General features: G+C 42.2%; 1 protein-coding gene, 4 long non-coding RNA genes and 1 other non-coding gene across 8 annotated transcripts; 3 read left to right on the top strand and 3 right to left on the bottom strand.

Moving 5' to 3' along the window:
• Nucleotides 1–37,659: 37,659 nt before the first annotated feature.
• On the bottom strand, nucleotides 37,660–73,093 carry KLF3 (Kruppel like factor 3). 2 transcript variants are annotated; one of them, XM_027544260.1, is made up of 6 exons: nucleotides 72,881–73,093; nucleotides 58,253–58,348; nucleotides 51,021–51,510; nucleotides 49,992–50,142; nucleotides 44,422–44,582; nucleotides 37,660–41,631 (listed from the first exon to the last, which is right to left on the bottom strand). In XM_027544260.1, exons 2-6 carry the CDS (start codon nucleotides 58,307–58,309, stop codon nucleotides 41,450–41,452), a joined length of 1,041 nt encoding a protein of 346 aa, XP_027400061.1. In that variant the 5' UTR covers nucleotides 58,310–58,348; nucleotides 72,881–73,093; the 3' UTR covers nucleotides 37,660–41,449. The 2 variants fall into 2 exon arrangements, with proteins under 2 accessions (XP_027400061.1, XP_027400062.1); XM_027544261.1 differs by lacking the exon at nucleotides 72,881–73,093 and adding an exon at nucleotides 63,554–63,618.
• A 40,227-nt stretch (nucleotides 73,094–113,320) lies between these two features.
• TRNAI-AAU lies at nucleotides 113,321–113,394 on the top strand. Its single transcript has one exon. It is a non-coding gene; the product is annotated as a tRNA-Ile (tRNA).
• Nucleotides 113,395–182,549: 69,155 nt separating this feature from the next.
• Nucleotides 182,550–416,658, top strand: LOC113894208. Its single transcript, XR_003511515.1, has 5 exons — nucleotides 182,550–183,987; nucleotides 262,068–262,229; nucleotides 401,214–401,325; nucleotides 403,323–403,446; nucleotides 415,599–416,658. It is a non-coding gene; the product is annotated as an uncharacterized LOC113894208 (long non-coding RNA).
• On the top strand, nucleotides 294,201–297,641 carry LOC113894207. The gene is made up of 2 exons (XR_003511514.1): nucleotides 294,201–296,734; nucleotides 297,076–297,641. It is a non-coding gene; the product is annotated as an uncharacterized LOC113894207 (long non-coding RNA).
• On the bottom strand, nucleotides 304,151–338,672 carry LOC113894209. Of its 2 annotated transcripts, none has more exons than XR_003511517.1 (2): nucleotides 337,735–338,672; nucleotides 304,151–304,648 (listed from the first exon to the last, which is right to left on the bottom strand). It is a non-coding gene; the product is annotated as an uncharacterized LOC113894209 (long non-coding RNA). The 2 variants fall into 2 exon arrangements; XR_003511516.1 differs by lacking the exon at nucleotides 337,735–338,672 and adding an exon at nucleotides 313,428–313,798.
• Nucleotides 382,013–386,302, bottom strand: LOC113894205. Its single transcript, XR_003511513.1, has 2 exons — nucleotides 385,825–386,302; nucleotides 382,013–384,039 (listed from the first exon to the last, which is right to left on the bottom strand). It is a non-coding gene; the product is annotated as an uncharacterized LOC113894205 (long non-coding RNA).
• Nucleotides 416,659–576,716: the final 160,058 nt, after the last annotated feature.

Genomic DNA, 576,716 nt, shown 5'->3' with positions numbered 1-576,716 from the left:
GATTTTATAATTTTCTTCTTAAAGCATGCCATTGTTAGTTAGATTTATAACTATATATGGTGTCCCAGGTGGTGCCAGTAGTAAAGAACACGCCTGCTAATGCAGGACACATAAGAGACTTGGGTTCGATCCTTGGATTGGGAAGATACCCTGGAGTAGGAAAGGGCAACCCACTCCAGTATTCTTGCCTGGAGAATCCAATGGACAAAGGAGCCTGGCAGGGTATGGTCCATGGAGTCACAAAGCATTGGACATAACTGAAGTGACTTAGCACTCACGTAACTATACACCTTATTTTATGTTTGTTAAAATGATATAAATGCAATCTTTTAAAAATAATATCTTTTAATATCATTAAAATTTGCTGCAATGTGTGGCATATAAACAATTTTTGTATACCACTCTCAGAGCCAGCGACTTTTATCATAATAGGTAACGTTCACACAGTCCCCACTATGTGCCAGATACTGTTGAAGGCATTTTGTATGTACGGAATGCACTCAGTCTCCCGATGACTCTGTGAAGGAAGTTTTATTATTATAACATTTTATAGATGAGGGAACTGAAGTGCAGAGAGGTTAAGTAAATTGTCTGAGATCCTAAGTGGTGAAGCCAGAGTTCAAACGCATCCAACATCCAAAGCTATAACCAAACCTATATTTGTTGTGGTTATAACTATATTTACAGCTATATATATAACTATATTTGTCGCTTATCGTTGTTAAACTCTTTCATCAGCTCTAAGAATTTTCTGGTTAACTCTTAGGTTTCCCGTGCAAACAAGAACAATAAAAACTTCAGACATCAGCTAGCAAACACATGGTTAATGCCCTATTAAAGCAGGACAAGGTGTGGGGTGTGTGTAGCTGTGTGTGTATCTCTCTGTGTTTTTGTTTCTGTGTGTGTATGTGTGTGTTTGGAAGTGCTAAGAGGAGGAACTCTATGAAGAGCAGCATTCTCAAAGCTAGTGGAATTCACAGAGCCCTTGGGGTGGCTGGTGTACTTTCCGAGGGCCCAGGAATTTCTGGCATGGCAGCAACTAGCCGAGTAGGGGCATCCTCAGAGAGGCTTGCAGGCTCCAGGGAGGCCTGAATAGGGAAAGGCCCAGGGCCAAGCCCAACAGAGAGTGTCAAATGACAGGCCTGCTCCCTCCCCACCCTCCACCCCCAGATCTGGGCTGAATCAAAGGGCCATTCAGGCCCCTCCCTTTCACTGGCTGAGGCCACTGGGGCTGTCCCCTGAGGCTGAAACGCAGCAATCCCACGGGCTTCTGCTCCAAACAGGCTTGTGTTTGAAACCACAATATACTTGGCTCTGGTTTTATACACATTACTTTCCTGGTGCTGAAAAAAAAGAATTGGAAGAATGAAAATGAGAGGCCTTGAGGGATGGGAATTCTTTTTTCCAGTCTAGTGAATGAGGTTAATAAGTAGAAAAATAAAACTACTTTCCGTGAAGGGTCTTTGGAAGGGTTACCAGGCCATGATAATTAAAAGCAAATTAAAAGGCTATATCACTCATTCAGCCTCAGTCGCCTCTCTCAGCCCTGAGGGAACTGAGTGTGCTTCAGGGCAGCAAGAGGGGGAAGTGGGCGGGTTGGAGGGGGCTGAAGGGGGAAGGATGGCTTCCTCGGCCATGTGTGGTGGAAGCATTTAAGAAGTAGGGACAGCCACCTCTGTATCCATCTGCAGTATCCCACCCAAGTGAGTGAGTGAAAGTTGCTCAGTCGTGTCCCAGACTCTGCGACACCATGGACTATACAGTCCATGGAATTCTCCAGGCCAGAACACTGGAGTGGGTAGCCTTTCCGTTCTCCAAATGTGAGGTCAATTAGGGAATTGACTGACTGATAATCCTCACCAGACCCCACTGCACATTGGACACTTGCTCACACATTTCAAAGGAATATTTTCTAGTGCTTTGCATAAAAACACAAAACAAACCCAAACTAACCTTGGGTGTGAGTCATCTACCAGGAGTCCCTTGTACCTCTCTGGTTCTCAGTTTCCTTTCTGTAAAATGAAGATGGCAAACTTGATCTTTTTTCGAACAGGGGTCTCCTGAGTCCTCTTGGAAGCCTGGACTGGAGGAGGAGGGGGAAGGGAGCTATGAATCGAGCCATTAGCCCATGTCTGATTCTGCCATCTTTGACCTCAGACCATTTTCAGCATAAGCTGGTGGAGCAATTAATTCTGACAGGACCATTTCTATGACCTACTGACCCTGTCAACTGTTCCAGGTAACCCCAGAGATCAGAGCGGCTGCCCTGCACTGGTTTGGTCTATGTTGCCACCTTGAAGAAGGTGTGGGAGTTTTCTGCCAGCATCGTATCTTTCTCCTGGAGACCAGGAAAGACTTGTGATGACCCAGGTGGGTGGTGTGTGACCACAGGTTCTGTACTAGTGGCTTTAGGAAGTAGCCCTGAGGCCTGGGTTGAAGTCAGATCCCACAGAACTACATCTGTATTTTCACAGACTCAGGTGAGATTTTGCATAAGCTTCTGCAACAGTTTCCCTGAGAAACCTTTTGTGAGCTCCCAGTGTGTGTTGTGATGCTTTTCTGAAGCACCTCAGTTTAAGTTCTACCCTAGAACTTAAAATGTTAGTGGTATTGCCAGTTCACCTGGTCACTGGTATCATTTCTCGTGTCCTGCAGTCAGAAACCGTGGTTTTTCACTATAAATTCCTAGGATCTGGCAAAGTCCCTGCCACTCAGAGGCGATTCATGTTTTCACCAGTGATGCCGCCAGCTGACAGCCACCTTCAACTGCTAGACAGACGAGCCTTCAGATGATTCCAGCCTCCAGCCTTCAAGTCCTCTAGCTGAGGCCTGCAACACTGAAGGGCAGAGACAAGGTGTGCTTGGTGTACTATATCCAAATTCTTGACCCACGGATTCTTTGAGCATAATAAATGTTTTTACCGCATCACTAAATGTTGGGTATATTTGTTCAACAGCCATAGTAATGGGAACAGTGGTCCATGATAGACACTAAGAACATTAATAAGTGGTTGGCCATGAGTTCTTTTAGATCCCTGGACCTGCCTAGATGGTAGAAAAGAGAAGGGCTATCCCAGGAAAAGAGCAGAACTGTTTAGTGTTCCTCTAAAGTTTTAAGGCATAAATATCTATAAGTATCTACTATAGTATAGTAGAAAAGATTATTTTAAAAATCAGGATCCTATCAAGCCATGGAGGAGACTTAATTACATATTACAAAGTCAAACAAGCCCATCTTAGAAGTCTATAGGTTGTAATATTCCAACTAATATGACATTCTGAAAAAGGTGAGACTATGGAGATGGTACAAAACACGAGTGTTTGCCAGGGGTTAGGGAGGAGTGCATGAACAGACAGAAGGTGGGGGTTTGTAAGGCACTGAAGCGATTCTATATGATACTCTAATGATGGATACATGTTGTTTTACATTTGTCCAAACCCACAGAATGTATCACACTACAAGTGAACGCTAATGTAAACTGCAGGCTTTGGGTGATAATGATGTATCAATGTTGATTCATCGATCCTGACAAATGTACCACCCTGGTGCTGATGTGGGAGAGCCTGTGCTTATGTGGGGACAGTGGGTATATGGGAAATCTCTCTACTTTCCATTCAGTTTCTTTTTCTTCTCACTCAATTTTGCTGTGAACCTAAAACTGCTTTGAAAAACAAAGGCTGTGTTTTTAAAAGGGGCCATTTAAATGTGGTTGTATTTGTTTAAGAGCCTAGGGATTCCTCCTTCCCCCTCCCCAGCCTCCTCAAGAATCGACAGACCGTGCAGTCATTGGTGGAATTTTTCGGGCATCAGTGCACTGGAGCTTGGGGATAAAACCTGACGCTGTAAATCAGGGGTTAATTTACCTCGGGACTTATTCTTTCCTTCCTTTCTGTCTCTGGTGGAGTGTGTGTCATCAGGGAGCTGATCTGTTTCTAACATAATTTAAGGAGGCTTCTGTTTTTGCCTTGAGTGACAGTGAAAAAACTTCAGCCTTAAAAGGCACAGCCCAAAATGAATGGTTTAGGACCAGATTAAATCCAGGACTCCAGGGCAGTTTGAATAATGAATTCACTATTCATTATTCTTTTCTCTCTCTCTCTCTCTGGCATTTATTAATTAGCAACTGTTTTCCATAAAAATAATCAGTGGGATCATCCTTACAACTGATCAAAACAAATATAATGTTTAATTTTGTGTTTTAATTAAAACTCGACGTTATAATTGGGTCCTATCCTTTTATCTATTTGTTTAATAGATTTCTCCTCAGAAAATACAGCAGGTGACCATGTAGTTCCCAGAGTGATGATTTAGATGGAAGGTGATTGTATAGGGCCTTCATAGTTTTAAAAACATCTGTAATGATGATTACTAGTGATTTTGGTTTAGTGATTTAAGCTGATAAATCTTTAATCTGATTTATATGTGGGTATATGGCATGCTTGCTAAATACCTTAGAAGAAAAGTGGTTGTCACTCTATGCCACAGAACTTCCCAATATCCATGAAGGGGGAATTGATGGCAGTTTCTTTGGGCTGGGGACCTACAAGACAGGGAAATTGATCACCAGAAACCCAGGCTGACAGGACTGAAGTCTGAGAGCTGCTTTCTGTGGGTTTTTCACAACATTTGTGTCAAGGTGACTATTATAGATGCTCTGCAGTCAAGCAGAGTTTTGGATGACTTGGTAGTTTTCTCTGTAAGCCGCTAATCAAACCAGAAGTAAAGAAATTCTGTTCAAAATCTAGTCAAGACTCAGTTCGTTGGGGCTGAGGGGGAGAACCAGGCAAGCCAGGAAGTACCAGAAACTGAACACACACCTGGACAAAGAGGAAGATGAGGGCAGGGATCAAGGCCAGGGCAGCTGGTAAATAAGACTCCATAGGGAACAAATTCCCCTCCCTTCCCATAAATGCAAAGGTTTCCTGAAGAGAGTAGTGTTCTGATTTTCAAAATATATCAGTACTTCCCAAGAAGTACCCAGTGTTTAATAGGAAGCGTCTAATCCAACTTCCTTTTGATAACATCTCAGCTGGGGTTAGCCCAGTTCCGTTTGTTCCAAAGTCAAAGTTGATGGCGATCTCTGATATACTGACCCAAAGAGGCAAGTGGAGAGCATGAGAGCCGACTGGTCTTTTTTCCCCTCAGTCATTCCAGTCCTTCCTGAGAGAGATCAACATCTTCGTGTATGGCCCTGTTGGAAGTCAGCTGTACATGATTATTTCTCAGAATCTTGGGTTATTCTCTTTTGTTTTACCTACTCACTGTTTCAAAGGTTGATGCCATGGAGTTTTTGCTTAACTCTATCTAGCCTAGTGGTTGAGAGCTGGAGAAGGCAATGGCACCACTCCAGTACTCTTGCCTGGAAAGTCCCATGGGTGGAGGAGCCTCATAGGGTGCAGTCCATGGGGTCACTGAGGGTCAGACACGACTGAGCGACTTCACCTTCACTTTTCCCTTTCATGCACTGGAGAAGGAAATGGCAATCCACTCCAGTGTTCTTGCCTGGAGAATCCCAGGGACGGGGAAGCCTGGTGGGCTGCCGTCTATGGGGTCACACAGAGTTGGACACGACTGAAGCAATTTAGCAGCAGCAGCAGCAGCAGTGGTTGAGAGCACTGCTCCTGAAATCAGTGCTGGGTTCAGTGGTGGTGGTGGTGGTGGTCTAGTTGCTCAGTCGTGTCCGACTCTTGCGATCCCATGGACTATAGCCCACCAGGCTCCTCTTTCCACAGGATTTTCCAGGCAAGAATACTGGAGTGGATTGCCATTTCCTCCTCCAGGGGGCCTTTCTGAACCAGGGATCAAACCTGCCTCTCCTGCACTGCAGAAGTTCAATACCAATGATGAAACTAACGTGAGTCTATTTGGTTCCTTCTATAGTCACAGCAGGTTTGAAGTGAAGGTAAATAACTCTCTTCCTCACAATGTCGCTTACTAGGTTATAATTCTGCCCCATAGGCAGACTACTTACTAAGCGAACGTTTATTAACCAGTACAGAACTGTTTCTGTAAATTGTTCTGTAGCTGGAAGGAAGCCCCAGCTTTCTGTCCTATCATAGGGGCTTTACCCATCACCTCACATGATACATTGAATGACAATGACACATAAGTCATTCAGAGAAGACTCACCAAATATCCAGACTGAGGGGACTCTTCCCTTGAGAGCTGGCTGTGACTGGAGAGTGAGCCAGGTTCCTCTGAATTCAGTGCCGTACAATGGAACCAGTTAGAGTGAAGCCTTAAGGGTGAAAGCTACAGATATCAAGGGTCCATAGATTTCATTTGTGCAATTGTGGGGAATTTCTCTAAAATATTTTAGCTGAGTCACATGTTTTAAATACCTTTAATTGCTCCAATCAGATCCCGTGTCTAAAATCCATCATGCTAGTGAACAAGCCACTATGAAAACCCATTTCTGACTCTTGCTATGCTGACTGGCAACACATCAGATACTGATTAAGATACAAATACCTGAAGTGGGTATGGTAACCAGGAGCACAGACTTCCTGATGAGGGAGGCTACTACCTCAGTTCAGGCTACTACCCCCTGAACTGCAGATTAGTCATCAGACTAGACACTGGGGTTGTTGCTTAACCAGATATCACACATATCACAGTGTATACATGGAAGTATTTAAAACTAAAATGCAAACATCGAAACAACCATGTCTGCCACATCCTAATAACCTGGACCCATTATTCAACATTTCTATACCTTAGTTTTCTCCCTTGTCTATACACATGGATTGTTTGGTCAATAAAATGAGATAGCATATGTGAAGTATCTAGGGTTGTACCTGACTCACAAAAAGCAATAATAAATGAAAGCTGGTATTATAAGCTACATGCCACATGCCATGGTACAGATTCACTTGCCTCACAGAAGGCCCTGGCTTTCTGTCCAAGGGGGTAGAAATAGATGAGGCTGGGGTTCAGGTAGGTGAGCTGGATGCCATTGCATGCCAGGGACTTGGTTGTTGCATTAACTAGCAACAACCTCTTACAAACCAGGAAATTGATTTTCCTCAGTATTGCCAGAGGTGATTCATAATAATCAAAGTCACTGGAGACTGATGTATAAGTCAACTTTCAAAGTGTAAATCATAATGAGAAATATAGCTACCAAGTACCCTCCTGGGAGAAGGTGATGATATCTTCACTGGGGGTTCATTTTATACAATGGATGCATTCCTGAAGACTTTGTGCTATTCAAAACCCATGTAATTCAAAGCAAATTTTTCCACTAACTAAAGTATGGAAGAATATGTTCCCAGAGCACATAAATCAACACCCATTGGCCTGTAATTTCCTTTTAATGGTGCTTTTCATTTCTTTAGATGATCTCTGATATTCTGCAGAAATGAATCTGCTAAATTGCAAGCATAGCATAGCATAATGGCTGTCAGCTCTTCTTTAGAGCCTTTTTATGACATCTAGTATATGCGCTGCTGCAGCGAGCACTTTTTATGACGTCTTATGAAGGGAATAAATGTGTTGCTCTTGGTGCCTTTCTGCATCACCACATTATGAATACTCTGATGACATGGTGATGGGTTATTTAAAAATGAGTAATAACTACACAACAGTCACCAAAATCAGTTGATGAAGTTTTGAGCCTTGTGACTAACAGCGTAGTTCGCAAGATACTAACAAAATGAAGACAGAATTTCTGTTTTAGAACCAAGGTGGCAGCTTGTAATTCACTTGTCTGAACAGGCTTTGGAATTGAGCAATTCTTGATTTTTAATTCTGGGGATTTGTATGATTTCTCATTTTGAGCACAAAATGGGACCTTATGAATGTCTTGTATCACAGTTTCAGATACATGTAATTCAAATTCACTTACAGTGTAACTGTGCCGGATTGACAAATTATTGCTTTTTGGATAATTTTCTTTTCAAGGTGGGTATAGTAGAAAGATGTTGGCTTTGAAGCCACCAGACAGATCTTGGTCTAATTTAGTTTTTGTCACTTATTCGCCCATGGGACTTAGTTTCTTCATCTATAAAATTGGAATTATAAATGCCTGTCATATAGGGTGATTCTGAAGATGAATAGTAATATTTACCACTTATTAAGGGGATAATCAATTTATACATATGTATTATTGCATAATCTTACAGAAATTCCACAAAGTAGAAATTATTATTCCACTGAGAAAAAAGGTTCATGCAGGTTAAATTACATGACCAAGGCCTAATACCTGATAAGCAGCAGAACTGGGATTCAAAGTCAGGTCTGAATTGACCTCACATCAAGAGACATTTCACTTTCTTCTGGAAGTAAATGAGATAATATGTTTAAAATGACCAAGAACTGTATCCGACATAAAGTAGACAATACATGGCAATTGCTGTTATCATTATGATAACCTCCTCCTCTAGGTCCAACACACACACACACATGTGCATGCACACATATATGAAATATTAATAACAAAGAATCTGTATCTTACATTGCTTTAACTTTCCTTATTCTCTTTCCCTCTCTCCCATATAAATATATAATACAGAAGGAGAAATGGAAGTCCTTAAGGGCTTTCCAGAGAGATTACAGAGACGGAGAAAAACACTTAATGCTTTTCTTCCTGGAAGAGATAACTCTGGCATAGTCACCAAGTTATCTGCCAAAAAAACTATGTTCATTAGTTCCCTGTAAATGCCATAGCAGAGAGCAATGCACTGGCTGACTTCAAAAACAGATGCTCCTTGTTTCACAGTTCTGGAGGTCTAGATGTCTGATCAGGTGTCTGCAGGCCCCTTCTGTGGGCTGGGGGAGACTCTGTTCCATGCCTCTCGGTTTCTGGTGGTTTGCCATCAATCTTGGGCATTCCTCGGCTTGCAGAAGCATCACCCAGTTTCTGCCTTCTTCATCACGTGGTGTGTTCCCTGTGTCTCTGTCTCTTCACATTATCTTGTGCTGTGTATGTTCAAGTTTCCCCTTTTTATACGGACGCCAGTCATATTAGATTAGGGCTTAATCTAATGATGTTATTTTAACTTGATCTCCTCTGTTCAGTTCAGTTCAGTTCAGTCGCGCAGTCGTGTCCGACTCTTTGCGACCCCATGAATCGCAGCACGCCAGGCCTCTCTGTCCATCACCAACTCCCGGAGTTCACTCAGACTCACGTCCATCGAGTCAGTGATGCCATCCAGCCATCTCATCCTCTGTCGTTCCCTTCTCCTCCTGCCCCCAATCCCTCCCAGCATCAGAGTCTTTTCCAATGAGTCAACTCTTCGCATGAGGTGGCCAAAGTACTGGAGTTTCAGCTTTAGCATCATTCCTTCCAAAGAAATCCCAGGACTGATCTCCTTTGGAATGGACTGGTTGGATCTCCTTGCAGTCCAAGGGACTCTCAAGAGTCTTCTCCAACACCACAGTTCAAAAGCATCAATTCTTCGGCGCTCAGCCTTCTTCACAGTCCAACTCTCACATCCATACATGACCACTGGAAAAGCCATAGCCTTGACTAGACGGACCTTTGTTGGCAACGTAATGTCTCTGCTTTTGAATATGCTATCTAGGTTAGTCATAACTTTCCTTCCAAGAAGTAAGCGTCTTTTAATTTCATGGCTGCAGTCACCATCTGCAGTGATTTTGGAGCCCCAAAAATAAAGTCTGACACTGTCTCCTCTGTTAAAGGCCCTGAAAAGTGAAAGTGAAAGTGACTCAGTTGTGTCCGACTCTGCAACCCCACAGACTATAGAGTCTATGGAATTCTCCAGGCCAGAATGGAGTGTGTAGCCTTTCCCTTCTCCAGGGGATCTTCCCAACCCAGGGATCAAACCCAGGTCTCTTGCACTGCAAGCAGATTCTTTACCAGGTGAGCCACAAGGGAAGACCATTAAAGGCCCTATTTACAAATAAATTCACATTCTGAAGTGCTGGGGGTTAGGTCTTCAGCATATTTTTTATGGGGGACACAAGCCCATAGTGTGTGTGTATGTGTGTGTGCAAGAGAACATGAATATGGCTAGCACTAGACACAAAAAGACATGCTGTTGATCCTGTCTACCTTCTAGAATGTCTTCTGGCACATTGGATGTATGAAGTTGTCACTCTCTGAGTTGCAGCTGACAGATGACTTGAATTAAGTGAAGCAAAGAGGAAAGTATTGGGTTATACAATTAAACTATAGAAACGGCAGGGAAGGACTAGCCTTAAGGATCCAAAAACTGAAGCTGTCCAGGTTCATTCTCTGTGTGCTCCCTCATGGTTCCAGCTGTCTCCACAAGGCTGCAGGCATGACACCAGACTGCCGCACACTTTCCTTCTTATAGTCTTTTAACCAGGGACAGGAGAGCCTTCTTAACTGGTTAGGAAAGGAGGCCAATAGGCTCTCCTTGGATCACATGACCTTCCCTAAACTGACCCCTGATTCTTAGGGAATGAGGAAATATGCTTGAGTCTATTCAGGACATGAACCCACCTCTAGCCATGGGCCTAGGGGTGCTCAGACTGGTGAGGTTGAAGGTAGAGGAGAGTATTCTCTCACACAAGAGGATAAAACAATCAAGGCTTATTACAGAAGGGTTTTGGGCATGCTTGCAGCTTGAAGTGCAGCTGAAGGTTTGATTTCCTACAAACTCGTCTAGGGACTCAAGTCCCCAGCAGAGGTCACATGTGGGCTTTTGCTCTGTCCTGGAATCTCATGTTCCTTGTAGGATATGGGTGGTGGCAGGGACTGCCCAACTTGACCAATTTCATTTCCCTTTCTTCCAGGGCACAGAGTTGTTCTACATTTTCCAGCCTCCCTTGCAGTTTCTTGGTAGCTAAGTATTGGCGGTGAAGTAACTGAATTCTAGCTGAAGAAATGAGCTTGGGCGTGATGTGTTCCACTTCCAAGTCTGACCCAAGACCTTCATGCTCTCTCCCCCACTGCCGACCTGATGCAGATGTATGTGGCGGCTTGAAGTCACATATTGAGGCTGGTGGAACCACAGGATGGAAGGAGTGTAGGTTCCTGAATCCCTGCTTGGAGGAAAGCCAGCTGCTCAGCAGACTTTCGTGCAACTTTAGATTGTACACGAGGAAGAAATAAACTTTGACTGCTGGAGCAATTACAAATTTCAGAGTCTTTTTTAGCAGTGAGTGTTTCCCTAACCAACAGGTAGATTTCCTTCCCTTTCATCACCAGTGGTTCATTGCCCCTGTTGTCCCAAATAGCTGCAGGGGATCCTGGAACCAACAGAACTGAATCCTGACTCTGCTACTTTCCAGCTGTGTGACTTTAGGGAGGTCACCCACCCTCTTTGAGGTACAGGTTTCTGATCTGTAATCATACCCACTCATTGAGCTGCATCCTGCAAGCCTTATAATTGCCTAGCAGGAAGACCAAGGAGCCCGGTGACATCAATGATTTATTGGATGGGGACTCCTACGTGTCCAAAGCAAAAGTCCTGGAGTGACACTCGACTCTGTACAGCAGACGGCAGGCAGGACGTGGCAACATGCTTCATTACTGGGAGGAATGGGAGCTTATCATTATAGGGGGAATTGATGTCAGGTTGGCTCATCAGTTACCAGGGAAACCAGCAGCTAGGGCAGGGGACAAGCACATAGGCAGTCACTGACGGAGCCCTGGGATGAGGAGGATTGGATAGCCATGTGAGTAGGGTGTGAGTGGAGGTGAAGCAGGGCTGGTCCAGCGGGGGACACACAGAGAGCAGGAGCACGGCCATCTCGAGTGGCTGCCCATACACTGCTTCACAAGGTGTTAGAAGTCTGAACTATAGAGAGAATGTGAAAGTACTGATTGTGGATTCTAGGTGTTGATAGTATTGTGTTTTATTTAAACTGCTGCAGGGTGACTTTGTCCAAAAGCAACTTCCCATCCGCCTCTGGCTTCATTGGAGATTATCTTGTCAGCTAGGAGATTCCCCAGTCTTAGAAGAAAGACTTGCTGACTCAGAACACTAAGTTATGTCCTTGGGCTATACTACAGTGCTGCTGCTCCTTCTTTCTGCTGGGAGACAAACCACAGCAGATGCTTAATCCCAGGTTCTGACTCTGCCTCTTTGAACCTCTCACGTAGGAATCATCCTCAGTTCCAGACGTACAGGTCTCTCTGCTTCTCTTATTCATTTTCTCATTCATTTGCTTGTGCCTTCATGCATGTTCCATTGAGTGTTTATCCATTCATCCACGAAACAAATATTCATCGCATGCCAACTCTGAGCAGGAGATACAGAGGGGAGAAAAAAGGCATGGCCTCCCTCCCATGAGAGTGAGAAGTATTGGGTGCTGCAGTGGCTCAGAGAAGGTCCTCAGTCCAGGTGCTGAGGTCAGGCAGGGTGTTTCACAAGTATGATGCCAAGGGCAAGTTTTTCCAGGCAAAGGGGTGGCTAAGCTCTTTCTACCATAACTACCAGCTACCCCTAAAATCAAGCTCCTGGAAGCGGCAAGCGAAAGTCCCATCCTTCAGTTACACCCTCATCACTGCCACCACCACTTTCTAAGCCCTCCCCAACTTTTAAATTCCTTAAGAATACAGTGCTTTGTGTAGATCTATAACTCTCAAAAATTCTTTCTTTCACTCCTCTCTCCCTCCCCATGACCACTGATATTGCATTCAGAGGGGCATAACCATTTTTTTTTTTAAATACACCATTTGTATTTATTTTAATTGTATTTATTTTTTGACTGTGCCAGGGCTTTATTGCTGTGCAGGCTTTTTCTAGTTGCGGCAAGCGGGGGCTACTCTCTAGTTTCGGCTCTCGGGCTATAGAACTTAGGTTCTGTAGTGGTAGCGCAGAGATTCCTTACAGCATGTGGCATCTTCTGGGACCGTGGATCAAACCCATGTCCCCTGCACTGCAAGGCAGATTCTTAATCACTGGACCGCCAGGGAAGTCCCTGGGGCATCAACATTTTTAAGACATTCTGCATGAAATATATGTAGTGCATACACTCTTAAAAATCTTCACAGTAAATGTGTATATATGCAAATGCCTTAAAATGTGATATATAGGTACACCTGTTCACATACGTACACAATACATGTATGTATGTGAATATACATACGTATAATCTCCAAATTTCTAAGAAAACGAATTGTTTCGTTGTGGTTACCTGTTGCTACCTCAGACATTAAAACTTTATTAAATTTCCCCAAAAGCAGAACTAAAAGGGAGGCTACACCTTTTTTGCCGTCATAGAGAAAGCCAGCAGACCCAGCAAATGTTGAATGTGTCTGGCTGACAAAAAGTTATCCCACCTTTTCCTCTGAGAAAGCTTTCTTGTTGGTAGAGTGTTAATGACATCTTCCCTTCTTTTGGTGTCTAGAATGATGTGTCCCGTGACACATGCCAAGGTTTGAATGACTAGAAGCAGACAGTAGTTGAATGTTTACTGAAGGGTGGGATGGGAGATGTGGTTTATCATTATCATATCGTTATCTCTGCCATACTCTCTGTCTGTGCTATCTCCCTGTTAACAACTCCTAAATTGTTAGAACTTGGGAATTCTCTGGTAGTCCAGTTATTAAGGATCTGTGCTTTCACTGCAGGGAGCAAGAGTTTGATCCCTGGTTGGGGAACTAAGATTCCTCATGTTGAGTGGCATAGCAGCACCACCCCAAAATTGTTAGAATTATTGATGACCATGAGAATGACCCTGAGGACTGAGAGAGAGAGGGGTGGAAGCTTTCTTTTAGACTTTATTAATAATAATGGTGAAAATAGTGGTGATAGCATTTATGAGCAATAATCAGCATATCTTGTTGTTGTTGTCATTCCCTAAGTCTTGTCTGACTCTTTGCAATCCCATGGACTGCAGCACATCAGACTCCCCTGTCCTGTCTCCCAGAGTCTGCTAAACTCATGTCCATTGAGTAGGTGATGCTATCCAACCATCTCATCCTCTTCTGCCCCCTTTTCCTCTTGCCTTCAATCTTTCTCAGCATCAGAGCCTTTTCCAATCAGTTGACTCTTCCAGGCTCCTTTGTCCATGGAATTCTCCAGGCAAGAATACTGGAGTAGGTAGCTGTTCTCTTCTCCAAGGAATCTTCCTGACCCAGGGATGGAACCCTAGTCTCCTACATTGCAGGCATACTCTTTGCTGTTTGAACCACCAGGGAAACCCCCATATATTGTGTAATTAACTATTATAATACTCATTTTCAGATGACACCACCCTTATGGCAGAAAAGCGAAGAGGAACTAAAGAACCTCTCAATGAAGGTAAAAGAGGAGAGTGAAAAAGTTGGCTTAAAACTCAACATTCAAAAAACTAAAATCTTGGCATCTGGTCCCATCATTTCATGGCAAATAGATAGGGAAACAATGGAAACAGTGACAGACTTTATTTTCTTGGGCTCCAAAATCACTGCAGATGGTGACTGAAGCCACAAATTAAAAGACTCTTGCTCTTTGGAAGAAAAACTATGACAAACCTGGACAACCATTTTTAAAAGCAGAGACATTACATTGTTTGCCAACAAAGGTCCATCTAGTCAAAGCTACGGTTTTTGCAGTAGTCATGTATAAATGTGAGAGTTGGACCATAAAGAAGGCTGAGCACCGAAGAACTGATACTTTTGAGCTGTGGTGTTGGAGAAGGCTTTTGAGAGTCCCTTGGACTGCAAGGAGATCAAACCAGTCAATCCTAAAGGAAATCAATCCTGAATATTCATTGGAAAGACGGATGCTGAAGCAGAAGCTCCAATACTTTGGCCACCTGAGGCAAAGAGCTGACTCATTAGAGAAGACACTACTGCTGGGAAAGATTGAAGGCAGAAGGAGAAAGGGACGTCAGAGGATGAGATGATTGGATGGCATCACTGACTCATTCAATATGAGTTTGAGAAAGTTCTGGGAGATGGTAAAGGACAGGGAAGCCTGGCGTGCTGCAGTCCATGGGGTTGCAAGAGTCAGACATGACTGAACGACTGAACAACAACAAAAAATACTCATTTACATATTTCACTTAATTTATTATCTCGTGTTTGAGATATTACTTCATTTATGTCTTGTAACTTCTCTGTGAGGTAAGTTCTAGTATTATTACCCTGATTTTACAGATGAGGAAGGTAAGGCACACAGAGGTTTAATGATCTACCCAGTCACACAGCAACGGCAGAACAGGGTTTGAACCTAGACCGTCTAAACTCTAGAATCCACACTCTTTGCCTTTCATTACTCTCATGCAGTTGAATCTCGGTAAAACAAGAAAAAGAGCCATCTAGCCGAGGGGAGAAGAGGTGCTCCAAAAGCCCCCCGGGGAGACCCCAGGCTCTGAACTCAAGGTCCCAGATTTCTAGCTTTCCCTTTCCAGCAGGGGGCGCCCATAGTCCACATACTCTGGGTTCCCTCTTAAAGCCTGATGCCTCCCCTATTGAGAACCACAACTCATGACCCTTCAGCAGAAGCCCTGATCTTCAATGTTGTGTATCATTCTCGAAGTATTTATAGTGCATTAATCAAGGCAATGACCCAATACGTGGAAGTAATCAAGGGAATGATCCAGTGTATTTCTTGGAGGACCTGCAATGGGCATTACTGTTGTTACTTAGTCCTTGAGTCGAGTCTGACTCTTTGCGACCCCAGGGACCGTAGCCGCTAGGCTCCACTGTCAATGGGGATTTCCCAGGCAAGAACACTGGAGGCTTCTCAGTCTAGGGACAGCAACAGGGCTGATGGCCCTGGGGATGGAAGTTTCTCCAACATCCTGCATATTCTCCAGTGCCCGGAGGAGCCCTTGCCGGTTTCAGGGGGACCCTCCTCAGCTCTGCCAAGTCATCCTTTTTCTGTGTATACTTTGATATTAGAAATCTGATTCCAAATTGAATGAGAGAGAAAACACGAGAGAAATCCCCCAGGCCAGCCTCCAGGAAGGTGACTGTCTAACAGCTCTACCTGAGTGACCCTGGACCTTCCCCACCCACAGATCAAACCCATGTCTTCTGCATTGGTGGGCAGATTCTTTTTTAAAATTATTTTAACTGGAGGGTAAGTTCTTTACAATATTGTGGTGGTTTTTGCCACATATTGACATGAATCACCCATGGTGTATATGTGTCCCCCATCCTGAAGCCCCCCTCACCTCTCTCCCCACCCCATCTATCTGGGTTGTCCCAGAGCACCGGCTTTGAGTGCCCCGCTTCATACATCGAATTTGCACTGATCACCTATTTTACATATGGTAATATACATGTTTCAGTGCTATTCTCTCAAATCATCCCACCCTCCCCTTCTCCCACATAGTCCAAAAGTCTGTTCTTTATATCTGTGTCTCTATTGCTGTCTTGCATATAGGGTTGTCGTTACTGTCTTTCTAAATTCCATATATATGCTTTAATATACTATATTGGTGTTTCTCTCTCTGACTTACTTCAATCTACATAATAGGCTCCAGTTTCATCCACTTCATTAGAACTGACTCAAATGCATCCTTTTTTATAGCTGAGTAATATTCCATTGTGTATATGTATCACAACTTCCTTATCCATTCATCTGGCAGGCGGAGTCTTTACCACTGAGCCACCAACGGCCATGTGTGTATGTTTAGTCACTCAGTCGTGTCTGACTCTTTGCGACCCTGTGGACTATAGCCCACTAGGCTCCTCTGTCCATAGGATTCTCCAGGTAAGAATACTGGAGTGGGTTGCCATTTTCTCCTCCAGGGGCATGGATAACCACAAACCCAGTAAACCTGCAGAAACCCCAAGCAGATAATCCACAAAGACACTTGAGGCAGGGGTTTTTCTTATCACACTCAAAAAACTAGCCCCAGCTCTCAGGGTGGCCTTGACCATGTGAGTCCTACCCCCACTACTTTAGACTGTTATGGTGAGGGGCCATGCTGTGCAGGCTGCCTCGCCCTTGTGAAACTTGTGCCCAGGTGTTTTCTCTCCAGTGACCTTTGTCACATCCTTTGCAAGAAATTAGCTCCAAGGAGCAACTACAGAAAACCAAACTTCAACCTGCACCATAAACAGAAATGCCAGGAGACCAGATTTGGCAGAATTTGTATGTTTCACAGTGTTGGGGAAATAACTCTGAGAGGTCTATCCCCAAGCCAGATGCTCCCTCCACCCTCAAAATAATCTGCAGTAAAGATCAGGTGAGGGGCCACACCTTAACTGGCGGCTTCTCATCTAGGGACAGCAACAGAGTTGGTGGCCCTGGGATGCATGTTTCTCCAACATCCAACACATTCCCCAGCTGGCCCTGAGGAGCCCTTGCAGGTTTCAGGGGGACCTTCAACAGCCCCTCCAAGTCATCCTTTTCTGTATATATCTTTGTATTAGAATTCCGATTCAAAATTGAATGAGGAGGGAAAACACAGAGAGAAATCCCCGAGGCCAGCCTCCAGGGAGGTGACGGTCTAACCCAGGAGATTGCCTGGGTTCACATTCTAGCATCTGCCTCATAGAGGCTGAGCAACCCTGGGGCAGTTTATTTACCCTTTATCTGCACCATGGTTTTCTCATTTGTGAAATGAAGATAATAAAATCCACCTCCTAGGGTCGTTGAGCACCTCCAGTGAGTTAAGGCAGGTAAAGATTAAACACAGTGCTTGGTGCCCAGGAAGCCCTCCATCAGTCTGAGCTGCTGTAATGAAACCTAGTCATGCAGGCAGCTTCGGGCAAGAAAGGGTCTTGCACTCTTTCACAACTGCAAATTTCACTGGGACCAGGGCAGTTTTTTCTGCTCTGAGTGACACTGGGACACTGCCTGCCTTTCCCCCAGAACTTAACACCCCCTCACCTCCTCCAGGCTGCAAACCCCTTCCTTCAAGGTAGTTAACTAGAGGCCACGTGGAAGTTTTCTCTCCTGGAATCGGTTCCTGAGCATTTGTTCTCATGACTAACTGGCTGGGAGCGGAGGTCAGTTGAAGTTCAAGAGGGCCTCTGTTCTGACTTTTACTGCTTATTGATTTGTGGCATTTATAAGCCTGAGCCCTGGGCCTCCAGGGCCAAGACCGCAGGCACAACAATGCCACCCTTCTCCAGTGGCCCTGTTTACCTTCCGGGAGCAGACAGGGTGTGGCCAGAACTTCTGGGGTGGTGAGAGCGCAGCACAGGGTGTGGTGAGGATGCGGGGTGTGGCTGCCCGGGACAGGCCTTGGGGAAGGCAACCGGGGAAACCAGCCAGGGCAGCCCAGGTCTGAGTGCGGAGGCCTTGGGGTTACTGCTCTGTTGTGGAGCAGTTGTGAGGACTTGGGTTCTCTGCTCCTCAAACACGACGACTGCAATAATAATACCTGTGTAGGTTGCTCAGTCGTGTCCTACTCTTTGTGACCCCATGGACTGTAGGTGCCAGGCTCCTCGGTCTGTGGAATTCTCCAGGCAAGAATACTGGAGTGGGTAGCCATTCCCTTCACCAGGGGATCTTCCTGACCCACAGATCCAACCCGGGTCTCCTGCATTAAAGGTAGATTCTTTACCATGTGAGCCACCGGGGAAGCAATAATAATGGCTTCCCTTTTATGAGTACTTCTAGCCACATGTGGCAGCCTGAAGCTTTCTCTTAATTAAGATTATGGGCTGTGTATGCCTCACAGAATCACTACCACTAGCTGAATGACCCTGGAGACTTGACTTACCTTTTTCTTCCACAGCGTCCTCACCTGTATGGTGGGGGGTGGGGGTGGTTAAAGGCACTTTCCTTGAGGGTAGAGCAGGAGGCACCCAGCTGACATCACAGCTAAGGTGCTGGAGCCTGGTGGTCCCGGGAAGGGGCAGGTGGAATTATATCACACGATATTGGAGGAAAGGGATTTATCTTGGTGACTTTAGGACACTGGTTCCAAAGGATTTAAAATAAGATTTGATATGAAAGTGCCAACCTTGATCTTGAAATAAATCAATTGGCAATGGCACACTGAGTCCCGAGCATAGAAAATCAATATCTGACTCACTGAAATCAGTGTGAACAAAGTTGAGATCAACTACATAAAACATTTTATGGACCATAGAAGACTTTCAACCAAGTAAATAAAGTATGTGGGGGAAAAAAGGCACCTTCCTTTTCAGATCGTATGAGGATCAAGTGGAAAGCCCTGGAACAGCCTCTGGCCCCAGAGGCTGTTGAGCAAGCATCAGCAATCGCTAATGTAGATTTCACATGTGTGATTTCATGCCATCTCATGGCAATCCTGTGAGGTAGTGCCTTTACTGAGGAGTGGCCCAGGGCATGCAAAAAGAAGCAAGCAAAACTGGGATTTGATTCTGGGATTATCTGACTCTGAATCCCAAACTCTGGGTCCAAATAGTTGTGCCTCAGTGCTTTTTGTTCACCAACTCCACGTGAAGAAACACTGGTCGAATGCCTTACTACGAGCCAAGCTGTTGTGACGGTTTTTAATCCACTGAAAGTTCCAATAACTCAATTCATAACCACACACAGAGGTCATCCAGCTGGGGACTGCGCTGGGTCCTGGATCTATCTCTGTGAGCAGAACCTTGGTCTTGCCCACAAGGAGCTCACAGGCCAATCTGCAAACGAAGAAGAGCCCCTACGTTGGCACATTTACACGTCTAATGACTCTTTCTGCTTACAACTCCATCTGGACAGTTTCTTTTTTATTTTTAAATCTTTTTTTGACTGTGCTGCGTCTTCCTTCCTCTGCATGGGCTTTTCTCTAGTTGTGGCTATTGGGGGCTACTGGACTTCCCTGGTGGCTCAGACGGTAAAGCGTCTGCCTACAATGCGGGAGACCTGGGTTCAATCCCTGGGTCGGGAAGATCTCTGGAGAAGGTAATGGCAACCCTCTCCAGTATTCTTGCCTAGAAAATCCCATGGATGGAGAAACCTGGTAGGCTGCAGTCCACGGGGTCGCAAAGAGTCGGACACGACTGAGCGACTTCACTTCACTTCTCCAGTTGCGGTGCAAGGGCTTCTCACTGTGGTGGCTTCTCTTGCTGTGAAGCACAAGCCCTGGGGCTTGCAGGCTTCCGTAGTTGCGGCACGTGGACTCAGTAGTGGCAGCTCCCAGATTCTAGAGCACAGGCTCAATAACTGTGGTGCATGGGCCACAGGTATGGAGGTAGCATGTGGATCTCCACATGTGAGATCTTCCCAGACCAGGGATGGAGCCCATGTCTCCCGCACTGGCACGTGAATTCTTTACACTGAGCCACCAAGGAAGCCCCGGTCAATCTCTTGAGCTCCCTTATCTCTTTTGAGGGCCGTAACTAAACCATCAACTCCTACTTTGCATGAAATTCCCATTTCTAGGTTGAGGTTTTAAATGGACTGTTAAATAGGAGAAGGAAAGAAATTAGAAGAGATTATTGGTCACCTATTTCTCAGTCTTCAGTTTATTCTTGAAAGACTAGGAAGATTTGATAAGGGCTTGAGGAAAGGAAAGACCATTGTAGGGTACACATACCTCTGGACATGGGTCTTCTCTAAGTTGTGGGCTTTAGGAAATTGCTTCCAGGTCCTGGAAACGAGGTCAGGAAAATGTCACTCACTGAAAAATTAGGAAGAAAGTCATTGATGAGATGGACTATCTGCAAGTGTTCCCCACTCCACAAGATGTGCTGCAGGGGGAGACTTGAAACACCAAAATCAAACGCTTGCCTTTATGAAACAGATATTTACAGAGTACTCTATAGGCACTATGTGAAACAGTGGGGATTTAAGGATGAAGCAAACCCCCAACCCTGCACCCCAGGTGCCTCAGAGTTCTACCTGGAACTGGATGTAAACAAGAAAGGCAGAATGTAGTCAACTGAATTAATCTGAGTGGGTAAACCCTTGATGTGACAATAAAAATACACAGCCAGCATGGTGTCCTAGAAAGGAAGCATTCAAGCCCATTCTCCTAGTCTTTATCCAGACCCCAGGAGGGCCCAAGATCCCATCAGGAGAGGTGTGAGCTGTTTGGGTCAGAGAAAGCTTTTTAGGACTTTCCACACTTGGGTAAATATGTCCTATTAGTACTTACAGAGGCTTTCTCTGTGCCCTGGGCTATTCTTAGCACTTGACATCTGATGGTCCATTTAATCCTTGCAATAGACCTATGGAATAGGTATACCATCCCTCCAACAATTTCAAATTTTGATGCCTTGAGAGGTTTAAGTAACTTATTGAAGGCGACCATACAGCTGGTCAGGTAGCAGAGAAGGGCCACGTGGCACTGGGGCCCCTGCTCTTACCCACAGCACTAGTAGGGCTTCTGTAGGGACAAAAATAGTCCTCTCATGAGTGGTTTGGATTCCTCGGTCACTGGATCTTGGGTGGGTAGCACGCAGTGCCTGAAGGCCTCTCATTGTGATTTAATTATGTGGCATTAGGTTTATAGCCTGTTGCTGCTGCTGCTAAGTCGCTTCAGTCGTGTCCGCCTCTGTGCGACCCCATAGACGGCAGCCCACCAGGCTCCCCCTTCCCTGGGATTTTCCAGGCAAGAACACTGGAGTGGGTTGCCATTGCCTTCTCCAATGCATGAAAGTGAAAAGTGAAAGGGAAGTCGTTCAGTCATGTCCGACTCGTCTCATGTAAATATCGGCCCCATGTTTCCCGGAGCCTGAAAGCCTCAAGGTGCTCCAGGAAAATAAAATTCTCTCCAAAGGACCAAACCCCAAAGTGAATGGGTCAGGGTGCCCTCAAAGAACTGATGATACTGAAACAGATCAAGACCCTCTGGTCCTTCCCTCCATGTCCTCTGCCTGCCTTTTGTCTGTGGAAGACTTTAGTCAATGAATAAGTTTAATCAGAGAAACGAGAACACATGGAAACAAAGGGAAACAGTCAAAGGAGACCAAAAAACAATAATGTAGTCATTAAGCTTAGTCAAGGACCTTTGGTTCTTTCTCAAGGGCTATAGGTAATATTCTGAGCCATAGCCTGTGAGCGTCCTATAGAGACTAATACCAGGTGGAAGAAGTTAGCTGCATGATGACCACACTGTACCCACAACACAAGCAGCTACAGTTCTGAGAACTGGACTCAGAGAAATGGGAACAAACGGACCCTGGAACTAAAGATTAACTGTACCTAAAACAATCAAGATGAAGCGGGTCAGACCACTGATGACCAATTTGAAGATGCCTGTCAGAGCTGACTTGCTGTTCCTGCATATGGCCCCCTCATTCTGTCTATAAAACCTTTTGCCCCACTGGTTGTCAGCTGGGGGGAGTTGGCTTTTGAAAAGATGCCTGCCCTTCTCCCTGAGTTGTTGGCATCTGAAATAAAGCAAACTTTCCTTTCCACCAACCTGGCTGTTTATTGGCTTTTGAGCAGTGAGCAGCCAGATCCCACACACCCTTTCAATAACAATACAAGGACATGCAGCAGCAGAACCAGGGGTAGAACTCAGTTGCCTTGGCTTCATCACAGTTCTTTATACTTGGAAAGGAAAAAAAAAAAGGACATAAAATGCATAGGAATCAAGTTCTGAGGATGCGTAGCCAACTTAGAAACATACTTTTAAAGTATCCCACAATTGGGGACTTAAGTATGTGTCACAGAGTGTGTTTCCTATCAGCATTCTTGCTCCCTCAGGGTGGGGACTTTGAGGCCCCTGCAGAGTTGGGGGAAGCCCAGAGCCCAATGAGAATAGAGCCTAGTTTAGAATCTCCAGGTAAGTGCTGAGCCCAGAAGGTGGACTCGAGGAACATACAACCTTTTGTAGAGATTTGGAAGTGGGTTGAGTTAAACAGAAAACGCCTGCTAGGCCACCAGAGTTCTTAGACTTCTCCTGTTAGAGTCTTAGGACTGTGTGTGGTCAGGGAGAGAAGGCCTGGGGCTCTAGCAGTGTTGTCATGGACCTGGCCTGGAATTTTACTAATAGAAAATTGACGGCAAGGCTCCCAACCCCGCCCATTTCCAAGCCCTCGAGATAGTACAGCAGGACCCAGAGGATGCAGTTCTAGTCAGAAAGGATCTTAGATTTGACCCTATAGATGAAGTTGTACAAGAATAGGGCCTCCAGGTTTTGGGAAAAAGTCCCTCTGGAATCAAGAAGATCTGAAAGAGCCAGAAAGTATTCACTGTTTCGATTCAACTCAGTTCCACTCAGCTCAACTCAACTGAATTCAACATATTCCACTCAACATCTACTGTGTACCAGGCACTGTGTTGGGGCTGCCCCCATAGCTCAGTTGGTAAAGAATCTGCCTGCAATGCAGGAGTCTGGGGTTCATTTCCTGGTCAGGAAGATCCTCTGGAGAAGGAAATGGCAACCCACTCCAGGAGTCTCATGTGGAGAATCCCATGGACAGAGGAGCCTGGTGGGCTACAGTCCATGGGGTCACAAGAGTCAGACATGACTTAGCAACTAAACCACCAACAACCAGGAGCTGTGCTGGGAGTTAAGAATACTACAGGGAACAAGATAGGCGAAACTGCCTGCAAGAAATCATAGTCTAAAGTGGAAAAGAGCTGCTTTTAAGACAGAGTCCTCCTCCTCCGAGGAAGTGACTCTTTCTCTGCAGCTCGTGGGATGAGGGGCCCCTGGGGAGAGTGGCTGCCAATTAGCCTGCAGTTCTCCTGTCTTCAGAATCAGCACTGCCCAAGACTTATTACTTCATTCAGCCCTCTGACACTGTTGAATGATTTTTTTTTTAATCATATCTAGATTTTCCAGTTTTTCCTGGCAGAAGCTTTGGTCTCCTGTAGGCTGCTGCTGCTGCTGCTGCTGCTAAGTTGTTTCAGTCGTGTCCGCCTCTGTGAGACCCTACAGACGGCAGCCCACTAGGCTCCCCCGTGCCTGGGATTCTCCAGGCAAGAACACTGGAGTGGGTCTCCTGTAGGCTACTCTGTCCTAAATGGAAGTGGAAGTCACATGACTTTAACGTTCATGTCCTTTCTCAGTTGTTTTTTGATGATTTAAATGGGAATCCAAGGTCATAGTTATGAATATCAAATCTCTTACCCTCCAGCAGTGTAGAAATAAGGCTTCTTCTTTTTTTTTTTTAAGAAGGAAAACCGTCCTTAGGTTTTAAGGAGCTTCCTTCCTATACACTGTAGGTGGCTGGCATTGATGTGCTGTCTCACCTCAACTGTCTGGGAGATGTGTGGAGGTTTTATAACAGGAAGGAGACCAAAGGTTTCCAGTTTCTAAGTGGCCAGTCCAAGATTCCAAGCGATAGATTTCAGTTCGTGACTTAATGTTTGCCTGGGTAGTAGGAACTTAGAGGAAAATGCAAAGTATGTGTGTGTGTGTGAGTGTGTGTGTGTGTGTGTGTATGTGTGTGTTGTGGCTTATTTAAAAAGAGCCTAAATATGTTTAGAACAGATTTGTGGTTGCCAGCATGAGAGAGGGATGGATTGGGAGTTTGGGGTTAGCAGATGCAAACTGTTATGTATAGGATGGATAAACAGCAAGGTTCTACTGTACAGCAAAGGGAACTGTATCCAATACCCTGTGAGAAATCACAGTGGAAAAGAATATGAAAAAGTACATATATGTATAACTCAATTACTTTGCTGTACAACAGAAATGAACACATTGTAAATCAACTATACTTCAATAAAATAAGTTTTTGAAAATGAATAAATGAAAAGGGTCAAGAAGAGAGTAAAAGGAGAAGCAGGTTTGTGGCAGAAAGTCAGTGATAGCAATTTGAAGAAGCTGGTCCTGGTCACCATTTTTTGAAAAACCAGGAGACTTTAAAAGATGATAAATGGCTCATTGGTTGCTGGGACCAGCCCCAGGGTGATTTTATTTTTTTTCATTTAAGATGAGATAATGAGGGCTCAGGGGGTTCTTTCTGTCCTCTCCCCGCTCCCTTCTCCTCACTGACTTCACCTCACCCAACTTGGCTTACAAAGACACCACTTCCCTTTCCACTCTTGAGAGGCCTTCGAGTCTGTATTCTCTAACCAGGTCTGCAGCTGAACAGGATTGTTAGCCAGGTTTGCAGCCCTATAGAGTCCCAGGTGGATTTGCTGAGAAGCCAAGGAAGTTTCCAGGGCTTCACTAGCATGGGCTCTTCCAAGTCCTGGGGGAATTGTGATGGGGGGGGAAGTGGCACCAGTGTCCTGGTCCCTCAACATTTGCTCTTGTGATATTTGCAGAAGTATAATGCTTCAACTAAGGTTGGTCAAGATGGCTGTCTTCTTCCTTTGTGACTTTGACTTAGGTTATAGGATAAGAGCAGCTTTGGATACTTTGGGGATTTGCTGAAAGGACTACTAACTGAGGAATTTCATTTTTGGGGGCTTAAAAGAATGTAATTTCTGGTTTCTTTCCTTCTTTTTTTTTTTTTTTGTTACTTTTGTGCTGCGTTGTTGTCAATGTGGGAATAACATCCAGGAATATTTTTCTCACCCACAGGGCTGGCTCAACCTGGTGGCTGCATGCAGCTGCAGGGCCAGAGGTTGTAGAGCAATAAGAGAAGATCCTTCAGCATCTGGCCCAGATGTGCCAGTGGAAGAGAAGTGAGGTTTGAAATGTACAGGGTCAGAAGCTAACCCAGGGGAAATGCTCCCAGGCATCAGGCGTGCAGAATCCCAGGGACAGGACTCAGTTCTCCTCAATACATGATCCAAACAAAAGTTCTTTCCTGTCAAGAATCTACTCAATAATGCAACGAGTATCATTCTAAGTGAGGCATAACATGCCTTTTCTTTTTGATGGCATCACATGAAATAGATATTTTTCAGAATTTTTGTATTTATAGGGCACAAACCTGTAACATTCTTACAAAAGCATGTATATTTGTGTGTGAAGTCATACATACATCCAATGATTAATAATAAACATCTAATTTTAATCAACCATACCAGAGGAAAGACTGACTTGTCTTTCTGTTCTCACTCTATAAAAAGTTATGAAATTATTATCATAGAAAAAAGCTATGCAGCCAAAAACAATGTAGAAAAGCAAGCATTGCTGAAATGGTCAAGAGAGTTTGTGAAGAGACGGTATGATATTGTTAGAGATTTTGTAATGTTTAACATACCTATGAGCCTTTGAAGTTTACTGAGATTTCTTTTATCATTTGATATAAATGTTCACAATCATAACTGATTTCATATTTTAAAATTTTGTATTTGTGTTCATAGTTTTATGTTTTTTTAAGCCTCTCCCCTCTCAAATATATGTATCTCTACAAAACTGTATCTACTTGAGTCAATTACACTGCATTTCTGAGACTTATTTTCCATATGGCTGCCAGCCCATCCCTCTCTCCCCACCCCTTCCAATAAGGTTGTATTTCTCCCTGACTTTTTTGTCATTCTCACTTGCCAAGATAATCTCTTATTTAATCCCAGCCAACGTGTCTTCCCATGTCTTAAATTCTTGTAAAATCAGCAGCAAAGATCTTTGCAATGCCTGGCAGGCAAAATACTTGTAGGCATATTAAATTTGGTCTAATTAAAAGCTCAAATGCAACCAATTGTTTCACTCCATGTTTTATTAGGGAAGGGAAGCCTTTAAAAGAAATGAGCCAGACGATTCTTCTCATTTCGAACACTCAGTTCAACTATTTCCTTACTGTTATTTGTAGTAAAAAGAAAGCTCTGATTAGGAAGGTTCAATGCTTCTGCTGATTGAAAAAAATATTACCTAGTCTTGGTGGCACGATCTTACGTGAGTCTTGGAGGTGGTGCTGGGGAGGGAGCTAATGACTGGTCCATTAGTTGCTAGACTAAACATTTGACAAACGTTTTTAAGTCTAATTTTTTCTTGCATCGAATAGAGTACTCATGTTTAGACTAGTGCTCTGAGCTGAAGTGTAAGTTGTCTTTCTTTCTTTTCTCCCCTTTTCTCCCTTACTTTCTACTGTCATTCTTCTCCATCCAATATACACACTTTAAGTCATGACTTTAAATATGTCTATATTCATATAAAACATGTCATTTTGTTTTGCGTGCATACGTGCATCTATTTATATGGATGGCATGCGTGAGTGCCGATTTACTTCAGTCGTGTCTGACTCTGTGCAATCCTATGGATGGTAGCCTGCCAGGCTCCTCTGTCCACGGGATTCTCCAGACAAGACCACTGGAGTAGGCTGCCATGCGCCCCTCCAGGGGATCTTCCTGCCCCCAGTGATTGACCCTGCATCTTTTATGTCTCCTGCATTAGCAGGCAAGTTCTTTACCACTAGTGCCACCTGGGAAGCCCCATATGGATGGCATGCAATATTAATATTGTTTCCTACTTTTCTCACTCAACACCAATTTTGAAGTCTACAATAATGGTTTATATGTTTTTTGTACAGTTTTTATATAGATACTAGAAGTATCTGTTTTGTTAACTACTGCTAACTTTGTTGAAAGAAATGAATTTTGGTACCATGAAATCCACTAAAATTTTGCCATATGGTTTATATATTTCCAGTCTCGTTCATAAAATCTCTCCCTACCTGGAGCTCACAATGATGGTCTCCTACACTTTTCCTGTTAGCATTTAGCTTTTTTCTTTTATATCAGACATTTGTTTTTGTATATAAGTAGAAAATCTAGCTTATTTTTCTCTGACTAGTGTTCCTGTTTTTTCTAATCATTTTATAAATAGCTTTTCACCTCTTGAGAGGTCCATGGTGGCCTAGTGGTTATTCCAGGTTTTCACAGCTGTGGCCTAGGTACAATCCCTGGTCAGGGAATTGAGATCCCACAAGACATGTGAAATGGCCAAAACAAACAGAAACAAAAAAAACCCAAACCTTTTAATGGGTGTTATTATCTTTCTTATGTGTGATATTATCTTTCTTATGTATCAGGTGCATGGGTCCAATGGTGAATTCTAATGGGAACCCAAAGCACCCTTCATATATATATATGCATATACATATATATTCCTAATGTTTATAAGTAAATCTCCTACATATAAACCTTCAAGTTGCCAGCTTTCAAAGATGAGCACGGGTGTTCACATGTCCAATCACGTGAGTCAGCTCCTGCGACTGGCGTGCATCGTCACGTGTGTGCATCCTCTACAAGCGTTGTGCTTTGTGTCCTTGGGGTAGCTTACTAATGAAGACCTTCTGGAATTGGAGGTCCACACGAAGGATGAAGAGCGGCAAGAGGAAGAAGAGTAACTGGGGAACCAAAGAGATTCATGATGCAGGAAATGGCAAGGGGATTTTCTTGACTTGAGGAGGCATTATTAGTTTTTGTAGAGAAGGAAATGGCAACCCACTCCAGTATTCTTGCCTGGAAAATCCCATGGACAGAGGAGCCTGGCAGGCTATAGTCCATGGGGTCGAAAAGAGTCGGACACGACTGAGCAACTTCACTTTCAGTTACTAGTTTTTGAGGCACAAGACCCAAACCCAGACCTGTACATGAGGGTTGCAGCCGCCATGTAGAATGCAACCCAGGGCTACTGTGTTATCTATGATGAGAAAGAAAGAGCTACTAGGCAGACATCACTGGATCGTTTTTTCAAGAGGGTAGATAGACTTGAATCCAGCAAGGAACCAGGAACCATCAATGTCAGGTGTGAGTGAAACTGCAGTTTGCCCCCTCCATCTCTTATTACTGACGATCCTTCAGCTCTACCATCGGCCAGCCCCCCTCCCTCCTCCAGTGAGTAACTCTTCTTGCCTGTGCAAGCCTCTGTATGTCAGCTGTTGTACTGTACGACTGTACTTTTTAAGGTACTGTACTGTATGATTAAGCATGTTTTCTTTATTTTCGTATTTGTTTTTAACCTATTATTTGTGTGAAAAGTATTATAAATTAATTACAGTATAATACTATATGTGTGCTAAGTCACTATACAGTCAGTTGTGTTTGTTGGGTAACTGTGCTAACTTTGTTGGATTTATGAACAAATTGGACTTATAAATGTGCTCTTGGAATGGAACTTGTTTGTGTGTAGAAGACTCACACTGTATATTAATAGCATATATATATATATATATATATAAAATGGCTCCAGGAATCCTTCAGTAACATTAGGCTTGTCTTGCTCCTTAAAGGAGATTTTCCACTATGGAAAATACAAACCAATATCAAGAATCTTAAACACAGGGACTTCTCTGGTGGTCCAATGGTTAAGACTTTGCCTTCCAATGCACGGGGTGGGGATTCAATCCCTGGTGGGGGAGCTAAACCCATATACCTTGCCGCCAAAAAACCAAAACATAAAATAGAAGCAATATTGTAATAAATTCAATAAACCGCCCCCCCCCCCACACACACAAAAGAGTTCTGAGCACAGATCTCTTGACTTTTTGTGGGTTTACACCTACTAGTACCCAAGGGCATGTCCACGTCTTCTACATATTTAAAAGGAAGGTAACAATGTTCATCCGAGAGCCTCCACTCACCCGTCAGATGGGCCTGATGGTGCATGCATTACATTATGTGGCTTACCCTGTCTTTGTGCCAAAATTTAGGGAACCCATTTACAGCAAACAGAAAGAAATTCATAACTTTAACAATACATTGAAAAAATAAACAAACAAGGGAAGTTGAAAACAAATGTTAGGCAATTTTCTCAGAAGTTAAAAAATAGCAACAGTGCAAACCCAACAAGAAGGAAGGAAGTAACAAAGAGACTAATGGGATCAGATACTAACCAAAGTAACACAAGCACCTCAGAAGATTAATTAGCTAAACATATTTGGCTGTTTGAAAAATTGGAATGATAGATTTCTGGCAAGGTTGATCAAGGAAAGAAAAAACAGACAGAAATACATAAAAAGTAGGGTTATGGAGATGAAAATGACTGTGAAATACTACCATGATGAACTGTTTCAAGTAAATATGATAACTTAGATGAAGCAGATATGTTTTTGGGAAAGTAAGAAAGGCAAAAATTGGTGGAAGAACAGATAATTTAAATAGTGTAATGATTATTTGGTTATTTAATGACTATTGAAAACAAAGACCTCCACTGTCCAGGATTTGGCCTGGGTAGGTTCTCAGAGGAATTTTCCCAAACTTTCAAGAATCTCTATCTTCTATAAGTTGTTTCAGAAAATTGTAAAAGAGGGAAAGCTGCCAAAGTCAGTGAAGGGTCTAAATATACAAACAGATGATGACCAGATCATATATAAAAATAGAACTCTGACCCAAAATGGGAAATAATTGGCCCAGGAAACTAGTCCATAATCTATGGTAACCAGCTTAGGAAGCTAACTGACTATCTCCAAGTCAGACTTGTAGAAAGTTAGACCACTGTCTCCAGCAAACAGTCCAGGAAACCAACAATAACTTTTGCAATCATCAGCCCTGAATAGCCAGGACTTGATTAATAACTAACAGCTTCTCTAATTTTTGTCCCTATTTCTAATTTAGGACCATCAGGAGAAAGCCAAATGTGTACCCCTAACCCATCACACAGAAGGGCCCACTAGTTAGCCCTCCTACAGCCTCCCCTTGTCAACGACCTCCAGGCAGGGCAAACCTTCAGCCTTTCATCTTTTTCACTAAGGCTTTCCCCCTCTTCTGCCTGCCTTTGAGTCTTTTCCCAAATGCAAGTGATGGTGGCTGACTCTCTTGCTTCAGCAAGCTCTGGATAATAACCCTGTCTATTCTCATCTGGTTGGTCTTTGTTTATTTCTACACAGTTTAGGAAGTAAATGAAACCTTAAGCAATTATAGGATCATTTCACTTATTGTCACAGATATAAAATCTTAAACACATTTTACATTTCATTAAAATATGCATATTTGTATATCTTGTGCATAAGCAGGATTTACATGAGAAATGTAAGAATGGTTTCACATTAAAGAAATTTATCACTGTACATTACCATGTTAATCATCTAAAGGAGAAAATCCGTAAGGGTTTTATCTAAGTAGATGAAGGAAGAACATTTGTTGAAGTTTAACACCTATTTACATAAAAAATGCTCAGAAAACCAGAAGAAGAAAGGAGCCTCAGTGCCTAGATAAAGGCAAGTATACTAAAAATCCTACAACAGAAATCATGCTTATTGAACAAATTTTTATATATTTCCTTGAAGATAACAATAAATAGGATGCCACAGGGTACCACTATTACCTACCATGATATTGCAAAATTTAGCCAACATTGTAAGAGGAGAAAAGCATATGAGCTATGAGGATTGAAGGAGAAAACTAATAGTTATTACTGAAGTTATTATAATTATCTTTACTAAAAAAACAATTCAGTAGTACTTCAGAAAAGGAAGAGAACTAGTAAGAAAATTCACCTTGTTTTCCAGATACAAAATCATTTTTATAAAACCAATGATGTTCCTCTAGGACAGAAACTAAAAAATATAACAGAAATAAAGAGGGATGAGTAGGCCTACTCCAAATATTTGTGGCATCTGGGACAAGAATACAAAATGAAGACACATCAAATATTTAAATATCTAAAATTAAAAATCAAAGCTAGAACATCCCTGGTGGTCCAGTGGTTAAGAATCCTCCTGCAATTCAGGGGATGCAGATTCAATTTCTGGTGAGGGAGCGAAGATCCCACATGCTGAGGAGCAACTAAGCCTGCACGCCACAACTCCTGAAGCCCACGCACGCCAGAGCGCATGTGTCACAACTGGACAGCTTGGGTGCCACAACTATTGAGCCTACGCTCCACAATTAGACTCTCCGCACCACAACAAAAGATTCCACCTGAAGATCTTCTACGTTGAAGATCTGGTGTGCCATAACTAAGACCCAATGCAGACAAATGAATAAATATTAAAAAAGCAAAGCTATTTAAATTAAGTTACATATAAGACAGGAGTACATTTAACGATATCTACCAGCAAGCTCACCATTTGCTTGTCTCACTACATCACGGTCTGAAAGTGGAGACAGAGGACCAATGTTTCTTTCTGCCATCAGGCCGATGGCACATAGCTGGGTTTAGGCTCCTGGGAAATACACTCCAAGACAGAGATTTGCATGTAGGTGGTTTAATGGGGGAACAAAACCTCTAATAGAGAGTGGGCCCTGCATGAGAGTGTGGGAAACAGGACTGGGCAGATGGGCAGGTGGAGAAGTTTCATTTAATTTTTAGAAATTACACGAACTATTATTAAATGTTTTCATCAGGAAAACCGTTTACAATTCTAGTATTTATTATTTATCTGGTTGCCAATGTAAAAATTCTGTAATATGTCTCATCCATGTTACATCTAACCCTGGGTTTTTTGTTTTGTTTTGTTGGTTTTTCCCCTTTCATTTCAGCAGTTTGATTATGATGTGTCTGGATGGGGATTTCTTTGGGTTTATTGTTTTTCAAATTTAATCAGCTACTAGAATCGGGAGTTTGCTTTTTTTTTTCCTTTCTGTCTTGCAACAAACTGGGGAGCTTTTACACTAAAAAGAAACCTGGGTTTGATCCCTGGGTTGGGAAGATCCTTGAAGAAGGGAATGGCAACCCATTCTGTATTCTTGCCTGGAGAATTCCATGGACAGAGGAACCTGGTGGGCTACAACCCCCTGGAGGGGGTTGCAAAGACACGATTGAGTGGCTGACATGCACATGTTAAATTTTCTCTATCCTCTGTGATCTCTGTAATTGAGCTTATCCAGTGAATATTTTTATTTTGGATATTGTATTTCTCAGTTCTAAATTTCCATTTGATTTTTTTTTTTATATCTTCTATTTCTTTGCTGAGATTTTCTAGTGTTCTGTTTGTTTCCAGAATGTTCTAATTGCTTTTTTGAGAATTTTGATGAAACTTCCTTAAAAATCTTCATCAGGCAATTCCAACACTTCCATCTTTGGGCATTAGTATCTGTTGATTTCTTTTCTCACACAAGATGAGAGTGTCCTGGCTTTTACTATACCAAGTAATTTTGAACTGTATTTTAGAAATTCTGTGTATTATGTTATGAGACTCTTGTTCCTCTTTAAATCTTCTATTTTAGCAAGCAGTCAACCCATTTAGATTTAGAACACACATCCTGGCCCACTTTTGTGGGCTGTGGTTTGAATGTTAATTTAACTTTTAAACTTTTGCAGTACTATTCTGGTCTGCCCCACTGTGTACTACTGAGAGGCCAGTCTGAAACCTGGGTGGTATTCCACACTGTGGTTCAGTTTGCAAAGCTTTTGATGTGTTGATTCAGGTCAGTTTAATGCTTGAGCCACTCAGAGATGAGCCTGGGACTTAGATTAAAAGGTCTTTCTTTTACTCCCTCCTTTCCATAATCCTTTCCTGACTCTCTAGCTGGGAGGGGAAGGGGATGTTGCCTCTTTGCTGCTTAGTGCTGGGTGAATACTGTTAACAGGGCAATACCCCACCTCTCAGCACCGTGCTTGGTGGGAGAAGTGCTGCTTCTGTGTGTTTATTTAATGCAGAGCAGGGAGCATCAACAGAACTCCTCCCCACTGTCTCTCAGGAAGGGAAGGGGAGCCACTTCTTTGCTTGACCTTCATTTTGTGCAGAGTGGGGATGGTGACAGTGGGCAGCGGGGTGGTGTGGGGGGGTGTTGCACCACTTTTGGTATTTGCCTGGATTAGGTCTGTTAGTGTAAAAAATGTTCCATCCTGTAGTCATCCTCTTGGTCTTTTGTTAAGAAAGAGTTGTTTTCTGTTTTGTTTTTTTTTTTGGTTTGTACCTGATGGTGCTTCCATGTCATGGGTGGCTCTAGGTCCCAGGATATATGACAGGATATTAAACAAATAAAAAAAACTACTCAAGAAACTTACTGCTGGATTGTTCCTTAAGTCCTAAGTTCTCCAGTTGGTTTACCATCTTCTCATCACCTTTTAGAGTCTGCTTATAGTTGCTTTTATGTTTTACTCTAGAGTTCTTGGTTGTAATTAGCAGGAGGAATAGAGTGGAATGCATTTATTCATATCTGACCTGAACCAGAGGCTCCTTTCTCAGGGCTTTGATTAATTCCATTGTCTGTAAACATAGTTATTTTATATTCTTTCTGACAATTCCACCATATGACTTTCTTCTGTTGTACTGTTTGCAGTGACTGCTGACTCTTGCTTGTAGTGGTTGTTCGTTTGACTTATGGACTTAAATAAGTAGGGCTTTCTCTGTGTCACAGGTTAAGGGTATGTTCTTCTAAAAGTGTTTTGCATTTTGCACTTACTCATGTCCATGGATTGATGTAGAAGATCTTGGTTTCAGCTGCTGTAATCAAAATTGTGTGATATTGGTGAAAGGATGGACACATAGATTAATGAAATACAAAATCCAGAGATTGACCCATGCATATAGATAATTGATTTTTTGACAAATATGCAAAGGCAATTTAATGAAGAAAAAATGGTCTTTAAAAAAATAATGCTGGAACAATTGGACATGTATATTAAAATTTTGATCTTGACTCATACATTATATACATAAATTAATCCCAAATGGATCATAGACCTAAATGTAAAACCTGAAACCATAAAACCTCTAGAAGAAAAAAGAAAAAAAACTTTGTAATCTTGGGTTAGGCAAAGATTTTTTGCTGCTAAGTCGCTTCAGTTGTGTCCGACTCTGTGTGACCCCATAGATGGCAGCCCACCAGGCTCCCCCGTTCCTGGGATTCTCCAGGTAAGAACACTGGAGTGGGTTGCCATCTCCTTCTCCAATGCATGAAAGTGAAAAGTGAAAGTGAAGTCGCTCAGTCGTGTCCGACTCCTAGCGACCCTATGGACTGCAGCCCACCAGGCTCCTCCGTCCATGGGATTTTCCAGGCAAGAGTACTGGAGTGGGGTGCCATTGCCTTCTCTGAAAGATTTTTTAGGACATAAAAAAAAATATAGATAATCCATAAAATAAAAAAATCGATCAACTAAGCTTCATCAGTACTGAACACATCACTATTAAAAAGATACTGTTAAGAGAATGGAAAGGCATGCCACAAGCTGGGAGAAAATATTAGCAAACGGTCTTCAAAGGTCCTCAATGGCCTCCTCTACCACACAGAGTTCTTTAGAAGCCAAGTCCTTGGGCTGATGAAGTTCCTGAGTGTGACAGTCAACTTTATATCACCTTGACTGGGTTGTAGTTGTCGTTGTTCAGTTGCTCAGCCACGTCTGACTCTTTGCAACCCCATGGACTGCAGCATGCCAGGCTTCTCTGTCCTTCACTATCTCTCGGAGTTTGCTCAAACTCATGTGCACTGAGTCGATACTACCCAACCATCTCATCCTCTGTTGCCCCCTTTTCCTCCTGCCCTCAATCTTTCCCAGCATCAGGGTCTTTACCTGACTGGGCTGTAGAGTGCTTGGATTAAACAGTGTTTCTGGGTGTGTCTGTGAGAATGTTTTTTTATGAGATTAGCATTTGAATCTGTGCACTCAGTAAAGCAGATTTTTTCCCTAATTTGGGTGGGCATCATCCAATCGGGGGCTTGCAGCAAACTAAGAGGTTTAAAGAGAAGTTTGCTTCTTTTGCTTCCTGTCTTCACGAGCTGTGACATTGGTCTTCTCCTGCCCCCAGACTGGGATTTTCACCTTTGACTACACTGGTTATGAGGCTTTTGGACTAGAATTAATCATTGGTTTCCCTGGGTCTCTAGCTTGTAAATGGCAGATCATGGGACTTCTCAGCCTCCAATTTAACACTGACAATCTCTTTATATCTACACTTAACATTTCTATATGTCCTATTGTTTCTGTTTCTCCAGAGAACCATGACTAATACACTGAGTCTTGAGAAGGAAGAAACACTGGATATGTTTAATGTGAAAGAGAGATACAGTCTAGGAACCTGCAGATCCAGTTTCTGTCTTCTAGATCACTCAGGATACCTACAGGGAATGCAAAACCAGAACAAAAGAAACAGAACTCAAAGCAATAAGTATGTCTAGATTTGGTGAGAACTTATTCCCCACAAGAAAGGAATAAGCTTAAAAAGAATTCTAATGATGCATGCATCATTTTAACTTGGGGATCACACTCTGCATATGCAGTCTCATTCAGCCACCAGGTCTGTTATTGGCTCAGATAATAGGAAGTGGTAACAGGTTCAGTTTATATATCTTAAAATAAATGTCAAACCTAAAGGAAATCAACCCTGAATATTCATTAGAAGGACTGATGCTGAAGTTTAAGCTCCAATACCTTTGGCCACTTGATGCAAAGAGCCAACTCATTGGAAAAGATGCTGATTCTGGGAAAGATTGAGGGCAGAAGAGGGCGATAGAGGATTAGATTGTTGGATGGCATCACTGAGTCAATGGACAAGAGTTTGAGCAAACTCCGGGAGACAGTGGACAGGGAAGCCTTGTGTGCAGCAGCAGTCCATGGGTCATACAGTCAGACATGACTGAGACAATGAACAACAAGAAAATAAATGTACCCTTGAAAGGCAATTTATTGTTTTGTGTGTACACACAGGTCACTCTGGTCTGTTCGTTCAACTCAGACACCTATGCATGCCTGCTCAGCAGCTTTAGTTGTGTCCGACTCTTTGAGATCCTTTGACGGTAGCCCACCAAGCTCCTCTGTGGGATAATACTGTACAAGGCAAGAATACTGGAATGGGTTGTCATTTACTTATCCAGGGGATCTTCCCAACCCAGGGATCAAACCCGCGTCTCCTGCATCTCTTGCATTGCAGGCGGATTCTTTACCCATTGAGCCACCTAGTCGGCATTTTCACTACCGTCTGAACCCATCCTTCCCTTAACAGAGCCACTTCTTTCCTTGAAGGCATACTAGACTTGATAACTTGCCCCTAGCCAGGCTCCTAATCTCTTCCTCAACCTTACAGCATATAAAATATTGGGCAATGGTTGTATATTTGGTGTGTGTGTTAAACATCTTAATTTGTTCAACCATTCCTCAAAGAATTTAGTTTCTCATAAAACCTGTATTTGTCATCATTCTGATCACTCACTCAGGCAGATTTCCTTAGATGACTAGGTCGCATTTTCAACTCAGCAGGTAGTACCTTCTATCCCATATGTAGTGGAGGACTGCAACCAATCATTTGGACTAATTCAAGGTGACATCCCATTAGAATGCAATAGTCACATAAAATACTTTTAGAGCTTGCAGTCAACTATCACAATATAAAAGCAGAGAAGTTCCCTGGAGAACGCTGATGGAGAGTACTCGAAGGCTGAATTCAGCCTCTCCCCATCTTCCTTCCCCCATCCAATCCATGAAGTTGCATCTTGTGACCAGCACCAGTCGGACATTATTTTGTGTTCTGCTAAGATGAAGTCTGCTGGAGGAAGCTGTTGAGAGAGCTAAAAAGCCAGCTTCAATTACATTTAGGGGTTCTGAGAGGTTTTGTCTTAGAAACTCTAAATGTGAAGGACACAGCAGTGTCCACAGACATGGCTTATTGAAGGTTTAAAGAAATCATGTTTATCCAGATATAATTTCTGACTCCCCACTGTCCAAGTTATGAATTTTGATCTTTTATTAAAAAATTTAAAGTTATTACACACATGAAACTGAAAATTCTTTTTGGAGGTAGGTAGGGTCATAATAGGGAGAAGGAAATGGCAACCCACTCCAATATTCTTGCCTGGAGAATCCCTGGGACAGAGGAGCCTGGTGGGCTGCCATCTATGGGGTTGCACAGAGTCAGACAAGACTAAAGCGACTTTGCAGCAGCAGCAGGATCATAATAAAATATTCCAAGAATGCACTAGGTGAGGTTCATACTGGCTTGTCTCCAAGTTTATGGTTTGTACTTAGAAAATTTCTTATCAGAAGACCAGGGACACAGCTTTAAGGTTGAGTTAACTCATATAGTGTATCCCCCAGTTAGAGCTGCTTTTCTTTCCCTCCATTAATGACTGCCTATTAAAAGATGATTTACTTTGAAATTTGTAACTAAGGGTCTCTTTCAGGTTACTTTGCTAGTAAGTTTTGTTCCTAGTGATCACTGTATATATAGTAATCACATGATCACATTTAATATTCTGATGGTTTTATTAACAAGTATATAATACATATATTGCATACTGTATATAGTATATGAGGACTGTACAGTACAAATTTATGTTCACAGTTTGACATGACAAAATGTCATTACTGAATTCCCATTGGACTACAGAGTAGAAACAGAGAAGGAACATTAAACATTCACATCTTTAGTAAGAAAGATTACCAAAATGTTTCAGTATTTGCAAGTATACTAATGCATGCTAAAAACCTTTACCCATTCAGTCTTATTAGCTTATAAAATATATTACACTTTATTAAAAATTTCTGCATAGTTTATACAAGTATTAAAGTACTGTAAATGTAATAATCCTGCTATATTTGCAGGTATGGTTTAAGAGATGCTAAGCAGAAAGATTATTTTGACCCTCTAACACTAAGTACATAACAGCAAAAAAAAAAGTGCTAGTATTTGTAAAACATAATATTGTTGTAGCCCTCGTTTAATGCATGTAAAATGGCTTTGTAAATGTATTATTTAAGTGAATTTGCAATCATTTAGAAATTGTTAACCTTGACCAAGAAGAGAATAAAGACCACTCTGAGCAACTTCATGCATGACAGTGATTCCTTCAAGATGACTGTGTATTTTCAAACCAACCAAATTATTTTAAAACCTTAGACCTTTGAGATTGTCTTTTAAACAATCTAATCAGGAATGATGTGCAGATATACAGTATCAGCAATATAGTTTTTCAAATTCCACATTAGTGCAACACTGAATAGTGCAGATGGGTGTTTAATAAAATATACACATACATATAGAGTTCCCCTGTAAATCTGTTCCAAGGCTCTGGAAACTTCTGGTATTTAGCCATTTCCTTAGTTGAACATAGCTATGCTGCTAACACATTCTCCAAACCAGGTGATTTAGAATGTTAATGCCCATTTATGACATAGGTTCACATTTTAGAACTCTAAAATTATGATGGTTGCAGATTTAATTTTTCTGACTTCTGCCCCAGGAGGACACTTGGATAATCATCAAAGAAATTCTATAACCAACAGAATTTATACAACACCAACTTCATGTTTACAAATCATTCTCATCAATTTAAAATATTAAAAATTAAAATCACCATTGATAGTAACATGGCATGTCATTAAAACCACATGTTCAAGGGTACCTTGTCTTGTCTTGGAGGTCTTCCACAATAACAGCTAAAAATTACTAAGATACTAAATTTCTCAACTATCATATTAAAATACAAATATATATAAAAAAGGAAAATTTGGTTAACAGCCAATTGGTAACTGAAGTATAAAGGCAAGTATGGGAACAGAAAAAAGCTTCCTGGGTTGCTTTACTTTCAGAGTTGAAGTGTATCCTTGTTATGAAGTGTATCTTTGTTACCATATCTAATCAGTTGAATACTAATGTAATAAGTCTTTGCAGGGTCCTGCTTGCTTTTTTGAAAAAAATTTAAATATGCTATAGCAAACACGAATTAAATTTCATGAGAACCCATGAAGCTTTCTATCAGCTGGACTTTGACTCAAAGCTAATTATGCAAAGATCAACTTTCTACCCTTTTTTGACTCTTTTCCCATCCTCAAGATGGGTTAGAACATGCACAAACTGGTTAGCTCATTTAAAAAAAAAAAAAATGTTCTTTGCACTCCAACTTTATTCTTCGGTGTGTTGTGGAAGAACCATTTCAAACTATCGACACTTTGGCATGAATGTGACTAAGCATCTACAATATAGACAATACCTACTTTTCCAAGAGCCATTTTTCAAAAGAAATCCCTCAATTCACGTCATAGTTGCAAAAAAAAAAAAAGCCTCATAAGGATGGTTTAATATTCTAAACAAATTTTGCAGTGCTTAAGAAAAAAATAAAGAAAATAAAACCAAGTGCCACATAACAAATTACTCTGCATTTCTCAACTACATCTCCTTTCAGTTGGATCTGAGGGCTGATAAGCGGGATCTCTTAGGTGCGCAGTCCCTACAACTCACTTTTATTAACATGGCGCCATCAAAGTAAGCTCCCCACACGATCGCAGGCCTCCAGAATCACTCATGCACTGGTGTTTTAAAAACAACTGAACAGTATATTCCTCCCAGTTATGGTTGCGTTGGATCCTGAGTTGTGGCTGGGATGAATCTTCAGGATTCCGTCCTTCTCTCTGCTCCTCCTTCCTTTATCGAGGGATGAATGCGCATTTACTTACATGCTCCCACACTAGACCACCGTCGCCCACTTTCTTCAAATTTAGGACCAATGGCATTTCTATGCGTAGATTATTTTTATTGGCATTTACACTATAGTGCTCAAAAGCCTGCTTTTGAAAAACTTCCCCTAAAATAATGGTGCTATTAATCTTCAACATAAACACGAGTCATTTTCAGTTTGTTCTTTCCTGATGGGATATTTGATAATGACAGGAGATCGCCAGCTCTGACAGTAAACATTTGGGAATTTGAGCTACATTTATGAATCCCTGAACTGTGGTTTTCCAGATTTTTCAGAAATCAAGAAAGGTATGTGTGCTTCACAACTATTTATATTTACAAATAGTGTCACTCAGGTCTTAGATCGAAGGAATCTATTAAAGCATTAGCAGACGCTTATTTATGATATGTGTTTTGAACACAGATGACAGCCAATAGGCACTTTGCAGCTCAAACAGAAAAGTTTCCATATGAAGGTTCCATGATTAATTGGATAGGGGAATACAATTACCACTCAAAGTTTTCCTGTTTGCAAAAAAGCTATTAAATAGGTGGGATAAAAGAAGGCCATTCATATCCTTACCCAAAAGATTTTTTTTACCATTTCTGGGCAGATATTTTTGTGGCATTCCTATGATCAATGCTTGGTGATCCACATTAAGGACATTGTAGAAACGGAGACAGGTGCATGGAGAAGTCCTTTGCAATAGGATTCTGCACAGCTGAACATGCAGAGAGACTGAAACTCTGAATGCTCTGCCCAGCTACAAAATGATGAAGTCTCACCAGAAAGCCCTTGCCCAGCAGGAATAGATGGCTTCCTCCTCTGCCCACCCTGCTCTGCTTCTGTTCCATGCCTCTTTGCTCCAACTCCATGCTAGGCAAATAGAGCATCCATCCCCTCAACTGACAGACATCACCCACCTAAATCAGCAGCTCTGGCTCCCTTCCCAGTGGTGGCAAAGACCTCCCAAGTAGCTGCAGGCACAAAGGAGGTTAAAGGATGTACATTTAGATGAAGTGACAAATTCAAGTTGACAAGCCAGATACGTGAAGGACAATGGAAGAGCTGACTGTACTAGCCAGACAGCTGGCTGCAAGTCTAGGTATCTGTGAAAGCTGATGCCCTTCTTTTTGCTGTGGAGCACCAAACATGATCACAGGGCACATAGGTCTGGATGTCTCTGGCAAGGACTAGCAGGCTGGATACTGTACGTCTAATACATTTACTTTGATGTTCTCTTGAGGAATACATGGAGAAACCGACAATTGGTTATGTTAGTTTACATGTTCCCTTGTTTTCATTACATTAAACGTATCTCTAAGAAGGGTTTGCTTAGCATCCCCAGAAAAAAAAAAAGTGTTCACATTCTTTAGGTCTGACCCGTGGTAAGGAGAGGAGGGAGGATTAGAGGATATTTACTACTGACCATATGGAAGTTTGAATGATATAAATTCAGATTCAGACCAGCTGAATCGAAATTAAAATGTACATGTAAAAAATGAGTTAGCTGATGGGAAGGAGGATAGAGAGAGAGCTGGAGGGTGGGGGGCCACGCTGAGGAGGGCGGCGGAGGTGTTCACACGAGCATGTGGCGCTTCCTGTGCAGAGCAAGGTGGTCGGAGCGGGAGAAGCTGCGGTCACAGTCTGGACACTGGAAAGGTTTGATTCCAGTGTGTTTCCGGAAATGTCTTGTGAGTTCATCAGACCGAGCAAATTTCCATGTGCATCCTTCCCACGTACATTTGTAGGGTTTTTCTCCTGCAGAGAGGTGGGGGAAAGGAGCTTATTTTTTTTTCTAATAACAAAAGGATATTAACAATTAAAGACAGCAAATATTTTTGAGGTAAAGCTCTTGACAGTGGGAAGGGAGTTTGGGGGAGGAATGCATATGCGTATATGTAAGGCTCAGCACCTTTGCTGTCCATCTGAAACTATTACAACACTCTCAATAGGCTTTGAGCTTAGTCACTCAGTTGTGTCTGACTCTTTGTGACCCCATGGACCATAGCCCACTAAGCTCCTCTGTTCTTGGGATTCTCCAGGTAAGAATACTGGAGTGGGTAATCATTCCTTCTCCTGGGGATCTTCTCAACCCAGAGATTGAACTCGGGTCTTCTGCATTGCAGACAGATTCTTTACCATCTGAGCCACCAGGGAAGCCCATGTTAACAGGCCGTACTCCAATATAAAATAAAAAGTTAAGAAAAATAGCTCTTGACAAACATTATTTCCAAGATATGATCAAACATTTGTTCCTCAATAATAGTGCCGTATGAATGAACCACTAGGGTACATACAAGAAAAAGAAATTGTCTTAATATGTAATTGGCTTTCTGGTCCCCAAAAGGGGGGAAGAGTGGATTTTTAAGAGTTCTTAAAGCATATTGCCTGGAGAATCCCAGGGACGGCGGAGCCTGGTGGGCTGCCATCTATGGGGTCGCAGAGTCGGACACAACTGAAGCAACTTAGCAACAGCAGCAGCAGCAGCAAAGCATATTTATGGCACTGAAATCCACTCTAAGGGGCTACTAAATAATTTTGGGTTTGCCCTCAATATTAGCGACAAACTTGTTCTTAATACACAGTGATCTGTATTTGCCAACCTTCAAGTTGTAAACCTATTTAGGAATTTAGCTACATGAGGCATTATCCATTCAATGAGAAGCCCAAATTCAAAGTCTGTGGGATTTTCTTATTCAATAGTTTTCTAAAAATGTAAAGTCCCTTAGTCCCTATGAACTGAAATATTTGTCAGGGATTTCAACATTTTGCTTTTTGATTAGACAACACCACCAATGCCTAAGTATAATGCTTTAATGAAAACAGAGTAATTTCTCCCCACCCTGTCAGGGGATGTCAGGTTTCTGCAACTCTCTCCTGGGCGAGGATAATTCACAGGTGAGAAAAAGAAGACCCTTGTTGGGGAGTCACAGGCTTAGTTGGTAAAGAATCTGCCTGCAATGTGGGAGACCTGGGTTTGATCCCTGGGTCGAGAAGATGCCCTGGAGAAGGGAACGGCTACCTACCTACTCCAGTATTCTGGCCTGGAGAATTCCATGGACTGTATGGTCCATGGGGTCGCAAAGAGTTGGACAACTAACTGAGTGCCTTTCACTTACTTATTTACTTACTTGTGGGGAAGTCACAAGGACAGTCAGTATGAAGGTCTTTATTAATAAAAAGGCAGCTAACAGCACTTTTACCTGTTTAAACTAGTAATAATGGGTAATGGGCATCACAGATTCATTTCCATTTACTGTCTCCTCAGTTTTCCAGAAACCTTAAAGGACTGCCATTCCTTAGAATTTCGATGATACTCAGAATTTATCCTACCTACTTTATTGCACAGAATATACATGTAAGAGATAATTTTTCCTACATCTAAATTGTTATCCAAATACCGAGTGTCTTTTTAATCTTATGCTGGCATGTGGTAACATCCACCTCTCAGGTCCCATTCATGCCCCTGGAGAGGCATTCCCGAATCTTTGGGTGATCCCCTAACCGCAAGGTTGCTGCCCTCAGCTCTCTCCACAGTAACACTGTGAAGAAACCGAAGGACAGTTGTGTGCAGGATGGATTCCTCTGCCTCCTCTGCAGGATGTACTAAAAAACTTCACTTCCACTCTGCCAGACACTTTAGTTCCTTTCCTCTTCCGAATCCCAGATTGTTCTCTTTATAAATATTTCTAACCAGAATGACTCACAAGGCTCCAAAACCCCTACATTCTGTGTTAAGGAAATGTACAGAGAGGCAGATGACTATTATGCTAGATTTTCACATCGAAGACTTTAGGTCATGTCAGATGAGGCCTCCCATAAACATTAATCACCACTGCTAACTGCGATTAATCAGGTTTGTTTAAAATAGTTTTGTATGAATTCCTTAAGATGTTTTGTTTATGAGCCCAGGGGACAACTTTGTTTTCTTCACCTATTTAACAGTTTTTATAAGATCTGCCTCGCCTGCTCTACATTCAACACCTGGCAAGCTGGAAAATACCCTAGAACAAATATGGCAGACAATGGCATACAAGCTCCCTCACTTTTAGAAGATGATAATTACCAATATTTCTTTACTTTTCTTCCCTTCAATGACTTCCATTTCCATTTGAATTCCATTTCTATTAACTGTTGCATTTACTTGTTCTGCATGAAGAACTATTCTTTAACATACAACATTTATTAAATGACAGCCTACATGAAGGCCACATCTTTGATAACACAGGCCCATGGTTAAGGGCACTTTCCCCTCTGCTCCCAGTGGAACCGTCATGCCCTTCTCTCCCTCTTACTACAGAGACCAGAGAACTGCACGTGGTTGTGAGAGACCTTGTTATGCAGATAACCCTGACTATGTTCTATTATAAAAACACATCATCATCAGAAACATCATTCTTCACAACTGACGAGAGACAGCTGTAGCTGACTATGGTAACTTTCAAGATGCCTGAAAAAATTTCTCTGTAGTAATCTCTCAAAGATGGAACATTTAACACTCCATTCCAGTACTTCTTAAGAAGGTAAATGAAGCGAGTCTCTTAATACCTGTATGTGTTCTTCTGTGTGCTTTCAAGTGAGAGCTTTTAGTGTACACTTTGTTGCATCCGTCATAATCACATCTGTGTATTCTCCGCTTCCTTTGCGTGTCTGGGGATTCCACAGGTAAAGGTCTCTTCCCGGGCTGCACGATGACTGAAGGGTGATTCCTAGGAAAGCCAACGTCAAATGCAAAATGGTGAGGTGCAAGATCCTTGTCTTCAGGCTACCAAAAGCATTAACAACACCGGGCAGAAACAAACAAACAAAAAACCCAACAAAATAAACAGAAAGAAATTAGCTGATCAACCCAAGAAGCACTGCTATATTCATTCAACAAACATGGAGTGAGCACCTACCATGAGCCAGGCACTGTGCTTGGCACCGGGACACAAAGATGAATAAAAACAGGGTTCCTGCCCTGGAGGAGCTCACACTCTAGGGGGAGACAGACATGTAGATAAGTAATGACAGTAAGAAGGGTTAGGTGCTATGCTAGAGGGAGGTGTGGAGTGCTGGGAGGGTCTTTCCCTCAATAGAAATTTGCTTTGCAGAATTTGGTGGTCGGAGGCTAAACACTGTACTGTGTCTTCTCACAGGCCGCTCTGGTTTCTGTTTACTGTTCTTTCGGGGAAAACATAAGAGGTCAAACTCCTAAGTCTCAGGCAACCACACTGTAGGATGTATCTATTTTATCCTCTATGTAACTGGCATTTAGTTTGAGTCTCTTAAAGAGACTTACATTTGATTTTGATCTTCAAAAAAAAAAAAAAAAGTTGGCATGCTGTCTTAACAAACTCAGACCTTTACTGTCACTGGTATTCCTCCTTGGGAGAGAACTTGAGGCAGGGCTAGTGGTCAGGCGAGGGAGCACCTCACCCAGAACCCAGGTGCAGCTCCAGGGCCCTCAGCAGATGCCCGCCATCCTCCCCACCTTCCTGCCTCCTCTCCCACACCCGCCTTTTCCTGTGCCTTCATACCTTTCCGGGGTGGGGGGAGGGGTTTGAAATAAAATCCTGTTAAACATCATTACTATGAACTTCCTCTTTTTCAGAAAGGAAGTTGGTGGAGAGAAATGGCAGATGAGGAAGAGCCAGAAAAAATTTGTAGTTTTCTCAGGCTTCTCCTGCTGATTGATGTAAGTAATTAACAAGTTCTAATCCATCCATTCGCTTCCCTAATTACTAATTACTTGATACATTACAAGCTTATGTAGTTGGGTCTCTAACTGGGACAAAAGACAAAGTGTGAATCTAAACTTCTTAAAATGTTATACAAGAACATAGGGGGCGGGTAGGGGGGAAAGACTGGTGGAAAGGAAAATAAATACTTAGTTCCTGAAATAAAACTTATTTATCTTGGTAAAAATATATTAATAAATACATCTCTTATCAACAACTTTTTCAGGCACCCAAAGAAGTGACTAGGAAGAGAATAAAAAGGTTCATTTTATCTCGAGTGACCTTACTTATTTCTCAATTATTAGCAAAGAAAACTGTGTTTTTTTCTTTTTTTTTTTTTTAAACTGTCAGTTTTGAGTATCACTTAGTACTCTTGCCTGGAAAATCCCATGGACAGAGGAGCCTGGAAGGCTGCAGTCCGTGGGGTCGCTGAGGGTCGGACACGACTGAGCGACTTCACTTCACTTTCACTTTACCTTCCTACCCTGATGCTTAGAGGGATGATACGGAAGAATGAAGTTTAGCCAGTTTAGATACATGGAAAAGTGAACATGAACTAGTGGGGGGTTGGGGGTGGGGTTGGGAACAAGGACTTCAGTTACATAAATGTATAAGTAACAGAAAATAGATAAGTGAAGAGATTTATGGACAGTTTTTTTTTTTTATATATAAAAGCCCATTATTAAGATCCTTCAATAAAAAAAAAGTTTATCAGTTTACTTTAAAATTTCAACTTTAATGTCATGACTCAAAATTTTCATCTTAAGAGAACTTTAGGAAATAAAGTGCTGAAGGAAAAAAATGAACAGTTAAACGTATCTTATGTGCTTCTGAGACACTGGGAGAGAATCCCAGATGAGTTCAGAAGTCTCTCCCAGTTATTAGATTTTAAAGGTTGGGAATCAAATAGTTTCTGGGTAGTAATTATGATCACTGCTTCAGTTACTCACTTTGTAAAAATGTCAGGCTCAAAAAAGGTACCCTAAAAGGTAGACCCCAGGCAAGGTAGTTACACTCTCCGTGCCTCAGTTTCCTCTCTGTAAAATGGGTGTATTAATTGGATCTCAGAAGGCTGCTGTGAGTGATGCACACAAAGCACTTAACATTTGGTCCAGATGAAAAATCTGCTCAACGGTAGCTGTTGATATTTCAAGGTTCAGAAATCCACTTGCAAACTTCGTCCTTACAGTTGTCTAGTCTTGAGGAATTTTGGGGGGGGATGTCCTAACACCAGATCATGAATCTCTACTCTAGGGTCCAGAGATGCTGGCAGCATCGGAAGTCAGTAATACTCTTGAGAGGGGTCAGCAGTCCATCTTGAAAGGGCGAGACATTGGTATAGGTTGAGGCTCAGGATCTTGGGATTTCATTCATCCTTGCTCTCTTCACGGCTTATTTTTAAGGAGGTTGTTTTGAGATCTTTATAAGTAGGAAGTTAGAATACCTAGTAAATACCAGAGACCTGGTCATTGTTTTGAATTAAGCTGATCCCTCTTTTTAATTTTTCCGCTGTTTATTAATGGCTGCACTGGGTCTTCACAGGCTTTCTCCAGTCATAGGAGAATGAGGGCTGCTCTCTAGTTGGGATGCAAGAGCTTCTCATTGAGGTGGCTTTTCTTATTTTGGAGCACGGGCTCTAGGGTTCGTGGGCTCAGTAGTTATGGCCCACAGGCTTAGTTGCCATGAAGCATGTGGAATCTTCCTGGACCAGGGATCGAACCTGTGTCCCCTGCATTGGCAGGCAGATTCTTAACCACTGGACCATCGGGGAAGTCCAAGCTCATTCGTGTGAAGTCTGCTACAATTTCATGCACACAACTCAATGGGGAAACCTGATCTTCAAGATTTTGTTCTAAATACACTTTCATACATGTAAATAAATAACAAAAGGAATCCAAGTGACTTTATAAATATTTCTAAAGCTACAACTTTATGATTAAGCAAAATGGATTTCAAAGCTGTAGTCCTCCCCTGAAAAGGAATGGCTTCCTAAGGCAAATATTGGGGCTGCCTCATTGAAATGGTACCAGGCATTTGGTTTCCAGTGATTCTTTCCTGGCTAGCTGGTTTCCTATGTGGGCTGCTACTGGGCATACTCCAAGACATTACTTAATCACATCTGTGAGAGAATTACTTAAAGAGTACATGTTCCAGTTGTGGCTACTCTGTTCAATTTTCTGAGAGACAAAATGCATTCTTAGATCAGCATTAGAAGAAGGACATTACTCATTAATCATTAAAAGCCATTTAACTTGAGATCATCAAAAGAATATTACTTAAAAAAGAGATGCTTTCTTTTCAGCAGCATTCAGAGCACAGAATATTGCCTTCAAATATTCTTCTTCAGAAATGTGTTACATTGTAATTCATAATAACTTAGACTTTGGAATAACCCCTTATAGTCAATGGACCCCTCCCTTTGTGAGCAGCTGGCTTTAGAGCATCTTTTTTATCATCTGTTCATGAACAATTACAAGTGCTAAGCCATGTTACCAGTTACCTTGCAGAGACATACCTCATTCTAAAAAAGAGGCAATTCAGCCGTGTCCATTTTGGTTTGTTGTTGTTTAGTCACTAAATTGTGTCTGACTCTTTGCGACCCCATAAATTGTAGCCCACTAGGCTCTTCTGTCCATGGGATTTTCAGGCAAGAGAAGTGGGTTGCTATTTCCTCCTCCAAGGGATCTTCCTGACCCAGGGATCCAACCCATGTCTCCTACATTGCAGGTGGATTCTTTACCACTGAGCCACCAGGGAAGCCCCCCATTTTGGTTGGTCTGTTTTTCCTTCCACTCAAGTACAGAAGCAGATGCAACTGGCTAGATATGATCTAAAACTGGCAGGAAGAGCACACATCTGGAACCAGGAGATCAGCCCAGGTGCCCTCTGCTGTTGTTAATGGTGTGATTACAGGAGACTCACTATGTCTTGGCTCATCAGTTCTCTAGTTGCTCTGACTCTCACATGCTTGTTTTGGGAAAATGAAATAACTCCTTTGAAAACACTTGGAAAAGCTCCTTTTTTTAAAAAAATTTTGTGGGAAAGGAGTGCTATGCAATTGTGAAGGGTAACAATGAAAAGACCATCAGACAGTCTCCCTACTGGTGCAGCTGGGGCAGGAGATTCATTTTCTTCTTCTCATGTATCAGAGCGTGGATGAACTTCACCCCCCCACCCCACCCCCGCAAAAAAAAGAAAAAAAACTGATTTGGTTCAAATGATAATTAACCCATGAGCTATTACGAATGCACCTACTTGGGTTGAATGTAGATACAAGCAGAATTTATTTGAAGTTTCAGAAAACAGCTGTTCTAAAACCAGAGAATTCATATTCTGTTACAGAATTTGTTATATAAGGGAGAGAGGAATGCAGAAGATAAAGTAGAAAGGGGGGCAGAAAAGCTGGAGAAAAAGTGATATGGGGAGGAAAGTGACTTCCTCTGTACTAGGCAGCTGGTCCTTAAACCCGATGTTGAAAGGACCATAACATAAGAAAAATTAATTATAACCAATAACGTAAATAAAGAGAGAGCAGGGGCAAAGGACTAAGTGGCTAGGCCAAGGTCACACATATGGCAGAGAGCAGAGCTGGGATCAAAGATGTTGGGCCCGAAGATGATGTCTGTACCTACTGCAAGCTCAGCCCCCAGTGTAAACCCTGGGAGAAGTCAAGGATAGTGCAAACCACAATAATGACGTTATATAGCCCGTGTGTGACGCCCTCATATGACAGCAAGTTAAACCACTGTTCAGGTGCCCGGATACTGATGGATATACAGTGTAAACTTTCTACTGGATGGCACTCTAAAGCAGATTGAACATTCTAGGGCACACACAATGAAAAAGACTGGAGAAGGAGTTCTTTCAAAGCCAAGCTTCTCTGAGCAACATTGTCAACTTTCTGTTGCCATAGGACTGGTTTTGGAGAATCTTTCCTGGGCTTTGTGGTTGGCCTGAAATTTTTGATCAAAGCCATACCCCATCACAGAAACACTGTGCTTTATAAGAACTGACAATAGGAAGGACAGTGATCCCATAAAGAGTTTTCAGGATCCAACCTTAAGTGGGATATCTAGAACACCAAATTCAATCCACATTGGGATAAAGATGATGGGAGGACTATATACACATAGTCTGGAAGGACAGAAAAAAACAGGATAAAAACGATTTAAGGGGTAAAGTGGCAAAATGAAGGGTGACCGATTCACTGAAAAGTGACACAAGGAGTATAACAGAGCACATTGATCTGGAGAGATTCCATCTGGCCCAGGGGCTGCCCCAAACGACCAGGCGGTCCTAGCAATCCACACCACATCCCTCGTCGGAAGCTCGGGCTTCCATTCCAGTTCTGAGATGCACGCTGCTATGCAACTGCCGGGTAGACCTCAGTATACTTACTCTTGCAACAATGCTTGCGGGGGGGACACTGAGTTCATTAAAGGGGGTGACATTTCTTCGGGATAATAATCTGTCCTCTGTGGTTCGATCCCAGGTTCTATTTTAATTTTTTTCTGCAATATAGGCTTCTCATATGATTCAATTACAGGTACTAAAAAATAAAAATAGAAAAGTTACTCTATGTACACTTTACCAATGTCAGCCTTTAAAAGTTTATCCCACAGCTTCTAGCTACCACACTCATGTGTGAGTATCTACCTTTGGCAAAATGACAGCAGAAATGAACCTGGGGCTGGAATTCTTACTTTGTTAGCAAACACTATGTAGGAAGTTGGACTTTTAAGACATGGCCCCCAGGGGATTTCTTCCTTATGACTTTTGGTTATCTCCTTTTAAAACAACCTGCTGCCTCTGACCAATCAGTAAACAAGCTGGCTTTTAATAGCAATTAGTTACCACATGGTCTAAAGCAGCCATCTCCAATCTTTGTGGCACCAGGGACCGGTTTTGTGGAAGACAGTTTTTCCATGGACTGGGGTGGGGAGTGTGGGGTGTGGGTGAATCGAGCCCGTTACATTTATCATGCACTTTATTTCTATTATTATGTCAGCTCCACCTCAGACCATCTGGCATTAGAGCCTGGAGGCTGGGGAGCCCTGGACTAAAAATAATTCTTAGGAGACTTTTGCACCTAGAACCATGCTGGCATTCAATAAAGCAAAATGTCAAGTCAAGATTCTTGTTATCCCAAAGTTGACAAGTACATAGTGAAACTAATCGTTTCATGGCATTAAACAACAGACAGCCTGATTCTCGGGAGCTCTTCCAGGATCAACACTTAGAAAAAGGAAATGCCTCAGGCAGTCTCTCAGTCGAATATTTCCTTTTCAGAGTACAGCAGTTCTCCGCCCCTTGCTTCCTCTGCTCCCTCAGACTCCCTGGTAGTGAAGACCTACAAGTCCGGATTAATGCGGGGTGGAGAGCGCGGGGGCGGTAGCAGTGTGGATGAGTTGCAGAACAGAAAGGTACCTTGCATGCTACTACTGGAATTTTCCATCTCCTCCGACAAGGAGACCATGAGCGGCTGCTGGAGGTGGCTGGTGTACATGAAGGGGACAGGCTGCACGACGACGGGCTGGATGACGGGCAGGATGCCCGGGCTCCGGATGCCGTGGCGGGACAGGGCCGCGGCCATCACCGGCGGCATGGACAGCGGCACGCTGAAGGGCTGCACGCCGGGCGGCGGCGGCGGCGAGTACTTCTTCCCCGGCGGGCTGGACGAGGGCAGGCTCAGCCCGGGCGAGGCGCGCCTGTGGGAGGACTGGAACTTCAGGGAGGACGGCGAGTTCCCGGCCGAGGGCGGCGAGCTCCGCTTGTTGACCGTGAGGTCCACCGGCTCCATCTGCATCCCGTGAGACAGGCCTTCCGGCGTCTGGAAGAACTTATCCGACAATGGCGTGGAGTAGATGACGCCGTACTTGTTGGGCTTCATCGACTCCATGTAATTAGACGGGTATGACTATTAGAAAAGACAGAAACATGTCAACGGACAGGTGTGTTTGCGTGAAACATGAAATAAGATGAAAATACACAACAAGGCACATTCAGTTACATGGACTTTCATAAATGGTTTGGATTTAGATATATGCTTGACACTAAAAAAAATACCGTTAAAGAGTTGGTCTAATAAACGTAGGCACTAAAGTTAAGGTGGTAACTATGTCACACACAAAAAATCTCAAGTTTAATTCTACACACTGCTACCGCCCCTGCGCTCTCCACAGTGATGGCCACATCCAAAAGATTGATGATGACACCTGGAAAAATTCTAAAACAGGTTATAAAAGGCTTATGGGCCTTCTCATTAGGAGTTGGGATTCACCAAGAACCAGCCAAGCCAAGGAACCTTATTGCTTTTCTGATGGGGTTTCTTAACTGGCAGGAATACCCTCCTTGGCTTTAGGGTGCTCCACCTGAGCATAAAGACATAGAACATTCCCCATATGCTCGTGGATAACATGGACAAACAGAGCCACGTGCTGGTGCCTTGGGATGCTCTCCAGCCACTGACCAATCCATGCTAAGGTGACCACGAATCCTGGCTTTAGTGCTAAATGTCTGACATCTGAGGAAATGCCTCAGTATCATGCAACTCAGGATGGCTAGTCACCCCACACACTTATATACAGAAGGCCACCCACATGAAGGTGATCATGTCCTTGGCCCCGACTTGTTCAACAGATTTATTCACAATTTGAGACACTGTAGAAGATGACTTAACCTCCAAATCTGAGGATGACACAGAACTACAAGAAAGAGCAAATATAATAGGACTCAAATAAGGACACGTGATGTTGGAAGGGACTTGCATACAAGCCGAGGCTTTGTCCTCTCTCCTTTCCACCTTGCTACTCCTTCATCAAGAGACCGGGGGACAACCTAACAAGATACTGGAGGTGAGATAAACAGTCCTCTTCCAAACCTAAGATCTGTTCATAACTGACTTAATTTATCTTCAAATACATTCCTTTCTTATAATATCAAGATAATGTAACTCTCATTTACCAGGTTGAACTATTAATCAATTGTAATTGCACACTATGGGTACTGTCCTTGGCCATGGAATTCATTAAAATTACTTCTATCCCTTAAGTAAAATTTAAAGTCTGTTGTAGAATGCTTAAAAAAAATTAAACTCAACATAAACCCTTTACTTGCATGCGTTTTAGGGGAACATATTTTCAGTGGTAACATGTCAAGTCTGCCTGCAGAGGATTACTTATATTTGAATGTTTTATAGTAAGAGTGAAAAATAACATACTGTGCCTCTCTCCCGGCTCTAAAGTTCGATGCATTTGTGATTCTGAAGCAACACTAGCTCACAATGCAACTGAGAAAACCCACTAATGGGAACTTATAATTGAACAGCTTAAATGCACTATTAATTTCTGAACCTTCCTGGCCCCTTCGGTGGCCACTAATATGAGTTATTAATAACTGTGGGACAGCAGTGGTTTTGACTGGGATTACTGAGATCACACCCTTTCTTCTCTGGGCCTCATCGGGTGAATCTCCACCTGGCTATGCATCCAACTCATCAGTGCGGCTTTAAAATCCCATTCCTGCACTTTCAAAATAACTATTATATTCAAAAACAGTTCTATAAAAAAAGGCAATAAAAATTACTAAATAAATATTAGACATGCAAGTGTCATGAGGATATGTCAAAACTGGATATTCATCTTCTAGGAGACTGTGATGTTAAGATTAGAATTGGACCCAATGAGATGCCTATGAGATGAACTTAACACACACAGTGGTCCCAGAGTCTTTTCTTCCTGCTGTATACGATAGGTGTTTACTTCAGTGGGCTTTGATGTTATCAGGTATTCTTCAGACTTTACTAAGCACACAGATTCACCTGGGAATCTTGTTAAAATGCAGATTCTGAGTTACTGGGGAATGACTCAAGATGCCATAGATTGACCTTGGACTAGCATGGCTCTAAGTGATGAGATATAGAACAAAAACACCAATTTTTCTTACTAACATTTGGTAAATTATTTAAATGCAATTTAAAGGTGGGGAGGGAGAATTTTCACTAATAATACTGCTTAAAAACCAGGACATGAGGATATAAAATCAGGAAACACAAAACAAATTGTTGTTTTTAAAAATAGTTTTGAATTATGTATTGAAGATCAAATGAAGACTATTTCTACCTTTCTTTAGAATAAGACACACATAGGTGCAACACAAGATGAGAGGCTCAAAATATACAGTAATATGAATATGCAATAGATTGAAACTGAAATGTTAAAAGAGGCAAAAGCAAGAGGCACAAGGTTTGTGAACAGAAATTACACATTATGTACAATGAGGGCTTAAGGAAGTAATTAACTACAGGAGGAAAAAAGATTTCTCCTAGTTCTAAAGTTTAGCCAGCTTGATATAATTTTCTAAAGGGCAAAAGTTCTGGTACAAGAAACAAAAACTCCAGGAAATGGGAGGCAGTGTTCATTGTTTCTACTCACAGAAATGTAGCTTCTCCCTTATTTTCAGCCCTAGTCTTCAAAGACATCCCTATGACCTAGATTTTAATACCAAGTTATTGGCAACCACATCGGAAGCAAGATGAGGACTTGCTGTCATTGCTGGATTTTTCTATCTGTGGGGTGAGTTTAAGGAGAGCAGGAATTTAGAACCTGGGGGATTTGCAAATTTAATAACAGTCTCAGGTTTCTCAAGCCATAAAGAAACAGCCACACAGAGCTGAATTTTATAAACATTATGCACAGTTTTGCTGAGAGTCTTCCCTCCCATGAATGCCCCCTGTCCCCTACACTGGACACGTGGTCTTTGGAAGGCTCCGGGGCTAAAAGCAGGGGGGCTGTTTTGTGTGCAGGGGCACACAACTGAGTCCAGTGTTAACTATTTCTGGTCTGCCTGCTTCGCCTGAGGGTGAAGAAATGTGGTTCTTCAAACTGTCTCACTAGCAAACTTCACAGCAATGTTTACCAGAACCTTCTATGAGCCATGTTTACTTTAATCATTTGGGTGGAGCACATAAGCCACTGCAATCAGCTTGCAACAATCTGGTTCTCCACAGCATAAGGACTGACACAGGGCTTGCCTAGGGTGTGTGCCTTGGGTGGACACACACTGGTAATAGTTGCTTCCTCTCTGTTCCAGAGCATTCCTGTGTTCTAATGAAGCAATGCAAATAGGTATGCCTGCACCAGCAAAATCCACATCAGCTGCATGTAGTGATGAAGCAGAAAGGTCCTCTGGCCACTGCTGGGCATCCATAGCCCTACTGACTCCAGCAAAGGTCTCCTCCATTCCTGACCCCCACTAAGGGCAGCAAGGGGGTTACTTTCCCAAAAGGTCTGTTATTAAGAAGGGTTCTTTCCCTCTGTGGTAACATGCATTCAAGTGTTCACACATCCATGACGTGAGTTATTTACTTGTCGTGGGTTATTTAAGTGTCAGTGGAGTGGGAGATGATGGTCCAGCCCAAGTGCTCAGAGAACACTGGATGAATGGATGACGTGAATCAACGTGCTCTCTGAGCAAGCTTTTACCACTGACTAGGCTCAGCATAACAATTTTTTGATTCTCAAAAAAAAATTTTTTTTTAAGTATGATGAGGAAAAAGGCACAGGGTTTGGATAATTTTCCAATGCTATCACTTCCTATGAAAGTGAGAACTAATAGTTTCTCATTTTATTGGCAATAGTTTTGGTGAAGTTTTCCATTACAAGATGGTTTAAGTGGACGGAGTGACTGCATGAAACGTGGGTGAGTCTCTGTTTCACTATTCATTAATATGAAAAAAAAAATGCGACCGTCCGTGACAGGGCGATGGCAAGTCAAAGGAATCTTCATACCAAGGGTGGAGTTCCAAGTGCAGGAAGGCGCGGTGCATTTATAAACAAACTCTTTGGAAACAGCAAATGTCATGCCCCTCTGTGCAAACAAAAGTAAAAAGCTGTCTTTCTACCAGGCTCAGAAAAGTCATGAAAAGTTTCTGTTAGAACACGGCAGAGGGACTACTGATTTTAAGTACTTCTTAATCTGTAAGGAGTCTTTTAGATGATAATTTTCATTAAAGAAAAAAATACACCTTCTTCAGAAGTATTCTTCCTTTAGGAACAGAAGAATATGAAGGAATACTTTAAAAATTTTTATTTTCTCATTTCCTGAATTAAATTCTAGTTTTCAACCTCTTTGGCAGTACTGGTAAAAACAACTCCTTTACACATGCATTTTATATACACCTGCCATTTCATGTTTTACATATAAGTATCTCCAATTTTATAAATAAGAAAAAAATAGGAGACTCAGGGAGCTGCTGATGGCTTTGCCAGCAATGCATTGACAATAAGTAGCAGAGATCTACAGCACAGAATGGGTGGGTGGGGGAGGGCGTACTCTGCTCCCAGTTCTTGCAAATCTTAATAGGATCGACAATCCAAAGTCTAGTCTGCCTCAAGGCACAAGGTTTAGTGAGCAGTATGAAGGTTTATACTTTAGTAAGAGAAAAATGACATTTCCTCACTTTCTCTGAATTATAGCAAAACACCAACCAGGCAGATTATTTTTACTCTTCTTAACTTTTAGGGAAAAGGGGTAAGAGAGGGGAGTAAATCAGGGTAAAATATTTTTATTCATATGTGGAATTGAAGCAAAAACCAATCTTACATGTTACTGCTTCATGTTTAGAACACCGACCTGAATAAACAAAGACCTCAACCTTTAGGTCAAAGGCAGAATGAAAAAGAGAAAAGGAATAAAGGAACAATAAATCAGATTTCATATACTTCACCTATGAAGGTAGGAAAAATAAAATTTGAAGATTTAAGAGTGGAAACAAAGAAACTTCATTGTAAGGACTGGAACTCTCTTTTGGTGAAACAATATAATTAAATTCTATAAGCATCAGCAGAACTTGAAAACCAGAGCATGAAGGAGAAAAAGACTATTAATTGCAAAAATACTTCCACATATTTTAACTCCATGCATTAATATGTTACAGCATTACAAGTACAACTATTACAACAAATTCATTTTATTTCCATTTTTTTTCAGCTAAGTGCATTTCCTTGTATGGTGAAGTTCATTTTAGCTTTAAATTAGGCTCTTGTGACACATTCTCATGCTTGATTAAAAGCTCTGGAAGTATACTGAATAGTAAAATGCATCACTGATGGGCCTACATCATTTACCAAATTAATCATAGTCTCTGGTACTAAAACCCTATTCATATTTCAAGGATACAATTAATGGGAACATTTTATACCTTAATATTCCTCCAGTATGATCATGCAATAGTTGGGGGAAGGGGTTGATGACAAAATGAGTACCATTAGAAGCCAATTTAGCTTTTTGATTAATAAAATTCTTATTGCTCCTTATTATCATATGGTTATACAGCTGTCAGGCAAGAATGTAAATGCTATTTCCTTAAAGCCACTCTGACTTAACTTTTCAGCGTACACAGTGGTAAACACTGGTGCAGAAATCTCCATGGCAACCCAGTTCCAAGGGCCTTGGAGTGACCCCCATGTCTCGTATAAACAGTTTTGGCAGGAACCTCCATAGCCAGCGCATAAGGATGATCTAATTTTTGCAAGCGTGTCATTACCAACCTTCAGAGCCACAGCTCAGGCCAAGTTTTTCCCCTTGTGAGTATTTTCCAAGCCCGAGGAAGAAAAGAGCAAGACAGAGTTGAGAGCGTGGCCGTGTTATTTCGTATTCACTAAACCAGATCCCCTCAAGTCTCAACCACTCCCGGCTTTGCAGTTGGACACCTTTCTGTTGTCAGCCCTGTCCAGCCTCCACAGTGCTGGTGTTGAACCTCTATAAACAACTGGACTCGTTACTCCTTCCCTGGTGGTCGACAAGCATGAAGACCCGGCTAGCTTAGCACTAAAAGTGTTGAAAGAGAGGGTGAATGTAATTGTCTCCCAGCCACCACAGACTCTTCTGAGTGAAACAAAATTCCATTCTCAGGGTCAAGTTCTTTCGCTAGTTTCTCCCAAGTCACAGCTCCAAGAGGCTGCCTGCTTGGAGTTTAAGCAAATCATTTTATTCTTAGTATATTTTTACATGCAAAATGATCAAAGATTTTTTTCTCCCAATTTTCATTTTTTTAATGAGTTTTGTGAAGGATATCCTAAGCACTACGTGAGGCAAAATGGAGTCTTTTTTTTTTTTTGGTTTCCAATCCAAAAAAAGATTAACATTCACAAACATGTTTAAGAAACTCCTCCATATAGTCTGGGTGGTCATCTTGAGTGAAAAATACCTCTAAGTAAACTCATTCTTGATGAAGATTTCTTGTAGGTACATTTGAAAACTGCTTCCTAATCATGATAAACATTGTGTACAGGTTTTTTTTTTTTTTTTTTTTAACGTTCCAAATGCACATTAATTTTTAAAAACTAGTCTGGCCATTTTTTTTTCTTTTTGCCAAAATCAATAATCTTGAGAGCTCAGACTAAAAAACTGCTAACTAAGGGGTTTCTGTAAAACTATTTCTATTGTGAGCAGATGTACCTGTGGCTCAAGTTCTGTGATGACATCCTGGGGGTGGGTGGGGGACTGGGGCATAGCGTTTAAGAAAACATGGATCCTGTTTAAAAGTTTGCCTATCAAATGCCTGTCAGGTAATGAGTACTTTTAAGGAATAACACAACACACAGTAAAATTATTACCACTTGGAATAAACAAGAGGTGTTTAGTTTTGGAAAACTTACCACCGAGACAGGGTCCATGGCCTCTTGCTTGACAGGGACTGGGTCAAACATGAGCATTCTTTTAGTTATACTTTCTAGGGTGCTCTGGTGTTTAGCCTGGAAAACAAAACAAGGTGTCTGTCTAAATCCTGAGGTTACTTTCCATATAAACTATTGAAAAAAAATTTTTCCTCACCCTGCTTCTCTGGTCCTTCCTCTCCCCTGCCCCCAGAATGGCTGGAATTTGTTTTCCTTACCTATGAAAATGCCATTTTATATAATTAAGACCAGACTCCATGGTCATAACCAGGGGAGAGCCAACTGGCATTTCTAACTCAAATACATAAACCCTGACATTTCTGGAACAATAGGTACAGCCCTCCTGAGCAGCCAAGCTTGTTTAATAAGATTACTGTGCAGCTCAATAGAAGTTCACATTATATACAAATGTTAAAAAACTTTCCTTTCCATCTTATGTCATAAAAGAAAAATCAGGCAAAAAGACAATATAGAAACAATTACCACAACTATCTTTGTTTTTATCCCTCCAAACTCTTTTTAAATGGATTGTAATATGCATACTATATAGCACCCTTAACAATTACTGGGAAAATGTTTCTTTTCTAGTAAGTATGCTTTCGCACCATCAAGTTCAGTGTGTCACTGTGAACCAATCAGATTTTTTTTTTGACCGTGCTTAGCAGCTGGTAGGATCTCAGTTCCCCAGCCGAGGATGGACCCTGGGCCCCATGCAGTAGAGTGCAGAGTCCTAACAACTGGAGAACCAGGGAAATCCCCAGATTTTTTAAAAATTCCTCTTACTGGGCAGATTGCTTCTAAATTTTCACTATTACAGATAGCAATGAACATCTTAATATTTACATCTTTGTGCATGTCCTTAATTAATTTTTAAGATAAACTTTATGAAGGGGAGTTCTTGAGTGAGAAGCAGGTACATTTTCCAAAGCATCTGCTGTATCATCTAGCAAAGATACTCTGTAATTGCCATCAACAAAACAGAACCTGTTTCCCAACATCTCTACTGGCCATGTGCGTGATCATTTAAGAAAAATTAAAACCCCGTGCCTCTTATTGTTTTCTAAGTACTTTTTTAATATGAAGAATATTAGCTTCTATTCAGCCTCAATTTCTCCTTATTAGGAAATAAGCCGATTTTTAGCCTAATGTAAAGACAATGTCCATCCTGACCCTGTTTGATCTTTTTCTTTTCTTATTCATGTGTTATCCCCTTTCTTCTGTGTTCTGTACTAGCCTGCTATTAGTACTATATCATTCCAACTGCTTCCTCACAAGACAAAATATTCAGTCTGATGAACATTTATTAATAACTGCCTTTCACAGGTTATGGAATAACTGCCCATGTACTACCCAGACCTTCAACAACTTGCTTCAGGCCCCTCTTATCCAAATTTGGTTTCAGTGTTCAGCACTTTGGTTAAAAGTGAGGTCTTTATGTATCACCTTTGTTTGGGTGGGAAGGTGAACAAGCTCTAGATTGAGTTCCACCTGAAAAAGGTATAGAAACCCCATGTATTTCAGTATTTAAACTCCCCACCCCCACCTCCCTGATAGCAATCCTGTCGATAGTGATGTCCATGCTCTATGGGTTAAACTAAGATATCTTCACACACAATTATAAAAGTAATACTGTGTAGTTCTTGTGCTTCACTGCTTTGCTGAAGAAGGACTGTCCTGGGTCTCATGACAACACGTGAATATCATCATTAACTCAACATAAGGCCCTGACTTCAAAATTATATTTTCCTACATCACAGGACGTATTATAATCTGCAAACACAATCTGAAACCAGGCTGCTCAAATCAATGGTGCTACCACCCTCTTCTGTGTCCCAGTAAGAACAAACCCCATAGCAAGTGAAAAATGGATGATTTCATAATGAAGGATGAAAACCCCTTTTGTGTCTTGGGATCTATTATTAACCAGTTCCCAGCCTAGCAGCTGTACAGATGGATATGGTGCTAAGAATTGCTGTCCAGGGCCCCGGAGCAGACCATACACAAAAGATGTGAGATCGCTTGCTTATATCAATGAGGTCAGATGATTCAGCAGCCTCGACCCATGGCCGGTCATCCTCCCCCCAAGCTTTTTAAATTTAATTTACTCTTACAGATTCATCCACTCCACTAAATGCTGCAAATCCTTCTAAATAAAAGCACTCATTCTCAGGAGTGTAGTGGAAGACTTCTGATCTTGAAACTCAAGCAGGAGATCTGTACTTGACCCTCTCGATGGGGGAGTGGATGCGGGGAGGCCCTTTTTTACACGCAAAATGCAGAGGGCACCTCTTTTGTCTCCTTCCTAAAAGATTTATCTTCAAGGTTTTGGGGAAATTAAATGAGATTAAAAATAATAAAACCAAAAAAAGAGAAAAACTTTGTTTATCTGAATATGCACACAATTTTTGAATCTACAATACTATACACACAGTACTAAATTTGTTGATTCTGATCTCTGGAACAATGTCAAGTACCTGCCTCTTTCCTAGAATACTGAGCCTTAGTGGTCAACATCACCCCCTCCCCAACACACACACCCTTAAAAAACTCAGACTAAATTCAGTTTAAAAAGTAATGGCTGCTTTCATCCTGTCTGAGATCTCATGCAGGACCTGTCCCTTGATAATCGCACCATCCCAATAGTTTCCTATTATCTGTATCCCTTGCCTTACCTGGAATCCTTTACTACCAGTAGGAGCAGCACAGTGGGATTAAAGATGATGGGGTCTGGAGCTCATTTTGGTTTAAATCCTAACCCCATCATTTAGCTCATAAAGCCCTTTTCAAATGTCTACAGCAGTAAGTACTGAACCCATTCAGAAATGAATGACACGTTAACTTGCTATAGTTTGTGTCATTTTAAGACATTAGTGAAATGACTTTGTTAGTTTTTATGTTTTATCTAAACTTAAGGAAATTAGTGCTTTGAAACACTTGTAATCTTAAGAGAAAAATTCATCTAGCATAAAGCATCCCTCCTAACAAAACTGGATTCATTTTTATTAAAAAATAATTGTAAGGGTTGTTTATTCAGAACTGTACCTCGAAGAGTAACTCAATCACTGATGAAGGGATACTTCTCATACACAAGGATTTCAGCTAATAAACAAGTAATTAGAGAATTTAGAATACCTCATTCCTAACTAAAGCATCACTTGACAATAAAAGGTCTGTGCAAAATTCAAATGTCACTGTAGACAGAACCACACTCACCGTCCACTCACATGTTTAACAGCACTTTGCTCTCAATCTTGTAGCTTCTAAAATGACTGATTATACTTTCAGTGAAAGTCAAAGGCTATGGAGGACATACACACCCTAATCTTTAACCAGGAATTCTTGGGAGAGGTGGGGGCAGATTTATACATACCTGTGTGCCCATTTTTAAATTTATTAATTCTATAGTTAAAATTTTTAATAAAAATAACAGGGACGCTAGAAGAAATCAAATTTAGGAAAAGACTCAAAAACATTAATGCAAATCAGACTTTTATTTATTTGCACAAGTCTAGACTGTGTACCTACTGTTTCCATCTCTGAATGGACCACTTTGGCCACTAGCATTGACCTTATCTTTGGGTTCTGATCTAGAATAAGAGTGACTGCAATGTCACTGAAAGGCCTTCCATATAACTCAGCACTGGAAGAAGTGGGGTCTCTGAACTTAGTGGCTTTTGTTATGCATGGGCCACTCTGAGCTCTGGGGCTACTGAAAGTAAACTTAAAATGCTATAGAAAATCTATTTCTGCATAACCCTGACAGCAGTTCCAAGTACGACCATTAGGTGGTGCGCTAAAACAAGTATTTAAAGACTAGGACACAGGCAGTAAATTGAGTTTGCCAAAGTCAGGGTCTTTAAATCTAGTGGGTTTTAACTAGGCTCAGGAATTCTTATCACAGAGATTAGAAGGCCTCCAAAAGTGGTTCTGTTTTTCTTACAACTAGTTTCCAAACATTAACAGGTTTTCATCTTAGTTGTGTTAAACTAGCTTAGGAGACATACATTCTAAACTAGTAATCCCAGGATAACAACACTGCATTTACAAGAGGGAAAAAATAGGCAAAACAGGTTTAAAAAAAAAAAGTCTAAGTTATCAAAGTGCCTAAAAGTAAAAATATAGGAAATAATCGCCAAAATAATTTTCCATCACGGAACAAACGTCTTCTTCCCCAACTGTTATTTTGCTGGGAAGGGCCAATACAGAATTTTCCTTCAAAAGGAAGAAACAGATTTTCCTTCACACTCTACTTATACTTCTGACTTTTCAGCTGTCATAAGAAGACTCAGATTTTTGTCAAGATGCACAACTGCATGTTTATGTCTTAAGAAGCTTTGGTGAATCACTTACATGAAGTTTCACAAGCAATATAGTTCCGTCTCACATGGTCCTTTTCAGCCCTCCATGAGGCCTACTTGACAATTGCTTCATGAGGGTACAAATGAGCTGCAGAGCTTAGAAATACACACAGGCCTTAAAGTAAGAGGTTACATTAAATGTAATGGCTTGTCTTGAAGCTATGGCATTTTATTACAGAAACCACCTTATAAATAACTGCCCCTTCCTTACAAGAATGGGGGTGGGGGGGAGGAAGGGAAAGAGAGAGAGGGAGGTGTGTGGCAGGGGATGGAGGGGGTTCTGGAGAGAGAATGTATCTGAAATAAATATCTTGGCGATCTATCGGGATTTGCTCTGACATTCTCCCTTCTCCTCTCCTGTCTAATGCACTCAAAGGGACCCTGGATTCTTCTCCCCCAGCCCAGCCTGACCCTAAGCTTCCAGACTACCTGCCTCCTTCAAAGCTGATCTTTTGTTTCCTAGCCGACCTCAGCCAGGTGTAAGGAGAAAGAGAGGATGGCCAAATCAGCACACCATCTGTTAAGTGCCCCATTCACCCCATCCAAGCCTCTGGGCTTTAAAGGAGGAAGCATGCTGCCTCCTCTCACCTCTCACTCCCAAAAGGAACTTCAGGGAAAAAATAAAAAAGATAAAAAAAAAAAAAAAAAAAAAAGGTGTGTGGGTGAGTGTGCGCGTGTGTGGGTGTATGTGAGAGAGATTCTCGGTCAGGAGGAGGACCAGGGCGGGCAGGTAACATCCCTAAACTTCCTCTCCAAAGAAACTTTTCTTTCTTTACTTTTGCACCCGAACCTTTCAAGAGCTCCAAGGAGTTGCGTATTTAATGGCAGCTGCTCTGGCCAGAAATCCAAGGGGCCGGGCAACAGATGGAAGTGGACATTTCTAAGTTGGAGCCTTCTTTCAGAACAGCTGAATGCTGGCACCTACCTGGAAAGGCGTCTCGTTTTCATGTCACTCGGTGATTTTTCTCCTACCTCAGTCTTCTACTGTTGGTGTGAAAGGAAAAAAATTCCGTGGAACACTTCTAAATCTTTGCCCCTCATAAATTAGTTATTTTGCATCAAAATGTTTTGTAAATGGGAAAGAAGTTAATTATTTAGTTTCAGATTAAATATAATGATCCATGAGCAAACAATCCGCCCTCTCTCCTCTCTGGGCTAACAAGCCACCCAATTTTACTTTCCTGCCTCCACCCATCTGCTCCACCCTATGGAGAGTTGCCAAGGCAGTCCAACTTGTCCAAACAGGACATGGCTTCAGATAAGATTCTGCCCACACCCTGTACTTCGGAAAGACCAAGTGAAGCAATTGATTTTGCATGTAAATAAGGACAGGTGCAAAGGTAACAACCAAGCGAAGTCCCTCCACTTTTCCAGACTAGGGCCCGCACAGCAGGGGTGGGGGTGGGGGGACACAAACCCATACCCCTTAGATGAACTCTCAAGTTCAATGCCACTTAGTTAGTGGCCTACCACATCTTTCTAAAAGCAATTTTAGCGAGCACTAGTCATTTTCCCTATTAAGGTTATGTACGCAGCTTTCCTCCCCATGCCGACAATTTTTGTTTTTTAGTTTTAAGGGCCAGCGACCCCAACCCGGTTGAAAAGCACCCCTCGTGCGTAGTCCTGCTGTGTATATGGCTTACACAGCCTGCCTTGGCCCTCAGTTTTCTCCTGTGATGTGTTATATAATCAAATCCAGAAGGGCTGTGTGAGGCCACTGCCTCTCCACCGGGTGCCCTATCGCTGGAGACCCACCCCACTCCACCCTGAGGGGCCTCCACCCATGGGGCCCCACCCTCGGACTGCGAGGCTGGGAGGGACCAATTGGCTCCAGCCAGCTGCCAGTTCCTGGAAATTCCGGCCTGAGCAGCGACGGCTGGAACCTTGCAAATAACCAGAAAGAAATGGTACTGCTTCCCCCAGCTCCTGAGGATGCTTCACTAAAAGCTTCACAGAGCCGCAGAACCTTTGCATGCACACACGTGAGCTGTTGCTGACCTCTCCCTTCAGAAGCTAACAGAAAAGCACTCTGAGCCACTGCTGTGTAAGAGAATTCAACATGTCCCCAACCCAAATCCTCCTTGTCCCCAAAAGGCTGTGCCCCACAACTGCTTTATCTTCTGGCCACTCACCTCAGAATCCTAGAGGTCATCTTTCAAGCTTTCCTCACCAAGTTTTCTATTTCTACTACTGCCGTGGCCAGGCTCTCATACCTCAAGACTGTGTCACTGGGTCTCCCCTCCATGGGTCTCCTATGCTTGCCCCTTGAACCCTCCAAGCCATTCTGACCATTCCTTCCCCCGACCTGCCACTTGCCACGTATATATCACAAAGCCCTCTTCTCAGCGAGTCTTTTCCAAACTCCCAAACTTTCCTCCAAGGGACACCCCTAGGGCTTGTAGAGAAGGTTCAAGCACCATGTTCAGCGCCCCCTTTCCTACCAGCTGCCCCCTGCTCCACCAGGAGCCCTCCACGCTGACTGCCGTTTCCCCCTCCACCCGCCCCCTCTCCCCAAAGCCTTTGTTCATTTTTGGCCCCGATGCTGGGCAACCAGAGTGGAATGCCCATCCCCTTCCGGCTTATCTAAATCCTCCTAATTCTTCAAAGACCAGCTCAAGGCCCTCCCCACTCAGTGCAGCCAGCTGATTGCTCCTGGGCCCATCTGAGGCCGCCTCCTCTTACCGAGATAGGTGGGCCTTTCTACCTTCCAAATAGGCTGTCCAAGACCACCACCGGGAAGGGAAGCACCTGAACACAGGCTTACTTTCTAGCTCCTTAGAGGGGTTCCCTTCCTGCTCCCCAAAGGAGATCAGGCACACCCACTAAGTCAAGGTTTTGCCAGGCATAAGGAGTGGATATAAAAGCCCTGAGCTATAGGAGTCTCAGTCACTTACCTTTTTCTTCAAATGCACTTGAATATCTCCCTTAAAAAAGTAACAGGAGTGAGGGGACTAGGGGGCCTAACCTAAAGGAAACCTATTAAACGAAACTTCCTCAAAAAACCTATTGCTCCTAACCTTAACCCTTTGTTTTTTATTACTCACCCAGAGAGCTCTTCTAAACAAGTCTAGTGTCAAGGTCTCCATTTTAAAACCTAAATTAAGGGCGGGGGTGGGGTGGGGTGGAGGACAGTGAGAGAGAAAAGAATGTGGTAACTTGAAGTGTGTGTGCGAGCATGTGTGCATATGTGTGTTAACAAACATTAGGTTCGTTTTGTTTCAATGCCACTCCTATAGACCAAGGAAAACCAGGAGCTCAGTGATGTCACAGGTTTCCTACTGATTATCACCACCTTCACAACTGGCACTCTCCAGGTCCCATTCTTTACAAGGACTGTGTCATTTAATGCCTTTGATACGGGAGGTACTACCTTCTCATTTTACTGCTGAAAAAGAGAGGCAAAGTAATCTGCCCAAGATCACACAGCTGTTAGAGGTGTGGATCTGGGATGCAAACTCAAAGCAGTCTGATTTCAGGGCTGGTGGTGACTTGGCTCTCACTTCCACGGCCTCCTGCAACAGGGCATGACCCACAGCTAGAGTGGAATGGAGAGTTCTGCAGGTAGGTCCGTCCATGGTGGATCCGGAGCCAGGGGCAGTGGATGTATGGGAGTGGCGACGTCAACTCCTGCCCGCTGGCCCCTGCTGCCTCCCCTTCTCTGAGTGCAGGCTTGGATGCAACATCAAAAGACACAGTCTGAAGGCCCCGATTTAGGCAAACTATTCTTCCTGGCCAATGCACCTGCAATTGGTTCATAAAACTACTCAGAAAAAATTGGCAGCTTCACCCAAGTAAATACGGAAATCCTCATAATAACTGTACAAAGGTGGAAGGGTCAGGTCCTCATCCCCATTTTAGAAATGAGGAAATGAAGGAACAGAGGTGAAATGACTTGCCCAAATTCGCAGAGCTGGTGGGAGCTGCAGCCAAGAACAGAAGTGTGTCTGCTGCAGACCTAGGCCTCTTTCTGTTCTTCTGCTCCACTCTGTGCTGTGGGACCCACTTTGAAGTCAAACCATCTTACACTTGGGCATCCCCCCAGGGCTGGCGGGGCGTGGGATGTGTGTGCTGCCACACTGGTCCATGGGAGGCAGTGCCATGGGGAGGTTCTGGCTGGCAATTATGATTTCAAAACGGCTTTTCAGGTTAGATCACTTGGGACCTACTCCATCCTTGTGGCATAACTGAGAATAATGACCGCACGCAATCTGAGATTAGCTCTAATGAGTAGGTGCTCAATAAATACTTGTGGGATGAATACATGAATCGATGTCAAACTACCTTTCTCATATGCTAGGATAAAATGAAGGACAAGGGCCTAAGAGTAACTGTACATCAGGTGTCACACAAGGAAAATCTGCCCAGGGGCCAGTGGAACTAGTCTGAAAATCATCTTCTGAAACACAAAGTAAATGTGAAAACCGTCGCTTGGGAGACAAAACACCTTTGCTTGGAGAACTGGAATAGGAACTTGAACTTACTGATGAAAGCGGTTCTGGGGCTCAAAGCTTTGTAAGGGACCAGGGCGTATAGTGCAAGAACAGATAAAGGAGGGGATTTCAGTGAACAGACTCAGATTTCAGACTCAGAGAACAGTAGTTAAGAGAATTAGAGCATATGTGCCAAAGGAGAAAAACCCCACACTGGACCACTGGTTGCTCTCCTGGGTAGAAGGCACTGACCTCAGTGTCCACTGGATCTCTTCTGTCTAGATTTGGCCAAACTCCACTGATCTGGCCTGAGACTAGCTCCAGGCCATCCCTGGAAAGCCCCAGGCCTTCCAGAGACTGGCCACCATCTTGGACATGTCCCAGAGTAAGCTGGTCCTCCTGAAAGGGGGCTGCATCTCAAAGGAGCACCCTCTTCCCAGGAGAGGGTAACAGTGAAACCCAGGGTTACATAGAAGCTGAAGGGCCATGTAAGTGACTGCATTTGGTGTCTGGCTCCCCTTAATAATGAGATGGGGAAATGGTAATGTATTCGACCTGCCAACACAATGGAATGAGTTTCCAATCGCTCTAGGAACCTGCTTTGCTAGAGAAAGGACCTTACTATTTATTAAATACTCTGACCAACAGACACAAAATATACTAATAGTTTTTTCTAATGTGCCATTAAACTATGGTGACAATCCAGAGAAAGCAGAGCCAGTTTTTGCTTTGGGAGAAAACAGTCTTAGTTCTGGTTGTGAAACCGCGTTTGTAGTATTGTATCTCTTTTATTGCTACTAAATTTCAAGGAAGGAGAGTTGAGGGGGAAGCAGGGCTCCCTCCCTTAGACAATGCCCTCCCTTATCAGGGCAGACTGCTGTCTGGTTTCCTGTCTCCAGCGGCGGCATTACTGTTTCAGATGAGAAACCAGGTCTAATAAGGGGACAGATCAGGCTTGCAAACGAGAATGCTAGAAGTCACCACAATCCTTTCCTTCCAACTCACTCCAACATGAATTCTGGCTGGATATACTACCAGATATCAATTGTTTTATGACTCTAGGGATTTTCTTTTTTAAAGTTAGCACCATAGATACTGAAGCACTTCAGAAAGAAACCCAATTTTCAGAATAATGTAATTCCTGGTATTTAAAGGGCAAGGTTGCTTTTATTTATTTTTCTTAAACACAACCGGGTGTGAAAACAGAGTAAGAAATGCCACTTTAAGATAGCTGTTTATTTTATAGCAAAAATGTTGATTTGCACACACGAAGAAGGCAAATATCTGAAGAAGGGGATGGAGGTAGATGATTTACATGGCTTAGAGACTACCTTCTCTGTGGAGACCTTCCGCCCCTGCCCCACCACTTTTTTTTGGTGATTATAACAACTATCAGATTGGTACAATTTTCCCTAATTGTTTGGCTTACATGTTAAAGCTTGCAGAATACTTCCGCATAAAATAATATTAGATTCTAATCATCTTTATTAACCACCTCCCTCTCCCCGTAAATAGGGAGGAAAGAATGATTTGAAAGTAAGCCAAATAAAGACTCCATCTACCAAATCTAGTTGGATTGTTAACTTTGGAGCTAAAATAAAAAACCTTACTTCAATTTGGGTTACTTATGAATTCAGTTTAAAGATCTGTTGTCCCACAAGCAATTTAATATTGCAATTCTGATTCCTCCGAAGAAGAAAGGAAAAATCTTATTGAAATTTTCCAAACTGCCATCTTTTTTTCATGGAAGGTTATCAATATCCTACTATTTAACTCTAACAGCTTTCTTAATATCATACTGTGTATTTTCCTTTTTATCCTCAAGGAAAAATGTGATGGGTTGAGATGCTAAAACCAAAACATTATTATTATGATGATGATCACCAATTTGGGGAAAGAATAAGGCCTGATGTGCTGCCTCAGAAACTTTTTCCATTAATTCCATTAGAGAACACTGTAGATAATTCCTCTAGATTTTAAAGAAAATCCCCACATAAGAAGTTTAAGGGAGAATATTTCCAAAAAACTTTTCTTTTCCAACCATTTTATGCAAACTTTGTTTCTGGAGAACCAAGAGAAAATAGTTTGTTAAAGTAGGTTTTAAATAGTTAACCCAGAAATCTGCTTACTCACAACTGACAGAATATACCAAAGAAAAAAGGGGGTGGGATGGGGCGGAGATTATGAGAAAGTTGCTATTGTAAAACAAAAACAAAGAGCATTCTCCTTCTGTTTTCAAAATATTAGGTTAAACTTTTCCAAACTATCATTAGATGAACTTATTCCAGTTCTCCTTTTCTTTGAGCTTTTTATTCTTAAAACAATTTGGAAATCAGATGTAGGATACAGTAAAATCTTTGTCCTTGAAATAATCCTGAAGTGCTCTCAATACATCTTATAATTTGTTTCAATACAGTTTCTCCCTTAAAACATAAGCAAGACTTCTTTTAAGTGAGTACAAGCAGTCCAAGACTGCTTGAGTTCTCCGTTCAGTGAAGCCTCCTATGCCTGGTGTCCAGTGGTAGATGCAACACGAGCCACATCCTTCAGATCCTGCTAGATCTTCTGAACTGTAAGGTGTAACCCCATCCAAAACTGACAGCTCCAGGGCAGAATGCCTATCACCAAACCAATACTCAAAACAAGAAGGAAAAACAAACAAAACAACCTTCTTTAGATTTCCAGCCAACACACACACACACACACACACACACACTTCTTGAAATCGAACTGATAAACTAAAAAAAAAATGTAAAATTACTTATTCACCCATATAAACACATTGGAGCAAAGGGTGTACGTAAAAAGGTTAACTGACTTTTGTCATTATGACATAACACAGGCATCTTAGGCAATCCTAAGTGTGTGGAGACATGATAACTCCCTGGGTGGGGACAGGGAGTTTAAGGGCAGGGACCATGGCCTGGTCTGGGCTACTGATCTACCAGAAAACAGCCTGAAACAGGAAAGAGCACACATATGCCACTTGGAATGTATGACGCAAACCCCAGCCTTGAAACAAAGAACAGGAAACAGCTCTGCTGGCTGTGCTGGAGAGAAAGCACAGAGAAACATTTAGCCGGCCCTCCCTGACCCTATATTCATGAGCAGCTGGAGTTTTTTAAGACAACAACAGGGGGGTGGAGGTGTTTGTTCTATGGGTGTGAATAATAACACCAGCTTTATACAGGAGACCTGCCCTATTTACAAATAGGAGCTTCCACATACAGTAAACATCATAAGTGAACATGTGATTTTATCATATTCAAGCAGCAGCAACCTTCCTAATTAACACCAGCCTCCCTGCCAATTTCTTTTGTCTCTTTCTCCCCCATCCCAATGGCTGGTCTCTAGCTACAGTCAAATTCTGAGTTGGGGTAATGCATACTGCACAGTCTCGGAGCATCAGGAGGAAACGGAGAGAGCACTGCAGCTGAGAATTCAGGTGACACTGGGTCATCATCCCACATAACCGAAATGGGACCAGTTTTAAGTGTTCCTGAGCCACAGAACTAAATCCCAAGACAAAGAATGTGGGGACGTCTAGAGTCATCCCAAATTTTCAGTCTTTTTCAACTGCAGAGTTACAAAGATATTTGCACACCGCTGCACATCTATTCTACATGTACACACATCTACAGAAATCCACCTTTTGAGAATGCAATTCTGTTCCTGGTATTTCATTTAATCCAATTGAAAAATTGTTATACAATCTGTAGAATAGAGTATCGATTTTTATAAGATGTTCTAAAATGTCTATTTTCCTTTAGGTATTTGTAAGATAGCAAAATCCATTCACTAGTCCTTTCCCCATTATTTCTCTTTATTTTGTTAGCCAGTACTGTTTAACTAGGTTCCCATTAGCAGAGATTTAAGAATCTGTGTGTAGATATAACTACAGGTAAAAAGAAAAAATGGGAAAAAAAAAAAAAAAGGCATCACTGTGTCCATAGCAACCAGAAGGTTGGGTTTTAATTTAGAAACTTTGCAGTGAAAAAAACAATAGCTTTCTCCAAAGCTATGTTGCCATGTTTTACACCTGACAAGGTTCTGTGGTCTAAGCAGTTAGTTTTGTTATCCTCACGTTAGGATTTTCATATTTGCATTTTCCTTCAGGCAGGCAGAATGCTCCTTATAGTCTATTTTCATTGACCTCACCCATGGTACATTAGGCTGCTTTTTTCTAACAGTTCTGCAGCAAACCCCACTGACTAGAAATTGAGATATCAGCTTCTTTAGGGAACTGAATGAAATTAATCAAACATCCCATTTAAGGTTTCTGTGAACAGAATAAAGTCAACTTCCATACCCCATGTTTCAAGCCACAGAAAAAACACATCCACTCTTTAAAAAATACGAACTCACAAAATTTTCAAGATATTAGTGTCATAAAATTGTTTTTCAAGTAAAAGCAAGTCTTCTCTTGGGTTATGCAGATTATCATCCAGATGAATTTCTCTTTTAAAAATGCTCCTCAAATTCATACCTATAAAGCACTCAGAAAAGGACAGCACAAAACTGTTCTGTGAAATAACCTATAATGAACAACTGCCTTATACCTTACTTGATTTTGTTTAATAATTAGACACTAAATCTAAATGAAGTCAGAATACCACTTCATACTTTTCTCTATACACCAGACTCTTCTGAGAACATAATCAATGTTTAAAATGTCTTGGATGACCTATCGAAAAATACATTTTGAGTCAGTGAAAAACAGATTCAGTGTACGTTTATTTTAGTGAAATACAAGAAGGTGAGCAATTACCAATTTCCCTTTAACCTGGCTTAGGAAAAAAAAGTCCCATTCACGCGGTCTTCATCTAGTTTTATATACTGCAGTAAAATTTAAAGTAGAATACTGTTCTCGCTTTTATCTGCCAAAGAAATAGCTATGACAATTGCAGGTATTGTCTGCTATCTCCAAAGGTAGGTCCCAAGCGTCCAGGTCCAGAGATCCCTCCCTCGGCCCCCACCCGGCTCGGGTCCCTAACACTGCAGGCAGTCGCCTAAGGCGTTCTCCGCCTCCAGCCACGCTGCAATCCTTCCTCCAGACACTGCGGCAGGTTCTCTCCTTGCACCCGAGGACGACTCTCCAAACCCGGCCAGCTCTTTCCCCTGCCCTCTGGGATCCAGACGTCCTGGCCAGCTCCAGGACTCTAGGACCGAGAATGGGATGCTCCCTCCACTCCCGATCGCCCCAAGTTTCTTCCCAGAGGGCCCGCCAGGCTGCTCCAAGTTTGCTCCAGCGACGGGTGAGCGGCAGCGCGCCCGGTCCGAGAAGGGGGGCGGCAGGGGGCGCAGGCGGGGGGCGGGGAGGAGGAGGGCGCGGGGGGTGGGGGACGAGGAGGGGGAGGAGCAGGAGCGCGCGGCCTCGGCGCTACCTTTCTCCAAACAACGTTGCCACACGCGGAGAGCACTGAGATTTCTGGGGCTTTGGAGGGAATCGCGAGCGGGCAGGCGGGAGGCGGTCGGGGGACCACACAGGTGAGCCCCCGCCCGCGCCCTATCCCGGGCCCGGGCGGGCGCCGCTGGCCTCGCTCGTCGCTCCCGCAGATCTGCACGGCGGTTCTCCTCAATCCCACACTTTCCACCGCTGAACCCGGGGCCCCCCTCCCCCTCTTCCACCCCCGCCCCCGGCTGCGAGGAGCTGTTGCACTTTCCCAAGCCCGGGGGCGCCCCCACCTCCGCGTTGCACCCCCAGCCCATTCACCGCACGCCCCCCCCACCCCGGGGGGGGGGGGGGAAGGAAACTGGACTAGCCGAAAAGGGGGGCAGCGGGAGTCGAGGCGAGAAGGAAAGGTGAGAGAGAGGGGACTTACTTTTCGAGGCGCGGTGCTGAGCGCTGCAGGCGAGAAATAAAGGCCCGGATCCGGGCTGCCTGGAACCCCGCGGATGCAGTGGTGTCAGCGCTCCAGTACGGGCGGCGGCCGCAGGGGACAGGGACGGGGACAGGCGCGCGTGCGGCGGGCGCGGCTCGGCTCGGCGGGCGCTCGCGCTGCGCTCCGGCTCGGGCCCCGGCTCCGCGCGGCTCCGCTCCTGGCTCCCCTCTGGCTCCTGGCACCAACTCCGGGCAGTCACATGACGCCGGCGCCGCTCGCTCTGCGAGCCTCCCAGGGCTGGCGGGGTAAGTAGAGGCTGGGACCTGGGGTGGGAGGGTCAGGGAGGGGAGAGGGAGCCGCCGCGGCCGCCCGGGCTGGGCGGGTCCCCACCCACTTGGGTGGAGGCAGCCGCCGGAGGGGTCGGCCGAGTCACTCGCGCAAACACGCACCCCGCCCTGCGCCCTTCCCCCGCCACCCCCGCCTCCCGCGCCGCCTCCGCCCCGCCCCGCCCAGTCACCCGGGGACGGCCTGACAGACACTCATTATTCCCCGGAGCCGGGCGCCGCCCCGCCGGCCCAACCTGTCCCGCGAGGCGCGGCGCGGCCGTGGGGCTGGGCGTGCGCGGCCCCCGCCCTCCGCCTCCCCCTCCCCCCCGGAGTCCCCGCCCGCGCCCCCTCCCGGCGCCCTCCGCCCTCGGCCCTGGAGCCCGCGGCCCCGCCCGGCCCGGCCCCGCCGCCGCGCCGCCGCCCGAGCCCGGGGGGAAGGAAGGGCGGCGCTGGCCGCTCCGGGCGTCACAGGGCAGCAGCCCGCTGCGCCGCTTCCAAGACACACAGCCGGGCTCGCGGGCGAGCCGAGGCGGGGGACCTGGGGCGGTCGGGGCCATCAATCAGACGGCTCCGGCGGGAAGGGCGGCCCCGGGCGCGGTGGGAAGGGCTGGGCCCAGTGGCCAGAGCGGACAACTCTCTTAAAGAAAAACCAGAATAAGACACCGCTGGTGTTGCAGCGGGGGGACCCGGGCAGATTCGGGAGAGACAGAGCGGCGAGGAAAGGGAGGGCAGTTGGGGTGACTGCAGCCCTAAAACGGTGCCGCGTCTCCAAGGTCATTCACCATCCTCCAGCGCGCTTTCTTTGTGCCCGGGGCGCCGGGTCCTCCTTGTCGTCCGCCCCGGGGGGTAGGTGCGGCTCGGCCGGTGGCGCCCCCGGCTCCCGGGGACTTTTTTCTTAAGGGCCGGATACCCCCGAGCAAACTTCCCACCGCCGGGCCTGCAGCTGGAGCGAAACGGCGACTGGGCGCAGTGGCGTTTGCTCAGCCGGGCTTGTTGAAAAACTTGGCAAACTTCGGTCCAGATCCTCCCGCTTGGAGGGAGACCTTGGGGCGAGCCGAGGGCTAAGAGTGGCGACATTTCCCTACAAGTCGCCTCCCCAGGACCGAGGGCGAGCGTCCTCGGGGGCCTTCCCAGGAGCCAGGCCCCCGGGAGGACTTTGCAGAGCTTAGTACCCGAGTTTAATGCTTTTTGAGTTTCTTTTTAAACAGTATTAATGTAATAAAGAATGCAATAAAAAGAACAAAAGACAAATTGGTTCAATTGTTTTAGTCCTGTGCACTGTTTAAAAACGCCCCTGCTGCAGTCTATGGCTTGTTATTGCTTCAAGATGTTTTAAAGGCCCTTTAAGTTCACCATTTTCACTTTGATGCTTCATCCAGGCATGGTACTACTTAAAACAGAGATACCGTATATTCGGAACCCCAGCGTGTAACTACACAATATTATAAAATTAGTACCGGGAAACCTCAAGTAGTGAAATTGCTTATTGTAAAAAAAAATGCATATACATAAAAGACCACGTGGAAAACACCCAGAACTGACACCAGTTTATGTGCCATCCTACTGTCCCATAAAATTAATCTTTAAAATGTAAAAGGACGAGGGTTTTTGTTTTGTTTTTCTTAGTGAATAAAGACAAGTGCAAGGAAAAAAGTTGGATTTGTGTCAATTACTAATCGCAACTTATTGATCATTGACATCTTTAAATGTCTGATCGGATGCCTTAGATTTGTATTAGCTGAAAAAACATTAGTGACGACTGATGAAGTTGTTTTGCATTTCCATGCCTGGCTCATAGTACAGACTCAAAAACACAGGCTTCACTCAAGGGACACAGAATGATGAAAACCTGAAGGGTGAAATAAGTCTAGCTGAAAAAAGCGTTATTCAAGATAAGTAGGGAGTGTCTTTGATGTGAAAGATGCAGGAGGGAAGAGAAAAGTGGTAAAAAAGGTTAGTTAATGAACACACCATGTTCAGTGCCCTGTGGGAGACTGCTCAAACATAACTTGCACAAAAATGAATCCATCTAGTGAAGGACACCACCATCTCTCCAGGTGCCCAAACCAGAACTGCCTGAAGTCATCCTTAACTCCTCTTCTGCCTTGCTGGTCACAGCCCTGCGGTTCACTCAATCCCAGACCTCCTCAGTCCCCACCCACTCCTTGGCTACCACCCAGTCCAACCCATTCCCACAGTGTCTTGTTGGTCATCCTGTTTGCAGCGTGGCTGAACTTTAAGTTAGGGATTGGAGCAAAGGATTAAGACTGCGTTTTTCTAAAAGGCAAACCTAAACATGTCAAACCCTTCAGTGGCTTCTCTGCTGATAAAATCTGAGTTTAGCCTCCATGTTGACCTGGCCTCCACTTATTATTGTAAACTCATTTCTCCCTGTTCTTCCCTTCCACTCTTTTCTCCAACACTTTCCTTTCTTTCAGCTCTCTCTCTCCACCTCTGGCCCTTTGCACCATGCTCATTTTTTCCTAGATGGACTAGCCTCAGCTTCTCCCGGACTCCTTACCTCCACTCTCATTTCCCTAAATTTCTATTCATCCTCTAAATAAATATTAAATTTATTTAGTTATTTAGTTAAATTTATTATTTAATAAATAAATATTAAATGACATTTTCAATAGCATGTCTTTTCTTACTGCCGTCCCTTTGGACAAGTCGAGGCGGCTCCTTAGTGCTCTGAGAGCACCCAGGCTTCACCTCTTGTTAACACTTTTTATTCTTTCTTGTAATTGACCATTTAACTCTTTACAGCACTGAACTAGAAACTTTGTGAGAGCATGGACCGTCTTTTTAGCAAAATTGTATCCCAATGACTCAGATGCTCGATGAATATTTGTAAAATGAATAAATGTGAGGCATGAATTGAGAAGAAGTCATTCAGGCTGAAAAGATGAGGCTTCAGGGTGGCAAGTGGCCATGTACCTCTGAAATAGTAAGGGGGAGGGTAAGGGAAGTAGAGTGAGATGTACAAGTGGTGTCTAAGTCTTCTTTTTATTCCTAACACTAGCACAATGCCTTATGCAAGCTGAGGTGCTGGATGAACCCATAAATCCTAGGTAAATGAAATATCTTGTGCTTGGTCCTTGCAGTAACTATTTCACTGTTGCTCTTTGAAGACAGCAGGCCAGTTTGGTTTAGGTTTGGGACAGCATGTGCTCAGGGAAGGATACCCCTTCCTAGCCACAGCATCCTTGCTCCCAGCCAATCATTGATGTCTTTGGGGGGAGTGACTGTTTGGAAAGTAGATATGTGACCTTGTTCTAGCCACCAATGGGACCTGAAGGGAAGTATGCTGGGGCTTATGGGAAGTATGTTTCTTCCTGATGAAAGGAAACTCTTGTAAGGATAAACCATCAGACCTACTTTGGAAATTATGTGAGGATGTGATGCTTGAAGCTATGGCACCCATCTTGTATTAATAAGGAAAAGGCATGGTTTCAGATTTCCATACAGATAGCTCTTTCTTCAATATTAGTTTTCAGCTCAAATATAACCTCTTTAGGAATGACCACACAATCTAAAATATCCCTCCTTTCCTCATTCGATGTCTAGCTGTCCTTGCTTCAAACAAACAAAAAAACAACCCAACTTTTTCCCCATTAGAACCTGGGATCCATGAGAGCAAGGACATTGTCTTCTTCACTTCTGTTTCCCAAACTTCTGGAACAGTTTCTGGCAAATATAAGTTTTCCAAAAGTATTTGTTGATTAATGGATGACAACTAAACAATAACACTGTGCTGAGATTGATTCAGAGCCTAATGGATACAAGCCACTATAAACCTCACTTTCTCTTTCAGGGCTTATATCACAGTTCTGTTTCAGGCAATCTCTTTCTGACACACAAACACATATTCTTGAGATTCTTTCTTCCTCCTCTGCTCTCTTTCAGAGCTTTTCCATGTTCCTCCCAGGAAACTTTCTTCTCCTTATGTGATGATGGACCAAATTATGAAGGCAGAAAAGTGTCATGTGCTTGTGAAATTATGAGCAACACAGACACATCTACACTAAAGGAAAACATGTTTTCTTTCTTGTTTCTTTTTATTCCAGTTTTATTGAGATGTTGTTGGTTTATAACACATGTAAGTTTAAGATGTACAGTATGGTGATTAGATAGACAAGTATATTGCAAAATGGTACAATAGTTACAATAAGTTAACACCTCCATCCTTTCACACCCTTTTTTGGGGGGTAGTGGTGATGGTGATAACATTTAAAACTTACTCTTAACAACTTTTAAGTATAGAATACAATTTGTTTATTGTCTACACCATGCTGTACCTTCAATCCCCAGACCTTCTTCATCTTAGAGCTGGAAGTTTGTATCCTTTGACCAGCATCTCTCCATTTCCCCCATCTCCCAGCTCCAGGCAACCACCACTCTACTGTTTTTATGAGTTTGGCTTTTTCAGATTTCATTTGTAAGTGAGATCATACAGTATTTGTCTTTCTCTGTCTGACATTTTGCTTAGCATAATGCCCTCGGAATCCATCCATGTTGTTGCAAAAGGCAGAATTTCCTTTTTTTTTTTTTTGCCTGCATGCGATCTTAGTTTGCAACACACAGGATCTTCTCTGTGTTATGTAGGATCCCCCACTGAGTCAAATAGACTCTCCAGTTGCGGCACATGGGCTTACTTGCTCTGAGGGATGTGGGATCCCAGTTTCCTGACCAGGGATTGAACCTGTGTCTCCTGCATTGCAAGGCAGACTTCCAATCACTGGACCAGTAGTGAAGTCCCCAGAATTTCCTTCTTTTAAAGGGCTGAGTGATATTCGAGCGTGTGTGTGTGTGACATTTTCTTTACCCATTCATCTACTGATGGATACTTGAGTTGTTTCTATATCTTGCCTATTATAAATAAAGATGCAATGAACATGAGAGTACAAATATCTCTTTGAGAAAGTGATTTCATTTCCCTTGGATGTATACCCAAAAGTGAGATTACTGAATAATATGGTATTCTATCTTTAGCTTTCTGAGAAATTTCCACACTGTTTTTCATAGTGGTTGTGTCAATTTACATCCTCATGAATAGTGTACAAGGGTTCTCTTCTCTCCAGTCCTCACCAACACTTGTTATTCTTGTGTTTATTTGTAATAACCATTCTGACAGGCACGAGGTGATACTCATTGTGGTTTTGATTTGTGTTTCCCTGGTGATTAGCCATGTTGAGCACCTTTTCATGCCCTTGTTGGCTATTTGTGTATCCTTTTTGGAAAAATGTTTACTCAAGTGCTTTGCCCACGTTAAAATTTATTTTTTGTTTTTGTTTTTTTGCTATTGAGTTATGTGAATTCCTTATATAATTTGGATATTAACCCATTATCAAATAGATAGTTTGCAATATTTTGCAATGTTTTCTTCCCTTCCATAGGTTGCTGTTTCATTTTGTTGATTGTTTCCTTTGCTGTGGGAATCTTTTTAGTTTGATGCAATCCTTCTTGGAAATTTTTTCGTTTGTTGCTTGTGCTTTTGATGTCATAGCCAAAAAATCGTTGCCAAGACCAGTGTCAAGGAGTTTTTCCCTTATGTTTTCTTCTAGTAGTTTTATGTTTTCATGTCTTATATTTAAGTCTTTAATCCATGTAGAGTTAACTTTTGTGAGGGATATAAAATAGGAGGCCAGGCTATTCTTTTGCATGTATGTATCCAGTTTTTCTAATACTTTTATTTAAGAGACTGTACTTTCTCCACTGAGTATACTTGACTCCTTTGTCAAATATTACTTGACTGTGTATATGTGAATTTATTTCTGGCTTTTCAATTCTGTTCCATGGTTCTATATATCTGTTTTTATGCCAGTACCATATTGTTTTGATTACTATAGCTCTGTAATATACTTTGAAACCAGGAGTTGTGATGCCTCCTACTTTTTTCTTTCTCAAAATTGGAAATCCACATGTTTTGAAGTAAAATTAGAAATGCTAAACTAAGGGTCATTCATCTTGAAAGCATTGCAAAGGTTGCAGAGTTTCTCTTTAGCATCTCTACAAGTTTTCACTTATATTATCCATCCAACCATCCAATTTAGGAATGCCAGGAAATACTGAGGTTGAGTTAGGTGACCATGACTTTTAATAAAGATCAAACTGGACATATGTCCCAGACTCCCACTCCAGGAACTCTCAGCATTTCTTGTGTCGGTGGACAACTGAAATTGTCCTGGATTATGTTTGTCAAAACAATATAATTGAAGGACAGTAGTACCAATGGCAACCCACTCGAGTACTCTTGGCTGGAAAATCCCGTGGACGGAGGAGCATGGTTGGTAGGCTGCAGTCCATGGGGTCGCTAAGGGTCGGAGACGACTGAACGACTTCCCTTTCACTTTTCACTTAATGCATTGGAGAAGGAAATGGCAACCCACTCCAGTGTTCTTGACTGGAGAATCCCAGGGACGGCGGAGCCTGGTGGGCTGCCGTCTATGGGGTTGCACAGAGTCGGACACGACTGAAGTGATGCAGCAGCAGCAGTAGCAGTACAAAAATAGTTGAAATGTTGGATCTTGGAATCTAAGTTGGAGAGATAAAACAGGAGGAGACTCTGGAGATCTGGTCAAAGGATCAGTGAACTGAACATTTCAAATAAGTTGAAGAGTGATGTGTTGGGAATAATGAAGTGAATGGTCTGGAAGGTTAGGTGGTAAGTAGCCAGAGAGTGGGGATATGTGAGTTAAACATTTAAAATTGTTGCAGTCCCTGGGTATAGCATGGGTCAGGGTGTGCCGTGGGAATGGAGGGTGAGAAGGGGGTGGAGGATATACCTGGAAATGAGGAGACGAGGGAAAGAATGAATGGGGTATTAAACATGGTTCCATGTAGATATTGAAATTACTCAGAATTGAGGCCAGACTTGGGAATCAAGATCAAGACCCAGGTCCTTGGGCCACATCTTCATTTCCCAAGAGACTGGTGAATGTCAGCAACCAGAAGACAATGATTCGATAGATCATCCATTTCATATAGTTAGATCTACTTTCCTTGAATCATGATTATTCAAGTTAAAAATAATCACTTATATTTGGTTGTTTTTATTAGTTATTGTACTAGTGAAATATGTAAGTAATTTTTCTACCCTTTCTTGCAACATACTATTTCTGCTTCATTGAGAGTTGAACTTGGCTTTGGGACACTTATTGGGGGTCTTAAACATTATTTATAATATGATTTCCTTCCTTTTAAATATTTATTTATTTGACAGCACCAAGTCTTAGTTGTGACATATGGGATCTTTAATTGTAGCACGTGAATTCTCAGTTGCGGCATGTGGCATATACTTCTGCAACCAAGGATTGAACTTGGGCCCTGTGCATTGGGAGCATGGAATCTTAGCCACTGGACCACCAGGAAAGTCCCTATGATACTATTTCAAAAGGAAATCGATTGTAATTTCCAAATCAGTGACCTACACATACAAAGGTGTAGAATGTAACTTATTTTTATTTTGGGGAATATCTAGATTTCTCTGTTCTAGGAGGCAGAGATTAGAGAATGGGAGACCCACAAAGTAAGATAAACTACTTCCCATTTTTCAGCTTGTTTTGGAATGAGGCTATGTTACCAATCCTCTCCTTTGCATTATGGAAATTTTACTGGCCTTTAAATCCTGGATGGAAGTTAGCTTGCTAAGTATTGGTTGAACATTCATGATCTGAGGTGGATGTAGAAGAGTTAGAAATATATATATGATCTCTGTATTCAAGGGATTTGAGATAATATGTATATTTGTTTAATTATTACACAGTGTAGAATATAATGAGTAAAATTTAGAAAAGAATCATGATATGGGCCCTAAAAGGATAAAACGGTAGATTGCTTCATTCAAAAGCTATGAGTATTTTGCATGGTTTGGGCCCTGTCTTCAAGGAGGTTTGCAAAAGAAATCACATTGGTCAGGAAATTCCCAAAAATCTTCATGGAGGAGATGATAACAGTGCTATAACTTCATTACTGGAGTTAGAGGGGGGCTCCACACTGCATTTTAGAGTCTGCAGAGGGGCCCAGGGGCCCTGGCGTGGGGTGTGTGGAACACTCAGGTGTGGTGTAAGGCAAGCTACGTAAGGTCAGCTGAGGCTGCGCAGGGGTGGGGAAATGTAATGCCAAGTAGATGCCACTTTTTCCAGCAGACTTTGGGAATCCATGGAAGGTTTCTGAACAAGGGAGTTGCATGATAGCATATAAAATGAGATTAAATACAACTCTAATGGAAAGTTCCAACAGTGCAGTGCAGGAGGCAGCAACTATGGGACAAGTACCATGGGGAGAAATATATGTATCAGATCAGATCAGATCAGATCAGTCGCTCAGTCGTGTCCGACTCTTTGTGACCCCATGAATCGCAGCACGCCAGGCCTCCCTGTCCATCACCAACTCCCGGAGTTCACTCAAATTCATGTCCATCGAGTCAGTGATGCCATCCAGCCATCTCATCCTCTGTCGTCCCCTTCTCCTTCTGCCCCCAATCCCTCCCAGCATCAGAGTCTTTTCCAATGAGTCAACTCTTCGCATGAGGTGGCCAAAGTACTGGAGTTTCAGCTTTAGCATCATTCCTTCCAAAGAAATCCCAGGGCTGATCTCCTTCAGAATGGACTGGTTGGATCTCCTTGCAGTCCAAGGGACTCTCGAGAGTCTTCTCCAACACCACATATATATGTACACTATCTCTGTGTCTCTTACTCTACACACACATACACACGTTTTCTCCCTTCAGTAACCAAGCCAGCAGAGGGATGGTGTGTGAATACTCTTGGGAAGAGGCCTTGCCGCCTTCCTTTTTCTGCTGATGCAATTGTGTGTTGCATACTTACAGCCAAACCCTGAACTGTGACATGTGAAGCATTTATCTCCATGTGAAAGCCCAGTTGCACCAGTTTCCCTGGTACTTATTGGGGAAGAAGGTTTCAACTTTCATTCCTTAGTTTCCCAACCTGGCAAGCCTGTCCACACTCACAAATGCTTTAGAAGTTTGCTGATATGTCTAGAAAAATAATAAGCATATGGTGGAACCACATGAAGAGTAGAAAATTCTTCATTGCCCTTGTAATACAAAAAGACTTGCAAATAGCAGGTGATATTAAAATCATGATATCATATCAAAGTGATAAAAGTGAGGGTAATTTTTTTTTTTTTTTTTGCCTTTAAGTGCTCTTCTGTATTTTTTTCTTTAGTGAGCATGTATTTGTGTGTGTGTGTGTGTGTGCTCAATTGCCTCTGATTCTGAGTATGTATTACTTTTGTAATAGGTGTGCTTTTTCAAATAACTAAGAAAGTAATGTGCACGCTATGTGTAATTAATTAAATGTAGGGCCTGAAGCACAGTTTTACAAGGTGGCCCCTTGAAGGCACCCAGACCCAGAGGTGTGGTTCTGTGCCGTGGAGTTTTAGGGGGTGGTGGTGGGAGAGGAGGGGCTTTTGGAGGTGAGGCTGTGAGAGAGGGTGACCATCTCCATTTATGACTCTTTGTCTTTTTAACTACTGCTTGAATAGCTGGACCTGTGCAAGTTCTTGGAACCGAAGTTCTTCCTCAAAATCACATGTATTTACTTTAAAAGCCGCTCCAAAGAGCAAAAGTTAAAAAACAAAACCAAACCCCAAAACCAGAAAACCCAGCACACTGGACTGAATAGAGCTGAAGTTCCTATTTCTCAAGAGATAGAAATATACTTCCTGGAGCACAAAGTCCACTCATCCTCTCCCTGTGGTCTTTCACCAGGATCTGTTGATTCAGCGGGAAACAGAAGTGTCAGCAGTTGCGCTGGGTGTGAATATGTGGGAGATTATCTTCACCTCCCCAAGCTCCATTGATACAGGGGGCTGTGTGGTCCCAGCCAGCCCAGGGTAGCTTCTCTTGGGCTTCTTTAAGCTCCATTTGTTTGTCTGTTATTGTTCTTAAAGTTTTCTGGGTAACTATAAGCAACAGACCTTGTTAGTTCCTCTTGAGATTGCCCACTACTCCCCACCCTTATTTCTCACCTCCTGGCATCCTGTTTGTCTCCCTGACTCTGTCCCCCGCCCCATCCCCACCCCCACTCAGTTACCAACCCTTTTAGCCATGTTTTTCTTCCCTCAGTTAGTTACTTTTGAATTTCTGTTTTTATGTGTTCTCATACCAAAGGAGGCATGCCATACGTTTAATTTTTAATTCATTGCTTTGTACTTTCTTCTATCACGAATACCTCTAAATTATGTCTCAGCATGTATTCCAAGGTTCATCTCCCCTCACCCCTTTTCTTGAAGACACTGTATTTCCAGGAGGGGATATTCTTGCCTGGAGAATTGCATGGACAGAGGAGCCTGGCAGGCTACAGTTCATAGGGTCACGAAGAGTGGGGCGCAACTGTAGCGACTTAGCATGCATGCACACGTAGAAGGAAATATGGAGAACTTTGAACTGTGGACAGGACTTTTGGGGTGATCTTTGTCTATTTAAAGTTACTTACTTATGATAGAGACAAGAAAGATATAAAAATGTATATTGTGTTCATGCTTGTATCAGTATAGTATTTAGTTTGTTATAGTTTAAAGAATATTTCAGCCACTCAGTTTTATATGAACTGCTTAGATTTACATTTCAGTTTTGTTCTTTATTGTTGCAAATGGATCTGTTGCTTACTGAACATTATGGATTCTCAGTTGTGTCCGACTTTTTCTAACCCCATGGACTGTAGCCTGCCAGGCTCCTGCGTCCATGGGATTTTCCAGGCAAGAATACTGGAGTGGATTGCCATTTACTTCTCAAGGGGATCTTCCTGACCCAGGGATCGAACTCAGGTCTCCTATACTGCAGGCAGACTCTTTACCGTCTGAGCTACCAGGGAAGCCCAGTATGGAGTCTAGCACCTCTTAAGTTTAGCAGGTTTATCAGAAATATTGAAAAAATTTGAGGGACTTCCTTGGTGGTCCAGTGGTTAAGAACCTGCCTACCAATGTAGGGGATGCAGTTAGATCCCTGCTCTGGGAAGATTCACTATGCCGCGGGGCAACTAATAATATGCGCCACACCTACTGAGCCCATGCTTTAGAGCCCAGGAACCACATCTATTGAGCCCGTGTGCTGCAACTAACGAAGCCCGTGTGCCCTAGAGCCTGTGCTCTGCAACAAGAGAAGTAGAAGTGTTAGTTATTCTGTCGTGTCCAACTCTGTGCGACCCCATGCAAGGCTCTTCTGTCCATGGAATTCTCCAGGCAAGAACACTGGAGTGGGTTGTCATTCCCTTCTCCAGGGGATCTTTCTGACCCAGGGATTAAACCTGGGTCTCCTGCAGTGCAGGCAGATTCTTTACTGTCTGTGCTACTGGGGAAACCCATGACTAATGTGTGCAGCAACTGCGAAAGCCCATACGCCCTACAGCCCATGCTCTGCAACAAGAGAAGCCACGACAATGAGAAGCCTGCACACCGCAGCTAGAGAGTAGCCCTTGTTCTCTGCAACTAGAGAACACCCTCGTGAAGCAATGAAGACCCAGTGCAGTCAAAAATAAATAAATAAAAATTTAAAAGATTTTATTTGCAATACCATCATAAAGCAAGCCATCAGTACCAGTGAATATGTAAGTCTGCCTAGTGGTCACAATATCTTCTAGGAGAGGAAACTCACTTTCTAAAAAAAAGAGGGAAACATTTTCAAAACTCATGGAATACAATTTTTGCTACACAGTAATTTATCTAATCAGTTTCCTTTTCTGTGCTGGAGATAAGAAAGATGAAGAATTAAAAGAAACTGAAATTAATAATGGTTGAATCCTAAACTCATTTCCCTTAATATGTTGTGGATTTATGAAAAATTATTTCTTCCAGAGTCACACAAATTCTTCTCCTTTCCCATATATTCATTTATTTGGCAAAATTTTCAAATACCATTCACTATATTTCACTTAGTCCTGGGAAGATGAGGGCTCTATATAGTCAGCATGTTAAAGAAGTTCCCAGATTCAAGAGGAGACAGAAAAGGTCCTGATGAGGATTTATTTACCATGTTTTAAGGACTCAAGATTGCTGGGAGAAATATCAATAAGCTCAGATATGCAGATGACACCACCCTTATGGCAGAAAGTGAAAAGGAACTAAAAAGCCTCTTGATGAAAGTGAAAGAGGAGAGTGAAAAAGTTGGCTTAAAGCTCAACATTCAGAAAACGAAGATCATGGCATCTGGTCCCATCACTTCATGGGAAATAGATGGGGAAACAGTGGAAACAGTGTCAGACTTTATTTTTTTGGGCTTCGAAATCACTGCAGATGGTGATTGCAGCCATGAAATTAAAAGACGCTTACTCCTTGGAAGGAAAGTTATGACCAACCTAGATAGCATATTGAAAAGCAGAGACATTACTTTGCCAACAAAGGTCCGTCTAGTCAAGGCTATGGTTTTTCTAGTAGTCACATATGGATGTGAGAGTTGGACTGTGAAGAAAGCTGAGTGCCGAAGAATTGATGCTTTTGAACTGTGGTGTTGGAGAAGACTCTTGAGAGTCCCTTGGACTGCAAGGAGAGCCAACCAATCCATTCTAAAGGAGATCAGTCCTGGGTGTTCTTTGGAAGGAATGATGCTAAAGCTGAAACTCCAGTACTTTGGCCACCTCATGCGAAGAGTTGACTCATTGGAAAAGACTCTGATGCTGGGAGGGATTGGGGGCATGAAGAGAAGGGGATGACAGAGGATGAGATGGCTGGATGGCATCACCGACTCGATGGACCTGAGTTTGAGTGAACTCCGGGAGTTGGTGATGAACAGGGAGGCCTGGCGTGCTGCGATTCATGGGGTCGCAAAGAGTCGGACATGTCTGAGCGACTGAACTGAACTTAAGAGAGATACTTAAAGAGATACTTGTGCTCAGGGCAGGAGCGTGGCTGAGAGGAGCTACCCCGGGCCAGAGGTTGGGGGCAGTGGCTGAGACAAGCTACCCCGCGTCAGAGGTAAGGAGTGGCGGCTGCCCTTTGCTGGAGCAGCCATGAAGAGAGACCCCGCCTCCAAGGTAAGTGAAACCCAAGTAAGACGGTAGACACTGAGAGAAGGGATCAGAGGACAGACAGACTGAAACTACAATCACAGACAACTAGCCAATCTGATCACATGGACCACAGCCTTGTCTAACTCAATGAAACTAAGCCATGCTGTATGGTGTCACCCAAGACAGCCGGGTCATGGTGCAGAGGTCTGACAGAATGTGGTCCACTGGAGAAGGGAATGGCAAACCACTTCAGTATTCTTGCCTTGAGAACCCCATGAACAGTATGAAAAGGCAAGAAGATAGGGCACTGAAAGATGTACTCCCCAGGTCAGTAGGTGCCCAATATGCTACTGGAGATCAGTGGAGAAATAACTCCAGAAAGAATGAAGGGATGAAGTCAAAGCAAACAACACCCAGTTGTGAATGGGACTGGTGATAGAAGCAAGGTTTGATGCTGTGAAGAGCAATATTACGTAGGAACCTGGAATGTTAGGTCCATGAATCAAGGCAAATTGGAAGTGGTTTAACAGGAGATGACAAGAGTGAACATTGACATTCTAGAAATCAGTGAACTAAGATGGACTGGAATGGGTGAATTTAACTCAGATGACCATTATATCTACTACTGTGGGCAGGAATCCCTTAGAAGAAATGGAGTAGCCATATTAGTCAACAAAAGAGTCCAAAATGCAGTACTTGGATGCAATCTCAAAAACGACAGAATGATCTCTGTTCATTTCCAAGGCAAACCATTCAATATCATGATAATCCAAGTCTGTGCCCCAACCAGTAACGCTGAAGAAGCTGGTTCTATGAAGACCTACAAGACCTTCTAGAACTAACACCCAAAAAAGATGTCCTTTTCATTATAGGGGACTGGAATGCAAAAGGAGGAAGTCAAGAAACACCTGGAGTAACAGACAAATTTGGCCTTGGAGTACAGAATGAAGCAGAGCAAAGGCTAATAGACTTCTGCCAAGGGAACACACTGGTCATAGTAAACACCTTCTTCCAACAACACAAGAGAAGACTCTACACGTGGACATCACCAGATGGTCGACACCAAAATCAGATGGATTATATTCTTTGCAGCCAAAGATGGAAAAGCTCTACATAGTCAGCAAAAACAAGACCGGGAGCTGAATGTGGTTTGGATCATAAACTCCTTATTGCCAAATTCAGACTGACATTGAAGAAAGTGGAGAAAACCACTAGACCATTCAGGTATGACCCAAATCAAATCCCTTATAACTATACAGTGGAAGTGAGAAATAGATTTAAGGGACTAGATCTGATACAGTGCCTAATGAACTATGGATGGAGGTTCGTGACATTGTACAGGAGACAGGAATCAAGACCATCCCCAAGAAAAAGAAATACAAAAAAGCAAAATGGCTGTGTGAGGAGGCCTTACAAATAGCTGTGAAAAGAAGGGAAACAAAAAGCAAAGGAGAAAAGGAAAGATATACCCATTGGAATGCAGAGTTCCAAAGAATAGCAAAGAGAGATAAGAAAGCTTTCCTCAGTGATCAGTGCAAAGAAATAGAGGAAAACAATAGAATGGAAAAGACTAGAGATCTCGTCAAGAAAATTAGAGATACCAACGGAACACTTCATCAAAGATGGGCTCAATAAAGGACAGAAATGGTATGGACCTAACAGAAGCAGAAGATATTAAGAAGAGGTGGCAAGAATACACAGAAGAACTGTACAAAAAAGATCTTCAAAACCCAGATAATGACGATGGTGTGATCACTCACCTAGAGCCAGACGTGGAATGTGAAGTCAAATGGGCCTTAGGAAGCATCACTAAAGCTAGTGGAGGTGATGGAATTCCAGTGGAGATATTTCAAATCCTGAAAGATGATGCTGTGAAAGTGCTGCACTCAGAATGCCAGCAAATTTGGAAAACTCAGCAGTGGCCACAGGACTGAAAAAGGTCAGTTTTCGTTCCAATCCGAAGAAAGGCAATGCCAAAGAATGCTCAAACTACTGCACAATTGCGCTCATCTCACACGCTAGTAAAGTAATGCTTAAAATTGTCCAAGCCAGGCTTCAGCAATATGTGAACTGTGAACTTCGAGATGTTCAAGCTGGTTTTAGAAAAGGCAGAGGAACCAGAGATCAAATTGCCAACATCCGCTGGATCGTCGAAAAAGCAAGAGAGTTCTAGAAAAGCATCTATTTCTGCTTTATTGACTATGCCAAATTCTTTGATTCTGTGGATCACAATAAAACTGTGGAAAATTCTGAAAGAAATGGGCATATCAGACCACCTGACCTGCCTTTTGAGAAACCTGTATGCAGGTCAGGAAGCAACAGTTAGAACTGGACATGGAACAACAGACGGGTTCCAAATAGGAAAAGGAGTACATCAAGGCTGTATATTGTCACCCTGCTTATTTAACTTATATGCAGAGTACATCATGAGAAACCCTGGGCTGGAGGAAGTAAAAGCTGGAATCAAGATTGCCAGGAGAAATATCAATAAGGCTTGATATGCAGATGACACCACCCTTATGGCAGAAAGTGAAGAAGAACTAAAGAGCCTCTTGATGAAAGTGTAAGAGGAGAGTGAAAAAGTTGGCTTAAAGCTCAACATTTAGAAAACTAAGATCATGGCATCTGGTCCCATCACTTCATGGGAAATCAATGGGGAAACAGTGGAAACAGTGGCTGACTTTATTTTTTGGGGCTCCAAAATCACTGCAGATGGTGACTGCAGCCATGAAATTAAAAGATGCTTGCTCCTTGGAAGAAAAGTTATGAACAACCTGCTGCTGCTGCTGCTAAGTCGCTTCAGTCGTGTCCGACTCTGTGCGACCCCATAGACAGCAGCCCACCAGGCTCCCCCGTCCCTGGGATTCTCCAGGCAAGAACACTGGAGTGCGTTGCCATTTCCTTCTCCAATGCATGAAAGTGAAAAGTGAAAGTGAAGTCTCTCAGTCGTCTCTGACTCTTAGCGACCCCAAGGACTGCAGCCTACCAGGCTCCTCTGTCCATGGGATTTTCCAGGCAAGAGTACTGGAGTGGGGTGCCATTGAACAACCTAGACAGCATATTAAAGAGCAGAGACATCACTTTGCCAACAAAGGTCCGTCTAGTCAAGGCTATGGCTTTTCCAGTGGTCATGTATGGATGTGAGAGTTGGACTATAAAGAAAGCTTAGCGCTGAAGAATTGATGCTTTTGAACTGTGGTGTTGGAGAAGACTCTTGAGAGTCCCTTGGACTGCAAGGAGATCCAACCAGTCCCTCCTAAAGGAGATCAGTCCTGGATGTTCATTTGATGGACTGATGTCGAAGCTGAAACTCCAGTATTTTGGCCACCTGATGAGAAGAGCCGATTCATTTGAAAAGACCCTGATGCTGGGAAAGATTGAGTACAGGGGGAGAAGGGGATGACAGAGGATGAGATGGTTGGATGGCATCACTGACTTGATGGACATTGGTTTGGGTGGACTCCAGGAGTTGGTGATGGACAGGGAGGCCTGGTGTGCTGTGGTTCATGGGGTTGCAAAGAGTCGGTCACGACTGAGCTACTGTACTGAACTGAAGAGAGATACTGTTGGTAGAATCTGTTTGATTTCCCTCACCAGATATCTCTAGGCATTCCCCATTCTGCTGCATTTGAAAGAATTTTTCCAAAGCCCAGCCCTTGGCCCCTTAGTGGTTGTGATTGGGTGGTAGTGCTATTAAATGAGTTGTGCCATTAGCATGACAAAATTTGTTATATATCTTGATGTGTTTCCCTTGTCTTTGTTCTGTAGTTGAAGGAAAAGTACATTTAGATTTTTAAAAGGAAAAAAATTCCAGTTAATTTAATCTAGACCATTTGGTACAGATTACCCAGCAAAATGCATTGTCTGATTCAGACACAGTGATTGCTATGCCCGATGCCCTCCCTAATAATGCTGTTGATTATGTTATTTCAGTTCTAGGTAGCCATCTTTCTATTTCATAGTCTTTAGAAACTAAAGCAGGAAGGCAAAGTTTGCACAGCTTGTTTTAAAGTATACCTTTCCTGTATCATTTTTTTAATGTGTATAATTCAAATTTTCTTTTTGAATCTAAAAAAAAATTTTCAATAAATTTTTAAAATTGCTTTTAAAAATGCAATAGAATTTTTAATTTTTAAATTAAAAATTAATTAAAGTTAATTAAAATTAAAAATTAAATTAAAATTCTATAGAATTTCCTCCTTTCTTAGCTCCCCATGCAGTTTATATTTATTTCTAGTTAGCTGGAACTCCAGAAGTTATATGTAGTATTAGGGTAAGGGCTATATCTTTTTATAGTTCCTATTTCAACTCTTTATATTTCATGTTGTCGTTATTCATTCAGTAAGTCATATCTGACTCTTTTTGACCCCATGGACTGCAGCATGCCAGGCTCCTCTGTCCTCCACTGCCTCCCAGAGTTTGCTCAAATTCACATCCATTGAATCAATATTGTCCTCACTGCCCCCTTCTACTTTTGCCTTCAATCTTTCCCAGCATCAGGTCTTTTCCAGTGAGTGGACTCTTCGAATTAGGTGGCCAAAGTACTGGCATTTCAGTCTCAGCATCCGCCCTTCCAATGAATATTCAGGGTTGATTTCTTTTAGGATTGACAGGCTTGATCTCTGCTGTCCAAGGGACTCTTAAGTCTTCTCCAGAACCACAGTTTGAAAGCGTTATACTTAATGCATGCTAAGTTGCTTCAGTTGTGTCTAACTCTTTTCAGTCCTATGGACTGAAGCCCACCAGACTCCTCTGTCTATGGGAATTCTTCAGGCTTGAATACCGGAGGGGGTTGCCATGCCCTCCTCCAGGGGATCTTCCCAACCCAGGGACTGATTTCGAGTCTCTTAACATCTCCTGCATTGGCAGCTCAGTTCAGTTCAGTTGCTCAGTTGTGTCCGACTCTTTGTGACCCCATGGACTGCAGCATGCCAGGCTTCCTTGTTTATCACCAAATTCAGGAGCTTGCTCAAATTTATGTCCATTGAGTTGGTGATGCCATCCAACCATTTCATCTTCTGTCATCCCCTTCTCCTCCTGCCTTCAATCTTTCTCAGCATCAGGGTCTTTTCCAATGAGTCAGTTCTTTGCATCAGGTGGCCAAAGTATTGGAGCTTCAGTTTCAGCATCAGTCCTTCCAATGAATATTCAGGACTGATTTCCTTTAGAATTGATTGGTTGGATCTCCTTGCAGTTTAAGGGCCTCTCAAGAGTCTTCTCCAACACCACAGTTCAAAAACATCAATTCTTTGGCACTTAGCTTTCTTTATGGTCCAACTCTCATATCCATACATGACTACTGGTAAAACTATAGTTTTGACTAGACAAACCTTTGTTGGCAAAGTACTGTCTCTGCTTTTTAATGTGGCATTGAACAGGTGAGTTCTTTACCATTAGCACCACCCAGGAGTCTCATTATATTTGCTTAGTTGCTCAGTCGTGTCTGATTCTTTGCAATCCCATAGACTGCAATGTCAGAGGAGCCCACCAGGCTCCTCTGTCCATGGCAATTTCCCAGGCAAGAATACTGGAGTGGGTTGCCATGACCTCCTCCAGCAGATCTTCCCAATCCAGAGATCGAACCCAGGTCTCTCACACTGTGGGTGCATTCTTTACTGTCTGAGCCACCTGGAAGCCCATTACACTTACCAGAAAATTCTATATTATTCCAACAACTAATTTCCTTGACCATGTAAATGATCTTTTTATGTTTGAATTTATTATGTATAATAGGATGTCAATACTCTGATTTATATGGTATTGATTTTTATTTTGATATTTTATACATTATTGCATATCACTTGCTTTGGTATCTCTGAGTTATACTCCTGAAAATACAAGCTTTACTCAAAATAGTGTTATTAGAGTCTAATTTCCCAAAGAAAATATTGTAATTAAACATTATATTTATCATCAATAAAAATTCCATTCAGAACGTCCTCTTATATCACATAAAAATGGAGAGAAAGTTAGACTGGGAATTAAGTGAGCAAAACATTAAAATAGTGGAAGATAATGGCATCCATACTTACCTGTGAGGTTAGGACCCTCCTTTCTCCTATTATCTTTATCATTATTGCCTGGTTCTATTTAAATGAAAGAAGTATAACAGCAGGATTCTGTAAAGGTCATATGAAGACGAGATCAAGTGGTCTGAAAACAAATTAAGGAATATAACACTCATTTTTCCTAGAGGTTTTGTGTTAAATCAAGAGAAAAGACCTTTCCTTACATTGGATCATGTTTCATATTAATATCATATCATATCATATCATATTTTCATACCAGAAAAATGACTGATAGTATTTAATTCTATGCAGTGTTTCTTTTGCCTATGATTGCCATAAACACACTCTAGTTGCTTCCCAAAGAGGCAGAGATCAACCGTATTTCCACATCATGCTGCTGATTTGGTTGTCTAAGGTGTCTAGTTGATCCAAAAAAGACAGTCAGATGAAAGAATAGTAATAATCCTTGGAAAGGAAACTACCAGCATTAATCAAATAGACATTATTAAAAAATAGGGCCTGATCCATGTTTATTAGAGTGGTGTTAATGGTGACATTAATGACACCACCGTTCTCCATTAATAACTGCTGCTGCTGCTGCTGCTGCTAAATTGCTTCAGTCGTGTCCGACTCTGTGCGACCCCATAGAGGGCAGCCCACCAGGCTCCCCCGTCCCTGGGATTCTCCAGGCAAGAACACTGGAGTGCGTTGCCATTTCCTTCTCCACCATTAATAACTACAATTCTCCATTTCTCACTTTTAGTAGGACTTGTGCCCAAGTTGTTAAAGAGACTTGGATTTGCCACTGCCTTCTCTGGCTCTTTGTACTCAAGCTTGGGCTTCTGTGTAAGTGCTGACGATGCTGTTTTCCAGTGATTTAATTTAAAAATCTACAATATTTGCTGGACCTCTTCTTAGATAGGGGCAGAATTAAGTAATTTACAACATCCTTGTTTTCAGAGACTTTCAATCTAAAATGGAAACCAGAAAGGACTCTTCATGCAAAGATAACTGATGGTATGAGGAAATAGATGATGAGTTTTTTTTTTAAACAGGTAGTCCAAATAAAGAGTGGTATCACTTTAGCTTCATAGGGTCAGAAGAGACTTCATGTGTGAGGAGGGGTTTGAACTGAGCGGGGTGTATCTAGAAGGGATGCAGAGAACACAGTTCAGTTCAATTCAGTCACTCAGTCTGACTCTTTGCAACCCCATGGACTGCAGCACACCAGACCTCCCTGTCCATCACCAACTCCCAGAGTTTACCCACTCGTGTCCATTGAGTCGGTGATGCCATCCAACCATCTCATCCTCTGTCATCTCCTTCTTCTCCTGTCCTCAATCTTTCACAGCATCAGGGTCTTTTCAAATGAGTCAGCTCTTTGCATCAGGTGGCCAAAATATTGGAGTTTCAGCTTCATCAGTCCTTCCAATGAACACAGTTCAGTTCAGTTCAGTTGCTCAGTCGTGTCCGACTCTTTGCGACCCCATGAATCACAGCACGCCAGGCCTCCCCCTGTTCATCACCAACTCCTGGAGTTCACTCAGACTCACGTCCATCGAGTTGGTGATGCCATCCAGCCATCTCATCCTCTGTCGTCCCCTTCTCCTCCTGCCCCCAATCCCTCCCAGCATCAGAGTCTTTTCCAATGAGTCAACTCTTCGCATGAGGTGGCCAAAGTACTGGAGTTTCAGCTTCAGCATCATTCCTTCCAAAGAAATCCCAGGGCTGATCTCCTTCAGAATGGACTGGTTGGCTCTCCTTGCAGTCCAAGGAACTCTCAAGAGTCTTCTCCAACACCACAGTTCAAAAGCATCAATTCTTTGGTGCTCAGCTTTCTTTATAGTCCAACTCTCACATCCATACATGACCACAGGAAAAACCATAGCCTTGACTAGATGGACCTTTGTTGGCAAAGTAATGTCTCTGCTTTTGAATATGCTATCCAGGTTGGACATAACTTTCCTTCCAAGGCGTAAGCGTCTTTTAATTTCATGGCTGCAGTCACCATCTGCAGTGATTTTGTTGTAACACAGTAGTTACAACAAAATGTGGAAGAAAGAGGTTGGAAAAACAAGTGAGAGCTTTAAGTATAGTACTTCAATTTAGGTCAAGGAGTAGGGGCATCAAACAGTTGGCAACTTATTCAAGCAAAGCTAGATTTTCCTAGACCAGCTTGAATTTCATGACATTTGCCCTTTTCAATTGAGGTGATTGTTAAGTGTTATTTCATATTAAACGTTTTACACTGCATATACAAATATACTTACATAACTTTTTTTTTCAGCCGATGTCCTGGTTTGATCTTTGGGAAATAGAATCATTTATTCAGTCTTCAAATATTTGCTCAATATTTTGTGCCAGGTTCAGGAATGAACATTTGTGTAAAAGTTCAAAAATTACTTATTAGGTGCTTGCTATGTGTCAGGCTCTGTTCCAGGTGCTGAGGGTACAGCACTGAACAAATGGAAAAGAGAAATCTCTGCTCCCATGGAGCTTTTATTTCAGTGATATGTTAGTTTTCTAGAAGCGCCACAGACTAAGTGTCTTGCATGTGCATGTGTGTGAGCTCGATCATGTCTGACTCCTTGTGACCCCATGGACTGTAGCCTTCCAGGCTCCTCTGCCCATGGGATTGCCCAGGCAGGAATACTGGAGTGAGTTGCCATTCCCTTCTCTATAGGATCTTCCCAACTCAGGGATTGAACCCGTGTCTCCTGCATTGGCAGGTGGATTCTTTACCATTGTGCCACCTGGGAAACCTAAGTGTCTTAAACAACAGAAATTTATTTTCTGACATATCTGGAGGCTGGAAGTATGAGATCAAGTGGTCAGTAGAATCCGTTCCTTGTTAGGGCCATGATCTATTCCAGGCCTGGATCCTTGTCTTGTAGGATGGTCTCTCCTTATGTCTTAACATTGTCTTCCCTCTTTCCTCGTCTGTGTTTAGATTTCCCCTTCCTATAATGACAATATAAGGATATAATATATAAAGAATATCCTTATATTGGATAAGGGTCCACCCTAATCCTCATTTTAACTTAATTACTTCATTAAAGATCCCATCTCCTAATATGGTCCTATTCTGAAGTAGGACTTCAGCATAGGGATTTGGCCAGAGGGATGGCCATGGGACACAATCTGGGCCATCACAGGTGAGCACGGATGCAGAGCAGTGAATGATGCCCAGAACTCAGGAGTTCCTTATTGCTGTGTGGCAGGCACTGTACCTGGCACAGTCATATACATCACTGCATTTAGTGCTGTAGCAGCCCGTGAGGTAAATATTGCTGGCCCCACTTTACAGCGAGGAAACTGAGGGCATACCGCATTTAGTTTGTATGGAGGTTTGCTTCAGTGATACTGTGTTTAATGTTTTCACTAGGTTGAAACCTTGGAAATGGAAAGTGAGCCATGGCTAAAAGTATAGAGCATGTATTTATGGCTTTTACAGATGCAGAACTGACAATTTCTGGGTGTGAGTATAGAGAGTGGAAATTGTTTTTTTGTTTTGTCTTTTTATGTTGGGTTCTAAGAATGAAACCAAAAATAAGAGCGATCTGTGATAATTATCTTTTTATCTCTGTAGATAGTTCAATAAGTTGTATTATGTAATAACATATTATTACAAATGTAATTATTGATCATATATATAAACACTAGATATTTATATATATATCTACCTCCATCCATCCATCCATCACCTATCCACCCAACCTTCATTGAACATCACCCATGTCCTTGGCACTATTGTGCCCTGAATTGCTTACTTTTCTATCTTCTCTCTCCTCTCCTTCTCTCTCCTTTGACCGCCTTAACTTCTGCCCCTTTATTTGCTTCTTGGATCTCCAATTTTTGACCCACATCTTCAATATTATGCCCTTCTCAAGTCCTTTCTGTTATTCCCTTCTCTCTGGTTAAACTATGACTTCTCATCTTATTTTCAACAAACAGATTGTTTCCTCCATGTTCTTTTGAAAATTTTCTAATCAGGTACAAGAAAATGATTTTTTTGGAGTATGTGTGTGTGTTGTAGTAAACTCATTATAATTTCATGCCTTAATAAAGAAATGCTGCTAATATAAAACAAAATCTAAATATTTATCTGCATCTATCACCTATCTATATTTTGGATCATTTCTTTCTTTTAATTATAATCTCCTGGAGAAAGTCAGTTTGATCTGTTTAATTTAATATAGCATCTGGCACTTGTGGTAATCACTTCCTAAACTTTTAAAAGAGGCAGTCCTTTTTGGGTCTTCTAATGTGTTTGTTGCACCTCTGATATAAATGCAGAAATGAATTCAGAAATGCACAGCCCGAGATTAATGTGATTTCAGATAATGCCTATAAAGTTATCTCTGTCCTTTCTGTCATAAGCTGGATATGAGAAATCCAAGTCAGCAATAATACAGTAAATCATTGACTACTTAGGCAGACCCATCAGGAAAGGGTTTGTATTTACCCCGCTGTTTCCACACAAGTCACTTCAGTTCAGTTCAGTTCAGTCACTCAGTTGTGTCTGACTCTTTGCAACCGCATAAACTGTAGCACGCCAGGCCTCCCTGTCCATCACCAACTCCCAGAGTTTACTCAAACTCATGTCCATTGAGTCGGTGATGCCATCCAACCATCTCATCCTCTGTCATCCCCTGCTCCTCCCCTCAATCTTTCCCAGCATCAGGGTCTTTTCAAATGAGTCAGCTCTTCACATCAGGTGGCCAAAGTGTTGGAGTTTCAGCTTCAATATCAGTCTGTCCAATGGACACCCAGGACTGATCTCCTTTAGGATGGACTGGTTGGATCTCCTTGCAGTCCAAGGGACTCTCAAGAGTCTTCTCCAGCACCACAGTTCAAAAGCATTAATTCTTTGGTGTTCAGCTTTCTTTATAGTGCAACTCTCACATCTGTACATGACTACTGGAAAAACCATAGCTTTGATTAGATGGACCTTTGTTGACAAAGTAATGTCTCTGCTTTTTAAAATGCTGTCGAGGTTGGTCATAACTTTCTTTCCAAGGAGCAGGTGTCTTTTAATTTCATGGCTGCAATCACCATCTGCAGTGATTTTGGAGCCCCAAAAAATAAAGTCAGCCACTGTTTCCACTGTTTCCCCATTGATTTCCCATGAAGTGACGGGACTGGATGCCATCTTAGTTTTCTGAATGTTGAGGTTTAAGCCAACTTTTTCACTCTCCTCTTACACTTTCATCAAGAGGCTCTTTAGTTCTTCTTCACTTTCTGCCATAAGGATGGTGGCATCTGCATATCTGAGCTTATTTATATTTCTCCTGGAAATCTTAATTCCAGCTGTACTTCCTCCAGCCCAGCGTTTCTCATGATGTACTCTGCATATAAGTTAAATAAGCAGGGTGACAATATACAGCCTTGATATACTCCTTTTCCTATTTGGAACCCGTCTGTTGTTCCATGTCCAGTTCTAACTGTTGCTTCCTGACCTGCATACAGGTTTCTCAAGAGGCAGGTCAGGTCAGGTGGTCTGGTATTCCCATCTTTTTAAGAATTTTCCACAGTTTGTGGTGATCCACACAGTCAAAGGCTTTGGCATAGTCAAGAAAGCAGAAATAGATGTTTTTCTGGAATTCTCTTGCTTTTTTGATGATCCAGCAGTTGTTGGCAATTTGACCTCTAGTTCCTCTGCCTTTTCTAAAACCAGCTTGAACATCAGGAAGTTCACGGTTCACATATTGCTGAAGCCTGGCTTGGAGAAATTTGAGCATTACTTTACTAGCGTGTGAGATGAGTACAATTGTGCGGTGGTTTGAGCATTCTTTGGCATTGCCTTTTTTTGGGATTGGAATGAAAACTGATCTTTTCCAGTCCTGTGGCCACTGCTGAGTTTTCTAAATTTGCTGGCATTCTGAGTGCAGCACTTTCACAGCATCATCTTTCAGGATTTGAAATATCTCCACTGGAATTCCATCACCTCCACTAGCTTTGTTCATAGTGATGCTTCCTAAGGCCCACTTGACTTCACATTCCAGGATGTTTGGCTCTAGGTGAGTGATCACACCATCGTCATTATCTGGGTTGTGAATATCTTTTTTGTACAGTTCTTCTGCATATTCTTGCCACCTCTTCTTAATATCTTCTGCTTCTGTTTAGGTCCATACCATTTCTGTCCTTTATCGAGCCCATCTTTACATGAAATGTTCTCTTGGTATCTCTCATTTTCTTGACGAGATCTCTAGTCTTTCCCATTCTATTGTTTTCCTCTATTTCTTTGCATTGATCCCTGAGGAAGGCTTTCTTATCTCTCTTTGCTATTCTTTGGAACTCTGCATTCCAATGGGTATATCTTTCCTTTTCTCCTTTGCTTTTTGTTTCCCTTCTTTTCACAGCTATTTGTAAGGCCTCCTCACACAGCCATTTTGGTTTTTTGCATTTCTTTTCCATGGGGATGGTCTTGATCCCTGTCTTCTATACAATGTCACAAACCTCTGTCCATAGTTCATCAGGCACTCTGTCTACGAGATCTAGTCCCTTAAATCTATTTCTCACTTCCACTGTATAATCATAAGGGATTTGATTTAGGTCATACCTGAATAGTCTAGTGGTTTTTCCTCACTTTCTTCAATTTAAGTCTGAATTTGGTAATAAGGAGTTCATGATCTGAGCCACAGTCAGCTCCCTGTCTTGTTTTTGCTGACTGCATAGAGCTTCTCCATCCTTGGCTGCAAAGAATATAATCAATCTGGTTTTGTTGTTTGCCGTCTGGTGATGTCCATGTGTAGAGTCTTCTCTTGTGTTATTGGAAGAGGGTGTTTGCTATGAGCAGTGTGTTCTCTTGGCAGAAGTCTATTAGCCTTTGCCCTGCTTCATTCTGTACTCCAAGGCCAAATTTGTCTGTTACTCCAGGTGTTTCTTGACTTCCTCCTTTTGCATTCCAGTCCCCTATAATGAAAAGGACATCTTTTTTGGGTGTTAGTTCTAGAAGGTCTTGTAGGTCAGTTACATTCAACAAATGTTCTTTGGAAAGTCTGAAGAGCTAGAGTACACTATCTAGAAGATTCCACTTATCAAAAGATAAGTAGAGGGTTTTCCCCTTCAAGGCATGTTGGAGCAACAAGGACCAGACCTAACTGTTCATCGTAAATAATTATGGTTGGATAAAATTTGAAAAGGTGGTTTTTAGACATTAGACAACAGTCTGCATAAGACTGTGATCCTTGAGAGAAAAGAAACAAAGTGAACTTGATAATTACCCTGGTTTTCTGCCTGGAAGCAATTTCTAGAGTGTAGATTCAGACAGATCCTGGCAGCCTTGCTGAGTTGATGAGCTGGAGGTCAGAGTTTGGGGAGGCTAAGGTGAGTAGAGGCAGTGTGGGATAGAATTCTGGGAAGGAGGGAGCTATGAGAAAAATGTAGTGTCAATATGTAGTGAAGGGTGTCTTTTGCTGAACACCATGAGAGAAATGTATAGAATGGTACTCTACAGGGCTGGACAGAAAAGACTGGTGAACTCTAAGTTGAATAAATCCCAGGGCACACATGAAATGAGAAAATGTTTGTGGCTTGGAGAGCCAAATGGGTAAGTCCTTGTTCATCCTTGGAATATTCAATGGAGACCCTAAAGTAATTATACATTAGTAATGAGTCTGAACTATCCTTGGAGTGAAAGATCCTCTAGACCAGGGAAATATTTTCTTAAATTTACAGAGAGCAAATATTTTTGGCTTGTGGGTCATATGGTCTCCATCACAACTACTCAGTTCTGCCATTATGATATGAAGGCAGCCACAGGCAATACATTAGTGAATGGGTGTGACTATGTTCCAGTAAAACTTTATTAACAAAAATAGATGGCCAACCTGTGGGTTGTAGTTTGACCTCTGCTCTAGACCAGCATTGACCTATAGAAATATAATTAATGCAAGCCATATATGTAAATTAAAATGTCTCGTAACTGTAGTAAAAAATTAATAATAAATAGGTTAAATTAATTTTCATAATATATTCTATTTAACCCAATATATCCAAAGTATCAATTGAACATATAATCAATATAAAAATTATTAATGAGAAGTTTGCATTCTTTTTCTCACATTAAGTTTTCAAAATTTGTGTATTATAGATGAAGCAAAACCTTTATATTTTATACCTATAACACATTTTATTTCAGATTAGTCATAGTTCAATAACCATATAGTAATTGCCATCCTGGATAGCACAATGCCAATCTCTTAAAAACAAGTTTTGATAGAATGAAACTGATGAGCAATTAACTTCACCACCTATCAAAACCAAACCCAATGCTCTTTAAAAGAAGACAGCACGATGCAGACACTTGTCAATATCAAGACATGCTAAAAAGTGGACCAAAAAAAACCAAAAAACACCAAAAAACAAAAAACAACCCAATAACAAAGGAAGAACTAGCTAAGATAAAGAGACCTAGAAATGAGAAGATAATATAATTAGCAGACAAGAGTATTAAAATAGGCTTTATTATTATGTATAATTATTTAATGGAAAACATTAAAAGAATCAGAAGAAAAATGAAAAATATAGAAAAGAACTAAATGAAACATCTAGAGATGAAAAAAATACTATCTAAGATGAGGATTTCACTGAATGGGATTAATAGAAGATCAGGCATTATAGAAGAAAAGATTAGTAAACCTGCAAACATAGCAATTGATTTGATACAAGGTGAACCACAGAGAGGAAAAAAAAGACTGAAAAAAATAAAGGAAAAGAGGTTCACTGATCTGTGGGGTAATATAAAATGATCTACCATAAATGGGGAAATGAAAAGGGGGCAGAAAAAATATTTGAAGATATAATGCCTTAAACACTTTAAGGTTTGATGAAAACTATGCTATGCTATGCTATGCTAAGTCACTTCAGTCGTGTCCGACTCTGTGTGACCCCATAGACGGTAGCCTACCAGGCTCCCCCATCCCTGGGATTCTCCAGGCAAGAACACTGGAGTGGGTTTCCATTTCCTTCTCCAATGCATGAAAGTGAAAAGTGAAAGTGAAGTCGCCTAGTCGTGTCCGACTCTTAGCGACCCCATGGACTGCAGCCTACCAGGCTCCTCTGTCCATGGGATTTTCCAGGCAAGAGTACTGGAGTGGGGTGCCATTGCCTTCTCCGTGATGAAAACTATATTTCATAAATCAAAAAGCTTAAGAGCTCATTTAAAAAAAAGAAATTAAGACACATAATAGTCAAATTACTAAAAACTAGCATTGAAGAGAAACTTAAAAGCAGTTAGAGAAAAGTCCACCTTACACACAGAAGAATCGACAAGTACATGACAATAGATTTCAGTTCAGAAACTTTGCCAGCCAGAAGACAATGAAATAACATCCTAAAAGTGCTAAAAAAGAAAAGTCAACTTCTGTATCGAATGAAAATATCTTGCAGAAACAAAAGTGAAATAAAAACTTTAGCAGACAAACAAAATTTCAGGAAATTTGTTGCCAGCTAATATATACTATAAGAAGTATTTTCTTTAGAAAATCATTCAGGCTAAAACAAAATGATACCAGATGGAAATTTGGAATACAGTGTGCCAAAGGTGCTAAATATGTGGATAAATAGACAATATTTTCTTTAAAAATTTCTTTAAAAAGTTAACCTCACTGTTTAAGGAACAAATAATTACAATGCATTTTTGAGATGTATCAAACAATTAGAAGTAAAATGTATGACAGTTGCTTGAAGAACAGGGTGGGGAAAATGGCAATTCATACTCGTAAGGGTTTTACATTATACATGAAGTGGTATAATATTATTTGAACATATATTATGAATTAAAAATACATATTGTAAAGTGTAGAGCAATCATTAAAAATTTAGTAAGTTAAAAAAAAATAACACCAAGAGTGCTTTTATAAAGAGAATACTAAGAATATCAATTAACTCAAAAGAACCAAGAAAAAAGGAAAGAGTAACAAGTTGAGACAAATAGAACGCAAATAGTAAATGGCATATTTGAACTTAACCATACTGATAATTATATTAAATGTAAATATTCTAAATAGTTCAATGAAAAATCAGAGACTGTCAGACTAGATTTAAAACAGTAAGTCTATTACATACTTTGTGTGAGAAAACCACTTTAAATATATTGATGAGATAGGTTAAAATGAACAGGATGGAAAAAGATGTGCTATACAAACACCAATTACAAGAAAGCTGGAGTGGCTATATTAAAATCTTGTTGACGAGCGACATGTTATTATGTCCTTTGTTCAGTTCAGTTCAGTCGCTCAGTCGTGTCCGACTCTTTGTGACCCCATGGACTGCAGCATACCAGGCCTCCCTGTCCATCACCAATTCCCAGAGTTTACTCAAACTCATGTCCATTGAGTCAGTGATGCCATTCAACCATCTCATCTTCTGTCATCCCCTTCTCCTCCCGCCTTCAATCTTTCCCAGCATTAGGGTCTTTTCCAATGAGTCAATTCTTTGCATCAGGTGGCCAAGTATTGGAGTTTCAGCTTCAGCATCAGTCATTCCAATGAACATTCAGGACTGATTTCCTTTAGGATGGACTGGTTGGATCTTCTTGCAGTCCAAGGGACTCTCAAGAGTCTTCTCCAATACCATAGTTCAAAAGCATCAATTCTTTGGTGCTCAGCTTTCTTTATAGTTCAACTCTCACATCCATACATGACTACTGGAAAAACCATAGCTTTGACTAGATGGATCTTTGTTGGCAAAGTAATGTCTCTGCTTTTTAGTATGCTGTCTAGGTCAGTCATAACTTTTCTTCTAAGGAGTAAGTGTCTTTTAATTTCATGACTACAGTCATCATCTGCAGTGATTTTGGAGCCCAAAAAAATGAAGTCTGTTACTGTTTCCACTGTTTCCCAATCTATTTTCCATGAAGTGATGGGACTGGATGCCATGATCTTCGTTTTCTGAATGTTGAGCTTTAAGCCAACTTTTTCACTCTCCTCTTACACTTTCATCAAGAGGCTTTTTAGTTCCTCTTCACTTTCTGCCATAAGGGTGGTTTCATCTGCATATCTGAGGTTGTTGATATTTCTCGCGGTAATCTTGATTCCAGCTTGTGCTTCATCCAGCCAAGCATTTCTCATGATGTACTCTGCATATAAATTAAATAAGCAGGGTGATAATATACAGCCTTGTTGTACTTCTTTTCCTATTTGGAACCAGTCTGTTGTTCCATGTCCAGTTCTAACTGTTGCTTCCTGACCTGCATATAGGTTTATCAAGAGGCAGGTCAGGTGGTCTGGTATTCCCATCTCTTTAAGAATATTCCACAGTTTGTGGTGATCCACACAGTCAAAGACTTTGGCATAGTCAAGAAAGCAGAAATAGATGTTTTTCTGGAACTCTCTTGCCTTTTTTACCCAAACGTTATTGACTGCAGTGTTTCAATATTCACTTACATAACAAATCACTGACCACAGGCATTAGTTTCTGCAAATCCCCTGGTCAATAATGTGTTAATATTAGACAAAGCAGACAACGTAAAAAAAATATTGCTACGAATGAGAAGGGATCTTTCATAATGATAAAGAGATCAGTTCATCAGGAAGATGTGATAACCTTAAATATAATAGTACTTCAAAATACATGAAGCAAAACCTGATAGAATGAGTCAGAGGTCTGGAAATCATTTAAATTAATTGAAAGTAATCAGTTGTGTGGCACTGGGGAAATTATTTGATCTAGGAGTGAAAGCTTGCTCCCTTATAAAAATGATAGCATGTATATCATGAGAATTTTATGAAAATTAGATAAAAGTACATGTGAAATTTTTAAAAAATCCAACTTCATGAACTAAAGGGAAATTTTAAAATCCACAATTACAATTGGATTAGCCAACAGTCTTCAGTTAGTAATCAAGAAAGAAGACAGAACATCCACAGGGATATTGAAGACTTGAATGACACCATCAGTGAACTGGATCTAATTGGCATTCATAGAATACTTTGCCCAACAACAGTAAACTGCACCTTCTTTTCAAGGTCACGTGGAACATTAACCAAAATAGACCATATGTTAGTCATAAACAAGTGCTAACGAATTTAAAAGTATTGAAATCATAGAATTTGTCCTCTGACCATAGTGCAATTAAATTTGAAATTAATAAGAACTATTTGGGAAATCTCTCAATATTTAGGAATTAAACAGCACACTTCTAAACCACACACAGTTCAAAGAAGAAATCACAAGGAAATGTAGAAGTATTTTGAATGAAAATGAAAACATATCAAAATTTATGTGATGTTAAAGCAGAATCTAGTCAAGGCTGTGGTTTTTCCAGTGGTCATGTATGGATGTGAGAGTTGGACTGTGAAGAAAGCTGAGTGCCAAAGAATTGATGCTTTTGAACTGTGGTGTTGGAGAAGATTCTTGAGAATCCCTTGGACTTCAAGGAGATACGACCAGTCCATTCTAAAAGAGATCAGCCCTGGGTGTTCTTTGGAAGGAATGATGCTAAAGCAGAAACTCCAGTACTTTGGCCACCTCATGTGAAAAGTTGACTCATTAGAAAAGACTCTGATGCTGGGAGGGATTGGGGGCAGGAGGAAATGGGGACGACAGAGGATGAGATGGCTGGATGGCATCACTGACTCGATGGACATGAGTCTGAGTGAACTCCGGGAGATGGTGATGGACAGGGAGGCCTGGTGTGCTGCGATTCATGGGGTCGCAAAGAGTTGGACACGACTGAGCGACTGAACTGAACTGAACTGAAAGCAGAATCTTGAGGGAGCTATATAGTTAAATGTTTATATTGGGAAAAAAAGAAAGGCCTAAAATCAATAATCTAAGATTATAACTTTAAAAGAAAGGAAGAACAAATTAAACACAAATAAAGTAGAAGGGAGAAAATAAAGATACAGGCAGAAATTAATAACATATAAGACAAAAATAATAGAGAAACTCAAAGAAATGAAAAGCTAGTTGGTAAATTTCAATAAATGGTATAAACCTCTAGCTAGACTTATTAAGAAAAAAAGACATAGAAGACACAAACTGTCAATTCAGGAATGAAAATGGGATGTGCTGCAGATGCTGCAGACATCATAAGGGTGATAAATATATGACTAATTTTATGTAGATAAATTCAACAATTAGAAGAATGGGCAAATTCCTTAGAAGATACAATTAACCAATATGACTGAAGAAGTAGGAAACCTGAATATCCCAAATCTAGTAAAGAAATTAAATGTGTAAATTAAAAAATTTCCCACAAAGAAAATTTTAAGCCCATATGGCTTCACTTGTGAATTCTAGAAAATACTGTAAAAAGAAACATACCAATGTTTCACGAACTCAGAAAATAAGAGGATGGAGTACTTCTGAACTCATTTTAAAAGACCAGTATCACCTTGACAGTAACATCACAAGACAGAGAGAGAGAAAGAAAAACAAGTAGAGACCAATATGCCTCATAAACATACCTACAAAAATTCTTAGCAAAATAATAGCAAGTTGAATTCAGCCATCTCTTGAAATAAATAATGCCTTGTGACCAAAGGGGTAGGGGTTACTTCAGGAACGTAAAAAAGTCTAGAGGAAAACCATTGAAGGTGAGGATGTGTGCCAATGGGAAATAAAGATAAAAAGGGAATATCACAAGCTCCAGTAGTCTTGATTTCCATTCTTATTTATAGCAGCTGACATTTCTGAGCATTTATCACATTCCAGAAAGCATTTTCAGAGTTGTATGTGAATTAATCTCATTTAATCTTTGCAAGAACCCCATGAGGTAGGCACCATTTTATAAATAAGTAAACTAAAGCACAGAATGTTAAAACAAACTTCAAAAAACTAAGATCATGGCATCTGGTCCCATCACTTCATGGCAAATACTTGGGGAAACAATGGAAACTGTCACAAACTTTATTGGGCTTCAAAATCACTGTGGATGGTGACTGCAGTCATGAAATTAAAAGATGCTTACTCCTTGGAAGAAAAGCAATGACAAACCTAGACAGTGTATTAAAAAGTGGAGACATAACTTTGCCTACAAAGGTCCATATAGTCAAAGCTGTGGTTTTTCCAATAGTCATGTACTAATGTGAGAACTGGACAATAAAAAGGCTGAGCGCTAAAGAATTGATGCCTTCAAACCGTGGTGCTGGAGAAGACGCTTTAGATTCCCTTGGATTGCAAGGAGTTCAAACCAGTCAATCCTAAAGAAATCAACCCTGAATATTCATTAGAAGGACTAATGCTGAAACTAAAGCTCCAATCCTTTGGCCACCTGATGGGAAGAGTCTACTCTTTGGAAAAGACCCCGATGCTGGGGAAAATTGAAGGCAGGGGGAGAAGGGGAGGACAGAGCATGAGATGGTTGGATGGTATCACTGACTCAATGTACATGAGTTTGAGCAAACTCTGGGAGATCGTGAAGGACAGGGAAGCCTGGTGTGTAGTCCATGGGGTCGCAGAGTCAGACACAACTGAGTGACTGAACAACAACAAAAAGCACAGAGAAACTTAAAAACTTGTCCGCGGTCCCGTAACACTTGGACTTATACTGTCTGTCTCCAGATCCCTGTGGCTCAGATGGTAAAGAATCTGTCTGCAGTTGCCCCTGGGTCAGGAAGATCCCCTGGAGAAGGGAATGGCTACCCACTCCAGTATTCTTGCCTGGAGAATTCCACGGACAGTCCATGGGGTTGCAAAGCGTCGGACACGACTGAGAGACTAACACACTTTGCTAATGTACTCTTTATACAGAACTGCTCATTTTCTGTGCTTTTGCCTAGCAAGACTGTTTTCATCATTCCTGAAGTGGCTCATCAGTAAAGAATCTGCCTGCCAATGCAAGAGACATACGATATGTGGGTTGGATCCCACAGTCCAGAAAATCCCCTGGCGGAGGAAATGGCAACCCACTCCAATGTTCTTGCCTAGAGAATTCTATGGACAGAGGAGCCTGGTGGGCTACAGTCCATGGGGTCGCCAAGAGTCAGACACGACTGAATATTCATACAACACAACAAAAACATTTATGACTTTTTCAGCCCATAGTTAAGAACTGCTTTCTGAGTCAAAGTATTAAGCAGTTACAAATGCAAAATATATTTTAAAATAAAAGTATGTTTATTAAATTATAAAACTCATGATACTAGAGTGGGAGATATGCTACTTTCAGATCAGATCAGATTAGTCGCTCAATCGTGTCCGACTCTTTGTGACCCCATGAATCACAGCACGCCAGGCCTCCCTGTCCATCACCAACTCCCGGAGTTCACTCAGACTCACGTCCATCGAGTCAGTGATGCCATCCAGCCATCTCATCCTCTGTCGTCCCCTTTTCCTCCTGCCCCCAATCCCTCCCAGCATCAGAGTCTTTTCTAATGAGTCAACTCTTCGCATGAGGTGGCCAAAGTACTGAGTTTCAGCTTTAGCATCATTCCTTCCAAAGAAATCCCAGGGCTGGTCTCCTTTGGAATGGACTGGTTGGACCTCCTTGCAGTCCAGGGGACTCTCAAGAATCTTCTCCAACACCACAGTTCAAAAGCATCAATTCTTCGGCACTCAGCCTTCTTCACAGTCCAACTCTCACATCCATACATGACCACTGGAAAAACCATAGCCTTGACTAGATGAACCTTTGTTGGCAAAGTAATGTCTCTGCTTTTGAATATGCTATCTAGGTTGGTCATAACTTTCCTTCCAAGGAGTAAGCGTCTTTTAATTTCATGGCTGCAGTCACCATCTGCAGTGATTTTGGAGCCCAGAAAAATAAAGTCTGACACTGTTTCCACTGTTTCCCCTTCTATTTCCCATGAAGTGATGGGACCAGATGCCATGATCTTCATTTTCTGAATGTTGAGCTTTAAGCCAACTTTTTCACTCTCCTCTTTCACCTTCATCAAGAGGCTTTTGAGTTCCTCTTAACTTTCTGCCATAAGCGTGGTGTCATCTGCATATCTGAGGTTATTGATACCTCCTAAATTTTTATGTGACTACAAATGTTGCCATCTCCAAGAAGTGGAAAAGATACTTTCCCTTTTCTAGGTGTAGAACAAAATGCTTGTACTTTTCCCCCTGTGTAGACTAGAGTTCAGTGCTGGCACTGTGACTTGAGCAAGGTATTTAAGCCCCGTGGGCTTTAGCTCTCAAATTTGCAAAATGGAATAGGATAGTGTGAGGATGAGGAAGATATCCAGGTATTCTTTTATTCTCTCTGATTCTCCCTAGCTTTTCTCCTCCACAGTGCCTGAGTTTCAGAAGTTTGACCTTCTCCAGAAAAGCTTTTTTCAAACTTTTTGGACCATTGTCCACAATAAGAAATAACTTTACTTCACAAACCAGTAGACACATGATGCACATATATATGTATAATGGAAGTGATCACCTAGTTTTTTGTACACGCTAGGAAAATTATTACCTTTGAAAGTAACTGTGGTGCACCTATGGATTGAAGTCAATGGCTTTTCCATGGTTCAAATAAATAGATTATGGCTTGTATGTGTAAGTTTTTTAATGTTTCTATGAACCAAAATCACTATGGATTGTGACTGCAGCCACAAAATTAAGACACTTTCTACTTGGAAGAAAATCTATGACAAACCCAGACAGTTTATTAAAAAGCAGAGGCATCATTTTGCTGACAAAGGTTCACATAGTCAAATCTATGGTTTTTCCAGGAGTCATGTATGGATATGAGAGTTGGACCATAAAGAAGGCTGAGTGCCCCAGAAGTGATGCTTTCAAATTGTGGTGCTGAAGAAGAGTCTTGAGAGCTCTTTGGACCTCAAGGAGATCAAACCAGTCAGTCCTGAATATTCATTGGAAGGACTGATGCTGAAGCTGAAGCTCCAGTACTTTGGCCACCTGATGCAAAGAGCTGATTCATTGGAAAAGACCCTGATGCTGGGAAAGATTGAAGATAGGAAGAGAAATGGGAAACAGAGGAGAGATGGTTGGATGGCATCACCAACTCAATGGACACGAGTTTGAGCAAATTCTGGGAGATAGTGAAGGACAGGGAAGCCTTGGCCTGCTGCAGTCCATGGGGTCACAAAGAGTCGGACATGACTTAGCAACTGAACAGCAACAACAATGAACCAAAATGTAGATAAAGAAGCATCTTGAGTAAACATTCTCTATGATATGTATACAAATATTAGTAAGAAGTAAACCCCGTTTACTGTGATCTAGTAGCCCCTATGCAGCCGGGGTGGAGACTTCCGGGGAGGGAAATGAGGGAGTGTTATTGGGAAGGTTGATATTGATGAGGATAAGATAATAAAAGTTGTGTGTGTGTGCACACTTGGGTGTGTGTACATGCACCTAACCAGTCACAGAACCCTGCCATCACCCCTTTCACCTCCTTCCTTCTAGCCCTGCTTCTGTCCTTCCACATGTTCCTCTTAGCCTACAGAGTTTAAGATCAGCAGTTCTTAATATTTCTTGGACCTTATCCTGAGAACAAGGATAAGGATGTATGTAACACATCCATTACACACAGAAAATTTCAAATGTATCAGGGGTTCTGGAACCTTAGATTTAGGAATATCTGACCTGTAGAGTTTGTAAAAAGTTAATTCATAGATAAAACTATATTTAGCCAATAAATATATGAAAGGTGGTCAAGCTCACTAGCAATGAGTTAAAGAACTCTATTAGAGAACTCATAAAAAGATCTGTGTTACATATAAATGCTTTTGTATATATTTAGAATATATATGCATTTGCCTACTAAGACATCCTCAGCTGCCTAACACTCATCCTGTCCTTCAAGACTCAGTTTCAGCATCACCTTTCCCAGAACCTCTGGTCCACTAGCCACCTCCAGCCCAGTGGGTAGGGTGCTGCTGAGGGCTCCGTGTTCCAAGATGTATTTCCCATATTACACCACTTTTTGTGCCCTCCTGCCAGTTTGTTTTAGCGTCTGTTTCCTTTAGGTAAGAACACTCTGAAGATAGAAGCAGGGCTTTGTGTCACTGCGTCTCCATTGCATAACCCAGTGCCTGGCCACAGGAGGCTCCCACTAAGTGACTATCTGACAGTAAAATGCCCACACTCGCTTTCTGGCATCCTTAAAGAACTATGAGACACTGAATTTTTTTTTTTCTTTTCTTTTTTTTTGTTTTTTTTTTTTTTGTTTTTGCTTTTTTTTTTTCTTTTCTTTTCTTTTTTTTTACAAACCCTTGTGTCGAGGGGAGACACTGAATTTTTAAAATTTCTTGCCGATTACCTTTTTGCATAGAACCTAGATTGAAATTTAGAATCACAAAACTACTGTACTTTTTAAGTGGAAATGACTTAGGAGGAGTTGTTTTCAATTAAGTGTCAATAGACTAGTGCAAATTCTCACACTCAAAGGAAAAATGATAAAAATATGAGCAATGGAGCAGATTTTTTAAAAATAGGTTAAATGATGCTTTCTTATTCTGATATTATGTTTCCCTTTCATTTTAAGGTTATTTTTTGATTCTATGCTAGTATTTTTTGAAAAGTTCTATTAAATCAAAAATTCTGGAAATTTCCAGCTCTAGTGTCTTTCTGCTCAGAACTAAAATCCAGAGAGATTATGATTTTGCCCATGGCCAAAACAAGAAATAAACATTTCAGTCCAGTATCTTTCTGCTATTATGTTTAATGCAATTGTGTACATTTAAAATTTTTACAGATATGTTTGGTGCAATTGGTTTTCTGTTCAGCCTTTTAAATTTAGAAATGAAACGGTCAGTTAATATGTTTGTTGTTTTATAGTCAGAAACAGGTTTGCTCTCTGAGAAATATCTATAACCATATGATATTGCTGACTGTCAGTGTTTGGTGAGGTTTTAAGAAATGTCAGAATCTTCAAATTATATATATATCTAATATTAATATTGGGGCTTTCCTTGTGGCTCAGATGATAAAGAATCTGCCTGCAGTGCAGGAGACCTGGGTTTCAGGTCTTGGATTAGAAAGATCCCCTGGAGAAGGGAATAGCAACCCACTCCAGTATTCTTGCCTGGGAAATCCCATGGACAGAGGCGCCTGGTGGACCACAGTCCTTGGGGTTACAAAGAGTCGTACACAACTCAGCGACTAACACTTTAATATTGACTTTGATATGGAATTAAAGACTGTTTTCTTTCCATTTTTGGATGTGTCTTAATTTTGAAGGTGTTGTAAGCACTTTAAAAAGAAGAGATTTTGAATTTGGCTATTGCTTTAATTCTGATTTTAAACATCTGAATACTGTCCATCTAAGAAATTCCACTTCTAGGAGCTCATTATAAGAAAATAATGAGATGTGCCGAAATGCATGCATAAATGTGTTCATTAAAACATTTATGTTAATAAATATTAGCAAAAAGCATAAATACCCAATAATAAAGAATTGGTTAAATACTTTGATATCGTCATTTTATGGAAAGTGCTTTGGTTATTAAATATGGCTGTATTTTATCTTCTTCTATATACCTGTATTTCCTAATTTTTATCAATCACAAATATTTTGTACTTATGTAACTTATTTGAAAAGTTTTAAAATTTGCCCAACTCAATATTTTGTCTGAAATTATGTTCCTTACTTGTTTTTCTTATGCTTTTTTCCAATTTGACATTTTAATTGAATAGCCAAAGTTCAGTGTATGTGGACTCTTAAGTTTTAATTTTTCAATTTTACTTTTACATCTTCTGTGTTTATGTAGTTTAGCTTAACTTCAGCATCTGACACTGAGCTGCTTATAGAACAGCACAGAATCCAATGAAAAGCTGTCATTTTTGTCTGAACACTATGCTGTCCTGCAAACTCATATCTGAGGCCTGAACATTCTAATTCTTGATAATTTAGTATCAAGAAGGACAAGCACACCCATAAACTCAAAGATCTAGAAAATATTTGAAGATGTAATCAGTTCAAATATTCTTTTTTTCCTTTGTAGTTGGCTGCATCTTAGCTCAGAGTAGAGATTCCGGCTACAGCTTTTTGCCAGGATTGCAGCCTGCTGGCCTAAAAGCCAGTATGTATAGTATCTTTAGCATTTACAGCTCAAAATTGCCTCTTTGAAAGAGGAAGACAAGTGGTTCCTGATTACATCATAGCTAAGTATGCCTGTGTGTGCGTCTGTGTGCATGTGCGTGTCTGAGAGAGGAGGAGGGGGGCTGGCAGGGGATGGAGGAGAGGGAGAGAGTGGGATGGTGTAAAGGGTTTCTGTTACCTTTGGCACTAGGTTCATTGCACATGTAAAGTTCTTGTAGACTCCAGTAGTTCTTCCTAGTAGTTGTACTATGTTAATTAATTAATTGTTTAATGTCTGGCTCTCTTTCTAGAAGTCAAGAGATATCAGAGCAGGAACCACGTCTCCACCCACCACACTCTCTTTTTGCTTAGTTTCCAACACAGTGCTTTTTGCATATGTAGTGAGGATTTATGAATATTAGTTAAGTAAATGCATGCGTGGGTCTTAGAAAACTTGATTTGTTTATTTTCTACCATGTGTAACAGTTTCTGTGGTTGCTTTAGCTCCCCCTCCTCCTCTTTCTTCCAGTTGCATCTTAAAGCCATGTTTAGAATGGGGTGGAGCAGGGACAACCATTGCCTCAGACTGAAGGAGATGCCTGCTGACACTCCATCCATTTGTGAGCTTCCTAAGGTGGGACTTGGGCTTCAACCCTGTTAGGATCAGTGTTTGTGCTTCCCTTCCTGGCTCCAGATAGTGTGATAAAAGCCAAGCATCTGTTTTACCATCTGCAGTAATACAAAGGTGTAGCCTGCATTGGAGAAGGAAATGGCAACCCACTCCAGTGTTCTTGCCTGGAGAATCCCAGGGATGGGGGAGCCTGGTGGGCTGCTGTCTATGGGGTTGCACAGAGTCAGACACGACTGACGCAACTTACAAGCAGCAGCAGCAGCCTTTTTAGGACAACAGATTTGGATGCCAGTGTGACTATGGGAACTCCAGCTCTCTCATAGACAAAGTATACAATCATCTTGAATTTGTGCAACATGCTAGGCTTTGCCTCAAGAAGGCTTGGTGAAGGTGGCATTTCTGTCTGTGTTGTTCATTGCCCCATCTTCATCCCTAAGGACAGGGCTTGAATGCCCACTCTGTGGGCACTCAGTAAATGTTTGTTGAATGAATGATGAATGATGAAATATCCTCATAGCTGAAGAATGTCATCTTGTGTTTGATGTGCCATTTTGGCAATAGTTCCAGTTAAGCTGGCTGGTTAGCTCAGTTGGTTAGAGTGTGGTACTAATAATGGCAAGGTCGTGGGTTCGATCCCTGTATGGGCCATCAAGTCTACTTTAGGGCTTCCCAGGTGGCGCTAGTACTAAAGAACCTGCCTGCCAATGCAGGAGATGTAAGAGACATGGATTTGATCCCTGGGTCGGGAGGAGGGCATGGCAATCCACTTCAGTATTCTTGCCTGGAGAATCCCATGAACAGAGGAGCGTGGCAGTCTCCAGTCCATAGGGTCGCACAGAGTAGGACATGATTGAAGTGACTTAGCACACCAGTTAAGAACTTGAAATGTGTGCTCTTTATGAAAAGGCAACCGTTTACTCACCGTTGCCCCCCCCGCCCCCACCCATTACTGTTTCCACGCTCCCATACTCTGCTGCATGAGCCTTCCAAACAAGATGCCAATTCTCCATTTTCCTTTATAGAACAGGCCAAACCATTCATGTTGGCAATCATGTGCTAGTGAGTATGTTGTTACAAAATTTCCAAGTCTTCTGATCAACCCACAGGCTTTACTAATATAATAAATTCATTTTTTAAATGCATTTTCAAATCAATGTTTTCCATAAGAATACTGATTTTTGTTGTGTGGATTCAGAGAACAAATGGTGATAATATATGCTAAAATTAAAATTGGTCTGCCTCCTTTTGTAAACCAGAATCTTATCACTTCCCAGCTTACTTTGTCTCTCAGGAAGCTCAGAGGTAGGAGTTATGCCCACTCGTGCTTACCCTCAACTTTGTGAAACAGGGACTTCATCTCTGTTTTCCTTCATTACTTTGTTTCTTGAATATGAAAAATATATATGGTATTATGCTTTGTTGAAAGTAGCCTCAAATTCTTTTTGGTAGATGGGAAATTATAATTAATGAAAAGAAAAATATTTGACTGTTCACAGGTGCTTTTCAAAGCCTGCCTTCCATGATGCTATCAATGCCTCCATCTAACTCACTGGGTATGGACTCTCTTCCTGAACCCGATTTCTCCAGTGTAGAGGCACTGGGAAATAGAGGTGTTTTATGTTAGAACGTTAGCATTCAGCAGAGAGAACCCTGGGTTTGAAGTCAGCAGAGCTGAGTTCTTATTACAACTCCATGAACTGCTGGAGTGACCTTGGACAAGTCATTTAACCTGTTTCTCTTCTATACATTGAGTATAAAGTCACACACTGTACCAACTACCTTGGGTTCTCCTGATGTTGAGGTAAGACATGTTCACATGTTTTGTTAACAGTTACAGTTGTCTACACGTCTGTGTCCCCACAAGTCTATAACATTCTTTAAGATCAGGGACTGCATCTTGTTCATCTTTGTGTCATCAGGGCTTGGCTTGTTGACCTGAAGATGCGGAGGGCATTGAATGTGGGTGACACTAACTTACTCATTGTTTTCTTTCAGCAAAGTTCCTCTGGTGTCTGTTCGTCAATAAACCTTCATTGGTCAGCTGATCTTAACTGAATACTTTCTGCATGCTTTTTACTACCCCTCAGATATTTAACTCTGGAAGAAGTACAGAGGATAAACACAGAAAAATGAAAATGCACACATGTGCACACATACATACACCACCCCATTATAGATTCCTAAATGTCAGAGGTCACAAAATAGTGGCTTAAGGGCTAAATCTGCCTTTAAATGTGCTTTCTTTGGCTCAAACATGAATTTTTAAAATGTAAACCAATAACTTAAAATCCAGACATGTGGATTTTGCTTCTTCGTGAAGTTGTAAACAGCTGGTCACACCAGGCCAGCTGCAGTGTTTGCAGGGACAACTCGCAAGGCAATGCTGGCCATTACAGGCATTTCCTTGATGGGCCAGCTCAGATACAGCCCTGTCAGTCCCCATTGTCTCTTGAACACCAAGGTAGATAGGAGCTACCATTTTTGATCACATTTATTATGCTTGCACTTGGGTGGCAGCATTTACTGAGTACCAGGAGAAGGCAATGGCACCCCACTCCAGTACTCTTGCTTGGAAAATCCCATGGACGGAGGAGCCTGTTAGGCTGCAATCCATGGGGTCGCTAAGAGTCGGACACGACTGAGCGACTTCACTTTGACTTTTCACTTTCATGCATTGGAAAAGGAAATGGCAACCCACTCCAGTGTTCTTGCCTGGAGAATCCCAGGGACGGGGGAGCCTGGTGGGCTGCCGTCTATGGGGTCGCACAGAGTCAGACACGACTGAAGTGACTTAGCATAGCATAGCATAGGCACTATTCTACGCTCTTTGCTTACCTATTCATCTTGACTGTTGTTGTTCAGTTGCACAGTTGTGTCCGACTCTTTGAGACCGCATGGACTGTTGGCCTGCCAGGCTCCTCTGTCCATGGAATTCTCCAGGCAAGAATAGTGGACTGCGTTGCCATTTCCTTCTCCAGAGGATCTTCCCGACCCAGGGATCGAACCCACATCTCCTGCATTGCAGACAGTCTCCTGTGTTACAGGTGGATTCTTTCTGACTGAGCCACTTTATATACCCAAGAATGACAGGTAGGGAAATTGAGGTGCAGTTAGTCTGTGGTGGATCAGGATTCAACCCCAGGCATTGGGCTCCCAGGTTCTGGCTCTTCATTGCTCAGCTAGCTATATAATATCTTGGTGGGGAGGGAAGGATATAAAAAAAAAAATCATACCTAAGAAGTGATTTTGTAGTTTTAAAGGTATAAAGAGTCATGAGTCCAGGCAGGTTAAATGTACCGTGCAGAGCCCTGGCTGGAGATCTGAGCACAGTCTTGGTTAACGCCCAGTGCAAGAGGGTGCAGACAGGAGACAGGCAGGAGGTGATGTGTGGCGGCAGGGGACTGGGAGCTTGGGTCTGACTCCCCAGGGAAGGGGATGGCCCTAGGCCTCTTAGGGTGGCCTGAGCTAAGGTCAAAGTCCTGTGACCCACGTGGTGTGGGATGAGTCGGCATTCTTATAGGAGTTCTGCTGAACTTCATTCATTGCTTTCACAATAGAAGAAAGTCGATTTTGAAACCCAGGTGTCCCTATAATACTGGCCTGACTGTTTACTTCTGCTTCGGTCCCTGAGTATATGAGCAAATACTTCAGGCACTACAACGAGCAGAAACTTGAGACAAAGCTTATCTTGTAATGCTAGGTTTTGCATCATATCCAGGGTGTGGTGGTACTTTAGAAGGCAGGTTCAATAATTACGTGTTTACGGATTGAGCAAACTCTGCATGTGCCTGGGAGGGCTCAGGATTTATACTTTTGGAGCCTAGGGAACTTATTTAGCTGGTCGGCAGGCTTAGTACCTGGATATAACAAATGGTCACAATATATTCAACACATTTATGTGTATGTATATGTATTTACATTGAATATTTATGTAACACCTGGTATTGAATCATATTTATTTACAAAATAGCCTAGGGAAGCTTGGAGATAAGTGAATCAATTAAAGCTAATTAGGCAAGCCCTGATCATTGACCCACCTCATGTGTCCTCTCTTGTTACATATGATCTATTAAATAGCACATTTTGTGTTTTTGATGTAGCCTAATGATATAATAAAGGGACAAAAAATGAATGTTAAAAGCATTAGGGTCACCAAAACTGCCTTCTTTAGAAAATAAGGATGGCTATTAAACAGTTACACTCTTTGTTCTCTTGCCCTATTATTATGTCTCTCTTTAGGAGAGAGATTGAAAGCATGTTTATTGCTCTGTTCTTAACCAGGCTTGTCAACTACTGCCATACAGTAAGTGTTTAAAGCATCTGTAATAATGAATTGCAGCCCACACCCCTGCCTCATCTCTGTTTCCCTGCTTTATTGCCCTTTGATAATTTCTTCCATTTCTATTTTTGCATTTTCAAGGACAACACAAGGCAGAATAGTTATATGATTCAGGACTTTTAAACACACTTGAAATATGGCAATCACTTGTTATTCTTGATAACAAACCTAAAGGCAAGCTTTCAAGCACTGACTTGTCTTCTCCCTCCTCATTCCAGCTACTCAGACTTACAGAGAAGGACTTTGAAATTATCTGCTTAATTGGGTTGCATGTCACTGCTGTTGGTAAAAGTGGCTTTGGGATACAGGTGTTGGTTTTGGGGGGAGGGCTTTGCTGTGGTTTTACATGTCTTGTCTTCATTGCTTTGCTATCTTTGAGGACCAGGCAACATCCTTGGCTTGTTCTATTCCCTTCGAGGTTGATGCCATTTGAGTCTGGGCTTTCTTTGCTCTGGCTGTTCAGGTGTTCTGGACTTGATATTCTGCTCCTTTTGGAATGGACATCAGAGGTCCACATACAGGCTTTTGGTGCACTTAGAGTTATGCTAGGAGGAGCATGAAATGACTTCCCAAAGGATGTGGTTCCCACCCCCTTAAGAACTAAAAAAGGGAAGGTCATGGTTGGACCAGTAACCCATCCTACTTGGCTGTCAGTTTCCTTATCTGTAAAGTGTTAGAGTCAGACAAGATCATCTCTAACATCCTTTTCTGCTCAAATATTCTGAGCCAAAGCAGGCTGAGAACACATCTACACTGAGAATTCTGTAATTTTAATAATTTTCTGGAAAAGCACGATGGTGGTACCAGCTAACAAGACTGAGACAGAGTTTGCAGTCAAATGGAATTAAGGATAAACCCAGTTCTGCCAGGTTTTTTTTTTTTTTTTGCTCTGTAACCTTTAGCATATCACTTTTCTTTGAGGCTTATGTTTCTCATCTTTAAATGAAAATACTACTACCTACCTAGCAGAGTTGTTGTACAGATTTAATACATATATTAGCATGCATAGCCGACACATAGGAGTCATTCTGTACATGGTGGAAGTTACTCTAATGACAGTAATCTTATGAGTATGTGGTTTGGGGAATATTTGAGGGTTTGGAATAGGTTCAGTCTAAGGAAGATGGCATATGGAGAAGTCTTTGAAGTTGAAAGAGTACTAAGGATGATTTTGAGGGTAGGGTAGCTGCTGAAGGAGATAATGCCAAGGATGTGATAAGAAACAAGTGAAGGACACTGATGGGCAAGATCATTCATTCACTTAATTCCAGTACTTGCTACAGGTGTAGGTACTTTCAGTGAGATCATCTCCTTGTGATCAGTGTTGTTTTGTGCCTTGTCCAGTATATTATCTTCCAGACACAGAGTCAACCTTTGTGATTGAAGATGGTGGCACATTGATGACAACATGTCATGGACATGGACATGTCTGAAAAGACCAACTCAAGATAAAACCCAAATATATTCCAAAACCCAAAGATGGAGACTGTTTTTTATTTTGTAGCTACTGTCAATGCATGTAGAGACTGTCACTTACTATTTCTGCTGACATCTGGATTCTTGAAAATTTCACTTTACTTTAGATCTTCTTAACCTGGACTCCTCTAGTCCAGCGGATTTTTTAAGTCCTTGAGATTCTTTGCAGAACTGCGTGTATATGAGCATGTGTGCATTCTGGGAGGGGTCAGACTTGAAAAAGCCAACAAAGCTGCTGAAGGTGACTAAGAAAGAATTAAAATGATTTTACAAGATGAAAAAATGATCTAACACAAACACAGAGAGGTCCCCAAATACTTGCTTGTTTCCACAGCTTTGATAGGTCCACACCTTCTTCTTTCCTCTAACAAACAATGCAATGGGTGAGTCTCTTTGGCAAAGTTTTCACATTTTCCAAGCAGCTCTTTATGACATGATCCGGAGTTGAATGGTTTGGAAGATTTCTGGTGAGTGGATGTGGAGACTTTGTGCTTTCTTCATTGTTCCTAGAAAGAGCAGTAACAATTAAAAAAAAAATTTTTTTTTAAATTTCTTTAGGAAGACTAAAGACTCAGAGAATAAAGTTTCCAGGAAAAGAAATGAAAATGATTTTGACACCAGCAACCTAAAAGAGTAAAGTAAAAGTGGCAGGGTAATAAGATTTTTAAAGAAAAAGAAGGAATAGTGCTTGTTATCCAGATTTCGTTTACAAAGAGAGTTAGTCCTTTGTGTCTGGCTTTGCCTCCAGGCCAGCAGGGGCCACAGGGCCACTCCTCAAAGAGGGTTTGGGAACCTTCTGTCTTCCTCCTCCCCTCCTCTCCCCCTCCCTCTCCTCTCTCCCTGTCTTTTCTCTCTCTTTCTGTATTTCTGTCTCCTTCTCTCTCTCTCTCTCCCCCTCTCTCAAACACACACACTCATCTTTAAAAGGCGCAACCTTCATTGTATCACCAGTATTAGGATTTGGAACATCTTAAGGACATGTTGACCCCCACAAATCTAAATTAGGAAAGGAAGTGAATTTTAGTTGAACCTGCTTTGAAAATACAGAACTTCTCTTTTAAGAAACAAGAGGAAATAAAGAACTAGATAGAATTTCTTGAGCCTCTGTGAGGCCAAAGCTCCTGTTGAAGCTTTCTGATAGAGTCAAAAGCCCCAAATTCATCATTCACCAAATTGTTACACAGATACAATGATTCTCTTAGATACTGGCTGTGGAAGTTGCTCTTTAGATGTTTACTTTCTAGTCTGGGGAGACAGATCTCACAAACATGGAACAATTAAGGAGAATAAAGTAAAGTCAGACTTCTGAGAAGGGAAAGCTTAAGTGGGCTGGAAGAATGCATCAGGTCAGCAACACACAAAAATTGATGTACTTCAGCAGGGGAATGGGTAAACAAAACTGATGGTTTCAAAAGATGGAATACTATTCAGTAGCCAGAAGTATTGAAATAAATCTATATGAGGCCACATGGATAAGTTTCAAAATATTGCTAAATGAATTTAAAGTAAAAAATAAAGCAATTTGTTTAGGATGTGTATAGCATTATGGTTTCCCAGCTGGTGCAGCAGTAAAGAATGTACCTGCCAGTGCAGGAGACATGGGAGTCTCTGGTTTGATCCCTGGGTAAGGAAGATCCCCTGGAGAAAGAAATGGCAAACCAATCCAGTCTTCTTGCCTGGGAAATCCCATGAACAGAGGACCTGGCGGACTACAGTCCATGGGGTTGCGAAAAGGTGGACACGACCGTTCATGCAAACACCAGCATAGCATTATACCATGTATGAAGAAAAACACATAAAATAACATCATTTATTCTTTGTGTGTGCGTGTGTGTATTACTTTCTGAAGACCTGGAAGGAAACACCTTAACTCAGAATCATGGTTACTTCTTGAGGATGGAGAAGGATGACAGTCAAAGTTCCCTTTAGTTTCATCTGTTTCATGCTGCTTTTGCATTTGGTGATTTCCTCTGTTGACTGGGAGTCTAGAGGCCCAGCTTTCTTCTGCAGGAAGAAGTTGAGGGTTTTGTAAAGATCTTGCCTTCTCCTAATACACCACATGACTTCCTGGTAGTCAGGGCCTCTAGTAGGTCTTTTCCATTTTTTTTTTTTGGAGGTTTCCAGCAAAGTAATAAATGAAGAAATGCCAGAAGAATGTTACAAGCGCACTGTACATTTAAACTGTCTATGTTTAGCCGTTAAAGATGTGTGATGATGTTTCTTCAACCCTGTCTGGGTATCTCTCGTAATACCATCAGAAGTCTATATTTTAAGTCCCAATTGTCCCCCTGCTGTGCTCCTCCAAGTGGCCCCAGGGAGCCAGAGAAAGAGCCTGTGTGGAGCAGGCTGATGGACTGACAGTGGGAGGCCTCTGAAGGCATACTCCAGGGCCTTTGGTCCTTCCCCAGGCTTAAATTCTCCCTTGCACCTGGCGTTTGTATCTAGAGGGAGGTCTTGCCTGCAAAATGGGTTGAGTTTCAGCTCTGTGTGTGTGTCCTAGAACATCAGATGGAGAAAATTTCACCTTTCCTATTACTACTGAATCCTGCTCCCACAACACTTCCTCCATTCAAGGCATTTAAGGTCAAACAGGCTTTTAGTACAGATTCTGGGCAACTCAGCCCAACTCTGCATCCCCCCATGTCCAAGGAGAATTGGGGCCAAATGGGGCTTATTACAGTTTCATAGGCTGTAAAATGTCCAATCGTTTTATTTTTTAAGTAGGAAATGTTTATCCTAAGAAAAAGTTGCAAAGGGGCATAAAATATTAAAACTTGCATCTATTTCACTTTATAAAATGGATTTCATCTTCAAGTCTTTTCACTTGGTGAAATTCTCATAAATATCTGGAGAATGTGATAGCCTTAGCCAATTGTGAGCACACTTCTGAGCCCTTTTGAAGAGGTTTGCTCCTCTGGTCTCCCTCTTTTTAATATTCTATGGAGAGTGGATGTCTGATCTAAAGCATTCTCATTATGACAGCACTACTAATCATTTGAAAGAATACATTCATCTAAACAAATACTACACTCCAAGGAGAACCAAATGCTAATGCACATTTTATTAGACGAAAAGACAAACAATATAATTATACTTGAATTTCAGGGAAGCAAAGAGTAAAGCAAAACTGACATCAGAGCCCAGAGCCGGGTTTAGGTTAGCCATACATGCATTCACTTTTCCACGTTTGGAAAGTTTGTTCATTCAAGCTGAGGGCTACTTCACCAGACTAACAAAAAGGAAAATGTCTATCAGTTTTTTCTTTTGTTCTTTTCAGATCCTGTTCAAGTGCACACAGAACCAGCAGGTTCACCAGAAAAGCTATTGAGCGTTTGCTGGAACACATTATGCAGGGTGAATTTCTCCTGGAATGTTGCCAAGGGTTTTTTATGCTTCTGTGGTAGGCATTTCTGGAACATTGTCATTTAGCCAAGCAAAGAACATTTGCTTAAAGGATAGAAAATGTTAAAAAATTCTTGTTTGTTTAAAGGCAGGTTAAATAGCAGTATGAGCTTAGGGTAGGGCAGCAAAAAGCACTTATTTCTCTAAGTGATCTGATTAGGTTATTTAATTTTGGGAGGGGGGTTGGGCTGGTTAAACAGATTTGTAGCTTCTCCTAAAATAATTACATATTAATATTTTTTTTCTAGAAAGTGTCTTCCAGTGCTTAATTTTCTTTGATGTGATTTAGCTTTTTTTTTTCTTTATTTCAAAACTGAAATTTTACTTTAGTGATTTCTCATGTTTATGTATATAGGAGCTACTAGTAATAGCTAAAAAAATTGGAAGTGCAGAGCACATGCTAAATTAGAATTTCTTTTTTGACTTATAATTTCAGAACTAGATCATAAAAAATTAAAAAGGAAAACATGAAAATACCTTTAAATTAGAGCAGATAATATTTTTAAAGGATTACAAATTGGAGTAGAAATCCAAAGTTCAAATTTTTTTTAATTTAAATTAATTTATTATAATTAGAGGCTAATTACTTTACAATATTGTATTGGTTTTGCCATACATTAACATGAATCTGCCACGGGTGTACACGTGTTCCCAATCCTGAACCTCCCCTCCCACCTCCCTCCCCCAAAGTTCAAATTTTGACACATAAAAAAATATGACATAAACTCTCCCCAGAAATTATTTTCTAATGAGTATTAAAATCTAATCCCAAACCACCTCACTTTAACAAAGTTTCATTAATACCAAAGTTAGCATCAGATTCTCTGCAATACTTACTGATATGTAAGGGCTCTTGTTAAATGTGGCAAGGAAATATCCTAAATATAAAAGTTTGAATTTTGTCTAAAATTTGAATTTTATACAAATTTCATACAAAATTTGAATTTTATACAAATTTTATACAAAATTTGAATTTTGTATAAAAGTTGGCAATTTTGCCATTTGCTGGCTGTGTGATCTTGGGTAAGTTACTTAGTGTCTCTGAGATTCAGTGCCCTCTGTGTAAGACAGGAATAATGATACCTATTTCAAGGATCAGAGAGGTGTGAGGATCAGAGATATTTGTGAGGAGTCTCAACAGTGCCTAGCATCTTGTAAAGGCTTAAAAAAGTATACATTCCTTCCTCATCTTCCCCAATCCATTCCACCAGAATAAACCAATTTGGAGATTAAAATAGTCAAAACTGTAATCTAAGTTAGAATCGTGTTGTTTTAGTGTTAGGATATTTCTGGCTGCTTCTTTTCTACTTGGACCTTAAATATACAAGTGTCAATAAGCATTCTTTAACAAAGTTAATCTGTTTTTATTTTGATAGGGCTGATTCCGATACAATGCTTGGAGAACTAAATGACACGCAGGAGAGTTTTGTCTTTATAGGGCTGACTCTGTTACTGAAAATGTACTCCATGAGAAGTAAATACGGTGCTACTTTCACCTACTTAATGTTGAAGTTAATTCATAAGGAAAAATATGGCAATTCTCCTTTTATAACTAAATCCTATGGAATCTGCTGCCTCCTGTATTCAAGTTCGGGTTATGATCTTAAACTTGGCTCCCTTCAATTGAATTTTGTTACATACGTGGCATGTTCCCACAGCTGAACCTCCCATCGGTAACTTGCACCTGCAGTTCACAAGATTCAGCCCAGAGACATCTGTACTTCCTGGCCACTCAGGTACCTACAAGCTCTGGCTGTGGGCTTTCATGCCAGTTTCTTGGCCAATTGAGACACTGCAAACATTTGGGCGTTCCAGTTTCTGCAACTTTGCTTTGGTTCTTTAAAAACAGCTCTTCCCCCAGCCCTGGCACATCACCATTTCTCTCCAAGGCACTCTTTGTAAAATGGGAAGGCTGGTGTCTGTCATTTGCATTCCAGATTGAAAAGAACAAAATCTAGACTTTCTGGCTCTCTCTCTCTTTGGAGTCATGACAAACTAAAGAGGATATGAGATGTATTTCTTTTTGTGTAAAATGCAGATGTTCATGTTCAATTTTCCTCATTTGCTTTGAGCTGTTTGTATAAACCATAGCCCCAGTTTTAATAGATACATGGAAGGTAGAGATACTGGGAGGAGAAGATGGTGATGTGGAAAAACTATTTCTTTCTCATTGCCATAAGACATTTAATTCCTGGAAAGAAAATTTTGTTGTTGTTTAGTTGCTACGTCATCTCTGACTCTTTTGCAAACCCATTGACTGTAGCCTGCCAGGCTCCTCTGTCCGTGGGATTTCCCAGGCAAGAACACTGGAGTGGGTTACCATTCCCTTCTCCAGGGGATCTTCCTGACCCAGGGATCAAACCCAAATTTCCTGCATTGCGTTAGGATTGTTTACCGCTGAGCCATCAGGGAAACCTAGAAAGAACATATATAATGACAAATAGAATGTCTTGATCTTTGGGCCAGAATCTGTGTTATGGATGTGCAGGTGTGCACATTTACAGCTGTCATAGCCTTGGTTTCTGTTGTTCTTCCCCCAGCACAGCACATTCTTTCAAGGTAAAGCAGCTTGATGATGGACCAGGATCTTTGGATAAAGAAGAATAGACACAATAGGCAAATTCATAACAATTTCGTTAATTAAAAAACCCTTAAAAAAGAGAATATTAGGAAAGAGTGCGGCCAAAATGGCACTCTTCCTCAAATGGATTCTGGACTGAGGGATGGAGTTGGAGGCAGATGTGATATGATGTAAACGCAGGTTCTTCAATATTTAAAAATATTTTTGGGGAGGATAGTACTGAGAATCTATGGGTTAATGTAATGCCTTTTTTTTTCTTTCTTTTTAATTTTTATTTGAGTACAGTTGCTTTACAATTTTGTTTTGGTTTCTGCTGTATAGCAAAGTGAATCAGTTATCTGTGTATATATATTCCATCTTTTTTAGATTTCCTTCCCACTTAGGTCACCACAGAGCATTGAGTAGAGTTCCCTGAGCTATACAGTAGGTTATCATTAGTTAGTTATTAGTTATCCATTTTATACATCAGTATCAATAGTGTGTATATGTCAATCCCAATCTCCCAATTTATCCCACCTTCCTGTTGTCCTCCTTGGTGTCCATACATTTTTTTTCTCTATGTCTGTGTCTCTATTTCTGCTTTGCAAATAGGTTTAGCTGCACCATTTTTCTGGATTCCACATATATGTGTTAATATATGGTATTTGTTTTTCTCTAACTTACTTCACTCTGCTTTTTAACATTGTAAGTTTTGGTTAAGGTAAACCATTAAAATTTGAAGAGTTTACATTTCCAACATCAGTGGTACTTCCCGCCTTCCCTCCCCACACCCCCATCTTCTTCCTTTCTTCTCTTCTTGCTTGTAATGGGCAGGAAACTTGCCTTCTTCAAGATGCTCATGATACAGTTAAGAAAGCCTCCAGGAAAAAAAAAATGCAGATAGGCTAGAGCAGAAAAGGCTCTAGAGAAAAAATATATACCTGCCACAAAGGGAATTCAGAAGCATCAATCCAAAAGGGTTTCATGGAGGAGGTGTCTTGCAGATGACTAGACACACAGGAAGTGTGGAGGGAGTTGTGGCGATGGGATTCTGTGGAACTAGCTCAGGCAAGGGAAAAGAACAAGTGAACACTAATAATAATGAGTGCCTAGTACTTGAAAGTTTATTCTGTGCAGCCCCCTGCCAACTATTTTTCTTGGATTATCTCATTGAATTCTCACATATAAGTTTTAGGGTAGATTTTATCCCTGTTTTAATCAAGAGAAAATTGAGGCAGACCAAGGTTATGCTACTTCCCCACAGATACATGCTAGTGAGTGGGAGAGTCGGGAGCTGAACCCCAGAACCCTGGCTCTTACCGTCTTCAGAAAGTTGCTGCTGTTTGGGGAATATTGAGTGACTCGATGGAGGTAGAGTCCAGTCTGTTTCTTGTAGGTGTGGTGGGAGATGATTTCATTGTTATCTGGAGAGTAATATGTTTCCTAATGACTTCCCTGGTGGCTCAGATGGTAAAACATCTGCCTACAATGCGGGAGACCTGGGTTCAATCCCTGGGTCAGGAAGATCTCCTGGAGAAGGAAATGGCAACCCACTCCAATACTCTTGCCTGAAGAATCCCACGGATGGAGGAGCCTGGCAGGCTATAGTCCATGGGGTCGCAAAGAGTCGGACATGACTGAGCAACTTCACTCACTCACTCACTCACTCAATGACACATCTGGTCAGAATTTGCAAATGTTTTTTCTTTGGGGGATTGGGTAAGAGGTGAGGGGTAGGAGGTGAGGAGTGGGAGGGTGTAGTGAAATTTCGGTTTTTAAAATTAGTTCATTTTTATTCTTTTGCTTATATTAGTATGGAAGCAAAAATTTCCTTAAAATGTCCTCCATTTTTCTTCTAGGTATGTGTGTTTGTGAAAGGTAACCTGGAGGTAGCCTGGATGGGGGTGGGATGGTAGGGTGGAGGGGTGGAGGGGGTTGGGGAGGTTAGCATACTTGGAGGCAAGGGAAATGATTAGGAGACCCTTGCCATCTCAGATAAGAGACAGGGGTGATGAAGATGAAGATGACAGTTACTGTTTAACTGAGTACTTACCATGTGCCATTACATCCTCATTTAATCCTCACAGTGGTCTCATGAGATCATCATACCCTCAATGTACAAAAGAAGGGATTGAGGCTCCCAGAGGTTAAATAACTTGACTAATGTCAGATATGCAGATGACACCACCCTTATGGCAGAAAGTGAAGAGGAACTAAAAAGCCTCTTGATGAAAGTGAAAGAGGAGAGTGAAAAAGTTGGCTTAAACTCAACATTCAGAAAACTAAGATCATGGCATCTGGTCCCATCACTTCATGGCAAATAGATTGGGAAACAGTGGAAACAGTGAGAGACTTCATTTTTTTGGGGCTCCAGAATCACTACAGATGGTGACTGCAGCCATGAAATTAAAAGACGCTTACTCCTTGGAAGGAAAGTTATGACCAACCTAGATAGCATATTCAAAAGCAGAGACATTACTTTGCCAACAAAGGTCCTTCTAGTCAAGGCTATGGTTTTTCCAGTGGTCATGTATGGATGTGAGAGTTGGACTGTGAAGAAAGCTGAGCGTCAAAGAATTGATGCTTTTGAACTGTGGTGTTGGAGAAGACTCTTGAGAGTCCCTTGGACTGCAAGGAGATCCAACCAGTCCATCCTAAAAGAGATCAGTCCAGTGTATCGTTGGAAGGACTGATGCTGAAGCTGAAACTCCAATACTTTGGCCACCTCATGTGAAGAGTTGACTCATTGGAAAAGACCCTGATGCTGGGAGGAATTGGGGGCAGGAGGAGAAGGGGACGACAGATAATGAGATGGCTGGATGGCATCACCGACTTGATGGACATGAGTTTGGGTGAACTCCGGGAGTTGGTGATGGAAGGGAGGCCTGGCGTGCTGCGATTCATGGGGTCACAAAGAGTTGGACACGACTGAGCGACTGAACTGAACTGAATTGAATGTCACACTGCAGGTTAAAGGCAGAGCTGGGATGTGGATAAGGGTCTGTCTGATTTCCGACTTATAGGGAATGAATGTGTGCAGAGGAAAAATTTGGGTGAGGATGGTGTCCTGGGAACCACTCCACGGAGGGAGATGAGCTTGAGCATGAATGACCCTTAGAAGCAGCAGTGGGGAATGAAGATCCTCCCCCTGGGCTCTGTCACTCCTCCACTGGGTGGTTGTGGACAAAGCCTTTACCCGGCATCTCAACCTCAGCATCTGTGAAAATGTAGGAAACAACCCACTTTCCTAGACGACTTGACAAGAGGTTATGTGATTATCAGTGAGGTGTGGTACATAAACATGTTTTAGGAACTCCAAAGTCCTTTATGATAGAATATGCATGACGGCAAGAAGGGAGCAGTGGAGGGTCTGAACCCAACAAGTGGGCTGAGGATGCTGAGGGGACAGAGCTGTGAGCTTGTACATAGAACAAGCAGAAGTTACTGAGATGTGCATGGGTTTGCATGGAAACCCTGGAAGAAATAACTCTTTAAGGAAGATTTAAAAGTAGGATGAGAGAGAGGACCAGGTAGAAACTCTAAAGAATGTTAGTGATGAGATTGGTGCCAGAAGAGGAGCCTGGTCTTTGTCTCCAGGGTGGGAATTCCTGCACCACCTTGACCCCAACAGGCTTTTGCCCTTTAGCACATTAGTCTCCATTTTGGGGGCTTATGTAAAAATGATGCATGTGGTTAGCATAGATGGACCAAGCAGCCCAAACTGGGAATGACAAGTACTGCTTTATCTTACATCTGGTCCAGGGATCTATGAATGTCGTGTTGAGAAGGGGGGTGAAGCCAAGAGATCAGAAGTCAGGGTGGACGAGTGAAATCTGCTGATGGTGTGTGATGGGGGCAGTGCTTCATCCAGGCCTCTGACCCAGACCAGATGAAACAGGAGACTCACCATCCAGGACACTGAGGAGAGCCTGAGGAAAGGCCTCTCTGGAATTCTGGGGACAAGGTAATTACTTGTGAGATGTCAGCCTTGTGGCTTTGTTCCTCCAGGGCAGACCTGGTCCTTTGGGACAAGTCTGTGCTTTGTGAGGAGACTGAGAGAGGGGCGCTGGGAGTGGCCATATTCTTCTGGAAGGTGACTCCTGGGGTCTGGGCCAAGAAAGGGTTTTGAACAGGAAAGGGGATTCACAACAGGGCATACTTGAGAGGAATTGTTTAAAGCTTTAAACCCAGTCCAAGACAAGTAACATGAGCCAGACCTATGAGTTACTTTGGATCGCTCCATCCATCTATCTATCTATCTATCTTTCTATCTATCGTGTGTAACTTGAAAATGCCTCCCCTGGCAGTATTTGTGTTTCTGAACTCCCAGAGAGTTCCTCTTGTGGAGTGGGGGAAGGGATTCCTCTGGGGACAGACAAAAGTGGGGATGCACTGCTTTGAAGACTGCATTTCCTCCCTTTTTATGCCAGGGTGTAACCAGAGACCAGTGTCAACAAGGAATCTGGCTCGGGAACGCTTTTGTTTGCAGCTCTCCTTGGGGCGTGACTTGTTTTTTTCAGAGGTCAATGAATTGTAAATTGTGTAATTTCAGATTCTTCTGAACCAGAGAAGGGAGCATTTTTGAGGGGGGTGGGGGATGTCACTCAGGCATCTAGGAAACTCTTGCTGTCTGTCTGTAAGTCCAGACCTGGCCATGTGGAATCTTCCCGTTCACAGGAGAAAGAAAATATATGTGGATTAGACTGTTTATGTCTGAATTTGCTATAGCAAATGGATCTTGTGTCAAAACTCCAAAATAAGGTAATATCCTAAGTTCAGAGCAGTGAAAGCAATAAAACCAGTTATTTGGTATGCTTGATAACACTTTTCTGGTTAAAACTATTTGTTGTGGCCTATGAAGGTATATGGGCTTTCCTGGTGGCTCAGTGGTAAAGAATCCACCTGCCAATGCAGGAGACACAGGAGACATGGATTCGATCCCTGGGTGGGGAAGATCCCCTGGAGAAAGAAATGGCAACCCACTTCAGTGTTCTTGGCTGGGAAATCCCATGTACAGAGGGTGGGCTACAGTCCATGGGGTGGCAAAAGAGTCGGACACAACTTAGCAACCAAACAACAGCATGAAGGTATATACCCTGTGCTCTGGGGAAGGGTACCAAGCTGGGAGCTTCTAATGGTCTTAATCATTTTTTCAAAAACAATTTTATAACTTCCGTTTTTTCTTTGTAATTTTTAAATTAACGTATAATTGACATATAAGGGCTTCCCTTGTGGCTCAGCTGGTAAGGAATCCGCCTGCAGTGTGGGAGACCTGGGTTCAATCTCTGAGTGCGGAAGATCCCCTGGAGAAGGGAAAGGCTACCCACTCCAGTGTTCTGGCCTGGAGAACTCCATGGACTGTATAGTCCATGGGGTCGCAAAGAGTCGGACATGACTGAGCAACTTTCACTGACTTATAATATTAGTTTCAGGTGTGCAATGTAGTGATTTGACGTTTATATACATTATAAATTGACACCATGATGAGCTTAGTAACCATCAAGACTCAGCCACTATACAAAGTTTTTATGATATTATTGACTATATTCCCTGTGCTTATATATTACATCCCCATGACTTATTTATTTTACGATGAAGTTTGTACTTCTGGATTTTTCTCACCTATTTTGATGTAAATTCCCCTCTAGCAACTACCTGAATATTCATTGGAAGGACTGATGTTGAAGCTGAAACTACAATACTTTGGCCACCTGATGCAAAGAACTGACTCACTGGAAAAGACCCTGATGCTGGGAAAGATTAAAGACAGGAGGAGAAGGGGACGACAGAGGATGAGATGATTGGATGGCATCACTGACTCAATGGGTATGAGTTTGAGTAAACTCCGGGAGTTGATGATGGACAAGGAGGCCTGGCGTGCTGCAGTCCATGGGTCGCAAAGAGTCGGACATGACTGAAATGAACTAGCAACTACCAGTTTCTCTGTATCTATGAGTCTGTATCTATTTTGTTTTGCTTATCTTGTTGTTTTTTTTTTTTTAGATTCCATGTATAGTGAAATCATATAGTATTTGTCTTGCTCTGTCTGATTTATTTCACTTAGCGCAATACCCTCTAGGTCCATCTGGGTTGTTGCAAAGGGGAAGATTTCATTGTCTGTGATGAGTGAGTAATGTCCTATTGTGTATATAGGTCTTAAGCATTTTTAATCTATATTTCTCCTCCTATACACTAGGATTAAAATTACTCATGCACTCAACAAAAATCTATTCAATATTTAACTTATTCCAACCACTGTCCTAAGGGCTGAGGACGTAGAAATTAAACAAGCTATTGCTCTCCCCAAACTTACAATCTACTGGGTTGGGCCAGACAATAAAATTAATGTTGTATAATCTACCAAGTAGTGAGACCTGCTAGGAAGAGAAATAGAGAGGGCTCCAGGAGATGGAAAGGAGTAGTGTATCTGAGGAAGTGGAGTTGGAGCAGAAGTGAGGCAGTGAGCCCTGAGGCTGACTGAAGGAAGCATGTCAAAGAAAAAGGGGTGTCCAGAGAGGGTTCAGGGAAAGTGTTGGAAGTGAAGTCAAAGGGGATCCAGAATCATGGGTTGTGCAGATGTTGTGGGGCTTTGTGGGTCACTATAAGGACTTTGGATTTTATCCTGAAGGAAATGGGAAGCTTGTGGAAGGTTTTCAGTAGAAGTGGGGCAAGATCATTGTGGCTGGCTACTGATTTTAAAATAAATTGAATAGGGCAAAGATGGAAGCATGAAAACAGGATACGAGAATCTAAGCAAGGAGGATGGTGGCTTAGACTAAGGATTTAACAGATTCTAAATATTTTGAAGGAATAACTGGCAAGATTTTCTGATGAATGGAATGTGAGCCTGGAAAGAAAGGAGCAAAAAATGAGTCAAGGTTTTGGGTCTGAGGAGCTGGATGAGTAGAGCTGTTGTTTACTAAGATTGGGAAGCCTGGAGGAGGGACATATTTGGAAGTGGGGGAGCCAGAATTCGTCTTTGGAATTAAGTCTATCTATCAGATGTCTAGTAGAGAGGTCTAATAGACTGTTGGATGCATGAGGGAAGGAGGTAGGGTTAGAGGTATAAATTTGGGAATGCGAAGCATGTAAAAGAATTGAAGCTGTGGATGAGATAATGTCACCTAGGAAGAGAGAATATAGATGGAATGAAAAGTAACCTGAGGCTGAGCCTTGGGGATGCCAGCATTAGTAGCTGAGAACATGAGAAGAACCAGCCAAGGTGATAAGGAGGAACCAGTGAGATAGGAAGAAAGAGGAAAGTCCCAGGGACAAGGGGAGAAGCTATTTAAAGAAAAGTGAAAGTGTTAGTCACTCAGTCGTGTTAGACTCTTTGTGACCCCGTGAACTGTAAGCCTGCCAGGATCCTCTGTCCATGGAGTTCGCCAGGCAAGAATACTAGCGTGGGTTGCCATACTCTTCTCTTCTCCAGGGGATCTTCCAGACTCAGGGATCAAACCTGTGTCTCCTGCTTTGCAGGCAGATTCTTTATCTTCTGAGCTACCAGGGAAGCCCCAAGAAAGGGCATGTCCTAATGGCTCAGAGGCTGCTGACAGATCAAGTTCAAAGAGGACTTAAAGTTAGTTATTGTATTTGGAACATGGAAGTTGTTGGTAAAGTTCACAAAAACCGGTTTTAGTGAGATTGTGGGGGTGAAAACCTGATTTGGAGTAGTTTTGAAACAAAGTCAGAAGAGAATAAGTGGAAATTGTGAATATATAGATTATTTTTCAAGAAATTAAGTATAAAGAGAAGCAACCCCCGCACCCCCCCCCCCCAAATTGAGGCAGTTGCCAGAGGGAGCAATGTATCTCTAATATGGCCCTATCACATGCCAGAAGCTGCTTTTCAAATAGGAAGTCATTTTCCCTTCCAGAAGAGCTATAAGAGTCTGTCCTGTGGCTCTCCTATTGGGGCTTGCCAGAGACTCTACCCTGGATCCCTATCTGTCACAGATACCTCTAGTATCATTGGATCTGCCAGATCACACGAGCCAAGGGCACCTCACATGGCAGCCTGGATCTACTGCAGAGCCCTCTCTTGCTCCAGACCTCAAACGACTTCAGTCACCCAATACATAGCAATATTCCCTATTATAGGTTATGTTTCTCCAAAACCTTAAGGGGCTTAGCTAGCATTGTGTTTCTTTCTTAGTAGTAGTAAGCCCAACATGTAATAATGTGTTCTTTATCTGTCAGGGGATGTCCTGACATGCCTTAGATCACTGAACTCCTAAAGACTTCACTCGTGTGGGAGACATTGCCAGACCCTTTCTCAAGGGGACCCAGATTAGGGGTCTGAGTACTGACTCAGATCTGGAAATTATGAGCACATCAACGTTCTTCTTGATAGCCCTTGATTTTTTTTTCCCTTCTTGTTATACAAGTCACGCAATACCTTTATTGGCTGATCATCTGTCCCAGTCCCGGGAACACCACGGTCTATTAGCCTTCAGCAAAACCTCGTGGGTGGAGGCACCAGATGACAGCTCTGGTTGTCCCTCTGGCCTTGTTGCCTTTGTGTTTTATGTCCACCTGGACTCTGGTGGTGAAGCACTGGCTTCTTGGCCTTTGTTATTCTGGAATCCCATCATTCCCCCCGAGTCTAGGGAGCCCAGTTATATGGCAGGGTCACCTCTTCTCACCCTGGCCCACAATGGACAGTTATCTCCAAGCTTCTCAGGGATGTAGTTTCCCCTGACTGACATACTCCTTATTGCCCTAAAGCAGGGACTGTCCCCTGAACCCTCCCAGGAAGCATGTGTCTCACATAAATTTGTTCTAACATTTCTGTCTCCCTGAACATTCTGATCCTGTCCTCAATTTTCTGCCATGGTAGTGCAGCCTCTCCCTGTAATTTACTGTAAAGCATCATGCCCAAACTTCAAGGAGCCATTCAGAAATGCAATCATTCTAACTTTAAGGGGGCTCCCAAGTCAACAACCCTTCCCTCACCTTTGTATTCTGCTCTCCTCCTTCCTTTCCTGTGTTTCATCCTTGAACTTGTTCCCACATGTGTCCCCCTAGATCAGGCTGATACATTTTCATCAAATCCTGCAGCTCCTTCTGAGGACAGGATGTTTTCTTCTGGACCAAGCATTGCATTTCTTCACTTGGGCTACCTTGAAACCTAACCCCAGTTATTTGACCAGAAGTAAAGAATGGAGGTGGCGTAGATCATGAGGAAGGCAATATCTTTTCGGCATAGTCACTCTCAAGAATAGTCCCACCCAGATCTGCAGAAGAAAATAGAAGCAACATTCAGGTAAATATCAGGCAACTATTTGAATATTTTGGTTGAAATAAAAGAAGCCAGGGAATGTACCCTCAGGCTCCAGGCTTCTTTCTACAGGATTGGGAAGAAGCTGGTAGTGACAAATTGTGGATGAGGCAGGAGGAGACTTGGGAAGGAGGTTCAGATCTCTGGTTCTTGCAAATGAAACAACATCATTGATTCTTTCATTTGTCTATTAATTCATTCAGTATTTAATGGAAGCTTCTTATGTCAATCACTCTGCTAGGTATTTGGATTCAAAGACAAATACAACCCTGTCTTTATTTTTCATAAATTCACAGTGTAATGTGACTGAGTGTAAGTGGACAGAAAAGCGATTTACTATTTATTGCCTTACACATGATGGGAAAGAGGGATGTGCAGGGTGCTATGGGAGTCCAGATGAAATAAAAAAACAAAACACTCTTGCCTGGTGTGTGTGCATATGAAGGAAGAGTTATATAAAGCCTTGTCTAGTTTCTTGTCCCCCCACACTTCCATTCCTCATTTCTAGAGCGACTTGACCATTGCTGGTCAGGGGTAATTTAAAGAATCCTGGTTTGGTAGCTCAGAGGACTATGAAACCAACCTTTCTTTCTATTTTCAGCATCTGTATGTAATTTCTTAATCTGTTTTTATGACCCATGTTCTCTTGTCTCCCAATTCCGTTGTCTTAGATATCTTTTGGCTACTGTTGAGAAATTAGTTGTCAGTTTAATCATTGGTCCTTTGATGGAAATCTGTCTTCTTCCTCTGGCTGCTTTTATCTTCTTTGTTCATGGTCTTTAGCAGTTTTGCTTTAAAGTACCTAAGTTTTACTTTATTTTCAGTTTTGGATTTCCTGAATCTAACAGTTGATATATTCAATTAGTTTTGGAAAAGTTTCAGCTGTTATCTCTTCAAGTCTTATTTCTGTTCCATTATCTCTGTCTTCACCCTACAGGACTTCAATTAAACATACATAAAACTTTTCATGGGTCTTTTATATCAGTGCTATGGTCTGAGAAAAGTACAAAAATTGAGAGTAATAATTTGGAAGGTTTTATAGCAACTGACAGAGTAATTTTATGTCTTACAAATCTAATAAAATTTTGGCCTATATTTGAATATGTCTATTACTTATTTCATTGTTCTACTCTGATTAAGTGAAGCCAATGCTTAAGAACAAAGAAAGGTATAGAGTAGCTATCAAAAGCAAGCAAAAGTCTCACAAAGAATAGCCATTTGGGGACAATAAGTATAGGAACAAGCAGCTTTACGTGTTTTCCTAGACCCTCAGAACATGTCAGAGTCCACACAATGAGGATCATGAATTATTCATAAAAGGTCATATATTGTTTTTATTTCCTTTATTCCCTTTGTTTTTAAAAGATAGGAACCACACTGAAACATATAATGCCCATTTTCTTGTTTTCTTTATCAATGTGTTGTACTTACAGAAGTTTCAGTAGTCTAGAAAGTTATTTTCTCTGGAGCAGTAGTTCTCAAACTACCATGTATCAGAACTACCTGGAGGGCTTACTAAATGCAGATTTCTGGACCCCACCTTCAGAGTTTTTGATTCAGCAGGTTTGCATTTTTAATAAATTCCCAGAGAGATGCCAATGTTATTGGCCTGGGCACTACATTTTGAGGACCTTTGTTTGGGAGCATCCATGTCTCTGATGAATAAAGCATTGCAGTGCTAAAGAACCAGGAGTAGGAATATTTAGACAGAATATGGAGTAAAATAAAATTCAAATGCTTTGCTGTGATATTCAAGGCCCTGCATGATAGAGCCCTTGTCTATCTCACCCACATTATCTCACACCATGTTTGTTAATTTTTGCATTGGTCTCCATTCTGTTCCTTAAAGACAGCAGGCTCATTTCTGTCTCAAGGGTGTGCTTGCTGTCCCCTCTGCCTGGGGCTCTTCTCTCTCAGGTTATGGCTCTCTCTGTGTCATCACTGAAGGCTCTGAATGCCTCCTTTTCAGAGAGGTGTTCTCTCCTTAAAGAAGCCATTCTCTGTCACACTTCTCCTAGTTTATTCTCTTCATGTCACTTATGATCTAAAATTCCCTTTTTATTTCCTTGTTGGAGAATTCCAACATAGCAGACGTCTTGTCTCCTAGTTTCTTTTGCTAGCTCCATTCTGGAGGAGGGCCTGATATGTTTTAGGTTAAATATCTCATTAAATATCTGTTGGTTGGATACACCGATGTTTAGCATGGGTCTCTTATTTTTTACTCTGTTTCTGGGGGGAAATGAAGGGCACTGGAAAAGGAGCTGAGTAACCCGAGGAATTTAAAATGTGGTCCCTCCTCCATCTGCCTATATGTTATAGCTGCCAGGATTCTGCCTAGCTTATAATGTGAAGGAAAGGGGTCTGTATTTTTCCCTGCCCTTACACTGTCTACTCCTGGTTGCCTCATAAAAAGACAATATGGTGATTTGGGTAGCGCTCTTCATTTTCAGGGATTCTAGAGAGTTGCTAAATGGGTCATTTTCTCATGCATCCAGCACACTCCTAACATGTATAAGTGATTCTTTGCAGGATGGCTAGCCTCTGCCAAGTTGTCCTCCGCTACAGGGAGGGAAGAAGAGCTGCTTCTCTACCTCTGTTAAGTGCCAGGTGGGTTCTGTCTGTGCCTGCTCCCCTCAGGTACCTCCAGCTATTTCAGATTCCAGGTTAGGAATGGACCTGATTGATCCTATTGGAGAAGGCCTGGGCCTCTCAGATGAATGAAAAAGTCAATTTGCTGACTCAGATATTTTAAAACTGTGTTTGTTTTCCTCCCAGTGGTTTCCTCATTAAAAACTGAGTGTCTGTGCCCTTGCTGGCTGTACACAGGGCCTGGACATTCTTCTACAGACAACTGCTGGTGGTCTGGGCTGACTCATCCCTTCCCTTCCCCAAGGCAATGCCCCTGGAGTCTGCTCTTGGAAGGTTGGTATTCTGGTAGTAGTCTCAGGCTGCTGCCCTGAGCCATAGGCAACAGAAACAGGGCTTTCCTTAGAGAACTCAGGAGTGAGCCTCATGGGCTAGATGCTGGCTTTTGTTGCTGTTTGCGTGAGGTTGGGGTGAGGGTTTATCCCAAACAGGGGGAACTGAGAGACCTTTTGGTTGGGGATGCTCTGGATCCCCATAGCACTAGGGTTGAAAATATTTTTACACAGGTACGTTTTTATTTAATCTATCACTTAGATAAGCCTATAGAACATTCCGACTACACTAACATCTTTCACTTCTGCGCTTTATCTGTGTTAAAGCTGGTTAGAGACACTGGTACTTGATTGATGACTTTGGCATTGCTTGTACTTTTTGTTGTGCTGGGAATGAACTGAAGATGGATTTGATGAGAAGCAGAGGTCGTGGGTGGGAGGTTTTGACAGCTGCCAGAGGAGCTGCCTTGAGTGTTTTGTTAGACCAGTTCACCTACTTCTAGAGCTTTCCATGTTTGGTGGGAGTTCACACATCAACTTGTTACGCACCTACTCTAAACCAGGCACTCCTCCCAGTTAGGTGCTGGGGGTACCAACACTAATACAGAATCATCTCTTTGCCTTCAAGGACCTCAGCATCTTAAGGGCAGGGACCTGTGGTGGTGACTTCAAGATGGCTATACATGCTTTTTACTCCTTCTTTTGGATTTGAGCTTGTTCTATCACTTGCTTTGACTAGTAGAATGTGGTGTAAGCAATGTTGTGTAATTTTCGAGCTTGGGCCTTAAGGGAGCTACAGCTTTGGTTTTTGCCACTTAAAATTGTTCTTCTTAGCAAGCCAGCCACCATGTTAGAAGCTGATCTACCCTAAGCCCACAGTCCGGTGAAGAAGCCGAAGCTAGCCACACAGAGCAGCAACGTGAGAGGACCGCTGAGGACACGTGAGTGCACACGTCATGAGCCTTCTGTTCTGTCCAGGGGCTGAATGAATTCAGCTGAGTGAATGACCTCAGCTGATGCCATGTGGAGCAGAACCACCCAGCTAAGCTTTATCTAAAAGCTTGACCCATAGCATTTTGAACAAATAAAATGGCTATTCTTTGACCCCATTAAGTTTTGGAATACATTGTTATGCAGCTCTAGATAATTAACATATACACATATTTCCTTTCCTTTTTTTTCCCCTCTTTTTGGTGGGAATTTAGTTCCCTGACCAGAGACTGAACTTGGGCCCTTGGCAGTGAAAGTGCAGAGTCCTGATCACTGGGCTGCCAGGGAATTCCCTACACGTATTTTCTTGAAGGAGGTATGCATGGGTTGTTATAGGAGCACAGAAGAAGATACCTGAGCAAGTGTGTGTGATGAGAGGATGGACATGGAATGCCTCCCAGAGGAGGCTTGCTTGAGTAGAATCTTCTCTAAGGACCCAGATGTGAGCCAGGCTTAGGGGAGGGTAAAGTCTGTCTAGATACAGGGGAATTGAGCAAAATAGCACGGAAGTAATTAACAGCATGGTAAAATATGTGGCAAGAATACACAGAAGAATTTTACAAAAAGATCCTAAAGATCCTGATAACCTCAACGATATGCTCACTCATCTGGAGCCAGACATCCTGAAGTGTGAAGTCAAGTAGGCCTTAGGAAGCATCTCTATGAACAAAGCTAATGTAGGTGATGAAATTGCAGCTGAGCTATTTAAAATCCTAAAAGATGATGCTGTTAAAGTGTTGTACTCAATATGTCAGCAAATTTGGAAAACTCGCAGTGGTCACAGGACTGGAAAAGGTCAATTTTCATTCCAATCCCAACAAAGGAGGAGAGTGCCAAAGAATGTTCAGATTACCATACAGTTGCACTCATTTCACATGCTAGTAAAGTTATACTTAAAATCCTTCAAGCTAGGCTTCAGCAGTATATGAACCAAGAATTTCCAGATGTACAAGCTGGGATTAGAAAAGGCAGAGGAAACAGAGATCAAATCGCAACATTTGCTGGATCATAGAGAAAGCAAGAGAATTCCAGAAAACATCTACTTCTGCTTCATTGACTACACTAAAGCCTTTGACTGTGTGGATCACAACAAAATGGAAAATTCTTTAAGAGATGGGAATACCAGACTACCTATCTGTCTCCTGAGAAACCTGTATGCAGGTCAAGAAGCAACAGCTAGAACCTTATATGGAACAATTGACTGGTTCAAAATTGGGAAAGGAGTATGCCAAGGCTGTGTATTGTCACGCTGCTTATTTAACTTATATGTATAGTACATCATGTGAAATGCCAGGCTAGATGAATCACAAGCTGGAATCAAGATTGCTGGGAGAAATATCAACAACCTCATATATGCAGATGATACCACTCTAATGGTAAGAAAAAGTGAAGAGGAACTAAAAATCCTCTTGATGAGAGTGAAAGAGGAAAATGAAAAAGCTGACTTAAAACTCAATATTAACAAAACTAAGATCATGGTATCTGGTCCCATCACTTCATGGCAAATAGAAGGGGAAGAAGTGTAAGCAGTGACAGATTTTATTTTCTTGGTCTCCAAAATCACTGTAGATGGTGACTACAGCACAAAATTAAAAGACACTTGCTCCTTGGATTGAAACCTATGAGAAACCTAGACAGCATATTAAAAAGTAGAGACATCATTTTGCAAACAAAGTTTGCATAGTCAAAACTATGGTTTTTCCAGTAATCATGTATGGATGTGAGAGTTGGACCATAAAGAAGGCTGAGTGCCAAAGAATTGATGCTTTTGAACTGTAGTGCTGGAGAAGAGTCTTGAGAGTCCCTTGGACAGCAAGGAGATCAAACCAATTGATCCTAAAAGAAATCAACTCTGAATATTCATTGGAAAGACTGATGCTGAAGCTGAAACTATAATACTTTGACCACCTGATGGGCAGAGCTGGCTTATTGGAAAAGATCTTGAAGCAGGGAAAGATTGAAGGGAACAGGAGAAGGGAGAGGCAGAGGATGAGATGGTTAGATAGCATCACCAACTCAATGAATGTGAATTTGAGCAAACTACAGAAGATAGTGGAGGACAGAGGGGCCTGGTATGCTGCAGTCCATGGGATTGCAAAGAGTTGAACGTGACTTAGCTACTGATCAACAACAACAACATATGTGAGAGTACTTCAAGGTCTGTAGACAGCGAGTAATGGACAAGGTTTCAGAGATGTTCTTCATCATTATCATTGTCATCATCATCATCATCGTAATTGATTACATTTCTTGAACATTACTATGTGCCAGATACTGACCTATGGTTGTATATATATTAACTCATTTAATTCTCACAACTCTATATTATGATTCCTTTATTACATCAGAAGAAAATCAGACACAAAGAAAACTTGTTCAAGTCCACATGGCTTGCAAGTGCAGAGTAGAGATTTAAGCCCAGACAAGACCTTGGAGAACTTTGTGTGCCTCCTGAAAGAGCTTGGGATTTGTTCTGTAGGTAATGGGATGTGACCCAAAGGAAAGGTTTTAAGTAAGGGAGTGACATGGCTGTGTTAAAAGGTTCTGTAGTCTTTGTAATTTCCCCAACTTTGGTTTTTTTTCTTTGCTTGCTATCTATTTCTCTACAGTTACTAGCAGTGAACTCTATAATAAGCAGAGCCTGTGAGCTTATCTATGAAGGCTACAAGGAAAGAGGGAGGTATGTGGGACACGCACTACTCCACAGCTGGTCATGGGGGTGGAGGGGAGGACAGAACGCCCAGGGAGAGAATGGGTGTGGTGGCCACCAAGAGAGAAAGTGGGCTGTATCCTTGACCCCATGGCGGGAGAACAGCAGCATATGGGAGCCAGCCTGTTCTGAAAAGATTTGTTTAGGCGGAGGCACAGATAGGCTCATGGCTGTGCAGACAATCTGCCTTTCTGTCTTTCCTCCTCCCCATGGCCTTTCAGGTGATTAGCATCAAAATATTAAAAACAGCTGTTGAGTTCCCAGTGGCGGTTAGCAAAGAAGAGTGTGTTTCACATCGGTTCAGAAGTGCTCATCTGGCCGCGGCCATTCCTTTATGAAGAAGCCCTCCTGGGTGAGCCACTGAATAGTTCCTCCTTTGCACACACCACACCCAGTTTCTCCCTGCACCCTGCTCTGTCGACCATGGATGGTAGAACTGACTCAGTAGAGTCGTAATCTGTAGGCAGCCTCCTCATGTTCTCACTTCAACAGATTTTGTGCAAGGAAAGAAGAGACAGAGTGAAGAAGGAAGAAGTCTGGTTTAGGTTCTAGCAGAATCTAGGAGATCCAACCCACAGACTTGGGTCAGCTCACACTTGCTTTGGGTGATAGGGACAAATGTCTGAAAGTCCCTAGGTCTCAAGATCCTCATCTGTAGTAGGAGGGTGTTGGGTGAAGACTAATCTCACCACAAATAATAAAAATAACCATAGCCAGTGTTTACTGAGCAGATACCAAAAGTCTGACTCTGTGTTAAGCATTTCATGCGTCTTATTTGTTTAATCTGCACAATGACCCAAGCTCAATGAAGCTCACTGAAGCCTTTCCTGATCATCCTATCTAAGACTCTCTGTATTAATTATTTATTGCCGTGTACCAAATGGCTTCAAATCTTAGTAGCTTAAAAACCACAGTAAAAATGATAGTCTTATAGTTTTTGTGGGTCAGACTTCCAGCACAAATTGGCTGACTTGTTACGGCTTGGAGTCTTTTATGAATTTGCTAGGGTTGCAAGCATCACTTTCAACATGGCAGGTAGACATCGGCTGTTGGCAAGGTCAGTACTAGCTGTTGGCAAGGTCAGTACTAGCTGTTGGCAAGGTCAGCGCTAGTCTTTCATCACCACCTTGCCATAGGATTGTCCATGAAACCATTTGAATGTTCTCACAACATGGCAGCTGCCTTCCCCCAGAGTAAGTGACCCAAGAAAGAGATAGAAGCTGCAATGTCTTTTGTGACCTGTCCTTGGAAACCACACACTGTAATTTCCATAACACTCTATTGGTTACCTCAGCCAGCTCCATGCAGTGTAGTGAGAGGTGTACAAGGACAGGAAAACCAGGAGGCGACCATTTGAATGCCCTTCTTTGAGGCTGGCTAGCACCTCCTCCCTAAACTTACCTTATGTTACTGTGTATTACCTTTAATAGCAATTCTCTGAAATTATCAAATTTGTTTCTTTGATGCTCATTTCCTTCCCACTGGAATATAACCTTGCTAAGAATAAGAATTTCATCTTTTTTTTTTTTTTTTAATTCTTGTATCCTCTGTACCTAGAACAAGGTCAGGTGCATGGTTGATGCTCAATATTGAGCATAGGATAGGTACCATCATCATGCCAGTTTCAGATGCAGAGGCTCAGAGAAGTTAAATAATTTTTTCCTAAAGCCACAGAGATAGTAAGTGTTGGAGCTGGGATACCAGTTTATTCATAGGGACTGATAACAGTCTACATGGATAGCAGTCAATGAATAATTGAATAATTACAATTGAACTGGATAATTCCAATGCTACAATTATGCAAGTGGAATTATCTGTAGAAGTGAAGAGCAGGACAGCATGCAGGAGGACTGGGAGAATTCCTGGGTAATTGGGAGATACTAGGAGGAAATATGGAAGTGTGTATATAAATGGATGTGTGCATATGGTTGAGATGGTCGTGAGAAATAAATAGAGATAGGTGGGTAGGTAGATGGGAGAAGACAGTGGCACCCCACTCCAGTACTTTTGCCTAGAAAATCCCATGGATGGAGGAGCCTGGTAGGCTGCAGTCCATGGGGTCGCTAGAGTCGGACACGACTGAGTGACTTCACTTTCATGCATTGGAGAAGGAAATGGCAACCCACTCCAGTGTTCTTGCCTGGAGAATCCCAGGGATGGGGGAGCCTGGTGGGCTGCCATCTATTGGGGTCATACAGAGTCGGACATGACTGAAGCGACTTAGCAGCAGCAGCAGCAGGTAGGTAGATAGGTAGATAGATAGAGAGGATGTGTGGGCATGGTAGTGGGATCATTAAAGGGGAGATAATGTACTCAGAACAGTTGTTATGACAGACCTAGAGATAATTCTTTGACCTTAGTCTTATTTGCTGCAAAATTCTTTGAAAAATTTGTTTCCCAGGAACATTCTTATTAAAATGACTAAGTAAATTTTCCTTTAAAAAATCCCCAAAGCAATTTAAGTCGTTATTTAACTAGAAAGCATATTGCCAAATTATACATGGATTGCTAACTTGATTATGTTTGTGGGAATTATCCATGTTCTGGATTACACGCCAGAAAATAAAAGCACCGACTGTTGGCCACCCACTCTCTTTTCTTCTTCCCAGCCTCTTGAGGGAGGGGTCCTGGTATTTGTCAAACATACAATGGGTCCTCTTAGAACAATGCCTCATCCACCCCCTCTCTTGGCCTGGGAGATGGAAATTTGGGGAGGAATGGAGGGAAATGGTTATAAAAGTCCCTCACTTACTTTCCCTCCTCCGAAGCATTCTGCATCATGAGTTTGGAGGCAAGGGGTCTTTGCTCTTAGGGCAAGATGAGAGTGAGACTCAGGGGAAATGCTATAGAAGGTTGATTCTGATCTAGCCTGGAAGCCAAGGTGGTGTTGGTTCCTGAGTTTCTTCAAGGTCCAACTCAGTTCACCACAGCAAGAAAGCAGACAGTGATTCTACACCAGAGGCCCACTCAGGAAAACAAAAAGAGTTTGAGTTTAGCTTGAAAGAATCCTCCGGAACCTGTGGGTAGCTGTGATTAGTGGAGCAAACCAGACCTGGCTGAAAGATTGAAATAAGTTTCCCCTCAAATGACTGAGTTTCTCTTATGAGCAGTATCTAGACAGAGACCCCATAGCCTTGTGTGAAGGGGAATAGTATTCCCTGAGCCTTCCACTGAGACTTGCCACTTGCTTTAGTCAAAGCAGATTTTGGAGGGCCCACCTTTCCCTTTACCATGATTCCTTTAGGAGTGGGTGTTTGTTGTTCAGTTGCTAAGTCATGTCTGACTCTTTGCAACCCCATGGACTGAAGCACACCAGGCCCCTTTGTCCTCCACTATCTCCTGGTGTTTGTTCAACTCTTGTCCATTGAATTGGTGATGTCATTCAACCATCTCATCCTCTGTTGTCCCCTTCTCCTTCTGCCTTCAATCTTTCCCAGCATCAGGGTCTTTTCTAATGAGTCGGTTCTTGGCATCAGATGGCCAAAGTATTGGAGCTTCAGCTTCAGCATCAGTCTTTCCAATGAATATTCAGGGTTGATTTCCTTTATGATTGACTGCTTTGATCTCCTTGCTGTCCAAGGGACTCTCAAGACTCTTCTCCAACACTATAGTTCAAGAGCACCAATTCTTTGGCTCTCAACTTTTTTATGGTCCAACTCTCACATCCACACATGACTACTAGAAAAACCATAGCTTTGACTGTATGGACTTTGTTGGCAAAATGCCTCTGTTTTTTTTAACATGCTGTCTAGATTTGTCACAGCTTTCCTCCTGAGGAGGAAGCGTCTTTGAATTCCATGGTTGCAGTCACCATCTTCAGTGATTTTGGAGCCCAAGAAAGTAAAATCTGGCACTGTTTCCACTGTTCCCCTTCTATTTGCAATGAATTGATGGGGCTGGATGCCGTGATCTTAGTTTTGTTAATGTTGAGTTTTAAGTCAGCTTTTTCACTCTTCTCTTTTACTTTCATCAACAGGCTCTTTAGTTCCTCTTTACTTTCTGCCATAAGGATGGTGTCATCTGCATATCTGAGGTTATTGATTTTTTCCCCTGCAGTCATGATTCTGGCTGTGCTTCATCCAGTCCAGCATTTTGCATGATGTACTCTGCATATAAGTTAAATAAGCAGGGTGACAATATACAGCTTTGACATACTCCATTCCAATTTGGAATCAGTTCGTTGTTCCATGTCCGGTTCTAACTGTTGCTTCTGGACCTGCATACAGATTTCTCAGGAGGCAGGTAAGGTGGTCTAGTATTCCCATCTCTTTAAGAATTTTCCACTGTTTGTTGTGATCCACAGAGTCAAAGGCTTTAGCATAGTCAATAAAGCAGAAGTAGATGTTTTTCTGGAATTCTTCTTCACTTTCTGCCATCAGAGTGTATTATCTGGTATCTGAGGTTGTTGGTATTTCCCCTGGCAGTCTTGATTCCAGCTTGTGATTCATCTAGCCTGGCATTTTGCATGATGTACTCTGAATGTAAGTTAAATAAGCAGAGTAACCACATACAGCCTTGATGTACTCCTTTCCCAATTTTGAACCAGTCAGTTATTCCATGTCTGGTTCTGTTACTTCTTAACTCGCATACAGGTTTCTCAAGAGACAGATAAAGTAGTCTGGTATTCCCATCTCCTTAAGAATTTTCCACAGTTCTTTGTGGACCACACACAGCCAAAGGCTTTAGTGTAGTCAATGAAGCAGAAGTAGATGTTTTTCTGAAATTCCCTCGTTTTCTCCAACGAATGTTGGCAGTCTGATCTCTGGTTCCTCTGCATCTTTGAAACCCAGGTTGTGTATCTGGAAGTTCTTGGTTCATGTTCTGCTGAAGCCTAATTTGAAGAATTTTGAACATAACCTTGCTAGCTTGTGAAATGAGAGAAACTGTACAATAGTTTGAACATTCTTTGGCATTGCCCTTCTTTGGGATTGGAATGAGAACTGACCTTTTCCAGTCATGTGGCCACTTGTGAGTTTTCCAAATTTGCTGATACATTGAGTGCAACACTTTAGCAGCAGCATCTTTTAGGATTGTAAATAGCTCAGCTGCAATTTTGTCACCTATACTAGCTTTGTTCATAGTAATGCTTCCTAAGGCCCACTTGACTTCACACTCCAGGATGTCTGGCTCTAGGTGAGGGACCACACCATCATGGTTATCTGTGTCATTAAGACCTTTCTTGTATAGTTCTTCTGTGTATTCTTGCCACCTCTTCTTAATCTCTTCGGCTTCTGTTTCTTACTATCTCTCTCCTTTATCGTACCCATTCTTGCATGAAATGTTCTCTTGATATCTCCAATTTTCTTGAAGGGATCTCTAGTCTTTCCCATTCTATTGTCTTCCTCTCTTACTTTGCATTGTTCACTTACAAAGGCCTTATCTCTCCTTGCTATTCTCTAGAACTCTGTATTCAATTGGGTGTATCTTTCCCTTTCTCCCTTGCCTTTCAGTTCTCTTCTTTACTCAACTTTTTGTAAAACAACCGTGTTGCCTTGTTGCATTTCTTTTTCTTGGGGATAGTTTTGGTCATCGCTTCCTGTACAATGTTACAAACCTCTGTGCATAGTTCTTTAGGCACTCTGTCTACCAGATCTAATCCCTTGAATCTATTTGTTACCTCCACTGTACTATCATACGGGATTTGATTTAGGTCATACCTTAATGGCCTAGTGGTTTTCCCTACTTTCTTCAATTTAAACCTCAATTTTGCCATAAGGAGCTCCTGATCTGAGCCACAGTCAGCTCCAGGTCTTGGTTTTGCTGACTGTATAGAGCTTCTCCATCTTCAGCTGCAAAGAATATAATCAATCTGATTTTGGTATTGACTATCTGGTAATATCCATGTATACAGTCATCTCTTGTGTTGTTGGATAAGGGTGTTTGCTATGACTAACATGTTCTCTTGACAAAACTGTTAGTCTTTGCCCTGCTTCATTTTGTACTCCAAGGCCAAAATTTCCTGTTATTCCAGGTATCTCTTGACTTTGTAATTTTGCATTCCAATCTCCTATGATGAGAAGGACATCTGTTTGGGGGGTGGAGAAGGGTCTTGTAGGTCTTCATAGAGCCTGTCAACTTCAACTTCTTGAGGTTTAGTGGTTGGGGCATAGACTTGGATTACTGTGATTTTGAATGGTCTGCCTTGGAAATGAACCAAAGTCATTCTATTGTTTTGAGATTGCAGCCAAGTACTGCATTTTGGATAGTTTTTTTGATTATGAGGGCAACTCCATTTCTTCTGATTCTCTGCCCATAGTAGTAGATATTATGGTCATCTGAATTAAATCACCCATTCCTGTACATTTTAGTTCACTGATACTTAAGATGCTGATATTCATTCTTGCCATCTCCTGCTTAATCATGTTCAATTTACCTTGATTCATGGACCTGACAGTCCAAGTTCCTATGCAATATTGTTCTTTACATCATTGAACTTTACTTTCACCACCAGACACACCCACAACGGAGCATCATTTCTGCTTTGGCCCATTTGCTTCACTCTTTCTGGAGCTATTGCCCTCTGTTCTTCCCCAGCAGCATACTGCTCACCTTCTGATCTGGGGAGCTCATCTTCCAGTGTCATATCTTTTTGCCTTTTCGTACTGTTCATGGGGTTCTCGCATCAAGAATACCGTGTGGGTTGTCGTTCCTTCCTCCAGTGGATCATTTTTTTTGTCAGAACTCTTTACTATGACCTGTCCATCTTGGGTGGTCCTGTATGGCATAGCTCATAGCTTCACTGAGTTACACAAGCCCCTTTGCCACAAGAAGGCTGTGATCCATGAAGGGGATGAAGGGGCATAGCACGGTGGTTAGAGCAAAGGCCTTAGAGTTTGCTTTAGTTTGTGCCCTGGACTCTGGCATTTACTATGTGGCCTTAAGCAAGTTCCTTAACTTCTCTGTGCCTCCATTTTCTCAAATGTAAAATGGGAATGATGATTGATTTTACCTCATAGAGTAGTTGTAAAAATGAAGTAGTTGTGAAGCTTTATATATAAAGCTCTTATAACCGTATGTTTCATTAAGTATTCATTTAACAAGCATATATGGAGCAATATACACTGCTGTGTGCCAGGTGCAGGAGAATAGTGACAAAGACCTGGTTCTGGCTCCCAGTAAAATTGCTATTTCAGTATGTGTTGGGTGGTAGGGAGAATAATGACCCCTGCCCCCAAGATGTCTGTGTTTGAATCCCCAGAACTGGTGAATATATTAGGTTATATGGGCAAAAGGGAATTAAGACTACAGATGGAATTGAGCTTGCTAATAAACTGGCTTTAAAATAGAAGATTACTTTAGATTATCTATATGGGCCCAATGTAATAACGAAGATGGAAAGAGGCAGAGAGTATCAGAATGATGCCATGTGAGCAGGACTTGACCTGCTGTTGCTGACTTAGAAGATGGAAGGAGGACAAATGCCAGGGAATGCAGATGGACATTGTGAGATGACAAAGACAAGGAAATGAATTCTTCAAAAGGAACACAGCCCTGCTGATATCTTGATTTTAGCCCAATGAGGCCCATTTCAGACATTCAACCTCCTGAACTCTAAGATAATAAGTTTGCATTGTTCAAGCCACCAAGTTTGTGGTAATTTGTTACAACAGCAATAGGAAACGAATAGTAATGCAGACAAAAATAAATCAGCGAGTGAATATATATGTAATTTCAGGTAATGATAAGTACTAGGAAGAAAATGAAGCAGATTGTGATTTGGGAGAATGGCATTGAAACATGCATAATATCATATATGAAACGAGTCGCCAGTCCAGGTTCGATGCACAATACTGGATGCTTGGGGCTGGTGCACTGGGATGACCCAGAGGGATGGTACGGGGAGGGAGGAGGGAGGAGGGTTCAGGATGGGAAACACGTGTATACCTGTGGCGGATTCATGTTGATATATGGCAAAACCAATACAATATTGTAAAGTTAAAAAAAAAAAAGAAAATGAAGCAGATTAAAGGGATAGAAGATGATGGGGGTGGGAGCTCTTTTAGATGGTCAGGGAAGGCATCTTTGGGGAGATGACATTTGAGAAGAGGCTTGAATGAAATGAGAAGACAAGCCATGAGTCTATACTCTAGGCAAAAGAAATGGAGCCTATAAAGGCATCAAGGAGGGAAGGACCTTGAATCACTGAAGAAGAGTCAATGTGGCTAAGGTATAAGCGGCAAGTGGGAAAGCAGTAGGAGATGAGATCAGATGAGGCAGAAGTCAGATCTTACAAGCCCCCAGAGTTTTGATTTTATGGTAAGAAATTCAGATTTTATTCCCAGTGCAATAGGAAACCATCAGAGAGGTAACATTGGAAGGGTGATATGAAACGATTTAAATTTTACAAAGCTCATGCAGGCTGCTGTGCAGGAAATAAACTGGAAAGAGTTAAAAGAGTGGAAGTAACAGGCTAAATCAGGAGGATGCCATGAAAAACAATGGACTAGTCTCAGCTGGTGTGAGAAGGAGGTGGAATCTAGGCATATCTTGGTGATTAGAACTGGCTGTACTTTATGTTGGTTTGGATGTGGGGTTGGGGAAGGAAATAAATTAAGTACACTTAGCTCTGGGCTGGAGAAGCTGGATGAATAGACATGCCATTTATTCACATGAAGGAAACAGGAGAGAGGACAGGTTTGAAAGGTAAAAGTCCTGAATGTTCACCTCATAAATGCTTAAGGATTATTTTCAGTATCTGATGCTCCCAACTCACTGATCTCTTGTTATTTCTTATCTGTATCTATGCTCAGGCTTCCCTGGTGGCTCAATGGTAAAGAATCCACCTGCCAATGCAGGAGATACAGGATACACAGGTTCGATCCCTGGGTGGGGAGATCCCCCGGTGGAGGAAATGGCAACCCACTCCAATATTCTTGCCTGGAAAATCCCATGGACAGAGGAGCCTGGTGGGCTACATTCCATGGGATCACAAAAGAGTAGGACACGACTTAACAACTAAACAACAACGACAGCATCTATGCTTCTTATATTTCCTTCATCTGGAGCTTCCTCCTTCCACTCTGTTGTCTCAATTCATTCCCATCCTTCAAGGCCCATGTCCAGTGTCATCTATTGCCTACTTCTGCTATACAGGAGACCACTCTTGACTTCACAGAGGCTAGTGTTTGGGTCTCTTATCAGTTTGCTTTTGGACCTTCTCTGTAATGCCTTATCTTCCTTGCTGGGTAGTAATCTCCTTGAAAGCAGGGATGTGCATTTCTCTTCTTGGATTCTCTGCTGCTTAATGACTAGCACATAGGAGGAGCCCAGTAAATTATTGCTGAATGGAATTGGATGTTATGGAGAAGGCTGTGTTGTGTAAGGGAATTGAACTAGGTGTTCTCTAAGGCTAGTTTCTGCTGTAAGAGTTCATGATTCATTTGAAACCATGGTTCAGAGGTTTCCAAGTTGCCTAGTTTTGCACTTGATTAAGGATTGTATGGAGAATGAAATCTTCCTTCAATGCCAGTCCAAGGAACACTTTCATTAAGGAAATTTGGGGTTTGTATTAATAGATACATTCAATGATGGTTTTCTGAGAGCAAATACAAATGGTTTCAGATTGTGTACAGTTTTATGCTATACAATATCCACACTTTCTTTCTGTTCCTTCCCCTCTCCAATTAATGGGGACAATCTTATAAAAGGTCAAAATTAGGAAATAAAAGTAGGATTCCAGTACTGCCTTCAATTATTCCATTTCCACAACTGTGCAAGAGTCTCACACGTACATGTATTTAATGATTTAATTTTGGCAGCACACGTATGTATCCATTTCTAATGCCAAGATTGCTTAATGCAAGTATATATTCAAAGATTGCTTAATGAAATGTGGTTAAGGGAAGTTATTCTTAGCAACAATTTATACGGGAAGTTGTTCTTAGCAACAGGTTACATTTATGCATGTATCAGTTAGCTTTTGCTAGATGACAAATAATCCCAAAACATCATAGCTTAAAATAATAGTCACTAATTTAATTCTTAATTCTGTAGTGTGCAGTTTGGCCTGGGATAGCCAAAAGTCTGGTCTGGGTTGGCTTGGCCAAGTCCACTGTGTATCTGTGATCAACTCATGGGTTGGTCGGGCCTGGATGATTTGATGGCTCAGTAGAGGTGGTTGGGAAAACTGAGTTACTCTCCAGTTTTTCTCCTCCTGCATAGGCTAGCCTGGGCTTCTTTATATGGTGGCAGCAGGATTCCATAAGTGAGAAACCAACTGGGTAAAGCCTCTTCAGGATCAGGCTCTGAACTTTTCAACATTGTCCAAAGCAATCACAAGCCCATGTTCAAGGGGTAGAGAAATTATCTCCTGCTAGAAGGAGAAGCAAAGTTGTATTTTGCACAGGCCATAGATACAGCGAGTGGTGAAGAACTATGGCCATTTTTACAGTCTGTCACCATCAGTTAGGGGGCTTCTGGCCTAAGTAACAGAAAATTCAGTTCCAGTTGCATAAACAATAAGGATACATTATCTCACAAAATAAGAAGTTTGGAGGAAAAGTGATTACAGGCTTATTTCAGCTCCTTAGCAATGCTATCATGGATCTAGGCTTTTCTATCAATCAACTTTCAACTCTGTTGTTCCCAACATGTTCATTTTTGTCCACATTTTAACAGTATGTCCATAACAGTTTCAGGCTTTATTTATAGATGACAAAATCCAGAGAAGAATGGAATGTGTCTCCTTATAGAAATGAGAAAATCTACCCAGAAAAGGAATCTTGCATCTCCTTTTAGAAATGAGAATCTACCCAGAAGCCCTTGTGGTCTTCCTGTTGGATCCCATCACATCATATCCCTGTGCCTGAGGATTGAATAGCCCTGCTTATCAATCTTATACTAGGAGCTTTTGGGCAGGAAAGATGGGGATTAGAGGTGGTGAGCTGGGGATACATTTCCCTCAATAATTACAGAAACTTAGGAATGTTGAATGGAGGACAAGTAGTTCTACCCAGAAAGTGGTTTTGGATTTATCATTCTGCTATTCTTACCATTTTCAGTGATTCCTTTCATAATAATAATGACAACAATGACAACAGCAAAAATAGATGGTAAACATATGTGCAAGCATAAAACTAATTCAATTGGTAGGACGTCTTTGACTCAAGGCAATTTCAAGTAAATTAAAACAAACAAAAAAATACTCTTGTTAAGTGAGCCTTATTTGGACTACTTGTGTGTGCTTCTTGAGCCATGTAACACAAAGTATAATTCTTTAAATCTTAGAGGTCAGTGATAAAATCTGATTTTCACAGTCTTAAACAGTCAGAGTAAAGGGATGAAAAAAAACAGCCACCATCTAGGAAACTTTAAAGCTTTTGTTTACAAAGTACATTTGTCCTTAATTTAATTAAGTCAAAGAACATCCATTAGTTCTCCTGTCTTTAAAATTTGACCTGGAGTGACATAAATGGCAAATGCAAGTATCGTTTTTCTAGAAAGTCGTGAGTAAAATATGCCTCTCCTTTAACTATGCTCCATAAATAAAATGTCTTGTAAAAAGGCTATCACCTTAGCAACTGTCAACTGAATCAGCTTTATGAAGACAAAGTAAAACTACAAGTAAACCTGCAGATAAGGCCTGAATAATTTTTTTTTACCATTAAAGAAAGTGAATTTTTTAAAAAAAGTGATGTTTGACCATGCTTTGAGAAAGATTAAACTAAGTAATTTTAAAGTAAACACAGTTTTCAAAAAGAAGAAGTTACCCTGAAAGGCAAGCTTGAAAATCGCTTTGTTCTACAGTTTCCTCCCATTTATGATTTGTTTGACTATCTATTTTCTCTCCATGTTAAACTGCTTACACTTCAAAAGCTTTTCCTCTTTCTATAAGTATTACCATTAAAGTGAAATCAGCCAGAGGATTTAGTGAATCCCACACTTTGGATTTCTTTTATAGTGTTGTGATCCTTTGGTAGGATTTTGTCATGAGCATGCTTGTGCATATGGGGAATTGGGTTGTCAACCCTCCTGCCCAAACAACTTAAATATCTATGACAGGACTTTCAAAAGTAAACCACAATGATTTTAGAAAAGTATGAGCAACTTGGGTAATTGGTAATTGGTCAATGATCTAATGTATGATCGACTTTTTTTTTTCCGCAATCACATATTGCAGGGGTGATGTACTTCAGACACCAGGGTGTGATGCTGGTTAGGAGAAAATTTTGGGTAAATTTCACCTTAGAATATTCTTTCCTAAGAACAAAAAACTGCACTGAGAAATATAAAATCATCTTTTGCACTCTCACCCCCAGTGTATAAGCGCGGAAGAAAGCCCGAAAGCACTCCTCCAAACTGTGTTAACTGTGACTGATCTCTGAGGTGATTCCTCTTTGGGAATCCCCACTGTGTTGAGTTTTGGTAGAGTACCGTGCCCTAGTTGTCTGTGGAAGTGAAAAGTGGAACCTCTTCCACGCTCACAGCCTAGCAACTAGAATGTGGTTGTATGAATTGGGCTTGTACCCTGGAGCTTCCATCTGGAACTTCAAAACTTGAGTGTGTGTCACAGGACCTGGGGTAAGATGAGGCAAATGAGGCATCGAGGGTGTTAGAGTGTAAAATTTAAGGAAGCACACATTTTCAAAATCTTTGAAGTGCTGATATGCATTTGTATGACCCTTAGGGTATGTGCCTCCTTAAATGTGGTTTCCTAGGCACTTGACTTGCATCCTCAAGTCCCAGGCATGGTTTGACATCTGGACAGTCAGAAAGCAGGTCATCACAGTAGGGGTGGAGGTGATGGTAGTGAAACAATCATGGGGTTGTGCTTGTGACAGAAGAAATGATGATGGTGGCAGTGGCTGTGGTACTGCTGACTCCATTGGTGGCATCTTGTACCTTGGGATGAGCTTGGCACTGGATCCCATGGGAAGGACTGCTGGTTCTCCTGCCTTTGGATTTGTCATTTCCTTAATAATCCTTCCAATACATTACGTGCATGCTAAGTCACTTCAGTTGTGTCCGATTCTGTTCAATCCCATGGATTATAGCCTGCTAGGCTCTTCTCTCTATGGGATTTTCCAGGCAAGCATCCTGGAGCGGGTTGCCATTTCCTCCTTCAGGGGATCTTCCCGACCCAGGGATCCAACCAGCAGCTCTTACATCTCCTGCATTGGCAAGCAGGTTCTTTACCACTAGTGCCACCTGAATGGAGTGTTAGTCACTCAGTCATGTCTGACTCTTTGCAAACCCACAGACTGTAGTCTGCCAGGCTCCTCTGTCCATGGGGTTCCCCAGGCAAGAATACTGGAGTCGGTTGCCATTCCCTTCTCCAGAGGATCTTCCTGACCTAAGGATAGAACCCAGGTCTCCTGCGTTGCAGCCAGATTCTTTACCATCTGAGCTACAGGGAGATCCCTGGGCTATAGGGAAGCACCACTTGGAAGGCTCTCAATAGATTACATTTCTACTTAAATGAACCAGTGTTGGTTTCTATTGCTAGCAACCAAGAACTCTAATACAGCGAGATAGCGAGCAATTTATATTTTGTTCTCCTTTATCCTTTTCTGTGTTTTCATGTTTCACATACTTATAAACAGATTACTCTTTCATGGAAGGCCAGATATTTTTATCAACTTGTTCTGTCATCAAGTTGACCAAAGTGTGTAGGATGGGCTCCAGAGTGAGTTAATCCAGCATTTCAATGATGTTAACATGAAGAACCTACATTCTTTTCATCTCTCCACTGTTCCACAGTTGATGTTGGCTTTATCTTCAGGTTAGTGGCAGCCTGACAGTAGCGATTCCAAGAATTCCATGCAGAAATGACAATGTCTAGAGGAAGAAGAGAAAGGATCTCTTTTTATGGTTCTCCCCCAGGAATGAGGCATGGTCTCCCAGAAGCCCTACCAATTTCACCCTCATTTTTTTGGTTCAAACTGAGTCACATGCCTAAGGATGGCCTAACTCCTGACAAGGGCAATGTTCTCCTGAGACCAATCAGACCCATTCCTGGAGCTGAGGTTAGTTTCCCCTGAGGCATGTGACACTGTAGAGGAGAGAAGAGTAACTGAATAAAATGAAAATTCTCTTAGGGAAGAAGAAAGATTGAATGAAGGTTGGATAGTCGACCTGCAGTATCCATAATTTATTTTGATTGCTTGTTGAATACTTTTGCTCACTTTAGGGTGTGTGGCTACAGTCTGAGCATTACTGTATATGTGTTCTTTTAAGCAAGAGTTAATCACATTTTCTGAAACCAGCTTGAAAATGCTGACCAAATCATAGTAAAATAGTGCAGTCACTGTGGAAAACAGTATGGCAGTTCCTCAAAAAATGAAACACAATTATCATATGATCAAGTAACTCTACTTCTAGGTATTCAAAAGAATTGAATACAGGGTCTCAAACAGAAATTTGCATACTCATATTCATAGCAGCATTATTCACAATAACTAAAAGATAAGAGCAACCCACCTGCTCATGAATGGAGAAACAAAGTGGAGTATATGCATGTAGTGGGATATTGTTGTTGTTCAGTCACTCATTTGTGTGTGACTCTTTGCGAGCCCATGGACTGCAGTACACCAGGTTTCCCTGTCTTTCACCATCTCCTGGAGCTTGCTCAAACTCATGTCCATTGAATCAGTGATGCCATCCAACCATCTCATCCTCTGTTGCCCTCTTCTCCTCCTGCCCTCCATCTTACCCAGCATCAGGGTCTTTTCCAGTGAGTTGGCTTTTCATATCAGGTGGCCAAAGTATTAGAGCTTCAGTTTCAGCATCAATTTTTCCAGTAAATATTCAGGGTTGATTTCCTTTAGGATTGATTGGTTTGATCTCCTTGCAGTTCAAGGGACTCTCCAACACCACAGTTTGAAAGTATCAATTCTTTGGCATTCAGCCTTCTTTATCTCTCACATCCATACATGGCTACTGGAAAAAGCTGAGTGGGATATTACTCAGCTTTAAAAAGGAAGGGAATTTTGATACACACCAAAACATGGGTGAACCTTGAGGATACCTTGAAGTGAAATAAGCCAGTCACAAAAGGACAAAGCTTGTTTGAGGTACTTTTTTGTGTGTGTATGTGTGTGTGTTACTCTCTCAGTCATGTCCAACTCTTTGCAACCCCATAGACTGTATGTAGCCTGCCAGGCTCCTCTGTCCATGGGATTCTCCAGCCAAGAATCTGGAGTGAGTTGCCATTCCTTTCTCCAGGGGATCTTCCTGACCCAGGGATTGAACCCTGGTCTCCTACATTGCAGGCAGATTCTTTACCATCTGAGTCAGGAAAGCCTACATGTATGAGGTACTTAGATAGTCAAATTCAGAGACAGAATATGGAACAGCTTTTGCCAGGGGCTGGAGGAGGGGGAAATGGGGAGTCATTACTTAATAGACAGGGGGTTTCAGTTTGGCCAGATGAAAAAAATTCTGCACAACAGTGTGAATGTACTCAATGTCACTGAACTATACACTTAAAAATTATTAAAATGGTAAATTTTATGTTGTACGCATTTCACCAGAATTTTAAAAACCATAAATTAAAAAAAGAAAAAAAAGCCCTTTGTGAGGGTTAATTTTACTTGTCACCTGGCTAGGCTATTGCACACCAGTCGTTTGGTCAAATACCAGTCTAGATATTGCAGTGAAGATGTTTTTTAGGTCAGATTAACATTTAAATTAGTTCCTTTGGTTCTGTTTCTCTGGAGACTAATACCTTAGGTTTTTCATACGCATTATATGGTATTTACAGAAATTTTATGATTAAACAAATGCCCTCCTATTTGTGACTCGAGGATGTGGGACCCATGATTGTGAATCCCAGCAGGGCTGGACCTAATGCCCATGGAACGGGTAGAAGTCACATAGGAACAGAGGAGGAAGTGTGTGTGTTGGGAAAACCCTGCAGAGCTTTACCCTTGGCCTGGAAGTCCCTTGCCTTACACAGGCCTCTACTCTGTTCTTTATGAAACTACTCAAAGCAATAGCTGGTATGACGAGCACTCAAACTATGTTCAGTTCGGTTCAGTTCAGTTCAGTCGCTCAGTCGTGTCCGACTCTTTGCGACCCCATGAACTGCAGCACGCCAGGCCTCCCTGTCCATCACCAACTCCCGGAGTTCACTCAGACTCATGTCCATCGAGTCAGTGATGCCATCCAGCCATCTCATCCTCTGTCGTCCCCTTCTCCTCCTGCGTCCAATCCCTCCCAGCATCAGAGTCTTTTCCAATGAGTCAGCTCTTTTCATCAGGTGGCCAAAATATTGGAGTTTCAGCTTCCACATCAGTCCATCAAATGAACACCCAGGACTGATCTCCTTTAGGAGGGACTGGTTGGATCTCCTTGCAGTCCAAGGGACTCTCAAGAGTCTTCTCCAACACCACAGTTCAAAAGTTCTTTGGCGCTCAGCTTTCTTCACAGTCCAACTCTCGCATCCATACATGACCACTGGAAAAACTGTTAGTAACTTTTATTATTATTTTAGGGGAAGATGTCTCTTCCCCATTCATAATATTTCCTTTTATGTGGAGAAAGCTCTACAAGGGAAATAATCTGGCCTCTCCTTCCTCTCTCTTCTCACAGATGGTTAATTTAGAAGAAGAAATGGAGTTATTAGTCTCTGAGAATTGTTGTAACAAATTAGCCCGGGTTGAGTGGCTTAAAACAAGAGGAGCTTATTCTTTTGCACTTCTGGAGGCCAGGGGTCTAAAGCAAAGTTGTGGACAGTGTTGGTTCCTTTCAGAGGCTCCAAGGAACAACTTGTCCAGGGCCCCTCTCCTCACTTCTGATGGTCATCCACAATCCTGGGCTTGTAGGTATATCACTTTATTCTCTGACCTTCTCCTCTCTATCTTCCGTCCTTTTCTCTTTTTTGGGAAAATATTTATTTATTTACTTGTTTGGCTGTGCTGGGTCTTAGCTGTGGCACATGGGATCTTTAGTTGCAGCGTGCAAAGTCTTAGTTACAGCATTGAGATTTAGTTCCCTGACCAGGGATTGAACCCAGGGCTCCTTCATTAGGAGCGTGGAGTCTTAGCCACTGGACCACCAGTGAAGTCTCTGCCCTATTCTTTTAAGGATGCTTGCCATTTGATTTAGGGCCCACCCTACCACAGGACTGATCTCATTTCAAAATTCTTAATTACATCTGTGAAGAAGGTTTTTTCCAATAAGGTCACAGTCATAGATTCTGGGTGGACATATCTTTTGTGGGCCGGGGGCAGGAAGGTCACCATTCAACCTGCTACACCGAGCATGTATATTTCAGCCTCCTTCTCCCTGTTTTTTTTTGTTTCCTGAAGCGGGGTAGGGAATAAGCCTGCCTGCTGAGAATATGTGTTCTGCTCTGATTCTCCTATTGTAGGTTTTATCAGAGTTTTGCTGTCCCTCAGAAAGCCTGTGTGGCAGTGCAGTCCTTGTGACTGTATGGATAAATCTAATTCAGGGTTTAGACTTGAAAACCCACTTACCCACAGTCATAAAGCCATATTCTTCAGCATCAACTTCATCAAGTAAAGGTGACAGTTTGGTCTCCCATCTACCCTATTCTTCCATTTCAACTAGTTTAGTATTTAGGAATAGAAGTAAGGTGCCCTTTATCCAGCTCCCTTGAAAAGTCAATTAATATTTCTTAAGGCTCCCATCAGATGTCCACAACTTTCTGAATTGTTCCCTTACTCTCACAGGCAGAATTAGTCATCTATTCTGGGCCTTCACCCTCCTTTGCATTATCTTTCATTAGTATTTTTTTCTTGGGATTACAGTTGTTCACAGACCAGCTATTCCCCATTTTGCATCCCCTGAAACCCAATTCTGTTGAGGTCTATGGATAAAGGATTGGGGCAAGCAGGGACTATATATTGACAACCCAGACATCTTCTTAAGAATACTACAGCATCACACACATGGTTAGCCACCACCCCATTATTCTGTTATGCTTTTGATTTTATTGTCATCTTTGTTTTCTTAGCTGTTACAGGTCATGAATAAGAAAAGAAATCTCTATATTTTACTAAGAAGGATCCAAAGTATCATATATATATATATATATATATATATATATATAAATAAAAATTTAACTAAGTTATTTACTTTTGGCTGTGCTGGGTCTTCGTTACTTTTGTGTGGGTTTTCTCTAGTTTCAGAGAGCAGGGTCTACTCTTCGATGCAGTGCACAGGCTTCTCATTACAGTGCTTCTTTCACTGTGGAGCACAGGCTCTAGGGTGCTCAGGCTTCAGTAGTTGCCGCACAAGGCTCAGTAGTTGTGGCTCGCGGGCTCTAGAACTCAGGTTCAGTGGTCGTGGCACACAGGCTTAGGTGCTCTGCAGCATGTGAAATCTTCCCAGACTAGGGATTGAACCCATGTCCCCTGCATTGGCAGGCAGATACTTATCCACTGTGCCTCCAGGGAAATCCCTCCTGTATTTTTTGTCAAACCAATTTGTGGGTTTTACCTACTAAGAAAGGGTATTCTTTTATGCTATTTTATATATCTTACAATTGAGGTGTGTTTTTTTTTTTTTTTTGCCTTTGAAACAATGAGAAGTAAACAAGTGCATACGAAAGAACATAAAACTCACACATCACCCCATCATCCAGAATCCTTGTTAATTCATCTTTCTCAGTTCCAGAGGTGAATGTATAATTAATTCACTAATAATACTATGTAAGTTATATGTACTGATTTTTATTTAACATTATATCAGTGAGCATTTTTCTTTGTTATGATATATTCTCCAAATCATGATCCTTTGGAATACTGTATAGTATTTCTTATAAATACAATTTATTCAGCTATTTTCTTCTTGTAGAGGTATTCAAATTGCTTTTAATTTTTACGTATGTAAAGTAACTTTCAAAAGGTGCCAACAATTTAATAATTGTTATAACATTTTGTCTGACATTATTTGTAGCAAAGTTGAACAGCTGACATAGTCAAACTCAAGATGGCAAACAACACACTAGCACATTGTTCTGGAGAAGAGTCAGCTGTGATTGCCAGGCTGAGCCACACCCTCTTGCCATGCAAGCTGCTGCAGACAGTGCTCTATACGTGGGTTGACATGATGTAAGTCAGAGCCCTGCTTCCTTGGTTATAGCACATTGAACCGAGAAATGACCTTGACCCAGAGGCAGTGGTACTCGGGATGTCCAATAGCCAATGAGACTGGCTGATGCAAGAACTCCGCCCAGCGTGGTCACTGTATCCCGGATGATGACTGGCTAATCAAACAAAGCCTCTTTCACACAATTTGAATTTGAGGTCTATTGTACTCCTTAGTACTCGTTAGGGAGTACTAAGCCGAAAGGTTGGGCAGAAATGGGCTGATACCCAGAGAGGAGTCCGGAAGCCCTGACTGCAGGCAGTGGAAGCCGTGACACAGCAGGAGCAATGGAGTAGAGAAAGAACTACAGAGAGGCTGTGGCAGCAGGAGCAGAGGAAGCAGAGGCAGAGTGTAGCTGAGTCACCATATTGGCAGAGCAATAGAGAGGGAGCAACAGATGCCCACTGCTGAAGCAATGTCAAGAAAAACAGGTGGCTGGAGATATACTATGTCCTGAGTGACATTCCCAGCTCCGCCAGGCAGCTGCTAAAACTGCTTCCTGCTCTTTCCCACTTCCTCGTGTATCCTTACAACACACCACGTTCACCCAAGTCACCAGAGCCCGTCTCTTCTCCTGGCAACCTGAAAGAGCCTCATCAACACCATGTAATATATGGCACATATCAGGTGGCATTATGATGATTTGTTTTTATGATTTGTCCTGACTAAACTTCTAAGGTCAAGGACTATGTGTTCTATGCCTTTTTAAAACATCCTCTGCGACTAGGACATAGATTATCACATAGTAGGTGTATATCAGTTGTTTCATGAATGAATGACTGGTGAGGAGTATGAATGTGCAGGTGGGCAAAACAGCCTTCAAAGCACAGGGAACTCAATTAGAGAACATTTCTCTAAGGGAAGTACATTTCTGGTTTTTTATTTTGTCTGCTGTTAGTAGGGGTATCAAACATTTTAATCTCATAAATTTTATTTGAAACAATGGCTAGGCAAATATTATCCTTTAATTTTGGTGTAAATAAAAAACATGTTTAAAAAAATATGTTTATTCACTGAACATTTATTGAGTCTACCTCATATCAGACATGGCCCTAAGCTCATAGTATACATTGTATTAAGCTCTGTGGGAAGAAAGTACGTAAGGCGAAGCACTGATGCTTTGAGGTTTTCAGTCTAGGAAAGGAAGAGTACCATCCACACCAAGATAAATAAAACAATGTAGAATGCCTACAGTATTGCTGCAAAGTGCTGAGGAACTATATTCCTGAAATGTGATTTTAGAAAAGGCACTGGAAGGTTAGCTCTTAAGGTGATGGCATTTTTTAAAACAGTGGTTAATAGTACTGTCTACATTGTCAGTTTAATAGGGCATGATCCTTAAATTCCAGATTTTTCAAAGCTATTTGGAATGTAATAGATTGTGAGCACCAGAATATTTTTCCTGTCTTAGGGAAACTTTGATCCACTGTCTAAGTGCGGCAAGGAGATGTTTTTCCTGTTTCAAATGAGACAAGAAATCACTAATTATTTTTTTCAAAAGGAAATTTGGCAATATAGTACTTTGATGCAACAGAGTCACATCAGTTTGCTGCTGTTTTTACATGAGCTGAATGAGTTCAGTTTGGCCGTGTGGCATTGCAGTATCACCGTCACACTCACTGTTGTTGATAACCTGTCAGCAGTTAAGGTGAAACTTAAAATTGTGACTCAAATTGCAAAGCATTTATTTTGTTGTGTTCAGACTTTGAACCACAGTTACTGAGATATCTGAGTTTAAAAAATGATATTGAATGGCTATCATCTAAAAGAACACAAATGTTGGTGAGGATATGGAGAAAAGAGAACCCTTTGTACATTATTGATGGGAATGTAAATTGGTGAGCTACTATGGAAAACAGTATGGAGATTTCTCAAAAAACTAAAAATAGAACTATGTTGCTGCAGCTGTGTCGCTTTAGTCGTGTCTGACTCTGTGCGACCCCGTAGACGGCAGCCCACCAGGCTTCCCCGTCCCTGGGATTCTCCAGGCAAGAACACTGGAGTGGGTTGCCATTTCCTTCTCCAATGCATGAAAGTGAAAAGTGAAAGTGAAGTCGTGTCCGACTCTAGCGACCCCATGGACTGCAGCCTACCAGGCTCCTCTGTCCATGGGATTTTCTAGGCAGAAGTTCTGGAGTGGGGTGCCATTGCCTTCTCCGAGAACTATCATATGACTTAGCAATTACACTCCTTAGCATATATCCGAAAAAAATGAAAACACTGAGTTGAAAAGATACATACATCCCAATGTTCATAGCAGCATTATTTACAATTGCCAAGATATGGAAGCAATCTAAATGTCCATTAACAGATGAATGGATAAACAAGATGTGGCATATATATATATATATATATATATATATATATAAAATGGAATACTACCCAACCATAAAAAAGAACGTAATTTTGCCATTTGCAGAAACATGGATGGACTTGGAGGGCATATGTCAAGCCTATGCTCTTTCCAGTTGTCATGTACAATTGTGAGAGTTGGACCATAAAGAAGGCAGAGCACCAAAGAACTGATAGTTTTGAACTGTGGTACTGGAGAGGACTCTTGAGAGTCCCTTGGACAGCAAGGAGATCAAACCAGTCAATCTTAAAGGAAATCAACCTTGAATACTCATTGGAAAGACTGATACTGAAGCTGAAGCCTGGATACTTTGGCCACTTGATATGAAGAGTCGACTTATTGGAAAAGACCTTGATGCTGGAAATGATTGAAAGCAGAAGAAGAGGGTGACAGAGGATGAGATGGTTGGATGGCATCACTGATGCAATGGACATGATTTTGGGCAAACTCTGGGAGATGGTAGGGCACAAGGAGGCCTGGTGTGCTTCGCAACATGGGGTTACGAAGAGTCGGACACAACTGAGCAACTGAAAAACAGCAATGCTAAGTAAAATTAGTCAGACAGAGAAAGACAAATACTGTATGATGTCATTTATATGCAGAATCTAAAAAATATAACAAACTAGTGAATATAACAAAAAATAAGCAGACTCACAGAGAATAAGCTGGTGGTTACCTGGGCTGGAGTGGGAGGGAAGGGGAAAGGGGCAATATAGGGGTAGAGAATAAGGTACAAACTATTGGGTATAAAATAAACTACAAGGATATGATGCATAATACAGGGAATATAGCCAATATTTTATAATAACTATAAATGGAATATAACCTTTAAAATTGTGAATCACTATGTTGTACACCTATAACATAAAATATTATATACATCCACTATACTTCAATAAAAATAAATGAATAAAATAAATGAAAATATTGTTGAATTTCTCATCATATTTGAAAAACCTCTTCCCAGTGAACACTTAAATTAGCAGAGGAGACTCTTCACAGTAGAGGGTTATCAAACTTTGAATTGCCTATTACTCAAACTTTTGGCCTGCTTTCAAAATCTGCACAAATTTATTAAATAATTTAAAAGTATCCTAAATGTTCCAGTATGCTGTTTGAAAAACTTACTCTTTGTAACTACTCACCTATGTGAATCAAGATTTTCTCAATACCATGCAAATAAATGCAGAAGCAAACTACAAGTTAAGGTTGATACAAGCCTGCAGTTGTCATTCCTTAACCCAAATTTAGAACATTTGCATATTATTTGCAAATTAGAGTAGACTGTTTTCATTTTAACCTGTCCAACATCTTTCCTTCTTCTCCTGGCAATAGCACCTTGGTTTTCCTCTGAGACGCCATCTGTCCCCACTCTCAGTTCGTGGAGACTCTGGGAGGATGAAGGACCCACCATGACCATTCAGTGTGTATCATGGTCCAGAGCACAGTGAACAGGTCTGGGGATGGGTGTGTGAGTCAATCAGGCCACGGAGACTTAGTTCTGAGATTGTGCTGGGTTCTGTTAAGAAGGAGATTGCAACTCGTAAAGATCGTTATAAGCCTAGATCTGCCGGGGACTGCCACAGGGAGGACACCCATCTTGAGAATGGAGCCGCCAACATGGAGGGACACGGAGCTGAGAAATGGACAGAAAGCTTTGATGATATTCTTTCAGCCCCTCCATCAACTGCTTGCAGAATCCCAGAACCACTTCTAGATTTACATGAGTCTATATATCTTTCTCCTCCCTCACTTTTTGTTTTTCTTCCCTGAGTTAGTTCGGCTGGGGCTTTCTGTCATTTGTACTTGATTGATGTGCAAACGATTACACTTTTTTCTCATTAGTTAATTTAAGAATAAGCAAACGCAGTAAAGTTGAGATTATAAAAGTAAGTTTGTATTCATAAAACATCACTTCTATTTGTTATATGGATTCAAGTTCCTCATAATAATTGCTTGACAATGTAAATATTTGAAGTATAAAAATTTAAAAATAAATATGGAACAAATATATGGAATGTTTACAATTTGCAGACTACAAAATAAGTTCAAATACATGTATTGCGAGTCATCATAGGCCATTTGCAGTCTCTCCTGACTTTTCCAGTCTCAGGCCTTGAATTCCCTTCATGTCAGAATTCATTCTCTCTCTAGCCGCCTCTGCCTCTCAATCTTCTGAGTCTTGCTTGGCTCTTATCCTCTACTCAGAATACCACCCTTTTCTAGATCTTGAATTTTTTTTACTCATTCTTTATGGATCAGCTAAATAGTACTTCCTCTGTAAAGCCTTCTAGAATATTTCCATGTGAACTTAGTTACTCTTTCTTCTGTTTAGTTCTCATCCCAGTTGGACCTGTACTGTGACTGGGAACGCATAACTGACTTCCTTCTAGTCTGGAGTTTCATGGGCTGGGCCTGCTTCTTACTCATCTGTGGATACTTCCTGCTTAAGCTCTGTCTGGCACCTGGTAGATGCTTGATGCATATTGTCAAATAAAATTTCAGTGCCAGGGCTGGGGGTAGGTATTGCTTTTATTTTCTCTCTGAGGGGGGCTTCCCAGGTGGCACAGTGGTAAAGAATCCATCTGACAAGTTAGGAGGTGCCAGAAATGCAGGTTCGATCCCTGGGTGGGGAAGCTTCCCTGGAGGAGGAAATGGCAACCCACTCCAGTATTCTTGCCTGGAAAATTCCATGTACAGAGGAGCCTGGCGGGCTATAGTTTATGGGGTCGCAGACATGACTGGGCATGCACAACCTCAACCTCTCTCTGAGGTACTGCAGGCCCTTCTCCTTTAGGGTGTAGAGGGAGGTGTGTATATTGTACTTAGTAGTACTACTGTCAGCACTCACAGTCACCAAACACCATAAATGACCCGTGTTCCATTCATGCAGAGTCCTGGTCCAAGGGTGAGTCTTGGCTCTATTTATTGGCTCCTTGATTTTAATGGGGCCTTGAGCCAAACTTAGAAATGCACAAATCAAAAAGCTCCAAGGCCATTCAGTATTGTGGATGGTACCATTCTTCATCAGTTTTTATTTTGGCTTAGTAGTTTAGTATATTTTTCCCTTGGAAATTTCCATATTTCACAAAAATGGAAGATGCTTACCCAAGTAGTTTGCAAGTATTTCAAAACACATTTAGCTATCAGGAGGCTTGCTTTATACCCAGCCACACTGGGCGCGTCAACTTCTTTGGGCATCATTCATGACTCCTGTCACCTTCTTGGGCTGTTTAATTGACCTGCATGCTTTGGGCCATCTGACCTGGTAGCAACTTCCCATGTTGCTTTCCTGAGTAACTAATGATAGATACTATACCTACAAGTAGTAACCACTCCCAATTTCAGTTGGACTTGTTGAACAACATTAAATGCTCTTAAACTGGCCTTCCTTTGCTGATGGACTTTCCTGGGGATTGAGCACCTCACCCACTACCTCCCTGTTGAGGAAGAATATTGCTATGGACCCTTTACCTTGTATCACAGGATGCCTTCTATCTTCCCATCTGGAAGAGAATGCAGAGCCCATTCTATTGACCAGTGGGTAGTTAACTGTGATGACCTAGTTCCTACTGAGTGATAAGGAACATTTTCTTTGTGGAAACAGCCATGCAGAGGGGAGTGACAATCCAGATGCTAGGGTTGTTGGGCTGGCCCTGGGCCAGTCCACAGATATCAAGACTAGTTTGTCTCTTTGGGATTGAATTCTGCTGGATTTTCATGGGGAATAAGGAGGAAGATGGACAACAGAGGTGAAAGGTTCTGTTCCCTTGGGCCTTCTTACTTTGTTGGACAATGAAGGCAAATTATAGACTGGAGAACACTGTTTGGGACGCATGATGACTTGTTAAAAAGAGTCAGTTACTCTGATAATCCTGAGTAGGAAATGACAACCCACTCCAGTATTCATGCCTGGAAGATTCCATGGACAGAGGAGCTTGGAGGGCTATAGTTCATGGAGTCACAAAGAGTTGGACATGACTGAGTGACTGAACATGCATGCACCCTGCTTTTCCAGTAGTCAATCCCATCATAAACCATTTTATTTTCAAAATGACCTTTTCTGTTGATTTGGTTGTCCGTTGATTGAGTTTACCCAATTGCCCCTTCCTAGCATTTGGGGCTAGGTGAGCTTTACAGGAATCATAAAATCAAAGAGAGAGAGTGTGTTTGGAGTAGATATGTTGCTTTTCATGATTAAAGTCTGAAAAATAAAGAAAAAAGACTTTGCTCCCATTCTCTAGAACATTTTTGTGTTGTTTTCCTGAAAATGTAGAATTACACATATTTTAGAAGGTAGGATAAACTGATTAAGAAAATATGATCATAAATGTCTACTCTGGATCTCTGGAATCCAGTAAGGGACAATCTGCTTTTAAGGAAAGTGTAGGAGCCTTGGGGTCTGCTGGGCATGAGTTCGAATCCTATCCAAAACATTGGCTCCTATTGCTGTGAATAGAAGGATTACTATCAGGTTCAGAGAGAGAATATGTAGCAAAGAATAAGATTTCTAATAGTGTAGTTTATTGTATAATAAGAACATTTTAAAAAGTAAAATTAAGTATTCTTGAACCTTTTGTCAGTATATATACCATGCAAAAGTAAGCTGCTTCCTATTCCCAGGGATTCGGTTAGTTTTGTAAGAAAAAGTGGTGGTGGGCAGCCTTTTCTTTGTTTGCAGACTTTCTCTGGTGCATTTTGATCTTGAGATTGGTGGATGTCTTCCTGTATCCTCCAAGGACCTACGGTTTGGTGGACATTGAGAGCAGTACCCACTTGTTCCTGCAGAGATGGAAACAAGGGGCTTATTGGCCATCTCGCTCAAAAGGCTCTAGACAGAGAAGGAGAAAGAGGAAGTGAAGAGGTTTAGGATTTGGAAGGAGATGAGTGCTCTCTGTATCTGCCTGGCAGAGTGAAAACTCCTAAGTGCAGAAAACATAATGACTGCCTTTGTTGGCTGGAAGGTTGCTGGTGCCTTTGGTTGTCAAGTTTTTGCCTGCTTCATAGAGGCAGGCAGAAAGCAAGAGATGCTAGATTCCCTTGAGTTAAGCACTTTGTAGTGCCAGGATATTAAAAAATTTTTTTAATTTTTTGGAATGCAAATTCAAGAGAAAAATGTGAAATTGTTGCATAAATGCATGCCATTTCTAAGTCTAATAAGTCCAAAGCATTATAACTTTGTGAGAAAACCATAAAACATAAATGCTATTAACCTAGCAAAGTCATCTTAATTATGTGCACTAATAATATTGCAAACATTTGTCTTCCCCCCAACTACATTTCTCTTAAAAGTGGGAGAAGGTACAGAAATGTCTTTTTCCCCCACCTTTATTCATTAAAACATTTTAGTAGCTCCCTTTGTATAATTGATTATTGTATGAAGGTAAATGCATGGATGTTGCCTCAGTTTGAGTGCCAGCTCCACCTTTTATAAGGAAATCCTTTAACCTCTCAGTGATGTGATTTCTTTTAAAATGGGATTATTGTAAGTATTAAATGAGTGAATACGTGAAGTGTTTGGCAAGTAAGTATTACGTAAGTGTAATACTTTCTTTCTCTTCTTATAGGCCAGTTTATTTGTGAGGAAGACAAAGTAGGAGTTACTAATGTCCTGTGTGGAATATAAAGCTCAGAATGACAGAGTACCTTCTGTGGGATCAAATATTTAGTAAGCTAAAAAAGTGGGATTCAAATTTAAGCATTCTAGCTTTCTACTCTATCTTCCTTAACTTCTAGAAATCTTACACTCTTGGTCTTCTCCTTAATGCTCTGGGAGTGAATTGAGCACAACTATTGATTGAATATGTCTTCTTCAAATATATATTTATTAATTGAATAGAATGACTAAGAAGGAGATATTGCCTAAAGGAATACTAGTAAACTTTCTCTGATATAATAACACAAACATTCAAGCATCTTATAGACTTTTTCCCCCTTAGAGTAACAAAGTGTTTGTTATTATTATTATTTTCAGATAAGGTTGAATAAAGACAACTGATGCTCCAGTTATCACTATGCCAAGTTCAACAACCAAGAGTGAACAAGTCCTCAGTTTGTGTCATTTCATCAGCATGAATGCATCACGCTGATGAAATGACACAAAAGCCATGTTACAAATGATGCAGTCATTGAAAATGAAGCATTTGCACAATTCGAAAGTGCGGTTAATCTTACAGGAAATCTATTTCCATATCTTTTGTCCACATGTGACTATCATTGCTTTTAATCAAAACACTGAAGCATGAATCACCCTGAACAACAGCATATAAGACTGAGAACAAGATTTCAGAAGAAATCCCTTCATTTTATCCATGTGTCTACTTGGAAGCTGTAGGAGTTGGAGAGGAGGAGTTGATGGCTGTAGAGTTTTGTACATTGTTATGCTGAACAGTTATAGAGGGGGCAGGGAGAAGAGATTGATGATAACCTGGAAGAGCAAAGATGAAGGAAAAGAGCTACTTAGGGCACAGTGCTTGTTCAGTTCAGTTCAGTTGCTCAGTCCTGTCCAACTCCGCAACCCCATGGACTGCAGCACGCCAGGCCTCCCTGTCCATCACCAACTCCCAGAGTTTATTCAAACTCATGTTCATTGAGTCGGTGATGCCATCCAATCATCTCATCCTCTGTCGTCCCCTTCTCCTCCCACCCCAATCTTTCCCAGCATCAGGGTCTTTTCAAATGAGTCAGTTCTTCACATCAGGTGGGCAAAGTATTGGAGTTTCAGCTTCAACATCAGTCCTTCCAATGAATATTCAGGACTGATTTCCTTTAGGATTGACTGGTTTGATCTTGCAGTCCAAGGGACTCTCAAGAGTCTTCTCCAGCACCACAGTTCAAAAGCATCAATTCTTTGGTGCTCAGCTTTCTTTATAGTCCAACTCTCACATCCATACATGATTACTGGAAAAACCATAGCCTTGACTAGACGGACCTTTGCTGGCAAAGTAATGTCTCTGCTTTTTAATATGCTGTCTGAGTAGATCATAATTTTTCTTCCAAGGAGTAAGCGTCTTTTAATTTCATGACTGCAGTCACCATCTGCAGTGATTTTGGAGCCTCCCAAAATAAAGTCTGCCTCTGTTTCCACTGTTTCTCCATGTATTTGCCATGAAGTGATGGGACCAGATGCCATGATCTTAGTTTTCTGAATGTTGAGTTTTTAGCCAACTTTTTCACTTTCCTCTTTAGTTCTTCACTTTCTGCCATAAGGGTGGTGTCATCTGTATATCTGAGCTTATTGATATTTCTCCCAGCAATCTTGATTCCAGCTTATGCTTCATCCAGCCCAGTGTTTCTCATGATGTACTCTGCATATAAATTAAATAAGCTGGGTGACAATATACAGCCTTGACATACTCCTTTTCCTATTTGGAACCAGTCTGTTGTTCCATGTCCAGTTCTAACTGTTGCTTCCTGACCTGCATTCAGATTTCTCAAGAGGCAGGTCAGGTGGTGTGGTATTCCCATCTCTTACAGAATTTTCCACAGTTTGTGGTAATCCACACAGTCAAAGGCTTTGGCATAGTCAATAAAGCAGAAATAGATGTTTTTCTGGAACTCTCTTGCTTTTTCAATGATCCAGTGGATGTTGGCAATTTGATCTCTGGTTCCTCTGCCTTTTCTAAAACCAGCTTGAACATCCGGAAGTTCACGGTTCACATATTGCTGAAGCCTGGCTTGGGGAATTTTGAGCATTACTTTACTGGAGAAGGAAATGGCACTCCACTCCAGTACTCTTGCCTGGAAAATCCCATGGGCGCAAGAGCATGGTAGGCTACAGTCCATGGGGTCCCAAAGAGTCAGACATTACAGAGTGACTTCATTTTCACCTTTCACTTTCACTTACTAGTGTGTGAGATGAATACAATTGTGTGGTAGTTTGAGCATTCTTTGGCATTACCTTTCTTTGGGATTGGAACGAAAACTGACCCTTTCTAGTCCTGTGGCCACTGCTGAGTTTTCCAAATTTGCTGACATATTGAGTGCAGCACTTTCACAGCATCATCTTTTAAGATTTGAAATAGCTCAACTGGAATTCTATCACCTCCACTAGCTTTGTTCATAGTGATGCTTTCTAAGGCCCACTTGACTTCACATTCCAGGACATCTGGCTCTAAGTGAGTGATCACACCGTTGTGATTATCTGGGTTTTGAAGATCTTTTTTGTATAGTTCTTCTGTGTATTCTTGCCACCTCTTCTTAATATCTTCTGCTTCTGTTAGGTCCATACCATTTCTGTTCTTCATCGAGCCCATCTTTGCATGCAATGTTCCCTTGGTATCTCTAATTTTCTTGAAGAGATCTCAAGTCTTTCCCATTCTATTGTTTTCCTCAATTTTTTTGCACTGATCACTGAGGAAGGCTTTCTTATCTCTCCTTGCTCTTCTTTGGAACTCTGCATTCAAATCTTTCCTTTTCTCCTTTGCTTTTCCCTTTTCCAGTGCTTGTTAGGAGTAGATAAAGTTGCCATAAGGAAGTTTATTTTAGTTCTTTTAAGGTTTTAGAAAAGATTTTTAAGTTAATTTCATAGAACTTTATTACTGAGAAGAATTCTAGAACTTATTTGCCAGAACCTTTTCACTTTTTTTGGTCAGGTAGACAATTGAGCTGTCTCTCTCTCTCTCACTGATGCAATGGACATGAATTTGAGCAGAATCTGAGAGATGATGAGGGACAGGGAGGCCTGGCATGCTGCAGTCCATGGGGGCACAAAGAGTCAGACATGACTTGGCAACTGAACAACAATAGGCAGTTGAGGTCTAGAGGGATCAGTAATTCCTCCAGTGTCACAAGTTGAGTGTAAACCAAGTCGTGATCGGGTCTTTTGATTCCCCTTTTAGCTCACTGTTGATCCTGTACCTGATATGCTGCTGGTATTCTGCAAATGTTTGATGAAGGAAAGAAAGAAAAAATGAGTGAGTGACTCTATCTCTCATCCCTTTGTTTTTGGACCATTTTGTACCCAAATTAAGAACAAGTCAAAAGCGATTGTCTTCTGCTTTGTAGTTGGGCATGAAGATGGGGAAAGCAAAATTTCTAGTTCTGACACAAACACATCAGGAAAATGACCCCTTTTCTTTTTTATTTCCCTCTTTCTCAAGGGAGGAATCATTCAGCAGAAATGTGTCTGCTGGGAGGGCCAGGTTCTGAAGTCAGCCACAGGATGAAAATTACAGATAAGCAAAACTTATCTTGAGGCTATCTTAGGGAGGTACCATGCTGGAGCCTGGTGGACTATTTCTCAGCAAGTTTTCCCTCTGTCTTTGGAGCAGACAGCTGTTTTCTGGATTGAGTACCAGTGAAGCAGTTAGCTTAAATTTGGGGGTCATATATATGAAAAATGTGTCTTTTAAGCAAAAGGGTGCACAGGGAAGGGTTTGTAGGCATGGAAACAAACCTGGGGCAAGACATATATGCTGGTGGTCTGTCTCATGTTCACTCTGGGGCATATGCTTTTTAAGATTGATATTCTCTCTCTTTTTCTCTCGCATATAATCCAATATATATAAATTTAACGTATGTAAGATTTCACTCCACCATTATATCTAGTACACTGGAAAAGCTGAATTAAACACTGCCCCAGTATCTAGAATTAAGATCCACATTAAAGGTGTTTCTTTTATCTTGTAGAACATCTTAGATAAAGATGAGGTGGCTAAACTCTAGAATTAGATAATTTTGCTGACTGTGCTATAAATTATTATTACTTTTTTTTTTTTTTTTTTGCTGTGGAGGCTTAAAAAGGAATTTTTGGTGTGGATATGCTTGGGAAAAGGAAAATATATTATATGATGACTGAATTCAGAGAAATTTAAATGCAGAAGGCAATCAGCTTCTGCCACTCTTGTCCTCTTCCCCCATCTCTGAAAAAAGCAAAACAAGATCCCTGGTTTGCTCAGACTCCCTCTTTAAGACTTGGTTCAGACATCCAAGCTTTCTATCTTCAATAGGCTGTTTGTTGCTTTTTCTGCATCTCTCTCTCACTTCCTACTCATCTCTACTCCTAAATCTCCATTCCCATTCTTTTTTATGCTGCAGCTTCACCATGGACACAGACCATCGTATCAAGGAGGCTTTTGTGAGAATCTCTTAAACTTACTAAAAAGTAATCAACTCTTGCAGACATTACAAAGGAGGCCTTTGGACAGAGACACCTAGCTGATTTCCTGGAACAATACCTGGGGAATTATTTTTTGGCTCCAAGAGGATAATATTTTAAGTTGTTATATATTTGCTGATCTTGGGGGGATGGTTGGAAGCATCCAGGATGCACAGGAAGCTTGGGCTCTTGGCCCATTTGGCTCAGTCTAAATATTTGGAGGATGAATATTTGAAAATGCATTTAAACATTTAGAGCATTCTATTTGTTTTTCTAGTAAGTTGCATTGTTAGTGCAATACGCTTCTGAAGCAGGATTCTGTCTGTGGGAGGCATGAACCTCCTGGACAAGCCCAGGCTCGAGTTTCATCTTAGGCCTTGGTGTGAAGCCAGAGATGTGCATGTCCATTGCTTAATGTCCACACCCATGAAGTGGGTTACTATTATAATCAGTCACCTTCAACGCCTGTGTTCTAAAGTCATGCTAAGGGTCTGACCCAACTCTGTACTGAAGCCAGGAATAGAACTTCTCACATACACATGCACAGACACATACAGACACACACATAGACACAGACACACACACACACATGTACACACACACACTTCATTTCTCAAACCATTTGCTGCAGCGTTTCCCTCCTTTTGTTAGTGCAGTAGCTTTGTTATTAGTGCCAACTTTCTACTCTACACTGTGAGCATCTGTGATCAGTTTTCCTCTCCCACCTACTAGAAGATATCTTTGGACTGGTATGTGCTTAGAGAATTTAAACTAATACAACTGCATTAGATTATGTAAAACATAATTAGGAAAGCAAATTTGCTGTAAAAGCAGCCTATGTGTTTATAGAACTTGGAACCAATTATAAGCAACTAGGGGATTTTCCATGTTCTTTAGACCCACAGATATATCCAAGGACCTCAATTATATCAACTATTTGCCTATCTCAATCAAATGATCTAGGTAATTGCCAAATATCTACTTTGCTATGCTATCGCGTCCTAGACTCTCATTGTCTTGGTGGAATGGGAGTGAGTGTCAGCTTCACTTCTGAAATTTGAAGTAGAAAGGACTGGGGAGGCCTGGTGGGGTGGGGTAGCATGGGTGTGTACCGGGCCTGTAATTACCGTGGTAAAGTGTCTTAGACAACCAGATAATAACCCTCTCAATAGAATTGGGGACGCAGTAGCAACAGTCAAAATTATATTAAACTGGGCCGGATGCCCAGACTATCAGCCTCAGATAAACAAAGGGTAAGAGAAACATTTCAAGAGGGACTAGCTTGTGAATCAAGGAAGCTAAAACAGACCAGAGAGGTGCTCACTTGAGGAGCTTTTACCTCCTTGCAAAAGCTCTGCCCAAACTAATTAAAATGCCCAATCTAATTAGAAATCTAACCATAATCCCCCTGGTGGCCCCTCACTCCACCCCCTTCCATTGTCAAGATGCTAATAGGGTCGCCTGGTTGAAAAAATTATTGAACCGGTGACTATGTGAACACATACACATAATCCCCCGCCTACTGAGTTGGAGCAAAGATGCTAGTGATTTGTACAGTGATGGTGTTGTCTCCCTCAGCAATGATGTATGACATGGATTAATGCAGAGCGGCCATCTGCTGTTGAGGAGGGTGATAGAATCTGTTCCTCAGTGGCAGACGGCTCCACGGCGCTGGCCAGCTGGCTCAGGGTGGACAAAATTGGACCGGGTAAGTGATGCCCCAGCAACCCTCTGGGGAAGTAACTCCAGGGCCTTCCCCTCAGGTGCTTATATTTGTCCCCATTGGCTTCATGCGTTCATATGCATCACAGAGCTGATACAACACAATCCACTTTGGAATGTGGAGAAGAGGAAAGAAGCACACGCCCTCCATGAAGGTTAAAAGTTGCTGATCTAGAGCATGAGACGTGCCCTTGAATTTCATGGTTGTTGTTGTTCAGTTGCTCAGTCCTGTCTGACTCTTTGCGACCCCATGGACCACAGCACTCCAGGCTTCCCTGTCCTTCACTATCTTCTGGAGCTTGGTCAAACTCATGTCCATTGAGGCGGTGATGCCATCCAATCATCTAAGTCCTCTGTTATCCCTTTCTCCTCCTGCCTTCAATCTTTCCCAGCATCAGGGTCTTTTCTAATGAGTTGGCTCTTGGCATCAGGTGGCCAAAGTATTGGAGCTTCAGCTTCAGCCCTTCCAATGAATGTTCAGGACTGATTTCCTTTAGGATTGACTGGTTTGATCTCCTTGCAGTTCCATGGGACTCTCAAGAGTCTTCTCCAGCACCACAGTTCAAAGCATCAATTCTTTGGCACTCAGCCTTCTTTATGGTCCAACTTCTTTATGGACAAAAAGAGGAAAACTGATAAAGCATATGGCTCATGTTATCTGGGAAAAGAAAAATCAGTTTCTTAGAAGAAATAAACTTTTTCTTACTTTTTCACATTTGACTTCATAAAGAGGAGAAACCGAATTTCTCAGGGTGTTTATTACAAAAACATCAAATTGATAAAGTGCTTGGCCTATTGACAGAGAAAGGGCCTGAACGTGGGCCTCCAGTGACCAATGAAAAATAGGTAGCCCTCTGCAATTCCCTAACAGGATCATGATTTTTACCTTTTGCTCTTTGCACATCTGTGTATTTTCTAAAATATCCACTGTGAACATGCATAATATTTTCTTTTTTTAAAAGCTTTTATTTATTTATTATTTACTTTTGACCATGCTGGGTCTTCGTTGCCACACGGGCTTTTCTCTAATTGGGGCAAGCTGGGGCAACTCTCTAGTTGCAGTGCATGGGTTTCTCTTCATGATGGCTTCTCTTGTTGCAGAGCATGAGCTCTAGGGCAAGCACACTCCAATAGTTGCAGCTCCCAGACTCTAGAGCACAGGCTCAAGAGTTGTGGTGTACAGGTTTAATTGCTCCACAGCATGTGGGATCTTTCTGGATTAGGGATCAAATGGTGTCTTCTGCATTGGCAGGTGGATTCTTTACCACTGAGCCACCAGAGAAGCCCCTACAAAACATTTTCATGCAGATGGCCTGGTTCTGGGTCTGCTTGACCTGAGATCCATTCCTCACCCTTCCTTCCAGGGGTGTATTCAGGAGGCCTAACCCTTCAGACCGATGTTCTCAGGCCCCATGTCAGCTGGTTCCCAACTGGGTCTGGTCCATGAAGGCTCTGGTGGGAGTTTGGAGAACAGAAGGGAGGGAGAAGTCGAGGTATTTCTCTCTCTCTCTCTCTGTACTGGGTGATATCTCTGGCAGCTGCTACCTCTCTTCCTTGGCTCCAGCTCTCACAGGAAACCTGCCACAGTTCCCGCTTCCTCTGGGTAATTCCAGGCCCAGGGCTTGGGTAGCATCACCTCCTCCCTTTGTCCCTCCAGCCTGGGAGTGGCGGCGGCTTCCTGTCATGGTTAGTCTCTGGACTGCCTCACTGTCCCTTGTTTGGCTTTTAAGTTTCTTTCATCTCAGTGCATTAAACTTCCTCTGTTTTAAATATTCAGAGTGGTTTCTGTCTTCCTGGTTGGGCACTGACACAAAGAAACAAAAAGGTGTTTGAAACAAAAATGAATGGGGCAAAAGAATTTAGAGGACCATGAGTTGGGAAAATAACCAAAGAAGCAAAAGACAACAGATCATGGCAGCAGACACAGAGCCAAGTCCAGTCTTTGTATACACTAGCTGGAAGGGACTTCCGGTCACATAAGGCACATTCACACACACAAATTAAAACTTCACTTTAGAGTTATCAACTCCTGAAGTGAAGGATAACAATATGTCTGTTTAGAGAAAAAACAACCCCACCCCAAACCCCCATAGGATTTAGAGTCCTAAGTCTTTCAAGTCCCATAGAATTCAAGTCCTGGCTTGTGGTGGACTTTGCAGCCTCCATTCCACCCTTCCTGAGTGGCATAGCAGCCATGGAATTTGGAGAGGACTGATCCAACCTCCAACTTCTGGGTTGTGGCCTTGATTAACATGGACACGGGTTCCTGTACTCCAGGCTTGAGCCAATCAGTACATGGCATTCCCCTGGCCACTGGTGCAGTAGGAACGAAGCCTGGGTCCCATGTTTGATGACTGGAGAGAGACAAGTCCTTTCTCCTTCTGGGTAGTGTTGTGGGCCCTGAAACTGTTCCAGCATTTGGCTACTAAACTGACAAAGAACCTGAGAATAGAGCTGATGCAAAAAGAAGGATAAATTCAAGATAACCAAAGTAAAACAGCTGGATTTCTGATCAAACTGTTCCCAAAGCCCACTGTACCACTAAACTTTTCTATTACAGAGTTTCTATATTCTATTTACTGTTTACTGCTGCTGCTAAGTCGCTTCAGTCGTGTCCGACTCTGTGCGACCCCATAGGCGGCAGCCCACCAGGCTCCCCCGTCCCTGGGATTCTTCAGGCAAGAACACTGGAGTGGGTTGCCATTTCCTTTTCCAATGCATGAAAGTGAAAAGTGAAAGTGAAGTCGCACAGTCGTTTCCGACTCTTCACGACCCCATGGACTGCAGCCTACCAGGCTCCTCCATCCATGGGATTTTCCAGACAGGAGTATTGGAGTAGGGTGCCATTGCCTTCATTTTTATTTGTATTTTCTGTTACTTGCAACCAAAAACATGTGGTTCAGTGGTTAGGACTCTGCACTTTCACTGTTGAGGGCCTGGGTTAAATTCCTGGTTGTGGAATTAAGATCCCACAAGTCTCACAGTGCTCCTCCCTCCAAACAAAACAAAATAAAAACATGCTGGTTGAGACACAGAAATGTTGTTGGCTGTGTGGCCTTGGGCTAATCACCGAATCTTTCTGACATCACTTCCCTCATCTATAAAATGGAACTATCAAGACAATTTATCTTAAGGAATTTTGTGAGGATCTAATGGGGTAATAAATGAGTAGGTGCTTTGTAAATTGCAAGCAGTTATTTGAATCTTCTTATCACATATATAATTTATTTCAATTGTTAATGCAGTTCTATATCTCTCCTATATACAAAAAATCAATTTTATCAAGCAAAAAGTTCTATAATACCCACCTCATTGCTGTATTGTGAATTTTCACCAAGATTAATCAGTAATAGCCATTACTTCACTCTGGTGGTAGTTTAGTCGCTAAGTTATGTATGACTATTGCAACCCCATGGACTGTAGCCCACAGGCTGGCTCCTCCATCCGTGGGATTTCCCAGGTAAGAATACTGGAGTGGGTTGCTATTTCCTTTTCCAGGGGTCTTCCTGACCCAGGGATCAAACCCAGGTCTTCTGCATTGCAAGCTGATTCTTTGACTGAGCCACCAAGGATTTCACTCTGTGTAGTCCTAGATAGCTTACTTTTGAAGTCCTGGGTGACCTATATAAACTTGAAAGGATTTACCTCAAAACCCTCAGCCAGCGGACATGAGTTGAGTAAGCCCTCTGCGTGACCATGCATCACTCACTCGGAAAATGTGTGGTTTCATTGCTCCCCTGGAGCAGCCGTGAAAGTGGGTATGTGACATTCCTCTCATGGAGTGAAAGTTCAGGCGCATCCAAAAAGGACCAGCTGGTCAGTTCTGCCCTTGCATTTTCTTGGAGTTGCTGCCCTGAGGTTGTTTGGTAACCTGAGAGAGTGGTTTAGGCTTGAACCTTTAAAAGGGCTGCAAAATTGAAAGCTTCCAGGGAAACAGCACTTAGTGTTTAGATTTTTGTAATTACAAAAGATTAAGAGTAATTAATTTATCAAGCCTAATTAGATAAGCTGTCTAGCATTTAGGGCAATGACAATAAAAGTGCAAAAGAAGTATATTTGTTTGTCTTCCAGTAATGGTATATCTTGGGACAGAACTTGGGATGGCCTTGCGGGCTATGATGGATCGGGACGTAATGACTGGAAGTAAGAACCTGACCCACCTACCTGCAGGGCTGGGGCAAGCCCAGAGAACAGGAATTGCAAGTTCAGACTTGATTTTTCTCACCAAGTACTGTGAATTCTACCTCCCAATTTGACCTCACGTCTCTCCCTTCTCTGTCTGCCTCGTAACTGAGCTGGGTCAAGAGCTCATTACATGTCACCTGGGTTAATCTCCCTGCCCCCAGATTCAAACCCCTCAAGTTGCCCTCAACTCAGCTCTATTCATCCTCCACCCTGCTATAGGAGTCATCTTTTAAAATTATACTGTTGCCCCACCCCCTTCTTCCCTTAAAGCTTTTCACTGGCTCCCTATGGGCTGATCCTATAAAGCCCAGAGCCCTTAGCATGTCAAGGAATTGTGGGATCTGACTTCTCTTAACAATCAATCCAGCTGCTTTCCTTCCTACCTCCCTTTCCACTTCCCCGCCTCCGCCCACCCCCACCAAGTTCCTTCCTAACTGAATCAGAGACCTGGGACACAGCTCTTCAAGGCTGTGGTTATCAGGATTTGACAGTTGTAAAAATTACTTGATCCTGTTTAAAATACAAATTCCTGGGCTATATCCTCACATGATTATGATCCAAGGGGCCTCCTCTAGGAATGTGACCTTTCATACGAACTTTGGTAAAGTCAGGTGCAGCTGGGAAGACTTGAAAGTCCAGGCTCAGCTGGGAATGTTGATTGAACACCTACCTGTGGCCCCTGGTGTGGCTGGATTCTGAGAGGGACCATCTGGAGATGGAGTTCTGGAGAGTAAGTGCTGTCAGAGGACCAGGCAGAAGCAAGGAGACCTCCCTATCTAACCTGCCTTTAGAGGCAGGCAGCATCTGCCAACTACCCTTCCAGTGAGTGGCTAAGGCCAGCACCAAGCCTAGAGAAGTGACTGTACACTTCGCTTCTTATAGGCAAGCTCACCTAAATGCATTTCTGGAAAATGCAATTTGCCACAACTGACTATTAGATGGTATTAATAAATGATTGTCGTTTTTTTTCTTGTCCTGTTTTCATGGATTTTTTTTTTGAAGTGTTTATCGAATTTGTTACAATATTGTTTCTGTTTTTTATGTTTTGGTTTTTTTGGCCACAAGGCATGTGGATTCTCAGCTCCCCAACAAGGGATTGAACTTGCACCTCCTGCATTGGAAGGTAAAGTCTTAACCACTGACTTCCAGGGAAGTCCCTTGGATTTATTTTTTAAAAAGTCCTTGATATATTAGAGAGTCATGCTAAGTATTTATGAGTGAGATGATATATTTGATATTTGTTTTAAAATCCTACAAAAAACTACCTGCAATCATAATTACTCGTGTTTACACAGTTGTTGTTGTTTAGCCACTAAGTTGTGTCTGACAGTTTTTGCAACTCCATGGACTATAGACTGCCAGGCTGCTCTGTCCATGGGGTTTTTCCAGGTAAGAACAACTGGAGTGGGTTGCCATTTCCTTCTCCAGGGGATCTTCCTGACCCAGGCATTGAACACACATATCCTGTATCGGCAGGCAGATTCTTTACCACTGAGCTACTAGGGAAAGTCTTGTTAACACAGTATCATAACTTAAATGTGTGGTAACTTATAATTTCTGAACATTTATATTTAGAGCATTTTCAACTTTTTGATATTAAGCTTATTGACTGGGATAAATATCTTTGTTTCAATATTTAGTCTCAATTTTATTTCCTTAAGGCTTCCCTGGTGGCTCAGAGGTTAAAGCTTCTGCCTGCAATGCGGGAGACCTGGGTTCAATTCCTGGGTCGGGAAGATCCCCTGGAGAAGGAAATGGCAACCCACGCCAGTATTCTTACCTGGAGAATCCCATGGACGGAGGAGCCTGGTGGGCTACAGTCCACAGGATCGCAAAGAATCGGATGCGACTGAGCAACTTAACTTTCAACTTTAACTTTATTTCCTTAGTGTAGACTCTAAAGCTACACATGGTATTATAGTGAAAGAACATGACCTATAAAATGACTCTTGATATATTGCCAGATTTATTTTCAAAGAGTTTCTGTTCACTTATGGTTTTCCTCCTCATCCCCAGAATGTAGGAGTATCAAGTCTTAGGTGATAGCTCAATCTCTCATGCTCGCCTATTATTTTTCCAAATGAACTTCATAATAATCTAACTAAGTGAAAAGAAAGAGGAAGAGGGAGGGAGAAGAAGGAAAGAAAAAGAAAGCTAGAGAATTCCTATTAGGATTTTCATTGGGTTAAAAAAATCCTGTGGTGCTTAAAAATCTCATACATAATGCTCATGCATACACACCTCCTTAAGAATTCAAATCATAATATGGAGAGGTAAACATTCATTTCTATTTACCTCCCCTCTCTCTATTGCTTTTCCCTCCAGAGATACAATTTTTAATGCCTATCATACCAGGCTTAAAAAATCCTTATGATTTTATATTTATATATGCAGACACATATACGTATTGTTAGATTGATTTTTTGTTTCTTGCTTCTATTTTATTCATACTATCTCTATCCCTCTATAATTATTATTAAAAACCTAGTACATTTATTTATACATCTTATTCATTCAATGTCTAAAGTTAAACCATAGTTTTGTCCTTGCCAAATAATAAGACAAATGTCATAGGAAGTTCTTACTTTTCCCTTCTCTCCATTTCCTACCATAAGGAAATCATCTGGGGTTTTAATTCCAGATTTCATTAATTTATTTACATTGTATATCAGAACTATTTAAACTTAAGTACCCATCTTTCTACATAAGGTTTGTTTTTTTTTTTTAATATATATACATATATATATATATTTATTGGCAGCTCTGGGTCTTAGTTGTGGGATCTTAAATTGTGGCATGTGGGATGTAGTTCCCTGATCAGGGGTTGAACCTGGGTCCCCTGAATCAGGAGCTCCAAGTCTTAGCCACTAGACCACCAGGGAAGTTCCTACACAAGGGTTTTTTGTGCCCCATTTTTTTTTTCTTCCTTACAAGTTTTCATTTGTCTGAAATATATTCTCAAGTAATTCTTTCAGAAAGGAGCTGAGCATGTTATACTTTCACATTCAAGAAAATCTATTTTTTCCCTCCATTTGAATGCTGGCTGATGGGGTATATAATTTTAGATTAAAATTATTTTGTCTGAGAATTTTGAGGATTTGCTCTATTTTTTCCATCATCCAGTGTTGACAAGAAGGCTATTACCAGTCAATTTTTTTATGGTTGTTGCTTAAAACAAGTGATTGCCCCTCTCTGTCATCTTTCCAGCTTTATTTTCATGGTGTAAAGCATGAATCTCAGTGAGTGCCTCCTTACATCTCTGCCCTTGGCCTACCACCGAAGCCAGGCACTACACATATGTTCTCTAGAAATAATAGAAAAAAGGTAGACTCGGTCTCTGTCTGCATGGAGAATATATCTGAGGGTTGGGGTTATGGAAGACAAGACTGTAAACAAATGCATAAACAAAGTAATTGATGTGAAAAGAAGGAAAGGAATATGTTGTTATAAATGAGAACAGCTTCTTAAGATGAAGGAACATTTAAGAACGCATAGAATTAAAAAAAAAACAACTGTATTTGATGGGTCTCTTTAGTTTGAAGACCTGTGATTCACTTCGGCTCTTGGAATTCTCATTTTTGTTCAAAAAACTTGCAGTTTTGCTACCATATGCCTTTATTTCATTTAGGGCTTTTGCGAGGGGCGGGGGGCAGCAACTTTAAAAGAATATTTATTTATTTGGCTGTGCAGAATCTTAGTTATAGCATGTGAGATCTTTTAATTGTGGCATGAGGGATCTAGTTCTCTGACCAGGGATTGGGCCCAGACCCCCTGCATTGGAAGTGTGGAGTCTTAGCCACTGGACCACTGGGAAAATGAAAGTGTAAGTCACCCAGTTGTGTCTGACTTTTTGCGACCCCATGGACCATGCAGTTCATGGAATTCTCCAGGCCAGAATACTGGAGTGGGTAGCTGTTCCCTTCTCTAAGAGATCTTCCCAATGCAGGGATTGAACCTAGGTCTCCCACACTGCAGGCGGACTCTTTACCAGCTGAGCCACTAGGGAAGCCTGGCCACTGGGAAGTCCCTGTTCAGTACAGTTGGCTGTCCTTTTTTTGGTCTACAATGGCATATCTATTAGGATTTTTCATTATACCCTCTGTCTCATGTTCTCTTTTCGTCTTCAACCTTTTGTTTTGCCATGCTACACTTTGGCCATTTTATTCTTATGTATCTTTGAGTTCACTAATTCTTTACTGCTTTGTTTAATCTGCTGTTAAACTTGTTTTAAGAACGAAAGTCCTCTATAATAGGCTCCAGTTTCATCCACTTCATTAGAACTGATTCAAATGTATTCTTTTTAATGGCTGAGTAAGTAAGCCAGAAGGAAAAACACCAATACAGTATACTAACGCATATATATGGAATTTAGAAAGATCGTAACGATAACCCTGTATATGAGACAGCAAAAGAGACACTGATGTATAGAACAGTCTTATGGACTCTGTGGGAGAGGGAGAGGGTGGGAAGATTTGGGAGAATGGCATTGAAACATGTAAAATATCATGTATGAAACGAGATGCCAGTCCAGGTTCAATGCACGATACTGGATGCTTGGGGCTGGTGCACTGGGACGACCCAGAGGGATGGTATGGGGAGGGAGGAGGGAGGAGGGTTCAGGATGGGGAACACATGTATACCTGTGGTGGATTCATTTTGATATTTGGCAAAACTAATACAATTATGTAAAGTTAAAAAAAAAAAAAGAACGAAAGTCCTTAATTTTGGCCATTGTATTTTCAGTTCTAGAATTTCTATTTGATCGCTTTTCAAAGCTGTAGTGTCACTTTTATAGTTTACAGATCTTTGCCAACATTTCAAAGTTTATCTTTTATCTCCTTGAACATAGTAAGCATTGTTGTTTCAGAATCTATGCCATATCTACTAGAATGTGGAGTATCTCTGGGTCTGTTTCTGTTGTCTGTTATTTCCGTTGGTTCTCACTCGTGGTATTTTGTCTTTTTTGTGTGTCTAGTCATTCTTAATTGTGTCCCAAACATCTTATTCTAAAAACTTGTAGAAATAATTTGAGAACTGAGATGATATTTTCTTTTTACCAGAAGACAAGTTTTATTTTTGTATCACGTGAATGTATTAGCAGTCTGGGATCACCTTAATCCAAGTATGCATTGACTGATATTTTTTAGCCTCTGGATGTTGTAAAACTGAGCTGCAGGCAGTGTGGTGGCTGATTTGCTTCCAGTTGACCTTTACACTCAGTGTGCAGGTCTTCAGGGTCCCACTTCAAAGTAGCGGGAGAGCATACGTTTTATCAGAGAACTGAGCTGACTTTGTTTTCTGACTTGTTATTCCTTGTCCCTGAGAGGCTGTCAGCAGTGGGTGTGTCTTCCCAACCTTTTCTTCCAGATTGGCACATGTCCCCCCCATAAAAGCGATTTGAGTGGCAGAATCACTTTCCTGGCTTCATTTCTTTTCCCAGATCTTGTTTCTTAAAATAGAAGTCTTTCTCTGGTAAACCGAAAGACAGTTTTCCTTGATGAAAGGAGAATAAATTCTCCCTATGTAACCTTTCTATGAAATGAGAACTCCTCTTGCATTGTAAGCAAAGGCTTCCAAACCAGGTAATTAAGAGAATCACTAGAGGAACTTTTAAAATGCCCCAGCTCTTGGATGTGTATATGTCACTGAGTGAAGACTTTCTCAGGATTTCTGACCACAAATGATTTTAAGGTAATTTACAGATCCCTAATGTCCATAGATACTTTTCCCTTAGAAGCCACCTGTGCTTAGATACTCTCTTTTACAGAGCCCTTTTCCTATTAACAGATACCTGGGTGGACATTGAAACCAATCAGAGTTCTCAGTCCTCCTGGTATTCATAGTTTTTATCTGTCCATGAAACTGAATCAAGGTAAATTGGAATCCTACCTGGGAATTTTTTTTTAAGGGCCATCAGAAAAGATTTGTACCTTCTGGACTGTGATTACTGAGGTGGGGTGGATGTGAGTCTGGCATTGCTAGTGGTCATTTTTCTTTCTCTACAGAAAATCTGTTTAAGAAAAGAAGAAAGGAAGAGAGAGAAATAGACTGCTGACTACATGATGAAACTTCTACATCTTGTGCTGGATACCAGTTGCATCCTTGGACTCTGTAGTTAACAGACGATACATCCCATTTCTTCTGCTTCAGCTAGTGTGAGTTGGGCTTGTATCACTGGCAAACAATGAATGCTCTGTCTCTCCATTCCAAGGAGACTGGTGTGAATAGGGAGGTTGCCAAGACAAGAACTTGGATCCAGGGAAAGAAGGCAGGTACTTAGCTATGATACCTGGAACATCTGGGATAGGACCCGAAGCACAAGATTGAACTGGGAGGATATAAAATAAAGTCAGTGCATAGATCCATCATCTCTGTCCTGTACTCATAAAAGACATCACTAACTGATCACAGCATTCTTTATACCAAGTCAGGACGTCATCACAATCCTACTTTTAGTACTGAGCATCAGGCAATGCCTATTACTGATTTGAATTTAATGCCTGGAGACTGAGATTTATTTGTCCAAGAACTAGGCTTGAGCTTGAAGATTAACCTAATTTTAGTTGGGATTTCTTTCTTGTGGATACTTTCAGAGTATGCCTGGTCAATTATTATTATTATGAATACTATGAATATGTATGATTATAAATTATTGAGCTTTCTTTTTATATGTTTTAAATATTCTACATGAAACTATAAATCTGGGCTTTCCTGATAGCTCAGATGGTAAAGAATCTGCCTGCAATTCAGGAAACCAGGGTTCAGTCTTTGGGTTGGGAAGACCCCCTGGAGAAGGGAATGGCAACCCACTCCAGTATTCTTGCCTGGAGAATACCATGGTCAGAGCAGTGGGAGGGCTACAGTCTGTGGGGTCATAAAGAGTCAGACACAACTGAGTGACTAACACACACAGAACTATAAGTCTGGTTCCTGAATCCATGTCTTCCCACTGGTATCTTTGTTTCTTTTAGTTGTTCTAGAGAAATGATATTTTCAGTTGGTTTTGAAAGTTGTCAAGCACTACTGGTTTTGGAATTGTGTCTGTCCTTTACAGAGAAAGCCCAGGAGATCTTGAAGCTGACACAATGGTACATCACTTGGCAGTTACAGATTTTCTTCCTGCAGTGGCATAATGCTTCCTTTTGCTAACCACCTTAATTTCCTGCCCTTATCAACTTGAAAATCAATGATACATTTCTATTATGTGGGTTTTCATTGAATCTTTTATGTTTAAATTCAACCATTTCTCCATAACCAAGCAAACACGATGTCCTACTCAACAGATTCAATTGCAATTGCTAACTGTAGTGCTGGAGAAGACTCTTGAGAGTTCCTTGGACAGCAAGGAGATCAAATCAGTCAATCCTAAAGGAAATCAACCCAGAGAATTCACTGGAAGAACTGATGATGAAGCTGAAGTTCCAGTACTTTGGCCACCTGATGGGAACAGCCAACTCATTGGAAAAGACCCTGATGCTGGAAAAGGTGGAGAGCAAGAGGAGAAGGGGCAACAGAGGATGAGATGCTTGAATAGCATTACTGATTCAATGGAGTTTGAGCAAACTCCAGGAGATAGTGAAGGACAGGGAAACCTGGTGTGCTTCAGCTCATAGGGTCACAAAGAGTTGGACTTGACAGCCACTGAACAGCAACAAGAGCATTTCTCACGGAGTTCCATGGGCTTTAGCAAAAAGTCAATACAGCCAAATATCACTCAAGTCTCTACTATTTCTAACCCTTCTTAAAATTTATTAAATATTACCGAAGAAATGTCAACTGTGTTATTGTAGGAATAGTAGCTTTTTTGTCTCTGGATTACAACTCACCGATAGATTAAATGTAAGATGACTTAGGACAAAATAGAAAAAATCATCCAATACTTAAAAAAAAGTTAGTACATCAAAAAGATCCACATAAAATGTTCAATGACCACATTGAAAGTGCATTCACTTTGGCTAATTATAGTAGTTACTATGACTCATTATATCAACCTCAGCTTTAATAGCTAACATTTATTTAGCATTTACTTTTGCTAGACACTCTACCAGGTGCTTTAGAAGGATATACTTTTATTCTGTGCTTGAGATATGGAGAGATTGTGGAACTTACCCAGTGTTACAAATGTTAATTAATATACGTGAACGTGAAGTCTCTCAGTCGTGTCCGACTCTTTGTGACCCCATGGACTATAGCCTACCAGGCTCCTCTGTCCATGAGTTTTCCAGGCAATAGTACTGGAGTGGATTGCCATTTCCTTCTCCAAGGGATCTTCCCAACCCAGGGATCAAACCCGGGTCTCCTGCATTGTAGACAGACGTTTTACTGTCTGAGCCACCAGGGAAGTCCAAATTAATATACAACTGCATTCAAACCTAGTTTATATGAGTGTGGAGCCTATGAATAAAATGTGACTATGAAGACTTGCGTATATATTCTTTAGGATCAGACACAAGTGATAGAAAAACTCAAAATGACAGCAGGTTAGTCTATCCATGTCCCTTGTGTTTAAGGGGTCTGGAGGAAGTCCAAACCTGGTAAGGCATTCCATGGTGTATGGGACTTAAGCTTATCTTGTTGCTCTGCCAATGTGTGACTTCTATTCCTGAAATCACCTTATGGATCAAAATGGCTGCTGGAGCACCAGTCATCATATCTGCATCCTAGAAAGTAGGAATTCACACATGAATTGTATTTCATGGTTTTGCTTTGAAGTTAGTCATAGGGTCACACCTAGCTTCAAGGAAGTCTAGGCAATACAGTCTCCATTCTGGGCAGCCATGTGTCCAGCTAGAAGTCAGGAAGAAGAAAGAATAAATATGGAGAGTAGCTTAAATAACAGTTTTTATAACATCATATTTTCAGCTGCTTTCTCATAATTCATGTGAATACAATAATTTTATATTTTTGCATTCAATACTATTCAGATTATTTTTAAAAATCAAGAACTTCATTAAACTTTTGCTTATTATTATACATTCAGACATGTCACAAAACAAATTAAAATTCTGAATCTAACATGACATGAAGCAAAAGCTTGACATTATCATTTGTCTACTACACAGGAGTGAGTGTTGCCTTGAATACTAACATGAGAAGGGGTTCTGTTATTGAGGAATATATATATAAATATATTTAATTTTATATTGAAGTATAGTTGATTTACAATGTGTTAGTTTCTGGTGTACAGCAAAGTAATCCAGTTATATATATATGTATATATGAATACATATGTATATATATTCATATTCTTTTCCATAATGTTTTATTACAGGATATTGAATATAGTTCCCTGTGCTATATAGTAGAACCTTACTGTTCATCAGTAGTTTGTATCTGCTAATCCCAAACTCCTTATTTATTCCTCCCCCACCCTCTTTCCTCTTTGGTAACCATAAGTTTGTTTTCTATGTTTGTGAGTATGTTTCTATTTCACAAATAAGTTCATTTGTGTTATATTTTAGATTCCACATATAAGTGCTATCATATGGCATTTGTCTTTCTCTTCCTTATTTCATTTAAAGTGATAATCTCTAGGTCCATCCATGTTACTGGAATGGCATTATTTCATTCTTTTATTTGGCTGAGTAGTACTCCATTGTGTGTATATACTACATCTTCTTTATCCATTCATCTGTCAATGGACATTTAGGTTGCTTCCGTGTCTGGCTATTGTAAATAGAGCTGCTAAGAACATTGAAGTGCATGTATCTTTTTGAATTAGAGTTTTGTCTGAATGTATGCCCAGGAGTGGGATTGCTGGATCATATTGCAACTCTAATTTTAGTTTTTAAGAAACCTCCATACTATTCTCCATAGACAGCATGCATTCCTACCATAGTGCCAACAGTGTAGGAGGGTTCCCTTTTCTACAATGGAATATTTTAACCAGCATTCTTTCTTGCTCTGTCTGTAATTTTTTTTTTTTTTCCTGCTTAACCATCCACTAGAAGCTATGAGAGAAAAAAATTTCCTAGTTGTTCACCCTTTCCTTTATACTGTGCCAAAATCTGAGCTGGAAAGTGTATTACTTTAAACATTCATTCATTCAATAAAAAATTCCAGGGACTTTGCTGGGTGTCTCACTAGTAGCAGTAATACTAATATAATTCTGTGTTCTTGTTTACTTGTCAAAAGTTTTACACTCCTGCCATCTGCTTTGATCCATGTATATGGGAATATAAATGTCATAATCAGAGAAGTCCTGGAGCAATGATTGAACATTTTTTTCACTTACGTATTAAGCTCTCACTAGTCTTAGAACTGCTTAGACACAGAGAGAAGAGATCCAGTCAATGATGACTCTTCCCACTGCTGAGTTCAGAACTAATTCAGAGACAAAATAAAGGAGTAGGGCAGACAAGGATGAAATGCATCTTTATGACTGATAAAGTTGATGTTAGGATGTGGCTTAGGTTTGTGACACAGGACCCTCAAGCTCAGTGGGCTTCATACATAGTCTCAGGCAATGCTAGTGATCAGTATGGGGCTTGACCTTGTAAAACCTGTGGGATGAAGGAACCAGCCAATAGACTGGACTGAGATTTGCTCTGTGTCCTAGAAGGAGGCTGAGGTTATACCAGTGGAGTGGAGACATCAAGATGTTTCCCTCATCTGTCTCTACCCCCACAGAGATCAACCTAGAACCATCTGGAAGCATCCCATCATCTACGGAGGAACTGTTTCCTGTCTCTCCAGCTTTTCCCTTCACCATCCTCCAGCTCCTCTGATGGAGGCAGAGGTTTCCTAGAGGTTGAGGTCCTCTTTTCGCCTCCAGGTACATCAACTATGTATCTCTCGGTTGGTTCACTGTCTCTACTGGCTGGCTGACCAGTCTCCTTCTACCATCTTTCTCCCTGATCCTCTTTCATTGAGGGGCAGTCATGTGACATTTTCAGTTTGGGATATTGAGGTGCAAGTGTAAGTTCTTGGGGGAGGCTGCCATTCCCAACCTACAGGGCAGAACCTTTCTAAAGGAGAAACTTTTGTGAGGGTGGGCCCTTCATTGTTCTTTTATTTTCATGCCTGGAATGTGAAGATGAGGTCCAGAGGAACAATGAGAAAGCACTTCATAAAAGGATGAGAAAAGGCCCCGTGTTAAGAACGTGGAGCAGAGCTGGAAAGTGCTTGGATCCCTGATGACACTGTGAAGTGCCTTTATGAGATCTGGAGCAGTTCTCTCAAAGATCCCCAAGTGAGACACACTGCGTACTATGGTCTGAATGTTCGTGTCCCCACCAAAGTCATATGTTGAATCCTAACCCCTCAAAGTGAAAGCGAAAGTGTTAGTCGCTCAGTCCTGTCTGACTCTTTGCAACCCCGTGGACTGCAGCCTGCCAGGCTCCTCTGTCCCTGGGATTTTCCAGGCAAGAATACTGGAGTAGGTTGCTATTTCCTTCTCCAGGAGATCTTACTGAACCAGGGATTGAATTCGAGTCTCCTGCATTGCAGGCAGACTCTTTACCATGTGAGCCATCAGGGAAGCCCAGTTCCCCGAGGTGATGGTACTAAAAGATGTGGCCTTTGGGAGGTGATTGGGTCATGAGGGCAGAACCCTCATGAATAGGATTAGTGCCCTTATAAAAGAGGCCCAGAGAGTTCTCTTGCCCCTTCCACCATGTGGACATAGCAAAAGGGACAGTCATCTATCAACTAGGAAGCTTGTTGTCATCAGACACTCTGAATCTTGGACTTTCTAGCCTTCAGAACTATGAGAACTAAATTTCTATTGTTTCAAAGCCACTCAGTCTATGGTATTTTGCTATAGCATCCCACATGAACTAAGACATCATATATCAGAGCCATAAAAATCCTGAATTTTGCTTATCAGAAGCTATACTTAATTTATAAAATATTCTTTTGGAGACAGGTATTTGACTGGATGTGTTCTGATGTTGAAGGCAAATATATGCTTTTGAAGTTAAATATTCATTAACTTTATTCTTTGAAGCATGTGTTTATACAAGCTGGTATAGCAGATGGGGATGGGGATGCATAGGTTGGAGACTGAGAACAATGAAGAACGGACCTCTACATCCAGTATCTAAATACCCTTAATGTCCAAGCCAGACGGGAACCTGGGGAGCTTCTAGTCTAGAGATCTCAGATTGTTTCACCAGGTCCTTGGACTTCCTGGAGGTGCTTCCAGGGCCGTCTTGAGGGGATGATAGGAAGTAGAGTAGACAGGCTCTAGCCTTCACCCTGGTTTAACCAGACATCTCTGCATTTATCTGTGCTCTATACTGGGATTCCTTGTAAAATTCATTCAGGAGGAAAAGGTGGAGAAGGTTTAGGTTGTCAAATTCAGTTTAAAGTTACTTGTTTAGTCAAAATTAAGTTTAAAAACAAACTTATGTTTCCTAACATCCTTATTTTATAAATAAGGAAGCTGACACCCAGCGAAGTTCAAATGATTTGATCAAGTGGCAGACTACACCTGAGTTCCTCAATATCCTCCCCTCCTGTTAACAGTATATTGCTATTCTGAATTAATGCTCAATTTCTACAGATTGTGCAAAAGAGAATTTCCTCCAAAGGTTCGTCTCTGCAGGAGTGGATTTCCTTGGGACAGCTCCACGTACAGGAACCTCACATTAGGAAAGTCTTAGCATTGTAAATCCGTCATCAAAAGGAAGGATGCAGCCTGAAAATTCCAGATGTAGATGGGCTTCAGATTTGGTTTGATCAGAGCTCTCATCCTGTAATCTTCCATGGGCTAACTCAGTCTGATTCCCCACATGACAGATGTCTGAAGGGACAAACATAAGCAAATCCCAACCTTTGCTCTGGACCATCTATGAACCAATAACTGCAGCAAGCTGTCTTGGTTGCTCAGGATGATTACCTTGCATTGTTGGTGTCTGCCTAATGCTTGTGCAGGCATTGATCTTACCTGTGCTTATTACAGTTTACAAGTATCTCTTTAACTCAATGATCTTACATGATCTAGTGATCAATTTCCTTATTTTACTCCATTCTTCCTTTTCTGCTAAAGCTTTACCTGCGGTGTTTCCTTCTTAGTACCTCATGATTCAGAGTTCCACATTGTGTCCCTTTAGTGCCAGCTTCATTTTTAACATTGTCCAACCTGAAAATCGAGGTGGGATTGCTCAGCTTTTGCAACTTTCACCATTCAAGTGATCTGGAGAGTGGTCTATTCATCTTCCCTAATTGATGCTGGTGAGTTTGTATTCCCTGTGCGCCATTTCACGAGTATCCTCTCTATGGAGATGACTGTGGCGTGTGAGAAACACAGCAAGCATCATGGTGAGCTGAGGTTGCTCAGGGACACTCATATCACCAGATCTCTCTGACTTCAAACACTGTGTTTTCAAACCCCCTTCCCCACTTCCCCAGCCATGAGTAGGGACTTGGGATTGGGGCTGTGGGATGTGTCCCAGACTCTGAACTGTCAGGACATCCCTGCACTTTCTATCTTGTCTGGATTAGCAGCTAATCCATTAAATCAAAATGACCTGAGTCTTTGTTCCTAAGGATAATGAAAAAGGATGAACCTGGCTTGAGGAAGAGGAACCTTAAAGCATGAGTGAGGGGTGATGAGGGAGGTTGGCTAGGAGAAAGGGATGAGAGTAAGGCTCCACCAGAGGATTTGGGAATGGAAGACCTGGGTTCTTGACAGAGTTCTTGGTTCTGAGGGTATGTAATGGGAGGATAAAAGAGACAGTTGGGGGCTTTGGGGAAACTTTGAGGAATATTTTAGTCAAAACACCACCCAGTTATAATTTCATTTGCAGGAGGTTTAACTTCCCAGGTGGCACTAGTGGTCAAGAACATGCCTGCCAATGTAGGAGACATAAGAGGTAAGGGTTCGATCCCTGGGATGGGAAGATCCCCTGGAGTAGGAAACGGAATCCACCCCAGCATTCTTGCCTGGAGAATCCCATGGACAGAAGAGACTGGCAGGCTACAGTCCATGGTGTCACAGAGGAAGACACGACTGAAGCAACTTAGCATGCGTGCAAGAACTAAACAAATACACCGAAAGAAAAAGATGCCATAAAAGCAACCATTTTTTTTTAGCAGTGTCTATGTAACTGTACACTGTATTTTCTGACTGCTACTGCTACTGCTAAGTCGCTTCAGTCGTGTCCGACTCTGTGCGACCCCATAGATGGCAGCCCATGAGGCTCCCCCGTCCCTGGGATTCTCCAGGCAAGAACACTGGAGTGGGTTGCCATTTCCTTCTCCAATGCATGAAAGTGAAAAGTGAAAGTGAAGACCCTCAGTCGTGTCCAACTTCTAGCGACCCCATGGACTGCAGCCTACCAGGCTCCTCCGTCAATGGGATTTCCCAGGCAAGAGTATTGGAGTGGGGTGCCATTGCCTTCTCCGGTATTTGCTGAAATAACCAAAAAAGAAAGAAAAGCATTTTTTGAATACCGAAGGACAGAGAAATAATAAAGTAAGATACCAATACTATGAAATATTACATATCCATTGTAAGAAACACATACAATGAGTCTTTAGAACTGTGGTGGCCAATAGTGGAGTCATTTACCCAGAAGTGGCTATCTACATTTGCATTTAAATAAATTAAAATCAAATAAGATAAGAATTCAGTCCCTCAGTTACATTAGCTCCACTTCAGATGCTTAAGAGCCACATATGGCTAGTAGCTACCATTCAGGAGCAGGTATTAGGCATTTTCATTATCACAGAAAGTTCTATTGGGTTGCTCACTTTTTTCAGTGATACTCTAGAAAGCTGCAAAAGTGTTTAATGTGACCGTTCACATGGAACAAAAGAAGCATAAGAAGCACATGCACTGATTATGCCAACATAAAAATTATATATATGCCTGGATACATATTCATCAAGACAAGGAAGCATTGAAATTATTTCCACAAGGGAAATAAACACGCAAGATGGATTTAAAAGTTGCTTTTTAGAATGGTTTAGAGTTGAACTACTAATATATGAAATTATTAAGTACTACATTAATTTGGGAAGCCAACCGTTCCTGCTCCTCCTGGGCTAGACACTGAGAAGTTGTAGAGGTGATCTCAGAACATGGGAGTAAGATCCTTTTGCTAAAAGAGCTCTGCAATGTCATAGAAGTCACTGCAAGTTTCCTGGTTTCTTTGGTTAGTTAGTCTCTAAGATCTCTTCCAGCTTAAGGGAATGGTTGTATTTGTTTTCCACGAAGGGCACATGTTCAAGGGACCTGTTATACTAGTCCTTGAGAAGCTGTACGAATGGAGAGATGGGGGAAAGTTATCAAGAAGCAGGGGAGTTCAGCAGAGTCTGGGGATAGATCTGTAGATCTATCTGTAGATCTAGTCTGTAGATCTCAGGGACAAAGGAAGAGATATAGAAAGGATTACTCAGGATTGAGAAGCTGGTCATAGTCCCGACACTAAAGACCTATAAGAAAAATTGCATCTGTTCTTATTAATTGTTAGAGATGACTTTTATCAGAAGCTAAGTGAAACTGCAAACTCAGCTGAGAAAATCCCGTTTCTGTCTGGTTCCTCAGAAACTCCACCCCCTCTTTTTCCGGCTGGGTCTCTAGTTACAAGTGGTTCACCAAATACCTTCCCATTGCCTCATTAATAAGACTCCAAGGCAGGGCGATTCTTCCATTTTTTCAACAATTTCTCTGATGTCAGATCATAAAATAATACTTCTTGAAAATCGCTTATTCTTGAATATTTCCTCTCTGAATTGACTGTACAGTTATATCACTTTATTTAAATCATTTTATATGTCTTTTTAAAGTAGAAAAGTATGTAGTGTCTCATCTCATTTCCCTCCTTATATATTTTTCTATTAAACATCACATGGAGAAATGCTTCTACAAAATAAGCGATGTTATCATCTACCTTTTTGAGTTTTGATGCATAATAACTACACACTCACATGTCTTTGAGATGCCTCATATGGTGTGATTTCCTGTTTGTACTTTTATTGTATATATATGTGTGTGTGTATGTGTGATCTACACATTCACTGAATAATGAGCCACCTACTATATGCCATGCCCTGTGGGAGATAGAAGTTGAAAACACATAGTCCTGTCTGCCAAGGAGCTTATTATCAAATAGACTAATACTTTGATCATTTCAGAACAGTCTCCAAATTTAAAAAAAAAATTGGGTCCCCCCAATTTTTTTTTTTTTTGGCTAGGTAGCCTGGCAGTTCCCAGACCGGGATCAATCCTATGTACCCTTGAGTGGAAATGCGGCATCTTAATTACTGGACTGTCAGGGAAGGCCCCCCCAAATGAATTTTAAAGCCAATATTTTGGAATCCATAAGAATTTTTCTTTATAAAAATTTTACACATTTAATAGTTTTCAAGTTCAGTCTCCCTCAAATGACTGAATGCATACTGTACTCTGCCTGAGTACAGTACAAGCTGTATTTAGTATAATTTAATTACCTATTATTTACTGACGTACCTTGTGAGGAACTAGAATACAAAAATGTTTAAGACATATTTCTTGCTTTTAGGCAACCAATAGTTCGGTAGGAAAGGCAAATCAGTAAACAGGTAAGTTATAATAGGCACAAAGGGTGCCAAGTTGGTCTGGGAAACTTCCCAGTGAGCACTGATTACCAACCTACCAAGTTCCAAGTTTCATGGACACCGTTGTTTAGGGATGACATAGAAGGCTTGGAACACATTTTCTACTGGCAGAGCTCTGATGGTGGAAGAGGAAAAATCCATTTTTCTTACTCTTCAGACCTGCTGGTGAGGCTGTGGAGATGCACAGTCTCCAAGGTAGTAGGATCATAGCCCAGCGCAAAGGCTGAATGATCTGTCAAACCAGGACTTCCAGTGCCATCGTGCAGACTAACTTCCTGTTTTCCCCTTACCAGGAGTGACCCCTGGTTTTCTTCCACTGACAGCACCATTGATTCCTTTCCTGGCTCACTGTGCAGCTAAGAGTAGCCTAAGAAACCCATAAGAACTTCTCACTGTCTTTAGGATAAAATCCAACCTTCCTTCAGGGCTGGTCCTCGTCTACATCTCCATCTTCCCCAAAACACACCCCACTGTGTTCTCTTTTCTACAGTCATGCTCCCTTCTCTGCAATGCCTTCAGCTCTGCGCTCTCCAGTCTTTTCTCCAATCTCTTAGTTAAACTCTTCCTTTGACCTCATGACTTTCACTCCTGCTCTAGGACAGAAGCCTAGTCATTCACCCATCCTCAGCTTACAGGTCCTCTTCTTAAAGAGCTCTTCATTGATCCACTACGAGGGAGCTTCCAAGTGACCGGGCACCTCCCTGACCTTAGTCCTCGTCACGCTTCAGATGATTATTCCTTTCACTCCTTTCTTCTGTGCACTCTAGAGGGAGGACACAGACCACATGTCTAACTCCCCACTGCATTCCATCACCTGGTCCATCATGTGACGGATGCAGGATGGACTTCATGGGCATGCAGCCTGGGTAGTTGCACCAGGTTGCACACTCACAAAGGTGAGTTTAATGCTTGATTTAATGGTTGCCATTGCCATCTTGGAAATTTTTAGTAATGCAGAACAAGCGGTCCCTATTTGAATTTTGCAGCAGAGCCACTCAAATTGTGAGGCTGATCCTATGTGGATTAATAAGTGAATTAATGAATATGTATATCAATCTTCAGAATTTGTTGAACCAAGGCAATTAAGATTTCTGAAGTCCTAACTTCAAACAAGAAAAAATATTTTAGGAAGAAGTTTCAGTGTGTAGTTTAGGTATCTTTATGATCTGTTTTGCTACATTTTACATATTGTTTGTTAGAGAGGCAGTGCCTGAGAGATGTACTTCCTTGTTTTGTGAGACGTATTTTCATTTAAAATTACTTTTTATTCAACCATAACATTTATGATTTTCCAGAATGATTTACTTTGTCTTGTGTCTGTTTCATTCTAGTAATTGGAAAGATGAGTCTAACTTCTTAGAAAAGAAAGACAAGGAAGCTGGAAAATTCTACAAAGAGTGAGTGCTACCTAGATGGTACCTCCTTAGGATGCATGAGCATCAGCAGGACTATCATAATTTGAGTAGTAAAAGCAGTATTAGAAAATAATGAATCTCAAAGGAAAAAGATGCAAAGTGGGGACATTCCATTCATAAACTCAAGGATATCATTCCAGAGAAATAATGTCTGGGACTGAGCTTTCAAGGTCTGTAAAGGACCTTGTGGTAAACTTTGTGAGGACGGCTGGGGAGTCTTCTAGTTCTTTTATTAAGGGCCTTTCCTAACCTTCACCACCTTCTCTAGCAACCTGTGACTGCCTTTACTATCTTTGACAGACGATGGAGAAAGCAGCTTTTTGGAGGAAGGAGGATAGGAATCTGGATTCCAGCAGAGAGGGACCTGGAGCTGTTCACCATTTTGAGGAGCTAATTTCTTCTTACTCTCATAGGTCCAGAGACCCAGCTTCAGGTCTGGCTATGCTGATTGCTCGCTGTACGACTTTAATGATTTCTTGCCTCTATAGTTCTGCTTTCTTGTGTGTAAAGCCAGAAGTGGATTAAGATTTCACATCACCTCCCACCTATTTTTCCAGTACCCCCAATCTCCACTGAAGGATGTTCCCTTCCCTGGCCCCAGGAGCTTGGAACTCACCTCCTGATGTGCTCTGGGTTCTTCCTCATCAGATCTCCGTTTGCCACTTCCTGACCCTCTGTCCTTTATTGGATGTGCTGTGGTCTCTGTCTCTGTATCTTACTGGATACTCTTCCCTGATCTCCACACTTTCTTGATGCACCTGCCTAATACCTACACATCCTTCAAGAAATTAAATTCCATCCTGCTCAGAGCTCTTTTCAGCTTCAGCCTGTAGTCCACATTCTACCTTGTCCTGCCCTGATTCCCATATGTTCTCACAGCCGACACTTTCCACTTCCAGCTCTCATCACACTTTATTGTTGTCTGTTTCCTTCTGGAGTCCCAGAGTTCTTTGAGAGCCCAGGTTATGCCTCTTCAACATGCAGCACAGTCAGTCAGACACAGTAGGTGTTTAATCCATGTTTGTAGAATGAATGAACCTATGAAGGAAGGAATGAGACTTCATTGTCATTCATTTGGCTTTTAGAAAGCAGTATGCATTTAACTGGGCCTCCTGAAAACAGTGTCTTAATGAGGGAGGGCCAAGTTGTAGAGGTTTGGGCTGAGGGGGGAAAAGGGGTCTCTCTGACCCTCAACTGGCCCTTCTGCTTGGCCTCAGCCCACCTGGCCCAGCTCATAGCACAGTTGTAGGGAGTAGCAACAAGAGGCATCAGGAAGCTCCTTGGGTTTTACTGACCTTGCCCACATTTACTGGATGTTTTCACCCTGGTACTGGCAGTAGGAAGGAGGGAAGGGGAGCAATTATCCCCAATCACTGTAGCTCCTGTCAGATTGGCATAATTCCTTCCTCAGACGTACCCAGGGCTGTATGTTAGAGACATGATCTTCAGGCTTGGTGAGGAGAGTGATGTGGCTGATGGAAGTTATGTTTGCAGCAAACACACATGCAGCAGGCTCTGTGCTGGTGCTGGTATAGGTATGCGAGGACCAGACACAACTCCTGGCTTTGAGAAGCTAGAGTCTATTTGGGGAGCCAGACAGAAGCACTACAGTGGAATGACTATTACGTAAACTTTTCTTTCCTCAGTATGTAAATAGCTAAGAGAAAGAGAAAGATATACCCAACTGAATGCAGAGTTCCAAAGAATATCAAGGAGAGATAAGAAAGCCTTCTTAAATGAACAATGCAAAGAAACAGAGGTAAAAATAGAAGGGAAAGACTAGAGATCTCATCAAGAAAATTGGAGATATCAAGGGACATTTCATGCAAGGACGGGCATGATAAAGGACAGAAGCGGTAAGGACCTTAACAGAAGCAGAGAGATTAAAAAGAGGTGGCAAGAACACACAGAAGAACTATACAAAAAAGGTCTTAATGACCCAGATAACCATGATGGTGTGGTCACTCACCTAGAGCCAGACATCCTGGAATGTGAATTCAAGTGGGCCTTAGGAAGCATTTTTATGAAAAAAAAAGCTAGTGAAGGTGATAGAATTCCAGATGAGCTATTTCAAATTCTAAAAGATGGTGCTGTTAAAGTGTTCCACTCAATACATCAGCAAATTTGGAAAACTCAGCAGTGGCCATAGGACTGGAAAAGGTCAGTTTTCATTCCAATCTCAAAGAAATGCAATGCCAAAGAATGTTCAAACTACTGTACAATCGTGGTCATTTCACATTCTAGCAAGGTTATGCTCAAAATCCTTCAAGATAGGCTTCAACAGTACATGAACCAAGAACTTCCTGATGTTCAAGCTGGATTTAGCAGAGGCAGAGGACCAGAGACCAAACTGCCAACATCTGTTGTATCATAAAAAAAGCAAGAGAGTTCCAGAAAACATCTACTTCTGCTTTACTAACTACGCCAAAGCCTTTGACTGTGTGGATCACAACAGACAGTGGAAAATTCTTAAAGAGATGGGAATACCAGGCAATATATTTTACCTGCCTCCTGAGAAATCTGTATGCAGGTCAAGAAGCAACAGTTAAAACTGGAAATGGAACAACGGACTGGTTCCAAATTGGGAAAGGAGTACATCAAGGCTGAATATTGTCACCCTGCTTATTTAACTTAGATGCAGAGTACATCATGTGCAATGCTGAGCTGGATGAAGCACAAGAGGGAATCAAGATTGCTGGGAGAAATGTTAATAACCTGAGATATGCAGATGACACCACCCTTATGACAGATTTTATTTTCTTGGGCTCCAAAATCACTGTAGACAGTGACTGCAGCCATGAAATTAAAAGATGCTTGCTCGTTGGAAAAAAATCTATGACCAACCTAGACAGTGTATTAAAAAGCAGAGACATCACTTTGCTGACAAAGGTCCATATAGTCAAAGCTATGGTTTTTCCAGTAGTCATGTATGGATGTGAGAGTTGGACCATAAAGAGGGTTGAGGGCTGAAGAATCAAAGGTTTCAAACTGCGGTGCTGGAGAAGACTCTTAAGAGTCCCTTGGACTACAAGAAGATCAAACCAGTCAATCCTAAAGAAAACCAACTCTGAATATTCATTGGAAGGACTGATGCCGAAACTGAAGCTCCAGTACTTTGGCTACCTGATGTGAGGAACTGACTCATTGAAAAAGACCCTGATGCTGGGGAAGATTGAAGGCAAAAGGAGTAGGGGGCGACAGAAGATGAGATGCTTGGATGGCATCACCCACTCAGTGGACATGAGTTTGAGCAAACTCTGAGAGATAGTGGTGGACAGAGGGCCTGGCCTGCTGCAGTCCATGGGGTCACAAAGAGTCGGACACGACTTACTGACTGAACAACAATATGATAGGAACAACTGGACACAAGAGTTGCAAGTTCCAGCCTGGGGTGGGGTGGCTGGTTAGGAGGAAGTTGAGACAAGATGTGGAACTCCTCTGGGGATAGGGAGAGACTTGGGTCCTACTCTGACTGCAGAGGCCTGGATGGGAAAGGAGGCCAGATGGTTTAGACATAGTGGGTTCAAAGGGCAGTGTGTGCTCCAGCCAAGGATAGAGCAGTGTTGGCACCATTGGCATCAGGTAGTGTAATCCAGCAACTGTACTTTGGCCAGGATGTTAGACTGTGGCCCAGAGCATAGAAGCCAGCATGTGGCTATGGCTAAGACCAAGTCTGAACGCAGACCCTCCTGATCCTCTTCCCCCAGCTTCCCCAGCAGAGCGTGGGCAGCAGTGCTCCAAGGGGCTCCAGGACACCCAGACTGCAACTCTACTTGACTCTATGTCTGAGTTCTTAGGTCCTTGGTATAAATTGGAGGCCACTGACTTCTTGCCCCAATCAGAAACAGAGGCGTGTCCGGGCTTGTAAGTAAATGCAGCCAATAGGAGAGCTAGCCAAGGGTAGGCAAAGGCCAGGGAAATAAGGAAGGGCCTGGGAGTACATGGGGTAACTTGCAATTAAGTGGCAGAGTAAATTACTCAGAAGACAACATTCCTCAACCATTCCAAAATGAGTTTACTGTAATTCCAGATAAAAACAAAACTTTCAGAACTGATACTTAGACACTTAAGTCAAGGTTGGTTTGTTTTTTTTCTTCTACAGTTTCAATATAATTCAGCACTTTCACTTTGCGAAGATAGACCTGACCTTTATGTGGTCTGCAGAATGCTGATTCAACATCAGGGTAACCAGTGGTGCAATCATGACATGAAACAAGACTGGTGGTTGTCAGGGTTTTTAAACCTCCTGACTTGGGTTATCCCACGATCTCTTAACACTCTGACTTTATCAGAAACTAGAATCCTCACTAAAGCCGAGGGCTGGGTATGCGCACGTTCATTTGGAACCATTTTTTAAAGGAATCTGTTGTATTTTATAAGAGATAGAGTGCTGATGTGATGCAGGTCTTTCTTCCTTTTCTGTAGTAGCTGGCAGCTAAAGGGCTGATGAAAGAAGAAAAGGGGAAGGAAGAGGAGAGAGAAGAGGAAGAGGGGATGAGGAAGAGGAAGGGCCAACAAGGAAGGCTCACTTTCCTTCCCTGGAAACCTTGTGTTCATTTCCAAAACTCTAACTTGAGGTTCTCCTGGAAAAGAAAAAGGCTTGGGTTCTTCTGCATGCTTGATTGTGTGATTTTTTTTTTATCTGGATTGATTTTATGGTTTCTCTGGAATCAAACTGGGAATTGAATTATTCCCCAGGTGAAAAACATAGACAAAACTTCTACAGTGTTCTCCAAAACACAATGCAGTACCCACCCCTCACACCCCCCCACCATACACCCACACTTCAAAGCACCAAACTGACGTGCTTGACATACTTATCGTAAATCAAATCTGCTGTGCACACCAGTACATAGTGCCAGTAAGCCCAGTGTAACCAATTCACATTTTTCAGCCTTGACTTCCAATGGTGAGAACAAGTGAATGCTGACAGAGAGAAAAAGGCCGAGGCAAGGATGCCATGCACATGCCCTTTCAGAAGGCAGGAGCACCGCTGGAGTCGGGGAGGAAGGGAGCCTGAAATCAAGGCTGACCTAGTACTCCTCGGGATAGGCTGGCAGAAGCCAGACTGGGTCACGTGGCCTCAGGGTGCTCCTAGTAGGTTCTCTGCATTTTCTCTGCAAGAGCAGAGTGAACTCTGATGCAGATCAAAGGGAAGATGCGAGAAGTGACCTGTCTTCTGGCTGGTGGGACCCAAGCCTTAAGCAGCAGCCCCTGATCCATGTCTTCTCATTTGTCCTAATTCTCACACCCCAGCTCTGGTCCTTCTTCTAGAAACTTGATTTTTGCCTGAGTCCTTAGTTCACCTCTTGTGTCGAGTTGTGTCCTGGTACATACAAATTGAGACATTTTTCCTTGATGCTCACCACAGCTGCTGCTTTGATCCTTCTGGTTCTGCATCCTCCCTGTTCTCCACTGCTGTGCCATCTTCCTTTCCTGTCCCTGGTGCTCCCCATATCCAGCATTGGACCTCCCTCCAGCTGAGTCTCTTTAGGAACAAATATATAGGTCTATCGTTGCCAGGCCCCTTTAGTCAGTACCCCTCTACAAAAGGTTTATCTCATTTCATCTTCTCCATAAGGAAACTCCTCCATCTCCTGACACAGCATGCAATCTGTGAAAATAGAGCTCTCAAGTCAAATCTTGCGATCTGAATCACTTTCAGATTCCTCTTAACATATTAGAGACATATTGTTAGTAAAGAAAGGAGTTTTGCTCTGTAAATTCAGCTGTGGAGTTCTTTCTGCCATTGTGCCTGGCATGGTACCTGGTGTTCCACAGCACCTGCTTTGGGAAACATCACTCTTCCTGCTGCCGGGCAGCGCGGTAAGAGGCTGAGTGACTTGCTAGGGGACCGTGCTGCTTCTTATAGAATCACCTCGGGTGATTAATGGGTGATTAATCCCATCTTCATCTGGAGATCAGGCTGATCATAACATATTGCTTTGTAAGGACACAATGAGATCACTGAAGCAAGGTGCTTAGAATATGACTAGAATATTGTACCCACTCAATAAGTGACATTAGTTATTTTTCTCATTTTCTTTTGGGCCACCTCCAGTTCTGTAGTCTACAATATTTTCAAGGTGCTCTTTTTTGGCAATAAGTATCACTCTGGGGGCTATCCCATGCAAACATTTTAGATCATTTCCCTATAATTTACGACCTTACATGTGTATACAATAAAGTCTCTTAGCCGTATTTTTGCTCACTTCTGCAACCTCAGGAGGTTTTTCTGCACTTTACTTAGTCACTTGAATAATGCTTCAGTTTAAACAAAATCTCCATGATAGTTGAAGGAAAAAAATCAGCTTGTGTCTCTCCCACAAAACAGATGGCAAGTGATTCAGAACAAGACAGTCTCTAGAGTTACAAATAGTGCCCTTTCTTTTGGAAGAAAGAATGACTTATTTTTTTGTGCCTATGCCAAAGTCTGGGACAAAATTAAGTTACTCCTTGTTTATTTCCTTTTTCCTATGTTATCTCCAACTGTCTGGCGACTCTGCCCACTCTGAGTGAAACGTCCTTTCTCCACTCAGAGGTTGTAGCTCAAAGGAATAAAACACCTCTTTTAGAAACAGACAAACACAGATAGATAAACAATTGTCCATGTGCCTGAAGCCTCCCAAATAATAAATTAGAAAACCTACATTATTCTTAACTACAAGTGACACATCAATGTATTCTCTTACAGATAAATCTGAAGTCCTCATTGACTGTCAACTCAATCTCAGGACTTAGTTTGCATGTACACACACACATACACACACACACATCATTGTCTTGTGTTTGCTTTTAAACTTAAACTACATCCAGTTTTATTTTTCAGCCTATCTGTCCAACTCTTTGCAATCCCATGGACTGCAGCACGCCAGGCCTCCCTGTCCATCACCAACTCCCAGGGTTTACTCAAACTCATGTCCGTTGAGCAGGTGATGCCATTCAACCATCTCATCCTCTGTCGTCCCCTTCCTCTTCCCTCCTTCAATCTTTCCCAGCGTCAGGGTCTTTTCAAATGAGTCAGTTCTACACATCAGGTGGCCAAAGTATTGAAGTTTCAGCTTCAGCATCAGTCCTTCCAATGAATATTCAGGACTGATTTCCTTTAGGATTGACTGGTTGGCTCTCCTTGCTGTCCAAGGGACTCTCAAGACTCTTCTCCAAGACCACAGTTCAAAAAGCTATTTCAGTCTATAGCCTTTGGTTAAAAAAACACCTCTCAAATTTATTTAAGTGATTCATGTGTTAGCCCCTAGCATTCACAGCTATAACTTCATCCAGTGAAATTGCATTCCAAGTACTAATGATATCATTGTTATTGACATTATTATCTGCAACAACCTTTTATTAGATTGCATAGATCAGTTTTTCTCAAACTTTGTTACATATTAAACTCATCAGGAAACTTAAAAAAAAAAAGAACTCTTAATACCCAGGCTTCACCCAGGGCCAGTGAAATCATTTCTAGGTATGGGCGGAGGCATCAGTGGTTTAAAAGATGACCAGGTAATTCCAATGTGCAGCCAAGTTTGAGGGCCAGTGGTTTAGGAGATGTCTGAATTCTGCCTCCTTAAACCTGATTCCTATCACCTTCAAATCCATGTTTAGAGAGGCTCTGAACTGGTCCAGGCTCCCAGGGATGAAACTTGGTTGGCCCAGGCAGACCAGGGGAAACTGTTCTTCTCTCCTGGCCACCATCAAAAATAAAAGCTGAGCACTAGCATTTTGCTGTCATTTCTTTTCTGACAATTTGGAAATATTGTAGCAGGTTTCTTCTGAGCCACCAATGAAACCTTCAGGAATATTCTGGGATATCTATGGAAGTTTTTCACCTTTAAAATTTACATACCCAAAGAAATTTGTTTTCCAGAACTCTGGGATCAGTCCACAGAACTATTCGTTTAAACTCTGCTTTGGTTACAATACCATAGATCACAAACAGCACCAGAGAATGGAATTACAGATACCCCGCTCATATAGGCAATGAAGGGGTAATGATGTAAAACGTTATGGAAAGCAGAATAGTGAAGAGCAAATGCAAGGACTTAAATTTAGACAGACTCACGTTCGAATATTGGCACAGTCGCTTGATCTGTGCATGTGTGCATGCTAAGCCTCTTCAGTCATGTCCGACTCTTTGCGACCCTGTGGACCATAGCCTGTCAGGCTCCTCTCTCCAGGTAACCCTGGTCAAATTACATCATCTTTTTGAGGTTGTATCCTCAATTGTAAAATGAGCATACTTTTGTTTACCCCATATATTTGTATAGATATGATTGTCACAAAGTTTGTTAGAGTACCAAATATTTATTGGCACACAGGGGCAGTCAACAAAAGCTCTCTGATATTTCCATTTCAAAGTCTGAAAATAACTCAATAACCAGTTTTGTGATCTAAATGGAGTCTGAATATTGGTTCCCCCTTGCCCATATTTGCATTCCCTAATTTAAAGAGTGGTGAGATGGTCCACAGGAATAGGAAATAGATTCTTTTTAAAGCAGAGGGGACTGAGCCAGAGATGAAATATTTAAGTACCACTGGTTCTCGCTTTGCCTGGTTCTAATACGGACAAAATTCAGTTTATCACAGTTTAGTTCAATAGCACCAGATCTCAATGACACAGTTTAAATTTCAGTTACATGATATATTGAAGAGTGTTCATCGCTCAGCCGTGTCTGACTCTTTGCGACCCTGTGGACTGTAGCCCGCCAGGCTCCTCTGTCTGTGGAATTCTCCAGGCAAGAATACTGGAGTGGGTAGCCATTCCCTTCTCCAGGGGATCTTTCTGACCCAGGGATTGCACCTGGGTCTTCTGCTTTGCAGTCAGAGTCTTTATCATCTGAGTTGACAGGGAAGCCCTGTATGAGATTACAAGCTTTGCTGCTAGTTCTTTAGTCCACAAATTCCTACATAGATAACATGTGCAGTATGACCATGAACAATCACATCACTTCTTTCAGAGTCTGTTGTGAATGGTCACTGGGTATCTGTTGTTAAGTTCATATACTGACAGCAAAGTCTTCAGTTGCGTTGCTTCCTTGTCTCCAAGTGATAAATCTATATGACATGTTACAAACATGAATAATCAGAAGAAGGAATTGGCCAACGAAAACGAAAGGGAAGCAAGAAAACAACAACAACAACAAAATAATGCTGGAAGTGAATTCGAATTGCATGGAAATAGAAGAAATAGCTGAATGTGAGAGGTTCTACACATGCAGCCAGAGAAACTTATTGAAGGGGAACTTATTAACATTAAACGAGGAATGTGGCTGTGATTAAAAAGAAGAATGAAGCTATCTGAGAAGTGATGGTAGCAAAAACTAAAGGAATTCTCGGATGTGTTTTGTAACATTGAGAATGCAAAGGAAGAAATGTTGGAAGCTAATCTAAACTTAGAAGTACGACAATGTGCGAAGGCATAGGAAAACAGGCTTGTTCTCTATTATAAAGTTACATGATGAGAAGACAAGCACATTCACATGGCTCTTGAGAATTTTTTGACAAAGAAATAGAACACTTAAATTCTCAGTGTCTCTAATATTTTAAATTACCATCTACTAAAACAAGCACGTGAACTCCAGGAGTTGGTGATGGACAGGGAGGCCTGGCATGCTGCGATTCATGGGGTCGCAAAGAGTCGGACACGACTGAGCAACTGAACTGAACTGAACTGAAAACAAGCATTAGCTTTAGTATGTTCACCTATACACTTAAAACGAGTGTTTTCTTGTTTCCCTATATACTTATGGTTGACAGTATTTGTAATGTTTTGACAAAACATTTAAATATCACAAAATTGACATCATTTCCCACTGATTATTAAGATTGCTCAGCACTGTTTCATCTTGCATGGTCTTTTTTATGGTCCCATGCTGCCATGCAAAGCCTGTGCTTCCAAACTGTTTGAAAGAGAACTTGTAGTTGAGTGAGTGAGATTAAATGTGATCAACAGGAAACCTGGCTCCTCCCTCAGCTACTTCCGGGAAGGTAAATATGAACACCTGTGCCCCTCCAAAAGTCACATGTGAGAGGAGCCCATGGAAAACTAGCTAGATTTTTTCTTAATCCTTTCCTTTGAATTTCTTTATGGTCTGTACTATGAACTATTACATCTGCTTCTGCAGAACCATCAGCTTCCAGAGTTGCAGGCAGGATTTGGTCAGAGTACAAACATAAAGCACTTGCATTGTGCCTGATACCTAGTATGTGTTCAATAAATTATTATCAAGAATCTTGCTGTTTGACTCTATGCTGACTGACTGTCTCAGTTTGTCCAGCAACCTGGAGGTTTCTGGGGATGCAGGATTTTCAGTGCTGAAACTGGAACAGACCCAGGCAAACCAAGATGGCTGGTTACTCTATTTGAGTCTCTAGATCTGGGCCAGACAAAATACTGAAACTACTGTAAGAAATTTTCTTGGGATGTAGGAAGTAATTAGAAGAGAGAAAATTCCCCATACATAATTTCTGGATTAGAACTTTAGGGGTAGAAAAGATTTTGCAGCCTGTGCTTCAATATCACACAGCAGGGCCAATTCCTCCCATGCAGACTCGGTTTTTGAAAGCCTACAAGGGAAGAAAGTAAATGACATATTCCATTGATAAATATCATTGAGCAATCACTCTGCCATCTTCTCCAGGGTGTTCACAGATAAGTTCACAACCCCTGCTAACAGATTGGGGTTGAGGGTAGGGCAGAGACTGAAAGAGAGTCTCAGTGGTCAAGTCCGTAGGAGAAAGACAAGAAAAACAACACTTGTTTCCAAAATGGACAGGTTTCAGGTTTCTTGGCTTTTTCTAGAGGATTAGGTTGAATCAAAACACAACACAACACAGCTGCCTGTGGTGTGTACTGGAGGCATGTGTATTTCTCAGAAGGTCTGTTTCTGGAAAGATGGTCCTGAGTGCTCATGGGAAATTTAGAAGGATGAGCTTCTATGTCTAGAAAGTGAGGATTACACTGGGGAGAAATGTTTGGAAACAGAAGGAAAGGAACAAAGGCAGTGTTATGATCTGGAGTTATAAGTGACTTTTCTAATAATGTAGGGCTTCCCTGATAGCTTAGTTGTTAAAGAATTCACCTGCAATGCAGGAGATCCCGGTTCGATTCCTGGGTCTGGAAGATCCACTGGAGAAGGGATAGGCTACCCACTCCAGTGTTCTTGGGCTTCCCCTGTAGCTCAGCTGGTAAAGAATCCACCTGCACTGCAGGAGACCTGGGTTCGATCCCTGGGCTGGGAAGACCCCTTGGAGAAGGGAAAGGCTACCCACTCCAGTATTCTGGCCTGGAGAATTCCATGGACTGTATAGTCCATGGGGTCACAGAGAGTCAGACACGACTGAGCGACTTTCGAATTTCACTTTCACTTTCTAACAATGTAGGCAGAAGTTGTTCTGCGTGGAAGGTATTTTGTGCTGGATTGTGTTCCCCCCAAATGTGTATGCTGGAAATGTGACTGTGTTTGGAGATGCGGTCTTTAAAGAGGGAATTAAAGTTAGTGAGGTCATTTGGGTGGGCCCTAATTCACTATGACTGTTTTCCTTATTAGCATATGTGAAGGGGAAGGGAGAGATGGTCATCTACAGGCCAAAGAGAGGGGCCTCAGAAAAAACCAACTCAGATGACATTTTGATCTCGGACTTTCATTCTCCAGAATTTTAAGAAAATAAATGTTTGTCATTTAAACCACCCAGCCCATGATCTGTTATAACAGCCCCAGCAAACTAATACAGAGGGTAAGGAAATATTGGGAATATTGTCAGCTCTGCTCCAATAGTATCTATTTAATTTGTCAATTCTTTTTCATTTCTCTGTAATATGCTCCAAAAGGACTTTAAGGAACTCATATGTTTATTTTTCAGAATTCTGTCAAAGGTAAAAATGAAGAAAATTAATTCCCTCCACCCAGCGGATGGATCCTGATGACCTGCATAGCCAGGTGCAGCCCCTACAGGGGCGGCCCTGAAGCAGGTGCTGAATAGCAGACCTTGGCAATTTCACTGAGGACCATAAGGTCTGAGAGGGTGGAGTGTGGGTCTATTAAAAGGTTTCTGACCCTTTAGGCCTCTTCTCCCCAGGTCGTTGTCTCCATCCCTTCTTCAAGCAGCACCTGGACCTCACCCTGCTGTACTCAGGGTGATTTAGCCTGCCTGCCCACAGCCCCTGAAGGCTCTGCCTCTGCACTCGCTCACTGATAGTGTTAGTTGCTCAGTTGTGTCTGACTGTTTGCGACCCCATGGACTGTAGCTGCCAGTCTCCTCTGTCCATGGAATTCTCCAGGTGAGAATACTGGAGTGGGTTACCATTTCCTTCTCCAGGGCATCTTTCCGACCCCGGGATTGAATCCAGGTGTCCTGCATTGCAGGCAGTTTGATTGTTGACCATCTGAGCCACCAGGCACCCTCTACTTACCACCAAAGTGTTGACTCAGCACAAGTGGGTCTTTCCTGGGAACTTACTCTGCTACTGAGGAAACCATGATCCTTCTCCATATGCGTATCTCCTGCTGGGCTAATATTTGCCACCTTGGACTCATCTGTCAGACTTTCCTCTGTAAGAAGTGTGAGAAGACAAAACAAGACCCAAGAATCAGCTCTGCCTGGACTGTGGAAGGGTGCCTGGCGGGCCAGGCTGACATGGGAGGCACTCAAACAGGAGGGATGGTGGCCCACCTGGAAGCTGAACAAATGGGCTGAATAGGAAGACGGGATATGAAGAGGAGTTCAGCCAGGAGAGGGAGAGGGAAGGTTGGCCGTGGATCTGAGGAGGGAAGAGCGGGTGCAGAGACCCTGTGGTGGGAATCAGCTGGTGTGCTAAGGGCAGGGGCTACGCAAGGACGGCCCATGGACAGGTTCACATCAAGCATCAGAACCTCAACGGCCTGAGGCGTACTCCTTACCTCCCACCCCTAAACCCGCACAGAAGCCTCAGAACCATGTTGCTCAGCTGCATCCCCTGAAACAACACTTTCCACCTTCGTGTACTTCCTCCTTCCAAATGAACTTTGCTCTCAGGGGAGAATCTGGGAGCTCCCTGCTCCCTGGTGAAGTGGTTTTTTTTGTTTTTTTGTTTTTTTTTTCTATTTTGCTACAAACACTCCCTTAGGCCTGATTTTCAAAATTGTGTTTACATAGCTAGGAGTAGCTGCGAAGTCTTTCGAGTCTGTCACAGAAAGGTCTTTGGCCTTTCTGTTGCTGTGTGGTCAGAAACCTGCCGTATAGAAGCCAGCCTCTCACCACACCACCGTATGCTCGTTTGAGGGCCAGCAGGCGTTCTACCACAGAGAGGCCTCTGTGGCTTTGAGGCCTCATATAATCCCTAATACCAGAACCTTGCAAACGTTCCACTAATTTGTTGCTTCTCCGCCCTGGGGTTGTGGGCCAGGTCTGCAGCATGCCTGCTGTGTAGTCCACCTACAGCTCAAGGCCTCCTCTGCAGTCCTGGCCTGCTGTTCTCCCCGAGGGTCTGCAGCCTTGGTCAGCACTTGCTGGACAGTCAGCCCACGAAAGGACTCCAGCCCCAGGTACATGCAACAGTGCATGGTTGGGGGGCGGGGGGGTGGGGTGGGGGGGGGGGCGGGGGGTGCTTGGGAGAGGGCTAAGGAGCAGAATTTAGTCTCTTCAGTGGGTCTCCTGTCACCTTCTGGGACAGAATCCAATTTCTCAAGGACTAAGGTGCTTCCATCACCAGTCTACACACTGTCCGTTGGCCTGGGATTTTCTGAGAGAGTTTCTGGGAGAAAGTGTGCAGACATTGCATACACTGACACAGCCAGATGACCTTCGGAGGCAGTCATCCCAAAGCAAGCATCATTTTAGAGCTCCCATCCACAGGTGTGATAGATCTGACGATCCTCAGGATGGCACCAGCTTGTCCTCCGGTCTCTCCGGCCGTCGGGTTGGAGGTGCCCACCTTGCTCTCTTCTCAGAGGATAGTTTAATCTGAACTAGAACTGACTCCTCTGCCCTAAAGATCCGGGGTGGGACTGAGAACCATAGCCCAAGTATGGTCGACTTCTCACAGGAAGCCCTGGTTTCACTCCAAGCCAACCACAAATTTTGTCAATACATTTTCATATCTCCAAAATGAAATACAGAGTAACGTGTACAGCACAGAGAGTAATGTAGATTACACTCAAAAGTTAGTGAGGAGGAGAAAAGGGCTTATGTGGCACACTGTAGCAAACAACAACTCTCTCTATAAACCAATTGGTTTTTCACACCTCCAGCCCATTAATTCCCTCCTCAGCCAATAGCTCCTTGCTCTGCCCACCCCAACTCCCTCGTGCTCTCTCTGAGCCACGTTTCACGTTTATATTCTGCAGTTGTTTGATGGAGTGTCCCATCAAATTTGCCAGTGAGGCCAAATTGGTGGGCAATGCTGTTCAAATCTTCTGTCACCTTCCTAGGGTCATTTTCCAGTGGTCTTTTGCTCTCTCTCCCGACACTATTATTAGATCTCTGTTTCTTCTGAGTTCCTTGTCCATGTGTTTATTTGGGGTTTGGTCTCTGTCTCTCACGGTTATTTTCCTCAAGTGTCTGCTGATCCTAGGTTGTCCGTTTATATTTGAGTTGAGGATGAAGCACTAGCAAGGTGGTGGAGGCTCTGTGTCTGCACAGGACTTGCTGATCTATGGGCTATCAGGTGATTGAATGGACTCAGATGGGGAGATTCACAAATGCCTGTATTTCTGGGTCTTTTTTATTGAAAGTTCTATTTCTCTGGAGGATAACTCTCTGGGGTCAAGAAGGGGAAGGCATAGGAGTCTCTCCATTCAATGTGCACTTAACCCCCTTGACATCAATAGGGAGCTCCCCACTCAGCCCCCTCTGTCCACAGAAAATTTCAGTTGGTTTCTCTGGAGAATAAACCCAGTACAAGAAAGGCAACCTTCACACTCTTCTGGGTGAAGGTATCTTGCTACCTTGTATTAAGGTTTTGAACCAGTCTTGGTATTTGCAGCCCTCAGTTTAGTTCAGTTCAGTTCAGTCACTCAGTCGTGTCCGACTGTTTGCGACCCCATGAATTGCAGCACACCAGGCCTCCCTGTCCATTACCAACTCCCAGAGTTCACCCAAACTCATGTCCATTGAGTCGGTGATGCCATCCAGCCATCTCATCCTCTGTCGTCCCCTTCTCTTCCTGCCCCCAATCCCTCCCAGCATCAGAGTCTTTTCCAATGAGTCAACTCTTCACATGAGGTGGCCAAAGTACTGGAGTTTCAGCCTCAGCATCACTCCTTGCAATGAACACCCAGGACTGATCTCCTTCAGAACGGACTGGTTGGATCCCTTGCAGTCCAAGGGACTCTCAAGAGTCTTCTCCAGCACCACAGTTCAAAAGCATCAATTCTTTGGCGCTCAGCTTTCTTCACAGTCCAACTCTCACATCCATACATGACCACTGGAAAAACCATAGCCTTGACTAGACGGACCTTTGTTGGCAAAGTAATGTCTCTGCTTTTCAATATACTATCTAGGTTGGTCATAACTTTCCTTCCAAAGAGTAAGTGTCTTAATTTCATGGCTGCAATCACCATCTGCAGTGATTTTGGAGCCCAGAAAAATAAAGTCTGACACTGTTCCCACTGTTTCCCCATCTATTTCCCATGAAGTGATGGGACCAAATGCCATAATCTTAGTTTTCTGAATGTTGAGCTTTAAGCCAACTTTTTCACTCTCTTCTTTCACTTTCATCAACAGGCTCTTTAGTTCTTCTTCACTTTCTGCCATAAGGGTGGTGTCATCTGCATATCTGAGCATATTATATTTCTCCTGGCAATCTTGATTCCAGCTGTGCTTCTTCCAGCCCGGTGTTTCTCATGATGTACTCTGCATAGAAGTTAAATAAGCAGGGTGACAATATACAGCCTTGACATACTCCTTTTCCTATTTGGAACCAGTCTGTTGTTCTATGTCCAGTTCTAACTGTTGCTTCCTGACCTGTGTATAAGTTTCTCAAGAGACAGGTCAAGTGGTCTGGTACTCCCATCTCTTTCAGAATTTTCCACAGTTTATTGTGATCCACACAGTCAAAGGCTTTGGCATAGTCAATAAAGCAGAAATAGATTACCCTATATATATTTATATGTATTTATGTATAAATAAATAAATTTATTTATTTTATTATATAACTGCAAACTGGTCACTGAAGTGACCAGTCACTGCAAACTGGTCTTGCAGTTAATGAGTCTTTCCAGGGTGCTGTGATTTGAATGGGTTTGCTTTTTATGTTAATGAATAAGTTTTATTTTATATTGTTAGCATATGACACATCATGATGATCTGGGCAATTCCTTTTTTTCCCTCCTAATTATGTATAATTTATGACATAGACTGCCAAAAACCAAAACAACAAAGTACAAATAATAACGATTTTTAAAAAACAAAACTGAAGAGTAGATCTCAAAATTTTGGTTTCAGGACCTCTTGCAACTCTCTCTCTCTTTTTTTGAATGGGTTTGCTTTTATTGATGCCATCCCTTGACCCAAGAGAGTTAGGTTTCAGCTTTCTTCACTTTTTATTTTTCTTCATTTAAGAAAAATTGGATGTCTGGCCAATAATGCCATCAATGGATGATGGAGAGAGAAGAGAAAGGGGGGCTTTGAAAGGTTTGCAAATGAAATGGCATTTTGATTGGGTTTTGAAGAAGTAGTAGATTTTGACTACAGTATTATTTTGGGGGGATCCAAAATCACTGCAGATGGTGATTGCAGCCATGAAATTAAAAGACGCTTACTCCTTGGAAGAAAAGTTATGACCAACCTAGATAGCATATTCAAAAGAAGAGATATTATTTTGCCAACAAAGGTCCATCTAGTCAAGGCTATGGTTTTTCCAGTGGTCATGTATGGATGTGAGAGTTGGACTGTGAAGAAAGCTGAGCGCCAAAGAATTGATGCTTTTGAACTGTGGTGCTGGAGAAGACTCTTGAGAGTCCCTTGGACTGCAAGGAGATCCAACTAGTCCATCCTAAAGGAGATCAGTCCTGGGTGTTCTTTGAAAAGACATGCTAAAGCTGAAACTCCAGTATTTTGGCCACCTCATGCGAAGAGTTGACTCATTGGAAAAGACTCTGATGCTGGGAGGGATTGGGGGCAGGAGGAGAAGGGGATGACAGAGGATGAGATGGCTGGATGGACATCACCAACTCGATGGACATGAATTTGGGTGAACTCCGGGAGTTGGCGATGGACAGGGAGGCCAGGCGTGCTGCAATTCATGGGGTCACAAAGAGTTGGACACCACTGAGCGACTGAAATGAACTGAACTGAACTGAAGACTGGCTGGAGTATTAGTATGTATGAAAGGCAATTCTAAGTCAAAGATTTTTTTTTAATGCTTTTATTACTATAATATCAGGGTGTTTATGGGGAAGTAAACATTTTGAGTTATGAGGTAGATAGAAATTCCACTTGATTGTCATTTATTTTTTTATTTAATTAATTAATTTATTTTAATTGGAGGCTAATTACTTTACAATATTGTAGTGGGTTTTGCCATACATTGACATGAATCAGCCATGGTTGTACATGTGTTCCCCATCCTGAACACCCCCTCCCACCTCCCTCCCCACCCCATCCCTCAGGGTCATCCCAGTGCACCAGCCCTGAGCACCCTGCCTCATGCATTGAACCTGGACTGGTGATCTGTTTCACATATGATGACATACGTGTTTCAATGCTATTCTCTCAAATCATCCCACCCTCGCATTCTCCCACAGAGTCCAAAAGACTGTTCTATACATCTGTGTCTCTTTTGCTGTCTCGCATATAGGGTCATCATTATCATCTTTGTAAATTCCATATATATGCATTAGTATACTGTATTGGTGTTTTTCTTTCTGACTTACTTCACTCTGTATAATAGGCTCCAGCTTCATCCACCTCATTAGAACTGATTCAAATGCCTTCTTTTAAATGGCTGAGTTAAGTCAAACATATTACATGAGCAAATGAGGACCAAAGTGATTTAGGTTAAATGATTTCTTTAAGGTAGTCATCAGCTTCACCATCTGCTTTCCATATGCAAAATTTGGACAGCTCTGGCCCACTTTCGTCTCTTCTCCTGAACTTTGGCCTTCTTCCATTTTTTATCTTTCCATACCTTTACTGTCAATTTAATAGGGCTTGGAAGTAGGGCAGTAATGAATGCAGTTTTTAATCCAGGGCTTCTCAACCTCAGTACTGTTGATGTTTTGGGCCAGATGGTTCTTGATTGTGGGGAAAGGGCTTCCTTGTGTGTTGAATAGGTTTAGCAGCATCCTTGGAGGCCAGCAATTCCTACCCGCAGTTGTGATAACCAAAAATGTCTCCAGACATTACTAAATGTCCCTTTTTGGGGACGGGCGGTAGGAGGTGAAGGATTGTCCAGTTAACCACTGGTTTAATGCATTGTCTTTATTGGATGTCTGGAAAAATAGATTTATGAGTCAATGATGGTGAGAGGAAAGAATAGCGGTTCTGGAAGTCCTACTAAATGCATTTTGACAGAGTTTTGGAGAATAAGTCAGATTTTGAGATTGGAAAATTGGCTAGTGTTAGAATGCAGGAAAGGAAATTCTTAGTCAAAGAAACTATGTAAACGAGGGGGAGCAAAGTGATTCAGGTTAAATGGTTTTCTGTAATCTCTGGGTTAGGTACACGTGGTGGGGAAAAGGCTGCAAAAGTAGGAGGGAGTTTACAAAGGCTTCGACTGCAAACATCTGGAACCTGGCCCTTATCACACAGTGATGTTATCACATCTTTGACCAATGACTCTTAACTTTAGAAAATGAGACCTGAGGGCTTGGGATGAGTTAGGTGTTTAGGGCAATAGTCGGGGATAAGGAGCCTGACAGGGGCAGTGGAAATTGGAGCTAGAATCTTTAAGTGTCTTCATTGTCATGATAATTAAAGGGACTGAAGAGCTGGGGGATGAGTTCATTATATATTTGCAGATTAAAAGAAAAACTATGTCTTCATTCAAGGAAAGTACCTTAACCAGTGGGAATTTCAGGGGGTGGATACCCCAAAAACCACACCCATGAAACAGCAGCCTGCTTTATTGGTATATTGTCAGCCCAGGGGCCAATTATAGTAATTGCCTACCACAGATGGCATTGATGCTTGAGGTTAAAACGGGAACTAATACTTCCTAATGAAGACCGTTTCAATTTGCATTTGAAGGCAAGATGGTCTACAGAAGAGGTGAAATGCTTTCGGAGGGAACATCACCCCGTCACCCTTGACACCTCAGTTCCTAATCTTAGTAAGAGAAACGGAACTACCCTTTTATCTCAGGTCTGCTTGGAAGATCAAGCCAATTTGGCTTTCTGACAGCTGCTGCTATTTTTTTTTAAAAGGTAATTGTAGAAAATGTCTTTGAGTCATTTTGCTTACAAGTAACAAATTCGTTAAAAGCAAAGAAAAAAAAAGAGGGTGAGAAGAAATTGTTCGGAGATCTTGGAATTTGGTGGGTAGAGAAGAAATATTTATAGAGGCAGCCACCCTAGAGTTAAACTTGTATGTGAGTAATTGGGACGTTGGTGGTCCTTCTGGGGGTCAGGGGAGGTGCTGACCCCTCCAACTACCCTTCCCACTTTCAATTTCTCCTTTCTACCTGTCCAAAGGTTTTGAAATTTCGACTTCCCGGGTAGATCAGCTGGTAAAGAATCTACCTGCAATGCAGGAGACCCCAGTTCTATCCTGGGTCAGGAAGTTCCCCTGGAGAAGGGATAAGCTACCCAGTCCAGTATTCTTGGGCTTCCCTGGTGGCTCAGACAGTAAGGAATCTGCCTGTGATGTGGGAGACCTGGGTTTGATCCCTGGGTTGGGAAGATCCCCTGGAGGAGGGCATGGCAACCCACTTCAGTATTCTTGCCTGGAGAATCCCATGGACAGAGAAGCCTGGTGGGCTACAGTCCGTGGGGTCCCAAAGAATCGGACATGATTGAGTGACTAAGAACAACACATTCACACTGTCCTCCTCATTAACGAAATGATGGGGAAGTTTTGGTGTAAAGTGAATACTTCCTGATTTGAGTAAAATCAGAAAAAAGTACAAAAAGGATATATGGTTTTGAGAGCAAAGGGAAACTGACTAAATGTGAAATCTTTGGCGGCTATATTAACCTGGGAACTCCACTTGGAACCTCATGTTGCAGGAGGTTCTTGGAGACACAGATGCTGAGATTCTCACATCTCCCAATGAACTGAGGAACCAGGCCTGATTTAAATGTCTCCATGTGACACCTTCACCTCAGACTGTATTTTCAGGCCTGGCTTCTGATTGGAAAGTGTGTCACACATCTGACTATTACAGGGTAAGAAATCTGTTCTATCAATAGAGAAAGTGACAATCAACTTTGAAGATTCCAGTAAACCTTCATAGAAATCTGATAATGTTAGCAATGACTTGCTGCTAGAGAGGATGAAACATCACCTATTGGAAGATATGTGTTCATTTAATTTCATGTTATCTCCTTGGAATTAAACAAGAAGAGAGCAGATACATTTAAACAAATGATTCATCTAAGTCTATTCTCCTTCCATATAAAATATCCAAGGCAATTATATATATGCATATATATAATTTTCTACAAATTGTAGTCATACTCTTCAAAGTTCATCTTTTCTTTCAGCTCAGCAGAAGTTTTAATTGTGGTGCACTATGCTATATCCAGTAGTTATGTATAGATCTGAGAGTTGGACCATAAAGAAGTCTTAGCACCAAAGAATTGATACTTTTGAACTATGGAAAAGTTTGAACTCTTGGAGAAGATTCTTGAGAGTCCTTTGGACTGCAAAGAGATCAAACTAGTCAATCCTAAAGGAAATCAACCCTGAATATTCATTGGAAGGGCTGATGCTGAAGCTCTAATACCTTGGTTACCTGATGTGAAGAGCTGACTCATTGGAAAAGACCCTGATGCTGGGTGGCTCAACAGCAGTGCCACATTGATGGTACAATGCCCTGCTGGTTGCAGATGGGTGGAGATACAACAGTGTACATCTGCAAATCGCCCAATTTGAATTGATTATTGGTATAATAAGGGATTATTAGACCCTTACTGACATTGTTGACAATTCTATTTGCAATAGCAATTTGCCTATATCAAGAAGAGTATTGTCTTCTGAAAGTAATTAAAAAAGAAGTAAACCTGATACAAATTAGACCTGAAAAGAGCAGAACATATGTTGGTAAACTTTGTCACAATCAACAAATGCTCTTTTTATGTCTTGCAGTTGCTCGGAGAAGGCAATGGCAATCCACTCCAGTACTCTTGCCTGGAAAATCCCATGGACAGAGGAGCCTGGTAGGCTTCAGTCCATGGGGTCGCTAAGTCGGACATGACTGAGCTACTTCACTTTCACTTTTCACTTTCATGCATTGGAGAAGGAGATGGCAACCCACTCCAGTGTTCTTGCCTGGAGAATCCCAGGGACGGCGGAGCCTGGTAGGCAGCCGTCTATGGGGTTGCATAGAGTCGGACATGACTGACGTGACTTAGCAGCAGCAGCAGTTGCTCAGAAGGAGGGCAGTCATCATTTAAATAAATAAAGTGTAGCAGGAAACCCTAACATCTACATAGACTCAATCTATCACTTGCTAATCGTTGCTGGACTTCAGCTGGGTCAGATACCATGACTTTGATAGATACATTGAGAGGAATAATATTACTAGATGGTCAATTTCTCCTTTTGTTCTTTCAGGATTCTCTAAATGTTAATCATTAAAGTCAATAAACTTCTTGAACTATTATCTTTTTCTCATGATATATTGAGGTGCTGATGGGAACTAGATCTTGATTTCTTGAAACCTGGGGAACTGCCATTTGGAATACTGAAGGCACTTGATGCCTGTTTGAGGGAGTCTACAGTCTGTCTTTGGTACAGATTGGTTTGGCTACGTCATGGAACTACGTGTCAGGCCGATACTAACAATACTGACAGCTAACATCTCCACACGTGTGTCAAGCAGCCCTCTAAGTACCTTACATGTGTTAATTCATTGTTCCTCAAATGGGCTGTTTGATGAGATATCCCCAGCTTGCAGATAAGGAGGCTGAGGCACAGGGATGTTAAAAACACTGTCTGCCAATGCATGGTGCCATCCTCACCCTAACTATAGGTATCAGCCATTTCCAGCTACATTTCCCTTTCAGCTCCAATTCCTCCCCACTTCTTTTTTTAAAGCTTCACAAATATGGTGTCAGAATCCATCTTGGACACAAATATCAATAAAGAAAGTCAATTTGAAGCAAATACATAAATAAAAACATTGTCTGTCAATACACGGTAGAGCCAGAGAGCCAGCATTCAAAGCTAGGCTTCTCCATGCCTAAGTCTGCACTCCTAATATGGTGAACGATATTCCTCTTGAGATAATGATGTCTGGGCAGATAGGATTATGGCCAATCAAAGGCACCAACCAGGACAGGCTTATGGAATATGGACTCCCAAGGATTCCAAGAAATAAGTGGGCAAGAATAGAGCATGGGAAAGAGAATTAGGAACTCCCCATGTTTGAAGGAAGACAGTGATTCAGACTATTATAGAGGCATTAGGGACTGGAAGAGTTGAGGGTATCTAAATTATGTATGTTGTTATAGTCCACGTTCTAAATATGTGACTTGTTTTTAAGCCGGAAGCTGGAGGCACAGGGGGTGCTCAATGTAGGGAGAAAATGCAACTTATAATTTAATGTGCTCACTTATTCAACAAATACCTGTTGAGAGTCTAGTGTGCTCTCTGTACCAGAGAGTTACACAAAGCAGAGGCCACTGCAGCATTTCTCTGGGGGGACGCAGTCAGGACTGGGGACTCTGGTTTCCTGTGGCCTTCTCAGTGAGTACAGCAGTTCTAGCGTAGCCCACCCTTCCCCCTCTTCTGTGCTGGGACCATGTTCCAGGGAACATCCTCAGGTGTTGACCACCAACACAGACAGTGGTGGTCCCTGGTAGGACCGGGGAAGGTGGAGGGAACACACAAAGCCGAGGGCACCCACCCAGAGGGTGACTTAGAAAGTACTTACCGTAAAACCGCTCTTTTCCAGGTACAATTCTCAATTCCTTACCTATACTTCTAATGGGCCTAGGGGCAAGGGGGGCTCATCTTTATTTGGCAACAGTACTTGACCTGATAAGGGACTGTGTAAATTTTTCTGTTTTGCAATGGAAATTTTAATATATTTGATTATGTGACCTCCACCCAATCCCACCAGGTGTGAAAATGGATGATGTGCACATCAGAGTCCTAGGCTAGATACCTTCTGTGCGCCCACATCCACTCTCTTTCCTTTCCCACTTTCCTTGGTCCCTGGGAGGCAAGTCATGTGGATACTTCAGTGGGTGCCTCTTGCTCTTCAGCTTCTGGTTGGGATCAGCCAATGGGAGGTATCAGATGAGGCCAGAGAGCAGGAGGAGAGGGAGATGGGGTATCTATGCCTCTGGTTGCCTCGCTGCTGGACCCAGAGGTGGCAGTGGCCCAGGACCTCTATGAAAAGCTACGGCTCTGGTCAGCCTCTCCTAGAGCTACAGTCGCAGTGCTCTCTGCATTCCTGTAACCACACCTTCCCCTATCCTTTCAGGCCTATGAATTACTAATGTGCTGGGATACTTAAAATATAAGATACAATTATATGACATCAGGCATCATCTAAAAATTACCTAGGCTGGACAGTGAAATAAGAGGAATTCTAGCTTGGAATGTGGACTGAACCTTTTTGGCTCAGGAGGAGAAGAGAAGGAAGAAGTGGAGAAACAACTAAGTTCAGGGAACGGTCATTCATGGAGCGTCTACTGTGAGTCATATTCATGTGCATTTATTATCTTGCTTAATTCAACCAACAGCCCCCAGAGATCTGGTATTATTCCTATTAGAGATCAGGGACTTCATTGTGGTTATATTGATAGCAACTCCTGCTAATTGAGCGGCAGGGTCTGAGCTTGACTATGTGTGTCAAGAGGGGATAAAAATGGATCCTTCTGCCCAGGCATCTCCTATGATGCCCATTCTTGGCACTGTTGGACTAGGAGCAAAGGGTACAGGAAAGGGGAGGCTGGCATGTCATGATGACAGATACCAGAGATCAGAGCCTTTCCTAAGTTGGCAGAGGGTGAGCCAGAAGGAAGGGGGCTGGGTAGGAATTACCCAGGAAAGTAATTACCTCTGGAAAGGGTAAAAAAGTGCACCGAAAGCTGCCCACAAATGTATCTTTGTGAGGTCTCCTCTAGACTCACCCTGTTACTTTCAATCATATTGCAAAAATAAGAGGGAAGGTTGTCAGGTTCTTTTGTTTAATGGAAACCATGAGTGTGAGACTGTTGGCCCTATTGATAACCTAGAAATGCCACACAAACTTTATTGTATAGAAGATTCATACCTAAAGGGTCTTTAATTGACACCATTATTCTTTAGAATCAAGGATCAGAAAGTGGTCGTCTATTTTTAAGAAGCAAACACAAATACTTCTCCCATTAAGAATTCATACTGCTCATCTGATAATAGCACCTAGAGGGATAACTACATGGTAGTTAAAACATGGTTTTATTAATAGAATCAGGCAGAACTGGGTTCAAATTCCAGTTCAACTTTGAAATAATTTGGGATATAGGTTGGCTATTTAAAAGAAATCCAAATATCAGAGGTTTCAGCAAGAGAGAAGTATATTTTTTTCCATTACTTAATAGCTCTGAGGTAGGTGACCCAGGATGGTCTACACCTCTAGGCTCCCAAGAACCAGGCTCGTTTGATCTTATTCCACCATCTATAGGATGATGCCTTCAACTGTAAGGCCCAAGATATCTTACTCTTTTAAAATTTCCAGCAGCAGGAGGGTGGAAGAGGAGAGAGCAGGGATGCTCCTTCCCTTTAAAGCCAAGACCAGGAAGTTACGCAACCTGTACCATTTCTCCTCTTAGCCCATAGGCCAGATCTTAGTTTGTGTCTGTACTCAGCTGCAAGGGAGGCTGGGAAATGAAGTCTCTATATTCTAAAAGGTTATGTTTTCAGAAAATCAGAGGTATGATTGCTATGGGACCAGCTGTGTGACATTGGGCTAGTTAATTAACTTCTGTGCCTCAGTTTCTGTATCTGTAAAATGGGAATAATAAAGTCTTACCTCACAGAGTTGATTGGTGATTAAAGAGGAATGTGTTTAAGCACTTAGTAAATTGAGTTATGTTTATTAGTGGCTTCCTGAGATTGGAAGCAGTGATGACACAACCCACCCAGCTTGCCAGGATCCTGACCTTTTCTTTTCAGTGAAAGCACATGTCTTCTGAATCTTCTAAAGACTTTTCTGATTAGAAATTAGTGACTGAAAAATTACCTTCTAACAATGATAAACAAGGGTCTATTCCACATGATTCCTAGGAGAAAAGGAGTTGGCGGTGGCTATGGTTTCTTTGCTCTGTTCACTAGCTCACAGAGAACCATGGACTGGGGTCGGGGGATGGAGGTGAGGGGCAGAGTTTGGCTCCATCTTCTGTTTCCCAGTCATGCCTAGAGCTTACCTTTCATTTCCCCAACCCAGCACCCCAGTTTCAAGCGGAAGTATGCCAACTCCCCACACAGTGCTCTCAGCTCCATTCTCCCTGGCCTGGACCCTGGCCAGCCTGCCACAGAGCCAGTCACATTTAGCTGGAAGCTAAGAATGAATTATTATTAGAAAATAATTTTTATAGTTGCCCAGTTTGCCTTTTGCTGGCTGTGTTTCAAGAGGCTGGGTATAATGCAGGTGCTAAATCAGATGAGAGGGAGAAGCTTCTTTCTTCCAGAAGAAGCATGGCCTCTAGAACCTTGTTGGGGAATGCATTTGCACTGTGACATGGCTAATCCACTTTAAAAGACCCTGTGTACACCCGTGGTGGATTCATGTTGATGTATGGCAAAACCAATACAATATTGTAAAGTAATTAGCCTCTAATTAAAATAAATAAATTTAAATTAAAAAAAAAAAATAAAAGACCCTGTTAAATATTCGGAGTTCAGAGAAGCCACCTGAACCTCTCTGAGGGATATTAGTCCATACATGTGACTTACAGGCACGTGTTTTCAGGTAGCCCTGGTTTTGCTGCACATCCTCATTTCAAGGTCTTTAGCCTACTCTGTTCCAAACTCTTTCATAGCCCTTGGGCTCCCTAGAGGTGCCCAAGGTGGTGGTGGGGGCATTGTCAGCCTGCTTTGCAGATGAGCAATCTGACCACTTAGCACAGCTCAACCTCCAAATTCTGTGGTCGTTCTTAACTGCATTCTAGGATGTTGTTTCCTTGTCCCATTCCTCCTCATGGAAAGAATTATCTCCTTAACTTCAACACTACATCTGGCAGCAAAGGCTTAGAGCCCAAGGCAGTTGAAAGCATGCATGTATTTTCAGTCCACAGGGGATGAAGTTCTTCTTGGCTGTAAATCATCAAAGAATTCCTCAGCTGCGATGGTTCCATTGTTATCACATAGAGATACTAATGAAAGACGGTATAAGTCAATAGTGTTTCTTATGTTCCTTCCTTTTTCCCTCCCTTTCCCCCTTTCTCCTTCCCTCCCCTGCTTCCTTCCTCCCTCTCTCCCTCTCCTCCTTCCTTCCATTTCTCCATCTTTTCTTTGCTCTTTTTTTCTGGGAGTTGGGGTGGGGGATGTATAGAAATCACTGCAATTGCAATGAACAGCCTAGATTGAGGTTTCAGCAAGCTAAGGTTTACAGATCACTAATCACTAGCTTGTCCTCACTACAGTAAACTTATCTGATGCCCTCTGCACAGTTAAGGGAACCAAAATGAATTCTACTCCACACTCTGGTTATCCACAATGAGGACCAATGCCTTGAGATGCATCACTTATAATAAAAACTTTGGTTTTTCAAATTGATTCAATGACCCTCAATTCCATCTGGATAATAGAAGTTGTAATGTAAAACAAAAGCAACTCTGGTTTCTGCATAGAATAAGGGCCATGTGTGGAACTGAAACCACTCCTTTTCAATGTGGCTTGTTTTCTAACAATTTGGGCAATCTCCGTTTGTGATAGCAAGGAAAACTCTCCCAAGGCAGCAAAGATTCCCTCCGCCCATTCTTTAATATTTTTATGTTGATTCTTTACTACTTAGACCTAAGGAAATAATTTGGCTTAAATATAATAGTTATGCATTACCATAACCCGTTGCTTGGTATGGTTTTAAAGCAACTTTTATTTTTAATATATGTCCTTTGATAACAAAGTAACATGATCCTTCTAGAAATTAGTAATGCTTTTCAACAATCACTCTCCCAAAGGAACTGGCATAACTCTGCAAGTGTAGTTAAGTTTCATGTTAGTATTTGTACATAGATACAGGGAGGATTTTATAGACAGGCAGAAATACTACTCTAAACAACCCAGAAACCAATATGACCCCCACTGGAAAGATTCTTGTTCTCCTGTTAGATTAAAAAGCAAAAGCCTAAAAGAGGGCAATCTATATTTTTAATTGTTTACTTACTCAAGAAAAAGGTCTTATTTCTTCAAAGAAATATAAGACAGAACATACAGATGGTGGGTAACTTGAAAGAACGACAAGATTGCTCTTCTAAACTCATGGAAATTGGTTTCCACTACTTTCTTTTGTATTTTTTAAAATGTATTTACTTTTTACTTTTGGTTGCACTGGGTCTTTGTTGCTGTGAGGGCTTTTTCTTAGTTGTGGTGCTTGGGGTGGCGGGGGAGTGGCAGGGCACAGGCTTCTTGTTGCGGTGACTTCTCTTGTGGACACAGGCTCTAGATGCGCAGGCTTCAGCAGCACTCCGGCTCTGTGGTTGCAGCTTGCTGGCCCTACGACATGGGCTCAGAAGTTGCGGCACACAGGCTTAGCTGCTCCGAGGCGTGTGGGATCTTCCCAGACCAGGGATCAGACCCTTGTCCTCTGCATTGGCAGGTGGATTCCTATCCACTGTGCCACCAGGGAAGTCTTCTTTTCTGTTTTTTTCTAGACAAAAAGACCACTTTCTATCATGTGATAAAATAACTGATAAGGCATTATTCAAGGAATAGAGAGAAACATTTCATTTTAGTTGACTTTAACATTGAAATGTGTATAGGAAATGTTCATAATTTAAGTGAAAGAAAGCAGAATGCCAGATCAGAAGCTCAGTTTTGTAAAAACTGGGAAAACACACATTAAAAAGATTGAAAGACTATGTACTAAAATGTTAGCATTTGTTTTCTCTGGATATTGAGATTATTTTCAGGGGATATTTGCCTTTTTTAGGGGCTTCCCCGGTGGCTAGGTAAAGAATCTGCTTGCAATGCAGGAGCCACAGGAGGTGCAGGTTTGATCCCTGGGTTGGGAAGATCCCCTGGAGGAGGGCACAGCAACCCATTCCAGTGTTCTGGCCTGGAGAATCCCATGGACCAAGGAGCCTGATGTGCTACAGTCCAAAGGGTCGCAAAGAGTAGGACATGACTGAAGCAATTTAGCATGCACGCACGCACACCTTCTTTATTCTTTTGTGCCACTTTTTATTTCTATAGTGATTAAGTTATATCCTTTTAGGGGCTTCCCTGCTGGCTCAGAGAGTGAGGAATCTGCCTGCAATGAGAGGGACCCAGGTTTGATCCCTTGGTCAGGAAGATCCCCTGGAGAAGGACGTGGCTACCCACTGCAGTATTCTTGCATGGGAAATCCCATAGACAGAGGAGCCTGGAGGGCTACAGTTCATAGGGTTGCAGAAAGTTGGATATGACTGAGCAACTAGAGAAAAATGAGTTTAAGAAAATACAAAATAATGCAAGGCCTCCTTTACCAATAGAAATAAAGCAGGAAAACATCGGAAAAAAAATTCTTTCAGAAAGTGAAACTTTGGGTATTTTTTTTTCTTTTTTTATTCCAGGAGTTGACAAACTTTTCTGTAAAGGGTCAGTAGTGGATATTTTATGCTTTGCGGGCCATCAGCCTCTGTTGTAGCAAATTTACCCAGTCATTTTAGTACAAAACCAGTGTGGACAATATGTAAATGAATGGGCATAGCTGGATTCCTAAAAAACTTTATTTTTTGACACCAAAATCTGAATTTCATATGATTTCATATATTATGAACTATTATTCTTCTTTTGATTTATCCCTTGTATTTAAAAGTATAAAAATCATTCACAACTGTGACTCATATAAAAACACACGGCAGGCCTGATTTAGCTTTCAAGCCACTCTGTGCCAGCCATTGCTCCATTCTATTCTGCCGTGTTTTCCCCCAAAATGTAAATAGAGATGCATTCATTTTTTTCCATTTTTTTTTACTTTAAGATTTTAACGACATCAAAACACATATCCCACAGACATAGAAAACAAACTTATGATTACTAAAGGGGAAAAGGAGAAGGGAGGGATAAATTAAGAGCTGGGGATTAACATATACACATTATTATATACAAAATAGATAACCAACGGGAACCTACTGTATAGCACAGGGAACTATACCCAATATTTTGCAATAACCTACAAGGGAAACGAATCTTGAAAAAATAATATATGTATGTATAAAACTGAATCACTGTGTTGTACTCCCAATACTAACAAGACATTGTAAATCAACTATATAAAAACATGAGGCAGGCCCAGTTTAGCTTAAAAAAAACTTAAAAAATAAAAACTAAAAATGATTGCATATACTTAGGTCACTCACAGTACAAAAGTTTATTCCTATGGGTAGAAACTAAGGTGAGTTTTGCTCCAACTGAAATCCTAAGTCTGGGTGGTCAAGTCTTAGAATTCTAAAAAGTGGCTGGTGTGGCTTCACTGTGCTGATGAAAGGGAAGGGGGTCTTTCCCCACAAACGTAGCCATGGCTAAGCCTCAGAAGCCATTCCTCTGAAGGTATCTCGTGACGGTGTCAGTGACACTTCCTGAGGACCTCGGCGTGGAGGACACAACCATTCTCCCATGGTCACCACAAAGGCTGAACCAGGAGTACTTCCCCCACTACAATGAGTCAGAAGTAACCCCACACTGTACCTCACTGGTTCAGAGAGGATGTTGTTTATAGGAGAGGGAGTATGTAAACCAGAGGTCAGTGTGGCTCAACGTCAGTAATTTTGTGGCCCTTCTGAGTGACTGTTGTCATAAGCTGTGGTGACTTGGGGTGGGAGGGAGGGAGTAGAGTCAGACCCCAGTTGTTTATTTTTCTCAAATATTAGTAGACTGTTTCCTGGAGTCTTTTGTTATTAAAAAATACACCCCCCCTCTTTTTTCAACTACTTCATTACCTAGTTCAGTAGAGAACAGAATCATCTTAGCAAGGTCAATGTAACTGAAGAGAGAGGGACAGTGGGTGTCTGGGGGGAGGGGCACAATTGTGGGAAATCGTGAATGCCATGAACCCAACAGAGATGGATCAAGGGAGGCAAGGGCGTGTACGTCATATCATCAGTCAATGTATCTATTGCAGAGTACTCATTACTTACCTGCTGCTGCTGCTGCTAAGTCGCTTCAGTCATGTCTGACTCTGTGCTACCCCATAGAAGGCAGCCCACCAGGCTCCACCGTCACTGGGATGCTCCAGGCAAGAACACTGGAGTGGGTTGCCATTTCCTTCTCCAATGCATGAAAGTGAAAAGTGAAAGTGAAGTCGCTCAGTCGTGTCCGACCCTCAGCAAACCCATGGACTGCAGCCTACCAGGCTTCTCTATCCATGGATTTTCCAGGCAAGAGTACTGGAGTGGGGTGCCATTGCCTTCTCTGCATTACTTACTTACTGTGCTCTAGATGTCTATGGCCCTGGTACATTCTGTCTGCTATTCTATACCAAGGACGGTGGTGGAGGTTTAGTCGTTAAGTTGTGTCCAATGACAGACACAATATGCTTCCAGGACTGATGGAAGGTCCATCAGCTCACAAAGGTACAGGGAACATTTTTTTTTAAATACAACTTTGCAGCTTACCGTAGACTCAAAGGTCTGCTTTCAGAAAGGGGCTTAATATATGAGACATTATAAAACTAATTATAGACAAATAGATTCAAGAAGACAGAGTGCCTGAAGAACTATGGACGGAGGTTCGTAACATTGTACAAGAGGCTGTGATCAAAACCGCCCCAAGAAAAAGAAATGCAAAAAAGGCAAAATTGTCTGAAGAGGGCTTCCAAAATAGCTAAGAAAAGAAGAGAACCAAAAGGCGAAGGAGAAAAGGAAAGATATATCTATTTGAATGCAGAGTTCCAAAGAACAGCAAGGAGAGATAAGAAAACCTTCCTAAATGATCAATGCAAAGAAACAGAGGAAAACAATAGAATGGGAAAGACTAGAGATCTTCCAAGAAAATGAGAGATACCAAGGGAACATTTCATGCAAAGATGGGCACAATAAAAGACAGAAATGGTATGGACCTAAGACAAGCAGAAGATATTAAGAAGAGGTGGCAAGAATACACAGAAAATTATACAAAAAAGATCTTAATGACCCAGATAACCATGATGGTGTGATCACTCACCTAGAGTCAGACATCCTGGAATGTGAAGTCAAGTGGGCCTTAGGGAAGCATCACTATGAACAAAGCTAGTGGAGGTCATGGAATTCCAGTTGAACTATTTCAAATCCTAAAAGATGATGCTGTGAAAGTGCTGCACTCAATATGCCATCAAATTTGGAAAACTCAGCAGTGGCCACAGGACTGGAAATAGTCAGTTTTCATTCCAATCCCAAAGAAAGGCAATGCCAAAGATTGTTGAAACTACCGCACAGTTGCACTCATCTCACACTCTAGCAAAAAATGTTCAAAATTATCCAAGCTAGGCCTCAACAGTATGCGAAATGAGAACTTCCAAATGTTTGAGTTGGATTCATAAAAGGCAGAGGAACCAGAGACCAAATTACCAACATTTGTTGGATCATAGAAAAAGCAAGAGAATTCCAGAAAACATCGTTTCATTGACTACGCTAAAGCCTTTCACTGTGAGGATCACAACAAACTGTGGAAAATTCTTCAAGAGTTGGGAATACCAGACCATTTGACCTGCCTCCTGAGAAATCTGTATGCAGGTCACAAAGCAACATTTAGAACCAGAAATGGAACAATGGACTGGTTCCAAATGGAGAAAGTAGTATGTTAAGGCTGTGTTTTGTCACCCTGCTTATTTAACTTTATGCAGAGTACATCATGCGAAATTCTGGGCTGGATGAATCACAAGCTGGAATCAAGATTGCTGGGAGAAATATCATAACCTCAGATATGCAGATGACACCACCCTGATGGCAGAAAGTGAAGAACTAAAGAGCCTCTTGATGAAAGTGAAAGAGGAGAATGAAAAAGTTGGCTTAAAGCTCAACATTCAGAAAACTAAGATCATGGCATCTGGTCCCATCACTTCATGGCAAATAGATGGGGAAACAATGGAAACAGTGAGAGACTTTATTTTCTTGGGCTCCAAATCACTGCAAATGGTGATTTCAGCCATGAAATTAAAAGATACTTACTACTTGGAAGAAAAGCTATGACCAACCTAGATAGCATATTAAAAAGCAGAGACATTACTTTGTTGACCAAGGTTCATCTAGTCAAAGTTATGGTTTTTCCAGTAGTCATATATGGATGTGAGAGTTGTACCATAAAGAAAACTGAGTGCCAAAGAATTGATGCTTTTGACCTATGGTGTTCGAGAAGTCTTAAGAGTCCCACGGACTGCAAGGAGATCCAACCGGTCCGTCCTAAAGGAAATCAGTCCTGAATATTCATTGGAAGAATTGATGCTGAAGCTGAAGCTCCAATACTTTGCCACCTGGTGTGAAGAACTGACTCATTGGAAAAGACCCGGATGCTGGGAAGTATTGAAGGTGGGAGGAGAAGGGGACAACAGAGGATGAGATGGTTGGGTGGCCTCACCAACTCGATGGACATGAATTTGAGCAAGCTCTGGGAGTTGGTGATGGACAGAGAAGCCTGATGTGCTATAGTTCATGGGGTTGCAAAGAATCTGACAGAACTGAGCCACTAAACTGAACTGATAGAACTAATTAATATCCCATTGTGTAAAGATATGCTTCTTAATAGTCCATGTTAAAAAAAAAAAAATCACAAGAGGATGTCTCCAGTTTTCCTATCTTATTTGGTAGAGAAAGTTCCCACAGTACAAAGACATACCTTATTAGGATCTGGACAGAAGAATAGATGAATCCAATTCATTGGCTGTGGAAGGAGTCCTGGCAATGTGTGCTTCTCTGCTGATGATCTTCTGACAGCCATCATCATGATCTGTGTGTTCTTAAAGGACATCCAGACACCACCAGGGCAGGAGACTGGGCTAGAATGTGAGCCCAATAGCCCAGAGAAATGGAAGCATCATAGATGCCCTCCCTCCTTGACAGATCTGCTCTTTTATTTCACATTAAACCAGCAAGAGCTATAGGTGATAACTTTAGGAGAAGAAATAGATTTAGGCCCTTGGGCCTCTGCAGGATCTGGACGAAGGGTCACAGGAAGAGGTTAAAGCTGCTTCACACCTTGTCCTCTTGTGGGCTGGGCTTAGTCCCTTGCTGGCTGCAAAGCACAGCACTACTCAGGGATGAAGGACATTTCAACTTTTTGAATTAAATATTTTTTCTTGAAGTCAAAACATTTTGTGAGGACATAGCTCTGGAATCACAGATGGGAAAATCTGACTTGTTTTGCAGAAATTGACTTTTTTATAGGGACATTTTATTTTCTTTTAATGCAAGCCACTACTATGTTATTATTCCCATTTTAGTGAATCTCATGATTTCTGGAATTTTTTAAGTTAAATTGGAAGAGGTGGTCAAAAAGAAAAATGGCAGTATGTGTGTGTGTGAGCACGCATGTATGTCTGAATGAATGAGAGTTGCTGTAATACAAATAATTTATGTAAAATAAAAGATTGGTGAATAGGATAGACACAGGTTAATGTCCTAACTAATTCCAGTTATTTTTAATGAAGTGATTCGGGACAAATTAGATGACCCCATTTTTTCATCTGTAAAGCTGGTATAACCTTAACTTGCTCAATGAATGACAATGTTCATTATTACATACAGTGCAATTATTACATACATACAATTATTACATTCATATATAACAATTATATTGTTATATACATACAATTATTGTGTTCATTATTACATACCTCAGAAAAAATTGTATGGAACTCATGACCCACTTCCATAGTTTCAGAAGTTCTATAGTTTGATTTTGTTGTTGTTGTTGTTCAGTCACTCAGTCATGTCTGACTCTTTGCGACCCCCATGGACTGCAGCACGCCAGGGTTTTTGTCTTTCACCATCTCCCTGAGCTTGCTCAAACTCATGTCCATTGATTCGGTGATACCATCCAACCATCTCGTCCTCTGTCGTCCCCTTCTCCTCCTGCCTTCAATCTTTCCCAGCATCAGGGTCTTTTCTAATGATGAGTTGGCTCTTCGCATCAGGTGGCCAAATTACTGGAGCTTCAGCTTCAGCATCAGTCCTTCCAGTGAATATTCAGAATTGATTTCCTTTAGGATTGACTGTTTTGATCTCCCTGCAGTCCAAGGGACTCTCAAGAGTCTTCTCCAACACCAGAGTTTAAAGGTATCAATTCCTTGGCGTTCAGTCTTCTTTATGGATCATATTTGAATCACAGAGGAAGCAAGAAAATTTCAGAAAAACATCTACTTCTGCTTCATTGACTATGCTAAAGACTTTGACTGTGAGGATCACAACAAACGGTGGAAAATTCTTAAAGAGATGGGAATACCAGACCACCTGACCTGTTTCCTGAACTTTTGATTACTTTACCCAGTTGACTAGCGAATCTTCATACCTGTTAACTTCAGTTTCAGGACTCCAGATTCTGAAACATGTCTAGTGATAGGATTTGAAAGGGAAGCCCAGACCCATGGGTCAGGGATATGAGGGTGGGCCAGCTTACTCTGCAGATCCCACATCACAGCTCTTAAGGTGCTCATTCTTGATGTCTAACCATGCCACTATTTAAGAAAACTTGGACTAACTAAAGTTATTTTTGTTTTCCAGAGTGAATGATTAAGAAAGAGTATACAATGTCTGAAATTTACTTACAGGCAGGAGAGGGCCCAGAAAATGAGTCCTGGACAAGGGTTCTGGGGATCTGGGCAGAAGAGACAGGGAGCAGGGGCGAGAGTGGAAAATTCCTAAAGTCAGTGTTGACAGGTAAAGCCAGACTGAAAGACAAGCAGACGACCCACCTGAAGTGTTCCTCTAAAGAGGCTGAACAGAGCTGGATGAATGAAAGTAGAATCAGTGGAAAACCTCCAAACAAAGCAGGAGGTTTGGGGTGGAGATAGGAGAGAGACCTGTGAAAACTCCCTGAGATCTTAGAAAGTCACTGTAGGAGACCTGCATGTGGGAGGATCCGGGTTGGAGAGTCTGGGTGTCTGGGTGTGTGTTGGGGCAGGTAGGGTCTCCAGAGTGCCAAACTAAGTCACACACACACAAAGTACAACCTTGATACCAGGTTCTACTAGGGAGTAAAGAGTCCCTCAAATATATTTGTTCTTCAATAGCTGAATTTTAGTACTTAACACCTTAAAATGATGGTTCTCAACTTTGGTAATCATTTGAGAATCATTTGAAGAACTTGGTACAAATGCAGATGTACATGCCTACATGCTAAATCACTTCAGTCATGTTCGACTCTCTGTGATCCTATGGACTGTAGCCCTCCAGGCTTCTCTATCCATGGGATTCTCCAGACAAGAATACTGGATTAGGATGCCATGCCCTCCTCCAGGGGATCTTCCTGATCCAGGGATTGAGCCTGCATCTTTTGCATTGCAGGAGGATTCTTTGTCCACTAGCCACCTGGGAAGCCCAGAAATGCTAATACCGGGGCCAAACTCACATCAATTGAATGGAATTTGGTGGGGGTGGGTCCCAGATACAGATGTTTTTGAAAAACCTTCTCCAAAGATCCTCCTATGCATCTAGGTTTGAGAACAACTGACCTAAAACATTCAAAATTTAACTTTTTTTTTGGCCAGATTGCCACTTACACTGTATCAGGATTCATAATGTTTTTATTTGCTATTTAGATGTCATCTTTTTGCACTGCTGTTGACACCATTCTACTGCTAGGAGCTGTCTGTCCTTCCTCCTCCTCTCCTTTGTTCTAATTTAATCTTTCAAATGATGTTCATATTATCTAAGTCGTGAAGTCGCTCAGTCGTGTCCGACTCTTTGTGACCCCATGGACTGTAGCCCACCAGGCTCCTCCATCCATGGAATTTTCTAAGCAAGAGTACTGGAGTGGGTTGCCATTTCCTTCTCCATCATATTATCTAGGGAAGCTGCTAACCAAACATGTTAGAATTGTGGTTCACGATCATTCTCCCCTTTGGCAATTGACTCTTTGGTCTTCTAAACATCCAGCTTCAAGGTGTCCAAGTATTAAAATGTATGTAATTCTTAGGTCAAGAAAATTGAGAACTAACAGCCCAGAAACATAAAACATGGACTAGAGGGTAGGCCAGCCCATTTGGTACATGGTAGCCTCACAATTCTTATATTACAGAGTTTGAATTAAAGCCCAAGGGAATCTACTAGGTATGGAAAGGCAGAAACAACCCAGATCTCGGAGACCTGGGTTTTAATACTGTCTCTCTCATCAGCTGTGTGATCTGGGGTCAGTTTGGATCTCTGTTTCTTTAAAAAATAAGGGAGATGGACTAGACCGTTTAGAAAGCTATGAGATATTTTGAACAGAAACTCATATAGAATGACATAACATTTAGAGTGCCACCCACTTGAATAACTTCTACTCCTTTGCCATATTTCCTTCTTAAGATACTTCTGCAGCCTCTTCTGAACTCTGGCCTAATCCCATTCTCCTCTTTTCATCTCCAGAAACAATCACTATCTCTTTAGTGGGGTTTATTGTTCCCATGCGTGTTTTAAAAAAATATTTGTTTATTTATTTGGATGCAATCAGTCTTAGTTTCGGCATTCAGGATCTTTGATCTTTGTTGCAGCATGCAAATCCCTAGGCGGGGCATATGCAATCTAGTTCTCTGACCAGGGATCAAACCTGGGTCCCTAAGGCATGGAGCCTTAACCACTGGACGGCCAGGGAAGTCCCTTCCACGGGTACTCTTGATACTCCACACCTGATTGCAAACAATGTCTCACATCGTTTTGCTTGCTTTTACACTTGAAATGAAGGGGATGGCTATTCTTATCCTTTTTCAGTTTCCTTTTTAAAAATGCTATTCCATGTTTGGAGGTTAATGGATGTTGATGCATGTTTTTCTGGTTTGTTCTGTACAACATCCTGTTAAACAAATATACCATCTGATTTAGCCAACCTTCTGAGTTGGATCTTGAGTTGTTCAGAAAGAGAAATTCTAAGATGTCCTCTAGTTCTAATGTTCTAGGATTTGGCATAAAAATACAATTTTTTCTGAAGAAGTTTTGTAGCAACATCTTGGGCTTTTCCCATTGTTCTCAGGTGTCCGCTTTTTCCAGTGATACCTTGTGGGCGTGTGTGAGATCACTGGAAGCCTGATCTTGGACCAGTGAGGTCATCCAAATGGTTAGTAAGCACCAGAGAGGTTGCATCATGCAGTGATTAAAAGCACAGACTTGGGAACCAGTCAGACTGTCTTACATCCTAGCTTTGCCATCTGTGCTCTGAATGGTTTGGGCAAATGATGTAACCTCTCTGAACCTGAATCTCCTCGTCTGGAAAAAGGGGAAAACAACTTCTATTCCATATGGTTGTCATGAGGATTAAAAAAAGATAATGCATGTACAGTACTGGGCAGCATGCCTGCCACCTAGTAAGTGCTAGACAAAGTGATAGGCGATATTATATATAGATCTATAAGATAGATAGATCTAGATCTATATATAGTGACAGAGAACACTCTGCCAAGATCAGAGCTCATGTTTACCGTATTCTCTAAGGCATTTCCAGCTCAGCATGATGCCTAACACATAGTTTACACTTAATAAATATTTGCTAAAAAAAGAATGAGTTTCTTACAAAATTAAATGTAATTTTACTCTATGATCCGATTGCATTACTTGGTATTTACTCAAAGACATTGAAAGTCCATGTCTTCACAAACACCTACACATGGATGTTTGTAGGAGCTTTCTTCTATACTTGCCAAAACTTGGAGGCAACCAAGATGTCCTTCAACAGGCAGATGGATAAATTTGGTACAGTCAGACAATGGAATATTATTTAGTGCTAAAAAGAAGTTGGACCATAAAGAAAGCTGAGTGCAATTGGAGAAGACTCTTCAGAGTCCCTTGGACCGCAAGGAGATCCAACCAGTCAGTCCTAAAGATCAGTCCTGGGTGTTCATTGGAAGGACTAATGTTGAAGCTGAAACTCCAATACTTTGGCCACCTGATCAGAAGAGCTGACTCATTTGAAAAGACTCTGGTGTTGGGAAAGATGGAGGGCAGGAGGAGAAGGGGATGACAGAGGATGAGATTTTGACAGAGGATGAGATGGTTGGATGGCATCACCGATTCAATGGACATGAGTTTGGGTAAACTCTGGGAGTTGGTGATGGACAGGGAGGCCTGGTGTGCTGCGGTTCATGGGATTGCAAAGAGTCAGACACGACTGAGTTACTAAACTGAACTGAAAAAGAAGTGAGCTACCAAGCTATGGAAAGAAATGAAGGAAACGTCAGTGCATATTCCTGAGTGAAAGAAGCCAACCTGAAAAGGCTACATATAGTATGATTTCCATTCTGGGAAAAGGCAGAACTACAGAGATAGTAAAAGACCAAGGGGAGAGCCAGAGGGAGGCCTAGGTGGAGCACAGAGGATTTTTAGGGCAATAAAAATATTGTGTATGATATGATAATGGTAGATTCAGATTATGCATTTGTCCAAACCTGCAGAACGAATAACACCAAGAGTGAATCCTAATGTAAACTATGGACTTAAAGTGCTGTGATGTGTTAATGTAGGTTCATCAATTGTAACAAATGTACCACTCTGGTGGGGGATGTTGTTAATGGGGGAGGCTGTGCACGTGGGTGGGCAGGGGGAATATGGGAAATCTCTTCCCCTCAATTTTGCTATGAATCTTACACTACTCTAAAATACAGTTTAACTTAAAAATAGAATAACCAAGTATGTAAATATGTAAGTGACACTATAGGAAAGTGTATTTACCAGTAGGATTAAAGAAAGCGCAGTCTATGAAATGACACAGAAGAGTCTTCCAGAGGTTACTATTAGTAGCCTTTGAGTCAGAAAAGGTGAGAGAATTTTTTCTGAAGATCAAATATTCTGTTGTATAAACCAGTCATTTCTTTCGGTCCCCCCAAACAATCTTGCTTAAGCTCTAGGCAAAGAATAGCCACAGCCTACAGCTCAGATATTACCTACAGTTTCCTATTTGTCACTGTCGCAGCTCCTGGCTCTAATTGCTCCATCCTGTCTGATCAGAGTTCATTCTCGAGACAGCCTGACTTCTTAAGTGAATGTCCACGTTTACCCTGGAACAGCAGGCACTTCCTGGCAGGCTCCTTCCAGACAAGGAGCCTCTGTTCGCCTTGGGACTGGGGAGGAAACAGCCTCTGACCGTCCCAGCTGGTGAGTGAGGAGCCCCAGCCCTGAGACAGCAGACTTTACATACATATTTTTGAGTCGTGGATGGGAAGCAAACCAATAGGTTACGATGCCAGCCTTTTAAAAAAGTAGCACTCAGCAGTAGTGTTCACAGGCTAGCCTTTAGGACAACAAAAATGCCTACCTACCAGGAATTCCTTTTCAGTGGTAGAGAGTTTGCAAAGGTGTGTGTTCTCTGAATAAAGAGCTTCTGACAGGAGCTCGTGCTGAAAAAATGGTGGAGTACTGTCATGGTTCTCTGCTACTTTGGAGGCTGTGTTTTTATACAGCTTCAGGCCTTTAAAAACACTGTATATAATTTTGAGACTAGTTTACTTGGCTTCTATTTAAAAAAAGAAAAAAAAAAAAAAGGAAGACGATAACTCGTGTTTCTGCCTGACTTTGGGGTTAGTAAATTGAATGTGGCGGGCTTGTGGTCTTTGGTCTGCTCAGTGAAATAGATTCAAATCCCCACTTTGAATCAGCTTTTGCCTGCTTTGAGGGTCAAACTGAGGCCTTTTGTTAGGGGGCATCCTGAGTAGGGGGAGGGCCAAGGAGGTGGAGGAATGACAAGTATTATAGGATTGCAGGTGGCTATTGTCTCACAAGCAAGCTCCAAACGCCTTTTGTCTTCTTCGGTTGAGGGGAAGCTGGATGAAGCAGGAGAGTGAGCTCTGGGGGCTGGGGCGAAGGGAGGAGAGGTGAGAGGGGCAGTGTAGCCCCTGAGACCTGCCTGCCCCTCCCTGCTACAGCCCCACCCCCACTCCTTACCCCATCGCCTTTCCGCTGACCCAGAGAGGGACCACAGAGACGCACTTTGCCGGTACAGAGCGCTAACTGGCAGTGGCCTGCTTGAGCTGAGGCTATTTTCTAAGCCACTCACTAATCAGAAGTGACTAGGCTCTGAAGAGAATACAGCCCAGCCTGGGTTCCACCCTCCATGCTAATGAAGAAGGCAGTGAGGTGGATAATTAAGGGCAGTGATGTGAATAATTCCACACTGATAATCCAGAGGTAATGAAATGCATTATGAGGTTTGGGGACAGCAGATTTCCTTTACCAGCCGAGGCTGTTTCATGATAAAATGAGCTTGCTTTTTCTAAGCCCAGAGCAGCTGACTCTGGGAGGAGCCACCCTGGGATTCAGGATTCAGGCAGCCATTAAAAACAACATTTAAGAAGCCTGCATAGCCATACAGGGAAACGTGTGTGATGAGATTTTAAGTGAGAAAATGAAGAAGCGTGCAAAGTGAGTATTTTGGACAACCACAGCCAGGTACAAAACAAACAAAACTAATACCAAGCAAAACATTACATGCAAAGAAGAAGGACTGAAAGGAAATACACCAGAATATTAACAATAGTCAATGTAAGTTAAGTAGTGGGACTGCAGAGATTGCTTTTAGTCTTCTCTCTGTTAATTTTCTCTAAATTTCATGTTAAGTTAAATTATTTCCTTAATGAAAAAAGGGAATGCACTGAAAAAAAAAAAAAAAATGGCTTGGCAGAATTCTTCCCCAGAATCGACATTGGAGAAGCAACTCTGATGCAAATTTTCTGACTAATGCGTATCCAGGCTAGAATTCACTGCACAAGCTGTTCCAGGTCCCGGCAACCCTCTTCTGAATGAGAACATTACCTCTGTCAAATTCAGACCGTTTGTGAATCTCCCTGGCCCTGCTTTTCTGAGAATCAAAGAGATGTTTTCAGCGGCACTGGCTTTTTGGCTACACAGTCTTGGTGTAACCAGTTCCTACCATACTTAGTGGAACCTCCTCCTACTTAATGTTTCTTTGCCCAGTTTCCTGGTTTACAGACTCTTTTGGAAAATAACACTATCATATTAAATGGATTTCTTATTTCACAGAGTCATGGGACTGTGGGTTTTATAGTAGGTATCCAGGAGATGTGGAGAAGGCAATGGCACCCCACTCCCGTACTGTTGCCTGGAGAATCCCATGGACGGAGGAGCCTGGTGGGCTGCAGTCGATGGGGTGGCTGAGGGTTGGACCCGACTGAGCAACTTCACTTTCACTTTCCACTTTATGCACTGGAGAAGGAAATGGCAACCCACTTCAATGTTCTTGCCTGGAGAATCCCATGGATGGAGGAGCCTGGTAGGCTGCAGTCTATGGGGTCGCTAAGAGTCTGACACGACTGAGCAACTTCACTTTCACTTTCCACTTTCATGTATTGGAGAAGGAAATGGCAACCCACTTCAGTGTTCTTGCCTGGAGAATCCCATGGACAGAGAAGCCTGGTAGGCTGCATGGGGTCGCACAGAGTCGGATGTGACTGAAGCGTCTTAGCAGCAGCAGCATCCAGGAGATGACTCGTTATTCTTCACTCTTACTAATGAGACAGATGTGGGAGAGTTGGTAGCAAATTCTTTGTTTCATTAAGGTTTTTAATTAACAAAGAGGCTCTGACAGCCAAAAATAAAAGCCATACTTCCTTCTACAAATGTTTGGGTGTTAAAATCCTCAGGGACCCTCTGAATACTCATTCTTACAATGTTGCTTTTGGCACTCAAGCTGCCCGATGTTTATGCTGCCGTTGGCCAGGCCCTTCTTCAGGGTGGGGTGGGTACATTGCTGGAGAGTTAAGGTCCCACAGTCTAAAGGAGTTGATTGCATTACTTAGAGCAATTTTATATCATCCAGATTTTTCAGTCTTGTCCTCTTAACATTCAAATTTGTGCTAATGTATCATCATTTCATACAACCTGGAAAATGAGGACAAGGATACGTTAGTTATTCAGAGAATTAAATGAAACGTGTGAAGTGATCAGCACAGTGTTGAGCAGACAAATTCTGTCCTGGACCCATCAGTCAGGTGTGTGTGAATTATGGTGCTCACGTGGAGGGAGCCAAAGTGCTTACAGTGCTCACAGCCCCTCCTGAGCATGGCCTTGTGGAGTGCTGTGAAGTACTTACGTAGTTCCTTATGTAGTATGGAGGCTGTAACAGGGTTTTTAAATTTTCTTTTTTTTTGGTGATGGGATAGTTTTTGAGGGATGATAATCCAAGAGCTTAGTGGGGAGAAATATAAACCTTTGGGTATGTAGAATACAAAGTTGGAAACAGTCATAAAAGGGAAATTCTGAAACAGAAGCTTAAAGGGGCTTTACTGTTTCTTCTTTTGAAATATACCACTGAATACCATGTCTTCAGCATCCCGCAGCATCTCCTCAGGACAGATTGAGGAGAACGTTAGAGCAAGGCTCCAGTTCTTCCAAATCCGCTTTTTATGTGTTAATGTATTCTTGAGTGTGGGCTAAACCGCTTCAGTCCTGTTTGACTCTTTGCGACCCAGGCTCCCCTGTCCGTGGGATTCTCCAGGCAAGAATACTGGAGTGGGTTGCTGTACCTGTGTCTCCTGTATCTTCTGCATTGGTAGGCGGGTTCTTTATCGCTAGTGCCACCTGGGAAGCCCATTAACGTATTCTTGGTTAAATGCATTTACTGATATTTGCTTCTAAGAAGCGCATTCCCCAAATTGACCATGGAAATAACACGTTTCCTGGAGCTCCCCACGCACTGGCTCCTGTCTCCTTCTGCTTGCTCAGCCCCAGACCCTCCAATTCCCTGGCACTCTACACCCTCAGCCAGACTAACCCAGAAGCTGGAGGGGGCGAAGTCGTGCTGGCTTCTCCTGCATTTTCCTGCTTTGCTGGCAGGTCAGGCGACACTGCTGGGCTGCCGGCCTGGCCCAGCTGCTCGCAGCGCAGGTCAAGATCACTGTGTCCTGATGGCCACTGCCTAGGTGTCTGGGGTGCAGTGTTCCTCAGTCCCCTGGTGCGCAGTTCACTTCTCCACACTCAGCCTGTTGGGAGGTTTGGAGTTCTGCAGATGAAACTTTCTACGTTTAAAAAGTTTATATAAATTACACGAATTGTAGTTTTCATATTAATAGAAGTCCTAGGCCGAAGAAATGCCTAAACAACATTCCCTGGTGGCTCAATTGGTAAAGAATCCACCTGCAATGTGGGAGACCTGGATTTGATCCCTGGGTTGGAAAGATCCCCTGGAAAGGGAACGGCTACCCATTCCAGTATTCTGGCCTGGAGAATTCCATGGACTGTATAGTCCATGAGGTCGCAAAGAGTTGGACACGACTGAATGACTTTCACTTTCAAGCAACATTCCTCATTTGCTCAAGGCCGCTGAATGTCATGGATATCAATAACAATGAAAAAGCTTGTCTACAGCAGGCAGAGGGAGCAAAGATTTCAGCGTGGTATTCTATAAGCCAAGATTGCAAACCACTCTCACTATACAAAAGTTCTAATGATGTACGGAGTTTTGTATAGGAAACTCTTGTGCTTCTTGTTGGCACATCACCTACTTATCAATATGTGAAATTAATACAGAGGTTTTTGAGAGGTTGTGCAAACCATTGTATTTACAAAAATGGTACAGAAGTGAATTGGGTCGATGTACATGCACACTTCACTCACATCTTCAACAACAAAAGTTGTCAACACTACACAACTAAGAACACTCGCTCCAACTGCAGCTGTTAAACCAGAATGGGCAAATATTGTCAAGTAACATTTTCTGTTAAAGCAGAAACAGGTGACAGTGTAGCCTTGCCTGTGTTCCAAGTCATGGCCCCTTGTCTGCTGCTGTTTGGATCAGAGGAGACCACCGGACCTGAGGATGGTTCTTCTAGAGGCTAATTAATAGCCTTTGAAGCTCTCCTCATCTCTGCCCATCTGGAGTACGGGTGGCTCCGGGTTGCTCCCTTTCTCAGTCAGCTCTCTTAGTGAGCTGGGACTCAGGATGTTCTTGGAGGGTCAGTGAGCTGAAACAGTAGAGACCAAGTCAAAGGGGAACTAAGTCACTGAAAGGGCTGTAGCTTTTGTCTGCTCAGCTTCTTTTCCTGTGCCCCCTTCTGGAAATAGGCCCCAACCTTCCGGTCATAGCTAACCAAGCCGTGTCAGAGGTCTTTCTCAGCTTTTCCTAATTTAAGTTCTCTTCCTTCTCTGGGAAGGAGGTCCTATAGACTCTGGCTCTACAAGCAGATGCCTGCCAGACTGGTAACTTCAGTGAGAAGTGTTCAGATGGGGGGAAAAAAAGTGGGGCTGTAGAGAGCCTGTGACCAATGAGAAGGCACGTCTAAAGGCAATCAAATTAAAGAAGAATTGACACCTGGCCACACCTGTCTTGGCTAATAAAATAAGTCACACCTTTCCCCCCATTTTACTGAGACATGTTTGACATACAGCACTAAGTTTCGGCTTCCATGGTGGCTCAGTGATAAAGAATCCACTTACAACACAGGAGATGCTGGTTCTACCCCTGGGTCAGGAAGATCCCCTGGAGGAGGGCATGGCAACCCACTCCAGTGTTCTTTTTTTTTTTCCCTTATGTCTGTGAGTCTGTTTCTGTTTTTTTTTTTTTTAATTGAAGGATAATTGCTTTACAGAATTTTGTTGTTTTCTGTCAAACCTCAACATGAATCAGCCATAGGTATACATATATCCCCTCCCTTTTGAAACTCCCTCCCATCTCCCTCCCTATGCCACCCCTCTATGTTGATACAGAGCCCCTGTTTGAGTTTCCTGAGCCATACAGCAAATTCCTGTTGGCTATCTATTTTACATATGGTAATGTAAGTTTCCATGTTACTCTTTCCATACATCTCACCCTCTCTTCCCCTCTCCCCATGTCCATAGGTGTGTTCTCTATGTCTGTTTCTCCATTGCTGCTCTGTAAATAAATTCTTCAGTACCATTTTTCTAGATTCCATATATATGTCTTGCTGCTGCTAAGTCACTTCAGTCATGTCCGACTCTGTGTGACCCCGTAGACAGCAGCCCACCAGGCTCCCCCATCCCTGGGATTCTCCAGGCAAGAACACTGGAGTGGGTTGCCATTTCCTTCTCCAATGCATGAAAGTGAAAAGTGAAAGGGAAGTCACTCAGTCGTGCCCAACTCTTAGTGACCCCATGGACTGCAGCCTACCAGGCTCCTCTGTCCATGGGATTTTCCAGGCAAGAGTACTGGAGTGGGGTGCCATATGTGTTAGAATATGGTATTTATCTTTCTCTTTCTGACTCACTTCACTCTGTATCATAGGTTCTAGGTTCATCCACCTCATTAGAACTGACTCAAATGCATTCCTTTTCATGGCTGAGCAATATTCCATTGTGTATATATACCACAACTTCTTTATCCATTCATCTGTCGATGAACATCTAGGTTCCTTCCATGGTCTAGCTATTGTAAATAGTACTGCAATGAACAATGGGATACATGTGTCTCTTTCAATTTTGGTTTCCTCAGGGTATATGCCTAGGATGGGGATTTCTGGATCATATGGTGATTTTATTCCTAGTCTTTTAAGGAATCTCCATACTGTCTTCCATAGTGGTTGTATTAATTTACATTCCCACCAACAGTGCAAGAGTGTTCCCTTTTCTCCACACCCTCTCCAGCATTTATTGTTTGTAGATGTTTTGATGAGGCCATTCTGACTGATGTGAGGTGATATCTCATTGTAGTTTTGATTTGCATTTCTCTAATAATGAGCAATGTTGAGCATCTTTTCACGTATTTGTTAACCATCTGTATGTCTTCTTTGAAGAAGAAGACATTGGAGAAATGTCTGTTTAGGTCTTTTTCCCACTTTTTGATTGGGTTGTTTGTTTTTCTGATATTGAGTTGTATGAGCTGCTTGTATGTTTTAGAAATAAATCTTTTGTCAGTTGATTCATTTGCTATTATTTTCTCCCATTCTGAGGGTTGTCTTTTCACCTTGCTTATAGTTTCCTTTGCTGTGCAAAAGCTTTTAAGTTTAATCAGGTCCCACTTGTTTACTTTTGTTTTTATTTCCATTACTCTAGGAGGTAGGTCATAAGAGGATCTTGCTTTGATTTATGTCATCGAGTGTTCTGCCTATGTTTTCCTCTAAGAGTTTTATAGTTTCTGGTCTTATATTTAGGTCTTTAATCCATTTTGAGTGTATCTTTGTGTATGGTGTTAGGAAGTGTTCTAATTTCATTCTTTTACATGTAGCTGTCCAGTTTTCCCAGCACCGTTTATTGAAGAGGCTGTCTTTGCCCCATTGTATAGTCTTGCATCCTTTGTCAAAAATAAGGTACCCATAGGTGCATGGTTTTATTTCTGGGCTTTCTATCTTGTTCCATTTGTCTATATTTCTGTTTTTGTGCCAGTACCATACTGTCTTGATGACTCTAGCTTTGTAGTATAATCTGAAGTCAGAAAGGTTGATTCCTCCAACTCCATTCTTCTTTCTCAAGACTGCTTTGGCTATGCAGGGTCTTTTGTGTTTCCATATGAATTGTGAAATTTTTTGTTCTAGTTCTGTGAAAAATGCCATTGGTAATTTGACAGGGATAGCATTGAATCTGTAGATTGCATTTGGTAGTATAGTTATTTTCACAATATTGATTCTTCGTACCCAGGAACATAGAATATCTCTCCATCTGTTTATGTTGTCTTTGATTTCTTTCATTGCTGCTGCTGCTGCTAAGTCGCTTCAGTCGTGTCCAACTCTGTGCTACCCCATAGACAGCAGTCCACCAGGCTCCCTGTCCCTGGGATTCTCCAGGAAAGAAGACTGGAGTGGGTTGCCATTTCCTTCACCAATGCATGAAAGGGAAAGTGAAAGTGAAAGTGAAGTCACTCAGTTGTGTCCGACTCTTCGAGACCCCATGGACTGCAGCCTACTAGGCTCCTCTGTCCATGGGAATTTCCAAGCAAGATTACTGGAGTGGGGTGCCATTGCCTTCTCTTTTCTTTCATTAAGTTCAGTACAGTTCAGTTCAGTTGCTCAATTGTGTCCGACTCTTTGCGACCCCATGAATCGCAGCATGCCAGGCCTCCCTGTCCAACACCAACTCCTGGAGTTCACTCAGACTCACGTCCATCGAGTCAGTGATGCCATCCAGCCATCTCATCCTCTGAGATCCCCTTCTCCTCCTGCCCCCAATCCCTCCCGGCATCAGAGTGTTTTCCAATGAGTCAACTCTTCGCATGAGGTGGCCAAAGTACTGGAGTTTCAGCTTTAGCATCATTCCTTCCAAAGAAATCCCAGGGCTGATCTCCTTTAGAATGGACTGGTTGGATCTCCTTGCGGTCCAAGGGACTCTCAAGAGTCTTCTCCAACACCACAGTTCAAAAGCATCAATTCTTCGGCCCTCAGCCTTCTTCACAGTCCAACTCTCACATCCATACATGACCACAGGAAAAACCATAGCCTTGACTAGACGAACCTTTGTTGGCAAAGTAATGTCTCTGCTTTACAATATGCTACCTAGGTTGGTCATAACTTTCCTCCCAAGGAGTAAGCATCTTTTAATTTCATGGCTGCAGTCACCATCTGTAGTGATTTTGGAGCCCAGAAAAATAAAGTCTGACACTGTTTCCACTGTTTCCCCGTCTATGTTCCATGAAGTGGTGGGACCAGGATGCCATGATCTTCATTTTCTGAATGTTGAGCTTTAAGCCAACTTTTTCACTCTCCTCTTTCACTTTCATCAAGAGGCTTTTTAGTTCCTCTTCACTTTTTGCCATAAGGATGGTGTCATCTGCATATCTGAGGTTATTGATATTTCTCCCAGCAATCTTGATTCCAGCTTGTGTTTCTTCCAGCCCAGCGTTTCTCATGATGTACTCTGCATAGAAGTTAAATAAGCAGGGTGACAATATACAGCCTTGACGAGCTCCTTTTCCTATTTGGAACCAGTCTGTTGTTCCATGTTCAGTTCTAACTGTTGCTTCCTGACCTGCATACAGATTTCTCAAGAGGCAGATCAGGTGGTCTGGTATTCCCATCTCTTTCAGAATTTTCCACATTTTATTGTGATCCACACAGTCAAAGGCTTTGGCATAGTCAATAAAGCAGAAATAGATGTTTTTCTGGAACTCTCTTGCTTTTTCCATGATCCAGCAGATGCTGGCAATTTGATCTCTGGTTCCTCTGCCTTTTCTAAAACCAGCTTGAACATCAGGAAGTTCATGGTTCACATATTGCTGAAGCCTGGCTTGGAGAATTTTGAGCATTACTTTACTAGCGTGTGAGATGAGTGCAATTGTGCGGTAGTTTGAGCATTCTTTGGCATTGCCTTTCTTTGGGATTGGAATGAAAACTGACCTTTTCCAGTCCTGTGGCCACTGCTGAGTTTTCCAAATTTGCTGGCATATTGAGTGCAACACTTTCACAGCATCATCTTTCAGGATTTGGAATAGCTCAACTGGAATTCCATCACCTCCACTAGCTTTGTTCGTAGTGATGCTTTCTAAGGCCCACTTGACTTTACATTCCAGGATGTCTGGCTCTAGGTCAGTGATCACACACACCATCATGATTATCTGGGTCGTGAAGATCTTTTTTGTACAGTTCTTCTGTGTATTCTTGCCATCTCTTCTTAGTATCTTCTGCTTCTGTTAGGTCCATACCATTTCTGTCCTTTATTGAGCTCATTTTTGCATGAAATGTTCCTTTGGTATCTCTGATTTTCTTGAAGAGATCCCTAGTCTTTCCCATTCTGTTGTTTTCCTCTATTTCTTTGCATTGACCGCTGAGGAAGGCTTTCTTATCTCTTCTTGCTATTCTTTGGAATTCTGCATTCAGATGTTTATATCTTTCCTTTTCTCCTTTGCTTTTCGCTTCTCTTCTTTTCACAGCTATTTGTAAGGCCTCCCCAGACAGCCATTTTGCTTTTTTGCATTTCTTTTCCATGGGGATGGTCTTCATCCCTGTCTCCTGTACAATGTCACGAACCTCATTCCATAGCTCATCAGGCACTCTATCTATCAGATCTAGGCCCTTAAATCTATTTCTCACTTCCACTGTACTCATTAGTGTCTTTTAATTTTCTGTGTACAGTTCTTTTGTCTCCTTAGTTAGGTTTATTCTTAGATACTTAATTCTTTTTGTTGCAATGGTGAATGGGATGGATTCCTTAATTTCACATTCTGAGTTTTCATTGTTAGTGTATAGAAATGCAAGTGATTTCTGTGTACTGATTTTGTATCCTGCAACTTTGCTAAATTCACTGATTAGTTCTAGTAATTTTCTGATACTATCTTTAGGGTTTTCTATGTATAGTGTCATGTTTTCTGCAAACAGTGAGAGCTTTACTTCTTATTTTCCAATCTGAATTCCTTTTATTTCTTTTTCATCTCTGATTTCTATAGCTAGGACTTCCAGAACTATATTGAATAATAGTGGTGAAAGTGGACACCCTTATTTTGTTCCTAATCTTAGTGGGGAATGCTTTCCATTTTTCACCATTGAGAATAATGTTTGCTGTAAGCTTATCATATATGGCCTTTACTATGTTGAGGTAGGTTCCTTCTATGCCCATTTTTTGAAGAGTTTTACTCATAAATGGGTGGTGAATTTTGTCAAAGGCTTTTTCTGCATCTATTGAGATTATCATATGGTTTTTATCTTTCAATTTGTTTATATGGTATATCACATTGATTGTTTTGAGTATATTGAAGAATCCTTACATCCCTGAAATAAACCCAACTTGATCATGGTGTATGATTTTGTTGTGTTGCTGAATTCTGTTAGCTAAAATTTTGTTGTGGATTTTTGCATCTATCTTCATCAGTGATATTGGCTTTTAGTTTTCTTTTTGTGTGTTGTCTTTGTCTGGTTTTGGTACCAGGGTGATGGTGGCCTCGTAGAATGAGTTTGGAAGTGTTTCTTCCTCTGAAATTTTTTGAAAGCGTTTTAGAAGGATAGGCATTAGCTCTTCTCTAAATGTTTGATAGAATTCTCCTGTGAAGCCATCTGGTCCTGGGCTTTTCTTTTTTGGGAGATTTTTGATCACAGCTTCAATTTCAGTGCTTGTAATTGGGTTGTTCATAATTTCTGTTTCTTCCTGGTTCAGTCTTGGAAGACAGAACTTTTCTAAGAATCTGTCCATTTCTTCCAGGTTATCTGTTTTATTGCCATATAGTTGTTTGTAATAGTCTCTTTTAATCCTTTTTATTTCTTCATTGTCTGTTGTAACTTCTCTTTTTTCATTTATAATTTTGTTGATTTGATTCTTCTCTCTTTTTTTCTTGATGAGTCTGGCTAAAGATTTGTCAATTTTGTTTATCTTCTCAAAGAACCAGCTTTTAGGTTTACTAATCTTTACTATTGTTTCTTTCATTTATTTTTCATTTATTTCTGCTTGGATCTTTATGATTTCTTTCCTTCTAGTAATTTTGGGGGAGGTGTTGTTCTTTTTCCAGTTGTTTTAGGTGTAAGGTTAGGTTGTCTATTCAATGTTTTTCCTGTTTCTTGAAGTAGGATTGTATTGCTATAAACTTCTATCTTAGAACTGCTTTTGCTGCTGTCCTTAGGTTTTGAGTTGTCGCTTTTTCATTGCCATTTGTTTCTAGAAATTTTTTTATTTCCCTTTTGATTTCTTCAGTACCCTGTTGGTTATTTAGAAATGTGTTGTTTAATCTCCAAGTGTTTGTGTTTCTTACAGTTTTTTTCCTTGTAAATGATATCTAGTCTCATAGCATCGTGGTTGAAGATGCTTGATACAATTTCAATTTTCTTAAATTTACTGAGCTTTGATTTGTGACCCAGGATGTGGTCTATCCTGAAGAATGTTCCAATTGCACTTGAGAAGAAGGTGTATTCTTCGCATTTGGATGGAATGTCCTGAAGATATCAACGAGATCCATCTCATCTAATGTATCATTTAAGACTTGTGTTTCCTTATTAATTTTCCATTTTGATGATCTGTCCATTGGTGTGAGTGAGGTGGCAAAGTCTCCTACTATTATTGTGTTACTGTCAATTTCTCCTTTTATGTCTGTTAGTGTTTGTCTTATGTACTGAGGTGCTCCTATGTTGCTGCTGCAGCTGCTAAGTCACTTCAGTCATGTCTGACTCCATGTGACTCCATAGACAGCAGCCCACCAGGCTCCCCTGTCCCTGGGATTCTCCAGGCAAGAACACTGGAGTGGGTTGCCATTTCCTTCTCCAATGCATGAAAGTGAAAAGTGAAAGTGAAGCCACTCAGTTGTGTCCAACTCAGCGACCCCATGGACTGCAGCCTACCAGGCTTTTCTGCCCATAAGAGTTTCCAGGCAAGAGTACCAGAGTGGGTTGCCATTGCCTTCTCCCGCTCCTATGTTGGGTGCATAGATATTTACAATTGTTACGTCTTCCTCTTGGTTTGATCCCTTGATCATTATGTAGTGACCTTCCTTATCTCTTGTAATCTTCTTTAAGTTCTATTTTGTCTGATATGAGGATTACTACTCCAGCTTTCTTTTGCTTCCCATTTGCATCAAATATATTTTTCTAGCCTCTCACTTTCAGTCTATATGTGTCTTGAGGTCTGAAGTGGGTTTCTTGTAGACAGCATATATAGGGGTCTTGTTTTTATGTCCATTCAGCCAGTCTGTGTCTTTTGGTTGGAGCATTTAATCCATTTACATTTACAGTAATTATTGATACATATGTTCCTATTGCCATTTTCTTAATTGTTTGGGACTGATTTTGTAGATCTTTTTTCTTCTGTTGTATTTCTTGACTATATAAGTCCATTTAACATTTGTTGTAAGCTGGTTTGATGGTACTGAATTCTCTTAACTTTTGCTTGTCTGAAAAGCTTGTTACTTCTCCATCAATTTTGAATGAGATCCTTGCCAGGTACAGTAATCTTGGTTGTAGATTTTGCCCTTCTAGTGCATTAAATATATCCTGCCATTCCCTTCTGGCCTGCAGACTTTCTGCTGAAAGATCAGCTGTTAAGTGTATGGGGCTTCCCTTGTATGTTACTTGTTGCTTCTCTGTTGCTGCTTTTAATTTTCCTTCTTTGTGTTTAGTCTTTGTTAGTTCTATTAGTATGTGTCTTGGTGTGTTTCTCCTTGGGTTTATCCTGTATGGGACTCTTTGTGCCTCTTGGACTTCATTGACTATTTCCTTTTCCATGTTGGGGAAATTTTCAACCATAATCTCTTCAAAAATTTTCTCATACCCTTTTTTTTTTTCCTCTTCTTCTTCTGGGATCCCTATAATTCGAATGTTGGTGCATTTGATATGGCCCCAGAGGTCTCTGAGACTGTCCTCAGCTCTTTTCAGTCTTTGTAATTTATTCTGCTCTTCAGAAGTTATTTTCACCCTTTTATCTTTCAGCTCACTGAAAGATATCTGCTTCAGATATTCTGTTATTAATTCCTTTTAGAGTATTTTTAATTCTAGTAATTGTGTTGTTTGTATGTTTATTCCTTAATTCTTCTAGGTCTTTGTTAATTGATTCTTGTCTCCGTTTTGTTTTCAAGGTTTTTGATCATCTTTACTATCATTATTCTGAATGCCTTTTCAGGTAGTTTGCCTATTTTCTCTTCATTTATTTGGACTTTTGTGTTTCTAGTTTGTTCCTTCATTTGTGTAGTATTTCTCTGCGTTTTCATTTATTTTTTTTTAAGTTATTGTGTTTGAGGTCTCCTTTCCCAGGCTTCAAGGAAAGTTGAATTCTTTCCTTGAAGAAGGTTGAATTCTTTCTTCCTTTTGGTGTCTGCCCTCCTAAGATTGGTCCAGTGGTTTGTGTGAGCTTCATTTAGGGTGAGATTTGTGCTGAGTTTTTGTTTGTTTGTTTCTCCTCTGATGGGCAAGGCTGAATGAGGTGGTAATCCTGTCTGCTGATGATTGGGTTTGTACTTTTGTTTTGTTTGTTGTTTAGATGAGGTGTCCTGCACAGGGTGCTACTGGTGATTGGGTGGTGCAGGGTCTTGTATTCAAGTGGTTTCCTTTGTGTGAGCTCTCACTGTTTGATACTCCGCAAAGAGTCAGACACGACTGAGTGACTGAACTGAACGGAACTGAGGGTTAGTTCTCTGGTAGTCTAGGGTCTTGGAGTCAGTGCTCCTACTCCAAGGCTCAGGGCTTGATCTCTGGTGAGGAATGAAGATTCCACAAGTGGTTTGTTATGGCATTAAGAGAGATTAAAACAAATATCCAAAACAAGAAACTGAAGATGAACCCCAAACAAATGGCTGTTACAAAATCAGGCAACTAATAATTAAAATAATGGAATATACACATATACATATACACCCATGAGCAAAGTGGAAACAGTCCACCAAAAATAAAGTACAGTAGATTGACCCAGCAAAAAAGGAAATCAAAAATTATATTCATCAATTAAGAACAAAACTAACTTAAGCACAAACTGGAGAACAAAACTAAAGCAAGGTGCCAAGTGGGGAATAAAGAAATAAAAACAAAACTAACAAATATGTTGAAAGGAAAGGAAAGAAAGAAAGAATATATATGCAGAGTTAAATAGAGGTAGATGAAGAAGATTTATAAACATTAAAGATTAATTGCAAGAAAAAGAACAGTAGGAAAGGCAAACAAAGGAATAAATGTAGAAACATATGATAGGTTTAAAACAATTAAAAATTAAAATTATGAAAAAGAGAAAAGAAAAAAAGGAAGAAGAAACAAAAAAGGAAAAAAAAAAAAAAGGAAAACTCCATAGAACTGCAAAAGCCCAACATAGAGGCAGAGGTTTATAATAACAATAGAAAGTGTAACTGAATATACACATATATGCCCACAATCAAAATCAAAACAGTCCAACAAAAATAAAGTACAATAGATTGACCTGGCAAACAAAGGAAACCAAAAATTATATCTATCAGAATAAAACTAATTAAAGCACAAACTGGAAAACAAAACTAAAGCAAGGTGCCAATTGGGGAATAAGGCAATGAAAATAAAACTAACAAATATGTTGAGAGGAAAGGAGAGAAAGAAAGAATAGATATGCAAAGTTAAATAGAGGTAGATAAAGAACATTTATATGTGTTAAAGATTAACTGCAAGGGGAAAAGAACAGTAGGAAAAGCACACAAAGGAATAAATATAGAAAAAATAATAATAGGTTTAAAAAATTAAAATTAAAAAAAGAGAAAAGAAAAAAAAAAAAAGAGAGAAAACTCCACAGAACTGCAAAAGCCCAAAGTAGAGGCAGAGATTTCTGACAACAATAAAAAATGTGACTGAGAAAAAAATAAAAGAGCTCACAGGCTTAATTGGATTTCTTAGTGCCAATAAAATTGACAACTACAACAGAGGGGAGAGAAAGGAAACAAATAAAAAAGAAAGAAAAATCCAAAAGAATCTACAGAACAAGTCAAAAATTAAGAATAATAAATGTTTTTCTTGAGTCACTGCTGTCAGAGTCCTTTCCCTCGCTGGAAGTCACAGTCCACCTTACCTCCCTAGGATGTCCTCCAACACTGTGCTGATCTCTGGACCTGCTGTGGGGAAGCTCAGATTCTAATCTGGTCCTACTCTTGTGTGTTCTTGCCTCCAATGTCCACAGCTATCAGAGCTAGTGTGTTTCTTTTGTGGGAGCTCTCAATGACCTTTCATATATTCCATTGACACAGAGTCTGCTTAGTTGATCATGTGGATTTAATCAGCAGCTTGTACAGCTGGTGGGAAGGTTTTGGGGCTTCTTCCTTAGCCATACTACCCCTGGGTTTCAATTGTGGCTTTATTTCCACCTCTACATGTGGGTTGTCCACTGGGGTTTAGTTTCTGAGGCTGCCCTGGAGGGCTTGGGTTTGCCCCTATGAGGGCCAGGTGTGAAGGTGGTGCAGCTGCTTGGGTCACAGGGGTTCTGGCAGCACCAGGTACTCAGGGGAATTGGTGGCTAGGGCAGTAGGAAATATAGTGCTCTAGAAGGGTATGGCAACCAGTATTGGCCAATACACTTCAGTATTCTTGCCTGGAGAACCCCCTCTCTGACAGAGAAGCCTGGCAGGCCACAGTCTACAGGGTTGCAAAGAGTCAGATGACCGAAGTGACCCTGCATGCATAGATGCAAGATTTTATTTTGCCTGTGGCAGCTCTGCCCCAGTGAGAGTTAAGTGTGAAGGTGGCTTGGCTGCTTGGCTTGTGGGGATCCTGGCAGCACCAAGTGTGCAGAGACAGGGACTGCCTCCGACACAAGAGTTATGGCCCTCAGTTCAGTTCAGTTCAGTTGCTCAGTCGTGTCTGACTCTTTGTGACCCCATGGACTGCAGCACACCAGACCTCCCGTCCATCATCAACTCCCGGAGTTCACTCAAACTCATATCCATTGAGTCAGTGATGCCACCCAACTATCTCATCCTCTGTCGTCCCCTTCTCTTTCTGCCTTCAATCTTTCCCAGCATCAGGGTCTTTTCAAATGAATCATTTCTTCACATCAGGTGGCCAAAGTATTGGAGTTTCAGCTTCAGCTTCAGCATCAGTCCTTCCAATGAATATTCTGGACTGATTTCTTTTAGGATGGACTGGTTGGATCTCCTTGCAGTCCAAGGGACTCCTAAGAGTCTTCTCCAACACCACAGTTCAAAAGCATCAATTCTTTGGTGCTCAGCTTTCTTTATAGTCCAACTCTCACATCCATACATGACTACTGGAAAATACATAAATTTGACTAGATGGACATTTGTTGGCAAAGTAATGTCTCTGCTTTTTAATATGCTGTCTAGGTTAGTCATAGCTTTTCTTCCAAGGAGCAAGTGTCTTTTAATTTCATGGCTGCAGTCACCATTGCAGTGATTTTGGAGCCCCCAAAAATAAAGTCTTTCACCATCAGAGTCTTTTTTGAGCCTCTTGTAGCTGGCAATCAGAAGGCCTCTTTGACCAGGCATTCTCTGTAGGTCCGCCCATTCAGGCACTTAGAGGGCTCCGTTGCCTGGGGTCCTTCTCTGTTGTTCGACTTGTCAGTCACATAGAGGGGCCCCCTGGCTGGGATTCTACTCTGTAAATCAGTGCATCAGGCACTGAAAGGAGCACCCTGGGTGTAGTCCTACTCGGTAGTTCAGTGCGTCAGGCATTTGATGGGCCAGTTGCTTTATTGTTCAGCTGCCGATGCTGGTGTGTGGGTAGAGAGAGACTATGGTAATGGCTTCACCTGCTACGTGTGACTCAGCAGTATCGCCTTGCTTCCATGGCTGCCTAGCTTGCCTCCACCAGCATTTCCCACCACGATCTCCTCCTTCACATCCCCCCAGTCTGTCTCTCCACAGTCAACATCAGCTCTTGCCCTGGGATTGCTCCACAATCCCTGAACTCCAGGCCCAGCCACTGTGCCTTCCAGGAGACCAGCGTTCCTGTTTGGGGTATGTATGGTTCAGAGGTTAAAGCGTCTGCCTGGAATGCAGGAGACCCGGGTTCAATCCCAAGGTTGGGAAGATTCCCTGGAGAAGGAAATGGCAACCCACTCTAGTACTCTTGCCTGGAGAATCCCATGGAGGGAGGAGCCTGGTAGGCTACAGTCCAAGGGGTAGCAAAGAGTCGGACACGACTGAGCGACTTCACAACAAGACATGACGACATGGCTGCAGCAAGGACTGTCTGATTCTCATTTCATTTATGCTGCCACAGATCAGCTGTTTCACTCTCAGCCTTAAATGGTTCTCCTCTGACCCAGACAATTGTTCTGCTGTGGGGATCGGACCCCTGCTTCAGTTGCCCCACCCGCTGAGGACAGGTCCAGTCCTACTAACACTCCTGTTTTTCCTCCTCGTTCCTTTGTCCTACCAAGTTTTGCGTGGTTTTTATATATTCTTTTCCACTGATCAGGTACTCCTTCCACCTTAGCTGGTGTTTTGCATGCACTCCTGTGTCTGAAGGTGTATTCTTGATATATCCATGGAGAGAGATGTACTCCACGTCCACCTACTCTTCTGCCATCTTGTTCTCCCACTCCAGTGTTCTTGCCTGGAAAATCTCATGGACAGAGGAGCCTGGCAAGTTACAGTCCATGGGGTTGCAAAAGAGTGAACATGACTTAGCAGCTAAACAACAACAAACAACTAACTTTAAGCCATAAAGTGTAATAATTTGATTTACGTGTATTGTAAATAAAGGAGGTCTTAACATGGCCCTTGCTGGGGATTTACTGCCCCAGATGTCAGCTCAGAAGCCCAGGTCTCATTCACTCACCCTATAGATGGACTTTCTCCAAGAAGTGGCCATTGTGGAAGATGTCATGGGCCAAATATTTACATCCCCCTCAAGTTCATAAGCTGAAATTCTAATGATCAGGGTGATGCTATTAGGAGATTGGGCTCTGGAAGGTGATCAGGTCATGAGGATGGAGTCCTCATGACTGGGATTAATGTCCTTTTAAAAGAGACCTCAGGGAGCCCCCTCAACCCTTCCACCATATGAGGACATGGTGGGAAAGTGTCACCCATGAACCAGGAAGTGAATCCTACCAGACAGGACCTGCCAGCATCTTGCTCTTCTTGGACTTTCCAGTCTCCAGAACTGTGAGAAATACATTTCTGTTGTTTATAAATTATTCAGTTTATGGCATTTTGTTATAGCAGCCTGAATGAACCAAGACAGAGTAGTTACTCTGTGTTTGGTGACTGGCTGTCTAAGTATTAAATATGAGAATCCTAAAGGAATAGAAATATTTAACCGAATAAAAGAGATAAAACGTCTGTAAATTAATAAGTAAATTATAAGGCAAAAGAGAAACTAAGAAAGTACTTGCAGTACACATTTTTTTGGTGCTGCCAACTCTAGCTGAGCATTAATGCCACAGGCCATTTCTCTTTCCTTCTGCGGTTTGTTAACTTACTCAGGCCGGCAGATACAAACAACTCTCTCTGTGAGGTGACAGAGATCTATTAGCCTGTGGGTCATCTTTTCTACTTCGTCTGAACAACTAATCCCCCAAATCGGTCTGGTTCTAAGACTGAGGGGGAAGTTAAATATTTCATTTTTGAACTTTTAATTGTCATTTCTATATGGTATCTCCAAAGGGAACTCTTAGATATTTTGAGGTGAACTTTGAAAACTTAAAGTTGTTTTCTGATGTTTGGTCTTCTTGGGATATAACTCAGAACACCACTGAATGATGATGTCATCTCTGAGCCCCTGGCTCTGAGTCATATAGGATTGGAAGGGTCATGATACCGCCATGCAAAAATGAATGCTTCTGTGTAAGAAATACATTTAAGTTTAAGTGAGCTCAGTTCAGAGAAAACTCCCACATTTCCTGCTTCTCTTGGTACTATCTTCTATCCTGTGAGACTTAAGTAAAGTACCTGGGTTTTAAACCAGCAGCACCATTTCCCAGCTATGATTTCCTTTGTGACCCGGTAAACTCCCTAACTTATACATCTACTTCATAAAATTAAAAATACTTATTAATATCAAACAATAGAAGCCATTGTTTTTCTTTTGAATGCACTTGACCTTGTAACCTCATCCATAATATCACAGACCTTGAACAACTTTGGAAAATAAGCTGTGAATGGGATGTTGGAAACACTGTTTTAAGGAAAGATAGAAGTAGAATATATACTCACAGAGATAATCCCACTAGTAGGGATTGTCTATTGGGGTATTCTTAAAACACAGATATTTTAGAGATACAAGACAAGAAAATTCATGGACAAGCAGGGGAAATCATCACTTCTTTTTTACAGATAAGGTAGGGCTAATTCATGTTGGAACTCTTGGGAGGATCCCCTTTGGTTATGGGGACCCTAGTGTCAGCATTCAAGAAGATACCTGAGAAGGGGAAAGGAGAATAAATCACAAAGGGGAAAAGAAAACCATCATTCTAATCATCTTGTTGCATAATAAGCCACATGAGAAGTTCGTGACATAGCACATCGATTCATTATTCTTTCTCATGATCCTTTGGGTTGACATGGCTGGAAGAGCTAGGGGCAGTGGGGCATTGCTATCCATGTGACCTCTCTACATGACAGGATGAACTTCCTCATAGCCTGGTAATCTCAGGCTAGCCTGATTTTTTTTTTTTTTTTACATTTTTTTTTTTTTTTTTGCAGGTGGGTTCTTTACCACTAGTGTGCTACGTGGGAAGCCCATCTTCAGTATAACTAATCCTAATTTTTTTATAGGCTTATATAATGTGTTCTCCAAGAGGCCAAGGTAGAAGTTGTCAGTCCTGTTGAAGACTGGCCCAAACCAGCATAGTATCTCTCTGCCATTCTGTGTTGGTCAATGGCTAGTCACAGGTCGGCCTAGACTTAAGAGGAGGGGAATTTAATCCCACTTGGATGGAAATAGTGTCAAAGAATTTGTTACCATATTTAATCCACCACCACCATCAAGATAATCTTGAAGGATGAAAGAAGAACCAAATTAGAGCCTGAAGGAACTAAGTAGAAAGGATGGCTTTTCCCTCCCACCTACTGAGCATGAGGGTATGTAGTTGTGATTTTGATAATAGGGGAGGGAGATAAGAAATTTGAAGATGTTTCAGAGAGATGAGGACCCCACAGCAATGATTTAAATGTTGAAAAGTGAGATCTGTAAAAGGGATTAAATGACATCAGATTGATTTGGCCTCAAGCAGGGAAGACTGAGGAGTAACTGAATAATCGTCTTCAAATATATGAGGGTTATTACAAAAAAGATGCATGAACACTGAAAGTTGAGCAAAATGGGACTGGGCTGAAAACACTAATGATTTCCCCACCAAGAAATGGGTATCTTTGGGACCTGGAAGAAAATCTGCTTTCTGAAGCCATTTAAGGAGAACACATTATATAAACCTGTAAAAAAAATGAGGATTAGTTATACTGAAGATGGGCTTCCCACATAGCACTAGTGGTAAAAAAAACCCGCCTGCCAATGCAGGAGACATAAGAGATGTGGGTTCCATCCCTGGGTCAGGAAGATCCCCTGGAGAAGGGCATGGCAACCCACTCCAGTATTGTTTCCTGGAGATTCCTATGGACAGAGGAGCCTGGCAGGTTACAATCCAAGGGTCACAAAGAATCAGATACAACTGAAGTGACTTGGCATGCATGCACACATGCACACATGCATACTGAAGACAGGAATATTAGACCAGACCTTTTTTTTTCTTCGTAGAAGAGCTATTTTTTCAAGAGAAACCTTGCATGAAACAGATGAATGAAAAGTGATGCTGTTTGTGTTAAGCCAATGGTATGGCCCTAGTGACATTTACTCTCTTCCCAACACTTAATATCCCAGGTGGCCCAAAGGTCACCATATGAGACACAAGGACTCTGTTAAAATTTGTTTGAAAATAACTAAAACCAATAAAGAGCTTTCTAACTTTCTACAGAAAGTTATGGGTGCTTGGAGATCTTTTTTAATGGCAGTTCAGCCTTGAGGATTTTGTGAAAGTGCCGTATTCTTTCCTTGGTTCATTTTTTGTTTGTTTTGTTTTGACTGTGCTGGGTCTTCGTTGCTTCATGGGCTTTTCTCCAGTTGAGGTGAGTGGGAGGCTACTCTCTGGTTGCAGTGCATGGGCTACTCATTGCAGTGGCTTCTCCTGTGGAGCACAGGCTCTAGAATACAAGCTTAATAGCTGTGGAGCATGGGCCTAGTTGCTCCTCAGCATATTTGATCTTCCGAGATAGGGACTAAACCCATGTCTCCTGCAGTGGCCAGGCAGTTTCTTTACCGCTGAGCCACCAGGGAAGCCCCTCTTGCTTTAAATTTGTGAGGCAGTGTTATTTCTGAGCTTAAGTCCTATCCTTCTGGGTATTGCCAAATGGCGCTCTTGTATCCACTCTCTTAGTAGCATATTTGTTACTAAGTGTACCAATGTATAAGGGGAAAAACAGTTGAAACTTTTAATTTTTTTGTAAATTTATTTAATTTGCTTAAATAAAGTTCCAGGAAATGAAATTAGCAGTTTTACTTCATTAACTTAATGAAATTAAGTGTTTATTTTATTAACTCTTTAAAAAAAATTCTTTACAAAAAGGAGAACATCTTATAACCACCAAGATTGTCATCCTAATGTTACTTCATAAATAATCATTTACTTTGGGATTCTCTCTATACAAAAAGAACAAAATGTATTCTGGCACCTCTTTAACACACATGTATTATTATGGCTTAATAATTTATAAAGTTTACATGAAATTTTTAAATATATGAAGATTTCATGGTTGACAACTTCTAGCTTCATGATGGTGAACTGATCACCTGCCCTTCATACCAAGGCCATGTAATTGGTAAAAATATTATTAAAATGCACACAGCTGCAGTAAAAATCAAGCACAGTCTTCAATTTAGGATGATTCGACTTATGATTTTTTTTACTTTGGTATGGTGTTGAAGTGATAATGCATTCAACAGAAATCGTACTTTGAATTTTGATCTTTTCCTGGGTGATAGGTGGTACAATCTTATTTCATGATGCTGGGCAGGGCAGCAAGTCACAGCTCTGAGTCAGCCACGCCATTACGAGGGTAAACAACCAACACGCTGCTTATGACATTTCTATACCCAGATCACCATTCTGTTTTTCACTGTCAGTACGGTATTCAATAAATTACAGGAGATATTTAACACTTCACTATAAAACAGACTTTGTGTTAGATGATTTTGCCCAATTAGAATAAAAGAAGTGTTCTGAGCACTGAAGTGCTCTGAGATTAAGATTGGCTACGCTAAGATAAGATGTTCTGTAGGTTAGTTTTATTAACTGCAACATCACACACAACTTAGTGACTGAACAGCAGGAACAATATAACAATAGTTTTAACTTACGATGGGCTTATTGGGATATAATCTCATCATAAACTGAGGAAGATCTATACAGTGAGATTGTATTTTAAAATATACCTACATTTTATACAAGAAATATCTTAAAGAAAAATAACACAGAACAGTTGAAAATACAGGAATGCAGTGGCTATTATGGAAAACAACAGGAAGATTTTTCAAAAAATTAAAAATAGCACTACCATATGATCTAATGCTTTCATTCCTTGTGATATCATCAGAAGAAAACAAAAAACTATAGAAAAACTATAACTACCCCTATGTTCACTGTCGGAGAAGGCAATGGCAACCCACTCCAGTATTCTTGCCTGGAGAATCCCAGGGGCAGAGGAGCCTGTTGGGCTGCCGTCTATGGGGTCGCACAGAGTCGGACACAATTGATGCGATGCAGCAGCAGCAGCATGTTCACTGTAGCATTATTTACAATAGCCAAAATATGAAAGCAACGTAAGTGCCCATTAGTAGATGAATGGATAAGGAAAACCTGGTATATACATATATAGTGGAATATTACTTGCCATGAAAAAGAATGAAACGTTGCCATTTCTGACAACATGAGTGGAACTAGAGAGTGTTATGCTAAGTGAAATAAGTCAGATACAGAGAGACAAATAATGTATTGTTTTACTTACATGTGGAATAAAAAAGAACAAATGAAAAACATAACAAAATATAAATATAATTACAGATACAGAGAACAGGTGGTTGCCACAGAAGAGGCAGTTGGAGGGAGGGAAGAAAGAGTGAGAGAGATTCAGTATCAGTTCAGTCACTCAGTTGTATCTAACTTTTTGCAGCCCCATGGACTCCAGTACACAGTACACCAGGCCTCCCTGTCCATCACCAACTCCTGGAGCTTGCTCAAACTCATGTCCATTGAGTCGGTGATGACATCCAACCATCTCATCCTCTGTTGTCCCCTTCTCCTCCTGCCTTCAATCTTGCCCAGCATCAGGGTCTTTTCAGATGAGTCAGTTTTTAGCATCAGGTGGCCAGAGTATTGGAGTTTCAGCTTTAGCATCAGTCCTCCCAATGAATATTCAGGACTGATTTCCTTTAGGATTGCCTGGTTGGATCTCCTTGCAGGCCAAGGGTCTCTCAAGAGTCTTCTACAACACAACAGGTCAAAAGCATCAATTCTTCAATGCTCAGCTTTCTTTATAGTCCAACTCTCACATCCGTGCATGACTACGTCTAGCTTTGACTAGATGGTCCTTTGCTGGCAAAGTAATGACTCTGCTTTTTAATATACTCTCTAGGTTGGTTATAGATTTTTCTGCCAAGGAGCAAGTGTCTTTTAATTTCAGCATCTGCAGTGATTTTCGAGTCCCCCAAAACAAAGTCTGTTACTGTTTCCATTGTTTCCCCATCTGTTTGCCATGAAATGATGGGACCAGATGCCATGATCTTAGTTTTCTGAATGTTGAGCTTTAAGCCAACTTTTTCACTCTCCTCTTTCATGTTCATCAAGAGGCTCTTTAGTTCCTCTTCACTTTCTGCCATAAGGGTGGTGTCATCTGCATATCTGAGGTTATTGATATTTCTCACTGCAGTCTTGATTCCAGCTTGTGCTTCATCCAGCCCAGCGTTTCTCATGATGTACTCTGCATAGAAGTTAAATAATCAGGTACATAAAAGGGTGCAAATAAGTTAAATAAGCAAAGTACAGCTTTGACATACTCTTTCTCAATTTGAAACCAGTCTGTTGTTCCATGTAAGCTTCTAACTGTTGCTCCTTGACCTGCATACAGATTTCTCAGGTGGAAGGTAAGGCAGTCTGGTATTCCCATCTCTTGAAGAATTGTGCATAGTTTGTTGTGTCCACATAGTCAAAGGCTTTGGCATAGTCAATAAAGCAGTAGATGTTTTTCTGGAACTCTCTTGCTTTTTTGATGATTCAACCGATGTTGGCAATTGGATCTCTGGTTCTCCATCTTTTCTAAATCCAGCTTGAACATCTGGAAGTTCATGGTTCACGTACTGTTGAAGCCTGGCTTGAAGAATTTTGAGCATTACTTTGCTAGAGTGTGAGATGAGTGCAATTGTGCGGTAGTCAGCATTCTTTGGCAGTTTGAGATCATAGATGTTCACTAATCTTATTGTGATGACCACTTCATGACATACGTGACTCAAATAATTATGCTGTACACCTTAAACTTATATAGTGCTGAATGTCAGTTATATCTCAATGAAGCTGGAAGAAAAAGAGGTAATCATAAAGCTAAAAAACACAGGAATTAAAGGAAAGTTTACAAAGTACATGCTAACAAAAGAGACTAAGCAATATTGGTGGTCGTTTAGTCACTAAGGGAGAAGGCAATGGCACCCCACTCCAGTGTTCTTGCCTGGAGAATCCCATGGACGGAGTAGCCTGGTAGGCTGCAGTCCATGGGGTCGCAAAGAGTCGGACACAACTGAAGTGACTTAGCAGTAGCAGTTAGTCACTAAGTCATGTCCGATTCTTGAGACCCCATAGACTGTAGCCTGCCAGGCTCCTCTGTCCATGGGATTTTCCAGGCAAGAATACTGGAGTGATTTGCCATTTCCTTCTCCAGGAGATCTTCCCATCCCAGGAATTTAACCCAGGTCTTCTGCATTGCAGGCAGATTCTTTACCAACTAAGCTACAAGGGAAGCAGTCAGACAAAATGTAATTCAAAGTGAAAAGACACTATCAGACAAAAAAGAATTCAAGGATGAAAAAACGTACTTCATGTTAAGGAGAGTAACAAGTCACTGAAAATATATAGCATCGTGTGCTTTTAATGCACCTGGTAATGTAGCTTTGACAAACAGACAGATTTGAGGACATAGGTCATAGCATTGCTGATGGTTATAAAACATAAATTAAAACAAAATTGAAAAGAACCTAAAAGCCCATCACCTCATGATTGGCTAAGTATGCTGTGGAATATTAACACTTGGAAGTATTTTGTAACAGAGAATGAGGTCAGTCAATGTGCTAACATAGCTGGCTCTCTAAAAGATATTGTTGTCTGAGAAAGCAACTTTGCAGAAAGATGTGTACAATAATATAAAACCACTTATGTTAACACACACACAACGTTGCTATGTATTTACTTTGGATACAGAAGTCTTTATGTAAATATATAAGAAAAAAATCAGAAAACAACAGGTACAAAAGACATAACTGTGGTAACTTCTGGGGAGGGGAAAAGAAGTAGACTTGGACTGGGATGCTTAATCAGAAGGGAGTCACGATTTTATTTGGAATGCTTCCAAAGAGAAATTAATTTTATTATTCCTCATGTTATGAAAATTTTAAAAAAGATTCCATGATTTCAGAATGTTTTGAAAGCCCTGTACTAGTTGATGTGTCAAATTGGATGCCTTTGGATGCAAATACCACAAAACCTAATCTAAACGATAAAGCTTGAAAAGTAGTGCAGCTTATATTATTTTGTGTAACAAGATGTTCTATAGAGGGTTCAGTTCAGTTCAGTTCAGTCGCTCAGTCGTGTCCGACTCTTTGAGACCCCATGAATCGCAGCACGCCAGGCCTCCCTGTCCATCACCAACTCCTGGAGTTCACCCAGACTCATGTCCATCGAGTCAGTGATGCCATCCAGCCATCTCATCCTCTGTCGTCCCCTTCTCCTCCTGACCCAATCCCTCCCAGCATCAGAGTCTTTTCCAATGAGTCAACTCTTCACATGAGGTGGCCAAAGTACTGGAGTTTCAGCTTTAGCATCAGTCCTTCCAAAGAAATCCCAGGGCTGATCGCCTTCAGAATGGACTGGTTGGATCCCCTTGCAGTCCAATTGAGTACAAAGTTCACCTGTGTCATGGAGGACCCAGATTCTATTAATTTGCTTCAACACATTTTGAAGAAATTTACTTCAAATTCTCTTTGCATCTCTTGAGAATGCTTAATCCTCAGGCTCAAAGCAAGATCATGCCAGCAGTTTCAAGCAACAACATTCATAATAAAATAATAATAAACAACAGTTATATAGTGTTTTCTGCATACAAGTGTTTTACATATGTTAATCCATTTTTTGTTCTCACAACTCTTTTTGCTGATGAGAAAACAGAGGCACTGAAATGTGCAGGATGTTACATAATTATAAGTGGTAGATTCAAATCCAGTCAGTCTGGCACAAGAATATGTGCAATTAATCTCTGTACTTTATATGTTTTCCCTGTGACTTTTTTTTCTTTCTTGTCTTTCCTTGTAGTTTTCTCTAAGAAGAAAGGAAACTTTCCCCAGAAAGACAGCAGACAATTCAACATCTCATTGCAGATGCCCACTCCTGAACCAATAAATTACCCTCAGCACAAACAGACCACCCCTGGAATAGACGGTGGGGTCACCTGCCCCCAGGGACATTGCTGTATGGGTAAGTGCAGGCACATGAACCAAATCTGGGCCCTCTTTGGACAGAAAAGGGAGCTGAGGGGGCTGACGCTGAAAAGATAACCAGCAGTCTCCAGGGAAGGTAACTTCTATTGGTCCTTTGTAGCTCAATGACTCATTCATTTGAATGAATGTTATGTTGGGCACACAAGTGAAAATTTCCAGGAAGAATATATGATTTGAATCTTGAGGAGGAGAATCTAGGCTAGAGATAGAGATCTGAGTATTGCCAATGCATAGGTAATAATTAAGTCAATAGGATGGAGAGAATTCCCACAGAAGATAGTCTAGAGTTTTGAGAGAAGAGGGTCTAATATGATAAGATTTAGTGTTTGCTAAGATTTACTGTTTACTTCTTCTATGTTATTAGATTAAAAGTAGTATGATTAAAAAAAAGCTTTAACTGCATCTAGTATATTAATTGCTATTAATAAAATACCCACTCATTTGTTCATTCATTTAATTTGTTTATTAGTGTATTTACTTTATTCTAAACATCATAAATAATTTTGTTCTTCACAAATCCAAGATGTTGAAGGGTCCAATAATCACATTTTCATAAAAGTAACCTAAAGCTAAATACAAAGCTAGATCCCTAGCTAAATACAAAGGATGAAGTAATATTGCAGCAGAGATGACAACAGAGTTGTATTTGGTACATGTAGCCTATCAACTTTTCCGTAGATGTTTCCTGTACTCATCCATCTTGAAGAGATAACTCCTCAGTGGGTGTTAGTTGGGCTAATCTATGGGAATACCAGACCACCTGACCTGCCTTTTGAGAAATTTGTATGCAGGTCAGGAAGCAACAGTTAGAACTGGACATGGAACAACACACTGGTTCCAAATAGGAAAAGGAGTATGTCAAGGCTGTATATTGTCACCCTGCTTATCTAACTTATATGCAGAGTACATCATGAGAAACCCTGGGCTGGAAGAAGCACAAGCTGGAATCAAGATTGCCAGGAGAAATATCAATAAGCTCAGATATGCAGATGACACCACCCTTATGGCAGAAAGTGAAGAGGAACTAAAAAGCCTCTTGATGAAGGTGAAAGAGGAGAGTGAAAAAGTTGGCTTAAAACTCAGCATTCAGGAAACTAAGATCATGGCATCTGGTCCCATCACTTCATGGGAAATAGATGGGGAAACAATGGAAACAGTGTCAGACTTTATTTTTGGGGGCTCCAAAATCACTGCAGATGGTGATTGCAGCCATGAAATTAAAAGACGCTTACTCCTTGGAAGGAAATTTATGACCAACCTAGATAGCATATTCAAAAGCAGAGACATTATTTTGCCAACAAAGGTCCATCTAGTCAAGGCTATGGTTTTTCCTGACTGGTCATGTTTGGATGTGAGAGTTGGACTGTGAAGAAAGCTGAGCGCCGAAGAATTGATGCTTTTGAACTGTGGTGTTGGAGAAGACTCTTGAGCGTCCCTTGGACTGCAAGGAGATCCAATCAGTCCATTCTGAAGGAGATCAGCCCTGGGATTTCTTTGGAAGGAATGATGCTAAAGCTGAAACTCCAGTACTTTGGCCACCTCATGCGAAGAGTTGACTCATTGGAAAAGACTCTGATGCTGGGAGGGATTGGGAGCAGGAGGAGAAGGGGACGACAGAGGATAAGATGGCTGGATGGCATCACTGACTCGACGGATGTGAGTCTGAATGAATTCCGGGAGTTGGTGATGGACAGGGAGGCCTGGCGTGCTGCGATTCATGGGGTCTCAAAGAGTCGGACACGACTGAGCAACTGAACTGAACTGAACTGAACAAGCCCCATAGCTCAGTGGTTTAATCCAATAATGGTTTATTTCTGGTTTACACTGTAGTCCAGCTCAGTATGGCAGGGATCAGTTCCTTCCATTCAGCAGCTCCACTAAGACCTTGAGCCCCAAAGTCTGCCCCTGGATCCTCATCATTTGGCTAGGAAATGACAAAAAAGAGAAAGAGCATAGAGAATTGCATAGGAGGTCTTATGGGCCAAGCCTTGGTGTGGTAGATACCACTTCTGATCCACATTCTGTTGACTGGGGCTCAGTCACATGATCACAGTGAGTGCAAGGAAGTTTGGGAAATTTAGTTTGTAGCCATGCACCAGGAAGAAGAGGAAAATGGGGTTGGTGGGTACCTGGTTAGTCTCTGACATACAATGGATTGAGTGAAACACTTTTTACCATGTTAAAATGTAATGTTTTTGTTTATTTGGTATTTTTACTGTTTCTCTGCAATATCTTATACTCATTTATGACATCTTTCTTATGTTGTATTCTTCCTTCCTGATTATAGATTGATCATTATTCATATTTCATGCTTTTAATTATTTGGAGTCCTCCCAGTTTTGCTTTTGTAGTCTCTGGGTATTTTCTTCTTTTTTCAGTTTTCTGCCTTTCATATTTTGGACTTGCATTTCAGTCAGAATGCATTTATCTTTCTTCCAGTGCTTCAGTGACATTTTTTTCTGTTTCCTATAGTTTTTACGTATGGATCAGTTATTTCATGAATCATAAAACTTTTAAACCTTGCAGTAAATGGACATTCAAAATACATTATTTGATTAATTAAATAAAACCTCAGACATGCACTCAACTCTTAGAAACACCGTAATGTACTACACTGAGTTCAAAGCAGATAAATTGTATTTAACATTATGAATTGTGGAAATTATAAGCTTGATTTTGAAAAGATTAAATAAATGCTCAGGAACACAATCACTCTTGAGAAACAAGCATTACATACCCATCAACTGGCACTGTTAGCATTTAAAAATTAACCAACATGGTTTTCATGTAATCCTGGCAAGATCAGGTAAAAACCACACCCAGCTGAACCTCGGAGAAACATCCTTGAGCAATTCAAATATATTGATATTATTTTTTCCATTGCTGTCATTACTGTCAAGATCAATGAGGTGCTTAGGGACAGATAAAGCCATAGCTGTTGCAACTAATTGTACCCTTATAGCCTCAAGAAACAAGCCCCAGCAGTGGAGACCAGCATAGTCCCAGGGAGTGACAAGTCCTAACAAGGGCACCTTGGCAGAGCACTCTCTGGGTCCCTCCCTGAAGACAAATCAGTAGCTTGATTAGGTGGGGCTGGGGCCAAGCCTCCCTGGGGTGGGGCTGGGGCTGGGCTTGGGCTGGGCCTGGGCCTGGGTGGTGGCAGTCTCTTAAGTGCTGGCTTTCATTGGCTTGGCCACACTCCACTCTATTACTCTACCTAGGTGACTCGACTCAAAGCCAGGTGAAGCAGTTTGGGAACCACAAACAGGGCACCTGGTAATTAGCTACCATTTTATACGAGTGAGTTGTAGGGTCATCAGTCCCCATTTTACAGGCCTGTGTGAGTTCGTGCTGTTACTTCAGTCATGTCCAGCTCTTTGCGACCCTGTGGACTATAGCCCACCAGACTCCTCTGTTCATGGGATTCTCCAGACAAGAATACTGGAGTGGGTTGCCAAGCCCTCCTCCAGGGGATCTTCCTGAGCCAGGGATCAAACCCGCATCTCTTATGTTGGCAGGTGGGTTCTTTACCCACTGAACCTCCTGGGAAGTCCTTTAGCAGACCTGTTGGCTCAGTATCAGAACAGCAGGGAGCGGTGGCTGCAGCTCTTCATAGCAGAGCAAGCATGGCAATGTTAGATTTCACTGAAAATTGTGACCCTCATTTGCCCAGTACTTGATCAACATTTGACTACTCACATCATGTCACACAAATGATGTGTAGTATATCTTAGGTTTTTTTTTTTTAATTTGTTTAAATGATTTGTTTTATGATTTGCTCTGAAGCCAGAATTAGATTCTTAAGTGCTGTATGAAGAGTTCTAAGAAGAATTAAGTCTAACCTGGCTATTTCATTATCTGCTAGATCTAAGTATGTCTTCCTCATATTGTTCTCATCTCAGAGAAATAATTATTTAGCAATTCCAGGAGGTGTTTGTGGAAAAGCAAGGTTTTGGGGGTGGGGATCCTGTGCCAAACAAGTGCCCAAAATGAAAAAGAAGAGTTCATCATTTTATCACCTGTCTCTTGGAAAATATAAACCTTGTTTTCATGTAGCCAGATTTCCTGGAGGCAAATAGGAAACCGGGAAAATCAGATGGAGATGTTAGCAAACAGTTTAACCCTGTGTACCAATCCCTGGGGGAGGGGAGAGTGGGAAGGAGGGAGAGGGGAGGGGGAAATGGGGAGAGGGGAGGGGATTACCCTCATGTGCAAGGTGCTTGATCTAGAACAGTGTTTCTTTATGCCATTTCTTTGTAGATGGAGTCTGCCAGCTTGGACTCCTGACTACACAACACAGTCATTCAGCTCCCATTAAACAGGTCATTGCTAAAATGAGCAAAAATAGACATTATTCTGGGTTGAAAAGGGAGAAGAGTTGGAAAATTGAGATTGGTCTTATGGAACTTCAGCCACTTGGAAAGCTCAGTGCCAACTCAAAAAGTGTCTTTAAGCAAAATGACGTGAATATGGATGTAAGTCAAGAAGGGCCCAGGATCATGCATCTGCCTTTAAAGGTAAAGTTACAATGTAAGTGACCCAACTTGGTAGAACAACATTCAGAGATGGGGGGCACACCAGAAGGTTAAGTGATTGAGTGGGATATGCAGTAGCTATGGTTGGGCTGCTTTGGGAAATTCTGAGCTTTTTCTTCTGGGGGCTGAGGGTGGGGTTGGGGGTAATGAATCAGGGCTTGGCTAGACAGTCTCTGAGTCTCTTAAATTCTATAGATAGTGCCCAGGGATGGGGAAGCTACATCATGAAAATTTCTGACTGTCAACATCAGGGTGTTAACTGGTTGCTTTCCCTTTAACACCAATTAAGTGTTCACTTGGATGTTTTACTTAGGAACCTCTGAAACTTTACTGTTTTAGCGTCATCAAGGTAGTATTTAGCAATTTTGATGCTTTAAGAACCTGGCTCTATTTATGTCTAAAAAGCTTTACAGTGCCTTTTAAAATGTTCTCACTGAAACACTTGAGATTATATCAGCACTACGTATGTCATCCACATGAATATCCCTGGAGTCTCACCGTGAATAATGTGATTAACAAGCATAATGTGTGGCCACCTGGCACATCAGGTGCTTCATCAGCCTGACCCCTCAGCTAACTTCCTGGGAGGCACTGCTGTAAACATCCTCCAAGATGGCCTCCCTCTTGCCTAAGAATTTTCACTGGCAAAGGAGATGAGACTGAGAGGTCCTTCCAACTTTCAAGCCCTATGATGAAGGAACACTAAGGATTTAACATTTTTATTTTGCATAGATCTTTTTGTTTGTAACGGACAGAGGTAAATGTACCCTTTGAGAGAAGACCTTGGGAGGCAACTCAGTCTTTCTGGCTAGCCAATCCCTCTCCTTCTCCAGCCACAGAGGAAGAGGTGGTGGTTGCGGGGGGGAGGAAGAGCATCACAATAACCGCCACCATTTTCTCTAACCTCTGGGCTCACTCTGACCTCCCGGCGTCCTGATGCAGGAGAAGGCAAACCTGTATCCCTAGTCAAAATCTGTCAAAAGAGGTTCTGCTTAGCAAATGAAGATAGATACTCCAACCTCTCCCTAACTCCTTAGATCCTAAGGATAATGTAAACTATGAAGCTGGTCACATTTATAGGGGGCCAGATCCTGGTAGAAAGCAAAGAGGAACTGAAGAGCCTCTTGATGAGGGTGGAAGATGAGAGTGAAAAAGCTGGCTTGAAGCTCAACATTCAAAAAACTAAGATTATGGCATGCAGTCCCATCACTTCATGGCAAATAGAAGGGGAAAAAGTGGAAGCAGTGACAGGTTTTATTTTCTTGGGCACCAAAATCACTGTGGACAGTAACTGCGACCATGAAATTAAAAGACACTTTCTGCTTGGAAGGAAAGCGATGACAAACCTAGACAGAGTATTAAAAAGCAGAGACTTTGCCAACAAAGGTCCGTCTAGTCAAAGCTATGGTTTTTCCAATAGTCAGGTATGGATGTGAGAGTTGGACCATAAAGAAGACTGAGTGCCCAAGAATTGGTGCTTTCCAATTGTGGTACTGGAGAAGACTTGTGGGAGTTCCTTGGATTGTACAGAGATCAAACCAGTCAGTACTAAAGGAAATCAACCCTGAATATTCCTTGGAAGGACTGATGATGAAGCTCCAATAATTTGGCCACCTAATGTAAAGAGCCAACTCATTGAAAAAGACCTTGATGCTGGGAAAGATTGAGGGAAGGAGGAAAAGGGGGAGACAGAGGATGAGATGGTTGGATGTCATCACTGACTCAATGGACATTTTGGGACATAGTGAAAGTGAAAGTCACTTAGTCATGTTCGACTCTTTGTGACCCCATGGACTATACTATACAGTTCATGGAATTCTCCAGGCCAGAATACTGGAGTGGGTAGCCTTTCCCTTCTTCAGGGGATCTTCCCAACCCAGGGATTGAACCCAGGTCTCCTGCATCACAAGCAGATTCTTTACCCGCTGGGCCACAATGAAAAGGTCAGTTTTCATTCCAATCCCAAAGAAAAGCAATGCCTAAGAATGTTCTAACTACTGTGCAATTGCACACATCTCACACGCTAGCAAAGTAATGCTCAAAATTCTCCAAGCAAGGCTTTAACAGTACATGAATCATGAACTTCCAGATGTTCAAGCTGGATTTAGAAAAGGCAGAGGAACCAGAGATCAAACTGCCAACATCCATTGGATCATAGAAAAAGCAGGAGAACCAGAAAAACGTCTACTTCTGCTTTATTGATTACAACAAAGCCTTTGACTGTGTAGATCACAACAAACTGTGGAAAATTCTTCAAGAGATGGGAATACCAGACCACCTTTCCTGCCTCCTGAGAAATCTATATGCAGGTAAAGAAGCAACATTTAGAACTGGACATGGAACAATGGACTGGTTCCAAATTGGGAAAGGAGTCTGTCATATAAATAAGCTCTATATTATCACTCTGCTTATTTAACTTATATGCAGAGTCAGTCATGCAAAATGCTGGGTTGGATGAAGCACAAACTGGAATCAAGATTGCTGGGAGAAATATAAAAAACCTCAGATAAGCAGATGACACCACCCTTTTGACAGAAAGCAAAGAAGAACTAAAGAGCCTCTTAATGAAAGTAAAAGAGGAGAGTGAAAAAGCTGGCTTAAAACTCAACATTCAAAACACTAAGATCATGGCATTTGGTCCCATCACTTCATGGCAAATAGATGGGGAAACAATGGAAACAGTGACAGACTTTATTTTGGGGGGCTCCAAAATTGCTGCAGATGGTGACTGCAGCCATGAAATTAAAAGACTCCTTGGAAGAAAAGATATGACCAACCTAGAAAGCATATTAAAAAGTAGAGACATAACTTTTGCCAACAAAGGTCCATCTAGTCAAAGTTAATGGTTTTTCCAGTAATCATATGAATGTGAGAGTTGGACTATAAAGAAAGCTGAGCACTGAAGAACTGATGCTTTTGACCTGTGGTGTCAGAGAAGACTCTTGAGAAGCCCTTGAAATGCAAGATCAAACCAGTCCAGCCTAAAAGAAATCAGTCCTGAATATTCCTTGGAAGGACTGATGCTGACGCTAAAACTCCAATACTTTGCTACCTGATGTGAAGAGCTGACTCATTGGAAAAGACTCTGATGCTGGACAAGTTTGAAGGCAGGAGGAGAAGGGGATGACAGAGGATGAGATGGTTGGATGGCATCACTGACTCAATAGACATGAATATAAGCAAGCTCTTGGAGTTGATGATGGACAGGGAAGTCTGGTGTGCTGCAGTCCATGGGGTCACAAAGAGTCAGACACAACTCAGCAACTGAACACCAACAACAAATCCTATATGCTGCCATGACAATGTCTGGTTAGAGTTTGGTTCACCAGCCTCCTTTATGGAACATTTCCCCATAGTTCCACCCACTCCCATTCCTATCTTCTACAAAATTCTTCTCACTTCGAATTTAAGGTCAAAAGCTTAGGCTCCCATTATGATATATTTCATCAAAATGAAAGCAACAGCAGCAGCAAAACGTTCAGACCAGCAGCAATAGGTAGTAAGAGTAAGATCACTTCTGGAACAGAGAAGTCAAAGTCACGAAGTTCGCCTTTTTTGCATCATCTGACACAAATTTTCTACTCTTACCCTACCAAAGAACTCTGGTGAGAGTATAACCTTCCATATTTAAAGTTAGTGTTCACTAAGCACTCACTATGTGTCCAGTGTCTACTGGGCTCTCTACCCTCTTTTCCTCTATCGAGTCTCACAGTATCCCTCTGGGGCCTATAAAAAGCATGTTTTATTGGGTTTGCTACTGTATAGATGAGAAAACAGAGGTGCAAGGTGATTGGGGATCTTGCTAAGAGTCGCCATGGCTGACCCTTGGCTCCCCAGATCTGTGAGGCTCCAGGTCTATCCAAGTTCACACTCTTCATTACTACCAGGTGGCACACTGAAGTCTCACGAAGTGATACTTTCCATTGGGGGTCATGGAGGTTAAAGTCAGCAACCTGAGAGAGGAAGCTGATGGAGAGTTTGATTTGCAATTCCGATTTTTGTTTCTTGGTTCGTTCTTTCCCCCTTCTACCCAGATGTCTTAACAAAACCAGCTGTGTAATTTCGCCCAGTGCAAAATGAAAATGTGGGCTTCTTCAAAAATTATGAAAAATTTCAAAATGGTGCCCGTGAAGCTGGCTCTTCATCTAGCCCTGATTAAAGTTGGCTATTTCTAGTATTCTGTCTCTAGGACTCTCAAAACCCCATTTGGGAGTACTTTCAGAAGAGTGGCTCCAGGAAGTAGACATCTAGATGGAGATGGAGATATTGCTGAGTGAGCATTGGTAGTATTTTTTTCTTATGTCCCAGGTCAATGAAGCTTATTCATGTTGCCACCATTACTTTGGCAGCAAAGTGATGTTATACACCTTTTAAATCTAAACACTTAAATGTAGTTTTTATTTGTTAATGTGTATATCACCTTGCTGACAAAGATCCATATAGTCATATCTATGGTTTTTCCAGTAGTCCTGTATGGATGTGAGAGTTGGATCATAAAGGCTGTGCACTGAAGAGTTGATGCTTTTGAATTGTGGTGCTAGAGAAAATTCCCGAGAGTCCCTTGCACAGCAAGGAGATCAAACCAGTCAATCCTAAAGGAAATCAACACTGAATATTCATTGGAAGAACTGATGCTGAAGCTGAAACTCCAATACTTTGGCCACTTGATACCAAAAGCCAACTCACTGAAAAAGACTCTCTTGCTGGGAAAGATTGAGGGCAAGAGGAGAAGTGGACAACAGAGTATGAGATGTTTGGGTGGCATCATCAACTCAGTGGACCTGAGTCTGACCAAACTCCGGGAGATACTGAAGGACAGGGAAACCTGGCATGCTGCAGTTATGGGGTCAACAACAAATAGTTGACAATAGCTAAGTCAATGGATTCTATAGATGAAATGGTCCAAACTGATGTCTCCCCAATTAGTAAAAACAAACAAACAAAAACCACATCCATTTATTTTATTTAGTTCATGCAAAACAGCTTTGCTTGAGTGAAGAAGGAACATATTTGAGGCACCACCCTAGCTCTGAGTCCTCCTGCATGGCCCAGAAGGTGGCTTAAGTCATGGAGAGGCATTTTCACAAGCAAAGCCCTAGGCAAGAGCCAGGTTCACCTAAGGAAAGACCATTTTTGCCAAGACTGGACCTGGAAAGGGTGTGGCTCCACCAGGTAAGTTGAGCTTCAGGACAGCCTCTAGGCCCAGCATGCAGCTGGGCCAGCAGCTCCCCGGGCTGGGCAAACTGGTCAGGGGAGGTTACGGAAGGCCTGAAGAAACACGCAGGAAGACGGATGCCACACATCATCAGGGTGGAGACCCCTAAGGGACTCAGGAAACCAGGGCAGGACCTGGGTGGGGTCAAAGCCGCAGGTGATGATCTGTGGGCCTGCAGCTATTAATACTGTTTCATACTGAGGAAGCATTAGAGTGCCAAGCACAGTTTTCTAAGCACTTGAAATGCATTAACAAACTTGGCGGTTCTCAAACTTGAGCATATAGCTGTTAAGACAGATTGCTGAGCTCACTTTCAGGGTTTCTGATTCGGCAGCTCTCTTTCTCTCTTTTTTCTTCCTAAAGCCTCTCCTTTATCCATATCCTGTTTTGGGTCCCTCCCTCTCTGCAATCGCTTCCCTGTCCATGCCAGCTCTGAGTTATTTCTCCTCTGAGCCCTTCTATCTCCGAGCATATTGGTTAAGGGAACATCCCAGATCTGGGTTTGAATCCTGGATCTACCATTTTATCAACTCCTTGGCTGTGCCTGTGCGTGCTCAGTCAAGTCTGACTCTTTGCAACCCTATGGACTGTAACCCACCAGGTTCCTCTGTCCATGGAATTTTCCAGGCAAGAATACTGGAGTGACTTGCCATTTCCTTCTCTGGGGGATCTTCCTGACCCAGGGATCAAACCTGAGCCTCTTGCATCTCCTGCATTGGCAGGCAGATTCTTTACCAGCTGAGCCACTGGAGAAGCCCTTGAGAACAAGTTATTTTATGGCTTCACTTCCAAAATATAAACTCAAAGATAAAATTATTAGGAATTTCAAGACAGCAACTGGTGAGCATTAAACCCCAGGCAAGAGGCCCTTCTGAGCAAGGGGCCTTGAGCAATTGTATGGGTCAAACACCCCTGAAACTGACCCTGGTTGCAAAGGAGAGAACTTACCACAGCTCAGAGCCAGTGAAGACAGTCTGGGTGTGAGTGGGAGGATCAGGGAGTAGGTTCTGATAGAGATTTGGGCTCCCACTAGATTGGAAAGACTTGTCAACAATCTAATTATCATAGGAGAGAAATGCTCTGAATATTTAATTTTAGCATTCAGCCCAGGTAGGTAGGATAAAGGAACAAAATCTGAAAGTTGGCCCTGTGAGTTGTGCTACCACTCTGAGCTTAGGTACGCATGATTTAGCAAAATATACTCGGTAAGCTCATCCAATTTTAGTCTTCTGGGAAACTATTTTTCTCTTTCCTTTTTTAGTTTCATTAGTAAAAATTTCTTTAGCGAACTGCCCATCTTGATTTGGCTGAGCAAAGAGAACAAGGAATTTTTCCACATTGAGCTGGATAGACAGGGCTTCAGTGCCTCTCTGGAGGCCAAGTGCATGGGGAGGCTGGGACTGACTCAGCCTAGAAGAGGGGACCAGCATGACTGGACAGGTGGTGTGGCACCCCAGAGACTGGGGACATATTCCACTGTGGGTGTTGCTCCTGCTGACCTGATGACCATCACAGAAGGACAATGATTTGCAGCCTTCTCAAGCAGGCTACACGTGGGAGAGTATTTTCCCTCCCAGTCATTCTGAGTCTATGCACACACTCATTGATGATCCTGAAGGGCAGTGTGGTAGAGCAGAAAGAATGTGGACTGTCAAAGGAGTCAGACCTAGACCAGAATCACGGCTTTGCTGCTTTTCAATTTCTCCCTCCTTTCTTTCCATCCTTCCTCTCTTTTTTGCTTCTTCCCTTTGCTTGCTTTCCCTCTCCTTCCTCCCCTCATTCCATCAATTCATTCACCAAACATTGATTGAGTTGTTATGCTGGTCTGTGCCAAGTGCTGAGGATACAGTGGTGACCAAGGCAGACACACAATCCCTTCTCTGATGGGACCTGTAGTGGAGAGGCTGTTGAACAGTTATTATAAGGGATGTGTATGTGTGTAATGACAGGCCACCAACCCAGTGTGGTGTGAGGATTTAGCAATGGGGTTTGACCAGGGCAAGGATCATGGGCAAGGTACTCAATGCTTCATTGTCTTCTGCTCTGCTGCTGCTGCTGCTAAGTCGCTTCAGTCGTGTCCAACTCTGTGCGACCCCATAGACGGCAGCCCACCAGGCTCCCCCGTCCCTGGGATTCTCCAGGCAAGAACACTGGAGTGGGTTGCCATTTCCTCCTCCGATGCATGAAAGTGAAAAGTGAAAGTGAAGTTGCTCAGTCGTGTCCAACTCCTAGCGACCCCATGGACTGCAGCCTACCAGGCTCCTCCATCCATGGGATTTTCCAGGCAAGAGTACTGGAGTGGGGTGCCATTGCCTTCTCCGTCCTCTGCTCTAAATAGTGATAATTAATGGGTGTAAAGTGTCCAGCACTGGGCTTGGTCCACAAAGACACTATGACAACTCAAGCCAGCTTTGGGATTCTTCTTGGAGAACTGTTACCACAGGGAGTTTCAAGCCCTGTTCATGGTCATTTCTTAGGTCATTGTCCTAGTTATCTTTTCACCCTGGTGCTGCCTCTCTGGGTCCAGGGTTCCCCAGAAGGCAGAGACAGCAGTTACCCTCTTTCAATCTATAGAGCATCTATAACAACGCCCAGTATGTAGTAATGGCTCAGTAAATGTTTCTGGATGAAAAGGAGCTGAAAAATGAAAATGAATCCCAGAGAAAAGACACCAGGCAATCCACAGAATGAGAACATTTTACAGAAAGAAATTAGAACCCATACAGCTGTTCTGATACTATCTTTATGACCTCTAGGGAGAATAAAAACCAACACATATCACACACTTTCTCTTATTGTTTCCTCTGCTATCAGGCATGGAGCATTAATAAAAGAAAGAATATTTAGTTGGGATTTTACTCCAAGGGATCCTTCTTAATTAAGTGGTGAGGCATTAATTAAAAATCTAATTAATCATCATAAGCTGTCACTGCCGTGCTTGACAGTCAGGTGCAGGCTTTCTTACAGACATGAAGTTATAGTAGCTCTGAGTTGTATGTAAAAGAAATAGTCACTAACCTTCCAAATGATGGAGAGTCACCGAGCAGGCCATCCTTCTGTGGGCCTCTTACAGGCTAATATACAGAGATGGACTTACCATGGAGACAGTGAGGCTTGATCTTTGGGCCCCTCACTTTCATAGATCTTATCCAGGTCATGTATGGGACCTCAGTGTATGTTTCGTTATATATTAACACACACACACACACATATATATACATACATACATAGATTTGGGGGGTGGGGCAAAATTTGCAATGGTAAGATATTTTTATACTCTCTTTCTTAAAGAGGGTGCCTTTAAGCTTCAAGTCAATAAATTTAGATTTCTGCTACTAATAACATGTCTCCTAGAAAAGGTCTAGGGGGTAAGATGAAGCCCAGGTGGAATGACGTTAATAATGAAGATGGTGTTGATGATGATAATGTAGGTGTGACTGTACAGAGAGGAACTGGAAAGAAGGGCTGTGCAGAGCCCAGAGAACTTGTGGAAAATTGTTTTGGATCAAAATGAACAGCAAAGGCCTCATGAAAGTATCTAAAGGTCAACTGACCAAGGTTAGAAGGTATAACTTAACCTGATCTAAACCCAGGGTTCATGGAGGGGCTCCTAGGGCTACATGGGCACCTTGAGTGTGAGAGTCATTCAGTCATGTAGGACTTTTTACAACCCCATGGCGTATACAGTCCATGGAATTCTCCAGGCCAGAATACTGAGTGGGTAGCCATTCCCTTCTCCAGGGGATCTTCCCAACCCAGGGATTGAACCTAGGTCTCCCTCATTGCAGGTAGATTCTTTACCAGCTGACCCACCAGGGAAGCCCCCCAACTGTGTGCAAATTATCTCTATATGTGCATTTTTTCCTAGTAACAGCAATTCTATTCACAAAGATGGGAAAGTCTGAAATGGACATAATTGACAATGGATTTTGTAAGATTATACTATTCTACAGAATAGTACATATAATGGTTGGAGGAAATAAAATTTATAATAAAAATAGTGTGTTGAATAATCTTGGTTCTGTCTTCTCTGTATCATGTTTGAGTCCATGTTCTAAGGCAGGTGCAGGAAGACAGGCTGGATGGAGGCTACCTCCAGCTTGGTGGGTAAGGGGTTGAGATGGGGAGCTGCAGTCCTAGAACCAACCTAGGGGTCAGCCTCCCAGGCTACCTCCATAGGAGGGTCAAAAGGCTCATGGCCCACCAGAGAGGAGGCCAGAGAAGGGTGGGGGGACAAAGAGAAAGCTATCTCCCAGGGGTCTTGTGGTATGAGCTGATTGAGGGTTCTAAGATTTGGGATGCTGACCAAGTCTTCTTTATGTCATGATCTCTTCCCATGCATAAAGGTTAGATCCAAGAGTTCAAATAGTAAACTGAGAGAAAGATTAAAAAAAAAATAATTCTTGATAACAAGATGGTACCTACCACTTAGAGATTCATCTTAACTAGAGGTTGAAACTAGAATCTGGGGTCCAATGAGGAAAGAACTCAGGAAGGGTCCTTATAAGCCTGATCAGGAACAGGAGTAGGCTTGATCTTAGACACAGAGGATGAAATTAGGAACAAGCTAGGAGAAGACTCTTGAGAGTCCCTTGGGCTGCAAGGAGTCCAAACCAGTCAATCCTAAAGGAAACCAACCCTGAGCATTCATTGGAAGGACTGATGCTGAAGCTGAAGCTCCAATACTTTGGCCACCTGATGTGAAGAACTGACTCATTGGAAAAGACCCTGTTGCTGGGAATGATTGAAGGCAGAAGGAGAAGAGGGCAGCAGAGGAGGAGATGGTTGGATGGCATCACCAGTTCAATGGACACGAATTTGGGCAAACTCCAGGAAATGGTGAGGGACAGGGAGGCCTGACGTGCTACAGTCCATGGGGTTGCAAAGAGTCAGACACAACTGAGCAAATGAACTGAACGACAACAATCAGGAGCTATGGCAAAGCCAAAATCACAAGATAAAACCCAAACTGAGAAACCGGCTAGGAAGAGGACTCCTTGGACTCCAAGGCAAGAGCCAGAGAGTTCGTGGTTTATGGGGTCAGGGAGTGGCACTGGATCAGAGCCAAGTGTGTAGCCAGAAACCAGGTGCCTATCTGTAGTTCCCACCTACACACCCACTCGAGCCAGGTGCAGCTGCGTCCCTGCCAGCACCTGCAAGGCTGAGGCTGGCTAAGCCCAGGGTCTGGTCCCACCCCAGCTGGAAGGATGTGAGGGACTTCCTGCCTAGGGCCAACATTTGGCTCTCAACCAATTTCTCCTGGCTATTCTTCCCTTGTCTCTGCCTGCCCAGTCCTGTCAGCTCTCTGACCCTTCATTGCCCCCGACGCCTGGTCCTAGAATTCTCCCAACTCAAGCCAACCCAAGCCCCAATGTTTTGTCCCAGCTTTTTTGGTTCCAGCCTCTTGCACTCTTTCTGGGATCCTTCAATCCCATCCTTGCACCTACAGCAGGAAATAAGGCTAGTCTCCAATGCTTTCACTCAGGATAAGGGGTGGGGATACCTGAGGAGAAAGAGAATAAGGTAAAGGCTGTGGCTCAGGTAATGTTGGTAAGAGAAACTGTCCCTTTATCCCCCAAGAGTGTCATTAACATGTTAATTCAAAGTCCGAGAAGCCAAAGGGGTGGAGGAAACTATCAGGTGGATGCATTTTGTCACTCTTGGCCCCCAGGGAAAGAATAAGGGACAGTCAAATTCTTTATAATGTTCTGAGAGCACCTATCACAAAAGTCATTCACTCAGGATCTATGTTATGTGTCTCTGAGGAAAGAGTTACTGCTTATAGAAGCAGAGTCTATCCTCTTTCTCCAGCACGGGGACTATGTGCTCAATCTGGGCAAGGGTTAACCATTGCAGGAGATTATATCGAGCTTGGGTTTAACTTTTAAACAAGATGCTAGGGGGCATGTCTTAACTTCATGCTGCATTGTAAATTTAGAGTTTGGGTGTGGAAGCTCTGCTCCCTGCTTTATAATCTACACAGGTGTGCAGAGGACTTCAAAGCCAGTTCTAGAAGGAAGCTGTTGAGAATTACCTTTGGGGGAAAAAAAGAAAGAAATCTCACAGAGCAGATGACAAGAGAAGTGAACTAAACCCTCCTGTAGTAATTGCCTTTGCATTAATTTACAAATTTCAAAATCTTTTGTGCTTTTGCTCAAGAATGGGGACTTCCCCATTCCAAAGAATGATTTCAGATTTGATAACTTCTATTCTTTTCTGAAAGTGATTCAAATTGAAAGTTTGCCCAGGGAAATTTTGCCAATGAGGACACATACTCTCAGTCCAGCCTAGTACATGCTACCTTCTCAGACGTTGTTTCTTGCCATTACACTAACCATCAGCTATAATATTACAGTGGAGAACATATGTAATATGTGGTCACTTAGCCTTTGCTGCTCTCCTTTAAAATCAATTAAATTAATGAGTCAGTCAGTCAGTTCAGTCACTCAGTCATGTCCGACTCTTTGTGACCCTATGAATCGCAGCACACCAGGCCTCCCTGTCCATCACCAATGGAATCACAGCACACCAGGCCTCCCTGTCCATCACCAACTCCCGGAGTTCACTCAGACTCATGTCCATGATCCAGCATCAGAGTCTTTTGCAATGAGTCAACTCTTCACATGAGGTGGATGGATGGACACATGAGGTGGATGGATGGACATGAGTCCAGCCATCTTCCCCTCTGTCGTCCCCTTCTCCTCCTGCCCCCAATCCCTCCCAGCATCAGAGTCTTTTCCAATGAGTCAACTCTTCACATGAGGTGGCCAAAGTACTGGAGTTTCAGCTTATCATCATTCCTTCTAAAGAAATCCCAGGACTGATCTCCTTTAGAATGGACTGGTTGGATCTCCTTGCAGTCCAAGGGACTCTCAAGAGTCTTCTTCAACACCACAGTTCAAAAGCATCAATTCTTCGGCACTCAGCTTTCTTCACAGTCCAACTCTCACATCCATACATGATCATGGAAAAACCATAGCCTTGACTAGACAGACCTTTGTTGGCAAAGTAATGTCTCTGCTTTTCAATATGCTATCTAGACTGGTCATAACTTTCCTTCCAAGGAGTAAGTGTCTTTTAATTTCATGGCTGCAGTCACCATCTGCAGTGATTTTGGAGCCCAGAAAAATAAAGTCTGACACTGTTTCCACTGTTTCCCCATCTATTTCCCATGAAGTGATGGGACCAGATGCCATGATCTTCGTCTTCTGAATGTTGAGCTTTAAGCCAACTTTTTCACTCTCCTCTTTCACTTTCATCAAGAGGCTTTTTAGTTCCTCTTCACTTTTTGCCATAAGGGTGGTGTCATCTGCATATCTGAGGTTATTGATATTTCTCCTGGAAATCTTGATTCCAGCTTGTGCTTCTTCCAGCCCAGCGTTTCTCATGATGTACTCTGCATATAAGTTAAATAAGCAGGGTGACAATATACAGCCTTGACGTACTCCTTTTCCTATTTGGAACCAGTCTGTTGTTCCATGTCCAGTTCTAACTGTTGCTTCCTGACCTGCATACAGGTTTCTCAAGAGGCAGGTCAGGTGGTCTGGTACTCCCATCTCTTTCAGAATTGTCCACAGTTTATTGTGATCCACACAGTCAAAGGCTTTGGTATAGTCAATAAAGCAGAAATACATGTTTTTCTGGAACTCTCTTGCTTTTTCCATTATCCAGCAGATGTTGGCAATTTGATCTCTGGTTCCTCTGCCTTTTCTAAAACCAGCTTGAACATCAGGAAGTTCACGGTTCACATATTGCTGAAGCCTGGCTTGGAGAATTTTGAGCATTACTTTACTAGCATGTGAGATGAGTGCAACTGTGCGGTAGTTTGAGCATTCTTTGGCATTGCCTTTCTTTGGGATTGGAATGAAAACTGACCTTTTCCAGACCTGTGGCCACTGCTGAGTTTTCCAAATTTGCTAGCATATTGAGTGCAGCACTTTCACAGCATCATCTTTCAGAATCTGAAATAGCTCAACTGGAATTCCATCACCTCCACTAGCTTTGTTCATAGTGATGCTTTCTAAGGCCCACTTGACTTCACATTCCAGGATGTCTGTCTCTAGGTGAGTGATCACACCATCGTCATTATCTCGGTTGTGAAGATCTTTTTTGTAGAGTTCTTCTGTGTATTCTTGCCATCTCTTCTTAATATCTTTTGCTTCTGTTAGGTCCATACCATTTCTTTCCTTTATCGAGCCCATCTTTGCATGAAATGTTCCCTTGGTATCTAATTTTCTTGACGAGATCTCTAGTTTTTCCCATTCTGTTGTTTTCGTCTATTTCTTTGCATTGGTTGCTGAGGAAGGCTTTCTTATCTCTTCTTGCTATTCTTTGGAACTCTGCATTCAGATGCTTATATCTTTCCTTTTCTCCTTTGCTTTTCACTTCTCTTCTTTTCACAGCTATTTGTAAAGCCTCTTCAGGCAGCCATTTTGCTTTTTTGCATTTCTTTTCCATGGGGATGGTCTTGAAAAGGCAAAATGATAGGATACTGAAAGAGGAACTCCCCAGGTCAGTAGGGGCCCAATATGCCACTGGAGATCAGTGGAGAAATAACTCCAGGAAGAATGAAGGGATGGAGCCAAAGCAAAAACAATACCCAGTTGTGGATGTGACTGGTGATAGAAGCAAGGTCCGATGCTGTAAAGAGCAATATTGCATAGGAATCTGGAATGTCAGGTCCATGAATCAAGGCAAATTGGAAGTGGTCAAACAGGAGATGGCTAGAGTCAACGTTGACATTCTAGGAATCAGTGAACTAAAATGGACTGGAATGGGTGAATTTAACTCAGATGACCATTATATCTACTACTGTGGGCAGGAATCCCTTAGAAGAAATGGAGTAGCCATCATGGTCAACAAGAGTCCAAAATGCAGTACTTGGAAGCAATCTCAAAAACGACAGAATGATCTCTGTTCATTTCCAAGGAAAACCATTCAGTATCACAGTAGTCCAAGTCTATGCCCCAGCCAGTAATGCTGAAGAAGCTGAAGTTGAACAGTTCTATAAAGACCTACAAGACCTTTTAGAACTAACATCCAAAACAGATGTCCTTTTCATTATAGGGGACTGGAATGCAAAAGTAGGAAGTCAAGAAACACCTGGAGTAACAGGCAAATTTGGCCTTGGAATACGGAATGAAGCAGAGCAAAGATTAATAGAGTTTTGCCAAGAAAACGCACTGGTCATAGCAAACACCCTCTTCCAACAACACAAGAGAAGACTCTACACACGGACATCACGAGATGGTCAACACCAAAATTAGATTGATTATATTCTTTGCAGCCAAAGATGGAGAAGCTCTATACAGTCAGCAAAAACAAGACCAGGAGCTGACTGTGGCTCAGACCATGAACTCCTTATTGCCAAATTCAGACTTAAATAGAAGAAAGTAGGGAAAACCACTAGACCATTCAGGTATGACCTAAATCAAATCCCTTATGATTATACAGTGGAAGTGAGAAATAGATTTAAGGGACTAGATCTGATAGACAGAGTGCCTGATGAACTGTGGACTGAGGTTCGTGACATTGTACAGGAGACAGGGATCAAGACCATCCCCATGGAAAAGAAATTGATGACTAGAGCATCCTTTTTTAAAAAATGAGATGATTTTGCTGAATTCACTACTGTTCAATAGGGTATGTACACTTGGAGGTGTATTTTTCAGTAATAATGTTAAGGCTTGATTGCAGTTATCGTATAAAAAGAATTCCTCCTTCTAAATGTCAATACTTGAGTCCTACTAAAAGCTAAGGGGGAATTTATGCATTCAGCCTAAAGCATATTTTACTTCTTGGTATTTTTGATGATTTGTGGCCAATGAATCATGAAAATGAAATCTTAAAACCTCAAGAAACCACCAGAAACCAAGCTAGGCAATTAGCATATTTCACAGTAATTATTCCCATCCCACTCCAAAATGAAAATGTTTTGTTTTCCCCAATTTGTCTGCTTTTTTCAATTATTGACACTTGGGGGATTTTCACATGAAATTGCCCATTCTACCAAGGGCAGGATCTCTGACACTGGAGTTTGGAAAATTCTGTTTCATTCAGTTAATCTCTTTCTTCCTCCGAGAACAGGAAAGATAGTCATTTTTCTCATTTCATAGAGGTTTCTTACCTTTTTTTTCTTGGAAAGATGACTTCTACTAGATTGTTTCATAACTGTAACATATAGGACTTAAAAAAACATTTAACCTCTAACAACTTTCCAGTGGAAGCCTCCACCAACTTTAGTCATTCACTTTCTAGGCAAAGACTATTCAATGCATATAGCTATTTGTTGTCATTACATTCTAGCTCACCCCATAGCTGGGCTACCAACACCCTATTTAATATTTTCCACCACTTATTCTTAGAAATTTTTACTTATTCTTGCTAATTATTCTTAATTTCTTTTAATTGGAGGGCCTTTTAATTTTTCAGTTTCTTATGGCAGACTCTTAGTTTTCTTTCTGTATCAATTCTCCCCTTCTTCCTGGTAATAGCACCTACTTCCGTTAGAGCAAAATACAGTGTTCCATCCTCTTTTCCTTCCTCCAAAGAAGAATTACGTTTCCCAATCTCCCTTGCAGCTAGTTGCAACCATGTGACTAAGTTCTCACTAATGGATAGAGCAGATGTGTTGAGCATGCATTGTATTTGCTTCCGTATAAGAACACTTGTTCACCTACCACTTCTTCTTCAACATAGGCTGGGACCTGGATGTGGCACTGATGAGCCAACTGTAACCATACATAAAGACAACATCCTAGCTGACAGGAAGACCTTGAAAGTAAAAGAAACCTTAGTGCTTGAATAAGCTACACACCTCTCCTGGACCACCTGCCTGTGGTTTTACCTGCCTAGACTCTTACACGAGAGAAAAATAGATTTCTCTTATTTGAATGCGCGTATCTCGAAGTCTCTGTTACAGTACCATAGCTGTTACCCTAACCCTGACTAATATATTTTTTAAACAAAAGAGAAGGTGCTCCCACTGTGCTCTGTGCTACTCAGATCTTACTTGGAGTGTAAGTGAATCACATTATAAGAGCATAAATACAAAGCCTAGGTTTTTCAGATAAAATCAACAGGAATGGTGAGGGAGTCATAGAAGAAGAAACTGGAAGAGAAGTCTCAGAGTACAAGTGCTATTTTTAGTCATCCAAAGGGCTAGCATGCAGAATGATTCCCCTCATTCTGTGTGGTTTTAGTGGGTAGAAGGAGGACTCAAGGTGAAAACAGATTTTGCTTGAGACAAAGAGCATTCCTGGCTGTCAGCTCTGCATAGAAATGAAAAGGGCTACCCTGGAAGCATTGAGCTCCCTGCCTGTGGAGACATCTTAACGGAGCATGGCCAGCCATTTGGCTGGATTTCATAATGACTGTGTGTCATTATGACGTAATGACGTCAGTCATCTCAAATTCTCAGAATAACACTAAAAATTATACATATTTTACCTCCATAGGTTAGAAAGGGAGTCTAAGTCTCAGGCAGGTTAAAACTTACCAAAGGTCACAGGGCTAGTTAGTAGCACAGCGCATTTTCTTTCCACCAATCACTGTTAAAGTTGACTTACAAAATGGCTTAAAAAATTTTTTTCCAAACCTGACATTCTATAAGTTCTCTGGAAAACTGTCTTTCCAGAATTTGTGCTTAAATTCTGAGGACTCAGAGCCAGACATCTCCTAAAGGTCAATGTGCCTAATCTCCTATGTTTTAACCCAGTTGACAACTTACTTCAAGTCTTCCTTTTTTAGGCAGAGATTGCCAGTCAGTCACCAACCTTTTTTTCCCTTCTTTTTTGGCACACAACGAAAAGGCATTTTTCAGTTTCCCTTGCAGTGGAATGTGAGCAAAAATGAGGTGGGCCACTCCCAGAGCTGGCCCGCAAAAACCTCTCATATACTTTTTTCTGCTGCTGCTAGATATGGGCACGTGGAGTGACCTTGAAAGCTGAATGCTGAAGTTGGAGAACTTCTGCCTCAGTGTTAAACAGAGCCTCCTGGCAAGCTGAAGCTGCTTTGGACTGTGTGATGAGGGAGGCATAAGCTTACTGTGTTTGGGCCATCTTGGTCTCTAGAGTCTATCGGTAATAGCAGTTAGCCTATGGCTGTACTACAGGCTTCCCTGATAGCTCAGTTGGTAAAGAATCCGCCTGCAATGCAGGAGATCCTGGTTCAATTACTGGTTCAGGAAGATCCCCTGGAGAAGGGATAGGCTACCCACTCCAGTATTCCTGGGCTTCCCTGGTGGCTCAGGTAATAAAGAATCAACCTGCAATGCGGGAGACCTGGGTTCAATCCCAAGGTTGGGAAGATCCCCTGGAGAAGGGAAAGGCTACCCACTCCATGGAGAATTCCATGGACTGTATAGCATAGTCCATGGGGTCACAAAGAGTCAGACATGCCTGAGCAACTTTCTCCTCTGTAATACTCTTCATTTTCAGCCACTAAATTTCAAGAATTGTTAACTCGGTCATAGGACTATGCCCAAGGTCATGGTGTTTATCAGCAACTCTACTAGGCTAATCCTTTTGACACTGCAGATATTCCACACTTTCTGACTTAAAAAAAAAAGTAGAACTTTCATATAGACTGAGTCACTTCAGTCATGTCCAAATCTTTGCAACCTCATGTACTGTAGCCTGCCAGGCTCTGCTGTCCAGGGTATTATCCCAGCAAGAACACTGGAGTGGATTGCCATTTCCTTCTCCAGAAGATCTTCCTGACCCAGGGATTGAACCTGCATCCCGTACTCTTGGCAGGCAGATTCTTTTACCGCTTGGACCACCTGGGAAGCCCGAAGTTTAATACGCTGCTGCTGCTGCTGCTGCTAAGTCGATTCGGTCGTGTCCGACTCTGTGCGACCCCATGGACTACAGCCTACCAGGCTCCTCCGCCCATGGGATTTTCCAGGCAAGAGTACTGGAGTGGGGTGCCATCGCCTTCTCCAAAACTTTAATATAGTTCAACCTAAAATAAGAGTAGGTAATCTGATGCCTTCCACTTCTCACTCTTTTGATCCCCCACACAGCCCAGCTCAGCTGATAAAGAGGGATCACCTTCTTTATAGAACAGTGCCAGGGACGCTTCAAATACAGACTACCCTTGATAAAGGTTTGCCGCATGTTTGCTAAATGGAGTCCTATGGTCCAGTCCACTAGTTTATGCTACTAGATTCTTTCCTTTTCCTTTCTTTCTCTCCCTTCCTTCCTTCACAATCAATTTGAAAACCAATTTGACAGTTTCTTAGAAAGTTAAATATACACCTACTCAATGATTCAGCCATCTTATTGCTGCATATACAACAGAAATAAAAGCATATATCCATACAGAGACTGGTACAAACATGTTTCTGGTACCTCTGTGTATAATAGTCAAATAGATAAGAGAACTCAAAGGTTCATCAATAGGTGAATGGATAAACAAATTGCAGTATGCTCATACAATGGCAAATTTCTCAGTCATAAAAAGAAATGCATTAGTGATACACACATCATGGGTGAATTTCAATACAATTGAGTTAATGAAGCCAGACAAAAAGAATGTACATACAGAATGATTCTATTTGCATAAAATTCCAGAAAGTGCGAACGAATCTGTAGTGATTGAAAGCAGATCTTTCTATCTGACAGAGGTCAGAGAGGGGTGGGAGTGAGAGATTACAACGTTGCACCAAAAAACCCTTGGGGGTGATTAATACATTCAGCATCTCAATTGTGGTGATGAGTTCATAAGTATATATACTTTAAATATAGGCAGTCAATTGTATGTCAATTATACCTTAGTGAAGTTAAAAAAATTTAACTAGAGCTGGATACGGCAAAAATTGGATATTGAGTGATGAAATTTTGGAAACACAGCCGAAGATTATTATTTGTTGCTTTTTTTTTTGCCCATCCTTCCTATCTTATTCTTTTGTTCAGGCCCTTCCTTCTCTTCTCTCCAGGGAACAGTTTGTGTAAGATCACCATGTATAAGATGTCTATGGCATCAATATAATAAAGGACTTTCTGACATTTTCTGTTCTCAAAATATGCAAGGGAATGAGCTATTTCATAAAATAGGGAAACATCTATCTCTGGGATTCCCCAGCATAGACTAAATGAATACTTGACAGGGACATAGTAGCATCAGACGTGATGCTGGGCCAAACAGTGGCTTCAATCTGGTTTTTTTTTTTTTAAATATATATAAGTCATAAAACTTTTCCTACAAATGAATAAAATCTTAGGTGGAAGACAAATATTAGAGAAGATGAAGAAGCATTTCTTAAAAACAAATTTGAGTTCTCAGAGCCCTGCCTGCTTGGCCCCATCTTTTACCTACTGTTGTAGCATCTTCTTGAGTGGATGACTCTTGTTTGTTCCATCTCTTAAATCCTATGAACATTTAGTTTCAGTGAGAGTAATTGAGGGCCATGAATGAAAAGTTTTTAGCCAAACTACCCTAATTAGAGCAAAGGGTTGAAGTGAGGGTCTGACCACATCTTAGTCATCTGAGAAAGTGTTGCCACTTATAATAGAGGAGGTTACATTCTTTTCAAATGAATTGTAACACTGATAATTTTTTTTTTTCCCAGAGGGAGTGTCATATAGCTACTATTTATCCAGATGTAACAGTCCTTTTTCCTCTTTGCTTTCTGAGAAAAAAACAGTGGTTCAAATAATGGTTTAGGTTAATAACAGTTTGGTCATTTTTGCTACTCTTTATTTAGACCATGCAATTTTTTCCCCCTTTAACTCTGAACATGCCAATTGTGTTTGAACACATTTGAGCCAATAAGAGAAAGAAAGCTCTTTTTTCATACTCATAAGAATGATAAAAAGTAATCATAGTATTCACTGGTTTACAGTGCTCAGTTTCTCAGTCGTGTCCGACTTTTTGCCACCCCATGGACTGTAGCTCACCAGGCTCCTCTGTCTGTGGAATTTTTCAGGCAAGAATACTGGAGACAGTTGCCATTCCTACTCCAGGGTCGAACCTGTATCTCTTGCGTGTTCTGCATTGGCAGGTGGATTCTTTACCGCTGTGCCACCCGAGAAGCACTTACTAAGTGCCAAGCACTGCACAATAGTTAATTTTTATGTGTCACCTTGGCTACGTACCTAGATATTTGGTTATACATGATTCTGGATGTTTCTGTGAGTTTGTTTTCATTTTGTTTTTAACATTTCAATTATCAATATTTCCTTGAAACAGTCTACTCCTCATACAGCTAAGTCAAAGTCTATTAGTTTAGGAAATTGGATTCTCCCAAACAATTATACATTGATTACAAACTTAATATTAATCTTTTCCAAGTATATCCATTTAAATGTTTTATACACCTTAAAAAGCAGAAACATAATAATATTGTTATAATGATTATAAGAACACCATGGACACAAATTTATTTCTATACTATCTATGTCATCATTCTGTCCCCATTTCTGCTCTTTTTTTCTAATACTTATTGTGGTTCTTTTTAAAAAATGGATATATAGTCAATGTATGACATTATGTTAGTATCAAAATATGCTACGTAATGATTTGACATTTGCATACATTGTGAAATGATCATCACAATGTATCTAGTAACCATCTGTCCCCATATAAAGCAATGCAATATTATCAACCATATTTCTTATGTTATATATTATATCCCTACGACTCATTTATCATGTAAATAAAAGTTTGTACCTCTAAATTTCCTTAACCTATTTTGCCAGTCTCCCACACCCCTTCCTTCTGGTAACCACTCACTTATTCTTTGTATCTGTGAATGAGTTTTCATTTTGTGTTGTTTGTTTATTTATTTGTTTTGTATTTTAGATTCCACAGGTAAGTATTATCATGTAGTATTTGTCTTTCTCTGTTGGACTTATTTCACTTAGTGTAATACCCTCTAGATCCAACCATGTTGTCACAAATAACATAATTTCATTTATTATGGCTAAGTGATATTCCACTGTACCTATATATGTATATATACACACACACATCTATGTACATATGCCATACACCACCGTTATGAAGGCTCACATACACCACATATTCTTCCATTCATCTATCAATGGACACTTAGGTTGTTTTCATATTTAGGCTATTGCAAATAATGCTGCAGTGAACATGGGAATTCATATATCTTTTCAAATTACTGTTTTCATTTTCTTCAAGTAAATATTAAGAAGTGAAATTGCTCAATCATATGACAGTCTTATTTTTAATTTTTTGAGGAATCTCCATACTGTTTTCCACAGTGGCTGCACTACTTCACATTCCTGTCAACAATACATAAGGATTCCCTTTATTCCACATCCTCACCAACATTTGTATTTTTATTGTCTTTTTGATGATCAGATTAGATCAGATCAGATCAGTCGCTCAGTCGTGTCTGACTCTTCTCGACCCCATGAATCACAGCACGCCAGGCCTCCCTGTCCATCACCAACTCCCAGAATTCTCTCAGACTCACATCCGTCGAGTCAGTGATGCCATCCAGCCATCTCATCCTCTGTCGTCCCCTTCTCCTCCTGTCCCCAATCCCTCCCAGCATCAGAGTCTTTTCCAATGAGTCAACTCTTCGCATGAGGTGGCCAAAGTACTGGAGTTTCAACTTTAGCATCAGTCCTTCCAAAGAACACCCAGGGCTGCTCTCCTTTAGAATGGACTGGTTGGATCTCCTCGCAGTCCAAGGGACTCTCAAGAGTCTTCTCCAACACCACAGTTCAAAAGCATCAATTCTTCGGCGCTCAGCCTTCTTCATAGTCCAACTCTCACATCCATACATGACCACAGGAAAAACCACAACCTTAACTAGACGAACCTTTGTTGGCAAAGTAATGTCTCTGCTTTTGAATATGCTATCTAATACGCTTTTGAATATGCTAGCCTTCTTCACAGTCCAACTCTCACATCCATACATGACCACAGGAAAAACCACAGCCTTGACTAGACGAAACTTTGTTGGCAAAGTAATGTCTCTGCTTTTGAATATGCTTTTTGATGATAGCCATTCTGATAGCTGTTAGATGGTGTCACACTGTGGTTTTAATTTACATTTCACTAATGGTTAGTGACGTTGAGTATCTTTTCATGTATCTGTTGGCCATCTGTATGTCTTCTTTGAAAGATGTCTATTCATAGTCATGTCCTCTGCCAATTTTTTAATCAGGTTTTTTTGTGTGTGTGGGGGGGGAGATGCTGAATTGTATAAGTTCTTTGCGTATCTTAGATATCAACCCCTTGTGAAATATACCATTTGCAAATATCTTCTCCTATTCAGTAGGATACCTTTTTGTTTCATAGTTTCTTTCACTGTGCAAAAGCTTTTTAGTTTGATGAAGTCACATTTGTTTATTTTTACTTTTGTTTTTCTTGACTGAGGAAACAGATCCAAAAATATACTGCTAAAACTAATGTCAAAGAGTGCACCGCCTACATTTTCTTCTAGGAATTCTGTGGTTTCAAGTCTTATGTTAAAGCTTTTAATCCATTTTGAGTTTTGCTTGTTTGTATATGGTGTGAGAAAGTAGTCCCATTTGATTCTTCTGCCTCTAACTGTTGAGTGTTCCCAATACCATATATTAAAGAGGTTATCTTTTCCACATTGTATATTCTTACCATCTTTGTTGCAAGTTAATTGACCATATAAGTGTGGGTTTATTTCTGGCTCCCTATTCTATCTCTTTGATCTATGTATATGTTTTTGTGCCAGTAAGATACTGTTTTGATTACTGTAGCTTTGATGAATAGTGTGAAATCAGAGTGTGATACCGCTAGCTTTGTTCTTCTTCTTCATTTTTTCTTTTTTAAATTGGAGGATAATTGCTTTACAATGTTATGATAGTCCCTGCCACACATCAACATCAATCTGTCATAATTAAATATATATTCCTTCCCTCTTATGCCTGCCCCCCTCTCCATTTCACCCCTCTGGGTCATCAGAATGCTAGGCTGGGCTCCCTGTGTTATGCAGCAGTTCCCACTAGTTACCTATTTTACATATGATAATGTAGTATGACAATGCTATTTCCTCAACTTGTCTTACCCTCTCCTTCCCTTGTTGTGCCCAGCAGACCATTCTCTATATCTTTGTTTCCATTTCTTCTCGGTAAATAGGTTCATCAGTGGGCCTTCCTTGGTGGCTTAGATGGTAAAGAATCTGACAGCAATGCAGGAGATTTGGGTTTGATCCATGGGTTAGAAAGATCCCCTGGAGAAGGCAATGGCTACCCAGTCCAGTATTCTTGCTGGAGAATTCCATGGACAGAGGAGCCTGGAGGGCTATAGTCCATGGGGTCACAAAGAGTCGGATATGACTGAGAGACTAACACTTTCAGTACTTTTTTAGATTCCACATATATGTAATAATATGTGATATTTGTTTTTCTCTTTCTGACTAACTTCACTCTGTATAATAGGATAAAGAAGTTGTGCTACACATATACAATGGAATATTGCTCAGCTATAAAAAGGAATGAATTTGGGTCAATTGTAGTGAGGTGGGTGAATCTAGCTATGTTCTTCTTTCTCAAAATTTCTTTGACTATTTGGGGTCCTTTTGTGTTTTCATACAAATTTAGAATTATTCTTTCTATTTCTATGAAAATGCCATTGATATTTTGTTAGGGATTGCATTGAATCTGTAGATTGCCTTGGGTAGTATGGTCATTTTAACAATATTAATTCTTTTAATATATAAATATGAATTTGTTTGTATTTTCAATTTATTTCACCAAAGTCTTACAGTTTTTTTTGAATATAAGTCTTTCATTTCTTCTGGTTAGATTTATTCCTAGGTATTTTATTCTTTGTGATGCAATTGGAAATAGAATTTTCTTAATTTCTCTTTCTGATAGTTTCATGTGGGAAGGCTGGTACCAGACTTTGTGGATCCATCTGGGGTTCTCAGAGGCCTGTTGTGAAGACTGATGTCATGAGAGCAGAATAGCAACCATATTGGCAACTCTCACTTCCTTTTGCTGGTAACTGGTCCAGAATATACATAATCCATTGTAGAGAACAAATGCATTTTCCAACTCCAAGGACTAAATTTTACAAAACTAAAGCATAGACTTCTGTTTTTGTATCATTTGAAATCACTTAATTAATATATAAACCCAAATTACTAAAGAATAAAGTGTGTGTAAAGAGGATACTTTTATATTCTGGAGGAAAAAGAAACCTGGAGAGAGGAGAAATTCAGAGTTTGAGCAATTGTTCCCACTCCCCATCTTGTGCGTGTGTGTGTTTTTTAAACAACATTTTAGATAAAGTGCAGACTTCTACAGTTGAACTTAAACAAAAAGTTAAGGCAACAGGAAATCAATGGGAATCACATCTTAATGATGTGATCCAAGAATAATCTGAGAATCCATGAGGGACTCATTCTGTATTGGATTTCTGAGAGTCGGCAGAAAGGACCCGAGCTTGTAACCCAGTGACTGATGCCTGCCATCGCCAGCAGGTCCATGCCTTTCCTCCCTTGGAGGCTGAGACAAATTTTGCCTCATTCAACAAGCTCTCAATCACTTTCATGAAGTCAAGACTTCAAATGGGGCATGATTATAACTCTAATATCTTTTCCAGGTAGAACTGATTCAAATGATGTGGGATCTTGGCAGAAGCTTAATTACTTCAGGGTAATGATGTGAATCTCAGTGAGGGGCCAGTTTGGGCATTGCTGGCTATTATATGCAATAATTAACACGACTAAGTGTGCTGCTTTAGAAATTCTTTAACCCGCCTCTTTGTACTAATATTTGGAGCTGGTCTTCTGAAACTATTGTTGAGCAATGTTTCCTTCCCTTCATTTCCCTTTGTAGGGCAGGATACTTTCCTGAGAATACAAGTATCTCTATGCACTGATAAAAAAAGATTTTTTGAAAATATTTTTTCAGAGATAAATCAGAGGAAGGACTTCTTTGTTCTCTTCATCATCTTTCTCTTGTCTCCTTTCCATGTTTATTTGTTTTTGCTGCCTTTTCCATTTCTGTGTGATTCTATGCCTCTTCAAAGATGAATTTAAGTTTTTGAGCACTGATGCAAAGACTTTAGCCAATGATAATAACAACTTATGTCTAGGCTGATGACCTACTGTGCCAAGAATTGCTGTAAGTGCTTTACTTGTCTTATTTTATCTCATCAAAATAACTATATGATTTTCATCTTGCAGATAAAAATATAAAAGTCTACATGGATTAGGCATCTTGCCCATAATAGTAGAGCTAGTAAGTAACAGCACAGGAGTTGAATCTAGGTGGTCAGTGACCCCACAGTGGGAGCTTTTCCATACTAACTTCTACTGAATCTGGTGGTTGTGAAAAGCACTTATCTTTCTCAAAATAAGTCATTCCTGAAAATGGATATCCTGCAACTTGCACGTGTTGGGGTTTATTATGTGCCAGGTCTACCTGAAGGCTCAGGGAACAAGATCTGCCTCCAGCCCTCAAGGAGTCATGTCCTTCTGGAAGCAATTATAGGAGTGGGAGGTAACTGTATGGTGGGAAATCCCTGAAAATATCTTTTAAAATGATGTTAATGTGGTCAGTAATAGGGATTTGATATGTGTCTGAAAATCCAGGCAATTCCAGCTACTAGATTGCTTCCTGCAAAAGTATGAAGATGAGCCATGGTATATTACATAGATGATAGCTTCACTTTTATCTCCCATGTATATCCTGTGGTCAGATGAAAAACTTGTGAGTTCTAGAATCCATGGACCTGGCTTGACATTTTTGCTGGGTTCTTTACTTGCTGTGTGACCTTAAACAATTTACTCAGACTCTCTGAACTTCTGTGTCCTCACCTATAGAAACAATTGATAACAGATTTTACCTTCTCTGCTTTTATTTTTAGACAGCTAACTTTTTCTATTCTGTTTTAAAAATTGTTTTTGGCTGGGCTCAGTCTTTATTGCTGCATGTAACCTTTCTCTAGTTGTGGCAAGCAGGGGCTCCTCTTTAGATGTGGTGCACAGGATTTCTCATAGTGGTGGCTTCTCGTCGTGGAGCACAGGCTCTGGAGCAGGCTCAGTGGTTGTGGCTCATGGGCTCAGTTGCTCCTAGGCATGTAGGATCTTCCAGGACCAGGGATCTAACCTGCATCCAGTGCACTGGCGGGCACACTCCTAACCACTGGAGCCCCAGGGAAGTCCTAGCAAACTTTTTCTTAGAGAGAAAGAGTAAATGTTTTAGGTTTTGCTAGCCGTGCAGTCTCCACCACAGCTACTTAGCTCCACCAGTGTAGTACAAAGCTTGCCATACACAAAATGTAAATGATGGATGTGGCTCTGTTTCTGTAATGCTTTATAAGAACTGCTGCTGCTGCTAAGTCACTTCAGTCGTGTCTGACTCTGTGCGACCCCATAGACGGCAGCCAACCAGGCTCCACCGTCCCTGGGATTCTCCAGGCAAGAACACGGGAGTGGGTTGCCATTTCCTTCTCCAATGCATGAAAGTGAAAAGTGAAAGTCAAGTCGCTCAGTCATGTCCGACTCTTCGCGATCCCATGGACTGCAGCCTACCAGGCTCTTCCGCCCATGGGATTTTCCAGGCAAGAGTACTGGAGTGCTAAATTTGGCTCACAGGTTATAGCTTGCCAATCCTGGGATCACAGCACTAAATGAGATGTTGAAAGGATAAAAAAAACAAAAAACAAAAAAAACCCAACACATAAGAGTTTTTGGTATACCCCACTCCAGCACTCTTGCCTGGAAAATCCCATGGGCGGAAAAGCCTGGTAGGCTGCAGTCCATGGGGTCGAGAAGAGTTGGACACGACTGAGCAACTTCCTTTTCACTTTCCTGCATTGGAGAGGGAAATGGCAACCCACTCCGGTGTTCTTTCCTGGAGAATCCCAGGGGCAGTGGAGCCTGGTGGGCTGCCATCTATGGGGTCGCACAGAGTCAGACACGACTGAAGCGACTTAGCAGCAGCAGCAGCAGCAGGCACTTAATAACTGTTCATTTTCCTTCCTTCTTGCAATTTATTCCAATAGATCACAAAGCTTTAAGCAATCATTGGATCTTTCTCTTGAGGAGCTCATAGGCCACTTAGAGCAATGAGACACAAGTCACTCAGTCGTATCCCACTCTTTGCGACCCTGTGGATTATAGCCTACCAGGCTCCTCTGTCCATGGGATTCTTCAGGCAAGAATACTGGAGTGGGTTGCCATTTCCTTCTCCAGGGGATCTTCCCAACTCAGGGATCGAACCCAGGTCTCCCACATTGTAGGCAGACGCTTTAACCTCTGAGCCACCAGGGAAGCTCTATAGATATATATACAGCAATACAATTTTGCAGGTGCCAGTTGTGAGGGCAACAGAATAGCCATCAAGTTATAGGAATTGCCTGGTACAGCTACCATAAGAGAAATGGTTACTGTTAAGCAAGGAAAGAAGAAAGAACTTCCAGGTAGGAAGGGGAATGCTCTAAATATTTTCAGAGGAAGCTGAGTGGAACTGTTTGTCTGGGGAAGACAGGTGCATATGAGAAGAGTAAGTGGAAGCCAAGTTTAAGTAGGGAGATGGGGGGGCTGAATGTTGGGTTCAGGAGTTTGCATCTTAATTCCATAGATGTCAATCAATGGTAGTTGAGGAGAACATAGAAGGCACTCAACAGATATTTGTTGAGTAAATGAATCCATTGGAAGTGAATTTACATGATGGTTGGGCAGAAAATGGCAAACAAAAGATCAGAGGATAAGGATTCAGACCAAGGTGATGACAATGAGAATTGGCCAGAAAGGATGTATGGAAAAGACACTAAGAAGGAAGAACTGACATGACCTGATGACTGAACTGCAAGCAAGAGAGAGGACTAGATAGTGGTGATGTCAAGTAAAGTCAGGTGGCCAGGAGAACTAAGTTACCATGATAGAATAAAGGATAGCAGGGAGGCTGCTTTTTGGAGGAAAAGTCACAAATTAGTCTTCAGTACTTGAATTTAGCATCCCTGAGGAACATCCATGTGGAAATGTTTTGTACAATACGATGGGCTCAAGAAAGAAATTGAATCAGGAAGCAGAGATTTAGACATCAGCCTCATAAAGTGATGGCTTGTGAGAATGGATGGACTCTTGACTCTGGATGAGATCTAAAGATCAAAATAGGTCTCTGGTGTAGGGACCAAGTCAGAGACAAGGGCTTTCTTCAGAAATTTAAAGTCATCCCTCTAGTTCATTGTGAATTTTACTGCAATAAAAGCACAGAGAGATTGCAAAGTCTCACAGCGCTTTTTAAAACCTAAAAACAAAGATCAGGAAAAGAATTAGATAAACCCTGAGATTCTTATGTCCAGAAACTACTCCCATGCAATCCTGAGGAAAAGACACTTAGTGCGCTTCTGAACTCTTAAAAGTTCTGATACGTAAGACTAGAATAATTTCTTTGTGTTCATCTAATAGAAGACATGAAATTTTGTCACCAATAATGATGATAAAACAACTCTAAGAATCTCAACATTTCTCCAAGTGCGCTTAATCCAATCATTACTTAGCAAAGCTACTTTCAGATAGAGTTCTGGATAGGTTGCTCTGTTAAAAGAATACAATTTTATGTTGAATCTTCAACAGTTCTCGGGAGATCTCATGTCTATTTCTCTTGTCTTGCAACTTATGCTATGAGGAGGGGATTCCCTTTGACTAGAAAGAGTCGTGATCCAAGGAGCAAGAGAAAAGGATCCTTCTAGAATAGAGTTGCATTATATTTTCTCCAATAAAATCATAAAGTGTCACCTAGAGACCTTGCATCCAACTTTGTTAGGATATCAACTTTTTATTAAATCAGTAAGTTGTGGAGAAACATGTCACCATCGGAAACGGTTTTTGAAGCTGTTTATTTTCCTCTTTCTATTTACCTGCTTCTTGAAGCCAATGAACTACATCGTATTTATGTCATTGCTGGGTCAAAGCACATATTTCAATGAAGGAATCACAGAATTTTAAAATCTAGCTCCCAGAGCTTGCCAAGTTTAAACTTCTAATTTTTCAAAGAGTGAAAACTCAGACCCAGAGGGACTGAATGCCTAAAGATGACTCAGTCAGGAAGCTGTGGAGCCAGGTCTGGAACCAGGAGTCCTGGCTCCCAGCCTGTTATTTTAAGTGCATCTTTCCATAGATTCACTATGGGCTTGGGTGATTCTCATTCGATTGTGGGAGTTTATAAAAAAAAACATTTAAGCCACAGCCACTTTAAAGATGGAGGATTTATAATGGGAATGTATCCACTAGGCCCACGTTTTAACAACACCTTCTTTCGAAGGGTTGGGACAGTGTCTGAAAGCTCTGTTTAGAGACCTGGTTACTTCAGAGGGAAAAGCAGAAATCTTAAGAAGTCATGCATAATCCATTTGCCTGGGAACACGAAGGGGACCTGAGAGCCAGCCCTGAAACCTTCGTATTTAAAGCAGTTGTCCGCAGACATAATGCCCTTAGCTTGATCAAAGGGCCGGGCCACACAATCCCAGGAACAGGAAGGCTGACAAGGGGGGAGGGTCCCTTTGTCCTGGAGGACTGAAGGCCTGGAATCCGGATGCCTAAGCAGGCAGGGCTGTGGGCCCATGCAGGGAGGGGCTGAGGCCCAACCTGTCCCCCAGATTCCTCCCCCTGCCCTCTGCAGACACCAAGAAGTCCCGTGGTCTCAGAGCCCTGCCCTCTCTCCATCTCCTCTCACTCTTCTTCAGCTGTCAGTGAAAAGAATTCCCCCAGCCCAAAGGCTTTGCTTGAACGATTGCCCTTTCCTTCTGCAATCAGAAAAGGTAAGCGCCCCAGTTTAACTCTTTCTTAGGTCTTTCTCCCAGCACGTGGTTTCCTAACCAAATATTTCACGTATCGTTCGGGTCACATTCTTGACCTTGTTGTTTCAGGTGCCTGATAATTCTGGGCTAATAACAGCCCAGCCCGCACACTGGCGGCCACTCTCCCTTTCCTCCCGGGTCCCTGGACAGCTTTCCTGGGCCCATTTTTGTGCTGGCTTCTTCCTGGTGAATTGCTCTCCCCCTGCAGCCTCTCTTTATAAACGTGCCTGCACTGAAGGCTTACACCTCAGATTCCTGCCCCTGGTGCCTTTGGCCTGTTCATTATTTAATTTTTCTTTCAGACCCCTGTCTGTCTGGTAATGTCTGCATGCTGTGATTGTTTTCATTTTTCCAAGTCTCCAAACACCCATCGTGGACAGCCTTGAGGAGAAGCTTTTAAGGTGTAACACTTCCCCTGCGCCTGCGCAGATGGACACACAGAAGCGCATTAGGAAGATGCGCTTCAGACCCACCCACATTCTTCGAAGCACAGAATTTCAGTGATGAAAGGGCTTTAGGCACTGCCCTTTGACCTTATCAGCAACACCACCTTCATACCCGCTCTCCTGTTTTGCAAGTTGTTGGAAAGGGCCTTTATTTTTCTCCAGTTACTCAAACATATACACAGAAAGTAACTTCTGGTTACTTAGTGAGGGCCCCAAACCTGGTGGTTTGGGGTCCTTGTAAGAAGAGGGACTTGGGACACAGGCATGTGCAGAGGAAAACCATGAGAAGACACGGAGAAGAGAAGATGGACGTCTGCAAGCCAAGGTGGGAGACTTCAGATGAAACCAACCCTGCAGACACCTTAATCTCAGATTTCTGGCCTCCTGGTCTGTGAGAAAATAAATTTCCTTTGTTTAAGCCACCCAGACTGTGGTACTTTGTTATAGCAGCCCTAGAAAGCGAACACAAGCTTTAATATTCAAATGGTGTTAGTTCTATATGGACAATGAAATTAATCAAAGAGCACTTTCTGGGCAGGAAGTGGTTCTTCTGTCCCCGTATGGGTTTTTAGGTATGGAATTCTCGTTTGAGGACAAGCAGTAGATATTCAGCATGTGTTTATTGGGTACCTAGCACATGCCTGGCAGTGGGCAGAGACTCAGAAGTCAGTGACTCTGTCTAGATTCTAGATGAGGTTAGCATCTCACTCTGGCAATGGATGTGTGTTGATGTGGAGTCCCAAAGACACCTCCTCCCTAGGGCCTAATGGGTGCATCGTAACAAGGTTTTTCTTCTTTGGTTGCTAGACTGTTTGCTAAAGTATTGCTTTGTTCAGTCGCTAAGTTGTGTCCGACTCTTTGAGACACCATGGACTGCACGCCAGGCCTCCCTGTCCCTCACCATCTCCTGGAGTTCACCCAAGTTGATGTCCATTGAATCGGTGATGCCATCCAACCATCTCCTCCTCTGCTGCCCTCTTCTCCTTCTGCCTTCAATCCTTCCCAGGATGAGGGTCTTTTCCAATGAGTTGGCTCTTTGAATCAGGTGGCCAAAGTATGGGAGCTCTAGCTTTAGCATCCGTCCTTCCAATGAGTATTCAGGGTTGACTTCCCTTAGGGTTGACTGGTTTGATCTCCTTACCGTCCTAAAGTATTAAGTGCAACTATATAAAATTGTTGTTGTTTTTTAGCATAGGTTAAAAAGCCCTACTAAATACGAGTTTGCTAGACTGCATCCTGAAACAGAAAAAAGAGACTAGTGAAAAAAATTATGAAATCCAAATAAAATAGTTTGGTTAGTAGTAATGCACTAATACTAATTTTGTAGTATGCCAAGTGTGCCATGCTTATGTAATCTGTTAACACTGGGGGAAACAGTGGGTATATTCAGAATGCTTTCAGACAATTTTTGTAGCTTTTCTATAAATTTTTTTCCAAAATAGAAGTTCATTTTAAAAAATATTTGAATATTAACCATTTTACATAATTTGGTAAAGTCTAGAGGCCTTGAATATAAAGTAGATTGCTGACTCAATCTCCTAATTATACAGTAATGAGATTTATGTTTGAAATTTAAGTTTTACCTTTAGTTGTTTTAAAATGATTGACTAAGTATTTGTACCCTGGATGCCTGGTCAGTCTAGGTAAGAGAAGCACATAAGCTGACCTTCAAAGACAGAGAGCCCAGTGGCCACTACCGAGGGACTGTGTTGAGCAAGACCTGCTGTTCAGCTTCTCTGTCCTCCATGATTGTCTGAGAAAAAAGCCAATTTCTTGAGGACTCTATGCTACTGGAATGACTGAGTCTCCCTGCTCTTCTTGGCAGTCAGTGGGCACCCAACATGGCCTCATTCAAAAAGAGAATATCACTTTCAACTCCCTTCTTCAGCTGAGATCCTGTTTTTATTCCCCATCAGGTCATGAGAAGATAGAGGATTATGCTATACCCCTTTATGGGGAGTCTAGATTCTCCTTTAGAGGAAAAAAGAAAATTTATCCTTAATTTATCCCGACCAATACCACGTGAAATACTTGTTTTGTTCAGCTGGCAAGCATTTAAAATTTTTATGAATTATTTACTACACTTTTAAATTGGGAAGCCTCACAAAAGTATCTGGATATTAGGCTTTTCTTGAACCATCACAAATTCTAGCAACAGAGACCTGTATTCCTACATGGGAAAGATTGGCTGGAGCCAAGGAACCACTGTGCCCTTTCATTTCCCATATGTGCCCTCCATTTCCCATAATCCCACACAGCTCTTTCTATTCATATATGCTACTTGTTCCATGGCTTCAAGCATTTGAGCTTACAACCTAGATCAGTGCTTTTCAAACTACAGATTATGACCCCTTTGTGGGTCATGAAATCAGTATAGTAGATAGCCAACACTAAATGAAGGAAAAGGGGAAGAAAGGGAATGAGAAAGAAGAGGAAGAGGAAGAAATGGAAGCTATCAGAATTTACCACCTGCAGTAAGGGTTTGTTGTATTGGATGAAATTTTGTTTCTATGGTTTTTTGTGTTGCTTGCACATAGATTATATTAGAAAATGTATTTCTCCCTATGAGTTGCAATAACATGTTTGAAAGCCAAGACTAATGAAAATTTAAATAATTCAACTTTTTGGTTAAACAGTTAGTTTGCTATATTAGCGTACTCTTTGTGTAACAAAGTTTTTCCTTAAATTACCTGAATACATCAGGAGTGGGGCTTTATTTGTTATATAATCATAACTACAGAATTCAAACCAACATGATAATATCAGTTCAGTTCAGTTGATGAGTCATGTCTGACTCTTTGTGACCCCATGGACTGCAGCATGCCAGGCTTCCCTGTCTATCACCAACTCCCAGAGCTTGCTCAAATTCGTGTCCATCGAGTTGATGATGCCATCCAACCATCTCATCCTCTGTCGTCCCCTTCTCCTCTTGCCTTCAATCTTGCCCAACATCAGGGTCTTTTCCAATGAGTCAGTTCTTTGCATCAGGTGGCCAAAGTGTTGGAGCTTCAGCTTCAGCATCAGTCCTTCCAATGAATATTCAAGACTGGTTTCCTTTAGGACTGACTGATTGGATCTCCTTGCAGTCCATGGGACTCTCAAGAGTCTTCTCCAACACCACAGTTCAAAAGCATTAATTCTTCAGCACTCAGCTTTCTTTATAGTCCAACTCTCACATTCATACATGACTACTAGAAAAACCGTAGGTTTGACTAGATGGACCTTTGTTGGCAAAGTAATGTCTCTGCTTTTTAATATGCTATCTAGGTTGTTCATAGCTTTTCTTCAAGGAGCAAGCGTCTTTTAATTTCATGGCTGCAGTCACAATCTGCAGTGATTTTGGAGCCCAAGAAAATAAAGTCTGTCACTGTTTCCATTGTTTCCCCATCTATTTGCCATGAAGTGATGGGACCAGATGCCGTGACCTTAGTTTTTGAATGTTGAGTTTTATAACATGGATCCCTATGAATCCTTGTAAAAGATCTGTAATAAAGGAATAAAGCATCTAGTTGAAATGGAAGAAGAGATCAATCTTCTTGGTATTTTAAGACTTAATGATCTAAGACCTATAATCCACTAGATTGCATAGTTGCATGTTAGATCATATTAAATAATAATCGGACTTATTTACATAGATTTTGGGGGCTCCCCAGGTGGCACTAGTGGTAAAGAACCTGCCTGCTAATGCAGGAGACATAATACAGGTTCAATCCCTGGGTCAAGAGGATCCCCTGGAGGAGACATGGCAACACACTCCAGTATTCTTGCCTGGAAAATTCCATGGACAGAAGAGCCAGGCAGGCTACAGTCCGTGCAGTTGCAAAGAGTCAGACATGACTGAAACAACTTAGCACACACATTGATTTTTAGAGCAACTACTTTAGACTAGATCAGCACCATACAATAGAACTTCTGTCAGTGGAAAATTCTGTATCTGCCTTATACACTCGAGAAACAGCTAGCCACACATGGGTCTTCATTATTCAAAATGTACCAGTGTGACTGATGACCTGGATTTTTAATTTTAATCAACTTAAATTTAAGTAGCCACATGTGCGTGTTGGACAGCGTAGCTCTAGACTTTAGAATGTGTATCTTGAAAGAAGGTTGGCTCTTTTTCATTTTCCACACTAGAATGTCCATTGGCCTGATAGAATCATCTAATTCAGGCATTGAACCCTTAAGAGCAAGGCAGGCTGCCACTCAATATGCTCAGAACAGTTTACTTTTTTGGGTCCAGATCATTGCTAGAAACAAATTTATCCAGCTTCTACATATGAACCCTCCAAGTTCTTTTATTGTTGTTGTTCTTTTTTATTTATTTTTAATTGGACTATAATTGCTTTTAGTGTTGTACTAGTTTCTGCTGTATGGCAATGTGAATCAGCTATATGTATACATATATTCCCTCCCTCCTGAGCCTACCACCCCGCCATCAGGTTCTTATCCCCACTGATTTGTGCTTTTTCAGATTAAAAATTGCTTGAAGAAGATTATGTGATTTTTTAACTATACAGACAAAAATATAATAACTATTATTTAATAATTGCAATAGTAATAATAAAAGTAATAAATAGTAACAACAGTAGCAGCCACTTATTAAGTGCTTACTGTGTACTTGGTGGAGAAGGCAATGGCACCCTACTCCAGTACTCTTGCCTGGAAAATCCCATGGACGGAGGAGTGTGGTAGGCTGCAGTACTTGGTACTGTGAGAAGCACTTTGTATACCTTATCCCACTTATTCACATTAATTTCATGAGGGTGCATTATCCTATATGAAGAAATGATGCTTGTGAAGTTTATGTAATTTACAAGGTCACACAAGTATGAGTGAATGAGGCATAACGTGACTCTGGTTCTGTCTGCTACAAACCCCTTACTGTAACCACTGTGCTATCCCAGAGGATGCTAATAAACTGTGTTTTTCATCAGAACATTATTTCCTTGATAATAGCTGAGATAAATTATTGATGGCAGTGCTAGGCCAGGGCCTACCTCTTATGATTTCAAGGCATGTGCTCTCCACTGCGTTCCCCTTATCATAGAAGCTGCTTTGGCCATACTGCAGGAATTGGCCTGTATGTTGCACCGAGACAAGCATTTTTAAATTTGGGAACCCATTTCCTCTTTAATACTAAAAATTACATCTTGCTCTATTGGTCTGAAGAGGTCTTTCCTGGTGTCTCAGACAGTAGAGTCTGCCTGCAGTGTGGGAGACCCAGGTTCAATCCCTGGGTTGGGAAGATCCTCTGGAAAAGGGAACGGTAAACCCACTCCAGCAGTCTTGCCTGGAGAATTCCATGGACAGAAGAGCCTGGTGAGCTACAGTCCATGGGGTCTCAAAGAGCCAGACACAACTGAGCTATTAACATACACATACATTGGTATAAAGACAAATATATTAATAATCGATGTTAAACCATTTTCTTCTACCTGAAAGTCTTTTTCTTTGTGATTTTAAAAGAAATGGAAACATTTTATGAGCCCTGTGGTAGGTAGAATAATAACCCCCTCAAAGATGTCCATACCCTAATCTCAGAACGTCACTTTTTTGTGAATATGTTACTTTTATGGCCAAAGGAACACTGCAGCCATGATTAAGTTAAGAATCTTGAGATGGAAAGATTATCTTGGACTATTTGAGTGGATTGTGTAGAACTCCAAGGGTCCTAAAAGGAGAGTCAGAGAAGGAAATGGGATGACAGAAGCAGTGTGTTAGAGGGACACAACTTGAGCGAGACTCGACCGGCTTTGAAGATGGGAAGATGGAAGGGGCCACCAGTGAAGTTAGGCAGGCAGCAGTGTCTGGCCCCATTGCTGTGTAATGCAGGAAAGACAGAGATCGGGAGAATTTTTTTCACACTTTCAAGAAATCACAGGATTCAAAGTGATTGTGGAAGAGACTTCAAGCCCAACTAATAGGTGTCCCCCCCTTTTGTTTTTCCCTCAGAATGTCTGGAGACAATGAAACTGTTGGCTGGGATTGTTTACTTTCACCAGAGTTGGTGATTCTGATGCTCTGCAGAAACTATCAATACATGTGGGAGAGAATGAGCAGCATCCGGGAAAAGTGCCTGGATGAGGAGAGAAATAGAGACCAAGAAGGGAGAGGAGGCGGAAAGGCGCAAGCGCACTAACGGACCTGAGGATGTCAACAGGGAGGGAGAGAGGGATGTTTATAGAAAAAAGGAAGGGAGGAAGAAAGGGAAGGAAAGAAGCAAGCAGTCTGGGGTTTGAAGGGACCCAGGAGGAGAGGTGGGGAAAGAAAAGAGACAAAAAGCAAAGCAAGCAGTGAGCCTAAACTGAACTTCCTTTCTTTCCATAGCTGACACTGAGTAGAGCTGAACTTCACAGGCCAGAAGCCATCTGCGGCATCAGCCCAGTTCCACAGCACTGCCCCGGGCTGCGGGGCTGCACTCACGGGTCAGGGCGGAACGCAGCTGGAGACACCGAGGAACTCCCATATGGTCAGAGGCTCTGCTCTCTTTACACAAAGCTGCTATGGACATCAAAGTGGCTCCCTGTGACCCGTGGTGTTCACTGTTCAAGCTCAGAGGCCTCTCTTTCAGTCTCAGGCCATCTTTGTAACTGTTTAAACCGGTCATCTTTAGGGAAGTAGACCCTATGCCCAAATTTGTAATGATTTCTATGCTTTCCAGGGTGTGGGTTTTGTTTAGTTTACCGCCAATAGTCAGTTGGTTCTGGGTGATCTTTTCACCTCTTGGTGTCACTTAAAAAGAAGTTTTTTAAAAAGGAGACATTTCTTTATTTGTATATATGTATGCATACGTTGAATATGGAAACATTTTGTGGGTACATACACATACACACGTATACACACCCACACTCTCATAAGGCTTCCACATACAGTTTCTAGGAAACCAAGAACAAAGCATTGCAGGGTATTTCTGAATAATCCAGAGTCCCTCTTTCATTTCGACTTTTATTATCTTAGAGAGTATGTCTTTCAGTGAGATACATTTCTTAGCTCTCTAGACAATTTTCTGGGACCACACTTCGATAGGCCCCTCTTACGGTTTTTAATTTTACCCCTTTCAGTAGACTTTTGCACATATAATCATTCATTTCTGTAAGCTCTATCCCAGGAATTTTTTTTAAAACCAATTTTGCCCGTGTGGCTTTTAATTGTCCTCCCAAATTGTGTCTGGTATGCCGATGTCCTCCCCACACCCCCAGGTTTAGGCTTTCGGCTTTCTCAGTTCGTTCTTCCTCGGCTGACACTGAGTGGTCTCTCTGCCTTGTCTGGTCTTCGGGTATCACGAACAGCTCTGTTTTATGTTTTTCACACAGTTCACTTTTCAGTCTGGGCTTAGGGACTGAGATATTATTCCTTGTTCTTCTTTCTTAATGGCTTGTAATTTTTCACAGAGGATGACATTTAAGCTTTGTCACCTTGGGTATCAAATCTGTGCATAGATAAACAAACAGGACAGCAGTTACATAACTTCTTCAGTCTCATTTTACATATATATATATATATATATATATATATTTCTCCTATTTCTCCTGCCCTGAAGCTAGGGGACAGAAGAGTTGATGTATTTTAATCTTCTCTTGGACGATTTATTTAACAAGTGCTTATATTGTCCTTACCATATTCCAGGCACTAGGGCACAATGCTTTCCAAATATGAGCCAATTCCATCCCCAGGACAACCTCCTGAGGATGGTGCTGAGATTCTTCATGTTATGTAGCTGGGGAAATGGTAGCACTAAGAAGTAAACTGCTGCTGTTGCTAAGTCACTTCAGTCGTGTCCAACTCTGTGTGACCCCATAGACAGCAGCCCACCAGGCTCCCCCGTCCCTGGGATTCTCCAGGCAAGAACACTGGAGTGAGTTGCCATTTCCTTCTGCAATGCATGAAAGTGAAAAGTGAAAGTGAAGTCGCTCAGTCATGTCCTACTCTTGCGACCCCATGGACTGCAGCCCACCAAGCTCCTCCATCCATGGGATTTTCCAAGCAAGAGTACTGGAGTGGGGTGCCATTGCCGTGTACAAAATCACATGTCTGATAAGCAGCAGGGTTGGGATTCAAATCCAGACATTCAGATACTGTATCCAGACTGTTAACCACGATATTATGGCGAGGAAATGGGGCATGAATTTCTTGCTTTAAGGCTTTCTGGTTAAGAATCCACTTGCCAATTCCCTGCAGGGGACATGGGTTCAATCCCTGATTGGGGAAGATTCCACATGCCTCAGAGCAACTAAGCCCATGCACCACAACTACTGAGGCTGTGCTCTGCAACAGGAGAAGCCTGCGATGAGAAGCCTGTGCACCTCAGCTAGACAGCAGCCCCATTTGCTGCAACTAGAGAAGGCTTGTCTGAAGCAACGAAGACCCGACATAGCCAAACTAAATAAATTGATTAATTAATTAAAAAGAAAAGACTTTCTAATGAGTCAGTTTAGTGTTTCCAGGACTAACATCAATTTTTGACTCTTTACATTAGACACAAATGCTTTTCTTTCTTTTTTCAAAATACTTGAGGAAAATTATTACAGCTTGTAGCAAATGAATGCAGAGTCCTATAATTCTGTGCAGGTATTTTATTTGCATCTTTCCCTTTTGAAGTCAGATGGTCTGAGTTCATTGTTCTGGAAAGTCTGATGGCATCTGTGCCTCTTTTCACCATATTACTGCTCTCCCTTCCCTCTCATCGCTTTTCATAAGTTTTTTCATCAACACACAAGGCCTGATTTATGTTTTGAGAGCCACACCCTTTTCAACAAAGCATACACAGATGCCATATATAAATGAAAAGTGACCTTTACCCATGAAAAGAATTTTGATGAATTGCAGGAAGTAATATACTGTGAAGGGAAAATACTTGTTTGATCTTTTTCTTTCTTTCTTTTTTTTAATGTAAATCACTTCCCATGAAGAACAATCTGAGTGTAATGAGGTTCTTTAAGTGGAGACTACAAAGACCCCCAGCATATTAGAGAATAATTTCATTTGTGCTGGTCTCTGACTTACTACTACTAATGGGGTGTGCATATCAGGGAAGCAGCAAGAAGTTGAGGGCTGATGAAGGAAATGATAAAAAGCATTTAGATTAGTCAATGACTATTTCTTGGTTACAAAACATGGGCTGGACTCTCCATAGCAATGTTTTCAGACTATAGACTGGGACCCATTAGTGGACTCTATGGTCAGTGTTAAAAGAAATTTTAAAAATTAAAAGAGAAGAATAGAAAATATCAGAATGCATGACACAGAAAAACAACAGATAGAGTTTTGTGAAACTTTTCTAAATGTGTGTGTATACAGAATGTCTATAATAAGCTGCAATGTAAACTGTCTCTCTTACTATGCATTACGTTCAAAAAGTGTTTGAAAAATACTGCTCTGTATTGAAGAGCAATACAATACAATACAATACATTGAAGAGCAATGGAAGTAGCCAAAGGCTTTTTCGCTACCATCTGAGAACGTGCACTACAAGACAGAATGAACTTTCTTGATGTTCTAAAGGTGTTAGGGGAATTCTATACAGGTGTTTCTGCAGGGAGTATTAGGAGAGAGGAATTGTAATAGGAGTAAGTGGCTCTACTCTTCTGGTTAGTGAGGGTGCATTTCTGAGATGAGGTCAAAGAAGGACTCTGAAGAGGGAGGTCAGAGTCTAAGGAGATAGGAAATGGTGGCTTTTCCAACCTCACAGGCTGGGAGAAGAAAACCCAAGTTGCAAATGGCTGATGAAGGTAGACTTGTGGAAATCTTCTAGTAGGATCGAAGGAGCAGGATCCAGGAGAGAACAAGATGAGGAGAGTGGATCTATAATTGCAAACTACATGTGTATTGGCCAAAACTGAACCATAGAGGTTTGCTTAGACTAGTCTGCTGTTTTTAAAATTAAGACGTTCTCACAAAGATTGGGATTTCCGGTTCCTCTAGAAAAGTAAGGCCTTGCTCCCCTCAGTCTGTACTCATACATGGGAGTAGTTGGCTGGTACTGATGAGCAGGCACTCCCTGTATGCTGTCCCATGGGATTGCCCCTAGTACATTCAGCTCTTAAAATTGAAATTTAATTGAAAGTTCAGTTTCAAGTAGCCATATTTCAAGTGTTTGATAGCCACATGTAACTGATGTCTACCATATTGGTCAGTACAGGTATAGACCATTTTTATCATCACAAAATTTCTATTGGACAATGTTGCTGTTAGATCCTGTGTGCCCACTAGTCACTGCTTTCCCCTCCTTGGGGTAGCCCCACTCCTTCCTGCTGTCTGCCTCACTCTTCAGGCATTTCTATTTGCAACTTATGTTCAGTTCAGTTCAGTTGCTCAGTTGTGTCTGACTCTTTGCGACCCCATGAATCACAGCACTCCAGGCCTCCCTGTCCATCACCAACTCCCGGGGTTCACTCAAACTCACGTCCATCGAGTCCGTGATGCCATCCAGCCATCTTATCCTCTGTCGTCCCCTTCTCCTCCTATCCCCAATCCCTCCCAGCGTCAGGGTCTTTTCCAAGGAGTCAACTCTTCACATGAGGTGGCCAAAGTACTGGAGTTTCAGCTTGAGCATCATTCCTTCCAAAGAACACTTAGGGCTGATCTCCTTCAGAATGGACTGGTTGGATCTCCGTGCAGTCCAAGGGACTCTCAAGAGTCTTCTCCAACACCACAGTTCAAAAGCATCAGTTCTTTGGTGCTCAACTTTCTTCACAGTCCAACTCTCACATCCATACATGACCACTGGAAAAACCATAGCCTTGACTAGACGAACCTTTGTTGGCAAAGTAATGTCTCTGCTTTACAATATGCTATCTAGGTTGGTCATAACTTTCCTTCCAAGGAGTAAGCGTCTTTTAATTGCATGGTTGCAGTCACCATCTGCAGTGATTTTGGAGCCCAAAAAAATAAAGTCTGACATTGTTTCCACTGTTTCCCCATCTATTTCCCATGAAGTGATGGGACCAGATGCCATGATCTTAGTTTTCTGAATGTTGAGCTTTAAGCCAACTTTTTCACTCTCCACTTTCACTTTCATCAAGAGGCTTTTTAGTTCCTCTTCACTTTCTGCCATATGGGTGGTGTTAGGTTGGCTAAAAAACTCTGTCAGTAAATTGTGGGAATTGAAACCTATCCTAGTTGATCACTGACTCACTGAAGTATCTTGAATTGAGTGTGTGTGTGAGTGTGTGTGTGTGTGTTCTTTGCAAAGGAAGGAGTAACATGAAAATGACAGAGACTGTGTTTGTGTAAATAGCATCTTATAAAGTTACTTGTACAGAAGAGTGGGTTTCAGTTAGAGTTCTGCATTAGAGGGAAAAACTGTAGAAAAATAAAACTGATTTTCTGTCGTCTGCAGCTGTGAATATACAGTGGGGGGGTCAGGGCAGAACCAAAAGGATCAAACCTGGTGACAGTAACTAACAATAAAGCAATGAAGAACTTGCCAGATAAAAATTAGCATCCCATTACAATGTGGGTGGGTAGAGTACCTTCTGACTCTCTCCAAATATTACAGGACTCAGGGAGACCTGACAATGACTGAGTTTATCTGATGAACATAGAAGGCCTGCTGAGGTAAATCAGACCTGAGAGAATTGTTTGGCTTTTGTCATGTTTGGCTGACAATTCTAAATTTACCATCTCAGCTTAAATATCCATATTATTTATGCAGGTACAGTCATTAAATATTCACCTTTGAGCTCAGTAACACACACACACACACACAAACACACATATCCTTTAATTTCCAATGCTGTTCCCAAGAATACAAGAGGGCAGAGGGCTTCTAGAGTCATTATATATTAACAAGTTAGGGGTTGTATTTTAGCCAATTTTAGTTATTTTTTCTATCTTGATTGCCTTGTCTTAAGCTCTTTTCCTGTGGAAGTGGGTGGAAAAGAGGAGAGAACCCTGAAATTCTTTGGGCAGTGAGAAAATTTTGTTTTTCAACCTGCATTTGTTCACTGGCATCACTACCTACATTTCCCCAGGTTCGCATATGAGAATAATTATTCCTCACTTCAGGAAATCCATTTTTAAAAAGTCCATTTGACTTCAAAGGATCCAGCACCCTTACTAGGGTCAGCTCAGCCGAGGAGACAGCTGGCAGGAACCCTTGCCCCGGGGCGAAACTGGACTTTCCTGGCTCCTTATCTCTTGGAGCTTGTGCTAGAGTCCTGGGAAGTCAGGGCTGTGCTCACCCAGTATAGGAATGTCTGTCCCTAAGGGCTGAAAGTAGGGGACAGCTCTGTCTTTCCTGGAGTCAAGACCAACTGCTTCAAACCCCCAGTGCCTTTTACAGGGGCAGTAAAAGGGCCCAGCACAGGGTCAGGGCAACTGCCATCCTGCCCAGATATGTGACCTTAGGTGAGTCTTTTAGCATCTATGAGTTTCTGTTTACTCAGGTGTATGGAAGCATTCAACTGAATCAGTCTCCCTTTTGATAAATATAAAAATCTCATGTCCTTATTGGATCTACATCACGGTCACTGCAAAATCAAACTTCCTCCTAAAGCATCAATAGAATTAGGATCAATGTTATACTTTGGTGAATAAAACAGAAAATGTTCACATTTGCACATGTGGTAAGAGTTAACTCTACTTAAGGGCCCCACACAGCACTTCTTAAATCATACTGGGCAGAAGAATCATTTGGAGAGGCTCATTTCAAATGCAGACTCCTGAGACTTCCCTGGTGATCCAGTGGTTAAGACTCTGAATTTTCACTACAGAGGACATGAGTTCAATCCCTAGTCGGGGAACTAGGGCCAAAATATAAATAAATTTTTAAAAATGCAAATTCCTGAGATTCTATAGCAGGTTTGGGGAGATGCTAGGAATTGCATGAACAATCACACAAGGTGATTCAGTGTCCAGAGGGGATATTTAGAGGAATCTTGGCACTGGCTCTAAGTTTCCAGATATAGAGAAACCATGTCAGTCATGTTCAGCACAGAATTCCAGTGCACCCCGTGCCTTGTAGGGAACTCAATGTTAGCCATATGCTTTGTTAATTTAATCCCTCTAATACTTTTTGGTAACATCCAAGAAGAACATGTCAAGTTTCTTTTGAGAGCAGTTATTTTTACCTAATTTGTTCACAGTTGTAGGTTCAGCAGGGAAGATATGCCTGGCACATTGAAGTCTCTTAGTAAACATTTATTTAGAGACTAGATGGCTATCTATTACACAATGATTAGAATTGCTCTTCATTTTCCAATTATGAAATTATGTTTCCATATAATTACCCTCTGCCTCCAGAGGGTAACTGTGGCCTCCCCCATCACCCAAACCCAGTGAGAATTTACAACCCAATTTTCTCCCCATCAAAGTGGAGGGATTTAAGAGCAGCATCTCAATGATGCTCCTAAAGCCCTAGCTCAGCCTTCCTTCCTGAAGAGGCCATAGCGTGGGAATCCTGCATCAACCCCCTCCACTCCCCTCTCCCGCCCATCATCACTAGCCTCCAGCAGCCTTCCCCAAAGCATACAGCTGCACCTGACCTCACGCTGCAGCATCATCACTAGCCTCCAGTAGCCTTCCCCAAAGCACACAGCTGCATCTGACCTCACGCTGCAGCACTGTAATCAATGAAGCTCATAAACTGCCTGAGGAAGGACACCCCAGTGTAATGAGCAGTCCCCCTGCCACCACTCCTGTGTGGCCGGCCACCACTCTATCATCAACACCTGCTGGCCCGCCTGCCCACCCCCACCCCCCAAAGGAGCAGTTCTGGCTCCTGAATCTGTGCTCTCAGCAACAAGCACAGTGCCCAGTGAAGGATGAAGGAAGACCAAGGTGGGGACCACAGGAAGGTAGGAGAGCAGAAAGTGGGGGGCTGCTTGCCCCTGGCAGGTTCAGAGGACACTTCCTCAGAGTGATCCTCTTGCCCTGAACTAAACTTGTCCACTCCTATTATTTTCCCAGCACATCCCATTCTTTTCTATCACTGCACAGTTAGCAACTGTCAATGGCACCCCACTCCAGTATTCTTGCCTGGAAAATTGGAGTCGGAGACAACTGAGTGACTTCACTTTCACTTTTCACTTTCATGCATTGCAGAAGGAAACGGCAACCCACTCCAGTGTTCTTGCCTGGAGAATCCCAGGGACGGGGGAGCCTGGTGGGCTGCCATCTATGGGGTCGCCCAGAGTCGGACACAACTGAAGCGACTTAGCAGCAACAGCAGCAACTGTACATTTACTAGATTCCCTTCTTATTTATTGTCTTTCCAACTAGATTGTAAAATCCATGGGGCAAACCCATGTCTATTCTATGCTCTACTCAGAATCTCAAAAAAAAAAAAAAAAAAAAAACCCCAAAACTTGTAGGTATCCAAAACATATATATTGAATGAAGGGGACAATATACCTAGTAATTTCCTGAAGCTACTCTGATCGATCCCTGCTCCAGGCAGGAAGTCTTGCTTCCTTCAGTTAGTCTTCCCCTCCACTCCTACCCTAGTTCCCCCAACAATGAGCAAACTTCCACACCAGAATGTGGGAGTGACAACTCTGGTTATTTCCCAGAGTGTAGGAGTGACAGTTTTGATTGGTTATTTGCTGGGGACACCTATCAACTGATACAAATAGTTTGCTGGTTGACACAGGGTCTTTAAAAATGACATGGTACTCCTGTATCAATAGAGATGATCTTACCTTGAAATTCATTTTTAAATGAATAAATCATAATAGCTCTCATTTCTGAACATTTACTCTGTGCCAAGTGCATAATGATATCCACTGTTTATGGAGCATATGTGCCAAGCACTTAAAATATATCACTTCATTGAAGCCTTACAAAACCAAAGACAGGTGCTATTATTGTCTTCATATTATAGCTAAGAGCTTGGATAAGTTAAGTCGTTTGCCCAGGGTCACAAAAGTAGTACATGATCAAGAAAGACCATCTCTCTCTCTTGCTGTCAGACTTCCAAATCTATGATCCATCTTCTGCTCTTTGCTCTGAAATCTGCTTTGAGGAAGAGGTCTACTCATCCCCAGTGGATATGATGAACAGAGGACATGAGGGAGGGACCAGGTAAGGAAAGGAAGAGAAGGCAGATTCCTACTTGGGCAGGAACTGTAATCTCCCCTTCATGAAAAAAAGGAAAGCTTCAGATCAGTTGAGGGACTCATTCCAATGGGCCAGGGTGGTAGGAGAAGTTTATGTTTTATTTATTTTTTTTAAGATTATTTGTGTGTGTGTGTGTTTATACCATTTTAAAAGTCTGTATTGAATTTGTTACAATATTGTTTCTGTTTAGTGTTTTGGTGTTTTGGCCTCAAGAGATGTGGGATCTTAGGTGCCTGACTAGGGATTGAACTTGCACCCCCTGCCTTGGAAGGTGAAGTTTTAACCACTGGACTACCAGAGAAGTCCAAGGAGAAGTTCAAAGGTACAGATCCAGTCTTTCTGAGGCTCTGCTGTCACTTTAGATTTGCCCAAACGTGAACCCTGTTGCCTTACTCCAGTATCAGATGCCTTAGGGACAACAGTGGGCCCAAGTCTTCTTGTGCTTCATCCATCCTTAACAGGAGCACCCTACAGCATTGTGGCTGGGTAAGCAACTCTGCTTAGCAAGTGAACAAGAAATAGTACAATTCTGACATGTCTTCTCCTAAAGTCTTCACTGTGTCTCAAGGAAAGTGGCTGTTTCCAAGCATGTCCCAGAACACACAGCCTCAGCAATGCTTTTGTTTATCAGAAAGGTGAGGTGTTTATCAGAAAAGTGAGGTGTTTATCAGGAGGTGAGGCACCAGTGTTAGTTATGTCTTTGACTTTGCAGTTATACTTGAAGCATTAAAATAAGGAAATTTTACATATCTTTTTCTCCTTCCCATCTTCCTACCCTCCAAACTTACTTCTTTCTTCCCGTACTTACTCCCATTCTTCCTTCCTTCCTTTTTTCCTTTTTTTTTTAAAAAGAAAACATCAAAAGTTTGATGTCATTTGAAGACTAACATTGAACTGTCTTGACCTATTGAAAAGAGTCATTATGAAATTATGGATTCAACTATGCATTGATGAAACTTTTGACGAATATTTTTGTTGAACATAATTCTAGTTGCATTGATTTCTTACCAGGTGTTTTGGCTTAGTGTCTAAGATAGAGTTCTGATGGTCTCTCAGAACTGCTCTAGAAAGTTTTGTTTTAGTCAGCTGGGTTGCTCTAATGGAATATCATAGATTGAGTGGCTTATAAACAACAAATATTTGTTCCTCACAGTTCCGGAGGCTGAGAAGTCCAGGGGTCTGGCTGATTCAGTATCTGATGAGGATCCACTTTCTGGTTCATAGACAGCTGTCTTTTCCTTGTGTTCTTACCTGGCAGAGCGGCAAGGGAGCTCACCTCGGTCTCTATTATAAGGGCACTAATCTCATTCATGAGGGTCCTACCCTCATGACCTAATCACCTCCCAAAGGCCTCACCTCCAAATACCATCACTTTGGGAAGTAAATTTTAAGGTATGAATTTCCAGAGAGACAAAAACTTTCAGTGTACGACAAGTTCCTTCTCAATGGTTTAACTTTTTACTGTTCCTGGTGGCTCAGACGGTAAAGAATCCACCTGCAATGCAGGAGACCAGGGTTCTACCCATGGGTTGGAAAGATGCCTGGAGAAGGGAATGGTTACCCACTCCAATATTCTTGCTTGGACAATATCATGGACAGAAGAGCTTGGCATACAATCCATTGGGTTGCAAAACAACTAACTTAACTGTTAAGAAAGTCCAATTTTCAGATTGAAAGTCTTACTCTACTGCTCAAATTCCAGAGGAAACTCAAACTGTGTAAGAGAAACAGCAGGAAAAGCAAGCCACCTGGATCTGTGAATCTCAAGCTATTTCTGCAGGCCCCATCCCCTACTCCATCCCCCAAGCCCAGATTTTTCACTACTACATCACCAAAAGTATAGGCAATCAGTCAGTGAGTTTTCTGTCTTATAGGCTTAATCTGGGAGCCTGAGACCACCTGACCTTTAATTAGCAGCTATCAAGGGAAATAAAAAGGGAAATAAATATTAATAATATCTATTTTATAAAACATTCAATTTTGTTCACATGAATACTAATCAAAGCCTGCATAAAATTGTAGCACATCATGTTTGAGGAAAAGATGTGAGTTATAATAGATCCTATTTCCATAATTCTAACATGCTGTAATTTCCATCTGATGAAATGTAGCTATGAAATTAAAAGTGCCATTTTATGTGTGAAAGTTCTAAACCTGGAGTAGAAGTGGAGGAAGATATTTTTTAGAGTTTTGAAAAAGACTATAGAAAAATGATGGAAATATGAAGTGTTCTCTTGAAATTTATTAACAATTTAGGAGAAATAGTAAGAAAAGCAGTCAATTGCTTTTGATTGCTATGAGGGGGATAAAAGTCTTTAAAAATGTTATATTCCCAGCCCCTAGAACAGGGTCTGGCAAATAGTAGAGCCTCCATATTTTTTTTTTTAATGAATTTTTGAGTGCAAATTGGGGAAGAAGGCAGGAGGAAAAGGCAGAGCAGTCTAAGAACCATATTTCGTGAGAACACCAGTTTTCAAGAGGGAGGTGGTGTGAGGATCTGAGTGGGTATGATAGTTGGACCACAAAGGCAAGGTGTCTGTAGTAGTTTCTCAGGCTGTCATCACAAAGTATCATAAACTAGATGACTTTAAGAAAACCCAGAAATTTATTGCCTCATAATTATGGAGCTTAGAAGTCTAAAATCGAGGTGTCAGCAGAGTTGTGCTACATTTAAAACCTAAACAGCCATCTTTCCAGGCCTCATTCTAGCTTTAGGATGTTTAGATAGGCTCACAGTTTTCTGGCTTTATCCTTCTTATATGCCACAGATCTAGAATTGCTCTTTATATTATGTGGCCTAATAATAAGTTTTTGTTTTGCAAGAATAGCACAAAGAACTTTTTTTCCTGAACCATCTGAAAGTGAGCTGCCGACATAATGCCCCATCACCTTTGATATTTGAGTACAATTTTCCTCTACACAAAGACATGAATCACAGCACAACCATAAAAATCAGAAAATTAACATTGACACCACTACCACCTAATCCTCAGACCCACCTAGTTCCACCAACAATCTCAATGGGGTCCTTCAAACAAAAGGATATGATTTATGCTTACATGCTACATTGAATTGTCATGTTTCTTCTGTCATCTTCAGTGCAAAAAAATTCCTAGTCTTTCCTTAACTTTCATGACCTTAATACTTTTAAACCGGGCTCACCGGCCACATCCAGCCTGGTCACTCAGTTTTAGAAAGAATATTTTACCGGAACCCAGTTACATACGTTCATTTACATATTGCCTAAGGCTGATTTGGGGCTACAACAGCAGAGCTGAGTAGTTGTGACAGAGACCATATGGCGGGCAAAACCTACAATATTTACTTCTAGGCCCTCTATGGAAAATCTTTTTTGACCCTTGTGTGAGACAGTACTAGAAGGGAAGAAAAAGAAATGAAAAGAATAAATATCAGAAAGGAAGAACACTAGTTTTAGTGTATTTTATTGCTTTCATGGAAACTCCTAAGGAGTCTATAGAATAACTGCTAGAACTAATAATTGAATGTAGCAAAGCTGCAGAATATAAGGTAGGTACAAAAAAACCCAGTCTTGCTACTCTATGTAAGCAACAATTGGTAGACAATATTTTTAATTTCATTAAAATATTGTCAGGAAACATGCTTAGAAATAAATTAAAATGTGCAATCCTTCTACATCAAAAAAGAGAAAAAAATGCTGAGAGAAATTAAAGACTTAAATGGAAGTGAAAAGTGCAAGTCGCTTAGTTGTGTCCTACTCTTTGCAACCCCATGGACTGGGGCTTGCCAGGCTTCTCTGTCCATGGAATTCTCCAGGCAAGAATGCTGGAGCAGTAGCCATTCCCTTCTCTAGAGGATCTTCCCAAACCAGGGACTGAACGCAGGTCTCCTGCACTGCAGGCAGATGGCTTTACCATCTGAGCCACCAGGGAAGCCCAAAGACCTAAAGAAAAAGAGAGAAGTACTATATTCATATACTTAAGACTCAAGATTGATGAGATGTTAATACTAACCAAACTGACTATAGATTCAATGCTATCCCACTGAAAGTTCCAGCAGTATACTTTTAGAAATCAACAAGCCTATTCTAAAACTTATCTGAAAATTCAAAGAATCTAGAGTAGTCAAAATTATTTTGAAAGAGAAAAACCAAGTTAAGTGACTCATACATATGACTTCAAGATTATGATTTCAAGATTGTGACCAGCATTCAAATAGCTCCCAATCATCCCTGCTTGCTGATATTATCCTTGGGTGGTCCCTTCCCAGGTGATAACAGGTTGGTCTGTGTGGCCAAGAGTCTATGACAGAGTGATGATATGTTGGTTCCCAGATTAAGTTATGAAAGATATTGTGATCTCTCTCTCTTTCATTTCCTTCCCTCTCTTATTCTCTCTTTGACCACTTGTTCTGAGAGAAACCAGTCGGTCCTGAACAGTCCTATGGACAGCCCCACATGGTGAGGAACTGAAGCTCATGGCCACCAGCCAGCAAGAACCTGAGGCCTCTGTCAGCAGCCGCATTAGTGAACTTGGAAATAAACTCTGCAGGCCCTGCTCAGTCTTCCTATGACTGCAGTCCTGGCCAATAGTTTGACTACAAGCTCATGAGAGATTCTGAGATGGAACTACTCAGTTTAGGTGCTCTCACATTCCCAACTGTCAGAAATGGTGTGAAATAATTATTGTCTGTTGCTTTATGCTGCTAATTGTTGTAATGAGATAATTGTTATACAGCAATAGAAGACAAATGCAAAGACTTACATTTAACTTATAGTAATCGAGACAGTGTGGTATTGACATAAGGATTGAAAATAGCTCAATGGAACACAATAGAATTCAGAAATAGACCCACACATAAAGTCAATGGATTTTTGACCAAGGGACCAATATAATTCAAAGAGGGCAGTCTCTCCAAAGAATGGTGTTAGTAGACTCTTTGACATACCAACCACCAAAAATAATTCAAGGTAGGATACAGAGAATACCTTGGGGTGGGCAAAGATTTCTTAGACAGGCTGATGAATAAATAAAGATGTGGGATATACATATGAATATATTATTTGGCAATGAGAAAGAAGAAAATTCTGTCATTTTGATGATACGAGTGGATCCTGAAGACATAATGTTAAATGAAATAAGTCAGACAGAAAAAGACAAACATCATACAATATCACTTATGTGTGAAATTTTAAAAAGCCAAATTTATAGGAGCAGAGAGTAGATTAGTGGTTACCAAGAACTGGGGCTGGAAGAAATGGGGAGATCCTGGTCAAAGGGTACAAACTCCCATCTATAAGATGAGTAAGTTCTATGGATCTAATGTACATCGGGGGGACTATAGTTAACTGTGTGTGTGTATTTTCCTCCACATCTTAGCTCACCTACCAGGGATTGAACCCAGGTCCTCAGCAGTAAGAGCACAGAGTTTTAACCACTGGACCACTGGGGAATTTCCAACAATGTTTTATTATATGCTGGAAAGTTGCTAAAAGAGTAGATCTCAAATATTCTTTCCACAGAAAAGAAATGGTAATTATGTGAGGTGATGGAGGTGTTAACTAACTCTATTGTGGTAAACACTTCAAAATATATGTGTATAAAATCATCACATTATTTATCTTAAACTTACACAATATGAGGTCAATTATATCTCAATAAAACTAAGGGGAAAACCACATATGTCCACAAAGACTTGTACAAGAATGTTTATAACAACTTTGTCATAAATGGTAAAAACCTGGTAACAAGCTAAATGTCCCTAAACAATTGAAGGGTAAACACATTATCCTATATTTATACAAAGAAATACTACTCAGCAGTGCAAAGAAGCATATTAATGATACATACAACAAAAGTGAATGGATTTCAAAAACAGTATGCTGCATCAAAGAAAGCTAGACACAAAAGAGTACATACCTGATAATGCCATTTATATAAAGATCTACAGGTAAAACTAAGCTGCAGTGATGGAAATCAGAACAGCAAGGGGCTCTCGATGAGAGGTAACTGATGGAAGGGAACTGGAGAAAACTTCCTGGGGGATAAAAATGTTCTGTATGTTAATCCGGGTGCATGTATTTGTCAAAAAACTCACTCAGCTGTATACTTAGAATCTGAGCATTTTATTACATGTAAATAACCGTGCAAGAAGATGAATTTGAATGCTTTGACAGGGCAGGCACTTTATAGATCCTGGCTATTTATAGCACTGCAAACATACTAGTTGGTTTACATCAGTCCTGAGAGAGACCTAGAAAATGGGAGGAGTGTCGAATTGAGTCTTAAGAAGGAAAGGAGAGAATGGAGAAGGGAGCCATTCAAATGGAAAATAAACACAAACCAAAGAGGTTGAATATTCACTTGGCCTTGGGTCTTACATTGCCTTGGACTATTTTCCCCTTTTCTCTTTAAGATGAGATTTCAAACTCTTCAAGGGTGGTGATGCGTCTTATAAGACTTTGCATTTCTTATAACTCTAGCACTATTTTCTGAAGAGAGATAGAATTTGGTAATACCATAGAAAGAGAGAGAGGCAGCGAGCTGTGATTTCAAATACTTTTCAGTGAGTTTTTGCGTGTGTTTCCTGGAATGGTTGACTAACAAATTACATGAGAACCAGGACTGTTCTGTGTTTCCCAGTCGGGCTTGGTGTCTGGCACATGGAATAATGTATTTTCATTGATTAACTGAAGTGTACACTAGAGAGAAAAGTAAATGAGCTTCTCTCAAAGGCCTATTGTCTCTCCTCCCTCACCATCCCCCACAATCTCTCAGCAGTGGAAATCTTTAAGTATGCTTTTTGTTGTTTTACAGCCGTTTGCATTTAAACTGGGCGTATCTCTATCCCATTTTATTAGCTATTTCTCATACCAGCCCTGTGAGGTTAGCGCTGTTATCTGCATGTTACAGGCAAGGGCACTGGGAGGTGAAGCCATTTGCCCAGGTCAGGATCCACAATGAGCTGCTGGGAGGGGTGGGATGTGAGTGCACTGGTTCCCTCTCCAGCCAGCTTTGCTGGTCCAAAGAGTGTGTGGCTTCCAACAAGATAATAAATGTGGATTTTCTATACCAGACTTTGAAAACCATTTTAAAGACATTTATTCCAAGAAGAAAGAGATAGGATTGTAATTCTTTGGCCTGATTCCTTTTCCTGAGAATTTTTTAGCTACTGCCTGGCTGCCTGGGCTTCCCTGATGGCTCAGAGGTAAGAATCTGCCTGCAATGCAGGAGGCACAGGTGATGTGGGTTCGATCCTTAGGTGGGGAAGATCCCCTGGAGGAGGAAATGGCAACCCCCTCCAGTATTCTTGCAGGGAAACGCCATGGACAGGGTAGTCTGGAGAGCTATAGTCCATGGGGTCTCAAAGAATCAGACATGAATGAGCAACTAAGCACGCACACGAGGGCTGCCTAGGTTCAAGTTCTTTGAAATGACTCATTCTATCTAGAGATTCAGCACCTTTAGTTCCTACTCTAAACTGTTTATTTAACTTATATACAGAGTACATCATCAAAACGCTGGGTTGGATGAAGCACAAACTGGAATCAAGATTGCCAGGAGAAATATCAATAACCTCAGATATGCAGATGACACCACCCTTATGGCAGAAAGTGAAGAGGAACTCAAAAGCCTCTTGATGAAAGTGAAAGTGGAGAGTGAAAAGGTTGGCTTAAAGCTCAACATTCAGAAAACGAAGATCAGGGCATCCGGTCCCATCACTTCATGGGAAATAGATGGGGAAACAGTGGAAACGGTGTCAGACTTTATTTTTCTGGGCTCCAAAGTCACTGCAGATGGTGACTGCAGCTATGAAATTAAAAGACGCTTACTCCTTGGAAGGAAAGTTATGTCCAACCTAGATAGCATATTGAAAAGCAGAGACATTACTTTGCCAACAAAGGTTCGTCTAGTCAAGGCTATGGTTTTTCCAGTGGTCATGTATGGATGTGAGAGTTGGACTGTGAAGAAAGCTGAGCACCGAAGAATGGATGCTTTTGAACTGTGGTGTTGGAGAAAACTCTTGAGAGTCCCTTGGACTGCAAGGAGATCCAACCAGTCCATTCTGAAGGAGATCAACCTGGGTGTTCTTTGGAAGAACTGATGCTAAAGCTGAAACTCCAGTACTTTGGCCACCTCATGTGAACAGTCGACTCATTGGAAAAGACTCTGATGCTGGGAGGGATTGGGGGCAAGAGGAGAAGGGGACGACAGAGGATGAGATAGCTGGATGGCATCACAGACTCGATGGACGTGAGTCTGAGAGAATTCCGGGAGTTGGTGATGGACAGGGAGGCCTGGCGTGCTGCGATTCATGGGGTCACAAAGAGTCAGACACGACTGAGTGACTGATCTGATCTGATCTGATCTGATCTATGGCAGAAAGCGAAGAAGAACTAAAGAGCCTCTTGATGAAAGTGAAAGAGAGTGAAAAAGTTGGCTTAAAACTCAACACTCAGAAAACTAAGATCATGGCATCTGGTCCCATCACTTCATGGGAAATAGATGGGGAAACAATAGAAACAGTGACAGACTTTATTTTTGGGGTCTGCAAAATCACTGTGGATAGTGACTGCAGCCGTGAAATTAAAAGATGCTTGCTCCTTGGAAGAAAAGCTATGACCAACCTAGACAACATGTTAAAAAACAGAGACATTACTTTGCCAACAAAGGTCCATCTAGTCGACCTATGGTTTTTCCAGTAGTCCTGTATGGATGTGAGAGTTGGACTACAAAGAACGCTGAGCACCGAAGAATTAATGCTTTTGAACTATGGTGTTGAAGAAGACTCTTGAGAGTCCCTTGGACGGCAAGGAGATCCAACCAGTCTATCCTAAAGGAAATCAGTCCTGAATGTTCATTGGAAAGATTAATGCTGAAGCTGAAACTCCAATACTTTGGCCACCTGATGCCAAGAACTGACTCATTGGAAAAGACCTTGATGCTGGGAAAGATTGAAGGCGGGAGGAGAAGGGAAAGACAGAGAATGAGATGGCTGGATGGCATCACCGACTCAACAGACATGAATTTGAGTAAACTCCAGGAGCTGGCTATGGACAGGGAGCCCTGGCGTACTGCAGTCCACGAGGTCGCAAAGAGTCAGACATGACTGAGCGACTGAATGGAACTGAACTGAGTTCCTGCTCAGATCCTCCATCTCCAGAAGTCCCCCTCCCTTTAGCAACCTCCCAGTAGAGCCCACCCAGATAGTATAACCTTAAACAATATTTTAATTGGAGTAAATTTTATAAAGTTGGAAGGGAATTTAGGGCTTATTTAATCAGGAAATATTTAATGTGGTTTGTTCAGTTCAGTCAAGTCACTCAGTCGTGTCTGACTCTTTGCAACAACCTGTCCATCACCGACTCCTGGAACTTGCTCAAACTCATGTCCATCACATTGGTGATGCCATCCAGCCATCTCATCCTCTATCATCCCCTCTCCTCCTGCTTTCAATCTTTCCCAGAATCAGAGTCTTTTCCAGTGAGTGAGTTCTTAACATCAGGTGGCCAAAGAACTGGAGCTTCAGCTTCAGCATCAGTCCTTCCAGTGAATATTCAGGATTAATTTCCTTTGTGATTGACTGGTTTGATCTCCTTTCAATCCAAGGGACTCTCAAGAGTCTTCTCCAATACCACAGTCCAAAAGCATCAATTCTTTGGCACTTAGCTTTCTTTATGGTCCAAGTCTCACATCCATACATGACTACTGGAAAAACCATAGTTTTGATTAGACAGACCTTTGTTGGCAAAGTAACGTCTCTGCTTTTTAACATGCTGTCTAGGTTGGTCATAGCCTTTCTTCCAAGGAGCAAGCATCTTTTAATTTCATGGCTGCAGTCACCATCTGCAGTGATTTTGAAATAAAGTCTGACACTGTTTCCACTGTTTCCCCATCTATTTCCCATGAAGTGATGGGACCAGATGCCATGATCTTCGTTTTCTGAATGTTGAGTTTTAAGCCAACTTTTTCACTCTTCTCTTTCACTTTCATCAAGAGGCTCTTTAGTTCTTCTTCGCTTTCTGCCTAAGGGTGGTGTCATCTGCATATCAAACTTCCATAAATCTAAAACATATGTAAAATTGTGAATCAGGATCCGTATAACTTTTTTCCCCCTTAGAAGATCAATCTTTCAGATAATTCTCGTTAAAAGTGGTCATGTCCCGAATGGACAGGAAAATTGAAGCAAAGTGAGTTTAGAGAACCTGCCTTAATTTTACACAGCCAGACAACTCCATCCAGACTCTCAATTCTCCAGGAAGACAGCAGAACTGACTTCTCGTGCTTCCTGGAACATGCATTTCATTTGAAGAATTAACACCCACAGGCTCTTTGACTCAGATACTTAGTTCTAAGAAACTGGTTTACCCCATATGGCATCCTTCATTAAGATAAAACCACCAGTCTTTTCCTTCAGCTGCATAAATCGGCTCTCCTGGAGGACAGTCAGCAGAGGGATGCAGGATTTCTGTGTCCTTTTCCTGAACGGAAGATGGAACATCAGCATTTCCAGAATTCCCGGTTCTGATACCACGGCCCAAGATGATCAGCGATCCTATTATCTCGTCACCTGCTGACTCCCTTCAGACACTGGATTCAATTAAGACAAATGGTTTTCAATCTAGTTTCACTTTAGATTTCCCCCAGGGGAAATTTTTCAAAATCCCCCTGCCCATGGCCAGCCTGCACCCTAGACCAATTAAATCCAACCTTCCAAAGAAAGGACACAATATAGAGTATTTTTTAAAGATATGATGCGTAGCTAAAGTTGAAAACCACTAATAAAAGCAAGAGAAAAAAACCGTACTGCTTAGACTCCTATTATGTACCAGGGTTTTACGTACACTAGCCCTTTTTCTCCTTCCAACTCAGAGAGGCTCTATAACTTTTCTAAAAATCACAGCTGGAAAGTGGCAAAGCATAGCTTTAAATCCAGGTCCTTGTAATTCCTGGATTTAAAGCTATACTTTCATTGTAGGAACATATGGCTTCCTGAAAGCTATCTATAAAACACAGATTCAGTGATGATCAAAGGAGTCACCATCAAGCACCTGGTACATAGGAGATGGGCCTGAATAATCTCTATTACTCATTTCTCTGCCTATTCATTTATCTAGAACGTTCCTTCTGGCCATGCTATGACATGACACCAAGACTTTAGGTTAGGGAACTTTGGGTTAACCTCAGCGACTACACATTCATTACGCCTTCTTTATACATTAACCATCAGTTTCAGTTCAGTTGCTCAGTCGTGTCCGACTCTTTGCGACCCCATGAACCGCAGCACGCCAGGCCTCCCTGTCCATCACCAACTCCCGGAGTTCACTCAGACTCACGAACATCGAGTCTGTGATGCCATCCAGCCATCTCATCCTCTGTCATCCCCTTCTCCTCCTGCCCCCAATCCCTCCCAGCATCAGAGTCTTTTCCAATGAGTCAACTGTTCGCATGAGGTGGCCAAAGTACTGGAGTTTCAGCTTTAGCATCAGTTCTTCCAAAGAACACCCAGGTTGATCTCCTTTAGAATGGACTGTTTGGATCTCCTTGCAGTCCAAGGGACTCTCAAGAGTCTTCTCCAGCACCACAGTTTAAAAGCATCAATTCTTCGGCGCTCAGCCTTCTTCACAGTCCAACTCTCACATCCATACATGACCACAGGAAAAACCATAGCCTTGACTAGATGGACCTTTGTTGGCAAAGTAACGTCTCTGCTTTTGAATATGCTATCTAGGTTGGTCATAACTTTCCTTCCAAGGAGTAAGCATCTTTTAATTTCATGGCTGCAGTCACCATCTGCAGTGATTTTGGAGCCCCCAAAAATAAAGTCTGACACTGTTTCCACTGTTTCCCCATCTATTTCCCATGAAATGATGGGACCAGATGCCATGATCTTCATTTTCTGAATGTTGAGCTTTAAGCCAACTTTTTCACCCTCCTCTTTCACTTTCATCAAGAGGCTTTTTAGTTCCTCTTCACTTTCTGCCATAAGGGTGGTGTCATCTGCATATCTGAGGTTATTGATATTTCTCCCGGCAATCTTGATTCCAGCTTGTGCTTCTTCCAGGCCAGCATTTCTCATGATGTACTCTGCATAGAAGTTAAATAAGCAGGGTGACAGTATACAGCCTTGATGTACTCCTTTTCCTATTTGGAACCAGTCTGTTGTTCCATGTCCAGTTCTAACTGTTGCTTCCTGACCTGCATATAGGTTTCTCAAGAGGCAGGTCAGGTGGGCTAGTATGCCCATTGGGATCCACATAGTCAAAGGCTTTGGCATGGTCAATAAAGCAGAAATAGATGTTTTTCTGGAACTCTCTTGCTTTTTCGATGATCCAGCGGATGTTGGCAATTTGATCTCTGGTTCCTCTGCCTTTTCTAAAACCAGCTTGAACATCAGGAAGTTCACGGTTCATGTATTGCTGAAGCCTGGCTTGGAGAATTTTGAGCATTACTTTACTAGTGTGTGAGATGAGTGCAATTGTGCAGTAGTTTGAGCATTCTTTGGCATTGCCTTTCTTTGGGATTGGAATGAAAACTGACCGTTTCCAGTCCTATGGCCACTGCTGAGTTTTCCAAAATTGCTGGCATATTGAGTGCGGCACTTTCACAGCATCATCTTTCAGGATTTGAAATAGCTCAACTGGAATTCCATCACCTCCACTAACTTTGTTCGTAGTGATGCTTTCTAAGGCCCACTTGACTTCCCATTCCAGGATGTCTGGCTCTAGGTCAGTGATCACACCATCGTGATTATCTGGGTTGTGAAGTTCTTTTTTGTACAGTTCTTCTGTGTATTCTTGCCATCTCTTCTTAATATCTTCTGCTTCTGTTAGGTCCATACCATTTCTGTCCTTTATCAAGCCCATCTTTGCATGAAATGTTCCCTTGGTATCTCTAATTTTCTTGAAAGATCTCTAGTCTTTCCCATTCTGTTGTTTTCCTCTATTTCTTTGCATTGATTGCTGAGGAAGGCTTTCTTATCTCTTCTTGCTATTCTTTGGAACTCTGCATTCAGATGTTTGTATCTTTCCTTTTCTCCTTTGCTTTTCGCTTCTCTTATTTTCACAGCTATTTGTAAGGCCTCCCCAGACAGCCATTTTGCTTTTTTGCGTTTCTTTTCCATGGAGATAGTCTTGATCCCTGTCTCCTGTACAATGTCACGAACCTCAGTCCACAGTTCATCAGGCACTCTATCAGATCTAGCCCCTTAAATCTATTTCTCACTTCCATTGTATAATCATAAGGGATTTGATTTAGGTCATACCTGAATGGTCTAGTGGTTTTCCCTACTTTCTTCAATTTAAGTCTGAATTTGGCAATAAGGAGCTCATGATCTGAGCCACAGTCAGCCCCTGGTCTTGCTTTTGCTGACTGTATAGAGCTTTTCCATCTTTGGCTGCAAAGAATATAATCAATCTGATTTTGGTGTTGACCATCTCGTGATGTCCATGTGTAGAGTCTTCTCTTGTGTTGTTGGAAGTGGGTGTTTGCTATGACCAGTGCATTTTCTTGGCAAAACTCTATAGTCTTTGCCCTGCTTCATTCTGTATTCCAAGGCCAAATTTGCCTGTTACTCCAGGTGTTTCTTGACTTCCTACTTTGCATTCCAGTCTCCTATAATGAAAAGGACGTCTGTTTTGGGTGTTAGTTCTAAAAGGTCTTGTAGGTCTTCACAGAACCGTTCAACTTCAGCTTCTTCAGTGTTACTGGTTGGGGCATAGACTTGGATTACTGTGATATTGAATGGTTTGCCTTGGAAATGAACAGAGATCATTCTGTCATTTTTGAGATTGCATCCAAGTACTGCATTTTGGACTCTTTTGTTGACCATGATGGCTACTCCATTTCTTCTAAGGGATTCCTGCCCACAGTAGTAGATATAATGGTCATCTGAGTTAAATTCACCCATTCCAGTCCATTTTAGTTCGCTGAATCCTAGAATATCTACATTCACTCTTGCCATCTCCTGTTTGACCACTTCCAATTTGTCTTGATTCATGGATCTAACATTCCATGAATGTTCCTATGCAATATTGCTCTTTACAGCATTGGACCTTGCTTCTATCACCAATCACATCCACAACTGGGTATTGTTTTTGCTTTGGCTCCATCCCTTCATTCTTTCTGAAGTTATTTCTCCTCTGATCTCCAGTAGCATAATGTAACAGTAACCATGTTACTTTGTAATTTCATTGTATGGGATATTAGGTTTTAGGCCACTTAAATTGATGGACTATATATAAAAATATGTCTTTTTACCCATTGCAATCATGTTAAAGATGTTTTAATGCTCTGCAGTCAGACATGACTGAGTGCCTTCACTTTCACTTTTCATTTTCATGCATTGGAGAAGGAGAAGGCAACCAACTCCAGTGTTCTTGCCTGGAAAAATCCCGGGGACGGGGGAGCCTGGTGGGCTGCCGTCTATGGGGTCATACAGAGTCGGACACCACTGAAGCAACTTAGCAGCAGCAGCAGTCATTACTTCTCTCTTGTCATTATAGAATGGTATAATTCTCCATTTAACTCATGGAAAGTTAAAAAAACTAAGATGAAGACTTCTGATTCCATCATGGAAAATAGAAGGGGGAAAAGTGGAAGCAGTGACAAATTTTATTTTCTTGGGTTCCAAAATCACTACAAACAGTGCCTGCAGCCATAAAATTAAAAGACACTTGCTCTGTGGAAGGAACTATGGCAAACCTAGACAACGTATTAAAAAGCAGAGACATCACTTTGCTGACAAAGGTCCATATAGTTAAAGCTATGGTTTTTCAAGTAGTAATGCATGGATGTGAGAGTTGGACCATAAAGAAGTCTGAGAGCCAAAGAATTGATGTTTGGACTTGTGGTGCTAGAAAAGACACTTCAGAGTCCCTCAGACTGCAAGGAGATCAAACCAGTCAATCCTAAAGGAAATCAACCCTGAATATTCGTTGGAAGGATTATTGCGTAAGCTGACTGAGCTCCAGTACTTTGGCCACCTGATGTGAAGAGCAGACTCACTGGAAAAGACCCTGATACTTGGGAAGATTGAAAGCAAAAGGAGAAGGGGGTGGCAAAAGATGAGATGGTTAGATAGCATCCCTGACTCAATGGATGTGAATTCGAGCAAACTTGAAGAGATAGTGAAGGACAGGGAAGCCTGGTGTGCTGCAGTCCATGGGGTTGAAAAGGGTTGGACATGAGTTAGTGACTGAACAACACCAACAACAATGTTGGCTTTAGTGGCACTGCCCACTCACAAAGTTGAAACCTTGTATAACCAGATCATCTATCCATTCATCACTGTCTTCATAAGACTAGAACAGAGGCCTGTGCCCTAGTAATTCTGAAGTTTCCCCTTTTCTTCTAGTATATTTATGAGACTTGCAAATCATTAAAAAATGTTTTTCTGACTTGGTGACATTCATTCAAACAGGATATGAATGGGAGCAGGAGCTTTAAGACAAGATGCCTCCTTCATCGCTTGCATGCTCCAATGTGTACGACTCTTTGTGACCCCATGGACTGCAGCCCAGCAGGCTCCTCTGTCCATGGAATTTTCCAGGCAAGAATAATGGGGTGGGTTACCATTTCCTGTTGCAGGGGATCTTCCTGACCCAGGGATTGAACTCATGTCTCTGGCATCTTGTGCATTGGCAGATAGATCCTTTACAAACTCTACCACCTTGGAGGCCTCCTTGGAGTGGAACAAATGTTGGCACCTTCCAAGGAGGAAAGGAAATGACATTGTTCAGAATGCCTCCATCTGCTGACAGGTACTGAAGCGTTTGACTGAAGCAATAATAGTAATGATAGCTAATGTTTACTGCAGCCTCTTAGTCCAGGCATTGTCTGAAGTGCATGTTGGTGAGAGAGAGAGCCAGGATTCAAACCCAGGCGGTCTGAATCCAGAATCTGGTTTCTAACTTCATGGTTATATTTTGGGAGCTACCAGTGGGCTGCAGGGATGCTAAAGAGGAAGTGGGGTCACCATGCTTTTATCCTTCCTTTGTCTTCCTTTTCTTCCCAATTATTGTTTACCAAGTTGAAGAAAATAAGGAAACCCCTAGACCATTCAGGTATGACCTGAATCAAATCCCTTAGGATTATACAGTGGAAGTGACAAATAGATTCAAGGGATTAGATCTGATAGACAGGGAGCCTGAAGAACTATGGACAGAGGTTCATGACATTGTATAGGAGGCAGTGATCAAGGCCATCCCCAAGAAAAAGGAGAGCAAAAAGGCAAAATGGTTGTCTGAGGAGGCCTTACACACAGCTATGAAAAGAAGAGAAGCGAAAAGCAAAGGAGAAAAGGAAAGATATACCCATCTGAATGTAGAGTTCCAAAGAATAGCAAGGAGAGATAAGAAAGCCTTCCTCAGTGATCAATGCAAAGAAATAGAGGAAAATAATAGAATGGGAAAGACTAGAGATTTCTTCAAGATAATTAAAGATACCAAGGGAACATTTCATGCAAAGATGGGCTTGATAAAGGACAGAAATGGTATGGACCTAACAGAAGCAGAAAATATTAAGAAGAGGTGGCAAGAATACACAGAACAACTATACAAAAAAGATCTTCATGACCCAGATAACCATGATAGTGTGATCACTCACCTATAGTCAGACATGCTGGCATGTGAAGTAAAGTGGGCCATAGGAAGCATCGCTACGAACAAAGCTAGTGGAGGTGATGGAATTTCAGTTGAGCTATTTCAGATCCTAAACAATGATGCTCTGAAAGTTCAGTTCAGTTAAGTTCAGTCACTCAGTCGTGTCCGACTCTTTGCGACCCCAATGAATCGCAGCACGCCAGGCCTTCCTGTCCATCACCAACTCCCGGAGTTCACTCAGACTCATGTCCATTGAGTCAGTGATGCCATCCAACCATCTCATCCTCTGTCGTCCCCTTCTCCTCCTGCCCCCAATCCCTCCCAGCATCAGAGTCTTTTCCAATGAGTCAACTCTTTGCATGAGGTGGTCAAAGTACTGGAGTTTCAGCTTGAGCATCATTCCTTCCGAAGAAATCCCAGGGCTGATCTCCTTCGGAATGGACTGGTTGGATCTCGTTGCAGTCCAAGGGACTCTCGAGAGTCTTCTCCAACACCACAGTTCAAAAGCATCAGTTCTTCGGTGCTCAGCCTTCTTCACAGTCCAACTCTCACATCCATACATGACCACTGGAAAAAGCATAGCCTTGACTAGACAGACCTTTGCTGGCAAAGTAATGTCTTTTCTTTTGAATATGCTATCCAGGTTGGTCATAACTTTCCTTCCAAGGAGTAAGCGTCTTTTAATTTCATGGCTGCAGTCACCATCTGCAGTGATTTTGGAGCCCCCAAAAATAAAGTCTGACACTGTTTCCACTCTTTCCCCATCTATTTCCCATGAAGTGATGGGACCAGTTGCCATGATCTTCGTTTTCTGAATGTTGAGCTTTAAGCCAACTTTTTCACTCTCCACTTTCACTTTCATCAAGAGGCTTTTGAGTTCCTCTTCACTTTCTGAAAGTGAAAGTGCTGCACTCAATATACCAACAAATTTGGAAAACTCAGCAGTGGCCACAGGATTGGAAAAGTTCAGGTTTCATTCCGATCCCAAAGAAAAGCAATTCCAAAGAATGTTCAAATTACCACACAATTGCACTCATCTCACATGCTAGCAAAGTAAGGCTCAAAATTCTCCAAGCCAGGCTCCAACAGTACATGAACCATGAACTTCCAGATGTTCAAGCTGGATTTAGAAAAGGCAGAGGAACCAGAGATCAAATTGCCAACACTGGTTGGATCATCGAAAAAGCAAGAGAGTTGCAGAAAAACATCTACTTCTGCTTTCTTGAGTATGCCAAAGCCTTTGACTGTGTGGATCACAACAAGCTGCAAAAAATTCTGAAAAAGATGGAAACACCAGACCACCTTACCTTCCTCCTGAGAAATCTGTATGCAGGTCAAGAAGCAACAGTTAGAACTGGACATGGAACAACAGACTGGTTCCAAATTGGGAAGGGCTCCGGTCCCATCACTTCATGGGAAATAGATGGAGAAACAGTGGAAACAGTGTCAGACTTTATTTTTGGGGGCTCAAAAATCACTGCAGATGGTGACTGCAGCCATGAAATTAAAAGACGCTTACTCCTTAGAAGGAAAGTTATATCCAACCTAGATAACATATTCAAAAGCAAAGACATTACTTTCCCAACAAAGGTCCGTCTAGTCAAGGCTATGGTTTTTCCTGTGGTCATGTATGGATGTGAGAGTTGGACTGTGAAGAAAGCTGAGCACCAAAGAATTGATGCTTTTGAACTGTGGTGTTGGAGAAGACTCTCGAAAGTCCTTTGGACTGCAAGGAGATCCAACCAGTCCATTCTGAAGGAGATCAGCCCAGGGTGTACTTTGGAAGGAATGATGCTAAAGCTGAAACTCCAGTACTTTGACCACCTCATGCGAAGAGTTGATTCATTGGAAAAGACTCTGATGCTGGGAGGGATTGGGGGCAGGAGGAGAAGGGGACGACAGAGGATGAGATGGCTGGATGGCATCACTGACTCGATGGACATGAGTCAGAGTGAACTCCGGGAGTTAGTGATGGACAGGGAGGCCTGGCGTGCTGTGATTCAATGGGGTCGCAAAGAGTCAGACACGACTGAGCGACTGAACTGAACTGAGAAGAATCTGGAGCGATCCATGTCTGGTGCTACTTCTAAGTGTGAAAACAATAGTATCTCATTTTTACTGAACGTTTTTTATATACCAGGTTGTTCTCAGCCCTTCACTGCGTGGTTGCATTTCATCGTATACCAGCTGCACATGGGTTTTAAAGTTTTACCATGGGTTTTAAGGGATTTCCAGGTGGCTCTAGTGGTAGTGGTAAAGAACCTATCTGCCAGTGCTGGAGACTTAAGAGACATGGGTTTAATTCTTGGGTCAGGAAGATCCCCTGGAGGAGGGCATCCAACCCGCTCCAGTATTCTTGCCTGGAGAATCCTATGGACAGAGGACCCTGGCTGGCTATGGTCCTTGGGGTCACAAAGAGTCAGACACGACTGAAGCGACTGAGCACACATGTACATGGTTGTTAAGTTGCAGGATAGTATTGTTCTGTTCTTCTTAAGATAATACAGAGCCAACCTGCCCCATTCTCCACCCTCCTTTCCCTTGTCATGTGTCTCAGAGGTTGGTTTTCTTGTACGATTCATCCAGGATTTCTTGTCCTTTGGCTTCCGGTCAGATTCAGTTAAAGTGTGTCCCCAGCAGAAGATGAGAGTTGGGTGTAGAGTTGTGTCCCCCCTGCTCTGAGCTTTGGCAATGGCTGGGCTTCTCTATCAGTGAGCAGGGCTCTTGTCAGGTAGCCACTCTCCCCCAGCTACAGATATCACCAGATCCCCATAAGAGCTTTTCCTTCTGCCCTTTCAGACCTGGGATGACTGTGACTTCCAGTCATTGATAATCTCTTGGTACTTTATCAGCCCCTGTTGCTGTCGTTCAGTCACTAAGCCATGTCTGACTCTTTGAGACCCCATGAACTGCAGCACGCCAGGCCAGGTTTCCTTATCCTTCACCATCTCCCGGAGCTTGCTCGAACTCGTGTCCATTGAGTCAGTGATGCCATCCAACCATCTCATCCCTTGTTGCCCCCTTCTCGTCTTGCCTTCAATCTTTCCCAGGATCAGTCTTTTCCAATGAGTCAGCTCTTTGCATCAGGTGGCCAAAGTATTGGAGCTTCAGCTTCAGCATTAGTCTTTCCAATGAATATTCAGGGTTGATTTCCTTTAGGATTGACTGGTTTGATCTCCTTGCTGTCCAAGCGACTCTCAAGAGTCTTCTCCAGTCCCTTAACCCTCCCCACATCCCTGTAAACAATTCTCCCCAGTTATCCCTTATAGAGTGCCACCTCTTTCCTACTGGTTTCTGGCTGATCCAGCTAGCACTTGAGAGCTTACACAGTGCCACTACCCCTTTATCTATTAGAGTAGCTGCTTTGAGTCAAGAAGCCCTAGTTATGAAACCCAGTTTGATCTCTTACTAGTTATATGATTTTAAGCAAGTTATTCAATCTCTCTGAGCTGTAGTTTACTTACTCACAAAATCAAAGATAATGGATTAGGGAGAATTAAAAATTATATGCAAACTAGCCCCATGTTCTGCGCATAACTGGTGATTAATAGAATTAGAAATGGCAGATACTGTCATGAAAGTATGTCAAACTTAATTATTAAATTAAAATAAATTAGTCTATAAACAGTCTATTAAACTGACAGACGGCTTTTTTAAAGATGATAATCCCCAGTATTGACAGTGATATAGGGGAAGGCACACACTACAAGTGAAATAATAAAATTCAGGGAAGCATTTCTGAAGGGCATTTTATCTATAGGTATATAAAGCTTTGCCAAGAAAATGCACTGGTCATAGCAAACACCCTCTTCCAACAACACAAGAGAAGACTCTATACATGGACATCACGAGATGGTCAACACCGAAATCAGATTGATTATATTCTTTGCAGCCAAAGATGGAGAAGCTCTATACAGTCAGCAAAAACAAGACCAGGAGCTGACTGTGGCTCAGACCATGAACTCCTTATTGCCAAATTCAGACTTAAATAGAAGAAAGTAGGGAAAACCACTAGACCATTCAGGTATGACCTAAATCAAATCCCTTATGATTATACAGTGGAAGTGAGAAATAGATTTAAGGGCCTAGATCTGATAGATAGAGTGCCTGATGAATTATGGACTGAGGTTCGTGACATTGAACAGGAGACAGGGATCAAGACCATCCCCATGGAAAAGAAACGCAAAAAAGCAAAATGGCTGTCTGGGGAGGCCTTACAAATAGCTGTGAAAATAAGAGAAGCGAAAAGCAAAGGAGAAAAGGAAAGATACAAACATCTGAATGCAGAGTTCCAAAGAATAGCAAGAAGAGATAAGAAAGCCTTCCTCAGCAATCAATGCAAAGAAATAGAGGAAAACAACAGAATGGGAAAGACTAGGGATCTCTTCAAGAAAATCAGAGATACCAAGGGAACATTTCATGCAAAGATGGGCTTGATAAAGGACAGAAATGGTATGGACCTAACAGAAGCAGAAGATATTAAGAAGAGATGGCAAGAATACACAGAAGAACTGTACAAAAAAGATCTTCACGACCCAGATAATCACGATGGTGTGATCACTGACCTAGAGCCAGACATCCTGGAATGTGAAGTCAAGTGGGCCTTAGAAAGCATCACTACGAACAAAGCTAGTGGAGGTGATGGAATTCCAGTTGAGCTATTCTAAATCCTGAAAGATGATGCTGTGAAAGTGCTGCATTCAACATGCCAGCAAATTTGGAAAATTCAGCAGTGGCCACAGGACTGGAAACGGTCAGTTTTCATTCCAATCCCAAAGAAAGGCAATGCCAAAGAATGCTCAAACTACTGCACAATTGCACTCATCTCACACACTAGTAAAGTAATGCTCAAAATTCTCCAAGCCAGGCTTCAGCAATACGTGAACCATGAACTTCCTGATGTTCAAGCTGGTTTTAGAAAAGGCAGAGGAACCAGAGATCAAATTGCCAACATCCGCTGGATCATCGAAAAAGCGAGAGAGTTCCAGAAAAGCATCTATTTCTGCTTTATTGACTATGCCAAAGCCTTTGACTGTGTGGATCACAATAAACTGTGGAAAATTCTGAAAGAGCTGGGAATACCAGACCACCTGACCTGCCTCTTGAGAAATTTGTATGCAGGTCAGGAAGCAACAGTTAGAACTGGACATGGAACAACAGACTGGTTCCAAATAAGAAAAGGAGTTCATCAAGGCTGTATATTGTCACCCAGTTTATTTAACTTCTATGCAGAGTACATCATGAGAAACGCTGGACTGGAAGAAACACAAGCTGGAATCAAGACTGCCAGGAGAAATATCAATAACCTCAGATATGCAGATGACACCACCTTTATGGCAGAAAATGAAGAGGAACTAAAAAGCCTCTTGATGAAAGTGAAAGAGGAGGGTGAAAAAGTTGGCTTAAAGCTCAACATTCAGAAAACGAAGATCATGGCATCCGGTCCCACCACTTCATGGCAAGTAGATGGGGAAACAGTGGAAACATTGTCAGACTTTATTTTTCTGGGCTCCAAAATCACTGCAGATGGTCACTGCAGCCATGCAATTAAAAGACGCTTATTCGTTGGAAGGAAAGTTATGACCAACCTAGATAGCATATTCAAAAGCAGAGACATTACTTTGCCAACAAAGGTTTGTCTAGTCAAGGCTATGGTTTTTCCAGTGGTCATGTATGGATGTGAGAGTTGGACTGTGAAGAAAGCTGAGCGCCAAAGAATTGATGCTTTTGAACTGTGGTGTTGGAGAAGACTCTTGAGAGTCCCTTGGACTGCAAGGAGATCCAACCAGTCCATTCTGAAGGAGATCAGCCCTGGGATTTCTTTGGAAGGACTGATGCTAAAGCTGAAACTCCAGTACTTTGGCCACCTCATGCGAAGAGTTGACTCATTGGAAAAGACTCTGATGCTGGGAGGGATTGGGGGCAGGAGGAGAAGGGGACGACAGAGGATGAGATGGCTGGATGGCATCACTGACTCAATGGATGTGAGTCTGAGTGAACTCCGGGAGTTGGTGATGGACAGGGAGGCCTGGCGTGCTGCGGTTCATGGGGTCACAAAGAGTCAGGCACGACTGAGAGACTGATCTGATCTGATGTATTGGAATACAAATTTTGGTTATTTCTGGATGGTAGGAATATAGTTGATATTTTCCTCTGTTTTTTTTTTTCCCCCTGGATTTTCTGACTTTCCTACAAGGAACATGATACAGAACATTGTATGGAACATTGTGTAGATAGGATTGCTCTTGGCTACAAGTAACAAAAAGCCAAACTCAGTGGTTCAGTGGCTCAACAAAGTGAGGACCAAAGTCTGAAATTTTTATGGTTTTTCCTTCATGATCTTGATGCGTCCACAGCCCCTCCAGTCATCACATGTGTTTTCAGAGTACAAAACGGGACCAGAAGGACTTGTGCCTTTCTCAGGAAAACAAGAGCTTTCCCAGGGACTCCAGGACAGACTTACGTCCCACTGGCCAGACTGGTGCCACATGACTACGGCTAGCTGTAAAGCTGAAGAGAGAAGGGAGGTGGGAAATGGAGGTGAGTCAGCCCCTTTGCAACATCTGCCACAAACATAGATTGCTTTTGTCATAAAAAATAAAGGTTATTAAAACATTTCAAACAAAAAAAAATTTGGGGGGGGGCGATTTACCTTAATGCCTCCTCTGCCACCCTCCCATCCACTCTGGCTGCAATAGCTAGAAAATCATATTCACTGAGCCAAAAGGGTGGGGAAGGATGAAGAAACTTGAGTGGAGGCTGCACCCTCTAGGTGGAGGGAGTGGAGAGATGGGCAGAGTGCCAGAGACCTGGGAAATCAGCCTGTTGCTTGTTCAGCCAGCTTCATCTAGGTGTCCCTGATCTGTGTGGCTACACAAAGCTTATCAACAGAGACTTTTGCAACGTCGATACTTTTGGCCCTGCTGTTATTTTGTAGTGTGCAGAGCTGGCTTTGGTAGTTCATCAAGCTTACTCTGGGCTCAGCAGGGCTTCCTAATGAGCATAAAGAACATGTTCATGACTCCTACTGAGAGACTGGACCCAGATTGCCTGGCTCTAGATCCTGGCTGTGCCACTTACCTGTTATGTGATCTTGGACCAGTTACTTAAGCAATCTATGTTTTGCTTCTTCAACTGTTAAATGGCAATAATAATAGTGTGCATTTCATAGGGTTGTTTTGAAAGGTTAGATGAGTCAGTATTTGTCAAATGCCTACAATGTACCTATCACATGGTAAATGCTATGGAAGTATTTGTTTAGAAAATAAATGTAAGAAAGGCAGAAACAGCCATTGCTGTCTGGATCCTATTTGTTTGAAGTCACATCTTACATGACATAAATCTGAAACACCTAAAGCTACAAAGAAGGGCTGAATTTTTTTCCTGTTCCCTGCCAGCCACCCAACTTGGTCTCAGTAGGGAGCAGGGGAGGCAGAGGAGAACCCACAGGAAGCTAAGAGCTATGGAACACCTTCTGGGTGGTGTAGCAAGCAGTTCATTAAATCTTATGAGGCAGGTATATATTGTCTTCATTTTACAGGTGGGGAAACTGAGGCTCAGAGGAATGGAGTAATTAGGCCACAGTCATATGTTGGGATTCAACCCCATACCCTGAATGTTACATGTTAAGATATTTACACAGGGCAACTTTCCTGTACAAATCGTAAAAGGTTTAACATATACATCAATCCCTAGTTGAAAAAGACTTTGTACTTAAAAGACCCTATCACAAATCCTTCTGTAAAATGCTGTATTTATCTATATTTAATTTGGCAAATTTGAACTTTCATATATTGTGTTTTCTTACAATATATAGTGTGTCTCTCTTGTTTAAAAAATAAATTCCAAGGCTGAAACTCCAGCTAAAATTCTTTTGTAGGGTAGTGGGGAGGAAGGAGTGTTAGTGGACTTTTTTGCCCTTGTTTGTTTGTTTGTGTCTGTGTGTGTGTATGTGTTTTTTGAAGTGTAGAATATAGTATCCAAATATAGGATGTACCCTTGAAAACAGCTGAAGCTTATAACCCTTATTCCCATGTCTCAGGTGGCACCAGTGGTAAAGAACCCACCTGCCAAAGCAGGAGACATAAGAGATGTGGGTTTGATCCTTGGATCAGGAATATTCCCTGGAGAAGGGAATGGCAACCCACTCCAGTATTCTTGCCTGGAGAATCCCATAGACAGAGAAGCCTGGCAGGCTACAGTCCATGAGGTTGCAAAGAGTCGGACACGACCTAGGACACACACATAACCCTTATTAGCAATAAATGACCATTTTGTTGCCACTTCCAGGCATACTGTCTTGAAGCTCAAAGCCTGGCTTAAACCAGTTGAAATTGTGCATAACTAACATCATAAATATCTTGCAGGTCAAATTCCTCCATTCCTCCTCTCTGCAGTGTTAATGCCACCTTTGAAATGCCAGTTCCAAAGAGATGCAACCAGACATAGCTCAATGGTTTCCTTTGTGACTCTGATCAAGTTCAAGCAAAATGTAAATGTTTCAGGAGAGTTCTCTATTCTTGCCCTTTAAGAAAAAAAGAAAAAAAAAAAAAGATCTCTAAGCCCCACCCAACCCCACCCTTAGTTTCTAATGTTCTGGAGTCAGCAGTGCAAGAGACAGAGCCAAAATATAAAGAACTGAAAAGAAAATGGGCTTTTTTTTTTTTAAACTTTTGTTCCCAGCTCTTATACCCCACCTCCCCTAAATTGAAGTCCAGGGATCTGGGATCTATCTGTCCCTGACCTGTGCCACCTGGGGACCTCTCCCTGGCCTAGGGCCAGGCCTGTGCAGGCTGAAGTCCATTCCAGATCAACCCTTAAGGCCATCCAAGGGGAATTAACCCTTTCAAAAGGCAGGAGGTAACCTCCAACAGACCCACCTTCCTATTTCGAGTACTAATCTTTCCCCCTTTTATGCTTTTGGCTTCACAATAGATCTCATTCTTCTGCCAGGAGGTTAGAGGGTGCAAACAGCCAAGAAGCAGCTGCAAGGAAGCTCTGAAGTGCCAATCTTGTAGGTAGGGCGACCGCCGCAGGCAGAAGAGACCAGGAGAGAGATTAAGTGAAACATTAGCCGTGGCCTTTTGGATTCAGTCCAGTGTCTTTCAATTATTTCTTTATGTGCTTTTGGTCCTGGGTTTATTTGGCATTGGACAGGCATCCATTAGAAGATTTCACAATGATTTGCCATGTTACAGTTCTAAACAGATGTGAACTTGTCACCAAAGGAAATTTATGTTTTACCATCTTCCCCCCCCCTTCTCCCTGGGGAGCTGCAGGGAAAAGCATTCCAAGCGAATTAATCAAAATGACTAGGTAATGCTCTAAAAATAATAAACGGTGTTGTAGTCTGGATCTCTTTCAAGTTTGAGCTTATTTTGTGAGCTTGAAGATCCATACATCACATCGCATGTATATATTTTTTATTAGAGTGAAGTGGGCAATTGCATAGTAACAGATAAGTTATTAAGACACATAAATGCAATTACTCTCATAACCCTGGGCTGCATTTTAACTAAGTTAATTAAGCAACTGGGCCAAGGAGGGGGCAAAGGGTAGGTGTCTTAATGATTCCTTAACTTGCCTGCAGAAGCCAGCTATGCAAATCAGGACAGGCTATGACTCCGAAATCAGGGCTGGACAGAAACGGAGGGGCAAGGTTAGAATAATAACAAAAAGGGAGAATAAATGCCGCCTCTTCTTGGGCTTCCCTCAGCTGCTAACATAAGTTACACAGTTGCTAGACAGAGGCAGGAGGACTGGAAGTTTTGGAAAACAGGTTCTATAAAGTCAGTGGATAATGAAAAAACAAACAAGCTGGTAACATTACTATCACCATATTTTCAAAATATCTTCCAAAAGCTCCAAAAGAATACTTTTATATTAAAACAAACAAGCAAACAAACAAAAACCTGTAGCAGGGTCCTGGGTTCTCCATCTTGGAATGAGATTAGATAAGCCTCAGGGTGAGATTGGGAAGAGAAATCCATACTGGAAAAAAGGAAAGCATGGATGATAAGATAGATTTTTTTCTTATTTTAACTGATGCAGTTTTTCAATTTTCAATTGGCCTCTTTTCCCTAATATATGTCCCAAATATCCAAGAGCAAGATATTCTCTAAAGATCTGTATCCAAACCACCCACAGCCCTCGATGAGAATTTACGTACATCAGGCAGGAGCTACTAAGCCCGTGTGACTGTGAGGAAAACGAGGAGCAAGGACTGCCCAGGTTTGTCTTGCATGCCCTTTGTCTCCAAATGCAAGCCCTGCTGTTATTAGGCTAAATTATCCACAAAGATAATTCCAACCTAAGAAGTCTCATCCAGCCTCAGAATGCTTGTTAGATAATTCCCAGGTCTTCATTCTCCAGAAACGACGGATTGCAGTGTTGCTAATCTCAACCTGCTTTAGCCGGCTTCCATTCATCATGGCTGGCAGCAGAGACTAGAGGGTTATGGGTAATTGAATTCCAGCCAACCTTCCAACCTAATTTAAGTCAACCCTTTGACCTCTTACCTGACCAAATCTGCTGCCAGAGTTAGTAAATAAATATTGTTTTTCCATTAAAAGAAGCTTTTTTGAATGCCTACTATGTGTCAGCTTTGTGCAACATATCCTTTATCTCACCTCATTCATTCATTCTGTCAACACTTTGGTGGGAACCCAGACACGAGGAATTAACAGATAGAGAAGATGAGTGTAAAGGTCATCTCAGGGTCGGTCTGGTGGGGGAAATGTGTGCTCTGCAGACACCCTGACTTCCTATCTTTGAAAGAAGATAAATCTTTAGCTCTGACAGAAAGCCTGAAACCTCTTGTGCACAGGAAAATGAAATGATAAACATTTCCCTTCTCTCAAAAAGAAGCCATGTAGGATCTTTGCAGTCCAAAGACTTCCATTCAAATCCTCCCTCCTCTGTATTTGACACACTGTGTCAGATATCTATTTAAGTTCTCTGGGCCTCATGTGATAAGGAGACCGGGGTGTGTTGTGGGGGAGGTGGAGGGGAAGGAGTAACAACCCTAACTGGCAAGGCTATTGTGAGGACTTGAGGATTAAGTGCCATACTGTGGAGGGGAGCTCCTTGTAAACTGTAAAGCTCCTCACAGGCAGGAGATTACTGCTAATAATTCTCACACACTGCTAAAACTACCAACCAGCTCTGAGACCATAACAGAAGGGCTTCTGATCGAACAGTAGACACTCTTATTTTAAATCATGGAAGCAAAAGTGTAATTTCTTGTGAAATTTGCTTCATTTATTTTCTTTGGTAAATCTCTGGGTCACCATCACATCTGCTGCCTGTATGTATGATCTGGGTTTTGTTGCCAGAAAGCGTTCTAACATTTCAAAAGCATTAGAAATCATGTTCCTGTACCTATTATTTCTCATCCTCAGTTAGAAACCAGCTCACCAGGGACTAGTCATGTTCGACTAGTTACCCCGCCCCCCACCTCAAGTCCATTCTAAAGCTGGCACTGAATGGCTACAGATAATATTCTTGGCAGCAAAATTTTTTTAGGAACAGTCAAGGTCTGTTCAGGGAAAAAATTAATGTATTTGAATAATTTATTTTCCCTTTTTAATTCTAAAACGATACGAGGCCCTAAGATTTCACAAGCAGCCAGAGGATCCTGAACAGCCAGAGCTGCTGGGTTTAAATGGTAATGCTAATGGAATTATCAGCTGATGCTGGATAACTGTCGGCTGAATAATTACCCAGGCAAAGATGAGGTATCGCTGAAGATAAACAGTGAAGGAGGGACCTCAGTGTTTATTTTCCACGCTGCAGCTTAATCTCCTCCACTGTTTAACTTCATCAGCATCACTGCTAACCCCAGGGCCACACAATTTCACTTAAAAGAAGGAAATTAAATCACCAAAACATACATGCAATTGTAAACAGAGCTGCAGGAGATGTGGGCTGGGATGTTTTTGCTGCTATAGTCAATGGCAAACAAGTGTTCCCTTTTACCGGCTCCTTCTCCATTGTGTGATGAAAAGGACAGCAACATTTACTGAGCATTCACCGTGGGGCCATGCTCTACATTAAGCATTTTCCATACATGGTTCTAGTTCATCTTCATGTGCAACGGAGTTAAGTACCAGTGGAGGGAGCTGGGTGTCAGAGAAGATAAGTAACTGGCCCAGGGTTCTAGGACTAGTGAGCAGTGGAGTAAGGCTTTCAATTCTGGTGGACCAGCTCCAGCTGTTCAAAGAAAAACACTGGAACACCCATGTTTCCCCATCTTGAGTCTGTTCTTGACTTCACAGATGAGTCCAGGCAGTTTTATGACTTCTACAGCTGCCCCATGCTATCTCTATTGGAAATGCTGCCAAATCTCCCGTCTGGTCCTACGTCTGGATTCTGTTTTATTGAGAAAGTATTTGCATCCAACCCTGTGTGGCCAATCTTGAACTTTGTAACTCAATTCAGAAGGCCTTCACATTGGCCAAGTTCCCTGCCTTCTTCAGCCAGTCTGTAAGTAATCACTGCCTCCTTCTAGTAGATTCTTCCCCCCAGAATGTATGAAAATAATTTTTTTTTAAACTAAAAGAATATTTCAGTGCACACGTGTTTATCCTCCACCAAATCCAACAATTGTTGTCGACATGCTGCCATATTTGATCAACTAATCAGTCAACTTTTCTATTTTTCTTTCTGAGCCATTGGGAAGTTAGCCTCAGAAATCGCTATGTCAGCCCAAAGCATCATTCAATGTGCATCTCCTAAGAATATAGAGCATTTCCTACAAGATCAGACCTGAGAAATTATAATTCCTTAATATCATCTATTATCTAGCTCAACGATAGATCTCTTAACCATTCTTTAACTTTTATGGATTTTTAAAAATTAATTTCACGCATGGTATTGGTAGTAATGTCTCTTTCAGTTCAGTTCAGTTCAGTCGCTCAGTCATGTCCGACTCTTTGCGACCCCATGAACCGAAGCACGCCAGGCCTCCCTGTCCATCACCAACTCCCGGAGTTCACTCAGACTCACGTCCATCGAGTCTGTGATGCCACCCAGCCATCTCATCCTCTGTCGTCCCCTTCTCCTCTTGCCCCCAATCCCTCCCAGCATCAGAGTCTTTTCCAGTGAGTCATCTTTTCGCATGAGGTGGCCAAAGTACTGGAGTTTCAGCTTTAGCATCAGTCCTTCCAAAGAAATCCCAGGGCTGATCTCCTTCAGAATGGACTGGTTGGATCTCCTTGCAGTCCAAGGGACTCTCAAGAGTCTTCTCCAACACCACAGTTCAAAAGCATCAATTCTTCGGTGCTCAGCCTTCTTCACAGTCCAATTCTCACATCCATACATGACCAGTCAGGAAAAACCATAGCCTTGACTAGACGGACCTTTGTTGGGAAAGTAATGTCTCTGCTTTTGAATATGCTATCTAGGTTGGTCATAACTTTCCTTCCAAGAAGTAAGCGTCTTTTAATTTCATGGCTGCAGTCACCATCTGCAGTGATTTTGGAGCCCCCAAAAAATAAAGTCTGACACTGTTTCCACTGTTTCCCCATCTATTTCCCATGAAGTGATGGGACGGGATGCCATAATCTTTGTTTTCTGAATGTTGAGCTTTAAGCCAACTTTTTCACTCTCCACTTTCACTTTCATCAAGAGGCTTTTGAGTTCCTCTTCACTTTCTGCCATAAGGGTGGTGTCACCTGCATATCTGAGGTTATTGATATTTCTCCCGGCAATCTTGATTCCAGCTTGTGCTTCTTCCAGTCCAGCGTTTCTCATGATGTACTCTGCATATAAGTTAAATAAGCAGGGTAGTCACTGGTAATCTGGAATCACTTCCGTCTCCATCTTTATTTTTTTCCTACACTACATTTAGTTTTCTAAGACTCTGTCTAGTATGGGCACAGCTGAATTGCTTCCTGTTCCTAAGGGTCTCTGCCAGTCTCTACTTTCAACTCTTATCCAACTGCTAGTGAGAAGGCAGCTCTAGACTTCCCATGTGGGATGGGCTTGGGGGTTGCAATGTAGTAATAAGGAGTGGGCGGGTGAGAGGACTTCTGCATAACAAAAGCATTTTAAAAGGCTTAAATTGTTGATTTATTTGACATGGCTGCTTCCCTTTCAGGTGATAAATGGTGAATGATACAGACTGAACAAACTGTCTACCTTCAAACCTCAGCTTTGCTACTTACAAGCTGTGTGACCTTGAACAAGTTATTTAACCTCTCAGTTACTCAGTCTTATTTTTTGTAAAATTTTTTTGTAAAATGGTGAATTAGAATAATGGAATCTAATTCACAGAGTTGGGCTGACACGAGTTGGTAAGCGCAGAGCAGTGAGAATCCTGCCTGGAACAGCATGCTATCCACACGTGTTAGCCATCATCATTATTGAGTCTTCCCTCATCTACTAACTTCCCTCTTTAGTCATTTCCTGGAACTGGAGCATCCAGAATCTCTGGCTGCCTGATAGTTTTACCCACTGCCATTCGATTTTTTAAAATTGATTCTGATTGACCTAGGGAACATATAGTTTGCCCTCAACCACATCCTCTTTCCTCTCTCCCTAATTCTCTGTTTTGTTTTTCTAATCAAATTCTTCAAAAAAAATATCCATTTGGTCCTCCTTTTTCCTATTATGTTATACGTCTGGAATAACTTCCTTACTTTTTGGACTGAGACATAGCTTCACCCTTTGATTTAAGATGCAATTACATCAGTTGTTTCTAGTCCAGGAAGTCTTTCTTGCTTAAGGGAAGGTCGAAGCCTCTTGGTTCCCATTCATTCTTTCGGTCAGACTGCCAGTCTTTCAGTGCACTTTGGGGCCCCCTATAAGGAACTGAGTCCTGGCTGAACACTGGAGTATACAGCAGTGAACTAGACCTCGTCCTCGATGTGGACAAATAACCAGCCAGCTACTCACAGTGATTCTGAATGGCAGGAAGGGATGGGTTGAAACAGGTAGTTCTGGACTCTCCCTGCACGTGGACCACACTAGAAGAAAAATTGCAAGAATGTTAATGGGTCCCTTTCTCCAAAGGTGTACTCTCCATTGTCCTGAAATTCTTGCCAGAGTACTTCTAGAGTGGCTAGTGTTGCTTCCTGTTTTTCTACAACTCCTTTCAACATTTCTAAACTCTTTTAAAGCTTCAGCTATTACTATTTCCATTAAAAAGTGTGTATTTTATTGGAATGACTGTTATAGCACAATAGCTTCATCTGAAGAATGGGGATAATACTAATACCTACCTTCCAGGACTGGCACAAACATTAAACGAGTTAATAGAAAAATGCTTAGAATGCAGTATAGATTTGTATGTTTGATAAATAAATAAAAATAAAGTTTGTTGAAATATCACAATGGAGTCAAAGAGAGTATGACTCAGAGCAGGTGAGTTTTGAGTGGGTTCAGGGGCCCTGACTCAAGGAGCAGATGAAGCAGGAAGCCTTTGAAGACATTAAGGAGAGGCCAGAAGAAAATCCAAGTATTAATTTTGACTACTTGAAAAAAAGTGTTTTTGGTTTTTTTATTTCAATGTGGCCGCATGTACTTTCTTTATTCTGAGTTCTGGGCTCTAATAAACCACCTCCAAAACAAATACGCCATCATTTGGTGTGTTTCAAGAAAGAAACTTGCTGGGAGAAATAGTTTCCATGGATCTACTGAGTTTTGCACATCTTGTGAGGAGGGAGACTGACGCCCTTTGGGAATATCTTTTTGAGGATGCTTGTATAGTGAACAGCCTTGGAAGATAGAAATAGTGTCTCCCTCCAGTTTGAAGAGCAGAATGTTTGCTGCCATTATAAATGTTCAGGTTCCCTAAGCTCAGGTTCCTCCCCTGTAATGACGTTCCCATGACAACAGGATCATCTGGCCCTCTTCTCATCATCCTATGGGAACTGGGGGTCAGCTGACACAAAGGCTGATGCTCTGGTTGCTACTATTGCTGTGAGGAATAAACTGTTCTTTGTTTCTGAACCCAGAGTCTCAAACTTCTACTAACTCCCATGAAAATGCAGCAGACTAATTTGTTAGCTTGCAAGTAAGATAAATGGCAGCCCACTCCAGTGTTCTTGCCTGGAGAATCCCAGGGACGGGGGAACCTCATGGGCTGCCGTCTATGGGTCGCACAGAGTCGGACACGACTGAAGCGACTTAGCAGCAGCAGCAGCAGCAAGTAAGGTAAAGTCTCAGATCTTCAAGGTTCTTGACACAACTATTATTTACAGTCCAGGTTCCTTCTCCTCTCACAGTCCCTTGTTGGGCAAGCAGTCCTAGGTGGTTCTTGGGGAGTGGGTGGCCCAGGTCTCTATCACACGATCCTTCTGCTTGAATAGGACAAGCATGTGGATCAAAGGCAAACAATCTATGGGCTAGATAGTAGTCCATGAAGCGGTCTAACATGCAAGCTTTTTCCTTTGGTGATAATAATGACTAACTTCACCAATCAGGTCCTTTGTCTCAGGAATCTGAGCTTAGGATACAGAGAATCTGTCAGTTAAAGTGGAAGCAGCCATGGAGTGACCTGTAGAGGCAGACGCAAAGAGTTAACAGAGGCAGGCTAATGGCAGCTACTGGGACAGCAAGGAGTGTCAGTCAGTCAGGGCACAAGGAGGCATGCTGTCCCATTGTCTCCGAGAGCCCTGACCTCAAGGTCTCTCTGTGTCAGTCTGCTTGGGCTGCTGTAAGAAAATACCATAACTGGGCAGCTTGAAAGCCACAGAAACTTACTTCCCACACTTCTGGAGGGTGGGAAATCTGAGATCCAGGTGGCAGCAGATTCAATGTCTGGTGAGAACCTGTTCTTTCATAGACAGCCGTCTCCTACTGTAACCTCACAGGCAGAAGGGGCAAGCTAGCTGTCTTTCACAAAGACACAAATCCTGATCACGATGGTCCTGCCCTAGTGATCTTATCCCCTCTCAAAGGCCCTGTCTTTTCACACCACCACTTCAAGAGGTAGGGTTCCAACATATGAATTTTGGAGGGGCACAGCTTTCAAACTGTATCTCTCTGTCTCCTGTCTTTCTTTTGGTGAAACTTGATTATTCAATGATTTCCCTACTCTTTGAAGCCGAGCAAAATGGCTAAGCTTTTTTGTTTGTTTTGTTTTTAGCTTTCCATCTTTCCTTTTAATAAAGCAGGGGAGACCTCACTGTCACATAATGGAATGATTACTGCCTCTCCCCAGCCCTTTCTCTTCCTCACTCAGACCAGATTACTGTCTAAAAATGGTAACTCTGTTCTCTTCCCTCTTCCCCACTTCCTTCCCCTCTCCTTACCCTACCTAGTTCCTCCATCACTTCAGCCCCGTGTCCCATTTCAACAAGAATAACAAACTGTACATTTGACCTCCTTCCAAATGTGCCCATTTGAGATCACAGGCTTGTAAAAATGAAAGCTTGAGGGAGTCTTGCCTCTGTGACTTCCTTCTCCCTTTCTAACCCAGCAGAGCATTCCTGTTCAGTGACTCCCCAATAGCTCTGGGCTTATAATGTCCCAGTTTGCTGTGTTTTCTCTTTCTTCTTTTTGCCCCAATCTTTCTTTGTGTTGTCTGGCCCTCTCTGAGCCTCCCCACTGTCTCTTTTGTCAGTGGGAGGTTCATCCCAGCTCCTGGTGCTTGGTAGGCACACAATCACCATAAATTCCCAGACTCTTCACCCCAGCATTCTTTTTCTTCTGCCATCCTAACCCTTCTCTCCCACACTCTCTGCATCTCTTTTTACTCTTAAAATATATCTATGAAAAACCTAGAGAAAGAAAATAAAAGCAAAGACTAAAGAGTACTTAATAATTTTATTTTCTAAACAATAAAGAATACATAATGTGTGTTTTTTTGTAAATGGTTTTACAGATGACAGTGATAATCTAATAAGTGTTTATAGGACACATAATTGTGTATTTACAGCCTTCTGCTGTTTGAACATTTAAAGTTTTTACAAAGCAATCTGTACCACCAACACTCAGAATAGACATAATCTGGGGTGATTTAGGTTGGATCTGTTGTATAGCATTTTAGGGACTGATCCTAACACGATACTGTGGGGAAGTATTTGCTTTTCAAATAGTGTTCTTGTTGAAGTATGAGTCAGTTGGCTGAGATTAAGCCAAGGCTGGTGACAGCTACATGCATTTGGCAAACTCTTTGGGGGACAGAGTGGGAGGATGCAGGCCTAGTACGCAGAGACCATGTTCTCAGTGTCAAGTAGCAAGGTTCATGGGGTCTCTGGATCATCAGACAGACCTAATCCATCAAGAGACCAGGAATTTGAAACAGACAGACTCATCAAAAAAAAAATCAATAAAACACACAATGAGTTTTTCAAATGAACCAAATTATGTGTGAACATTGTAGAAACATTAGAAAACATAGCCAGGAAATTAATAAATAAAATTATCCATAATTTCACTACCCAGATATAACCACTGTTAACATTTTGATGTAGATCCAGTTTTATTTTCCATGTGTACTTATATTTTACACACATGCAAATGGGGAAAAATTCTCTTGCAGTTTAAAAAATTTTTTTTGCTTGCACTGTCTTGTGACCAAAAATTAGACATCCACAGCAAAAGGTTAAATGGTTACTTGGCATTTCACTGTGTGGACAGTCAAATGATCAAATAGATTAATAGGTAATTAACATATTTGATTATTTGGGTTGTTTTTAATTTTTCATTATTATAAATAGTGATGTCATGAACATCCTTGGACATTGAACATTTGCCTGACTATATCCTTGAGATAACGATCTAAAAAAGGAATTTCGAGGTCAAATGGCATGCAAATCTTCAGAGCTTAATTACCTACTACAACTATGAGCGCAGTGCTTAGTCGCTCAGTCTTATCTAACTCTTTGTGACCCCATGGACTGTAGTCTGCCAGGCTCCTCTCTCTATGGAATTTTCCAGGAAAGAATACTGGAGCAGGTTGCCATTTTCTACTACAGGAGATGTTCCTGTCCCAGGGATGGAATCCCTGTCTCCTGCACTGGCAGGTGGATGCTTTACCACTGTGCTACCTGGAAAACCCTACTACAACAATACCTTCCAAAAAGTTTTAATCCATTACAGTTTCACCAGCAGTCACATTGGATTTTTGAGCAAAGCTTTCAGGCCAAGCTCAGTCCTAAGAAGGAGTTTGAGAATCACTTGCTGCTAAAAATCACAAGATGGCTTGAGGTAAGTGCAAAACGGAAAATACTGTTGTTCCTACAAGGCTCTTTGATGCTGTGACCTAGGTCAATTCTACCAAAAGGAAAAAATATCCTGTGTATGTAGACACAATATACACTGATCATGAAAGCAACCAAAACCCAGTGGTTTTCAAACTCTAAAGAAATAAACCCTGTCCAAGAATCCTTGGTCAGAAAAACAAGTTATCAAAGTAAGAGTATTCAATTTTCACAGCTGCATGACAAATTATCACACTTAGTAATTTAAAACAACACACATCTGCTATCTCACAGTTTCTTTAAGTCAGGAGTCTTGGCATACCTTATCTGGGATTTCTAAAAGGTTGTAGTTGAGATGGTAGCTAGGACTGGGTTCTCATCTAGAGAATCAGCCAGGAAAAGGTGGGCTTCTCAGCTCACTCCACTTACTGCTATAGGACTCATAGAAGCTTGATTCTTCAAAGCCAGCAAGGAGAGTAAGGCTTCACAGTGTATCTGCTAACAAGACAGAGTCTTACACAGTGTAACGTAATCATGACAGTGGCAGCCCATCCACTTTGCCATATAACAGAATCTAATTATGCCCATGGCACCCCACCACTTTTGCCATATTAGAAGCAAGTCATAGGTCCCAGCTACACTCAAAGGGAGGGAATTACACAAACACAGGAAAACCAAGATGTGGGGATCGTGAGGGCCACCCAAAGTCTCTTCATCATGGTAAACAACTCTGAAATTTCTCTCCTTAAAGTGCTTTCCACATGAGTAATCAAGGGGGCTGAAGATGGGAAAATGTAAAAATCTGAAACTCATCAGCCTAAAAATAGTCTTCCTATGTCTCTCATTTCAACTGGAGGTGAATGACACAACATTCTGTAAACAATCCCTGGCCCTGTGATAAATGTGGCATCATCGAAGGTGCACCCTGGAGCGAGTGGTTCATGTCTTCCTGGGAATTCAGTTCTACATCCCTATGACTCAGTTATTTTCTCCCAATTTTGTCTTGTGGAATGAGGTGGCTTATTCCCAAACCCATGTCATGATGACCATAGCTGAGACATTTTCCATGTGAAGTTGTGCTCACTATTCTTATGTCTCTAATTACTATCTCCCTGAAGACCTAGCCATGAGCCTCCACAGCCCTTTGAAGAATTTAAAAAGCACAAAGGGAGGTAGGCAGTTTAAAATGTTCTTCAAAAACATGATAGAAATCGTGTTATTAAAAATGGGCACTAAAGAATTTCCCCATCAATGTCCGCAATTTTATCTTCCTTTTCAAAACTCTAGGGAGAGTTTAGGTTGCATATTACACACCTTCTTTTAAATTTTTTAATTATTATTTTTTAATTTTTTATATATTTTTTTCTTAAATTTATCTTCTAATTGGAGGAAAATTGCTTTACAGTGATGTGCCATACAACAATGCAAACCAGCCATAATTATACATATAACCCCTCCCTTTTGAGCCTCTATTTTATTATTATTATTTCACACCTTCTTTGTAGTGCAGTCAATCACTACCTTCATTGTAAAGCAGCTATAACACAGCATTTTCTCAGGAAAACATTGTGCATTTCATGTATCTTCCCCTCATTGTCCACAATGAACATCATTTAAGATTGCATCAAAAAACCTTGGAGGAAGGGTAAGGGGAAAAGATCTCTTAAAACACTTAGCCTTACTCCCCTTCTTGTCTTCCAATTGGTTCCCTTTCCTGACCCATATTTAGAGAAAAACAAGCTGATGGCCCAGGGGAAAGTATGATAAATGACTGGAAGATAGTCAGCTTCAGTTACACAACACTGTACAGATTTTAAAGGCTTAAGTTCTATGTAACTGCGTCACTGTTCAGCTTATCCCTTCCAAGGGCTGTTGTTCAGTTACTCAGTCATGTTCGACTCTTTGCCACCCCATGGAATACAGCACTCCAGGCTTCCCTGTCCTTCACCATCTCCTGGAGCTTGCTCAAACTCACGTCCATTGAGTCAGTGATGCCATCCAACCATCTCATCCTCTGTCGTACCCTTCTCCTGCCTTCAATATTTCCCGGCATCAGGGTCTTTTCTAATGAGCCAGCCCAGGTGGCCAAAGTATTGGAACTTCAGCTTCAGCATCAATCCTTCCAATGAGTATTCAGGGTTGATTTCCTTTAGGATTGACTGGTTTGATCTCTTTGCAGTCCAAGGGACTCTCAAGAGTCTTCTCCAAGAACAGACGTATGGATGCAGGGAAAGGGGAGGAGAGGGTGAAATGTATGTAGAGAGTAACATGGAAACTTACATTGACATATGTAAAACAGACAGCCAATGGGAATTTGCTGTATGTCTCAGGGAACTCAAACAGGGGCTCTGTATCAGCTTAGAGGGGTGGAATGGGGAGGGAGATGGGAAGGAGATTCAAGAGGGAGGAGACATGTATACTTATGGCTGATTCATGTTGATCTTTGACAGAAAACCACAAAATTCTGTAAAGCAATTATCCTTCAATTTAAAAAATAAATTAATTAAAAAAGTTTTCTCCAACATTGCAGTTAAAAATCATCAATTCTTTGATGCTTAGCCTTCTTTATGGTCCAACTCTCACACCCATAAATGACTACTGGAAAAACCATAGCTTTGACTATGTGGACTTTTGTCGGCAAAGTAATGTCTCTGCTTTTTAATATGCTGTCTAGGTTGGTCATAGCTTTTCTTCCAAGGAGCAAACATCTTTTAATTTCATGGCTGCAATCACCATCTGCAGTGACTTTGGAGCCCAAGAAAATAAAGTCTGTTACTGTTTCCACTGTTTCCCCATCTATTTGCCATGAAGTGATGGGACCGGATGCCATGGTCTTAGTTTTTTGAACCAAGGCTAAATGTTGTAAGTGCACAGTGAAGATGGTGGGAGAAAAACATTTAATGTGTTCAAAGCCTATCCTCTTCCTCTTGCCTGCTTGGTTTCTTGCCCCCCACCCACTTATCTAAGGGAAAGAAAAGAATTGCAGAAAGATTTGCCAGAGAAACCAGACTGGGAAATAAAAGACTGTTCCCCAGAGGGTGGGGGTGGTGGGGAGTGGATCTAGCCCGGGACTGTGTTTGGGGAATTGAGATCTTCATTGACAGGCAAGATGAAACAGAAACCAGGAGAGAAACAGAATGCACTCAGATAAAAGTTTGGGAGGACCAGGAATTGGGTGGGAGGAAGTTAGGGCTGGGCAGGGGGTTTTAGTAACAGTGGCTCTAGAGCTTATACTTGGACTCTCTTCAATGTTTGAGGGAACTGTTAATGAAGATCAGTGATTCTATTTAGACTGGGTTTATTTAAGTGTTACATCACTCTGGTCCCCCAAAGCATGTATTATTACATGCAAGCACGTAGTATCATGACCTCTCTCCACCCCAGCATGATCTCTTCCAGCTGTCTTCACAAAATGCCACAAATTAGGTGGCTTAAAACAACACAAATGTACTATTCCACAGTTCTGGAAGCTAAAGTCCAAAAGCAAAATGTCAGCAGGGTCCTGATCCCCCTGAAACCTACAAAAGAATTCTTCCTTGCATCTTCCTAGCTTCTGGTGTTTGTTGGATATCCTTGGCATTTCTTGGCTTGCAAACACATCACTCCATTCACTGCCTCTATTATCACTTGTATTCTCTCTGTGTGTGTATATGTGTCCTCTGTGTCATCCCCTCATTATAAGGACACCAGCCATGTCAATTTAGGCAGTACTAGCCCCATAGGACCTCACCTTAGCTAATTACATCTGCAAAAACCCTGTTTCCAAATAAGAGCACATTCTGAGGTTCTGGGTGAACATGAGTTTTTTTGGGGGGGTGGGGGGAGCATTATTCAACTCAGAACAGATAAAACATAAAGAAACACACACATACACAAAGCTACTAACCAATTAAATTTAGTTTTCATACTCTAATGTGTTGTTTTAGAAACAAAGTCAGCGGTGTTCTGCTTGGGGAAGGAATTGTTCTGAAACCTTCAAGTTTTTATTTATCTGAAATCTTCCACAGGAAGGTGGAAAGGGTAAGAGACATTGGGATTGTGCACCAGAAGATGACTTCCAACCCCCTTAGCTGAGTCTTTCTTACAAGAACCTCATTCACCGAATGCCAGAAGATGCCTAAGACCATATTTTCATCAAATCAGGGAGCCTGTAAGATTCAGGACAGGTAAAATCCAGTCTCAGACTTGTCCCAGGCTCAGGTGTCCAAAAGAAAAAAGTAAGTTCTTAACTTTGTATAACTGACTCAATTGTCCTTAAGTGTCCCCTGACCCAGTGCCACTGACTGGTGAGAAGTGCTGGTGGAACTGAATTATAGTCCAACCTGGTAGACTCAGGCTATCCCAGGAAGCAGTCTTTTTGAGTGAGTCAGTTTTTCCAGTTTACATCACTCTCCCTGTTGCCTCTCCAAGACGGTATCTGGGCATGTGGGAAGCTCACAAATTTTGGGTCAGCTGGGGAGAGGGAGCCTTGCACTTCTCCATAGCCAGGAGCTAGCAAGTGTCTGCAGTGATGACTGATCTGCTATTAGCTCAGGCTGTTCAGAAGTCCACTGCTGAAGTGTGCATTTGGGGCCCTTGAGGTCTGGTCTCTCTGTTTGGACAAGGCTCAAGGTCCTCCCTGCTGACTCAGCCCCACCACAGTCCTCGTGGCACTCTAACGCACTGCTTCTCAAGACCTAGCTTGGCAGAGGGCCCTACCACATGCCCCAGCATGGCCACTGTTCCCCCCACAGGCACCAGGAGGCTCTCAAGAAGACAGAGGCGTATGGCCCCAATTGTCCCCTTCTGGGCCACTCCACCCATCTTTAATAATTCTCAGCTATATCCTCTGCACAGGACCAGGACTGCAGTGTGTGAATGACGTAAAAGAAATTATGTATTGCCACACTACCCTGGCTCGCTCCACCCTCTGAACCATGGATGGTTGGGGTGGGGGTCAGAGACTAGAGGTGGAGTAAATGCTTGAACATAAACAGGAAGACAGCAAGAGCTTTAAGAGAAAGTCACAGTACTCCCAACCCAATCCCAATATTACTGTGGGAAAATGTAGTCCATAATACTGGGGTGAGGGCAAAGCGTGGCACTGAAAAGACAAATCAGAAATGAAGCACTATGCCCTAGACCAGTGCTCTCCAATAGGATTTTCTGCAGAGATGGACATACTCTGTGTCTCTAATTGTCCCCTATGCAGTGGTTCCCCAACCTTTTTGGCATCAGGGACCAGTTTCATGGAAGACACTTTTTCTACAGACTGGGGTTGGGAGACGGTTTCAGGATGATTCAAGTGCATTACACTTATTATCCACTCTATTTCTGTTATTATTACATTAGCTCTGCCTCAGATCATCAGGCATTAGATCCTAGAGGTTGAGGACCCCTATACTATAGTAACCACTAGTCACATGTGGTTATTGAGCACTTTAAATGTGATTGGTGTCACTAAAGATATGAATTTTGAGCTTAGTTTATTTTTAATTAACTTAAAGCTAAATTTAGATAGCTTAAATCTTAACCTATATGTATCCCGAATCCCTTGGGTACTTTGGTGAAGCTCATGAACTCCTTCTTAAATTAATGTATAAAATAGATAGGATTATGATGGAAACCAACTAATTTTACATTTATGTGTTATTAGTCTTAAATTTCAGAGAAGGTGATGGCACCCCACTCCAGTACTCTTGCCTGGAAAATCCCATGGACGGAGGAGCCTGGTAGGCTGCTCCATGGGGTAGGAGTCCATGGGGGTCGCTAAGAGTTGGACACGACTGAGCGACTTCACTTTCACTTTTCACTTTCATGCATTGGAGAAGGAAATGGCAACCCACTCCAGTGTTCTTGCCTGGAGAATCCCAGGGATGGGGGGACCTGGGGGGCTGCCGTCTATGGGGTTGCACAGAGTTGGACACGACTGAAGCAACTTAGCAGCAGCAGCAGCAGCAATCTTAAATTTAAAGTTATTTTTAAAAAGGTTGGTAATATAGTACTCTATTTTCTTCTTTATTCATGCATTAAATATCAATCTAGCAGTGAGCCTAATCATCGCAATTGTGAACTAGTGATGAACATAAACAGTATTTTGAGGTCATGTAATGTGATATGAAAATGTCTATGACTTACATAGGTGATAAAGTCACAGATACCGCTAATACTGTTGTGGTTTGGGTTCAGTTAGGAGTTAGGGGGGAAAAAAAACAAGTACAACTTTTTCCCATCAATGTTTACAAACCTCCTGAATTCTCTTCACAGATCTGTTGAAGATACAGGAACGTATGCTAAAAATCCGTGCTCTAGACTTATGTAAACAAGACAGGTTGATGAGTTAGGTTGACACATTTGAAGAAATACTTATGGAATGCATTCTTTATGCCAGGTACCATTCTAGATGCTTGAGTTGCAGTTGTAAATAAGACAGACAAGTTGGAATTCTTGTGTGTTTTCAATAAGCTTATATTTCAGTAGAGAGGAAATATGATGAATCAATAATTCAATCATTTCAGATGGCAGGAAATGCTGTGAAGAGTACCTAACAGGTTGATCTGATAGAAAGTGACTCAGGGTGGCTATTTTAGATTGGGTGGTCAGCAAGGTCTCTAGAGAAACTGACATTTGAGTTGAGGCTTTAATGGAAGGATCCAGCCACATGAAATCTGGAGACAGCACCTTTTGAGCCTGGGAACAGTGAATAGAAAGGCCCTAGAGCTAAAGGGAGTTGGTGACGGGAGGAGCATAATCAACGAGAGAGAGCACCCTGGAATTGAGGTCAGAAAGATGGAGAGGGCCTGAGTCGGTGCTAGAATCTGTGAGTTGTCATCACATGTGGTAGGGAATTCAGATTTTATTCTAAGTCAACTCACAGTGAAAAATGGTTGCATGACCCTCTTGGTAAAGAATGGATGAAATGGGTAAGTGGAAGCAGGAAGTTCATGCAGGAGGCTGTTTAAGTCTTTCAAGTGCAAGGAGAAGGTAGCTGATGACTATGAAGTCACAATACAGAGAGAGAGGTGAACGTTTCCAAGTAGAGCTGATCAGCTACAGTTAGAGAGCACCAAGGAAAGAAAACATTTCCTGAGTGACTCAGGTAATGTGACTTACTGAGATGGAAGAATAGTGGGGGAAATTGATTTGGCACAGAATCAAGACATATTTTAGTTGTATTAATACCCTTTAGGTGTTGAAGTAAAGATGGTCGTATATATGAATTTGAAGCTCAGTGAAGAAGTTAAGACCATAAATGTTGGACTCACCATCATAGAGATGGTATTTTAGCCATGGATTGAGTGAGATCAAACAAGAACAGTGCTTATACAGAAAAGAATGGGTCTGATTTGAACCCTACGGAAAGCAAGTATTTAGAATTTTTAAAAATTATTTATTGTGCACCCTTTTTAGGTCTGTACTTTCAGGTTTTTGCATGTACCCTAAGGCACTTCCAACATTAGAGTGTATCTCTAACCCCAAACAGCCGCTCTGATAAATTATGTGGTAAAATGTGACCTCATAAGGCTTCTGAGAAAATGCAATTATCCTATTTACAAGGACCCATTCCCATACATCCCATAATAACGTCACAATGATGCTTCCATGGGCTCTTGTCATTCTATTTTGGTGAGTCCAGCATCTTTGAATCTCCTCCCTGCATTGGAAGAAGTCCCCACTTTGTGAGTTCTTCCTTCCTCTCTGGATTTCCTATAGTGCAGGCAGGTGACCTGGTTTCCACCCCAGACTTCCAGCAGGAAGCTAGAGGCATAAAGTTGCAGATTCTGACCCCCATCCATTCTGGAGAAGGTAGTTGCAGCCACATTCACTCTAGAGCCAGGAGTGACAGCTCTTAGTACTGTCAGTGATGCAGAATGTACAGGGGGAAGTAGAAGCATTTCCACTGGAGTTGTCTATGCAGTCATAGGGAATTTTTTTTTTAGCGCATTCTCCACGCTTGGTTTGCTGGCCTTCTTGGAAATTCTGTGATCCTTTTCTGCTAAACCAGTGTTGATATTTGGGTTTCCTAGGAAACAGACAGACAGAGATTTGTGTGCAGGAGGTTTTTGGGTGGAGCAGCCTCCAGGATCAACATCTGTGAAGGGTGAGGGATGCAGGATTGGGCAGTGGAAGAACTTGAATCGTCATCATCTGATCCTATGGGGAGCTCTAGACCTTGGGGGCTCTTCAGAGTTGCCCTGAATTGAGCTGAGGAGGCTAGAATTTTTTATCCCCATGACCTCCACTATCCAGTCACTGGACATAGGCTGTCCCAGGACGGGGCATATCCTTGGGTAAGGTGACTGTCAGGTTGAGAGCCATATCTAGCCAGAGATGCAGCAGAAACTGTCAGCCACCAGCACTTTCAATCTCCACAATGATCTTTACAGTTTGGAAAGCCATTATTCCCCAAAAATCTACTAATAATCTGCTGATTTTCTTCAAAGTTCGAATAAGAAATTGAGGCATAGAAATATTAAATGAATGATCGAAAGTGGTGGACATGAAACTCAAGCCTTAGTCTTCATAATTCCAAATCCTGTTACTTGGCCTGCACCATGTGGAATGATGCAGAGGAACAGACAAACCCTCAGGAACAGGCAAACTATCTAAGAACCAGAGTAAGGCCTGGTAGATTTAACATTTTGAGGCATATCACTTTGGAAGATTTTCTCAAGAACTCTCAGTCTAACCAGGATTTGGGACAATGGAGTCCAACTGGAACCTCCATTTGTAAAAGAGTCTTTCCCTATACTCCTGTGCAAAAAAAAAAAAAAAAAAAAGCAAACAGGACCACTAAACAGCAATCAAAGCCCCATGCTGGGTGTTATCTTTGATATGAAGCACCTATCCCTACTTTCACTTATGTTCCCTCCTAGGTTCCAAAATCACTGTGGATGGTGAATGCAGCCAAAAAATTAAAACATGCCTGTTCCTTGGAAGAAAAGTAGTGACAAAACCTAGACAGCATATTAAAAAGCAGAGACATTACTTTGCCTGCTGCTGCTGCTGCTAAGTCACTTCAGTCGTGTCTGACTCTGTGCGACCCCATAGACAGCAGCCCACCAGGCTCCGCCGTCTCCAGGCAAGAACACTGGAGTGGGTTGCCATTTCCTTCTCCAATGCATGAAAGTGAAAAAATAAAGTGAAGTCGCTCAGTCGTGTCCAACTCCTAGCGACCCCATGGACTGCAGCCCACCAGGCCCTTCCGTACTTTGCCTACAAACATCCATATGACCAAAGATATGGCTTTTCCAGTAGTCATGTATGGGGATGTGAGAGCTGGACAATAAACCAGCTGAGTGCTGAAGAACTGATGTCTTTGAACCATGGTGCTGGAGAAGACTCTTTAGAGTCCCTTGGACTGCAAGGAGATCAAACCAGACATTCCTAAAGGAAATCAACCCTGAAAGGACTGATGCTGAAGCTGAAGCTCCAATACTTTGGCCATCTGATGTGAAGAGCTGACTCATTGGAAAAGACCCTGATGCTAGGAAAGATTGAAGGCAGGAGGAGAAGGGGAGAGGATGAAATGGTTGGATGGCATCACCCACTCAATGGACATGAGTTTGAGCAAGCTCTGGGAGATGGTGAAGAACAGGGAAGCCTGGCATGCTGCAGTCCATAGGGTCACAAAGTCGGACAGGACTGAGCGACTAAGCAACAATGGCTAGGTTTCTGGGTGAGAGTTAAGGTCTGCCAGGGAAATGTACTTTCATGACGTTTGGAAGGCAGAAGAGAGAAGGTGACCATTTTCCTATAAATGAGACAGTGGACAAAAGGAAGGAGCAGCATCCAGACTCCACATCTTCTGCCTGGTAATCGGTGGCAGGAACAGAGCTGGCATCAACAACAACCTTTTCCTGACCTACAGCTTATAGCTACAATTGTTGATTTTGAAGCCAAAGGGCCAGGAGATGTCCCCCGATTTCAACCTCTCCAGCCCTTCCAAGAATTTTGTTAGCACTTAATTTCCTATATTAAGCCAATGTCTCTTTCTGTTTGAAATATTTACTGTGGTTTTCTTTTTCCTGTGCAGAATCTCATCACACACCCCCAGGGTGAAGCCAGAGTCCCTGGCTTTGCTTCACACACCCACACAACTGACACAATTGGGGAAAGAAAGTTCTTACTGGAGAGAAACACAGAACAAACCAAGTCCCTAAATATGAGATGATTCTTCCAGGGAAACCAGTGACAATGGGTGGACTTGGAGCCTCGTCTTGCTGTCTGGATTATAATATTCAACCCTTCTGACCATGACATGTGGTGCCAGCATAGATCTATTCTTCGCCATGCAGCCACAGAGAGGTGAGGCATGAAATCCCACCAGGTGGTCAGGATACTTCCCAGCACACTGTGTTGATAAGATGCTTCTCTGATAAAGCAGATGTGCAGGCGCCCAAGACCACTGGCAATTAACCAAGTGTTGACGGCTCACGTGGTAAAGAATGCAAGAGACCTGGGTTTGATTCCTGGGTTGGGAAGATGCCCTGGAGAAATGAATGGCTACCCACTCCAGTATTCTTGCCTGGAGCATTCCAGGTTGGTGGGCTACAGTCCATGGTCGTACATGGACTGAGCAAAGAGTCATACATGACTGAGCGACTTTCACTCACTCACTCACTCAGCTAAAGTTGTAGGCACCAAAAGCAATGAATGAAGAACGCTTTACGGGCCTCAGGAATCCCATTCCCAAGAAATGGAGAAAAGTAATAAACTTTTAGAACTCAAAAATCACTTGGATTTGTAGCCATTAAAAGCCAAAAGACTTTTCAAATAAAGATGCCATTTTTAGAGGAGGACAGAGCCAAAGCTGCAAACAGTCTTTACAAATTCAAGCTTTAAACAAATATTCAAGGACTGACTGCACACAAATGCAGAACCTGGAAGACAGAAAGTGCTATGAAACTTGGTTGAATGATACACAATGAAAGAAAGGATTAAGGTAACGTGCAGGCACTCTTCCGTTTTTTAACAAGAATCACTGAAATATCCAGTTTCCACTTCATAAGGCTGTTGCTATGTTTCAGGCAACAGCTGGTCTCACTCTACTGCTGTGGGTACAATGAGTTCTAGTAAATCCTGTGTAATAGATGTATTCGTATGCTCCATCCTCTTAAAAATCTTAATTAGGGTGCTGTCTTTTAAGCAAAGCATTTATATAGTTACTTTATTGCGCTTGAATACAGTGTTAGCTTCAGTAGACTTAATATAATTGTATAGCATTGTTTTTTTTATCTCTTTACAATGAAGGGAATATTTTTTATCATCACTACAGAGTTATTCCCATGGATATTTAAGAACCATTGGTGCAAAGGTTTATGAATCTCTGTTGAGAAGGAAAAGACTTAAAGATATAGTAGATGGTGATAGTTTGGCCAGTTATTAACTTCTACAAACCTCAACTTCTTTGAGGTTGGGGTCAACATCTTCCTTGCCTACCTCATGAAGTAATTGAGAACACCAAATAAAATACTATACATAAAAGGGCTTTATAAAGAGCTATGTGCATTTCAAGGGTTGTGTGTATTTCAAGAGCTATTACCATACCCATAGAAGCTTCTGACCTTACACTCCACATGGAGATGATGCTGGTGCTGGAAATTTACAAGAATTAACATAAAATTGGACTTTCAAGAGGCATGGGACTAGAGGGCAGAGAGAGCTTGGATTATTTAGAAAGATGATGGAGGATAAGCAGAGTCAAGATCCAAGGCATTTGGGGAACAAGGGACAAAAGACAAATGTGTGGTCAATTAGGCCTTAGCCAGGGTACACACTGACGTTCTGATACCACATCTGTGCCTCCTCTCCATGACGCCAAATTGTTTTTCAGGCCTCCACCCAACCAGCCTCACCCCAAACCTCATTCTTTCTTGCATCCGAGATCAAACAAACTATTCTTCATTTAAGCAAGTGGATGTTCTGAAAAACCCTCTCCATGTACTCCTACAGCACCAGGATTCCATTTATTGAGGTTGGATGTCCTATACCCTCTAACAAGTGGATAAAATGGAACTTGGCTGACATCAGGTTTCAGTTGCCCATGCACACACAGATATATCCTCAGCAGTGTAATTTTCAAAATTAAATGACAAGGATTTATGAAGGAGGCTCTAATGTCTTTTCAATAACACTACATTAACAGTACTCCAGTATGATCTGTATCATTTTCTTTATCATTATACATCATAGAACCAAAGGAATATTAGTCATTTTTCAAATTATGGAGTGAAATTGACTGTGTTGTCCACAATATATCTAATAAGAAAATGCAACTATTTTAAGTCCAGCTGTTTTATCTACTTCTTTTAAGTATACCAAAGTTTCATGTATTTGAAGTGTTTAGGCACAGAGGCAGTTGTACAGTAAAAAGATCACCATGTTTGAGGTCAAAAAATATAGTTTGAATATAATACCTAATAGTTGAGGAATTCTGAGCAAGTTACTCTATCCCCCTGGGCTGCAGTTTACCAAGCTCTTTTCATAAAATGGGGATGATAGCATTTACTTCACAGGGCAAGGATCAAATGAGATATTGTGGATGTAAGAGCTTTGAAAAATAATGTTCAGTTTGGTTCAGTCGCTTAGTCATGTCCCACTCTTTGCAACCCCAAGGACTGAGGCACGCCAGCCTTCCCTGTCTATCACCAACTCCTGGAGCCTGCTCAAACTCATGTCCATCAAGTTGGGATACCATCCAACCATCTCATCCTTTGTCATCTCCTTCTCCTCCTGCCTTCAATTTTGTCCAGCATCAGGGTGTTTTCCAGTGAGTTAGTTCTTCACATCAGGTGCCCAAAGTACTGGAGCTTCAGCTTCAGCATTAGTCCTTCCAGTGAATATTCAGGAATTATTTCCTTTAGAACTGACTGGTTTCATCTCCTTGCAGTCTAAGGGATTCTCAAGAGTCTTCTCCAACACCACAGTTCAAAAGCATCAATTCTTCAGTGCTCAGTTTTCTTTATGGTCCAACTCTAACATCCATATATGACTACTGGAAAACCATAGCTTTGACTAGAGGGACCTTTGTTGACAAAGTAATGTCTCTGCTTTTTAATATGCTGTCTAGGTTGGTCATAGCTTTTCTTCCAAGGAGCAAGCATCTTTTGATTTCATGGCTGCAGTCACCATCTGCAGTGATTCTGGAGCCCAAGAAAATAAAGTCTGTCACTGTTTCCATGGTTTCCCCATCTATTTGCCATGAAGTGATGGGACTGGATGCCATGATCTTCGTTTTTTGAATGTTGAGTTTTAAGCCAGCCTTTTTGCTCTCTTTCACTTTCATCAAGAGGCCCCTCAGTTCCTCTTCTCTTTGTGCCTTAAGAGTGTTGTCATCTGCATATCTGAGGTTATTGATATTTCTCCCAGCAATCTTGATTCCAGCTTGTGCTTTATCCAGCCTGGTGTTTTCCATGATGTACTCTGCATGTAAGTTAAATAAGCAAATAATGTTAGGGCCTTTCCTTATTGATTGTGTGTTATAGTCACAGACAACTGTCCTATTTACAGATACAATTATGATATTGGAAACTCTCAAATATGTCCTTACCACAAACACTAATTTCAAAGTTTTTAGCTGAAGATCAAAATTAAGATCTATCCTTTCCTTCTTGGCTTCCCTCTTCCTGTCTCAAGTTTCAATATTTAATTGTGGTCATGCCTTTCTTGGCTAACATCTCGTTGAAGATCAAAACCCAGAGTCTCACTGACAATTTTAGGCCCACCTAACTGCTAGCCAGTTAGAGAGCCTTTTATATACCTCAGTATGTTCCTAAGAATCTAAGTCACAGGAAGAGTAGAGGGAAATGTGGAACAGTCTTGAAGCTCTGAGTGAATGGAAAAGGAACTCACAAGGGTTATAGCAAAATGTAAAAGCCAAATGGTTCTCTGTACGTCAGTCTTACTGATTTCGAGGGTCCGTTTATCTATAAAAGCTCAAAATGGAATACCAAACTATTTCTTTTAATCCACTGGAGAGTAAAGGAAATGTTAATCCATTAATTAACCTGAAAGTTAAGTCAAAAAAAAAATGAAAATATATTTTCTGGCAGATGAAACCTACTAAGAGTCTGTTGAGGTTTGTGGGGAACCAATAACTAGCTCGGCTTTTTCTTGTGCATGCTCTGAACCTAGAAGTCAAACAAGAGGTTAAGACAGGTAGACAACCAAACCATCACCTTTATTATTGATAATATTAAATTTAAGAGCATGGCTAATCACTCTAAGTGGGCTTCCTAATTCTTTCTAACAGTTAAAAGCCTGCTTCATCTCTACATGCCACTGGGCTTCCCTCACTGCTGACTTATTCTGTGTCTGAGAGCAATAATGACTTGTTCTCTCTACAAGTGGGCTTCTTCCCAAGAGAAAGGGAAGAGGAAGGAATTCAAGAATGTATGCTCAGCCCTCAAATTCACCCTGAGGAAGAATAAAGGATGGAAAGCAGAATGTAATGCCAGTGGAAGTCCTTCCACATGGATGGAAAGATCAACGCCAGGAAAGAAGCATTCCTCTATAATACATCGACCATCTTTTTCAGCCAAAAGTAAATTTCTGTAAGAGGCATTAACTCTGAAATCCAAAATATCACACAACTGTACTTCTTAAAGATGATGATTTGGATGAAATATCCATATTTTAAGAATACTCATATATTGCAAAATGTTTGGTTGCCACATGTTTTAAGTTTCTTCTTACAGGGCTTTCTCCTCTAGGTTGTCTACTCTGCTGATTATAAAATCATCCATCAACTCAAGTCTAGTAAGACAAGGGTTGAAGAGCAGTTGGAAATAGAGGGACTGAAGTGATGGCTGGTTTCCAGATCACAGAGTCAAGGCTATGAAACACTTTGCAAGATGGCACATTTTTTTTTTCTCCCTCAGCCTGGATTACTTCGTACTGTTCCTGATTCTCCTGGCAGGAGTACTGCTGAATTCAGGAAAACCATATGAAACCCATCCCGGGCATTGCCAAAATAAATTGTTAATCATATCAGATGTAGCACCAAAGAGTGCTCCATCGTAGGCAATTTTCTGTTCTGTAACTGTTCCCCTTGGTTTCATTCAGGATCTGCCAAGAGGAAAGGAAGCCCATATTGAACATGCCACATCTGGTTATCTGCCAGAGGAGAGAGAACAGCGGGGGATGCTCATGGGGTCAGAGCAAGGGTACTCTTAATACAAACGGGAGATGTTCATTACAGCCCAATTTCAAATATCCCTCTGGGGATATAAGAGTTTGGAATGCTCTACTCTATCTATTACAGCTTGAGAGTATGAGAATCTCATGAAAGTTCACTTTTCACAGAGTAGGGATGACCATCAGCATCTGTGCCTGCATGTCTCAAAAATGGCTTCTTTAAATACAAAAATTATTAAAAATTACTGCAATTGCTTCTGCTATCTGGTTCGATTAAATGGAAACAGGCTCACCTGAGCACTTAGTTATCTGGACTATCGTCTGTTTCTCCATTATGGGATAAAGAAAGAAGTAAATGATAACCAGAATTTTTTTTTTATAGAGCGAAAGCAGAATAGATAAGCAGCATCCAAAATCTGTCCTAGGGAAGACCACATTGACACATCTAACCTCATGATAATAGACCCTTGGAAAACAGATTAATACTTTTAAATTGAATCTGTACCCCCTCTACATTTATAATTATGCTAGAGTTGTTGCAATGAGCAAGTAGAGGGGTTATGCAACTCTTGAATATTAATCATGGCATAGGACTTCTGTGTTTATCTAGGTGAGAAAAGTAACTGCTAGAGTTCAAACAACAAGAGAATTTTGTCCAGGCCTCAGGTTCCCAACTAAACAAACTCAGTATCCCTCTTTAGGCCTTCATTTTACTGAAGTTCAGCTACTTCAGAAAATAAAACATGAAGGTTGTTACACTGTCCTTCTAAAAACTTGTCTGTTCTAGGGACTCCCATCATGCCTATTTTAGATATAAATTTTTATTTCAGCTTTAATAAAGTAGGTTCTCTTCACCAAGCTTCATTTTTGCATGACTCATTTAAAGAGTGATTTATACATGCTCATTTGTTCCAAGTTAGGCATCTCCCTGCTTTTCTGAATTTGGAGAGGCTTCTTACCTGAACAGGGATCCTGAGTCCAAGTCTGAAGTAGAACTGTCATGGCAGAAAATTGCTGACATTCCTAAAGTCAATCTAAACATGTTGTCAGACCCAAGGGTTGGATTAACACCTGGAGATGGTTAACTAGTGAGGGAGGAGGAATATATTTAACAGAGTCTAAGGGAAAATGCATCCCAGCAAAGCAGACTGGATACAATTTTGCTATATTTTCAACATGAAACTTCCAAATTTGAAGTTTCAATCTACCAGTTCAAAGACTAGCAATGATTTTCCTGTGTGTGTGTGTGTGTGTGTGTGTGTGTGTGTGGTGGGGTGGGGGGATGTGCGGGGAGAAGGTGGACATTTTTGTGAAAAAATTCAGTTCAGTTCAATTCAGTCATTCAGTCGTGTCTGACTCTTTACGACCCCATGGACTTCAGCACGCCAGGCTTCCCTGTCCATCACCAACTCCAGAAGCCTACTCAAACTCATGCCCATTGCATCAGTGTGCCATCCAACCATCTCACCCTCTGTCATCCCCTTCTCCTCCTGCTTTCAATCTTTCCCAGCATGAGGATCTTTTCCAATGAGTCAGTTCTTCACATCAGGTGGCCAAAGTATTGGACTTTCAGCATCAGTCCTTCCAATGAATATTCAGGATTGATTTCCTTTAGGATTGACAGGTTGGATCTCCTTGCAGTCCATGGGACTCTCAACTGTGGTCTTCTCCAACACCACAGTTCAAAAGCATCAATTCTTCGGTGCTCAGCTTTCTTTAAAGTCCAACTCTCACATCCATACATACTACTGGGAAAACCATAGCTTTGACTAGATTGACCTTTGTTGGCAAAGTAATGTCTCTGCTTTTTAATATACTGTCTAGCTTGGTCATAGCTTTTCTTCCAAGGAACAAGTGTCTTTTAATTTCATGACTACAGTCATCATCTGCAGTGATTATGGAGCCCAAGAAAATAGTCTGTCACTGTTTCCACTGTTTCCCCATCTATTTGCCATGAAGTGATGGAACCAGATGCCATGATCTTAGTTTTCTGAATGTTGAGTTTTAAGCCAACTTTTTCACTCTCCTCTTTTACTTTCATCAAGAGGCTATTTAGTTCTTCGCTTTTGGCCATAAGGGTGTTGTCATCTGCATCTGAAGTTATTGATATTTCTCCTGGCAATCTTGATTCCAGTTTGTGCTTCATCCAGCCAAGCATTTCTCATGATGTACTCTGCATATAAGTTAAATAGGCAGGGTGACAATATACAGCCTTGATGTACTCCTTTCCCAATTTGGAACCAGTCTGTTGTTTCATGTCTAGTTCTAACTGTTGCTTCTTGACCTGCATACAGATTTCTCAGGAGGCAGGTAAAGTGGTCTGGTATTCCCATCACTTTAAGAATTTTCCACAGTTTGTTGTGATCCACGTAGTCAAAGGCTTTGGTGTAGTCAATAAAGCATAAGTAGATATTTTTCTCCAACTCTCTTGCTTTTTTGATGATCCAGTGGATGTTGGCAATTTGATCTCTGGATCGTATGCCTTTTCTAAATCCAGCTTGAACATCTGGAAGTTCATGGTTCCCGTACTATTGAAGCCTGGCTTGGAGAAGTTTGAACTTTACTTTCTTAGCATGTGAGATGAGTGCAATTGCGTGGTAGTTTGAACGTTCTTCGGCATTGCCTTTCTTTGGGATTGGAATGAAAACTGAACCTATTCCAGTCCTGTGGCCACTGCTGAGTTTTCCAAATTTGCTGGCATATTGAGTACAGCACTTTCACAGCATCACCCAACTTCTAGGATTTAAAATAGCTCAACTAGAATTCCATCACCTCCACTAGCTTTATTCTTAGTGATGCTTTCTGAGACTCATTTGACTTCGCATTCCAGGATGTCTGGCTCTAGGTGAGTGATCACACCATCGTGATTATCTGGGTCATGAAGACCTTTTTTTTTATAGTTCTTCTGTGTATTCTTGCCATCTCTTCTTAATATTTTCTGCTACTGTTACGTCCATACCATTTCTGTCCTTTAAAGAACAAAAATAAAGGCAATTAAGAGATGACATGTTTGTTTTCTTATTGTTACTATGTGCTGAACCATTCTCAACAATGTTAGAGATAAAACTCCTTTACTCAAAAAAAAAAAAAATCTTTTATTAATCTAAGTTCTAAACATGTGCTATTGTTACTGTTGAGTTTAATAATACATAGATAAGCCTCAAATTGGAACACTATGTTACTTATCCTTTAAAAAAAATTGTATGGGACTTCTCAGGTGGAGCGGTGGTAAGGCATCTGTCTGCCAGGGCAGGAGAAGCAAGAGACACTGGTTCAATCCCTGGGTCAGCAAGATCCCCCAGAGGAGGAAATAGCCCACTCCAATATTCTTGCCTGGAGAATCCCATGGACAGAGGAGAGCCTGGTGGGCTACAGTATATGGGGTCGCAAAGAGACATGACTGAGCCACTGAACACTGAAGACACTAAAAAAACTGAAACACTGCATTCCCCAGGAAGTTAGGTTGTAGAACTTCCGGTGATACAGCTACTCTTGACACGCTGGACACGGCTTACGGACAACATTCGTCTCAATGTAAGTTTATGGCTCAGAGTTATTGCCACTCCCTTTGGATACAGTTCTTTCTCTAGTACCTGTGATACAAAGTTCATCAGAGGAAAAATTTCACCGTGTTTTCTTCTGGCTATTATTGTCATTCATTTCATTTCATGATTATTCCTGAAAAAAATTTTCTCATTTGGGGAAGAAGTGTCTTGGAAGATGACCTGCTCTAAGCATCAAATATACCAAGTACACCACTTGGTTCTAAACCAAATACACAAGAGTGTTTCTACTCTGAAAAAGTACAAAAAGTGATCAAAGGAAAATAATGATTTATCTGTGGATGGATACATATTGATAAATGAACAAATCTTGTTTGTTATACAAAGATTTGATGTAGGGTCTTTTTTTTTTTTAATGCCTACAATAAAATAGCAAAATGCAAACAAATCATTTAAAAATTAGGATGAGGATCCCTTAATAAAATTACTTCACAAGTACTAGTCTCAGTTCTTTAAAGGTAAAAATTACTTGACTTGTCATGGAACCCATACCACCTCAGGAAAGACAATTTCATGGCAGAACACATAGAAAGGTTTCAAGGAAGAGTTAACTGTGTACTCGATCTGTCTTAGGTAATGAAGTGCTTGGCATTGACTTTCCAGGCAGAGCAGATTTTAGTGCATGTGCTATTGTTACTGTTGAGTTTAATAATACATAGATAAGCCTCAAATTGGAACACTATGTTACTTATCCTTTAAAAAAAATTGTATGGGACTTCTCAGGTTGTGCAGTGGTAAGGCATCTGTCTGCCAGTGCAGGAGAAGCAAGAGACACTGGTTCAACTCCTGGGTCAGCAAGATCCCCCAGAGGAGGAAATAGCCCACTCCAGTATTTGCTCCGACAATAGCAAATGTTCCAATATTCTAATAAAGAGCAAATCATTCCCCACACTTAGTTGAGACAAGTTCCAGGCAACTGGGTTAAGGATGAGTCAGGAGTGAGGAGAGTAGCTGAGACATTTTTATTTACTTAAAAGAATCATTTCACACGGCATCCCTGTGTTCATGAGGCATGTAGCATAGTGGTCCAGAGCATGGCTCTGAAGTCAGCTTCTGCATCAAAGCCTGGCTATGGCCACATAGCTTAATTTCCTCATCTGTCAAAGAGGGATAATAATACTAAGACCAACCTTATAATAATGTTGTTGTGAAGGTGATTGAATTATGCTGTTGTTATCACTCAGTAGTCGTGTACAGATGTGAGAGCTAGGTTGAGTGCCAAAGGCTGAGTGCCAAAGACTTGATGCTTTTGAATTGTGGTGCTGGAGAAGACTCCTGAGAGTCCCTTGGACTGCAAGGAGATCAAACTGGTCAATTCTAAAGGAAATCAACCCTGAATATTCATTGGAAGGACTGAAGCTGAAGCTGATCTCCAATAATTTGGTCACCTGATGAGAGGAGCCAACTCATTGGAAAAGACTCTGAAGCTGGGAAAGATGGAGGGCAGGAGAAGGGGGTGACAGAGAATGAGATGTTTGGATGGCATCACTAACTCAATGGACATGAGTTTGAGCAAACTCCAGGAGGTACGGAAGGACAGGAAAGCCTGGCGTGCTGCAGTCCATGAGGTCGCAAAGAGTCAGACATGACTGAACAAGGACAACAAGCACTTAAATACTCCTCATTCCCATTACTAGAAGCATTAAGATGGAGTTGAATCCTGACTCTCGACATGGAGTTACATTACACTACTTTACATGTTAACTCACCACATTACACACACATTTGAAAGTAAAATGAGAGATTCTGTTATGTTCCAGCTACTTGATAAATTTAGAAACAAGGAAGTGGCCACTGCTCTCTTCTGTACTCTTGCACCCTGCCTTGAGAATAAGGGAGAAAACGGATACTCGAAAATAAATGATTAATATGTTTTGATCCAAGACCCAGTTCCAAGTATTTGGTAGTTATTACATTAGTTTCTGAGGGATGCCATAAAAATTACCACACACTAAGTGGGTTAAAACAATAAAAATGCTTTAGCTTGCAGGTCAGGAGGCTAGAAGTCTGAAACCAAGGTTTCTGTTGGGTCTTATACCCTCCAGGAAAGAAGGTTCTACAGGAGAGACCCTCCTTGTTTCTTCCAGTTTGGGGTGGCTCCCAGCTATCCTTGGAGCTCTTTCTTTGGCTGGTAGCTGCCTTACTCCAATCTCTCCCTGTGTCATCACATGACCTTCTTCGCTCTGTGTGTGTGTCTGTGTCTTGACATGGCCGGTGACTGGATTTAGGGTCGATCTGGACCCATGTGACCTCATCTTGCTGCTGCTGCTGCTAAGTCGCTTCAGCCATGTCCGACTCTGTGCGACCCCACGAATTGCATATGCAAAGACCCTGCTTCCAGACAAGTTCGTGCGGCGAGCTTCACGTCCAATACTGTGGACACGAATTTCGGGAGACACTATCTAACCCAGCATAGCTATTTATGGTCACACTTTCCCAACTGTAGCTTCAGGTCATCACTATCTTTTATGTCCTAGTCTTCTGACTTTGGCACCCTCTCTGCTCCTCTCACTGTTAACTGTGCCTTGAGGCATAGCTACCTCACAAGGGAATGCTTTAGAAGCCCACTTCTGCACTGTTTTTACCTCTTCTTTGGCAAAGCAAAGCAGGAGCGAATAAATCTTCGCCTTGGAGCTGTGCTTTGCCACTTGGAACACTCTCCATTGGAAAAGGCAATATTTTCTCTTAGAAAATACATTTCAAGTTGCAAACAGTCAATTTAGAAACTATTTTTAGAAACGCTGTCAGCTCCACGTTGGGGGCTGCCTGTATTGTTAATGAGACATCACGCAGGGTTTTGGACTGTCATCAGAACCACAGCGGGAATCCAGCTTCAGTGTAATCGCTTCAGATAACTCTGTCTTTGATTTTTAAGAAATGAGTATCTTCATCAAATATAAAAATTTTATTCTGGGGAGACTCATAAAAATCAGTTCATTTATTAGATAAGATTCTAACCTGCATGCTAAGAATTCCAATATGATATTATTTAGTATGGGTTCTTCTAAAATCAGAGCCTGGGAGGTCTTACATCCAGGTGGTTAATTTGGGAGATGATCCTGGGAAGTAGGAGTGCGGGAACAAGGAGAGCAAGAGACAGGCAAAAGGAAAAGACAAAATGAAGTGCATGATCAAGGTCACTCCTGTGTGTGAGAGAAGCTTGGTTGCCCAGGACTCTGGAGAACTGTAGAGAACACCTGCCCAAAATCATCCTCTCAAAAGACCAGAGGCTGGAGTACTTCCACAGGCCCTTCTCACCATCAAACGAGTTCTGCCTCTGGGCATCCTTCACACTTCTGATCTGTACCTGCCTGGGAGAAGGTGCTGGCAGTACATGACAAGGCTTCACTTCCACGTAACTGTGCACCAGGGCTGAGGATTCCCGTCAGAAGGGGGCCAGGGGAAGATTGCACAGGGACCAAAAGCATCTGCTGTATTGGAATTCCTTCTTTTCATCAAGGATGTTATCTTCAGTCTGGTCATCACCTAAAAGCTAGCCACTCTATGAATTAGAAATGGCATACAGCGTATTTCTTTTACAAGTAAAAGGCAATTAAAGTATTTTTAGGTAGTATCGCATCAGCTCAGATGTGCTCAGCAGCAGTACAAGAAGATCCAAATCGGGATGGTGTGAAGAGAGGAACAGAGGCTGGTATGGCATTCTGTGCTGTGAGATAGCAACACTTTTAGCCTCACAAAGATAGCTGGGATCCTTCTGCAGGCTCACTTCTGCTGTGAGAAGCCTCATCAGGGACTCCTGGCAGGCTGGCCTGAGGGGGTGGGTTCCACAGCACCATTATAACTTGCTGAATTTAGCCAAGGAGGTGCTCCACCACTGAATGGAGACTTCGCCAGTGAAACTGCTGGAATGTTCACGTTCTCGGTACCCAGAGAGAATAGCCCGAAGAGTCTGAGCTTTGAGGAGGGGCAGCAAGGTAAAGTAGGGTCTCCTAGTAGCACAGCTCCAAGTGGTGGCCCAAACATTTGTCTTTATATGTACGAGATGCTTCTGTGCATGTGCAGCTACTGTAACCACCTAATGGCATCTGAGCTAGCTGTAGCATCTCTACTTTAACAGTGTATCTATAAATTATAGCTCCACATGGTTTTGAAATATTTTATGTGAATTTTTTTTATTAGATGAGAAATCCATTTCTTATTAATCCAAAAAATTTTAGCACTAAATTGTCAATGACAAAAAAAAAAAAATGAGCTGTGGAACTTACCAATACAATTTCAACTATTGTATTTTTAAATAGTCTTTTTTAATGATTTAACATTTCTTCAACTACTTTCACAAAATTTCTAGTCGACAGTCACATTCAAGTATTTGAAGATATCATTATTACAGATTATGGTCAGTAATTTCCATAAAGCATAAATCTCTGATTAAAATAAATTATGTTCACAAAAGCAAGTCTGAATTCCTCATTAAAATGTTTGAAATGCTATTATTTGGAAATTTTACATAAATTCTATATTCAATATATTCCCTCCTCAATGCATTTTATTTTCCATATAGTATAAGCTCTCATAGAACATCTATGCCAGCATATTATACAAACATTATCATTTTCTATGTGTACCATCTCATTAAAAAGAAGCAAGCATTTTGAAACAGGGCTATTTATTATCTCACATAAGAAGTTTGGAAGAAGTACAATTCTTGGTTTAATTTCATTAGATGCATAATGACATTAAGTGCCCACAGTTCTGTCTTGACCCTGCCATCCTCTGTAGCTTAGCTTCTGTTCCATTATATCCCTTCATGGTTGCATGCTGGCTGTAGCAATCTTGAGCATTATACCCTTATGCAATAATATCAGAATGTTGGAAGGAAGAGTGTCCTTTCTTCAGGCCCATCCCCAGGGCAAGAAAAGCTCTCATAGAAATTTCCTTGCAAACTTTCCATCACATCTCAATGATCAGAATTTATTCATGCCACTTCCCAGAAAATGAATTACCACATAAATCAGAATGTTCCATTGTAGGCCTCAGAAGTTGATCCTGGCTGATACCGAAGGAGAGGAAGTTTATAAAGGATATTGGTTTTGACTCACTAATAATCTTAGCACCATTAAAAGGAGGACCAGCCAAAGTGCACCTTACAATGAGGTGATACAAGTAACCAGCACATTCTGTGAAGTGTCCTTGCAAAATCATGAAATTGAACCTGAATATTATTAAGTCTCTAGGTCCAACTGGAGAAGGAAATGGCAACCCACTCCAGTGTTCTTGCCTGGAGAATCCCAGGGACAGAGGAGCCTGGTGGGCTGCTGTCTATGGGGTCGCACAGAGTCGGACACGACTGAAGCCACTTAGCAGCAGCAGGTCCAACTACCAGTTTAAAGGAAACACTGGAGCTACAGGAACTAGCTAACAGCACCACAAGGGGAAAATCAGCTGAATCTAGGATATAGGCCATTATTTGGGGCAAATGATTCACGTTTTCCAAGAAACCAATTGCATGGGGGGAAAAATGGAGGGAGGGAGACTGTTAGAATAAGAGACTTAGAAGACATGACAATCAAACTCAATAATGTGAACATTTTTGGATCCTGATTCAAGGAAGCTGACCATGAAATGACATATTTGAGACAACAAGGGAAATTCAGATAAACTGGATATTAGATGATATAAAGGACATTAGACAGTCTTCCCTGGTAGCTCAGACAGTGAAGAATCTCCCTACAGTGCAGGAGACCTGGGTTCAATCCCTGGGTTGGGAAGATCCTCTAGAGAAAGGAATGATAATCCACTCCGGTATTCTTGCCTGGAGAATTCCATGGACAGAGGAGCCTAGTGGGCTATAGTCCATGGGGTTGCAAAGAGTCGAACATGACTGAGCAACTAACATTTGCTTTTGTCTAGCTTTTGATCTTTCTATAATACATTACAAAATGTTGAACAAATACTGGGTAGCTCATTGTATTTGGAGGAAGACCTAAGAGCTAGGCTTTAAGGTTATCCCTAACAACCAGTTCCCCAGACTATGTCTCAGAACTGGCGTGATAGGAGACAGCCTCAGTCACTCCACTCTCACTGAGCACCAGAGGAAACTGTTGCCTCTTCCGAACCAGGAACTGTCTTTAAAACTGGTACTTTTGACACTAAAAGACAGACATCTCAATTCCTCCTCAGAGTCAGCAAAAGACGGAAACATCACACATAGCCTGTTTCCTCATATTGCTCACTTTTGAATTGAAGTTTTATACAAGCACATCTGATGGGTGGAGTCTCTGCTGTGTCCTAGCTTCAAGAGAGTCTGAATTTAAGCCCTGACTGATACATGAGCAAGGCAGAATATGTAATACCAACATGTAGCATATCCCAATCTTCCTCAAATGTAGAAAGGCTATCCAAAAGATGATGGGTTCCCATGCCTAGTGCAGATGTCCACTATATCCTACACAATAATCACCATAGATTAAGATTCATCTTTCAGGCTGGAGAGAGACTCAGTCATCCCTGGTTTCAGAGGGCTTTCCAGCCCTCTGAATGGTACTAATGGTAAAGAGCCTGCCTGCCAAAGCAGGAGACCTAAGAGACACAGGTTTGATCCCTGGGTTGGGAAAATCCCCTGGAGGAGGAAATGGCAACCCATTTCAGCATTCTTGCCTAGAGAATCCCAGGGACAGAGGAGCCTGGTAAGCTACAGTCCATGGGGCCGCAAAGAGTCACACGTGACTGCAGAGACTAAACACCAACACCTGACTAATACAGGGTTCTAATGGCAAGGAAGAAAAGGGTTGGGATAGGGAGAGCCATGCAGGAGGTGGCTGCTGGGATGGTAACCCATAGTGATTGCCACAGATGTTAAAGAGTCAGTGTGATAGTTACCTTTGAAAGTGACCTGATCTGGAAATCAGATTTGTATGCTATCTGTATAGTCTTGGGGGCTTCCTCGGTGACTCACTGGTAAAGAATCTGCCTACAATGCAGGAGCTTCAGGAGACGCAGGTTTGATCCCCAGGTTGGGAAAATCCCTTGGAGGAGGGCATGGCAACCCACTCCAGTATTTTCGCCTGGAGAATTCCATGGACAGAGGAGCCTGGCAAGCTATAGTCCATGGGGTCGCAAAGAATCGGACACGACAGCGATTTAGCACAAAGGCATATGCATAGTCTTGGATTAGTTGCTTAGCCATTCTGCCTTTGAATCAAATGAGCAAGTTCGCTTAGCTCAGTGATATTCCCCTCTCCTCTCCACCTCCCACCCTCCCTTCCTCCTCTCCATCTCTGAGGAATCCTAGGGAGCACTACACACTTTAAAAAATTACTTGACTAACTGATTTTTCAGTGAGTCCCCCTTCCCCCAACTCTAGTATTTTATTATTCAGTGACTCCTCTTTGGACCAATTTCTATTTCATACTTTGCTTTACATTAATAGAGCAAAGTTTTCTATGAAAAGAGTCAAATAGACTAGGGGCCACAGTAGCTCGGTTTCCTAACACTCCTCGGTGAATTATTTGTCTGTCCCTCGGTGTTCCAGGCAGTCAGACATTCAGGTGCTGAGATTGCCAGGATGTAGATTGAATACTTGCTGTGTTCATGCTTTCGTGTTATAAACTGTCTAGGGAAGAGGCTCTGTCTAATTTCTCTTCATGTCTGTCAATCTCCCACAATGCCCTACACAGAGAAGGTGCCCAGGAACTGTTGGTAGATGATTTGTTGATATACGAACACAGTTTTAATGTTCTGAGCACTTTACACCTTATAAATCACTAGTACAATGGAGAGTGACTAGGGAATGGGTTCCTTAGGGCTTCAGGAGAGGGAGGGGCCCCTTTGAGGCGATGAACACACAGAAGACACTCCAGAGGTGGCAAGTAAAGCTACATCTCTTACCATCTTCTCCACCTCCTACTCTGTGCCTTGGATCACTGGTTTTAAAACTCTTCCATTTATTTTCAAGAACCTTTATCCTTCCACCTCACCCATCTTCCATGAGCAGTCTAGCATGTGTCCTAGTTAGAATCAGGGCAAAAATACATGGATGAAATTCAAGACCAGTGTTGATGTAACTTGCATTTTTTCTTACAAGAATCAGACCTACCGGAAGACATTATGATGCCGTGAGATCTCTTTGATAATCTTGCTCATCATGAAGAAGAGAAAGAAGGAAGCAAAGGTTAAAAAAACTATTTAACATTCTGCAGTGGGTGGTCCTTTCAAATACAATTAGATTGACACAGTCTTCATCTCTTCTTCTATTTGCAAAAAGACTAATGTCCTCTAAGTTCATCGTGTCTGTCCTCTGCCTTTCAAACCACATTGAGGGTTTTATCAGGAAAGGAACGGATCCTCACTCCCTCCTGTAAATTATATAATTGGAAAGCAATAAATTTAAAGATCTAAAAGAACCACCATAGTGAAACAATAACTTACTCTAATTAATAACCATTTATGTCTCCCATTTGGTGAAGTGCTTTGGAAATGTAATCACCTTTTAGTTTAAAGCATATGCATTTTGTGAGTAGAAAATTATTTCATTTGTGAGAATGAGAATTAAATATGGCTTTTAATCAGCCTGGAGCTATTTAGGGCTAGAGGGACTTTAAAAATATTAGCAGTACTATGAATTTGCTACAGTTGTTTAAAAATCTTATCTTACCATAGATGACAATTTTTCCTTCTTTCTAATCAAGAGAAAATTAAACTTAAAGGATAAAAGTATGTACAATTATATAGTATTAAAGCAATTAGTGTTAAAATTCTCAAATGTTAGCATTATTTTTGAAAGTCTTGTCTGTATTCATGACTTGATGTTTTATGATTTATCATTTTAGGCAACATGTTGCTGTATTTAGAACTAGCCATCCAGGTACTGAGCTCCAACTATAGAAAATTTCTAAAGATATTGCTACCACTGATAAATTCACATTAATGACACTAATTGTTCGGTATCTGTCCTGCCAAGAACAAATGTCATTTTCTGAAAAGTTTAGAGATTGTCTTTTTCCTAACTTCAGACTACCTTGTAGAAATCTTTGTTTAAAATTTGCTTTTAATAAATGTGTGCTGTATCGGAGTTGGGAAGACATGGTGGTCTGCACACTGGGACAATAATATGTGGAAAGTTCTTTGTAAGCTTTTATTGGATTCTCACTATTAGTGTGGTCCAACCAGAAGAGTAGTCTTTTTCCCTCCAATATTTTATTACAAAAAAATTCAACATACAGAGTAAGTTATACAGTTCTACAGTAAATCCCTCTATATCCCTCTCTAAACTCTATGATTAGTATTTTGCTATATTTGCAAAAAATAGTTATCACATAACTATTCATCTAGTCATCCCTCTATCCATCCATCAAGCTACTTTTTAAAATGAAAATCAGATTAAGTTACAAATAATAGTATACTCTCTTATAAATACTTCACTGTGCATATAATAGCTGGAGTTCTCTATTTTGTTATGGAATTTTTGAAAAATATATGTATATCAAAATATGTAAATCTTCAGTACTTCATTTGATAAGTTTTGAGAAGTGCCTGTCTGTGTATCTGAATAGTTATTAAAATATAGAACATTATCATCACTGCAGAAAATTCTCTCTTGTCCTGTTCTAGTCAATCCCCTGCTGCTACTTCCCCACTCCGATTTAATCACTATTTGGATTTTTTTTCACCATGGAATAGCTTCTCCAGTTTTAGAACTTTGTATAAACGGAATCATCTATACATACTAAATGTATAAGGTTTCTGTTACTGAGCATAATTCTTTTGAGATTCATCCATTTCATAGCCTATTTAGTAGTTTGCTTCCTTTGTATTACGCTGTAGTATTTCTTTGTGTGAATTTATCAACTTTATCTCTTCTTCTGTTGGTGGTCATTTAGATTGTTTCCAGTCTGGGATTCTTGAATAAAGCTGCCTGTACAAAATTTTTGTTTTTCTTGTAGATCTATACTTCCATTTCTTCTAGTCCCTTAATGCCTCCAGAAAGGAATGTAGCTTTGATTTTCAACACCTTAATTTTAAATTTGGGTGCTTTAAGCCACTAAATTCCAAGTGATTTGTTATATGTGTGTGTGCTCGGTTGCTCAGTTGTGTCCAACTCTTTGCGACCCCATGGACTGTAGCCCACCAGACTCCTTTGCCCATGGGATTTTCCAGGCAAGAACACTGGAGTGGCTTGCCATTTCCTACTCCACGGGGTCTTCCGGACCCAGGAATCAAACTTGTGTCTCTTGCACCTCCAGCGCTGGCAGGTGGATTCTTTACCAGTGTGCCACCTGGGAAGCATCATAGAAAACTAATACAGACTTTGGTACTAGGAAGTGAGGGTATTGTATCACAAATACCCTAAATTATAAAAGTGGCTTTGGAATTGGGCAATGGGCAGAGGCTGGAAGAACTTTTGAGGTGCAGGATTAGAAAGCATAGATTACTTTGAACAGATGGTTAGTAAAAATATGAGTGTTAAAGACTCTGCCACTGAGGGCTCAGAGGAAGTGGAGACTATGGTAGAGAAAACATGAATTGCCTTGAGAATGCCCAAATAGTTGTAAACAAATGATTAGCAGAAACAATGGGCTTTAAAGGCACTATTGATGAGTGGTCTGGAAGAATACATTATTGGGAACGAGAGAAAAGGAGGTCCTTATTATACAAGGCAGAAGTTCTGTCGACGTTCACCTGAACAACAGAAATTGTAAATGATAAAATTGTATTATTTTCCCAGAGGAGCTGTCTAAGCAGAATGTAAATGTGAAACTTGGTTTCTTCTTGATGCTAGTAGAGAACTATGAGAAGAAAGAGATAAACTGAAGTAAAAACTATTAAAAAGAAAATTAAAGGGAATCATAACTTGGAGATTTGGTAAATTATCAGCTGATTCAAATTGCAAAAAATGCTAGAAAATAAGAGATCCACTATCAAGAAGACATGCTCTAAAGATAAGAAGGGGGTGGCAAAGCAAGCTTTGCAAATGCTCCGTAAACATGTGAATCATTACCTATAATAAATCTCTTTTATATTCAATATATCTATAAATATTTCATTGGTTCTATTTCTCTGGAGAACCCAGAATTATATATAGTCATAATGTATTATTATTTTTTTATATATTACTGAATTAACTTTATAAACATTCTGTTAGAATGTCATGAAGGATATTGGTCAATAATTTTATTTCTAATGTCTTTATCTGGCTTAGGTTTCAAGGTAGGCTAGCTTCATAAAACAAATTTTTGGAAAGAGTTTATCTAAGATCAGTTATTTATTTATTATTTAGTTCTTAAAAAATTGACCAAGTTCAGTAGCAAAATAATCTGACCCTGGAGTTTTCTTTGTGTAAAGATTTTAGAGAAAAATTCAGCTTTTCTAATGGAAATAGAGCTATTCATTTTTTCTATTTTCTCTTGTGTCAGTTTGGGAAAGTTGTATCTCAAGAAAAAATTTTTTGTTCTAAATTATCAAATTTATTGTGAATTGTGTCTAAAGCATCTCTTTTATTCTATTCATGTCTACAGGCTGTCTACTGCTATTCCGCCTTTAGTTCCTGATATTCATAATTTGCATTCTTTCTCCTTTATTCTTGATCAGTTTACAATGGTTTTACCAATTGTAGAAGGTTGAGGAAATAAAAATGATGCATAATTCAGAGAGCTTAGGTTTACTTGTGTACTAAGAACTGACATGTATTATTTCCCAATTTCTACTACTGTTAAGTCATTTCAGTTGTGTCCGACTCTGTGCGACCCCATAGATGGCAGCCCACCAGGCTCCCCCATCCCTGGGATTCTCCAGGCAAGAACACTGGAGTGGGTTGCCATTTCCTTCTCCAATGCATGAAAGTGAAAAAATAAAGTGAAGTCACTCAGTCGTGTCCAACTCCTAGCGACCCCATGGACTGCAGCCTACCAGGCTCCTCTGTCCATGGAATTTTCCAGGCAAGAGTACTGGAGTGGGGTGCCATTGCCTTCTCCTAATTTCTACTAAAGGATCATATAATAAAATATTTATTGCATGTAAAATCATACAACTATTTTCCTATTTCTCAGCCTTTCTCCATTTACTAATCTACAGAAAATAATGCAAGAGCAGATGAGTTATATGGAAAAAAAGCCATTGAGTTTGACCAAAACCTATCATTACAGCATCAAGATTAGGCAACATATCCTAGTGGTTAAGAGCTAAGCTTCTGGAAATCAGACAGACTTGTGTTTATATATTGGCTCTAGTGCCTGCTATCTGAGGACTTTAAACAATTTACCTTATTCTTCCAAGCTCATAATGTTCCTAGGATTAAATAAAATAATACATGTAAAGCATTAAGTATAATTATTGACCCAATGTGTTCAAAGTATTTTAGGCTCTTATTTCTATCACTTTTTTGTTGTTGTCGTTCAGTTGCTAAGTTGTGTCTGACTCTTTGTGAACCCTTGGACTGCAGCACGCCAGGCTCCTCTGTCCTTCACTATCTCCCGGAGTTTGCTCAAATTCATGTCCACTGAGTCAGTGATGTTATCTAACCATCTCATACTCTACCACCCCTTTCTCCTATTGCCTTCAATCTTTCCCAGCATCAAGGTCTTTTCCAATGAGTCGGACCTTGATTCATGGACCTAACCTTCCAAGTTCCTATGCAATATCATTCTTTACAGCATTGGACTTTACTTTCACCACCAGACACATCCACAACTGAGCATCATTTCCGCTTTGGCCCAGCTGCTTCATTCTTTCTGGAGCTATTAGTAATTGCCCTCTGCTCTTCCCCAGTAGCATATTGGACACCTTCCAATTTGGGGGGACTCATCTCCTGGTGTCATATCTTTTTGTCTTTTCGTACTGTTCATAAGGTTCTCATGGAAAGAATACTGGAGTGGTTTACCATTTCCTTCTTCAGTGGACCAGGTTTTGTCAGAACTCTTCACTATGACCCGTCGGTCCTGGGTGGCCCTGCATGGTGTGGCTCACTGAGTTACACAAGCCCCTTCCCCACGACAAGCGTGTGATGATGAAGGGGTTTCTATCACTACCATCTCTATCACTAACCCAGTCGGATTTAATCTTAGATAACAGAGTTTAGCTTATTTTGTGTGTTTTTTTCCCCTCCTGTTATTCATTGTCTAAAGAATTTTTACTTCCTGTCCTAAAGTTTGTGAAATGCTGCTCAGCATTATTTTACTAGTACATGGTTGTAAATTATCTTGAGAGAAATTTTGACATCAAGTGGAATGTTGTCCTTGATTGATTGAAGAGATTTCTGTACCATTTCATTTGCATAGTTCTTTGGGGAAGAAGAGGGTATGACCAAGACTTTTTCCACGTGTTCTTGAAAATTATCTAAATAAGAACAAAAAGGACATTAAAATATAGCCCCAAGCAAACAGGAAACTGACTTTTTCTTTCGGGAACTTAGTCAAAAGCCAACTTTTTGTGGTTTCTGTGAAGGTTCCTCCCACAAAGTTCAGATATTCGTCTTACATTTTCAGTCTCTCTTTTCCTCATCTTCCAGGCTACCTGCAAAGACCTCAGCCCTTCATTCACCTCCCAGAAATTGCCTCCAAAGATGCCTGCACAGATTTTTTTTTTTATTCTTTATTTTTCTTACAAAACAGAATTTTTTCTTCTGTCTAAGATGAAGACAATCTCATAGAAATACCAGACAGCCACGCTGGCTTCAGGCAACTATAAATAATTTCCCTATCCACAACCAAATACAAGTATCTGGCATGCTGTTTATATAGCCCATTAATCATTATTTAGTCAAAGGAAGTGTCAAGCAATGGACAAGCCTGGACAGAAGATGCGTCTTTTGTGGAGAAACTCTTTTGCCTTGTTATACAACTACAGATATTTTATAGCCATCATGATTTAGGATAAGACTGTTAAGTTATCCTCAAACTCATGGCAAGCTTTTGACTTTAAAAAAGTGACAGAGCTGGGTCAATTTATTTGGAGAAAAAAAAAAGAGAATTTGAGGGGCACATACTGTTTGCTTTCCTCATTGCAAGTTCTTTTTTCTTTAAAAATATATATTCAACATGTTTTCATTGTAATGTGAACCTGAGTGTGTAGATTGTTTTGTGATCTATTTTTTCACTTCTTTCCATTTTCTATACATAATAATACAGATTATATCAGTCCATTCTAAAGGAGATCAGTTCTGGGTGTTCATTGGAAGGACTGATGCTGAAGCTGAAACTCCAATACTTTGGCCACCTCATGCGAAGAGTTGACTCATTGGAAAAGACTCTGATGCTGGGAGGGATTGGGGGCAGGAGGAGAAGGGGACAACAGAGGATGAGATGGCTGGATGGCATCACCGACTCGATGGACATGAGTTTGAGTAAACTCTGGGAGTTGGTGATGGACAGGGAGGCCTGGCATGCTGCAATTCCTGGGGTCGAAAAGAGTTGGACACGACTGAGCGACTGAACTGAACTGAACTGAACTGAACAGATTATATATTTGTCATCATTGACTAAGGAGCAGTAAATCAGGTTACAATAATTTAGTGTGCTTAGCTATTCTCCTATTGGTGAGAATTTGAATCGTTTCTAATTTGCTAGCTACTATAACAGATATTGGACAAATAACAACTTCGTTAGGCTTCCTTGGTGGCTCAGACAGTAAAATCTGCCTGCAATGCAGGAGACTTGGGTTTGATCCCTGGATCAGGAAGATCCCCTGGAGAACAGAATGGCAACCCATTCCAGTATTCTTTCCTGGAGAATCCCATGGACAGAGGAAACTTGTGGGCTACAATTCATGGAGTCACAGAGTCTGACACGACTGAGCGACTAACACTAACACTTACTTAAGGACTTCATTATCTTAATTATCCTCTCTCTTTTGGGGTTATTTTCTTTGTATATACTACCAACAGCTCTGTATATCATATTAAAACTTTCTTTTGGGGGGATGATCTGAAGGAAAGCTTTATTTTAAATTAATTCTTTGTAATCAGATTTTACTTCAAATATTTGAGCACTGGTTTATTTTTTACAACCACATTCCTTACTTTTATTCAACCTATGAGACATTCCAGAATCATAGAGTCAAAATAAGAACTTTGGAAATAGCTTATTCAACTATTACTATTGTACCTTACGTATTATACTAATCCCAATCCTCCCCCCTTTTTATAAATGAGGAAAGTGAGACCTGGAACAGAAACTCTGAGAGTGAAATGCTAGTACTTTCGTCTTGTATTTGAATATGACATTTTGCATTTTGAAAGTTTTACCTTGAACTATTACCTATAATTACCCCATTATATTGTCTCAATGGTCCCATGAAATTAAAAAGACAAACTTGTTGCCTTTTTAAAATTTTACTTTGATTTTTGGAGGAGACATTAAAACCTTAAAGTCACAGAGTTAACTTTTTTTTTAACTTTTTATTTTGTATTGGGGTATAGCCAATTAACAAACAATGTTGTGACAGTTTCAGATGAACAGCAAAGGGACTCAGCCATACATATACATTCTCCCCCAAACTCCCCTTCCATCCAGGCTGCCACATAACATTCAGCAGAGGTTCTCTGTGCTATACAGGAGGTCCTTGTTTGTTATCCATCACACAGTTAAGCCAGAATACAAACTCATTTTAGTGACTTCTTTTCCATGATTCTGTCCTCAAGACTACAAATATTCCAAAATTAGAAACATAAATTAATTCACATGTGTGGGAATGTTAACTTGCTACTTTTTATAACTGTTATAAAACTGTAGACTTTCCAACACTGGATTTTATCATTTCAAATATCTGATCATTAAAAACATTATTCTGATTAGATAAGTGGGCAGTTTATAATTTAGAAATTAATTTTGTAAAGTATTTATTGGGTGCCTTCTATATGTCAGACACTCTCCTCAGAACTAGGGATTCAGAAATAAGCAAAATAGACACAATCCTTGCCCTTATGGTTAATATACATTGAATTAAAATGTTCAACCTTACTAACAATCAAATGTGCACATATAGAAATGCAGCAACCATGTACTTTTAATTATTATTGTATCATATTAGCTCTTTAAAACAAAAAGAGAAAATGCTCAAGACTTCCAAGTGTGTACGAAACTGATATCTCATACACTAGATTAGAGGAACTCCAAGATAGAACCCTCTGCTGGGAAAGAAATTTTGCAATAGAAACAGAGCCTATGAAATGCCTATAGGTTTTGGTTCAGAAGTCTCACTCCTTGGAATCTTAACAGAAAATACTAGATGCACAAAGATATTCTTTTCAGAGATCTTCATAATAGTTTAACATTTTTTTAAAAGGAAGGATGATGATAAGAACAAGGAAGAAAAACATGAGGTATCCACACGATAGACTTAAATATCAACTTTCAGATAAGACATTTTAAATACTTTGTATAGGGGGAAAAAAAAAGACTATGTAAAATGGCATAGTCAGTATGAATATGCCTCTCCTGGAAGGAGAAATATCAAAATGATAATATTATGGGTAGTTTATTTTTTACCTCCTGTTACATTTTTTGGTACTTTTTAGAGTTCAACAGCAAGATTTTATTACTCTTATCAACAGGAGAAAACTTTAGCTCTCCATCCCTCACCCCCCTCCCCATACCCTCCCACTCACACTCACTGTATTCCCACCACCACCAAATAATGTCTTAGCCACAGCTGTATTTGTCTTTGTGGAGTTGCAGCACTGAAAATGCTAATGGGAAGAAAAGGGTACCAGAGGATGTGTGAGAACTGTGTTTTCTTTTTCTCAATTGTCATCTTATATTTAACTCTGAATAATTCTTTTCCCCTCTTTTATCATATTTGTGCCGGACTTACATATAACAGAGGTCCCCAAAGAGAATTTAAACATTAATGTTAGGTTAAAACTTCATCCTACTGCCTTTATACACTGGATCAGAGCCCACACGTATCATAAATGTACCTGAAGTTTCATTCAAACAGCTTTGCGCAACTAAAATTAATCTCTTACTGGGTAAGCGCCCTGTGTCCCTGATCCCATATTATCCTCCAGCCCTAGTCATCCAGAAAAGGTGGAAATGAATCCTAGCAAAAGGCTCAAAAAAACCTGCCAGATGCACAGGAGGAAATGTCTTTATTCAGCTTTGTCCACAGCTTTTCCATGAACTGCTGTGGGTTTATCTGGATGGAATGTTCCGTGCTGGCAATGGCAAGGTCAACTCAAGAGTTAAACCTGACCAGGTCAGAAATGTGCTAGGGAGTGGTCTGAGGGACTGGAGGGCGTGGAGGTGGTGGAGGGGGTGGGGGCTGGCAGGCACTCAGGGGGTTTGTGATCCTGTCCATCTGTTCTCAGGGCCTTGAGAGACTTCCGATGACCTGCCCCTCCTCTCCTCCAGTCGCTTCTGCTTGTCTTGATGCCAGATGCCATGGAGCTGTTAGGATCACTGATCTAAATGCAATGAAACAGTAGAACGAGTTTTGGTTACCGATGGAATTTCCACCCAGTAGCAATTTGTTGTTGATGCCTTCTGAATCCTTAAAGAAAAATCCTTAATAAGCTTATGTTTAATATTGCACTCAATTGGAAATATTAGCTAGGAAAGCCTAGCTCTGAAGGATTTAGATTATATATGTTTATTTCTTTTATTACTAATGCACATTTATATGTGTGCATTATTTAACAATTAGATTCAGAACAAAATATTATTATACTATATCATGTTGTATTATTGAGTGCATGCATGTTCAGTCACTTCAGTTGTGTCTGACTCTTTGTGACCCTATGGACCATAGCTCACCAGGCTCCTCTGTCCATGGGATTCTCCAGGCAAGAATACTGGAGTGGGTTGCCATGCCTTCCTCCTGTTGTATTATTATGTTATACTAAATAAAACCTTTAAGATGAAACTAATTCTCAATGCCCAAATAGTTTCCAAAAGAAAATATTTAATATAAATCAACTTGGAACTCTGACAATGCACCTTGTATTGAGTAAGTTCTACTGAAATATTTGTATTCAACTGAAAAACATGCTAGAAAGAGAAGCAAGGAGTCAGGACGCTGTGTGAAAACTCTGGTCTGGCTAACCAGCTGCAGAATTTGGGGAAGAGTTTACTCTCCACCTTTGAGCCTCAGCTTCTGTATGTGTAAAATGAGATCATTGTAAAACAAGAACCTCAAAGTCTTCATCCAGCGTTCTGACACAGAGCTGATGGGCTGGGCTCTCAGGAGTCTATGTGTCATCCATGGTGGTTACTAAGGAAAGGAATTCCAGGGTCCACACTCTTGACTGCCTCTACTACATCTAAGCATGTGCTATTGATGATGCAAGAGTGTGTGTCCATGACTTCAGGCAAACATACATGTTCCAAAGACTAATAATAGTGAGACACAAGGAGGGACAGGAACCAGAGAGAAAAAGATGGTTCTGGGGTTGTGGGCAGGGCCAAACATCATTGAATAGAAGCACAGCATTGAGAGAAGCTAGCCTGAGCACCAGTCCCCATAGCGAGACCCTATCTCCTCTGCCATCCCTTAGAAAGGACCACTATAATCCGCCCTCACCAAGAGTAAACAATTCCTTTATCCTCCATGATTTTGAGGTTGGGGCTTCCCTGGTAGCTCAGCTGGTAAAGAATTTGCTTGCAATGCAGCAGACCCTGGTTTGATTTCTGGGTCAGGAAGATCCCCTGGAGAAGGGATAGACTACCCACTCCAGTATTCTTGGGCTTCCCTGATGGCTCAAATGGTAAAGAATCTGCTTGCAGACCTCGATTTGATCCTTGGCTTGGGAAGATCCCCTGAAGGAGGGCATGGCAACCCATTCCAGTATCCTTGCCTGGAGAATCCCATGGACAGAGAAGCCTGGCAGGTTAAAGTCCATGCAATTGCAAAGAGTCGGACAAGACTGAGCAACTAAGCACGACACAGCACAAGATAAGAATCCCCCCCAACCCTCCTCCCCAGGGTTCATAACTGGCCCTTGAAATTCCAGCAGCAAAATACATATAGGCTTATGATGGTTTATTACAGTAGAATTATTCGTTTATTTCACCAGCTCTTGCTGGGCATCTTTTTATTGCCAGAAAGCTGTGGAGACTGGAGGCATAAAGAGGGTATAGTCCCTACCCTCAAGGATAGCAAAGACTTGCACATAACCATTAACTCCTTCTCAGTTCTATGGGATTTACAACGTGCAGTAGAGTCATCAGAGACATGATCATATGGTACCTACAGTGATGTCTTCTTACATCCATATACTATCTCCTGGGCCAGTTATGAAGTTGCTGACTTTCAGTGTGAAGTGCCCCCTTCTCTGCTCTGCAGCTGGGTTCCTGCAGACTGCAGCTCTTCTCTGCCAGAGGGCTCTGTGCTAGTTTCTGCCGTCATAGCTGCAAGGCTGAAAGAGGAAGAGCCTCGCTTTGTCTTGTCTGCCTCCTGGTCCTGGGAGTGTCACTCCAGCCAGGCTTCTTCACTCCAGAAGTGACAGTTCCTTCCCAGAGCAATAACTGAATCCAGTTTGCAGTTTTCCCAACACTTAGAATCCGCTTTGTGGAGTGGACCGCCAGGACCACAGCTGGCAGTAGGCTTCGCCGAGTCTGGGTCCCACAGTCCTGGGAGCTCAGAGACACCAGCACCAGCAAGTAGCATCCACTCTTCAGAGGTCCAAGTTTCAGTTCCATGGGGCCTGCCCTCGTGATTTCTAAGTTTTAATCATGTAACCTCTTCCCTTTGTTTCCTCAGCCCTGGGGGCGGTAGCTACTTCCTGCAGTGACAACCTCCATGGTATCTGAAGACTTCCCTTTTCATCTTTCACTTACCTGTGAACATCTCCAAATAAGGGATTTGGTTTCTGTCTCCTGATAAGACTCTAATGGATGAGACTCCTTAGATAAATTGAGAGTCAGGAGAGAGAAGAGTGAACATCATGAGTTTTGGAGTCACCCAGACCTAGATTTGAATTATGGTTCTGATCTTCCTGACCCAGGCGTGGAACCCGTGTCTCTTATATTTCATGCACTGGCAGGAGGGTTCTTTACCACTAGCGCCACCTGGGAATCCTTCTTATACTTTTAACAGCTACCTAATTCCTTCCAGCCTTGATTAGCTGCTAACAAAGATGGGGTTTCCAGCTGTCGTGAGGCTAGCTGAAGGTCTTGGCACAAATGGCCTGCTCAGTGATAGCAGCCGTAACCATTACCAGATTGTTAGCTTCTAAGGCCAAAGCCAAGGTCTTGTACATCTTACCATTCCCAACAGGATGTATCATAAATCTATTTATGTGAGATATACTTAATAAGGTGATACTGAATGAAAAAAGTACTTAAGCTATTCATGGATGAAGTGAAGTACTTAACTTGCACAGATCCAACATGAAACCCTTTGTGGTGGTCAGGTTTTATCTTGAAGTTATGGTTTAGAACATCTTTTAAATTGCTATTTTAAAATAAAGAGTAGTGAATTGACCTGGATGATAAGAAAAGAAAATCTGTGTCATTCATTCTTCTATCAGCCTGGCAAGTTGTCTCAGAGCCTGACGAATAGGATGTCAGAATGTACCATAACTTCCAGAAAGAAGCCAAATTGGGTCGGCGAGTGACACATTTGGGGCTCTTCCCAGCTACAAAGCAGACACTAGTTTTGTTTTTTGTTTCATGGAATACGTCATAAAGAGAAAGATTTTGACAACTCATATAATCAGTGATATCTCTTCTGAGTGTTGAATTCAAGACTCTAATGTAAACCCTGAAAATGAACGAGGTCCCAAAGGAGTGTCCGGGGCCTTCGCAAGTCACTGTGGATAAAAGTCGTTCCAATGCCAGAGGGGAGAACAAAGCATCTATTCTTTTCAGTACAACAGATAGATAGACACCCAATCTGGGTAACGGCTGTGTACACAGGAGAAGGAGGAAGTCCGCAGTGCTTTCTTGTTTCACATTTAGGGTTGTGTGGGGTGGGGCCTGATAAAGGTATTTGCGTCTAAGTGTGGAAGGCTTCCCCAGTCCTGAAGGCCTGGATGGGGATGTGGAAGAACTCAGTTCATTCCAGAACATTGCCTTCCCACAAAAGCCTACAACATCTATAAAGAGAAAAACAGCTGCCCCAAGATCCTAAATCATTCGTTTCTCAAATAAGCCATGAATCTTAGCTAACCAGGGGTGCAGGTTTGAAAGAACCATAGTTTGCTATCCTCTTGAATGGCTTTCCTAGCCTTGAAGTAGCTTTTGATTTCTTTGTGAAACAGTGTGACCCTAAACACAGGAAAAGAGACTGCAGCGTGCAGGAAGAACCGGAGAGCTAGTCATTCTGTTTCCAGAAGACTTTTCTTGTTTCCATCCATTTATTTGGGGGTTGGCCAAGGCCGTGTCCTCCAGAAAGCCTTTTCTGAGCATGCACCCTTCTCTTAGAGCAGGTGAGCATTGCAATGAACACAGAATCCCACCTGGACTGTGAGCCAGACACTGTGTTTGCTCTCTGACAGTCACACACACACAACACACACACACACTGCACAAAAGAGAGAGAGAAAGAAAGAGGAAGGAAGGAAGAAAGGAGGGAAGAGAGGGAAAGAAAGGAAGAGAGAAGGAAGGACAGAGACAGAGGGAGGGAAGCAGGAAGGAAGGGAGACAGGAGAAAGGAAAAGGAGGCAGATGGGAGAGAGGCAGGAAGAGAGAAAGAGAAAATTAAGAGAGACAGAATCATTCAGAAACAAAGTGTTCTCAGGCTGTGTGAGAAACAGCCATTTGTAGAGATCATTGCTACTACACAGACGGAGATTATCTTTTCTTGGATTAATCATTGCCCAGGCTGGAGGTGGAGCACCTGAACCATCTGCACAGAGCACCTGGGGAAATAAGTCTGGGTAACCTGTGAGGGTGAAGCGCTCTGACTGTGTCTTGGTTGTTCATTAGGGTGTGGAGTCACCTTCGCTGCATTAATATGCTGCAAGCTAGGGCTTTACCCCTTGGTCTGGACACATGGCTGGTGGTGGTCCACCAGGATGCCAGGTTTACAAACAGAGACAGCAACTTTCAGCAAACTGGGGCCAGGGCAGAGATGGCAGTGAGGGGAAGATTACCAGATTAGATCAAAGCCAGAGGGGACCTCTAGCTGATGACTATGCTTCAGGCATGTTCAATGACAGCAGCTTGAAGGCCAGGCAAGGCACAGAGGCCTGTGTACCCTTTAAGCTGAACCTGCACGTCGTCCGTGCCGCTGCTGCCAGTCCTCAGCTGGCTCTCAGTTATCTCAGGACACCAAATCTGTGCATCTCTGCCCCGCCATGCCCAGCCATTTCATTACCTTGTGGTTTCTTTTCCTCTTTGGTTTCCTAGCTACACTTCTTTCGAAAACTGTTAACTTTCTTAGTTAAATTAAGGTATAAAGGGAATGCTTACATCTTAGCTAGGTAACATAAAGAGAAAAAAAAGCACTCATACGTAGACTAGGCATAAGTGAACATACAATCGTATGTCTGTACAGGCTTGGGAGCAGTGGAATGCTGTTCAGTCCCAAGTCTTTAACTAACAGCCTTAGACAGGAACCTCCCTGGTGATCCAGTGATTCCATGAAGGACGTGCAGGTTCGATCCCTGGTTGGGGAGCTAAGATCCCACCCACATGTCTTGCTGCCAAAACCCATAAAACAGAAGCAATATTGTAACAAACTCAATAAAGACTTTAAAAATGGTCCATATTAAAAAAAAAAAAAAAAACCCAAAATCAAAAAAAAAAAAAAAAAAAAAAATAGCCTCAGACAAGTTAACCTCTCTGAGCCTTGATTTCCCTGTCTATTAAATGAGGGTGATAATCATACCCATTTCACAAGACTGTGATAATAAAGATCAAATAAGTTAACAGGATTGTGGTAGAGGCTGCTCCACGTCCATCTGTAATACCTATTCCCTCCTTTTTTCTAGTAATGAAGTTTTACCTGGATTCATGGCCATCTGAAGGAAAAATTACATCTCTGAGTGTCCCTGCAGTTAGTAATTCCATTTGACTCAGTTCTAACCAATGAGTTACACATGGGGGCATGGTGGTCAACTTTTAGGAAATGTTCTTAAGCTGGAAAAGAAATGCCTTCACATCTTCTTCTTTTCTTGCTCATTAGAATGTGGAAGTGATGGCTAGAGCTTGAGCAGCCTTCTTAGTCCAGTAGACAGTGCACTAACCATGGTGGAAGAGGCATCCTCAATATGAGGATTAGGAGAATATGTTGCCTCACCAATTTAGGGACAACGCCCTTTGTCAGCTCGGAAGCAGTTATGGAACGAGAACGACGCCCCTTTTCCCTAGGCAACATAATTCTCCTAAAAGAAAAGGGGGGAATGAGAGAGTCATTTCCTAGGCAGGTTGATAAGGAGTCTAAGGGTCCCCAAGGAGAGAGGGATCTGGAATTCTCAAGGAGGAAGAAAGGACAAACTTTTTTCCTTCTACATCCCTTAGGATTATATAACAATAATGTATCCTGCCTGAGGACAGTCTCTGGATTAAACCTTCTGGTTAATTCTGTTACCTTAAAATGTAGATTATGGGAGTAGGTCTGGTGAGGTCTTTACAACCTCCAGACATTCTTTGGATTCATTGGAGAGTATATAACTTCATTGCCTACACTAGCAAGTGGGTACTCTTTCTGCCCCCTTCTGATGCCTATGTCAGAAGCTTTCTCTATCTCCTTTATACTTTGATAAAACTTTATTACACACACACACACACAAAAAAAGAATAAAGAAGACTGGATTCCTGTAAAGTTTGAGGGTGCCATTATACAGCCCTTAAGTGCCTACTTTGGGATTCATTACAAAAGAGTAATGAACTAACTTTTGAAAAAAAAAAAAAAAACCATTTTGAGAGAGTCCTCAGGTACCATTACACTACAATCTAACTAGGGCTATAGAGTATGCAGAGTGATTAGAATAGGAGAGATCTTATTGTCATTTTTTCTGATTTTTAGGAAATACATATCAAAGTTCTCAAAATTACAGACATGAAGCAGATGGGTCAAGAGGGCCAAAGAGGGAGTATTGCTCTACCCCTCCATGACCTTGGCACCATTCCCAAGGCTATATGGATAGGACAAGAAATACAGTCTTTACCAGGCAGAGGCTATGGGCCACCAGCCAGAAGGGAGCACTCAGCCTCCTGGCCTCACTTTATCCCCACTGCTAATCCTCTTCTGCAAGCAGCAGTATGACCTGGAAAGGGGGAAAGGACAGAAAGTGCCCCCATGAACCACACAAACTTCGGACATCAGTAGATCTGAGTTTGTGCCCTGGCACCTCCATCCACTTGCTGTGTGACTTTGGGCTAGTTTCGAACCTCTCTGAGCTCCAGTGTCTTCACATCAAAATGGATCATGGGATATTACTCGCTCCTTGGCGTTGCTGTAAGACTTAAACAAAATGTCAAGTTTTGAACATAGTGCCTGACACATTATAAGTATTTGGTAAATGTTTAGATGTGAAACCTGAACTTCATCTCACCATTCCCAACCACAGCCACAGGCTTCATCCAGAACCATTTGACTCTCTGCAGCAAGGACTCTTTCCCCAGCTGTGCCTTTTGCTCACTACTCTCTACACATAACTCCATTGCTTCTTTCTGTCTCTCCTTATCTTCCACAGATTTTCCAGGCACCTTTAAGTCCTCCTTGACTTTCAGCCCGGGGCAGTCTCTCTCTCTTTTTCCTGGACGGTGCCAGCATTTGATGTCCAACCACTCATTAACATTTACTGCCTCAGATTGGTATTGAATTTCAAAGTGCGTGTCTCATCTTGCCAGCCTTACCTTATGCTCTACACAGGTGTGGCTCATGCCTGTTGCACCTTCTATCCCCTCAGCCCTTAACTCAATGAACACTTGCTGAGCAAGGAAACCAAACCCAATTATCCAGAGCCCTCTAACTAATTTCTCTTTTGGAGTCCTTTTTGAACCTACATGCCTATTGGGCGGGCTTCCCAGGTGGCACTAGTGGTAAAGAACTCACCTGACGTGGATTCTCTCTGGGTTGGAAAGATCCCCTGGAGGAGGGCATGGCAACCCACTCCAGTATCCTTGCCTGGAGAATCCCATGGACAGCAGAGCCTGAAGGCTACAGTTCATGTGGTCACAAAGAGTCAGACAGGACTGAAGCAACTCAACATGCATGCATGCCTATCGGGCATCAGTGTTCCTCAGAGTTCAAAGCACATGGACAGTGGTGCCTTCCTGTGACATCATCAGGGGTTCAGTTACCTTTGCTCCTGAGCATCCAACTCAGGACCAATAGCACAGATTGCTTGGCTGACCCTGGTCAGTCGTGGGGAATAAGAGGAAAGGTGAGAGAGGATTTCACTTAGAAGAAACTCATTACTCCAAACAAGTAAGATGATGTAGAGAAATGTTTTAGGGGTGGTAAGTCAATACTAATATTTGGAGTTTGGGAGCACATGGGATTTGTCTTTTCAAAGAAGAATACTGCGATGGAAGCCATCACTATTGTTTTGAATACGAGAATGCTTTTGTCTTTTAAAAATCTATTTATTCTTGACCGCACTGGGTCTGTGTTGCTGCCTGAGGCCTTTCTCTAGCTGTGGCAAGCCAGGGCTTCTCTCTTCTTGCCGAGCACGGGCTCTAGCATGCACGGGCTTCAGTAGTTGCTGCATGTGTGATCAGCTGCTCCCTAGCATATGGGATCTCAGCTCCGGGTGCTAAGTCGCTCCAGTTGTGTCTGACTCTATGTGACACCATGAGCCTGCCAGGCTCCTCTGTTCATGGGATTCTCCAGGCAAGAATACTGGAGTGGGTTGCTATGTCCTCCTCCAGGGGATTTTCCTGACCCAGGGACCGAACCTGCATCTCTTACACCTCCTGCAATGGCAGGCGGGTTCTCTACCACTAGCACTAGCTTGGATCAAACCTGTGTCCCTGCACTGGCAGACAGATTCTTAACCACTGGCCCATCAGGGAAGTCCCTGCATTTGTCTTTTTAAACAGGTATGCTGGACTTGTTTCTTGTGCACGCTGTCTCCAGTGCCTTAAGGGAATGAACAGAATGGCAAGAGCACTGAGCTGGTCACTCTGGAACAGGGTTCCTCCCCGGGACCGGAGGCACTGCCTTCCTCCAAGGAAGCTGGAAAGATCCACAGGACTGTTAGGTCATCCCAGCTGCATGGTGGGACAGAAATATTACAAAAGGAATTCTCCCGCCATCACTATCGCTTTTCAGGTAATTGAGGACTCATTAGGGATGCTTGTTAACAATACAAATTCCCTCGTTTCTAACTCCAGCCTACCCACCCCCAGGGACTCAACAGGGCTATGGTACGACTCAGGAATCTGCATTTCCACCCAAACTTCAAGTGCTCTCGATGCAGGGCATGGCTCACAGACTACACTTTGAGAAACACTGCTTTAAAAGAAAGACCTTTCACTCTGAACAGGAGCCACTACTGCCTTCCCTCTTGCACCCCTTCCACCTTAGATGTGGCAATAATAAAGCAATGAGTTAATCATCTCAGTTAAAATGCAGACAGAGCAGTAATTTGAGTACAGTTTTGGACTAGAGACACTCCAGTTCTGGAGGTGTGTGGGTGGTTGGCCCTTTCAAGGCAACTTGCTCTGAAGGGTGGGTCAAAATGTTTTGGCGGGGGGGTGAAGGGCATGTCCTGGAAGTGCTCCCTAACTGTGGACAAGAGAAGGACATTGGCCACCAGCTGCTGTGGGAAGGTGACTCATCAGCCTATGTGGCAGTAACCACTGGCTGGCGGAATGACTCCCTTGGCCGTGGGGGGCCGTGGGGGAGGTGATGGCTGTGACTGGAGAGAGCAGTGCATTCCAGAGGAGAACCAGACCTCCTGCAAGGATGCCGATCTGTGCTGTCAGTCACCTTGGCAGCAACGGAGGAGGGAGAGGGAGGGGTAGATGAGCGGTCTCAGCAAGATGGCAGAGGCACCATTTAGTCATTGGTGTGAACAGCCTTATGTTCACTACCCCGGACTCACCCTGCCTCCTTCTCTCCCCCATCTCTAAATCCAATGACTAAATCTGGTTCATTCTACACTTTAACGTCTTCCAGGTGCCCCCTCTACCACTACCTTTGTGTCACTGCCGTCATATACCACCCATCTTTCTCTTTCTGTGTATCCCCACCATTATGACCCAGGCTTGAGTCCTGTCATCGCTCACTTGGACTCCTGTCCCTGCCTCCTGCCTCCCTATCTCTAATCCATCCTTCCTACAGCCACCAATGTGTTCTCTCCAAAAGTGAAAATCCAAGCATAGCATTCCCTTACTTAAAATTCACAGCTAGAAGGGGAAAAAAAAATCCTCAGCTTACCACGGCTCAGTGGTTCTTGAACTTCACTGTGCCTCGGAATTGGAATCACCTGGGGGCTTGTTAAAACACAGCATGGGGCCCTAGCTGGAATGTTCTTCACTCTTCCACATCTTCCTCCTTTACCCACTGAATTCCTGACCCTATAATCTCTGTGAGGCCTTCTCCATCTCTTTGCCTTCATCCTCACTCCACTTCCCCCACCATCATCATCATCACCACCCACACATGTTGAGTGCTTGCTATGGTGCATTCCGTTGAATCATCACGGGAAAAAAAAAATCCATGATGTGGGTCCCATTATTCTTCCCATATAATAAAGGTGTTGAAACTGGGGCTCAGATAGGTTCAGAAACTTGGCCCAGTCAGACGACTAGAAAGCAGTGAAGTCAGAATTCAGTGCCTGGGCTCAGGACCCCAGCAAATATCAACTCATCCAGATGGAATTAAACGTTTCTTCCTCAATGCTCTCAGAACACTCTTCCTGTCACACATCTAAATCCACACACAACCAGGCTGAGTTATTTGAGGGTGGGTCTTCACCGTTGTTTCCTATGCCTAGCCCATAGAGCGAACTCCATGCTGAGTGAATTATGCGCACTGGAGTGCTGGTAAACGTAAATTTTTTGATGGGCCAGAAGAAATGAGAAATATTCCAGATTACTTAAATTCCTTATAATACGCAAACTCAACATATAACATGCCAACACGTACCGTTTCATATTGGGGATACACAAGTATCACTCTATATTAGGGGAAACCCTGAGACAAATGAAAATACAAAGAACATGATTGCCATTAAGTCGTCATTTTGACCTTTCCATCTTTTAGACATATTCAAAGTACATGGAGGTTTCTCTCTGGAATAGCATGATGGCAGAAGTGTTAATTTTACAGGAAAGTTTGGTTAAGTCTTTTCTACTGATGCAGAAAAATAACTTGAGAAGTCAGCATATTAAGCAAAAAAAAAAAAAAAAAATTTACAGGAGTATGTGTTTAAGAGTGAAATTTCACATGTATTTGGAACCAAGGCTGAAACAATGCTTTCTGTAAATGAGCACCATTCACTAGAAAATACAACTTATCTTCCACATACAAATCCAAAGTATAAGCAAATGGCAACTTTTTGCTTCTCTCTTTTACTAGGAAGGAAATTGTTGCCAGCTAGCCCCCAGGGCATCTCTCCCCTGCTGCATCTTTGCTTTCCTGGGTTAAGACATTAGATTTTTGGTTAAGAAAGGGGAAAAAAATGAGAGAGTAAAAGTGACCTGTCAGCACTGATTTTCCAGAGCTAGGGCCTGCCTCATGGCTCCTCCCCATCTCACTCTGGGCTTGGGGCCATGCAGTGCCAAAGGTAGTGCTCCTTTTCCACCTGACTTCAAAGCCTTTGTCAAAACGAACCGTAAGTTAACAGGCTCTGTCAACATGGATGCCTCTTTGAAGGCACGTTAAGGCCAAGCGTCAAAGGCAGCTTGGATGGCAGTGAAACAAGAGGAAAAGCCGCACCTCTCCCCTCCTGCAGTGTGCATTCTAACTCTCTTGCTACCAACTGTACAAAACCCTGTTCTCTCTAGGCTTTGGACCCAGAGTAGCTCACTGTCTGGGCCTCTGTGTCTTCTCCCTCCACTTAGAAGCAAAGCTTTCAGGCCTTCTGGGACCTGCTGAGGCCCGGAGCTGGGGCTCCTCCTTGGTGGCAATGGGGAAGCTTGGAGTTCCTTTCACCCAGTGGGCATAGAGGTGACTTCATTCTGCAACTCCCTGAGTCTGGTTTTCCCTTCCCTACAAGTCAGTAAGCACAAATCTGTGCAGAGAAGCCTGGAGTTCTAAGCATTCGCTCAGCAGAAGGGGAAAAAAAAAAAACCAACATACCACTTTTCCAACCCAGCCCTGTTAAGGACATGGTCTCAGACATTTCCTGCCTGAGCCTCAGCGGCTTCCCTCCTCTTGCACACGTGCTCCCCCTACTGCCTGCTGCTGGCAACGCAACCCTGGCTCCAGGAGACCCAGGAACGCCCCAGCCTGGCCCTGGAAGAGCCATGTTGTAAGGCTGCAGTGGGACTGCCAAAAAATGAAACAGTGGATCCTTAAGAATTCTTCCATGGCTTCGGTGAAGGGCCCAGGCTAAGTCTTTACATTTCAAGAGTAAACTCTGTAATAAAGACTGAATAAACAAATCTTCCCTGAATAGAATTTTGCCAAGTAAATTAAATGTAGGCTTCCCTCTAAGAGTTAAATAAGTGAAAAGAGCTTTGGACTTGGATTGAGAATAGAGGACTCAGATTCAGGTTATGCTCCTTTTTTAAAAATGAGTGACCTTGGACTTAACCATTTTCAGTCTGTTTCTTCATCCATTATTTGGGCATATGGCTCATCTCTTAGTGTTGTGAAAAGTAAATGAAAGAATGTGAATGTGTGAGAAAAGTGTTTTATAACATAAAAATTTAATATGAGCTATTATTTTTTCCCTTCCAATGCAACACACACACACACACACACACACACCTCCCTCTTTCATACATTTCAGTGGAAATGGTAGGGGGAGGCAATTTAAACCCCCAAAAGGAAGTAGGACAAGGAAGCTCAGTCACAAACAGGAAGTAACAGAAATGCCATCAGAAAAAATTGGCTCAAGCAAAAGAAAAAAAAGTCATAGGTTACGTTTTAAAGATCAAGTTAGACTTAGTTCATGATTTGGGGTGTTGCACAGCCCCCTAAGTTAGGGGGTTTTCAGAGATGATTAGGTAACTCTTTTGACCTTGATTTGACCTCACAAATGGGAATTCTCCGGGGCGTTTTTTGGATCTCTGTAGTTGGTAGGTTCCTGCCTTTTTAAATGTAGGTCTCTCCTCCTTTTCCCCTGCGGCCCTGGGAGGGGCCCAGCGCCCTGAGCTGGGGCCCCGCCCTCGCCCGCGCCCCGGAGCCGCCCTGCCTCCTCTCGGATTACTCCTCCCTTCCTGGCCTCACAAACTTGCCACATTGTAGGTTGGCTTCTGCAGGAAAAGTAAGAAAAGCAGTGCAGTGCCGGCGCACAAAGAAGTTTTACAGTGCTAGGGTTCAGGTCCAACTTTCCTTCCAAATTTTTGTTAAGAAGAGACAAAATCTTGGATATTTTCCTAGGAGGAAAAAAAAAAAAAAAACAACCTAAAGGAAAACAAAATAACATGTCAGGACACATTGTGCTATTTATTTTCTTGTTTTTCCTCTCATTCTTGAAACTTCCCTTCAAAAATCTTACCACCTTTCTTGCCTCTTCCTTAATCTTGTGTGTTCTTAGCGTAGGGACAGAGAGGATTTGAAGCCTAAGGATTTTAAGCCAGAACCAAGGAGGAGGGCATGGCAACCCACTCTAGAATTTTGCCTGGAGAATCCCCCTGGACAGGGCAGCCTGCTGGGCTACAGTCCATGTGGTCGCAAAGAGTCGGACATGACTGAGGGACTAAGCACAGTATATGTCAAGCATTCCTAAATCTCGTCATCTGTTTGCAAAATCAGGGTTCCTTTTCTGGCCCAAATGAAGAGACTGGTTTCTGCCTTCTTTCCCCAGGCTTTTTAAATTAAACTACTCTTAAGCAAATTGCTTGAGGAAGGTGAGATTTGGAAAGTAAGGAGATCCATGTCCATCTAAGTGATTCAAGTTTAAGGATAGTGGCATCAGTTCAGTTGCTCAACAGCGTCCGACTCTGCCACCCCCATGGACTGCAGCACGCCAGGCCTCCCTGTCCATCACCAACTCCCGGAGTTTACTCAAACTCATGTCCATTGAGTTGGTGATGCCATCCAACCATCTCATCCTCTGTCATCCCCTTCTCCTCCCGCTCCTGCCTTCAATCTTTTCCAGAATCAGGGTCTCTTCGAATCAGGTGGCCAAAGTATTGGAGTGTCAGCTTCAGCGTCAGTCCTTCCAATGAATATTCAGGACTGATCTCCTTCAGGATGGACTGGTTGGATCTCCTTGCAGTCCAAGGGACTCTCGGGAGTCTTCTCCAACACCACAGTTCAAAAGCATCAATTCTTCAGCGCTCAGCTTTCTTTAGAGTCCAACTCTCGCATCCATACATGACCACTGGAAAAACCAAAGACGGACCTTTGTTGGCAAAGTAATGTCTCTGCTTTTTAATAGAAGGATAGTGCTGTAGAGACACAAATCCTAAAGACTGTCCCCTGTCTTGTTGCAAGTTTAGTGTACTTTGTGGCGGCCTCCGACTGTGTCTTGGTCTCCAGCTGTAGGTGTACATTTGGCAACTGTACTGTCAGGATGCTGATAATGGTATTTTCAAAGTGTTTTCACACTTGTGCTTCATAACAACCCCAGGAGCATGGTGAAGGGATGGAATTTGCTGCTGTTACAGACGAGGAAGTGAGGAGAAGGAGGGAAAAGTGATTTGTCCAAGGCCACTCAAGTGGTTCCCTACAAAACCCAAACTAAGAGGTCAAGATCTTCCAAATATTACACTGGTATTTAATGCCCGGTTTGGAAATGATTACCAACAGGCTCTACAGGCTCTTGTTTATGCCAAAACAAACTGTCTTCATTTTTAAACTAGGGTAGCATGAACATTTAAATTAACTTTTTACAAATTATGTAAAGTGTGTATCATTAGCAAAGGGACTTAGAGGCCCTTTTCAATAGACAGTATTTTTTTTAATTAAAACTTCATTTTTAATAAATTTAGGGAGGGTATAATTCACTTACATGACTGAAAATTCACAGTCCTAAAGCCCAGTACACTTGGGAAATCTTGTTGCCACCTCCTCCCCCTTCATCTCTTTTCTCCACTTCTTCTCTCCCTCACTGGTAGGTATTTTTATTATCTTGAATCCTACCCCTGTTTCTTTAGGAAAATACAGATAAGTACAAATACATATTCCTATTCTTATGTATTTACAGTCTTAAAAAAGGAACACTTTGAATTGGTTTTCTGGTCGTGGTGGTGGACTTTGCTAAACCATCTCTCTTTCCCCTGGGAAGCTCAGGGATCTGCAGACAATTCTAGTGTGACTGAGAATCTAGAGGCTTCAGCTGGCTGTAGAGGTTTCAATTGGGTAGCTTTACCTGGTAAACCTAGGTCTTGCCCTCAACCAGAACCAGATGCAGCTGCTGCAACCCTGGGCTTCGATAACATACTACTACAGGACAACTAGTTGTTTCACAAGGAGAAAGTCATCTAGATGCCCGAGTGAAACCCACATGATATGATGGCAATGTTTTAAGCAGTAATTGTCTGTTACTGTTGCTGGAAGGATGGTTAGTGACGAGTGCCATCACTATGGGACTCATTCTACTATGTCCCACTGTGACAAGGTCATAGTGCCTGACAGACAGAGGGGCCATCTCCAGTACACTCTCCAAGTAGGATTCTTCCACCAAAGGAGCTTTCACATCCTTCCTGTTATCAGTGGCACTGAAAGAAAAATCAAAGATCAAACTCAGGCTATGGCAAGGAGGAAGATCAGGGGCTCTCTGAGAGCAGGAAATCCAAGCCAAGAGCCAAGCAATGGAAGGACCAGTGTAGGTCAGAGCACCTGGGCCACCACTGCTCTAGACTCAGGAAAAAAAAAGGCACAGACCAGACCAGCAAGTGCAGAGACTGGCCAGGAGTTTACAGCAGCTCCTCCTGAGGAGGGATGGGCATGCAATGGGGCCCCTCCAGGTTCTCTGTACCATTGACGGGACAGATGCTGAGGAGAGGGCTGACAGACATGCCATAGAATCACCTGCTGTCCCTTGTGTTCGTTTACTAGGGCTGCCACGACAAAGTGCCACAAGCTGGGTGACTTAAATTTCCGAGATGTATTGTCCTGCCGTAATGGAGGCTAGAAATTCAGGACCAAGATGTCTGCGGGGCTGGTTTCTCCTAAGGGTTAAGGGAGGAATCTGTTCTGGGACCCTCTCCTTGGCTTGTGGATGATCGTCTCTTCCTGTGTGTCTTCTCATCATCTTTCCTCTGTGCGTCTAAATGTGCCCCTTTTTATAAGGACACCAGTCACACTAGGTTAGAGCCCATCCTAAGAACCATTGTTTTAACTTGGCTACCTTTGGAAAGATCCTGTCTGTAAATAAGGTCACATTCTGAGGTACTGGGGGTTAGGACCCCAACATATTTCTTAGCTTTTAGGTTTTTAAAGAATTTATTTAAATTAAAACTTATAGCTTACTGTCAGCATTAATAGTAACATACAGTTAATAGTTTTCACCCTTTTAACTGGAAATACCAAAACTCAAGAGTTTCTAGAGTTGTTGGTGTAATTATTATTATTTTCATCATTATTATTTTATATGGTGCAATTACTATTAATAAAGATTTTTGATGTTGAATGTGAGAAATTTGAAAGCCCATATTCTATATTTTCTATTCCCATGGTATTTCTCTGGGACCATAAATTTCAGAGAAAACTGTTTTCTCCGTTTATTTTATTGTGGTGGAATAGACTTATACATTTTGCCATCATAACCATTTATAAGTGTACGTTTCAATGCCATTAAATACGTTCATATTGTTGTGCACAGTCACCACCTTCCATTTCCAGAACTCTTCATTTTGGAAAACTCAAGCTTTAGACCCATTAAGTAATAACTCTCCATTCCTCCCATCCACCAGCCCCTGGCAATCACCACACTACTTTCTGTCACTGTGGTTTGGACTACTCTAAGTACCTCACATAAGTGGAATCATGCAGTATTTCTACTTATGTGACTAGCTTATTTCACTTAGTATAACGTCCTCAAGATTCATCTGTGTTGTAGCATACTGCAGAATTTTTTTCCTTTTTAAGGCTGAATAATATTCCATTGTTTGTATATATATATCACCTTTTATTTATGCATATCTTCATGTTTTAACTACTGTGAATAATGCTGTGATGAACATGGGTGGACAAATTTCTAAGACTCTGCTTTTAATCTGTTTGAATACATATCCAGAAGTAGAATTGCTAGATCATATGGTAATTCTATTTTTAAACATTTTAATTACTGTAAGTGATGCTGTGATGAACACGGGTGGACAAATCTCTCTTCAAAACTCTGTTTTAATTCATTTGGATGTATACCAAGTATTAGTAGAATTGCTAGATCACATGGTAATTCTGTTTTTAATTTTTTGAAGAACACTCTACTGTTTTCCCAGCAGCTGTACCATTTTACATTCTCACCACCAGTGCACAATGATTCCATTTTCTCCGCATCCTGGCCAATGCTTATTTTCTTTTTGATAGTAGCCATCTCAACAGGTGTGAGGTGGTATCTCATTGAATTTTGGTTTGCTTTTCCCTGATGATGGTGATGAGCATCTTTTCACTCTTTTTCAGATCCACAAGAGTCCTCTCTATTTTCAGAGGTGTTGGCCTCACACCCCCATTTCAATATTGAGAACAAAGCCGTACAGTCTGTGGAAGTGGTGAATTAATTGGGCGTATTATGGTAAGTAGGAGGCAGTTTGAAACCCCTCTGCTTTCTCACTGGTTGCATATACACCAAGTCTAACACGATCTCATTGTGAAGAGTGGGTCCTGTCATTTTCAACAAATCCTTTCTTTGTTTTTATAAAGTCCAAAGCAGAAAAAAAAAAGAGAGGAAATCCCTCCAACGTTTATGCTATAAACCACGCTCCTTCACCACTCTCACCCCTCAGGACATACACCTCACCACTGGTGTTGAGATCCTGATGCCCAGATTGTACAAAATTGCATGCTCCTTTTACTCAGAAGAATGTTCTTTGCCTACAGTTTTTAAGACATACTAAGCTAAAATGTGCATATCACTCTATCTAGAGTTGGGCTTTTGGTGATGTGGTGTGGTTATTAATCACTTTACTTTTGTTTCTGTTAAACCTGGCCCGACATCTCGCTGAGACGCTGTGACAAACACTTTGGGTCCATGACTCGGCAGGACCAGGTGTGGCCGGGCCCACCCCTTGTCAGGCAGGCGAAGGCAGCCAAGCTCGCTCAGTTCAAACATGCTCGAGGGATTCGGCACCTGGAAATCCCCACAAAGCTAGTTCCATTCCAGATCTTTCTCAACACCCAGAGGAGGGAACACAAGGACTGATTGTCCTCACAAGATTTTCTGCCTGCAGTTCCATAGTTTAGGGGTTTGTGTGGGCCGAGGGTGGCTAGACACATTTACTTATTAGTGTAGGGGCTCAAGTCAGAAAGATGCCCTAGAGCTCAATGACCAAATGTTGCACCCTGGGATTCTGTGGGGTGATATTTAGAACAACGTGATCCCCAGCCTGTGGGTGCCAATGTCAAGCCCCTCCCCCAGGCTCAGCCCGATGGCCTATTTTCCATAGGACTTTGTGATTCTGGTTTCTTGTTGCTTCCTGTCGTTCTTGTTTTCCACATTTCTTGGGCTCCATCCAATGCTGAGTAATGATTCATAGCCAGAAGGCCCGAGGCGAGAAGCTGCCACTCCAAAGAGGGAGTAACTAACAGCTCCAGGCACCAACGGCGGGCCCCTCACCCGGCCCACAGGCTCCTGGCCTCTACGCGCCTACAGGAGGAGTTGGTGCAGGGTGGGGTGATTTGTTTTCTCTGGCGGGGCTGGGGAGAAGCGGGGGTGTGCCCAGCTGAACCTCCATCTCTGGTCTTCCCGGGAGAGGTCCCTTTGTACTTCACACACAAAATGTGATGTGCAACAGTCTCTCACTTCCCTTCCTTTCTCCTTCCCTGTCCCACCCACGCCAGGTTCTTCTTTGGAAGGATTTTACTCCAACATTGCCTTGGGGGGAAGGAAAGAAAGATCTGAAATCAGGGAGGGGGAACACAGTGACTTTCTTCATGTGCCCTGAGTCTGTGACATCCACTGGTCTCTGAGCTGGCCCCAACTCCTGGGGGGTGGACCCCCAGGGCTGGTATGGGAGTTCAGTGGGGCTGACAGAAGGCCTCAGGGAGGTGCCAGCCTTGAGAGTGAGCTCCCAACGGGCACTGTACGAGATTATGGCAGAGGTGAAGGCAGTACCGACAGCCAAAGTTCACTGAGTGCCTTCTGTGTGCCAGGTGATGTTCAATTTAACACTCCCAACAACCCTACGAGGTCCATGTAATCGCTGTTTCCATTTTGCCAGTGAAGACACTGTCACAGAGAGGTCAGGATCGCACAGTGAACACAAGGCAGAGCTGGGGAGTTGTAGCCCTGGAAGTCCAGCTCTTGAGTTGACTCTCAGTCACAGCTCTATATTAACCAAGACATGGTATCCTTGTTCCTGTGTTACAAATGAGAAGACTGGGGAGTGGTGTGCTCTGTCCCACACTGCTAGGGGACACAGATGCCAGGCGCCTCCCGTCCAGTCCTGCCCACTCCTTTGTTGGGCGGGGAGGAGTTAAGGAGGGGTGGAGTCAGGATGTGACTGCTTCCTACTCGCCCTTCTCCACCCCAAGTTTCCACCTTCCTCCTGAAGCTTTGTGCTCTTGTTTCAGATGACAGGAAGCTACCAGAAAGAGAGCCAGATAGTGAGAAGCAGATGAGGAAATCAGAAACCTGCATTTGTCAATCTAGGAATCGGTCCAACACGTCTTATGGAACTGAAAGCTGGCTGCCCAGGTAAAGTGTCCAGATGCCCCAGGCAAAGGGAGGTGAACATTAGAGGAAGTTAGAGTTTCCAGAATGGTGAATGTTGGGTAGTAGAGAAAATAGAGAAGGCTAAGGTGTGACAGAAATGGGCTAGAATTAGATGCCCTAGATCTCTATGGTGGGAAGAGCCAGAGAGATTAATGAGTCCAACCTCTTATACACTATTATTAGTGAGAACTAACATTGCTTGGGCACTCCTGTGCCAGGCATTGTGCTAAGTGCTTTCCATGTGCCTATAACAATCCTATGATGCAGGTGCTATATTTGTCTTCACTAAGAAACTGAATCAAAAGTTAATTGGCCCAGTAAAAGGTAGATCAAGGCAGTCTCCCTCTCTCCAAAGCCCACATACTTTTGTACTCTTTAACATTTTATGATGAACCATTTTAAACATATACAAAATAGAGCGAATATTATAATGAAGCTCCATAATTTCACTGACCAGTTGCAATAATCATCAACACAAGACAGATCTTATTTCATCATTCATCCCTCATCTACCCTTCCAGTACTAGATTATTTTGAATCTCATACATATTATTTCTTATTGTATCATCCTATTGGTATCAGTGTATATTCTAATTGGTATCTCCAAGAAAAAAAGACTTTCTTAATGTAGCCATAATACCAGTGTTGTAGCTAAAAAAATAACAAAAATTTCTTAATACCATCAAATATCCAAACATTGTTCAGATATCTCAGACTGTCCCCAGATGTTTTTTTAATAGTTGATTTATTTGAACTGGGATTAATAGTGTCTATATTAAAAATAGAAATACCATATTATCCGGCAATTCCAGTCCTGGGTATCTATCTGAAGAGAACAAAAACACTAACTCAGAAAGACACATGCACCCCGATGTTCATACCAGCATTAGTTACAATTGCTAAGATATGGAATCAACCTAAGTGTCCATCAACAGATGAATGGATAAAGAAGATGTGATGTATGTATATATGTACGTATATATGTACAATGTATACACACACACACACACACAATGGAATACTACTAAATTATAAAAAAGAATTTCATAATTTGCAACAAGAATGGACTTGGGGAATATTATGTTTACTGAAATAAGTCAGAGGGAGAAAGACAAATACTGTATGCATCACTTACATGTGGAATCTAAAAAATAAAGCTAGCAAATATAACAAAGAAGAAACAGACTCACGGATAGAGAGAACAACCAGGGGTTACCAGTGTGGAGAGGAAAGTGGGAAGGGCAAGACAGAGGCAGGGGATTAAGAGATACAAACTACAATTAATATGTATAAAATAAATCAGATACAAAGATATATTGTGCAGCATAGGGAGTCTAGCCAATATTTTATATTAGCTATAAACAACTTTCAAAAATTGTGAATCACTATGAAGGAATGATGCTGAAGCTGAAACTCCAGTACTTTGGCCACCTCATGCGAAGAGTTGACTCATTGGAAAAGACTCTGATGCTGGGAGGGATTGGGGGCAAGAGGAGAAGGGGACGACAGAGGATGAGATGGCTGGATGGCATCACTGACTCGATAGACATGAGTCTGGGTGAACTCCAGGAGTTGGTGATGGACAGGGAGGCCTGGCGTGATTCATGGAGTTGCAAAGAGTCGGACATGACTGAGCGACTGATCTGATCTGATGGTATACACTTTACACTTACATAATTTGTAGGTCAGTTGTACCTCAATTAAAAAAAAAAAGTCCCAACATTTGGTTGATACGTAAAGTCCCCTCCCTGCTGCCATTGTTGAAGAGACAGAGTCACTGGCCTTGTAAACTTTCTCACATTTTGGATTTTGCTGATTATATCCATTTGGTGTCATTTAACATGTTCCTCCATCCTCTGTACTTCCTGTAAACTGATAGTTAGATCTAGTGGTTTGATTAGATTCACATTTAATTGTTTGGCAAAGCCACTTCATAGGCAGTACATAGTCGCAGCCCTTATACTTACACCTACTTTTCTCCGGAAGACAAAAGGTCAAATCTAACTCAGGGTAGAGTCAGAAAAAAGCCAGAACCAGGATTGGAACTCAGTCTTCCAGCCCCCTGCCCTTCCACTCATCACTGGACTTGACTCTAGAATATTCTCTTTTACTAGGAGGACAGTTTGGCTGTCATTTAATCCTCTACCTCCTTCTCTAAGAGAAGCCAATAGAGGAGCAGTGGGAAAGTTCAAGCCTTTCTCTGGCACATGGTACTAGCTTAATTTTAAACATGATGGGAGGGAGGGGTCTCCTCAAGGCTGGATGGGGCTGTGTACCTTCTGCTTTTGCTGGAGGACTGGAAGCATTTCAGCCAGAAGTCTGGCATGGAAAGGAGATAGAGCTCCTTTCAAATATTGGGAACTAATTTACTTGAGTACTGATAGGAACATTTCATCTTTTTGACTTATCCATTTTCGTTGATAGAAAAGAAGTAAGTGAACACTCAGTGCTGGAGGCCTAATGAGGCACACAGAATTCCACTTGGGGGAAAAGGAAAGGAAGAGCTAGTGAAGATGGCAACCCTTCTGTGCATTTCAGCACAGGGAGCACTTTTTTTTTTTTTTTTCCTATTCCTGCTACACTGAGTATACAAATGTCAGAACCAAGATTGATTCAGATAACCAGAATTCTTCCCATTGCAATGGGAAGAAACCACCCTATACCAAAGATTGGACCAGGGAGAGGGGTTGGGGAGGAAAGATGACCTGAAGGCACAATTACAGTGAGCATTCACATTCATTGGACACTTAAAACACACTGGGAAGATTATTTGCAGTATCTCACTGGGGCTTCCCTGGTGGCTCAGACAGTAAAGCGTCTGCCTGCAATGCGGGAGACCGGGGTTCGATCCCTGGGTTGGGAAGATCCCCTGAAGAAGGAAATGGCAACCCACTCCAGTACTCTTGCCTGGGAAATTTCATGGACAGAGGAGCCTTGTAGGCTATAGTCCATGGGGTCGCAAAGAGTCGGACACGACTGAGAGACTTCACTCACTCACTTAATCATCACAACAGCCCTGCAAGGTAAAACAGAGGTGCTTTAATCGAATCTGCAGGTGAGGAGGGATGTGAAATCTCACAGATACTATCAATGAGGCAGAATTCAAATCTCTGTCTTTCTCATATAGTGTCTGTAGCTTAACCATTAGGTTACAAGGTCAGCCAAATGAAGATGGTGATTTGAGAGGGGCTAGAAATCCAGAGGGCTTCCCTGGTGACTCAGACGGTAAAAGAATCTGCCTGCATTGCAGGAGACCCAGGTTTAATTCCTGGGTTGGGAAGATCCCCTGGGGAAGGGAATGACTACCAATGCCAGTATTCTTGCCTGGATAATTCAATGGACAGAGGATACAGTCCATGGGGTTGCAGAGTCAGACAGGACTAAGTAACTAACACTTTCACACTTTTTTCTGGGAATCTAGACAGGAGCTTCTATAGGGTTCAGGAATGGCTTGGATAAGGAACACAGGGGCCCCTAGCCTTGGGGGACAAGTCATCTGATATTTTAACACAGGTCTCTGAAGTTCATGAATCGAATTTTATGGACAGAGGGATGGGAAGCCTCCACAAGTAGTTGCCATAGAGAAGTGATAGGCACTCTCCTGCTCCCTCTCTGTCAAGTTTAAGGCTCCTAACTGGAAAGGATTATTGGGGTCACATCTGACACATGTAAAGCCTTGTGTAAATTTGAAAGTGACACCTCTTGAAGGGAGATAAATTGCAAAAGCTGCCCCTCTGGGAGGCCCCTTCTGCAAGAGTGCTATCTGTACAGGGCCCACTGCTTGGGCCAACGGTGGGTCGGATTTCAGCCCCCTTCATGGTCTCAGCCAAGCCGTAGAGTATGCAGCAGTCTCTCAAAGAGCCAAGCCGGTTTTCCACCCAACATGCTGTGTGTACACTTGTCAAGGCCAAGTGACCCTTGCTGAGCTGTTATCATCTTTTGGTGGTTGTTTCATGTGACTGTGGTCTCAAGTCAGCTCAGAAGAGGGCAGAACCCAATTACTAGATTACTCACGCTGCTGATTTTCTTTCTTTCTTTCTTTTTTAACCACATCCACAGCTGTGGCACATTCAATGCTGTGGCAGTCAAATTTCCCCCGTCTAACTCAAGAGGCCAGGTTCCCCCACCAAAGCCTCCAAGGGCCGCATGGTTCCCAGGCCTGAACCCTGCCTCCAACAAGGCCTCTTCTGGTCATCAGGTCCAGGTAGGCTAAGTGCAACCCTTCTCCAAAGCCTCCTCTGACTGTGCCAGCCCCTGCAGATATGCCTGTGAAAGCCTAACCGGCCTGCAGGGACACCTGTACTCCAGGCCAGCTTCAGGAGCAAATACTGGTGAAAGGAACACACACAGAGATGGGCTGACACGGCAGCTCCAGAGACCTACTTAGAGATCTTGGAGGGCCTCCTAGGGAGGTAGGGAGTGGAGGTAGCTCACCTTGTGGGCAAGGACACAGTGGAGGCACCAGGGAATTTTGTTTGTTTGCTGTTTTGTTTTGTTGCTGCTATTGTTTCATTTATTTTACCTTTTCTAATATATTTTTAAATTTTTCTAACTTTGTTTTTTACTTTTTGTTATTATTCTACTCTTTTCTGTTTGTGTCTTTTGTTTTTTGTTGTTGCTGCTTTTTTCTTTTGATATTTGTGTGTTGTTTTGTTTCATTTTGGTTTTTACTTCATTTTATTTTTATCTTTAAAAAATTTTTGTTTTTGCTTTTGTCATTTTTGGGTATTTGTCTTTTGTTCTCTTAGCTTTTCTTTTAGTTTTTTGTTTGTTGTTCAATTTTTGTTTTATGTTTAGGTTAGTTTTGTTTTTATTATTGGTTTTGGACTCTCATTTGTTTAGATGTCTTATTTTTTGCTTTCCCTTTTTTTTTTTTTGGTGTTGTTGGTTTGTTTTTTGTTTGCTTGGATTTGTTTTTATTATTTATCTATGGTTTTATTTCTATTTTCCTTTCTTTTTTTGTTTCTGTGTTTGTTTTTGTTTGGTTGGCTTGGTTTTTATTATTTGCCTTGGGCTTTGTTTGTCTGCTATCTTTTATCCCACCCACCCCCCCCCCCCCCCGCCCCGATGCTGCACATCTTGCAGGTCTTGATTCCCAGGCCCGGAATCAAGCTTGAGCCTCTGTAATGGGAGCACCAAGCTGCTGGACAACCAGAGAAGTTCAGGCCCCAGGGAATATTAATTGGTGTGAGTTCTCCCTGAGGTCCTCATCTCAGCACCAAGATAGGGCTTGACCCAACTACCTGCAAGGTCCAATTCTAGATGCCTCTGGCCAAACAATCAACAAGACAGGAACACAGCCCTACCTATCAACAAAAATGAGGTGATAGAGAAATATGTTACACATGAAGGAGCAAGGTAAAAATGTGCAAGACCAAATAAATGAAGAGGAAATACCTGCAGTCTACCTGAAAAAGAATTCAGTGTAATGATAGTAAAGATAATCCAAAATCCCAGAAACAGAATGGAAGCACAGATCAAGAAAATACAAGAAATGTTTAACAAGGACCTAGAGGAACTAAAGAACAAATAAATAGTGATGAATAGCACAATAACTGAAATGAAAAATATACTAGAAGGAGTCAATAGTAGAATAACTGAGGCAGAAGAACAAGTAGGTTAGCTAGAAAATAGAATGGTGAAAATAACTGCTGAGGAACAGGATAAAGAAAAAAGAATTTAAAAAATGAGAACTGTCTCAGAAACCTCAGGACAGCGTTAAACACACCAACATTCAAATTAGTGGGGTCCCAGAAGAAAAAGAGAAAGGGTCTGAAAAAATATTTGAAGAGATTATAGTCCAAAACTTCCCTAAAATTGGAAAGAAAATAGTCACCCAAGTCCAGGAAGCACAAATAGTCTATACAGGATAAATCTAAGGAGAAACATGCTGAGACACATATTAATAAAACTAACAAAAATTAAATTTGAAGGAAAAATGTTAAAAGCAACAAGGGAAAAGCAACAAATAACATACATACAAGGGAATCCTCATAATATTATAAGCTGATTTCTCAGTAGAAACTCTGCAGGCCAGAGCAGCAGGAGTAGCAGGCTATATTTAAAGTGATGAAAGGCAAAAACCTATAACCAAGATTATTCTACCTAGCAAGGATATCATTCAGATTCTATAGAGAAATCAAAAGGTTTACAGACAAGCAAAAGCTAAGAGAATTCAGCACCATGCAACCAGCTTTACAACATATAGTAAAAGAACTTCTCTAGACGGGAAACACAAGGGAAGAAAAAGACCTACAAAAAAACAAACCCCCCAAAATTAAGAAAATGGTAATAGGAACATACCTATCAAAACATTACCTTAAATTTAAAAGGATTAAATTCTCTAACCAAAATACACAGACTGGCTGAATAGACACAGAAACAAGAGCTGTATATATGCTATCTACAAGAGGTCCACTTCAGACCTATGGACATGTACAGACAGAAAGTGAGAGGATGGAAAAAGACATTCCATGCAAATGGAAATCAAAAGAAAGCTGGAGAAACAGTACTCATATCAGACAAAATAGACTTTAAAGATTGTTACAAGAGACAAGGAAGGACACCACATAATGATCAGGGGGTCAATCCAAGGAGAAAATATAAAAACTTACAAATATTTATGTACCCAACACAGGTGCACCTCAATACATAAAGTGAATGTAATAGCCATAAAAGGGGAAATCAACCGTCACAGAATAATAGTGACTTTAACATCCTACTTGTACTAATGGACAGATCATCCAGACAGAAAATTAATAAGGAAACACAAACTTTCAATGACACACTAGACCAGATAGACTTAATTCATGGTTATAGGACATTTCATCTGAAAGTAGCAGAATGCACTTTCTTCTCAAGCGTACATGAGACATTCTTCAGGATAGTCCCATCTTGTGTCACATATCAAGCCTCATTAAAGTTAAGAAAATTGAAATCATACTAAGCATTTTTTCTGACCATAGCCTATGAGATTAAAAATCAATTACAGGGAAAAAAAACCTATAAAAAACACAAACACATAGAAGCTGAACTTCTGCTACTGCTGCTGCTACTAAGTCGCTTCAGTCGTGTCCGACTCTGTGTGACCCCATAGACTGGCAGCCCAACAGGCTCCACCGTCCCTGGGATTCCCAGGCAAGAATACTGGAGTGCCATTTCCTTCTCCAATGCATGAAAGTGAAAAGTGAAAGTGAAGTCGCTCAGTCGTGTCTGACTCTTCGCGACCCCATGGACTGCAGCCCACCAGGCTCCTCCATCCATGGGATTCTCCAGGCAAGAGTACTGGAGTGGGGTGCCATTTTCCTTTTCCAGGGGATCTTCCCGTCCCAGTGATCAAACCCTGGTGTCCCACATTCCTGGCAGACGCTTTAACCTCTGAGAAGAAATCAAAGACAACAAAAAAAGATGGAGTGATATACCATGTTCTTAGATTGAAAAAAATTCAATACTGTGAAAATGACAGTGATACCCAAAGGAAACTACAGATTCAATGCAATCCTTATCAAATTATGCAATCCTTAGCAAATCCTTATAAAAAAGTCCTTATCAATGGCATTTGTCACAGAATTAGGACCAAAAGTTCTACAATTTGTGTGGAAACACAGAAGACCCTGAAGAGGAAAAGCCATCTTGAGAAAGAAAAATGAAGCAGGAGGGATCAGGCTCCCTGACTTCAGACTAGTCTATAGTAATTAAGGCAGAAGGGCACTAGTGCAGAGTCACAGATGGACCTATCATATAGAGTGAAGGATTAGCCTATCATAGAGACTATCATATAGAGTGAAGTAAGTAAAAAGAGAACAAATATCATATATTAACATTATATATGAAATCTAGAAAAATGGTACAGATGAGCCTATTGGCAAAGCAGAAATAGAGACACAGGCATAAAGAACAAATATATGGACACCAAGGGGAAAGGTTTACTGAGCATGGCCCCCCCCATCAAACAAGACCCACTTTCCCGCACAGTCAGTCTTTCCCATCAGGAACCTTTCATAAGCCTCTTTTCCTTGGAGGGAAGACAGAATGAAAACCACAATCACAGAAAACTAATCAAAACAGTCACATGGAACACAGCCTTGTCTAACTCAGTGAAACTATGAGCCATGCCATGTAGGGCCACTCAAGACGGACAGGTCATGGTGGAGAGTTCTGACAACACGTGGTCCACTGGAGAAGGGAATGGCAAACCACTTCAGTATTCTTGCCTTGAGAACACCATGAACAGTATGAAAAGGCAAAAAGATAGGACAATGAAAGACGAACTCCCCAGGTTGGTAGGTGCCCAATATGCTACTGAAGAAGAGTGGAGAAATAACTCCAGAAAGAACGAAGAGATGAAAACAATGCCCAGTTGTGGATGTGACTGGTGATGAAAGTAAAGTCTGATGCTGTAAAGAACAATATTACATAGGAACCTGAAATGTTAGGTCCATGAATCAAGGTAAATTGGAAGTGGTCAAACAGGAGATGGCAAGAGTGAACATAGACATTTTAGGAATCAGTGACAATACATATGGACATCACTGGGTAGTCAATACCAAAATCAGATTGATTATATTCTTTGAAGCTAAAGATGGAGAAGCTCTATACAGTCAGGTAAAACAAGACTGGGAGCTGACTGTGGCTCAGATCATGAACTCCTTATTGCCAAATTCAGACTTAAATTGAAGAAAGTAGGAAAAACCACTAGACCATTTAGGTATAGCCTAAATCAAATCCCTTACAATTATACAGTGGAAGTGACAAATAGATTCAAGGGATTAGATCTGATAGACAGAGTGCCTGATGAACTGTGGATGGAGGTTCGTGACATTGTACAGGAGACACGGATCAAGATCATCCCCAAGAAACATGCAAAAAGGCAAAATGGTTGTCTGACGAGGCCTTACAAATAACTGAGAAAAGAAGAGAAACTAAAGGCAAAGGAGAAAAGGAAAGGTATACCATTTGAATGCAGAGTTCCAAAGAATAGCAAGGAGAGATAAGAAAGCCTTCCTCAGTGATCAATGCAAAGAAATAGAGGAAAATAATAGAATGAGAAAGACTCGAGATCTTTTCAAGAAAATTAGAGATACCAATGTACCAAGGGAATATTTCATGCAAAGGTGGGCATGATAAAGGACAGAAATGGTATGGACCTAACAGAAGCAGAAGATATTAAGAAGAGGTGGCAAAATACACAGAAGAACTATACAAAAAAGATCTTCATGACCCAGATAACCACCATGGTGTAATCACCCACCTAGAGTCAGACATGCTGGAATGTGAAGTCAAGTGGGCCTTAGAAAGCATCACTATGAACAAAGCTAGTGGAGGTGATGAAATTCCAGTTGAGCTATTTCAAATCCTAAAAGATGATGCTGTGAGTGCTGCACTCAATATGTCAGCAAATTTGGAAAACTCAGCAGTGGCCACAGGACTGGAAAAGGTCAGTTTTCATTCCAATCCCAAAGAAAGGCAATGCCAAAGAATGCCCAAACTACCGCACAATTGCACTCATCTCACACGTTAGTAAAGTAATGCTCAAAATTCTCCAAGCCAGGCTCCAACAGTATATGAACTGTGAACTTCCTGATGTTCAAGCTGGTTTTAGAAAAGGCAGAGGAACCAGAGATCAAATTGCCAACATTGGTTGGATCATCGAAAAAGCAAGAGAGTTCCAGAAAAACATCTGCTTCAGCTTTATTGACTATGCCAAAGCCTTTGACTGTGTGGATCACAACAAGCTGTGGAAAATTCTGAAAGAGATGGGAATACCAGACCACCTGACCTGCCTCCTGAGAAATCTGTATGCAGGCCAAGAAGCAACCAGTTAGAACTGGACATGGAACAACATACTGGTTTCAAATCAGGGAAGTAGTATGTCAAGGCTGTATTTTCTCACCCTGCTTGTTAAACTTATATGCAGAGGACATCATGTGAAATGCCGGGCTGGATGAAGCTGGAATCAAGATTGCTGGGAGAAATATCAATAACCTCGGATATGCAGATGACACCACCCATATGGTGGAAAGCAAAGAGGAACTAAAAAGCCTCTTGATGAAAGTAAAAGAGGAGAGTGAAACGTTGGCTTAAAACTCAACATTCAGGAAACTAAGATCTTGGCATCTGGTCCCATCACTTCATGGGAAATAGATGGGGAAACAATGGAAACAGTGAGAGACTTTATTTTTGAGGGGATTCCAAAATCACTGCAGATGGTGACTGCAGCTGTGAAATTTTTAAAAGACACTCGCTCCTTGGAAGAAAAGCTATGACCACACTAGACAGTATATTAAAAAGCAGAGACATTACTTTGCCGACAAAGATCCGTCTAGTCAAGGCTATGGTTTTTCCAATAGTTATGTATGGATGTGAGAGTTGGACTATAAAGAAAGTTGAGTACCAAAGCATTGATGCTTTTGAACTGTGGTGTTGGAGAAGACTCTTGAGAGTCCCTTGGACTGCAAGGAGATCAAACCTGTCAATACTAAAGGAAATCAGTCCTGAATATTCATTGGAAGGATTGATACTGAAGCTGAAACTCCATTACTTTGGCCACCTAATGCAAAGAACTGATTCATTGGAAAATACTCTGATGCTGGGAAAGATTGAAGGCAGGAGGAGAAGGGGAAGACAGAGGATAAGATGGTTGAATGGCATCACCGACTTGATGGACATGAGTTTGAGCAAGCTCTGGGAGCTGGTGATGGATAGGGAATCTTGGCATGCTGCAGTCCATGGGATCTCAAATAGGACATGACTGAGCAACTTAACTGAACTGAAGAGGAAAGGGAGGATGAGATGAATTGGGAGATTTGGATTGACATGTATGTACTTCTACATATAACATATTTAACCAGTGAGAACCTACCATAACACAGGGAACTCTAGTCAATGCTCTGTGGTAACCTAAATCGAAAGGAAATTTTAAAAAGAGGGGATATATAAATATTTATGGGGTTTCCCTGGTGGCTCAGAATGTAAAGAATCTGCCTGAAATGCAGGAGACCTGTGTTGGCAAGATCTGGAGAAGGGAATGACTACCCACTCCAGTATTCTTCCCTGGAGAATTCTGTGAACAGGGGAGTCGGATGGGCTACAGTCCAGGGGGTCTCAAAGAGTGGAACCCAAATGACTAACTAACACTTTCACTTTCATGTATACTTAAGCTGATTCACTTTGCTATACAGCAGAAAATAACACCACATTGTAAAGAAACTATACTCCCCCTAATTTTTTAAAAATGCACAGAGTATTATAGTTACATTGCTTGAAAATAGAAAGTAGAGATGAAGTGAGTGTGATAGTCATTCAGTCATGGCTGACTCTTTGTGACCCCATGGACTGTAGCCTGCCAGGCTCCTCTGTCCATGGAATTCTCCAGGCAAGAATACTGGAGAGGGTTGCCATTTTCTTCTCCAGGGAGAGATGAAGGCTTAAATACAAAGAAAAAAAAAAAAAAAAGAGGCCAGGCTGACAGTACTGTATATGTGACCATATTAATCTTTCTTTTTAATAGAGCTGATTAAGCTAAATGGCATATTTATGTCATTGGATTTTGTAAAAGAACATGAAAAACAACTGGCTTTTTATAAACATTTTTTTTTAATCATGCGAAAAGCTCAAGGTAAATATGAATCTGTACAAACTGTCAGGAAATAAATTTGGTTGTGACTTGGATATGGTCATTCCACTTTTGGAAATTAATAGTCAAGAAATTCTAAACAGAAAAGAAAAACAAAAAACTTCTTTTTATAAAGATATTCACTGCTGTATTATTTATAATAGGGAGCAAATAGAAATCAGCTGTTCTTTATGGTGAATTATGATATGTATTATGTAACAGTTTTACATAGTTTTTAGAACTTGTGCTTGTTAAATGACATAGATGCCTATCTTATTGCACGGGGAAAATATCAGGAAACATGTAAATATCAAGTATGGTCACAACTATGCCAGGCTTGCTTAAAAGACTTCAGAAAGATATACTAAAAGCTGTCTTATTAGACTAATGATAATAACGAACATTATCGTATTTTTATTATGTACTGGGTATTGTTCGAAGTGACTTACATATATTAACTCAGTTTATCTGTGCAGCAACACCTTGAGGTAAGTACGACTATTATGATTCCATTTTACAGATGAAGGAACTGGGGCAGAGCATTAAGCAAGCTACCCAAGTCTCCTAGTGTGAACAAGGTCACAGCTGAAAGAGAAATCCAGGAAGCCTCAATGGCCATGTCTCTTAGCTGTCAGTCAGTTCATGGAAAAATAGAAAAAGGATAATGTGGAAAGATATCATTAAAAATGTTACATGCAGCCTGGGACATTTTGTCATAATAGAAAGCAAGGAAGCTGCAAAAGATTCGAGGGCTATCGTCAAGAGCACTCAAGAGCTAAATGGAAGAGGTTCCCCTCGCCTAAAGAAAATACTCCTGGGAATCAATAACGGTGGTGCATTGAAACACATCAATATTTTGAAACATATAGGTTTAATTATGCAGGAAGAAAAAGACCTGCATTGGTCCCTTTAGAGGAGCTAGGAAATAACTCATTATTTTGAAAACTGGTAAATAGAGGAAAAGTATTTGTACTGTACAGAACCTAGGGTTACTAAATTGTTGATGAGGGCAAATTTTTATTTATGGAAATATTCCAGATAATACTGAGGAATTGAGGAATGAAGCAGAAATAGTAATTAGCACAATTTTTAACCCCCAATAAAATAATGGATTAGGCAGTAGATGCTAATGTTACAGAAAAAGACATAGCCAGAGTGCGTACTTATTTATGGAATTATCACATCACCATCTATGAAGTATTCAAGCTACACAAACAAAACGTGAATCAGTTGCATCTCTAGATGTGACTCTCAATTTATAAGAAATGCAGGAGACAGAGAAGTGCTTTAAATGACATGATGGGGAATGAAATTAGCAAAATCTAGTCTGGTAAAATTTATAGAACAGGATTGCAAGAAAAAAAGATGGAGAGTGGGGCCTTAGATATTAAAAGAGACTAATTGCAACAATCTCATCTGCATCCTATTTGGAGGAAAAATTCCTTAAAACATTTTTGAGACAATCAGAGAAATTCAAATACTGCTTGGATGTTTTATTGAATTAAGGGATTATTGATGCTTTTGAACTGTGGTGTTTGAGAAGACTCTTGAGAGTCCCTTGGACTGTAAGGAGATCCAACCTGTCAATACTAAAGGAAATCAGTCCTGAATATTCATTGGAAGGACTGATGCTGAAGCTGAAACTCCAATACTTTGGCCACTTGATGCAAAGAACTGACTCATTGGAAAAGACCCTGATGCTGGGAAAGATTGAAGGCAGGAGGAGAAGGTGATGACAGAGGATGAGATGGTTGGATGGCATCACAGACTCAATGGACATGAGTTTGAGCAAGATCCGAGAGTTAGTGATGGACAAGGAATCCTGGCATGCTGCAGTCTACGGGGATCACAAAGAGTCATACACGACTGAACTGAAGGGATTATTGTTCATTTTTTAAGTGTGATGATGATACTGTGTTATACTTTTTAAAAGAAGTCTTATCTTTTAGAGATGTATTATTAAATATCTGTGGATGAAAATATATTATTTCTAGAATTCACTTTAATATGTTTCAATAGCAAGGGGGAAATGAATAAGGGATGGATGCAATAAAGATTGGCCATTGACTGAACATTGTTGAAGCTGAGTGATGAGTACATACAGGCCGATCATACTCTTCTTTCTACTTTTATACAGGCTTTAATATCTCCGTAGTAAAATATTTTTAATGATACAAACATATCTTAAATTTGATCTTATATAAAGTATTTAAATATTTTACTGTAGAATTGAGGGCTAGTAGTAGGCAGTGAATGAAGGCATGGACTAAGGACCGGACTGCCTGGTTTGACCTTCAGTGCTATCACTTACCAGCTGTAAAATCTAGAGTAAGAAACTTGATGTCACTCTATCTCAGGTTCCTCATTTGTAAAATGGGATTAACAATGCCACCTACTTAATACTTCATTGATTTAATATGACAAAAAAATGAGTAGAATTTCTCCAGTGTCTAAAACAGTTCATGGCACATACTGAGCAGGATATGAATTTAATATTTTTATTGAATTTCTTTTCTTTTTTGTCTATGGACATAAGAATCCTGAAAAATGTCTTCACTCATTTTGCATTTTATAAATATGACTCTGATCCCACTTCTGATCACCAACTCCAATTCTAACACCAACTAATGATCCTGGTACCAATTCCAGTATGTGGGAGTTCTCCCCACATATCCAAGCAATTACTGTTCAGATTCTATTCAACTCAGTTCTTACACTATTTGGGGAGAGCATATGAACCCGCAGGTTAAGGACTCAGTCCCATGAGATTGCCCACACACCCTCAACTTTAGATGCCAGTCATAAGTTCAGGCATGTTTCTGACCCATTGGCTATACGCTGATGTTTCCAACAACTCCCTCCTTGGGTTCAATGAATTTGCTAGAGTGACTTACAGAACTCAAGAGAAACATTCTACTTAGTAGACCACCAGTTCACTATAAAAGAATATAACTCAGGAATGGCCAGATGGAAGAGATGCATAGCTGGGGAGGTATGGGGAGAAGGCCCAGAGCTTTCATACCCTCCCCAGCTATGCACTCTCCCCAAGTGTCCATGTGTTCCCTGCCAGGAAGCTCTCCAAACGCCCTCCTTTTGGAGCTTCATTGCATAGGCATCATTGATTAAGTCATTGGCCATCGATGATTGAACTCAACCTCCAATCCTTCTCTCTTCCAGGAGGTCTTGGTGTGGGAGTAGAAGATTCTACCCTCTAATCACTTGGTTGATTGTCCCAACCAACCTCCATCCTTAGGCTACACAGGTGCTTCCCAAAAGTTTCCTCATTAATGTAACAAAAGGCACCTTTTCTACTCTCATCACTTAGCAAATTCCGAGGGTGCTAGGAGCTCTGTGCCAGAAATGTATTAATATTTCTCATTACTAATTTCAGTATAAATAACAATATTCACCTATTCAATCACTCACCCTAAATGTATCAGCTGCAATTTTCCAGTTTCTTTAAAATGGAGCAAGAATTCAAAGATACTGAGGGCAAATCCTGCTAGATTTTAATGTTACTTTCAGTCTTTTATAGTTGCTTGTCTACACCTAATCTGACAGTATTTTTTTTTTATCATGCCTCACTTTTATCAAGCCTTTCAAAGAAACTTGATTTTCTTAAGACTGTTCTTTCTGCATTGTATTTTTATTATTTACCTGATTCCTAATTACATTACAAATTTCTATTGCAACCATTTCAAATATGTCTGGGAACAAAGAAACTGGCTCTTGGTAAACAGACAACGCAACTGGTGGCAGACGTGCTCAGATGTTTTCTGAGAATGCCACTCGAACGTGTTAAGCGGGCTGAGGGCATCAGAAAAGTGCTTTACAGGTAGAGTGGAGGCTGCATCAGTCAATCTGGTGGGTTTATTAAGTGGAAATCAGTTAGGGAAACCTGGTATATGCATGCCAACAGTGGCTGTGTTTGGGTAGCCCAGTCTTCCTTCTATTCCAATCTGTTTTAATGATTATGTGTGATAATTCCACAAAAATTAAAAAAAAAAATCAGCACTTCAAGTTCTTGGGGGGGGGAAATACATATATAGTTAGCAAATCTATCCACAGAGGACTAGAATGCAAACACAAAGAAAATGTGCAGTGAATATTGGTCATCCAGACACTCTTGCATGCAAACAACAAGTGGCTGAATTCTACGAGCTTCCCATAACTGATTTCCACTGTTCTTGTGAGAAGTGACAGTGAGGACCGCTGATGCTCAGACCCTAGGACAGTGTGTATATCGAACACTGCTGTTGCATGATGCCAATTCCTGAATGCTACAGCAGTCCAACTTCATACTCAGACGGTTCACACACTCTAATATTCACATTCTAGTTTCATTTTGACTTTAAAGTTACACAGAAACCAAATGATCAAAACTGCATTTCTTTCTAAATCTACATGCAAATTGTGAGGCAGGGATTCCCCTTGTCACTGGCATTCCTTTACAGAAAGGATGCTGGGCAACCTCAAGCACCGAAGATGTGAGCTGCCTGAATACCAATCCAATTTTGCTAAATTAGACATATCCTGTGTTTGCCCAAATTTCACAAAGCTCACTCTAGTCTGCTTCTCTGTGATATATGATGTTACTATGCTTTTTGATCAACTGTTAATTCTCACAGTCCTCCTTGAACAGGAGAGGAAGTGAGAGAGGTGTGTAGCTACTGCTGTATTCATTCTCATCACTTGACAGAGGGGGAAGCCAGAGTTACAAGTCAGATCTGTTTTTATCACCCTGGGGCATTCCGCATCTCTCCTCTGACTTGGAGACTTGATCGTAGGGGCACTTCATGAGAGGTGCTCACAAGAGAAATATTTGAACCAAACTCACCTCATTAACAGTGGCGGTGACAATGACCAACTTTGGAGCATTTAAAAATACAGGTGCAAGATACTGAATTTCGTTTTCTGTGCTATACAGTAGGTCCTTGTTATTGATCTATCTTATGTATGGTAGTATGTATCTGTTAATCCCAAGTTTTGAATTTTGATAACCTATAATGAAAATGTATACATGCATAAATATATTTATGTATAATTGTACATCTGAAATATTGTAAGTCAAATATATTTCAATTAAAAAGAAGGTACAAATACAATATAACATATATATATAGAGAGAGAGAGAGAGAGAGAGACTGAGAGAGGGTTTCCCTGGTGGCTCAGATGGTAAAGAGTCTGCCTGCAATGCAGGAGACACAGGTTCAAACCCTGGGTTGGGAAGATCTCCTGGAGATGGGAATGACTATCCACTCCAGTATTCTTGGCTGGGGAATTCCATGGACAGAGGAGCCTAGTGGGGTACTGTCCATGGGGTCACATAAAGTTGTAGCCAGAACACACCAGTTCCCAGTCCTCATCACTTCATTACATGTTTCTAGAAGTCTGAGCCTGAAGTACTGTTCAGAGAGTCCTATTGCCTAACGAATTGTGCAGACCAAGTAGCCAACCTTGTCCCCAATCTCCTTAAGTGTAATGATGTCATTCACAGACAGTACATTCATATTTACATTTCATCAGGGGAATGTATTTCCTTGTTATCACAACGTTCCCTATGATAGCAAAGTCAAACAGAAAAATACACGGCAACTCCCTCTGAAGAAACCCCCTGCAGCTAACATTTCCCGCAACTTGCTCCACCTTACTCTGTTTTTCTTCTAATTGCCAGCAGATCATTCTTTCATATACTGAAAATTTGCTGGCATTATTCAAAATAACTCCAAACCACAAATATTTATTGGATTCATTCATTCACTTAAACAATTATTGGAGAATCACCAATAATTTATACAAGATGCATGAGAGCTAGGCTTGGAAAAGAAAGATTAGCATAGCAGTGCCATTTCTGAAGTCAAGGAAAAATGGTATCTGATTATGCAATCAGATACTTTTGAAATTATTGTTATTCTCATAGGACTCTATGCATATAATTATTGTGAGAATGTGAGAGTTTCTGCAATACAGAAATCCAGCTAAAGGCAGTCTAAAGCAATAACAGCACAGAGTGTCACTATGGTTTCTTTGGAGTCCACAGGCAGGAAAGAATCCTAGAGAATTCCAAAAATGTAAGCTGCTTTAAGCCAAAGTCTAGAAAAAGAGGAACATTTATCAAAAATATATTCCTCCAATGCTATCTAAACTAAGCCCAGCTATTTGGTTTTCAATTTATTATTTCTCTCAGTCTAAAAAATAAAAATCTAATGAAATATAGATCAGAAGATGAAAATGAGGTCAGTGCTGCTTCTAGAAGATTGTTCTCAATAATTTCTCTTTGCACAGCATCTGTGCAGGGTAACTTTGCTGCTGTTATAGTTAAGAGGTGTTATGTATTTTCCCCTCCTTTAATCTGGGCCAGCTTTGCAAGCTGCTTTGGACTAATAGGGCTTCCCTGGTGGCTCATCTGGTAATGAATCCACCTGCAATGAGGAGGACCTGAGTTGGGAAGATTCCCCTGGTGGAGGGCATGGCAACCCATTCCAGTATTCTTGCTTGGAGAATCCCCATGGACAGAGGAGCCTGGTAGGCTACAGTCCATGGAGTCGCAAAGACTTGGACAGGACTGAGCGACTAATCACACACCACAATATAATAGAATGTGATGGAAGTGATGCTGTGTGAGTTCCAGGCCAGGGCGTCACCAAGCCTTGTAGCTTTCTTAGAACACTCCCCTGAGACTTCCATGTATGAAAAACAGCTTAGATTATGGATGTTTAAGAAGCCACAAGGAGAAGCACTGCTAGGCCTGTGAGTGAGGCTGGCTGGACTTCCTAATCCACCTTCTGAGCTTCCAGCTGGTTGCAAACACATAGATAAGCCCAGGTGAAACCAATAGAAGAAAAGCTCAGGATGATTTATAAATTACTGTTGTTTTGAACCATATAAGTTAAAAAAAAAAAAAAATATATATATATATAATAATTTTTGCCATTCTAACCATTTTAAAATATACAATTCAGTTGTATTTAGTATACTCACAGTGCTGGGCAACCATCGCTATCATCTAGATCAATAATATTTTCATCACCCCACAGGGAACCTGTACCCATTAAGCAGTCGCTCTCCATCAGCCCCTCCCTCCAGCCCCTGAAAACAACTCATCTGTTTTCTATCTCCATGGATTTCCCTATTCTAGGTATTTCATATTCATATATGGCTTTTTGTGTCTGGCTTCTCATTTAGCATGATGTTTTCAAGTTTCATCCATATATTTTATGGCATATATCAGTAGTTCACAACTTTTTACAGTCAAATAATATTTCATTGTATGGACATACCAATTTGGTTTATCCATTCATGGATTAATGGACTTTTAGGTTATTTCTACTCTTTGGCTATTATAACTAATGCTGCTATGAATATTTGTATGTAAATTTTTGCTAGAATAACTGTTTTTCAAATGTCTTCAATTCTTCTGAGTTTATACCTAGGACTGGAATTGCTGGATACTATGGTAATTCTATATTTAATTTATTGAGGAATCACCAAATGAGTTTCCACAGCAGCAGGTTTCCATTTCGCATTTCCACTGGTAAATAGGAGGGTTCCAACTTCTCCACATCCTCTCTCCATAGCCTCAGCACCACCTGTTATTCTCTCTGTCTCTCTTACAGTCATCCAAGTGCATTGGAAATAGTATCTTACTATGCTTTCATTTTCATTTCCCTGATGACTACTGATGTTGTGCATCTTTTTTGTTGGCCATTTGTATATCTTTGGAAAAACAGCTGTGTCTACTCAAGCGCTTCATTTTTTAAATTGGGTTTCTTTTCTTTCTATTGTTGTGTTGTGAAAGTCTTTTACAAAGTCTGGGTGTTGTTCTGTCGCTCGGTCATGTCCAGCTCTTTGTGATCCCATGGACTGCAGCACACCAGGCTTCTCTGTCCTTCACCATCTCTAAGTCTGGATACTAGACCCTTATCAGATATATGACTTTAAAATATTTTCTCCCATTTTGTGGGTTGTATTTTAACTTTCTTGATAGTGTCTTTTTTGATGCACAAAAATTCTTAACTGTGGTGAAGTTCATTTTTTTTTTCTTGTGTTATTTGTAATTTGGTGTTATACTGAAGAAACTGATATCAAATTCAAGATCCTGAAGGTTTACCCCTATGTTTTCTTTTAAGCCTTATGATTTTAGCTCTTATATTTAGGTCTTTGATCAATTTTGCATTAATTTTGTATATGATGTGATGTAAAGGTCCTACTTCTCTCTTTACATGTAGATTTCTAATTGTCCTAACACTAAGTGCTGAAGAGGCTATTCTTTCTTCATTAAGAAGAATAGTCTTAGAACTCTTGTCAAAAATTAATTTAATGAATCACTGATTTTGAGGCTGTTGTCATGTAGCAATAATTAACTGATACATTTCTTGACCGGGTGAAGTTCACCTGGTGAATATAGTATATTCTGTGCTCATAATCATAATGTACCTCATCTTTCCTTGAAACTTTACAAATAAAATATGTAAGAATAATGGAAAATAAAATAATTTTTCCTTGACCATAAACACATCAAATAGATCATGAATGGAAAGTTAGCTTGCATCACATTTAAGGTTAATATTCTAGGAATGGCCACTTGTGACTTGATATCCGAGTTTCCAAAAATAGGGCTAACCTTCTAGGGTTTATATTCATTGTCTTTTGCTGTATACAAAATTACATCAAAACTTAGTAGCTTAAGACAATAATAAACAGTTACCTCATACAGTTTTTGTGGGCAAAGGAATTCAAGCATAGGGCTGATTGAATAACTTTGTGTTACATCAGCTGCTTTCTTCCAGATGAGTGATCCTAGAAAGCAAGACAGAACTTGCAAATACTTTTATAAGCTGGTCATGAATGTTATATAAAATCCTTTCAAAATATTTCTATTAATTACACAGATCAGCCCTTGCTCATTGTGGAAGGGGACTGACTATACAAGAGCATGAATTCTGGGAGAGAATCATGGAAGGCCATCTTAGAGATGGCTACCACAATCCATCCTCTGAATTATTCATGGCTTCTCACATGCAAAATATACTCACCTCCTTTCGAGGACCCCAAACTCTCATTTCATCATAGCATCAGCTTAAAGTCCAGACTCTCATCTCATCTAAAGCAGGTCCAATTCCTTGAGTAGAGTTAATCTTGATTTGAAGGCCTGTGAGCTTATATGCCCATCTCTCATCCCCCCAAAATCCAGTTTATAATGGTAGCATATGAGTGAAAAAACTACAGTGTGGAAAGGAGAGACCTACTAGAATCACCCCTCTCTCTCTGTGAAAGTCATTCAATCGTGTCAAACTCTTTGTGACCCCATGGACTATATGAACTGTACAGTCCATGGAATTCTCCAGGCCAGAATACTGGGGTGGATAAACTTTCCTTTCTCAAGGGAATCTTCCCAACCCAGGGATTGAACCCAGGTCTCCCACACTGCAGGCCAATTCTTTGCCAGCTGAGCCACCAGAGAAGCCCAAGAATACTGGAGTGGGTAGCCTATTTCTTCTCCAGTGAATCTTCCCAACCCAGGAATTGAACCAGGGTCTACCAGTGTCACTGGTCTGTGAAAATTCTGAAATTCAGCAGGGCATTTTTTCATAATTCCTTGATTGGGAGTTAAGTTTTGGTAATAATTCTCTGGCTACTGACTTCACCCTCTGGGCTCACGTTTTTGCCCTCTGAGGCATCATTCCCTTCCCAAAAAGGTTTACAGTTCAATAGCTTTCTCAGACTTCTTCCTGCCTATAAAGTTTGGGGTCCTTTTCTTCATTTTATATTATTTTTCTCTTTTTCAGCTCAAGCAGGAGACGGTTTTGCCAATACAGTACTATTCTCTTAAAACTTTGTCAATAATCTATAAATATTATTGATAGTCATTATATTAGTCAAAACCATGCCCACAAAACTCTTTGAGATAAGCACTTCTATATCTTAAGCGTCTATGAAGAATACCTGGGGACATCACCCTTAAGCTTGTTAGAAGCCCTGTTGTTTGACCCAACAGTTCTCTAAGGCACTGACTTAGATCTTTCTAGATGTTAGCAAGGATTTTACAGGCACATCCTTGCCTTCATCTCTATATCAGGCTTTCCTGAGAGGCCTTGGATTTGATCTTTGCTCAGAAGTCATTTCTAAATTTTAGTGTCATTTGACATCTACAAAGGCTGGAAATTTTTCAAATCCAGAAATTCCAAGCTCTTTTCTGATTAACAATTCTCCTTTTAGCTTTTTGTCTTCTCTCACATTTTACAGCAAGGCTAAATCAGGGAGCACCTTTAATAATCTGCCTGGAAATCTCCTTAGCTAGATACCCTGGTTCACCAGATACTTATTCTTCTTTCCATGTTATCGCTGGCAATAACATTGCTAAACTTTCTGTTTCTATGCTGCAAGGGCTCCCTTTTCTCTGGTGTGCATTAACATTTTCCTCACTTTCCTCACCAGGAGCCTCCTCAAAGACCACCTGGCTTCCGAAATCTGTTCAAAACCATTTAGACCTTCACTTAACACTCTTCTCAAAATCTTTCTGGTTTCTACCCACTGTTTAAGCACAAAGCTTCTTCCACATTTTTGATTTTTGTTGCAGCAACATCCTACTTCCAGGTACAAAAATGTGTATTAGTTACTGTTTCTGTATAACAAATTACCCTAAAATTAGTAGCTTAAAGCAACAGTAAATGTTCATTAAAAAAAAAAAAAATGAAACTCACATAGTCTCTGTAGGAAGTTGGAAATTGCTGAAGCTGAGTAGTTCTGGCTTGGGATCTCCCATGAAGTTGTGGTCAAAATGTTGGCCAGGGATGCAACCATTTAAAGACTTGATTGGAGCTGGAGAATCCACTTTCAAGATGACTCACTCACATGGCTGGCAAAACAGTGTTGGTTGTTGGACAGAGGTCCAATTACTTGCCATGTGACTCTCTTCATAGGGTGACTGAGTGTTCTCATGATATTGGCATGGGTCAGTGATCCAAGACAGCAAGGCAGAAACTGTACTATTTTTTATACTCTAGTCTCAGAAGTTACACACCATCACTTATTCTATGGCCCCACAGACAAATTCTGATACAGTGTGGGAGGGAGACTACACAACGGCAGGAGGTGGGACTCATTGGGGCACATCTTGGAGACTGGCTGCCCCAGTATGTATATTTCATTCATGTGCTTATGTACTTCCATTGTGATATACCATTACTTTTTTCAACAAAGAGTTATTGAGTATCTACCATGCACATAGATCTTGGTACTAAAAAAAATACTGATTTCCAAAGCCTACAAAAACACTTCCTCTCATGATCTTAATTCCAAATGTAGAGAGACAGACAACAAGCAAATAAAAAACTATGTCAGATGGTGAAAAGTGCTATGAAGGGCAATCAAAGAAGGGCAGGGGTGTTGAGATAGCAAGGGGTGGGGTCAAGGATTGCACTTAAAATAGCATGGTCAGGGAGAATTTCCTTGAGAAGGTGACATTTGATCAAAGATCTGAAGGCAGAGAGGGAGTGGTTTCTAGAAGAAGAGCTTTTCAAGACAAAGAGCAAGAACATGCAGAGACATTGGAGTGGCAGCATCTTTGAGATGTTGGAAGAATAGCAGAGGAGCCTGTGGGTCTGGAGCAGAATGAACAAAGGTGAGAGTACTGATGATGAGGCTCGAAATAGTGGGGAAGAATAGGCTTTATAGGCAACTGAAGGGACTTGAGCTTTTGTGCCAAGTGATTTGGGAAACAGTTCAAGGATTTCAAGCAAAAAAGTGACATGATTGGAATTAAGAATTAAACAGGATCACTGGTTGTTGTGCTGAAAAAAGATGAAGGAGTCTAGTACCTAGGTGATGGCGTGGATAAAGTTGACAAGAGACATGGAGTCTAGTAGCTAGGTGATGGAAAGGATAAAGTAGATTACAGAGGCCTGGACCAGGAAGCTGATAGATGTTGTGAAGTTGGCAGATGATACTTTGAAGGAAGAGTCAATGGCATTTGCTGATGAACTCAAGGTGGAGTAGAAAAGAAGAGCAGTCAGTAAGAAGTTTTGAGGTTTTGGTCTGAGCAAGGAGAATAATGGAGTTGCCTTTTACTAAGATAAGAAAAACAACAGTAGGTTGGGAGAGGGCTTGTAGATTAAGAGTTCTGTCTTGTACAAATTTAGTTTGAAATGTCTGTTAGACATCCAAGTGGAACTGTTAACTAAACAATTGGATATATATGTCTGGAATTTGGGGGAGCGAGTATAGCTAGAGATGAGGTCCCAAGATTAAATCCTATCACCCCATTGATAAGAGGTTGGGCAGAAGAGGAGGAATAAGCCAAGGTGACTAACAGATGGTATAGCCAGGGAGCTGGAGGAAAATGGATCTAATGTGACATCTCAGAAGCAAAATGAAGGAAGAAGTTGTTTCATCAGATGCTCCACATACGGTATGTCAGGTAAGATGAGGACTGAGAATTGACCACTTGTCTTAATTCCTAAACTGGAGTTTAACAAACCAGTTTTTTAAATGATGTAGTGGCTTTTCCATTACCATGTATGTGATTATGTTTATATTTAATTTGAATTCTTTGTATAGTTAATAGCAAATGGAACTATGCACACACACACATACCCAGACATATAATTCAAGTTGTCCCTTGGAACCCATGGGGGATTGGTTCCAGGTCTTTCACAGATGCCAAAATCACAGATGCTCAAGTCTCTTATAAAATGGCATAGTATTTGCATATAACCTACTCATATCCTCCAGTATATTTTAAATATCTAGATTGCTTATAATCATATCTAGACTACTTAGAATTTTATTACCTAATAAAATGTAAATACTATGTAAATAGTTGCAGGTGCACAGCAAATTCAAGTGTTCCTTTTTGGAACTTTCTGAAACTTTTTCTGAATATTTTTGTTTTTGTTTTTTTTGAATATTTTTGATATATGGTTGGTTGAATCTGAGAATGCGAAACCCACGGATACAGGGGGCTAACTGTACTTATAAACATGTCCTTAGTCTAGTCAGTGAACCTAAATTGTACATTTCTTAGTATAAGCTAATGTGATCTTTCTCAACTGTAGACTCCAGCCTATGCCCTCATCACTCAATTATAAGCAAGCTATGCAATTTATAACATTCTTTGAAAGAATAAAGCAATCAGCTCAAGTGCCCCCTCAGGAAATGAATCAGCAGAGTGCCATCTATAGGAAAGCAAGCTAAGGATGTAGCCAAAAAAGTTAAAAGTATCTTTTTGCTGGAGTATTTGCAGTCTAAGTCATTGGCCTTATATGTGACTGAGAAGGCAGTGCCTGTAACAGTGGGCACAACAGCATGGAGATTTTCATGCACTGAGTCCATCCTAAGTTAACGTCTTGAATAAATGTTATAGGACAAATAATGACCTGGCTTAGTGGAGTCCTTACTTAGAATGTTGGGCTTTCCTGATAGCTCAGACAGTAAAAAATCTGCTTGGAATGCAGGAGACTCAGGTTCAATCCCCAGGTCAGGAAGATCCCCTGGAGAAGGGCTACCCACTCCAGGATTCTTGCCTGGAGAATTCCATGAACAGAGGAGTCTGGGGGGCTACAGTCCATGTGGTCACAAAGAGTTGGACATGACTGAGCGACTAACACTTTCGCTTTTTTGCTTTACTTAGAATGTGAGCCATATGACTTATATGACATACAAAGTATGACTACATATTTCAAGAGTGGATTTTTAAAAAAACACTCAGAATTGAGATAGTTGCGAGAGTTTTGTCTTTCAAGAGAAAAAAATATATACTGATTCTAGTACTGCAAATATTTATCAGCTGGCATAGCCAAGTACCAACCAATCAACGGAGAGACTCAACCAATAAAAATACCCAATCAATTAAAACAAAAGGAAGTTGTAGGCAGCCTGTGTGTCCATTTTGGGGCAGCCTGGCTGTGATAGTCACCATCACTGCAGAGACTGTTTTTTAAATTCTCCACCTGGTACCTTAGATGCATTTACAACTCAGAATGCCAGTCATGATACGTATTACGGTGTTGCATAGCTTTTGATTCTGAATAGTAATTCTGTACTTGATCATAAACTCAGGTCACCAGAGCTGGACCCAAATGGTCTAGACTTTTTCCACATCTATTCAAAATAATGTTCATAGGTGATTCAAGTGAGTTTAGAAGAGAAGTTCCACAGGTGGAAAATTCTGGTGGGGCTCTGCATTTCCCCAGGCTCCCTCTATCCTCCTGGCCAGAAACAAGGTGATGGAAGTTGAAGTCTAAGAGTCAGGTTGGGTGAGGAGGGGCATCACTAGAGACATTACGCACGTGAATCAACCAAATGGAGAGATAAAGTCCATAATTTGGAGTCACAAGGACATGCATCCCTCCAAGGGACCTAGTGAGAAAACAAGGGCAGGTCAGAGTGTTTCAGGTGTAGTCCTAGGATGCCTGCAACAAAAATTCCTACAGTGTTTCTTAAAAAGGCAGATTCCTGGGACCTGCCCCAGAACTAGTGAACAGAATCTTTGCAGGGCTGGGTTCTGCAATTTGCACCTGTCCTCCCGGTGAACTTCACGCAGGCTGAAGCGTGAGAACCACTGAAACCTGGAAGAGGAATGAGATAAGGAGAGAAGTATTGACTGAGTCGGGGAGGGGCAGGTGGCTGGACCCCTGGCACCACATAACAAGGTCAGTGTCGTGGACACCTTGCATTTAAGAAAACCACAACCTGACTCTGTGTGAATTAAAAATACATATGCAAGTTATATTTCACAGAGAAAGAGTGTAGTACATCGAAAAAGGCCTTAAGAGGTTTTCAGAGGCCTGGGGTATTTCTCTTTTTGGAGGTTTGAAAGTGAAAGTGAAAGTCGCTCAGTCCAACTCTTTGCAACCCCATGGACTATACAATTCATGGATCTCCAGGCCAGAATACTGGAGTAGGTAGCCTTTCCCTTTAGCCTTTCCCTTCTCCAGGGGACCTTCCCAACCCAGAGATCAAACCCAGGTCTCCTGCATTGCAGGTGGATTCTTTACCAGCTGAGCCACGAGGGAAGCCCAAGAATACTGGAGTGGGTAGCCTATCCCTTCTCCAGCGGATCTTCCCCACCCAGGAATCAAACCAGGGTCTCCTGCATTGCAGGCGGATTCTTTACCAACTGAGCTATGAGAGAAGCCTTTTTGGAGGCTTAAGAACTTTTAAAAATAAAGAAACAATGGTAGGAGATGGGCAAAATGGGTGAAGAGGGTCGAAAGGTACAATCTTCCAATTATAAAATAAATAAGTCATGAGGCTGTAATGCATAGCATGGTGACTATAGTTATTAATACTGTATGGCATATTTGAAAATGGCTAAAAGCACAGATCTGAACATATTCTTATCACAAGAAAAACAATTTGCAGCTGTGTACATGATGGATGTTAACTAAACTTATTGTGGTGATCATTTTACAAGTATAGAAATATTGAATCATTAGGTTGTACACTTAAAATTATTGTAATACAATATTATGCATCAATTATGCCCCAATAGAAATAAATTAAATTTACAATGAAAAAAAGCAATTAAAAAAATTTAATGCCAGAGGTATACATGTGTTCCCCTGTGGCGGATTCATTTTGATATTTGGCAAAACTAATACAATTATGTAAAGTTTAAAAATAAAATAAAATTTAAAAAAAAAATTTAATGCCAAAACAAAGTTACAAAACCTGTGGTATATTTTACATGCATGCATGTAACAAATTAACGTTTGACAGCAGCCAAAACTAATAGTAATAAGTAAGTGAGAGAATACAATTTTCACACAATTTATTTTTAAAGTGTTAGTTTCTAATGCATCTAAAGTAGCAAGGTCTGGTTATACAGTAACAAAACAGTTTGAAAGCGATATGAAGGACAATTCTAAATCTTTCAGTGTGTTGCTTTGACTGTATCTGTTATAGTCTCTTTTGAGGGTAAAGAAAGAACGCTGGGACAGATGTACACTGGGCACAGGAGGTTCAAACCGCAGGCGCCAACACTCACCTTTCCACGGAGCCTGGTAATGATGAGCTCCCTGGGCTGAACTGATTCCTGGGACACCGCCTACAAGTGTGACCTTAGGCACTTCATTTCATATCCTGTTACACGTTTTTCCCAGTCTGTAAAATGAAAGAAGATGATTGCTGAGGTTCTTCCCAGTTCTATTATCTATTATCTTTTCATCTGCTGTGGTCTATTTACTATGCATTTCTCCAATACCTCTCATCTCTTCCCAGAGTTTCTAGAATTTCCTTGGTGCCAGTCAACTGTGTAAAACTCACGTGTTCCTTTTATTACACTTCAATTCAGTCTCTTGCTCTGAGTTCTTTGTCAATGGTACAGCTCTTTAATAAACATTTCACATGCTGTCTCAATAATTGACAACTAATTAACAGGAAAGCTCTGCTGCTGGGGGCTGATGATTTCAAAAAGAAATGAGCAGGAAAGTTGCTTTGCTTTCTGTCTCCACAAGCTCCTGCCGTTGTCATTGTAATATGTTGGAGATGGTGATCCCTTAATAGTGTGAACAATTTTACTAGAGATCTCTGCTGAAACTATCCATTTGCTATCAGAGGACCATATTGATCCTGAAGAACTGTCATTGAGTTCCAGAGTGCCTGTAAGAAATGGACAATAGGAAGTATGCTTCAGTCTGGGTTATTCCTTTCTCTGAGAAACACATTATAATCAAATGGAATCTAAGTGATTTCCTCCACTGCTCCTGCAGGCTGGAAACACTGACAAGGAATTTCCAGTAAAAAAAAAAAAAATTAGCAACTGGTCCCTTTTCCAGATACTTCAGTTAATCTGTCCCCTTCTAAGATGCTTCTGGGTATCCATTATGGCCCCCTCTTTGGAATTCCCTAATTTGCAAACTTGATATCATGTGGCCATGCTTCCCTGGCCACGGGAATAGGACCTAAAGAGACTCATCTCTTCATTGACCATTAAGACAGCTAGGCACAGGAGTTCTGTCCAGTGGAAGTACTGAATACATGTTCTGTTGGAGTGGTTTGGATGATGGGGAGAGACTCTGAAAAGGAGCTGCTAGTGATAGACACAGCAGAAGCAGAGAAGGGAGCATAGGGTCTCCCCAGTGGCAAACCACTAGACTGGGTAGCAACGGACATGTGATAAGAGACCTGATGAGCGTGCTCTGAACAACAGCCAGTGCTCCATCATGGCCCCTGCACAGAAAAGGGGAGCATTTCAAGTCTTCTTCATCAGGAGGGTAACCTGAGCATGCAGCTGAAGTTGCTACCACCATTGAGAGTCCAGTGCCAAGATTTTGCCAGGTCAAACACCACTTGCAGTCGGTAGGGTGAAATACTATGAGTCTCAACTTTATCCTCTGAAATAATAACACAAAAATATACCCACACTTACACACATTGATCAATATATTGCTGTTCAATTGCTAAATTGTGTCCAACTCTCTGAGACCCCATGGACTCCAGTACCCCAGGCTTCCATGTCCATCACCATCTACTGGAGCTTGCTCAAACTCATTTCCATTGAGTTAGTGATGCCATCCAACCATCTCATGCTCTGTTGTCCCCTTTCAACTGATGCTGTGGTACTTTTTTAATAAAGAGAAAAACAAATAGAAGACTGTGCTGTTTCACTGGAACTGGTTGAGTGGTAAAAATGAAGACTAATGACCAAATTAAAGCAGAGGTTTAGTATCTGGAAAGGCTGACTCCTGATAGCAGTGTTTTTCATATTTACAGGTAGCTAGAAGCAGGAATTGAATGTCATTACTTTCTGTATGAATTTCTTGTAAGGCACACATGTTTTTGGTACCATACAAGAGATGGAAGGAAGGATGTTGTTTAGGGAGCAAAGAGTCCCCAAATAACCTAAACATATGCCATGAAAATGGTGGAATAAATAGTGGCTCACCCATACTGGTAATGTCCACCCATCAATTTTTTTTTTACTTTAAATTTTTAAAATTAATTTTTATTGGAGTATGGTTGGCTTTGCAATTTTGTGTTGGTTTCCACTGCACAGCAAAGTGAATCAGCTACACACATATATTTATCCCCTCCTTTTTGGATTTCCTTCCCATTTAGGTCACCACAGAAAATTGAGTCAAGTTTCCTATGCTATACAGTAGGTTCTCATTGGTTATTTTATACATAGTAGTGTATATATGTCAGTCCCAATCTCCCAATTCAACCCACCAATCAATTTTTAAAAGTGAGGTTGACCTACAGGTATGGCTATGGAATGTTTATAAGCTATATTGTTAAATAAAAGAATACTACACCACGATGTCCACTCAGCAGTCACCAGTCAGGGAGCTGATCTGTCTTTAGGTACCACGAGGGCAGAGAGAGTCCCCCAGTTTCCCTGCAGCATATAGACACCAACATGGGGGAAAGAAAGGAAAGGACACACTCCAAAAGGACAGACTTATCCTGAGGATACTTTTTAGACCACCCCAGGTGATACCCATCTGAACTTGAAACAGAGTGTTTAAATGGAGAGGGGACTGTTTAACCCAGAAGAGACTGGAATGTTGCTTATTATCAAGTCTGGACTTTACTGGATACCCTGAGGGTGAGCCTTGTGAGGAGCTTAGAGCAGTTTTTTAGTATTTTTGTATTCTGTTTTATTTATGGCTATGCGAGGTCTTTGTTGCTGCATGAGAGCTTTCTCTAGTTGTGCCTAGAGGGGGCTGCTCTCTTCTTGCAGTGGATATTGGAAAAGACTCTGATGCTGGGAAAGATTGAGAGCAAAAGAGGGTGGAGGATGAGATGGTTAAATAGCATCGCTGACTCAATGGACATGAATTTGAGCAAACTCTGGGAGATAGTGGAGGACAGGGAGCCTGGCGTGCTGCAGTCCATGGGGTCACAAAGAGCTGGACATGTGAGCAACAACAACAGCATGAAGTGATAAAAAGACTCTCTGGGTCTAGAGCGATGAGATGTATTCAAATCTTTTTTCATCCACCAATCAGAAGTGTGCATTTGGGTGTCATTTGACCTTCCTGAGTTTCAGTTTCCTCACTAGAAAATGGAGATAACAACTTGTAATCCGCCATCCCACAGAGTTGTTAAGACAGAATGAAGAGAGACCATGCATATGTAGGAACACTGTAAGATGATGATGCGATGATGGTGATGCCCGTGGTTGGCATCTGAGATGCTTAGGTGCCTAGACTTAGATGCAAGGAGTGTCTTGGAAGCACAGGGGTGGAGCCAGCTCTTGCTGCCTTTGTAGCAGTTTCCCCAGTTCTTTACGTTCAGAGTTCTGTGAGTACTCTGTAACACGCATGCTGTTTCTAAACAGTTATGAAACACGGGTGAAATGGAGACAATACATTCAGTGAATAAATTACTCTGCTAAGTGAAGCCAGGTCAACAACTTCTACTCTTCTTGCTCACCTAATTGACTTATCACCTAGTGTTCACAATTAGACTAGAAAGTCAGGAGAAAAGAGCTAACTTTTGCATGCTTGCAGATGCCAGGAATCTTACATACATCATTTTGGTTAAAAGTCACAGTGAGAGGGTCTAATTTCCATTCTACAGATGAGGAAACAGAGGCTTAGAAAGGCTTGGTCAAGATCACAGAGGAAGTGAGTAGAGGTCCCACCATGCATACCTGGAGCTGACTATAACACCTGTGTTTTCCTTCTACTACAGCACTGTCTACCCAAAAGCCCAGCAGCTGACATGTGGGCCGATCTCTTTTTTAAATTACAAAAGTCTTTAATCCAACAGCATCCACCATCAGCATGCATGCATGCTCAGTCATGTCTAACTCTTTGCGACCCCATGGACTGTAGCCCACCAGGCTCCTCTGTCCATGGTATTCTCCAGGCAAGAATACTGGAATGGGTTGCCATTTCCTCCCCCAGAGGGTCTTCTTGACCCAGGGATCGAACCCCCGTTTCTTACATCTCCTGTATTGCAGGCAGATTCTTTACTACTGAGCCACTGGGGAAGCACTTTCACCATCTTATCACCATGGGTAAATCTTAATTTTCCACAGTAACAGAAAATTGGGACAACAGTCTGGATGATTAAAATCTCAAGTGTTTCTTTCCAACAGTTCCACTCTCTTCTTTCAATCTTAATTAATAACAAGGAATAAATTTGGCTGATTGATTTCCTTTTTCTATCCTCTGCTGTACAAAATCCCTCTTCAATTTTGGTGAAAGAAGCCAACAAGATGTGAGTAGACTGATCAAGGAAGCAGGAAGTCCACAGACGCTCCTCCAATTGGACTGCAGTCCCCAGGTAATCAAGGGTTGATTAAATAATTGGGATAGAATCTAATTAGGGCAGACTTTGCAAATGCCCAAAACCCTCCACAGCTAAAACTTAAGCTAGTTGTTTTCTACCTTGGATCCCAAGATACCTGGATTTTCACAAAAGAATAAGGCAAGGGACAGTTAGAAATCATTTTCAATATTTTAGCAAATCTAGCATCATTCACATATCTTCAGGTTAACAGACCAAAATACATGTTCAAGAATCTTGGTTTCAGGCTGGAGTTCAAGACAAATTCATATGAAATATAACTATCATTCAGTTCAGTTCAGTTGCTCAGTTGTGTCCGACTCTTTGCGATCCCATGGACTGCAGCATGCCAGGCTTCCCTGTCCATCACCAACTCCCAGAGCTTGCTCAAACTCATGTCCAATTGAGTTGGTGATGTCATCCAACCATTTCACCTTCAGCTTAATAATAAAGACAGCAAAAGCAACAATAAATATTAACTGAGCACTTTTTCTGTTCTAGGCACTTTATACTCATTTCAGTTGATGCTCAAAACAACCCAATAATGTAATAACATTCCCCTTCTCATAGATAAAGAACTGAGGCACAGAGAGGTTAAGTTCCTTGGCGAGAGTCCAAGCTCACACTGCTCACCACACGACAGGCCAATAAATTGAGAGACAAGTTGTTGGGGTAAGGAATAGTAACTTTATTTGGAAAGCCAACAGATGGAGAAGATGGTAGGCTAGTGTCCCAAAGAATTACTTAACTGGAGTTAGAATTTAAGGTTGTTTTATACTAAAAGTGGAAGGGTTGCTTGTTGCACATTTTTGCTATTAGAATCCTTTGTTCTTACAGGTGTCCACTTAGGTAGGCCATGATGTTCCTGTAAACCTCCAACAAGACAAATGTTATTCTCTGTTCTGCAACATTTTATCTCTATATGAAAGGTCAGAGCCTTGAGAATGGAATATCCTGAATATTCCAGGCTACAGGCAATATTCTTAACTTGTAGCAAAAGCAATAGAAAACAATGGTTAAAGTAAGAGAAACATCCAATATGGAGTCATATTTGTTCTTCCTTATTACAGGTAGGCACAGCTAATAAGTGTAAGAACCTAGCTTCACTGGTTATTAGTTGTCTCCTGGTGATCAGAAGCTATGTTTGACAAGTACATATATATCTCTGAATAATATAACATGGAAGGAAAGGGGGAGATTTATTTTTACTACGTCAAGGCAGAAGAATAAGGAAAGGAAGTCCCTCACGGCAAAAAGTTTAATGAGAGCTGAGTTATGCCATTCTGATAATGAGAGTTACTCTCTGGGGCTAGTAGAACCTGAAGTGGCTTGTTGTTGTTCAGTTGTTAAGTTGTGTTTGACTCTTTGCGACCCCTTGAATTGCAGCACGCCAGGCTTTCCTGTCCTTTGCTATCTCCCAGAGTTTGCTCATGTCCATTGAGTCAGTGATGCCATCCAATCATTTCATCCTCTGTCACTCCTTTCTCCTCTTGCTCTCTATCTTTTCCAGCATCAGGGTCTTTTCTAATGAGTTGGCTCTTTGCATCATGTGGCCAAAGTATTGGAGCTTCAGCGTCAGCGCCAGTCCTTCCAATGGATATTCAGGATTGATTTCCTTTAGGATTGACTGCTTTGATCTCCTTGCTGTCGTCCAAGGGACACTCAAGAATCTTCTCCAACACCACAGTTTGAAAGCATCAATTCTTTGGCACTCAGCCTTCTCTATGGTCCAGCTGTCACAGTTCAGTTCAGTTCAGTGGCTCAGTCAAGTCTGACTCTTTGCGACCCCATGGACTGCAGCACACCAGAACCCCTTGTCCATCAACAACTCCCTTGAGCCTACTCAAACTCATGTCCATCGCGTTGGTGACGCCATTCAACCATCTCATCCTCTTCGTCCCCTTATCCTCTTGCCTTCAATCTTTCTCAGCATCAGGGTCTTATCCAATGAGTCAGTTCTTCCCATCAGGTGGCCAAAGTATTGGAGTTTCAGCTTCAGCATCAGTCCTTCCAATGAATATTCAGGACTGATTTCCTTTAGGATGGACTCGCTGGATCTCCTTGCAGTCCAAGGGACTCTCAAGAGTCTTCTCCAACACCACAGCTCAAAAGCATCAGTTCTTCAGTGCTCAGCTTTCTTTATATTCCAACTCTCACATCCATACATAACTACTGGAAAAACCATAGCCTTGACTAGATGGACCTTTGTTGGCAAAGTAAGGTCTCTGCTTTTTAATATGCTGTCTAGGTTGGTCATAGCTTTTCTTCCAAGGAGCAAGCATCTTCTAATTTCATGGCTGAAGTCACCATGCAGTGATTTTGGAGCCCCCCAAATAAAGTCTCTCTCTGTTTCCACTGTTTCCCCATTTATTTGCCATGAAGTAATGGGACCAGATGCCATGATCTTAGTTTTCTGAATGTTGAGCTTTAAGCCAACTTTTTCACTCTCCTCTTTCACTTTCATCAAGAGGCTCCTTGGTTCTTCACTTTCTACCACAAGGGTGGTGTCATCTGCATATCTGAGATATTGATATTTATCCCAGCAATCTTGATTCCAGCTTGTGCTTCATCCAGCCCAGCGTTTCTCATGATGTACTCTTCATATAAGTTGAATAAGCAGGGTGACAATATAGAGCTTTGACGTACTCCTTTCCTTATTTGGAACCAGTCTGTTGTTCCATGTCCAGTTATAACTGTTGCTTCCTGACCTGCATACAGATTTCTCAAGAGGCAGGTCAGGTGGTCTGGTATTCCCATCTCTTTCAGAATTTTCCAGTTTACTGTGATCCACACAGTCAAAGGCTTTGGCATAGTTAAGAAAGCAGAAATAGATGTATTTCTGGAACTCTCTTGCTTTTTTGATGACCCAGCAGATGTTGGCAATTTGATCTCTAGTTCCTCTGCCTTCTCTAAATCTAGTTTGAACATCTGGAAGTTCATGATTCATGTACTGTTGAAGCCTGGCTAGGAGAATTTTGACCATTCCTTTACTAGCGTGTGAGATGAGTCAATTGTGTGGTAGTTTGAGCATTCTTTGGCATTGCCTTTCTTTGGGATTGGAATGAAAACTGACCTTTTCCAGTCCTGTGGCCACTGCTGAGTTTTCCAAATTTGCTGGCATATTGAGTGTAGCACATTCACACCATCATCTTTTAGGATTTGAAATAGCTCAACTGGAATTCCATCACCTTCACTAGCTTTGTTCATAGTGATGCTTTGTTTGTTAGTGAAGTCAAGTAAGGTCCACTTGACTTCTCATTCCAGGATGTCTGGCTCTAGGTGAGTGATCATACCATCATGATTATCTGGGTCATGAAGATCTTTTTTGCATAGTTCTTCTGTGTATTCTTGCCACCTCTTCTGAATATCTTCTGCTTCTGTTAGGTTCATACCATTTCTGTCTTTTATCGAGCCCATCTTTGCATGAAATGTTCCCTTGGTATCTCTAATTTTCTTAAAGAGATCTCTAGTCTTTCCCATTCTATTGTTTTCCTCTATTTCTTTGCACTGATCACTGAGGAAGACTTTCTTATCTCTCCTTGCTAGTCTTTGGAACTCTGCATTCAAATGGGTATATCTTTCCTTTTCTCCTTTGCTTTTCACAGCTATTTGTAAGGCCTCCTCAGACAGCCATTTTGCTTTTTTGCATTTCTTTTTTTTAGGGATGGTCTTGATCCCTGTCTCTTGTACAATGTCACGAACCTCAGTCCATAGTTCATCAGGCACTCTGTGTATCAGATCTAATCCTTTGAATCTATTTGTCACTTCCACTGTAAGGGATTTGATTTAGGTCATACCTGAATGGTCTAGTGGTTTTCCCTACTTTCTTCAATTTAAGTCTGAATTTGGCAATAAGGAGTTCATGATCTGAGCCACAGTCAGCTCCTGGTCTTGTTTTTGCTGACTATATAGAGCTTCTCCATCTTGGGCTGCAAAGAATATAGTCAATCTGATTTCGGTGTTGACCATCTGGTAATGTCCATGTGTAGAGTCTTCTCTTGTGTTGGTGGAAGAGGGTATTTGCTATGACCAGTGCGTTCTCTTGGCAAAACTCTATTAGCCTTTGCCCTGCTTCATTCTGTACTCTAAGGCCAAATTTGCCTGTTACTCCAGGTGTTTCTTGACTTCCTACTTTTGCATTCCAGTCCCCTATAATGAAAAGGACATCTTTTTTGGGTGTTAGTTCTTAAAGGTTGTAGGTCTTCATAGAACCGTTCAAATTCAGCTTCTTCAGTATTTCTGGTTGGGACACAGTCTTGGATTACTGTGATATTGAATGGTTTGCCCTGGAAACGAACAGAGATCATTCTGTCATTTTTGAGATTTTATCCAAGTACTACATTTCGGACTCTTTGGATCACCAGAATGGCTACTCCATTTCTTCTAAGGGATTCTTGCCCACAGTAGTAGATATGATGGTCATTTGAGTTCAATTCACCCATTCCAGTCCATTTTAGTTTGCTGATTCCTAAAATGTCAACGTTCACCCTTGCCATCTCCTGTTTGACCACTTCCAATTTGCCTTGATTCATGGACCTAACATTCCAGGTTCCTATGCAATATTACTCTTTACAGCATCGGACTTTACTTCTAACACCAGTCACATACACAACTGGGTGTTGGTTTTGCTTTGACTCTGTCTCCTCATTCTTTCTGGAGTTACTTCTCCACTCTTATCCAGTAGCATATTGGGCACCTACCGACCTGAGGAGTTCTTTCAGTGTCCTATCTTTTTGCCTTTTCATACTGTTCATGGGGTTCCCAAGGCAAGAATACTAAAGTGGTTTGCCATTTCCTTCTCCAGTGGACCACATTTTGTCAGAAATCTCCATTATCACCTGTCTGTCTTGGGTAGCCCCACACAGCATGGCTCATAGCTTCACTGAGTTAAATAATGCTGTGGTCCATGTGATCAGATTGGTTAGTTTTCTGTGATTGTGGTTTTCAGTCTCTCTGCACTCCGATGGAGAAGGATAAGAGGCTCATGGAAGCTTCCTGATGGGAGAGACTGACTGAGGGGGAAACTGGATCTTGTTCATTACTTTTCTAGTGTGTGAGATGAATGCAATTGTGCTAGTTTGAGCATTCTCAAATAACAGGGAGGGAACACAGCCCTGCCCATTGGCAGAAAATTGGATTAAAGATTTACTGAGCATGGCCCATCAGAACAAGACCCAGTTTCCCCCTCAGTCAGTCTCTCCCATCAGGAAACTTCCATAAGCTTCTTATTCTCCTCCATCAGAGGGCAGACAGACTGAAAACCACAATCACAGAAAACTAACCAGCTGTCACAGGTACTGGGAATTTTGGTTCCATCTGTATTGGAAGAGACCACCAAAGGTGTTACTAGTCAACTGAATCTTGAGAAGAGTATAATATTCAGAAAGCAGACACATGCAGAGCTAAAGTAGTTTCACTGCAAAGATGGAAGCAGGGTTGATTGCCTTTGTCCTAAGCCTACAATATTCACATTTCTTATATATCTATGAAAGAGACTTTATAGGTATCAGAAAGAACTTTTCAGCACAGCTTCCAAATCCCTTTTAATGAGAAGCAGTACAGTTGCTAGGAATGCCATCTTGGGAGCCAGACTATCTGGGTTCAAGTCCAGGCTCCTTACTAGCTGTGTAAGTGCCTCAGTTTTCCCATCTATACAACCCAGGTGGCAGCCATAACACCTACCTGATAAGGTTGTTGTAGGGGTGAAAAGAATTGGTTTTTGTCCAGCACTCTAAACCTCTCCTGGCACACAAGAAGCACTGCACAGGTTTTAGCTAGTATTATTGTTGAATGAAGACATCTATGGAATCAGTAATGAAATCTGTGTCTGGCCTTTGAACAAATAAAAGTGATCAAATTGGGGGTTACGTTTACATCTAGGATGATGGAAGAACTTACTATTGGAAAGAGCACTTGGGAAGTTTCTAGAGCTGATTTTGTATTTTGTTTCTCAACCTGGGTGGTAATTACACAGGTATTCATTTTATAAAAATTGATTAAGCACTTCTCTGCCTGTGTGTGTGTGTGTGTGTGTGTGTTTCCAGTGTCCCATTAGAAAAAAACAAAGTAGATGAAGGAAAAGGAAGAAAGAGGAAGAAGAGTGGAGGAAGCAGAGAAAGAGGGAGAAGAAAGAGAAAAAGACGCTCTGTTCAGTGTGAGTCGTCCCTTCTCCCCCCACCATGACCAAGCACTTTTGCAGCAAATGCCTTTTCATAAAATACATAAACCAAGGTTTGTTTTTAACTCATTTTTCAGGTGAGAAAACTCTGGCATGGAAAATGCTTATATAGCATCTTATTCAAAGTAAATGAATAGCTGAATTGAAGCACAATTCCTGAGGAACAGAATCTTAACCATCAATGTGCTGACAGGTCTACATGGAGCTGGTGAGTCCTAGGGCAGGGACTAGGAGAGGGACGTCATGAGCCCAGCTTGAAAACTAGACAGCCAGTGTGCATAGTCCGTGAATCACTGTACCCCTTCCAGGAGACGTCCAGAAGAATCGAAGTCTAGAGGAGAGCTACACACACACCATGCAAGAGGAGGTCCTCTTGTAGAGTAAGTTTTCTCTTGTAGGGAGTCTCTTTGTAGAGCATCAAAGAACAGTCATGAGTCTGAAAACATCTGAGTGGCCAACTTGTACGAGAGGAAGACTAAGGTCTCAGCAGGCCTGGAGAATTATCTTGACAACCTGCCCATCAGCAGAACTGGAGAGCATAAAGCTACTTCAGTTGGTGACACTTCCCCTAAAATCACTGTGGAGGGCAGGGTGGGCAATTCTGGTAGTTCGTGGTGACACTTTATGGCTACTTATCATCCTTAGCTCCAGAAAAGCAACTCCTGGCAAATTCCCACTGTCCATAACATCTCGTGCAGAAACCCTGCAGAAGTGACTGGTTAACTGAATACGGTTGGCCTTTTAGAGTTACAGGGACCTACAGAATCACACAGACCAATCAACTACTCCTTCCTGGAGAAAGGTCAGAGGCCAGTGAGGCAAGGGAACTCACTCAAGATTGCTTAGTTAATTAGACAGAGAGCCAGGAGAAGAATGCAAATGTTCTGCTCTGAGGAAAACTCCTGAAAAAGGCAGTGAGTCTTCATAATAAGACACATTTTCTCCAAAACTTGAGATAATAGTGTTTAAAATATTGGTAGGGGCTGCGTTAGGCCATAAATCTCAAAAACGAAGCTTATCTACCCAAAAATAAAAACATCAAATGCATAAGCTTTGGAGGTCTAAGAAAGATCTCAGGATTTATTCCCCCATCTCACCTCTGACTCCAGTTTTAAGAGTGCCACCCTGTATCAGGCACGAAATGAACTTCTAGAGATAAGGAGTGAGCAAGACAAAGGAAGCCCTGCCCTGATGAGCTCACAGATCAGGGAGGGAGAGAAAGAGAGAGAGGAAGACAGAGAGAGGTTGAATTAATAATTCTGTAAAAATGAAATTATTTGAAGAGAAAGCACAGTTTTCTAGAAGAGCAAGTAACAGGTGGATTATGCTAGAGGATGAAGGAGTTGGCTCTTGGTTTCATGTCTCACCCCTAGATGAACTTCTCAGATGTAGAACATTCTCTTACAGCCAAGTGTGGCCCAACAGTGAATACCACACCCTAGATGCTAGAGACACAGTGAATCCTAGGGGTGAGTATTATAGCCCCTAGGGACTAGGATGGACTACTCCAGCCCTCAGGGACAACTTAGACAATCTTTCAGAGAAACCTCCCAATCAACCATACATCCATAGCTCACCTTTGTAGAAAACATAATTTCTCATAGGTGGCAAAATGTTGTTTACTGGGAACACATCACTCTGCTGTTAACACAAATCAAAGGCATTCATTGGAATGTGGCCTGCATGAGGCTGGGGTTTTCTCTTTCTTGCTCTCCACTCTGTTCAGCATCTGGGAGACATCTGGACACAGGAGGTGCTGTCAAGCATGGCTTTGCAGGATGAATCCGTGCACTCGCATGAAGAATTTTCCCCATTCTGATCAGATCATGAAAATTAAAATCAGGAATGAAAGCACTAGCTCTGTGCCAGGGAACAACAGCAACAACAAAAAAGCAGGGGGAGTCAAATGGAAACAGGACAGTGATCAATTTATAAAAGAGCCACTTGGAAAGTCCCCCAGCTCTTCCCTTATTTCACACACAGGCCAGTGGTGAGCAAGTTCTGACAAGTCAACTCACCCTGCCTGGGAATCGTGAGTTGTTGTTTAGTTGCTATGTTGTGTCCAACCCTTTGTGACCCCATGGACTGTAGCCAGTCATGGGATTTCCCAGGCAAGAATATTGGAACAGGGTGTCATTTCCCCTTCCAGGGGCTCTTCCTGACCCAGGGATCGAACCTGTGTCTTCTGTGTTTCCTGCTGAGAGGCCTGAGCATTATTAGCGTTTATAATGTTTCCAAATGACACCAGTGCTTCTAGTCTGGGGACCGCACTTTGAAAGCCCTGGAGTGAATCGTATGCATGAAATTAATTCTGACTGGTGGAGAGGAAGGAGTCTTGAGGGATGGATAAGAGTTCATTAGACAGACAAAGCAAAAGAAAGGCTACTATGGGAAGAATTATGAACAAAGAGGCTGGAGGAGCTTGGTGGGGTGTGAGAAACCACAGGTGAGAAAGAAGCAGCTGGCAAATTCCAGAGTAAGTGCAGCAAACGGGGTAACAGGGAGGAAGCTGCTGCCATCTCCAAGGGAAAGGTCACAGACTCTACCCACTCTACTGAACTGGAGCAAATCCGTGGGGAGAGCAGGGCATTTCCGGAGCCCCAGTCCCAAGCACAGAGAGGCTGGCTGTGGGAAGGGCTGGGTCTCTCCTGCTTCATCTCTTCGGGAGCCTGAGCAGTATCACCCCGGGCCATCAATTGCACGCCATTCCCCAACCCCACCCCCCACTCTCCCCTCCTGCTCAGAATAAATCACAGGTTTTTGTTTTCTTCTTAGATGTCTGAGCTGAGGCCCACAGAATAGGTTTCCATTTGGACAGGGGCTCTTGACTCTGCCAGGCGAGGAGAAATTAGGTCAAGTTAATCACCGCTGATGTCATGAAAGCAGCTTTCCTAATGGGAGCCCTGATGGAGGGTGGGGTGGGGAAGATGCTGAGAACTCCACAGGCTGCTAAGAAGCTCTGGAGAAAGGTGGGTCCCTGGGCGGTGCCCGCCCAAGGCCTTTGAAATTCTATTCATGGAGTTTTACGACCACATGCAGTGAGTAAATTGCACCTGCAGGCAGCTGCCCTTTGCCTTCCCTGGCAAAGGGCGGTGGAATTCACACTAAAAACTTCTGTCAGAAGGTTAGTGCACAGGATTGGAGGACTAGAAGGAGATGGAGTTGGTCTGTCCCTGACCGTGTAGTGGGTCTTGTACACGGACTATACTGCAGCCCTCTGCTCAATTTCTCAGGGCCCTTTGCTGTGTTGGCACATGTCCCACTGCCCCTAAGCCACCCTCTCAGGGCAGTTTGGGCAGGTCTTTGGAGCACCTGAGTTCTTCAGGATGTTTCTAACCATGGCACTGAGTCCATGTAAAATTGGAATGGAGGTGGAGGTGACTTGTTGAGAGGTTATTTGTCATTTCCTTTTCAAGCAATTGTTTCCAAACACCTGTGCATGAACTAGTTCCCTCAGATTTTGTTTTAATTGGCTTAGAGTTTACTTACAATGTTGTGTTAGTTTCAGGTATACAGCAATAAGGCCATATCATATTGCAAATTGAAGTAATAAGATACCACTATACACCTAGTAGAATGGTCAAAATCCAAAATACTGACGAAACCAAGTGCTGGCGAGGATAAGGAGAAACAGGAACTCTCATGTATTGCTGGTGGGAATACAAAACAATACAACCAGAGTTGATCTGCTGTGCGCCTGAAACCATCACAACACTGTTTATCGGCTATACTCCAATATAAAAAAAGTTTTAAAAAATACAAAATAATATGGACAGTTTGGGAGAGAGTTTGGTGGTTTTCTTACAACATTAAACATATTCTTACCATACATTCCAGCAGTCACATTATTTGGTACTTACCCAAATGAACTGAAAACTTTTGGTGACACAAAAAACTCGATGCAAATGTTTATAGCGACTTTATATACAACTGACAAAGCTTGGGAGCAACCATGATGTCCTTCAATAGGTCAATGGATAAACTGTGGTATATCCAGAGAACAGAATATGATTCAATATTAAAAAAAAAAAAAAAGGAGCTATCAGGCCATGAAAAGGCATTGTTGTAGTTGTTGTTATTGCTTAGTTGCAAAGTCATGTCTGACTCTTTGTGACCCCATGGACTGTAGCCCCTGTAGCCAGGCGCCTCTGTCCATGGTATTTCCCAGGCGAGAATACTGGAGTGGGTTGGGCTATTTCCTTCTCCAGGAGATCTTCCCAGTCCAGGGATTGAACCAGCATCTCCTACATTGGCAGGCATATTCTTTACCACTAAGCCACCAGGGAAGTTCCATGAAAAGGCAGGAAGGAAACTTCAATCCATATTACTAAGTGCAAAAATTAAATCTGAAAAAGCTACATATTTATGATTCCAGCTATACAACATTGCGGAAAAGGCTAAATTATGGAGACAGCTAAAAGATTAGTGGTTGCCAAGTGGTTGAAGGGAAGGAGGAAAGATGAATAGGCAGAGCTCAGAGGATTTTTTGGGCAGTGAAACTATTCTATATGCTACTATAGTGGTGGATACCATCATCATACATTTGTCAAAAGCCATAGAATGAACACCACCAAGAGTGAACCCTAATGTAGACTATGAACTTTGACTGATAATTATGTGTCAAGATAGGTTCATTGGGGCTTTCCTTGTAGCTCAGCTGGTAAAGAATACGCTTGCTATGTGGGAGACATGGGTTCGATCCCTGGGTTGGGACGATCCCCTGGAAAAGGGCAAGGCTACCCACTCCAGCGTGCGTGTGTGCTAAATCTCTTCAGTTGTGTCTGACTCTTTGCAACCCTATGGACTGTAGCTCACCAGTCTCCTCTGTCCATGGGATTCTTCAGGAAAGAATATTGGAGTGGGTTGCCGTGCCCTTCTCCAGGGGATCTTCCCAACTGAGGGACTGAACTCGAGTCTCTTAAGTCTCCGGCACTGGAAGGCAGGTTCCTTACTGCTAATGCCACCTGGAAAGCCCTGCACATGTGTAGGGACAGGCTTAGATAGAATATCTCTGTGCCTTCTGCTCAATTATGCTGTGAACTTGCGAATACTATAAACAGAAAGCTTATTAATTAAAAAACAGTGCAAAACCAGGCAACAGGCTGGATTTGGCCTGTGAGCCTGAATTTGCCGATCCCACTGTTGGGGCTTGTGTTTTTGCTTTCAAACTTCATTTGCATTCTGGGTAGCCACCATGCACAGCATGCAAATGGCTAGAAATGTTGGGGCAAACTGAATTGCCAAAGAAACCCATGGCCAGACAGTGGCCAGACACAGGGATGTTGTATGGAATCCGGCAGCTTTTTCTACCTGTAAGCAAGCTTCCTGGTCTTCAGGGCAAATGATAGCAGAGGGCCTTAGCGCGGAGAGAAGAATCAGGGGCCTCAGCTCCCAATAGGCAGCTCTTGGAGCATCTCAGCCCTGACACCAGTCCCCCAGGAGCCATCACTGAGTAAGTCAGCAATGGGTTAACAGCCAAACCCAAACTGAAGTTTTACCTCCACTGCACCTATAGAATAGCAAGCAGGGTCTGGATTAACATTTAAGAAAATAACCCCTGAGGACAGTGCTCTCTAATAAAAGAATCCTATTTCCACTCCACCCTCCACTTGCTTTTTTTTTTTTAAGCAAGTCTGAAACTAGCTTAGAAGGCTGTCAAGTTATGAGTGAGTGATGAGTCAGATGTTAAACCAAACAAGTTTGCTCTCCTTGTGCTACTTGACACCTGCCTTAGCAATGAGGGTGGGGCTAGTGGAGAGGCCTCAGCAGCTGCGGCCCTGGGCAGACACAAGCAGACAAAGTCCATCCAGATCAAGGAGGCAGCCTCACCACCCCCAGCTTTGACATTGGCCTGGGTACTCTGTTCTTTAGAGTTTTGCTCTGAATTGTGTCATTGCTGACTCCTTCTTAAAGTAACTACTTAAGTAACTGCTACCCATGGACTGTAGCCTGCTGGGCTCCCCTGTCCATGGGATTCTCCAGGCCAGAATACTGGAGTGGGTAGCCTTCCCCTTCTCCAGGGGATTTTCCCAACCCAGGAATCAAACCCGGGTCTCCTGCATTGCAGGCAGATTCTTTACCATCTGAACTACCAGGGAAGACCAAGAATACTGGTGTGAGTAGCCTATTCCTTCTCCAGGGGATCTTCCTGTCCCAGGAATCGAACCGGAGTCTCCTGCATTGCAGCTGAGCTACCAGGGAAGCTCGAATAACTACTTAGACCTATAAAATATTCAATACCCAAGCCAGATGCTTAAACAAAGGAATGCCCTGGCAGCTGTGCCTTGAAAGGGCTGAGGTATTCGTGGGTTGAGAGGGCTGAGGTATTCATGGGAAGATTCACTCTATCTTCTTCCCCATCTCCTGTCAGCTAAGAGCAGTCCTCAAATATTAAATCTGGGAGTAAAGAAAAGAAGTTACATTTACTATATTAAATTAAAGAATGTTATATTACACTGGATCCTCACTTTGACTCTATGAGGTGGGTCTTATTCTCCCCATTTTATGGATGTGAAACTGAGGTTCAGAGAGATGATGATTATCCAATGACCCAAAGCTAGGAAGTGGCAGACCCAGGGATAGAACCCATCTCTCCTGTCTTCCGGGGCACAGCTCCCTCCACTGCACCAGCTGGGGAGTATCCCCACTTTTATCTCGAGCAGACTATGAGAATCCAGAAGTTTCTGGGAGAGTTGGAAAAGGCATAAATTTGGAGTGGCTCCAGAGTAATTGTGGGGAGCTAAATCAAATCCAACTTCGATACTACCATCCTATGAACTTAGTCTGCTGGGTTGGCTCCAAAGCAAAATGGAATTCTCAGACCCATGTCAGGTAATCAGGTTGAATTTGTTGAGTTGTTGAGATATAAACTGCATGATTCATCTTGCAGGCACTATAAGATGCAAATATTTATTACCTAAAGTTTTACTCATGATTACTCCTAGAGCTTAATGCCCAGATGGAGGACAGCTTGTTTACACTGAATGAACTGCAGTCCTGTGGGAGAAAATAGCCCTCCAGTACTCCCTATGAACTTTGACCTTATAAAAATGGCCCCAGTTCCCCGCCTCTCCTGTATCCATGTTGTCTGCAATGTGAAATTATAGCTGTTCCCATCCAAATGTAGAGTTTATTTCCCTACTCCTTGCATCTGGGCTGGCCTTGTGATTTGCTTTAGCCAATAGGGAAAAAGCCACCTTTCTTGTGACTGGGCTAATAAATCAGGTTGGATCCTAATAGCAGACAGGATCTGAACTTCCTCTTGTTAATTATTCAGTCTGGTGGGCAATGTCCAGTCACCCCTTCTGCTCCCAATCTTGGTTTTATACTCTTATGGTCATGATGCTCTTAATGCCTGGCTACCTTAATTCTCAAATTGCCTGTACCCCCGACCTTTGATTTGGGTGCCTCCGGGGATAGCTTGAGGGCTGCTTGCATGAACATCCATATAGGTTCTGCTGGTCACCTACACTACCTTGCGTGTGGCTCCCAGACAAAGCCCAGTGCCTGAGCCCTGCTTTAGCCAATAGAATGTACCAGACGCGATGGTGTGCTGATTTCAAGTCTTATACACTCCGCTTGCTCTCTTTAAACTCTCTGCATCCATTGTGTAACAAGCTGGGGCCAGTCTTCTAGAGAATGATACCACGTGAAGCACAGACAAGCTATCATAGCTGATGCTGTCTTAGACAAGCTGGCCCCCATCTCATCTAGTAGATGATGACAGATACATGATTCAGACCAGTCAAGAGGATAAGAACTGCATAGATAAAGGCAAGTCCAATTCCTTCCCCTGGAATTGTGAGCTAAACAAATTTTGATTGTTTTAAGTCAGTTTAGTTAGTTTACAATAACTGTATGATACACTCAATAACTTTTTATAGGAATCCATCCCTAGAAATACAATCAGAAATTCCAACAAAATATGAAAAAGCTTCTCAGTGCTAATTATAATAGCAAAGCAATTTTTTAGAAACCTAAATAACAAGTAATAGGGGATTGGTAAAATAAATCTTGATATATCCATACAATGCAATTTTATTTTTTTATTTTTTATTTTTTTTTAGAGATCCATAAATGACCTGCACGGGCTTCCACTGCAGTTTTGAGAGTCTGTTTCTCCACTGGCTTTCTCATGTAAATGACAAGGCTTACGCTGAATTCTGGGTGAGGGAAGAATACAGGAGTGGGTAGCCATTCCCTTCTCCAGGGTATCTTCCTCACTCAGGAAATGAACCTGGGTATCCTGCATTTTATAAGCAGATTCTTTACCATATGAGCCACCAGGGAAGCCCCTCCCACCAAAATGATACACAGGCTTTCTTGGAGTGTACGTGTGTATGTGTGTGTGAGAGAGAGAGAGAGAAAACAAGTTGGAAAAAAAAAAAAAGAAGAAGAAGAATGCAGGGGAGAGGGGGGTTACCCCAGTAAAAAGAGAAAATATATTAAAGATTTCAACCCATGAAAAAAAACCTGATTTTAACACATGCAATGCAATTTTACAGTACAGCTATTTAATGTAGAGAGATCAAACAGTTTATGGTACAGCCAACACTGCAGAGTACTCTGTAGGTATAAAAAACAAGTAACAGCAAAATAAGGACTATCTCAACACCCTATAGTGATCTCTAAGATATTGTATTAAAAAAAAGATTGAAAATGTATGCATATCTGGTCTGAGAAGTAGAAGGATGAATAGGCACAGAAGATTTTTTAGGGCAGTGACACCACTCTGTAATGACACTATTAATATAATGATGAATGCAGGTCATCATACATTTGTCCAAACCCATAGACTGTACATCATCAAGGGTGAAACTAAATGGAAACTATGGACTTTGGTGAAAATGATGTGTTAATGTAGGTTCATCAATTGAAACAAACGTGTCACTCTGGTGGGGGACGTTGAAGTGGAAGGGGTTGTACATGTGAGGGGATCGAGGGCATATGACAACTCTACTTTCCACTTGATTTTCCTGTGAACCTAATTCTGTTCTTTAAAAATTGTCTATTTTAAGTATGCATAACATCTAGAAAAAGGGAAGAGAGCAAATATGTATGTTTGCATATATTTTAAGACGCAGGAGAAGAACAAAGAAAGTTTTTAATGGTCATGCACAGGAGGGGGAGGAAATAAGGTAGAATGTACGGAAACAGAAGATGAACTTCTCTAATGTACCATGGTGTGTCAATTTGACTTAGGGACGTGTAAATATTGTGTAATTATGAAATAAAAGTGTATTACTTCCCTAAAGATAAAACCAAAATAAACTCCAAGAACCTAATAGTACATGGAATCGTTGACATAATAACAAAGAAGGCATTTTAAATGACTTTGAAACATACAAATTGACACCCAAGGAGATATAAACTAAGGCCAAAAAAGAGATAGAGAGTTATAAAAAAAATCTTTGTTTTCGGTAATTACTGTGGATGGTAATATAATTATTTTGAGGCTGTTGTGTATATATTATGGGATTAAAGCCTCAGGATAACTATGTTGGTGTTGTTAAGAACCAGGGAGGAATGAGATACAGATATTAGATCAAGGAGGTAAAGTTAAAAACTCATAGAATCCTGGAATTGAATTGCCAGTATTGGTATGCACTTTTGATGTATTTTATCCTTAACTAAAAAGCTCAACTCCAATGATTGAAAATGCCTAAAAATAGTGATCAACCCAATAGCACTGAATACCCTTCATCCCCAGATTATGATCTCTAAATACCTTTTTGTATCAAAAGGACTCTTAAAGAAATGACTGACTCTAGGTCTAGATAAGAAATGTCTGAGATATAAGTATGAATATCTTAGAAAAATAAGGATGCTGTCAGATTACAAGGGTCATATTGTGAACAGACACAAGACCCAATCTGAAAAGGATCTCACTTGTCAAAGATGGGAAAATTTGAGCCTCAGTAAGGACTTTTATTGCAATAAACTACAATTCATGAGTTCATAATGATAATGATTTTTAAAAATTTATTGCTCCTATTAGCAGATACTAGAAACCACCTCATTTTAAAACAATTGGTAGAAAAGAATGAAGATTTATCTTACCTTTTCCTTACAAAATGTTCTTCAGAGTACCAAATAGTTGATAAGAGGAAGTTTATAGAATTATTTCAGCTAATACATGAAAAAAGGAATTCAAACATCATTATTTTACATTTTCTAAAAAATTTATAATCTGAGTGAAAATTATGAGTGGGGCTGACATCATAAAAAGAGTGACAACCAGACCTCATGGGCCTCCTCATGAAAGTTCCCAGCACCATCTATGAAGTATTGTTATCGAAAGAATCCAATCTGAATCTGATAGAGCCTCCAGTTCTGATTCCAATTTACAGAAAATACAGGGGAAACTGGAATATGTCGAATGACATCACAGCAATGCAGTCAACAAAACCAGACCGGGGGACATTCTTTAGGACAGAGGATCCTCTTTCTTCAACTAATAAGTTGCAAAGAAAGTAAATACATAAATAAAAGAAGGAGAATCTGTACATTAAGAAGAGACTTATCAACTTGTTTCAGTAATGATAATAATTATGAAACAACTGGAGACATTTGTATCCTGGATAACAAAAAGTTGTTATCAAATTACGGTTGCCATTTGAAGGAAGGAATAGCACGAGTCATTGTTTATTGGGAATCCACCAAGTGCTCAGCATCATGTGAAGCACCAGACATTTAGTATCTCATTTAAGTCTTACAGCAACCCCCAGGATAGCAGCTATTGGTCTCACTCTTCAGTGAGACCTCAAAGGCATGAACTATTATTTCCAAGCCCGTTCAGCTACTCAACCACCAAAACTTGTGCTCACCTATGATCTACACTCATTTAACTCATTTGCTATTAGAGCAAAGCATTAGCTTCAGCCAAAATGTTTAACAGCCATGGAAATATTTGGTAAGTTATGGCAGATTCTCCCCGGGGAGTACTGTGGAGTAATGTAAGATGATAATTATGAAGACTTGGTAGCAATTTAAAAGTATGTTTATGATTAAGCAATCACAACATTTCACATGTATTCTAATTTTAACCACAGTTAAAGAATATGGAGTGCCAAATATTGAAAAGGAACAGGGTCAAATGACAGACTTATTGCCTTAGGGTGATGATACTTGGATACATTTTATTTTGACTTTGCAGTTTGTTCTTTAATGATAGGTTACTGTTACAATACAAACTATATTCTGATCCATGTTTTATTTCTTTAGGGTTCTGTTTTCTGTTGAGGTGGTCTATTAGTTTCCTATTGCCCTGTAACAAATTGCCACAAATTCTAGTGGGCTTCCTTTGTGGTTCAGCTGGTAGAGTCTGCCTGCAATTCAAGAGACTTGGGTTCGATCCGTGGGTGGGGAAGATCCCCTGGCAAAGGGAAAGGCTACCCACTCCAGTATTCCAGCCTGAAGAAGATTCCAGCCTGTATAGTCCGTGGAGTTGCAAAGAGTCAGACATGACTGAGTGACTTTCACTTTCATTTTTTTTTAGTGGCTTAAAACAACACATTTATTATCTTATAGTTCTTGAAGTCAAAGTCCAAACTAAGTTTCTCCGGACTGAAATCAAGGTTATCAGCAGGCCTGAGTTTCTCCTGAAAGCTCTAGGGGTGAATTTGTTTCCTTGTTTTTACCAGCCCAGTGACTGCCCGCATTCCTTGCCTCAGGGCCCCTCCCTCCGTCTTCGAAGGCAGCAGTGTGGTGTTACCACTCGTCCTTCTCTGCCTCTGCTTCCATCATTGCATCTTCTCTGACTGATTCTCTTGCCTCCCTCTTATAAGGACCCTTGTGAGGACATTCAGCCTACATGGATAATCTAAGATAATCTCCCCATTTTGACAGACTCGACTTATTCACACCTGCAAAGTCCCTTTTACTCCATAAGGTAACACAGTCACATAGTTTCAGGAATTAGGACATGGACATCTTTGGGGGCCATTTTCATCTCCCACAGGTAGACCATTCATCTCACCATCCACTCTGTGCTCACATGTTGCTGAGTACAGTGTGTTCCTCTGTGATGCCAACAAGGTCTTAACCAAATGGAGAAATAAACAGTGCAAAAAGTAAGCATTGTAACGGGGCAGAGGACAGGTAAGTAGCCAGTGAGCACCCCTGGAACAGTGTGGAATCCTGGGGTCACATCCAGCATGCAGAGTCAGTGCTTTCTGGGAATCAGCAGAAATGGGGCTGCTTACATGTGTGGTCTTTGTGTAAGAACAGGTCAACTCCCATCAGTGTTTGGGAACCCTGCCCGGGTCAGCTGAGGCTGAGCAGTTATAAATAAATAAACAAACAGCTTCCCGTAACTGCAGGAGTCACAGTGTAAAGGGCTTTTGGAATTAGGAGTATGAAGCAGGAACTAGGATTTCTTGAAGTTACCCAGTGGCAGACAGGAATTTGAAGACAGATCTTGAAAGCTCACAGCTTGAAAAGTAGGCACCTGGGAGCCAGGAATTCCTCTGGGACAATCAAACCACTGTGTTGGGACAGCTGGGAGACATGTAACAAGAACCCAAATGTCAGTGTTTGGGGAACCAACAACATTGTTCAACTCTATCGCACAAGTGGTGATACTTATGCCTCCAAATCCTCTGGGGACTCTGGGGTTATGGAAAGTTTCTCTGGTTCTTCTCTTTTCCCCCACCATTTCCATCTGGGAGCTCCTTTTTCTTGAATTAGTCCAGTGAATGAGTTACCTTGCCACTGTCCACGGGCTGCCCAGGTGAGGGCACACAGCTTTTCTCCCTTGATTTCTCCAAACATCAACCATATAAGGCTCAAGTCTGAGGCTCAGAAAAGAATTATGGTACCAAAATTCTAAACAATTTTCAAATTGAACAATGGACTTTCCTATTCTTATAAACACTTCTGTCTCATTACTAGTAAATCCTCCACGTACTTCCATAAGCTTCTTATCCTTATTCATCAGAGGGCAGACAAAATGAAAACCACAATCACAGAAAACTAATCAAACTGATCACATGGACCACAGCCTTGTCTAACTCAGTGAAACTATGAGCCATGCCATGTAGGGCCACCCAAGACGGACAGGTCATGGTGGAGAGTTCTGACAAAACTTGGTCCACTGGAGAAGGGAATGGCAAACTACTTCAGTATTCTTGCCTTGAAAACCCCATTAACAGTATGAAAAGGCAAAAAGATAGGACACTGAAAGATGAACTCCCCAGGTCAGTAGGTGCCCAATATGCTACTGGAGATCAGTGGAGAAATAACTCCAGAAAGACTGAAGAGACAGAACCAAAGCGAAAAAAATGCCCAGTTGTTGATGTGACTGGTGATGGAAGTAAAGTCCAGTGCTGTAAAGACAATATGGCATAGAAACCTGGATCAAGGTAAATTGGAATCAAACAGGAGATGGCAAGAGTCAACATTGATATTTTAGGAATCAGTGAACTAAAATGGACTGGAATGGGTGAATTTAACTAAGATGACCTTTATTTCTACTACTGTGGGCAAGAATCCCTTAGAAGAAATGGAGTAGCCCTCATAGTCAACAAAAGAGTCCAAAGTGCAGTACTTGGATGCAATTTCAAAATATTGCTTTAGAGGACATGCCAGGTGGTCCAGTGGTTAAGACTTCGCCTTCCATTGCAGGGGTACGGGTTTGATTGGGATCCCCAGTCGAGGAGCTAGAATCCCACAGGCCACAGGGCAACTAAGCCCATAGGCTACAACAAAGACCCAGTACAGTCAAAAAATAAAATTAAATAAAAAAAAAAATCTTGCTTTAGACTTCCTTATTTTCTGTTTCCTGGATGCCACTCTGATTTCTTACCCTCAGACTCAATTCTACTCACTTTTTAATGCAGATGAATTGCTCTCTGCTAGATTCATTACTGTGCCCTGCCAAGCCCTGGGCATTCCACTCCAGGTGCTACCCTCTTAGCAGCAATGAAGAGTAGAAACAAGTTTTGAAATGTGACCTTTCTTCTCTATCTCCCTCTAGTCTCTGTGAGAGAAAGAGGTCACTACAGAGGTAGATTTCCTGTCTGAATGTATGCAGTTTCCTTAGGTGCTTTCTGTCTTAAATAGCAGTTCTCTTCTTCACATTATAGAGACAAGATGGGGAAAGGGCCGATTTAGGGACCCAAAGACCCAGTTTCCAGCTCCAGTGTTGCCAAGTGACCTTGCATAAGTCACTTCACTTCCCTGAGAGTTGGCTTCCTTGCTGTAAAGAGCCACAGTGATGTCGCAGAGCTGTTATGATGCTTACAGAAGAAAATACGTGGGAATCTTTAAAAGTGGTAGAAGGCTATGGACTAATGGAGGATTGTTATTAATGTTAGCAAGGAAGCTACTGTGTATGCAGTTGGCAATCAATCAACCAGAGAAGTGGCTGGTTGGTTAGTTGGTTTCCCACACTGCGTTTCAGAGCTGAGTGATACAGAAAACTAAAATGAGTTGACTGGATGACCAGTTCAGGCCACACTGATTTCAGAACTGGGCATTCCTGCTGTCAAAAGCAGACAAGGCCACCCACATGCAGAGGGTGATGGGGAAACTGTGGGTAATCTTGAGAGGCAACTGGCATTTTCCATAGTTTTTAGAAAAAATGAGAGAGTGACAATGTTACCAGCTGGACCCGTGTAGGGGCTGATGTCATGAGACTTGGAGTCTCTTGCCTTCTGAGTTGGGTCCAACCAATGGGAGAGATGAAAGTGTGGAAGAGTGAGGTCAAAGTATTGATTTCCTCAGCTCAGCCCTTTTACAGTTGCTGCCTGTTGCTACTTGAAGGTCACAGTGGTCCTCTGTACCCAGAGATTTCCTCCAGTGACCCATCTTTCTTCTTGCCCCTTCAGGCCAAGAGTAGTATCTGCTCCCCAAGGTTGCTAATCTATCCTGGTTCCTGCTTCATCTGTGGTCAGTTTCCCTTAAACTGTCCCTGTAAAATATTCTTCTTACTTACCCTATTTTGTATATTAGTGTCTTCTTGCTAAGACACTAACACACTTCTTTAAATCCATGACAGGCTAACAAAAAAGTTTAACGTGATAACACAAGAAAAATATTTTAAAATCTAGTTAATAGTCAATTGCAGTTAGAACCCCGAAAGATATGCAAAACAGAGCATAGGTTGCCAATGTAATATTCAGATTCCAGAAACAGCTCAGCCTGACATCACTGGCATTAGTTCTGTCCTGACTCATCTCGTGTGACAATCTCATCGTTTTGAAAATACTTGGACAAGGCCAGGTCACAGTGCCCAGCCAAATCCTAGCTGTTGACAAAGACCTCTGGTTCCTTTTAGGATATTCGTCTTTCTTAATTGGAGTACCAGTTAGGAAACTTAATTTCTAAAAGAGTAGTTTTGATGCCAGACTAATGAAAGACATCTGTAGTGGGTTCTGTTTTATAAATGGGACACTCTCTCGTGTGCTTCCTTGCCAGGATTTTTGAAGACTGATGAAAAAGCAAATTCAGTAGATAGGTCTCTCATCCTCAGTTGGTTATCAAACAAGTACTATTGTCTACTGAGTGTAAGCATGGTATGTGCTAGAGCCAGGGTCCTGCTGGGAGGGAGAACAGAAGTGAAAATGTTGCTCCCTTTCCTTAAGGAATTTACAGTGTCATATATACACACACACACACACACATATGCTTAGCCACTCAATCAGGTCTAACTCTTTGCGACCTCATGGACTGCAGGCCGCCAGGCTCCTTTGTCCATGGAATTTTCCAGGCAAAATTGGAGTGGATTGCCATTTCCTACTCCAGGGGATCTTCCTAACCCAGGGATCAAACCAGTGTCTTCTGTGTCCTGAATGTACACATATTCATCTAATGTAGGTATAAATAAAAATCTTTATATTTTGCTCAGTGTTGAGGCTAGATCTTGTGTGTCTGTCTGCATATCTGTCTACTTGCATGCCAAAAACAAAGGGCAGGTTTAGCAGCAGTGTGAATTAAGAAAAAATTATTGAGTTTCAGAATTAATTATATGAGTTTTACAGTTAATTATTTGAGTTAATTTGTTTAGCCATATGGTAAATTATTTCATCTTTCTAAAATTTCCACATCTGAAAAATACATAAAATAAACAAAATATATTGAATATACAGATAGACACAGCTGCTATGAAGATTTGATGACTTGAGATAAACCAAGGAGCCTAGATTGAGCTGGCACTTTGGAGGCCTTCATAAAATGTCAGTTGCTCTCTCTTCCTTCAGAAAAAAATAGACTTTGAAATCTATTTTTATTAATAGCTTGTTTATAAAGGCTTTGTCCTGGAAGAGGGCATTGGAACCCACTGAAGTATTCTTGCCTAGAGAATTCCTTGGACAGAGAAGGCTGGTGGGCTATGGTCCATAGAGATGCAAAGAGTTAGACACAACTGAAGTGACTTAGCATGTGTGCATAAAGGCTTTGTGTAGAAGATGAATCTTTCAAAGAATTTTGACAGATAAGCAGGGGGCCAACAGAAATCATGACCTCTTCATATACTGCCAGAAAGGGAAAATCACAGAACTGAAAAAAAAAAAAAAATCCCTATAAATGTTAGGCCACCCATTCTATTGCCTCTAGAGAGAATTAAGCTAGTCCAGAGAATACTCTTTTCCAAAGGAATTTCTAGAAATGTAGTTTCACAACCCACCTAGGTATTAGTATCTCTTGCTGCTGCTACTGCTGCTAAGTTGCTTCAGTCGTGTCCGACTCTGTGCGACCCCATAGACGGAAGCCCACCAGGCTCCCCTGTCCCTGGGATTCTCCAGGCAAGAGCACTGGAGTGGGTTGCCATTTCCTTCTCCAATGCATGAAAGTGAAAAGTGAAAGGGAAGTCGCTCAGTCGTGTCCGATTCTTCGCGACCCCATGGACTGCAGCCCACCAGGCTCCTCCATCCATGGGATTTTCCAGGCAAAACTGCTGGAGTGGGGTGCCATCGCCTTCTCCTAGAACCACTCAAATTTACTCTTTAAACTCTTATCTTCAAGAACTTCTCACTACTATTCAATACAGATATTCACCTGAAATTTCAGTTCCACTGCCCCCTCCCTACCAAGCCTATGTCTCCTGAGATGGTGTAAAGTTGCTCACACTTCATACCATGGCTGTCTCCATTTCCTTTTTATCATTTGTACCTTTTGCTTTCCAGTCTTCAAGATGTTTTTTGTAGGAACCAGATTAACATGGGAAGGAGACTTTGGAAATAAGTTCAGCTTAAGTCCTGAGCTGCCTTAACCCTAGGGAAACTTTAAAATTATCACAGCTGGACTGACCACTTTGTTTAGAAGAGTTGGAAAGCCTCGAAAGCCAATTCACACACCTTCCATGACCGTGTGTGTGTGTGTGTGTGTGTGTAGGTTATGTGCAATCTGCTTGCCTCCTCAAGGATTGTACCTTCTGCAACAACCAATGAGTTAGCCACTGACAAGGTGATCTCTGATGACTGCAACTACTGTTGTACCCAGAATTTCAAACATCATTTAAGCAATTCATTTCCAGTCCACAACACAGTTTATTTAGCAGGAAGGGACAGTGCCACTCTGTAAATCGGCAAGAGACTGAGGAAGAGCTGGCAGAGAAGGGCTTCCTTGTTTGTTTCCTGGGGGTGTGCCCTATGGACTGTGATAGTTAGGGGAAGGGTGGGGCCCACTAGACTGAAAATGATAGGAAAGGTGCTTTCCTGATTAATGAATTTTATTGGGGCAATCCTTTGATGTAAGGTAATTACCATCTGCTGAACTTCATTAACTAGACCTCATAAATGGCCGGCTAGGGCTCTAAAGGGAAGAGACAGTATTACAGCTTGCCCTGAAGCCCTTAACTGGAGACCATTCAAAGACCAGGTCCAAATGGTCATCTCAAATACAGAGATGTGCTTTTTCAATGAAACCATTTTTGGAAAGAAGGTATCTCTGATGCATGGCCCTCTTTGGGGTATCCAGTGAGCATTTAAGCCCCTGGGGCAGGCATATATGATTCTGACCCTCACTGAGTTTATTGTAATTGCCCATTGAATTACCTGTCTGCCCTGCTTGGCAATAACATGTTATAATTTCTACCACTGGGAAAGGATAGAGTGTTTTGAAATCACATGGCAAGGACAACTAATGAAATTAAGAAAGTCATGAGACGTTTCCCCAAGGAGGTGAGATCTCAGCCAAGATTTAAGGTGAGGCCGTCTAATCAAGCTGAATGATCAGGATGGCAATGCTACCTCCAGCATGGTTTACCAATCTGGTGCTTCTCAAACTTGAGTGAGCATTCAAATCACTGGGGAATCTTATTTAAACATGGATTCTGATTCAGTAGATCTTGGGGGCCATGAGATTCTCCCAGGTAATGGTACCAGTCCAAGGATTACTCTCTGAGTAGCAAGGTGCTACTCAGAAGGTGCTAGATGACCTTCTGAAGTACTCAGCTTCTCTATGCCTTAGTTTTCTAGTCTATAAAATGGGCTTCCAAAGGCTTGAGAAACATGGAAATGAATTCAGCTGTGGCATATTCTGACCTGATCACATTCCTGACAAATACTTGTTGATTGAACAAGAATCCCTAGAGATCTGTCAAACTGCTTTTCCTTCTATCTTATCAGTATTTTTTTCATCTGCTTATACAATTTTTTAAAAAGTCCTTTTCCTACTTCAGGTTTTATACTATTATTAGCTAGAGGATAGCTCCTAATATACGATGTATTATGCAAAAGAACAGAATTATTTAAAACATTAAAGTTCTTGAGCTGAAAATTCAAAAAATATTGTTGTTGTTGAGTCACCCAGTTGTATCGGACTCTTTGTGACCCCAAGGACTGTAGCCCTGCCAGACTCCTCTTTTCATGGGATTTCCAGGATTTCCCACTGGAGTGGGTGCCATGCCCTCCTCCAGGGGATCTTCCTGACCCAGGGATGGAACACGAGTCTCCTGCATTGGCAACCAGATTTTTTAGCACTGAGCCACTAGGGAAGCCCTCAAAAGCTGTTGGTATCTTATAATTTTGGAAGTTAACTGATCCGTGGATACGTGCTATAATCCTGGAGCAGAATCAGGGCCCATGGATGCTAATTTCTTCACTCAGTGACAAGCATTTGGTAACATACAGCCTTCTTGCTATAATTAGCTTTCAGGTTAAACATCATAACATTTGTCTCAGAATTGCAAAATTTATACTTGCAATCAAACAGATGTTAAATTCAGGGGCTTCATGACTAACCGTGAAATTTACCCTTTTACTTTGACATCTTGGTTTTCCACAGCATCTCACCCAGGGCTTGAATCAGAGTGTGAAGGGAATTTTTGAAAAAGCACCCACGACTGGGGCAAACTGAGATGTGGGTGGGGTTCTTCTGAGATAAGAAAGTGATAGCAAAACAGGAGCAAATACAAGCCAAGCAGACTAAGTAAGGGAAATTATATATTTCACTGATAGGTTCACCAGAACTATTCTCTTTGAGAACACTTTGTTAATATTATTTTTTCTTATCTTTAAGACATTTCCAATCCTTTTGTTTTTATTTAAAAAAAATTATCTATAATTTTTTAAATTTACTTTTTATTGAAGTATGGTTGATATATATTATATATGTAAATATAGTGATCCACAATATTTAAAGTTCATTCTCCATTTATAGGTATTATAAAACATGTTGTACAATAGATCCTTGTAGCTTATTGTATACATAATAGTTTGTACCTCCAATCTCTCATTTGGGGTGTTTTTGAAAACTCCCATTTCTCAATTTCTGCCTGATTGCTTCTTCCATCTAATTCACACTCAGAATTAATTCTGAACAATGTATGAGAGTGAGAATAGGCTTCACCTACTTCGGTTAGAAGACACCATCCTTCCTCATTTATTGAGCTCCTACTATGTGCTAGGTGCCCTAATGGGCCCTGAGCAACCAGTGGTGTGTGTCTGCCTTCTTGGACTTTTTAGTCTAGTTGGGGAAGGTAGATGAAGGTAAACAAATAAGTACATAACTTGAACAATGTGCTCTGAAGGAGATAGGAGGAGTTCGGTGCCAGAGAACAATGGGCAGGGGAGGAGGGTGTGGTTGATTAGCAGGGCAGGGAGGATCTCATTCAGGGAGTAACACGAAAAACCTGAACTGAAGAATGAGCAGAGACCACTATGCTAAGTGTGGGAAACATGTTCTTGGCAAGGGAGCCGCGTGTGCCAAAGTCTGGAGTGTTCTAGAAACTTGTGAGTTTGTGCTTCTTCATAACCCAAACTAGCTTCCTGGGAGCCTTAATGTTCCTCTGTAGGAAAAGTCAAAATATAGTGCACAGAGATATTCTATGTGTGTGTGAGTTAACTGAGCAATTGTGTCTGACTCTTTGCAACCCCATGGACTGTAGCCTGCCAGGCTCCTCTGTCCATGAGATTCCCCAGGCAAGAATACTGGAGTGGGTAGCCATTCCCTTCTCCAGGGAATCTTCCCAGCCCAGGGATCAAACCCAGGTGTTCTGCTTTGCAGGCAGATTCTTTACTGTCTGAGTCACCAGGGAAGCCCAGAGATATTTTATAGAGAGACTTATATGTTGTGATGATTAAGAGCATAAATCCTGAAGACATACCGATTTCTAGTTCTGCAGTTCACTAGCTGTGTATCCTTGTGCACATCATTAAATCTTCCCCAACTCAGTTTCCTCATCTATAAAACAGAGAATAGTAATAGCTCCCACCTTATAGGGTTGTTGGAAGGACAAAATGATGAACAGGTTAATACTTTCTGGTACATAGTAAGTGGTTGGTAATGCCAGCTCCTCTTACAGGCAATTTTTAGAATATAAGAGAAGTAGGGTGCTGAAACCAACAAGGTAAAGTGCTAGGAAAGCACAGAGGCAGGAAAAAGAATTTCCACTGGAGGATATCATGGTGCAGGTAGCTTTTTAACTATATGTTAAAGGACAGAGAGATGTTGACTCTCTAAATGTGGTGAAAGCAAAATCAGCCACCAGGGGATCTTTCTCAGCTCCTCTTTTCCTTCATCTTTCACATCTAATTGATCATCAAGTCCTTTCTCTGATCACCCACCACTGCCTTTGTCAGTGATCTTATCCAGACCACTGCGTTGACAATTGTCTTGTCACCTGTCTCCCTTCAGACCCGCACCCATGCCTGTGCTACACTTAGGACAACAATACAGGGCAATTGTCCCTATAAGGGCTTGTTTTCCCAGGAGCCTGAGCCTTCTCCCTAAGTTTGTGATTGAGTTCAGCTTTTGAGCTGAACTGCTATCCACTACTATTCCCCTCTGCATCCATCAGACTTCAGTCAGAATAAAAGAAGCCATTCTAGGTGTTTCCAAAAGTGGGAATTGAACACAGAAGACTGACTTGCAAGAGAAGAGCCAAAAAGCCAAGAGGGTTCTTTTTTTTTAAAGTAATTATTTTTAATTGGAGGGTGATTACAGCCATGAAATTAAAATATGTTTACTCCTTGGAAGGAAAGTTGTGACCAACCTAGATAGCATATTCAAAAGCAGAGACATTACTTTGCCAACAAAGGTCCATCTAGTCAAGGCTATGGTTTTTCCAGTAGTCATGTATGGATGTGAGAGTTGGACTGTGAAGAAAGCTGAGCACCGAAGAATTGATGCTTTTGAACTGTGGTGTTGGAGAAGACTCTCAAGAGTCCCTTGGACTGCAAGGAGATCCAACCAGTCCATTCTGAAGGAGATTAGCCCTGGGATTTCTTTGGAAGGAATGATGCTAAAGCTGAAACTCCAGTACTTTGGCCACCTCATGCGAAGGGTTGGCTCATTGGAAAAGACTCTGGTGCTAGGAGGGATTAGGGGCAGGAGAAGAAAGGGATGACAGAGGATGAGATGGCTGGATGGCATCACCGACTTGATAGACGTGAGTTTGAGTGAACTCTGGGAGTTGGTGATGGACAGGGAGGCCTGGTGTGCTGCAATTCATGGGGTTGGTTGCAAAGAGTCAGACACAACTGAGTGACTGAACTGAACTGAATTACCTTATAATGTTGTGCAGGTTTTCACCATACATCAACATGAATCAACCATAGGTATAAACATGTCTCCTCTCTCTTGAGCCTCCCTCCCACCTCCCACCCCACTCCACCCCTCTAGGTTGTCACAGAGCACCAGGATGAGCTCCCTGCGCTATACAGCAACTTCCCATTACTTATCTACTTTACACAGGTAATGTATATATTTCAATGCTACTCTCTCAACTTATCCCATCTTCTCCTTCCCCTGCTGTGTCCATAAGTCTGTTCTCTATGTCTGAGTCTCTATTCTTGCCCTACAAATAGGTTCATCAGTACCAGCTTTCTAGATTCTATATATATGCATTAATATGACACTTGTTTTTCTCTTTCTGACTTACTTCACTCTGTGTAACAGGCTCTAGGTTCATCCACCCCACTAGCACTGACTCAGATTCATTCCTTTTTATGGCTGAGTGATATTCCATTGTGTATATGTACCACAACTTAATCCATTCATCCAACAGGAGGTTTTAAGTAATTTAAACATTAGCATTTGCAAGAAGCTGCTAGCACTCTTGATGGGGGAAGGAGGTAGGGTGGCCAGAGCCCTAAAGCTGACACCGTGTGACCAGAGCTGAAATACAGCAGGAGCTGGAATGTGTGGAGGGGCTCTCCCACTGAGGAAATGGAGGAAGACAGCCTCTAAAGGAGATGCTGTTGGAAGCTGGAAGCTTGAAAACACTCTGGCTTCTCCCCAACTCCCTCCTGCCAGGCTTCTGCCAGTGTCTTCCAAGGGTGCCACTTGTCTGGAAGCCAAATGGCAAAGGAGACTGGGAAACGTAGTTGCCGGGACACAGTGCAGAGCCAGGGAGGCCGGGGAGGGGCACAGGGAGCAAGCAGACAACCAACCTGCAGTCACTCTTCTGATTCTCCTCCCACTGCTGCTGCTGCAGGTCTGAACTTGCTGTCCCCCAGCTCCCCTAAATGTAATCAGACCAGCTCCTTGACATCTACAGACTAAAGACCAAACTCTGCAGGGATGAAAAATAGCAATAAGAAGGTATCTGAGAGGCTGGTCAGAGGGGACCTCTGTGAGAACACCACCCCACAGCACCGCAGGTGAGATACGAGGCCCAGCGAGGGAAGGAAGCACCCTGCTCATCTCTCCTGGGGGTGAGAGTGTTGAATAGATTTGAGCACTGGTCCTGTTGGAACTTTTGGCTAGTGTTATCATTAAAAAAAAATAGGAAATGTTCATGTGCACATTTGAATCACTTTTGATACTTTTTGAGGTGCTTTCAGAAGCATCACCCAATTTTATCCTCACAACAGCAGGCAGGAGGACATTATTATATCTCATTAAAGCCACAAGTAAGCACAAGAGGCCAAGGAAGGAGAAGTGCTCAGCACAGGCCAATGACAGAGTGGTCCTTGAACTTGGGGGCCCTTATTCCTGATTGAAGTTGTTTACATCAGTCCCAGAGCTGGGGTCTCAAACCTCTCAAAGTCCTTGCCGTCAGGATGTGGCCTCTACCCAAGGTTTTCAATACACAAAATGCTGATCAGAAATCACACATTAGCTAACTAAATGTGAGGTTGAGTTTTTCCTATTGGACTTAAGACCCCTTAGTTTGGTAAGTAAAGTTATCTGTGAGAAAAATGAATTATTAACTAATAAATTGTTTATTTAGTGGGAAGAAAAAAAAGTTCCCACACACGGGAAATGAAGAGAGCAGTAGGAGGTGGGGGAAGACAAGAAGCTCTGACATGGTTTTACACATTCCCCTTTATAAATTTCTCTTATGCTTTGTTTCTTGGTTAGAATTTTTCTGTCAAGCAGGGGCAAGATGAGAAAGGTTATGAAATGGGGATAAAATAGAGTAAAGAGAGCTTAAAATTAAACTTACAGAAATTGGTGCAAACTCTCTGAGGGACAATTTGATGACACCTGTATCAATATTCCTAAAAACGTGCCCTTCCTTTGAACCAGCAATGTCATTCCTAGGAATTTATCATAAAGAAATAAATCACAGTTACCCACAAAAATATATTTTTTAATTAAAAAATATATATATATTTTAATGTTCATTGCAGCTTGACTTGCAGTTGCAAGTATATTACAGCACCAAAGTGAAAAAATTATATATTACCTAATTCCAGTAAATTACCTAATTCCAGTAAATAGAGAATTTGTTAAATAATCTGTATTACATTCATACAACAGACTGTCCATTCATACAACAGGCCATGGAAAGTGATAGTACAGAGGAACATATAAATAAATCAAATTAAAAAATCAAAGTGAGCTACAAAAATTTATATCAAATTGATAATACATCTATATATACTATAATTACAGTTGAGTAATTTTTTCTTGCTTATCAATGTATTTTCTAAACTTTCTACACTCATTTGATTTGGTTATCCTTTTCAGTGTGAAAAACACCTATTAATGTTATGGTAAAGGTGGATAATTATTTTAATCAGGTTTATTAAGGTATAGTCTGTATATATAGGAAAAAAATTACATTTTAGTATTTAGTCCTATGAGTTTTGACAAATATATACAACATAATCAAGACACAAATTTTCCATCATTCCAAATAAGTTCCCTTGAGTCTCTCTGTAATCAGTTCCTTCTCCACTATCAATCACTGATCTGTTTTCTCTCGTATAAATAGAATCATATCATGTGTAACCTTTTGAATCTGACCTCTTTTACTTAGCATCAAATTTCAAAATTACACTCTTACATGAATTAGCAGTTCATGGTATGGATATAATATAATATGTATATCCATTCATGAGTTGATAGACATTTGAGTTGCTTTTAGTTTTGAGCTATTATGGATAAACCTGCTATAGATATTCTCATACAGGGTTTGGTATGGACATATGTTTTCATTTCATATACATTTCATAAATACTTGGAAGTGGAATTGCTGGGTCACATGGTAAGTGTATGTTTAGCTTTGTCAGAAATAGCCAAACTGTTTTCCAAAGTGACTGCACCATCCCAAGCTTCTCCAGCACTTGGAATTGCCAGGTTTTTTTGTTTGTTTGTTCATTCGTTAATGTTTTTTAAGTCCTTCTGATAGTATGCAGTGATCTTTTTTGGTTTTAACTTACATTATTTAATGAAAAATAGCATTAGGCATCTTTTCATGTACTTATTTGTATCTGTATCTCTTCTTTGGTGAAAAGTTTGTTCAGATCTCTCACTGTGTTTGCAGGGATTATTTCTTTTCTTATTTCTGAGTTAGAAGACTCTTCATTTGTTCTAGATGCCCATCCTTTATTGATATGCAGTTAGTAAATATTTTTCCCAGTTTCTGGCTTGTCTTTTAACAATATTTTTATTGTTTATTCTTTATTTTGATGAAGCTCAACTTATTAATTTTTATGAGCTGTACTTTTGTGTAGCATCTATCAAACGCTTACCTGCTGGCTCAGAGAGTAAAGCATCTGCCTGCAATATGGGAGACCCAGGTTCAATCCCTGGGTCAGGAAGACCCTCTGGAGAAGGAAATGGCAACCTACTCCAGGACCCTTGCCTGGAAAATCCCATGGACAGAGGAGACTGGTATGTTACAGTCCATGGGGTCTCAAAGAGTCAGACATGACTGAGTGACTTCACTTTGTGTAGTATCTGTGAAATTTTTAGCCCAAGCTCACAAAGATTTTTCTCCCATGTTTTCTTCTATAGTTTTATAGCTTTAGGTTTTACATTTTAGGTTTTTCTTCAGGTATGTATTTGCAAATATTTCCTCCCAATGTGTGCCCTGTTTTTCCAGCTTATCATATCTTTTGGTGAGAAAACATTTCCAGTTTTGATGAAGTAAAACCCAATTTTTATGGTTTGCATGAATGTTCTTACTCTTACACATACACACCACAAGCATTCTCTACCCCCGCCAACCTCCCTGCTTTCCTTTATCCCTTCCCCTTCCTTCCTCGCTCCCTGTCCTTCCTTTCAACTCTCCTCCCCCCTCCCCCCCCACCCGCCGCCTCCTTTCTCTCACAGAGAAAGCCCTAAGATATTTGCCAAGGGTGGTGTAATGCAACCGTCTATGAAAACCCAGCTCCTCTTGAGGGTTTCTGCACATTGTGGTTTTCCAGACACGAGTCAGAAGCATAGGGAGGTAGATGAGCAAACCCGGTAGACAAAAATCACCGAAAGATATATAAATAGCAGCCTGTGGTTCAGGGGATTATCAAACCCACACACTTTAAACCACTCTTCAAAGGTGAGGTGGGCACACACTTTTCCTCTTGTGCTTCAAAACTTAAAGGGGGGATTGCTCTGTGGAAATAAGTGAATATAAATAAGCTCATTATTACTTGGTTTTAAAGGGTATATTTCGACACTTTTCAATGCAAAAAATTGACTATGGAAGTTGAAACCTCGGTCAGTATAGCCCATTTCCCAGGGTAAGGGTGTGTTTGGACAGGTATCTTATTTCATGGATCAAAAAAGGCCAGAGCCACTTCACAAGTGTTTCATGACTTGCAAGAATTTGAGGTCTTAAGCTGACCTCCGTTTTACATAGTGTTTCATAGGAGTTAAGGGCCAATTAAAAAAAAAAAACAAAAACTATGAAAAGTATAATGTTTTGAACAAAAATACTTAAAATCAGTAATGAACTGGCTGAGAGAAAAATCAAAATGAAAAAATCCCTTATCCTTATGATATCATTTAAGAAGGAAAAAATTGAGGTCAAACATTAACTTTCATAGTATTCATGTTTCAGGAATCTCAGTATCCCTCTCTCTCTCTACCTTTGTCCTTTCTCTCAAACTTGGAATTGGCAAAAATAAAAAATAAGAGTAGGGCTTTGATAGGAAAATAACTTCCACATTCTCTTTCCTCTCCTCATGTGTAAACAGGAACAACCTCAGGACCCCTGAACAAAGAAATAAAGACAGCGATGCGCAAGGCAGCAAGCGGTACTGTGAGCACTGAGACTTTGAACAAACATCTACATTTACTGGGCTGTACTCTGTCTTGATACCTAGAAATGACAAGTGGAGGACAGAGGAAGGGAAAGAGCAGTGACACCCAATATGTTCTCCAGACCAATGAACTGTAGCACAGTTGGCTCCCCGTTTCTCTAGGACACTTTCCGAGTCTTAGAAAATGATTCAATACATGACAATTCACATTTCGTTCTGAATGTCTGGAACAAAGAAACCTATGGACAGGACATGAGCCAAAGAAATGGGTGTGGGCAGGCATTCAGGGCTTTACAATGACTCCTCATTATGGACCTTTTAATGACAGGACTCTTAAGCACTTTTGTAGAAGGATGAAGGCATAGGTGGGGCTAATAGTAAAAATCCTGCCTGTTGATGCAGGAGATGTAAGAGATGCAGGTTCTATCCGCAGGTCAGGAAGATCCCCTGGAGGAGGGAATGGCAACCCATTCCAGTATTCTTGCCTAGAGAATCCCCATGGACAGAGGAGCCTGGTGGGCTATAGTCCACAGAGTCACACAGAATCAGACACAACTAAAGTGACTTAGCGTGCACAGATGAAGGCATAGACCAGGCCTTCCTTGGGACTCTGTTGTCCCCACAGCTGCCATTTGGCACTTGGCATTTGCTGCCTTGAGTTATGGGTAACTGTCCTCATGGACATGACTTTTCTACTCTGGCTAAATCTTAAGTTCCCCAAGGGCAAGAATACCCACAGTGAAAGTGAAAGTCGCTCAGTCATGTCCGACTCTTTGCGACCCCATGGACTATACAGTCCATGGAATTCTCCAGTCCAGAATACTGGAATGGGTAGCCTTTCCCTTCTCCAGGAGATCTTACCCACCCAGGGATTGAACCCAGGTCTCCCTCATTGCAGGCAGATTCTTTACCAGCTGAGCCACAGGGGAAGCCCATCCCCCAGTACAGCACAGTAAATAAATGTTTACTGACTAACATTTATTGATATAAATAGAAGGGTATATACAGTTTCTGGAATTCCCAGGTGGTACTAGTGGTAAAGAGTCTGCCTGCCAGTGCAGGAGACACAAGAGACATGGGTTTGATCCCTGGACTGAGAACATTCCCCTGGAGGAGGGCATGGCAACCCACTCTGGTAATCTTTCCTGGAGAATCCCATGGACAGAGGAGCCTGGTGGGCTATAGTCCATAGGATCACAAACAGTTGGACACGACTGAAGTGATTTAGCATGCATACAGTTTCTAAAAGATTTTAAAACAATATTCTCAGAAAACTCCTAGAATAAAAATACAAAATATTTGGACTCCTTCCATGATAGATAGTTGTTGTGTTTTTTTTTTTTTTTTGTGTACATGCCCATCCCAAACTCCCTAACTATCCCTTCCCCCATCCCTGCCCCCGGCAACCCTAAGCTCATTCTCAAAGTCTGAGTCTGTTTCTGTTTTGTAAATAAGTTCATTTATATCATTTCTTTTTAGATTCCATATATAATGGGGGTCATATATTTCCCTTCTCTGTCTGACTTCACTTAGTATGACACGTTCTAGGTCCTCCATGTTGCAGCTTTTTACATAGAATTTTAAAATTTTAGTGCCTGTGGCAACATTATCACAAGCATAACTTGTTTCCTTTACAACCCTATGCATAATGCATACATGCTCAGTCATGGCCGACTCTTTGTGACCCTATGTAGCCTTCCAGGCTCCTATGTCCATGGAATTTTCCAGGCAAGAATACTGGAGCGGGTTGTCATTTCCTACTCCATGAGATCTTCCCACCCCAGGGATTGAACTTGCTGCGTCTCTTGCATCTCCTGCACTGACAAGAGGATTCTTTACCACTCCACCAACTGGGAAGCCCTGTAAGTCTAAGCAAAAACCAATTTAAATTTTTGCATTTATATCCATCCTTAAAGCCATCAGATAAAAGGCACTGTTAACCTGATCTGTCCACATATGTAAAACGATTAAAACAGTGGCTGGCATACATGTGTGTGTTAGCAGTTATCACTGAAGATGTGGAAGATTAGATTATTGTTTACAAGTCTTTACTCTCTCCTTTAATGGAATTATATGTCCACATTCTGCCATGTGGCTTTGCTGTGCCTTCCAGAGTAGCTGTGAGGACAACATGAAAGTGTGTGTGAGTGTGTGTGTGTGTGTGTGTGTGTGTGTGTCCATATCTGAAACATAATATGTGCTTATTAAGAATTTGTTGGATGAATAAATGCTTAAACCTAAGGGGAAAAGAAACTTCCCTCTATGTCTTATAAATATCAGTACCGTAACCACCTCCTTTTCTTTGAAGGACATGTATTAGTGAGATATTGCTATGTTAATAGTGGATAACAAATACTTTACATAGCAATATATATATCTTCCTATCTAACTTTGAGCTTTATGATTTGCTTTAGCCAATGAAATATTAGCTGATATGATGCAATCAGAGGTTTTAAATGTACTTTTATAGCTTGGCTTGGCCTCTTAATTTTCTGAATCCATCATGACCAGTTTATGCCTCTGGTAGCTGTTGATCTCACAAGAGACTCGGGGAGCAAACTTAAACCCCAACTAAAATACAGCCATACAGTCAGCTCACAGACCCATGACTCAAAGATCTTGATGTTGTAAACCATTAAGGTTTTTAGAATTGTTTGTTATAACAACAATAGCTGGCTAATATATAACCATCAAAGAAAAGGACATGGTCACAGTATTGAGATTCAGTGTGTATATATATATATATCAATATCAATACTAGGAAATGTCAACCCACTCCAGGATTCTTGCCTGGGAAATCCCATGGACAGAGGAGCCTGACAAGCTACAGTCCATAGGGTCACATAGACTTGGACACAACTGAAGTGACTGAGTATGAATGTACACACACACACACATATATATATGTAAATATATTATAAAACATGTATAAAGATATAGATGATATCCTTTTATTCTCAAATTTAGAGATACAGATGATATCCTTTTATTCTTAAGTTTAAGTATTTATTCACTCAACAAATTCTTAATGAGCTCTTTTTATGTTCCAGACATGGTGATAGAGATTTTAAATTAACAATATTAAGACAAAACGGGCCCAAACAATGCAGAAGATTGTTTAGCTTATTCTTCCACCCCATAGTGACTGGTGTTCAAATCCTTCTCCCCCATTTCACTCTTCAAATATTTAAACCCTCATACGAGGAAAGTTATGACCAACCTAGATAGCATATTCAAAAGCAGAGACATTACTTTGCCAACAAAGGTCCGTCTAGTCAAGGCTATGGTTTTTCCTGTGGTCATGTATGGATGTGAGAGTTGGACTGTGAAGAAAGCTGAGCGCTGAAGAATTGATGCTTTTGAACTGTGGTGTTGGAGAAGACTCTTGAGAGTCCCTTGGACTGCAAGGAGATCCAACCAGTCCATTCTGAAGGAGATTAGCCCTGGGATTTCTTTGGAAGGAATGATGCTGAAGCTGAAACTCCAGTACTTTGGCCACCTCATGCGAAGAGTTGACTCATTGGAAAAGACTCTGATGCTGGGAGGGATTGGGGGCAGGAGGAAAAAGGGACGACAGAGGATGAGATGGCTGGATGGCACCACTGACTCGATGGACGTGAGTCTGAGTGAACTCCGGGAGTTGGTGATGGACAGGGAGGCCTGGCGTGCTGCGATTCATGGGGTCGCAAAGAGTCGGACACGACTGAGCAACTGAACTGAACTGAACTGAACCCGTCATATACACAGCCCTCTGAAATCCCTAAGGGCCACCTGCCACTTTCCCTAGACTGGGGGATTTCCAGCTGAGAATGGAAACTCCGTAGTCTCCTGCATCTTCTCAAGTGTCTGCGGCTGACTGTGATATGAACCTAGTTTGGGGAACTGCAGGACACTTGGCTGCTGCATGCCCACATGCTGCTTACTGTCCTGCCTGCCTGGCAGCACTCAGCATCCACGTTGCCATCTCTGACTCCAAGTATCCCAGAGCTGGAGCCAGATAGTTACTGAAATATCTCAACATTTAGCTCTTAACAGCCAAAGAATCAATATTTAACTTTTTTTTTTTTTTTTAGCTCATCTTCCTCATGGGGCTTGGGTGCCAAGCAATGCTTGGGAAGGCCTCATCATGGAAACAGGAACAGAGAGAAAGATTTTGAAGGGTTGCTATTGGTAATCCCTACACCTGGGTCTTGATGCCTTCTGGTTGCAAAAAAAAAAAGAAAAACTGTGAAATACAGACTTCAGAGCAAGGAATTTTATTAGGAGTAAAGAGAAGCACTACAGAATCATAAAGACTATCAATTTACCAGGAAGACATAACAATCCTAAATGTATGTGCATTTAAAAACAGAGCTTCAAAATACATGGAACAAACATTAATAGAACAGAAAGGAGAAATAGATCTTCAATTGCAGCTGAAGGTTCCAACACTCTTCTCTCAGTAATCAATAGAATAAGCAGACAGAAAGTCACTAAAGCTAGAGAAGACTTGAATAACACTATCAATCAAGTTGACTTAACTGACATTTGTAAAAGACTCCAAAATGTCAGAATATATATTCTTTTCAAATACACATGAAGCATTCACTAAGGTAAACAGTGTACTCAGCCATAAAATACATTTCAATGAAATTTTCTAGTTGAAATCATGCAAAGGATTCCTAAGACCTCACTGGGATTAAATCAGAAATCAATATCAGAAATACAGGTGAAAACTTCCCAAATATTTGGAAATTAAACAACATGCTTCTAAATAGAAATAGATCAGAGAGGATTTCAGAAGAGGCATTAGAAAATATTTTGAGTCAAATGAAAACAAAAATAAAGCTTGAAAAAATTTGTAGGATGCAACCAAAGCAGAGATTAGAGGGAAATGTACAAAATTAAATGATTATATTAGGAATGAAAGGATGGAAATCAATTATCTAAGTGTTCCTCTTAAGAAGTTATAAAAAGAAGAAAACAATAAACCCAAAGCAAGAAGAAAGGAAATGATAAAGATAAGATCAGAAATTAATGAAACTAAAAGCTGATTCTTCATAAAGATCAATGCAATTTATAAGCATCTAGCTGCACTAATCAAGAGAAAAAGAAATGAGATGCAAATTACCAATATCAGAAATGAGAAAAGTTTTATCACTTCTCTTATAGATCTTTCTGTAGGCAGACATTAAAAGGAAAATAAGAGAATATTATGAAATATTTATGTTAATAAATTCGATAATTTGAATAAAACAGACCAGTTCCTTTAAAAGCACAAATTACCAATACTCATCAAATATAACCTCAGTAGCCCTATCCTTTGGAGAAGGCAATGGCACCCCACTCCAGTACTCTTGCCTGGAAAATCCCATGGGCGGAGGAGCCTGGTGGGCTGTAGTCCATGGGGTCGCTAAGAGTCGGAAACGACTGAGCGACTTCCTTTTACTTTTCACTTTCATGCATTGGAGAAGGAAATGGCAACCCACTCCAGTGTTCTTGCCTGGAGAATCCCAGGGACGGGGGAGCCTGGTGGGCTTCTGTCTATGGGGTTGCACAGAGTCGGACACGACTGAAGCAACTTAGCAGCAGCAGCAGCAGCCCTATCCTTATTAATGAAACTGAATTTTTAGTTTAAGAACCTTCCCACAAAGGAAACTCCAAGTCCATATGGCTCCACTGGAATTCTACCAAACATTTAAGGAAGAAAAATACCAATTCTACACAGACTTGCAGAAAATTGAAGAGGAAGTATTTCCAACTTACCCTATAAAGCCAGCTTTATTCTAATACAAAAACCAGACAAAGATATTTTAAGAAAAGAAAACTGCAGACAAAGATACAAAAATTCTAGACAAACTTTTAGCAAATCAATTCCAATAATATAAAAACAACATAATTTAGTAGAGTTTAGCCCAGGAAGGCAAGATTGGCCTAAAATTTGAAATTCACCACATTAACAAAAGGAAAACCATATGAGCATCTCAAAAGACTCAGAAAAAGCATTTTAACTCCAACATGCATTCCTGACAGAAATTCTCAGAAACTAGAAACCTAAATTTGATAAAGAGCAGCTATGAAAAATCTATGGCTAACATCTCACATAATAATGAGATAGTGAATGTTTTCTCCCTAAGATTAGGAAAAAGACAAGGGTGTCCAATCTCACTACTTCTATTCAATATTCTCTTGAAAGTACTAGCCAGTAAAATTAGACAAGAAAAAGAAATTATAGTTTTATACCCAGAATATAGGTATATTTCTCAAAAATCCATAATAAGAAAACAAAAGCCCAATTTTAAAAAGTGGACAGATGATTTGAACCAACACTGCTAAAAGGACATACAAATGGCAAATAAGCATATTGAACATCTTTTATGTTCAATATCACTAGCAGTAAAGGAAATAAATTAAAACTATAATGAGATACCATGTCACACATCTTAGAATGGAAGACGTAACCACCGATATCAAGTGCTAGGGCTTCCCTGGTGGCTCAGATGGTAAAGAATCTATCTGCAATGCAAGAAACCCGGGTTCAGTCCCTGGGTTGGGAAGATCCCCTGGAGAAGGGAATGGCAACCCACTCCAGTATTCTTGCCTGGAGAATCCCCATGGACAGAGAGCCTGGTGGGCTACAGTCCTTGGGGTTGCAAAGAGTTGGACATGACTGACTAATACTTTCACTTTCAGTGAGGAGTTAGAGCAAGTTTAACTCTCCTGTGTTGCTAGCAGGAGTGCAAAAATACAGCACTTTAAAGGAGTTTTGCAGTTCCTAATAAATTTACTTACCATATATTTGCCATATGACCCAGGAATTTCACCCTTAGGTATTTATCCCAGAGAAAAGAAAGCATAAGTATGTGAATACTTACAGTGGCTTGATTTTTAACAGTGAAAAACGTATTACAGCTCAAACACCCATTACCTAGTGTATGGTTAAACAAACTGCAGTACACCCATGGAATGGAGAACTGTTCACCAATAAAAAAGAGACCAACTCCTGATACATGAAACAACATGGATAAATGTCACACCCATTATGCGAAATGACTAAAGTCAGATTTAAAAGACCACAAATGTATCTTCCATTTATGTGCTATGCTTAGTCACTCAGTCGTGTCTAACTCTTTGTGACCCCATGGACTATAGCTCGCCAGGCTCCTCTGTGCATGGGATTCTCCAGGCAAAAATACTGAAATGGGTTGCCATACCCTCCTCCAGGGGATCTTCCCAACCCAGGAATCAAACCCAGGTCTCCTGCATTGCAGGCAAATTCTTGATGCCGTAAACTGAATGCTGTGTCCCCAAAATTCATATTAAATCTGAACCCCTGTGTGATGGTATTTGAAAGTGGGGCCTTGGGGAGATGATTAGGTCATGAGGGTGGAGCCCTCATGAATGAGATTAGTGCCCTTAAAAAAGGGACCTCAGAGAGCTCCCTTGCCTCTTCTGCCAGATGAAGACACAGCAAAATGCTGGCCATCTATGAACCTGAAAGTGGACTCTCACCAGATGCCGAATCTATTGGTGCCTTGATCTTGGGCTTCTCGGTCTCTTGAATTCTGAGAAATAATCTTCTGCTCTTTTTAAGCTACCTGGTTTACTTATTTGTTATAACAGTCCTGAATGAACTAGGATGGTGACCTCCGAAAAAGGCAAAATGTTGTAGAGACAAAAAAACAGACCACTGGTTGCCTGGGTTGGGTGAGGAGAGGGCTTGATTACAAAGGCACATGAAGGAATTTTTGTGGAGGGATGGAAATGTTCTTTCTCATTTATGGTGGCTACTTGGTCACGGTCAAGTTTAAAAAAAAACAAACAAACAGCTGGGCAGGGCTAGAGTTCAAACCTGCCTTCCCGTACTCAAAGAATCTGAGTGGGTTCCCTGTGAGCTGCCCGTGGGAAATCCATCAGGGCCGGTACTGGATCTCACCCCCTTCATGTCCTTCAGTGTGGCCCTAGTGAAGGAACACAGCTCACAGCCCCACTGTCAGCTCTGTCACTAAACAGCTGTGTAGCTGTGGGCAAGTCACTTTCTTTTTCAGTCCTGTTTCCTCAGCTGTGACTTGCCCCGTGAGAACTATACACATCAAGCTTAGTCCGGCTCTCAGTTTCTCTGACATTCCCCAAGGTTCTTTCCTTGTGCTGGAGAGGATGGATGCACGGCCTCAGCAATTTAATCTGTCTAGCTTTGGAGTTTTAAGTGCTTTTTTCAGACTTCAGTTCATTGGCCCTCACAAAATCCTGTGAGGAAGCTAATTATCCCCATTTCATTGTTTAAGAAATGGCAACCCAGGAAGATTCATCAATGTTCCCCATCACAAAGTTGTCCCAAAAGGCAGAACCAGTGCTCCCATCTTTCCAGAGGCCCTGTCCCAACTCTGGGTAACATCAGCCACTGGGCTCCAGATCTGTCAACATGTCTCTCTGTCCTCCATTAGGTTTAGGGGTTTTATGAAAATGTTTTAAGTAGTCCAGCAGTTTTCTAGTTGGATAAGCAAACAACGGGCCAAACAGAATATGGGATTTATAGGCTGTCATCAAGTCTGGTCTTCAGAGGTTGATGTCAACCTGGAATTCAAAGAGAACACACTGCTGCTGGCCCCAGTGCCTCACTAACAGGAAATCCATTTACAATATTGCATCCTTATTGCGTGCCAGGCACTGTTCTAAATGTTCTGTGTGTTCTCCTGCTTAGTCTTCCCAACCACCAGTGGGGTTACCATATGTAACCCCAAACTATACATGGGAACAGAGCTCTGAGAGATTTAAAGCTATGTTCCATGGCTTATGCTTCTCCTCCTACCCATCAACCAATGTGCATCTTTCAAGATCACAGAAAGATCTACTCCACTGAAGAAAGGAAACAAAGGAAGGGAACGAGTGGGAATAAGGGAGGAAGAGAACAGAAAGGCCCGCAGGCAGGTACAGATGAAAACAAAGCAAGATAAAAGTGAGCATCAGCTTCTCTATCAAGGCAGATGGTGGTTGCTTAAAAGACTTATGAAAGAGGCCCAGGAAATAGACCAAAGGAGAGAGGCTAAGTACTGTGTGGGAACCATCACTCCATCCCATGTCAGTGCGCACACACACACACACACACACACACACTGTCCAAGACCACTGATCATCCCAACATTACCTGCTTCATTCTTCACATCTGACAGCCCTGGCTTGTTTCACTTGCGTGTTTATTTTGTTTAAGTTCTGCTTGAAAGGGCTCTCCAAGAGAGGCGGAAGGGGAGGAGGAGCGGGGGAAACAACTCTTTAAAAGAGAGTTTAGTGATTAAAAAGGAGCCAAGATCAACAGCTCTGAGGGCTCCAGCAGCCCAGGAAGCCAGCGAAGCCCTGGAGTGGGTCTCCCTTTAAAATGCCACCACCACTGCCGTCCAGCCCTCCTCGCCCTCCTTCCTGTCCTCTCTCTGTGGCCGGTGGTGGTCACCCTTCACACCACAGGCTTTTCCTGTCACAGCTGACTTTGCTCTGGGTGAGAAAGTCTTTTTGAGATAGCATCTGCAGCGACCTCAAAACACAAGTCATCTTGTTGACCTCAAAGACAACAAAGCATCTGCTGGCCGAGCGCGTGGCATCTGTACTTCCCCTCCATCTCCCAGAGCTTAGTCAGCGTCAGGCACCTAGAGAGGCAATGGGGGTGTAGAAAAAAAGACTGGATGATGATCAGGAAGCCCAGGTTCCAGCTCCAGCTCCATCACTCACTAACCATGCGATCTCACACCACCCAGTCTTGGGGACTCAGATTATTTATCATGGGAGAGTGACATCTGTCCTGCCCACCTCACAGGGGTGCTGAGAGGGAGAAATGAGACAGGGCGTCTGAAAGTGCTTTCCACAAACATGAGGGAATGACAGGTACTCAAGGAAGGTTTGCTGCTTAACTGATGGCCTGAGTGACAGATGATGCTTCAGGCGACAAGGCTTCCCTGCCTTCTTGGAAACACTTTTCACCAGAAGCTACAGGATGATGGATGCAGTCTTCAGGGTCAAAGACATGATTACAAATGTCAAACTGGTTGAACACTGTGTTCTGGCCAAGGAGTTTCCCACTTGCTCCCTCCTCTAATGGAATTCCTGTCCCATTTAACACAGTGTGTCTGTGATGGAGTCTCTAATTAAAGACTTGCAAGAAAGATAAAAAGTCATTATGTCTCACTTTAGGAAGCACTCCTATTACTTAGGGCTTCCTGTGAGAGGCCCCTGAGGAATGTCTGTCTTCTGAGACTTGGCAAATCCACCAGCTTTTCTGGGCTTTTCTACACTTGGTCACCAACACACAGATGTTCTAAAGCTCTAAGTGCCCCTTTCAGCAACTACTGAGCCCGGTAAGCTTAATCCCAGGCTTCAGAAGAAGCTAAGAGAAAAGAATCAAGACCCATCCATCTTCTAGTACTTATAGAAAGAGCAAGCAAGTCACTCTTGGAGAAGGAGAATCAAGACATTGCATTAGGACTTCAGTGGATAAGAAATCCACCTGCCAATGCAGGGGACATGGATTCGATCCCTGATCTTCCAGGGAAGATCCCACATGCCTTGGGGCACCTAAGCCCATGTGCCACAACTACTGAGCCCATGCACCTAGAGCCTGTGCTCTGTAATGACAGAAGCCACCACAATAAGAAGCCTGTGCACTGCAAGGAAGAGTAACTCTTGATTGCTGCAACTAGAGAAAGCCCACGTGTAGCAACAAAGACCCAGCCTAATCAAAAATTAATTAATTAAATTTAAATATATATATTTTTAAAAGACTACATTAAGTAGGGGTGTGGGGAAAAGAGAAGTGAGTGGGGGAAAGAGAAGGGGCCCTCATTGCTGTGTTGACTTGTGTCTTAAAAGGTGAATGTGACTGCTGTATGGAGAATAAAGTGGGAGTGGAGCTGGGGCAGGGAGGTGGACTGGGGGTAGGGAGATGGTAAGGAAGCTATTGGGAGAGTTCAGTGGAGATATGATAAAGGGGAGGGCCAAAGTCAGCAGGTAAGCAATGAGAAGTTGTTGGGTTTGATGTACAGCTCAGAGATCTCTTGGAGGCTTGGAGCATCCTCTACCAGTCTCCATGTGTCAGGCCATTTGCTAAAGGTTTTCCCCTTAAGATCAAGAGTAAAGCAGGTGTAACCACTTTACCACTTATTTAACACTGTGTTGGAGATCTTAGCCAGTGTAATCAGGCAAAGAGAAAGAGGGGAATGAAGGAAGGAGGGAAAGAAGAAAGAAAAGGCATTAAGAATGGAAAGGAAGAAGTAAAATTGTCTCTTTTGAGTGGACACCAAGACCCTGTATGGAAAACATCCTAAGGCATCTATTTTTTAATTACTAAAATGGATAACTGAGTTTTATAAGGTTACAGGATAGAAGGGCAATATAAAAATTATATTTCTACATACTAGCAAAAAATGGCAATGGATGTAAAACAACCAAATTAGAATAGCATCAAAATAAAATATAGAGAGATCATTTTAACAAATTATGTGCAAGACTGGTATTAATACAATGAGATTTACAAATGTTCACTGAGAAAAAGCAAAGAGAAATGAAACAAATGTATTCATATACCACATTCTGGGGCTTCCCAGGTGGCGCTAGTGGTAAAGAACTCTCCTGTCAATGCAGGAGACTCAGGAGATGCAGGTTCGATCCCTTGGTTAGGAAGATCCCCTGGAGAAGGGCCTGGCAACCCACACCAGTATTCTTGCCTGGAGAATCCCATGGACAGAGGAGCCTGGGGGGCTACAGTCCATAGGGTCACAAAGAGTTGGACACGACTGAAGCGACTTAGCATACACGTACCACATTCATGAATTGAAGGATTCAAAAGTGTTGTCAGTTTTCTCCAAATTGGTCTCCAAGTGGATTCAACAAAGGCCAATCTGTATTTCAGCTGCCACTTTTGGTAGGAGATTACAAGCTAATGAAATTAAAAGACGCTAATCCCTTGGAAGAAAAGTATGACCAACCTAGACAGCATATTAAAAAGCAGAGACATTACTTTGCAACAAAGGTCTGTCCAGTCAAAGCTATGGTTTTTCCAGTAGTCATGTATGGATTTCAGAGTTGGACTCTAAAGAAAGCTGAGCGCCAAAGAATTGATGCTTTTGAACTGTGGTTTTGCAAAAGACTCTTGAGAGACCCTTGGACAGCAAGGAGATCCAACCAGTCCATCCTAAAGGAAATTAGTCCTGAATATTCATTGGAAGGACTGATGCTGAAGCTAAAAGTCCGATACTTTGGCCACCTGCTGGGAAAGATTGAAGGCGAGAGGAGAAGGGGATGACAGAGGATGAGATGGTTGGATGGCATCACCAACTCAATGGACATGAGTTTGAGTAAACTCTGGGAGTTGGCGATGGACAGGGAGACCTGGCGTGCTGCAGTCCATGGGATGGCAAAGAGTTGGACACAACCGAGTGACTGAACTGAACTGAACAAGCTAATTCTAAAATGTAAGGAAATACAATATATCTAGAATATCCAAAGCAATTGTTTAAAATAAGAACAAAGTTGGAGGCTTGCAGTATGAGATTTTAAGACTTACTGAAAAGCTACAGCAATTAAGAGAGCCTGGTATTGGCATAAGAATAGTCATGTAGACCAGTGCAACAAAACAGGGGGTACAGAAATCAGCCTACACAGATACGATTGATTGATTTTCAACAATTGATTTCCTATGGTGGAAAAAATAGATTTTTTAACACATAATGCTGAACAGCTGAATCATCACATGAAAAAAAAATGAACATTGACCCATAATTACACCATATCCCCAAATTAACTAGAAAAATTATTAGACACTAAAAGTATAAAACTTCTAGAAGAAAACCTGGGAATCCCAATGTAGGCAAAGATTTAGCAGGAGTCAGAAGAAAAAACTGAACTTCATCACAATTGAAAACTTTTGCTCCTCAAAATATGCCATTAATTAAAAGGCAATCCAGAGACAGGGAAAAAAGATTTGTAATATGTATTACTGACAAAGGACTCCAAGGTATATACAGAATTCTCAAACTCAGTAGAGTATTAACAAAATAACCCAATAAAAAGTAGTTAAAAGATCTGACTATTTACCAAAGAAAATTTTTTTAAAAATACCATGGCTTTTTCAATTCTGCCATTGTCCTCCTGGACTACACATGTACACACACACACACACACACTTTTTTTTACTGCTAAATTTTCACTTGTCTTTCCTAAGTCATACTCAAGGTACGTATCTTCCTTGGTAAATATGTAAATACTGCTGTCTATGAGCTTTTATCATTAGATGAAGAACTTGCCTCACATTATTATCATTGTCCATTTCAGGATCTATTTCCTCCACTTAAATGTGAACCCCTTAAAGGAGAAGATTGTGGTTTCTTTATCTTGTTATCTCTATCACCTAGCACAGGCCACAGCATGAATAGGTGCTTAATACATTTTTGTAAATGGAGGGGAAAAAAATTCCTTCCTTACTTCCTGGAATGCACTTTACATCTTGATCTTATTATTTTTGTTAAATTGGGCTCTTTGAGGGAATAAGGAATCCTAGATCCATGAGATCATCACATTTTAGAGCTCAGAGGATCTTGAAGTTTATAAATTGTGTCCTGCAAACCTGAGGGGGTTCCTCAGAAACCATCTGCAAGGGCTGAAGGACATTCCTCTGTAATCTCATTCTAAGGGATGCATATTATTCTATCGTTGCTGCTGCTGCTGCTAATTCACTTCAGTCGTGTCCGACTCTGTGCGACCCCATAGACAGCAGCCCACTAGGCTCCTCTGTCCCTGGGATTCTTCAGGCAAGAATACTGGAGTGGGTTGCCATTTCCTTCTCTGTTGGGGTTTATTAAAAATTACTTTGAAAAATCCCTCCTGTTATAAATTCAGATGTTTGTCAAGATTTTATGTTTATGTTTGATACTAGAATGAACCTCTTGCATGTTTAATAATTTCTATAATTATTTAAGTCTAATAGTCTATTATTAGATCCATCCCAACTCCATCCCCTTCCTACCACTGACTGTGGTATCATCGTTATTTGAAGCCAAGTAATTAGTGCATCAGCCAAATGTTACTTCCTCCTTGGGATTCAGTAATCAGTGATCTTTCATTAGTTTTTACTCTGCAGTGTCACATAAAACACACGCCTTCCTTTGTCTCCCTCAGTTCTTTATCCACTTCCTCTAAACACCTCTGCACATCTGTCTCTATCCCACCCGCTACGGATTTGAGTATAACACCAGAGGTAACAGATGCAGGAGAGGTGAGTCCTCTCTGTGGGTTTAAAAAATAAAATACAAAATAAAATAAAAGCCCACCTCAAGGAAAAAATGCAACATGTGCGATCCTCCCAAATTTTGGAAACATGTGGAGAGGTTTAGATAGAAAAAGTAGGGGTTATTATTCTAGTAAAATTTGATTATGAAAAATGTTCTGAAAGAGGACACTGAAAATTTGTTGGGTTGTGTTACCAAAGGGATTTTCATCACTGCAAATGAGACATAGGAAGAATAGAACGGCAACATTTTTAAAAATTATACATATTTTTATGTGTTCTTAGGAGAAAAACCGTATTTTCCTAGAAGAGCAAAAAAAAATTACTTTCACACCATAAAGTATTATAACGCACATCTACTATAGAAATTGCAGTAGTTTGGATAAGAAAAAAGAAAAATGGAATTATTTTTATATATCTTATATATATTCACATATCTTTTTTAGAATTAATAATTTTCAATCAATTCACAGTCATCTTTCCAGGCTTCTTTCTGTGTGTTTGTGTGTGTGTGTGTGTGTGTATGTATGTGTGTGTGTGTAACCAAAATGGGATCAAAGTGACATAGAATCTGTTTTCCCCTCTGTAAACCACACCTTGAACATCCCAATGTAATTCATATTCTTCATATTCATATAGCATCTATTCATATCTAGCAAAATTTCTTTCACCAATCCCCTACGCACTGAATATATAGGTTGTTTCTCATTTGGAACCATTATAACAAACTCTACAGTGAACATTCTTATACCTACAGCTTCAACAATTGCCCTAATTATTTAAGATGCTGCTGCTGCTGCTAAGTCACTTCAGTCGTGTCCGACTCTGTGCGACCCCATAGCCAGAAGCCCACCAGGCTCCCCCGTCCCTGGGATTCTCCAGGCAAGAACACTGGAGTGGGTTGCCATTACCTTCTCTGAATTATTTAAGATAAATTACTTGAAATAGCATTCTGGGTCAAAGGATATGTAAAAAACTTGAAAAAATTCCCTTATTCTTATTCCACAAAAGATAATCTTTTAAGTTTTATGACAGGCCTCCATCAGCACATATGACTCTTCTGGACTTGGCTCCATGTGAGTTCCTGGTTAGTTAAATGATTTTGGTTGTTAAACTCATGATTGCCAAACTACAAGTATGTTTGTGCTGCATATGATTCACCTAACACAGGTTTTTCCTTCTACCAAAAACCCCTGGGAGGTTGGCATTTCCTGCAGCCTGTTTCACCCTAACTTAGTCATGGTTGCTAAGTCCTGCCTTCCTGGCTTCTGCCTCCTAGTGGATGTGTGCACTTAGAATCTTGCTGCCCCTGATTCTCTAATCTCTCAGCACCAAATTCTGTCTTTTAAATCCAGAGCATTTTCCACTGGGAAATCTTCCATTAGTTTGTTTCTGCCCATGTTTGTAACAGCTTGTAATTTGGCCACCTGGCCAATTTCATCAAGATGTTTATATCTGATGGATCGTCAATAAAGATTAAATGGGCAGCAAGTAAGCTGACCTCCCTGGTCCCACCCATGGCTCCACCCTGTGTCAGTTTCATCCTTGGATTTCATGACACTTCCATGCTTTCTAATTTTCATGTGACCACACTTTGGCTGAAGAAGCTGGGCTCCATGGTCACACCACACTTTGATCACACATTTCCCCAGACTCTTAAATGACCCAGTGGGCTGGAAAGCCTCCATATACCTTTCCATCTCCAAACCCTGCCTTCTCTAGCTTGCTCTATATTCAGGAAGGTCACTGGGACAGGCTGCTTCAAAAGACTTCACAGCCGTCTGGCATCCAGTTGTGTTTAGCCAACTGGGAGCCCTGCAGGGGAGGGAGGGCAGGGTAGCCTCTCAGCTCCCTTCCTCAGAACCGATGCCCAGCCCTTCCACCAATAGTCACTGCCTTGTCAGGAAGCCCTCGTCACACAGCTCTCTCCAGGTCCCCCACCCACACCCTCTCCTTGCCCTTTTCCTCTGAGGAATGGTCACAGCCCTTTCCTACCATTCCTGGGCTCTCTATGCAACCCCTGTGGTTGCCCTCACCCTGCTCATCCCTTGAAAATAATGTCTTTATTAAATTCTCCTTGACTTACCCAATAGGAAAGTGTCATCTCTTCTCTACTGGGACCATGACTGATACACCATGTAACACGGCCAGCCCTTGGATGAGGCTACTACAGGGCTGGGCTGGACTCTGTTGAGGTCCATCACCTCTGCTTGCAGACAGATTGCAATGAGGCCAAGTGCCTTCTGGAACTGAACCTCATATCCTCTCAGATCCATAAACATGTAGCTCTTTTGGAGTTCTTACCATTTTTTAATACAAAAGAAGACTTTGAAATTCTCTTGACAAGAACTGTTTCAGATGTTCCAGCATTTTCCATTTATACATTTAACAACAAATATTCACCGAGCACTTCCTATGTGCAGACACTGAGCCAGACTCACCTGGGGCAGACGCACACGTCAGAGTGTGAGAATAAGCTGGAACACGAGACCAGCAACCCTGGATGCTCTGCAGAGAAATCGCTTCTCACAAAAAGAGTGACCTTTTGTTCTATGTTTCAACTGGTTGAAGGCCAGTACCCCTTCTTTCTGGAGGTCTCTAGTCGACATTCCATGATATCCTAAAAGAACGTCACTCTCAGAAATATAAGAAGACAGGAAGGGAGAGCCTCAGTTTCTTTGTATTCAAAGCTTCGCCCTGAGCACCCACAATCCTGTCTGTCCTGTCTCCAGGGGTTGTCACCAGCCTGCCACTCACCCTGCCTCTGCTCTCTCCAAGCCTGTCACCCTCTCACACCTGACCTGCCCCAGCCCCAGCTGCAAGGTGTGTGTGTCCCAACATGCCACAGCCGTTACCCCAGTGCCCCCTTTCTTCTTCCCGATCTGGTCTCACTCTCAGTTCATTAATTCTGGAGACTGAACCTCAGACTCGGCTGCCTCTATCATCAATCACCCCTCAGGCAGTGAAATCGGTATTTCTCTTCAACCTTCCAGGTCTTTGATTCTTGCCTTCTTTTGGCGAGTCTGACCTAGCTCATCTCTGGCTTTTCTTGTCCCATACCACCTTACGGAGCACCTGCTTTCATAGTTCTGGTCTCTTAAAGCCCAACTCCTCCCCCACCCGTTCCCAAACTCCAACAGTTCTTTTTTCAGCCTCTTCTAATGTCTCTTCTTCAGATGCCCTGAAAAACCAATTCTCTTCCTTTTCTTTATTCTCTACTCTCTTTTTTGTGCCTTTTCTCCTTTCCTTCTCTACATTTTCGCCTCTCACTCTTCCTTAAAAGAGTTACAGGAATTCCTTGCTCTGAAAAATATTTTCCTGGGAATTTGTATGTAATTAAAGTTTGTAACATTTGAAATTTGGACAACATGTTCCAAATCATCATGTGATGCTGATGGTAATAAGAGCTTCCAATTACTACGTTTGCTACATACGAGGCACTGTACTGTGAACTTTATACACATCAGCTAATTTAATCCTTACAGAAGCCCTTGGAATAAGTAAATATTATCATTCTGCCCAGTTTACAGTCAAGAAAACGGAAGCTAAGAGAGGTGCAGGGACTTGCCAAAGGCCACACAGCAAATGGCAGAGCTCAGGCTTCAACACTGGCCTGCTGGATTCCAAATCCCAGCCTTCTTGCCCTCATCGCCTCACTAGTTAAAGTAATCCCATTGTAATTTCCCTTGAAAGGATCAAGCTTCTGCAACAGAAAGAGCCCCTCCCCAACTACCCAAACTGTAAGTTTAAACCTTTATATAAGGAACCTCCCTCGGCGAGACACACCCATCCTTCTTATGAAGTGAAGTGAAGTGAAGTGAAGTCACTCAGTCTGACTCTTTGCGACCCCATGGACTTAGCCTACCAGGCTTCTCTGTCCATGGACTTTTCCAGGCAATAGTCCTGGAGTGGCTTGCCATCTCCTTCTCCAGGGGATCTTCCCGACTGAACCCGGGTCCATCGCATTGTAGACAGGCACTTTACCATCTGAGCCACCAGGGAAGTCTAATCCTTCTTATGGGGTGGGGGAAATCTCCCAGGTGACACCTCCTATTTACTGTCCTTCCACAGCTGGTCCTGTACCACCGGGCATGGCAGTGGGTGGAGAGCCATCCAAACCACCTCTTTATATCCTGTCACTGACAGGTCCTCCCCAGGATGATTCCGTCAGCTGATCTGCCTGCCTGACAGAGCCATCACAAAGGACAGCAGCAAACATTCGACTTTGACTAGGGTTAGAGCTTCTACTGTGGAGAAGGCAATGGCACCCCACTCCAGTACTCTTGCCTGGAAAATCCCATGGGCAGAGGAGCCTGGTAGGCTGCAGTCCATGGGGTCTCGAAGAGTCGGACACGACTGAGCGACTTCACTTTCACTTTTCACTTTCATGCATTGGAGAAGGAAATGGCAACCCACTCCAGTGTTCTTGCCTGGAGAATCCCAGGGTTGGGGGAGCCTGGTGGGCTGCCGTCTATGGGGTCGCACAGAGTCGGACACGACTGAAGCAACTTAGCAGCAGCAGCAGCAGCAGAGCTTCTAGTGATATGCAACCTCTGTCTGGTCTGTGTTTCTAAAAGAATGGCTTTTGTGGCTCAGGTGGTGAAGAATCTGCCTGCAGTGCAGGAGACCCAGGTTCAACCCCTGGGTTGGGAAGATCCCCTGGAGAAGGAAATGGCTACCCACTCTAGTATTCTTGCCTGGAGAATTCCATGGACAGAGGAGCCTGGTGGGCTACAGTCCATGAGTCACAAAGAGTTGGACACAACTGAACTAACACTTTCATTTTCTTTATAAAAAACAGATGCAAATGGAGAAAGACCAGGTACCTAGTTAAACTAAGCCATGATAGTTCAATTATTCATTCAACAAACACACGCCAAGTGTCAATGTTCCTGGGAAAGAGCAGGTATTGGGCTCTCTCTTCCCAGGGGTTTATACATCCATCAGCAGAAGGAATAAAAATATTCTGTGTACCAGTGGTCAACTGTATTACAATTAAGCAAACATTTACTTTGCTCTTCCCTCTCACTCCCTCAATTTCTGCCCCATTGACTGGGGACTTGGCCATGTAAAATACTTTTGTGAATAGAATGTGGGCCACAGTGATTGCCAGTTCCAAGTGAAGCCTTGAAGAGGCATTGCAAATGTCTGCTGGCTGTCTTGAACACCTGCCCTCCTAAATGGAAACACTGCTGGCCAATGGGGGCTGTTCGTTCAGCCCAGGTCCCAAAATAAGAAGATACATGGGGACAGTCCTAAACCACAGCACAACTCACAGCACTGACACAACACATAGCAAATAATTTACACTTGTTATTGAAGGCCATTAAGAACTTGAGGTTGTTTGTTACACAGCATTATTGCAATAAAAACTGGCAAATCCATTCCTATACAGAGCTATATTTCAAACCTCCCTCTGGTATTTTTCTTGCTTTTTAAATTGAAATCTACAGCACCCTACAAAGCAGACACATTGCTTTGCCAACAAAGGTCTGTCTAGTCAAGACTATGGTTTTTCCACTGGTCATGTATGGATGTGAGAGCTGGACTGTGAAGAAAGCTGAGTGCTGAAGAATTGATGCTTTTGAAGTGTGGTGTTGGAGAAGACTCTTGAGAGTCCCTTGGACTGCAAGGAGATCCAACCAGTCCATTCTGAAGGAGATCAGCCCTGGGTGTTCTTTGGAAGGACTGATGCTAAAGCTGAAACTCCAATACTTTGGCCACCTCATGTGAAGAGTTGACTCATTGGAAAAGACTCTGATTCTGGGAGGGATAGGGGGCAGGAGGAGAAGGGGACGACAGAGGATGAGATGGCTGGATGGCATTACTGACTCCATGGACATGAGTTTGAGTGAATTCCGGGAACTGGTGATAGACAGGGAGGCCTGGTGTGCTTCACTTCATGGGGTTGCAAAGAGTCGGACACGACTGAGCGACTGAACTGAACTGATAGGTGATGAGTTTCACTGATCCATCCAACGTATTTGCAGAACGACTAGTAAGGTGAGGAAAGCAGTCTGAACAAAAGTTACTGATTTACACATCATAGAACATACCTGCAGAAACCCCAGATACCCAACAGCAGCCCTTTTACAGACAGTACTGCTAATCACTGCTACCCACAGACACCTTATTTTCTGTTGTTCAGTATCAATTTCTAAAGTTAACATTAGCCACATCAAGAGCAAGTACTTGTTTAAATACTCTGAAAGCTACAAATGAATTGAATGTCTATAATCCAAGACTAAGGCAAGTCAGGAAGACAGGAAACTGGGTACTGTGGCTTAGAGGCCTCTCCAGTCACCATGTGGTACAATATAGATGTTCAATCTTCTTTTAATTTCCTTTAGTTCAACGAATATTTATTGAACATGTCCTATGTACAAAGGGAAGAAGGCATGGTTCCTACCCTCAACTCATTAGCTTACCATCTCAAGGGAAGGAGGAATATTTACATAACCATAATTAAAGACAACACACCTAAAGTATTTTGAAGGAGTGCGGAAATGTTGCCAGGGTTGGCTTCAAAAAAGAGAAGCACGGCATCCAATCTGAGGAGGTCAAGAAAAAAGAACGTTTCAAATATAAGGAACTAAGGTGCAGGGGTTGAATGGGATAGAATATGAACGATTGAGAGAGTCAATAGGAAGATCAGGAAAGACCACACAGCGCACAGCCTTCAAGACCAGGCTGTTGAATTTATAGCCAAACCCAAGAATGACTGAACACGCAACGAGATTCATCACGTCCATTTTGACTAGGCCCTTCTCTGGCCCCCAAGATTGAGTTTTTCTGAGAACTTCAAGTTATGAACAGCTGGAGCCTCCACAAAAACAACCAGTGGTAAAAGGTGCCAGTGAGAGGTAAAGATGACAGCAAGACGGTTTCCGTGAGAACAGGCACGCTGAGCAGGTGTTTTCACAGTCTAGACACCGTCCGTCCCGCTGAGGGAAGAGGGATCAAGCAGTGGGGTGGGCCGTCCTGAACCTCACTTACCCTTGACAATGGGGTCTGGCCTCTCCAGGAAGCAGCATCCCTGTAGGCTGCTTGTGGCAGGGTAGGGCAGGGCAGGGCCCCCCTCCCTCCCCCACCCTAAACCCTCCCCCACCCTCCCCCACTCCCACGCCTCTTCCCCAGGCTGCACCTGGCCTCCAGCCTCACCTGCCCCACCTAGTTACACCCAAGACTCTACCTGGCCAGAAAACACATCACTATCAGGCAATTACGAAACAAGATGAAGAAACTCCAGCTGTACTAGGTTTCTGGCTGCACTCAGCTAAGCTGCTCCAGTGCCCTCGATATGCCTCTAGCTTTCTGCTCCCGCCCTATCAGAGCCATCTGTTCGTGGGTTCTTCCCCACTGGGCCATACACTGTGTGGGGACTGTCACCTTTGGGTCCAGTGCCTAGTCCCTGGATAGCACCTGTTAAATAACAGCAGCACCCACCTTTCTGTGTATTAAAATGCTTTTTCTCCACCCGCTCTGACATATTATTTCACTGAATCCTTGCAACAACCCAACCCTACTGAGCGGTTATTATTATCCTCAATTTGTAAACAGGGAACTTGAAACTCAGGAAGATTAAGTAATCCCTCCAAGATCATGCAGCTAAGAAGTAGAGACGCTGAGATCTATCTGAGGTCAGGCCCTTCTCATAGAAGTGGGTTTATATGCATTGTGTATGTGTTAGTTGCTCAGATGTGTCCTACTCTTTGCAACCCCAAGGCCTGAGGCTCACCAGGTTCCTCGGTCCATGGGATTTCCCAGGCAAGAATACTGGCTTGGGTTACCACTCACTTCTCTAGGGGATCTTCCCAACCCAGAGATTGAACCCAGGTCTTCCATATTATGGGCAGACTCTTTACCACCTGAGCCACCAGGGATAAACTAGGTCTCGGGAAAAATAAAACAGAACTTCCTCACTAGATTGATCATTTGGAAGAAAAACTTCTTCGAGGGTTGATACTTGGGAAATTCCCCCTTGGCTGGTGTTTGGCAGAGACATACAGGGCCTGTCTTTATTGTCTTGATAACCTGAAACGGAATATGAGTGTCTCAGGTGGGAGTATAGGGAACTGACAGGAATAACTCTGTAACTCAGAGTTACACATGCCAAGGCAGATGAGAACTTCCCCAAGAAAGCCAAGGGCAGGGGCCTGGACAAGGGATAGCGATTTGTAGGCAGGCCTGACACACCTGTTGGGAACTCTGCAGGGGCCTCAGCCACGTGCACAAGTTCAGAGGACAGCACTGATGGGAGAAGGGTAGAGGCTGGCTCAGACGGAAACTTAAATTACCGGCTAGAGGTTAATGGGAATCTGAGCTAAGAAGATTGCCTGCTAGCACTAACATATTCAAGAGGGCATTTGTCTCAGGGAAGCCTTTTCAATCCATGGAGGAATTAGTCCAAAACCTAGGTTGTTCCCTAAAAAGAAACTACACCCTAACACTGCCATACAATGACCAGCGCCTGTGGAACCACGTTCCACAGGCCAGCATCCAGGCACATCGTGAGGGCTGTGTGAAACAGCTGGGTTTCCTGGCATAGCGACCCTGGGTCAGGAGCTGTAGATAAAGAGGATGACTCTGGACTCTCACCCTGGACTTGAGCAAGGGCACACAAGGATCCACCCTGCTGACACCAGTCTCCACCACCTGGCTCATCAGGATGAAATTATTTTTGTTTGCAGCCCCACCCACGGCTCCACCTCAAGAAATAGTAGGTAACAGCATCCAGCCTGGTCTGACTCCTGTCACAAGGCACTCAGAGCACACACAGGTCTCTAGACAGACCCAAGAGACCAAGGCTTCTACAGAAATCAAGGCGGACACTGGGAAAGCCTGCACAGAGGGAGGGGCCTTGGGCCTCAAAGCATTTCCTTCTCCCTCTACCTGAAGACCAGTTAGGGACCTAGTGAATGATTTACAACTAGACTATTTATACAAAGGAGAGCATTAACTTTCTGGATCACTCATCCACAATAAATAATGAAATGCAAGATTCCATAAGGCTTAAAAGATAAATCAGGCAATAGGTTAATAACTGTGATTTTTTTAAAAAAAAACCTTTGCCTAAATTCAGACTTGAAAGAAGTTAGCCACGTTAAATGAAAGGCTGGCATTTTCTTAGATAAGCTAGAAGCTCAATAACATCAGATGACAGTTCAGCGTAGGTACTCAGGTAAGGATGGGGAGCCAGTCTGCACCAGAATCCTAGACCGACCCACCTCCTTCCCTTCCCCTCATCCCATAAAGAAAGCAATGGAAAGTGGCAAAGTCAGGTCACTCGTTTCCAAATGATCCTGCTTTAAGAACGCAGGATAAATGTTAAAATAGATTAATTTAGCAAACATATTGGCAAGAACTTTGTGAGTTTTGCTGAGTTAAACTGTTTTCAATTAACATTGTTTTTCAACTGCACTGATTTGGAGCCAGGCTTGGAATATTTATCTTTCTTTTCCCAGCAGGAACTGCTTCTTATGCTTACTTCATTAACAGTTATGAGTCTAAAATCAATTGACTAATATGAAATGTCAGAGGAGAAAATTGGGGTCAGCAGGGTGATGCTGCCCTCTTGAATATGTTTCCAGTCTTGGAAAAACCAGTCACAGAAGTCATAATACTGTGGGTCTTGGCTCTACCCATATGGCACACTGGTCATATCAGAAATGAGGACGGATCACCCAAGCTAAGAACTGATATTTGGCTTACGTGCTCTGTTGTGGCCAGCCTACTGCCCGTAGTTGTACAGTGTGTGGCCTGTACAACCAGACAATGCAGGACTGGGGATGGTCTTCCCAGTTGTGTATGTCTGGTATGTTTCTGATTGGCTGGTGCTCTTGCTGGTCGTTAAAGGTTGTTTCTAGCATTCTGTCAAGGGCCAAGACCCTGCTGCTTACAGAGACTCCTTTACTGAGGTCATTTTTTGCTCATTTTCCCCCTATCTCTGGGGCTTGCTTAAAAGTACCCCCCTACCAGTTTGGAGTGGGAATGCTGGTAAGTGTTCAGTCTGTACATAGTCACTTCCTCCTTCTCTTCTGGCCATGGCCCCCATCTACCTGGTATCTCCCAACCAGAGATTTTCTGTTTTTCCTGAGAACAAACTTCCAAATGCCTTTCAGGAGAGCATGATCTCAGAGGGATGGGTTGGGGAAGGTGATGTGGATCCAAAATTTCTCAAAAAGGTTTCACCCCACTTCCTATATTAGCTCCTCTTTCATGATAGTTCCAGAAACATCTATGCCTTTTGCACAGGTTAGTTAGCAGCGTTCCCCATTGCCAGTTTGAATTTTTTCCAATCTGCTAAGTCAGCTAGTACATGTCCATCTTTTGTTCAACTTCAGAAATTATGTTGCCGTGTCTCTTCTCCTATTCCCTATGTCCTTGTGAGTTCATTCTTTAAAAAAAAAAAAAAAACTCTTGTCATTTTAGTTGGGTTTGGGGAGAAAGTTAATCTAGATGAGTATGCTGAGTCCACCATCTGAAATTCATGCCAGAATACAGTTTTTAGACCTAGCTACACATCCAAGATTTCCAAACTTTTAATTTTAAGTAATATTACTATATTAGACTGGGCTTCCCTGGTGGCTCAGGAGGTAAAGAACCTGTTTGCAATACAAGAGACCTGGGTTTGATTCCTGGGTCATGAAGATCTCCTGGAGAAGGGAATGGCAACCCACTCAAACATTCTTGCCTGCAGAATCCCATGAACAGAAGAGCCTGGTGGGCTAGAGTCCATGGGGTCTCAATAAGTTGGACATGACTGGGAAATTAACACACTATATTAGACATTTTAGCAATATAAACTCTGAAAGAATCTTTAAGTTCAGTTCAGTTGCTCAGTCGTGTCCAACTCTTTGCGACCCCATGAACCGCAGCACGCCAGGCCTCCCTGTCCATTACCAACTCCTGGAGTTTGCCCAAACTCATGTCCATTGAGTAAGTGATGCCATCTAACCATCTCATCCTCTATGGTTCTCTTTTCTACCTGCCTTGAATCTTTCTCAACATCAGGGTCTTTTCAAATGAGTCAGCTCTCCACATCAGGTGGCCAAAATATTGGAGTTTCAGCTTCAGCATCAGTCCTTCCAATGACCACCCAGGACTGATTTCCTTTAAGATGGACTGGTTGGATCTCCTTGCAGTCCAAGGGACTCTCAAGAGTCTTCTCCAACACCACAGTTCAAAAGCATCAATTCTTTGGTGCTCAGCTATTTTTATAGTCCAACTCTCACTTCCATACATGACTACTGGAAAAACCATAGCCTTGACTAGCCAGATCTTTGTTGACAAAGTAATATCTCTGCTTTTTAATATGCTGTCTAGGTTGGTCATAATTTTTCTTCCAAGAAGTAAGTGTCTTTTAATTTCATGGCTGCATTTGCCAACTGCAGTGATTTTGGAGCCCAAAAAACTAAAGTCAGCCACTGTTTCCCCATCTATTTGCCATGAAGTGATGGGACTAGATGCCATGATCTTAGTTTTCTGAATGTTGAGCTTTAAGCCAACTTTTTCACTCTTCTCTTTCACTTTCATCAATAGGCTCTTTAGTTCTTCACTTTCTGCCATAAGGGTGGTGTCATCTGCATATCTGAGGTTTTTGATATTTCTCCTGGCAGTCTTGATTCCAGCTTGTGCTTCTTCCAGCCCAGCATTTCTCATGATGTACTCTGCATAGAAGTTAAATAAGCAGGGTGACAATATACAGCCTTGACAGACTCCTTTTCCTATTTGGAACCAGTCTGTTGTTCCGTGTCCAGTTCTAACTGCTGCTTCCTGACCTGCATATAGGTTTCTCAAGAGGCAGGTCAGGTGGTCTGGTATTCCCATCTCTTTCAGAATTTTCCAGTTTACTGCGATCCACACAGTCAAAGGCTTTGGCATAGTCAAGAAAGCAGAAATAGATGTTTTTCTGGAACTCTCTTGCTTTTTCGATGATCCAGCAAATGTTGGCAATTTGATCTCTGGTTCCTCTGCCTTTTCTAAAACCAGCTTGAATATCTGAAAGTTCATGATTCATGTACTGTCGAAGCCTGGCTTGGAGAATTTTGAGCATTACTTTACTAACGTGTGAGATGAGTGCAATTGTGTGGTAGTTGAGCATGCTTTGGCATTGCCTTGCTTTGGGATTGGAATGAAAACTGATCTTTTCCAATCCTGTGGCCACTGCTGAGTTTTCCAAATTTGCTGGCATATTGAGTGCAGCAATTTCACAGCATCATCTTTTAGGATTTGAAATAGTTCAACTGGAATTCCATCACCTCCACTAGCTTTGTTCATAGTGATACTTCCTAAGGCCCACTTGACTTCACATTCCAGGATGACTGGCTCTAGGCGAGTGATAACACGATCGTGATTATCTGGGTTGTGAAGATCTTTTTTGTACAGTTCTTCTGTGTATTCTTGCCACCTCTTCTTAATATCTTCTGCTTCTGTTAGGCCCATACCATTTCTGTCTTTTATTGAGCCCATCTTTGCATGAAATGTTCCCTTGGTATCTCTAATTTTCTTGAAGAGATCTCTAGTCTTTCCCATTCTGTTGTTTTCCTCTATTTCTTTGCACTGATCACTGAGAAAGGCTTTCTTATCTCTCCTTGCTAGTCTTTGGAACTCTGCATTCAAATGGGTATATCTTTCCTTTTCTCTTTTGCTTTTTGCTTCTCTTCTTTTCACAGCTATTTTTAAGGCCTCCCCAGACAGCCATTTTGCTTTTTCGCATTTCTTTTTCTTGGGGATGGTCTTGATCCCTATCTCCTATACAATGTCATGAACTTCTGCCCATAGTTCATCAGGCACTCTGTGTATCAGATCTAATCCTTTGAATCTATTTGTCACTTCCCCTGTAAGGGATTTGATTTAGGTCATACCTTAATGGTCTAGTGGTTTTCCCTATTTTCTTTAATTTAAGTCTGAATTTGGCAATAAGGAGTTCATGATCTGAGCCACAGTCAGCTTCTGGTCTTGTTTTTGCTGACTATATAGAGCTTCTCCATCTTTGGGTGCAAAGAATATAATCAATCTGATTTCAGTGTTGATCATCTGGTAATGTCCATGTGGAGTCTTCTCTTGTATTGTTGGAATAGGGTATTTGCTATGACCAGTGTGTTCTCTTGGCAAAACTCTATTAGCCTCTGCCCTGCTTCATTCTGTACTCTAAGGCCAAATTTGCCTCTTACTCCAGGTATTTCTTGACTTCCTACTTTTGCATTCCAGTCCCCTATAATGAAAAGGACACCTTTTGGGGGGTATTAGTTCTGAAAGGTCTTGTAAGTCTTCATAGAACCATTCAACTTCAGGTTCTTCAGTATTACTGGTCAGGGCATAGACTTGGATTACCATGATATTGAATGGTTTGCCTTGGAAACGAACAGAGATCATTCTGTCATTTTTGAGACTACATCCAAGTACTGCAGTTTGGACTCTTTTGTTGACTATGGCTACTCCATTTCTTCTAAGGGATTCTGCCCACAATAGTAGATATAATGGTCATCTGAGTTAAATTCACTCATTACAGTCCATCTTAGTTCGCTGATTCCTAGAATGTTGATGTTCACTCTTGCTATCTCCTGTTTGACCACTTTCAATTTACCTTGATTCATGTCCAAGGTAAGAGAAACCCAAGTAAGACTGTAGGCCCTGAGAGAGGGCATCAGAGGGCAGACAGACTGAAACCACAGTCACAGACAACTAGCCAATCTGATCACATGGACCACAGCCTTGTCTAACTCAATGAAACTAAGCCATGCCGTGTGGGGCCACCCAAGATGGACAAGTCATGGTGGAGAGGTCTCACACAATGTGGTCCACTGGAGAAGGGAATGGCAAACTACTTCAGTATTCTTGCCTTGAGAACCCCATGAACAGTATGAAAAGGCAAAAAGATAGGACACTGAAAGATGAACTCCCCAGGTCAATATGTGCCCAATATGCTACTGGAGATCAGTGGAGAAATAACTCCAGAAAAAATGAAGGATGGAGTCAAAGCAAAAACAATACCCAGTTGTGGATGTGACTGGTGATAGAAGTAAGGTCCGATGCTGTAAAGAGCAATATTGCATAGGAACCTGGAATGTTAGGTCCATGAATCAAGGCAAATTGGAAGTGGTCAAACAGGAGATGGCAAGAATGAACGTTGACATTCTAGGAATCGGCAAACTAAGATGGACTGGAAGGGGTGAATTTAACTCAGATGAAAGAATGTTTAAGAGTTTTTAAATTATTATTACTGCTCTTGTTGTTGTAGCGTTAAAAAATAAGAGAATCTGAAAGACTTGAAATACAAATCAGAGTTCCTAAACTATTGGTGAAACTGTTTGAAATCTCATGAGAACATTGGATCTTCCTAGTGGTGTCTAGTGGAGAAGGAAATGGCAACTCACTCCAGTGTTCTTGCCTGGAGAATCCCAGGGACGGGGGAGTCTGGTGGGCTGCCATCTATGGGGTCGCACAGAGTCGGACACGACTGAAGTGACTTAGGAGGAGGAGGAGTGGTGTCTAGAGCAGAGTGTCAGCCTCTTGCTTGGAGAGTGTGGATCAGTTACAATGATAGCCAGCAGTAAGGTTGTGTGTGTGTGTGTCTGAACAAGCTCAAATATGGAACAGCTATTTATTCTGACATAGTTGGAAGTTGGGAAAGATCATTAGGATGTTGCACACAGAAACATGTCAACGGCATAAGTTGTTGACCTACTCCAAGAGAAGACTCACTCGGTTGGCCATGGATGTTCTCCCATTCTCTTGAGAAAATAAAACAGAAGACCTGGCCCATTTATTGTAGAAATGAGAGAAGGACTCAACTCACAGCTGGGTTTGCCCTACCCTATGCTCCATAGCCTTTTCCTTCATTTCTTAGACCCCAACAACTGCTGCAGGAGACAGCATCCTATTACACCCATCCAGAAAGTTACACTCCATACTGTATGGAGTTCATTCAGCCAGGATTTACTGAGTTCCTACCATGTACTGGGATCAGTTCCAAGTCAAGCAAACAAAAGAAAGTCTCTGCTTTCATAGAGCATTTATTTAAGTGGGTGGTAAAAATAATACAGCAGACAAATGTATATGTATTATAGTAACTGTGAAGGACTAAGAAATTTGAAAAGAATAGTTTTAGATAGAGGGTAAGGAATGGCCTCTCTGATGAAAGTGAAAGAAACTGAAAGTGTCAGTTGCTCAGTCATGCCTGACTCTTTGTGACCCCATGGACTGCAGCCCGCCAGGCTCCTCTTTCCACGGAATTCTCAAGGCAAGAATACTGGAGTGGGTTGCCATTTCCTGCTCCAGAGGATCTTCCTGACCCAGGGATTGAACCCAGATCTCCTGCATTGCAGGCAGATTCTTTGCCATCGGGGCCACCAGGTGGCTGAATAGCTAAAGAAAGAGCCTTCTAAGGGGAAAGTAGAAAGTGGGACCTGCGGCAGGATCCTAAACAGCCAGCATGTGTAAGAAACAGAAAAATGCAGTGAAAGTTTTAGAAGAGGAAATATTCCTGGCAGGGATGGTCGAGGCCGTCTCCTCAGAGGAGGAGCCGTGTGAGCTAGGCATTAAAGAAACGAGTAGATTTCCTTTGAGAGAAGATCTAGGTGAGGGAAACTTTTATGTTGGGAGACTTTATACTAATATTCCTCAGCCTTTTAAGTTCCTGCTTTCTTGGCTGGAGAGTAGGGTAATAAGAGAAATGCTTTTTGGGGTACATGCTGGCAGCTAGTGGATAAATAAGTTCTGGAGAGTCAATATGCAGTATAAGAATACAGACAACAATATTATGTCATAATCATAAAGCTAGCTGAGACTAGATCTTAATCATTTTCCACCACACACACACAAAAATGGTAATTATGTGATGTGATAATTAACCACAGCTACACATTACAATATAGAAATGTTTCAAGTGATGTGTTATACATCTTAAATACACACAAGGTTGTCTGTCAAATATGTTTCCATTTAAATAAGTCGTTGAAAGAAAGAAGTCATGCTTTTTTTCAATAAGCATGAAAAAGCCGTATCCTCATTTAATGTTATTTAAATCTCAAAATAAATATCAACCCTTAAAACAAACTGAAGTCATTAAAGAAAACGAAGTCCTTAAACTAAATTCTAACCTCCCAACTCACTCTCTCTGCTTCCCTAGTCACCCAGTTCTTATTAAGGGAACAAGTAATATGAAGGTGATCCATTCCAAAACCAGAGGACTATGAACTAAACATCTACCATCCGTCCTCCCCACAGCATTCCAAGCAGTTACACAGATGCACACACACGCACACACAATGCTAGGCAATGCAGTGAAGATAAACAGGAGAGAGCAGGGCACACACTGTTTCTGACAGGAAGAAGCATCCCAGAGAAACTGATAATCAGAGTTATATTTTCTAGCCCAAATTCAAGCTGACTTTACCTAGAACTAGTAACTTGGCAAGAGTACCTCTAGAGACTGCCTCTTTCCACCAGTAAATGTGAAAAGAGTTTGAAGAGTAGAGAACATAACATTTGCCACAAGGAGAGCAAACATGTTTAAAGAGAGGTGCCTGACTTTATCAGAAGTGCAAAATGGCCTGTCGTGGGTCTAGACTGCTCAGTGATGCGCTAGCAGGCCATGGAATCAAAGGGACTTTTATCTGAAACACTCAGTGGAGGCCCTGTTGTGACAAGCCTCAGTCCGGAGCAAACAGAGGCCAACTGAACTTCTTCCTCAAACCAGAGGAAGGAAGGCAGCCTCCAGATCCATTTTTGTGGAGAAGACCCACTGATCATGGCCTTCTCTCACTGCAACATGAAACAAGGGGCATTAGAACTCCACCACACAAATAAAAGGGCTCCCCAGGTGGCACAGTGGTAAAGAATCTGCCTGCCAATGCAGGAGACACAAGAGACACAGGTTCAATCCCTGGGTCTGGAAGATTCCCCTGGAGAAGGAAATGGCAAGCCATTCCAGTATTCTTGTTTGGGAAATCCCATGGACAGAGGAGCCTAGTGGGCTACAGTCCATGGGGCTGCAAAAGAATTGGACTCAGCGACTAAGCACTCATGCACACACCCAAATAAACACAGGGCTCACTTATGTGTCTAATGGTTAACACAAGGTGCAAATGCCATGGATCATATGGGTTAATTCGGAGAGAAAACACACGCAATCGTGTCATTAATCATTGACTCAAAATCTTAACTCCCACGACAGGCACAGTTCTGAGACTTTCTTCTGGAAAGCAGTAATAAAGGAGATTGGTGCCAGACTGAGTTCCTAGAAGCTTTTTAATGAGGAAAGATTGCTGATGTCATAGATCTAATGTTGGCAATTAAGCTTCAAGGGTTAAATAAATGCACTGGCCTGGTATATTTTCCTAAAAACCCCTATAGTCAATAGTGCCATAAGTTGGAATTGTGTTGCACAAAGGCAGCTGATTCGAACTGTTGCAGAGAAAGTTCACAAGAGTTCAACGTTGAACTTGGCAGGCCAAGGCAGGACACTTTGGCACTTCCACAGATTTGGATTTCAGTTCCCTAAACTTGCCCTCAGGATTTTATTCTCCAGAGGATGGGTTGGCAGCAAGAAGGCTCCTTTGGGATTGATTTAGCAGCTCCTACACCTTCTTTACAATTTTACAGCCTATTGTACCTGGGAAGAAAGACGGTTCCATGGAAGTAAATCAAGTCTTATGGTGTTTGATATTTTCTGCTAACCTTATAAAGCTCTCCCTGTAACCCCATTAATTTTTGGAGCATGTATGAGGAACTTTAGGAAGAGCTGATTTGGAGACCATAACTGGGTTAAGCATACTTTTCTGGGTTTTTTTCAAAAAGTCAAATCATTTTTATCCTCCAGGCTTCACAACACAGGAAAAACAGCCTTTAAAAAGGGAGAGAGGGTGGGATTGGGGGACATTTCAGGGAGTGGTACAATCTGCCATCTGCCACACAGAATAGATGTGGCGTCAATATTACTGGTTCACTGCTGCCAACAGAGTGAAATATAAGATTTTTCTCATTTTGACTCTTTTTAAAAAATTATAGTTGAATTTTTAAATATGTTTTTATTTATTTGGTTGCACCAGTCATAGCTGCAGCATGTGGGATCTCTACTCGTGACATGTGAATTCTAATTTGCAGATCTAGTTCCCTGGTCAGGAAGGAAATCATTACCCTCTACACTCTCCCCCCACCATTCTCACAGATCTGCCTGTTCAAATATAATGCTTTTTTTCCCCTAATTAATCCATTATTCTAGAATGACTTTTCCATGACTCCCATGGAAAATTCATCTCTCCCTCTCCTGTATTCCCTTTGTGTTTTGAGTTACCCTCTAATGGGACAAAAGAAAGTCAATTTTACATAAAAGTTAGCATATATCTGCTTCCCTAAGGATATTAAACATCCTTTGGATCATCAAGAAAGCAAGAGAGTTCCAGAAAAACATCTACTTCCGCTTTATTGACTACATCAAAGCCTTTGACTGTGTGGATAACAACAAACTGTGGAAAATTCTGAAAGAGATGGGAATACCAGACCACCTTACCTGCCTCCTGAGAAATCTGTATGCAGGTCAAGAAGCAACAGTTAGAACTGGATATGGAACAACAGACTGGTTCAAAATTGGGAAAGGAGTATGTCAAGGCTGTACATTGTCACCCTGCTTATTTAACTTATATGCAGAGTACATCATGAGAAACGCTGGACTGGATGAAACACAAGCTGGAATAAAGATTGCTGGGAGAAATATCAATAACCTCATGACACCACCCTTATGTCAGAAAGTGAAGAAGAATTAAAGAGCCTCTTTGCCGGGGTCCAGCCCCGGCTGATCCAGGGTATTCGAAGGAGAGACGGCGTAGGCGAAGATCAGGAAACAATTGCTTAATTAAACGTTAATTAAGGATATAAAGAGTAATAGATTAAGGATAGCTCAGTGAGGAAATTCAGTGGAGAAAAGAGGCTGAAATAAGGATAGCTCAGTGAGGAAATTCAGTGGAGAAAAGAGGCTGAATAATTCAGCCAGAAGGTAAGAGAAAGAACGACATGGTGAGACCAAGTTTCGGTGAACAAGGCCCGCACTTTATTTTCCAAAGTAGTTTTTATACCTTAAGTTATGCATAGAGGATAATGGGGGAAGGGGTAGAGTCTTGCAGCAAGCCAGGCTTTCTTCCTGCAAACTTATCATATGCAAAAGCTTAGGTGATTTGCGTCATCTTCTGGCCCGGAGGCCTGTTAACATTTTAAGACCCTTTCTTCAGAAAACTTATTTTTCTCTAAAGGTGATTGGTCAGGAGCCACCCTCCAAAAGCACTAGATAAAGTTGCATTCCTACAGAGCAAAGGTGTGGTGGGCTATAACAAGAAAAAGAATTAACTCAAGGGTCCCAGGTTACAAACATTAAAGCTACTATTTACACCAATTATATTAATCAATACACTGCCAGGGACACAGCAGGTAAGGGATATGGAGACTTAGCAGCAAACATTGGCCCAACAAGTGAAAATCCCCTCACCAATACAATTTCTAATCAATCTTTCAACTGCTCAAAGGAATCTGTATTTAGACAGTTTAGAACATCTCATGCCTATCACAGTTTGGAGGCTCTGAGCAATCACATGTGGCCGGAAAAACCTATTCAGGCAGGCTAGAGGACTTCCAAGGGAGTTTGTAGGTTGAAACACTGTCACACTCAGGAATTATTAACTGGAGCTGTAAGCTAACTCTTTTTTTCAGAGAGAGGTAGTGAGGGACAGCCCCCGGTAAAGTCAGAGGTGTAGGTGAAAGCACAAAGCAGAAAGTAGGCAGACTCTGGTTTTAGGGGTAGATGGGGGACTCCTGAGGCTTGATCCCGCCTTTGCGTATGCCGAGCCTCCTTCCTCATGACCTTTGTCATGGGTGGAGTTCCTCACGCTGGCTACCGGCAGTGATAGAATTCCAGTTGAGCTATTCCAGATCCTGAAAGATGATGCTGTGGAAAGTGCTGCACTCAATATGCCATATGCAATATGCACTCAATATGCAATATGCCGGCTCCCGGCACTTCTTGATGAAAGTAAAGGAGGATAGTGAAGAAGTTGGCTTAAAACTCAACATTCAGAAAACTAAGATCATGGCATCTAGTCCCATCACTTCATGGCAAATAGATGGGGAAACAATGGAAACAATGAGAGACTATTTTGGGGAGCTCCAAAATCACTGCAGATGGTGACAGCAGCCATGAAGACAGCATATTAAAAAGCAGAGGCATTACCTTGCCAACAAAGGTCCATCTAGTCAAAGCTATGGTTTTTCCATTAGTCATGTATGGATGTAAGAGTTGGACTATGAAGAAAGCTGAGCGTCAAAGAATTGATGCTTTTGAACTGTGGTGTTGGAGAAGACTCTTGAGAGTCCCTTGGACTGCAAGGAGATCAAACCAGTCAATCCTAAAGGAAATCAGTCTTGAGTATTCATTGGAAGGATTGATGCTGAAGCTTAAAATCCAATACTTTGCCCACCTGATACAAAGAACTGACTCACTGGAAGAGACCCTGATACTGGGCAAGATTGAAGGCTGGAGGAGAAGGGGACAACAGAAGATGAGATGGTTGGATAGCATCACTGACTCAATGGACATGAGTCTGAGTAAACTCCAAGAGTTGGTAAAGGACAGGGAAGCCTGGAGTGCTGCCATCCATGGGGTCACGAAGAGTCAGACATGACTGAACGACTAAATTGAACTGAAGGATATTAAACACAGATGAAAACTAATGCATTTATGGGTTCCTGACAATGCCTACCAGCACGCTCTGTGCAAAGTAAATGTTTAAAATTATGTATTGACTCTACTAGAAGAAAAGAAGTCCCAAACCTCTTCAGCAATGTGAGCATGCCAACAGAGAAGGGGAAAACCTCACTCTACATAGTGTTTTTTTTTAAAGTTTTTCTTTTTATTCTTGAGCAAGAGCAGCACAGCTAATAACCAATACCCTGAACAACTCTAATTAATCTGGGATCCACTGGAAGGGTCTGGGAGAACTTTCAGGAGTCCAGCAAGCCCAGTGTGGAGATGGATGGCAAACTCCAGGAAGTTTTGGTGTCTTTACTTTGTGTCTCCTCTCCAACTCCTCCTTTTCATTTGGTTTGTTTATGTAATCCAGAACATCAGCAAATACACTTCACAAGGTCAATCATTCCATCAATAACTGAAGCCTGGCCATGAGACAATTCCCCACCCAGTGAACTTTATTCAGCCAAACTCACTGTTGGAGCAGAGAAACAATCTTAAAAATAATGCAATGCAGAAAAGCAAACAAATATAATAAATATATATACCAATAAGTATATCTTTCAAATTGTGGTACTGGAGAAGATTCTTGAAAGTCCCTTGGACTGCAAGGAGACCAAACCAGTCAATCCTAAAGGATATTAACCCTTAATATTCATTGGAAGGACTCATGCTGAAGCTCCAATACTTTGGTCACCTGATTCAAAGAGCTTACTCATTGAAAAAGACCCTGATGCTGGGAAAGATTAAGGACAAGAGGAGAAGACAGTGACAGAGGATGAGATGGTTAGATGGCATCATCAACTCAATGGACATGAGTTTGAGCAAATTCCAGGAGATGGTGTAGGACAGGGAAGGCTGGTGTGCTATAGTCCATGGGGTTGCAAAGAGTCAGACATGACTGAGCAACTTAACAACAACAAAATGTATCTTACAAAGGATAGAAAGCCAAGAGAAGAAGAGAGGTAGAGAACTTGTGTCTGAAGGCTGTGTAGCATAAAGTTGGAAATATAGGTTTTGGATCAAAGCTCTAACACTTTTGAACCTTGTAACCTTGGATGAGACATTTAATTTCTCCATGTCTCACTCTGTTCCCTTCTTTAAAAAATAGAGAAAATACCAGCTCCAATCTGATAGACTTCTATGAGGATGAAATATGCTATTTATATGCAAAGGGCTTGGAACAGTGACTGGCACATAGTAAGATTTCAACGATGCTATCATGATTATAACTAAAATTCTACAAGGGTTGTGTCTATGAAATTTGAGAAAAGCACAGGTCTTTGAGTTAGAAGACAAGAGTGACATTCCATCTCTGCCCTTGAACAAGCTATGTGAACTTGGGACTGTCCTATCACCCCTTTGAGCTTTCATTTCCTCATCCATACTTGGACTTGGAACTCTCAAGTCCTACCCTCTTTCTGGGGAAGGGAAGGGCACTTTCTTATCAGCCTCTCTCCTCTTCCTTCAACCCTCCCCCTGGGCTCCAGGTCGTCTTGTAGTGACATCAGCTGTCCTCCAGGATATTGTGCAGGTCCCAGGTGTAATGTCATCACACTTCGGTCAGTTCTCACTGGTGGGTCCATTTGCCTGAAGCAGATTCGCTTGCCATTGTCAGAACTGATTCTATCCAATTACAAAGCATAGTTCCTTCACCTCATTGTCTAATATCCAGGTTGGGGATCCAACTGTAAGGACCTCTCTTCCAATGGCTCTGGGGCCCTCTTTGCTATGACCTACAATCCTAAGGTTGACAAACACTTTTCAAACTGGGATTGAAAACCAGAAGAAGCTCAAAAATAACAGTAAATATATTTAACCATGTAAATATATTTACTTATTTGTGAGTCAAAAAAAATTAGTAGGAAAATAATAGATTCAGGATAAACCGTAACACACGTGACAGACCAAAGATTAGCATCTGTAATATAAAAAGAGCATTTACAAACTGGCACCAAAAACATGGACAACTTAGAAAAATACAGAGAAGATAGTAAATGGACAATTCAGAAAAAGAGCTAATCCAAATAACAAAATTACTTAGATCAATTACATCTAGGGAAATAATGAGACATCACTTTACTCCCATTAAATGCCAAGAGATTTTTAAATTGAAAACATCAAGTGACTATGGGATGGAGTAAAAACTCTGGGCTACAGTGAAGAGGGTATTCTCATACACCTCTGATTGAAGAGTAAATTATGATAGCCTTTTTAGAAACATTCTGACCATGTCTATTAAAATTTAATAAATATCACATCCCTTTAATCCTTCAATTCCACTCTTGAGAATCTATCCCACAAACATAAAACCACCAGTACAAAGGACAAGTTTGCAGGAATATTTATAATAACCTTGTTTGTTGTGACAAACCTGGAAATGATGCCCAGCAGTAGGGGAATGACTATAAATTATGTGTATCTACACAAAAGGAGATCTTTTACCACCATTAAAAGAATGAATGAGAGCTTGATCAATTGATGTAAAGGATTTCCATAAGGCATACTGAATACAAAAACACAAGTGTGTATGTTATTCTTGTAAAGTAAATAATGGCAAATCTTCATTTGTATGATTCATAACAATCTTCATTTGTAGGATTACATGTGCATGGAGAAAAATCTAGAGGTCACCCTGGGCTATAACATGTTAACTCAGTGGAGGCCGAGGCACGTGGTTGATGAACAAGAAGAGATGAGGTAAAGCTCAGGAGAGGGGAATCGAGCAGCAAATGACAAGAAAAAAAAATCCTCTTGGATATGTTCACATTTATTAAAAAATCATATGTGTTTGTGTATATAAATAAACTAAAATTTTATTATTGAAAAGTTTAACTGGGAAAAAAGTGACAGCTTCTGACCACTTTTGTCTCATCATCAGGGAGAAGCCTGTCCTGTTAGCCTGGTCTAAGACAAGGCCCTCCTTGTGTGTGTGTATGTGTGTGTGTGTACACCTGTGTGTGTGTGTACGTGTGTCTGTGTGTGTGTGTGTAAGGGGGGGTAGGAGAGGGACACTCAGAACTTCTCAGAGCAGTGAGCAGGGAGTTTGCTTTATATTCACCTCTCCTCTTATTCCTTCCCTCTCCCCAAATTCCACTCCCCTGCCTTTCCAGACAGAAGCAACAGAGACAGTGTACATGAAACAGCATCTGCTAGTGAGGCAATGAAGGATCATCAATATCAGCAGTAAAAAGGGTTCTTTATTGTTTGGAGGTACAATCTGAAGCATATGAAGCCACTGCAGAAGACCCAAGGATCAGAGGCAGATCCTGGAATTCAAAGCCAGAAGCCTGGTGCAAAAGACAAAGAAGCCCCAGGGAGGAGAAGAGGGAAACAGCAAACCTTAGTGACTTCTATTTCTATCAGCAGAGCAGACCCAGACACCCCGAGCAAGCCTCCCACTAAAACAGGTAACATGCTAATACAACATTAACAAATGTACCTTTATAAATGTATCACTGAGCTGGTAAGAAAAGGACTCTTCAGAGTCCAGAAATAAAGTAAAGATAAGAATTTAGATAGGTAATTCACTTTGCTCTTGGGGGCTTAAGTCAAACCCTGGTGTCATTGAACTTTTGTTTGAACAATGGGAACTCAAAAGCTAAGTTTCATGCAAGAAAAGAAGCATAGGAAGTCCTGCCTTGTAGAACTGAGATATTACAGACCAGCACTGTTAGTGTACAAATAAACCTACCTCACAAAAGCTGAAATAATATTAAAAGTAGAAATTTATAAAGTTAAATATAAACATACAACAGTGAGGATCAATTAATCAGGTTCTCTGAAAAAGTACAATAAAGTTGACAAGCCTCTGGCAATACTGATCAAAAAAGAAAAAAAGCAATCATTTTTAAAAATCATATTATGAATGAAAGAGTAAACTATAGTTGCTGCAGATATTTAAAAGATAGGGTTTTATAAAGAGATTTGTGCCCCATATTAAACAGGTGAAATAGAAAAAAGTTAGAAAATATAAAGTACTAAAATATTACCCAAAAGAGAAAAAAATAATACTTTTATGAAAAATTTAAAAATTAAATCCTCTAGTTAAAAAAAAAATCTTCCTACAAAGTAAACATATCATTCCAATCTTAGATAAATTCTTCTACAGAATAGAAGAACAGATAGCTCTTTCCATTTAATGAGGCTGGTATACCCCATACAAACAACCAAGGATAGTTTGGAGAAAGATAACAAGACAAATTTACTCATGAACATGAATACGAAAGCCTAAACAGAACATTAGAAAACTGAATCCACCAATAAATGATTAAAAAAAAAGACAATACAATAGAATAAATTGACTACATTCACAGATCAAAAAAAATCTCATGATAATCTTAATAGATGCAGAAAAGCACTCAATAAAATTCAACATCTATCACGATAAGAAAAATTAAGTAAACTAGGCAAAGAAAAAAATGCTATTTTTAAACCTATCACAAACATAATGGTAAATGGTGAATGCACAAAACTCAATGGCCAGGAGCCATTTCCTTCAAGAATAGGGCCATGGTGACAATCTTCACTATTACCATCTCCATTCAGCATCACCCAGGAGATCCTGGCCAGCACAAGACAGAAAAAACCCAGAAGAGAAATAATCTTCTGTGGACCCACCCAAAGCTGACTTTCTGTAAAAAACAGGTGACAAAAGGGAGGAAGTTGTAAAGTATCTTCCGCATGCTATGTAAATTCAAGTGCTGCTAACTGAGACATCACACACAGCATGGCATTTTTGGAGGTACGTGTATAGAAGGTCCATAGGCCTGGCCAATATTACAGCAAACTAAAGAGTAATATCTGGGGACACGAAAGGCTATTGGAAATTGTTGAAATATCATACTGTATCCAGCCTTAATGAATCACAACACTCCATAGGACCAACTCAACTCTATGAGTGTAGGAACCACAGAGCTCTTACTTTTCACTCTTCTGCCAGAACCACAGCCTGCCCACATACAGTTTAATCAAGTTAGAGACTATTCCCCTGGCCTCTCATACATAAACAGTTGCTAGAAACAAACAAGAAAGAAACATCCTTGTGCAAAATAAAACCACTTTTCAAGCAACATATCTGTTCTCATGGACATAATCTGAGATATTCTCAGCTTTCCCCAGAACTTAAGCATTTCTATCCAAGAGTATGGGATTCCATCAGAGAAGCAAAAAGTTGGGAGAAGAGACTCCTTTGGCCATAAAACAATTACAAGCCTTTCATGGTACATGAAATAATGCAAGTAAAATTCAAAGCAGTATGCCTATATCAGTCTTATTTTTATAACTGTTTATTCCATGTCATTGTCTACTTCAAAATAGAACTTCCCCTCACCCCTTCAAAGTTGTTTCTTATCTTTCATCTGAAAAATATCTGTAATTTCTAAAATTTCTCAACTTTGACAGTCTTTAGACTCTGAACAAAGCAAGACTTTCTGTAATAATTAGGTTCCCAAACCTGGGGGATTTTGGTACTTCTCTCAGCTTAAATTCTGGGGTAGCTTGAATTTCCTTCCTCTTTCTCTTCCACATTTTGCTTCCTTGATCTTTGCATTTGGGGAAATTCTTTCCTCTCCCTGAGTCCTATGTCATAGTCTTTCATTGGTTTTAAAAAAAATGTCTTATCTTTCCCACCACCACCGTCATCCCCACGTTCCCTTTCTGGTTCTATTTTCCAGAGTCCTTGTATCATCCCAAGGATAATGACAGAAAACATGCTGGACCAGAGTTAGGAGACCATGATTTCATGGCAATCTCTCTTCCAAGTGTACAAAGAAGATGTTTGAGTTGGATATGAAAGGTCCTGGGTTAAAGTCTTAGCTCTGATATTTACCAGTTTATCTCAATTGGACAAGGTTCCCAGGTGGCTCAGTGGTAAAGAAATATATAAATTATATATTTATATAATATAAATATTATATTAATATAAATATTAATTTCCAGTGTGCCAAGTCACTTATGCGTGTTAAGTCACTTCAGTTGTGTCCAACTCTTTGTGACCCCATGGACTATAGTCCACCAGGCTCTTCTGTCCATGGGATTCTCCAGGCAAGAATACTAGAGTGGGTTGCTGTTTTCTTCTCCAGGGTATCTTCCCAATCCAGGGATTGAGCCCGCATCTCTCAGGTCTCCTGCCCTCTATGTAGGGCTTCCCATGTGGCACTAATGGTAAAGAACCCACCTGCCAAAGCAGGAGATGTAAAGAGATGTGCGTTTGATTCCTGGAGTGGGGCATGGAAACCACTCCAGTGTTCTTGCCTGGAGAATCCCATGGACAGAGGAGCCTGGTGGGCTACAGTCCATAGGGTTGCAATGAGTTGAACACAACTGAAGCGACTTAGCATGCATATATATATCATGTCTTCTTTATCCGTTCATCTATCGATGGACACTTGGGTTGCTTTCATATCTTGGCTATTGTAAATAATGCTGCAATGACCATAGGGATGAATGTATCTTCTCAAATTACTATTTGAATTTTCTTCAGCTAAATACTTAAGAGTGAAATTGCTGGATCATATGGTAATTCTATTTTTAATTTTTTGAGGGAACTCTATATTGTTTTCCACAGTGGCTGCACCAGTTTACATTCCTACCAACAATGCGGGAGGGTTTCCTTTTCTCTACATATTCACCAACACTTACTATTTGTGGTCTTTTTGATGGTAACCATTCTGACAGATGGGAGATGATATATTATTGTGCTTTTAATTTGCATATTCCTGATGATGTTCAAGCTGGTTTTAGAAAAGGAAGAGGAACCAGAGATCAAATTGCCAACATCCGCTGGATCATGGAAAAAGCAAGAGAGTTCCAGAAAAACATCTATTTCTGCTTTATTGACTATGCCAAAGCCTTTGACTGTGTGGATCACAATCAACTGTGGAAAATTCTGAAAGAGATGGGAATACCAGACCACCTGATCTGCCTCTTGAGAAATTTGTATGCAGGTCAGGAAGCAACAGTTAGAACTGGACATGGAACAACAGACTGGTTCCAGATAGGAAAAGGAGTCCATCAAGGCTGTATATTGTCACCCTGTTTATTTAACTTCTATGCAGAGTACATCATGAGAAATGCTGGACTGGAAGAAACACAAGCTGGAATCAAGAATGACGGGAGAAATATCAAAACCCTCAGATATGCAGATGACACCACCCTTATGGCAGAAAGTGAAGAGGAACTAAAAAGCCTCTTGATGAAAGTGAAAGTGGAGAGTGGAAAAGTTGGCTTAAAGCTCAACATTCAGAAAATGAAGATCATGGCATCCGGTCCCACCACTTCATGGGAAATAGATGGGGAAACAGTGGAAACAGTGTCAGACTTTATTTTTCTGGGCTCCAAAATCACTACAGATGGTGACTGCAGCCATGAAATAAAAAGATGCTTACTCCTTGGAAGGAAAGTTATGACCAACCTAGATAGCATATTCAAAAGCAGAGACATTACTTTGCCAACAAAGGTTTGTCTAGTCAAGGCTATGGTTTTTCCTGTGGTCATGTATGGATGTGAGAGTTGGACTGTGAAGAAAGCTGAGCGCTGAAGAATTGATGCTTTTGAACTGTAGTGTTGGAGAAGACTCTTGAGAGTCCCTTGGACTGCAAGGAGATCCAACCAGTCCATTCTGAAGGAGATCAGCCCTGGGATTTCTTTGGAAGGAATGATGCTAAAGCTGAAACTCCAGTACTTTGGCCACCTCATGCGAAGAGTTGACTCATTGGAAAAGACTCTGATGCTGGGAGGGATTGGGGGCAAGAGGAGAAGGGGACGACAGAGGATGAGATGGCTGGATGGCATCACTGACTCAATGGACATGAGTCTCAGTGAACTCTGGGAGTTGGTGATGGACAGGGAGGCCTGGCGTGCTGCGATTCATGGGGTTGCAAAGAGTCGGACACGACTGAGCGACTGATCTGATCTGATGATTAGTGATGTTGAACATCTTTTCATGTGCCTGTTGGTCATCTGTATATCTTCTTTGGAGGAACATGCTGATTTTTTATTCTTTGCTCAAAATTTTGTAAACCATCACGAGTCTTTTTTGAGTTAACCCCTAGAGTCTCCTTTTTTACATCTAATTTGTATGATCCTAAGAATATGCTTTGTTGTTCTGCTGCCCTGGAATTTTAAGAGACCCTTCCACAAGCTTCCTTCCAGTTTTCCTGAATGTTCTTGGAGGTTTGTATTGAGGTACCTTAGCCTCTGAGGCTTTGCTGCAGATCTGGGTAGTGACTACCCCTTCCTAAAACTGTTAGTCGCTTAGTCATGTCCGATTCTTTGTGACCTCATGGACTGTAGCCCTCCTCTGTCTCTGGAATTCTCCAGGCAAGAATATTGGAGTGGGTAGCCATTCCTTTCTCCAGGGGATCTTCCCAACTCAGTGTTCAAATGCTAGTCTTCCTGCAGGCAGCTTCTTCACCATCTGAGCCACCAGCCACCTTTCTGAAGGGAGAAGCATACTGGAGCTAGAATTTCCTCAAAGCACCAAGATTCTTCTAATTCTGATTTATTGGCTTGGAGTAAGCAAAACACAGAGCTGGCTATTGAAAGTTCTGAGTTTAGAACAGTCTCTAGCATGTGGAACTCTCCTGGGTCTCCAGGCAAGTCTCCTCCCAGGCACGACCTCTTTTTAGAATGGAGCACACCTTATCTGAAATGAAAGGATGTCTGGAGTGTGCACTTCCACCCCGCTCCATCTACCCTGTTGATGCGGGAATTCTCAGTCTTTTCCTGCTCCATTCTCTCACCCACCACTAATCCTGCCCACACCGCTTTACACCATCTTGCTCTCCACCAGGAAACCAATGAGCCAATGTCTGGTAGGTCTGATCATCTCCTATTTCCTCAGGGCCCCCTCACACTTGGTTCCTGAGGTCCCCAGAGGTTCTCCCCTGGCCAGCATGTCTTAGCCACTGATTCTCTGTTTATCCTTATGACAGCTCTTTTGACAGGACTGACTTTCCTACATATCAGATTCCACCGGAGCCACCACCTGTAAGATCGTATAACCAAATGGCTAAGAGCCCAAGCTCCAAATACAGAAATATCTGTGCTGGAAACAATAAGGGGCGGGGGGGGGGGGGGGGGGGAATCCTCCAGCTGCCATTTACTGGCTCTGTCATCTCAGTCAAGTTTTTTCAACCTTCGAAGGCTCAACCACCTCACCTTGTGACATGGATATAAAATTAAATCTTAATGTAATTATGTGTTAATTATATGTGTCTCAGCTGGGTCACAGTGCCCAGATACCTGATCAAACACTATTCTGGATGTTTCTGTGAGGATGCTTTGGAATGAGATTAATGTTTAAATGAGTAGAATTGGAGTAAACAAGGTTGCCCACTATATATGGGTGGGCTCTTTCTGTCAGGTAAAAACCTAAACAGAACAAAAAGACTGACTGATCAAAGGTTACTTCCATCAGTAGGTGACCTTCAGACTTCAATTGCAACCTCAAGTCTTCAGCTGAAAACTCCTCAAGTCCTCAGGAGTCTCCAGCGTGCAGGCCCACCCCACAGATTTCAGACTTGTCAGCTTCCCATGAACTAATCTTTAAACACTCTCCCCTGGCCCATAGATAGATAGAGAGATGATAGATAGATTAGTTCAGTTCAGTCGCTCAGTTGTGTCCAACTCTTTGTGACCACATTGATTGCAGCATGCCAGGCTTCCCTGTCCATCACCAACTCCTGGAGCTTGCTCAAACTCATGTCCATCGAGTCGGTGATGCCATCCAACTGTCTCATTCTCTGTTGTCCCCTTCTCGTCCGGCCTTCAACCTTTCCCAGCATCAGAGGCTTTTAGATATATATATATATCTTGGACAGCAAGAAGATCCAACCAGTCCATCCTAAAGGAAATTGGTTCTGAATATTCATTGGAAAGACTGATGCTAAAGCTGAAAATCCAATATTTTGGCCACCTGATGTGAAGAACTGACTCATTTGAAAAGACCCTGACACTGGGAAAGATTGAAGGTAGGAGGAGAAGGAGACAACAGAGGATGAGATGGTTGGATGGCATTACCGACTTGACAGACATGAGTTTGAGTAAACTCCGGGAGTTGGTGATGGACAAGGAGGCCTGGTGTGCTGCAGTCCATGGGGTCACAAAGAGTCAGACATGACTGAGCAACTGAACTGAACTGATACCATATAGGGGACTTCTCTGGAGGTCCAGTGGTCAGGATTCTGCACTGCCAGTGCAGCGGACAAGGGTTTGATCCCTGGTCAGGGCACTAGATTCCACATGCCAAGTGACAAGGCCAAAAGATTTTCTAAAAAAGAAATATACTGTGTATAGTAGATACAGATATATTATACTTGTTATATATCTATGCCTGTGTGCATACTAAATAGCTTCAGTCATGTCTGACTCTTTACGACCTCATGAACTGTAGCCTGCCCAGCTCCTCTGTCTATGGGATTCTCCAGGCAAGAATACTGGAGTGGGTTGCCATGCCCTCCGTCAGGGGATCTTCCTGACGCAGGGATCGAACCCTCATCTCTGACATCTTCTGCACTAGAAGGCAGATTTTTTACCACTAGTGCCAACTGGGAAGCCTGTTGTATATCTATATCTGTATCTATATCTCTATATACACACACATACATTCTGTTGCTGTTTCTTTTCTGCATAACTCTGAGTGACATCGTCCCTCATTGGGTTCCTGTAAGATTATATGAGACAAGGTTTATACAAGGAAAACCACTTGCCTGGTTGTACAAATCTCCAATGAAATGAGAAAAAGGGACAAATGATTCCAGCCGGCTCATTTCTTCCCTCCTGTCTACTCCTGGAGCCCAGTGCCCCTGGATGCTGATACGGTCTTATCCAGTGCTGCTGTCCCCTATACAGACTGCAAGTAGACGAGGGACCCAGGTTCAGGATGAAGAGGACGAATGACAACCACCCTGTCCACAGCATCCTGGGAGCAAAGTCAACCATTTCAGAGCCATGGGCTTAGGTGTCCCCGTAAGGTACCTGCAGCTTTGGGGACCACGTTGGCCACCTTTAGCTCCTTCTATAACTAGGAAAGGCCCAGCTTACTCTAAGGCCCCTAGGAGTTAGATCAGCCTAGAGAGATGGACTACTAGCTTCAAGATCCCAACCGTAAACCCTCTCCAGATTCTCAGACTCACTGGCCAGGCCACCATAGGCCAAAAGTAAAAGCTCTAACAGTAGGTGCTAAATCAACAGGGCCTAAGAGGAAGCGAGGAAGATAGAAATACATTTTCTGAAAGGTGAGCCCTTATACATTTTAACTGCCTTTTATTTACTTAGAGTCTGGAAACCTGGCCCTGCTGGGGCCTCGGCCAGACCAAACACAGCCTCCCTGCAGCCACAGCTCTCCCACACAGGCCCTAATGGAGGGCAAGAGCCTCGAACACGTCCTCCCCTTCCCCTGGCAGGCTGCTTCCTGGGAGTGGCAGCTCTAGGTTTCTGCTAGGATTATTGTTTTGCTTAAACAACCTCTGCTTTTACAAACAGACCCAAGCCACTTGGAAGTCGCTTCTGGAGCTCCATCCCAGACCACTGTATTGTTTTCGTTTCCTGTGCCTCTGAACTTCCTTGTCTTAATGTTATCTTACAGCCCCGGCGCCGCTGGTCAGCAGGCGGGGTGATATGCCATCCTTTGGCATCAATGGAAATGTTTCATTCAGCTTCTAATCGCGGTCCCTCTAAGCGGCCCTTTGGTAGTTGTGTCGCTAGTTAGGAGTGAATGTCACAGCAGTGCTTGACTTTAGACGAGGTAGATATTTTTCAGATAGGCTGCCCCATGTTGAAACTGGTTTGTGTGGGAAGTGGGAGTGTGCCATCCGGAGAGGTGGAGATAGAAGCCTGAACCTCCCTTTTGCCTGGTTCTCCTAAGTCAGGTAAGTTATCAAAACCCCAGGAGCACCTGGCCCCACCCTGACAGCCCCTGAGTCGCCTCCCCACTCCAGTGGACAAGCTGCCTAAGCTGCTCCTTCCACGCTCAACCTGAAAACCCTCCTTCCATCATCACCACAGACTTGCAGCCTCACTGCAGACACTCACGACACAGTGCCAGACAGAGGGGAAATCAATAGTTCATATTTTCTCTCAGACCTCGCTGGTTATAGATTTCAGAGACATAACATGTGAGGAAATGGCTAGTGGTGATTTGAAAACATTATTCATCAAAAGGCTCGTTCTTATTTCTGAAATGTTAAACGATAAGGGGGGGAGGTAAGTGTTTAAAATGAATAAAATACAATATCATAAACGTGGTAGCATTCTAGTCGCTAAATTATTTGTTTGGGGTACAAGGCATAGCTATACTTATATTCTTAATCGTGTTGAAGACTATGAAAACTCAATAATATATTACATTTTAATTATGTTTTACACTTTATAACTTATGTGAAAAGACTTTATACTCAAACTTCCTCCTTCATCCATCCAAGAAAAACCTTGAAGTTTCCAACCTGATTTTCCTCCTCTGTCCAAGGAAAATTCCTTCTTCCTGGGAGAGAAGCTACTGGTGGCTCAGCGGTAAAGAGCCTGCCTGTGATGCAGGTGATGCAGGAGACACAGGTTCGATCCCTGGGTTGGGAAGATCCCCTGGAGGAGGGCATGGCAACCCACTCAGTGTTCTTGCCTGGAGAATCCTATGGACAGAGGAGCCTAGTGGGCTACAGTCCATGGGGTTGCAAAGAATCAGACACAACTGAAATGACTGAGCACATACAGGAGAGAAGCTAAGTTAATTTCATAAAGAAGGGAGAGTGTGAAGAAAAGGAGAAAAATATCCGCACAGGAGGTGGAAAACAAGGTTTGGGTGGGGGATGGGGGAGACCTAAGGGGTCAAGGGCATGAAGTCTGTACCTGTGAGGAAATGGGATTTTCTGTGTGTTAAGTGCTTAGATTTGTTTTCTAGTCCCTCAGGAGACATAAGGAAAGAATGGAATTCTTTTTTAATTACTTTTGGCTATTCAACTGTGCTTCTTGAGTAATGATGCCATTTTGGGACTGAACCACTTGGCTCCAGGGTTTTAAGGTTTACATGAACAGTGATTCTGTGATGTGGCAGAGTAAACATCTTTATCCCTTACTATTGAGAAGAAAATTTAATCTCAGATTTGTTAAATGATTTTGTCCAAAGGCTTCAAGAAGTAACAGAAATGAGAACCAAATCCAAATTTTCTGATTCCCAATTCACTGGTCTTTCCCTGTGCTCCTGCAATAAAGTGTTTAAAGTGTAATTTTTTTAATGTTGTTGTTCAGTCACTAAGTTGTGTTCGACTCTTTGCAACCCCATGAAATGCAGCATGCCAGGCTTCCCTGTCCTTCACTGTCTCCTGGAGTTTGCTCAAACTCATGTGATAATGCTATCTAACCATCTCATTCTCTGTCACTCCCTTCTCCTCCAGCATCTTTCCCAGCATCAGGGTCTTTTCCAATAAATCGGCTCTTTGCATCCAGTGGCCAAAGTATTGGAGCTTCAGTTTCAGCATCAGTCCTTACAATGATTATTCAGGGTTGATTCCTTTAGGATTGATTGGTTTGATCTCCTTGTAGTCCAAGGGACTCTCAAGCATCTTCTTCAGCACCACAATTCCAAAGGATCAATTCTTCTTTGGTGCTCAGCCTTTTTTTATGGTCCAACTCTCAAACCCATATATGACTACTGGAAAAACCATAGTTTTGACTATACGGACCTTTGTTGGCAAAGTGATGTCTCTGCTTTTTAATATGTTGTCTAGGTTGGTCATAGTTTTTCTTCCAAGGAACAAGTGTCTTTTAATTTCATGGCTGTAGTCACCATCTGCAGTGATTTTAGAGCCCAAGAAAATAAAATCTGTCATTGTTTCCACTTTTTCTCCATCTATTTGCCATGAAGTGATGGGACCAGATGCCATGATCTTAGTTTTTTGAATGTTGAGCTTTAAGCTAACTTCTTCACTCTCCTCTTTCATCAAGAGACTCTTTAGTTCCTCTTGGCTTTCTGCCATTAGAATGGTATCATCTGCATATCTGAGGTTGCTGATATTTCTACTGGCAATCTTGATTCCAGCTTGTAAGTCATCCAGCCCGGTATTTTGCATGATGTACTCTGCACAGAAGCTAAATAAGCAGGGTGACAATATACACCTTGACGTACTCCCTTCCCAGTTTTGAACTGGTCTATTGTTCCATGTCTGGTTCTAACCATTGCTTCTTGTCCTGCATACAGGTTTCTCGGGAGGCAGGTAACGTGGACTGGTATTCCCATCTCTTTAAGAATTTTCCACAATTTCCCACTATTCTTGAAGAATATTCAAAGGCTTTAGCATGGTCAATGAACTAGAATTAGATGTTTTCTTCTGGAATTCTCTTGCTTTTTCTATTATCCAATGGATGTTGGCAATTTGATCTCTGGTTCCTCTGCCTTTTCTAAATCCAGATTGTACATCTGGAAGTTCTCAGTCCATGTATTGCTGAAGCCTAACTTGAAGGATTTTGAGTAGTAATCAATTTTTCACTAAGCAAATACACAATTCTTCATGGTAGAAGGAGCCATGTCAGCTCAGAGATGTAATTAAAAAAAAAACCCACTTCAGTTAAGATTTTAAAAGTAAATTGAATGTGTTCATATATTTGAACCAAATGTTCAACTGAATTTGTACATTATCCTCAAAACTTAGTATATCTATAGATTGCCAATCATGACACTATTAACAGTGATATTAGGGCCTCCCTGGTGGCTCAGTGTTAAAGAATCCACATGCCAATGCAGAAGACACAGTTTGATCCCTGGTTCAGGAAGATCCCACATGCTGAGGAGGAGCTAAGCCTGTGTGCCACAACTATTAAGCCAGTGCTCTGAGCCCCAGAGCTGCAACCACTGAGCCTATGCACCATAATTACTGAAGGCCAGCCATGTGCCTAGAGCCCATGCTCTACAACAAGAGAAACCACTGCAGTGAGAAGCCCACACACTGCCACTAGAGAATAGCCCCAGCACACCACAAATAGAGAAAAACCCACTCAGCAAAGAAGACACAGCATAGCCATAAATAAACAAATCCTTTTTTAAAAATGATATTAAAAAGAGCTGGGTATGTCAACTTCACACTAAATATTTACCAAAGAGAAATGAAAGTGTATGTCCATACAAAGAATTGTATGCCAATGTTCATAGCAACATTATCCACAACAGTCAAAAAGTGGAAATAATCCAAATGTCTATCAATTGGTGATAAATGAACAAAAGGTTGTATATCCATACAACAGAACACTATTCAGCAATTAAAAGGAATAAAATGCTGATACATGCTACAACATAGAGGAAATTTAGATACTAAGTGAAAAAAGACAGACATAAAAGACTACATATGTTCTACGATTCCATTTATATAAAATACCTAGAAAACATAAATCTATCGAAACAGAAAGTAGATTAGTGGTTGCCTGAGGTTGGGATTGGGAGAGTGGGCTGAGAAATCTTCTTGGGCTGATGGAAATGCTCTTCATCTGGATTATGGTAATGGTTGCATAACTGTTCATTTACTAAAATTTTGTACACTTAACATGGACACATTTTATGAGGTACAAAAATTGTACCTCAACAAAGTTGTTAAAAGGAGGAGGAGAAGGAAGAAGTGTCCTACTATGATGAAACTCAGAAAAATTAATTAGAAAGAGGAGAGAAATGGGTGAGGCTGGCTTACATGGGCAGGACTGTTGACCATAGGAGTAGAGTTAAAGGAACATAGTGCATGCTGGCATATGCAAAATGTGGGCTGTGATTATGCAATGAATGGTAATCCAGAGAGGAGGACAGGTATTCAACAGAAAGGCAAAGTTTGGAATGCTAAGCTAAAGGACCAACATCAAGGTTTAATGTCCATTAATATAAATTCAAGAGCTTATGAGATTTTATGGAGTCCACTATCAGAAACCAACCTGTAGGGAAGATGAGGATACATAGGTCCAGACCATTATGTTTTGCTGGCCTCACTGAAGCATTCTGGATAAAATCCTTACTGTAGCAAATGTTTGATACATTAATATCTACTGTTATACAAAAAATGAATCAGATTTATAATCTATTAACCTAGAAATGTTCCATTCTTGCCCTCGGTAAGTGCTTGGTATTTGAATATAGTTTAAAATATATTGCTTTGAAAATGCTTTATTTGCTTTTACTTTTATGATGGATGAAATCATGTGTCTTGTTTAAAATAGAGTTTTATGGTGTCAAATGAGTAAACTTCTGTTGACAAAAATTTCAAAACCCAAAAGAAACACCTGGTCCTCGTAAAGATGAAAACAGACAGAGGAGAGTGTTAAGATTCTAGGTAAACAGGGGCTTCCTTATATCACGCAGAAGATAAAGGGACTTAAAGAAGAATGCAACAGTGAGGAAGAGATCTACAAAAGCATGGGCTCCCAACACTTTCTGCGCCTTCCTCCACCCTGCCTCTCTTCCAGTCCACCCACCATACCTCCCAAGAAGTAAAGGAAAAGAGAGGAGTTACTCAATGTCTCTGCCTGCCTGGCTGGATGACTCTAAAAAAGCTAAGTTCACACCTTCTGCAGTATTAGGAAGTTCCCACAAGGTGCAGCAGAACAAACATGACTGACCAGGTGTGGACATTTCCAGAAGAATCTTAATCCACCTGAGCCTTCTGCATTACTGAAACCAACACTTATATCCAGAAAGTGTAAGAGCGCAGTGACAGTGTTTAAGACAATCACGGTCGTGATCCTGCAGCAGCCGCAGACCTCCCGACTCTGAAGATGAACTGCAATCTATTAGGATCTTCTATGCAGCCATGAAATTAAAAGACACTTGCTCCTTGGAAGAAAAGTCATGACCAACCTAGACAGCATATTAAAAAGCAGAAACATTACTTCGCTGACAAAGGTCCATCTAGTCAAAGCTATGGTTTTTCCAGTAGTCATGTATGGATGTGAGAGTTGGACTACAAAGAAAGCTGAGTGCCAAAGAATTGATGCTTTTGAATTGTGGTGTTGGAGAAGACTCTTGAGAGTCCCTTGGAATGCAAGGAGATTCAACCAGTCCATCCTAAAGGAAATCAGTTCTGAATATTCATTGGAAAGATTGGTGCTGAAGCTGAAACTCCAATATTTTGGCCACCTGATGCGAAGAACTGACTCATTTGAAAAGACCCTGATTCTGGGAAAGATTGAAGGCAGGAGGAGAAGGGGATGACAGAGGATGAGATGGTTGGATGGCATTACCAACTCAATGGACTTGAGTTTGAGTAGGCTTCAGGAGTTGGTGATGAACAGGGAGGCCTGGTGTGCTGCAGTCCATGGGGTCTCAAAAGTTGGACACAACTGAGCAATTGAACTGAAATGAACTGAATGAGCCAGGCAATGTGTCACATGTTTTACACGCATCATCTCACATAATCCTCACTGCTAGCCTCTAAGATTCTCATTGTCAGTCTCCCCTTTTATAGAAAATTAAACTGAGTCTGGGAGAGGCTTAGTTTCCTTTCCCAAGGGTACACAATTAATTAGTAGGATTTCTAAGCTCATGTCTTCTCTATCATGCCATGGGTACCCCAGAATCAGACCAGGAGTTGGTGGCTTTATGAGAGTCAGGAGCCAAGTTCACATTCCTGTTCTTCTGCCCTAGGTGGATGAGCTTACCATCACTCAGGGGAGGCCAGGCTGAGGAAGTATCAGGGTGGAGGTGATTGACAGCCCTGTCAAGGAGTCAGGCTGCCCTCACAGATGTGGGACCTGGGAGTAATGCTGAGAGAGGTCCAGTGGCCTTTGGTACATCGGGGTCTCTCTCCCAACATGTGTAATTAAAAAAAATATGTTTCTATTCATTTTCTCTTATTTGTTTCCCCATTTTAAAGAGTATAGAATGTGGAATTGGAAAAACCAGGATTTAAACCTGAGGGCTCTGCAGTGCATTGTTCATTGATCTTAGGGAATTTACTTAAGCCCCAAGTCTGGCCTAAAATGAGGATGATTGGCCATACCTACCACACAAAGTTGTTTAGAGATTTAAACAAGATCATTCTCCAGAGAAGGGCTTTATAGGGTGCTACATACGTTCATTATTGTTCTAAAATTTGGGACCCTTTCATTTTTTGTAAGAGCTGCTGCTGCTGCTAAGTTGCTCAGTCGTGTTCGACTCTGTGCGACCCCATAGACGGCAGCCCACCAGGCTCCCCTGTCCCTGGGATTCTCCAGGCAACAACATTGGAGTGGGTTGCCATTTCCTTCTCCAGTGCATGAAAGTGAAAAGTGAAAGTGAAGTCGCTCAGTCGCGTCTGACTCCTAGCGACCCCATGGACTGCAACCTACCAGGCTCCTCCACCCATGGGATTTTCCAGGCAAGAGTACTGGAGTGGAGCGCCATCGCCTTCTCCGTTTGTAAGAGCTGCTCCCCCTCAGTTTATGGCACTCACCAATTTTGTAAACCAGCCTCCTGTGTCTTCATCCAAGTTGTTTAGAGAGATGAGGGGATGTGGGTGGGGGCAACAGGATCTGGCTGAGGTCAGAGCTCTATTATTTAATAGCAACAGCCTCCCTCAAGCTGTCATTAATCAGCACATCTGATTAATGACAGCATAATTTTTTAATTTAGCTATTTTAATAGCTAATCTATTTGTCCTAAATCTGCCTGTGTTTCCCAATCTTCTGAAAGAGATCATGAAAGGATCTGTCAAGCCCCTTGAAATCTGGATGCTACCTTCACAATCCTTCCTTGATCTGTTAGTCCAATTTTTTAACAAAGGAAATCAGATTTACTAGACCAATTTTATCCTCACTGAGCTCGTGGCACTCCCTACAGATCATCTTTAGACATGCCCACAAGCCACGTGTTCTAAATTTGTTCTAGAATGTTCTAGGGAAGGTATCCCTCCTCAGGGTAATGGGTCTTGGGAGAATCCGGATGGCACATCAAGTTGGTAAGGAGAGCAGAGCTCAGGCACCAGGTTTTGTCTGGGAGCCATATGCAAGGAGGTGCAGGGGACTGGCAGGAATTCATGTGGGTATTTATGCAAGTAGTCTTCAAGTCATCCATGGCGGGACACAAATAAAAAATCCAGGGTACAGGCAAGTTGAGAATTAAGGCAGCCAGGCATTAAGAGCATCAAGGCCACGAGAGTAAAACCAAGACTGGGAGCAGAAAGGGTAAGTGAATATCACCCACCAGGCTGAGTGATTAGCAAGAGGAAGTTCAGATGAACTCCACCCATCTCCTACCAGTGTCCACCCTGACTTATTAACCCAGACACAAGAAGTGTGGCTTGTTCCCTAGGCCTTTTTTTTTTAAAAAAAAACAAACAAACAAGGCATTCATCCTTGACACAAAATGAAACTGAAGCTTATATAAAGTTTCAGGAGCCCACTTTCTCCCACTTCTTGAAAATGCTTCTATTTGTGTGTGTCTAGTCTTCTGGTTATTTCCTTCTCACCCACAGTTTTTAGAAAACTGCCAGCAGCTCCCCTTCCATCACACTTGATAGTTATCTCACTAGAGTTGAATCAAGGCTGAGAATATGGACTTTGGCTGCCAAACAGGCCTGGGTGCAAGTTCCTGACAGGCTATTTACTTCTATGAGACTTTGAGCTACTACCCAATTTGAGCCTAAATTTTCTCATTGACAAATAGAGATGACCCTAATCCTACCACGTAGAATTGTTGTGAGGCTTCAGTGTGATAGCATATGTAAAGCACGGAGCACAATGCTGCCCACCAAGCTCGGTCCACACATCCCTCTAGTCAATTGCATCATAAATCTCTATTGCTCTCTCCTGTAGGGATGGATATCCTTTGCCATCTACCTTTGCAGTTCACCCCACTAGAGACAACATGTACCTTCCATCCCGTTAGTGTTGGGTTTGGCTGGCACGTGATTGGTTTCAGCCAATAGAATTGTTCAGAAGGGACAATGAGTACCCTCCCCGAGAATACAGGTTATTTGACTTTGTCTCCACCTTTTGTTCATTCATTCACATTTATGTGGCACCTGACGTGCCAGGCACTGTTGTAGGCCCTGGCAATCTAGTGGCCTTATGAGGCAAATAAAGCCACTACTCTCATGGAGCTTACATTCTAGAGAAGTAGATAATGAATAGGAGAACAATGAATAACCTAGATAATTCCACACAGCAGTCAATGCTATGAAGTAAACCCATGAAGGATAATGAGATGGGGGGTGAGGGGTGGGCAGGGGGCCCAGGGGCCAGGGCAGTCCTCATTGAAATAGTGACACTCTGTTCTCCAAACAGCAAAAATGTCCCTCTCTAGTCCTTGTTCCATGTTCGCCCAGAGATCATTCTGTCTTCAACACTTTAGCAAGTTGATTTTTCTTCTTTCCTTAACCACCTGCTGATCTTGGTATAGATTCAAGTGACTCTTCTAAATGCAACCCCGGTGTCATCTTCCCCTCTCTGTGCCTGTCTGGATTCTATGAGCTACCTTGGGCAGCCACATCCACCTTTTTAGGCACCACCTCCGTTTCTTCCTCCCTGACTCCATTTTTAATTCCATACATAGTAGGGGTTCCTTTTTTGAGGGCTCACAACTTGTCATGCCATCTTCCCTTGAAGAACCTTACACTGATCTCATCTTTGGACACTTTGAAACTGCTTCTTTGTAGCCCACAATATTTGACTCTCCCTCCAGTCCTCTTCCTGACTGTTAAGAACCTAAATGAGAGGACGCTTTCATGGTCTTTGCCCACATCAACCTCAGCCTTCTTCGTGGGCCAGAGGACAGTTCACACGAGCATTTGGCCTCACCCCAGACAGGTGATATCATCGGGTAGTTTTTTGAGGAGACGATGTGCAAGCTGAGCATCCAAAGATGAATGCGGGAAGACTTGCAAAGAGTCAGAACGGAGGCAGAGGGAAGAAAGGTCACATCAGGGAGAAGGAGCTGCATCCACAAAGGCCCTGAGGTGGGAAAGACAGCGGGTTTGAGGAACTGAAATGAGTCTGCTGTGTGGAGCCTTGCACAGTGGGGCAGGGCACGTGCAGAAGGGGAAGTTAGGGGGCAGTTCATTGTCTTGGACCTTTGTCCACCAGTGGACTAACCACGACTATTAAACAAGCCTGAAATTCTGCTGCAAAAGGGTAAATCTGTGATTTGATGGGGTGGAATTTGTTGGCACAGATACTTTCAAAATACCTCTTTGTTTTAGGACTGGTTCATGGAAATCCACGGTAGGTTAAATAAAAGTATCTGATAGAATGAAATGAGAAAGACCATCGATCACTGTTCAGATGGCTCTTTATTTGCTCTGATAAAGAAAGGAACTTGGTGAAGAGGTTGGGTGGAAGCGGCAGACATCAACATAGCCCTCCTCTGGGCTGGAAGAAAGAAAGGGATAAACATATGCTAAGTGAAGTAAGTCAGACAGAGAAAGACACATATTATATGTCATCACTCATATATGGAACCTAAAAAAAAGTACAAATGAGTTTATTTACAAAACAGAAAGAAACTCACTGACATAGAAAACAAACCTATGGTTACCGAAGGGGGAGGGGAGTTAGTAAATTAGAAGTATGTGAATAACAGACACACACTACACATAAAATAGACAAGCAGCAAGGATTTACTGTATAACACAGAAATTTTGTGTGTGGGGGCTTTCTCTAGCTGTGGTGCTTGGGCTTCTCATTGCAGCCCCTTCTCTTGTTGTAGAGCACAGGCTCTAGGCGCATGGGTTTCAGCAGTTGTGGTTCCTGGGCTCTAGAGGACAGGCTCAATAGTTGTGGCACACTGGCTTAGTTATTCCTCCATATGTGAGATCTTCCTGGATCAGGGATTGAACCCATGTCTCCTGCATCAGTAGACAGATTCTTTACCACTCAGCCACCAGGGAAGCCCAACACAAGAAATTATATTCAATATCATGTAATAACCTATAATAGAAAATAATCTGAAATATATATGCTACTGCTGCTGCTGCTAAGTCACTTCAGTCATGTCTGACTCTGTGCAACCCCATAGACAGCAGCCCACCAGGCTCTGCCATCCCTGGGATTTTCCAGGCAAGAACACTGGAGTGGGTTGCCATTGCCTTCTCCATGAAATATATATATATATATATATATATATATATATATATACGCAAATGACTCACTTCCCTGCATACCTGAACTAACACAATATTGTAAATCAACTGTACTTCAATTAAAAAAAAAAAGAATGGTGTAAGCATACTGCACTTGCCTGTGTGTGTGTGCGTGACGGGGTCAAGGAGAGCAAGGGCAGTGCAAAATAAAGCAAAACCTCCGAAGAAAAAGCAGATGGACTGGAAACAGGGTAATAAAAACATTCTCACACCCACTCAACCAATCATGTGATCCTCAGTGATAGAGGTAAATGAGGGCGCAGGGTAGAACAGGCGTCACAGGAGGTATGGTGTGGCCAGAGGTATGGTGTGGGGACATCTGTGTAGCTCACTGGGTAAGAGGCAGGCCTGTGACCTCCCCCACCAAGCGTAGCAGCTGGTAAATCACCTATTAGATCGATGGCATCAAGTGCAATGTGGCTTGGACAAGGCTCCGTGTTTTTTTAAGTTTCCTCAAAGCCCGAAGTCAGTATAGAGCTCTCTGAATTCCCCAGGGTAGATGGCGCAGCTAGAGCAGCTCCTGGCACTGCCTGCCCTGGGACCAGTTTCCTTCTTTTTGGAGCTCCTCCAGGAGAGAAAAGAGAGGACTCAACTCTGTCCTTTCTGTGCAGGAGACTTTCCTTTCTTAGAGACTTTTGAAGAGGCTGAAGAAAGCTTGAGATTTGGTGGCATGTGCACTTAACTCCTCCACAGATGTCCCCTGCCCCAGCATGGAGCACACCAAATTTACTAATCATGTATTGACTCAATTTGGACAAACCTTAAGCTAAAATAAGACATTCTCTGTGCTGTTTAAGAAGCAGTCTCAGTGTATCTGACAAGTTTTTTCAATATATTTTTACTTCTGTGTTTTTATTGAGATACAGTTGACATCCAGCACTGTATAAGTTTAAGGTGTACAGCATAATGATCTGACTTCCGTACTTCACAAAATGGCTTCCCTGGTGGCTCAGATGGTAAAGAAACTGCCTGCAATGCTCCCAGGTTTGATCCCTGGGTAAGGAAGATCCCTTGGAGAAGGGAATGACTATCCACTCCAATATTCTTGCCTGGAGAACCCCATGGACAGAGAATCCTGGCAGGATACAGTCCACAGGATCGCAGAGAGTCAGACACGACTGAGTGACTAACACCCACATTGCAAAATGATCACAATATGTTTAGCAAAACCCATCAGCTCATAGAGATACAAAATAAAAGAAATAGAAAAAAAAATCCTTTTCTTATGAGGAGAACCCTTAGGATTTACTCTCTTAACAACTTTCATATATAACATCGAGCCATATTAATTGTATTTATCATGTTGTACAACACATCTGTAGTACTGATTTATCCTGTAAATAGAAACTTGTACCTTTTGACTGCTTTCATCCAGTTTTTCTTTCCCCCACCCCCTGACACTGGTAACCACACATCTGATCTCTTTTTCTATGTATTTGTTTGCTCTTGAAGTATGATTGACCTGCAACACTTCCAGAAAAACATCTATTTCTGCTTTATTGACTATGCCAAAGCCTTTGACTGCGTGGATCACAATAAACTGTGGAAAATTCTGAAAGAGATGGGAATACCAGACTACCTGATCTGCCTCTTGAGAAGTTTGTATGCAGGTCAGGAAGCAACAGTTAGAACTGGACATGGAACAACAGACTGGTTCCAAATAGGAAAAGGAGTACATCAAGGCTGTATATTGTCACCCTGCTTATTTAACTTCTATGCAGAGTATATCATGAGAAACGCTGGACTGGAAGAAGCACAAGCTGGAATCAAGATTGCCGGGAGAAATATCAATAACCTCAGATATGCAGATGACACCACCCTCATGGCAGAAAGTGAAGAGGAACTAAAAAGCCTCTTGATGAAGGTGAAAGTGGAGAGTGAAAAAGTTGGCTTAAAGCTCAACATTCAGAAAACGAAGATCATGGCATCTGGTCCCATCACTTCATGGGAAATAGATGGGGATACAGTGGAAACAGTGTCAGACTTTATTTTTCTGGGCTCCAAAATCACTGCAGATGATGACTGCAGCCATGAAATTAAAAGACGCTTACTCCTTGGAAGGAAAGTTATGACCAACCTAGATAGCATATTCAAAAGCAAAGACATTACTTTGCCAATAAAGGTTCATCTAGTCAAGGCTATGGTTTTTCCTGTGGTCATGTATGGATGTGAGAGTTGGACTGTGAAGAAGGCTGAGCGCCGAAGAATTGATGCTTTTGAACTGTGGTGTTGGAGAAGGCTCTTGAGAGTCCCTTGGACTTCAAGGAGATCCAACCAGTTTGTTCTACAGGAGATCAGCCCTGGGATTTCTTTGGAAGGAATGATGCTAAAGCTGAAACTCCAGTACTTTGGCCACCTCATGCGAAGAGTTGACTCATTGGAAAAGACTCTGATGCTGGGAGGGATTGGGGGCAAGAGGAGAAGGGGACGACAGAGGATGAGATGGCTGGATGGCATCACTGACTCAATGGACGTGAGTCTCAGTGAACTCCCGGAGTTGGTGATGGACAGGGAGGCCTGGTGTGCTGTGATTCATGGGGTCACAAAGTGTCGGACACAACTGAGCGACTGATCTTATCTGATCTGATCTGATACATTTCAAAATGGTCAGCAGAATAAGTCTCGTTGCCATCTCTGACAACTTTTAATTAGAAATATCTCTCAAAAATATTTTTCAAAATTTCAAAACATCAAGCCCTCCATGATCCCACCAAGCTCACCCGATCTTTTCCACTTTTGCCACACCTGACTAGGACCTGTCCACAGCCATCGTCTGGCTCCCACTTTGTTGCTTCTTGCTTGTCCTTGTAGCACATTTCTACACAAATGCAGTGCCTCCTAACCCACATGTCTCTGTCATCTCTGCAATTACCACTTTCGAAGTTACTTCCACATTTGTTAAGAAAAATATAGTTCTTTTCTCCTTCAGCAGTTATGAGGTCATGTTTTGAAATCAGATAGGCCTGGAGTCAAACCTTCATTTTGCCAAATACCATCCGGGCCACTTTGGCTGAACAGTCCTCTGAAAGTGTCAGTTTCCTCATCCATGAAACATGAGACAAGAACCCTTACCTCCCAGAGTGGCTACAAGGATTAAATTGGGATACTGAATACAACCAGCCCTTAGCATCCACAGGGGATTGTTTCCAGGACCCCCTCACGTACCAAAATCCATGAATGCTCAAGGGCCCTCTGACAATCGGTGTATTTACAGTCAACCGGCCATGCCCGGAGATAGGGAGAGCTGGTTGGGTATTTTCCACAAGCTGGGTATTTAGTGTAAGCTCAACATGGAGATGGGATCATAGTAAGTAAATGGAAGCTGCCTTGCTATTAGCATTATTTTTTTTATCATTCTCCTTTAGAAACTTCAAACAGGATATATCACGACACAGAGGACCTCTAAGTATAAATCCCTTCTAAGTTTCTCAGTAATGTTCAACACCATTGTCCGCCTCCTTGAGAAGAGCCAGAAGGGCTTCAGTCAGCTCAGTTCAGTCACTCAGTTGCGCCTGACTCTTTGCAACCCTATGGACTGCAGCATGCCAGGCTTCCCTGTCCATCACCAACTCCTGGAGCCTACTCAAACTCATGTCCGTCATGTTGGTGATGCCATCCAACCATCTCATTCTCTGTCATCCCCTTCTCCTCCCGCCTTCAATCTTTCCCAGCATCAGGGTCTTTTCAAATGACTAGGTTCTTCACATCAGGTGGCCAAAGTATGGGAGTTTCAGCTTCAGCATCAGTCTTTCCAATGAATATTCAGCTCTGATTTCTTTTAGGATGAACTGGTTTGATCTCCTTGCAGTCCAAGGGACTCTCAAGAGTCTTCTCCAACACCACAGTTCAAAAACATCAAGAGTCCCTTGGACTGCAAGGAGATTCAACATGTCCATTCTAAAGGAGATCAGCCCTGGGTGTTCTTTGGAAGGAATGATGCTAAGGCTGAAACTCCAGTACTTTGGCCACCTCATGCGAAGAGTTGACTCATTGGAAAAGACTCTGATGCTGGGAGGGATTGGGGGCAGGAGGAGAAGGGGACAACAGAGGATGAGATGGCTGGATGGCATCACCAACTTGATGGATGTGAGTTTGAGTGAACTCCAGAAGTTGGTGATGAACAGGGAGGCCTGGTGTGCTGTGGTTTATGGGGTCGCAGAGAGTTGGACACAACTGAGCAACTGAACTGAATTGAACTTATGGGACCAGATGCTGTGATCTTCATTTTCTGAATGTTGAGTTTTAAGCCAACTTCTTCACTCTCCTCCTTCACTTTCATCAAGAGACTAGTTTTTCCTTCACTTTCTGCCAAAAGGGTGGTGTCATCTGCGTATCTGAGGTTACTGATATTTCTCCCGGCAATCTTGATTCCAGATTGTGCTTCATCCAGCCCTGCATTTCACATGATGTACTCTGCATATAAGTTAAATAAGCAGGATGACAATGTACAGCCTTGATATATTCCTTTCCCAATTTTGAACCAGTCTATTGTTCCATGTCCAGTTCTAACTGTTGCTTCTTGACCTGCATACAGATTTCTTAGGGAGCAGGGAAGGTGGTCTGGTATTCCCATCTCTTTAAGAATACAGCTTGTGATGATCCATGCAGACAAAGGCTTTGGCATAGTCAATAAAGCAAAAGTATATGTTTTTCTGGAACTCTCTTGCTTTTTCAATGATCCAGCAGATGTTGGCGATTTGACTTCTGGCTCCTCTGTCTTTTCTAAATCCAGCTTGAACATCTGGAAGTTCACGGTTCATGTACTGTTGAAGCCTGGCTTGGAGAATTTTGAGCATTACTTTACTAGCGTGTGAGATGAGTGCAAATGTGCAGCATTTGAACATTATTTGGCATTGCCTTCCTTTGGGATTGGAATGAAAACTGACCGTTTCCAGTCCTGTGGCCACTGCTGAGTTTTCCAAATTTGCTGGCATATTGAGTGTAGCACTTTCACAGCATTGTCTTTTAGGATTTGAAATAGCTTAACTGGAATTCCATCACCTCCATTAGCTTTGTTCACAGTGATGCTTCCTAAGACCTATTTGACTTCACATTCCAGGATGTCTGGCTCTAGGTGAGTGATCACACCATCATGGTTATCTGGGTTATGAAGATCTTTTTTGTATAGTTCTTCTGTGTATTCTTGCCACCTCTTCTTAATATCTTCTGTTTCTGTTAGATCCATACCATTTCTGTCCTTTATCATTCCCATCTTTTCATGAAAAGTTCCCTTGGTATCTCTAATTTTCTTGAAGAGATCTCTAGTCTTTCCAATTATATTCTTTTCTTCTATTTCTTTGCACTGATTGCTGAGGAAAGCTTTCTTATCTCTCCTTGCTATTCTTTGGAACTTTGCATTCAAATGGTATACCTTTCCTTTTCTCCTTTGCCTTTATCTTCTCTTCTTTTCTCACCTATTTGTAAGGCCTTGTCAGACAACCATTTTGCCTTTTTGCCTTTCTTTTTCTTGGGGACGGTCTTGATCCCTGCCTCCTATACAGTGTCATGAACCTCTGTCCATAGTTCTTCAGGCACTCTATCAGATCTAGTCCCTTGAATCTATTTGTCACTTCCACTGTATAATCATAAGGTACTTGATTTAGGTCATACCTGAATGATCTAGTGGTTTTCCCTACTTTCTTCAATTTTAGTCTGAATTTGGCAATAAGGAGTTTATGATCTGAGCCACAGTCAGCTCCCAGTCTTGTTTTTGCTGACTGTGTAGAGCTCCATCTTTGGGTGCAAAGAATATAATCAATCTGATATTGGTATTGACTATCTGGTGATGTCCATGTGTAGAGTCTTCTCTTGTATTGTTGGGAGAGGGTGAGAAAAGGAACCAGAAGGGCTTGGGGGAGGTCTCCTTCCCAAAATAGACTGAAGAGGTGCCCAGGCACTCACTCCACATCACAGGACCCACCCCACCCCCTACCCTTGGTTTCCTTCCCCAACAGGGATTTACCTGTCCTAATCCTCTGGGGTCCATGTATCACCACTTTTGTAAAGCCATATTAAGGCTCTAAAGATGCCAAAGCATTCATTAGTTCCCTGAAGCAAAAACATTTGCCAACGCTTCCTGTCTAAACTAGCTCAGAAAAGCAGGTCCTTTACAAACAGGAAGCATTCCCCCCAACAGGGGTTCTTGCCTCTTCATAGTCTGTTTCTCCAGGCCACTGATGCAGGTTGACTCTTTTGCCAAAATGAAGGGTGACTTCTCTTCATGAAGTACCCAGAGGTATTTGATACCTAATGTGATGACAGTAGGTTGTATATGTGTATAAAATGGCTAATTGGACAGTTATTATTTCTGTAGGGAGAGGAAAAGTGAGTCAGTTTAATTCTCTTCTGCAAATCAATTATTAAGCACTCATTTGAGTACTTTTTATTGAACAATTTTTGTGTGTTAGATGCTGAGAAGGATACTAATCAGGCAGAGAAGCCACTTCTGGATACTGACAGCCTAATAAGAGAGCCAGTGTGGGTAGGGCACATGTAGATGATGCTGTTAATGTGCTGTACTCAATGTGCCAGCAAAGTTGGAAAACTCAGCAGTGACCTCAGGACTGGAAAAGGTCAGTTTTCATTCCAATCCCAAAGAAGGGCAACGCCAAAGAGTGTTCAAAGTGAAAGTGAAAGTCCCTCAGTCGTGTCTGACTCTTTGAGACTCTATGGACTATACAGTCCATGGAATTCTCCAGGCCAGAATATTGGAGTGCATAGCCTTTCTCTTCTCCAGGGGATCTTCCCAACCCAGGGATTGAACCCAGGTCTTCCATATTGCAGGCGGATTCTTTACCAGCTGAGCCACAAGAGAAGCTCAAGAGTACTGGAGGGGGTAGCCTATCCCTTCTCCAGCGTATCTTCCCAACCCAGGAATTGAACTACCATACAATTACACTCATTTCACACACTAGCATGGTAATGCTCAAAATCCTTCAAGCTATACATAAACAGTACGTGAACCAAGAGCACAAAATACTTTGGAAAATTCTTAAAGAGATGGGAATACCAGACCAACTTACTTGCCTCCTGAGAAACCTGTATGCAGGTCAAGAAACAACAGTTAGAACCAGACATGGAACAGCAGACTGGTTCAAAATTGGGAAAGGAGTACATCAAGGTTGTATATTGTCACCCTGCTTATTCAACTTATATGCAGAGTATATCATGCAAAATTCTGGGCTAGATGAAGCTCAAGCTGGAATCGAGATTTCCAGGAGAAATATCAATAACCTAAGACATGCAGATGATACCATCCTTATGGCAGAAAACCAAGAGGAACTAAAGAGCCTCTTGATGAAAGTGAGAGAGGAGAGTGAAAAAGCTGGCTTAAAACTCAACATTAAAAAAAACTAAGATCACAGAATCTGGTCCCATCACTTCATGGCAAATAGATGGGAAACAATGGAAGCAGTGACAATGGAAACAGTTATTGTCTTGGGCTCCAAAATCATTGCAGATGGTGACTGAAATTAAAAAGATGCTTGCTCCTTGGAAGAAAAGCTATGACAAACCTAGGCAGCATATTAAAATGCAGAGACATCACTTTGCTGACAAAGGTCCATCTAGTCAAAGCTATGGTTTTTCCAGTAGTCATGTATAGATGTGAGAGTTGGACCATAAAGAAGGCTGAGCATCGAAGAATGATGCTTTTTAACTGTGGTGCTAGAGAAGACTCTTGAGAATCCCTTGGACTGCAAGGAGATCAAACTAGTCAGTCCTAAAGAAAATCAACCCTGAATATTCATTGGAAGGGCCGATGCTGAAGCTGAAGCTCCACTACGTTGGCCACCTGATGCAAAGAGGTGACTCACTGGAAAAGACCCTGATGCTGGGAAAGATTGAGAGCAGGAGGAGACAGAGATGACAGAGGATGAGATGACTGGATGGCATCACTGATTTAATGGACATGAGTTTGAGCAAACTCCAGGAGGTAGTGAAGGACAGGGAAACCTGGAGCGCTGCAATCCATGGAGTCCCAAAGAGTCGGACAAAACTGAACAACAACAATACCTATGTATGTACATGTATACTAACACGCACATATGAGCACAAGGAATAGACAATAATCTCAGAGGAAATGTTTAGATCGTGTTACAGGAGTCAGACAAGGAACCCATTCCCTCCAGCTGAGACCTGATCTCACCACCCTACTTGCTATCACAACCTGCCTAACCCCCATACTTCCAACCTGCCTCTTCCTGCTTTCCCAGGGCACTTATCACCCTGTAGTGCATCATACAAGTTATTTATTTATTGTTTTCTTATCTTTCACCACCACTAGGATGTAATCTCTCTCCATAAAGGCAGAGATCGTTGTCTGTTTTGATGGAGCCCAAGTGCCCAGAATAGAACCCAGCAGATGAGTAAGAACCAAATGATTTTCCCTCAGTGCAAGGCTTCCCTGGTGGCTCAGACAGTAAAGAATCTGCCTGCAGCACAGGAGACCTGGGTTTCATCCCTGGGTCAGGAAGATTCCCTGGAAAAGGAAATGGCAACTCACTCCAGTACTCTTGCCTGGAGAATTCCACGGACAGAGGAGCCTAGCACTACAGTCCATGGGGTCCCAAAGAGTCAGACAAGACTGAGTGGCTGGGCAGAAACACACACAATGCAAGGGAGGCAGAACAGGTGTGAGAGACAGCCATGCCTCCATCCATTCATTGAATAAGCATCTACTGAGCATCTCTCTATGCCCAGCGCTATGCTAGTCCCTGGAGATGTAAAGAAAGGAAATCCTCTAACCTCATTAGGGCCTGGCAACCTGGACAGAGGACAAGAGCTTCCTGTTTAGATAAACAGTGTGAGCAAAGGCTCCAGAGGCAGAAGTGTTAAAGCAGGTGGAAAGCAGGGTGTGATGTGGACTTCCTGGGAATAAAGCTGAAGTCACAGCTGGTGCCAAGGTCGGGAAGTGAGAACCCCTGACAAAGAAATCCGTGCTGACAGCTGAACCCTTGCAATCCTCAGTGATACAGCTCCAATTCTAAATAATTCCCTTCAATACGGACATAAGACTCCATCAAAGCCAAATAAATCAGACTTAATCCAAGAGGTGGAAAGTGAGACAGCAGGAATGCACAGAGCTCTCTGCCTTACAGCCTGTGTCGTTTTCATGCTTCCTGCTTTTCTTGTCTTCAAGACACAGAGGAATGGGTTCACCCATGCAGACCCACACAGAACACATTTCCAAGTTTGCACAGATCATCCCAGTCAAGAGAGGAGAAGGCCAGGTCGAGTGAATACACATGCCTGGCTCTTGGATTGCCCAGTCACCTTGAGAGGAATAAGGATTTTGTATTCAAGCAGCACGTTTCTGGAAAGATAAGGGTGGGCTATAGCTCCAAGACACTGTGCAACTCCCGTCATCCCAGGCCTGAGTACAACCATTACTGGGCCTTCTGAGTACCGAGCTTAGAGCCAGGCACTGGGGGAAGTCAGAAAAGAAGTAGAAGAGAGAGTCTGAAAAGTTCACATCTGACCCAAAATAAGGAGGAAGCAGATGCTATAAAAATAGATGCTTATAGGCACAGTTAGATTGGATGGCTATACTGAGCTCTGGAAAAAAAAAAAAAATAGCCTATAAAAATAATCCTGTTATACACCGACTCTCTCCTATATAGCAAATACAAATAATCATCCACTTCCCCAGTTCATCTCTTTCCCGAGTCTTTGCTTTTCAATGTTGTGTCCTCTTGAGAGCTAACCTTACAAGCAAGAGTTCTAGCGCCCATCAGAGAGGAATGTCTAGCCATCACGGTGAGCTGGCGGTCCCTGCAGGGGGAGAGGACATCACAGAGGGGTTTTGTGGGGACTGGGTGATTCATTCACAGAGTGGATGTCAGGCCACTCGGGCGAAATCAGAAGCTTGCATTCCAATTGCTGGTGCTACTGGGCTCCCACTCCTGTTCCCTGGGGCCCCAGAGTACCCTCTGAACATTCCCACCTCCCCACCCCCGGCACCTGCTTTGGAGTTCCTTAACAGCATCACTGTAAAATGCCAGGGTCACAGTGGGAAGAAGCCACTTACACTGTGTGTAAAGGTGTGTAAAGAAAACAAGTGTTCAGGTGATCACGTGGTCCCAGGTCCGACATACTGTCAAGGCCCATCTGTGGAGGGCCTTGTGAGGCCCGTCTGTGAACCTGTCTCTCTTCCTCTAAGCAGCTCAGCCACGGAAATAAACCCCCACCACACCTCAGCACGGCTGACTGACAGGGCTGCTGCTAGGAATGTGTAGAGAGAGGGGCCAGGCAGACAGGAGGGATCACTCTTCAGATGACTTCAGAGGACTACGTGCTAAGAGATTTCCAAGCCGAGTCTTGTCAGGAAACACAACCTGGTGTTAAGCCTTGTAATTCTACCCAAGAAGCCTCATTTCCAATTTCTTTTTAATTGTTTCCTCCCTCTGTCCTCTAATGGGAGCAATTTAAGTCACTCTGATGCCCCACTAACAGCCTACTGGATGACAACAGCCCAGAAAAGAGAAGACATTCCAAAAATAGAAAACCACAGTGAAAAATGCCTGCTTAGAGTTTCATTAAGTCTCAGATAGCAAGACCACTCCCTGAATTGTTCATTGAATTTTTCGGAACGTAAGGGGATCTGAAATAGCAGTGGAGTATATTTCTGGTGACTTTCCGGCTGCTCCAGACAAGGGGTGTGGGTCCGGTCATCTGTCCAGTAAACATGCCTTGAGTGCCTGCCCCATGTTAGGCATTGACCAGAGCTAATAGCTGATATCTGATGGACCTCTCCGGGCCAGATCCTAGGCCAGTGCTTTTGTAGGCTATATTATTTAATGTAATCTTCCCAAATATCTATAAGCATCCTTCCATTATGACTCCCAATTTATGATCAGCATAATGAAGGCACTTAGAGATTAAGTCATTTTCTCCAAAAACGCAGAGCTGAATCCTGGAAAAGCCAGGATGAAATCCACTTCAGTTTCCAGTTTTAACTGCTACACTCCAGGGCCCCTAAGAAAGATGTACAAGGAAGATTGTGCAACTTGCCCTGAAAGTCCGTTTCAGGCTTTACCATCAGAAAGTCCCTTAGAGCAAACTCAAATGTCTCCCACTTCCCTTCCAGTGTATTTCCTCCTGCTTAGCTCCAAGCAAAGCTGGAGAAGAACCAGGCGGGGCAACTTCTGAGAAGCGAGAGGAAGGAGGGGGTGGTCCCAGCCCCACACTGGAGGGGAGAATGCATTCCTTCTACCCGGAACTACAGCCCCTCCAGCCCCTCTGCGGAGCCCTAGTTACATCCTGGTTACTTCTCCTTTATACCCTCAGAGAGCAAAAGGTTCATTCTGCAGATAAGTCAGAATTCTGCCTCTGTTGCAACACTTCTGGCATTTTGTCATCTGACCCCGCTCCCGTCAAGGACAAACAGAGATTTTACGTTCATTAGAGAAGAGGCCCTTGGGTCAGAAGTGCATTTCTGCCTTGGAACCCTCACCAACCTGGGGGCTCAGTTCTGCTCAGCACTGGTTAACACCACAACCTTAAGCAGCTCTCTGGTTCCACAGAACACAGGACACAGCTGAAACCCAAGATGCTGTGTGCTATAGCGCCGCCCACCAGCTCCCTGGGCCTGGGATGGGGCCCGGGAACTTGCATTTCTAACAATTTCCCAGGTGATGCTGGTGCTGCTGATTCGGGAACTCTACGGCTTCCTGATAATTTTCTGCAGAATTCTTGGCTCTGTGTTAGCACCAGCTGCACCATTCTTATAAATCCTGGCTCCAAACACAATTCCTACAATCTCAGGAGCACAGATATGTGAATGAGCTGAGAGGCAGAGGGAATGCAGAAATGAGGATGCTGAGCCCAGGCTGAATGGGCATTTAAGAATAAAGCTCTTAAGGCCTGGAGGGCAGAATACCGAATGGAGCTGAGAGGGCTTTCCACCTCCTTGCTAAGGGTACTGGAATTGGTCTGGGCAAAGCCAGCCCTGCCAGCCCAGCTCAGCTCAGACCTGCCCGAGGCACTCATTCCTTCCTCAGGAGGGAGCCCACTTACCTTCCAGCCACAGCTCAGTGGCTGAATTCACATTCCTTTCCCTGGGAAAGCAGGACTTCCCAGGTGGCTCAGTGGTAAAAAAAAAAAAAAAAAAATCCACCTGCCAATGCAGGAGATGCAAGGAGACATGGTTTTAATCCCTGGGTTGGGAAGATCCCTTGGAATAGGAAATGGCAACCCACTCCAGTATTCTTGTCTGGAGAAATCCCATGGACAGAGTCCTGGTGGGCTACAGTCCAGGGGGTCGCAAAGCGTCGGACACCACTAAGCGCGCATGCAGGCAGGCACACACTCTGGAAAAGAAGGGACATCTCTCTGCCTTGCCTACCAGCTCATCAGCACCTTTCCCGAAAGTCTTGGTTGGACCCTGGGTTTCAGGATAAATCGATGAAAGGAAGGGATCCTGCCTCTCATCTGCAATCACTGATCCTTCTGGAAAGCCTGGAGGTCAGGAGCCTGACACAGTCCACCCAGGGACTCAATCTCCTCTTGTCTTACACAGCGGGGCTTCACTCTCGTCATTTCCTCTGAATAGAAATCCCTTTGTCTTTGGCCTCCCAGTGAACTCCCAGTCTTCCTTCCAAACTCATCTCAGGCCTTTTGCCTATGGAAAGCCGTCCCTCAGCACCAAGCAGAGTCTGTCATTCCTTCCCCTATGCCTTGACTGTACTGCATTGCAAGCTTCCATGCTGTTTACGAATCTGAGCGACAGGAGAGGAATTACCGGCCTCTAAGTATCCCCAGCTTGGCTGCCCTCTCCTTACCAGCTACAGAGGCTCTTCCACTCAGCTTCCACCTCTCTTTCTGTTCTGAGCATGGCAATCTCCCTTTCCAGGATTCTTCTTTGTTGTGATATAGAATCAAAGTTGGGGAGAGAAAACTAAGAGAAGAAAGAGGTGTTTAGAAGACATGAGAGATATAAGGACTAGGACTAGAAAGACATTTTCTCTAAAATAGAGAAAGGAAAAATAGAATAAATTGGGACAGCTTTCTGGGGGAGTTGAAGGAAGAATGCCAAGGCGGGCTGAGGGTGTAAGGAAGCGGATAGAAAAGGGAAGCGGTTATATTGAGAGTAACTCTGGATGTCCACGAAGACTCTATTTACTGAGTTTAAAAGTACAAGTAATGGACTTGAATTACTCTGAAGTGTCTTTTGGTTGCTGGGGCCCTCTCTCTGATGCTGCTCTAGGACTGGACCACAGGAGTTTCGCTTTCGTTGGGTTGCATCCTCGGGTTTCTCCCGTCTTTCACTTTGCTGTTCTCAGGGTCTGGCACAGAGCCTGGTGCATAAGAAATGCGCAGAGAAGTTCAGCTTTTTTCCCCTCCTTTCTTTGCTTCTGTCAACCTTGAGCAGCCCATGAGGCTGAAATGATGGCAGAAGGGAGCAGGAGCTGACAGGACAGCTTGGGGGAGAGAGGCAACTAAAACGTCCCACTAAATCTCCCTGGACGGAGCGAGAACCAGCCGCACACTGCTGATCTTGGCTGGGAGCCCACCATTTACCAGCCCCCTCCGGGCCTCTAGGGTATGGCTAATTAAAGACATGGTTACTCATTTCATTCCCAAGTCGCTATTTAAGGAAGTAGAATCATGCCATTCCTATAAGGCCTCTGACCCTACCCTAGAGGCAAACAATGCCAGGGCTTGTCTGAGTGGCTGTAAGTACAGAGCTGTTGGGAGAGGCTGGGAGGGGGCGGAGGAGCGGGGAGACAGCAGGCCCTACCGCTGGACCGGCAGCTGGATGCTCCCTCCCTCGACGTCCTCCTCTCTCCCTCCCCCTAAGGGGCTAGGATCTTGTGACCACCCTCCCTGAGCCCACTGCCAGGGCAACTCCTGTGTTTTCTGGACACAGAGTCACACAGCTGACTCAGAAAAAAAGCACTAACAATCTCCTTTTGGATTTCAAGTAGCAGCAACTCGGAGCATCTGAGATTTTTCAGTTGTTTTTTAAGATGTGAAGAAAACATTGCTTTTAATCAGCAGACTTGCTGAGATCTGCTGTATGTCAGGCCCAGTGCTAAGCACTGGGAAGGGGAATGAATAAAATTAAGCAAGTGTTGCTCTGAAAGAGTGTCCAATCTGATAGATGAAAGAGATGCATAAACAAATACATTACACTAATGTGGAATAAATGTAAAAGTAGAGTTTTGTACTATGCACACTACAGAGAAAGTGGTGATAACCTGTAATTGGTAGGCAAAGAAATGTGTGTGGAGCAGGGGTGGGGGTGGGGAGATTTGAGATGAGTTTTGAGGTACAAATAGGAGTTCATCAAGTAAAGGGAAGAACACCCCTAGCAGAGGCAAAGCATATTCAAAGTCATTTAAATCATGGAGAAATGAGTTGAATCCATGAGTTTCAATGGGTTTCAAACTTTGCTAACAAATATCTCATACAGAATAAGTCACATTAAAGTGAATAGGTTAGTCTGAAGCATCCAGTACAAGTATGGATTTTTAAAAATTTGTTATTGAGAATTAATTGACATAAAGCATCATATTAATTTCAAGAAGCCTGTAATTTCTTAGACTTTCTAAAAACAATTTTAAACTGTGCAAAATTATGCATTATGGTTTATAAGAGTCTCATGTTTTGACATTAAGATTTTCAATTTCTAGTAAGATTATTCAACTTTCCAAACATAGATGGTCAAATAAATTGATCCCCCATGTAGGGAGAATCTCCACATGGATCTCTTGAGAGAGAGAAAGGCAGTTTGTAACCAGTGTGAGAACTAGAAAGCCTTTAAAAGAGGGTTGGAGACCAGAGCTCTGTCTCTGACTGTACAAGTGATTTTTCACTCTCATATTTAGGTGTTGGCTGGGTTTGACCACAGTTACAGCATTTTCCAAACACTCTTAGAGAAGTAAGTTTGTCCTGGTGTCTGATGAGGCTGTCCTGGTTTTTGCAGGAATGGGGTTGTTCTTCTCACCCTTGCCCAGGCCACCACCCTCTGGGCTATGGGTATGTGGCTGGGGTGTGGTACCCAAGGAAAGAGATCACAGGCTAGGAAGGCCATGATTACCGCCTGCAGAGTTCAGAACACAGAGGGAGATATTTGGGCTAGAACGTTTCAAGAACGTTTCAAACAGCAAATTTAACATTCACACTTTCTTACAGGATAGGGAACCCTCGCATTTCATGCTCAGTATCAAGGGGAAGGCACAGTGCAATCTTGGAGAGGGTCACGGGAGCCACGGGGAGCCCGTCTTCCCCAGGAGTAGGAGAATGAGGCAGCTCACCAGGTACCATGTAACAACCCTTAATTTAATGATGTTGGAGGAAAACTGAAGGGAGATCTATTTTGTTTCAATACAAGCCAGGCTCTGAGGAGTGCTTGTGTGATAACAGCAATGTTTCTCCTTCCTTACAGTGGGAGATATGAAATTAACTGCAAACAGCAGGTTGGACTATAAAGGACAGGAAGACAGGGTGTCTGGACCCTGCAAAGAATCTTCACATGCACTGACTGAACAATAAATACAGTTTATTTATTTAAATAAAATAGCTTCCCATTTGATTCCAGTTTTGTACCAAGAGCCAAGTGTTTCTGTATCAAAGGCAAGCAGGTGGATGTCCACACTTCCAGTTCCAGCCAGCAATGCTGACATGCCCCAGGTGAGGTCAAAGGTTGAATTGTATCCCCCTACCACTGGAATCTTTTTGTTGAGGTCCTAACCCCCAGGACTTCAGAAAGTGGCCTTATTTGGATATTCAGTCTTTGCAGATGCAATTAAGATAAAGTCAGACCAGAGTAGGGTGGGCCCCTCCTGCACTACGACTGGTCCCCTCGTAAACAGAGGGAAACAGACACACATATGGGTAGAACACCCTGTGAACAGGAAGGCAGAGATCAGCGAGATGCATCATGTGAAGACTGCCAGCAAAGCAGCAGAAGCTAGGAGCGAGGCTTGAGACAGATCCTGCCTCACCGCCTAGAGGGCACCGGCCCGGCGACACTTTGATCTTGGACTTCTAAACTCTGAAACTGTGACACAGTGAATGTCTGTTGTGTATACCACCCAGTCAGTGGGCCTTTGTTACGGCAGCTCCAGCGAATTGATGCAGGGGTGGGAACTGTCCTCAAGGAAACCTAACAGAAGTTCAACAACAAAGGTTCAAAGTAGATTAAAAGCAAAAACAAAAATCAAAAGCAGAATCTCTCCTGGTAATGAAAGACTTGGAAATCATTGGAAACTATTCAGAAACTGAGAGTACCAGTGTTTTAGTTTTTCTTTCTTTCTTTCTTTTTTAATGCACTTAACACTGCTGCAGGAAGCATCATAAATCTCCTCAATGAACAGTCCCAATCTGCTGATAGCTGGTGAGAAAGTAACTGGCTGTTTTTGTGTAAAAGCGCCTATGCTTCTTTCACAGCCATGTTCATTTTAGCCTGTCAGGCCAAGAGGAGACAATTGCATTAAATCACCTGGCAACTTCAATGCTCTCCTTTTTGGCATCAAAGAAGACTTTCCCTTTAATCAATTAGAAACCTGAGGTCTCCCTGACAAGTGCATAAACCTTAGAATTAGGGGGCAGCCAAGAGCTGGATTCAATAGGTGACCTTTTGCATGCAAGCTTCTGGAGGACCCTTCTGGTGGACCCTGGCAGAGGAACCCAAGAGGTGTCATTTTCAGTTGCCAAGTTGTGTCTGACTCTTTTCAGCCCCATGGACTGCAGCATGCCAGACTTCCCTGTCCTTCACTATCTCCTGGATTTTGCTCAAATTCATGTCCATTGAGTTAGTGATGCCATCAAACCATCTCATTCTCTGTTGCCCCCTTCTCCTCCTGTCTTCAGTCTTTCCCAGTATTAGTGTCACGGTGATTGAGGCATGCCCTTGATCATGCCCCTTAACAGTGACCTGTAAAACTCCCACCAGATACTGAGTCCTCTGAGGGAAAGGACTGTGTCCCTTACACCTCACCACAGGTCCTATTTTCATGATGGTGCCATTGAATCCTCCTACTCAAGCCCTTCTTGGGGTACCAAGAGTCTTCTTCCTCACCTGATTCCCGTATGATGGGACAAGGATAAACAGAGAGCTCAAAGCCTATAGGATCTGGGAGAAGGCAGGAAATGAACATCTTAACAAGGCATTCATGACTATTTTCAGGGTCACACAAGCCAGGTAAAAAGATGATAAATGGAAATTTAATTAGGGTCAGTGAAAGGGTAATGGGTGTTGAACTTAGAAATGAATTTTTCTTTTTGAAGATGTGGAAAGAACCTTGGAGTCCTTTGGATCTTCTGACCTACAGAAATGGTTTTCTAATTGAAGAGCCTGAGACTCATCTTCCCACATAAGAGGTGAGCAGATCTAGGGAGCTTTAGATAAGGCTCTTAGAATAAATGCAAATGAAAGAAATGAATGTCTTCCGCCCTGACAGCTCTTCTCAGGTCCCCTCCTACTCTAGGACTTTCCGGAGGGTAGACGTGGAGGGGGGAAAAAATATTCAAATATGCAATCGATTGTTCAATCCCAAGTCAGTTTCATTTTCTAGCTCTCTGGCAGTCTGCTTGCTGTATCAACGATCACACTCCAGTTCCCTAGATGTGCCCCTGTTTGGATACGCAACACCCGGTACCTTTCTAGGCTGGGCCCTGCTCCTCCACTGGCTGCTGGGTCTCTGCTGCTGAGAGAGGCCTTGTGTAAAGAGCTTCCATAACAACGTCTCAGATTCCAGTCCGAATCCTTCCCTACTGCAGGTTACTTGACTCTGCAAGACTTGGCTTCCTCTTCTTAGAATGGAGATCAAATGAGTGATGAGAGCAGCTTCGTGGTCTCCTTGTGAGGACCCAAAGGAAGAATAAATTTGATAAATAGAGCTTGTGAGATACTGTGTCAGGAGAATGAGAAGTAAAGCAAGGTCCTGTTATGCTCCTTGCTTGCTTGTTAAGTCGTCTCAGTAGTGTCCGATTCTTTGCAATCCCATGGACTGTAGCCCACCAGGCTCCTCTGTCCATGGGATTCTCCAGGCAAGAATACTGGAATGGGTTGCCGTGCCGTCCTCCATGGGGTCTTCCCAACCCAGGGATTGAACTGGCATCTCTTATGTCTCCCACACTGCAGGAGGGTTCTTTACCACTGAGCCACAGAGGAAGCCCCTTCTGCTCCTAAGAGATAATAAGTAAAACCCCTGGTGCACTGAGGTAGGTGCTCAATAAAAGGGCCTCCAGTTATCTGCCCTGCAGCTTAGCTGAGGGTCTGATCCTTCTCCCCTGTCCATATGAAAACAGACAGGGAATGAGCCCAGTGGTCTGTTCCCCGGGCCCTGTCTCCTCTGGAGGTAAACCTGAGCATAGGCTCCTGTGCTTGCCTTCCGAGGAGGCAGCTAATGCTGACAGAGAATGAAAGAGGCAGAAGTCTAGCCCTTTCCCATTTGAGAGAATCAAATGAAGGAAGCTCTGTGTGCTGGAGTTTAGCTCCAATGGGTACAAATGAGTTGAGTGTGGACCACTTGTAGATGTGATGCTACAGCCTGAGGATGAAGAAATGAGACGCTTGGTCCCTCCAAGCCTCTCTCCATCTCCATGCGCCAGTTTAAGAACGCAAGCTGTCTTTCAATACATTCCTAACAAACTGTCACAATTCCGTATTTTATTATACTATTTTGTTTGACTTTTATTTTAACAAAAAGATTTATGTGTGTCAAAGAAAAGTACACTGTTTTTTTCTCTCTCTTAATTCCTAAATCTCATCGGCTTTTAAGATGGAATTAATGTCAGTAATATAAACAGGAAGTGGCTGTCTTTTTAAGTGACTAAATAAAGCCAACCACTTTCTCATTGAGATAATTTGACAACAGTTTTTAAGTCCTAGAGAAGAACTTGTTTTTCAATTGACTAATTAAAACCCACTTAATCTAATAAAGTGGATTCTCTACGGACCCCCATAACAGAGAAAATCAATCTGAATTGAGCTATAATATAAACATAGAGTAAATAAACTGCATTTTGTGAGGAGAAAAAGCATGCTATAGGTGCTAATTCTCACTTATCCACACCAGCTCCGTAATGGACTCCAAGAGCTGTATTTATAGACACGTCTGCACTCCCCACCCCCAACGCCCCCACTTTGACAGGGAGCCGTCTTCTCTAGTTAGGAACTGGGAAGCCAGATCCCCTCATGATGGCCGGTGATGTTTCTCCTATGGGAAGACGGCATTCACTTTCTGCTCCTTCTTCCAGGTCAAAGTGATCTTGTTGTTATGACACTTCCTCTCCTATCCGGCAGTTTCCCTTTGAAAAATGAGACCATTCAGTCCAACGAGCTTTGCCCGTGCCTTCGAAGGAAGCTTGGGGTGGAGCAGAGACTGGCTCTGTCTGGTCGTCCTCCCACACAAGAGGATATGGCGCAAAAGTCTCTCTCCAGGGACTCGCTGAAGAGTAGCTGACACCAGAGTGCACTGTCATCTGAGTTATGGGGCCTCTGAGTAAGAACATGCTCCTTAGAAAGTCACATGTATGTGTTATGTATATATGTATCTGCAAAGATACAGCTATGACTATCTCTATTTGTTCAAGAAAGAAGCCTCAAATTGAGGCCAACAAACATTTCCCTAGGCCCTCGATGCCTCAAAGAAACTTGCTTTAATTAATAGATCAGAATAGTTAGTATTTAATGTATCAAATAAATGGATGATAGATACCTAGATACACTGATGGACAGATAAATGGATAGATTGATAGATACATAAATAGATTAGTTGGACCTAAGTTTATACCAATTCCTGGCTGAAGGAGCCAGTATTGTTCTGTGCTGAGCTGCTCAGTTGTGTCTGACTCTTTGCGACCCCATGGACTGCAGCCTGCCAGTATCCTCTGTCAGGGATTCTCCAGGGAAGAATACTGGAATGGGTTGCCATATCCTCCTCCAAGGTATGTTCCCAACCCGGGGATTGAACCCAGGTCTCCTGCATTGCAGGCAGATTCTTCACCGTCTGAGCCACCAGGGAAGCCGGGACCCAGTACTAAGTTTCCCTAGATCTAAATTTGTGTGTGTGTGTGTTCAGTCATGTACAACTCTTTGCGACCCCACAGACTGTAGCCCGCCAGGATCTCTATCCATGAAATTTTCCAGGCAAGAAATACTGGAGTGGGTTGCCATTTCCTATTCCAGGGCATCTTCCTGACCCAGGGATTAAACCTAAGTCTTTTGCATCTCCTACATTGGCAGGGGGATTCTTTACCACCGTGTCACCTGGGAAGCCCCAAACCTAAATGTACAAGTCTGTAAAATGGGTTTGATTACCTCTCTGTTTGGTTTCCAGGCATAAATGAATGAATGCATGTAAAATACTTATTAAAATAACTGCCATGAAGTAAGCTTCAATAAGAAGGAACCATCACTGATTTCATTCTTGGTGGAGAACAGTTCATTTGGGGGCATCTTTAGCAGTAGCAGCAGTTGAGAGTTCAGATTTCGGAACTGCAGGGAGACACAGTGGTTTTATGGGAAGGCTCTGATATACCTATGTGTAAATGGATACTTTCTGCAACAATGCACAGCTTAAGTGGGGCCTGTCACCTGGTGGTCAGATGTTTCTTGAGGGTGAGACAGTACTGCCAGGGAACCCAGCTTGATTTCCTGGTTCAAAAATCACACCTGTGAAACTCGATCCAGGTGGGAAATTCTTCTGGCTGTTTCGGCTAAAGCCATGGTTCACTATCAAGTTATGTCTCTGGGTCACTCTGAGGTCATCTTTTTAATTAATGTAACAGCCAAGGAAGGGCACAAAATCTCGCTGCTTAGCCTTCGCCTACAAGTCCATCGCAGCAGCTCTCGCATGTTGACTGAACATGTACTTGGTGCTAGCAGCCTTGTGGTCATCAGTTTCTTTAATCTTCCAACAAGCCTTCAACAACCCTCCATCAGGGCAGCTGCAATAATCCCCATTTAAAGATGAAAAATATCAGGCTTGCAATGTCCAAGATCACAGCTAGCAAGTGGAACCAACACTGCAGGTAAATAGGGGGCTCTTGCCACCAGGCTGTGCTTCACAGAAAACCATTCATCCTGTTTTGCTCTCCTGTGTCATGTGTGTGGATTTTGCATCTGAGAACAGACAGAGGTTTAAAATTCTCATTTTTCTCACCTGCTAAAGAGAAGCACAGCCTGTCATAAGGCTCAACCTTGCTCCAGGCTCTCCAGATTCTTCCTCCAATCCTCTTTATAGAGCATCTAATCTCCCTTTACCCCCACAATACCTGCTCAGGATTCTTCCTGGCCTCTCAAAAAACAACTGGCAACCAGCAACTAGCTTGAATCCCTTTAGTTTGGCTGCTGCTGCTGCTGCTGCTAAGTCGCTTCAGTCGTGTCCGACTCTGTGTGACCCCATAGATGGCAGCCCACCGGGCTCTGCCGTCCCTGGGATTCTCCAGGCAAGAACACTGGAGTGGGTTGCCATTTCCTTTTCCAACGAGTGAAAGTGAAAAGTGAAAGTGAACTCGCTCAGTCGTGTCCAACTCTTCGCGACCCCATGGACTGCAGCCTATCAGGCTCCTCCGTCCATGAGTTTTTCCAAGTAAGAGTACTGGAGTGGGTTGCCATTGCCTTCTCGGTTAGTCTGGCTAAGACGCCCCTTTTCAGGGGACCTGGTTGGAGCAAGAGTGCCACCTGCTGGAATATCTGAGTCACTGCCAACATATGTTCCTTGGGCCAACGTGGACAGGCAGGCGGAGGGAGGCTTAAGCCTAGCCAAGGAATCAAGCAGTGTTCACAGAAATACCTCAGCAGGGTCCAGGCACCAACTTACTGACACTTGGTGTTTAGTTGTTCAGTTGTATCTGACTCTTTTGTGACCCCATGAACTCTAGCCCGCCAGGCTCCTCTGTCCATGGGATTTCTCAGGCAAGAATACGGGAGTGGGTCGCCATTCCCTTCTCCAGGAGAATCGTCCCCACCCAAGGACTGAACCCGTGTCTCCTGCAGTTGGCAGGCAGGTTTTTTACCACTGAGCTACCAGGGAAGCCCAGACACTGACACTCAAGGTCTTATTCAAATACAAGTTTGGGACTTTAAGGCTGTGCATTTCTTGTTTCCAAATAGGGGCTGGGATGAGGGTGGGGCAAGTGGGGCAGGGCCATGCCAGTACAGTACATCCCATCTTTGTTGAAAATTGTGAAATTGTATTCATCATGGATTTTTGCATTTATTTTGACTTTTTAAAGTGCATTAAAATATTACATATCTTGTGACTGAATTGTTTGGCACCCTCTCCTTTATGATTTATACCCACTGCAAAGGTTTCATTTGCCTCATGCTAGTATCAGCCCTGCTGAAGCCTTCTGCAAAAGGATTCAGTTTCCTTTCCGAGCTCTGTCTGTAGATGAGCTACACTCAGAGTCTCTAAGCTGAATGCCCACATCAGGGCCAGTCCCCATGCAGCTCTGTGTCCACACTGGGTTTTTCCAATCCCCAGACCCACAGCCTGAGTTCAGGTGGGGCTGGGGGCGGTTCTTTATCTGTAGTGTGTGGGAGGGTTTCGCACGGGGGATGGTTCTCAAAACACTTGAAATTTTATGGGAAAACTATGTGCATTTTCTGGGGAGATGGCTTATCGCCCTCCTTCATTCTCCAAGGAGGCTTGACCCCATAAGGGATAAGACTCAAAACAGCCTTCATCAAGAGTCTATGCAGGAAAAAGCAACAAGAAATGTCTTCCCACGTCTGCCCTGGTAAAATGAATGTCAATCATTAGACCTGATCTGTGGTCTATAAATGGTGTTGGGCGACCCTGATACAAAGATTCAAGGGTTCTCAGAGTTTGGAGGAAGGAGAAATTCCTCTCTCGATAAACTGGAATCTCAGCTGCTGCTGAGAACTGGATAGTCCACGTTGCCCTCTTTAATTTTCACTCCCTGCTCTGAAAACCTCTCAACCTTGCCATTGTTCTCAGGCAAAGCTCTTTTGCAAGCTCCAGGCTCTTCCACCCTCCTGGCATCCTTAACCCATCCTTCAAGATCAAATTTCTCCACATTCTCAGGCAGGGCTAGGCTCTTACACATTCCCGTTACCCTGCAGATGACTTTTCTAGATTGATTTGCATATTGATCTACCTTGCCCACAAGGCTGTGAGTCCCAGAGTGCAGGAATCGAGTCTTGTTTGTTTTCATAGCCCCAGTTCTTGGCAGAGTCAGTGTGTTAAAAAAAAAAAAAAGTTAGATGGATGAATAAATAAATAGATCTGTGAATGAATGAACAATACATCCCCGCCGCCCAAGCCTTCTTGTGCTGGATGAGGAAAGTGAGACTCCCATAGACACTAGAAGGTCAGTGGGCCTGAGCCGAGCAGGGGCTCCCCCAGGAGCCCCACCCAGACCAGCTGCAGGCCACCCCACCCCCACCCCCCAGCTGTGCACTGAGTCAGAGCCCTTAGCAGTCACTCTAGAGCCAGCCACTTGCCCTGCTTTTCCTTCCTTTAGCTGCTCCTGGTTCAGAGCATGAAGTAAGGAGACAACTAACCAGGGGAATTCGGAGATAAGAAAGTGATCCCTGCAGTGGCCAGCTGTCCCCCTTACAGGGTCTGGAAAACCTGAATCTTCTCCGTGGTTCTCTGCCTTCCCATAGTGAAGACCTAAATGAAAAAACTATTTGACACCTCCAAACTTCCTTCAACAGAAGGGGACAGAGTCACATTTCTTGCCCAGAAATACACTGTCCATGAACCTAAACAGCTCGTTTTCCTCTACTTCCTTTCAGACGAATTAGATTCATCAGAAGTCTGATAAAATCTCTGGACTGACAAGCACCCCAAGCGCGGCTGGTCACGACACTTTTCAGAAACTGGAGAGAGAGCTGGGAGAAGGGCGGCAACACCAGCTGCTTCTGCTCCTACTCTGAAGGCGGACAGGCCTCCCAGGGAAAGCCTGGGCCCGAACACAGCTGTGGTCGTTACTGAATCTGCAGGCTTGCCACAGACTGGAGAAAAACTTCAAACGACTGAGCAGACTTTTCTGTGGTCTGCTGAACGGGGCTGGCTTCTCCTTGTGTTTTGGTTCCTTCTGGTGGCGAGCCCCCCACCCACCCCAGCAGGGCTTCCTCAGCTCAGGCTGCCTTCCTCAGAGAGCCACAGGAGACCCCTGTAGCCCCCCTACCCCACCCCACATTCTCCCCCAAGAGCTCTCCTCAATGAAACCAAAAAACAAAAAAATTCTTTAATATAGGTAAATCCAGAAAGGGCTTCCCTGGTGGCTCAGATGGTAAAGAACCCACCTGCCAACGCAGGAGACCTAGGTTCGATCCCTGGTGGGGAAGATCCTCTGGAGAAGGAAATGGCATCCCACTCCAGTATTCTTTCTGGGAAATCCCTTGGACAGAGGAGCCTGGTGGCCTACAGTCCATGGGGTCACAAAGAGTCAGACATGACTGAGAGATTAAACAACAACAACAACAATCCAGAAAACACTCAGGGTCTTGAGTCATGACATTGTAAGCAGCTGTTGGACCTTCTCTTGTCCACTTCTCAGAATCACTGGTCCCTTCTCTGAAGAACACAAAAGCCCACACAGGAAAAGGGAGGGCTGTCCCAAATTTACAGCTGGGAAAAGGGAAATCTGTTACTGTTTGTCCTCAAATGTTCACCGGCTCCAAACTCCCCACCTCTTCCTGAAGTCGGGTAGAAACTGGCCACTTGTTCCGACCCCGAGGTTCTCTGTCCTGTGTCTTTTCTGTTCCCCTAAATCTTAGATCTCTTTCTGTTCCCTTTTGTACCTACTAACTAACAAATATTGATTGACCAATAGTAGGCTAGAAACCCTAAAGCCAACGTAAAACCAAGGGCATTTTTATAAAAATAGAAACCATTTAGGAAGTGTTACTACCAACCAGGCTCTTTGTTTAATATTTAATCCTCCCTGCCATCCTGTAAGATGTGTTTTTATTCCATTTTTCAGATGAGAAATGGAGGCTTGGAAGGATTCTGGGGGTGCAAACAGCTTTTCAGGGGTGGAATTAAGATTCCGAGACTGACTTGCAAAGCTTTGCCTTCCATCACTGGAGTTTCCAGTGTTTCCACAAATGGCCCAGGGAAGTTTTCACTCACTGTCACAAAGGCCCCACGGGATCAGGTATGCTAAGTCATTTCAGCTGTGTCTGATTCTTTGCGACTCTATGGACTGTAGGCCTCCAGGCTCCTCTCTCCCTGGGATTCTCCAGGCAAGATCAGCGGAGTGGGTTGCCATGCCCTCCTCCAGGGGATCTTCCCAACCCAGGGATCGAACCCACATCTCTTATGTCTCCTGCATTGGCAAGCAGGATCTTTACCACTAGTGCCACCAAGAGATCAGGATGCTGTGCAAAATGCAGCCAGGCCCAGAGCAAGGAGGGGCTCCCTGTGTGCTAGAGGTGTCAGTGCGTTTCCTGGCAGGGCTTCATGTACTGCCCAGAACAAGCCCTCTTTCCTACGGTTCTGCTATTCCCTCCTAACCAGGCCCAGCTCTTCTCACTCCGGTCCACCTTGGGTGGGTATCAGACCAATCCTTCCTTTGTCTCCTTCATCTAACCGGCCCTGGGCTGGGAGCATGGCACAGTGTGGTGGCTCTGAGGATGTATGTGACTGCTGACGCTCCCCACAATCATGCCCTTACCTGATAACTCTGAACCTATTCCAGCACTGTCTACTCTGGAAGACAGACTGGACCTCGGAATCCTTCTTAACACAGCATTCCAGGCCTAGCCACTACCAATCAATCAGCATTGCTTCTGAGATTAAGCCTATTGGTCATTATTGGCACTAGAAGTAACCAATATAACTTAATTTCCGTTTCCTTCTATCCTTCCTCCGGTGTTCCCTAGCATTTCTGGGATGGATGGTGGGACAGATGTATGGATGATAAAGGGAAACTGAGTTCTCAGCTTAAGAGGAACATTGGTTGGCGCCACTCTTAAATCTGCTGATTTAACCCAGTGCCGGTGCCTCCATGACAAAACTTGCCCCGGCATGAAGCATATTTTGTGGTATTTGTTACAGGAACTCGTGAGATTCCTGGGTCATTCAGAGGCCATGGAGGATCCTCAACGTCAGCACTTTGCTTCTCACTCAATCTCATTTCCTCCCCCTCTAACATATGTTTGAGCTTAGAAACATCCAGCCACCCCATACTTCCTTCTTTTTTAAAGCTCAAGCTGACAAGAGAAGTTTCTTCTCCCCTTCACCTTTATTTTTTTCTTATGCAGGGAATAAATACAGCTCCACTGTGGAGTATATAGAAATGGCCAGTTAAAAGCTTCTGTGTCTTTCAAGCCATCAGCATCTTTAACTTACGCCATTAGCTGCCTACAGGTTCTGAATCATTTCGTGTTTTCCCAAGGCCCTTTCAGAATCTCTGGCTTCTGGTTTTGAACCAATCCAGTGATGGTGATATCAAGATAGTCCTTCCCTTAGCAAAATACCACTCAGTGTTCGAGAGGAAGGAAATGTTAAGAAATTCTTTTTCAAGAGATGTCGAAGAAGAGTATAACAGCTCTTATAAAGCAACATTTTTGAGATTTGAGTTCAAGTAAATCAGAAGCATCTGGATTGTGTGCTGTTAAAACATGTTTTGGTTCCCCTAGGGAGGAAAAAATACTTGGAAAATATACCTTTTATAAAATGACATGTATTGGAAAATAAGCTAAAGATTTTTCAGAAAACCTAAATGTAGCAGAGATGGTCCAACCCTAGTTATAAATATCCTGGAACCAGCTGGGGAGTAAAATTAGGTGGTGAAATGATTGTATCATTTGTTATTCCAAGCTGGAAATGACATATTTCTTGTATATTTCTAAAAAAGAAAAATGCTGTACTGAGGTCTATGAGATGAGATTTGCTTTTGTTGTCTTTGATTTGATATTCATTATGATAATTATTTTCACTGACCTCCCAGACCATGAATGATAAAAATGCAGAGGTAAAGAGAGGTCCCTGGGGCCAGACTCTGCCCCCACTAGCCATGGGATCTTGGGCAAGTTCATTCACCTCTCTGTGCCCTAATTTCACCTGGAAAGTGATAATGATGATGATGATAGCAATAATTGCTGCACTTAGAATAAATGTTGTCTTCCCTGGTGGCTCAGCAGTAAAGAATCTGCCTGCCAATGCAGGAGACTCGAGTTCAATCCCTGGGTTGGGAAGATACCCTGGAGAAGGAAATGGCAACTCACTCCAGCATTCTTGCCTGGAGAATCCCATGGACAGAGGAGCCTGGTGGGCTGCAGTCCATGGGGTCGAAAAGAGTCGGACACAACTGAAGTGCCAGCACACACAGAATGAATACCTGGTACATAGGGAGTTCTCAGTGTTAGCTGGTGTTATTTGTCATCCTGTCTAGAAGATTCTGCCACTAGAGAACTCTGTGTTTCAGTCACTCACTTCAAAACCTAACAAACCTTTAGCTAGCCTGCCACAGGAAAAAATGAAATGAAATGAAAATGAGGCTATTACAATCAACCTTGTGAGCATGTGTACTAAGTCACTTCAGTCGTGTCCAATACTTTGCAACCCTATGGACTATAGCCTGCCAGGCTCCTCTGTCCATGGGATTCTCTGGGCAAGAATACTGCAGTGAGTGGCCATGCCCTCCTCTAGGGGATCTTCCCAACCTAGGGGCTTAACCTGAGTTTCTTATGTTTCCTGTATCAGCAGCCAGGTTCTTTACTGCTAAGCCACCAAGGAAGCCCACAATTGACCTTACAGAAATAAAAAGATTAGAATACTGTGAATAACTGCATGCCAACAAATTAGATAACCTAGACGAAATGGCAGGTTCTCATAAACACAATGCACAAATTGCTTCAAGAGATTCAAGAAGAAATTTAAAAAACCACAACAGACCTCTAACAAGTAAAGAGATTAAATCAGTAATCAGAAAAATTCTAAACACAAAAAGACCAGGACCAGATATATTCACAGATGATTTCTACTAAACAGTTGAATAAAAATGAACACTATTCCTTCTCAAATTTTTCCAAAAAATAGAAGAGAAGGAAACACTTTCTAACTCATTGATTCTATCAAGCCAGATAGATACCAAATTTATTACTCTTATACCAAAATTCTTGGCTCATTTCATTCAAAAGTCTACCCTCCTTGACTCTTCTACACACACACAGAGGCAGTTATTCCCTCTTCCCAATTTGTTTGTTGTTTTTATAGGACTTATAATGGCTGATATATATTTATTCACTTATGTATTTGCTGACTCTCTTGTCTTATATGATGTAAGCTTCATCAAAGCAGAGAATTGGGGGTTTTTCCCACTGTTGAATTCTCTGTACTTAGGATAGTGCTGCTGCTGCTGCTGCTGCTAAGTCGCTTCAGTCGTGTCCGACTCTGTGCCACCCCATAGACGGCAGCCCACCAGGCTCCCCCATCCCTGGGATTCTCCAGGCAAGAACACTGGAGTGGGTTGCCATTTCCTTCTCCAAGGATAGTGCTAACCACATAATAGTTGCTCATAAAAATGAACTGAATGAATAAATAAGTTGCCTAATCATTCTTTCACAGTGAAAGAATAGAGGGAAAACTAGTGAAGGATCTAGGGATTACAGAATTCCAGGACCCAGCTGATGAGAAGAAAATAAGCCTTCAAAGGCAGATAACCCAGAAAGTATTGTGTCAGGAAAACCAAGAGAAATGAGATTTCTGAAAAGCAGCGATGGTGAGAAATCAGATACAACAGGACAGAAGTGTCCACGGGGTTGAGCTGTGTGATATCACTGGCCACTTGTGACGGTCAAAAGCCGGGCTGCTTTGAAGGGTGGATGAGGGGAGGTGGTACATTCTAACAACGTACTAAAACAAAGAAGAAGGCACAGAGATAGGGAAGCTACTGGAAGAGGGTAAGACAATGGAGGATATTGTGTTTAAGTAGGAAAGACCTTACGTCAAAAAGCCAACGGAAGGAACCAAATTGAGAAAAAAGAAGTTGAATGTTGAGAAGAGGCAAGTTTCCCAGGGGAGTCATAGGAACCAGATCAGAGGACTTGCCTAACAAAGGGCAACATCTCCTACACCTCAGACTGCGGACAAAAAAAGACTCCAGGAAATCCAGCCCTGGAGAGCCAATGTGCCTCACCCATGCACCCCAACCAGGATCCAGGGCTCCTGACACCCAGTTCAGTGCTCTGTTTACAATATAGTTTTTCTCTCTTGCTCAAATTAGGGTGATCAAGGGGCAGTGCAGAGGTGAGAAGAATAGAAACTAAAGATGATGAGTAGAAAATGCCGACTGTACTAGCCTTTAGCATTGAAGACTGTTGGAGACAAGGTGCTCCTGTCCCTGTGGTGGGTGCCCCCTTAGCACAGCGGTCTTCCTGCAGCCCCCACTCACTCCTCCCAGGAAGTGGAGGGACTTCCCTGATTGGTGAACCTGCAGGGAAAAACTGAGCCTGAAGGCCTGGCCCCTTCCTATCTCTTCTTCCTTTTAGGAAATAGCAAAAAAGACATGCTCTAGATGGCTTTCCATCCCACGGGAAGCAGAGCAGGAAATCTTCACTCACCCCACCCTATGCGGAGGCCAGTGGTGGTCCAGCTCTGCCTGTGGCCAGATGGGCAGTCCTGCCAATATTTGGCCCCACAATTAGGAGATCCGTTTGCCCACAGATGTATTCTACCTTCTCCCATGTCAGCTTTATCAGTCAGAAAGATGATAGTTTGGTCTCCATCTGCCTTTCTCCTTTGTCTTTTTTTTCTTCAATGAGTTTAGCAAAAGATGAAGAAGAAGGAGGCTAATGACTCCAACAGAAATTATACTACTAATGTTGGCTTATGAAGCAATCATTATATTCATGGTATTGTTGTTGTTGCTCAGTTGCTAAGTTGTGTCCCACTATTTGCAACCCTGTGGACTGCAGCATGCCAGGCTTCCCTGTCCTTCACTATCTCCTGGAGCTTGCTCAAACTCATGTCCATTGAGTCAGTGATGCCATCCATCTATCTCATCCTTTGTCACCTCCTTCTCCTCCTTCCCTCAATCTTTCCCAGTATCAGGGTCTTTTCCAATGAGTTTGCTGTTCACATAAGGTGGCCAAAGTTTTGGAGCTTCAGCATTAGTCCTTCCAATGAATATTCAGGGTTGACTTCCTTTAGGATTGACTGGTTCGATCTTGCTGTCCAAAGGACTCTCAAGAGTCTTCTCCAGCAAAAATGATTCAAAGACCAAAAAAAACAAACAAACCATAAAACACAATAGGAATATCTTCTGGTGTAATGCAAACAATGAATATGCATTCTTGTTGGAGAAGATCATACATAGTGTAGAATGAAAGCCTGATTCCTTTCATGAGTGTGGAAAACCCCCAAGGACCTGCTTTCTTAATTCAGCTGGATCAGAGAAATCATGGCTGATAACGTTTCAACTCTGTTCAGGGTTCCACTATTCTCCATCTGGAAACAGCCATGGCCACACCCACAATTTCAAAATTGAAAAAATGACCCAGAATCATCACTGCATTTGAAGAAGCTGCAGAGCAATAACCATGCTGCGAGGGCCAGAGAGAAATCTGCCAACGTACATTCTTTGCTGATGAGAAAAATGCATCAGCAACTGTAAAACTTGGTGTTGGCACCATATTTAGCCATGGATCCAACCTTCAACTCCCTTCTCTCCAACTTTTCCAGTGCCAAACACTTGATCCTAATCATCATTTCAGAAACAGTCACTCTCACCTTCTCCAATGACTTCAGTCTCCATATTTCAAATTGAAAAATACTGACCTTGACTGTACAACATCTCTCTGCTGCTCCTAAATGGCTATTTGGAAATTTACCAAATAATCTTAAGCCTATCAGTGAAGACAAAGATTATCAGTGAAATCCCTCTTGCAATTTTGTTTGCAAACTATCTTAAGAAACGAAGGAGCTGGGAATTGTTCAAAGACTTTATGGCACATTGGAATCCATGGGGGTCAGAAGTCCAGGGTGGAAAAATAGACAGAAGAAACCCTGCAAAACTCAGAGTAGGGCTGTGTAGTCCCGCTACCACCCAGGTCCCGTGATGAATGGCTCCCCCAACCTCGCAGCCATTGCTCAAAGTTCCCAGAGAATCTGGCCCCCTGTTTCCAAGCATCCAACAATCCTCCACCACCACACACTTCAAAAAACAGTCCATGGCAGGAAATTCTCTATAAGGAAGAAGGAGTGCTATTAGAATGGTGGGATTGGAACTTCCTGGTGGTCCAGTGGATAAGACTCCTTTGCTGTCAATGCAGAGGGCCTGAGTTTGATCCCACATGCCACAATGAAGATCGAAGATCTCAGGTATTGCAACTGAGACCCAGTGCAGCCAAATAAATAAGTATTTTTTAAATGGTGGGATTGGGTGTCAGGGGTTGGGGGGGTGTGGTGCACAAATCTGGGGAAGTGCCCCCCATACCTGGGCCCTGATGGGGAATCCTATATCAATTCAGTGGCTTTTTTTTTTTTTCTAATTTTATTTTATTTTTAAACTTTACATAATTGTATTAGTTTTGCCAAATATCAAAATGAATCCGCCACAGGTATACATGTGTTCCCCATCCCGAACCCTCCTCCCTCCTCCCTCCCCATACCCTCCCTCTGGGCCGTCCCAGTGCACCAGCCCCAAGCATCCAGCATCGTGCATCGAACCTGGACTTAATTTATTACCAAACCAAACTGGAATCCACTCATCTATGCACCTTAAAGCCAATCTACTGACACCAGGTTGTGGTGAAAGAAAGCGCAACATTTGTTACAGGGCACCAAGCAAGGAATTCAGGACAGCTAGTGCTGAAAACACCCAACTCCCCAATGGGTTTCAGCAAAGCATTTTTTAAAGGCCAATTGAGGGAGGAGAGACCCAGGGTATGCAGTCAGCTCATGCACAATTCTCTGATTGGTTGATGGTATGGTAATGAAGCAGTGTCACAGGGATTAACGTTGTCACTTCTTAGGCACTTGTAGGCTTGGGGTCTATGTGCTCACATTTGATCATCAAGTAGTTCAGTTCAGTTCAGTCACTCAGTCACGTCCAACTGTTTGCAACCCCATGACTGCAGCATACTAGGCTTCCTTGTCCATCACTAACTCCCAGAGCTTGCTTAAACTCATGTCCATTGAGTCGGTGATGCCATCCAACCATCTCATCTTGCAGTTAATTTTCACATCTGTAAAACAACGCAGGAAATATGCATCAAATACTATTATCTAGCTTCTTCAGAGCGGAGAAGGCAATGGCACCCCACTCCAGTACTCTTGCCTGGAAAATCCCATGGATGGAGGAGCCTGGAAGGCTGCAGTCCATGGGGTCGCTGAGGGTCGGACACGACTAAGCGACTTCACTTTCACTTTTCATTTTCATGCATTGGAGAAGGAAATGGCAACCCACTCCGGTATTCTTGCCTGGAGAATCCCAGGGACGGGGGAGCCTGGTGGGCTGCTGTCTATGGGGTCGCACAGAGTTGGACATGACTGAAATGACTTAGCAGTAGCAGCAGCTTCTTCAGAGAGGAGCTACAGCAGAGGATATAGGGGAGGGGTTTGTTCCGGGAAGGCCCATTAGGGTCCTGCCAGGTTACAGATTCATTCAAGGCTGTTTGTTGGTGGTGATCCTGGAGCTCCCATAGATTCAAAGATCGTGCACTACATAACGACTGGGCCTAAATGGGTGAGGACGCATTGTTGAACTAAACAGACAGCCACTGCCTTTATGCTGCTCACAGCCTCCTTAAATCGTCCACCTCAATTGACAAACCACTGAACCCATCCTTGTCATGATGAGCCCATAGCTGCTATATAACAGTCCTATCCAACCTCAGCCCTGGTCTCATGGAAAGTCATGGGGAGAAGGACACCATTGGTACAGGCTTGGAACACTGAGGACTGAGATCTCGGAGTTCAATTCATCTGCAAATTAAAAAGTGAGCTACAAAAAAAAAAAAAAATGTGAGCTACATGTGCAAGGAGAGACAAAATGTGCTAAAGTCACAGATCGCCAGTTGGTGACCTGGCAGAGTGAGAAGACAGCAACCTAGCCTGCTGGAAACTTTGTACTGAATTTCTGATATTGGCATATGGTGGTTCAAATACATAAACATTCCCATTTCAGCAGATTCATTTGTGAGAATAATAATTCTCTTTTCAGAGAAATAGCTGAGCTGCGTGTGTGTATGTCTGTATGTAGATGTGCTAACTAGCAAGCAAGAAGAGTTCACTTTTTCCCTGTTTTTCATCTAGATATCGACAATGGTTAATGTCAAGGAAGAATTACAAGCCCCAGGGGCTTCTGCATCTAATTCTCTAAATTATTTATCTGCACAGTCTTGGGGAAATTACTTCTCTGAGGTTTGTTCTCTGAGGTCTGATGAGATTTTCCTCATCTGTAATATGAGAATAACTATATCTACCATTTTTTATGCACTTATCTTGTGCCAGGCATGATGCTAAAAATTTTAAGTATATTATATAGTTTAACTTGCTCCCCTAAATCCATTGAGGTTTTACTTATACTGATTTTACAAATGAAAATTCAGACACAGCAGTGAAGTAACTTGCATAAGGTTATAAGGCTGGCAAATGTAAAACAGACAAGATTTTAACCAGGGATGTCTGATCCTCAAGCCCAAGCCTTCCAACACCTCATTCTACTACCTTTTTGCAGTGTGTTTCTGGTAGGATAGGTTCAGCCGCAGATGACCAAAAAACACAAAATTCTCTCTCACAATTTTCAGGGACTGCAGCTTCTTCATGGTACTTTATCATTGTCAACAATGTCAACCTCTTGATCTAAAATGGTTGCTCACATCCAGCAATCATGTCCATATTCCAGTCAGCATAGAAGGGAAGAGGCAGAAAAAGGCATGTTTGTCCCTGTTAGGGATGCTTCCTGAAACTTGTACACAGCACTTCTGCTTATATCCCATTGACCACATGGGCATGCACAGAAAAACACGCAAGAAAAACTGGGCTATGTACTTACTGAAGGAAGTCATGTACCTAGCTACCAAAAAAAAAAAAAAGTGCAATTTTATTATTAAGGAAGAAGAGAAGAATGGATGCTGGAGGTCAGTCTCCAGGGTTATTGAACATATGAGGGATCAGTTCAGTTCAGTCGCTCAGTCATGTCCGACTCTTTGTGATCCCATGAACTGCAGCACACCAGGCTTCCCTGTCCATCATCAACTCCTGGAGCTTACTCAAACTCATGTCCATCGTGTCAGTGATGCCATCCAACCATCTCATCCTCTGTCGTCCCTTTCTCCTCCCGTCTTCAATCTTTCCCAGCATCAGGGTCTTTTCCAATGAGTTTGTTCTTCACATCAGGTGGCCATAGTATTGGAGCTTCAGCTTCAGCATCAGTCCTTCCAATGAATATTCAGGACTGGTTCCCTTTAGGATGGACTGGTTGGATCTCCTTGCAGTCCAAGGGACTCTCAAGGGTCTTCTCCAACACCATAGTTCAAAAGCATCAATTCTTTGGTGCTCAGCTTTCTTTATAGTCCAACTCTCACATCCATGCATGACCACTGGAAAAACCATACCTTTGACAAGACGGACCCTGTATGAGGTACACTAGTATGATACCTAGTAGGTATTTTGAACCTAGCACTGCTTTCTATGTATTAATATTGACCTATATCTTGAGTCCTGTGGAACACATGCATAAAATCAGGAGTTCAAATCAGACGGGGAAAGGTCACAGGAAAAGGGTAGGAGAAGGATACATTTTAAAATCACCATATTATGTCCTGGGACCTCCAGTTTCACTCACACCAAAGTGCCACCTTTGCTCATTTGCAGCATCCCTGGGACTGTGTGGAATTTAATAATGAGTAGATGCCCCTGCTGCCATCCTTAGATGAGCCAGTCCTCACCACATGATCTGCTGGGTGATGCTATCACAGGTGACTCTCGGTAAATAATTTCTACAGCAGCCGTTAATGGAAATGCAGTTTTCATTACAGTAAGAAATTGAAATCTCAGCCAGCCTCTGCGGGTGCCGTCTGACCCATCCCTCACTTCTCATCAGACAGTGTGTTTTCGTTTCCCCATGATTAACCTTTATCATGAAGGGTAGAGGGGACGGGGTAATTGAAATCCTCAGGAAATCTTCACATCACACTGCCATTGAACGATCTTCCTCAGCCATCCTGAAACCAGGACTCTGAGTAAGTAGGAAAGGACCACTTTTAATTTGAGGTGGAGATTTTATCTAGTATGGAAGGTTCCAGATGGCTGCCCTGAGTTGAAGTGACAGACACGCAGCTGGTCTGGAAGGGGAAATAGGAAGGAGAGAGAGAGAGAGAAGTCCTGGCATCAAGGGACCCATGTCGTTGAAAAGTTCATGAACTTTTTGGACAACTTCCCTTGGGTAGGACAGACATATCTGGGGCATGAGTACGGGGACTGCCTCTCCAGCGCAAAGTGTATCTTCAACTCAGTGTGGCTTTTGCTCTTGGAAACGCAAATGATCTGTGGCTGCACAAATTTTCTCCCTTGTTAAAAGTGAGCTGAATAGGATGTAAAGCTGCTCCCTCAGAAGCCCCTTTCCGCTGAACTCTGGGTCATTGTCCCTCAGCTCCTGATCTCTCAGAGGCTCCGTTTCCTTCCCTGTCACTGCTGGCTCCTCCCTTGCAGCTTCTATTTTTGCGCCACCCCCTTGACAGAGTAAGCAAGAAGCTGATAGATCAGCGACAGAGAGAACATCTGCTCAGCAACGCAAGTCAAGGCATTCAGTGTCCTAAGTTTGTTGAGAAAGCAAAAGAGCACGGGGCATCCTCCATTCGGCAAAGGCCTGCCCTGCTTACAACTTAAAGTCTTAAAGTCCCTGTTGTTGTTTTTTTTCTGTCACAGCTTATCATAGGACCAAATGTGTCCTGGCTGCCATTTTCTTAGCCCAGAACTGATCCTGTATCAACTATGTGCACATGATTTCCAGAAGGGAAACCATTGTCAACTCAGGAAGAAGGGAAAGTTTGATTTTAGCAGACAGCCAGAAGCAAAGGCTTCCTGCCTGTTGCAGCCATGACCAATTCAACATGGAGCACTGATATGAAGATCCTTCCAGAGAGCTGAGGACGCTCAAGACATTCCAAGGAGGATTATTGCCATACCCCTCACTTATTCATTCATGTGTTCTCAAATACTTCTTCTTGCTCAATCTCTCTCTTTTAGGGGATGCCTGTTGCCCCACGACTGGCAGAAGTTCATGGGCACTGGAGTAAATCCACCTGTTCAGCTCTTGGAGGCCATCCTACTGGGATTCCAGGTTGGGGTCATTTTACCAATCAGTCAGTTGGATTCAAGTTCACTCTCCAAATCTGAAAGCTTCTTCATCCCCACTCTTACCCTTGAATCGTGTTTCATTTGCATCTGACATTTGAGCCTTTAATACTAGGACCAACAGGAGACCCTCAGCATCTGACTCGTTTTCACCTTTTCCTTTTGCATCTCTGAATCCATTGAAACCGCTTGATGCCCCTCCATGCGACCATTCTTCTTGGCCTCCTGCTAAAGGCAGGCCAGAAGTGCCAGAGGTCAGATAGTGAGCCAAAGAAAGATAGAACCACAGATTGTAGATTTCAGACTTTTAAGGAAATTTGGAGACCATCCATCCTTGTCGCATTACAGAGGGGAAGACCAAGGTCACGACCATGCACTAACCCATGGAGACCAAACCTCTTTCTAGTTCAGGGCTCCCTCTGATGTGCCCAGCGTGCCTGATGAATGCTGACTGATTTGTGCCCAATGACAATACCCAGCGCTAGAGTTCCCACCATCACGGGAAGACATCAAAGAGAGGCAAATGTAGAACGACTGACAGAGGAGAAGGGGCGGGAAACTTTTTTTAATCTGTGGACATCTGGTACTACCATTTGAGTGAAAGTGTTAGTCTCTCAGCTGTGTCTGACTCTTTGCAGCCCCGTGGACTGTATCCTTGGTCCATGGAATTCTGCAGGCGAGAATTCTGGAGAGGATAGCTATTGCCTCTTCCAGGGGATCTTCCCAACCCAGGGATCAAACATGGGTCTCCTGAATTGCAGGGGGATTCCTTACCATCTGAGCCACAAGGGAAGCCATACTACTATTAGCCTATTCACAAGAGTGAATTGCTGAATGGATCTGAAGGACGGGGAGGGAAACTAAGCTTTGGAACCAGCCAACACGGGGCTAAGTGCCAGCTTTCACACTTTCTAGCTGTGTTGCTTAACCTTTCTGTGCTTTGGTTTATTCATCTGTAAAATGGAGATACTATCTACTAGTATAAGGTCTACTAGGTAAAGATTTACCCTACCCACCCCCAAACATCTATGTAATTCTTTATTTGAGAATTATGTCTTAAGTCACAGAATTTTAGTGTAAGAGGGAATCCTGGTGTGCATGAGTCCATTCCAGAGTTATGCCTAGCTTACTGTAAGCTTGATGGTGCATTCACGGTCAAACTGTTAATAAGATACAGCTTCAATCTCTCGATTCCTATGTCTGAAGTCAAAACCAATCATGAAATTAAATGTTCCTGCCATGTTTTGTGACGACAGAACTTCAGACAGAAGTTTTAAATAAATACCCATGGATGGGGTCTGCCAGCTCTACCCACCTCATCAGTGGTTGTGAGCATTAATTGAGATAATAAATGTAAAATACATAGGACTTCAGTGCAAGGACATTGGAAGGGATATTTAAATGTTAGCAATGGATGTTACTTTGGTACAGAGCAAGGGGAGTGTCCCAAGACCAGATGAGGGCCTGTGGGAAAGCTAGTGTGGCTTGGTCTTGGGCCCGAAGGCACGGACAGAGCCCAGAAGATAGGGGCTTGCCGTTACACCTTTGGCAGCCCAGGAACTGGGGCAGGAGTCACGTGAGACCACCCAGAGAGCTGGAGAACTTCAGCCTGGATCAAGGGAGCCACAGGAGACAGGGGCCCAGCTGGAGGCCTCTGCAGAGCCCGTGCCAGGCCCGGCTTTCATCATCTGCCAGGCCACCCCGTGGAGGCCAGCTGCCGGCCCAGAGGGCTTCGGCCACCCAGCCACGTGAGAACACTCTTATTCCCTTACCTCTCCCCTTTCTGGGCTTCACTCCAGGCATGCAGGGAAACAGCAGCTAGCAAGGGGAGGAGGTGGGCCAAGGGAGAGGAGAGGAAAAGGACCATGCCCCTTTTCCCAGGGCAGGTTTCCAGGACCAGGCCGGTCGGAGTCATGGGAAGAGGGGAGGCTAAAGGCTCAGCTGCAGAGTTTTAATGGTTACTTGGGACTTGGAATGCTAAAATCTGAAGTGAGCCTACTTTTTGCAGCTCAAGGGACTTTTTTAATTACCTGACTGTGACAGTAATTTCCTTAAGTTGTCCAAGTCATCACTGGGTGTAGAAGGCTTCTGTTGCTATCAAAAAAAATTTTAAGAGATAATAGGGAACCCCATAAAACTCAGATCTGCCCTTCCTAATCTTCTGGAGTAGATAGATGATAGATTAGGTGTGTAGATAAATGATAGATAGATAGATAGGAGAGTTACATTTTGTTCACAAACTGTTTCATGCTTTTCCAGTGTTGCCATTAAAACACTGATCATTACAACATGGTGTTAATAGCCATGCTGGCTGTACAAGTTATTTTTCTAGATAACCACTTCCCACTAAGAGGACCCACTTTTATTCTCTTGTGCATTCACTGAATTAAAAGTAATCTGGAGACTTCTTTTTAAACTTCATTGCACAAATGATAGCTTTACTTTCTATAATCCTTTCACTCCCTCAAGCCCAGTAATGTACATTATACAGGCCAATATTACTGTGAACTCCACTCAAGCTTACATTGTGATCACTGACTCCTGATGTCTTCAAACCGTAGAGTCCTGCTACACAGTTTTTCATGGTCCTTGAGGCCTTCCTCCATCACCCTCTACTGACAACCTGCACAGATTCCATTTAGTCAGTTCACCACTCATTTATTCATTAATTCATCACTTATTGAGTTGGCTACCTTTTTCATACCAACCACCCTGTGGGTGCTAGAGATATGACCTTAAAAATGGAATGATACACAGTCCCTGCCCTCAAGGCAGCTACCATCTACTATTCTGTGATTCAGTGGATATGAAAACATTGTGATAACAGGTGACAAGGACAATGTCGGCATTATAGGCAAGGTTCAGCAGGAGCACAGGAGGGAGGAACTGACTCTCTTTGGTGATAGGTCAGATCAGCTGCACTGAAGAGAACACCATGGAACTGGAAGGATCAGCAGGACTTTCCCAGGCAGCTGAGAGGGGTGGGGCAGGTGGAGGGGACAGTCGGGAAACACCAGCTAGAAGAGGCAAGAAAGGATTCTCTTCCACATGTTTCAGAGGGAGCATGGCCCTGCTGACACCTTGCTTTCAGACTTCTGGTTTGCAGTATTTGGTTACAGCATCCCCGAGAAATGGATACAGGCTTCCAGGTGGCACTGTCCTGTTGAAAGGGGTGGATGAGGTGAGACCAGTCTTCTTCCAAAAGCCCAAGGAGATACATGTGAAACTAACACAACGTTGTCGATCAATTATACTTCAATACAAATAAATTGATTATTTTTTTAAGACATAATGTGTTAGTCACTCAGTTGTGTCCGACTCTGTGTGACCCCATGCACTGTAGCCTGCCAGGCTTCTCTGTCTGTGGAATTCTCCAGGCAAGAATACTGGAGTGGATTGCCACTCCCTCCTCCAGAGAAACTTCCCAACCCAGGGATCGAACCCTGGTCTCCTTCCTCACGGGCATATTCTTTACCGTTTGAGCTACAGGAAAGTCTCCAAGCCCAAGAAGAGATTACTAAGGACACAGAGCGCACTGGGGCGTGTACTGGAAGAGATTGATTCTGCCCAGAGTGGAGAAGAGAAAAGGATTGGACAGGGAAACTTCAAGATGAAGATGACATTTGAAGATGGCATTGAAGAATCTTTTTGTCTCTTAGCTGATGATAAACTCCTGGGAGCCCAGTCCACAAATTCATACAAGTATTTGACAGATATTTATCCCGCACTTTGTGTTAGGCTCTGTGCTAGGCTCTGAGAATAGATTGGTGAGCAAAACAGGCACAGCCCCTACTCTCATGCAATGAGTCATCTGAGGGGGAGACAGACTAGTGTTCGTGAATACAAACAACTACCCAGAAAAAAAAATGTAAGCATCACTCGGATAAGTGATATGAAAGACAATTACCAAGTGTTAAGAGAACATATTGCAAGGAAGTTGTTCAAGGCTGGAGGCTGTGAAAGCCTTTTTGAGGAAGTGATGTTTGAGCTGTAATCCAAAGTAAATGAGTTAATTTGAGGTGAGGAGGGAAGGGAGGAGACAGCCCAGGCAAAGCCTCAGAAGGGAAGAAGGGTGACTGCTGTGGATTTGAGGATCTGAAAGATAGCCAGCGTCACTGCAGGACAGAAAGGGAGGGACTGTTGACACTGGGGGCAGGCAGCAGCCATAGCCTTGAAGGGTTTAGTGTTCATCCCCCAAGTAACAGATGAAAGGGAAAGGCAGTCAGTGAATTTCAGCTCGAGGGCCAAGAGACAAGATCAGATTTGAGGGGCGGTTTACTGTTGTTTGGGGCTTCCTTGGTGGCTCAGAGGTTAAAGCATCTGCCTGCAATGTGGGAGACCCGGGTTCGATCACTGGTTTGGGAAGATGCCCTGGAGAAGGAAATGGCAACCCACTCCAGTACTCTTGCCTGGAGAATCCCATGGAGGGAGGAGCCCGGTGGGCTACAGTCCACAGGGTCACAAAGAGTCAGATACGACTGAGCGACTTCACTTCACTTCACTTACTGTTGTTTAGATCACCTTAATGAGAATGGTGGGAGAAAGTCAAGAATGAAAGCAAAAAAAAAAATTTAAGAAACTCTTGCACCTGTCCAAGTGGATGGTGGCTTGAAAAAGGTGGTTGTGAGACTTCCCTGGTGGTCCAGTGGTTAAGAATTGCCTTCCAGTGCAAGGGATACAGGTTCGATCCCTGTTTAGGGAACTAAGATCCCACATGCTGCAAGTCAACTAAGCCCAAGCACCACAACCCAGTACAGCCAAAAAACAACAAAACAAACAAGGTGGAAACAATGAAGAATGTAGGTTTAAGAAGTGTTTCTCTAGGCAAACAATGAATGAATGAATGAAACCAAGGTGTTTATCTACAGCTATTTCATATTCTTCTCTATCTTCATGTTTTAAGCCACTACTTCTCTGAAAAGTGGCATTGATGTCTCCATATGAAACATCTTGACATCTGATAATGAAGATTCAGACAAGAAGAAGGGTGCATTAAGTGGTGTTCTGGGAGATGGTGAGGCTCTCTCCAGTTAGGGAAAGGGAAGAAGAGAGAAGAGACGCTAGACTCCTGAACACTTTGATAAGCCGTGGAGGACCCAAGGCAAGGACCTATCTGAAGAAAGGGATGTCTACATTACCTGCCAGCCAGTAAGCTTCTCTCATCTGACATTCTCCAAGAAGCCTGACTCACAGGCATGGAGCTTAGAGGTAACATAACGTACAATTGAGCTCCCTAAGGCATCCAGTATCCTATCATTTTGCCTTTTTATACTGTTCATGGGGTTCTCAAGGCAAGAATACTGAAGTGGTTTGCCATTCCCTTCTCCAGCGGAGAAACGCTGGGCTGGAAGAAGCACAAGCTGGAATCAAGATTGCCAGGAGAAATATCAATAACCTCAGATATGCAGATGACACCACCCTTATGGCAGTAAGTGAAGAGGAACTCAAAAGCCTCTTGATGAAAGTGAAAGAGGAGAGTGAAAAAGTTGGCTTAAAGCTCAACATTCAGAAAACTAAGATCATGGCATCTGGTCCCATCACTTCATGGGAAATAGATGGGGAAACAGTGGAAACAGTGTCAGACTTTATTTTTCTGGGCTCCAAAATCACTACAGATGGTGACTGCAGCCATGAAATTAAAAGACGCTTACTCCTTGGAAGAAAAGTTATGACCAACCTAGACAGCATATTCAAAAGCAGAGACATTACTTTGCCAACAAAGGTCCATCTAGTCAAGGCTATGGTATTTCTAGTAGTCATGTATGGATGTGAGAGTTGGACTGTGAAGAAAGGTGAGTGCCGAAGAATTGATGCTTTTGAGCTGTGGTGTTGGAGAAGACTCTTGAGAGTCCCTTGGACTGCAAGGAGATCCAACCAGTCCATTCTGAAGGAGATCAGCCCTGGGATTTCTTTGGAAGGAATGATGCTAAAGCTGAAACTCCAGTACTTTGGCCACCTCATGAGAAGAGTTGACTCATTGGAAAAGACTCTGATGCTGGGAGGGATTGGGGGCAGGAGGAGAAGGGGACGACGAGGATGAGATGGCTGGATGGCATCACCGACTCAATGGACGTGAGTCTAAGTGAACACCGGGAGTTGGTGATGGACAGGGAGGCCTGGCATGCTGCAATTCATGGGGTCACAAAGAGTCAGACACGACTGAGCGACTGAACTGAACTGAACTGAACTGAAGGCATCCAGTGTTATTACCTAGAAAGCCCCAAAGTTTCTATAGTCATATTTTCCTGGAATGCATAGGGTTTGAATTGTTCACTCAGTGGGGTACCTAAGATGCTGCATTAGGTGGGCTGCATATTCCTTTCCTCCTCCATCACGCTAGGGAAGGATGCAGGTCAGAGGGGAGAAAGGCAACCAGCCATCTTTGAACACCTATAGTGTCTCACAACTGATCAAATCTGAAGACAATGGGAGAACTGCTTCACGTCTTACCCTCTTACTATACAGTTCAATAGGTTCTGGAATGAACTCTAGTTTTAATTTAAAATGAACAATACATTTTCATCCTAATTAATCACACAACCAAAGCTACTTATGAAGTGAACAGATGACTCAGTATTTGTTCAATAATGACATCATATTCGCATCTTTGCCCTAATTCTAATGACTTCAAGTTCCTCTTGCCAAACAGCAGAATCTGAGCCCTCCTTTAGAATTTTCCTGTTCTTCTTGAGCAGTCCCAAAAAGGTAAGAGTCTCTTGGCCAAAGGAACTGCACAGGACCATCAGTTGGCTTTTTCTGGAGAAAAATCCACAGAGAGGACCCTTAAGGAAACCTCGCCGTCACCACTGCTGACAGGGCTGAGACTGTTAAGAGCCCTGGGCATGTCCACAGAGAAGTGTTACTTACTCATTTACTCTTTTCACTAACTACGTCAGAGCTTCAGTCCCCATCTACCCAGACACACACACACACACACAAATGCAAATCATCACATACATAGAGAAGGAGCCAAAAGGTCCCACACCAAGGATTCTAATAGTGGTGATGACTCCTGGAGCATGCGTGTTTGGATGTTTCTTGCTTTTGTCTGCTGACATACTCACTTGCTTTGCTTTTTCACTGTCATTTCATCTTGTCATGATCTTTCTGTTATGTATTAGTAAATATTTTGTATTTTATTATGTGGTACTTTCATTTTTAAATATCGTTTTAGGTAGCAACATTCAGCTGGTAATTGGAAGCCTTGCAATTTCTTTGGTCTTCCTGTAAGGTGCATTGAAACTTCAGAAACGGTTCTTTGCATGTTATCTGGCTTTGTGTTTCAGTCTAATATGAAAGCTGGCATCTGCGGGCCCTCACTGTGTGCCACGCACTGTGCCAAGCGCTGCCTGTGTGTTGGGCCACACCACCCTCCCCAGAATCCTGGGTGGGCGCTGTAACCCGCACTTCACCGATGAGGAAGCAGCACTTCAGAGTGGATGTGCTCTACACAGCAGCACGGTCAGTGCCGGGTGCCGGGTTCCTGGTGCAGAGACCCAAGTTGTGTGGGAGCCAGGAGGTCTAGAGCTCTTCCGGGGGCATCGGTTAGGGCACTGGTCTGGGGGCTTCCTCAGGCACTGGCTGGCTACACTCCCCACCCTCAGGGAAACCTCTCTCCTCTTCTCCCAAGCTCCCAAATCATGGAAGAAACAGGGAAGGGCTGGCTCCTCTGTGGAAATGTGCCCACTCCCCACCCACAGGCAGAAAGTCAGCAAAACTCAGCCAGCCGGAGTCCTGCCAAGCCCGCCCCACCCATCCTCCTGTAAGAGCTTAAGTCAACCGGCCCAGAAAAATCAGACAGGCCATCTTGGGATAGAGAAAGGAAAAACCCTGCAGCTGCCACCTAATTGGCATTCTAAACAGCTAGAAGCCTCCAAGCCCGAAAATGAATTAAATAAGACTTTTTTCCCCTTCAGGGTGGAGTACAGCCTCCAGGTTTCCACCCAAGTCACACCCTAGCAGCAGCTATTTATAATATCTAAATGCCAGATAGAACCTGCCGAGTGAAACAGAAACCAGAGGCCTGGACAACAAAGGCCCTCGGAGCAGATGCAAACCCCGAGGGAGGCAGCGTGTGGGGACTGGGCCAGGGGCAGGGCCCTCAGGCCCCGCGGGCGGCTGGCCAACCCTCCCACCCAAGTGGCGCCTCCCCAGCCAGCAGAGACCTTCAGAGAGCCCGCTGGTGGATGCTTCTCCTACATCCCACAGCCCGAGGCACAGGTTGGGTGCTGGGCAGGGACTCGGGCTGTACCTGATTGATTGGGAGTGGCCAGCACTGGAGCGGAGAAGGCAATGGCAACCCACTCCAGTACTCTTGCCTGGAAAATCCCATGGACTGAGGAGCCTGGTAGGCTGCAGGCCATGGGGTCTCTAGGAGTCAGACACGACTGAGGGACTCCACTTTCACTTTTCACTTTTATGCACTGGAGAAGGAAATGGCAACGCGCTCCAGTGTTTTTGCCTGGAGAATCCCAGGGACAGAGGAGCCTGGCGGGCTGCCGGCTACGGGGTAGTACAGAGTCGGACACGACTGAAGTGACTTAGCAGCAGCAGCAGCAGCAGCAGCAGCCCTGGAAGGGGCCAGACCCAGCACCTGGGGTGGAGCCCTAGGTCCAAGCAGAGGCTGGAATCAGGAAGAACGTGGTGGTTCAGGGAACAGAAGCAGGGGGTGAGGCAAACCCCTGATTTCCTCTTCGTACCCCATGTGATTTTCTGCCTCTTTTTTAACCCCCAGGGGACTCTGGCTCCTTCTGTGTGAAACACAGGCAGTAGTTCTAACAACTGAATGGGATATTTGAGAACACTGAGTAGACAGTAAGTCCTTAGAGGATAGATCCGCAGCATTGAAGCGGCAGTTGTTCCTACTGGACTTTTTCACCCAGATACAAAAATGCCTCTGTGCTGGCTGCTGGCTGGACCAAGGACTTGCCAGGCAAGCACAGGTCCCTCTCCTCCTGGAGGGCTGACAGGCCAGGAGATGGATCACATCAGAGGCTTCCAATTCCTTCCCCTAGTGTATCAATGCAGACTGGAAAGCTGACGAGCTAAACGGGCACCTGAGTAAAACCCACTTAGTATCTGGCTACTCCTGCCACCCTGGTCCCGCTGATCAGCTAGTGAGTTAAAGCAGTTTCTCCCAAAATGAAAAGCCCTTCTCTCCTTCTCTGATGAAATAAACACCCCCCCCACCCCACCCTCCACCCCCCACCCATCTCAGTGCAGCTCCACTCTGCTTTTCTCTAGGAACATCGACCCTCACACCACACTGAAGTTTCTTTCTGAGTTTCTAGGGTACCGCTGTCCTATGGAAATGTGATGTGGACCTCATAGGTCATTTAAAGTGTTCCAGCAACTTCACAAAAGAAAGTAAAAACAGATGACACTAATAGTTTTATTTAACCCAGTATATCGAAAATAGTATCATTTCAAAATGTGATCCATATAAACATTAGTTCTTGTTGTTCAGTCACTAAGTCGTGTCCGACTCTTTGCAAACCCACAGACTGCAGCACACTAGGCTTCCCTGTCCTTCACCAACTCCCAGAGCTTGCTCAAACTCATATCCATTGAGTCTGTGGTGCCTTCCAACCATCTCATTATCTGTCTCCCCCTTCTCCTCCTGCCTTCAATCTTTCCCAGCATGAGTCTTTTGCAATGAGTCAGCTCTTCACATGCATCAGGTGGCCCAAGTATTGTAGCTTCAGCTTCAGCGTCAGTCCTTCCAGTGAATATTCAGAGTTGATTTCCTTTAGGACTCACTGGTTTGATCTCCCTCCAAGGGACTCTCAAGAGTCTTCTCTAGCACCACAGTTCAAAAGGATCCATTCTTCGGTGCTCAGCCTTCTTTATGGTCCAACTCTCACATCTGTACATGACCACTGGAAAAACCATACCTTTGACTATATGGACCTTTGTTGGCAAAGTAATGTCTCTGCTTTTTCATACACTGTCTAGGTTTGTCATAGCTTTTCTTCCAAGGAGAAAGCGTCTTTTACTTTTGTGGCTGCAGTCACCGTCTGCAGTGATCTTGGAGCCCCTCAAAATGAAATCTGTAAGAGGGTGTTTTACAGAGTCTTGTGTGCATTTTATCCTGATAGTACATCTCAGTTCCCTCTAGCTACATCTCAAGTACTTGGCCTGCACATGTGGCTGGTGGTGACTGAATTGGATGGCACATCCTAGAGCATTTGCTTGACTTACCGTTGAGTTGTGTTGGGGACTCCAGCTTGAGGCTTTGATGCCAGCTGCTCTGAGGCTCTGATAATTGTAGGCATGTCGAGAGAGAAGCAAGTTCTGTTGCAGGCCAGTGTGAGGAGTCTGGTGAGAGAGACTGCCCTCTGTTTTCTCATAGCCAGTCCCCCGACAGTTTGGATATTAGTCTTGGGGTGGGGATGGGTCATGGGCACTGTGAACAAAACATAGAAAGCTGGGAATTCTCTGGTGGTCCAGTGGTTGGAGTCTGCACTTTCACTGCCAAGGGCCTGGATTCCATCCCTGGTTAGGAAACTAAGATCCTAAAAGACACATGATGTGACCAAAAAAAAAAAGCCAGTTGCCCTCAAAAGAGCAGACAGCTGAGCTTCAAACACCCACCTCTTCAGAGGAGGTCGTTTCCTCACCTCTCTCCAAGCTCTTGAAGCTGGAGTGAAGGCTGGCGTCCGGCTATTACCCCTGAGGAATAAAAGGAGCCTCCTGGGGAAGGGGCCTCATGGGGAAAGAAACAGGAATAAAGAAGAGTGAAAGCGAAGACCTTCAGACCACCAGCTGCAAGGGCATTGACAGCCTTTTCACACAGTCCCAGAAAAGCTTCTTTGGTTTCCAGAATGTCTGCTTGTGGCCTCTGAAAATTCAGCGAGGCTCTGCCTGTGAGAAATAGTTTCCAAGACATCACATGAAAAATATTTTCTGTTGAGGACCTAAGCTCAGTGAGGTCTGATCCTACCCATGAACACCGAGGAAGGCACTCCCTGACTGGGAGCTGCTGGCAGCTCCACTTGCCCCCATCAAACCCCAGGGTTATGATGCCTGTCTTGTGCAGAAAATTTGAGAACCTTCTGGAAAACCCTGGGAGAGGCCAAGATGGGACTTTGCGGCTGGTGCCTACCAGTCCTGAAGCTGGGGAGCCGACCTGTGGTTTTGCACAGGTCCCCACCCTGCCGGAGCCGCTGGTTTCTGGCACAGCCCTAGAGGCATCCCGAGCCTGGGTTTGGCACAGCTTTCCCAGGCATTCGCCCTCTCTGTTGACTGCCCGTAATACGAACTGCCAAGCCAGTTACTGAAAGGATTTGGAATCTGAGGAGTAACACAATCACCACCTATGCTTTAGGCGAATTTATGGGAACAGTCTGAACAAAATGACCCCTTCCAAACAACCTGGAGTGAGTGCAGCCCTGCCCTGACAGAAGCACCACTTCCTGCAAAGTTGAGCCAGTGGGCAAAGTTGGGCACCCACTGATGTTGTCTGGGCTACTGTCATGTCCATCCGAAAAAAGATCACAATGTCCCAGAAGACACGTCCCAGAGAAATCGCTGCAGCACACTCTCCTGAAAAAAAATGTTCCTTCTTATCAGCACGCACGTGTGTGCTAAGTTGCTTCAGTCATGTCCAGCTCCTTGCGTCCCTATGAATTATAGCCTGCTGCTCCTCTGTCCATGGGATTCTTCAGGCAAGAATACTGGAGTGGGTTGCCATTCCCTTCTCCAGGGGATCTTCCCAAACCTGGTCTCTTAATGGCTCCTGCATTGGCAGGCGGGATCTTTACCACTAGCACCACCCGTGAGGCTCTCTTATCACCATGAAATCATAAAAATTAAAATGCTGAGAAAAAGAGTTTCTTTTGATTACTGGCCTTTTATGGATAACAGGAAACTGGTTTTGTTTTAACCAGCTGCTGGTTTAACCAGATGTTGAAAATCTCTGTCCCGTGGACCAAGGCCTGGCCTGTTTTTAATCCAAAGGACCCTGCCAGGTTATACGGTACAGTGATTCCAGACGGCACGGACCAGCACTGTAGGGCACACTGAATCACCCCTGCTTCCTGGCCTGCCACTGGCTGCTGTCATTCTGCTTCTGTTTGGTGTTAGCCAGACCCTTCAGATGAGTTCATTTCACTGTAGTTATGTCCTCTTTCCCTAATATCTAAGCATAACACTTCAGTTAGGGCTCAAGTTAACCAGGTTCCACTTGAAAAGTGGCTCTAGCTAGAGAAAAATGTTTCTGGCTCACGTCTAGCCCCTGACCACATTTTGACCATGGGATGACTTTAGCATTCACTTGGCAAGGGCACTTCCATTTGGCTCCCTATGAAGTCACCGAAATTCTAGTTATTTCTGGAGTGTGTGATTGCCTGGTTTATTTGTGAGAACTATCCATCAGGGCTGAGCTATTTTGTTTCTGGAACCGCTTGTGTGATCACAGTTATGAAATGTTTATTTTCTTAGATCGGCTTAAGCTGATAAGGCATTTTTGAGCCATTAAGAATCTTGTAAGTCAAGATTGTTTAGATAGGAGATGATTTTTCTGATGGGGGTAAATCAGATGAATCACGGTCTCTCCCTTGATTGGGCTATTATGTTAAAGGGGTGTGACTGTCACATGCTCCTTTGAGAAATGGTGTTGCCTCCTTAGGAAGATCGGCTGCCAGCCCACTCTTTCTCCTCTGACTCACACCCCAGCTGCAACCCAAGGATCTAGAGAGATGAGGCCACCCTGGAGAGGTAAAGGGTCAACTGTGAATGTCAGATAGGGCCACAGGGTCTATTGGCAACCACACTGGGTGCAAGAAGCCCAGAGAAAATATTCCAAATTAATGAGCACTGCAGAAGCTCATGGACTTAAAGGCTCGGCACAAATCTATCTCAAGACAGGCCTTGTACTCACAAATCTTGCTTTCCTGTGGCAAACAGAGAAGGAAATAAATATGCCTTCTGCTGTCGAGAGCACTGAGTAACAAGGACAGAGAAGCAGAATACAGGGGGAGGAGGTACAGGGAGGAGGGGGCAGGGGGTACCTGTCAGGCAGGGCAGCTCTCTCTGAGGAGTAACTCAAATGGAGAGAAGACACCAGTGCTTCCAAAGCAGGGCGGGTAGGGGGTGCAAATGCCCTGAGGAGGGAGTGTGCTGGCCACCAGAAGAGCAGAGAGGGGGTGTGTCTGGAGGGGCAGGTGAGGAGTGGGGAGAGAGCGGGGAGGGCTCAGAGCTGGAGAGCCTCTCAGTAGAGCTGCAGGCCATCCTGACGTGCATTCTTTCTGCCTCCTCCAGTCATGAAATCCTCCACCATCTTGGCAGGGCTTGCACGCCTCTGCTAGTGACCACATCTTCCAGCCTCTAGTGCAATGGAGTGTGGCCACACCATTAAGTTTTTGCCAACGGACTGTAACTGGAAACAGGTTCTGCTGTGTCCCGGTTCGGTGCTCACAGACCAGGCAGTGTTCCTCACTCCCCTTCATCCTTTCTTACAGGTGGAACCCAGCCCTGGTGTTAGGGTGTCACTTGGTCCACATAGATCAGGGAAGGCCTAGGCAAAGGTTTGAAAAGTGGGGTCCCTAGACCTGCAATGTCAGCATCCCCTGGAAACATATAGAGATGCACATGGTGGGGGGAAGGGGACCCCAGACCCACTGAATTAGAAACTTTGGGGGTGGGGCTCAGCAATCTGTGTTTTAACACACCCTCCAGGGGATTCTGATAACACTCAGGTCTCCAAACCACCGCAGGCTTTCTCATCACAGGCAAGGTTGAACTGCGGGCACAAGCCGCTTTGTTGTGGGGGCTGTCTGTGCCCTGTGGAGCGTTCGGCAGCAGCTCCGGCCTCTACCCACTAGAACCCAGGGGCACACACCCTTCCTCTGCCCTACAGGTTACCACCCAAAATGTTCCCATGCACATTTCCTGTAGTAAGTGTTATCAACTCTTGGGAGAAGAGACAAGAAGCTAATAAAAGCGATTGCCTTTGGGTGCTGTATTGAGGGAGTTTTGAGGGATGTGCTTTTATTTGGTATGTTTCTACTGTGTGCTTGAGTCTTTACCCTGTGTGTTGCTAAAATAAATCTCTAGGCCCAAGGTGGAGTCACTCCTTTCCAGGGTGCCCCATTAGCAATCTGAAATTTGAGAACATTCATGTCCCTGAGAAGGCAGGGTGTCCAGTCGGCCAGTCCCCAAAGGCCAAGCCCATTCTGGGCCTTCTCACTCCCCAAAAGGGTGGGAACTTCGCCTCAGCTAATCAGATATTTTCTATTTGTCTCATCCTTGTTTATTCTTTATCCTATAAAAGCTTCTTGAGATTGCCCATTTTGTGAAGTGTTAAATGTAGTTTGTATTGTCTAAATTGTCTTCTTTAATCACTTTTAAATAGGGTGTTACAATAACGGGGAAGAAATGTTTTAGAAAGACTACATATCGAAAGAGTGGAAACTAGGTTTCTTCACCACAGTTTTGACACCAACTCCAGCGTGTGTGAGTTTTCCCAGGCGATTCATGGAAGCCTGCAGGGTGTCCTACAGCTCAAATCCTTTCTAACACCACCTGGAGAGAGCATCAGACCCCACAGGTTAGGGACTCAGATGCCACCTGCGAGTCCAGGCAGTCACCTGTACTTCTGACTGACTCTCGACTGGAGGTTCTCACGACTGCATCCTTGGGTTCAGTTAATTTAATAGAGGGGCTCACAGAACTCAGGAAACCAGTTTCCTTACTAGATGACTGACATATCATTAAAGGATACGACTCAGGAACAACTAGCTGGAAGAGATGCACAGGGCAAGAGAGAAAGGGAGTCAGGGAATGGGGCTCCCAGTCCTCGCCGAGCACCCCACTCTCCCTCAGTTCCCATGTTCTCAGCGACTGGAAGCTCTCAGAATCTCATCCTTTTGGGTTTTTGTGGAGGCTTCATTATGTAGGCATAACTGATTAAATCATTGCCCATAGGTGATTGACTCAACCTCCATTCCCTCTCCCCTCCCTGAAAATCAGGGGTTTGCAGCTGAAAGTTCTAACTTTCATTCCTGGTTGGTTCCTCTGGCAACCAGCCCCCCTCAGGTGGGTT

Source organism: Bos indicus x Bos taurus, chromosome 6, assembly GCF_003369695.1.
Source record: "Bos indicus x Bos taurus breed Angus x Brahman F1 hybrid chromosome 6, Bos_hybrid_MaternalHap_v2.0, whole genome shotgun sequence".
Taxonomy (NCBI): Eukaryota; Metazoa; Chordata; class Mammalia; order Artiodactyla; family Bovidae; genus Bos; species Bos indicus x Bos taurus.
Note: the sequence above shows the minus strand (reverse complement) of the source record. Positions and strands in the feature narration are given on the sequence as shown.

Bases quoted from the DNA above. Each gene is read 5' to 3' on its own strand.
- KLF3 (XM_027544260.1), bottom strand. From the start codon at position 58,309: ATGCTCATGTTTGACCCAGTCCCTGTCAAGCAAGAGGCCATGGACCCT. The intron at 44,583-49,991 runs GTAAGTATACTG...TGGCTTTCCTAG, and splicing joins CCGCAAGCATTGTTGCAAGA to GAATCACCCTTCAGTCATCG. The intron at 41,632-44,421 runs GTATTAAGAGAC...ACCTCTCTGCAG, and splicing joins ACACAGAAGAACACATACAG to GAGAAAAACCCTACAAATGT.